The sequence below is a fragment of the Onthophagus taurus genome, chromosome 10 (genome assembly GCF_036711975.1).
Source record: "Onthophagus taurus isolate NC chromosome 10, IU_Otau_3.0, whole genome shotgun sequence".
Lineage (NCBI taxonomy): Eukaryota > Metazoa > Arthropoda > Insecta > Coleoptera > Scarabaeidae > Onthophagus > Onthophagus taurus.
Window position 1 is genome coordinate 6,551,206 of NC_091975.1, and position 489,390 is coordinate 7,040,595.

The following is a 489,390-nucleotide window of genomic DNA, read 5'->3' on the forward strand; positions in this document are numbered from 1 at the left end:
AGCTTAAAGATTCCTCTTTAAAATGATATATAATATGCATAGGGGTAGATCATAAAAATTATTAGAAAAAAAATCGTGAAATTAAACCTGTTAATTCGCACAATGTCAAAATATCAAAATGATGCTTAAACTTTAAAAATTCCTGGAAAAGTTATTTTTAGGAACGTAAAAATAATTTTTATACCAGATGAAAGCTTAAAGATTCCTCTTTAAAATGATATATAATATGAATAGGGGTAGATCATAAAAATTATTAGGAAAAAAATCGTGAAGTTAAAACTGTTAATTCGCACAATGTCAAAATATTAAAATCATGCTTAAACTTTAAAAATTCCTGGAAAAGCTATTTTTAGGAACGTAGAAATAATTTTTATACCAAATGAAAGCTTAAAGATTCCTCTTTAAAATGATATATAATATGAATAGGGGTAGATCATAAAAATTATTAGAAAAAAAATCGTGCAATTAAAACTGTTAATTCGCACAATGTCAAAATATTAAAATGATGCTTAAACTTTAAAAATTCCTGGAAAACCTATTTTTAAGAATGTAGAAATAATTTTTATACCAGATGAAAGTTTAAAGATTCCTCTTTAAATTGATATATAACACACATTGTTAATTCAACGAGTATACAAAATTTTGTATCTTCAAAATATTTTTATTTAAATATAATTTCAAATCACAATGAAATCATCTAAAATTTTCATGTAATTTTTTTTAAAATAAAAAGTTTTGTAGAACTCGTTCTTCTATTTGAAGTCGACAATTTTGTGTTGATCAAGATGTACGTCACGATCCAGTCTTCCTCATCCTTTCGTTGGAGGGCGAGGGAGAAACCTTCGTACGTGTCTCCAAATAAAAGGTTTCCAAACCGAAAAAGGTCCAACCGTAGCCTGGAAAATCCTTGCAACCCCGAAAATCAGTTGTGTACAATTCTTTAATGGAACTGAATTATTTACACGAATGAATATTTAAGCGGACTGCTCAGATTACGTCAGCTGTTTCGTTCGTAAAGTTTCACAGTCGGTGGGACAAAGTGCATTTTCCCGCTTTTCTCTAATCAGCACAAGTTTTAATTAAATTTCGACAAATAGAAATAAAAAGAAAAATAGGGTTTAAGTAAAAAATAAAAAGAATGTGTAACTTAATATATTTATGTGAAATAAAGTTGTTTTTTAAAACAAATTATAGCTTAAAATAATTGAAATTAAATTGTTTAATTTTTAATAAAAACAAAGTGAATAAGAGAATGAGAGAGCTTTTGCGCAGGACAACAAGAATATTGGGACGTTCAACGTCGGGACGCCGAGCGTCGCGGCCCAGTTCCGCCGATGCTCGATGTCGGCGAGCGTCGGCTGACGTCGCGACGCTTTTACACCACGTATATTTCGAAAACGCATCATAAACGCGTGTAATTAAAAAATTGAGATTGTTTACTCGATAAATAATCATGATTATAACTAAACAACGTTCCAATTCTTCACCCACAATCGATATAATCGCGAAGACAATCTTAGTGATTTTTAACGAATCTTTAAGAAATGCTGTTTATAAGTAAATTTTCGAACTAAGTGTATAAAGAAAAAGTATAACTTAAAAAAACAAATAAGTATTAGGTAAGTTCCAAAGTTCCATACACTTACTTCAATGATTTTTTCAAAAAAAAGGCGATATTTGAAAGCGGTTCACGCTTCGAAGGTTTCCTTCGCTTTGTTATCGTGCTCGAGATGTTCTTAAACGCTGTCCCGGACCTGTCAACGTAATACAGACGGATTACATTGAAGCGTGGCCGTATTATAAAGCCGCTCCAACGTTCTTCTTCGCTGTCTCAACTCGCATTTTGATGAGTTAATTTCGATTTAAACGAACGAACACGAAAAATAAGTTAAAATAAAAGGAAAAACGAGCACGAAAACAAGGTGATGTCTTTTTCAATCTTATATGTGAAAGGAATTTTTGATGATCTGTTTAAGTTAAAATGGTGGAGTCGCCGGAAATGTTGTTTACTTTCTTAAATTGAGATGTTATCGATTTAAAATTAATTAGAATGGTTTTTGTTATGATTTATATTACTCAACTTAAGATGTCATAATATTGTGAGGATGTAAATTGTGGTCATGACCGAATTGTTCAACCAAGATTTTCCTCCATAACCGTAGAATCAGTCATCCTCAAATCTCCATCTCATTGATTCGTACAATGTCAAAATGAGGCTTAAATTTTAAAATTTCCTGAAAAAGCTAGTTTTAGAAATGTGGAAATAATTCTTATTCGAGAGGAAAGCTTTAAAATGGTATATAATATGCATTGGGGTAGATTATAAAAATTATTAGAAAAAAAATCGAGAAGTTAAAACTGTTAATTAGTACAGTGTCAAAATATCAAAATGAAACTTTGAAAATTCCTGGAAAAGGTATTTTTAGGATCGTAGAAATAATTCTTATACCAGATGAAAGCTTAAAGATTTCTCTTTAAAATGATATACAATATGCATGGGGGTAGATTATAAAAAATATTAGAAAAAAAATCGAGAAGTTAAAACTGTTAATTGGTACAATGTCAAAATATGAAAATGATGCTTAATCTTTGAAAATTCCTGGAAATGCTATTTTTAGGAACGTAGAATTAATTCTTGTACCAGATGAAAATTTAAAGATTTCTCTTTAAAATGATATATAATATGCATTGGGGTTGATTATAAAAATTATTAGAAAAAAAATCGAGAAGTTAAAACTGTTAATTCGCACAATGTCAAAATATCAAAATTATGCTTAAACTTCAAAAATTCCTGGAAAAGCTATTTTTAGGAACGTAGAAATAATTCTTATACCAGATGAAAGCTTAAAGATTCCTCTTTAAACTGATATATAATATGCATTGGGGTTGATTATAAAAATTATTAGAAAAAAAATCGAGAAGTTAAAACTGTTAATGGGTACAAAGTCAAAATATGAAAATGATGCTTAAACTTTGAAAATTCCTGGAAACGCTATTTTTAGGAACGTAGAAATAATTCCTATACCAGATGAAAGCTTAAAGATTCCTCTTTAAAATGATATATAATATGCATTGGGGTTGATTATAAAAATTATTAGAAAAAAAATCGAGAAGTTAAAACTGTTAATTCGCACAATGTCAAAATATCAAAATGACGCTTAAACTTTAAATATTTCTGGATGGGCTATTGTTTGGAATGTAGAATTAATTCTTGTACCAGATGAAAATTTAAAGATTCCTCTTTAAACTGATATATAATTTGCATTGGGGTTGATTATAAAAATTATTAGAAAAAAAATCGAGAAGTTAAAACTGTTAATTGGTACAATGTCAAAATATCAAAATTACGCTTAAACTTCAAAAATTCCTGGAAAAGCTATTTTTAGGAACGTAGAAATAATTCTTATACCAGATAAAAGCTTAAAGATTCCTCTTTAAACTGATATATAATATGCATTGGGGTTGATTATAAAAATTATTAGAAAAAAAATCGAGAAGTTAAAACTGTTAATTCGCACAATGCCAAAATATCAAAATGATACTTAAACTTCGAAAATTCCTGGAAATGCTATTTTTAGGAACGTAGAAATAATTCTTATACCAGATGAAAGCTTAAAGATTCCTCTTTAAACTGATATATAATATGCATTGGGGTTGATTATAAAAATTATTAGAAAAAGAATCGAGAAGTTAAAACTGTTAATTGGTACAATGTCAAAATATCAAAATTACGCTTAAACTTCAAAAATTCCTGGAAAAGCTATTTTTAGGAACGTAGACATAATTCTTATAGCAGATGAAAGCTTAAAGATTTTTCTTTAAAATAATATATAATATGCATTGAGGTAGATTATAAAAATTATTAGAAAAAAAATCGAGAAGTTAAAACTGTTAATTGGTACAATGTCAAAATATGAAAATGATACTTAATCTTTGAAAATTCCGGAAAAAGCTATTTTTAGGAACGTAGAAATAATACTTATACCAGATGAAAACTTAAAGATTCCTCTTTAAAATGATATATAATATGCGTTAGGGTTGATCATAAAAATTATTAGAAAAATAATCGAGAAGTTAAAACTGTTAATTGGTACAGTGTCAAAATATCAAAATGATACTTAAACTTTGAAAATTCCTGGAAAAGCTATTTTTAGGAACGTAGACATAATTCTTATACCAGATAAAAGCTTAAAGATTCCTCTTTAAACTAATATATAATATGCATTGGGGTAGATTATAAAAATTATTAGAAAAATAATCGAGAAGTTAAAACTGTTAATTGGTACAGTGTCAAAATATCAAAATGATACTTAAACTTTGAAAATTCCTGGAAAAGCTATTTTTAGGGACATAGAAATAATTCTTATACCAGATGAAAGCTTAAAGATTCCTCTTTAAAATGATATATAATATGCATTGGGGTAGATTGTAAATAAATAAATAAAAATGTAACACTCAAAATATAGTCTAAAATAGTAAATTCAAAACTTAATTAATTTTTATTGTTGATAGTGGTTGAACTATTATAACCACTATACAAATATTTCTATTTAGACCGCAAATGGGAGTCGGAAACATTATTAAATAACTTTATTTGAACAGAATATGTGGGTTGAATTTTTATTAATATATTATACATAGTGATAGATGTAGACCACTTCATAAAGTTCAAACAGTTTACAATTTATGTAAAAAGACATGATATAACATTTAGTCTCACCCCGAATAATAAATTTTCGGTGTTTAAAAAACGATGGAGTAACCGGGAAAAGTTTCGTTTTAGATTATGGTATAAGTTCGTTATTAATGATGACGTCAGTTCCGGTTTAAGCCGACTTAATTTGAGGCAGAGGTTTAAAAAAGCTTTCAGAAAGCCTTCCGATTGGATTTTTACGTCATATGATTAATGGATCATATAACAAAAATATAAATAAACAAGTAGTGGACGGTTATTGTTAAAAGAGGGAATGTAAAACATCTGTTTACGTTAAATTTGCATGTAAAACTGGTGTTATGGTAATAATATTTTGGATTCGAGTCAATTTCGTGGTCTCATTACGATTTAATATTGCGGTATATGTAAAGCGAACGAACGCGTTATCTGTTGTGGGTTCTGTTTCGGTTTATATTAAAATAATTATGAGAAAATAGTGGAAAACGTGATGCTAATAAATTTAACGGTACGCCGGTCGGGCATTTATTAGTGTGAAATACGGCCCCTCTACCACGTGCCGTAACGTTGAAACAATGAGTTATAAGAGGTGCGCCGCTGCAACTGCGCTTTTTGCGGCTTAAATTTGATTTATTTCGAACCCCGCGGAACGGGATTTTAACCCCCCCATTGTTTATTAGTTTGGAAGGTTTATGGTCGGTCGGAGTGAAACGATAAATTAAAAATTAACGTACGAATTAAAAGTGTAATAACTGGACCTAACACAGAATTAACAAAAATAGAAAAAGATTTAATAAGACGTAATTCAGATTTAATTTTTGATTTAAAGTTTTCATTTCACTTACAAGATTGGTTTTAACTTCGAAAGTAAACGAATTTATTTTTAGTTTCTTTACAAATTAATTAGTACCGAATTGTTTATATAAATAAATTCAAAGTCGAAGGTTGGACTTCAAAAAAACGTTAATTAGGCAAATGATGTCGGTATTTTGTAAACACACTCCTATTCGCGATCCTTTCAACTTTCGTCAAAACTTCCATCCTGACGTTTTTCCGAGATAATTAAGTTTCTTAAACAAACTGTTACTTTGTCTGGGTTTTCTCTCTCTCTAAGATTCTCAACCCCGAGAAACGAGTCTCCTTTAAAAGATTTAAATTAATTAAAATCGTCTAATTATTCAGTATACTAATTTAATTTTTTTTAATTCTTTATAATTTTAATGCAACCACAACGTTTCAATGAAAACTGGATCGATACAGGTCACGGGTGGTATTTTTACCAAAATAGACCAACGAAGAAGAAGCGAAAACAACCCCTGTGTGTTCGCGATTAAATAAATTACGGCCGAAGAGGCATTAGCTCGGTATTTAGGTGTCCCGAGGAAGATTTATTTTTATGGCCCCGTAGGTTACTATATTAGCAACTGACGGTCTTTTCTAAGACAAAAAAAATCTCAAATCATTTGAAACAAAATATTTTAATCGTATAACTTTGAATTCCAATATACGAAGTGCTCTTGAAAATCTAATAACGCGTTCACGTGCCGAATAAACAAGACCATCAATCTGGGGTGGTCTTGCGGAGAAGAGCGTTTATGGAAATCCCCGCATACGATGGTTATCACACGTGAAACGTCGCGGTTTAAATTAAATTTTCAATTCACGAAACGCGCCCAAAGCAATAAACGTTAAAATACTACTTGGATCTCCAGCATATCATAAAGGAAAGAAAGAAAAATGGTGGATATACAATATTGATGTCCTTATGATGAACGTTTACTTCTGGGTTTAATTCAAAAAGACAAATGACAATTTGGCAATAACGGAATATTCCCCTTGGGAAATGGGACGAGAAATAAATCAACGCGGGAAATAAATTTTCCCCTCATTTCTGGTTGACATAAATAATTTATTGTTAACGATTACATTGACAAAAAAACATAAAAGGTAATAAATTTTCCTTCAATAATTTAATTAAACGATCATCATATCCCAACTTATTCGCCCAAGGTTTATTTTTGGGAGTTAAGGAATGATTTTTATCTCAAATTAAAGCTAAAAGATTATATTTTATGATAATCGATAAATATATCATGATTTAATAAGAAAATTTCGGAGATAAAAATGTTTGAAAAAAAGAGTAGGGTTATATTGATTTTTTAATCTGTTTGAAATGAAGTGAACTTTAAAAAATCGCCCAAGGTTTATTTTTAGGAGTTAAGGAATGATTTTTATATCAAATTAAAGCTAAAAGATCATATTTTATGATAATAGATAAATATATCATGATTTAATAAGAAAATTTCGGAGATAAAAATGTTTGAAAAAAAGAGTAGGGTTATATTGGTTTTTTAATCTGTGTGAAATGAAGTGAAGTTTAAAAAATTACCCCAAGTTTATTTTTACGAGTTAAGGAATAATTTTGATATCAAATTAAAGCTAAAAGATTATATTTTATGATAGTCCATAAATATGTTATGATTTAATAAGAAAATTTCGGAGATAAAGATTTTTGAAAAAAAGAGTAGGGTTATATTGATTTTTTAATGTGTGTGAAATGCAGTGAATTTTAAAAAATCACCCCAGGTTTATTTTTGGGAGTTAAGGAATAATTTTTATATTAAATTAAAGCTAAAAGATCATATTTTATGATAGTCCATAAATATGGTATGATTTAATAAGAAAATTTCGGAGATAAAGATTTTTGAAAAAAAGAGAATTTTTTAATGTGTGTGAAATGCAATGAACTTTAAAAAATCACCCCAGGTTTATTTTTGGGAGTTAAGGAATAATTTTTATATCAAATTAAAGCTAAAAGATCATATTTTATGATAATCGATAAATATATCATGATTTAATAAGAAAATTTCGGAGATAAAAATGTTTGAAAAAAAGAGTAGGGTTATATTGATTTTTTAATCTGTTTGAAATGAAGTGAACTTTAAAAAATCACCCCAGGTTTATTTTTGGGAGTTAAGGAATAATTTTTATATCAAATTAAAGCTAAAAGATCATATTTTATGATACTCCATAAATATGTTATGATTTAATAAGAAAATTTCGGAGATAAAGAGTTTTGAAAAAAAGGTAGGGTTATATTGGTTTTTTAATCTGTGTGAAATGAAGTGAAGTTTAAAAAATCACCCCAAGTTTATTTTTACGAGTTAAGGAACGATTTTTATATCAAATTAAAGCTAAAAGATCATATTTTATGATAGTCCATAAATATGTTATGATTTAATAAGAAAATTTCGGAGATAAAGAGTTTTGAAAAAAAGGTAGGGTTATATTGATTTTTTAATCTGTGTGAAATGAAGTGAACTTTAAAAAATCACCCCAGGTTTATTTTTACGAGTTAAGAAATAATTTTTATATCAAATTAAAGCTAAAAGATCATATTTTATGATAGTCCATAAATATGTTATGATTTAATAAGAAAATTTCGGAGATAAAGAGTTTTGAAAAAAAGGTAGGGTTATATTGATTTTTTAATCTGTGTGAAATGAAGTGAACTTTAAAAAATCACCCCAGGTTTATTTTTGGGAGTTAAGGAATAATTTTTATATCAAATTAAAGCTAAAAGATCATATTTTATGATAATCGATAAATATATCATGATTTAATAAGAAAATTTCGGAGATAAAAATGTTTGAAAAAAAGAGTAGGGTTATATTGATTTTTTAATCTGTGTGAAATGAAGTGAACTTTAAAAAATCACCCCAGGTTTATTTTTGGGAGTTAAGGAATAATTTTTATATCAAATTAAAGCTAAAAGATCATATTTTATGATAATCTATAAATATATCATGATTTAATAAGAAAATTTCGGAGATAAAAATGTTTGAAAAAAAGAGTAGGGTTATATTGATTTTTTAATCTGTGTGAAATGAAGTGAACTTTAAAAAATCACCCCAGGTTTATTTTTGGGAGTTAAGGAATAATTTTTATATCAAATTAAAGCTAAAAGATCATATTTTATGATAATCGAAAAATATATTATGATTTAATAAGAAAATTCTGGAGATAAAGAGTTTTGAAAAAAAGGTAGGGTTATATTGGTTTTTTAATCTGTGTGAAATGAAGTGAAGTTTAAAAAATCACCCCAAGTTTATTTTTACGAGTTAAGGAACGATTTTTATATCAAATTAAAGCTAAAAGATCATATTTTATGATAGTCCATAAATATGTTATGATTTAATAAGAAAATTTCGGAGATAAAGAGTTTTGAAAAAAAGGTAGGGTTATATTGGTTTTTTAATCTGTGTGAAATGAAGTGAAGTTTAAAAAATCACCCCAAGTTTATTTTTACGAGTTAAGGAATAATTTTGATATCAAATTAAAGCTAAAAGATCATATTTTATGATAGTCCATAAATATGTTATGATTTAATAAGAAAATTTCGGAGATAAAGAATTTTGAAAAAAAGTGTAGGGTTATATTGACTTTTTAATCTGTGTGAAATGAAGTGAACTTTAAAAAATCACCCCAGGTTTATTTTTGGGAGTTAAGGAATAATTTTTATATCAAATTAAAGCTAAAAGATCATATTTTATGATAATCGATAAATATATTATGATTTAATGAGAAAATTCTGGAGATAAAAACGTTTGAAAAAAAGCTAAGGTTATATTGGTTTTTTAATCTGTGTGAAATGAAGTGAACTTTAAAAAATCACCCCAGGTTTATTTTTACGAGTTAAGGAATCATTTTTATATCAAATTAAAGCTAAAAGATCATATTTTATGATACTCCATAAATATGTTATGATTTAATAAGAAAATTTCGGAGATAAAGAATTTTGAAAAAAAGGTAGGGTTATATTGATTTTTTAATCTGTGTGAAATGAAGTGACCTTTAAAAAATCACCCCAGGTTTATTTTTGGGAGTTAAGGAATAATTTTTATATCAAATTAAAGCTAAAAGATCATATTTTATGATAGTCAATAAATATGTTATGATTTAATAAGAAAATTTCGGAGATAAAGAGTTTTGAAAAAAAGGTAGGGTTATATTGATTTTTTAATCTGTTTGAAATGAAGTGAACTTTAAAAAGTCGCCCAAGGTTTATTTTTAGGAGTTAAGGAATGATTTTGATATCAAATTGAAGCTAAAAGATCATATTTTATGATAATCGATGAATATATCATGATTTAATAAAAAAATTTCGGAGATAAAAATGTTTGAAAAAAAGGTAGGGTTATATTGGTTTTTTAATCTGTGTGAAATGAAGTGAACTTTAAAAAGTCGCCCAAAGTTTATTTTTGAGACTTAAGGAATAATTTTTATATCAAATTAAAGCTAAAAGATAATATTTTATGATAATCGATAAATATATCATGATTTAATAAAAAAATTTCGGAGATAAAAACGTTTGAAAGAAAGGTAGGATTATTTTGATTTTTTAATCTGTGTGAAATGAAGTGAACTTTAAAAAGTCGCCCAAGGTTTATTTTTAGGAGTTAAGGAATGATTTTGATATCAAATTAAAGCTAAAAGATCATATTTTATGATAATCGATAAATATATCATGATTTAATAAGAAAATTTCGGAGATTAAAATGTTTGAAAAAAAGGTAGGGTTATATTGGTTTTTTAATCTGTGTGAAATGAAGTGAACTTTAAAAAGTCGCCCAAGGTTTATTTTTGAGACTTAAGGAATAATTTTTATATCAAATTAAAGCTAAAAGATCATATTTTATGATAATCGATAAATATATCATGATTTAATAAGAAAATTTCGGAGATAAAAATGTTTGAAAAAAAGGTAGGGTTATATTGGCTTTTTAATCTGTGTGAAATGAAGTGAACTTTAAAAAATCACCCCAGGTTTATTTTTGGGAGTTAAGGAATAATTTTTATATCAAATTAAAGCTAAAAGATCATATTTTATGATAATCGATAAATATATCATGATTTAATAAGAAAATTTCGGAGATAAAAATGTTTGAAAAAAAGAGTAGGGTTATATTGATTTTTTAATCTGTGTGAAATGAAGTGAACTTTAAAAAATCACCCCAGGTTTATTTTTGGGAGTTAAGGAATAATTTTTATATCAAATTAAAGTTAAAAGATCATATTTTATGATAATCGATAAATATATTATGATTTAATGAGAAAATTCTGGAGATAAAAACGTTTGAAAAAAAGCTAGGGTTATATTGGTTTTTTAATCTGTGTGAAATGAAGTGAACTTTAAAAAATCACCCCAGGTTTATTTTTACGAGTTAAGGAATCATTTGTATATCAAATTAAAGCTAAAAGATCATATTTTATGATAGTCCATAAATATGTTATGATTTAATAAGAAAATTTCGCAGATAAAGATTTTTAAAAAAAAGAGTAGGGTTATATTGATTTTTTAATCTGTGTGAAATGAAGTGAACTTTAAAAAATCACCCCAGGTTTATTTTTGGGAGTTAAGGAATAATTTTTATATCAAATTAAAGCTAAAAGATCATGTTTTATGATAATCGAAAAATATATTATGATTTAATACGAAAATTTCGGAGATAAAAACGTTTGAAAAAAAGGTAGGGTTATATTGGTTTTTTAATCTGTGTGAAATGAAGTGAACTTTAGAAAGTCGCCCAACGTTTATTTTTGGGAGTTAAGGAATAATTTTTATATCAAATTCAAGCTAAAAGATCATATTTTATGATACTCCATAAATATGTTATGATTTAATAAGAAAATTTCGGAGATAAAGAGTTTTGAAAAAAAGGTAGGGTTATATTGATTTTTTAATCTGTGTGAAATGAAGTGAACTTTAAAAAATCACCCCAGGTTTATTTTTACGAATTAAGAAATAATTTTTATATCAAATTAAAGCTAAAAGATCATATTTTATGATAGTCCATAAATATGTTATGATTTAATAAGAAAATTTCGGAGATAAAGAGTTTTGAAAAAAAGGTAGGGTTATATTGATTTTTTAATCTGTGTGAAATGAAGTGAACTTTAAAAAATCACCCCAGGTTTATTTTTGGGAGTTAAGGAATAATTTTTATATCAAATTAAAGCTAAAAGATCATATTTTATGATAATCGAAAAATATATTATGATTTAATAAGAAAATTTCGGAGATAAAAACGTTTGAAAAAAAGGTAGGGTTATATTGGTTTTTTAACCTGTGTGAAATGAAGTAAACTTTAAAAATTCACCCCAGGTTTATTTTTATCAGTTAAGGAATGATTTTTATATCAAATTAAAGCTAAAAGATCATATTTTATGATAATCGATAAATATATCATGATTTAATAAGAAAATTTCGGAGATAAAAACGTTTGAAAGAAAGGTAGGGTTACATTGACTTTTTAATCTGTGTGAAATGAAGTGAACCTTAAAAAATCACCCCAGGTTTATTTTTGGGAGTTAAGGAATAATTTTTATATCAAATTAAAACTAAAAGATCATATTTTATGATAATCGATAAATATATCATGATTTAATAAGAAAATTTCGGAGATAAAAATGTTTGAAAAAAAGGTAGGGTTATATTGGCTTTTTAATCTGTGTGAAATGAAGTGAACTTTAAAAAGTCGTCCAAGGTTTATTTTTGAGACTTAAGGAATAATTTTTATATCAAATTAAAGCTAAAAGATCATATTTTATGATAAACGATAAATATATCATGATTTAATAAGAAAATTTCGGAGATAAAAACGTTTGAAAGAAAGGTAGGGTTATTTTGCTTTTTTAATCTGTGTGAAATGAAGTGAACTTTAAAAAATCACCCCAGGTTTATTTTTGGGAGTTAAGGAATAATTTTTATATCAAATGAAAGCTAAAAGATCATATTTTATGATAATCGATAAATATATCATGATTTAATAAGAAAATTTCGGAGATAAAAATGTTTGAAAAAAAGAGTAGGGTTACATTGATTTTTTAATCTGTGTGAAATGAAGTGAACTTTAGAAAGTCGCCCAACGTTTATTTTTGGGAGTTAAGGAATAATTTTTATATCAAATTCAAGCTAAAAGATCATATTTTATGATACTCCATAAATATGTTATGATTTAATAAGAAAATTTCGGAGATAAAGAGTTTTGAAAAAAAGGTAGGGTTATATTGATTTTTTAATCTGTGTGAAATGAAGTGAACTTTAAAAAATCACCCCAGGTTTATTTTTACGAATTAAGAAATAATTTTTATATCAAATTAAAGCTAAAAGATCATATTTTATGATAGTCCATAAATATGTTATGATTTAATAAGAAAATTTCGGAGATAAAGAGTTTTGAAAAAAAGGTAGGGTTATATTGATTTTTTAATCTGTGTGAAATGAAGTGAACTTTAAAAAATCACCCCAGGTTTATTTTTGGGAGTTAAGGAATAATTTTTATATCAAATTAAAGCTAAAAGATCATATTTTATGATAATCGAAAAATATATTATGATTTAATAAGAAAATTTCGGAGATAAAAACGTTTGAAAAAAAGGTAGGGTTATATTGGTTTTTTAACCTGTGTGAAATGAAGTAAACTTTAAAAATTCACCCCAGGTTTATTTTTATCAGTTAAGGAATGATTTTTATATCAAATTAAAGCTAAAAGATCATATTTTATGATAATCGATAAATATATCATGATTTAATAAGAAAATTTCGGAGATAAAAACGTTTGAAAGAAAGGTAGGGTTATATTGGCTTTTTAATCTGTGTGAAATGAAGTGAACTTTAAAAAGTCGTCCAAGGTTTATTTTTGAGACTTAAGGAATAATTTTTATATCAAATTAAAGCTAAAAGATCATATTTTATGATAAACGATAAATATATCATGATTTAATAAGAAAATTTCGGAGATAAAAACGTTTGAAAGAAAGGTAGGGTTATTTTGCTTTTTTAATCTGTGTGAAATGAAGTGAACTTTAAAAAATCACCCCAGGTTTATTTTTGGGAGTTAAGGAATAATTTTTATATCAAATGAAAGCTAAAAGATCATATTTTATGATAATCGATAAATATATCATGATTTAATAAGAAAATTTCGGAGATAAAAATGTTTGAAAAAAAGAGTAGGGTTACATTGATTTTTTAATCTGTGTGAAATGAAGTGAACTTTAGAAAGTCGCCCAACGTTTATTTTTGGGAGTTAAGGAATAATTTTTATATCAAATTCAAGCTAAAAGATCATATTTTATGATACTCCATAAATATGTTATGATTTAATAAGAAAATTTCGGAGATAAAGAGTTTTGAAAAAAAGGTAGGGTTATATTGATTTTTTAATCTGTGTGAAATGAAGTGAACTTTAAAAAATCACCCCAGGTTTATTTTTACGAATTAAGAAATAATTTTTATATCAAATTAAAGCTAAAAGATCATATTTTATGATAGTCCATAAATATGTTATGATTTAATAAGAAAATTTCGGAGATAAAGAGTTTTGAAAAAAAGGTAGGGTTATATTGATTTTTTAATCTGTGTGAAATGAAGTGAACTTTAAAAAATCACCCCAGGTTTATTTTTGGGAGTTAAGGAATAATTTTTATATCAAATTAAAGCTAAAAGATCATATTTTATGATAATCGAAAAATATATTATGATTTAATAAGAAAATTTCGGAGATAAAAACGTTTGAAAAAAAGGTAGGGTTATATTGGTTTTTTAACCTGTGTGAAATGAAGTAAACTTTAAAAATTCACCCCAGGTTTATTTTTATCAGTTAAGGAATGATTTTTATATCAAATTAAAGCTAAAAGATCATATTTTATGATAATCGATAAATATATCATGATTTAATAAGAAAATTTCGGAGATAAAAACGTTTGAAAGAAAGGTAGGGTTACATTGACTTTTTAATCTGTGTGAAATGAAGTGAACCTTAAAAAATCACCCCAGGTTTATTTTTGGGAGTTAAGGAATAATTTTTATATCAAATTAAAACTAAAAGATCATATTTTATGATAATCGATAAATATATCATGATTTAATAAGAAAATTTCGGAGATAAAAATGTTTGAAAAAAAGGTAGGGTTATATTGGCTTTTTAATCTGTGTGAAATGAAGTGAACTTTAAAAAGTCGTCCAAGGTTTATTTTTGAGACTTAAGGAATAATTTTTATATCAAATTAAAGCTAAAAGATCATATTTTATGATAAACGATAAATATATCATGATTTAATAAGAAAATTTCGGAGATAAAAACGTTTGAAAGAAAGGTAGGGTTATTTTGCTTTTTTAATCTGTGTGAAATGAAGTGAACTTTAAAAAATCACCCCAGGTTTATTTTTGGGAGTTAAGGAATAATTTTTATATCAAATGAAAGCTAAAAGATCATATTTTATGATAATCGATAAATATATCATGATTTAATAAGAAAATTTCGGAGATAAAAATGTTTGAAAAAAAGAGTAGGGTTACATTGATTTTTTAATCTGTGTGAAATGAAGTGAACTTTAAAAAATCACCCCAAGTTTATTTTTACGAGTTAAGGAACGATTTTTGTATCAAATTAATGTTAAAAAATCATATTTTATGATAGTCCATAAATATGTTATGATTTAATAAGAAAATTCTGGAGATAAAAACGTTTGAAAAAAAAGCTAGGGTTATATTGGTTTTTTAATCTGTGTGAAATGAAGTGAACTATAAAAAATCACCCCAAGTTTATTTTTACGAGTTAAGGAAAGATTTTTATATCAAATTAAAGCTAAAAGATCATATTTTATGATAATCGATGAATATATCATGATTTAATAAAAAAATTTCGGAGATAAAAATGTTTGAAAAAAAGGTAGGGTTATATTGGTTTTTTAATCTGTGTGAAATGAAGTGAACTTTAAAAAGTCGCCCAAGGTTTATTTTTGAGACTTAAGGAATAATTTTTATATCAAATTAAAGCTAAAAGATCATATTTTATGATAATCGATAAATATATCATGATTTAATAAGAAAATGTCGGAGATAAAAACGTTTGAAAGAAAGGTAGGATTATTTTGATTTTTTAATCTGTGTGAAATGAAATGAACTTTAAAAAGTCGCCCAAGGTTTATTTTTAGGAGTTAAGGAATAATTTTTATATCAAATTAAAGCTAAAAGATCATATTTTATGATACTCCATAAATATGTTATGATTTAATAAGAAAATTTCGGAGATAAAGAATTTTGAAAAAAAGGTAGGGTTATTTTGATTTTTTAATCTGTTTGAAATGAAGTGAACTTTAAAAAATCACCCCAGGTTTATTTTTGGGAGTTAAGGAATAATTTTTATATCAAATTAAAGCTAAAAGATCATATTTTATGATAATCGATAAATATGTCATGATTTAATAAGAAAATTTCGGAGATAAAAATGTTTGAAAAAAAGAGTAGGGTTATATTGGTTTTTTAATCTGTGTGAAATGAAGTGAACTTTAAAAAGTCGCCCAACGTTTATTTTTGGGAGTTAAGGAATAATTTTTATATCAAAGTCAAGCTAAAAGATCATATTTTATGATAATAGATAAATATATTATGATTTAATAAGAAAATTTGGGAGATAAAAATATTTAAAAAAAAATTAGGGTTATATTGATTTTTTAATTTGTATGAAATGAACTCAACCTTACCTCTTTTCTAATTTACATAACGTACAAATCCTATGGATGAAACCAACCATGTCATCCATTCCTTTCGCACCCCTTAAACCCTCTAAAAACGTCTAAAGTCTAGTGAAATCCTACAAAGTTCAGCGGTGCGTTTCCTTTTTGCGTCCGCCTTTCTGACTTTAAGAGATTAGAACGTTCAGCTCCTTCTTAAACCTGATAAAGTGATATTGGATTTTGCGATTTCGCAAGCATATTGAAAGGTTTTCAGAATAAAAGAAAGAATTTTACTAAACGGATTATTATTGTTAAAATTGGAATGTAAATGAACAATTCCTGATTTGAATGCGCAATCTTTGTATGAAATACCGGAAATATCTGAACGCCAACTATGCGTGTGTATAAATTTCAAACGGAGTTCCATAGGGGCCAACTCCTATATCCTGTGGCCGGTTTCGCTAAAATGTATACCTTAAAAATATTCCTCTATATCACGTCCGCTGCAACGTAGATATAAAACATTACCGCTTTTTGAAAAAAGGATAACTCGAGATTTTTCGCTTCCGGCGTAATACCTTACCCTATTCTATTATGCGGGATACAAATATGTACTTGTCTAGATTCTCGTTTATAACGGAAAAATTTTAAAGAAACAAGAAAAAAAATTTACGTAACAACTATTAAATGAATAGGGAAAAAGTTTTAATTAATTAATTTTTTTAGCTCTTTAAAATTCTATCACAATCTTCTTGAGTCTTGGCGCGGTCTATATTTGTCTGGCTTTATCATTTCTTTGGATTCTCGACTCTAATAGTATTTCATTTCAATTTCTCTGCCATAGATCGTTCTGTCTCCGATAAAGCCTATCAAAAAAACCTTTATGTTATCCTATTAATAGTAATTAAAAGGATTTTGGTAGCTTTGAGATGCTCCATGTTCTCCTTTTCCGAAGTCGGGCTGATAAATAACATCATCGATGTTATCATCCCATCATCAATAGAGATTGGCGAAACAAGAGTTTTAACCAAAAAAAGAAGAAGTAATGAGGATCCTGTAGTAGTAATGATTCCGGTTGAAGAATACTTTGACAGACTTCTTCAATGTCACCGTGCCACTGGACATGGAAGAAGAGATAAAATGCTGTTTGAATTAAAAAATAAATTTTACATTCCCAGACCAGCAGTTGAAATGTTTGTATCGCTTTGTAAAATGTGTAATACGAAGAAATCTCAACAACAACGTAATATTGTGGTAAGACCAATCACAACAAAAGATTTTAATCTTCGCAGTCAAATTGATTTGATCGACTTTCAATCAACTCCATGTCGAGGATATAAATGGTTAATGAATTATCAAGATCATGCAACTAAATTTTGTCTTCTGCGACCTTTAACAACAAAGCGTGCTGCTGAAGTTGCAATGGAACTGCTGAAGATATTTTTGGATTTTGGCGCACCGCACATTCTACAAAGCGACAACGGACGTGAATTTACAGTTGATGTGGTTAAAGAACTTTCTGGTATGTGGGCTGATTGTAAACTAGTACATGGAAGACCTCGACATCCGCAATCACAGGAAAGCATAGAGCGCTGCAACCAGGATGTTGAAAATATGTTACGTTCGTGGATGGATGACAATAAGAGTACAGATTGGGTGATAGGATGCCGCTTCGTTCAGTGGCAAAAAAACTCGTCAAAGCACAGGATCATAGGGCGCAGTCCATATACAGCCCTTTTTGGAACGGAACCAAAGATAGGACTAAATTCAACTAACATTCCACAGGCAATACTTGAAAAAGTTTTTAGTGAAGAAGATTTGGAAAAGTTAAGAAATGACGAATATAAGGGAAAAGTTGGAGAAAATCAAGATGAAAAGGGATATTTGAATGAAACACCTTTTGTTTCAATCATTTCAATCGTCAAAAAGCACACGAATGTCAAAAACGAGCGTCAGAAAAAATGATTGAAAATACCGGGAAGAACCTAAAATCGGTCACAGTTGGAAATTTTGTTCTATTAAATGTGCCGAAAGTCGACCGTGGCCCTTTAGACGCACCAAATTTAATTGGAAAAATTCTTAAAATTGATAATGATGTTTATCAGATAGGAACAAAGAGTGGAATTATCAAAACATGGTTTTCTAGAAGTGACTTCCAAATTTCTGGCGCACAATTTGTTGAAGATATCCCCGAAGAATATATATCTGTTCGTCAAGCTGTAGCAAATGAGTCAATGTTTGGAGGTCAAGGCTATAATACCTGTAAGTGTACAGTGTCAAAAACCCAATGCCAAACAAAAAAGTGCGTGTGCAGGAAAGCAAAGCAAATGTGTTCATCAGAATGCCATAAGAGTTTACCATGTGGAAATAAGTGAAAATAAAATTAGTGTTAATTAATAAAACACAAGTTTAAAAAAGTTTTTGTTAATTTAATTTTCTTTATATTATTATTGTATTATATATTCTAAACTGACCGGCAAAAAAAACCGGCCACTAAAATTTTGCCACAATTTCAAAGCTGGGTTTCTCGCGAGCCACTCATTCGATTTTGATGATTCCTTTTTTGATCGAAAGGTTGATTCTTCTGTAATAATCCTGCGATAGAAATTTTTATTCGGATATTAATTTGAGCATATACGGGGTGCAAGAATGAGAAATGCATTTTTTCTCGAAATTTGAAATACCCTGTGAGGTGCAGATGCTACAGCAGAGGGTGTTAACTGGAACCAAACGGTAACCCAATCTTTTCTGAACATTTTGTTTTTTTATTCACTCTATTATCTCTGTTACTAACGGAGATGCAGTGTGCAGAAAATGGCACGGTAATGCCCACCGTTATATCCAAGATATTCTGCAAGAAGCTGTCGTGTCCTATTCCCATTTTATTGGTGACGGATTCATGCTAATGCATGACAATGCGCGACCGCACGTAGCACGTGTGGTTAGCGAATATCTTGATGAGGTGGGTATTGAACGGATGGAGTGGCCAGCGTGCAGCCCGGACCTTAACCCTATCGAACATCTTTGGGACCAACTTCAGAGACGCATTCGTCGTCGTCCTGTCCTACCGGACAACCTTCAGGAATTACGAATTGCTCTTGAAGAAGAGTTTACCGCAATTCCTCAGGAATCAATTACGAACCTAATCAGTTCGATGCCGCGTCGACTACATGATGTTATTTTGGCTCGTGGGGGGCACACACGCTATTAATTTTCGTGTTATTATTAATTATTACATTAAATTAAATTTGTTTTCTTGTTTATTTGTCTTTGTTTTTACCGCATATTAGAACTGAGAACAGATGTTTACAATAATGAAGGACGTACGCAATTCTGTAATTCTAAGAAAATGTAAGTGCTTCTGCAAAACTGTTTCAGGTGCCCAGTTTTATTTTTCAAGGTCAGTGATTTAAGGCCACTTTTAACAATGATTAAAAATCTGTATAGGCTTCTTTGGAAATTCCCGGCCACGCCATTACAGAACCAGACATAGTCCACAAATCTTTCATTTCAACGTCTTCATATTCGCTCCTGACTATCGGGTGATAGTAAACAAAGCTACTACTCATCCGTAAAAAGGACCTCCATTGCACTACTCATTCCTCCATTGCACTACTCATTCCTCCATTGCTCGATCTCCCAATTCACATGTAAGCGCGCAGATTGAAGACGCGCACGTCGATATGTAGGAAGCAGCCTCGGCCCTTTGGCAGCCTTCTTGCAGCCAGACCAGTTCTAGCAAGTTTTCAGCGAACGGTTCTCTCACTGACATCAACAACACGCACCATTTGAAGACGATGCTGAGCCTCTACAGCTGTCGTTCTACGATTGCTTAAAACAATAAAACGGTCATCAGCTACTATTGTCACTCATCTTGTTTTCACAGGCGATCGCTTTAAAATGCTGCATCTTCGTTAGTAACAGAGATAATAGAGTGAATAAAAAAAGAAAATGCTCAGAAAATATTGGGCTACTGTTTGATTCCAGGTAATACCCTCTGCTGTAGCAGCTGCACCCCACAGGGTGTTACAAATTTCGAGAATAAAAGCTTTTCTCATTTTTCTCACCCCGTATATGCTGAAATTAAAATCTGAACGAAAATTTCTATCGCAGGATTATTACAGAAGAATCAACCTTTCCATCAAAAAAGGAATCATCAAAATCGAATGCGCGGTTCGCGAGAAAGCCAGCTTTGAAGTTGTGGCAAATTTATAGTGGCCGTTTTTTTTTGCCGGTCAGTTTATTTTAACATTGATCTGAATGATCTGTTTAGTTAATATCTGATAAATGTTTATCAATAAAACTTGTTCATCAAAAATTGTCGTTTTTCAACTTTCTTGCATAAAATAACCTATAATTAGTTCAAATACTTCAAGAATACTTTAAGGTCAGGTAATTTTCTCGGTATAATTTTAGTGAACTTATATTAGCCTAGGTTTATTGCAATAAGACTAGAAACCACCAGGCTTTTTGATGAAACTGGTGCTCACTTTCTAATGAACCTAACTGTATGTGCGCTTATTATAATAAGCCTAAGAAATTTTAGGCCGATTAAAAAATGTGAGATAATTTTCCAATTTGCCAGGCACATTGCAAAATGACGGCGCTTATTGTAATAAGCCGGATTTTGATCACTAGTAAAAACTAGTTCTCACAACATTTTGTCCATTAAGAAGATTCATCTTGGAATATAGGAGCTGTATATCGAGAAGGCTTAATTGTGGTTGCTTGAGAGATTGAAAGGATTAATTTAGTTATCAACAAAGAAATCTTCCTCGATTGATGGCGCTGAACGACCCGAACGAGTTGAAGTAAATATGATATGGTACGCAGTGATAAAAGAAAACATAATAAATTTTTATCGTTAGTTTAAAAGGAAGTAAGTTGATTATGGTCTTTCCTTTTTATTACCGCAAAAGAAATATGTGCAGTAAAAGGTTGTAAAAGAAGAATTTCAGGTACAGACGTGTACAGTAAAATGAGGGTCTTTTTTTTCTTCTCCTCTTTTTTCATAATGCGCGCACATTTCGCAGGAACGTGTCCCTCCATATCAAGTGACAAGATATGCAAATCCTCTTTTTACCCTTTGCCCTCCGGCGTCGCACCATGAATAACGAATCCTAACCCTTTTTCATCTTTTTTCCGGTCTCCCACCAACTTTACCAGGATTCTATGCATTTTTTTATTACAACGCTAAATGAAATAATTATTAAAACAAAACGTTCGTCATTAAAGTTTTTCAAGTACACGATATTCGATTCGATTCGACTCGTTTCATTTCTATTATTTGCCAAACCGAAACTGACGTTTGCATTTTCCGGGGGGTTGGCGTTTGTCGGTGGTTGGTGGTCGTAGCCAATGTTGCATGAAATTAAGTTTGTTTTACGCCGCGAATTCGTAGCCTTAAACCGATCGGCGAAATTAAATTTGTGCCCCAAGGGTGAAGTCGGCGGTGGCGCAGCGTGGACTTTGAAGAGGCTAACGGCAACTTTGCGGAGTTTAATGCAAATTTTAGCGTGCCACCCCCGGGGCTATTCGCTAAACCGCACGTGTACAACCCGTTTGATTTTGTTTAGTTTAAAGGACTCGACCTGTTTAAGCATGTTTGCGAATAATTGACCTGCCAAGTCCAGTAAGGGATGATTTTAGTTAAAACCAAAAGATGTCTGAATTAAAACGAGATTAAGTTCAATTTAAGGACACCTTTAAAATAGTTTACAAATAGTTACAAAGATAAAGTTGAGTTTTACTCACTCTATATAAACCAATTCCTTTTAAAGTTAAGCACGAAAATACGCTTCAATTACTTCGGACGGTCCATCATCTTAATTATGCTTTTATATCAAAAGGTCAGTGGTATTTCGAACTTGAAGAACGGTCAACGTCCAATTAAAGCTTCCGTTGGAAATTTTTCGCCCCAAATTGAATTTATCTGATGGTTTAATTAAAGTGAGTAGTAATCCGGGATGAGCACTTCAAAAATGCAATTAAATTACTACCACTTTTTCTAGGAGCTTTAAAAAAAAAGTTGAAATTTAAATCACTAATTTTTCCCATTGAAATATTTCATGTAATCTCATCGTAAAAACGCAACGGGAAAGGCGAGTTTCTTTAAGGTAGAATTAAAATTGGAAACCTTTGACAGGGTACAAAAGATTCCTTCTTTTATTGAAAAGTTGCGGGGATAAAAATCGAAATTAAACCGTCGGCGTGGTGATGGCGATTTGTATAATTGAAAAACCCCCGCAAGAACCGATTTGAAAATCAATTTTTCCGTCGACCGTGTATTTATATGATTTATAAATGTATACAAAATCATTCATTAATGACACCTATTAATAAACGATTTTCTATTAATAAACGATTTTAAGAAAGTCCGACCGAACTAAATAGTAGTCAATTTAATAAATATTCTCCAATGAAATTTGTAATACCGACCCAACCGACCACTACATCTATTCGGTAAGACTACAAAAATAAATTATGACACATTAAAAGTGAGGTTATTTTGCCAGTGACAGAATTGGGAGATTTTTCAACGATGGATTTTCTCTATTTTGTTGAAAAGACGGTCAACGGAAAAATATTGTAACTAACTCGTATATTAAAATGCGATTAATTATCTCAATAATTAACGCGTTCGCTTCGCTTCGCTCGCTCACGCGTTAAAATATCTCGATAATTAATCGCTTTCATTAATAGACTTGTTGGTTAAATAACTATTAAAAGCGTCGGTGTACCAGTACACAGCGACACCTAGTGGATGTTTAAAAAAAATTTTATTACCAAAAATTGTTCTCCGTCCAATTTTAAATAAGTATTATTTGAAACATTTTTTGATACAAACAATAATTAAGAACATAACCTTAAAAAAACTGGTTTTTGATACGAGTACACAGCGAAACCTAGCGGATATTTTGAAAAACGTTATTAACAAAAATTGTTCTACGTCCAATTCTGAATAAGTATTATTTGAAATATTTTTTGATACAAATAATAATTAAGAATATAACCTAAAAAAACTGGTTTTTGATACCAGTATACAGCGAAACCTACTGGATATTTTGAAAAGTGTTATTAACAAAAATTGTTCTGCGTCCAATTCTGAATAAGTATTATTTGAAACATTTTTTGATACAAATAATAATTAAGAACATAACTTAAAAAAACTGGTTTTTGATACCAGTATACAGCGAAACCTACTGGATATTTTGAAAAGTGTTATTAACAAAAATTGTTCTGCGTCCAATTCTGAATAAGTATTATTTGAAACATTTTCCGATACAAACAATAATTGAAAACATAACCTAAATAATTGGTTTTTCATACCAGTACACAGCGACACCTGGTGGATGTTTAAAAAAATGTTATTACCAAAAATTGTTCTCCGTCCAATTTTAAATAAGTATTATTTGAAAGATTCTTTGATACAAACAATAATTAAGAACATAACCTACAAAAACTGGTTTTTGATACGAATACACAGCGAAACCTACCGGATATTTTGAAAAACGTTATTAACAAAAATTGTTCTACGTCCAATTCTGAATAAGTATTATTTGAAACATTTTTTGATACAAATAATAATTAAGAACATAACCTAAAAAATCTGGTTTTTGATACCAGTATACAGCGAAACCTACTGGATATTTTGAAAAGTGTTATTAACAAAAATTGTTCTGCGTCCAATTCTGAATAAGTATTATTTGAAACATTTTCCTATACAAACAATAATTAAAAACATAACCTAAAAAATTGGTTTTTCATACCAGTACACAGCGACACCTGGTGGATGTTTAAAAAAATGTTATTAACAAAAATTGTTCTTCGTTCAATTTTAAATAAGTATTATTTGAAACATTCTTTGATACAAACAATAATTAAGAACATAACCTAAAAAAACTGGTTTTTGATACCAGTATACAGCGAAACCTACTGGATATTTTGAAAAGTGTTATTAACAAAAATTGTTCTGCGTCCAATTCTGAATAAGTACTATTTGAAACATTTTCCGATACAAACAATAATTAAAAACATAACCTAAAAAATTGGTTTTTCATACCAGTACACAGCGACACCTGGTGGATGTTTAAAAAAATGTTATTAACAAAAATTGTTCTCCGTTAAATTTTTAATAAGTATTATTTGAAACATTTTTTGATACAAACAATAATTAAGAACATAACCTTAAAAAAACTGGTTTTTCATACCAGTACACAGCGACACCTGGTGGATGTTTAAAAAAATGTTATTAACAAAAATTGTTCTCCGTCCAATTTTGAATAAGTATTATTTGAAACATTTTCCTATACAAACAATAATTAAAAACATAACCTAAAAAATTGGTTTTTCATACCAGTACACAGCGACACCTGGTGGATGTTTAAAAAAATGTTATTAACAAAAATTGTTCTTCGTTCAATTTTAAATAAGTATTATTTGAAACATTCTTTGATACAAACAATAATTAAGAACATAACCTACAAAAACTGGTTTTTGATACGAGTATACAGCGAAACCTACTGGATATTTTGAAAAGTGTTATTAACAAAAATTGTTCTGCGTCCAATTCTGAATAAGTATTATTTGAAACATTTTCCGATACAAACAATAATTAAAAACGTAACCTAAAAAATTGGTTTTTCATACCAGTACACAGCGACACCTGGTGGATGTTTAAAAAAATGTTATTAACAAAAATTGTTCTCCGTCCAATTTTGAATAAGTATTATTTGAAACATTTTTTGATACAAACAATAATTAAGAACATAACCTTAAAAAACTGGTTTTTGATACCAGTACACAGCGAAATCTAGCGGATATTTTGAAAAATGTTATTAACAAAAATTGTTCTACGTCCAATTCTGAATAAGTATTATTTGAAGCATTTTTTAAAAGCGTCGTTAACTTTAAATTGAAACCATAATATTTTTTTAATATAAATAATTTAAACAATAAAATCTGTGTTATAGAGATATAACAGAGTTTTTTTTTGAATTGGTTCTTTATTTATTTTTATTTTTATTAGACTTTTATTACAAATTCGCCTCTTGCTCTTTTCCTTCACTACCACATTACTGGAGTATAAACAACTAAAGTATAATGTAATATAAACTTGAAAACATTTACGACCGTCACTTTGTAATTAAATAGACGTTTGAACTTGTTTTTGAAGAGGTTGCAACACTATTTTAATTAGTCGTTAAAACAGTTATTATTAAAATAGTTTCCAGAAGTTATTGTTTTATTTATAAAATGTCCTTGTAGGATATATCTTAAAAATTAATGAAATTTATTTACAACTCTCATCAACCTGGTAATTTCATTTTAATAAAAGTTTGTTTTTTATCTTGATATCTTACACATTTCTTGAGATTTTTGGTATTGAGGCAAAGATGAATTCAAAAAATCGTGGTATCAACATTTAGTGGAATTAAAAAATAAACTTTAGTAAGTTTAATTTAGATAAAATTTCCTTTAAAATGCTTTTTATTTCATCGCAATATCTCATTTTGTTCTTAAGATACAAATCTTTAAATTTTGACAAATTTATCTTATAAAACGTTGTTTTAATTATTTTCTGCGGCATAAAAGTAGCTTTACAAGATAATAATGTTAGATAATGTGTTTTTAATCATTTTTATGCAACGAATCATTAAACACAAAGCTGATATGGGTTGCAACCAGAAAATGTGGACAGAGCAAGAACTGCCGATGATCCAAATTAGAAGAAAGTACTCAACCAAACAGTTACTCAATCCAATTATTATTGGGTTGGGTAACTTTTTTTAGATAACAAAGGAAATCAGTTCAATCTTGACGGTAAACACATCTTAATCCCAAAGCAACTCACTTGCAAGGTAACAAAACTCGAAAATAAGCTATGGAACTTAACCAGAAAGTAATTCAACACCAAGTTCATTTATTAAACCTTAGAGCAACTCAACTATAATGTAACAAACCTTCAAAACATATCTAATAAATTGTCTTTTGGTTTAGTTATATTACTATTTATCACTATTTAGCGATGAAATTCCGATATTTATTGAACAATAATAATAACTAACGGTATTTTGCGAGTTTTTATTGCAATTTTGTAAATAAAACCTTTTTCGATGGAGATTAAAAAACATTTTTTATTGTAAATATAACGATTTTTATTGTTTTAGCTTTGTCATTTCCCTCGTATCCAATAAAAGCTAAAAAAAATAAAGAAATCCAAGATTGAAACCAACTTTTCTTTTATAAAACATCCCTGAACCAATAAGACCGTGATCGAATCCGCTATTATTACGACGGTTGGTGTTTAGATTAGAACTTCTTCTGGTTCTCTTTTCCCCGAGATCTCGAATAATCGGTTAGTAAATTGATATGTCCCTCAGGAACGTCCAGGTTATCGCTTTTCTCCAATCGTTATTTTCATGATCCTTTTTTTATTTATACAGCGTTTTCTATAAAAGATGTTCAATTTCCACAAAACCCCTTTAAATCTTTTAAAACGTTAAATTCATTTTTTTTTTGTGATTTGTTACGATCTGATTTGTCTATGTGAAATCGATTCCCATGCAAAGCAATAAATAAATTTGTCGAAGGGAAAACATGGTGCGACATTCGGTTGAAAACCGGAAAAAGTAAACACGTGAGCATAAAAAAAAACTAGAAAATAAAAATACACGTTAAAAATTGGCTCGTGTTTGGTAGAGGCTAAGTTTTAACGAGGCCAAAAAAAAAATACAACTCCAAACAGACGGAAACAAACAAAACCCCGAAATCGATTAAATTTGTATCGACCCCTCGAAAAATGTTCAGATTTTCGGAACAAACTCATCTAGCAATTAACATTTTCAATTTATTATATCGATAGATTTGTTATAAATTTGTTATTTATTTCAGATTTTTCAATATGAACGACGCCGAGTTTAAAACTGGGTCGTAAAAAAAATTTAACCACAGTGGCTACCAAAGCATTCCGGTAAGTAATAAGAAAATTGTATTATATATTTTATTTGGTTTTAAGCTTTCAAGCTTAAAGTAAAATCTGAAACACGACGCCCTACATCGTCTATCGTAAACCCTTTGAGGTCAGGGTTTTTGCGTTAGGGAACCCAGGATAAAGGATAAAAGCACGCTAGACTTTCGTGCTATTACATAAATTACACCACGTATACACATACAATGCTAAAGATCTCTATAATTTAAAAAAAACTAAAAATCATTTTATAAAACAATATTTTGAAATTCAGTAAAACCGTTATATCGGTAATATTAATACCGGAAAGGATGTTTTGTGTGTTGAATTGAAGCTTAAAGATCCTGATTTATGATAAGATATAAAAACTATAAGATAATATTATTGAAATTTCACAAAAAACATTATTAATTGAAGAAATAGTCAAATTTATAAATCAAATATAATTTACAAAAAAATCATATCGATTGTGTTTTTAATAATTTTAATATGATATGTATGTTAAATTGAAGCTTAAAGATCCTAGATTATGATAAGATATAAAAACTATAAGATAATATTATTGAAATTTCACAAAAAACATTATTAATTGAAGAAATAGTCAAATTTATAAATCAAAAATAATTTACAAAAAAATCATATCGATTGTGTTTTTAATAATTTTAATATGATATGTATGTTAAATTGAAGCTTAAAGATCCTAGTTTATGATATGATATAAAAATTATAAGATAATATTATTGAAATTCGCAGGAAAACATTATTAAAGAAGAAATTGTTAACTTTATAAATCAAAAAGAACGAAATTTTCAAAAAATCATATCGAATGCATTTTTAAGAATCAAGATATGATATTTATGATAAATTGATGCTTAAAGATCCTAGTTTATGATATGATATAAAAATTATAAGATAATATTATTGAAGCTTCCAGGAAAACATTATTAAAGAAGAAATTGTTAACTTTATAAATCAAAAATAACGAAATTTTCAAAAGATCATATCGACTGCATTTTTAAGAATTTTAATATGATATGTATGTTAAATTGAAGCTTAAAGATCCTAGTTTATGATATGATATAAAAATTATGAGATAATATTATTGAAATTTCCAGGAAAACATTATTAAAGAAGAAATTGTGAAATTTATAAATCAAAAATAATATGAAAGTTTCAAAAAATCATGTCAACTGTATTTTTAAGAATTTTAATATGATATGTATGTTAAATTGTAGCTTGAAGACTTTAGTTTTTGATATGACATAAAAACAATAAGATAATATTATTGAAATTTCCAGGAAAACATTATTAAAGAAGAAATTGTTAACTTTATAAATCAAAAATAATATGAAATTTTCAAAAAATCATATCAACCGCATTTTTAAGAATTTTAATATGATATGTATGTTAAATTGAAGATTAAAGATCCTAGTTTATGATATGATATAAAAATTGTGAGATAATATTATTGAAATCCCAGGAAAAAAATTATTAAAGAACAAATTGTAACATTTATAAATCAAAAATAACGAAATTTTCAAAAAATCATATCAACTGCATTTTTAAGAATTTTAATATGATATGTATGTTAAATTGAAGCTTAAAGATCCTAGTTTATGATATGATATAAAAATTATGAGATAATATTATTGAAATTTCCAGGAAAACATTATTAAAGAAGAAATTGTGAAATTTATAAATCAAAAATAATATGAAAGTTTCAAAAAATAATATCAACTGCATTTTTAAGAATTTTAATATGATATGTATGTTAAACTGAAGCTTAAAGATCCTAGTTTATGATATGATATAAAAATTATGAGATAATATTATTGAAATTTCCAGGAAAACATTATTAAAGAAGAAGTTGTTAAATTTTAAATCAAAAATAATTTTCAAAAAAATCATATCAATTGTGTTTTTAATAATTTTAATATGATATGTATGTTAAATTGAACCTTAAAGATCCTAGTTTATGATATGATATAAAAATTATGAGATAATATTATTATTATTCCCAGGAAAAAATTATTAAAGAAGAAATTGTTAACTTTATTAATCAAAAATAATATGAAATTTTCAAAAAATCATATCAACTGCATTTTTAAGAATTTTAATATGATATGTATGTTAAATTGTAGCTTGAAGACTTTAGTTTATGATATGACATAAAAACTATAAGATAATATTATTGAAATTTCCAGGAAAACATTATTAAAGAAGAAATTGTTAACTTTATAAATCAAAAATAACGAAATTTTCAAAAAATCATATTGAATGCATTTTTAAGAATTTTGATATGATATGTATGTTAAATTGAAGCTTAAAGATCCTAGTTTATGATATGATATAAAAATTATGAGATAATATTATTGAAATTCCCAGGAAAAAATTATTAAAGAAGAAATTGTCAAAGTTATAAATCAAAAACAATATGAAATTTTCAAAAAATCATAACGACTGCATTTTTAAGAATTTTAATACGATATGTATGTTAAATTGAAGCTTAAAGATCCTAGTTTATGATATGATATAAAAATTATGAGATAATATTAGTGAAATTCTCAGGAAAAGATTATTTAAGAAGAAATTGTTAAATTTATAAATCAAACATAACGAAATTTTCCAAAAATCATATTGATTACATTTTTAAGAATCAAGATATGATATGTATGTTAAATTGAAGCTTAAAGATCCTAGTTTTTGATATGATATAAAAATTATAAGATAATATTATTGAAATTTCCAGGAAAACATTATTAAAGAAGAAATTGTTAACTTTATAAATCAAAAATAACGAAATTTTCAAAAAATCATATCGACTGCATTTTTAAGAATTTTAATATGATATGTATGTTAAATTGAAGCTTAAAGATCCTAGTTTATGATATGATATAAAAATTATGAGATAATACTATTGAAATTCCCAGGAAAACATTATTAAAGAAGAAATTGTGACATTTATAAATCAAAAATAACGAAATTTCCATAAATCATATTGTATGCATTTTTAAGAATCAAGATATGATATGTATGTTAGATTGAAGCTTAGAGATCCTAGTTTATGATATGATATAACAATTATGAGATAATATTATTGAAATTCCCAGGAAAAAATTATTAAAGAAGAAATTGTTAACTTTATAAATCAAAAATAATATGAAATTTTCAATAAATCATATCAACTGCATTTTTAAGAATTTTAATATGATATGTATGTTAAATTGAAGCTTAAAGATCCTAGTTTATGATATGATATAAAAATTATGAGACAATATTATTGAAATTCCCAGGAAAAAATTATTAAAGAAGAAATTGTTAACTTTATAAATCAAAAATAATATGAAATTTTCAAAAAATCATATCAACTGCATTTTTAAGAATTTTAATATGATATGTATGTTAAATTGAAGCTTAAAGATCCTAGTTTATGATATGATATAAAAATTATGAGACAATATTATTGAAATTCCCAGGAAAAAATTATTAAAGAAGAAATTGTGACATTTATAAATCAAAAAGAACGAAATTTTCAAAAAATCATATCGGATACATTTTTAAGAATCAAGATATGATATGTATGTTAGATTAAAGCTTAAAGATCCTAGCTTATGATATGATATAAAAATTGTTAGATACTATTATTGAAATCGCAGGAAAAAAATTATTAAAGAAGAAATTGTGAAATTTATAAATCAAAAATAATATGAAAGTTTCAAAAAATCATATCAACTGCATTTTTAAGAATTTTAATATGATATGTATGTTAAATTGAAGCTTAAAGATCCTAGTTTATGATATGATATAAAAATTATGAGATGATATTATTGAAATTTCCAGGAAAACATTATTAAAGAAGAAATTGTTAACTATATAAATTAAAAATAATATGAAATTTTCAAAAAATGATATCAACTGCATTTTTAAGAATTTTAATATGATATGTATGTTAAATTGAAGCTTAAAGATCCTAGTTTATGATATGATATAAAAATTATGAGATAATATTATTGAAATTTCCAGGAAAAAATTATTAAAGAAGAAATTGTTAACTTTATAAATCAAAAATAATATGAAATTTTCAAAAAATCATATCAACTGCATTTTTAAGAATTTTAATATGATATGTATGTTAAATTGAAGCTTAAAGATCCTAGTTTATGATGTGATATAAAAATTATGAGATAATATTATTGAAATTTCCAGGAAAACATTATTAAAGAAGAAATTGTAACATTTATAAATCAAAAATGACGAAATTTTCAAAAAATCATATCAACTGCATTTTTAAGAATATTAATATGATATGTATGTTAAATTGAGGCTTAAAGATCCTAGTTTATGATATGATATAAAAATTGTGAGATAGTATTATTGAAATTCCCAGGAAAAAATTATTAAAGAAGAAATTGTTAACTTTATTAATCAAAAATAATATGAAATTTTCAAAAAATCATATCAACTGCATTTTTAAAAATTTTAATATGATATGTATGTTAAATTGAAGCTTAAAGATCCTAGTTTATGATGTGATATAAAAATTATGAGATAATATTATTGAAATTCCCAGGAAAAAATTATTAAAGAAGAAATTGTAACATTTATAAATCAAAAATGACGAAATTTTCAAAAAATCATATCAACTGCATTTTTAAGAATTTTAATATGATATGTATGTTAAATTGAAGCTTAAAGATCCTAGTTGATGATGTGATATAAAAATTATGAGATAATATTATTGAAATTTCCAGGAAAACATTATTAAAGAAGAAATTGTGACATTTATAAATCAAAAAGATCGAAATTTTCAAAAAATCATATTGATTGCATTTTTAAGAATCAAGATATGATATGTATGTTAGATTGAAGCTTAAAGATCCTAGTTTATGATATGATATAAAAATTATAAGATAATATTATTGAAATTCCCAGGAAAAAATTATTAAAGAGGAAATTGTTAACTTTATAAATCAAAAATAATATGAAATTTTCAAAAAATCATATCAACTGCATTTTTAAGAATTTTAATATGATATGTCTGTTAAATTGAAGCTTAAAGATCCTAGTTTATGATGTGATATAAAAATTATAAGATAATATTATTGAAATTTCCAGGAAAACATTATTAAAGAAGAAATTGTTAACTTTATAAATCAAAAATAATATGAAATTTTCAAAAAATCATATCAACTGCATTTTTAAGAATTTTAATATGATATGTATGTTAAATTGAAGCTTAAAGATCCTAGTTTATGATATGATATAAAAATTGTGAGATAATATTATTGAAATTCCCAGGAAAAAATTATTAAAGAAGAAATTGTAACATTTATAAATTAAAAATAACGGAATTTTCAAAAAATCATATTGAATACATTTTTAAGAATCAAGATATGATATGTATGTTAAATTGAAGCTTAAAGATCCTAGTTTATGATATGATATAACAATTATGAGATAATATTATTGAAATTCCCAGGAAGAAATTATTAAAGAAGAAATTGTTAACTTTATAAATTAAAAATAATATGAAATTTTCAAAAAATCATATCAACTGCATTTTTAAGAATCAAGATATGATATATATGTCAAATTGAAGCTTAAAGATGCTAGTTTATGATATGATATAAGAATTGTTAGATAATATTATTGAAATTCCCAGAAAAACATTATTAACGAAGAAATTGTTAAATTTATAAAATTTCAAAAAATTATATCGACTGTATTTTTAAGAATTTTGATATGATATGTAGGTTAAATAAAGCTTAAAGATTCTAGTTTATGATATGTTTTTATCACGCTTATATCTTTAGTATTATTTCCATTGTATACGTTATACCTATATTTTGAAGGAGTGGAGCTGTCGAAAAACTTTCAAGTTTGAACGGTTTGTTCGAAGGGAAAACAATTTGCGAAACGGAAACACACGAGACGCATTGGAAATTATGCCGGAGCGTTTTATGATAAATTGGGGAAAATCGTGAAATACGGCCCTTCAAGATTTACGGTCGAACTTGGGTCCCGGCTAAAATATATCTTGTCGCCGCGCGGCCGAGAATAAAAATTTCCATGTTGGGAAATAATCCTTCAAACTGACAGCGCCTTTCCGTACTTCTCGGGTACTCTATTAAGCCGCCCTGCGCGTGGTTTACCACGATCCTTAGGACTCCGAAGAATTTCCTACATTTAGTGTATTTACAATTTCGTGTATACAAATTTTTAGGTGCATTACGGTGTCAAAGGGTAAAACCGATTTTTATGGACCTAGTTAGTTCGTCCCTTGGACTAAACGATCGTAAATAACCCCTTTTAGATTTACGATCTGGTACGGTTAGATTACCGAACCTCTCTTAACTCCACGGAATATTTTGATTTATTTCAAATCAATAAAATAATTTAGACATTAAAATTCCTAAATCAACGTAACAACGAGAAAGTTGTGCCAAAAACACAAGTTTCATAAAAATACTCTTAATTATTTGTTAATTTCAAAAATAAATTAATAGATCAAAACTAACCATTACGTCGCGCGTCGTCTAAAACTATTTAAATTAATCAAAGTAGAATTTGCAGTGGCGGAAATGATTACGGGTGACAAGTTCGTAACCAACTTTGGAATGGGAACAGTTTGGCCAACGTGGGGGTGGCTCGTTTTCTCCCTAGCGCCGCCCGTCGTTGTCGTTCGGTTGGCGTCAGTGGTGGTGGTGGCGGTGGCATCCCTATATTATTTACGACCTCATTTACACGAGACTGTCTAATTCGCGAGGATGAATTTTTGACAACCAGACCCGATCCGACTCGATTTGGTTTTACGAAATGTCGTAAAAATGCAAAAAAGTTCGCGGGGTTCGGGGGATCCCGTGCGCACGGTTTCGGACACGTGTTGAATCGGTTTTGCATCAAAGAAACATCGCGTGTACGTCGACCCCGCGACGACGCCCCCTTTTATTACCGCAGCCTCATGAATTATGAATCGAAAATGCTAATGATTTTGATCTAAAATTTAAAAGAAGCGGTATAAAAGCGAATAGTTATTACATATTTTCTTCCAAACTATTTCAAGAATTTCATACACTCATATTTATTAAAATTAGTAAATTCTTTCAATCTTTTTTTGACATTTAATTACATCCTTACAAGATGATATATGTTGAGCATAATGGAATTATTTTGAGATTTGTCTCAAAAAATAAGAACCAAAAATTTTTGTAATGATTGTTCTTCAACCATTTACAACTAAATGCGAATTGAAAATCCCGTCGAGAAAACCTGGGTATTCTTTAGGGATTTTTCACTGAAGGCATAAGTCGTCGGTTTTTCGGTTTGGCGGTCGAATTGGACAATCCATTCCAATCCGCATAGAAATAGTAGATTTTACGTCGCCGCTACGATTGAATCCGAAAAACAATTTACATAATGATAAAGCCGACGGAAAACTCGGTTACGTGACTTCAACCTCGCCTTCGTCCACGACCACCACGGTTTCCTTTATGTCGATCGTTTCACATCTCTAGGTCGAAATCAACTCGAACTGACCGGATATTAAGAAAGTTAGCTCCGACCAAACTCTCCCTGTACGCTGCGCGTAATGAGAAAGCTTAAACCTTCTATCGTCTCAAAATAAACACTTTGGGTCCACGCCTTAACTGTTAAGTAGGATAAGCGATTAACTGAACTACCGACCAAAGCCTATTGTTTAAAATCTAAAGTTTATAATAGCATTGTTAAATGAATATTAGGGTTCGCTTATAGTTATAAGCGAGGATGGAGAATTCAACGAAAATAAGCTCTCTTAGCTTGTGATCTATTTTGTAATTGTTAGGTTGTTAGCGACTTGGGCTAGGCTTAGTGTGGAGAATATATGATTTCAAGTGATTAAGCCGAGATACTACATTTAATATCTTAGCAACCAAAAGGTCGACAACAAGATGCTCTGTAATTAATGGCATCACCTGGATAAGACTAGGTCGTTTTGCCATAAAAATTAAACAAAACATATTTTGATAACTAAATATTTTTAAATCTTCAAAGCTTTGAGTGGAAATTTTTTTTTAGAGTGATTAAACTGAGGTCGCTTGCGGCCGAGGCACTACAATTATCCATAACTAACCTAATAAAGTTTAACATCTTTTATCTACAAATTTTGATAATTCAACCAATCATGTTTTATATATTATTTTAAAAAGGAATGTTTTAGCTTTAATCTGATGTTAAATTCAAACCTTAATATTTATAAATACTCCTTCCACATTTTTTTAAGTTTTAGCCTGCATTTTGACATTTTGAGGTTCAGACGAAAACGTTATTAAATTTCAACTTCATTTATCTAAGAATTTTTATAATTCAACTAACAATGTTTTATATATCATTTTAAAGAGGAATGTTTTAGCTTTAATTTGATATCAAAATTACTTCTTAATTATCATAAACAACAATCCCACGTTTTTTTAAGTTTGAAACTGCATTTTGATATTTCATGATTAAGATAAAAAGTAATTAAAATTCAACTTCTTTTATCTAAGAATTTTCATAATCCAACTAATAATGTTTTATATATCATTTTAAAGAAGGGTGTTTTAGCTTTAATTTGATATCAAAGTTACTTCTTAATTATCATAAACAACAATCCCATGCTTTTTTAAGTTTCAAGCTGCATTTTAATATTTCATGATTAAGATAAAAAGTAATAAAATTTCAACTTCTTTTATCTAAGAATTTTTATAATACAACTAAACATGTTTTATATATCATTTTAAAGAGGAATGTTTTAGCTTTAATTTGATATCAAAATCACTTCTTAATTATCATAAACCACAATCCCACGTTTTTTTAAGTTTCAAGCTGCATTTTGATATTTCATCATTAAGATAAAAAGTAATAAAATTTCAACTTCTTTTATCTAAGAATTTTTAAAATTCAACTAACAATGTTTTATATACCATTTTAAAGAGGAATGTTTTAGCTTTAATTTGATATCAAAGTTACTTCTTAATTGTCATAAATAACCATCCCACGTTTTTTTAAGTTTCAACCTGCATTTTGATATTTCATCATTAAGATAAAAAGTAATAAAATTTCAACTTCTTTTATCTAAGAATTTTTATAATACAACTAAACATGTTTTATATATCATTTTAAAGAGGAATGTTTTAGCTTTAATTTGACATCAAAATTACTTCTTAATTGTCATAAATAACCATCCCACGTTTTTTTAAGTTTCAAGCTGCATTTTGATATTTCATGATTAAGATAAAAAGTAATAAAATTTCAACTTCTTTTATCTAAGAATTTTCATAATCCAACTAAACATGTTTTATATATCATTTTAAAGAGGAATGTTTTAGCTTTAATTTGATATCAAAGTTACTTCTTAATTGTCATAAATAACCATCCCACGTTTTTTTAAAGTTGCAAGCTGCATTTTGATATTTCATCATTAAGATAAAAATTAATAAAATTTCAACTTCTTTTATCTAAGAATTTTCATAATCCAACTAACAATGTTTTATATATCATTTTAAAGAGGAATGCTTTAGCTTTAATTTGATATCAAAATTACTTCTTAATTATCATAAACAACAATCCCACGTTTTTTTAAGTTTCAAGCTGCATTTTGATATTTCATGATTAAGATAAAAAGTAATAAAATTTCAACTTCTTTTATCTAAGAATTTTCATAATCCAACTAATAATGTTTTATATATCATTTTAAAGAGGGATGTTTTAGCTTTAATTTGATATTAAAGTTACTTCCTAATTGTCATAAACAACAATCCCACGTTTATTTAAGTTTGAAGCTGCATTTTGATATTTCATGATTAAGATAAAAAGTAATAAAATTTCAACTTCTTTTATCTAAGAATTTTCATAATCCAACTAAACATGTTTTATATATCATTTTAAAGAGAAATGTTTTAGCTTTAATTTGATATCAAAATTACTTCTTAATTGTCATAAATAACCATCCCACGTTTTTTTAAAGTTGCAAGCTGCATTTTGATATTTCATGATTAAGATAAAAAGTAATAAAATTTCAACTTCTTTTATCTAAGAATTTTTATAATACAACTAAACATGTTTTATATACCATTTTAAAGAGGAATGTTTTAGCTTTAATTTGATATCAAAGTTACTTCTTAATTGTCATAAATAACCATCCCACGTTTTTTTAAAGTTGCAAGCTGCATTTTGATATTTCATCATTAAGATAAAAATTAATAAAATTTCAACTTCTTTTATCTAAGAATTTTCATAATCCAACTAACAATGTTTTATATATCATTTTAAAGAGGAATGCTTTAGCTTTAATTTGATATCAAAATTACTTCTTAATTATCATAAACAACAATCCCACGTTTTTTTAAGTTTCAAGCTGCATTTTGATATTTCATGATTAAGATAAAAAGTAATAAAATTTCAACTTCTTTTATCTAAGAATTTTCATAATCCAACTAATAATGTTTTATATATCATTTTAAAGAGGGATGTTTTAGCTTTAATTTGATATTAAAGTTACTTCCTAATTGTCATAAACAACAATCCCACGTTTATTTAAGTTTGAAGCTGCATTTTGATATTTCATGATTAAGATAAAAAGTAATAAAATTTCAACTTCTTTTATCTAAGAATTTTCATAATCCAACTAAACATGTTTTATATATCATTTTAAAGAGAAATGTTTTAGCTTTAATTTGATATCAAAATTACTTCTTAATTGTCATAAATAACCATCCCACGTTTTTTTAAAGTTGCAAGCTGCATTTTGATATTTCATGATTAAGATAAAAAGTAATAAAATTTCAACTTCTTTTATCTAAGAATTTTTATAATACAACTAAACATGTTTTATATACCATTTTAAAGAGGAATGTTTTAGCTTTAATTTGATATCAAAGTTACTTCTTAATTGTCATAAATAACCATCCCACGTTTTTTTAAAGTTGCAAGCTGCATTTTGATATTTCATCATTAAGATAAAAATTAATAAAATTTCAACTTCTTTTATCTAAGAATTTTCATAATCCAACTAACAATGTTTTATATATCATTTTAAAGAGGAATGCTTTAGCTTTAATTTGATATCAAAATTACTTCTTAATTATCATAAACAACAATCCCACGTTTTTTTAAGTTTCAAGCTGCATTTTGATATTTCATGATTAAGATAAAAAGTAATAAAATTTCAACTTCTTTTATCTAAGAATTTTCATAATCCAACTAATAATGTTTTATATATCATTTTAAAGAGGGATGTTTTAGCTTTAATTTGATATTAAAGTTACTTCCTAATTGTCATAAACAACAATCCCACGTTTATTTAAGTTTGAAGCTGCATTTTGATATTTCATGATTAAGATAAAAAGTAATAAAATTTCAACTTCTTTTATCTAAGAATTTTCATAATCCAACTAAACATGTTTTATATATCATTTTAAAGAGAAATGTTTTAGCTTTAATTTGATATCAAAATTACTTCTTAATTGTCATAAATAACCATCCCACGTTTTTTTAAAGTTGCAAGCTGCATTTTGATATTTCATGATTAAGATAAAAAGTAATAAAATTTCAACTTCTTTTATCTAAGAATTTTTATAATACAACTAAACATGTTTTATATACCATTTTAAAGAGGAATGTTTTAGCTTTAATTTGATATCAAAGTTATTTCTTAATTATCATAAACAACAATCCCACGTTTTTTTAAGTTTCAAGCTGCATTTTGATATTTCATCATTAAGATAAAAAGTAATAAAATTTCAACTTCTTTTATCTAAGAATTTTTATAATACAACTAATAATGTTTTATATATCATTTTAAAGAGGAATGTTTTAGCTTTAATTTGATATCAAAATTACTTCTTAATTATCATAAACAACAATCCCATGCTTTTTTAAGTTTCAAGCTGCATTTTGATATTTCATGATTAAGATAAAAAGTAATAAAATTTCAACTTCTTTTATCTAAGAATTTTTATAATACAACTAAACATGTTTTATATATCATTTTAAAGAGGAATGTTTTAGCTTTAATTTGATATCAAAATTACTTCTTAATTGTCATAAATAACCATCCTACGTTTTTTTTAAGTTTTAACCTGCATTTTGATATTTCATCATTAAGATAAAAAGTAATAAAATTTCAACTTCTTTTATCTAAGAATTTTTATTATACAACTAAACATGTTTTATATATCATTTTAAAGAGGAATGTTTTAGCTTTAATTTGATATCAAAGTTACTTCTTAATTATCATAAACAACAATCCCATGCTTTTTTAAGTTTCAAGCTGCATTTTAATATTTCATGATTAAGATAAAAAGTAATAAAATTTCAACTTCTTTTATCTAAGAATTTTTATAATACAACTAATAATATTTTATATATCATTTTAAAGAGGAATGTTTTAGCTTTAATTTGATATCAAAATTACTTCTTAATTATCATAAACAACAATCCCATGCTTTTTTAAGTTTCAAGCTGCATTTTGATATTTCATGATTAAGATGAAAAGTAATAAAATTTCAACTTCTTTTATCTAAGAATTTTTATAATCCAACTAACAATGTTTTATATATCATTTTAAAGAGGAATGCTTTAGCTTTAATTTGATATCAAAATTACTTCTTAATTATCATAAACAACAATCCCATGCTTTTTTAAGTTTCAAGCTGCATTTTGATATTTCATGATTAAGATAAAAAGTAATAAAACTTCAACTTCTTTTATCTAAGAATTTTCATAATCTAACTAATAATGTTTTTATATATCATTTTAAAGAGGAATGTTTTAGCTTTAATTTGATATCAAAGTTACTTCTTAGTTATCATAAACAACAATCCCACGTTTTTTTAAGTTTCAAGCTGCATTTTGATATTTCATCATTAAGATAAAAAGTAATAACATTTCAACTTCTTTTATCTAAGAATTTTTATAATACAACTAAACATGTTTTATATATCATTTTAAAGAGGAATGTTTTAGCTTTAATTTGATATCAAAATTACTTCTTAATTGTCATAAATAACCATCCTACGTTTTTTTTAAGTTTTAACCTGCATTTTGATATTTCATCATTAAGATAAAAAGTAATAAAATTTCAACTTCTTTTATCTAAGAATTTTTATAATACAACTAATAATGTTTTATATATCATTTTAAAGAGGAATGTTTTAGCTTTAATTTGATATCAAAGTTACTTCTTAATTATCATAAACAACAATCCCATGCTTTTTTAAGTTTCAAGCTGCATTTTAATATTTCATGATTAAGATAAAAAGTAATAAAATTTCAACTTCTTTTATCTAAGAATTTTTATAATACAACTAAACATGTTTTATATATCATTTTAAAGAGGAATGTTTTAGCTTTAATTTGATATCAAAATCACTTCTTAATTATCATAAACAACAATCCCACGTTTTTTTAAGTTTCAAGCTGCATTTTGATATTTCATCATTAAGATAAAAAGTAATAAAATTTCAACTTCTTTTATCTAAGAATTTTTATAATACAACTAAACATGTTTTATATATCATTTTAAAGAGGAATGTTTTAGCTTTAATTTGATATCAAAATTACTTCTTAATTATCATAAACAACAATCCCATGCCTTTTTAAGTTTCAAGCTGCATTTTAATATTTCATGATTAAGATAAAAAGTAATAAAATTTCTACTTCTTTTATCTAAGAATTTTTATAATCCAACTAATAATGTTTTATATATCATTTTAAAGAGGAATGTTTTAGCTTTAATTTGATATCAAAATTACTTCCTAACTGTCATAAATAATCATCCCACATTTTTTTTGCGTTTTGATAATTCTCGAGTCTTATTTTATCAGTCTCGTTGAAATTTTGTTGAACATAAAATTTGAACCGTTATTTCATGCATGTTATACAGAAAGTATACAAATATAGATTTTTGTATAATTTTGTGTATGAAGTATAAATGAAGACCTGCATGCGAATGCGACGTCGCGACACAGCGTCATGGTCTTGTGCAGGTCCATTTGACGGGGGATATCGATCGTTCTATTTCCTTTTATTAAATTCTTCGTCCCACTTTTACGACGATGCTCGTTCGTACGGTATTGAGGATCAGTTTATGATCCGGAATATTTACTACCACACCATTCTACTTGTGTACTTTTATATGAAAACTTGACGAAAAAATATAAAACACTTTATATAAAAAGCTATTTTATGATAATATAACCACAAGTTGAATAAAAAGAAACATTTGAAGTTGTCTGGCAGAAAATTTTCGGTAATTTACATGAGTGCTTCCGGCAATTTGGTGGAAGCGTCGGACCGTATAGGAGTTCGCTTGATTTTACACGATTTCAAACGAAATTGTACTAAGTCAATCATAATTTTCTACTTTTAATACAACGATTTATGATCATTTACGTGTTCTATTCGATTATAATACGAACAATCGGTTTTGAATCATAATCTAGATAATTAATACGAACAATTCGTAGTGTAGTTTCCAAACAAAGCTCTACGGTTGTATTTAGAGCGAGAGTTTCGAGTGGTTTATATACAAAACCGATTGGGATATTTCATAAATTAGAGGAAATTCGATCAATTTATCTTCGTAATTTGTCTTATTAATTTGTCTTATTAATTTATCTTATTAATTTATCTTATCGGTTTGTTTTGTTGTTAATAAACGAGATGGTTATTAATTGCTCAAGAATCTTCCGCTTAATTTAAACGAGCCCTTATTAAAACACAGCACCCTTAATTTATATCTTCCAGCTTGGATTTAAGCTACATAAACCTTGATTTATCTGCGTGTGTTATTCATACTTAGTATGAATACAAAGATGTGTTATTTATATGATTTTTTATTATTATTTTTTTTTGTAGGAGGAGTTTGGGATTGAAACAGGCTGATATGAACGAAAGGAATGTAGGGACACCGAGCAGGTAAGCATTTTTAACTTGGTGCAACAAAAAAGGTGATTTTTTTTCGACGAGAAAGAGGAAATTGAAAATTGTAATATCCCTGTTGCCCGGATTCGTACACATCCGACGTTCCGAGACGAAGTTCCCTGTATAGGGAGGGAAAGTTTTGGGCTTTATTTCCCTTGAGAACATGGGAAATATCTATCTCAAGCTGTACGCTTCTATGGTGACTTCTCAGTTGAAGCTTCATCTAAACTCAAATCTTATTAACTATTAATATGGGTATCGATACTGTTTTATTAAAATTTATTGCAATAAACAATAAAGGAAATTGAAAATTAATTTGGTTTATATTGAAATAGTAAATATTTTTTTATAATTAAATATCACCGCGTCGCGTCGCGTCGCGGTGATGGTTTCACATATGAACAGGTAATTCAATTATAAATTCACAAAGAGAGCTAATTTAGGGTGTATCACCGTTATTACTGATATTTCCCGGTTATTAAACCGGGTATTTAGTATTCATTTAGCTTAAATGATGTTATTTTGATAGTAATATGGGAGATTTGTTCATTTTTAACTCAATTTGATAAAAACTTTAATCTCTTTTTATAATCTTTTTATCTTCTATCTAAAGTAAATAAACGTCAATAGTTTTAGTTGGTGCCTAGAAATGAAATAGATCAGGTAAGAAAAGTTCTTAATTTAATTTAAAAGTAAAATAATTCGAAGAGCATAATTTAAACAATACCTCCGTGTTCTTGAGCAAGTTCAACAATGAAAGTTTCCCACTGAATCTGAATCTGGGAATGTTTCGAAACTGATAAAGGCAATATATATCGTATAAATTCTCCGAAACTTTCCTTATTCGTATGAATTTATTTAAAGGTAAAAGATCTTGAACCTTTTGGTGTCAAGGATGGATAGGGAACAAATTACAAGGATCGTCGCATCCTTGACACCTCGACGCGGTGCCCTATTTAATTGCAATTTTGCGGCTTCCTCGATGATCTTTAACACATTAAATGCTAACTAAATAAGCTTCAAATTGCTGTTTAGTTTATGATGATATCTCAATTAGTTATTGAGATATGAATTTCTAAAGATTAATGAATTTTAATCTAACATCTATGATTATAACTTTGCAGAGTTGCGTTCAAAAACTGGTAATTCTGATTTTTGAAGTTTTGAAAAAATGATCTTTAACACATTAAATGTTAACTAAATAAGCTTCAAATTGCTGTTTAGTTTATGATGATATCTCAATTAGTTATTGAGATATGAATTTCTAAAGATTAATGAATTTTAATCTAACATCTATGATTATAACTTTGCAGAGTTGCGTTCAAAAACTGGTAATTCTGATTTTTGAAGTTTTGAAAAAATGATCTTTAACACATTAAATGTTAACTAAATAAGCTTCAAATTGCTGTTTAGTTTATGATGATAACTCAATTAGTTATTGAGATATGAATTTCTAAAGATTAATGAATTTTAATCTAACATCTATGATTATAACTTTGCAGAGTTGCGTTCAAAAACTGGTAATTCTGATTTTTGAAGTTTTGAAAAAATGATCTTTAACACATTAAATGTTAACTAAATAAGCTTCAAATTGCTGTTTAGTTTATGATGATAACTCAATTAGTTATTGAGATATGAATTTGTAAAGATTAATAAATTTTAATCTAACATCTATGATTAAAACTTTGCAGAGTTGTATTCAAAAAACCGTAATTCCGAAATTTGAAGTTTTGAAGAAATGATCTTCAACACATTAAATGCTAACTAAATATGCTTCTAATTGCTGTTTAGTTTACGATGATATCTCAATTAGTTATTGAGATATGAATTTCTAAAGATTAATGAATTTTAATCTAACATCTATGATTATAACTTTGCAGAGTTGCGTTCAAAAACTGGTAATTCTGATTTTTGAAGTTTTGAAGAAATGACCTTTAACACATTAAATACTACCTAAATAAGCTTTAAATTGCTACTTCGTTCATGATGATACCTCAATTAGTAATTGAGATATGAATCTATGATTAAAACTTTGCAGAGTTGTATTCAAAAAATCGTAATTCCGAAATTTGAAATTTTTAAGAAATGATCTTTAACACATTAAATGCTAACTAAATATGCTTCAAATTGCTGTTTAGTTTATGATGATATCTCAATTAGTTATTGAGATATGAATTTGTAAAGATTAATAAATTTTAATCTAACATCTATGATTAAAACTTTGCAGAGTTGTATTCAAAAAACCGTAATTCCGAAATTTGAAGTTTTGAAGAAATGATCTTTAACACATTAAATGCTAACTAAATATGCTTCTAATTGCTGTTTAGTTTACGATGATATCTCAATTAGTTATTGAGATATGAATTTCTAAAGATTAATGAATTTTAATCTAACATCTATGATTATAACTTTGCAGAGTTGCGTTCAAAAACAGGTAATTCTGATTTTTGAAGTTTTGAAGAAATGACCTTTAACACATTAAATACTAACTAAATAAGCTTCAAATTGCTGCTCAGTTCATGATGATACCTCAATTAGTTATTGAGATATGAATCAATGATTAAAACTTTACACAGTTGTATTCAAAAAATCGTAATTCCGAAATTTGAAGTTTTGAAGAAATGATCTTTAACACATTAAATGCTAACTAAATATGCTTCTAATTGCTGTTTAGTTTACGATGATATCTCAATTAGTTATTGAGATACGAATTTCTAAAGATTAATGAATTTTAATCTAACATCTATGATTATAACTTTGCAGAGTTGCGTTCAAAAACTGGTAATTCTGATTTTTGAAGTTTTGAAGAAATGACCTTTAACACATTAAATACTAACTAAATAAGCTTCAAATTGCTGCTCAGTTCATGATGATACCTCAATTAGTTATTGAGATATGAATCAATGATTAAAACTTTGCAGAGTTGTATTCAAAAATTCGTAATTCCGAAATTTGAGGTTTTGAAGAAATGATCTTTAACACATTAAATGCTAACTAAATATGCTTCAAATTGCTGTTTAGTTTACGATGATATCTCAATTAGTTATTGAGATATGAATTTGATAAAGGCAATATATATCGTATAAATTCTCCGAAACTTTCCTTATTCATATAAATTTATTTAAAGGTAAAAGAACTTGAACCTTTTGGTGTCAAGAATGGATAGGGAACAAATTACAAGGATCGTCGCATCCTTGACACCTCGACGCGGTGCCCTATTTAATTGCAATTTTGCGGCTTCCTCGATCTCCCCCCGAGGACACTCAACACTTTACCACGAGCGTGTTCGAACATTTTCGAACTTTCAAGTTGCCAAATTGCTCAATTACTACATTCGTTGATCAAGTTCTTTCTGATGAAGTCTTTTTTACGATTTGTTACAGAAAAAGAAGAACAGTAATGGTTCGATTATTAGGAATGCGACTAATGACACGATTACTTCTGGTCGTCTGTTCTTTAAGTTTAATAAGCATATTATTTTTAAGCCGGTGCGGTTTAAACACCTTAGATTCAGATGGTGATGATCAAGATTCACAACAAGAAGTTCCAGGTAAGCAAATCACACTTAACTTTCGCAAACTTTTCCTTCACGTATTTCTTTTTACGTATTAAACCGTATTTAAAGAAGAGAAATAAACCTGTAGGGATAAATTGAAGGAGGGTGAAAGAGAGAGCGGATGAGATCTCTGCGTTGAAACGAAGAAGCTTCCTCGCAATAAACTTTAGCCGGATGAATTACCATTTTGCGGGGTAAAGTTTGCTTTGGCTAATGAAAGATGACGCCGCGAAAGTTGGCTTTTGGATAAATTAGGGTTGAATTTTAAAAGGTTACGGTTAAAAGATAACCTAAAACTTTTTTCTAGCTTAACTGTTTGTGTTTAAAATTTAATGAATTAAAAAAAAGATATATATATCCAAAAATTACTCGAATATATCAACCGCAACCGCTGACACAACGAATTGCACGGAATAAAGCGAATTAAATTAATCCGGAAAAATATCGTTGAATCGGCGGAAAGATAAATGTACTGTTCGAGAAAAAAAAATCAGTTAAATTAGTTGAAATTGAATTTTGGCACCATCGCTAATTTTTGTTACATTATTCGAAGTAAATGTTTCAATTTTTAATGAAAACATCATTAATGCCTGGGTGGACTTTGAAATGGAAATGCAAATATGACTCAAATTGGATTTTACGACCCAAAACCACTCATTATTTGCGTACAACAAATTTTCACATGCCCACATTCGATACTTTTTAATATTCATGAATTAAAATAAAACCAAGCGACCAAAATAAGACCAACAACAAATATCAATAAAGTACTTTTATTAATAATATTTATGCAAAGGAGAAAAATTTTTACCAAGTAAAATTGCAAAACATCTCATACACATAAAAGGAAAGCTTTCATTTAGACGACGAAGGCAGATAGGTTCCGAGTGTTTACATTATATTTTACGTTCCGCTTCGTTGTCGTCTACTTGAATTGTAGCCCACCTCCAAGCTGACTTATATACGGAAAAATCTTATATACCACCCGGCGAGTTTCTAGTATATTTACATAGACAATATTTTGTTGCCGTACTTTAAATTCGTTTCCAAGGAAAATAGCAACAAAAAATTTCTGGCGACCACTCATTCTATAACACATTAAATACTAACTGAATAAGCTTTAAATTGCTACTTCGTTCATGATGATACCTCAATTAGTTATTGAGATCTGAATCTATGATTAAAACTTTGCAGAGTTGTATTCAAAAAATCGTAATTCCGAAATTTGAAGTTTTGAAGAAATGATCTTTAACACATTAAATGCTAACTAAATATGCTTCAAATTGCTGTTTAGTTTATGATGATATCTCAATTAGTTATTGAGATATGAATTTCTAAATATTAATGAATTTTAATCTAACATCTATGATTATAAATTTGCAGAGTTGCGTTCAAAAACTGATAATTCTGATTTTTGAAGTTTTGAAGAAATGATCTTTAACACATTAAATACTAACTAAATAAGCTTTAAATTGCTGATAAGTTCATGATGATACCTCAATTAGTTATTGAGATATGAATCAATGATTGAAACTTTGCAGAGTTGTATTCAAAAAATCGTAATTCCTAAATTTGAAGTTTTGAAGAAATGATCTATAACACATTAAATGTTAACTAAATATGCTTCAAATTGCTGTTTAGTTTATGATGATATCTCAATTAATTATTGAGATATGAATTTCTAAAGATTAATGAATTTTAATCTAGCATCTATTATTATAAATTTGCAGAGTTGCGTTCAAAAACTCGTAATTCTGATTTTTGAGGTTTTGAAGAAATGATCTTTAACACATTAAATACCAACAAAATAAGCTTCAAATTGCTGCTCAGTTTATGATGATATCTCAATTAGTTATTGAGATATGAATCTATGATTAGAACTTTGCAGAGTTGTATTCAAAAAATCGTAATTCCGAAATTTGAAGTTTTGAAGAAATGATCTTTAACACATTAAATGATAACTAAATATGCTTCAAATTGCTGTTTAGTTTATGATGATATCTCAATTAGTTATTGAGATATGAATTTCTAAAGATTAATGAATTTTAATCTAACATTAAATTTGCAGAGTTGCGTTCAAAAACTCGTAATTCTGATTTTTGAGGTTTTGAAGAAATTATCTTTAACACATTAAATACCAACAAAATAAGCTTCAAATTGCTGCTCAGTTCATGATGATACCTCAATTACTTATTGAGATATGAATCTATGATTAAAACTTTGCAGAGTTGTATTCAAAAAATCGTAATTCCGAAATTTGAAGTTTTGAAGAAATGATCTTTAACACATTAATTGTTAACTAAATAAGCTTCAAATTGCTGTTTAGTTTATGATGATATCTCAATTAGTTATTGAGATATGAATTTCTAAAGATTAATGAATTTTAATCTAACATCTATGATTATAACTTTGCAGAGTTGCGTTCAAAAACTGGTAATTCTGATTTTTGAAGTTTTGAAGAAATGATCTTTAACACATTAAATACTAACTAAATAAGCTTTAAATTGCTGCTAAGTTCATGATGATACCTCAATTAGTTATTGAGATATGAATCTATGATTAAAACTTTACAGAGTTGTATTCAAAAAATCGTAATTCCGAAATTTGAAGTTTTGAAGAAATGATCTTTAACACATTAATTGTTAACTAAATAAGCTTCAAATTGCTGTTTAGTTTATGATGATATCTCAATTAGTTATTGAGATATGAATTTCTAAAGATTAATGAATTTTAATCTAACATCTATGATTATAACTTTGCAGAGTTGCGTTCAAAAACTGGTAATTCTGATTTTTTAAGTTTTGAAGAAATGACCTTTAACACATTAAATACTAACTAAATATGCTTCAAATTGCTGCTCAGTTCATGATGATACCTCAATTAGTTATTGAGATATGAATCAATGATTAAAACTTTGTAGAGTTGTATTCAAAAAATCGTAATTCCGAAATTTGAAGTTTTGAAGAAATGATCTTTAACACATTAAATGCTAACTAAATATACTTCAAATTGCTGTTTAGTTTATGATGATATCACAATTAGTTATTGAGATATGAATTTCTAAAGATTAATGAATTTTAATCTAACATTTATGATTATAACTTTGCATAGTTGCGTTCAAAAATTTGTAATTCTGATTTTTGAAGTTTTGAAGAAATGATTTTTAACACATTAAATGCTAACTAAATAAGCTTTAAATCGCTGCTCAGTTCATGATGATACCTCAATTAGTTATTGAGATATGAATCTATGATTAAAACTTTGCAGAGTTGTATTCAAAAAACCGCAATTCCGAAATGTGAAGTTTTGAAGAAATGATCTTTAACACATTAAATGCTGACTAAATATGCTTCAAATTGTTGTTTAGTTTATGATGATATCACAATTAGTTATTGAGATATGAATTTCTAAAGATTAATGAATTTTAATCTAACATTTATGATTATAACTTTGCATAGTTGCGTTCAAAAATTTGTAATTCTGATTTTTGAAGTTTTGAAGAAATGATTTTTAACACATTAAATGCTAACTAAATAAGCTTTAAATCGCTGCTCAGTTCATGATGATACCTCAATTAGTTATTGAGATATGAATCTATGATTAAAACTTTGCAGAGTTGTATTCAAAAAACCGCAATTCCGAAATGTGAAGTTTTGAAGAAATGATCTTTAACACATTAAATGTTAACTAAATATACTTCAAATCGCTGCTCAGTTGATGATGATATCTTACTCAGAATTGTATTCAAATCCTCAAATGTGTCATTCAATATGTTACAATCATTTAAATAATTGTTGGTGAAAGCAAATGTGTCAAATCTTATTTCGTAAAACATCTGAAAGGTGCTTTATAAACTAAACGAAATCTTGTTATAGCATGTGTAACGTAAAGCGATCGTTTGGGAGGACAAATTCACGGATGGCCAATAGAGTGATCGATAAGGTACTAATTTCAGAGGGGGATCCCGGTGTCGACTGAAACAATACCCCGTTTCGTGTACGGCTAATGAAGCGCCGTGTTTGCCTTTTGAGGTTGGATTACAACGACAAATACGACGAACGTATCACGAACCTTCTCTCACTCAGTCAACTATTATCAAATCTTAAAAAAAAAAACAAATCGTTAATTTTTATTTGAAAATTCCCCATTTAATCTGTAAATTGCCCACTTCAAAAAGAGATTTATGGCAAGGTAATTACAATTTCATAACCACAAAAAAATGGAATGTTTAACGTGGGATGCAATGAAATCAAGATTACGATAAATTGGCTAAAAAAAAGTTTGGGTTTGGTTAGTCGTTTTCGTGGTGTTGGTGGTTTCGATTTGATCGACGGTGTAATTAGTCGGTTGAAAGGGGGCTAGCGGGAGGGGTGTTGGAACCGAAATTTACAGCCACCATCGTGCCATAGAATTCGCCCAGATAACAACCCCCGACCAATCAAAATTCGTTAACAGGCTTGTAAACACGAGAGCTCCGCTCGCATATCCGCAATCTCAATTTTCATCTTAGCCCTCCCCGCATCGTTACAGTTAACATAGCCTAAGGGTTGATTGCGGCTCGATTTGGTATAGCGATACAGAAACCTAGTACACACCCTCCAAAGAGAACCATGGGTTATCTAGCTATTACTGCAAATTGCTTCTCCACACTTATGCCTCCATACCGTTTAATTGCAAAGTGATTAAATTGATTCAATGTTAGCTAAAAGGATATCTTAGATGTTAAGGAATTTGTTTTTTCTTTCAAGACTCTATCAAAGTATTAAAATGAATTAAGCGGTTTTCGTGTTCGGGGAGTAAGCGAGGGATAATTTCGCGTTTTGGCGAGGTACCGGAAGACGTTTACGCGACGAAGTTTAGTTCGTGAACGCGTTCCTCCACGGAATTATGCACGCCCCGAATAGTTAAAGAGATATTGCCCGAAAATTCGAACTCGCTTCCAGACGTTGGTAATTGGGAACGTCGTAAAGTTGGCAAACCAATCCGGGCGTGGTGCAACCTTTGCCCGAATAATCGCAGTTCAACTTAAACCCCGTTTAAACCAAAATTACATACTTAAACTATTTGATAATGATGAAAAAGAAATATTCCAAATAATTTCGGTGAAAAAAGATTCATTTTCATTAAAGATCCAATAATGTTGAAAGTATGAAGGGAACTATTTACCTGGGAAACTTAAAACTTTAGTTAATCCAACACCAGACATTCTTTAATAACCTCGAAAAGTTTCAATTTTTATTTCCAAATAATTAAGGAGTAAAAGATTTTTTTTTTATTTTAATTTGATCAAACATAGAACTTAAAGTTTTGAAGAAGTGATCTTCAACATAACTAATGCTCAATAAATTTTCTTTAAATTATTTTTCACTTCATGACGATATCTCTATTAGTTATTGAGATTTTTATTCTAAGATATATAATTATAAATGTGCAGAGTTGTATTCAAAAAATCGTAATTCCGAAATTTGAAGTTTTGAAGAAATGATCTTTAACACATTAAAAACTGACTAAATATTCTTCAAATTGCTGTTTATTTTATGATGATATCTCAATTAGTTATTGAGATATGAATTTCTAAAGATTAGTGAATTTTAATCTAACATCCATTATTATAAATTTGCAGAGTTGCGTTCAAAAACTCGTAATTCTGATTTTTGAGGTTTTGAAGAAATGATCTTTAACACATTAAATACCAACAAAATAAGCTTCAAATTGCTGTTCAGTTCATGATGATACCTCAATTAGTTATTGAGATATGAATCTATGATTAAAACTTTGCAGAGTTGTATTCAAAAAATCGTAATTCCGAAATTGGACGTTTTGGAGAAATGATCTTTAACACATTAAATAGTGACTAAATATGCTTCAAATTGCTGTTTAGTTTATGATGATATCTCAATTAGTTATTGAGATATGAATCTATGATTAAAACTTTGCAGAGTTGTATTCAAAAAACCGTAATTCCGAAATTTGAGGTTTTGAAGAAATGATCTTTAACACATTAAATGTTAACTAAATATGATTCAAATTGCTGTTTAATTTATGATGATATCTCAATTAGTTATTGAGATATGAATTTCTAAAGATTAGTTTATTTTAATCTAACATCTATGATTATAAATTTGCAGAGTTGCGTTCAAAAACTCGTAATTCTGATTTTTGAGGTTTTGAAGAAATGATCTTTAACACATTAAATACCAACAAAATAAGCTTCAAATTGCTGCTCAGTTCATGATGATACCTCAATTAGTTATTGAGATATAAATCTATGATTAAAACTTTGCAGAGTTGTATTCAAAAAATCGTAATTCCGAAATTTGATGTTTTGCAGAAATGATCTTTAACACATTAAATACTGACTAAACATGCTTCAAATTGCTGTTTATTTTATGATGATATCACAATTAGTTATTGAGATATAAATTTCTAAAGATTAGTGAATTTTAATCTAACATCTATGATTATAAATTTGCAGAGTTGCGTTCAAAAACTCGTAATTCTGATTTTTGAAGTTTTGAAGAAATGATCTTTAACACATTAAAAACCAACAAAATAAGCTTCAAATTGCTGCTCAGTTCATGATGATACCTCAATTAGTTATTGAGATACGAATCCATGATTAAAACTTTACAGAGTTGTATTCAAAAATACGTAATTCCGAAATTTGAGGTTTTGAAGAAATGATCTTTAACACATTAAATGTTAACTAAATATGATTCAAATTGCTGTTTAATTTATGATGATATCTCAATTAGTTATTGAGATATGAATTTCTAAAGATTAATGAATTTTAATCTAACATCTATTGTTATAAATTTGCAGAGTTGCGTTCAAAAACTCGTAATTCTGATTTTTGAGGTTTTGAAGAAATGATCTTTAACACATTAAATACCAACAAAATAAGCTTCAAATTGCTGCTCAGTTCATGATGATATCTCAATTAGTTATTGAGATATGAATCTATGATTAAAACTTTGCAGAGTTGTATTCAAAAATTCGTAATTCCGAAATTTGAAGTTTTGAAGAAATAATCTTTAACACATTAAATGTTAACTAAATATGATTCAAATTGCTGTTTAGTTTATGATGATATCTCAATTAGTTATTGAGATATGAATTTCTAAAGATTAGTGAATTTTAATCTAACATCTATTATTATAAATTTGCAGAGTTGCGTTCAAAAACTCGTAATTCTGATTTTTGAGGTTTTGAAGAAATGATCTTTAACACATTAAATACCAACAAAGTAAGCTTCAAATTGCTGCCCAGTTCATGATGATACCTAAATTAGTTATTGAGATATGAATCTATGATTAAAACTTTGCAGAATTGTATTCGAAAAATCGTAATTCCGAAATTTGAAGTTTTGAAGATACGATCTTTAACACACTCAATACTGACTAAATATGCTTCAAATTGCTGTTTAGTTTATGATGATATCTCAATTAGTTATTGAGATATCAATTTCTAAAGATTAATGAATTATAATCTAACATTTATGATTATAAATTTGCAGAGTTGCGTTCAAAAACTCGTAATTCTAATTTTTGAGGTTTTGAAGAAATGATCTTTAACACATTAAATACCAACAAAATAAGCTTCAAATTACTGCTCAGTTCATGATGATACCTCAATTAGTTATTGAGATATGAATCCATGATTAAAACTTTGCAGAGTTGTATTCAAAAATACGTAATTCCGAAATTTGAGGTTTTGAAGAAATGATCTTTAACACATTAAATGTTAACTAAATATGATTCAAATTGCTGTTTAATTTATGATGATATCTCAATTAGTTATTGAGATATGAATTTCTAAAGATTAGTGAATTTTAATCTAAAATCCCTGATTATAAATTTGCAGAGTTGCGTTGAAAAACTCGTAATTCTGATTTTTGAAGTTTTGAAAAAATGATCTTTAACACATTAAATACCAACAAAATAAGCTTCAAATTGCTGCTCAGTTCATGATGATACCTCAATTAGTTATTGAGATATGAATCTATGATTAAAACTTTGCAGAGTGGTATTCAAAAAATCGTAATTCCGAAATTTTGAAGTTTTGAAGAAATGATCTTTAACACATTAAATACTGACTAAATATGCTTCAAATTGCTGTTTATTTTATGATGATATCTCAATTAGTTATTGAGATATGAATTTCTAAAGATTAATGAATTTTAATCTAACATCTATGATTATAAATTTGCAGAGTTGCGTTCAAAAACTCGTAATTCTGATTTTTGAGGTTTTGAAAAAATGATCTTTAACACATTAAATACCAACAAAATAAGCTTCAAATTGCTGCTCAGTTCATGATGATACCTCAATTAGTTATTGAGATATGAATCTATGATTAAAACTTTGCAGAGTTGTATTTAAAAATTCGTAATTCCGAAATTTGAAGTTTTGAAGAAATGATCTTTAACACATTAAATACTGACTAAATATGCTTCAAATTGCTGTTTAGTTTATGATGATATCTCAATTAGTTATTGAGATATGAATTTCTAAAGATTAGTGAATTTTAATCTAACATCTATGATTATAAATTTGCAGAGTTGTGTTCAAAAACTCGTAATTCTGATTTTTGAAGTTTTGAAGAAATGAAGAAATGCTGCTCGGTTCATGATGATATCTCAATTAGTTATTGAGATATGAATCTATGATTTGGTTATAACGGACACTCCCTTCCCCGTATTAGTCCATTATATTATACCGTATTACAAATTTATTAAAAATTCAACAAAAAAATTATAATCTCCAAAGTGAAGTTTGAGGAAACAATAAAACTTTAATGTTAAGTGTAGAGTTGACTAAATTAGTCTTAAAGAGAAGTCTTTAAAGTTAACCCTTTAAGATCGTTGAATTATTCCGGTTTGAATTAAAACTTGATTGTAAAAGTTCTCCTTCGTAGCGGAAAGTTAAAAATCAATCAAAATTCACAGAAATCCGTTGAAAATTTAATGAAACAATAAAATCTTTAATGTTTAAGTTTAAACAATTTAAATTACTTTTGATCGTCAACAGTTTTTGTTCGAGGTGGAAGGTTAAAAATCGATAAATTGTTGTTTGTACCGCGATGCCAACGACATGGATGGTAGTACATTCTTGGGAAACTCCTCATAAATATTTAAAGCGATAAGGCCGCTCTGGCATAATGCCGCCGGTATCCTATTACCGCAGGACTCGTGTTCTTCAGTGTGTTTGCGGCGTTAATGCCCTTCTACCGTGTCTGATCTCACCAGTTTCGCACGGTGCCAGACCCCCTCTTTTGATTAATATGAAGTAGTCACGACGTTACACCCTTAACTATATGTATATGTATACCAACGATAAACTTTAAGTATTTTAGTAATATAAAGTAATTGAATTTTTGTGATAAATTGAGATATCGAATGATTCTTTTGGTCATCGTGACGGATTTCAGTTCAGAAAACGTCGTCGTCGTCGCATAATTTAATATCCGGCGATCGATCGTTCCAGAACGTTCCAGGGGTTGCTAGGGGGGGTTTAATTCGCGTCAATCACGTAGGACACGTTACACGTGCAATGTTTGAAAAATTGTAGCATCGCAATAAACGTGACTATCTAGGTATTATAAAAAAGAGATTTTTAACTTGAATTTTGAAGTTTTATGTAAATTTTGCGGGTGTAACGTAATTCTGAGTTACCAAATATTTGCGAATTGGCTCGGAATACCACACAGGAAATTGCAGATGTCTGCGTCAAACGCAACGGGGAGTCGTCGCATATTGTAATAACTTACCGCTACTATGACGCCCTTATTTACCTTCGCTTCGGCCGATTTCCAACAAACGTACGTGTCTCCTGCAGATTTCCAACCCGACGATGTATTCCAACAAGCAAATAGAGTTCCATTACTAACGTTGAAAATTTTAACGACTCACAAAACTTTCTTGACATCATCTCTTTTTAATACCTTAACTTAAAGGTAAAATGATGTGTGAATAATTACGTGATATAAATCAGTCTCAATTCATGTAGAACGTTTTATTCGTTTTGCGTTTTAGGTTCGACGCAGCAGCAGCTGCAGCAGGAACTCCCGGAACAGGAAAAAGGAGAGAATTACCAACAGCAACGGGAAGAGGAAAATCGCCAGGAGGTGGAAAGACTCACTGCGGAGATAAGGGATTTGAAACTTCAACTGTTTCAACTGACCAGTAAGTTTTAACAAATTTTTTTATAATAATTTAGAAAAGAAGTCGTCGTTTATATCGACAAAGAAAACTGGGAGGGAATTTTTCAGTAACGGCTTGCGATTCACGTCATAACCGTCGCGTTTTCAATGATCCCTCTTTCTTGCTTTCTGGTGCTGCAGTAACAATAGAATTTAACTACCGGCTCCGAGCGCGGTTCTGAAAAGCCAAATCCTACCTTGAAGCGAACGTAATGGCGAAAATCGTCCAGGGGATGAAGAGAAAGGATAACGATAACGTGAATACTTTCTGAATACTTTTAGTTTAAAAACATTTTTTTTTTGGCGAATTTAAAAATATTGGGTTCAATTGATTTTGTTCTACTGATGAATATGTAGGTGACGTCGCCTGAAATGGGGAAGTTTGCGTTCCTTATTGAAGAACTTCTTTGAAACGTCGAAGGAAATGATTGTTTTACGCGACGCCGTAATGGGTCGACGCCGACGAACAAAGCCACCGCTTCCAAGGAATCAATTTAACATCTAGAAGTTCGAAATACGCCTAACGCGATCCGAATAAATTAAGTTTGCCAAGAGAGAGGATGTAAATTTTAACATAAAAATAAAACTTCGTGCTACACCAACAGTTCGTTTTTAATTACGCAGTTCCGGTTGTTTATGTTTGCCAGATCCTTTTGGGGGTTCAGCTGTAATTAAGATTCAAAGTACGTTTAAGAAATTAACCTGATAACTAAATTAAAACTTCACGCAAAGGGAACTCCTAATGAACTTATTTTCTTTATAAAATCATAAAGTTATGCATCACTTGACTAAGCGACAAATGAAAATTGTTTGGTGAATGTCCATTTTTATCACAGAACACTGATGGCAGCTATCACAAGCATAAAAGCACAAGAAGTAAGTCGTTGCATAAATTTAATCACTAAAACTAGATTATATAGAATTTAAGTCTAACCAGTTTCGGCCTTTGGCCATCCTCAGAGACTCTATACTGATCCATTTTACAAACAAGTTTCTTAATTTTTTTCTATTTTGTTAAAAAAGATCACATATCAAAGTCGAAATCAGATTATTAGTTACTAATTTACAAAAGTAAAGTTTAAAAACTTGTAAAATGAAATTAAGGACGCTCTTTTTTAACAAAAGAAATATTAAGAAACTGTGGCTTAAAAATCGACGATTTTTTTAATCAATGTGAAATGACACAAAAAACACGTTAAAAATAAAAAGAAAGTGCGGAAAAGTGACTAACACTAGATTAACTTCAGTTATAAAACTTCTATTATATGATAACTAACTTCAGGTTTAAAATATCAACCTCAATTTTGACATATTTGTAATCTTCATTAAAAATCCTTTAAAATGAGTACAAACTCGACATATTTATCTTCAATATTAATGAAGTTATGGTCCAAACATGATACGTTTAATTCCAATATTAAACTTCCGGTTTGTGTTTATAAAATGTCTTAATATTTGTTATAAAAACAAAAATACAATAAAAAAAAATCAAAAATTAAGGTTGGTATTAATATTTAAAAATTAATTTGCTATCTTCATTGTGGCTAACTTTGGGTTTAACGGTTTTTATTCTATCTTTTATGTTTTTTGAGATAAATAGAATAAAGAATACATCATGAAAGAACACCATGAAGTTGTCCATTTCTCTATTATATGATAACTAACTTCAGGTTTAAAATGTCAACCTTAATTTTAACATATTTGTAATCTTCATTAAAAATCCTTTAAAATGAGTACAAACACGACATATTTATCTTCAATATTAATGAAGTTATGGTCAACTTCCGGTTAAGAATGTCAACGTCAAGTTTGACATATTTGTAATCTTCATTAAAAATCCTTTAAAATGAGTACAAATTCGACATATTTATCTTCAATATTAATGAAGTTATGGTCAACTTCCGGTTAAGAATGTCAGCGTCAATTTTGACATATTTGTAATCGTCGTGAAAAATTCTTTAAAATGAGTCCAAACATGATACGTTTAATTCCAATATTAAACTTCCGGTTTGTGTTTATAAAATGTCTTAATATTTGTCATAACAACAAAAATACAATAAAAAAAAATCAAAAATTAAGGTTGGTATTAATATTTAAAAATTAATTTGCTATCTTCATTGTGGCTAACTTTGGGTTTAATGGTTTTTATTCTATCTTTTATGTTTTTTGAGATAAATAGAATAAAGAATACATCATGAAAGAACACCATGAAGTTGTCCATTTCTCTATTATATGATAACTAACTTCAGGTTTAAAATGTCAACCTCAATTTTGACATATTTGTAATCTTCATTAAAAATCCTTTAAAATGAGTACAAACACGACATATTTATCTTCAATATTAATGAAGTTATGGTCAACTTCCGGTTAAGAATGTCAACGTCAATTTTGACATATTTGTAATCGTCGTGAAAAATCCTTTAAAATGAGTCCAAACATGATACGTTTAATTCCAATATTAAACTTCCGGTTTGTGTTTATAAAATGTCTTAATATTTGTCATAAAAAACAAAAATACAATAAAAAAAAATCAAAAATTAAGGTTGGTATTAATATTTAAAAATTAATTTGCTATCTTCATTGTGGCTAACTTTGGGTTTAATGGTTTTTATTCTATCTTTTATGTTTTTTGAGATAAATAAAATAAAGAATACATCATGAAAGAACACCATGAAGTTGTCCATTTCTCTATTATATGATAACTAACTTCAGGTTTAAAATGTCAACCTCAATTTTGATATATATGTAATCTTCATTAAAAATCCTTTAAAATGAGTACAAACACGACATATTTATCTTCAATATTAATGAAGTTATGGTCAACTTCCGGTTAAGAATGTCAACGTCAATTTTGACATATTTATAATCGTCGTAAAGAATCCTTTAAAATGAGTCCAAACATGATACGTTTAATTCCAATATTACTCGAGATATAAGCAACTTCCGATTTGAAATGTCGAAAATTTTTATAAAATGTCTCAATAGTTGTCACAAAAACAAAAATATAACAAAAAAAAATAAAAAATTAAGGTTGGTATTAATATTTAAAAATTAAATTGCTATCTTCATTGTTGCTAACTTCGGGTTTAAAGTTTTTTATTTAAACTTTTTTGTTTTTTGAGATAAGTGCGTCATCTTTGGACTCATTTTGAAGGTATTTTAATGAAGATGCCAAATATGTCAAAATTGACGTTGACGTTTCAAACCGGAAGTGATTGTATCTCCATTAATATCAAAGTTAAATATGTCGAGTTTGGACTCATTTTAAAGGATTTTTTATGAAGTTGACAAATATGTCAAAATTAAAAGTTGAAAGTTCGAACTTTTTGGTTTTTTGAGATAAATGCGTCAAGTTTGGACTCACTTTAAAGGTTATTTGTTTTTAATGTTTTAATGTTAATGTTTTTAGTTGTCGTTCTAGTTTTAGTTCAATAAAAATATACAACATTGTAATATCTTATGCTAACTAGCCCTACCACTGCCACTAGAACTAACACTAGACTGAGAACTAGACATATTCGGATTTAGTCCCACGTCTCTCAAGACGGCTAAACTGGTGTTAGTTCTATTGATAGTTCTAGTTTTAATGCAATAAAAATATGCAACATAGTGATATTTTATGTTGTTTTGCATGTTGTTTTATGTTATACATTATGATATCTGTCGGTTGTAAAATGGATAAGATGAGAGATGTTATCTATTTGTAGAGTCTCTGAAAATGGCCAAGGTCCGAAACTGAAATTCTATATAAAATAAAAGACATAAACTTTTAATTTTACACTAACATCTAGAAAACGACACTGGCCTAAAATCGTATAACGTGATTGGCGCTTAGCTTTATCGTTTAAAACAAATAGTAGTTTAGGTCTTTACCTACCCGACACCATGAAAATCTCCAAAAACGATAAAATGTCACTTAATCAAGTGATGTATAACGCGGTCGAATTAATTATCGTACCAGACATCATCATTGCAAGTATGCAACCAAATACGCAAATCGCGTATTACAATGCCAATATTGTGATATTGGTTGCATACTTCGTTGATGACGTCGGGTACGATAATTAATTAACACAGTGTACTAGATATGAATATGCGATTTTAAAGTAAACACAAAGTAATGTTATTAAGGTACGTTCTTGTGCTTTGACGTCGAATTTTTCTAACCTAGTGATAAATAAGTCAACCCCGGTAAGCTGCGGGAAACATTTGGAAAAATTACTACCCGTACCCAAGTAGAAACCCCAAGGTAGAAAATCCTGTTAGAGACGACAGGTGAATTACGGCTTCCACACCGAGTAGATGTCGATGAATTTGTACGAATCTATTCCATACCAAATAACCCACAAAACTTAATTCTCAACAACAAACTAAAACTTCGTTAGTAGACGATTAAACACAGTTCTTTCGCCAAAACAACAACGAATTAAAGCAGTATGTCTGTTTCTAATTGGTTGTTTTTTCCTTCACTAAGCCATCCAAAAAGTAGTTTAGCCAACGTAATTGCGCGAGAGTTGCAACTTATTATTTCGTCGGGTAAATTAGCCAAGCCCCCAACAAAAGCAAACTACTCCCTAATTGTTAGTCGTCCGTTTTTACGGTCTCGGTCGAGGAGGGTCGCGAAAACGACGACTGAAACGCTATTTCGTATACCGGCGCGGTGTCGCTAATTGTCGACCGAACTACTTACTTGCCAGCGGCTCTCTAATTAGTTTTAGAACAGCACGCGTCCGTGTCGATGCACCGTCTAACCAACCTTGCTTTTGCTTAACAAAGGATGTCGTTTTAATTAACCAAACTGCTACGGAAACCAACTCTTTATTTTTTGGTTAGTTAAGATACGTTAATTTTTTATTATCAAAGAAATAGTCAAGAAAGGTAAGGTAATAAGCTATTTTCCTTCTTCAAGCAGGAGTTTTGGAGTTTCAAGCCTGGTGTGCCTTCTCAGCCAAATTTTGTTGTGCAGATAATGGTTCAGGAAATTGATCTTCACCTGCAACATAACCCAATCCAACCTAAACCAACAGGAGCCAATTCAATTTAAACCAAGCAAAGTTAAGCTGTTATCAGACATCCGGCCTAACGGTCTCGGACGGCCGGATAGTGTGGGGTTGGAGCTCATCTGTGAGACTCCGACCCACTAAAAACCCCTTTCCTCTGCCCGGAACCGCCCTCTCGGGCATTTCTTCGGGCTTTATATTGGAATTCTTCTTCCCAGGTTCGAAATAAGATTCCTTCCTCTCTTTTTACTCCTTTTCCTCTCTATCTCTTTATCTCCCTCATACCTTTCTTAAAGCATCAGAATTCTTCCTCTCGTTGAAGATCCCTTCATCTCCCCCCTTTTCTTCCTCTATCTCCTCGACTGGTCAATCAGTCAATACTTCCTTCCGCTTCTTCCACGATTTCTCTCCCCCCGTTTGGACACATAAGAGGTCTTACTTTTTGAAAAGTTAAAAATTTTACTCTTACCCGGATGGAGGGGATTGCTCCCCTTCTTCCTCCCGGAAATGGAAACACGTCTCTCCACCTCCTACTCCTCCACTCAAACTCCTTTTTCTTCCTCTTCCTTCCACCTCTTCCCTGGTCTCTCATCGTCCGTTGGGAAACATAAAAGATCTTACTTTTTGAAATATTAAAGTTTTTACTCTTACCCGGTTGGAGGGGATTGCTCCCCTTCTTCCTCCCGGAAATGGAAGCACGCTTCTGCATTTACTACTCCCCCGTTCAAACTTCCTCTTCTTCTCCCTTCCACTTCTTCCCTGGTCTCTCATCGTCCGTTGGGAGACATAAATGATCTTACTTTTTGAAATGTTAAAGTTTTTATTCTTACCCGGATGGGGGGATGCTCCCCCTCTTCCTCCCGGAAATGGGAACACCTCTCTCTCTATTCCTCCAAGTTAAGCTAAGCCAACCTAACTCAACCCAATCCAACCTAACTCAACCCAACCCAACCGAACCCAACATCAGGTCTCAACATACATCAGGACGCTGGCTTGTAGATGTTTCTTAGATGTCTCACTAAAAACTCTTCTTCATTTCCTCACATTTGAAAAACAAACAGTTTAAATCTCCCTTATTATTATTATTATTGCTGCCGGGCTGAGGAGAGCGGCCCCTCTCGTTACCGCAACCTATAACATCTATTGTAACTTTAGCCCTCCACAGGTTTAGGGCAAATGTAGGTCCTCAATGAACCTTAGTATTGTCCTGAGGTCTTGAACCTTTATGTCGGTAGGAGTTTTACCGAACACGTTGTGCCTTAGACGGCCTCTGGCGACGCAATTGCACAGTATATGTTCAGCAGTTTCTGACTCGTCGTTGCATAGTCGACAAGTTTGATCCTCAGCTTGTCCAATGTGGAAGAGGTGGTATTTTAGGGGCACATGGCCGGTTAGGTAGCCTGAAAGCAAAGTAAGGCTATCTTTGAAGCCTCCCAGTTGTTGATTATTTGTTTTAGGTGGCTTTTTTGTAGTCCACATCCAGGTTGGGGTCCAATGAAGGGCGTGTTTGCTGCCTCTTTGGCCAGCTTGTCGGCCTTCTCATTGCCCTCACCTGGAACCCACCATAGGGTAACATCATTGCCCCTAGCGAGTTCTCTGAGGTTGTTGGTACACTCTCTGATCAGTGCGGAGCCACACGTGTAGGCCTGAATTGCCTTTAAGGCGGCCCGACTGTCTGTGAAAATGTTTATGGATGTACCTTTTTGTCCCTTCTCTAGGTTCAAAGCGGTGCAGAAGATTATAGCAAGAACTTCTGCTTGGAAAATTGCTAAGTCCGAGCTAAGGGGCAATTTGATGTGGCTATTTGGTCCATTGATGCCCATGCCTACTCCAGATCTTACTGTCTCTGAAGCATCGGTGTACCAGGCTAGGGCTCCTCTTTTTAGTAGAGGCCCAATCATCCCTACTACTAAATATGACCTTGTACGGTTGGTTGAAATTGTATTCCGTCGGTATGAGGTCCGTTTTAATTTTAGACATGGGTCCTTAAGGATCTCGAGGTGTCCTCTGAGGTTACCCTGCATCAACTTGAGTGAAGAAACTGTTTTCAGTGATAAGGCACTTAAGGCTGCCTCCTTTTGTATATATGTGGAGCGGTGTGTGACCGAGTAGGACTTCCAAAGCAGCCGTCGGACAGGATCTCATTGCACCCGTTATGTTAAGACTGGATTTGTGCCAGCTGTTATTGAGCTGTCTTATGTTTTGTCTGGCCACCAAACCAATGAGGCATAGGCGACCATGGGTCTGATTATTGCTACGTAGGCCCAATGAGCCATTCGTGGTTTGAGACCCCAGTTCCTCCCTAGGAGCCTGCGGCAGATCTGGTTTGCCATGATGGCCTTTTTCCTCACCTTATCTAAGTGTGAGTTCCAGTTTAGATTACTGTCAAGTATTACCCCTAGGTATTTAGTTTCTGTTTTGAGGTTAATAGTTCTGCTTTCAATGGAGGGTGCTTTTATTTGTAGCTTCCTTCCCCGAGTGAAAGGGACTATTTCGATTTTATTGGGATTGATGCTAAGCCCATTGCTTCTGCACCAAGTACTGGTGAGTAGTAGGGCTTTCTGCATTAGCTGAGTTATGATTGAATCATATTTACCTCGGATTGTGATTACCAGGTCATCAGCATACCCTTGTATCTTAAATCCGTTTTTAGTTAGGGTGTTCATCAAGTCATCAACTACCAGGCACCTTTATAGTCAGCGACTCGCCTCCCAGACTGGCTGTGATCTACCGACTTTTCAACATGGCTATACACCACTTGATTGTCGACGGATGTATGTCTTTTACGTTTAGAGCCTTCTCTATGGATTCATATGAGGTGTTATCAAACGCACCTTCTATATCTATGAAAGCACAAAGGGCTATCTCTTTTGTTGCAATTGCCTCCTCTAAGGTGCTAGTCAAAGCATGGAGAGCGGTAATTGTTGATTTTGCTTTCTGGTAAGCATGTTGGCTAGGGTGGAGTGGATTTGTGACAAGCACTCCATTCCTTAGGTATTGATCGATTACCTTTTCCATCCCTTTGAGGAGAAATGAAGTTAGGTTAATTGGTCTGTACGCCTTGGGGTCCGCGTTTGAAAAACGAAAATCTCTGCGCCTTCTTGAACCATCATTTTTCAATTGAAAAATTTTTTTGTTGCAGATAATTATGGTCAAACTCAAGCAGAAACGTCAGTTTTAAATATACATTTCAATACAACAATGCTTCCCTTATCATCATCATCGTCATCATCAAATAATGAATGTATACATTTTATAAGAAAACAAATTGTTTCGGCGGAGATATTGCGAGGTTTGCCGTTTAATAACGAATTTGAAATGGTCCCGTTTAGTCATTTTACCATCAGCAGAGTGTATCCGATTGAATTGGGTTTAGGAAAAAGGGTCGTTGAGAAACCGATTGGGTTCAAACGAAAAGATCTTTTAGAAGTTTTACAGAAAGCCGTTGACACGTTAAATAAAAATCATACTCAAGAAATCAAGAAGGAAAACAGGGCGAGTGTTAAATTTACTTTGGATGATTTCTTAGAAGGGATTTATCGATTAGAACCGACGACGGGGACTCAGTACGAGTTGTATTTTAGGTCGAAAATGAAAGAACCGAATCATTTTAACGGTTACACGAAATTGATTTTAATGCGGCCTTTCGCTCCATTACAACCATTAAGTGTTGAACAATTATATAGGCCTAAACAAAAAGAATTGATCCATATTATTTTACCTTTATCCGGACGAACATCAACGTTTCAAAGTTTTATGGAAAAATTTGTTAAAATTGGTTTAAAAACCGATAAAAAAGTTCATTTAACCGTAGTGTATTTTGGCGAAGAAGGACTTTCAGAAGCGAGAGATATAATGTCACGTGCGGTAAGAACTAAGTACAATGGTGTCGCGAAAAATTTAAGGCTTTTAGCTTTAAATGAGACTTTTTCTAGAGGAAAAGGACTAAGGGTTGGTGCGGAGAGGGCTTGGGATTCAGATGGTGTACATAGCCAAAACGATAAGAAAGATGTGTTGTTATTTATGTGCGATGTAGACATAGTTTTTAGTGCGCGATTTTTAGAAAGGTGTCGATGGAACACTCAAGTGGGAAAGAAAGTTTATTATCCCGTCGTTTTTAGTTTGTATAATCCGCACGTTGTGTATACACTTCAAGGACGAGAAGTTCCATCCGAAACGGAACAATTAGTAATTAGCAGAGATACCGGATTTTGGAGAGATTTTGGATACGGAATGACTTGCCAATACAGGTAGGTAAAATAATAATAATAAATTTTCTTAAAGTAGAAATAGATACAAACACATTTCGTACATTTCAAGGCGCTTTTAAGAGATTGCAAGTAACGGTCGGTTTTATCGTTTTCCCTTACCACTAAAGAAACCTTAGAAGTGGTGTTGTATTGTCCGACCTCGGAAAATTTATTTCTCGAACTGAAAAGATAAATATTCAACCAACAAAAAATACACCGTACAAAAAAAGTAATAAGAAATATCTTTCGGTTTTATGTTAATCTCCCAATTAGATTTCCGACTTCCTCGCGCCATTTGGCAGTTCGGACCGGAAGTTTCTAGTCTTAATCCAGATAATGAAACATGCTGAAATTCGAGGAGGAGAGAGGACGCAACCTCGCTAATGGCTCGAAATAATTACTTGATGGCCACTTTAAGATTGGGATAACGTCTCAACGTGACGCTTGACATTTATTGGCACAAAGAAAAAGAAGGGAAACCTCTTTAAACAGAGATAATTAAATCGCCGATAAGATTCTTTGAGGGAGTTTTCTTTCAAGTCTTCCTTTGTAAATAAGATTTCCTGACGTAAATAGGCTATTGAAAAAGATGTTATAAGATAGAACAAAAGGCTTTTTTGATTTGATCGATAAATAATTCTTTTTTGTTTCTAACTAGGTCCGATTTTTTAAAAGTTCGTGGATTTGATGAAGACATTGTAGGTTGGGGTGGAGAAGACGTGATGCTTTATCGGAAATACGTGCACAGCGACATGAAGGTGATTAGAGCTACGGATCCAGGAATTTTTCATATCTGGCATCCAAAAGTAAGTCGATTTTGTTGTATTCTTAATGAAGCTGTTTGAAGGGTGCGAGTATTTTAATTGAGTTGGATTTTTGGAAAAGTCAATTTAATTCTTTTGGACTTTCAGTTTGTTAGGTCTTTGTCAATTAAGTCAGAGGCGAAAGGGTTGGCGCCAGCATCCAAGTTATTCTGGCAATTCCAGCCGGTCCAGCAGATCAATTAGATCCGCAATCCGAAGCATTGGCCCCCTAGTTTAATTCAATTTCACGTTCGCACGCGTCCAGATTGATTGCCATATCCGGATTGTTCTGCAATCGACGCTCAATTGTCTTTTTACCATTCAATTTAAAATTAAATCCCTTTGTTTTAACTTATACGTTAATTTTTAATTTAATTTTTTCAATGGTAAAAATTCAAATTAAGTCCAATACAAAATTCCTAAGTAAAGCCTAATTTAACCACAATCAAATTCAACCCAACCTAAGTTGACCCAACAAAAGCAAACCTAATCATACTCAACTTAAGTCATACTTGAATCTACTTAAGGCGAAACAATTAATATCATCGATGCATAGGATAACACATATTACAGTGCCACGAAGAGCTGCAATTTATATCAAATTTATATTCGACAACACACGTTGTAGCGTATCGGTCGCAAGTGACCTTGACTTAACCCAGAATGAAAATGCACGTTTAAGCTTAGATCGTTTGACGCCAAGGCGCTATATTTGATGTCACAATGAAGCAATATTGAACATGGTATTTTACAGCGCTTCGGTGACAACCGATTTCGACTTAACCAAGCATAATCTTGCATGGTGATACTTAAGTTGAGTCCATTCCGTAGAGCTGCAATTTATACCAAATTGATATTCGATAACACATATTGTAGAGTCTCGGCAACAAGCAGCGTTGATAGCTGCTACCGATAAATGACTTAGGCCTACTTTTACCACCTCTTTCTTGATAAATTTATCCGACAGATAAATCCAGCTCTTAGCCAATGAGAGCGCTTAAAACCGCTGTAACCATGGCAACTATACTCTAGATAGTTTATCAGGAGGATGGTAAAAGTGGGCCTTAATCTACCGATTTTCAAAAGAATCTATCTAAACGAAATAGATATATTAACAACTAGTGAAATAACAAAATTCATAAAATTTTTATATTTTCACGTTTTTCTGGATATCTATGCATCTGAGAGCAAAAGTGCAAGAGAGCAATATTGTTAAGAATAAAATTTGCTACAACTATTGTTCTAAAAGATTTTTTGTAAGGTGCTCCAATTCCCAAGTATTACCATAACATCTAGTAAAATAACGAAATTTATCATATTTTTATATTTTCAGATTTTTCTCGTTATTGACACATCTGAGAGCAAAAGTGCAAGAGAGCAATATTGTTAAGAATAAAATTTGCTACAAATTTTGTTCTAAAAGCCCCTTTGTAACATTATCTGTTTCCTGGATGTTACCATTACCAACTTGTAAAATTAACGAAATTTATCATATTTTTATATTTTCAGATTTTTCTCGTTATTGACACATCTGAGAGCAAAGGTGTAAGAGAGCAATATTGTTAAGAATAAAATTTGCTACAACTTTTGTTCTAAAAGTCCCTTTGTACCATTATCTGTTTCCTGGATGTTACCATTACTAACTAGTAAAATATCGAAATTCATCAAATTTTTATATTTTTATATTTTTCTCGATATTGACGCATCTGAGAGCAAAAGTGCAAGAGAGCAATATTGTTAAGAATAAAATTAGGTACAAGTTTTGTTCTAAAAGTTTTTTTGTAACATTCTCTGTTTCCTAGATGATGGTAGCACCAACTAGTAAAATGAAATTCATCAAATTTTTATATTTTCATATTTTTCTCGATATTGACGCATCTGAGAGCAACAGTGCAAAAGAGCAATATTGTTAAGAATAAAATTTGCTACAATTTTTGTTCCAAAAGTTTTTTTGTAACATTCTCTCTTTCCTGGATGCTACCATTACCAACTAGTAAAATAGCGAAATTCATCAAATTTTTATATTTTCACATTTTTCTCGATATTGACGCATCTGAGAGCAACAGTGCAAGACAGCAATATTGTTAAGAATAAAATTTGCTACAATTTTTGTTCCAAAAGTTTTTTTGTAGCATTCTTTGTTTCCTGGATGCTACCACTACCAACTAGTAAAATAACGAAATTCATAAAATTTTTATATTTTCATGTTATTCTAGACATCTATGTATCTGAGAACAAAAGTACAAGAGAGCAATATTGTTAAGAATAAAATTTGCTACAATTTTTGTTCCAAAAGTTTTTTTGTAACATTCTCTGTTTCCTGGATGCTACCACTACCAACTAGTAAAATAACGAAATTCATAAAATTGTTATATTTTTATGTTTTTCTCGATATCTATGCATCTAAGAACAAAAGTGCAAGAGAACAATATTGTTAAGAATAAAATTTGCTACAACTATCGTTCTAAAAGATTTTTTGTAAGATGCTCCAATTCCCAAGTGTTACCATAACATCTAGTAAAACAGCGAAATTCATCAAATTTGCATATTTTCGTGTTTATCTTGATATCTATGCATCTAAGAGCAAAAGTGCAAGAGAGCAATATTGTTAAGAATAAAATTTACTACAATTTTTGTTCCCAAAGTTTTTTTGTAACATTCTCTGTTTCCTGGATGCTACCACTACCAACTAGTAAAATAGCGAAATTCATCAAATTTTTATATTTTCACATTTTTCTCGATATTGACGCATCTGAGAGCAACAGTGCAAAAGAGCAATATTGTTAAGAATAAAATTTGCTACAACTATTGTTCTAAAAGATTTTTTGTAAGGTGCTCCAATTCCCAAGTATTACCATAACATCTAGTAAAACAACGAAATTCATCAAATTTGCATATTTTCGTGTTTATTTCGATATCTATGCATCTAAGAGCAAAAGTGCAAGAGAGCAATATTGTTAAGAATAAAATTTGCTACAATTTTTGTTCCACAAGTTTTTTTGTAACATTCTCTGTTTCCTGGATGCTACCACTACCAACTAGTAAAATAGCGAAATTCATCAAATTTTTATATTTTCACATTTTTCTCGATATTGACGCATCTGAGAGCAACAGTGCAAGAGAGCAATATTGTTAACAATAAAATTTACTACAACTTTTGTTTCAAAAGTTTTTTTGTAACATTCTCTGTTTTGTGGATGCTACCATTACCAACTAGTAAAATACCGAAATTCATTAAATTTTTATATTTCCATGTTTTTCTCGATATCTATGCATCTGAGAACAAAAGTACAAGAGAGCAATATTGTTAAGACTAAAATTTGCTACAATTTTGGTTCCAAAAGTTTTTTTGTAACATTCTCTGTTTCATGGATGCTACCACTACCAACTAGTAAAATAACGAAATTCATCAAATTTTTATATTTTCATGTTTTTCTCGATATCTATGCATCTAAGAACAAAAGTGCAAGAAAGCAATATTGTTAAGAATAAAATTTGCTACAACTATTGTTCTAAAAGATTTTTTGTAAGGTGCTCCAATTCCCAAGTATTACCATAACATCTAGTAAAACAACGAAATTCATCAAATTTGCATATATTCGTGTTTATCTCGATATCTATGCATCTAAGAGCAAAAGTGCAAGAGAGCAATATTGTTAAGAATAAAATTTGCTACAACTTTTGTTCTAAAAGTTTTTTTGTAACATTCTCTGTTTCCTGGATGATACCATTACCAACTAGTAAAATAACGAAATTTATCAAATTTTTATATTTTCATATTTTTCTGGATATTGACGCATCTAAGAGCAACAGAGCAAGAGAACAATATTGTTAAGAATAAAATTTGCTACAATTTTGGTTCCAAAAGTTTTTTTATAACATTCTCTGTTTCCTGGATGCTACCACTACCAACTAGTAAAATAACGAAATTCATCAAATTTTTATATTTTCATGTTTTTCTCGATATCTATGCATCTAAGAGCAAAAGTGCAAGAGAACAATATTGTTAAGAACAAAATTTGCTACAACTATTGTTCTAAAAGATTTTTTGTAAGGTGCTCCAATTCCCAAGTATTACCATAACATCTAGTAAAACAACGAAATTCATCAAATTTGCATATTTTCGTGTTTATCTCGATATCTATGCATCTAAGAGCAAAAGTGCAAGAGAGCAATATTGTTAAGAATAAAATTTACTACAACTTTTGTTCCAAAAGTTTTTTTGTAACAACAACGAAATGTATCATATTCTCGTATTTTTCTCGATTTCTATACATCTGCTTGTGAGAGCAAAAGTGTAAAAGAGCAATATTTTTTTTTTTAATTTTTATTTTGTTATAGGTTTGTTCTGGTACTCCGGGTGGCCAAAAGCTTTCACCGGATCAATACAGATCCTGCATCAGATCGAGAGCTTTAAACGAAGCCTCTCACGCACAATTGGGCTTTTTAGCCTTCAGAGATGATATAGCAGCGAATAACGGCCCCGCGAAATATCCGCCACCCCCGCAAAACCCCCATCACCACCCTCCACCGAAAAAAGCCCCGCCAAATCCTCCAAATTAAATTCTGCTTTAACTTTAAGTATTGAATTGTGATATTTTTTCGTGTCATTTATTGTTAATACATTCCTGATTATTGTTTTTTTTCGTTATTTAGTGTTTTAAGAGATTGTTTTTGATTGTTAATAAATTAAACGAGAATTTGTACATCGAACATTCCAGATTTGTTGTTTTTTTTTGTTTATTAACTTGGACATAATCAATGATACCGAATTTGAAATGATAAATTCATATAAATAAAGTATGTTATTAGTAAATTTGTTGTTTTATTTTAAGTGAGACATTTTAAGGCGGTAAGTATTAAAACTTTGAATACAATTTCATTTTAAATACTTTATACTCTAATTTAATGGCGACGAATTCTAACGAAAAGGTGATAAATCCAGCTCCGTAACCGTACAATAAAAACCAAAAAGCTTCCTCGTAATGTTTTAATGATAAAACAACCGTTGATTCATACTCGGGAATTCCTAAAAGAATCATGCTGTAATTGGTGTTTTCGAAAATGATGTTGTTCCATGATTTAATAAGGAACCCTTTTTCGATAATCTCCATTGACCAAAAGTAAATGATATCGTTCAAAAAATTAAACTTTCTTAATAAAAACGTTACAAATAAAGTCATTTTAGTGAGATTCGTGATTACATTGTCGTGATGTGGCGTATCAAAGGGAAATGTATCTGTGGTTGATTGAAAAGTCATCGCAGTTCGATTTGTTACTTTAAATATCCCTTTTAAGATATCCCTTTCGGGTGTACTAACGATGTTTATGTGATGCCGCCATGATTCAACGTTAAACCTTTCATAAATCGCAGAAAGCCTCTCGAAATACCAAGACATATTCGGGTAATAATTATTAATATACATGCTTTCTGCGTTTGCTATTTGTATCCCTTGCGCGGGCAAAGTAAAAATTCCGCTTAATTTTCCAGTATAAATCGTGCTTATATTAATTGAATAAAGCAGATAAAATGTTAATAAAATCCTTAGCGTTGAACGATTCGGCAAAGAAAAAATACCCCATCCAATTGAAATGCGGTAAAAATCTAATAAAATGTAAATGTTGTTTATGTTATCTTTGTAATAATTTATAAATTTTGAATAAATCGTTGCGATTAAGATAATCATTGTTAAAAATGTTAACCAAACCGGGAATTCAAATACTTTTAAAAGTCTTCGATACGTGCGAATTCTTGGCGGCTTTGGAACGACTAAAATAAATTTATCCTGATAAATCAACGGTCCAAAAATATAATCTCTAGTTTGGTTCATCATCGTATGCCCGATTATCGCATCTGTTTGGGAGTTTAAAAGAAATCTTTTTGCTTCCCACATTGAACCATTTTTCATGAATTCTTCCTGAAACGATTCGTTGTAATAAAAATTAATTTGAATCTTTGATTTGATTTGAATCAATTTAAACATTGTTACGAAAATCCCTGGATTTTTTTTGGCAATCTCATCAACGAATGGTAATGATTTTATAAATGTTACGTTAAAGATGCAGTTTTTTAACGACTTTTTTGGATTAAGTAAATTTTTTTCTTTAAATGTGTGATGTTTTCCGCAAAGGTTTTCTTCATAAAGCGGGTCCCAAATTAATGTTTTTCTTGTCCCGTTATTATTTATTATGGAAAAATAAATTTCGTTAAATCCAATTAATGCAATTTCTTTTCCCAAATTTATTAATTCTTCATTTTTTGTAATTATCATTATCCTTCTTTGGACGTAATTTGCGTATAAGAATTTTAAATCATTTAAATTTAGATTATTTGAGATTACCACCAAATCCAGCTGGTTGTTTCCTAATAATTTTTGATCAAACCTTTTTTGTGTCGAATTTATCAAAATTACTTGTAGCTTTAAACTGTCATAATCCAACTCTTGATTTTCCCCAAAAATAATTATAGTGCTCAATGGAAAATTCTCGAGAATAATCTCATTTATTGCTAAATTATTTTTGTTGTCAACGTTAATTTTTCCTTCAATTAACCAAAACGAAATCAAAAAAATTAATGTTGTCTTCACCATTTTTTTCGAACCTCCACCTTTAGCTGTGCCCAAGATAAAACTAAATAAAAATTGCCTCAAAGTTGTTTTTTACGTGGTGATTACCACGTAGGTAATAATCGAAACTTAATAATATCAAATAGAAATCCAATTTGATTGATATCAACCTCAAAGGAAATGTTATGAAAATTGGATTTTATTTACTTAAGTTTCTCTGTATTTTTTTTTTATTTTCCGACTGGTAATAATTTCTTTTAGGTATATTAAAAAGGAAATTTGTAGATGTTTGCAAATGTGATACGATTTCTCGATATCTATGCATCTGAGAGTAAAAGTGTTGAAAACAATATTGTTAAGAATAAAATTTGCTACAACTTTTGTTCTAAAAGTTTTTTTGTAACATTCTCTGTTTCCTGGATACTACCATTACCAAGTAGTAAAATAACGAAATTCATCAAATTTTTATATTTTTCTCCATATTGATGCATTTGAGATCAAAAGTGCAAGAGAACAATATTGTTAATAATAAAATTTGCTACAAGTATTGTTCTAAAACATTTTTTGTAAGGTGCTCCAATTCCCAAGTGTTACCATAACATCTAGTAAAACAACGAAATTCATCAAATTTGCATATTTTCGTGTTTATCTCGATATCTATGCATTTGAGAGCAAATGTGCAAGAGAGCAATATTGTTAAGAATAAAATTTGCTACAACTTTTGTTCTAAAAGATTTTTTGTAACATTCTCTGTTTCCTAGATGCTACCATTACCAAGTAGTAAAATAACGAAATTCATCAAATTTTTATATTTTCATATTTTTCTCCATATTGATGCATTTGAGATCAAAAGTGCAAGAGAACAATATTGTTAAGAATAAAATTTGCTACAACTATTGTTCTAAAACATTTTTTGTAAGGTGCTCCAATTCCCAAGTGTTACCATAACATCTAGTAAAACAACGAAATTCATCAAATTTGCATATTTTCGTGTTTATCTCGATATCTATGCATTTGAGAGCAAATGTGCAAGAGAGCAATATTGTTAAGAATAAAATTTGCTACAACTTTTGTTCTAAAAGATTTTTTGTAACATTCTCTGTTTCCTAGATGCTACCATTACCAAGTAGTAAAATAACGAAATTCATCAAATTTTTATATTTTCATATTTTTCTCCATATTGATGCATTTGAGATCAAAAGTGTAAGAGAACAATATTGTTAAGAATAAACTTTACTACAACTATTGTTCTAAAAGATTTTTTGTAAGATGCTCCAATTCCCAAGTATTACCATAACATCTAGTAAACCACGAAATTCATCAAATTTGCATATTTTCGTGTTTATCTCGATATCTATGCATTTGAGAGCAAAAGTGCAAGAGAACAATATTGTTAAGAATAAAATTTGCTACAACTATTGTTCTAAAAGATTTTTTGTAAGGTGCTCCAATTCCCAAGTGTTACCATAACATCTAGTAAAACAACGAAATTCATCAAATTTGCATATTTTCGTGTTTATCTCGATATCTATACATTTGAGAGCAAATGTGCAAGAGAGTAATATTGTTAAGAATAAAATTTGCTACAACTATTGTTCTACAAGTTTTTTTGTAACATTCTCTGTTTCCTAGATACTACCATTACCAACTAGTAAAATAACGAAATTCATCAAATTTTTATATTTTCATATTTTTCTCCATATTGATGCATTTGAGATCAAAAGTGTAAGAGAACAATATTGTTAAGAATAAAATTTGCTACAACTATTGTTCTAAAAGATTTTTTGTAAGATGATCCAATTCCCAAGTATTACCATAACATCTAGTAAAACAACGAAATTCATCAAATTTGCATATTTTCGTGTTTATCTCGATATCTATGCATTTGAGAGCAAATGTGCAAGAGAACAATATTGTTAAGAATAAAATTTGCTACAACTATTGTTCTAAAACATTTTTTGTAAGGTGCTCCAATTCCCAAGTGTTACCATAACATCTAGTAAAACAACGAAATTCATCAAATTTGCATATTTTCGTGTTTATCTCGATATCTATACATTTGAGAGCAAATGTGCAAGAGAGTAGTATTGTTAAGAATAAAATTTGCTACAACTTTTGTTCTACAAGTTTTTTTGTAACATTCTCTGTTTCCTAGATACTACCATTACCAACGAGTAAAATAACGAAATTTATCCAATTTGTATATTTTCATATTTTTCTCCATATTGATGCATTTGAGATCAAAAGTGCAAGAGAACAATATTGTTAAGAATAAAATTTGCTACAATTTTTGTTCTAAAAGATTTTTTGTAAGGTGCTCCAATTCCCAAGTGTTATCATAACATCTAGTAAAACAACGACATTCATCAAATTTGCATATTTTCGTGTTTTGTTTATCTCGATATGTATGCATTTGAGAGCAAATGTGCAAGAGAGCAATATTGTTAAGAATAAAATTTGCTACAACTTTTGTTCTACAAGTTTTTTTGTAACATTCTCTGTTTCCTGGATACTACCATTACCAAGTAGTAAAATAACGAAATTCATCAAATTTTTATATTTTCATATTTTTCTCCATATTGATGCATTTGAGATCAAAAGTGCAAGAGAACAATATTGTTAAGAATAAAATTTGCTACAATTTTTGTTGTAAAAGATTTTTTGTAAGGTGCTCCAATTCCCAAGTGTTATCATAACATCTAGTAAAACAACGAAATTCATCAAATTTACATATTTTCGTGTTTATCTCGATATCTATGCATTTGAGAGCAAATGTGCAAGAGAGCAATATTGTTAAGAATAAAGTTTGCTACAACTTTTGTTCTACAAGTTTTTTTGTAACATTCTCTGTTTCCTAGATACTACCATTACCAAGTAGTAAAATAACGAAATTCATCAAATTTTTATATTTTCATATTTTTCTCCATATTGATGCATTTGAGACCAAAAGTGCAAGAGAACAATATTGTTAAGAATAAAATTTGCTACAATTTTTGTTCTAAAAGATTTTTTGTAAGGTGCTCCAATTCCCAAGTGTTACCATTACCAACTAGTAAAATAACGAAATTTATCCAAATTTTATATTTTCATATTTTTCTCGATATCTATATATCTGAGAACAAGAGTACAAGAGAGCAATATTGTTAAGAATAAAATTTGCTACAACTTTTGTTCTACAAGTGTTTTTGTAACATTCTCTGTTTCCTAGATACTACCATTACCAAGTAGTAAAATAACGAAATTCATCAAATTTTTATATTTTCATATTTTTCTCGATATTGATGCATTTGAGAGCAAAAGTGCAAGAGAACAATATTGTTAGGAATAAAATTTGCTACAACTATTGTTCTAAAAGATTTTTTGTAAGGTGCTCCAATTCCCAAGTGTTACCATAATATCTAGTAAAACAACAAAATTCATCAAATTTGCATATTTTAGTGTTTATCTCGATATCTAAGCATTTGAGAGCAAATATGCAAGAGAGCAACATTGTTAAGAATAAAATTTGCTACAACTTTTGTTCTAAAAGTTTTTTTGTAACATTCACAGTTACCTGGATGCCATCATTACCAAGTAGTAAAATATTTTCATATTTTTCTTGAATAAAATTTGCTATAATTTTTGTTCTAGAAATTCTAGAAATACAATTTGATTGATATCAACGTGAAAGGAAATGTTATGAAAATTGGATTTTATTTACTTAACATATTTTTTTACTTTTATTTTCCGAACGGTAATAAATTTTTTTATGTTAAAAGGTAAATTTGTAGTCGTATGCAAATCGTAAGAAAGAAAAGGGAAAAACGAAATATATCCCGACCCGGCAATAATAACATCTCCGATACGAATCAGGAAATCCGGGGGAGAAAATGCGGAAAGGGGATAAATAATTCAGTACCCGGAAAAATAACCACAAACTCCACGCGTAGATAAAATAAAGCGAAACTTGCGGAGTCTTTCTTCGGCGGATTCTCGGGCTTTAAATTACGGATTATCCCGACAAAGTTTCAGAACTAAAAGAAAAGGAAAAATGGTCGAATTACCGTAAATGTACAAATTTTTCATCTTAAAATTAAATGTTATCTACCTACACATTAAGATTGTTAATCATTGTAAAAATGCGTTAAAATGAGTCCAAACACGATGGGGTTATCTCAAAAAATAACCCAGAAAAACTAAAATAAATATATTTTCACCATATTTTCAACCACATCATCGACTAAAACGTTTTTTGACTTGGTGATGAATCACAAAATAAGCTGGAAATAAAATTAAAACGTCTTCAATTTTGGAAATTATGTCATCAATGTACACATACATTTCCTTTAGTTAAAACATTATCTTGTTTTTCATAATATTATTCTCCCTTGGAAATAAGGTCAGAGTATATTAAGGGTAATAAATTCACTACTCGGTGGTTCTTGTCTGTGACATTTCGGTATTTATCGGTCTTGTTCCTTCCTCCATATTCGTACACGAAGAAAAAAGAAATAAAACGGTGCTTTTTTTTAAATTCAGGTCATAAATTTTGTATTACAAAGACAGAGAAATTTCTCGCTGGGCTATAAATTGATGATGTACACAATAGATTGCCCAATAAAGACCCCTCTAATTTTTTTTGTGGTAATTCTTATATTGTACTACTCATCGAGATCTATTCAAATATGTAATAGGTTGTTTATTGAATTTTGTATTTTCGATTAGACATACTGGTTAATGTTATTGGCAATGCAACTAATGCGTTTCGCGGCCTATTTGTTCATTCAAAGCATAATTGGCGAGAAATTAAACACCGATCGGGTTCGATCTCGTTCCAAACCTCATCCATATTACTGTATAAACCATAAATCGATTCCAATTGAACTTTCCATAAAGTCCTTTATGGTGAAACGTAACCTCGTTATAACATGATACTCACTTTACATAAAACGTAAAGAAAGAAATGTAAAAAGAGTTGTCTACAAGAAAGGTATTTTTTGTGGCAGAAAATATTAAATCCCAACAAATCAGCTTGTATATATTAACAAAACAGATTTTGATATACAGCTATCGAATTGAAGCGTCGACATGACTTATGTCCTTAATTATTTCGACGATATATCAAGTACGACCATCCCCTCATCGACAGGATGGACCGTAAATTGTGCACTTCAATCGCCGCCCTGGTTATAGCACACATACACACACACACCCGGCTTTATGAACATGTTAATTGGCCGATAATTGGGAGGCTTCGGCTGTTACGGAACTTTGCTAAAGCACGTGAAGCATGATTAGTGAGATGAAAATATTATCAATATCCTCTTACAACCAATTGAAACAGGAGAATAATACAATTAGTAATAAAGGCTATAAAAAGAATGATGAGAAGTAATAATGGGTATTAACAATAAAAAAATTAGTTCAATGCTCATACACAATCACTCTATTATTTAGAGCTTCATCCTGTTTCAACAGAAAAAAGTGTATATTCATTCCATTTTAGTAGTGTGTTTAGATTTTTGGTTTTCTGTGAGAGTAAGCATAAAAATTGGTTCGCATGGGCGGAGGTTGATATCGACATCGACCAATTCATCCATCCATCGATGTATTTGAGGGGACAATCGATTCGTTTTGCTTGTTCCTTTCCGAACATAAACTCACAACTGATCCGCCAGAAGGGGAGCAGAGGCTAAAAGGGGGGACCACACACGAACAAAGGTCGTCGTATCGCGAACACGGTACAATGGACTTTGCTGGTCCGACCGGATACGAATTTAGAACCGGAACGAGTCCTCCGGTATTGTGACCGATGTCAAATACGACAAGAACAAAAATAAATTGTACAAACACAAAAAATAATTTACTATGTATACAGGGTGATTCACATAAAAAACGTAAATAACTAAAGACACGTATTTCGTAATGTTACTTAAAATAAGAGAAAATTTGGTAGTTGGCTATGAAATTGTACGTTAAACTTGACGACAAAGTTATAAAGTTATTTGACGACAAGGTTTTCTTCATCTTTTCTCCATCGCCTTTCATTCTTGAGTTATTATCGATTTTAACACCAAAAGTACCCAATTTTGACATTTTGGGGATTTTCTCTTTATCACCTGAAAATCATTACATCTAAACTAAATTTGTTTATGGATGATGTCTTCTTAGTTGACAATAAACAACTTATTCCTAAAAAACTTTTCTCCATCACCTTTCATCCTTGAGTTATGATCAATTTTAATACCAAAAGTACTCAATTTTGATATTTCGGTGATTTTCTCTTTATCATTAGAAAATCATTATAACTAAACCAAATCTGTTTATGAGTAATGTCCTTTTAGTTCATAATAAACAATTTATTTGAAGTATACTTTTCTCCATCACCTTTAATTTTTGAGTTATGATCTATTTTAATACCAAAAGTACTCAATTTTAACATTTTGGTGATTTTTTTTTTATCACTAGAAAATCGTTATACCTAAACTAAATTTGCTTATGGATGATGTTTTTTTAGTTCATAATAAACAATTTATTTCAAATAAACTTTTCACCATCACCTTTCATTTTTGAGTTATGATCTATTTTAACACCAAAAGTACTCAATTTTGACATTTTGGTGATTTTTTCTTTATCACTAGAAAATCATTATATCTAAACCAAATCTGTTTATGAGTAATGTCCATTTAGTTCATAATAAACAATTTATTTCAAATAAACTTTTCTCCATCACCTTTAATTTTTGAGTTATGATCTATTTTAATACCAAAAGTACTCAATTTTGACATTTTGGTGATTTTTTCTTTATCACTAGAAAATTATTATACCTAAACTAAATTTGCTTATGGATGATGTTTTTTTAGTTCATAATAAACAATTTATTCCTAAAAAACTTTTCTCCATCACCTTTCATCCTTGAGTTATGATCAATTTTAATACCAAAAGTACTCAATTTTGATATTTCGATGATTTTCTCTTTTTATCATTAGAAAATCATTATAACTAAACCAAATCTGTTTATGAGTAATGTCCTTTTAGTTCATAATAAACAATTTATTTGAAGTATACTTTTCTCCATCACCTTTAATTTTTGAGTTATGATCTATTTTAATACCAAAAGTACTCAATTTTAACATTTTGGTGATTTTTTCTTTATCACTAGAAAATCGTTATACCTAAACTAAATTTGCTTATGGATGATGTTTTTTTAGTTCATAATAAACAATTTATTTCAAATAAACTTTTCACCATCACCTTTCATTTTTGAGTTATGATCTATTTTAATACCAAAAGTACTCAATTTTGACATTTTGGTGATTTTTTCTTTATCACTAGAAAATCGTTATACCTAAACTAAATTTGCTTATGGATGATGTTTTTTTAGTTCATAATAAACAATTTATTTCAAATAAACTTTTCACCATCACCTTTCATTTTTGAGTTATGATCTATTTTAATACCAAAAGTACTCAATTTTGACATTTTGGTGATTTTTTCTTTATCACTAGAAAATCATTATATCTAAACCAAATCTGTTTATGAGTAATGTCCATTTAGTTCATAATAAACAATTTATTTCAAATAAACTTTTCTCCATCACCTTTAATTTTTGAGTTATGATCTATTTTAATACCAAAAGTACTCAATTTTGACATTTTGGTGATTTTTTCTTTATCACTAGAAAATTATTATACCTAAACTAAATTTGCTTATGGATGATGTTTTTTTAGTTCATAATAAACAATTTATTCCTAAAAAACTTTTCTCCATCACCTTTCATCCTTGAGTTATGATCAATTTTAATACCAAAAGTACTCAATTTTGATATTTCGATGATTTTCTCTTTTTATCATTAGAAAATCATTATAACTAAACCAAATCTGTTTATGAGTAATGTCCTTTTAGTTCATAATAAACAATTTATTTCAAATAAACATTTCTCCATCACCTTTAATTTTTGAGTAATGATCGATTTTGATAACAAAACTACTCAATTTTGACATTATGGGGATTTTCTCTTTATCACTAGAAAATCATTACATCTAAACAAATTACGTACAATTTCACAGCCGACTACTGAATTTTCGATGATTTTAAGTAGCATTAACAAGATACGCGTCTTTAGTTTTTTGAGTTTTTTATGAAAACGACAATGTTTGTTAAAAAATAGTAAGAGTAAAAAAAGTTTTAGAATTAAATTCTACATGAAATGAGGTAATAATATATTAAATCCACAAAAAGGTTAAAAAAATCTGCCAAAGTTTAGGGAACCATCACCCTTAATCAACCCTTTGAAATGCCTCAATTGGTACACTCATAACGTATACCAAATTTGGTTTTTCTAGCTTAATGTATTACGAAGATATTGAATGTTTTAAAAATTTAAGACCCAACTTTGAAGGCCTATAACTCCTCAGGGGTACAACTTGGTATAGAGATAAGTTGCGTTAAATCATCTTAATTTATTGTCCTCTACATGTCCCTGCTCTGTGTCGGTTCTTATGTGAATCACCCTGTATTTTAAAAAGATTGCTGAAAATTTTCACGTTTTCGTTCCAACTCTGAATGTAGTTTGCTGATTCGATAATGGTCCTTGATCTTCGCCTGAAGGCGTACATAGACTGAATACGAAAACGATTTCGAGGGGCGACCCAAACTTTGTTGGTTGTATCCTTTCAATTTAGGGCGGTAATTTCAGAGAAGTGATCAATTCAATTCAGCTAATGGACTAGTTTATTACTCTACAATGTTCAATTGTTAAAATTAATTTTAATCAAACTTAATGGCATTTGATTAAATTTATTAAATTTCTATTTAACTTTGATACAAACTGCTTTTAAAATTAAACTAAAATTAGAACTAAAACTAGAACTAACATCATACTTTTTGAATACACCTCAAATTTAAATTTAATATGTGTTAGATTACACTTTAATGATTTTCAGTGGAATCGTTTGAATAAACGCGATTCATTTCGTTCCCCATCAATAAAACGTCCCTTTGTGAAAACGTTCCGAAAGATTGGTTCATTAGTTAACAGTGGGAAGAGGCGTCAATCCGTCAAAAACGCCGCTGAAAATTGCGCACTCGACACAATTTCAAAGGGAAAACGATAACGTGTCGATGTCGACCATACATCGACGATCAATTTTCGAAAATCAAGCGCCGCATTTTCGAGTAATTTTTCGCATGATAAAACATTACACCATATTTTCGCTATGCGAGAAGTGAAAACATTTTGTTTTACCTAATTCTTCAAGGTCTATCTGATTAATTTTCATGTTCAATTTTGAAATCGACTTATTCATGCGATGGCGAGATAACAACTATTATTAACGCACTTCCGATGCATAAAGAATGTATTTTTTTTTCTTTTTTATTATGAATCAACAATGAACTTTGTTAGGATTTAAATTAATTACGATTTTTTGAAATGTAAGAAAGAACGAGGTTCGTTATGAATGAAATTTCTAATTAGGATGGCAACTTTGTCTTCCCAGTTCGTTAAACCCAGTTTCTGTTCGGCTAAACCCTTCATCCGAGGGGTCGACATTCGAAATTCGAGTCAATTAGGAACGAACGGGAGCTTAGGAATTCTGGAATTTCACCTTTTAGGAACGTTTTTTAACATTTCAAAGTAATTTCACCAAAACAAGAATCATCAATCTTCGAAAACTAGGAGGAATTTTAATAAAATAACGACGTTATACACAATTTTCATATTATCCGGTTTTCGTTACATGTCAGGAAAAAGGGCTGAGGGTTTTATTAAATCCCCCCTCGTATTTAGTGTCCGAAACAAAGATGTCGTCCCACGTCAAGAATTTTTTAATTAAAACCAAAATAGAAAAGTAATCTTTTTTGTTAGAAAACATGAATTGTGGATACGAGACGAAAATTCGTTTTGCTTTTTAGAAAAACGACGACGTCGCATAAATAGCGTCGCGTTTCGGAACGTGAAACGAGTAGTTTCGAGTTTACTTTAAAGCCCTTAATGCACGAAGTTGTATTGGCGCGTTGGGATATTTTAGGCCGAACGCGTTCCGGAAACTTGTTTATGGAACTACCTCATACCCCTTTGCTTTCCCACTTTCCCAAACGTGGCGTTAAGTGTTTTTCCACCGTATATTCAGACCCATATTGTAAAGATTGGACGCGCATCGAAATTGGATTCTAAAACCAGGAAACTATATCCATTATTTAACTATTTTGTTTAAAAACGATTTAAATCGAAAATAAATTTTAATTTATGATTTTCAAGATGAATCCAAACAGTTTGGGTTTACCGAAAACCGATATGTTTCGTTCTAGCAACAATCGACGTAGCATAATTCACATGCAAATGTTGTTAGACCGACACAATCGATCACCTCCCCCGAACTAATCCGTTGGTCTTGTTGCGTGTACCAATAATTTATCGGCTACGTAGCCGGACGATTACGTTACAAGGGTGTCAAGCGTATTTGATACATTCCCCTAGAATTCCACCAGTAATAGAAACACAATTAACAACCAAAGCTGTAAATCCAAAGTAATCCGACTCAGAACATCCCTAAACTTAACTCCGAATTGACGTTGACTTGTTTTATAGCGCACAAGATGAATTTATGAGGAACAATTGGACCGCGTTATACATCACTTGATTAAGCGACATTTTATCGTTTTTAGAGATTTTTATGCTGTTTGGTATATAAAGGTGTAACTGACTTAGATACGACACTTAGATACAATAGAAATTCTACAATAGAAAAAATAGATTGGGCCAGTGTCGTTTTCTAGATGTTAGTATAAAACTAAAATAAAACTAAAAACATTTGGGTTTAGTCGTGAAAAAAACTTTAATTTTATTATTATATTCGTAATCTTCATAAAATTACCTTTAAAATGAGTCCAAACTTGACGCATTTATCTCAAAAAACCAAAAAGTTCGAACTTTCAAGTTTTAATTTTGACATATTTGTCAACTTCATAAAAAATCCTTTAAAATGAGTCCAAACTCGACATATTTAACTTTAATATTAATGGAAATACAATCACTTCCGGTTTGAAACGTCAACGTCAATTTTGACATATTTGTCATCTTCATTAAAATACCTTTAAAATGAGTCCAAAGATGACGCACTTATCTCAAAAAACAAAAAAGTTAGAATAAAAAACATTAAACCCAAAGTTAGCCACAATGAAGATAGCAAATTAATTTTTAAATATTAATACCAACCTTAATTTTAGATTTTTTTTTATTGTATTTTTGTTTTTATGACAAATATTAAGACATTTTATAAACACAAACCGGAAGTTTAATATTGGAATTAAACGTATCATGTTTGGACTCATTTTAAATGATTACAAATATGTCAAAATTGACGTTGACATTCTTAACCGGAAGTTGACCATAACTTCATTAATATTGAAGATACATATGTCGTGTTTGTACTCATTTTAAAGGATTTTTAATGAAGATTACAAATATGTTAAAATTGAGGTTGACATTTTAAACCTGAAGTTAGTTATCATATAATACAGAAATGGACAACTTCATGGTGTTCTTTCATGATGTATTCTTTATTCTATTTATCTCAAAAAACAGAAAAGATAGAATAAAAACAATTAAACCCAAAGTTAGCCACAATGAAGATAGTAAATTAATTTTTAAATATTAATACCAACCTTAATTTTTGATTTTTTTTTATTGTATTTTTGTTTTTATGACAAATATTAAGACATTTTATAAACACAAACCGGAAGTTTAATATTGGAATTAAACGTATTATGTTTGGACTCATTTTAAAGGATTTTTCACGACGATTACAAATATGTCAAAATTGACGTTGACATTCTTAACCGGAAGTTGACCATAACTTCATTAATATTGAAGATAAATATGTCGTGTTTGTACTCATTTTAAAGGATTTTTAATGAAAATTACAAATATGTCAAAACTGAGGTTGACATTTTAAACCTGAAGTTAGTTATCATATAATAGAGAAATGGACAACTTCATGGTGTTCTTTCATGATGTATTCTTTATTCTATTTATCTCAAAAAACATAAAAGATAAAATAAAAACCATTAAACCCAAAGTTAGCCACAATGAAGATAGCAATTTAATCTTTAAATATTAATACCAACCTTAATTTTTGATATTTTTTTATTGTATTTTTGTTTTTATGACAAATATTAAGACATTTTATAAACACAAACCGGAAGTTTAATATTGGAATTAAACGTATCATGTTTGGACTCATTTTAAAGGATTTTTCACGACGATTACAAATATGTCAAAATTGACGTTGACATTCTTAACCGGAAGTTGACCATAACTTCATTAATATTGAAGATAAATATGTCGTGTTTGTACTCATTTTAAAGGATTTTTAATGAAGATTACAAATATGTCAAAATTGAGGTTGACATTTTAAACCTGAAGTTAGTTATCATATAATAGAAGATTTATAACTGAAGTTAATCTAGTGTTAGTTAGTTTTCCGCACTTTCTTTTCATTTTTAACGTGTTTTTTGGGTAATTTCGTCGATTTTTAAGCCACATGATGATTCTTCAATTTTCCCAAGTTTCTTAATATTTCTTTTGTTAAAAAAGAGCGTTCTTAAATTTTAACCTGTAAACTTGTAACACTTCGTGCTTAATTTCATTTTACAACTTTTTAAACTTTAATTTTGTAAATTAGTAACTAATAATCTGATTTCGACTATGATAAGTGATCTTTTTTAACAAAACAAAAAGGAATATTAAGTAACTTATTTGTAAAATGGATAAGATTAATGGATAAGAGTCTCTGAAGATGGACAAGGGCCGAAACTGGTTAGACTTAAATTCTATATAAAATAAAAACCAGTTAAACTTTAAGCTTCTATGCTTGTGGTAGCTGTTATCAGTGTTCTGTGATAAAAATGGACAGGCACCAAACAATTTTCAATAGTTTGATCCTGTCTATTCTGAGAAGTCTTATATTTTTAGAGAGATTTTACAGAAGTAATCAAGTGATGTATAACGAGGTCCAAATTTAAATTGAAAATGTGTTTGACCCTGTTGGAAAATTTTTTTTATGGACGAGGTCATCAGGAGATCTTTTTTGTCTTTACCTCGCGATGTGGAATGTGGTTCGGTCAGCAGGTAGCGGCACAAATTGTTGTACAATGGGGGCCCTGTTCGTGCCAAAATTGCCCCCCACCCGATTTTTTATTAAAACAAAACCCACCAAGGTTACGATGGAAAGAGTTGGGCGTAAATACCATATAAAACCGACGTTGGAATGATGAACGCGTTCAGTGACTCACGGAGTCTCATTTTACTTAAACCCCCCCAAAAAAGATCGTTAATATAAATTACTTGTTTAGTGAAAAGTGTTTATGTGAAAATTTGTGATAACATGATTTATAAATCGGTGAGGGTATTTAATTTTAAAAAGCCTTGAATAATTTTTTTTCAAAACGTTTCGGATGTTGATTTTCCGATAATCAGATTACAACTTCTTTGTTTCCGTTCGGATAGTGTCGAAATCCATCCGCTTCTTCAAACGACCATGTCATAGAAATTCTAACTTTGCTACTTTATATACATATATTTTCTATGAAAAATTTATTTATTATATTTACTAAAATTTTTATTATTTTGTTTCTATTCCAGAATCACGTAATCCTTTCCTTAATATTCCTTCACCAAACTTATTCGGCAACATTATCGGACGTTTTAACATTAAACACCGACCCATCATCATCATCTCGTGTCGCGAGAGATAACAAATACTATTCAAACCGTCAACAACAACCAAATCAACACCACCAACAACCGATCGATAATCAAAGAGATGCGACGACGACGACAAGGGTGTTAAAGCCGGAAGAATCACCAGAAGCTCGTGATTATCACCAAGAAACTTCAATCGGAAAACGTTGTTCTCGATGTGGCGAGGACGGACGTTCCGATTATTATCGAACCTCTTCGCTTAACTCTCCCAGAAAGGATTACTATAACCGATATCAAGATCCGTATGAAACGACCCGGAGTCGATACGACGACCGATACGACATTTACGATCGAAATTACGATCCGAATGATTATTACGATTATTATGACCGTGATGGTTATAGAAGACCATCATCGTATTCAGGATATAGTTCCGGTTATTCTACGGGAAGGGATTTGTATGAAAGAGATCGTTATGAGCCAAGAGATACCAGATATTATTCTAGAGATAATAGAAACAATTACGACCGTTCTTATGATCGAGGTTATGATAGATCTTATGATCGAGGAATTGGTTACGACAATATAGGTTATGATTATCGCGGTTATGATAGAAGCAATTACGATCGAAATGGTTATGATCGTAATAGTTACGATAGAAGTGGTGGCGGTTATGATAGATATCGGCCTTATGATGAAACTTATCGTGGAACTTCCGGTTTTGATACTTCTGGAAGAGGTTATTATTATAATAGACCGGAAGGTGGACGATTTGGTGTTTATGCTAGTTCATGGGGTTATGGAAGAGATGATAGAGATAGATACAGGGATCCGGGGTGAGTTCTTTTCCTTGGTTTAGTTATTTAATGTTATTTAGGAACATCTTAATTAAACCGACACGGACTTTAAGGGGGAAGGTGTGGATCCTAAATCCTTTAAGATCCTATATTGCGACACTATTCAACGTAATAACGTCATTAACCTGGATTATCTCGTACGATATAACCCGGAATATGTTGAGATAACAAGATAGGTTTTGTGTGTATAGCGCGTTCTTAATGTTTTTGGGCGGAATTTAATCGAGTTCGAAATACCAAAACCTACATATACAAAATTAAAAGAGAAATGGAGATTATTTAAAAAATATTGCTTTAAAAAATCGGTTGACTTTGCTAGATATAAAGCCATAACAACCATAATCTCAAAAATTGACCATTAACTAAAACTCCAAATCGAAGGAGAACAATTTAATACATAAAAATTGTTTATTATAAAGCAAAAAACATAATCCATAACCATTTCTATAGTTAAGTATTAGTATTTGTTAAATACAAAGCCATAAAATCCAAAATCTCAAAATTTGACGATTTGTTGTTAAAATTGGATCTAACTCAAGAACCAAAATCGGTGGGGATCAGGTTTATGCATAAAATCGATTCATAATGAAGCAAAAAGATATAATCTATAACCAATTCAAGATTAATTAGTACTATTTGCTAGATATGAAGCCATAAGTCCCAAAACCTAAATATTTGGTAGTTATTTGTTAAAGTTGCTTACAATTCAAAAACTGAAATTGAAAGAAAGCAACATTGTGAATAAAAATTATTCATAATAATGCAAAAGACCATAATCCATAACAAATTCAATTTTAGTCGTTACCATTAGCTAAATATAAAGCCGTAGACCTAAAAATGTTAAAAATTCACGTTTTGGTTATCAAAAGTAGTTACAATTCAAAAACTAAAATCGAAGGAGAATAACTTTATACACTAAAATTATTCATAATAAAGCAAAAAATCATAATGCATAATCAGTTTATAGTTAGGTACTATTATATGTTAGATACAAAGCCATAAATCATAAAATGTCAAAAATTGACGATTTATAGTTAAAATTGGATCTAACTCAAGAACCAAAATCGATGGAGAACAGGTTTATGCATAAAATCGATTCATACTGAAGCAAAAAGATATAATCTATAACCAATTCAAGATTAATTAGTACTATTTCCTAGATATGAAGCCATAAATCCCAAAATAATAAATATTTGGTAGTTGTTTGTTAAAGTTGCTTACAATTCAAAAACTGAAATTGAAGGAAAGCAATATTGTGAATAAAAATTATTCATAATTATGCAAAAGACCATAATCCATAACAAATTCAATTTTATTTGTTACCATTAGCTAAATATAAAGCCATAGACCTAAAAATGTTAAAAATTCACGTTTTTTTTTACCAAAAGTAGTTATAATTCAGAAACTAAAATCGAAGGAGAATAACTTTATACACTAAAATTATTCATAATAAAGCAAAAAATCAGAATCCATAATCAGTTTATAGTTAGGTATTATTATATGTTAGATACAAAGCCATAAATCACAAAATCTCAAAATTTGACGATTTGTAGTTAAAATTGGATCTAACTGAAGAACCAAAATCGATGGAGAACAGGTTTATGCATAAAATCGATTCATACTGAACCAAAAAGAAATAATCTATAACCAGTTCAAAATTAATTAGTACTATTTCCAAGATATGAAGCCATAAATCCCAAAATCCTAAATATTTGGTAGTTGTTTGTTAAAGTTGCTTACAATTCAAAAACTGAAATTGAAGGAAAGCAACATTGTGAATAAAAATTATTCATAATTATGCAAAAGACCATAATCCATAACAAATTCAATTTTAGTTGTTACCATTAGCTAAATATAAAGCCGTAGACATAAAAATGTTAAAAATTCACGTTTTGATCACCAAAAGTAGTTATAATTCAAAAATTAAAATCGACGGAGAATAACTTTATACACTAAAATTTTTCATAACAAAGCAAAAAATCATAATCCATAATCAATTTATAGTTAGCTACTATTATATGTTAGATACAAAGCCATAAATCATAAAATCTCAAAATTTGACGATTTGTAGTTAAAATTGGATCTAACTCAAGAATCAAAATCGATGGAGAACAGGTTTATGTGTAGAATCGAGTCATACTGAAGCAAAAAGATATAATTTATAACCAATTCAAGATTAATTAGTACTATTTGCTAGATATGAAGCCATAAATCCCAAAATCCTAAATATTTGGTAGTTGTTTGTTAAAGTTGCTTACAATTCAAAAACTGAAATTGAAGGAAAGCAATATTGCGAATAAAAATTAATCATAATTATGCAAAAGACCATAATCCATAACAAATTCAATTTTAGTTGTTACCATTAGCTAAATATATAGCCATAGACCTAAAAATGTTAAAAATTCACGTTTTGGTTATCAAAAGTAGTTATAATTCAAAAACTAAAATCGAAGGAGAATAACTTTATACACTAAAATTATTCATAATAAAACAAAAAATCATAATCCATAATCAGTTTGTAGTTAGCTACTATTATATGTTAGATACAAAGCCATAAATCATAAAATGTTAAAAATTGACGATTTATAGTTAAAATTGGATCTAACTCAAGAACCAAAATCGATGGAGAACAGGTTTATGCATAAAATCGATTCAAACTGAAGCAAAAAGATATAATCTATAACCAATTCAAGATTAATTAGTACTATTTGCTAGATATGAAGCCATAAATCCCAAAATCCTAAATATTTGGTAGTTGTTTGTTAAAGTTGCTTACAATTCAAAAACTGAAATTGAAGGAAAGCAACATTGTGAATAAAAATTATTCGTAATAATGTAAAAGACCATAATCCATAACAAATTCAATTTTAGTTGTTACCATTAGCTAAATATAAAGCCATAGATCTAAAAATGATAAAAATTCACGTTTTGGTTATCAAAAGTAGTTATAATTTAAAAACTAAAATCGATGGAGAATAACTTTATACACTAAAATTATTCATAATAAAGCAAAAAATCAAAATCCATAATCAGTTTATAGTTAGCTACTATTATATGTTAGATACAAAGCCATAAATCATAAAATGTCAAAAATTGACGATTTTTAGTTAAAATTGGATCTAATTCAAGAACCAAAATCGATGGAGAACAGATTTATGCATAAAATCGATTCATACTGAAGCAAAAAGATATAATTTATAACCAATTCAAGATTAATTAGTACTATTTGCTAGATATGAAGCCATAAATCCTAAATATTTGGTAGTTGTTTGTTAAAGTTGCTTACAATTCAAAAACTGAAATTGAAGGAAAGCAATATTGTGAATAAAAATTATTCATAATTATGCAAAAGACCATAATCCATAACAAATTCAGTTTTAGTTGTTACCATTAGCTAAATATAAAGCCATAGACCTAAAAATGTTAAAAACTCACGTTTTGGTTACCAAAAGTAGTTATAATTCAAAAACTAAAATCGAAGGAGAATAACTTTATACACTAAAATTATTCATAATAAAGCAAAAAATCAGAATCCATAATCAGTTTATAGTTAGCTACTATTATATGTTAGATACAAAGCCATAAATCATAAAATCTCAAAATTTGACGATTTGTAGTTAAAATTGGATCTAATTCAAGAACCAAAATCGATGGAGAACAGGTTTATGCATAAAATCGATTCATACTGAAGCAAAAAGATATAATTTATAACCAATTCAAGATGAATTAGCACTATTTACTAGATATGAAGCCATAAATCCCAAAATCCTAAATATTTGGTAGTTGTTTGTTAAAGTTGCTTACAATTCAAAAACTGAAATTGAAGGAAAGCAATATTGCGAATAAAAATTATTCATAATTATGCAAAAGACCATAATCCATAACAAATTCAATTTTAGTTGTTACCATTAGCTAAATATATAGCCATAGACCTAAAAATGTTAAAAATTCACGTTTTGGTTATCAAAAGTAGTTATAATTCAAAAACTAAAATCGAAGGAGAATAACTTTATACACTAAAATTATTCATAATAAAACAAAAAATCATAATCCATAATCAGTTTGTAGTTAGCTACTATTATATGTTAGATACAAAGCCATAAATCATAAAATGTTAAAAATTGACGATTTATAGTTAAAATTGGATCTAACTCAAGAACCAAAATCGATGGAGAACAGGTTTATGCATAAAATCGATTCAAACTGAAGCAAAAAGATATAATCTATAACCAATTCAAGATTAATTAGTACTATTTGCTAGATATGAAGCCATAAATCCCAAAATCCTAAATATTTGGTAGTTGTTTGTTAAAGTTGCTTACAATTCAAAAACTGAAATTGAAGGAAAGCAACATTGTGAATAAAAATTATTCGTAATAATGTAAAAGACCATAATCCATAACAAATTCAATTTTAGTTGTTACCATTAGCTAAATATAAAGCCATAGATCTAAAAATGATAAAAATTCACGTTTTGGTTATCAAAAGTAGTTATAATTTAAAAACTAAAATCGATGGAGAATAACTTTATACACTAAAATTATTCATAATAAAGCAAAAAATCAAAATCCATAATCAGTTTATAGTTAGCTACTATTATATGTTAGATACAAAGCCATAAATCATAAAATGTCAAAAATTGACGATTTTTAGTTAAAATTGGATCTAATTCAAGAACCAAAATCGATGGAGAACAGATTTATGCATAAAATCGATTCATACTGAAGCAAAAAGATATAATTTATAACCAATTCAAGATTAATTAGTACTATTTGCTAGATATGAAGCCATAAATCCTAAATATTTGGTAGTTGTTTGTTAAAGTTGCTTACAATTCAAAAACTGAAATTGAAGGAAAGCAATATTGTGAATAAAAATTATTCATAATTATGCAAAAGACCATAATCCATAACAAATTCAGTTTTAGTTGTTACCATTAGCTAAATATAAAGCCATAGACCTAAAAATGTTAAAAACTCACGTTTTGGTTACCAAAAGTAGTTATAATTCAAAAACTAAAATCGAAGGAGAATAACTTTATACACTAAAATTATTCATAATAAAGCAAAAAATCAGAATCCATAATCAGTTTATAGTTAGCTACTATTATATGTTAGATACAAAGCCATAAATCATAAAATCTCAAAATTTGACGATTTGTAGTTAAAATTGGATCTAATTCAAGAACCAAAATCGATGGAGAACAGGTTTATGCATAAAATCGATTCATACTGAAGCAAAAAGATATAATTTATAACCAATTCAAGATGAATTAGCACTATTTACTAGATATGAAGCCATAAATCCCAAAATCCTAAATATTTGGTAGTTGTTTGTTAAAGTTGCTTACAATTCAAAAACTGAAATTGAAGGAAAGCAATATTGCGAATAAAAATTATTCATAATTATGCAAAAGACCATAATCCATAACAAATTCAATTTTAGTTGTTACCATTAGCTAAATATATAGCCATAGACCTAAAAATGTTAAAAATTCACGTTTTGGTTATCAAAAGTAGTTATAATTCAAAAACTAAAATCGAAGGAGAATAACTTTATACACTAAAATTATTCATAATAAAGCAAAAAATCATAATCCATAATCAGTTTATAGTTAGCTACTATTATATGTTAAATACACAGCCATAAATCATAAAAAGGCAAAAATTGACGATTTATAGTTAAAATTGGATCTAATTCAAGAACCAAAATCGATGGAGAACAGGTTTATGCATAAAATCGATTCATACTGAAGCAAAAAGATATAATTTATAACCAAGTCAAGATTAATTAGTACTATTTGCTAGATATGAAGCCATAAATCCCAAAATGCTAAATATTTGGTAGTTATTTGTTAAAGTTGCTTACAATTCAAAAACTGAAATTGAAGGAAAGCAACATTGTGAATAAAAATTATTCATAATTATGCAAAAGACCATAATCCATAACAAATTTAATTTTAGTTGTTACCATTAGCTAAATATAAAGCCATAGACCTAAAAATGTTAAAAATTCACGTTTTGATCACCAAAAGTAATTATAATTCAAAAACTAAAATCGATGGAGAATAACTTTATACACTAAAATTATTCATAATAAAGCAAAAAATCATAATCCATAATCAGTTTATAGTTAGCTACTATTATATGTTAGATACAAAGCCATAAATCATAAAATGTCAAAAATTGACGATTTTTAGTTAAAATTGGATCTAACACAAGAACCAAAATCGATGGAGAACAGGTTTATGCATAAAATCGATTCATGCTGAAGCAAAAAGATATAATCTATAACCAGTTCAAGATTAATTCGTACTATTTGCTAGATATGAAGTCATAAATCCCAAAATCCTAAATATTTGGTAGTTGTTTGTTAAAGTTGCTTACAATTCAAAAACTGAAATTGAAGGAAAGCAATATTGTGAATAAAAATTATTCATAATAATGCAAAAGACCATAATCCATAACAAATTTAATTTTAGTTGTTACCATTAGCTAAATATAAAGCCATAGACCTGAAAATGTTAAAAATTCACGTTTTGATCACCAAAAGTAGTTATAATTCAAAAACTAAAATCGAAGGAGAATAACTTTATACACTAAAGTTATTCATAATGAAGCAAAAAATCAGAATCCATAATCTGTTTATAGTTAGCTACTATTATATGTTAGATACAAAGCCATAAATCATAGAATGTCAAAAATTGACGATTTATAGTTAAAATTGGATCTAACTCAAGAACCAAAATCGATGGAGAACAGGTTTATGCATAAAATCGATTCATACTGAAGCAAAAAGATATAATCTATAACCAATTCAAGATTAATTAGTACTATTTGCTAGATATGAAGCCATAAATCCTAAATATTTGGTAGTAGTTTGTTAAAGTTGCTTACAATTCAAAAACTGAAATTGAAGGAAAGCAATATTGTGAATAAAAATTATTCAAAATTATGCAAAAGACCATAATCCATAACAAATTCAATTTTAGTTGTTACCATTAGCTAAATATAAAGCTATAGACATAAAAATGTTAAAAATTCACGTTTTGGTTATCAAAAGTAGTTATAATTCAAAAACTAAAATCAAAGGAGAATAACTTTATACACTAAAATTATTCACAATAAAGCAAAAAATCAGAATCCATAATCAGTTTATAGTTAGCTACTATTATATGTTAGATACAAAGCCATAAATCATAAAATGTCAAAAATTGACGATTTATAGTTAAAATTGGATCTAACTCAAGAACCAAAATCGATGGAGAACAGGTTTATGCATAAAATCGATTCATACTGAAGCAAAAAGATATAATTTATAACCAATTCAAGTTTAATTAGTACTATTTCCTAGATATGAAGCCATAAATCGCAAAATCCTAAATATTTGGTAGTTGTTTGTTAAAGTTGCTTACAATTCAAAAACTGAAATTGAAGGAAAGCAATATTGCGAATAAAAATTATTCATAATTTTGCAGAAGACCATAATCCATAACAAATTTAATTTTAGTTGTTACCATTAGCTAAATATAAAGCCATAGATCTGAAAATGTTAAAAATTCACGTTTTGGTTACCAAAAGTAGTTATAATTCAAAAACTAAAATCGAAGGAGAATAACTTTATACACTAAAATTATTCATAATAAAGCAAAAAATCAGAATCCATAATCAGTTTATAGTTAGCTACTATTATATGTTAGATACAAAGCCATAAATCATAAAATGTTAAAAATTGACGATTTATAGTTAAAATTGGATCTAACTCAAGAACCAAAATCGATGGAGAACAGGTTTATGCATAAAATCGATTAATACTGAAGCAAAAAGATATAATTTATAACCAATTCAAGATTAATTAGTACTATTTGCTAGATATGAAGCCATAAATCCCAAAATCCTAAATATTTGGTAGTTATTTGTGAAAGTTGCTTACAATTCAAAAACTGAAATTGAAGGAAAGCAACATTGTGAATAAGAATTATTCATAATTATGCAAAAAACCATAATCCATAATCAGTTTATAGTCAGCTATTATGATATGAGATAAAAATCCATAAATTACAGAACGTTTAATTTAAAAAAGATAATGTAAAGTTAAAAAAATCATTCTGTCCTTATTTCTGAATATGAAGACATGTGTGTATCCTAAATTATAGGTAAAAGTGTCCTTTTTAAAATGTAATACAACATATTAGTTTTTATTAAAAATTATTAAAAGCGTACGAATTGGAAGACTACATTTTTATATTTTTAATAAATGCAAATAAACAGAACGTAAACTTTAAAAAAATCATTCTGGACTTGTTTCTAAGCGCAAAGAAATGATTTATGTTTTAAATTAAAGTTAAAACTTTCCTTTTTAAAACGATACCTAACTCATTTTGATTTATAAAAAATATTTGGAGATATAGATGAAGAATTCATAAATATAAATTCATAAAACCAAACGTTATCCTAAAAAAATCGTTCTGAACTTATTTTTAATTATAAAGATATGATCTATATCTTAAATTAAAGCTAAAAGTTCCTTTTTTACAATGATATATGGCTTCATTTTTACTTCTTCACTAAATCATCATAAATACTTAGCTTACTACAATTTAATTATAACAAGAATTTTAAACTTGTCTTAAAAAGAAATTGAGTGGTGGTAATCAAAATTTTTAGCAAACGAAATGTAATCAAGTTCTCTAAAAAATTATTAACCAAAAACCATCTGGACATAAATCTTAGTAAGTCCAACGTTGTTAAACTTTTACGACCAACCGGGCCGTTAAGGACTTATTACATTTCCCGGTTATAATCCGAAGGAAGACCCCTCAAACCTCCTCCTACACCAACTCCCAACGCTTTGAGATGACCGAAGGAGCAGCGCAACTAACTTCGGGACCTCATAATCGGATTGTGGACTATGTTAGGCGAACCCGTGTAAATTGTTGATATCGCCACTTGGACTCAAGGGGGGAAAGTCCATCCCTCGAGTTCGAACCGCGCGGACAATAGAAATCGAAGGGAAAAACTCTTTGCGGCGTATCGATTCTTATTATTACGTCCCCTAGAGCTTGAAAATCTTGTTATTGTTGGGTCGGAAAAACCTTTCCTTATACGACTTTAATGCGATTAAGTAAGTTCAATTTTATGTTCGTACAAGTTGATTTAAATGTATTTTAATTTTTAACTAAACAATTTTCTTTTTAATTTAAAATTTAAAGTCGATTCAATGCTCCGAGATAAAATCCAAGTCAGAGGTAGAAAAAATTTTAACCGAGAACGAATCTGCTTTATTTTTTCTTTTGAAAGAGAGATTTTTGCAACCCAATTAACCGCGCTTTCTGTGCTAATTAAATGATTAACAATAGAAGTGCACAAAAAATTCGCCTAATTAGATTAATTTTTTGTTTATTTTTATTACCCTTTTTTTTTGAATAACAAAAAAAGCGTGCTCATATTTAAATGCAATTTCCTCTCCTCGAAGCTCCACATTGACTCACGTCGCGTTTCATTTTATGATTTTCACGGAACCATGAACACGGCCTTAATTACGCGTTTGTTCACACCGGAATACACGAAAATGTCACACTAAAATATCCGGTATATGAAAAATAACGAACAATCACGTGTGATTATTCAAATCAACTATTATTTGAATAGGTCGAGTGCAAAACCTAACATACAGGGTGTTTTACTTAAAATTTCAGGCCAAGTAACTCTGGAATGGTTTGAGATATCTTAGTTTTGTAAGAAGTTGTTGTTAAAGTACGTAACAAAAATAAATATGTTGCTACAGTCCGAAATATAGCAGCTGATGTGAAAAAAAGGTAACAGAAACGTTGTAATCTGCACTGATAGCAGAGAGGCTATGCTAGCGCTTAGTAGGCATCGACTCGAACAATAAAGAGTCTAAGCCAAAGATATATACGAATTGTCCACAAAGCTAATAAAAGAATTTAAACCAATTATTAACAAACATGTTTTGTCATAAACAAATGTCTAGAGGAGGGAGTTTTTCCGAAAGAACTCAAGCTGGCGAAGATAGATGCAATAACTATAGACCAATATCCATTTTACCAACCTTATCAAAAATATTTGAAAGTGTATAATCTGTTTTTTATTTAAATCAATTGTCAAAGTGTCGTCAAGTTGGTATTGAAAGTAAAAGCGCATGTCGTGACTTTTACTTTAATTGTGTGCCACCACTGTCTATCAAATTTGTTAAGATTGATTAAAAAACAATTTTCATATAATTTTTTTGCTGCTAAATCTACCATAAAAATGTTAAGAAAGGGTGGAACGGGATGTCAACTGTCTAAACGCGAAAAAAACTCTATAATTAGGTATTGTGAAGAAGTACAGACGGAGACACCAAATACGAATTTAAAATATATACAGGGTGTCTCAGCGAGACCGGTCATTAGACGTTTCTGGGGTTCTGGCCAAACAAAAAATACACCCTGTATATTTTTACATATTTGGATTTGTCTGTTTTGAAGGTTTATAAATAACTTTACTTTTTGCAATTTGAACTAGCAATTCTCGAGTTATTCGAATTATTCTAAAAAAATTTGCTCCAGCGGACATTTGTTCAAAAAATCAGAAAACACTCAATTTTTGAGATATCAATTTAGGATTCAGAACATACTTAAACAACATGATAGAGTATGTTTTGGTGCCGAGAACGGCTGTCTAGATCGTTTGGTCACTTTACTATGATACGTTAACTTTTCGAAATTTGGAAGCACCATAACTTCATTTTTTTAAATGGCACCCCCCATATTTTATTACTTAGTCGTCTTCGGCGTCTCATTTTACATCATTTATATTGTATATGTCCTATGCCTAACATTAATAGTTTGAGAAATAATTAGGGTTTTTTGAAAAATGCTCACATATTATATGGATATTAACCTAGTGTGCCATGGAAAACAAATGTTTAATGACTTATTGGTAAACGTCAAAGTCTAATTTGGGTTGTTTGATGCTTGTGAGTCTAAAACCAGTTAAAATGGATATTAATAACGTAAATAATGTTTATACAAATGAAGAAATCCATAATTTATTTTTTGTGCACGAAAAATGCGACAAAGTTTTTAGTAGAACTTGCAGAATGTTTAATGAAAATTATCCACATTTATCTCCGATGACAAAAGGTAAATTTAGAGGAATAGAAGCAAATTTTTTGCATTTTGGACGAATTAATCACGTGTTAAACTGACCAAAAAATGTAGTAGATAATGCAACGGAAGAGGTGAATACCTTGGCTTATTTCGAGCCCAGTCCCAACACCTCAATTTGAGCTTCCAAAGAAGATCTGGGAATCATACTACGAACTTTGTCGCGCTTTTCATGCAAAAAAAATAAATTAAGAATTTCTTGATTTGTGTAAATATTACTTTCGTTATTGTTATCGATTTTAACTCGTTTCAGTACTAATATTAAGGGACATAACATAAGATAATTATTAGCTCACATGCATCAAGTGACGTAAACAAGTGAGTTTCTGACAAGAACTCATTGAGAAGGCTTGTTTTTCATGGCACACTAGGCTAAATATCCATATGATATGTGTGCATTTTTCAAAAAACCTTAATTATCTCCCAAACTATTAATGTTAGGTATAGGACATATGGGATATAAAAGATGTAGAATGAGACACCGAAGACGACTAAGTAATAAAATATGGGGGGTGCCATTTAAAAAAATGAAGTTATGGTACTTCCAAATTTTGAAGTTAACTCGCCATAGTAAAGTGATCAAACGTTCTAGACCGCAGTTCTCGGCACCAAAACATACTCCATCACGTTGCTTAAGCATGTTCTTAATCCTAAATTGATATCCCAAAAATTGAGTGTTTTCTGATTTTTTGAACAAATGTCTGCTGGAGTAGATTTTTCTAGAAAAATTCGAATAACTCGAGAACGACCGAATCAAATTGCAAAAAGTAAAGTTATTTATAAACCTTGAAAACAGACAAATCCAAATATGTAAAAATATACAGGGTGTTCCATTTAAAAGATAAAGTTGGTGGCGACTTCCGGTGTAAGCGGAAGTGCTAGAAATATGAAAATATTTTAGATGAAGAGAACGTAATTGATAATACTTAAGTCTGCATTCTCAAATTTTTTGTTTTTCCAGAACCCCAGAAACGTCTAATGACCGGTCTCGCTGAGACACCCTGTATGTGATAAAGCTTCACGTATTTTTGATGTATGTGTATTGCACTTGAGTTTTAAAATTAAATTTATATTCAACATAACTGTATTAGGTTCACAACACGACGGTTTTTAAAATTATTCAAACCTACAAAAAATATCAAACTGTAAAAAAACCAAAAACACAAGGGCGTTGTAAAATGAACTACAAAACGGATAATAATTTATATTTTATTAAAGAAGAGTTAGGAAGACAAATATAAAAATTGCATGAAAAGAAACAGTATTTTAATCTTAATGATTTACTTAATTTTGCAAGAAATGAATGTGATTTTACTAATGGTAGATCAAAATTACATAAAATCTATGGGATATAGATATAAAAAGATTAGCAATAGAAAAGTGTTAATTGAACCACATATAGTTTCAAAAAGAATTACATTTTTAAAGACATACTTGCAATACCTAGAATCCGGAGAGCATACTTTTGTTTTTCTTGGCGAAACTTGGATTTACGAAAATGACACCCAAGTTTATCAATGGGTAAATGAAAATGAAAGATTCGGTATTCCGCAAAGAGCAGAAGGCGAAAGAAAAAGATTTACAATCTTGCACGCAGGCACTTCGTCAGGGTTTTTGCCAAATTGCGATCTCTTGCTCAGTGACAACACGGAGCACAGAGATTATCATAAAAATATGACATCAATTATTTTTATGGAATGGGTGAAAAATCAATTACTTCCAGCATTAAATAATTTGGGTGTGAAGTGTGCGGTAGTAATGGATAATGCTCCATATCACAGACTACTACCAGACGGCCAACTCCATTGTGAAAGCGAGATCCAATATATACCGGTCTCTCTCACTCATCATGTAACACTTATGTAGATGGCAGTGAGAAGCAAAAATGCAATTGGCGCCAAATTCAAATCTTTTATTTAATTTAAAATTTGAATACAGAAATATTTTTGATCTAATGTGCTTTTTGTGGATCTATTAAGCTATATTTAGCTTGCATAAGCCAAAATAGTTACAGCTTAATAGACCAATAAATAGCAATGCAATCGAGTGCGACCCTCACAGGTTGGGTTGGGTTGGCCTTTTTTGTCTGTGGGTTTCAATTGATAAAGTACATATAACAAAAAAGCATTATAACAAATAACTGTTGGTTATCAAACACCAACTGCTTCTTACCCTAAGTGACACGGTGTTATCAAAAATTTGAATACTTAATTTGAATACTATTGAAATTAAAAATTAATATAATTAAAATGCTAACCTGTTCTTATTCTTGGGAAAATAAAATAATTTTCCAACTTCATCTTCGCTACATCCACACACAATGCAAAACATTTTTACAATAATTATTCTCGAAAATTATTCGTAAAAAATACAACGCAAAAATAGATAATAAGCACAAAGAAGACAATAAACGCAAAACAACGCAAAAGGACTGTGTGACATGTGACATACATAAAATGTCAAAACCGCTTAAACAAAGTGTCAACAGCTTTCTGTAATATTACTAACGATATGTACGCCATCTACTAAGGATTTCTATCAAGATGACAAAGAGAAAATATCGGTATTATGATGTGATAATAAGAGATAGAGAATGGCCTATCATTTTCCCGGTGAGCTAACTCTCTGCCTTACTTTGTGCTCCATATCATTCAAAACAAATCGAGAAAGCTCCAAGTTTCTGCACAACAAAAAAAATGATATGAAAAAATGGTTAACTGAACATAATATACAGTTTGAACCAACCTTAAATAAAAAATCGTTATGGGAAATAATCCGTTATTACAAGCCTCAAATTGAAAAATCCTTTGAAATTGACAAATTAATAAGAGACCATGGCCATACTGTTCTTCGCCTTCCTCCATAAAATTGCCAATATAATCCCATTGAACTATGTTGGGCGTTCTTAAAAACTTATTACAATAAACATGTTCAGTCCAGCTCGGAGAAAAAGATCTGTCGTGTCAAGGAGACTTGGCAAAAAGCTCTTGGTCATTAATGGGAAATTCATTAATAACTGATTTACCTCCTGTCATCATCCAACTAGCGGAAGACTCAGATTCTTCCAGTAATTCTGATTTTTAAACAATATTCAAATTTTAATTATAGCACTTAATTATGTTATCTTAATATATTGCTCACGAGTTTTAATTTCAAAACGTAGATATTAGCCAAGTGACGAGAGATTAGTGGCTTCGTCTTTAAAGTGACAATCAGTGACAACCATGGTGTGCAATCTCACTACTATAAAAATGTAGACCCAGGTTTTAGTACCCTCACAATCCATTGGATGTCGTTGTAGACTGAATTTGTAGCAATCTGCATTATCTACACAAACAAAGCGCTTGTAACCATAGAAAAATGTATATGTCACGTCAAACCCGTCAAACTCAAAGGTGACAGCAAACGTCACATTTTTGTTTTATCGTTTGGTGTGATAACTGTTGATAACCCAGTGTATATTCTTTCTTACTTTCCTTTGGCTTAGTGTTTTATATCCTTTAGTTAAGTGTTTAAATAAGTTAGGGCCACGTTTACCACCTCTTCATAAGTTTATCCGATAGATAAATTGGCGCTCTTAAATGAGAGCAATATACATATATTATATTTAAAATTATGAATTTTATCTTGGAAAAACTATAAATTCATATTTTTTTGCATTTATTTGTAAAATGTACTTGACCTCTTCAAAATAAAGTATTGGTATAAACCAGTATAGAAATACCTATATTTAAATTTCGCGCTTTAACCTAATTAGTTCCCTCACAATCCCCTTGGGAGCGCTCAATGTACCAAAAAATAGTGGGGAGATGACCTTCTATATATAATCTGTTTTTTATTTAAATCAATTGTCAAAGTGTCGTCAAGTTGGTATTGAAAGTAAAAGCGCATGTCGTGACTTTTACTTTAATTGTGTGCCACCACTGTCTATCAAATTTGTTAAGATTGATTAAAAAACAATTTTCATATAATTTTTTTGCTGCTAAATCTACCATAAAAATGTTAAGAAAGGGTGGAACGGGATGTCAACTGTCTAAACGCGAAAAAAACTCTATAATTAGGTATTGTGAAGAAGTACAGACGGAGACACCAAATACGAATTTAAAATATATATGTGATAAAGCTTCACGTATTTTTGATGTATGTGTATTGCACTTGAGTTTTAAAATTAAATTTGTATTCAACATAATTGTATTAGGTTCACAGCACGACGGTTTTTAAAATTATTGAAACCTACAAAAAATATCAAAGTGCAAAAAAACCAAAAACACAAGGGCGTTGTAAAATGAACTACAAAACGGATAATAATTTATATTTTATTAAAGAAGAGTTAGGAAGACAAATACAAAAATTGCATGAAAAGAAACAGTATTTTAATCTTAATGATTTACTTAATTTTTGCAAGAAATGAATGTGATTTTACTAATGGTAGATCAAAATTACATAAAATTATAAAATCTATGGGATATAGATATAAAATGATTAGCAATAGAAAAGTGTTAATTGAACAACCACATATAGTTTCAAAAAGAATTACATTTTTAAAGACATACTTGCAATACCTAGAATCCGGAGAGTATACTTTTGTTTTTCTTGACGAAACTTGCATTTACGAAAATGGCACCCAAGTTTATCAATGGGTAAATGAAAATGAAAGATTCGGTATTCCGCAAAGAGCAGAAGGCGAAGGAAAAAGATTTACAATCTTGCACGCAGGCACTTCGTCAGGGTTTTTGCCAAATTGCGATCTCTTGCTCAGTGACAACACGGAGCACAGAGATTATCATAAAAATATGACGTCAATTATTTTTATGGAATGGGTGAAAAATCAATTACTTCCAGCATTAAATAATTTGGGTGTGAAGTGTGCGGTAGTAATGGATAATGCTCCATATCACAGACTACTACCAGACGGCCAACTCCATTGTGAAAGCGAGATCCAATATATACCGGTCTCTCTCACTCATCATGTAACACTTATGTAGATGGCAGTGAGAAGCAAAAATGCAATTGGCGCCAAATTCAAATCTTTTATTTAATTTAAAATTTGAATACAGAAATATTTTTGATCTAATGTGCTTTTTGTGGATCTATTAAGCTATATTTAGCTTGCATAAGCCAAAATAGTTACAGCTTAATAGACCAATAAATAGCAATGCAATCGAGTGCGACCCTCACAGGTTGGGTTGGGTTGGCCGTTTTTGTCTGTGGGTTTCAATTGATAAAGTACATATAACAAAAAAGCATTATAACAAATAACTGTTGGTTATCAAACACCAACTGCTTCTTACCCTAAGTGACACGGTGTTATCAAAAATTTGAATACTTAATTTGAATACTATTGAAATTAAAAATTAATATAATTAAAATGCTAACCTGTTCTTATTCTTGGGAAAACAAAATAATTTTCCAACTTCATCTTCGCTACATCCACACACAATGCAAAAAATTTTTACAATAATTATTCTCGAAAATTATTCGTAAAAAATACAACGCAAAAATAAGACAATAAACGCAAAAGGACTGTGTGACATGTGACATACATAAAATGTCAAAACCGCTTAAACAAAGTCAACAGCTTTCTGTAATATTACTAACGACATGTACGCCATCTACTAAGGATTTCTATCAAGATGACACAGAGAAAATATCGGTATTATGATGTGATAATAAGAGATAGAGAATGGCCTATCATTTTCCCGGTGAGCTAACTCTCTGCCTTACTTTGTGCTCCATATCATTCAAAACAAATCGAGAAAGCTCCAAGTTTCTGCACAAAAAAAATGATATGAAAAAATGGTTAACTGAACATAATATACAGTTTGAACCAACCTTAAATAAAACATCGTTATGGGAAATAATCCGCTATTACAAGCCTCAAATTGAAAAATCCGTTGAAATTGACAAATTAATAAGAGACCATGGCCATACTGTTCTTCGCCTTCGTCCATACAATTGCCAATATAATCCCATTGAACTATGTTGGGCGTTCTTAAAAACTTATTACAATAAACATGTTCAGTCCAGCTCGGAGAAAAAGATCTGTCGTGTCAAGGAGACTTGGAAAAAAGCTCTTGGTCATTAATGGGAAATTCATTAATAACTGATTTACCTCCTGTCATCATCCAACTAGCGGAAGACTCAGATTCTTCCAGTAATTCTGATTTTTAAACAATATTCAAATTTTAATTATAGCACTTAATTATGTTATCTTAATATATTGCTCACGAGTTTTAATTTCAAAACGTAGATATTAGCCAAGTGACGAGAGATTAGTGGCTTCGTCTTTAAAGTGACAATCAGTGACAACTTCGTAGAATATACACAACCTTACTTATCATTTAGTGGAAAATATTATAAAGCGTGGTCATAGAACATGGTATCTAGGGTGGTACAGACCGTTTTTTTATTATCAATGACAATTGATTTAAATAAAAAACAAATTTTAGATTATATCAACGATAACAAATTTCTTACAATCTGTCAATATGGGTACAAAAAACAAAGGTCTGCAATAACTGCCCTACTCAGTGTAATAGAACCTATAATCCACGGTTTTGATCAACAAAAGTTCACTCAAATTGCATTCTGCGACCTAACCAAAGCCTTCGATTCGGTGAACCATTCAATATTATTAGGCAAACTACAAAAACATAGAATAAGCGAAAATGTATTATATTTGCAAGGAAGAAAACAATCAGTTTTTTGGCAAAGTGGCAACTAATGATTTGCCAAAAAGTATCCTAACAGAGCTAAGTTCCAGAGATACTTGGCCTGGAAGTGAAACACCCTATTTTTATATTTTTTATGTTGGTTTTAATTAATTTAAATTTTTTTTAGTGTTTATAGGAGTGCTTATAGACCGAGGGATTATCATAGTTATGGGACAAGTTATTTGTATGATCGACCATCTTCTTCAACGACCACATCACCACCAAATAACCAGTCGGATCGAGATAATTCAGTAACAGATTCGCCGCATGATACATCTTCAACAGGTTAATTTTAATTAAACGGTTCATTTGGATTAAAACCAAATTTAAAAAGTCAAATTTGATTTCTTTTTTTGTATAGTAAGGGTTGGTTTTTTATGAAGTAGTTTGTGATAACTAACAATTTTAATTAATTTAGATGTTTTAGAATTAATCCTTTTTGTTTTCTAGCTTTGTATAAAAGAAAACCATAAAAAACTGGTTGATTTCTTCGCATAGTTATGTTATCGCGGTGTATTTTCTTTCGTTTAATAGAGCATGTTATTTATCTGATATTGTTTTGCAGATCCTGCATTCTACAACATAGTTTCATTGCCTTTAAAAATTGTAGACAAGAGATCCGTGCGCTGATCAAATTAAACGATCATCTCACTACTAAGCATGCCATCATTTCCATCACTTCAAAGTAATTTTACGTTTTATTAAGTAAACTCAACACACAAAATAGATGCGTAGTTAGATAATGTTTTACCAATCCTTACTTGCAATCCTTAGTTATTATTTATTCAAACTTTTATAAGAAAACTGCCCTTTATACTAATATTAAAAAAACCAAAGAAAATTTATTTAAGTAAAAAAAAAATTGTAGAATATTCTTTATAAAAATTGATAAATTTACAAATAAATCTATTTTACGTGCAAATTTATTCCGTTTTCCTCTCCGGTTTCAAGTTCAACACGCGTAAAGTTTCGCTTTTCACGGCTTGTTAGTCAAGCACCCGGTATGATTGTTCCTATGCAAATACGATGAAAAATAAAGAATTTCCATGACGAAGACTGGAGGAATAAAAAGGAGAAGGAAAACCCCTCAAGTGCGTGATTTAATTACGTTATGTGTACAGAAAAAAAAGAGAGGACAAATAAATTTACACAACGCCGACAAAATTGTGAAATATTCCATTTTCCTCGTATTCGACCCGAAAATTTCGCAAACGTTCCTTGTAACCGTTGATAACATCAAGTGCAAACATGTTCCGCTCAAATGACACGTATTGTCGTAGTTAAGTATGGGAATTACGAGGCGGTTAATTATGAAGAAAACTCAATTCGACCTTGTGTAAAAAAAAAAATAGATAATTATTTTGAAATTAACTTGGTTGAGCAATACAAAGAATGGAAATAAAAAAACTTTGAATACAGCCGTCGAGTTTGATATCCAATTCTAACAGGAATAAGAAATTCCATCTGCATCCGAACGTTTGCTCTGGCTCCGGGGTACTCCCCCGCGATCCGGATGAACTTATTTACACGTTCCTGTAGGTTTCAAGAGGCACGTACCATTGATCGATGACACAGACACGTTCTGAAGATCCCATTTCCTTTCTGTTAATACATTTTAGTACCTCTTGTCCTTTTATACAACACAAATAACTTTTTTTAAATTTATTATAAACACACATCATCTGATGTATGTTTAGGACATGCATTAATTGCTAAATTAAAGTGAAATAGTGCTTTGGTCATAAATCTGGGTCGGTTTTAATACCATCAAAGCCCGACGCGAGGTCGACACCGCGATTAAATTAGAACTTCCCGGGTGTATTTATCGAAATCAAATAACGAATTAAAACGGTGGCGTCTCTCCCCCTAATTAAACGCCCTGTCCGATTCGGAACAATTCCTTTCATTAAACGTGCAACTTGGTTGGTAACAACTTAATTACATTTCCGGCCTTCGGAAACTATTTCCTATCCCTTTATCGAAACCACTTTTTTTGTTTCTTTATTTTCTACTTCGGCATTTATAAACACGCCCTAAAGACGCGAATTCAGAGCTAATTAGTTTTCAGTTCGAATCGAGTTATTAAAGTTTAAGATAGGCTTTCGCGGTTTGTTAAATAGCTATTGGGGACAAGTTTATAATTGAATTTGAATTTATTTTAACGTTTTTAAAAGGAGTTATACGGCGCCTCCACCATTTCTTACTATTAAAAAAGATCATTTTGAAATTATAATCATGAACAAAATAAAACCGAAACAAAACTAGTACACCATAAAATGTTAGTTATTTCAACTTGATATCTCAATTTACTCTTGAGATACGATTTTTTAAACTTTTATTTTTTTGAATCAATCAATTAATGATACAGGGTTGGGATTAGAAAATCATAACTTCCGGGTTTATGGAAACTAAGAAATTATTTATGGCACACCAAATCTGCATAAACTTTGCTTTAAAATCTTAGTTATTTCAGCTTGATATCTCAATTTGTTTTTGAGATACGATTTTTTAAACTTTTTTTTGAATCCACTATAATTAATGATACAGAGTTGGGATTAAAAAAACATAACTTCCGTGTTTATCGAAACTAAGAAATTATTTATGTTACACTAAATCTGTACTAAATTTGCTTTAAAATGTTAACTATTTCAGGTTGATATCTCAATTTATTCTTGAGATACGATTTTTTAAACTTTTTTTTGAATCAATCACAATTAATGATACAGAATTGTGATTAAAAAGTCATAACTTCCGGGTTTATGGAAACTAAGAAACTACTTATGGCACACCAAATCTGTATTAAATTTGCTTTAATATGCATTTAATTTCACTATGATATCTCGAATCGTTTTTGAGATACGATTGTTTAAGTTTTTGTTCTTAAAATCTAATAGTTAAATTTATAGACTCGGATTAAAAATCATAACAACGGTGTTTATAGAAACTAAGAAATTATTTATGTCATATCAAATCTCTATTAAATTTGCTTTAAAATGTTAACCATTTCAGCTTGATATCTCAATTTGTTTTTGAAATACGATTTTTTAAACTTTTATTTTTTTAAATCAATCAATTAATGATACAGGGTTGGGATTAAAAAATCATAACTTCCGGGTTTATGAAAACTAAGAAATTATTTATGGCACACAAAATCTGTATAAAATTTGCTTTAGAATGTTAATTATTTCACTTTGATATCTCAATTTGTTCTTGAGATACGATTTTTTAAACTTTTTTTTGAATCCACTATAATTAACGATACAGAGTTGGAATTAAAAAATCATAACTTCCACGTTTATAGAAACTAAGAAATTATTTATGTCACACTAAATCTGTACTAAATATGCTTTAAAATGTTAATTATTTCAGTTTGATATCTCAATTTGTTCTTGAGATACAATTGTTTAAACTTTTTTTTAATCTATTACAACTAATGAAACAGAGTTGGGAATAAAAAAATATAATTTCCGGGTTTATGAAAACTTTACTTGTGGCATACAAAATCTGTATTAAATTTGCTTTAAAATGTTAACCATTTCAGCTTGATATCTCAATTTGTTCTTGAGATACGGTTCTTTAAACTTTTCTTTTTTATATCAAATACAATTAATGATACAGAGTTGGAATTAAAAAATCATACCTTCCACGTTTATAGAAACTAAAAAATTATGAATGTCACACTAAATCTGTACTAAATTTGCTTTAAAATGTTAATTATTTCAGTTTGATATCTCAATTTGTTCGTGAGATACGATTTTTTAAACTTTTTTTTGAATCAATCACAATTAATGATACAGAGTTGTGATTAAAAAGTCATAACTTCCGGGTTTATGGAAACTAAGAAACTATTTGTGGCACACCAAATCTGTATTAAATTTGCTTTAATATGCATTTAATTTCACCATGATATCTCGAATCGTTCTTGAGATACGATTGTTTAAATTTTTGTTCTTAAAATCTAACAGTTAAATTTGCAGACTCGGATTAAAAATCATAACAACGGTGTTTATAGAAACTAAGAAATTATTTATGTCATATCAAATCTCTATTAAATTTGCTTTAAAATGTTAACCATTTCAGCTTGATATCTCAATTTGTTTTTGAAATACGATTTTTTAAACTTTTATTTTTTTAAATCAATCAATTAATGATACAGGGTTGGGATTAAAAAATCATAACTTCCGGGTTTATGAAAACTAAGAAATTATTTATGGCACACTAAATCTGGATAAAATTTGCTTTAGAATGTTAATTATTTCACTTTGATATCTCAATTTGTTCTTGAGATACGATTTTTTAAACTTTTTTTTGAATCCACTATAATTAATGATACAGAGTTGGAATTAAAAAATCATAACTTCCACGTTTATAGAAACTAAGAAATTATTTATGTCACACTAAATCTGTACTAAATATGCTTTAAAATGTTAATTATTTCAGTTTGATATCTCAATTTGTTCTTGAGATACAATTGTTTAAACTTTTTTTGAATCTATTACAACTAATGAAACAGAGTTGGGAATAAAAAAATCATAATTTCCGGGTTTATGAAAACTTTACTTGTGGCGTACAAAATCTGTACTAAATTTGCTTTAAAATGTTAACCATTTCAGCTTGATATCTCAATTTGTTCTTGAGATACGGTTCTTTGAACTTCTCTTTTTTATATCAATCACAATTAATGATACAGAGTTGGAATTAAAAAATCACACCTTCCGCGTTTATAGAAACTAAGAAATTATTTATGTCACACTAAATCTGTACTAAATTTGCTTTAAAATGTTAATTATTTCAGCTTGATATCTCAATTTGTTTTTGAGATACGATTTTTTAAACTTTTCTTTGAATCCACTATAATTAATGAAACAGAGTTGGGATTAAAAAAACATAACTTCCGTGTTTATCGAAACTAAGAAATTATTTATGGCACACCAAATCTGTATGAAATTTGCTTTAAAATGTTAGTTATTTCAGTTTGATACCTCAATTTGTTCTTGAGATACGATTCTTTAAACTTCTCTTTTTTAAATCAATCACAATTAATGATACCCAGTTGCAATTAAAAATCATTACTTCCGCGTTTATAGAAACTAAAAAATTATTTATGTCACACTAAATCTGTACTAAATTTGCTTCAAAATGTTAATTATTTCAGTTTGATATCTCAATTTGTTCTTGAGATACAATTGTTTAAACTTTTTTTGAATCTATTACAACTAATGAAACAGAGTTAGGAATAAAAAATCATAACTTCCGGGTTTATGGAAACTAAGAAATTATTTATGGCACAACAAATCTGTATTAAATTTGCTTCAATACGCATTTAATTTCACGATGATATCTCGAATCGTTCTTGAGATACGATTGTTTAAGTTTTTGTTCTTAAAATCTAACAGTTAAATTTGCACTCGGATTAAAAATCATAACAACGATCTTTATAAAAACTAAGAAATTATTTATGTCACATCAAATCTCTAATACAGATCTAATACCTAATACAGATCGTTGAGAAATTTTAACTCAATTTTGATAACTGTTAACGTTTGCTAAGAAACTATTTCATAAATTTGAAATTTTCATCTCAAATTTAATCTTAACGTGAAGTTTCTGGAATTGTAGTATTGTGATGCAGGCTAGAAAGACAAAAGGGAGAAACAAAAGCTGTAACACGATGAAAGAAAAAGAACAACAAACAGGAACGAAACATGACACCGGCACCTTGTGAGATAAGATGAATAATAGAGTTCGTCAATTTGTATAAAGGGGTAATGCATGCACAAGGTTGAGAAAGATCCCAGGTGTAGGTTGCGATTGTACCGGAACTTCTCCCGGATTCAGGAAATGAAAATTTTATACGCTTGACAACGTACAACGTATGTTTTCTCAACGACAAATTTAAATCGTCGACACGGAAAGGGATTTTATCGACTCCTTTTCGAATGTGAAATTTTAACATGAAATGTTGGCACTTTGACGTACATTTCAGTTTGGCAAACATTCATATTAAAGTGTAATTTGGAAACGACTCAAATAAATAATATCAATGGCGTTCGCGTATGGTCCTCTGCGTTCCAGTTTTAATTCGTGCAATATTGCGAAATTCGACGGAAAAAGTTATGATCTACGGCCGGCGGTGTCGCGTTTCCGCCGCTTTATTGGGAACGATAAATATTTGAGTTTTTGGCCAACCCCTTTTTTTAAATGTGTTTGTTGCGCGCTCGAAAAGCTCGATTAATTATAATTTTGCGTACTAAAAAAACGGACCGAAAAAGTTTAAATAATTCTATCCATTTTGAATTAGGAGTGTTTAAAAGAATCGGTTATGCGAAATTTACGTACCTAAAACTGCTTTCGAAACGGAAATAGTCCAACATCCGTAGGGTTTCCGCAAACCAGTGCCATCATGTTAATTATGGCGTAAATCAATTGTAAATGGGGAGGGCCGCATATGGTGCCCCAATGTTACAACATAGCTCTATGATCGATTTCCGTGTCATCTATCGCGGTTCCCGAGCCGCCACTGCCTCCGGTTGCATTATTAAATTATAAATTAGCGTTGGAATTGAACGTGTCAATCCTTAATGGAAGGGTACACGAAAATTCAAAACGGTAATTATCCGTTAAAATTATTCTAATACACTAAAACCTCGATATAATCTCCACGTGACTACATCCCGGGAATAGCCACACAGCTCAATAATAATTGGACCAATTGAATGAGGAATGTTGACAAAAGCGGAATTTTCGAAACTTGGGAAAAATTCCAGAATCATCAATTAATTAATGTGGAATAACCCAAAAAACACGTTAAAAATAAAAAGAAAGTGACCAACACTAGATTAACTTCAGCTATAAAACTTCTATTATATGATAACTAACTTCAGGTTTAAAATGTCAACCTCAATTTTGACAAATTTGTAATCTTTATTAAAAATCCTTTAAAATGAGTACAAACACGACATATTTATCTTCAATATTAATGAAGTTATGGTCAACTTCCGGTTAAGAATGTCAACGTCAATTTTGACATATTTGTAATCATTTAAAATGAGTCCAAACTTTTAATTCTAATATTACTCGAGATATAAGCAACTTCCGATTTGAATTTTTATAAAATGTCTTAATATTTATCACAAAAACAAAAATATAATAAAAAAAATCAAAAATTAAGGTTGGTATTAATATTTAAAAATTAAATTGCTTGTTGCTAACTTCGTGTTTAATGTTTTTTATTCTAACTTTTTTGTTTTTTGAGATAAGTGGACTCATTTTGAAGGTATTTTAATGAAGATGACAAAAGATAACTCTGTTTCATTAGTTGTAATAGATTCAAAAAAAGTTTAAACAATTGTATCTCAAGAACAAATTGAGATATCAAACTGAAATAACTAACATTTTAAAGCAAATTTAGTACAGATTTAGTATGACATAAATAATTTCTTAGTTTCTATAAACGCGGAAGTTATGATTTTTTAATTGCAACTGTGTATCATTAATTGTGATTGATTTAAAAAAGAGAAGTTTAAAGAACCGTATCTCAAGAACAAATTGAGGTATCAACCTGAAATAACTAACATTCTAAAGCAAATTTCATACAGATTTGGTGTGCCATAAATAATTTCTTCGTTTCTATAAACGTGGAAGTTATGATTTTTTAATTCCAACTCTGTATCATTAATTATTATAGTGGATTCAAAAAAAAGTTTAAAAAATCGTATCTCAAAAACAAATTGAGATATCAAGCTGAAATAACTAAGATTTTAAAGCAAATTTTATACAGATTTGGTGTGCCATAAATAATTTCTTAGTTTCCATAAACCCGGAAGTTATGATTTTTTAATCCCAACTCTGTTTCATTAATTATAGTGGATTCAAAAAAAAGTTTAAAAAATCGTATCTCAAGAACAAATTGAGATATCAAGCTGAAATAACTAAGATTTTAAAGCAAATTTTATACAGATTTGGTGTGCCATAAATAATTTCTTAGTTTCCGTAAACCCGGAAGTTATGATTTTTTAATCCCAACTCTGTATCATTAATTGATTGATTCAAAAAAATAAAAGTTTAAAAAATCGTATCTCAAAAACAAATTGAGATATCAAGCTGAAATAACTAAGATTTTAAAGCAAATTTTATACACATTTGGTGTGCCATAAATAATTTCTTAGTTTCCATAAACCCGGAAGTTATGATTTTTTAATCCCAACTCTGTTTCATTAATTATAGTGGATTCAAAGAAAAGTTTAAAAAATCGTATCTCAAGAACAAATTGAGATATCAAACTGAAATAATTAACATTTTAAAGCAAATTTTATACAGATTTGGTGTGACATAAATAGTTTCTTAGTTTCTATAAACGTGGAAGTTATGATTTTTTAATTCCAACTCTGTATCATTAATTATAGTAGATTAAAAGAAAAGTTTAAAAAATCGTATCTCAAAAACAAATTGAGATATCAAGCTGAAATAACTAAGATTTTAAAGCAAATTTTATACAGATTTGGTGTGCCATAAATAATTTCTTAGTTTCCATAAACCCAGAAGTTATGATTTTTTAATCCCAACCCTGTATCATTAATTGATTGATTCAAAAGAATAAAAGTTTAAAAAATCGTATCTCAAAAACAAATTGAGATATCAAGCTGAAATAACTAAGATTTTAAAGCTAATTTTATACAGATTTGGTGTGCCATAAATAATTTCTTAGTTTCCATAAACCCGGAAGTTATGATTTTTTAATCCCAACTCTGTTTCATTAATTATAGTGGATTCAAAAAAAAGTTTAAAAAATCGTATCTCAAGAACAAATTGAGATATCAAAGAGAAATAATTAACATTTTAAAGCAAATTTTATACAGATTGGGTGTGCCATAAATAATTTCTTAGTTTCCATAAACCCGGAAGTTATGATTTTTTAATCCCAACTCTGTTTCATTAATTATAGTGGATTCAAAAAAAAGTTAAAAAAATCGTATCTCAAAAACAAATTGAGATATCAAACTGAAATAATTAACATTTTAAAGCATATTTAGTACAGATTTAGTGTGACATAAATAATTTCTTAGTTTCTATAAACGTGGAAGTTATGATTTTTTAATTCCAACTCTGTATCATTAATTATAGTGGATTAAAAAAAAAGTTTAAAAAATCGTATCTCAAAAACAAATTGAGATATCAAGCTGAAATAACTAAGATTTTAAAGCAAATTTTATACAGATTTGGTGTGCCATAAATAATTTCTTAGTTTCCATAAACCCAGAAGTTATGATTTTTTAATCCCAACCCTGTATCATTAATTGATTGATTCAAAAAAATAAATGTTTAAAAAATCGTATCTCAAGAACAAATTGAGATATCAAAGTGAAATAATTAACATTTTAAAGCAAATTTTATACAGATTGGGTGTGCCATAAATAATTTCTTAGTTTCCATAAACCCGGAAGTTATGATTTTTTAATCCCAAATCTGTTTCATTAATTATAGTGGATTCAAAAAAAAGTTTAAAAAATCGTATCTCAAGAACAAATTGAGATATCAAAGTGAAATAATTAACATTTTAAAGCAAATTTTATATAGATTGGGTGTGCCATAAATAATTTCTTAGTTTCCATAAACGCGGAAGTTATGATTTTTAATCCTAACTCTGTTTCATTAATTATGGTGGATTCAAAAAAAAGTTTAAAAAATCGTATCTCAAGAACAAATTGAGATATCAAAGTGAAATAATTAACATTTTAAAGCAAATTTTATACAGATTGGGTGTGCCATAAACAATTTCTTAGTTTCCATAAACGCGGAAGTTATGATTTTTAATCCTAACTCTGTTTCATTAATTATAGTGGATTCAAAAAAAAGTTTAAAAAATCGTATCTCAAGAACAAATTGAGATATCAAAGTGAAATAATTAACATTTTAAAGCAAATTTTATACAGATTTGGTGTGCCATAAATAATTTCTTAGTTTCCATAAACCCAGAAGTTATGATTTTTTAATCCCAACTCTGTTTCATTAATTATAGTGGATTCAAAAAAAAGTTTAAAAAATCGTATCTCAAGAACAAATTGAGATATCAAAGTGAAATAATTAACATTTTAAAGCAAATTTTATACAGATTTGGTGTGCCATAAATAATTTCTTAGTTTCCATAAACCCAGAAGTTATGATTTTTTAATCCCAACCCTGTATCATTAATTGATTGATTCAAAAAAAAAAAAGTTTAAAAAATCGTATCTCAAGAACAAATTGAGATATCAAAGTGAAATAATTAACATTTTAAAGCAAATTTTATATAGATTGGGTGTGCCATAAATAATTTCTTAGTTTCCATAAACGCGGAAGTTATGATTTTTAATCCTAACTCTGTTTCATTAATTATGGTGGATTCAAAAAAAAGTTTAAAAAATCGTATCTCAAGAACAAATTGAGATATCAAAGTGAAATAATTAACATTTTAAAGCAAATTTTATACAGATTGGGTGTGCCATAAACAATTTCTTAGTTTCCATAAACGCGGAAGTTATGATTTTTAATCCTAACTCTGTTTCATTAATTATAGTGTTTCAAAAATTAAGGTTGGTATTAATATTTAAAAATTAAATTGCTTGTTGCTAACTTCGTATTTAATGTTTTTTATTCTAACTTTTTTGTTTTTTGAGATAAGTGCGTCATCTTTGGACTCATTTTGAAGGTATTTTAATGAAGATGACAAATATGTCAAAATTAAAAGTTGAAAGTTCGAACTTTTTGGTTTTTTGAGATAAATGCGTCATGTTTGGACTCATTTTAAAGGTTATTTTATGAAGATTACGAATATAATAATAAAATTAAAGTTGACATTGACAACTGAAAGTTTTTTTCACGATTAAACCCAAATGTTTCTTGTTCTCGTTCTAGTTTTAGTTCGATAAAAATATACAACATAGTAGCACGTCTCTCAAGACGGCTAAACCCGAATGATTCTAATTCTAGGTCTTGTGTTAGTTCTAGTGATAGAGTTAATGTGAAACTAGAACTAACACTAGACCAAGAACTAAAATCATTCGGATTTAGTCCCACGTCTCTCAAGACAGCTAAACTCGAATGATTCTTGTTCTAGGTCTAGTGTTAGTTCTACTTTTACAGTGTTTTTTCTAGTTTCACTAGCCTTACCACTAGAACTAACACTATACCTAGAACTAAAAAACTGTTATTAATGAAAAAAATATCTCAAAAGATACATTTTTAGCTCCATCAACATTTTAACCGACACCATAAAGAAGTAATATTTGTTATAGCTATTAGTTATCTCTTTGAACCTACGCCCTGCTCCCAAAAGGTCTAAAAGGCACATAGAGTAAACGAAGCCCCCGATGCTCCCAATGAAATATCGACCACCACCCATTCACTCCCTTTTGCACCAAAACTAATATCGCTCCGGATATTTTCTGGTACGTCCATCGCGGCAATTGGCTCGGTACAAAAGCGGCTTCATCTTTTTTAATTAGTCCTTTGACGTTGCTTAACAGATAGCCGACGAAGGAAAACGGCAGCGGGGTTGAAACGAATAGGGTGGAAAATAGAGGAAGAAAAGGGGCGGTTTCTGGGGTTTCTTTCCCTTAACGTCACAGATGGACGTCTTAATCGATGGGCGAGATTAACTTTTATTTCTGCATAAATTGGAGCGACGCCGAATAAACTGCTTTAATTTTCACGCGGAAATTACGCCACCCTCTCCGACATAGATAGATCGTTTCAGAGCTTTTATATCACGAGTAATACGTTACCGAGTGGTCGTAGTCCGTCTTGGTAACGTGAGAAGAATGAATTTAAATTTACTTGATCTAAACAAACAGGTGTTGTGTTTGTAACTTTTAAAGTTTAAGACTTAAACATGTGGAGATGATGGATTAGTTAATAAGAGAAATATTTTTGTGAAAATAAATTATTTTGAGACAATTATTACCATTGTTTATTACTCCCCATTTATATATAGAAAGAACGGTAAAGTAATTAAGCGAAAATTTATAAAGCCCCCCTTGCGCTTATCGGTTTGCAGGTATCTTTTTTATTCCAACTGGCGAGAACTTGGCAAAGAATACCCTTTTAATTGCCGCCGTTTCGCGAATTAAATGTTGCGTAACTACCTGGAAGAAAAGAATTACCTAACATCGTTGCAATCTCGAATTAGAACAGCGCGATATGAAATCGACGAACACTTTTAACTCGCAGCATTTTCGTAGTTCTTTTTTAAAAAGTTCTTTTTTCTTTTTTTAACCCGATTCCGGGCTTTCCCCTATAAATCTCAACCCTTGAAGCAAAATCGTCGAGATTTATTGCAGTTGAGGAACTTGTTTCAATAAGTAACGGTCCGATAATGGCTTTATACGCAATATCCGGTACTAAAAAATCGGTCTTTTCTCGATTTGAATCCTAAAATTACACTTTAGTTCATTAAACCCTTCAAGCTCCTTTACATTATCATCGAAAGTTTATCAGAGAAGAATTTAAAATAATATATATTTAAGTTCGCTTTGATTTTGATTCATTTTCATTACGAAATAGACAAAGTTATAGTCGACTAGAACAACGAAATGGTTATAACTTCATAACATTACTCTATATGTTTCACTTTAAGATTCTAATTTAGTGTGATGGTATTCTATTTTTATAATATATAACGATAAAAATATTTTTAAGTCGTGCTATTAATATTATCTCGCGATCATATTAGAATCTAGTTCGTGTTATCCCTCAAGTTGCATTGAACTAAAACTAGAACTAACACTAGACCTAGAACTAGAAACTAAATCTTTAACACATGAAATATTGACTAAATATGCTTCAAATTGCTGTTTAGTTCACGATGATATCTCAATTAGTTATTGAGATATGATTTTTTTAAGATTAATCCTTTTTATTTCAAAATCTATAATTATAAATGTGCAGAGTTGTATTCAAATAATCGTAAGTTTGAAATTTGAAGTTTTGAAGAAATGATCTTTAACACATTAAATACTAACTAAATATGCTTCAAATTGCTGTTCAGTTCATGTTGATATCTCAATTAGTTATTGAAATATGAGTTTCTAAAGATTAATGAATTTTAATCTAACATCTAGATTGTAACTTTTCAAAGTTGTATTCAAATAATCGTAATTTTGATTTTTGAAGTTTTGAAGAAATGATCTTTAACACATTAAATACTGACTAAATATGCTTTAAATTGCTGTTTAGTTCACGATGATATCTCAATTAGTTATTGAGATATGATTTTTTTAAGATTAACCCTTTTTATTCTAAGATCTATAATTATAAATGTGCAGTGTTGTATTCAAATAATCGTAAGTCCAAAATTTGAAGTTTTGAAGAAATGATCTTTAACACATTAAAAACTAACTAAATATGCTTCAAATTGCCGTTTAGTTCATGTTGATATCTCAATTAGTTATTGAGATATGAGTTTCTAAAGATTAATGAATTTTAATCTAACATCTCTGATTATAACTTTGCAGAGTTGTATTCAAAAATTAGTAATTCAAATGTTTAAAGATTTGAAGAAATGATTTTTAACACATTAAATACTGACTAAATATGCTTTAAATTGCTGTTCAGTTCATGTTGATATCTCAATTAGTTATTGAAATATGAGTTTCTAAAGTTTAATGAATTTTAATCTAACATCTATCATTATAAATTTGCAGAGTAGCGTTCAAAAACTCGTAATTCTGATTTTTGAGGTTTTGAAGAAATGATCTTTAACACATTAAATACTAACAAAATAAGCTTCAAATTGCTGCTCAGTTCATGATGATATCTCAATTACTTATTGAGATATGAATCTATGATTAAAACTTTGCAGAGTTGTATTCAAAAATTCGTAATTCCGAAATTTGAAGTTTTGAAGAAACGATCTTTAACACACTAAATACTGACTAAATATTCTTCAAATTGCTGTTTAGTTTATGATGATATCTCAATTAGTTATTGAGATATAAATTTCTAAAGATTAGTGAATTTTAATCTACCATCTATGAATATAAATTTGCAGAGTTGCGTTCAAAAACTCGTAATTCTGATTTTTGAAGTTTTGAAGAAATGATCTTTAACACATTAAATACCAACAAAATAAGCTTCAAATTGCTGCTCAGTTCATGATGATATCTCAATTACTTATTGAGATATGAATCTATGATTAAAACTTTGCAGAGTTGTATTCAAAAATTCGTAATTCCGAAATTTGAAGTTTTGAAGAAACGATCTTTAACACACTAAATACTGACTAAATATTCTTCAAATTGCTGTTTAGTTTATGATGATATCTCAATTAGTTATTGAGATATAAATTTCTAAAGATTAGTGAATTTTAATCTAACATCTATGAATATAAATTTGCAGAGTTGCGTTCAAAAACTCGTAATTCTGATTTTTGAAGCTTTGAAGAAATGATCTTTAACACATTAAATACCAACAAAATAAGCTTCAAATTGCTGCTCAGTTCATGATGATACCTCAATTAGTTATTGAGATATGAATCTATGATTAAAACTTTGCAGAGTTGTATTCAAAAATTCGTAATTCCGAAATTTGAGGATTTGAAGAAATGATCTTTAACACATTAAATACTGACTAAATATGCTTCAAATTGCTGTTTAGTTTATGATGATATCACAATTAGTTATTGAGATATGAATTTCTAAAGATTAATGAATCTTAATCTAACATCTATTATTATAAATTTGCAGAGTTGCGTTCAAAAAATCGTAATTCTGATTTTTGAGGTTTTGAAGAAATGATCTTTAACACATTAAATACCAACAAAATAAGCTTCAAATTGCTGCTCAGTTCATGATGATACCTCACGTCTCTCAAGATGGCTAAACCCGAATGATTCAAGTTCTAGGTCTAATGTTAGTTCTAGTTTTATTTGTTGATCAACGCTAGATTGTTGTATATTTTTTGTAATTTACATTTTAATAAAGCGTTAAATGAAACAATAACTTTTTTAATATACGTATGAAGCAAACCGACGATCCTCTAAGCTTTCAATTTGGTATAAGCTACCCCCAAACGTTCCTTTACAACCTCAAAATGCTTGATTTCTTAATCCTAAGCCGTTTTGGTGAAAACGATTTTTTTGTAATTCACATTTTAAGAAGTCTCTAATCGAAGAATAAATTTTTTAATACATATATAAAGAAAAGCGATGATTCTGAAAGCTTCTAATTTGGTATAAGCAACCCTCAAACATTTCTTTACAACCACAAAAGCTTTCATTTCTTAATCCTAAGCCGTTTTGGAGCAAACATATTTTATTTTTAATCCTGTTGTGAACAGACTTCAATTTAAATAGGTGATATTTTAAATTTTAGATGGAATAAAGTAAAAGCTCAAAATTTGTTACAACGCAACAATCTCTAACAGTTTCATCTTAATAATAATTAGTGATAGCTTCCTGTTATAAATAAAAAACATTGAAATTTAAAGTATTATAACTTAAACCATTGAATTACAAAAGAAAATTAACTTCTAGATTGTAGAATCTGGCTAAATTGTAAGGTATCGACCCAGATTTTAATTAGAACAGTGCACCAACTACATTTCTCGTCAATTTACACACCTATCGATGGAGGTCGGAAAGCTACGGACGTAGTTTGGGCTTAGAGGTGCTATTGATTTATTGGCATAATTAGGCTAAAAGCTCGGATGTGTCACAACACGTATAGTTCGACCCCTTTCATCTAGAAATGAGAGGAAAAGGAAAAGGAGAGACTTTTACAAAGTAAATAAAAGTGAAAAACAACAAAGCTTTTAGCAACAGATTTTAAGTAGCTTAGTAAGGTTAAAAATATAGATAAAAATAAGATTAAAAAAAAGTTTAAACGTTTATCGCCATAGATCATGGTATAAACACTTTTATAACCCGCAGTAAATCGTTTCGATTTCAACATTTGTCATCAGAACCGAACCATAAATTTCCGTAATGTTCTCGTTTGTAAATCACGCCGGATGTGAAGTTTTCTATGAAAGTTCGTGAGTTTTAAAGTTTAATAAGCGATTAATAATTAATATTAACAAATTTATTATAAAAAAAGTTTTATGTTTTTATAAAGCGCCATCTCTAGAATTGCGATTAAACTTTTAAGTTGAAAGAAAACCCAACAGATGCTGTTAACGTAATATTCGACTAATTCGACGTGGTTCGAGTTTTGAATGTTAAATGCTAATTCGAAATTGAAACTATTGTCGCAATGCGCTATGCTGTTCTTGGTTGTGATAATAACAGCGACTAAATTGATTTGTTGAACAGTATGTTGAAGGGCCAAACTACGTATTAATTAATATTGATTAGGTAATTTGACGAGTACGTGATTGGTGATTGTATTGGTCCGGATGGTTTAACAGTATAAGATAGCAATTTATGGTTAATGTGTGTAATAACTAAACGATATTCAATTAATTTTTTCCGTTAAAAAAGGATCGGCTCTTTTACTCATCACTTAACAAATTTGATCCCATCATCCTCAATAGCACACATCCGTATACAATTCGCTTGCAATGGTGCGAGATTCTAAAAGGGATGTTCCATCCCCTGGGAAGAACAGAAAAGCTTCTTAACCGACCTGCCAGATCCGGTATCTTAAAAAGGACGGCTCAACGATCTTCCGAGCGATGGGAGAAGAACGTTACGTACGGTTTTGTTCTTGAGGGGTCGAAAAATGACCCTCGATTACGAAAACGAAAACTATGTCGAAATTAGTTCCCTTTCGTCCCGGAATACTAAAACATGAAATTTATCAAAAAATTTATACACGTTACTGTGCACTAGCTATATAATAGATATTATTTACCATAAAAATTAGAAAATCTTTTAGGGGTTGGTAAAAAATCGAGAAAGGGTTGTGGTAAATATATGTACCAGCCGGTTTTTATAGTGGTACATATACAGGGTGTCTCAGCGAGACCGGTCATTAGACGTTTCTGGGGTTCTGGCCAAAATAAAAATTTGAGAATTCAGACTTAAGTATTATCAATTACGATCTCTTCGTCTAAAATATTTTCAGATATCTTGCACTTCCGGTTATACCGGAAGTCGCCACCAACTTTATTTTTTTAAATGGAACATCCTGTATATTTTTACATATTTGGATTTGTCTGTTTTCAAGGTTTATAAATAACTTTACTTTTTGCAATTTGATTCGGTCGTTCTCGAGTTATTCGAATTTTTCTAGAAAAATCTGCTCCAGCAGACATTTGTTCAAAAAATCAGAAAACACTCAATTTTTGGGATATCAATTTAGGATTGAGAACATGCTTAAGCAACATGATGGAGTACGTTTTGGTACCGAGAACTGCGGTCTAGAACGTTTGATCACTTTACTATGGCACGTTAACTTTTCAAAATTTGGAAGTACCATAACTTTATTTTTTTAAATGGCACCCCCCATATTTTATTTTTTAGTCGTCTTCGGTGTCTCATTCTACATCTTTTATATCCCATATGGCCCCTACCTAATATTAATAGTTTGGGAGATAATTAAGGTTTTTTGAAAAATGCACACATATCATATGGATATTTAGTCTAGTGTGCCATGAAAAGCAAGCCTTCTCAATGAGTTCTTGTCAAAGACTCACTTGTTTACGTCACTTGATGCATGTGAGCTAATAATTATCTGTTATGTCCCTTAATATTAGTACTGAAACGAGTTAAAATCGATAACAATAACGAAAGTAATATTTACACAAATCAAGAAATTCTTAATTTATTTTTTTTGCATGAAAAGCGCGACAAAGTTCGTAGTATGATTCCCAGATCTTCTTTGGCAGCTCGAATTGAGGTGTTGGGACTGGGCTCGAAATAAGCCAAGGTATTCACCTCTTCCGTTGCATTATCTACTACATTTTTTGGTCAGTTTAACACGTGATTAATTCGTCCAAAATGCAAAAAATTTGCTTCTATTCCTCTAAATTTACCTTTTGTCATCGGAGATAAATGTGGATAATTTTCATTAAATATTCTGCAAGTTCTACTAAGAACTTTGTCGCACTTTTCGTGCACAAAAAATAAATTATGGATTTCTTCATTTGTATAAACATTATTTATGTTATTAATATCCATTTTAAGTGGTATTAGACTCACAAGCATCAAACAACCTAAATTATACTTTGACGTTTATCAATAAGTCATTAAACATTTGTTTTCCATGGCACACTAGGTTAATATCCATATGATATGTGAGCATTTTTCAAAAAACCCTAATTATCTCCCAAACTATTAATATTAGGTATGGGCCATATGGGATATAAAAGATGTAAAATGAGACGCCGAAGACGACTAAGTAATAAAATATGGGGGGTGCCATTTAAAAAAATTAAGTTATAGTGCTTCCAAATTTCGAAAAGTTAACGTGCCATAGTAAAGTGACCAAACGATCTAGACAGCCGTTCTTGGCACCAAAACATACTCCATCATGTTGTTTAAGCATGTTCTGAATCCTAAATTGATATCTCAAAAATCGAGTGTTCTATGATTTTTTGAACAAATGTCCGCTGGAGCAGATTTTTCTAGAAAAATTCGATTAACTCGAGAACGGCCGAATCAAATTACAAAAAGTAAAGTTATTTTTGTAATTCGCGACGGTAATGAAAGCTCTAACAGTACTCAAACGGGTGCTGTAATGAGACTCCTTACAGCATCCGATGCTGTAATGAGATTTTAGTAAAATTTTATGGAGCCAGTTCAAGTTGGTGACATTGCTTCATTAATTTTTCTAGTTGTCAATGTGACAATTTTTGTCTATGGATGTTTAAATACGTTCTTAGCATCGAATACAAGGTCCACAATGATGAGGACATTGAACACTGAACAATTTCTCTTATTTTGGGAGGTGTACATGAAACATTTTTGTGAGGTGAATAAATTTTGTGTTTTGACAGTTTCTAATTGTCACTTCAAATGTCTATTTTCAAGTGTTACGGTGTTACCAACTGCTACATACCTATTTCCCTACATTGTCAAAATTTATTTTATTTTTGAGAAAAAAAAGGATAAAAACGCGAATTACAAAAAATAGCATAAAAAACACGTTTCATAAGACTTAAAGCACTCATTCATTAAAAAACTCGTGGCTTCGCCACTCGTTTTTCAACTTGAATTCGTGCATTTCAAGCATGTCTTACGAAACTTGTTTTTTAATATACTATTATAAACCTTCAAAACAGACAAATCCAAATATGTAAAAATATACAGGGTGTTCCATTTAAAAAAATAAAGTAGGTGGCGACTTCCGGTATAACCGGAAGTGGTTGAAAACTGAAAATATTTTAGACGAAGAGAACGTAATTGATAATACTTAAGTTTGAATTCTCAATTTTTTATTTTGGCCAGAACCACAGAAACGTCTAATGACCGGTCTCGCTGAGACACCCTGTATGTACCACCAGGTTTTTATATAGGGAACATGTATGTATCAACAGAAAGTAAAACACGCAATTTTTTGCAATATTCTATTTATTTATATAATGCAATTTATAAAAATAAAAAAATCTTTACTCGGTATGATATGGGGCGAAACATAATTTGCATAGTACAACATTGCACTCTTTGCATATGGTTTTTGTTCTTTTCTGGACTTGATTTGTTGTACAACGAATACACCTTCTTCTTGTGTTTCCTTCTATTGGTAAATGCAAAGCACTTGTCTTTCGCTTTTTTGGAGGCCCTTTCTTAGGCAACGGCAAATTTGAAAGTTTTACCCCTTCTTCAGCTAGTTCTTCTGCCAGATCTATCAAAAATGTCAAATATGAAACATCTTTATTTTCTCGTTTCAAATCTTTATATAATATCCATGCAAATGTTAACACAGGTATAAAAAACCTTTTTCCACCATTTTGTGGATTTCCGGTCGTAATCATATAGACTTTGATACTGATCTGCTCTATGGACTCCACCCATTTTTTTTTCGATAAAAAGCAATAGCTTCAGGACAGTCGATACGCTCTTGTTCGCCTGTTTTTGTTTTTTTGAGGATCTCAGTTGTTTCTGGTTTGTGGCAATTACTTAGAACTAAGACCTCTTTTGTGTCTTGCCATTTAGCTAACAGGACGTTTCATTACTTCTAAACATTGATTCTCCTCGTTTCAATTTTCCTTGTACAGGGTGGGCAAATTTGGGTGTTATTATAGGCTATCTCAGAAACTATAAGAGATACGAAAAAAGTAGGTGCCATGTCTCGGTTTCTTTTTTCGAGACTATCCCAATCCCGCAAACACCAAACCTCTATCTTCTTTTGTTTTTAAGTTATAGCCAAAAAGTCAAATTTTCGTGATTTCAAAAAATGCTCATATTTCGTTTATTTTTGAAATTAGAGGAATGAGGTTGATACGTTCTTAAGACACTTTTTTAAGTAGAATATACTGCCGTTGAAAAATTTTAAAAATATTTGATAATTTTTGAGATACAACACAAAGTTGTATTTTTTTAAATACAAACTATACTTGATTATGATGTTAATGAAAAGAGCATATTTTTAGCTTTTCAATGATGTATCGCATGTATGGTGCATTTGCGGAAAATAAGCGTTAATTTTCAATTCCAAAATAGTAAGCGTTAAAGTTCAAAATTTTGATTATAGTAGGCGGATTCGGACAGTAATTACTACCTAATTGCTGTATGGTTTTGCACGAATATGACAGAAAGTTGGTCTTGTACTATTAAGCTAAGCGTCCACTTGCGAGAAATGCTCTCCAGAAAAGCTATCGAGAGTATATTTTCTGGTGGACACGCATCTGAGAGTAACTATCAGAGAGTCCCCACAAACTTTCGGAGAGTAAACACGTTGAGATTTGTACTCAAGTGGACACGCACAATTTATCTATCGTGAGAGTAACTGTCAAAAACCAAACAAGGTTCGAATTTTGCTGCGAGTAGCTGCGAGTTTTCTCAATATAACACGTTTAAAGATAACACCTAAAAGAAAATAGTCCCAAGAAGAAATATTTGAATTAATTGAAGTGTATGAAGAAAGTTCAATTCTTTGGAATATCACATCTAATGAACATAGAAATCGGGAAGCGAAGGATGCAATTTTAACAAGTATTGGACAGAAATTTAAACGGGATTTGTACCATTAGTAATAGTAACTTCTAACAACATATTTTGGTGTTCTGGCAGTAAAATTAAGTCTTCTGCTAAAAGTATTTGATTTTTAGTAGTAGTGTGTAGTCTTCTGTAAGAAGGATGTGCTTCATTTGCAATATCTAGTTTTTCACTAGCAATACTTAGTCTTTTGCCAGCAATATCTAATCTTTTGCAGCAATATCTAGTCTTCTACCAACAGTATTTCGTCTTCTGGTAGTAGTGTGCAGTCTTCTGTAAGAAGAATCTGCTTCATTTGCAACATCTAGTCTTTCATTAGTAGTACTTAGTCTTCTGCCAGCAATATCTAGTCTCTTACAGCAATTGAGGCGTTTAAGTTTATATTTTCTAATAATTTTCCAAAATACTGCCAAGCCACTATTAAGCTATCACGTGTACGACAATAAACTTATAGTTTGCATTTATAAGTGCCATTAAAGCAATCGAGTTCACTTTTTTGTGATTCCAGTATGCCAAATAACTAACAATTTGACAACGAATGTTGATATTTGTTGACACCCAGCTCTAATCTACGCCAAATCCATGATTTAACCCAACAGCTTCTTTTTATTTTATTTTTTTTGAAATTTTGTACAACACTATTGCACTTGCAATTTTGTTTACATCCATGTTTACAAACACCAAGCACTGAAAGAAAATAAATTTGACTTTCCATAGCACAGACACATTTCACTAGTGGACACGATCCTGAGAGAACTGTCTGAGAGCAAGCTCTCGGAAAGCTAAAACAGTCTCAAGTGGACACAGAGTTGAGAGTAGATATCGAGAGTTACTCTCAGAAGTTTCTCTCAAGTGGACACCTAGCTTTATGCAGGATAAAGTTGATTTAGTAGATAAAGTTTGTTTATTAAAAATACAAGAAACGTATTAATTAATGAATAATTAAATATGAACAACAACTTCAGGAAGTAAACAGTCACAGACTGTCATCCTTTACTAAACATACTGGTTGTAAGGTTACAACAGTATTAATGAATGAAATATTCGGTAGTATTCTACTATAATCTACTATAGTTTGTATTTAAAAAAGTACAACTTTGTGTTGTATCTCAAAAATCATCAAATATTTTTAAAATTTTTCAACGGCAGTATATTCTACTTAAAAAAGTGTCTTAAGAACGTATCAACCTCATTCCTCTAATTTCAAAAATAAACGAAATATGAGCATTTTTTGAAATCACGAAAATTTGACTTTTTGGCTATAACTAAAAAACAAAAGAAGATAGAGGTTTGGTGTTTGCGGGATTGGGTTAGTCTCGAAAAAAGAGACCGAGACATGGCACCTACTTTTTTCGTATCTCTTATAGTTTCTGAGATAGCCTATAATAACAGCCAAATTTGCCCACCCTGTACATTGGGCAAGTTTTTGCGATTACTCATACACGTACCCATTGCGGCATAACCACATGTTTCTAACAAATTGACACTAATAAAAAAACGATCAAAGCACAAACACACGTCAGGTTCTTGTATTGTACTTGCAAGACGTTTAACAACTCGCTCTCCAAGAGTAAGGGCACCGTCTGTTATAGGTTGAGATTCCTTTCCGGAGTATACGTTTAGATCGTAGGTGTACCCGGAATCTGAGTCGCAACGGCACCATAACTTTATGTCTCGTTTCACCGCTTTGAGAGGCATATATTGTTTGAGAGAAGAACGCCCTTTGAATTTTGTCATGGATTCGTCGATGCTCTGAAAAGGGCTATCCTGGCGATATTTTCTAAATGTATGTCTTTGTTGCGTCTGGTGGCTTTTCAGGAAGAGAAAAATACAGTTTCGATGTTACAACCATGGAGAAATTATTCTCCCAACCAGTCTGTTTCCCATGGATTCTTTGTTACTCCAATAATTTTTGAGAGATGGCAGATAATTATACGACATTACCATCATAACTGCTAGAATTTTCTGTAATTCACCCTTGTCAGTAGGCTTGTGTTTTTGTTTTTTTACATTATTCAAAATCTTTATTCGTTCATTTGTACAATTAACAATTTGAAGATATAGTGAATGTGGAAACATTTTATGAAACACTTGAATTGGACGAGAATTTCTATTTGTCATAAATTTTACAAGGTCTTGAAGAAGGAATAGATTTTGCAGGTACAAATGTATTGCTTGGAACAATCCATTCAGGTAGTCGATTTGTATGCTCCTCATCGCAAGTTTCTGATTCTACCTCAATATTTGTATCATCATTGTCCGAATCATCTTCACTACTTGATTCTTTGTCTTGAGTACTTTCATCATTTTTAGGACCTTTAGTAATCTTCTTTCTTTTCATGGTATCTGTATTGTTTTTCTTTTCATAGTCATCTGAAGAATCAGATTCACTAGTACTTGGTTTATATACATCTGAAGACCCAGAGGAAAAGTCTGTCAGATTTTCAGCTATATCTTCCAACTCTTTTTGGCTCAAATTTTTCTTGTTCATTGTTGTCCTAAAAATTTACCTTTTGTACATAAAGAACTGATGGTACATATGTGTACCACTGAAAAACCCGGCTGGTACATATATGTACTATATAAAAAAATATCCACCCAAAAAATTAATTACTAACTATTTTGATCACTTACTTGTAATTTACTCTCTGGTGATTTACTCTAATAATATTCAATAATAATAGTGTATTACAACAACTTTTAACACTAAAATTGCACAAAACCACGTGCAGACAATGGAAATTAGCGCTAGACTAGCTAGAGTCATGCAGACAGCGTGCGATTTTTGTACATAACGCATAAACAACGGCCTGGTACAATTTCCACTGAAAACGAGCGATCATTTTAGGTTCCAGGGGTTTTCACACATTTGTGGTACACATATGTACCATCCGGGACGAAAGGGTTAATAAAAATTATGTTTTAAAAGAAAGTATTGCAGGAACGAGTTTTTTGTATAATAATATCCTTTAGAAAACCAGCAGGATTTATTATAGCAGGGTGAATAAAATCAAAATTCAGGTTTGAAATCTCAACAGATGCTACAACACTCTATTTTTGATTACGAGATATTAAAAATTTTTTTATCGATCATTAAGTTCAATCAAAAATTGTTTCACCCCCAATGTGGGTACATAAAAACTATTTCAATTGAGAATCGCGTGTCGGCTCGTTAATTGAAGTGAACCCAATGAGAGATTATCGCCCCCGTAACAATAATAACTGTAGGGAGTGTGCCTCTTTAAATGGGGGCGATCTGAAAACGTATGGTGGTCACGTTTCCTCCTCGACGAGCGCTCGACATTAATCAAGAAATACAGTATGGCGTATGCGGGCCTAGAGAGAAACTACGGAATTTTGCATATTTCATGAAGGCGTCCCAATTAGACGTCAAAATAGCAAATATTTGAGATATTCTCCCAAAACCTGGTTCTAGCTACCAAGCACTATTCGGAATTGCTAATAACGAAATTCTCAGTTCGCGTCTATCGGGTGAATATGTACGACTTCTTTCACAAATCGGACATCTGTTCCACCACGGCGAGAATAAGAGGGGACCTTAAGCCGAAGACGGCTTGAAAGACGTTCTTTTGACTTTACGTTTAAATAAAAACGTATGCACAGCTGCTTCTTACTGGGTCGGTTTTGTCGCGTGCCCAAAGATAATAATGCCTACTCTTATTGAGTTCACCAGGTATAGAAAGTAAAATATTTTTGGTCTAAAAAGTATTTCTTATTAAAATCTTTTTACAACTAAAATAGTGAGGAATTTTATTGAAGTGTGGGAATCTATTTCGTAACAATAATATGTAAAAGGGTCGAAGTACGGCGCAATACGCAACCCCTCGAAAGGCGTTTCGACGTCGTCGAGCTGCTCCTTTGCAAGACCGTGGGAATGCACACCGTGGAGTTCCCTCAAACCAAAATCGTACCCCAAGGTCTTGTCGAAAGCGCCGCCACCGGACCTCGACACCTTCCATATTAAACCGTGCAGGCGTTTTCGCGCACAAAGGAACCCTTTGAGAGCCCGTTTAAATTGCACGACGATTACAGGGAGTCATTGTAGTATACTAAAAGCTAAAATTAATAATCCAACACGAGAAAATACTGATGTTGTTAAAACGATAAGAGTTTGTGAGAGAAATTAAATAAAATTAAACATTTTTAACAAAGTTGTGTTTGGGAATAAAAATTTCTTAACGTTATATTTTTCTTTTTCTCCTAATTCATGAAAATCATTATTTTAAGGGAATTATCTCAAGAACGAAGATAGATATGGAAAAATGTTATTCTTCTTTTTCGATTTAAAAATCAATTTTCTACATAACTAACTTATTCGTTTTTGTCTAAAGATGATTATTAATAAGAATCATCCAAAAAAGTATGAAAAATGACACCTTTTTGGGGTTAATATTCATTTCTTCACCTCCTAATTCATTAAAATCACTTTTTTAAAAGGTTTTAAGATCATTTTCTGATAGAAAAATAAATTTAAAATCGAAAATAAAGAATAGTGTTTTATCCTATTCCTTATCGTTCTTTAGATATTCCTATTTAAATCCATTAATATTGGCGTATTTTATAAAAACTAAGAATTTGAAGGGAATTATCTCAAGAACGAAGGTAGATATGAAAAAATTTTATTCTTCTTTTTCGATTTAAAAATCAATTTTCTACATAACTAACTTATACGCTTTTGTATAAAGATGATTATTAATAAGAATCATCCAAAAAAGTATAAAAATGACACCTTTTTGGGGTTAATATTCATTTCTTTACCTCCTAATTCATTAAAATCACTTTTTTAAAAAGTTTTAAGATAATTTTCTGGTTGAAAAATAAATTTAAAATCGAAAATAAAGAATAGTGTTTTATCCTATTCCTTATCGTTCTTTAGATATTCCTATTTAAATCCATTAATATTGGCGTATTTTATAACAACTAAAAATTATAAGGGAATTATCTCAAGAACGAAGGTAGATATGAAAATATTTTATTCTTCTTTTTCGATTTAAAAATCAATTTTCTACATAACTAACTTATACGTTTTTGTATAAAGATGATTATTAATAAAAATCATCAAAAAAAGTGTAAAAATGGCACCTTTTTGGGGTTAATATTCATTTCTTCACCTCCTAATTCATTAAAATAACTTTTTTAAAAAGTTTTAAGATCATTTTCTGGTTGAAAAATAAATTTAAAATCGAAAATAAAGAATAGTGTTTTATCCTATTTCTTTTCGTTTTTTAGATATACGCATTTAAATCCATTAATATTGGCGTATTTTATAAAAACTAAGAATTTTAAGAGAATTATCTCAAGAACAAAGGTAGGTATGAAAAAATTTTATTCTTCTTTTTCGATTTAAAAATCAATTTTCTACATAACTAATTATACGTTTTTGTATAAAGATGATTATTAATAAAAATCATCAAAAAAGGTGTAAAAATGGCACCTTTTTGGGGTTAATATTCATTTCTTCACCCCCTAATTCATTAAAATCACTTTTTTAAAAAGTTTTAAGATCATTTTTTGATAGAAAAATAAATTTAAAATCGAAAATAAAGAATAGTGTTTTATCCTATTCCTTATCGTTCTTTAGATATTCCTATTTAAATCCATTAATATTGGCGTATTTTATAAAAACTAAGAATTTTAAGGAAATTATCTCAAGAACGAAGGTAGATATGAAAAAATTTTATTCTTCTTTTTCGATTTAAAAATCAATTTTCTACATAACTAACTTATACGTTTTTATATAAAGATGATTATTAATAAAAATCATCAAAAAAAGTATAAAAATGACACCTTTTTGGGGTTAATATTAATTTCTTCACCTCCTAATTCATTAAAATCACCTTTTCAAAAAGTTTTAAGATCATTTTCTGGTTGAAAAATAAATTTAAAATCGAAAATAAAGAATAGTGTTTTATCCTATTTCTTTTCGTTTTTTAGATATACGCATTTAAATCCATTAATATTGGCGTATTTTATAAAAACTAAGAATTTTAAGAGGATTATCTCAAGAACAAAGGTAGGTATGAAAAAATTTTATTCTTCTTTTTCGATTTAAAAATCAATTTTCTACATAACTAATTATACGTTTTTGTATAAAGATGATTATTAATAAAAATCATCAAAAAAGGTGTAAAAATGGCACCTTTTTGGGGTTAATATTCATTTCTTCACCCCCTAATTCATTAAAATCACTTTTTTAAAAAGTTTTAAGATCATTTTTTGATAGAAAAATAAATTTAAAATCGAAAATAAAGAATAGTGTTTTATCCTATTTCTTTTCGTTTTTTAGATATACGCATTTAAATCCATTAATATTGGCGTATTTTATAAAAACTAAGAATTTTAAGAGAATTATCTCAAGAACAAAGGTAGGTATGAAAAAATTTTATTCTTCTTTTTCGATTTAAAAATCAATTTTCTACATAACTAATTATACGTTTTTGTATAAAGATGATTATTAATAAAAATCATCAAAAAAGGTGTAAAAATGGCACCTTTTTGGGGTTAATATTCATTTCTTCACCCCCTAATTCATTAAAATCACTTTTTTAAAAAGTTTTAAGATCATTTTTTGATAGAAAAATAAATTTAAACTCGAAAATAAAGAATAAAGTTTTATCCTATTTCTGTTCGTTCTTTAGATATTTCCATTTAAATCCATTAATATTGGTGTTTTCTGTAAAAACTAAGAATTTTAAGGCAATTATCTCAAGAACGAAGGTAGATATGAAAAAATTTTATTCTTCTTTTTCGATTTAAAAATCAATTTTCTACATAACTAATTTATACGTTTTTGTATAAAGATAATTATTATTAAGAATCATCAAAAAAGTGTAAAAATGACACCTTTTTGGGGTTAATATTCATTTCTTCACCTCCTAATTAATTGAAATCACATTTTTAAAAAGTTTTAAGATCATTTTCTGATAAAAAAATTAATTTAAAATCGAAAATAAAGAATACTGTTTTATCCTATTCCTTTTCGTTCTTTAGATATTCCTATTTAAATCCATTAATATTGGCGTATTTTATAACAACTAAAAATTATAAGGGAATTATCTCAAGAACGAAGGTAGATATGAAAAAATTTTATTCTTCTTTTTCAATTTAAAAATCAATTTTCTACATAACTAACTTATACGTTTTTATATAAAGATGATTATTAATAAAAATCATCAAAAAAGTGTAAAAATGACACCTTTTTGGGGTTAATATTCATTTCTTCACCTCCTAATTCATTAAAATAACTTTTTTAAAAAGTTTTAAGATCATTTTCTGATAAAAAAATTAATTTAAAATCGAAAATAAAGAACAGCGTTTTATCTTATTCTTCTTCGTTCTTTAGATATTCCAATTTAAATCCATTAATATTGGCGTATTTTATAAAAACTAAGGATTTTAAGGGAATTATCTCAAGAACGAAGGTAGGTATGAAAAAATGTTATTCTTCTTTTTCGATTTAAAAATCAATTTTCTACATAACTAATTTATACGTTTTTGTATAAAGATGATTATTAATAAAAATCATCAAAAAAAGTGTAAAAATGACACCTTTTTGGGGTTAATATTCATTTCTTCACCTCCTAATTAATTGAAATCACATTTTTAAAAAGTTTTAAGATCATTTTCTGATAAAAAAATTAATTTAAAATCGAAAATAAAGAACAGCGTTTTATCTTATTCTTCTTCGTTCTTTAGATATTCCAATTTAAATCCATTAATATTGGCATATTTTATAAAAACGAAGGATTTTAAGGGAATTATCTCAAGAACGAAGGTAGGTATGAAAAAATTTTATTCTTCTTTTTCGATTTAAAAATCAATTTTCTACATAACTAACTTATACGTTTTTATATAAAGATGATTATTAATCAAAATCATCAAAAAAAGTGTAAAAATGACACCTTTTTGGGGTTAATATTCATTTCTTCACCTCCTAATTCATTAAAATAACTTTTTTAAAAAGTTTTAAGATCATTTTCAGATAGAAAAATAAATTTAAAATCGAAAATAAAGAATAAAGTTTTATCCTATTTCTGTTCGTTCTTTAGACATTTCCATTTAAATCCATTAATATTGGTGTTTTCTGTAAAAACTAAGAATTTTAAGGCAATTATCTCAAGAACGAAGGTAGATATGAAAAAATTTTATTCTTCTTTTTCGATTTAAAAATCAATTTTCTACATAACTAACTTATACGTTTTTATATAAAGATGATTATTAATAAAAATCATCAAAAAAAGTGTAAAAATGACACCTTTTTGGGGTTAATATTCATTTCTTCACCTAATAATTCATTAAAATAACTTTTAAAAAGTTTTAATGTCATTTTCAGATAGAAAAATAAATTTAAAATCGAAAATAAAGAATAAAGTTTTATCCTATTTCTGTTCGTTCTTTAGATATTTCCATTTAAATCCATTAATATTGGTGTTTTCTGTAAAAACTAAGAATTTTAAGGCAATTATCTCAAGAACGAAGGTAGATATGAAAAAAATTTATTCTTCTTTTTCGATTTAAAAATCAATTTTCTACATAACTAATTTATTCGTTTCTGTATAAAGATGATTATTAATAAGAATCATCCAAAAAAGTATAAAAATGACACCTTTTTGGGGTTAATGTTCATTTCTTTACCTCCTAATTCATTAAAATCACTTTTTTAAAAAGTTTTAAGTTCATTTTCTAATAGAAAAATAAATTTAAAATCGAAAATAAGGAATAGTGTTTTATCCTATTTCTGTTCGTTCTTTAGATATTTCCATTTAAATCCATTAATATTGGTGTTTTCTATAAAAATTAAGAATTTTAAGGCAATTATCTCAAGAACGAAGGTAGATATGAAAAAATTTTATTCTTCTTTTTCGATTTAAAAATCAATTTTTTACATAACTAATTTATACGTTTCTGTGTAAAGATGATTATTAATAAGAATCATCCAAAAAAGTATAAAAATGACACCTTTTTGGGGTTAATATTCATTTCTTCACCTCCTAATTCATTAAAATCACTTTTTTAAAAAGTTTTAAGATCATTTTCTGACAGAAAAATAAATTTAAAATCGAAAATAAAGAATAGTGTTTTATCCTATTCCTTTTCGTTCTTTAGATATTCCCATTTAAATCCCACAATGATGGCGATTTTTATAAAAATCAAAACTTTCAAGGCAAATATCTCAAGAATAAAGGTTGATATGAAGAAATGTTATACTATTTTTTCGATTTAGAAATTAATTTTCAATATAACTAAGTAACTGTGAGTATTTTTTACATTTTCATTTTTGTTGGTAATTCTTCGTATTATCTAGTTGTTTAATAAAAAATATTACAACAGCTGCTTAGCAGTGAAACCATCTGAGCTAATACATTCACCCAAACTTGAGTGATGAAAAAAATGCTAAAATCCTGCTGGTTTTCTAAAGGGTTCTTAGCCTGCAAAGAATTAATTTCATCAAAAACTCGTTCCTGCACAACTAACCCCTTAGTTCAAACAGCCCTAAAGAAATTTTTTGCAACACGTTGGTTTATTAAATAATAAATTAACGTAATAAATTGATAATTAACTTTATTTATTTTTAATCTTAACATTATTTCATACATAGGTATGATAATAAAATAAAAATAAAGAAAAAATTCTTATGTTATGCATATACAGACGAAAACTGGTTGGGATTTAAATACTCTATAACCTGTCGGTCAAACGAAGAAAAGCCCTTGAAAAAAGCAGACTTGTTGGGGTGAGAGATTGTACAATAAACGGTGAGCATATGGGGTGACGTTTTGTCTCACGATATACCATGAGCAAAGATAGTGGTGGGGTAAAGAATAGAATCGCCCTGTATATAAGCGCGTCGTTTTCTGATAAATTCAGTCTAAAAATTTCTACGCAGAGAAGAAGACGCTTGAGATAGACGTCGACAAGTTTTAAAGGGCCAAATGGCCCTTGCCCCCTTAGTTAAAGGGGGCAAAACTCAAATCGAATTTGTAGAAGTATTAATCCGAATCGTTGATTACAATAAATCAGAAAATTGTAAGTTCTTATTATAAATTTATTTGTTGTTAAGATTCTTTAATAATTTTTTTTTCTTTTATTTAGTCAATTATTAAAAGAAAGCTGATTGAAGAATTTCCTCAACATTGATTGAAGATATCAAAAAGACTCGATTTCGACGCAGCCAAACAAGAAAGCTCAGTGTATCTGAGGTAAGAAATAAAGCAAACAATTTATTAGAAAATTTGCAAAGCTACATGAAAATACAATGAATTCAAATAAACATTAAAGAAGCATTAAGTTACCATTTAGGAGTAAAGATGTTTAATTTAAGTTTGTAATTTAGGGAAATTAACTAATCATTAGATAATGATATAAAGTAAATGATGATGGTGATTTAAAAAAAATCAAATAAATATATTTAAAGTTGAAATAATAAAAAAAAATTATCAATTTCATATAAATAATTGTGGGGAGAAAATCTAAAAAAAAATTTATTGTTTAAGTTTCTGTTTCAAAAATAAATTCAAATTAAGTTTCAATCATTAACTAGTTTATTTTCAATTTATTAATTTGTTTTGTTACACGTCCAACTTGTTTTGTTTTTATTTTTTGAAATTATTAAGTTTTCAAATTAAGTTTCAATAATTTTTTTTAAGCATGGTTAATATTAATGCATGTATTAAGTTTTGTGTTTAAAAAAATGGGCATCATCGTTTCTGTTAATTTTTTTATATTATATTGTTGATTTCACCGTTTTAAATTACACAAATCACATGCATGGTTTATATTGATGCATTTAGAAATTTGAGGTTTCAGTTTTTGTTAAAATTATTTATTTCTATTTTTTAATTTTTCATTTTTTGTTTCATTTTTGTTAATTTACAAGTTAAGTTTTTTATTTTAATTATTATTTTTTCGTTAAATTCCAATTATAAACACACAATCAAGTTAAATTTATTACCAAATTAAAATTATTGTTTCAAATTTTTTCCTTGTTTTGTTAATATCACTTTTTGTTATTTTCAATGGTTAAGTTTTGTTATTTTCTTTCTTTTTAATTCTTGCATGGTTATTTTTGATGCAAAATTGTTAAATTAAATTACATTCCATATCTATAATTGTTTACATTAAGTTTAACTTTTTCGTTTTGTTCTCAATTTGTTCCATTTTAGTTCAAGTTTATAACTTTTTAATTGTTTTCAATGGTTAAGTTTAATCCCCATTTTATTAATTATTATTGTTTATTTTTAATTTCACTTATGGTTAATCCCCCACAAATTCGGTGTTGTCTATTTGAATTTGTTCAGTTAATTATCGTTGTTCGTGTTTACATGCATGGTTGGTATTAATGCATCATAAGTGCCGTTATTCCACATTTGAATTAATTATTTGTGTTATGCATACATTATTTGTTTTCATTTTCATCTTTCTTTTTAAACACAACAATCATTTTTATTATTTAGACTTAAAGTTTATGTTCAAAAAAACATTTTTATTTTATTTTTTGATTTATCTCCTTGTTCATTGTGTTGTTATCACATTCTTGGCTAACAAACTGTTATAAACCAAGTTAAAGCTTTAATAATTAATGTTATATACGTAATTAATTTCTGTTAAGTTTTCTTTTTCTGTTTCAATTTATAATGTTAGTTCCGTACTACACACTGTGATGATATCCCAACATCTTTCATCTTAAATCTTTTTTTAATCATTTTCTCCCCACATATTTCATTCATATTCAAAATCACCATCAATTAATTAATTAGTTAATATTTTTAATTAAAATGTGTGTGAATTTCGTTAGTTTCTAAGTTTTTTAACAATTGGTTTAACCATTAAGTGCCTTAAAATTTAAGATTTTATTTCTTATATTTTTTAGCTTTCGCTTCTTTGTTTAATTAATTCTATTCTTATTATTGCGTCAATTTGAATTTTATTTATCAAAACAAAGTTTAAGACTAAGAAATCATACTTTAAATCTATTACAAGATTCTCTCAATACAAGTTTTTAGTACGATTTCTTAAATTATACAATTTTTGATAAATAATTTTCAATAATTTAAGTTTTTATTGTTCTTAAAAAGAAAAGAAATTGTTCATGATTTCACTTGATATAGTACAAGAGCTCGAAATGATTAACAAACACTCTGTATATGAAAGTGTTAATCGACAAAATCGCTTCAGATTCTTTTTTGTATTATTTGTATAACTTTTTGTTTTGTTTTCTTTTTGTTATATTTCGTTTTAATTTCTTGTTTTTGTATAGTTTCTGTTTTATTATTTTTTTAAAATTTGTTTATCGTTAAGTTTTTTTATTTTAATTTGTTAAGTTTGATTTTTTGTATATATGATGTAAATAACTGTACATAATAAAGAGTGTGAGCTTTTTTGCAAGAAAAAATCAATTTCTTTTTTACTGAAATAATCTTATCTCTTCTTAAAATATTTTATAAAAGTTTCTTTCTTTTATACCTCATGTTAATGAGGCTTTAATTTGATATTAACATCATTCCCTAATTGCAACAAATAACTCTTCCACGATTTTTTAAAGATTATTTTGCATTTTGATATTATGAGATTCAAAAACAAAAAAATATTTTATCTAATAATTTTTATAATACAACCCAATATGTATTATACATCATTTTAAAGAGGAATGTTTCAGCTTTAATTTGATATTAAAATCAATCCTTAATTTCCATAAATAACCCATCCACAATTTTTTGAAGTTTAACCTACAAATTTTGACATTTCGCAATTAAGTGGAAATTGTTACAAATACTTTATCTAATAATTTTCTTAATATAACCCAACATGTTTTATACATCGTTTTAAAGAGGAATATTTCAGCTTTAATTTGGTACTAAAATCATTTCTTAATACCTACAAATAACCCTTTCACAATTTATTAAGTTTCACCTTGCATTTTCACAGATGGACATTAAACTGAAAACGTAAAAAAAATCATATCTAATAATTTTCATAATACAACTCCATATGTTTCATATATCATTTTAAAGAGGAATGTTTCAGCTTTAATTTGATAGTAAAATCAATCCTTAATTTCCATAAATACCCCTTCCTCAATTTTTTGAAATTTAACTTTAAATTTTGACATTTCGCAATTAAGTGGAAATTGTTACAAATACTTTATCTAATAATTTTCTTAATATAACTCGACATGTTCCATACATCATTTTAAAGAGGAATATTTCAGCTTTAATTTGGTACTAAAATCATTTCTTAATACCTACAAATAACCCTTTCACAATTTATTAAGTTTCACCTTGCATTTTCACAGATGGACATTAAACTGAAAACGTAAAAAAAATCATATCTAATAATTTTCATAATACAACTCCATATGTTTCATATATCATTTTAAAGAGGAATGTTTCAGCTTTAATTTGATAGTAAAATCAATCCTTAATTTCCATAAATACCCCTTCCTCAATTTTTTGAAATTTAACTTTAAATTTTGACATTTCGCAATTAAGTGGAAATTGTTACAAATACTTTATCTAATAATTTTCTTAATATAACTCGACATGTTCCATACATCATTTTAAAGAGGAATATTTCAGCTTTAATTTGGTACTAAAATCATTTCTTAATACCTACAAATAACCCTTTCACAATTTATTAAGTTTCACCTTGCATTTTCACAGATGGACATTAAACTGAAAACGTAAAAAAAATCATATCTAATAATTTTCATAATACAACTCCATATGTTTCATATATCATTTTAAAGAGGAATGTTTCAGCTTTAATTTGATAGTAAAATCAATCCTTAATTTCCATAAATACCCCTTCCTCAATTTTTTGAAATTTAACTTTAAATTTTGACATTTCGCAATTAAGTGGAAATTGTTACAAATACTTTATCTAATAATTTTCTTAATATAACTCGACATGTTCCATACATCATTTTAAAGAGGAATATTTCAGCTTTAATTTGGTACTAAAATCATTTCTTAATACCTACAAATAACCCTTTCACAATTTATTAAGTTTCACCTTGCATTTTGACAGATGGACATTAAATTGAAAATGTAAAAAAAATCATATCTAATAATTTTCACAATACAACCCAACATGTTTCATACATCATTTTAAAGAGGAATATTTCAGCTTTAATTTGGTACTAAAATCATTTCTTAATACATACAAATAATCCTTTCACAATTTATTAAGTTTCACCTTGCCTTTTGACAACTTGACATTGAACTGAAAATGTAAAAAAAATCATATCTAATAATTTTCATAATACAACCCCAGATGTTTCATATATCATTTTAAAGAGGAAAGTTTCAGCTTCAATTTGATACCAAAATCATTTCTTAATTTCCATAAACACACCTTCCGCAACTTTTTAAGTTTCACCTTGCATTTTGACATGTTGAAATTAAGTTGAAAATGTAAAACAAAGATATCTAACAATTTTTATAATACAACCCAACATGTTTCATATATCATTTTAAAGAGGAATATTTCAGCTTTAATTTGGTACTAAAATCATTTCTTAATACCTACAAATAATCCTTTCACAATTTATTAAGTTTCACCTTGCCTTTTGACAACTTGACATTGAACTGAAAATGTAAAAAAAATCATGTCTAATAATTTTCATAATACAACCCCAGATGTTTCATATATCATTTTAAAGAGGAAAGTTTCAGCTTCAATTTGATACCAAAATCATTTCTTAATTTCCATAAACACACCTTCCGCAACTTTTTAAGTTTCACCTTGCATTTTGACATGTTGAAATTAAGTTGAAAATGTAAAACAAAGATATCTAACAATTTTTATAATACAACCCAACATGTTTCATACATCATTTTAAAGAGGAATATTTCAGCTTTAATTTGGTACTAAAATCATTTCTTAATACCTACAAATAACCATTTTACAATTTATTAAGTTTCACCTTGCATTTTGACAGATGGACATTAAACTGAAAACGTAAAAAAAATCATATCTAATAATTTTCATAATACAACCCCAGATGTTTCATATATCATTTTAAAGAGGAAAGTTTCAGCTTCAATTTGATACCAAAATCATTTCTTAATTTCCATAAATACACCTTCCGCAACTTTTTAAGTTTCACCTTGCATTTGGACAGCTTGACATTAAATTGAAAATGTAAAAAAAATCATATCTAATAATTTTCATAATACAACCCCACATGTTTCATATATCATTTTAAAGAGGAAAGTTTCAGCTTCAATTTGATACCAAAATCATTTCTTAATTTCCATAAATACCCCTTCAGCAACTTTTTAAGTTTCACCTTGCATTTTGACATATTGAAATTAAGTTGAAAATCTAAAACAAACATATCTAACAATTTTTATAATACAACCCAACATGTTTCATACATCATTTTAAAGAGGAATATTTCAGCTTTAATTTGGTACTAAAATCATTTCTTAATACCTACAAATAACCCTTTCACAATTTATTAAGTTTCACCTTGCATTTTGACAGATGGACATTAAACTGAAAACGTAAAAAAAATCATATCTAATAATTTTCATAATACAACCCCAGATGTTTCATATATCATTTTAAAGAGGAAAGTTTCAGCTTCAATTTGATACCAAAATCATTTCTTAATTTCCATAAACACACCTTCCGCAACTTTTTAAGTTTCACCTTGCATTTTGACATGTTGAAATTAAGTTGAAAATGTAATACAAAGATATCTAACAATTTTTATAATACAACCCAACATGTTTCATACATCATTTTAAAGAGGAATATTTCAGCTTTAATTTGGTACTAAAATTATTTCTTAATACCTACAAATAACCATTTCACAATTTATTAAGTTTCACCTTGCATTTTGACAGATGGAGATTAAACTGAAAACGTAAAAAAAATCATATCTAATAATTTTCATAATACAACCCCATATGTTTCATATATCATTTTAAAGAGGAATGTTTCAGCTTTAATTTGATAGTAAAATCAATCCTTAATTTCCATAAATACCCCTTCCTCAATTTTTTGAAATTTAACTTTAAATTTTGACATTTCGCAATTAAGTGGAAATTGTTACAAATACTTTATCTAATAATTTTCTTAATATAACTCGACATGTTCCATACATCATTTTAAAGAGGAATATTTCAGCTTTAATTTGGTACTAAAATCATTTCTTAATACCTACAAATAACCCTTTCACAATTTATTAAGTTTCACCTTGCATTTTGACAGATGGACATTAAATTGAAAATGTAAAAAAAATCATATCTAATAATTTTCACAATACAACCCAACATGTTTCATACATCATTTTAAAGAGGAATATTTCAGCTTTAATTTGGTACTAAAATCATTTCTTAATACATACAAATAATCCTTTCACAATTTATTAAGTTTCACCTTGCCTTTTGACAACTTGACATTGAACTGAAAATGTAAAAAAAATCATATCTAATAATTTTCATAATACAACCCCAGATGTTTCATATATCATTTTAAAGAGGAAAGTTTCAGCTTCAATTTGATACCAAAATCATTTCTTAATTTCCATAAACACACCTTCCGCAACTTTTTAAGTTTCACCTTGCATTTTGACATGTTGAAATTAAGTTGAAAATGTAAAACAAAGATATCTAACAATTTTTATAATACAACCCAACATGTTTCATATATCATTTTAAAGAGGAATATTTCAGCTTTAATTTGGTACTAAAATCATTTCTTAATACCTACAAATAATCCTTTCACAATTTATTAAGTTTCACCTTGCATTTTGACAGATGGAGATTAAACTGAAAACGTAAAAAAAATCATATCTAATAATTTTCATAATACAACCCCATATGTTTCATATATCATTTTAAAGAGGAATATTTCAGCTTTAATTTGATACCAAAATCATGTCTTAATTTCCATAAATACACCTTCCGCAACTTTTTAAGTTTCACCTTGCATTTAGACAGCTTGACATTAAATTGAAAATGTAAAAAAAATCATATCTAATAATTTTCATAATACAACCCCACATGTTTCATATATCATTTTAAAGAGGAAAGTTTCAGCTTTAATTTGATACTAAAATCATTTCTTAATATCCATAAATACCCCTTTCTCAACTTTTTAAGTTTCACCTTACATTTTGACATATTGAAATTATGTTGAAAATGTAAAACAAATATATCTAACAATTTTTATAATACAACCCAACATGTTTCATACATCATTTTAAAGAGGAATATTTCAGCTTTAATTTGGTACTAAAATCATTTCTTAATACCTACAAATAACCTTTTCACAATTTATTAAGTTTCACCGTGCATTTTGACATGTTGAAATTAAGTTGAAAATGTAAAACAAACATATCTAACAATTTTTATAATACAAGCCAACATGTTTCATACATCATTTTAAAGAGGAAAGTTTCAGCTTTAATTTGGTACCAAAATCATTCCTTAATTTCCATAAATACCCCTCCCACGATTTTTTAAAACCACCCTAGTTTTTAACATTTTTATTCCAAACTTAATTCCACTATATTTTTTGAATTAAGTACATTATTTTGAAAATTTATTTGGGGGTATTATCGATTTTAACACAGATTTAACCCCAAGTTTGCGCATGTTCGTTGAAATGGCGGCTGAAAATACAGTGAGGGTGCATAAATGTCATCCTATTTAGTTCAATAGTTCCTTAAGTTCGTTTAATTTTCAGTGTGCATCCAAGTGAACGTTGATAAACCCAAAAAACTTAGTTTAATAAATAATTTAAACATGATTTTGAAGCAATCAAAAACAATAATATACATAATCAGCTGTGTAGAATTTAAAGAGTGCCCTTGAAATATAAAGATAAAAGTAACTAAATAATTAATATATATTTATTTTTACTTTGATAAGTAGTTAAGGATAAATGAATAAATTTATGTTAAAATAATTTTTGTTTCTAAACTAGTTCAAGATAAAGTTTAAAATAAAGTTCATCGTCGATATTTATCACCGTATGTTAAATGTGTGGCAATTGAACCATGGTACATTGAACCTCTCAGTTTCTATGTTTATATTTAGCCGGTACGATTTGATATTAACTTTAACGATTGTTCCAATTATAGCCACCTTCAAATTGACCTTTTCAACATTAATACCTAATAGCCCACCCATCATTATATCGATTCTTCAAGAAAGCAAACTCAAGATGTATCTAACAACTTTTTATAACATCATTTGAAAATTATAAATTATTACGAAACCGTTCTTCAATTTTGGACGCTAATTCAAAACTGACTATTTATAAACCCACGCAGACGCTAGTCTATGAGTATATGTAATGTGTTATGTTTAACGTTCGTGGTGGTTTTAAAATAAAAATGACACATCTGGTTTTATGGTTGATCTAGTGCCTTAGTTATCATCATTGTTTGTTATTAATTTTTAGCACAAAACAGGTGTGCAACCATAAAGCAATACACGTGCGATGTTTACAATTTAAAATTCAAATGAAGTTCAAACTGATTAAAATCGTTTGATTGATTGTAATTATTAGAACGTGCGTGGGAGATAAACAAAAGAGAATAAATATTTATGTTAAACGAAGTACGTAATAGAAAAAGAAATAAATCGGTGATACTGTTAACAAAAGCAATTATTTTCATCTTCTTTCGTTTATAATTAAGGCCCCCACTTTACCCAGGGATCTCCGGCGTCTTGAAATTCGTCTTGAAACGTTTAGAAACGAACCTGAACAGTACAGCGTCTGTTAACCATCACTGAAAGTCGTATTTTGTTAATGTATATGTCAAAGTTTTAATTTAAAAAAAATTAGTTCTTAAGTAAATTAATTAAAAAAATTAATTCAAATCGGAAATTATAATAATGAAATTAATAAATTAATAAACAGTGTTTTTAACTTATCAATAAAGATAAAACCCTATAATCTCCGAAAAGATTAGATTTTAATCAAAAAAAATTTTTTTGTTCTACCGCGACCAGAACTGAATACAATAAACGCGTAAAGCATGAAATTTCGTAACAACATTGTGATCGTGAACCTAAAAATTCTTTGTTTTGTGTTGGACTTTTCTATTTAAATCGATGATTATCCGGCGGCATACGTTACTTGGAGATGACCCAAACTTACAAACTCAACTTCAAACGCGTTCAAATCGTAAACGGTAGGAGATAAGAGTCTTAATCGAAAAAGAAAACGTGTAATTATTATTATGACAACGCGAGAAGTTACCATAGACGGCGGATCTCCATGGGGATTTCGAATAAATGGTGGATCGGATTTACAGCAACCAATTCGGATCTCAAGGGTAAGATTATTTAAAAAATTTTGTGAAAATTAAAATAAAGAAATATAAAGTTATCGAGAAGCATCACCTTTGAGGTTGGTTAATTTGATTTTATGTTTAGACAAACATTGAATTATGATATATCGTGATATGTATTAAATTATATCTACCATACTATTCACAGGGAAATTAAAATTGAAAGTTAGAGAATAATTTTATTAAGAAAAAATGTTACCGATTTAATTCTAAACAAATCTTATTCATAAAAATTTTTGATTAAGTGAATAATTAAAAATATAACCCCAAAAAATGATTTTTTATTTCAATACACAGCAACTTCGAATCGAAATATCGATTTATTTTATTAAGAAAATCGTTTCAGGATTTAATTTTGAACAACTTTTATTAAAAACTTTTTTTAATCGGATGATTTTTTTTAATAAAGCCCGATTTACACGGTTAGATTTATACCTATACAGTGCTTTAATTAATTGAGATATCAAAATCTTTTATTAAGATAATTGGTTTAAAATTAAAATCTAAACAAATTTTATTTAAAAATTTTTTTGATAAAGACGATTATTTTTGAGATAACCTCGAAAATATTAACATATCCTGTCCTTTAATCAAATACTTGGATACATAATTTCTTTATTACTTACTTTCTTTAGATTGAACGATCTTCTTGACATTTAAAAATTTATACAAATAAGAACCTTGATTTTTTTAATACTAAATAAGACCATATTGAAAACAAAATATTTGCAATTCAAATAATCCTGCTTTTTTTATTCATACAAACAAGAACCGTTATGTTTTATGTTTAAAGAATCAATTGCACGCCCACATTGACCTAGTAAATGTAAGCGACGGTTATGAATGAAAGCCTTTATTCCTCTAATTCCACTTAATTAAGACTTTGAGTGCTCGGGTAATTTTGAAAATAAAAGGAAGACACAAAAAAGGATACAAGACGATGGCCTGTGTGGGTTTATAAACGAACTTGATTGTTTTAAGTTTACACGGATAGAGAATATTAAAGAAAAACTTAAACAAATACAATGTAGTGTGTAACAACAAATTACATAGGGTTGAAATTAAACCAATAATTACTCTCCGAACATAGCTATTAGGTAGTTAATACGTATTGCAATAAATAACTTGCCTACACACATTATCCTTTGTGATTGTGAAAATCATATCTAATAATTTTCATAATACAACCCCACATGTTTCATACACCATTTTAAAGAGGAATGTTTCAGCTTTAATTTGGTACTAAAATCGTTTCTTAATATCAACAAATAAGCCTTCCACAATTTATTAAATTTTACCTTACATTTTAACATCTTGAAAAACAACTAAAAATTTAAAAAAAATAATATCTAATAATTTTCATAATACAACCTCACATGTATCATATATCATTTTAAAGAGGAATGTTTCAGCTTTAATTTGGTACTAAAATCATTTCTTAATACCTAAAAATAACCCTTTCACAATTTATTAAGTTTCACCTTGCCTTTTGATAACTTGACATTAAACTGAAAATGTAAAAAAAATCATATCTAATAATTTTCATAATATAACCCCATATGTATTATATATCATTTTAAAGAGAAAAGTTTCAGCTTTAATTTGGCACTAAAATCATATCTTAATTTCCATAAATACCCCTTCTGAAACTTTTTAAGTTTGACCTTGCATTTTGACATTTTGAAATTAAGTTGAAAATGTAAAAAAATCATATCTAATAATTTTTATAATACAACCCCACATGTTTCATACATCATTTTAAAGAGGAATGTTTCAGCTTTAATTTGGTTCTAAAATCATTTCTTAATATCAACAAATAAGCCTTCCACAATTTATTAAATTTTACCTTACATTTTAACATCTTGAAATTCAACTAAAAATGTAAAAAAAGTAATATCCAATAATTTTCATAATACAACCTCACATGTATCATATATCATTTTAAAGAGGAAAGTTTCAGCTTTAATTTGGTACTAAAATCATATCTTAATTTCCATAAATACCCCTTCTGAAACTTTTTAAGTTTGACCTTGCATTTTGACATTTTGAAATTAAGTTGAAAATGTAAAAAAATCATATCTAATATTTTTTATAATACAACACCACACGTTTCATACATCATTTTAAAGGAGAATGTTTCAGCTTTAATTCGGTACTAAAATCATTTCTTAATATCAACAAATAAGCCTTCCACAATTTATTAAATTTCACCTTACATTTTAACATCTTGAAATTCAACTAAAAATTAAAAAAAAAATCATATCTAATAATTTTCATAATACAACCTCACATGTATCACATATCATATAAAAGAGGAAAGTTTTAGCTTTAATTTGGTACTAAAATCATATCTTAATTTCCATAAATACCCCTTCTGAAACTTTTTAAGTTTGACCTTGCATTTTGACATTTTGAAATTAAGTTGAAAATGTAAAAAATTCATATCTAATAATTTTTATAATACAACCCCACATGTTACATATATCATTTTAAAAAGGAATATTTCAGCTTTAATTTGATACCAAAATCATTTCTTAATTTCCATAAATAGCCCTTTCGCAACTTTTTAAGTTTCACCGTGCATTTTAACATTTTGAAATTAAGTTGAATATGTAAAATAAACATATCTAACAATTTTCATAATACAACCTAACATGTTTCATATATCATTTTAAAGAGGAAACTTCCAGCTTTAATTTGGTACTAAAATCATATCTTAATTTCCATAAATACCCCTTCTGAAACTTTTTAAGTTTGACCTTGCATTTTGACATTTTGAAATTAAGTTGAAAATATAAAAAAATCATATCTAATAATTTTTATAATACAACCCCACATGTTACATATATCATTTTAAAAAGGAAAGTTTCAGCTTTAATTTGGTACTAAAATCATTTCTTAATATCAACAAATAAGCTTTCCACAATTTATTAAATTTTACTTTACATTTTAACATCTTGAAATTCAACTAAAAATGTAAAAAAAGTCATATCCAATAATTTTCATAATACAACCTAACATGTATCATATATCATTTTAAAGAGGAAACTTCCAGCTTTAATTTGGTACTAAAATCATATCTTAATTTCTATAAATACCCCTTCTGAAACTTTTTAAATTTGACCTTGCATTTTGACATTTTGAAATTAAGTTGAAAATGTAAAAAAATCATATCTAATATTTTTTATAATACAACACCACACGTTTCATACATCATTTTAAAGGAGAATGTTTCAGCTTTAATTTGGTACTAAAATCATTTCTTAATATCAACAAATAAGCCTTCCACAATTTATTAAATTTCACCTTACATTTTAACATCTTGAAATTCAACTAAAAATGTAAAAAAAATCATATCCAATAATTTTCATAATACAACCTCACATGTATCATATATCATTTTAAAGAGGAAACTTCCAGCTTTAATTTGGTACTAAAATCATATCTTAATTTCTATAAATACCCCTTCTGAAACTTTTTAAGTTTGACCTTGCATTTTGACATTTTGAAATTAAGTTGAAAATGTAAAAAAATCATATCTAATAATTTTTATAATACAACCCCACATGTTTCATACATCATTTTAAAGAGGAATGTTTCAGCTTTAATTTGGTACTAAAATCATTTCTTAATATCAACAAATAAGCCTTCCACAATTTATTAAATTTCACCTTACATTTTAACATCTTGAAATTCAACTAAAAATGTAAAAAAAGTAATATCCAATAATTTTCATAATACAACCTCACATGTATCATATATCATTTTAAAGAGGAAAGTTTCAGCTTTAATTTGGTACTAAAATCATATCTTAATTTCTATAAATACCCCTTCTGAAACTTTTTAAGTTTGACCTTGCATTTTGACATTTTGAAATTAAGTTGAAAATGTAAAAAAATCATATCTAATAATTTTTATAATACAACCCCACATGTTTCATACATCATTTTAAAGAGGAATGTTTCAGCTTTAATTTGATACCAAAATCATTTCTTAATTTCCATAATAGGACCTTTCGCAACCTTTTAAGTTTCACCGTGCATTTTAACATTTTGAAATTAAGTTGAAAATGTAAAACAAACATATCTAACAATTTTCATAATACAACCTAACATGTTTTATATATCATTTTAAAGAAGAAAGTTTCAGCTTTAATTTGGTACTAAAATCATATCTTAATTTCCATAAATACCCCTTCTAAAACTTTTTAAGTTAGACCTTGCATTTTGACATTTTGAAATTAAGTTGAAAATGTAAAAAAATCATATCTAATAATTTTTATAATACAACCCCATATGTTTCATACATCATTTTAAAGAGGAATGTTTCAGCTTTAATTTGGTACTAAAATCATTTCTTAATATCAACAAATAAGCCTTCCACAATTTATTAAATTTCACCTTACATTTTAACATCTTGAAATTCAACTAAAAATGTAAAAACAATCATATCCAATAATTTTTATAATACAACCTCACATGTATAATATATCATTTTAAAGAGGAAACTTCCAGCTTTAATTTAGTACTAAAATCATATCTTAATTTCCATAAATACCCCTTCCGCAACTTTTGAAGTTTAACCTTACATCTTGACATTTTGATATTAAGTTGAAAATGTAAAAAAATCATATCTAATGATTTTCATAATACAACCCCACATGTTTCACATATCATTTTAAAGAGGAATATTTCAGCTTTAATTTGATACCAAAATCATTTCTTAATTTCCATAAATAGCCCTTTCGCAACTTTTTAAGTTTCACTGTGCATTTTAACATTTTGAAATTAAGTTGAAAATGTAAAACAAACATATCTAACAATTTTGATAATACAACCTAACATGTTTCATATATCATTTTAAAGAGGAAACTTCCAGGTTTAATTTGGTGCTAAAATCATATCTTAATTTCCATAAATACCCCTTCTGAAACGTTTTAAGTTTGACCTTGCATTTTGACATTTTGAAATTAAGTTGAAAATGTAAAAAAATCATATCTAATAATTTTTATAATACAACCCCACATGTTTCATGCATCATTTTAAAGAGGAATGTTTCAGCTTTAATTTGGTACTAAAATCATTTCTTAATATCAACAAATAAGCCTTCCACAATTTATTAAATTTCACCTTACATTTGAAATTCAACTAAAAATGTAAAAAAAATCATATCTAATAAATTTTAATATTACAACCTCACATGTATCATATATCATTTTAAAGAGGAATGTTTCAGCTTTAATTTGATACCAAAATCATTTCTTAATTTCCTTAACTTAAACAAATACAATGTAGTGTGTAACAACAAATTACATAGGGTTGCAATTAAACCAATAATTACTTTCCGAACATAGCTATAGTTAATACGTATTGTAATAAATAACTTGCCTACACACATTATCCTTTGTGAATGTTCAAACAGGTGAAATACACCATTCATTTCTCTCTCTCTATTCATTATGTAAAACGAATGAGCTCAATTTATATTGAAAATATAGATATATAAATCGAAAAACGACCAGTATAAATTAATTGAGATATCGTTAATGAGTTGGGTCAAAAAATATTTCACTTTAACTATTAAAACAAGGTTAAACTTCGATCGTCTCGAACTTTAGGGAAATTTATGTGGTCTCTACATCGGTTTGGAAGTAATTAGTTACGTTAAAACCTCGCCCACGCCAAGTTGAATCACCGTTAAATCTTTTTGGCTTGATTAATTAAGAAATTTTGTCTATAAAGTAATTTTAAAACATTCTCAAGGATCCTTCAATTCTAATTTGCTCAATTGAAGAAAATCGTCTTTTTAACAATTTAATTGACCATAACCTGCACACGTAACAGTTTAAATTTTCTTAAACGAACCAAAACTGATGTTTAATTTTATCCTGTCAATTATATACATATATATATGGATAACAAGCATTTCTCTTCCTGTTTCTGGACATAATTATAATCAGAATACAATCTAATTAGCATAATAACTAACAAAGCTAACCTTAACATACATATGGCAATTAATCAAGGTACACGTCAAGCTAATTTAGTGTTGGAGATGCGAGAACATAATTATCAATGGGATTAAATAAGATGATTTTGGGTTAGATCTAAAATATATTTTTAAAAAGAGTGAGATTCTTTAATGGGACGATTCCAGTTGGAAAATGTTCTGAAATAACCTCCCGGTAGATGTTTACATTTCAAATAACTCCGTGTAGTCGAGTTGTTATAGAGCTGAATAACAAATCTGGGTCGTAAATTGGCTTGATTAACGGCTATTTCGATGCGAAAATTGATGATCCTTTGAATTTGGGTCAATGTTATTGTAACTATTCCAATTTTTCTTTGATATTGTGATAAATTCGTCGTTGAAGCAAACAATTCAAAGCAAAATGGTGTTTATGATAGATGATATTTCTGCGAATGTAATAATTCGCCATTTCCCAGCACTATAAAATTAATAAACGGTCCTAATAAAACTTAATAAACTTGGAGGGCGTTTCTGTATCAAATTACGAAGCCCGAGATAGTTTTACCATTTACCAGGCTTCGTACGCCGCAAATGTTGCAAATCGTGTTAAACTTGTCGCACTTCGAGTACTTCACAACTTTATTCGTCGTAATACATTCAAACATTTTAATATAAAAAAAGTCCTTAACCTGTGAATACTTAAACACCTTAGGGAACGTTCTTCGTGGTTGGCCCTATGAATATTAATTGGATAAATCAACATTCTTTACGCGTCCGGGAGTCTTGTAACAAAGATTACCCTGTGTTCGTGTCGAGTAAGAGTTTTACAATCACTTCATTCTTAGTCTTTTTGTGAAAGGAATTGTGTAAACTGAAATAAAGGTGCTAAAAGAAAAATAATAAAATGTTAAAATTTTGTTCCCCACACGGTAGAAGACGAGAATATAAGGTAATTACATTTAATCATAAAAAAAGATAATAAATTTTAATTAAATAAATATTTATTACCTTTTAAACGATTTTAAAGTGGTGATTAGGCAACCAAATTAACTTAAATTTGTTAATTTTTAAATTTGCTTCTTTTTTTGCAGGTAAATCCTGGAAGTAAAGCAGCAAATAGAGGAATAAGGGAAGGCGATATCATAACATCGATTAATGGAGAATCAACGAAAGATAAAACGAACTCCGAAACGCATTCAATGCTAAAATCAGCGGGGGATGTTTTAAAATTAGGTTTAAACGAGTAAGTTAAAAAAATTTCCTTCACAATTAATTACATAGGGTTGAAATTAAACCAATAATTACTCTCCGAACATAGCTATTAGGTAGTTAATACGTATTGCAATAAATAACTTGCCTACACACATTATCCTTTGTGATTGTGAAAATCATATCTAATAATTTTCATAATACAACCCCACATGTTTCATACATCATTTTAAAGAGGAATGTTTCAGCTTTAATTTGGTACTAAAATCATTTCTTAATATCAACAAATAAGCCTTCCACAATTTATTAAATTTCACCTTATATTTTAACATCTGGAAATTCAACTAAAAATGTAAAAAAATCGTATCCAATAATTTTCATAATACAACCTCACATGTATCATATATCATTTTAAAGAGGAAACTTCCAGCTTTAATTTGGTACTAAAATCATATCTTAATTTCCATAAATACCCCTTCTGAAACTTTTTAAGTTTGACCTTGCATTTTGACATTTTGAAATTAAGTTGAAAATGTAAAAAAATCATATCTAATAATTTTTATAATACAACCCCACATGTTTTATGCATCATTTTAAAGGGGAATGTTTCAGCTTTAATTTGGTACTAAAATCATTTCTTAATATCAACAAATAAGCCTTCCACAATTTATTAAATTTCACCTTACATTTTAACATGTTGAAATTCAACTAAAAATGCAAAAAGAGTCATATCCAATAATTTTCACAATACAACCTCACATGTATCATATATCATTTTAAAGAGGAAACTTCCAGCTTTAATTTGGTACTAAAATCATATCTTAATTTCCATAAATACCCCTTCTGAAATTTTTTAAGTTTGACCTTGCATTTTGACATTTTGAAATTAAGTTGAAAATGTAAAAAAATCATATCTAATAATTTTTATAATACAACCCCACATGTTACATATATCATTTTAAAAAGGAAAGTTTCAGCTTTAATTTGGTACTAAAATCATTTCTTAATATCAACAAATAAGCTTTCCACAATTTATTAAATTTTACCTTACATTTTAACATCTTGAAATTCAACTAAAAATGTGAAAAAAGTCATATCCAATAATTTTCATAATACAACCTCACATGTATCATATATCATTTTAAAGAGGAAAGTTTCAGCTTTAATTTGGTACTAAAATCATATCTTAATTTCCATAAATACTCCTTCTGAAACTTTTTAAGTTTGACCTTGCATTTTGACATTTTGAAATTAAGTTGAAAATGTAAAAAATTCATATCTAATAATTTTTATAATACAACCCCACATGTATCATATATCATTTTAAAGAGCAATATTTCAGCTTTAATTTGATACCAAAATCATTTCTTAATTTCCATAAATAGCCCTTTCGCAACTTTTTAAGTTTCACCGTGCATTTTAACATTTTGAAATTAAGTTGAATATGTAAAACAAACATATCTAACAATTTTCATAATACAACCTAACATGTTTCATATATCATTTTAAAGAGGAAACTTCCAGCTTTAATTTGGTACTAAAATCATATCTTAATTTCCATAAATACCCCTTCTGAAACTTTTTAAGTTTGACCTTGCATTTTGACATTTTGAAATTAAGTTGAAAATATAAAAAAATCATATCTAATAATTTTTATAATACAACCCCACATGTTTTATGCATCATTTTAAAGGGGAATGTTTCAGCTTTAATTTGGTACTAAAATCATTTCTTAATATCAACAAATAAGCCTTCCACAATTTATTAAATTTCACCTTACATTTTAACATGTTGAAATTCAACTAAAAATGCAAAAAAAGTCATATCCAATAATTTTCATAATACAACCTGACATGTATCATATATCATTTTAAAGAGGAAAGTTTCAGCTTTAATTTGGTACTAAAATCATATCTTAATTTCCATAAATACTCCTTCTGAAACTTTTTAAGTTTGACCTTGCATTTTGACATTTTGAAATTAAGTTGAAAATGTAAAAAAATCATATCTAATAATTTTTATAATACAACCCCACATGTTACATATATCATTTTAAAAAGGAATATTTCAGCTTTAATTTGATACCAAAATCATTTCTTAATTTCCATAAATAGCCCTTTCGCAACTTTTTAAGTTTCACCGTGCATTTTAACATTTTGAAATTAAGTTGAATATGTAAAACAAACATATCTAACAATTTTCATAATACAACCTAACATATTTCATATATCATTTTAAAGAGGAAACTTCCAGCTTTAATTTGGTACTAAAATCATATCTTAATTTCCATAAATACCCCTTCTGAAACTTTTTAAGTTTGACCTTGCATTTTGACATTTTGAAATTAAGTTGAAAATGTAAAAAAATCATATCTAATAATTTTTATAATACAACCCCACATGTTACATATATCATTTTAAAAAGGAATATTTCAGCTTTAATTTGATACCAAAATCATTTCTTAATTTCCATAAATAGCCCTTTCGCAACTTTTTAAGTTTCACCGTGCATTTTAACATTTTGAAATTAAGTTGAATATGTAAAACAAACATATCTAACAATTTTCATAATACAACCTAACATGTTTCATATATCATTTTAAAGAGGAAACTTCCAGCTTTAATTTGGTACTAAAATCATATCTTAATTTCCATAAATACCCCTTCTGAAACTTTTTAAGTTTGACCTTGCATTTTGACATTTTGAAATTAAGTTGAAAATGTAAAAAAATCATATCTAATAATTTTTATAATACAACCCCACATGTTACATATATCATTTTAAAAAGGAAAGTTTCAGCTTTAATTTGATACTAAAATCATTTCTTAATATCAACAAATAAGCTTTCCACAATTTATTAAATTTTACCTTACATTTTAACATCTTGAAATTCAACTAAAAATGTAAAAAAAGTCATATCCAATAATTTTCATAATACAACCTCACATGTATCATATATCATTTTAAAGAGGAAAGTTTCAGCTTTAATTTGGTACTAAAATCATATCTTAATTTCCACAAATACTCCTTCTGAAACTTTTTAAGTTTGATCTTGCATTTTGACATTTTGAAATTAAGTTAAAAATGTAAAAAAATCATATCTAATAATTTTTATAATACAACCCCACATGTTACATATATCATTTTAAAAAGGAATATTTCAGCTTTAATTTGATACCAAAATCATTTCTTAATTTCCATAAATAGCCCTTTCGCAACTTTTTAAGTTTCACCGTGCATTTTAACATTTTGAAATTAAGTTGAATATGTAAAACAAACATATCTAACAATTTTCATAATACAACCTAACATGTTTCATATATCATTTTAAAGAGGAAACTTCCAGCTTTAATTTGGTACTAAAATCATATCTTAATTTCCATAAATACCCCTTCTGAAACTTTTTAAGTTTGACCTTGCATTTTGACATTTTGAAATTAAGTTGAAAATATAAAAAAATCATATCTAATAATTTTTATAATACAACCCCACATGTTACATATATCATTTTAAAAAGGAAAGTTTCAGCTTTAATTTGGTACTAAAATCATTTCTTAATATCAACAAATAAGCCTTCCACAATTTATTAAATTTTACCTTACATTTTAACATCTTGAAATTCAACTAAAAATGTAAAAAAAGTCATATCCAATAATTTTCATAATACAACCTCACATTTATCATATATCATTTTAAAGAGGAAAGTTTCAGCTTTAATTTGGTACTAAAATCATATCTTAATTTCCATAAATACTCCTTCTGAAACTTTTTAAGTTTGATCTTGCATTTTGACATTTTGAAATTAAGTTGAAAATGTAAAAAAATCATATCTAATAATTTTTATAATACAACCCCACATGTTACATATATCATTTTAAAAAGGAAAGTTTCAGCTTTAATTTGGTACTAAAATCATTTCTTAATATCAACAAATAAACCTTCCACAATTTATTAAATTTCACCTTACATTTTAACATGTTGAAATTCAACTAAAAATACAAAAAAAGTCATATCCAATAATTTTCATAATACAACCTCACATGTATCATATATCATTTTAAAGAGAAAACTTCCAGCTTTAATTTGGTACTAAAATCATATCTTAATTTCCATAAATACCCCTTCTGAAACTTTTTAAGTTTGACCTTGCATTTTGACATTTTGAAATTAAGTTGAAAATGTAAAAAAATCATATCTAATAATTTTTATAATACAACCCCACATGTTTTATGCATCATTTTAAAGGGGAATGTTTCAGCTTTAATTTGGTACTAAAATCATTTCTTAATATCAACAAATAAGCCTTCCACAATTTATTAAATTTACCTTACATTTTAACATGTTGAAATTCAACTAAAAATGCAAAAAAAGTCATATCCAATAATTTTCATAATACAACCTCACATGTATCATATATCATTTTAAAGAGGAAACTTCCAGCTTTAATTTGGTACTAAAATCATATCTTAATTTCCATAAATACCCCTTCTGAAACTTTTTAAGTTTGACCTTGCATTTTGACATTTTGAAATTAAGTTGAAAATGTAAAAAATTCATATCTAATAATTTTTATAATACAACCCCACATGTTACATATACCATTTTAAAAAGGAATATTTCAGCTTTAATTTGATACCAAACTCATTTCTTAATTTCCATAAATAGCCCTTTCCCAACTTTTTAAGTTTCACCGTGCATTTTAACATTTTGAAATTAAGTTGAATATGTAAAACAAACATATCTAACAATTTTCATAATACAACCTAATATGTTTCATATATCATTTTAAAGAAGAAACTTCCAGCTTTAATTTGGTACTAAAATCATATCTTAATTTCCATAAATACCCCTTCTGAAACTTTTTAAGTTTGACCTTGCATTTTGACATTTTGAAATTAAGTTGAAAATGTAAAAAAATCATATCTAATAATTTTTATAATACAACCCCACATGTTACATATATCATTTTAAAAAGGAATATTTCAGCTTTAATTTGATACCAAAATCATTTCTTAATTTCTATAAATAGCCCTTTCGCAACTTTTTAAGTTTCACCGTGCATTTTAACATTTTGAAATTAAGTTGAATATGTAAAACAAACATATCTAACAATTTTCATAATACAACCTAACATGTTTCATATATCATTTTAAAGAGGAAACTTCCAGCTTTAATTTGGTACTAAAATCATATCTTCATTTCCATAAATACCCCTTCTGAAACTTTTTAAGTTTGACCTTGCATTTTGACATTTTGAAATTAAGTTGAAAATATAAAAAAATCATATCTAATAATTTTTATAATACAACCCCACATGTTTTATGCATCATTTTAAAGGGGAATGTTTCAGCTTTAATTTGGTACTAAAATCATTTCTTAATATCAACAAATAAGCCTTCCACAATTTATTAAATTTCACCTTACATTTTAACATGTTGAAATTCAACTAAAAATGCAAAAAAAGTCATATCCAATAATTTTCATAATACAACCTGACATGTATCATATATCATTTTAAAGAGGAAAGTTTCAGCTTTAATTTGGTACTAAAATCATAACTTAATTTCCATAAATACTCCTTCTGAAACTTTTTAAGTTTGACCTTGCATTTTGTCATTTTGAAATTAAGTTGAAAATGTAAAAAAATCACATCTAATAATTTTTATAATACAACCCCACATGTTTTATGCATCATTTTAAAGGGGAATGTTTCAGCTTTAATTTGGTACTAAAATCATTTCTTAATATCAACAAATAAGCCTTCCACAATTTATTAAATTTTACCTTACATTTTAACATCTTGAAATTCAACTAAAAATGTAAAAAAAGTCATATCCAATAATTTTCATAATACAACCTCACATGTATCATATATCATTTTAAAGAGGAAAGTTTCAGCTTTAATTTGGTACTAAAATCATATCTTAATTTCCAAAAATACTCCTTCTGAAACTTTTTAAGTTTGATCTTGCATTTTGACATTTTGAAATTAAGTTGAAAATGTAAAAAAATTATATGTAAGTTAAAAAAATTTCCTTCACAATTAATGCCATCATCATTCAAACATTGAAACGCGGTCAAGGTGCGTTTGGCACTCCTAGAAACTTTGGCAAAAGTCGAAACTACACACAACACGGTGACTGTGCTTGACAAAAATAAATTCGATCGAAATAAATCGAATTATCATTTCAAAAATGAAAATTAAATATTAAAAAAATTTAATTAAACAAGAAAATAATTAAAGCCTCTCCCGTATGGCATCATAACTTTAAAAATTCATCAACCGTAAATCCCATTAAACCCAAACCTAATTGAAACACATTGTGGTATAATACATCTATGATTATTTTGCTTTTACAGAGAGGGCGTGTCGCCAAAAAAGCGTCAGTATCGGACCGTTCAACAACAAGAGACGCACTCCTCCGAAACAACCAAACGTAAGTTATTGCAAAAAAAAATCTTTTTTTAAATTGGCCATCAAAACCTATTTTTAAATGAAAATATTCGTTCCCCACGATGTCATATATATTCAGAACCGAAAAGTTTTAAAAATAAACGTGTACTCTTCGTTCGCTAACCGTGTAGTTAACTTACCATTAATTCTTTGTTCGCGAAAGAGAAAAACTGAAACGTTTATTTCAGGAACGAATTCAACGATTCACGTGATTACAACGACGAAGAAAGAAATTCATCACGGCAACAATAATAACTCATTCGAACGAAATATCGAAGAAAACTCGAAAACTAACGGTAAGTTGTAGTTTTTAATTTGTATAACCCAATGACTTCATTTCGATAAACGCTTTCATACGATTAAACGGACCAAGCATGTTTATGTCTATTAGTTCCGGAAGGATCTAATTGACAATTGGCGAACGATATTCAAGTTGATGTTTAATAATAAATTGTTTACCAAGTGAACTAGTTTTGCGATTTTCTATTTAGTCTGGGTTGGTTTCTAATAGAAGACGGATGAAAAATTATGACACTGTGTAAATTATGAATATCGTGCCTTGGTTTATATGTTTTGATTCAAAACGTTCTAAATTGGCGATTAGAGATCAAGAATATAGTGGGTTTAAGTGTTATCTCCCAGGTAAACAAAAATTAGGATCTCTATTTATTTTCTAAAATCAATAATCATTTTTTTTTATTAAAAAGGAGTTTACTCGGAAAATATTGGAAATTAAAAGATGAAACTTGATAATTGATGTTTAATTTATAAAAAAAATATATTTCCTAAACAACCTACCTACTCGATATAACTCAATGTTTTTGCAAGATACATTGGAAAATATTCGTAATTAAAAAATGTAACTCAATAGAAATTGTGTTTGTTGAATGTTACATTTCTTAAACAAATATTTAATGTGATAAGAATTAATAAATTTTGAGTTGATAGAATAATTGTAGCGCCTCGGCCTTGGCAAGACATTTATATAAAAAGTCGATTTTGATCAAAAATTAGTGGACACCACTGCTTTAAATCGATTAAACGTCAAAATTATTGATTTTCGAAAATTAACTCAATCATAACTCAAAAACTAAAAGCGATGGAGAAAAACTTTTTACACATAAAACCTTAGTAATGGGCGATAAAGACTAGATCCATAAAAAAATTGAACCCAATTATTACCATTTTTTATTTATAAGCTCTAAACCGATTAAACATCAATATTGTTGATTTTCGAAAATTGACTCAATTATAATTCAAAAACTAAAAGCGATGGAGAAAAACTTTTTATACATAAAAGCTTAGTAATGGGCGATAAAGACTAGATCCATAAAAAGATTGAACCCAATTATTACCATTTTTTATTTATAGGCTCTAAATCGATTAAACATCAAAATTGTTGATTTTAGAAATTAACTCAATCATAACTCAAAAACTAAAAGCGATGGGGAAATATATTTTATACATAAAACCTTAGTAATGGACCATAAAGACTAGACCCAAAAAAAGATTGAACCCAATTATTACCATTTTTTATTTATAAGCTCTAAACCGATTAAACATCAAAATTGTTGATTTTCGAAAATTAACTCAATCATAACTCATAAAGTAAAAGCGATGGGGAAATATTTTTATACATAAAACCTTAGTAATGGACCATAAAGATTAGATCCAAAAAAAGATTGAACCCAATTATTACCATTTTTTATTTATAAGCTCTAAATCGATTAAAATCAAAATTGTTGATTTTAGAAAATTAATTCAATCATAACTCAAAAACTAAAAGCGATGGAGAAAAACTTTTTATACATAAAACCTTAGTAATGGGCGATAAAGACTAGATCCATAAATAGATTGAACGCAATTATTACCATTTTTTATTTATAAGCTCTAAATCGATTAAAATCAAAATTGTTGATTTTCGAAAATCAACTCAATCATAACTCATAAAATAAAAGCGATGGGGAAATATTTTTTATACATAAAACCTTAGTAATGGACCATAAAGATTAGATCCATAAAAAGATTGAACCCAATTATTACCATTTTTTATTTATAAGCTCTAAATCGATTAAACATCAAAATTGTTGATTTTAGAAAATTAACTCAATCATAACTCAAAAACTAAAAGCGATGGGGAAATATTTTTTATACATAAAACCTTAGTAATAGACCATAAAGACTAAATCCATAACAAGATTGAACCCAATTATTACTATTTTTTATTTATAAGCTCTAAATCGATTAAAATCAAAATTGTTGATTTTCGAAAATTAACTCAATCATAACTCATAAAATAAAAGCGATGGGGAAATACTTTTTATACATAAAACCTTAGTAATGGACCATAAAGACTAAATCCATAACAAGATTGAACCCAATTATTACTATTTTTTATTTATAACCTCTAAATCCATTAAACATCAAAATTGTTGATTTTAGAAATTAACTCAATCATAACTCAAAAACTAAAAGCGATGGGGAAATATATTTTATACATAAAACCTTAGTAATGGACCATAAAGACTAGACCCAAAAAAAGATTGAACCCAATTATTACCATTTTTTATTTATAAGCTCTAAATCGATTAAAATCAAAATTGTTGATTTTCGAAAATTAACTCAATCATAACTCATAAAATAAAAGCGATGGGGAAATATTTTTTATACATAAAACCTTAGTAATGGACCATAAAGATTAGATCCATAAAAAGATTGAACCCAATTATTACCATTTTTTATTTATAAGCTCTAAATCGATTAAAATCAAAATTGTTGATTTTAGAAAATTAACTCAATCATAACTCATAAAATAAAAGCGATGGGGAAATATTTTTTATACATAAAACCTTAGTAATGGGCCATAAAGACTAAATCCATAACAAGATTGAAGCCTATTATTATTTTTTTTTATTTATAAGCTCTAAATCGATAAAACATCAAAATTGTTGATTTTAGAAAATTAACTCAATTATAACTCAAAAACTAAAAGCGATGGGGAAATATTTTTTATACATAAAACCTTAGTAATGGACCACAAAAACTAGATCCAACAAAAGATTCAACCCAATTATTACCATTTTTTATTTATAAGCTCTAAATCGATTAAACATCAAAATTGTTGATTTTCGAACATTAACTCAATCATAACTCAAAAAATAAAAGCGATGGGGAAATATTTTTATACATAAAACCTTAGTAATCGACCATAAAGACTAGATCCATAACAAGATTGAACTCAATTATCACCATTTTTTATTTATAAGCTCTAAATCGATTAAACATCAAAATGATTGATTTTCGAAAATTAACTCAATCATAACTCAAAAACTAAAAGCGATGGGGAAATATTTTGTATACATAAAACCTTAGTAATGGACCACAAAGACTAGATCCATAAAAAGATTGAACTCAATTATTACAATTTTTTATTTATACGCTCTAAATCGATTAAACATCAAAATTGTTGATTTTAGAAAATTAACTCAATCATAACTCAAAAACTAAAAGCGATGGGGAAATATTTTTTATACATAAAACCTTAGTAATGGGCGATAAAGACTACATCCATAACAAGATTGAACCCAATTATTACTATTTTTTATTTATAAGCTCTAAATCGATTAAACATCAAAATTGTTGATTTTCAAAAATAAACTCAATCATAACTCAAAAACTAAAAACGATGGGGAAAAACTTTTTATACATAAAACCTTAGTAATGGGTCATAAACACTAAATCCATAACAAGATTGAAGCCTATTATTATTGTTTTTTTATTTATAAGCTCTAAATCGATTAAACATCAAAATTGTTGATTTTCAAAAATAAACTCAATCATAACTCAAAAACTAAAAACGATGGGGAAATATTTTTATACATAAAACCTTAGTAATCGACCATAAAGACTAGATCCATAACAAGATTGAACTCAATTATCACCATTTTTTATTTATAAGCTCTAAATCGATTAAACATCAAAATGATTGATTTTCGAAAATTAACTCAATCATAACTCAAAAACTAAAAGCGATGGGGAAATATTTTTTATACATAAAACCTTAGTAATGGACCACAAAGACTAGATCCATAAAAAGATTGAACTCAATTATTACCATTTTTTATTTATACGCTCTAAATCGATTAAACATCAAAATTGTTGATTTTAGAAAATTAACTCAATCATAACTCAAAAACTAAAAGCGATGGAGAAAAACTTTTTGTACATAAAACCTTAGTAATGGGTCATAAAGACTAAATCCATAACAAGATTGAACCCAATTATTACTATTTTTTATTTATAAGCTCTAAATCGATTAAACATCAAAATTGTTGATTTTAGAAAATTAACTCAATCATAACTCAAAAACTAAAAGCGATGGGGATATATTTTTTATACATAAAACCTTAGTAATGGGCCATAAAGACTAAATCCATAACAAGATTGAAGCCTATTATTATTTTTTTTTTATTTATAAGCTCTAAATCGATTAAACATCAAAATTGTTGATTTTCGAAAATTAACTCAATCATAACTCATAAAATAAAAGCGATGGGGAAATATTTTTTATACATAAAACCTTAGTAATGGGCCATAAAGACTAAATCCATAACAAGATTGAAGCCTATTATTATTGTTTTTTATTTATAAGCTCTAAATCGATTAAACATCAAAATTGTTGATTTTCGAAAATTAACTCAATCATAACTCAAAAACTAAAAGCGATGGAGAAAAACTTTTTGTACATAAAACCTTAGTAATGGGTCATAAAGACTAAATCCATAACAAGATTGAACCCAATTATTACTATTTTTTATTTATAAGCTCTAAATCGATTAAACATCAAAATTGTTGATTTTCGAAAATTAACTCAATCATAACTCAAAAACTAAAAGCGATGGAGAAAAACTTTTTATACATAAAACCTTAGTAATGGGTCATAAAGACTAAATCCATAACAAGATTGAACCCAATTATTACTATTTTTTATTTATAAGCTCTAAATCGATTAAACATCAAAATTGTTGATTTTCGAAAATTAACTCAATTATAACTCAAAAACTAAAAGCGATGGGGAAATACTTTTTATACATAAAACCTTAGTAATGGACCATAAAGACTAAATCCATAACAAGATTGAACTCAATTATTACCATTTTTTATTTATAAGCTCTAAATCGATTAAACATCAAAATTGTTGATTTTAGAAAATTAACTCAATTATAACTCAAAAACTAAAAGCGATGGGGAAATATTTTTTATACATAAAACCTTAGTAATGGACCACAAAAACTAGATCCAAAAAAAGATTCAACCCAATTATTACCATTTTTTATTTATAAGCTCTAAATCGATTAAACACCAAAATTGTTGATTTTCGAAAATTAACTCAATTATAACTCAAAAACTAAAAGCGATGGGGAAATATTTTTTATACATAAAACCTTAGTAATGGACCATAAAGACTAGACCCAAAAAAAGATTGAACCCAATTATTACCATTTTTTATTTATAAGCTCTAAATCGATTAAACATCAAAATTGTTGATTTTAGAAAATTAACTCAATCATAACTCAAAAACTAAAAGCGATGGGGAAATACTTTTTATACATAAACCTTAGTAATGGACCACAAAGACTAAATCCATAAAAAGATTGAACCCAATTATTACCATTTTTTATTTATAAGCTCTAAATCGATTAAAATCAAAATTGTTGATTTTCGAAAATTAACTCAATTATAACTCAAAAACTAAAAGCGATGGGGAAATATTTTTTATACATAAAACCTTAGTAATGGACCATAAAGACTAGATCTATAAAAAGATTGAACCCAATTATTACCATTTTTTATTTATAGGCTCTAAATCGACTAAACATCAAAATTGTTGATTTTAGAAAATTAACTCAATCATAACTCAAAAACTAAAAGCGATGGGGAAATACTTTTTATACATAAAACCTTGGTAATGAGCGATAAAGACTAAATCCATAACAAGATTGAACCCAATTATTACCATTTTTTATTTATAAGCTCTAAATCGATTAAAATCAAAATTGTTGATTTTCGAAAATTAATTCAATCATAACTCATAAAATAAAAGCTATGGGGAAATATTTTTTATACATAAAACCTTAGTAATGGACCACAAAGACTAAATCCATAAAAAGATTGAACCCAATTATTACCATTTTTTATTTATAAGCTCTAAATCGATTAAAATCAAAATTGTTGATTTTCGAAAATTAATTCAATGATAACTCATAAAATAAAAGCGATAGGGAAATATTTTTTATACATAAAACCTTAGTAATGGACCATAAAGACTAAATCCATAACAAGATTGAACCCGATTATTACTATTTTTTATTTATAAGCTCTAAATCGATTAAACATCAAAATTGTTGATTTTCAAAAATAAACTCAATCATAACTCAAAAACTAAAAACGATGGGGAAAAACTTTTTATACATAAAACCTTAGTAATGGGTCATAAACACTAAATCCATAACAAGATTGAAGCCTATTATTATTGTTTTTTTATTTATAAGCTCTAAATCGATTAAACATCAAAATTGTTGATTTTCAAAAATAAACTCAATCATAACTCAAAAACTAAAAACGATGGGGAAAAACTTTTTATACATAAAACCTTAGTAATGGGTCATAAAGACTAAATCCATAACAAGATTGAACCCAATTATTACTATTTTTTATTTATAAGCTCTAAATCGATTAATCGTCAAAATTGTTGATTTTCGAAAATTAACTTAGTTATAACTCAAAAACTAAAAGCGATGGGGAAATATTTTTTATACATAAAACGTTAGTAATGGACCATAAAAACTAGATCCAAAAAAAGATTGAACCCAATTATTACCATTTTTTATTTATAAGCTCTAAAGGTGGTGGCCATAACGTCAATCGCAAAGAAAATCATGAATCTGAAATATCTATATCTGGGCCTCAGAGCAAAACCGTTTAAAGTAAACCCTTCGGTCGATCTTGGCAAAACATTTATATAAAAAATCGATCTTGATCAAAAATTAGTGGACACCACTGTTATATATCAACAAGAAATCGTCAGATTTGAAAGATTCTAGCCCCTCGCTCCCAAGCGACCTTGGCGAAGTGAGGAAAAACGATTTCTTACTCAAATATTTTATTATTATTTTTATTTACGTTTAAATCGACAGATATATAATGTTATTCTTTTTAATGATAGTTAAATAATAATTAATTGAAAATTGAACCCATTCATTTTCCCAAAATCAATACCTACATTACAATTTTGCAATTATTGTTCTATGTAGACCCCATAATTGTACCTGCGATTCGTTAGCGGCCTCTCATAATTAATTGCAGCCCCCAAAACACCCTTATACAATCGCAATTTTGGCACGCGCAACTCTGGGCGAGAGTAGTGCAACATTTGAATATGAATTTTGAAATCCACGAGCAATGTGAATCATTATAATGTTCGGAATATGAATGGGGGTACCCGATTACATCGAGCCTCGCGGTTCTACGTGATTTCTCGTATATTCATTAGGTTTAATTGCGTTTCGCAGCATCCAAAATGTTGACTTCCCGTCGTCGCTCGACGTTGGATGGTGAACATTTTTTTAATTTTCCAATTCTCCGCTTACATAAAGGACGAATGGAGATACGGCGATTATACTGCAACAAAAGCCGATTTGTGAATAAGGAAAGAGGAAACGGGCGGTCACAGTAATTTATACAGTATGTTTATTAATTGTTGTCACTTCCATTATTGTTACATTCAATTAGATTTTATTTCAAGTTGTTTTAAAATTCTTCATCACAGTTATTGATGATAATTTCTTATTTCCGTCCAAGTTTTATTGACGAGTACATCAAGACAAGAAGAGAACCTTCTTGAGAACTACAAATTGTTCTGATATACAAGTGGTTTACGTCGCCCCAACTTCTCAAATACCCCACAATTACGTCTATTAGCATAAGTGGCATCGATAAGGAAGAAATTCCAATGAAAATCTTTCTTTCCATACAATAGCACATAACTTCACTTTAAACTCTTTTTATTTTCTTCTGTATTTACATCAAACCCAAAAAAAGAGAATTGGGTCAAGCCAATTTATCCTTGTCAATTGTTTAAATAAAAAATAAACCGATTACAACAAAGTGTACGTAACAAAATTACGTGATATGTACGTGTTTTTGTTATTTTCGGTATTTATAATGAAAAAAGGAAGAGGAATCGATGCGTGATGGATTCGGAAATGTTCGATACGTTTTCCTGTGGATTTTTTTTTATTTTTGTAATGTAGGCTTGGTGACACGGTTGGTGGATCTTGATCACAATGCGACACTCCCTTCCTCTTTTGCGGTGTCCACAAACTGTTAACTGGGCAAAAAGAGTGGAAGAGTTAACTCAGAGTGGGATGACGCCCTTCCCTGTATATAGAGTTTTTAGTGTGGTTTTAGTTTACGAGTTTAAAATTTCGTTTTTAGTCTCATTTATTTTACTCACAGTTTGCGACACCAACAATTTATTAAGTGATTAAAACACTGAAATTAAATTAATTTAGTGAAATTTGAAACAAGATTCAAGTTTGTTCATTTGTGGTTTCAAACAAAATAATTAAAGCGATTGAAAGAATTAAAGGTAATTAATTTCTTTTTAAAAATCATCTTTGTTTGAATTTCTGTTTTTGAATTTTCGCATTAATTTTGAACAATATTGCAAATTGAAAATAATGGGTGATGTCATATTTCCGGTTTACGCCAAATAAATTCTGTTCCGTTTCGAAACACTGAGTAAAAAGGTTATTTGATGTTTAATGTTTTTAATGTACCTACTCTAAGTGTTATTATTTGTTTTTGTTATACATTTACATATTGATTAAAGCGCTTTTTTATACCCAACTTAGGTAAGCAATAATATTAATTGAGTTGATTGTATTTAATCTTATTTTGTTATTCAAATCTAACACTGATGATACAATGATGATACAAAGTTGTGAATCATAGCTTCCGTGTTTATAGAAACTAAGAAATTATTTATGGTACACTAAATCTGCATTAAATTTGCTTTAAAATGTTAATTATTTTAGTTTGCCATCTCAATTTCTTGTTGAGATACGATTTTTTAAACTTTTCTTTTAACCCACCATAATGAATGAAACAGAGTTAGGATTAAAGAAAGATAACTTCCGTATTTATAGGAACTAAGAAATTATTTATGGCACACTAAATCTGTATTAAATTAGCTTTAAAATGTTAGTTATTTCAGCTTGATATCTCAATTTGTTCTTGAGATACGATTTTTTAAACTTTTTTTTGTATCCATCATAATTAATGAAACAGAGTTGGGATTAAAATATCATAACTACCGGGTTTATGGAAACTAAGAAATTATTTATGGCACACCAAATCTGTATTAAATTAGCTTTAAAATGTTAGTTATTTCAGCTTGATATCTCAATTTGTTCTTGAGATACGATTTTTTAAACTTATTTTTTAATCCACCATAATTAATGAAACAGAGTTGGGATTAAAAAAACATAACTTCCGTGTTTATGGGGATTAAGAAATTATTTATGGCACACTAAATCTGTATTAAATTAGCTTTAAAATGTTAGTTATTTCAGCTTGATATCTCAATTTGTTCTTGAGATACGATTTTTTAAACTTTTTTTTGTATCCATCATAATTAATGAAACAGAGTTGGGATTAAAATATCATAACTACCGGGTTTATGGAAACTAAGAAATTATTTATGGCACACCAAATCTGTATTAAATTAGCTTTAAAATGTTAGTTATTTCAGCTTGATATCTCAATTTGTTCTTGAGATACGATTTTTTAAACTTATTTTTTAATCCACCATAATTAATGAAACAGAGTTGGGATTAAAAAAACATAGCTGCCGTGTTTATAGGAACTAAGAAATTATTTATGGCACACTAAATCTGTATTAAATTTGCTTCAAAATGTTTGTTATTTCAGCTTGATATCTCAATTAGTTCTTGAGATACGATTTTTTAAACTTTTTTTTGTATCCATCATAATTAATGAAACAGAGTTGGGATTAAAATATCATAACTAACGGGTTTATGGAAACTAAGAAATTATTTATGGCACATCAAATCTGTATTAAATTTGCTTTAAAATGTTTGTTATTTCAGCTTGATATCTCAATTAGTTCTTGAGATACGATTTTTTAAACTTTTTTTTGTATCCACCATAATTAATGAAACAAAGTTGGTATTTAAAAAACATAACTTCCGTGTTTATGGAAATCAAGAAATAATTTATGGAACACCAAATCTGTATTAAATTAGCTTTAAAATGTTAGTTATTTCAGCTTGATATCTCAATTTGTTCTTGAGATACGATTTTTTAAACTTTTTTTTGATCCCACCATAATGAATGAAACAGAGTTAGGATTAAAGAAAGATAACTTCCGTATTTATAGGAACTAAGAAATTATTTATGGCACACTAAATCTGTATTAAATTTACTTTAAAATGTTTATTATTTCAGCTTGATATCTCAATTAGTTCTTGAGATACGATTTTTTAAACTTTTCTTTGAACCTACCATAATGAATGAAACAGAGTTAGGATTAAAGAAAGATAACTTCCGTATTTATAGGAACTAAGAAATTATTTATGGCACACTAAATCTGTATTAAATTTGCTTTAAAATGTTTATTATTTCAGCTTGATATCTCAATTTGTTCTTGAGATACGATTTTTTAAACTTTTTTTTGTATCCACCATAATTAATGAAACATAGTTGGGATTAAAGAAACATAACTTCCGTGATTATAGAAATCAAGAAATAATTTATGGAACACCAAATCTGTATTAAATTAGCTTTAAAATGTTAGTTATTTCAGCTTGATATCTCAATTTGTTCTTGAGATATGATTTTTTAAACTTTTTTTTGAACCCACCATAATGAATGAAACAGAGTTAGGATTAAAGAAAGATAACTTTCGTGTTTATGGGAACTAAGAAATTATTTATGGCACACTAAATCTGTATTAAATTAGCTTTAAAATGATAGTTATTTCAGCTTGATATCTCAATTAGTTCTTGAGATACGATTTTTTAAACTTTTTTTTTAATCCACCATAATTAATGAAACAGAGTTGGGATTAAAAAAACATAACTTCCGTGTTTATGGAAACTAAGAAATTATTTATGGCACACTAAATCTGTATTAAATTTGCTTTAAAATGTTTATTATTTCAGGTTGATATCTCAATTAGTTCTTGAGATACGATTTTTTAAACTTTTTTTTTAATCCACCATAATTAATGAAACAGAGTTGGGATTAAAAAAACATAACTTCCGTGTTTATGGAAACTAAGAAATTATTTATGGCACACTAAATCTGTATTAAATTTGCTTTAAAATGTTTATTATTTCAGGTTGATATCTCAATTTGTTCTTGAGATACGATTTTTTAAACTTTTTTTTGAATCCACCATAATTAATGAAACAGAGTTGGGATTAAAAAAACATAATTACCGGGTTTATGGAAACTAAGAATTTATTTATGGCACACCAAATCTATATTAAATTAGCTTTAAAATGTTAGTTATCTCAGCTTGATATCTCAATTAGTTCTTGAGATACGATTTTTTAAACTTTTTTTTGTATCCACCATAATTAATGAAACAGGGTTGGGATTAAAAAAACATAACTTCCGTATTTATGGGAACTAAGAAATTATTTATGGCACATTAAATCTGTATTAAATTAGCTTTAAAATGTTAGTTATTTCAGCTTGATATCTCAATTTATTCTTGAGATACGATTTTTTAAACTTTTTTTTAGTCCACCATAATTAATGAAACAGAGTTAGGATTAAGAAAACATAACTTCCGTATTTATAGGAACTAAGAAATTATTTATGGCACACCAAATCTGTATTAAATTTGCTATAAAATGTTAACTATTTCAGCTTTATATCCCAATTTGTTCATGAAATACTATCAAGGTTATGATTGAATGATGTTAAAATTAGAAATTATTTATATTAGCTTTCTAATAGATGTTGAAACCTTGGGTAAACACCTCGTATTGACTTGTTTAACAGTTTATCGCAATTTTATCTGTACACATTTACATTTTTGTGATACCCCCACAAACTTTCGTACCCAACCCAAAAAAAAATCCAATATCGAATTAATCCAAAGGTTTTTGATTTCTTTTTGGTTGTTTAGGTGGTTCCCATAATCTTCAGGGTCAAGATTGTTTCTCTGAAAAGTCAACGATTTCATCAAACTACAGCAGCCCAGCTTCGACACCTTCAACCCTAACAGACACGCAAGGTAAGTTAAAAATGTCTGAGTAAATTTTTTTCTTAAATTTATTATTTTTTAATTTTATCGTCGCGACGAGATCGTTTAAATTTTCCAAACAATCACTGCATTGAAATAATAAAATCATCAATAATCTTAACGACGCATTCGAATTACATAACCATATAAGTTTTATAAATAGCTTCTAAAGGCAAACATGTTTTTGCGTATTTTGAAACCGATTGGTTTAGAATACGACAAATTTCGTGACCTCACCGATCTCGTCGTTTTATTTAAAGCATCCGAGACGATTACCTTATCATGATTGTCGTGATTATTTATCTTTGTATAACAAACCGAGCGAAACCAACGACAAACTCGCTTTAGAATGGAATGAAACAGTGTAACGTGAACTTCTAAGCAACTAACACCATTTTATTTATTATTTCTCGGTTGTGATGTTGTTGAGTGCGATGACGCGCGATTTCGCTTCTTGTAATTAATATGCGAATGATATCCACCTCCAAAAAAGGCAATCGATCCTAGCTAACTCAAATTTCGTGGTCAATAAACGTGCAGTGCTTCCTTTAACATGTCTCTTTTCTATTGCTTTAACGTTACCAGTGTGTGTTGAATCATTCAATCGACAGGATCCACAATGCCGGATACCTCAAAATCAAGAAAACGAAGAAGAAATAATGGTAATAAGAAAAAATGTATCGATAAAACCGTCAATGAAACATCGAAAGAAGAAAATTATAGAGTTGAATCTCCAAAAACCATTCAAAACGTTAAGAAAAAAGGACAAGTTGTTAAAAGTAAAAGTTTAGACGATGACGAATCATTAAAAATACAAGAAATTTCAACGGAATCGTTCAAAGAAACCAATGAAACAACAAATGATAAATCAAATAATGTTATAATCGACGATTTAGAAGATTCAACCATCCATACTTTAACTACTGAAACTTTAAAAACAAATTCGACTGAAACCAAATTTATTTCGCCCGAAGATGAATCAAAACTTCGCTGTTTCCTGGAAGGATTAAATTTACCATCGACTCCAGAAGAAGCTCAAATTGTTAAAGAAAAAGAATCGTCGGAATCAATAAGAGCCAAACGATCAAAAACTCGCACGGAATTAGCTCAATATTTCCTCCCAGTTTACCAAAACCCACGATTTTTAGACGTTATTAGCGAAGAAAACAGTGACCACAGCGATAGAGAAACCAAAGATGCGAAAGAATCAAAAAAACCGAGACTACAAAAATACATCCCAACACAAAATCTCGATCACAAAAAGGTTGAAACCATTTTGCTTGAACGTGAAGAAGTTGAACTCCCAATAATTTCCGATACTTGCACAATATCTGTTACCGAAAAAAGTTTGGGGGGTGTTGAAGTTGTGTTTTTAGATGATTTCGAAGATAGCCAAAGTGAAGATGAGTTAGAAATTCCATCGTGCCAATTAACCCCACCGCCAACACCGGATTGTGACTCCCCAGAACCAATCCAACCGATTGAGAAAACGTGTTGTTTAACGCCAAAACCATCCAGAAGCCCATCTTATGACCGTGAAGATAGCAGTAGTAGAGGAACGTCTTTATGCACAACAATTTGTTCAAATTTGCCAAAAACGCTTCGGGAATTATGTTTGGACAAGTTAGTTTCTTTGCCTTTTGGTGAAGATGTTCTTGAAGAGCTCGCCCATGTTTCTATGTCTTTGCAAGAATTAACAAATAAAAAACCAAACGAAAAAAACATAATTAATAAGAAATCTAATTTTGGAATTGCAGAGAAAAAGGCGATGCCCGAAGAAAAACTTGAAGATAAGGATACTGAAAGATGTTATTACAGCGATACAGAAACTCTAAAAACCCTAAAATCAAACGGAGAAAGTCGTCTTTTAGCCCTAATCCATAACATAACCCCAATCAAACCCGCCGAAAATCCTCGTTTACAAGCAACAAATTTAAACGAATGGTTGTCTTTAGCGCAAAAATCACCATTAAATACTCAAAACAACCAAGATTTTCGAAGAAGGCGATCACTTCCAAACGAAATTTACATCCAACAAATGCAAAATATTATTCAAAAAGAAAAAGAAATCCAACAAGAACTCGAAAAGTTAGAGGAGGAAAAACGAAAGCTACAAAACGAAATGGAAACACCAAAATATTCGTTTAAATTTGACCCATCCAAATATCATATCTCTAAAAATGAGGATATCGCGATTTTGAACGAAGAATTAAAACGGCCGAAACTAAAATTAACGCAACCGTCAACGGAAAACTTTCGGAATCAAATGTACAACGAATATTTGCAGCAAATTGCGGAAAGAAAAGAACGAAAACATCAAAAAGTTATCAAAATTAGTTCGCATCATGATTTGCCTGAGGAAGAAATACATCAACCCGCTGGAATTAAAGATGAATTTATGTCGAAATTAAAACAGAAACGTTATTGTTATCAAGGTGACGATGTTAATGATAATTATGACGACGATAATAATGAAAATTTTGATGAAAATCATAATGAAGATAAATCGATAACTGTTATTGATGGTAAAAAAGTTGGCGATTCTAAATATTTACCAAAACATCTCAAGGAATTCGTTGATATTACCAGAGAGGCTTCGGAAAATCTAGAAAATCTTGAAAAACTTGAAGATGGACGTGGTGAGTGGACGAAACGTTTGGAATTGCAGTGGATGTTGTGTGATCTACTTGATGTTTTAACATTGAACTTGGAATTTTGAAACGCTACTAATACAACATTTATAAAAATTATTATCTCATCGCTTTTGTTAGTTTTTTTTTATTGTTTGTTAATTTGATTTTTAGTATGAGTGATGCTTTAATTATTTTTGCATGATTTTTATTATTATTTTTTTTTAATTAACAAAGTGGTGATAAATTTTTAAAAATATCTATCTCTCGACATGAATCTTATCAACTTTATTACGTAAATTTAAATTTTTTATATTAACCATTAAAAATAAATATTATTAATTGACTAAAAATAGGTGCCACTTCAAAGAAGGATAGAAATGCATACCGAATTCATAGGATTTTAAGTAAAAACCGAGGAATTTCAAAAAGCAGTTTGTTACACGAGATAGATTCATCGCTTCGTTTAGCGAAAGGTTTTTTATTAAAAAGAGGTTTGTGACCCCGTTTTATTTTCTACATTATACGAAAATATCGAATTACATTCAAGTAACATTATACATTGTGTACACATTCGATCGCAACAATTCTCTCTTAGATTCTAGTCATTATTTCATCACATACTTTTGTAATATAGACTTAAAGAAATGGGATATTTTAATATAATAAAGTATATTTAATCACAATAATACTCTCTTTTCTTTCAAATACTTTTAATTTTAAAATTTGAACTAATTGATTTTAAAACAATGAAATTTTAAGAATAGAATGCATGGTTAAAAATAAAATTACATCGGCCTAAATACCGAGATAAAAATAGTACTGTTTAGAATTGTTTTAAATATCTCTTTGCGATCTGTTAACCTTAAAAAATAAAGGGCCAAAAATCGTTTAATACATTTTGATGAAATTAATAAAATCGAAGTAACGAAATTTTTAGGATTAATTCAGAATTGTTTAACTAATTTAACGCAACCAACCATTTGGTGTTATCTTGAATAGTTACGGAAGAAACAATTCGTAAAGTTACATTAAAAAATCACCATTTTTTATATGGATGGTTTTTGTTGATGTTGGAATGAAAATTGTTTATCTTCGTTTTCTTTAAAAATGAAAGAACGAAATTTGGTGAGATTATGTAGAATTGAGTAACAATTTTAATGTAGTTAACCATTTTTTTGTATCTTAATTAGTTTTTGAGAAAACAAAGTTAAAGTTAGCCCGAAAAAATCCCGGCTTAAAAATACATCTTTTTCGAGACACATTTAAAAATTTTTTTGCTAAATTACTAATAAAATTGAGGAAACGAAATTTCGTGGGTTAATTAAGAATTGTTTAACTAATTTAATGTAACAAACCATTTGGTGTTATCTTGAATAGTTACGGAGAAAACAATTCGTAAAGTTACATTAAAAAATCACTATTAAATGGATATTTTTGTTGATGTTGGAATGAAAATTGTTCATCTTCGTTTTCTTTAAAAATGAAAGAATGAAATTTGGTGAGATTATGTAGAATTGAGTAACAATTTTAATGTAGTTAACCATTTTTTTGTATCTTAATTAGTTTTTGAAAAAACAAAGTTAAAGTTAGCCTGAAAAAATTCATTTTTTGCGAGACACATTTAAAAATTTTTTTGCTTAATTACTAATAAAATTGAAGAAACGAAATTTCGTGGGTTAATTAAGAATTGTTTAACTAATTTAATGCAACAAACCATTTGGTGTTATCTTGAATAGTTACGGAGAAAACAATTCGTAAAGTTACATTAAAAAATCACTATTAAATGGATATTTTTGTTGATGTTGGAATGAAAATTGTTCATCTTCGTTTTCTTTAAAAATGAAAGAATGAAATTTGGTGAGATTATGTAGAATTGAGTAACAATTTTAATGTAGTTAACCATTTTTTTGTATCTTAATTAGTTTTTGAAAAAACAAAGTTAAAGTTAGCCTGAAAAAATCAATTTTTTGCGAGACACATTTAAAAAATTTTTTGCTTAATTACTAATAAAATTGAAGAAACGAAATTTCGTGGGTTAATTAAGAATTGTTTAACTAATTTAATGCAACAAACCATTTGGTGTTATCTTGAATAGTTACGGAGAAAACAATTCGTAAAGTTACATTAAAAAATCACTATTAAATGGATATTTTTGTTGATGTTGGAATGAAAATTGTTCATCTTCGTTTTCTTTAAAAATGAAAGAATGAAATTTGGTGAGATTATGTAGAATTGAGTAACAATTTTAATGTAGTTAACCATTTTTTTGTATCTTAATTAGTTTTTGAAAAAACAAAGTTAAAGTTAGCCTGAAAAAATCAATTTTTTGCGAGACACATTTAAAAAATTTTTTGCTTAATTACTAATAAAATTGAAGAAACGAAATTTCGTGGGTTAATTAAGAATTGTTTAACTAATTTAATGCAACAAACCATTTGGTGTTATCTTGAATAGTTACGGAGAAAACAAATCGTAAAGTTACATTAAAAAATCACTATTAAATGGATATTTTTGTTGATGTTGGAATGAAAATTGTTTATCTTCGTTTTCTTTAAAAATGAAAGAATGAAATTTGGTGAGATTATGTAGAATTGAGTAACAATTTTAATGTAGTTAACCATTTTTTTGTATCTTAATTAGTTTTTGAAAAAACAAAGTTAAAGTTAGCCTGAAAAAATCCATTTTTTGCGTGACACATTTAAAAAATTTTTTGCTTAATTACTAATAAAATTGAAGAAACGAAATTTCATGGGTTAATTAAGAATTGTTTAACTAATTTAATGCAATAAACCATTTGGTGTTATCTTGAATGGTTAAGGAGAAAACAATTCTTAAAGTTACATTAAAAAATCACTATTTATATGGATACTTTTTGTTGAGGTTGGAATCAAAATTGTTTATCTTCGTTTTCTTTAAAAATGAAAGAACGAAATTTGGTGAGATTATGTAGAATTGAGTAACAATTTTAATGTAGTCAACTATTTTTTTGTATCTTAATTAGTTTTTGAGAAAACAAAGTTAAAGTTAGCCCGAACAAATCCCGACTTAAAAATACATCTTTTGCGAGACACATTTAAAAAATTTGTTGCTAAATTACTAATAAAATTGAAGAAACGAAATTTCGTGGGTTAATTAAGAATTGTTTAACTAATTTAATGCAACAAACCATTTGGTGTTATCTTGAATTGTTACGGAGAAAACAAATCGTAAAGTTACATTAAAAAATCACTATTAGATGGATATTTTTGTTGATGTTGGAATGAAAATTGTTTATCTTCGTTTTCTTTAAAAATGAAAGAATGAAATTTGGTGAGATTATGTAGAATTGAGTAACAATTTTAATGTAGTTAACCATTTTTATGTATCTTAATTAGTTTTTGAAAAAACAAAGTTAAAGTTAGCCTGAAAAAATCCATTGTTTGCGAGACACATTTAAAAAATTTTTTGCTTAATTACTAATAAAATTGAAGAAACGAAATTTCGTGGGTTAATTAAGAATTGTTTAACTTATTTAACGCAATAAACCATTTGGTATTATCTTGAATAGTTAAGGAGAAAACAACTCTTAAAGTTACATTAAAAAACACTATTTATATGGACACGTTCTGTTGAGATTGGAATGAAAATTGTTTATCTTCGTTTTCTTTAAAAATGAAAGAACAAAATTTGGTGAGATTATGTAGAATTGAGTAACAATTTTACTGTAATTAACCATTTTTTTGTATCTTAATTAGTTTTTGAGAAAGCAAATTTAAAGTTAGCCCGAAAAAATCCCGGCCTAAAAATACATCTTTTTCGAGACACATTTAAAAATTTTTTTGCTAAATTACTAATAAAATTGAAGAAACGAAATTTCGTGGGTTAATTAAGAATTGTTTAACTAATTTAATGCAACAAACCATTTGGTGTTATCTTGAATAGTTAAGGAGAAAACAATTCTTAAAGTTACATTAAAAAATCACTATTTATATGGATACTTTTTGTTGAGGTTGGAATCAAAATTGTTTATCTTCGTTTTCTTTAAAAATGAAAGAACGAAATTTGGTGAGATTATGTAGAATTGAGTAACAATTTTACTGTAATTAACCATTTTTTTGTATCTTAATTAGTTTTTGAGAAAGCACATTTAAAGTTAGCTCGAAAAAATCCCGGCTTAAAAATACATTTAAAAAATTTTTTGTTAAATTACTAATAAAATTGAAAAAACGAAATTTCGTGGGTTAATTAAGAATTGTTTAACTAATTTAATGCAATAAACCATTTGGTGTTATCTTGAATAGTTAAGGAGAAAACAACTCTTAAAGTTACATTAAAAAACACTATTTATATGGACACTTTTTGTTGAGGTTGGAATGAAAATTGTTTATCTTCGTTTTCTTTAAAAATGAAAGAACGAAATTTGGTGAGATTATGTAGAATTGAGTAACAATTTTACTGTAATTAACCATTTTTTTGTATCTTAATTAGTTTTTGAGAAAGCACATTTAAAGTTAGCTCGAAAAAATCCCGGCTTAAAAATACATTTAAAAAATTTTTTGTTAAATTACTAATAAAATTGAAAAAACGAAATTTCGTGGGTTAATTAAGAATTGTTTAACTAATTTAATGCAATAAACCATTTGGTGTTATCTTGAATAGTTAAGGAGAAAACAACTCTTAAAGTTACATTAAAAAACACTATTTATATGGACACTTTTTGTTGAGGTTGGAATGAAAATTGTTTATCTTCGTTTTCTTTAAAAATGAAAGAACGAAATTTGGTGAGATTATGTAGAATTGAGTAACAATTTTACTGTAATTAACCATTTTTTTGTATCTTAATTAGTTTTTGAGAAAGCACATTTAAAGTTAGCTCGAAAAAATACCGACTTAAAAATACATTTAAAAATTTTTTTGTTAAATTACTAATAAAATTGAAGAAACGAAATTTCGTGGGTTAATTAAGAATCGTTTAACTAATTTAATGCAATAAACCATTTGGTGTTATCTTGAATAGTTACGAAGAAAAGAATTCGTAAAGTTACATTAAAAAATCACTATTTATATGGATACTTTTTGTTGAGGTTGGAATCAAAATTGTTTATCTTCGTTTTCTTTAAAAATGAAAGAACGAAATTTGGTGAGATTATGTAGAATTGAGTAACAATTTTACTGTAATTAACCATTTTTTTGTATCTTAATTAGTTTTTGAGAAAGCACATTTAAAGTTAGCTCGAAAAAATACCGACTTAAAAATACATTTAAAAATTTTTTTGTTAAATTACTAATAAAATTGAAGAAACGAAATTTCGTGGGTTAATTAAGAATTGTTTAACTAATTTAATGCAATAAACCATTTGGTGTTATCTTGAATAGTTACGAAGAAAAGAATTCGTAAAGTTACATTAAAAAATCACTATTTATATGGATACTTTTTGTTGAGGTTGGAATCAAAATTGTTTATCTTCGTTTTCTTTAAAAATGAAAGAACGAAATTTGGTGAGATTATGTAGAATTGAGTAACAATTTTAATGTAGTCAACTATTTTTTTGTATCTTAATTAGTTTTTGAGAAAACAAAGTTAAAGTTAGCCTGCAAAAAACCCATCTTAAAAACACATTTTTTGGGAGACACATTTAAAAATTTTTTTGCTAAATTACTAATAAAATTGAAGAAACGAAATTTCGTGGGTTAATTAAGAACAGTTTAACTAATTTAATGCAACAAACCATTTGGTGTTATCTTGAATAGTTAAGGAGAAAACAATTCTTAAAGTTACATTAAAAAATCACTATTTATATGGATACTTTTTGTTGAGGTTGGAATCAAAATTGTTTATCTTCGTTTTCTTTAAAAATGAAAGAACGAAATTTGGTGAGATTATGTAGAATTGAGTAACAATTTTAATGTAATTAACCATTTTTTTGTATCTTAATTAGTTTTTGAGAAAGCACATTTAAAGTTAGCTCGAAAAAATCCCGGCTTAAAAATACATTTAAAAAATTTTTTGTTAAATTACTAATAAAATTGAAGAAACGAAATTTCGTGGGTTAATTAAGAATTGTTTAACTAATTCAATGCAATAAACCATTTGGTGTTATCTTGAATAGTTAAGGAGAAAACAATTCTTAAAGTTACATTAAAAAACACTATTTATATGGACACTTTTTGTTGAGGTTGGAATGAAAATTGTTTGTCTTCGTTTTCTTTAAAAATGAAAGAACGAAATTTGGTGAGATTATGTAGAATTGAGTAACAATTTTACTGTAATTAACCGTTTTTTTGTATCTTAATTAGTTTTTGAGAAAGCACATTTAAAGTTAGCTCGAAAAAAATCCCGGCTTAAAAATACATTTAAAAATTTTTTTGCTAAATTACTAATAAAATTGAAGAAACGAAATTTCGTGGGTTAATTAAGAATTATTTAACTAATTCAATGCAATAAGCCATTTGGTGCTATCTTGAATAGTTAAGGAGAAAGGAATTCGTAAAGCTACATTAAAAAATCACTATTTATATGAATACTTTTTGTTGAGGTTGGAATCAAAATTGTTTATCTTCGTTTTCTTTAAAAATGAAAGAACGAAATTTGGTGAGATTATGTAGAATTGAGTAACAATTTTAATGTAGTCAACTATTTTTTTGTATCTTAATTAGTTTTTGAGAAAACAAAGTTAAAGTTAGCCCGAAAAAATCTTTTCCGAGACACATTTAAATTTTTTTTTGCTAAATTACTAATAAAATTGAAGAAACGGAATTTCGTGGGTTAATTAAGAATTGTTTAACTAATTTAATGCAATAAACCATTTGGTGTTATCTTGAATAGTTAAGGAGAAAACAATTCTTAAAGTTACATTAAAAAATCACTATTTATATGGATACTTTTTGTTGAGGTTGGAATCAAAATTGTTTATCTTCGTTTTCTTTAAAAATGAAAGAACGAAATTTGGTGAGATTATGTAGAATTGAGTAACAATTTTAATGTAGTCAACTATTTTTTTGTATATTAATTAGTTTTTGAGAAAACAAAGTTAAAGTTAGCCCGAAAAAATCTTTTCCGAGACACATTTAAAATTTTTTTTGCTAAATTACTAATAAAATTGAAGAAACGAAATTTCGTGGGTTAATTAAGAATAGTTTAACTAATTTAATGCAACAAACCATTTGGTGTTATCTTGAATAGTTAAGGAGAAAACAAGTTACATTAAAAAATCACTATTTATATGGATACTTTTTGTTGAGGTTGGAATCAAAATTGTTTATCTTCGTTTTCTTTAAAAATGAAAGAACGAAATTTGGTGAGATTATGTAGAATTGAGTAACAATTTTAATGTAGTCAACTATTTTTTTGTATCTTAATTAGTTTTTGAGAAAACAAAGTTAAAGTTAGCCTGAAAAAGCCCATTTTAAAAACACATTTTTTATGAGACACATTTAAAAATTTTTTTGCTAAATTACTAATAAAATTGAAGAAACTAAATTTCGTGGGTTAATTAAGAATTGTTTAACTAATTTAATGCAACCAACCATTTAGTGTTATCTTGAATAGTTAAGGAGAAAACTTAAAATTACATTAAAAAACATTATTTATATGGACACTTTTTGTTGAGGTTGGAATAAAAATTTGTTATCTTCGTTTTCCGTAAGAATGAAGTAACCAAAATTTAATAACAATTTTAATGATTGACTAAGATATTCAAATTTTGATATTAAATTTGATTTCCGTTATATTTTGAACTGTGTTGTATATAGCAAAGTTTATCTCTCAATCTATCTAAAGTGTAAACGTTCTCGATGGTTATCTTCCGCTGTCTCAATGTCAATCGTTGCAAATTTTTGTTCATTGTTCTGGATAAGGAAAATAATAATTACCTTATCAAAAAAGTTAAAGATAACTCCCCAAGGATTAATTGTTTATATTATTAAAAACTCATGATTGCTCATATTTATTGGTGTTGTTTCGATTAATATTTATGATGGGTTTATATTAATTCTAATTTTATTTCAAAAATATGTTTTTTAATTTAAAAAGAAATTCATTGAGAAAATCAGCCATTAGTTAGGTTAGTCACTGATTTCAAATTTAGTCGGTTAGTTGAGGCAAAGATCTAAATCTGTAACAGCGGCGTCGCGACGCCCAGTGGTTGAGGCGTCAGTCCGGTAGTTGGCGTTTCGTGCGTCGGTCGGTTTTCAATTATATTACATCGATACACACCAATAACACAAAATGTTTCCAAATTTTACGAAATCTTTTTTAGAAATAGTGCGCGAAAGGTTCTAACAAAACTTGATTTTAAGAGATTATATAAAGAAAATAAATAATCAAAAATGATCAGCCCTTCACCTACTTTTAAAGCTACAGCTCCTAATTCAGGTAAAAAATTACTTAAAGAATATAACATGTATTAATTTTTTTGTATTAGCTTAAATGTAGGAATAGAAATAATTTATAAAATATAATAATTAATATTTCTAAACGTGCGTCATTTAAAAAAAACCTTGTACGTGTTATCGCATACTGCACAAAACATTTAAAAGTTAAATGTTTTTGTTGTTTAACACATTTTATTTTTTTTTTCAAATTTGTATAAATTCACGTGATTCCTAAAAGACCCTATTTTTAACCATCTACCTGTTGTGTAAGTTGGAAACGTTCCAATTTTGCTGAAAACATAATTCGAAACGGAAACGCAGCTTTTGGCCAGTAAATATAGAAGCAAAGATCTCATTACGTATATTTTTTTCTATTTACACCTACTTTTCCGTTTTAAATTTTATTAAACCACGCATAATTTTATATTAATAATTTCCTATTAGCCAAATTAAATCGATTTGGAAAAAAACAACACTTTTTTATTCTTTATGAAATTGGCACAAAACCAATGAGAGTCATTCCAAAACAACCGTAAGGTGTATAAACTTGAAACAACCAAATTTGTTGAAATTATGTAGAATTTAATAACAATTTTAATGGAGTCAACAATTTATGGATATCAAAATTAGTTTTTGAGAAAAAAAAGTTTAAACTTAATCCGTTTTAGAAACATATTTTTTGCAACTCACATTTAAAAAATTTTTTGCTAATTTATTAATAAAATCGAAACAACGAAACTTCGTGGGTTAATACAAAATTGTTTAACTAATTTAATGCAAAAAACCGTTTGGTGATATCTTAAGTAGTTCTTGAGAAAATAAATCTTAAAGTTAACTTTAAAAAATTACCGTTTGCTTGGAAATTTTTTGTTAAGGTTGAAATAAAAATTACTTATCTGCGTTATCCAAAAAAATAAAGTAACGATACTTGGTGAAATTATGCAGAATTGAATAACAATTTTAATGGAGTGAATAATTTTTGGATATCAAAATTAGTTTTTGAGAAAAAAAAGTTTAAACTTAACCCGTTTTAGAAACATATTTTTTGCAACTCACATTTAAAAATTTTTTTCTAATTTATTAATAAAATCGAAACAACGAAACTTCGTGGGTTAATACAAAATTGTTTAACTAATTTAATGCAAAAAACCGTTTGGTGATATCTTAAGTAGTTCTTGAGAAAATAAATCTTAAAGTTAAGTTTAAAAAACTACCGTTTGCTTGGATATTTTTTGTTAGGGTTGAGATAAAAATTACTTATCTGCGTTATCCAAAAAAATAAAGGAACGATACTTGGTGAAATTATGTAGAATTGAATAACAATTTTAATGGAGTGAATAATTTTTGGTAATCAAAATTAGTTTTTGAGAAAAAAAAGTTTAAACTTAACCCGTTTTAGAAACATGTTTTTTGCAACTCAAATTTAAAAAATTTTTTTGCTAATTTATTAATAAAATCGAAACAACGAAACTTTGTGGGTTAATAAAAAATTGTTTATTTAATTTAATGCAAAAAACCGTTTAGTGATATCTTAAGTAGTTCTTGAGAAAATAAATCTTAAAGTTAACTTTAAAAAATTACCGTTTGCTTGGATATTTGTTGTTAGGGTTAAGATAAAAATTATTTATCTGCGTTATACAAAAAAACAAAGTAACGATACTTGGTGAAATTATGTAGAATTGAATAACAATTTTAATGGAGTGAATAATTTTTGGTAATCAAAATTAGTTTTTGAGAAAAAAAAGTTTAAACTTAACCTGTTTTAGAAACATATTTTTTGCAACTCACATTTAAAAAATTTTTTGCTAATTTATTAATAAAATCGAAACAACGAAACTTCGTGGGTTAATACAAAACTGTTTAACTAATTTAATGCAAAAAACCGTTTGGTGATATCTTAAATAGTTCTTGAGAAAATAAATCTTAAAGTTAACTTTAAAAAATTACCGTTTGCTTGGAAACTTTTTGTTAGGGTTAAGATAAAAATTACTTATCTGCGTTATCCAAAAAAATAAAGGAACGATACTTGGTGAAATTATGCAGAATTGAATAACAATTTTAATAGAGTGAATAATTTTTGGCTATCAAAATTAGTTTTTGAGAAAAAAAAGTTTAAACTTATCCCGTTTTAGAAACATATTTTTTGCAACTCTCATTTAAAAAAATTGTTGCTAATTTATTAATAAAATCGAAACAACGAAACTTTGTGGGTTAATAAAAAATTGTTTATTGAATTTAATGCAAAAAACCGTTTGGTGATATCTTAAGTAGTTCTTAAAAAAATAAATCTTAAAGTTAAGTTTAAAAAATTACCGTTTGCTCTCATGGATAAGTGAAATTATGCAGAATTGAATAACAATTTTAATGGAGTCTTTTTTGAAATTTTATATTCTTTACAAAATTGGCACAAAACCAACGAGACTTGTTCCAAAACAATCGTTAGGTGTATAAACTTTTTCGTTTCATATTTTATGGGGATTAAAAAATACAGGAGAATGAAATTGAACATGTGCCCTGAACGTTTATGAAAATAAAAAATAAAAATGGAGGTTTGTTTAGTTTACTTTAGTGGATCAGTTTATATTTAAAGTCAAGGTCTTTGAAAACTTAACCAAGCTAACAAAAATTTTGAATTTTCTCATGGTCAACTACCTGTTTAACGATTTATAATTGATTAAAATATTTTTCCACTAAATTAAATATAAAAAGTGGATGAATTAAAAAATCCTTAAATAAAGTGCCTAAGTAGTCTATAAATAATTTGTTTTAAAATTCCTCTTAAACAAATCCACTTATTAAACGTCACATTTCTTGTTCTGGACAGTTATGACCATGTAATTAATGGCCGCTATTATCATAAACCTTTTTCCTTTATAGTCTTTATAGCTTTCCTTCCCGCAAGCATTTCCCCATCTCTCATCACCGATTTATCCTTCAAGGAAAAAGTATTTTTAAATTAAATCAATATCGTAGACAACATTGTAGTTTATTTTCCTAGCCAAATTTTCTTTCGTTCAATTAACAAAGTAACACACAACGTTACTGACCTATTTTGAAGAATGATATTTAATTTGGGCGACTTGGCAAGATGTTTTTGAAGTCATTACAACCCACTCCTACACAAAAAGATATTTTTCTCGGGTTTCTTTGTATTTTGGTCGAATTCTAGATGGTTAGAAAAAGGTGCACACATGGTATAGTACACTTCCTGTAATGTTAATTTATAACTCGACGCCACGCGACATGTGTTGCTCGTAATTTGTAAACTGAATGAACAAGGTCGCTGCTGCTGGAAGGAGGAGAGGCGATTCGTTCTCTAAATTAACGAGCAAACGTTCTCGAGTTTCAACCCGGTTATAAATTATAGTATTCAATTTAAACTGAAAAGTCATGAAAAGCATGATTACTAACCAACTGCGTCCATAGTATATAATCAAAATCGTATCATCCTCATTTCTCGTTATAAACACAATTTTTTATATTAATTGATTTTTTTATAGGAATTTGGACTCCTGGCCAAAGGGATTCTTTTAGCGCCGAAGACTTACAAAGGCAATCTTCTTTAGATCAAGATAGGAATGAAGAACCGATAGCACCAGTTTGGACGCCGAAAAGTGCCGGATCTAGTCCACAATTGGAACGAAAAGAATTTAGACCTATCACATTTAATTCTCCGGTTTTAAGTAGAAAAAATCAACCGATTGTAAGTTTTATTTGATTTTATTTTTGGAACTAAAACAATTCTTTTCAGTCTCCTATTCAAACGTCATCTCAAATTGAACCCCCCTGGAAAAACAATATTAATCAAACTTTATCGTCTTCCTTACAAAAACGAATTCCGAACAGTCATTCAGCCCCTTCAAGTGGATTTGGCGAATTTACTCAAACTCCTCGACTTCCAAGAGCGCAAAACCCAACTATTATTTTACTTCAAAAAGCTAGAGGTGAAATATTTAAAAATACAAAGAATAAGATTTATAAATTAATCGATTTTAGAAGGACAACTACCGAAAGGTGCTTCTTACATCGAAGAACCTCCACCTCCCCCAAGAAAACATGAATCTCCACCAAAAATAAATCCAGGAGAAATTGGTATTTCATTAATTTATTTATTTTTTTATAAATTTCATTAATTTTTTTTTTAGTTTACGAAATTAAAAACGAATACACGAGTGAATCAGAAAGTGAACGACCAAAACGAATCGCTGATTTAGGACCAAGGAAATTTCCGGGAATTGGTCCAACCACAAAAGACGGAATGCCTTTAACATTAAGATCTGTAAGATTTAAAAAGATATTTTAATTTACTCGGTTGAGATAAATTTTATTGTTATTATAGGAAGTTCGTGACCAAAACCAATCAAGGTGGTACAAGAAAATGTACGATACGATTCATAAACAAAAACCTAGATATGACGGTGAGTTTTCTTTCAGTATTTTTTATTTAATGTAATAAAAACAATGTATTAACTAGTGATGGAACGGATAGTGATTTTGCGAAAAGCCGGATACCGGATATTCGGCTCCCCTTCGGCCGGATATCCGGTTATCCGGCATATTTATCCGCCCATTATGGTTATATAATTTGTGGTGCATTTCTGAAGTGATACCCTATATTGCGATATTTGATTAACTTATTTGGATCCAAGATACAAAATGAACTTCTTTAATGCTGATTTAACTAACGAAGCAACTCTAAAAAGAGGATCCATCAAGAAATGGATTTTATACGAATTTTTAAAACATAATCGGCGAAAGTTGCAAAATTCGCGAAGATTGTCGATCATTTCAAAAATTTATTTCTCAAGAACTAAGAGTGATTTTTCAAAACGGCTTTTTGCATTAAAAAGAGGATACTTTAATCAATAATTGGTAATATTTCCACAATGATCCTTCAAGAAATTAATTTTACAGCGAATTTTGAAAATTATCGATGAAAATTGGAACATCAAAAGTTTTATCAAAACTTCAAATATTGTTTTCTCAAAAACTAAAAGTTATTATTCAAAACGGGTTAGTTCATTGGAAAGAGGGCACTTTTATTAACACTTTGGGAAATTTTCATACTCATATTCCAAGAAATGGATTTTATACGAATTTTTAAAACTTAATCGGCGAAAATTGCAAAATTCGAAAAAATTGTCGATCATTTCAAAAATTTATTTCTCAAGAATTAAAAGTGATTTTTGAAAACGGGGTTTTGCATTAAAAAGAGGATACTTTAATTCATAATTGGTGATATTTCCACAAGGATCCTTCAAGAAATTACTTTTACAGCGAATTTTGAAAATTATCGATGAAAATTGCAACATCGAAAATTTTATCAAAACTTCAAATATTGTTATCTCAAAAACTAAAAGTTATTTTTCAAAACGGGTTGGTTCATTGGAAAGAAGACACTTTTATTAACACTTTGGGAAATTTTCGTACTCATATCCCAAGAAATGGATTTTATATGAATTTTTGAAACTTAATCGACGAAAATTGAAAAATTCGAAAAAATTGTCGATCATTTCAAAGATTTATTTCTCAAGAACTGAAAGTGATTTTTCAAAACGGCTTTTTGCATTAAAAAGAGGATACTTTAATTAATAATTGGTGATATTTCCACAAGGATCCTTCAAGAAATTAATTTTACAGCGAATTTTGAAAATTATCGATGAAAATTGCAACATCGAAAGTTTTATCATAACTTCAAATATTGTTTTCTCAAAAACTAAAAGTTATTATTCAAAACGGGTTAGTTCATTGGAAAGAGGGCACTTTTATTAACACTTTGGGAAATTTTTATAGTCGTATTCCAAGAACTGGATTTTATATGAATTTTTAAAACTTAATCGGCGAAAATTGAAAAAATTGTCGATCATTTCAAAAATTTATTTCTCAAGAACTGAAAGTGATTTTTGAAAACGAGTTTTTGCATTAAAAAGAGAATACTTTAATTCATAATTGGTGATATTTCCACAAGCATCCTTCAAGAAATTAATTTTATAGCGAATTTTGAAGATTATCGATGAAAATTGCAACATCGAAAATTTTAATCAAAACTTCAAATATTGTTTCCTCAAAAACTAAAATTTATTTTTCAAAACGGATTGGTTCATTGGAAAGAGGACACTTTTATTAACACTATGGGAAATTTTCATACGAATATTCCAAGAAATGGATTTTATACGAATTTTTAAAACTTAATCGACGAAAATTGCAAAATTTGAAAAAATTGTCGATCATTTCAAAAATTTATTTCTCATAAACTAAAAGCAATTTTTCAAAACGGCTTGTTGCACTAAAAAGAGGATACTTTAATCAATAATTGGTGATATTACCACAAGCATCCTTCAAGAAATTAATTTTACAGCGAATTTTGAAAATTATCGATGAAAATTGCAACATCGAAAATTTTATCAAAACTTCAAATATTGTTTTCTCAAAAACTAAAAGTTATTTTTCAAAACGGGTTGGTTCATTGGAAAGAGGACACTTTTATTAACATTTTGGGAAATTTTCAGACTCATATTCCAAGAAATGGATTTTATACGAATTTTTAAAACTTAATCGACGAAAACTGCAAAATTCGAAAAAATTGTCGATCATTTCAAAAATTTATTTCTCAAAAATTAAAAGCGATTTTTCAAAACGGGTTGTTGCATTAAAAAGAGGATACTTTAATCAATAATTGGTGATATTACCACAAGCATCCTTCAAGAAATTAATTTTACAGCGAATTTTGAAAATTATCGATGAAAATTGCAACATCGAAAATTTGATCAAAACTTCAAATATTGTTATCTCAAAAACTAAAAGTTATTTTTCAAAACGGGTGAGTTCATTGGAAAGAGGACATTTTTATTAACACTTTGGAAAATTTTCATACTCATATTCCAAGAACTGGAATTTATACGAATTTTTAAAACATAATCGGCAAAAATTGAAAAATTCGAAAAAATTGTCGATCATTTCAAAAATTTATTTCTCAAAAATTAAAAGTGATTTTTCAAAACGGCTTTTTGCATTAAAAAGAGGATACTTTAATCAATAATTGGTGATATTACCACAAGCATCCTTCAAGAAATTAATTTTATAGCGAATTTTTAAAATTATCGTTGAAAATTGCAACATCGAAAATTTGATCAAAACTTCAAATATTGTTTTCTCAAAAACTAAAAGTTATTTTTCAAAACGGGTTGGTTCATTGGAAAGAAGACACTTTTATTAACCCTTTGGGAAATTTTCATACTCATATTCCAAGAACTGGAATTTATACGAATTTTTAAAACTTAATCGACGAAAATTGCAAAATTCGAAAATTTTTTTTTAAATGGCCGAATATCGGATAGTTGCTGGATATCCGTTCCACCACTAGTATTAACTATAAATTTACATTAGAACCTCAAAAAATAATGTAAATAACACTTACTAATGTAAATATTCTTGTATTATTCTTCCAGACGATTATGTTACAATCCGGTATAAACATCGTAGAGGTATCTATTACACGAAAAAAAGCTCTAAAAACGAAAGCTCGGTGTTGGATTTGTTTTGTTGTGTAGCTTAGCGATTAATTTATCGCATTATTATTCTTTATTGTCTAAAACGAATTTGTTTGTTTAGACTTTAAAGAGCATTGCTTATAAAAGTCCTTATCAGAAATACATGTTTGGTTAATTATAATTAAATATTTAAAATTTTTTTAAATAATTTCAAGGTTTGTTTACGGGCAAGAATTTGTTACTTTCTCGTAGAACTTCAATGAACCATAAAACGTTTTCGTAACGATAACATTCTGATAAGCGCTTATATTACGTTGTGATTACGCATTTTAGCTTCAATTCGAATATTACCACGAAACCATTTAAATACAATTAAAAAAAATCAATTCATAATTTGCTTGATTAAAAATATAAATTTTAATTTATTTAATTTATTTTATAAAATAAATTTAAAGGGCGATATCCATACACATCCGGTTACGTTTCCGAACCGGAACCAGGCGCCTACGACAGCGATTCTGGATTTTATCACCCGAACACATCAACTTTGGATAGAAGAAGGCAAGATCACCCAGACGATACTTTTATCGCTACTTATACTATGCCAAGAACTATGGGACATAGGTAAATTCAAATTTAATTTAATTAAAACACCCTCTTTTAAATCATATTTTAGTTATTCACTACAATCCGATGTTATTAAACACGGTAAAGATGTTTACAAAAATCAACCAGGAAGGATTGAAAATTACATCCCAGGACATTCTTCGATATCCGAGAAAGAAGCGAAAGAAGTAAGTTATAATTTAATTTTTTTTAAAGAGAATTTACTTATTATGTTGTTATTGTAAATTTGTTGTAAAGAAATTAACAATATTAAGACGAAAATCTCCTCCATGAAATCGACCAAAATTTTATTACAAATTTTATAAAGAACCATGTATTTTTGTGTTTTTCTTTCTCTTTCTAGTGGTGGGATGAAGTGATGGACATATTTGATGGGGTACGCTCAATGTTTTAATTTTGAAACAATCTCTGTATAAAAGTGATCCCGTTTAAAAAATTCTATTTTCATCTTAAAAAAAATTTAGTGGGATATTTCACTTATTTGTGTCCAAAGATAACGAGCGAAACCACGTCAATTAAAAAAAATCGTATTCTTTAATCAACATCAATGAAATGTTTTAATTTTGTTTAGAATTTTTATATAATAGAACTTTTAAGTGTATTGTAAGCTCACTACGCCTGAAGTTAGATAAAAAGTTTTTGAATATAAATGTTTATTTAACTCGAAAATTAAAAATACTAGGAGAAAGTTTTGTAATAAGATGTAAGAAGATTTATAACACATTTTTAGTTATAAATTCGAAATAATGTAAATATTTTTAATCTCACCCAATTAATTTTAGAGGTTTTCTAAAAATAGAACTTTTTGTCTTCAATTTGAGATATAAATCATTTCCACATACCATAAAATAAAGTCGGAGTGACTTTTTTAAGTTATGACTTTTTTTGAAATTAACATCTTGTTCTACAAAATTCTTTTTCTAGAAATATTTTATATCTTACCCTATGTATCTTGCACTTTATCTAAAAATATAGCATTTTATCTTCAATTTGAGATATAAACTATTTCGATACTCCTCAAAATAAAGTTGGAACGATTTTTTTAATTTTTGACTTTTGCTGAAGTAACCTAAATTATCATTTTCTTCTACAAGATCTTTTTTCTAGAAATATTTTATATCTTACCCCATGTATCTAGCACTTTATCTAAAAAGAGAACATTTTACCTTCAATTTGAGATATAAACCATTACGATACTTCTCAAAATAAAGTCAGAGTGATTTTTTTAAGTTTTGACTTTCTTTTAAATTAACATCTTGTTCTACAAAATTCTTTTTCTAGAAATATTTTATATCTTACCCTATGTATTTTGCACTTTATCTAAAAATATAGTATTTTATCTTCAATTTGAGATATAAACTATTTCGGTACTCCTCAAAATAAAGTTGGAACGATTTTTTTAATTTTTGACTTTTGCCGAAGCAACCTAAATTATCATTTTCTTCTACAAGATCTTTTTTCTAGAAATATTTTATATCTGACCCCATGTATCTAGCACTTTATCTAAAAATATTGCATTTTATCTTCAATTTGAGATATAAATCATTTCGATACTTCTCAAAATAAAGTCAGAGTGATTTTTTTAAGTTTTGACTTTCTTTGAAATTAACATCTTGTTCTACAAAATTCTTTTTCTAGAAATATTTTATATCTTACCCCATGCATCTTGCATTTTATCTAAAAATAGAACATTTTATCTTCAAATTGAGATATAAACTATTTCGATACTCCACAAAATAAAGTTGGAACGATTTTTTTAATTTTTGACTTTTGGTGAAGTAACCTAAATTATCATTTTCTTCTACAAGATCTTTTTTCTAGAAATATTTTATATCTAACCCCATGTATCTAGCACTTTATCTAAAAATATTGCATTTTATCTTCAATTTGAGATATAAACCATTTCGATACTTCTCAAAATAAAGTCAGAGTGATTTTTTTAAGTTTTGACTTTTTTCAAAATTAACATCTTATCTTACAAGATTTTTTTTCTAGAAATACTATATATCTTACCCCATGTATCTTGCATTTTATCTAAAAATAGAACATTTTATCTTCAATTTGAGATATAAACTATTTCGATACTCCTCAAAATAAAGTTGGAACGATTTTTTTAATTTTTGATTTTTGCTGAAGCAACCTAAATTATCATTTTCTTCTACAAGATCTTTTTTCTAGAAATATTTTATATCTAACCCCATGTATCTAGCACTTTATCTAAAAATATTGCATTTTATCTTCAATTTGAGATATAAACCATTTCGATACTTCTCAAAATAAAGTCAGAGTGATTTTTTTAAGTTTTGACTTTTTTCAAAATTAACATCTTATCTTACAAGATTTTTTTTCTAGAAATACTATATATCTTACCCCATGTATCTTGCACTTTATCTAAAAATAGAACATTTTATCCTCAATTTGAAATATAAACTATTTCGATACTCCTCAAAATAGAGTTGGAACGATTTTTTTAATTTTTGACTTTTGCTGAAGTAACCTAAATTATCATTTTCTTCTACAAGATCTTTTTTCTAGAAATATTTTATATCTTACCCCATGCATCTTGCATTTTATCTAAAAATAGAACATTTTATCTTCAATTTGAGATATAAACCATTTCGATACTTCTCAAAATAAAGTCAGAGTGATTTTTTTAAGTTTTGACTTTCTTTGAAATTAACATCTTGTTCTACAAAATTCTTTTTCTAGAAATATTTTATATCTTACCCCATGTATCTTGCACTTTATCTAAAAATAGAACATTTTATCTTCAATTTGAGATATAAACTATTTCGATACTCCTCAAAATAAAGTTGGAATGATTTTTTTAATTTTTGACTTTTGCTGAAGTAACCTAAATTATCATTTTCTTCTACAAGATCTTTTTTCTAGAAATATTTTATATCTTACCCCATGTATTTTGCATTTTATCTAAAAATAGAACATTTTATCTTCAATTTGAGATATAAACTATTTCGATACTCCTCAAAATAAAGTCGGAGTGATTTTTTTAAGTTTTAACTTTTTTCGAAATTAACATCTTATCTCACAAGATTCGTTTTCTAGAAATACTATATATCTTACCTAATGTATCTTGCACTTTATCTAAAAATAGATCATTTTATCTTCAATTTGAAATATAAGTCATTTCCAAACTACTCAAAATAAGGTTGGGGCCATTATATCAATAAAATATTATCCGTTTCATTGCAATTTGAAAAGTAATGAATAAAAGAACAATTTTAATATTTAAAATCCTAGACAAAGAAGGAGAGCAAAACTTCCACTAACTTCATATCTAACTTCATGCACACACTACAAATGAAATAATATAATCTTAAAAGTTCTATTAGCGTAGACAGCTTGATTAGCGTTTTTTTAGACCGCACACAATACGTGAAATGTCTTAATAATTGTAATTTTTGAATTGGTACTTATATAAATTTCTTTTCGATATCATTTCGAGTGAATCTGTGTGAGTTATTTCTTTTTTTTACTAACTTTTTGTGGTTTATTTGGTGGTTGTTGGGTGGTCGTCAGTGGTTGGATGATCATACTACGTTCAAAAGCTGCAACTATTCGCTGGTTAGAGCTATTAATAAAAATGTAAGATGCATGATTTAAAAAAGAAAGAATTAAACATTTTTATTTTAGTCAAATAAATACAACTTGCATGTTTAAACACACAAATTAAACAAAACCGTTTTATTATACGAAATTTTTATTGAGGATAATTTTTAATTAATGAGTTTTTATTGTTTTTTAGCATTTAGAGCAGCAAAAACATATTCCTAGTAAGGGATATATGAGTCAGTAAGTTAGTTAAGTAGTTTGGAAGTTTCGGTTTTGTTTATTTAATTTTTTAGGGCTTTGAAGGAAAGTGGTTATGAGAGTGATTCAACTTTGGTTTTTCGAAGACGCGAAGATGCGCTGAATCAATTAAGTCCTTCCCAGCAAAGAGAAGCTTATAGGACTATTCAAAAAGGCGGGGATGTTCCTTTACATGGTTTGAGAAAAGCTGCACCCGAAAGGCCGAAGGGTAAGTTTAAATTAACATCTTAACTAAAATAAATTGGTGTTGGAATTGGGGTGAAATAAGGTTTGTGGTACTACTTGGCTTTTTAACATCAAATTTTGAACTATTCTTTACTATGAATCACTAAAAATCACGCGATAATTTTTAATTTCTCATCTATAATTTTTTTACAACACCAGGGCACTAAGAACTAATTTAAAAGGGATGAATTGTAAGTAATTATTTTTTTAATTTTTAATATTCGCAGAAATAGAATACGTTCCGATTTCACCCACGTTGACAAAAATTCGCATCCATAAAAGTAGCAACGAAAATTTATTTAAAACATACAAAAGAAGTGCTCCAAGTTGTATAAGCAATCTACCTCCAATTCCCCCTTCACCCCCGAAGCGGAAATCATCAAGAAATAACTCAACTTTAAGGTTGATATCGACGTTGCGGGTTGATAAACCGAAAGAAAGTGGGAAAAGGCACGAAACTTGCTTCATAAGCAACACTAATTTAAATAAAAACAACAATGTTAAATATTTAAGAGATAAAATAACTTGTAAGTTGACACCGTCGTTGAAAAAGAAAGGTGAGACGAAAATTAAAGTGACTAAAACAATTTGTACCTCACCAAACGTTGAGACGAAACACTCAACTTTAAAATCTAAAATTAAATCGAATTTAAACGAACAAAAAGTAAAAAAGAACAAAAATTTATTAAAATCAAAAAGTTTATCTTCTTTAGATAAACGCCTTTCAAAATCTCCTGAATTGTTATCGCCGAATGAGGTGAAAAAAGCGGATGCTATTCAAAAACAAAGAATTAAAAAGAATGATCTTCCCATAAAAGTCACAATTTCTGAGAGAGGAAAAGAGATTTTAAAAACAAGAAAAAGCTGCGTTTCGCCAACACCGTCAAAGAAATCATCGAGTTCTATGGAGTCATTGAAATCAACGAAGAAGGTTCCTGTTAAAAATGTAAAATTGAAAAAAACCACCGTAACAACGCCACAAAAACTAAAAAAATCTAAAAAAGACGAACTAAACGGAGAAATAAGTAAACAGGTTAATAAAAAATCGCAAATAACTTTAGAAGATATAAAAAATCAAAAAAAATGTGTTGAAACAAACTCATTTTTTCAAAATTTATTTTTAAAAAATCAACCGATACAAAAATCGGAAACTTTCACCAACACCTCATCGTGGATTGTTGAAAAAACGAAAGCTTTACAAAGACGAAGATCAAATGTATCAGAACCGAGTATTGGAGCGTTAAAAATTTACTTAAATAATCGTAAACCCGTTTCGGATTCGAAATTTAAACAAATCGATTCGATTCGGTCGAGATCAACGAGCCCCAAATCGGTTAGATTCGAAAATTTCGACTCAAACAAGTCTTTTTATAAAGAAAGAAGCGTTAGCTTACCCCCGAAAATTTTTGTTCCAAAATTAAACCCGCCCGAAACAATTTATTTCTCGCAAACGAAGACATCGCCGTACAGTTCTAATCAGTCGTTAAAATCAGAAATTAGAAAAAGTTATAAAACAATCCATCAAAAAAAATTACCAAGATCTCGAAGCGCCGATGATAAAAGTTACGATTTAAATCAGAATTTAACATCATCGATTGAATCAATTTGCAGTAAAAGAGAGTATCAAGATTACGTAAAAGATTTGATACAGTCAAAAAGGAAATCCGAACGATTTAAAGAGTTAAATAAATTTTATTCGACAATAGAACGTTTGGGCGAGCTTGAAAAAACGACTTTATCATCATCCGATTTAAGACCAAGGAGGAAATTCGAAGACGAAATAATCGATTATGATCGCTGGAAAGAAGTTAGGTTAAGAGAAAAAACTGAAAGAGAAATTAATAACATTTATAAAGAATTAAAAGACGTCCAAAAAGAACGCGATTTATTATTTTTACCCAAAGACGTAAATAAGTGGAAGAATTATTACGACAGTGGGTTAAGAATTAAAGAAAAGTCCGTTGATAACATCAAAGAAAATTTTGAGAAATTAAATTTTAATGAATCTAATAAAATTAATAAAATTAATAAAAATGAAAGTGATTTATTAACTCGAGGCGTTGGAAGTAGGATATGGAGTAGCTTATCAATGGAACAAGTTAACACGTTAAAGAACCAATTAAAAGAAATTTATCAAAATGGGCAACCAACGAAATCGATAAAACCAGAAAATTACGTCGATGTCCCAAAAAAAATTAACATTAATCCAAATTTAACGGTCCGAAGAAATTCCGAATCATCCCCAAAAATCGATAAGGACTCGAAATCGTTAACAGAAATCGATAAAAAAAACCTTTCGAAATCATTAAGCAAAGAAATTTTGAACCGCCAAAAAAATAAATTAGTTTTAGCGAAAGAAACGTTTGGTGCAACAGTTTCAGCACCTCCCCCATCTCCAAGAACTTGCTACTCAATCGAAACGTCCGAAAAAGATGAGGACGTTTTTATCGTTGTACCCAAAAAAGCTTTAATAAAAACCAACGCCATCGACGAAATCATTAAAAAACCCTCGTCAAATAGCGAAACTGAAAGCACCGATGATTCAACAAGAACCGTTTTATGCCTCGACACGAAAGCTGTAAAAGAAAAAGTCGAATATTTCGAACACGTCCATGAAAAAGACGAGTTCACCCCAACCATTTATAAACCAGCCGAATCGTTTGAACCAAAAAATTTATCAAGATCTTGCCAAGATTTCAAAGAATTATTTGGAGAATCCGAATCGGCCAAATCAATGAATAAATCAAGAAACGTCTCTCCAAATCCCGAATTATATTATTTATCCCTAGCAAAATCGGGGGATGTTAAAAAATTAAAAACCAAATTTGATTTAATAAGAAGATGCAACAGTGACTCAGAAGTACACAAATCGTTTAAAGAAATCATCGTGCCCGGCCTAAAACTAGGCGAAGTTGACAATTTAAGAAGAAAATACGAATATCCCCATCTCGCGGGACGCGGAAGAAGTCGAATTCGAAGAGGGGGAGTTATTTCACCGATTTTTTTGAAAGCCGAAGATAGATATATGCCCCATATCAACATCATCAGCAAGATCGCATCTCTTTACCCAAAAAAAATAAAAGATGATCAAAAAAGCATTGAGGAATTGGCCGAGATTTTAGGAATTTCTGTTGGGGAAGTTGAAAAAGTGAAACAAAAATTTAATTCGCCCGATCGAATGTCGTTGTTAGGACATATGTTTACGTCTTCGCCGAATTTAAACGAATTGAAAGATATCGCGCCTTATTTGACTGCTTCTTGGACGGCGCATAAATTTCCGAGAAAAGAAGATAACGATTTATTACTTTCTAATTTGGATCAAAAACCGAAATCGTCTGGATCATCAATATCACCATCAAGGTACTGCAACAAATCGTGGTGGATGGAATCACCAACCAAGTCCACCTCAGTCACATTCTTTGAAGGTGTTGTATCAGAATCATGTTAAAAATTTCCTAACGTAGAAAAACGACACCTTTTTCTCTTAGCCAATTCTTAATAAGCACCAAAGATTCTTTAAGTTAAGAATAGTTCAATCTTTTCATTCTTGCATGCTTTTCTTGTAGATTTCGTTTCATTACCATTTTTTTTGTCACATTCATTTTTGTTTGTCTTTCGTTCATGTTTTTTTCTTGCGTTATCGTTGCCGTTGCTAGAACCAGATGTCCCAATCCCACCACCGAAGACATCAAGAAGAAAAGTCGAATACCAAGGTAAAATAATAATAATTGATTTAGTTAACACCGTTCAATTTTAACCAAAGAATAAATAATTTATTAAATTATACCTCGATTATCCAGGTTATGACAAAATATTTCATTTTGTTTAATTCCAAATCTCAATTTCAATCTGGAAAACCTCCCTTCAATTTTATTGACTTGTTTTTCCAGTGTTAAGTACCCTCAAAATATTTGCAATGAATTGGTATAATTTTGACACACACCAACAACCTATTTTTATATTCTGGCATCTTTGAACCAATTCCAAAAAGCCACCAAAATCATATTTTCCAATCATATTTCAGCTTTATTAAAGAATCTCAATATGTTTCCCATCGATTAATACAGTTTCGACACATACCAATAAGATTTTTCTATTTTTTGATATCATCAAAATCCTTTTGTAAAGCATCAAATACATTTTTTTAAATCATTTTATCTTTCCTAAGTTCTTAGTGTGATATTTTTAATCAATTGGAACCATTTTGAGGCACCCAGTTAGCTTTTCTCGTATGTTAGAGTTTATGAATTTTGTGGTAAAAACTCCTTGTAATGTTATTAACTTGTTTTGTCCTTTAGGAAATAGGATTAAAGCTTTTCCGGTCGATTAGAACAATTTTGGCACACACCAATAAGGCTTTTATATATCCTGGGGTCTTTTAAACACTTTCAAAAAACATCAAAATATTCTTTTTGTATTCTGCCATCGTTATTAAGTATCATAGTTATGTTTTTAATCAATTACAACCATTTTGAGTCGCACCAATTAGTTTTTTCCATGTCTTGGTATCTTTGAAACACTTTCAAAAAACCTCAAAATATTTTTTTTTATTCTGCCATCGTTATTGAGTATCTTAGTTATGTTCTTAATCAATTAGAACCATTTTGAGTCGCACCAATTAGTTTTTTCTATGTCGTGGTATCTTTGAAACACTTTAAAACAATGTCCAAATATTTTTTTTAATTATATCATCGTTGTTAAGTATCATAGTTATGTTTTTAAACAATTACAACCATTTTGAGTCGCACCAATTAGTTTTTTCTATGTCGTGGTATCTTTGAAACACTTTAAAACAATGTCCAAATATTTTTTTTAATTATATCATCGTTGTTAAGTATCATAGTTATGTTTTTAATCAATTAGAACCATTTTGAGTCGCACCAATTAGTTTTTTCCATGTCTTGGTACCCTTGAAACACTTTCAAGAAACATCAAAATATTTTTTTTTTATTCTGCCATCGTTATTGAGTATCTTAGTTATGTATTTAATCAATTAGAAACATTTTGAGTCGCACCAATTAGTTTTTTCCATGTCTTGGTATCTTTGAAACACTTTCAAAAAACATCAAAATATTTTTTTTTATTCTGCCATCGTTATTAAGTATCATAGTTATGTTTTTAATCAATTACAACCATTTTGAGTCGCACCAATTAGTTTTTTCCATGTCTTGGTATCTTTGAAACACTTTCAAAAAACATCAAAATATTTTTTTTTATTCTGCCATCGTTATTGAGTATCTTAGTTATGTATTTAATCAATTAGAAACATTTTGAGTCGCACCAATTAGTTTTTTCTATGTCGTGGTATCTTTGAAACACTTTAAAACAATGTCCAAATATTTTTTTTAATTATATCATCGTTGTTAAGTATCATAGTTATGATTTTAATCAATTAGAACCATTTTGAGTCGCACCAATTAGTTTTTTCCATGTCTTGGTATCTTTGAAACACTTTCAAAAAACATCAAAATATTTTTTTTTTTTATTCTGCCATCGTTATTAAGTATCTTAGTTATGTATTTAATCAATTAGAACCATTTTGAGTCGCACCAATTAGTTTTTTCTATGTCGTGGTATTTTTGAAACGCTTTAAAACAATGTCCAAATATTTTTTTTTAATTATATCATCGTTGTTAAGTATCATAGTTATGTTTTTAATCAATTACAACCATTTTGAGTCGCACCAATTAGTTTTTTCTATGTCGTGATATCTTTGAAACACTTTAAAACAATGTCCGAATATTTTTTTTAATTATATCATCGTTGTTAAGTATCATAGTTATGTTTTTAATCAATTAGAACCATTTTGAGTCGCACCAATCAGTTTTTTCCATGTCTTGGTATCTTTGAAACACTTTCAAAAAACATCAAAATATTTTTTTTTATTCTGCCATCGTTATTAAGTATCTTAGTTATGTATTTAATCAATTAGAAACATTTTGAGTCGCACCAATTAGTTTTTTCTATGTCGTGGTATCTTTGAAACACTTTAAAACAATGTCCAAATATTTTTTTTAATTATATCATCGTTGTTAAGTATCATAGTTATGTTTTTAATCAATTAGAACCATTTTGAGTCGCACCAATCAGTTTTTTCCATGTCTTGGTATCTTTGAAACACTTTCAAAAAACATCAAAATATTTTTTTTTATTCTGCCATCGTTATTAAGTATCTTAGTTATGTATTTAATCAATTACAACCATTTTGAGTCGCACCAATTAGTTTTTTCCATGTCTTGGTATCTTTGAAACACTTTCAAAAAACATCAAAATATTTTTTTTTATTCTGCCATCGTTATTGAGTATCTTAGTTATGTATTTAATCAATTACAACCATTTTGAGTCGCACCAATTAGTTTTTTCTATGTCGTGGTATCTTTGAAACGCTTTAAAACAATGTCCAAATATTTTTTTTTAATTATATCATCTTTGTTAAGTATCATAGCTATGTTTTTAATCAATTAGAACCATTTTGAGTCGCACCAATTAGTTTTTTCCATGTCTTGGTATCTTTGAAACACTTTCAAAAAACGTCAAAATGTTTTTTTTTAATTCTTCCATTGCTTTTAAGTAGTCCTAGTGATGTTTTTAGGCGATTAGAACCATTTTGATTTACACCAATCAGCTTTCCTCTTATTTTAGAGTTTTGGAATTTTTTGGAAAACACCCCTTTAATGACATAAACTTATTTTGTTCTGATTAAATAACTTGAATGGATTTTTTGTCGATGAGTACAATTTTGAAGCGCACCAACACACAATTTTTTGATATATTATGTTAAATACCTGATAATCGAGGTTCCTACTAAAAATATAAATAAAATAATGTTTCTGTTTGTTAACAAATTAATTTAAAAAATATTTATTGTTATTAATGTGTCTTTAATCTCGTAGCAAATTAAATTTAGTTGAAAAGAATTTTTAATTTAAAATTGAATATGAATCGAGAGAAAACAATGCAGTTTTGAACAGTGAAATTACTTGAGCTGCTTTTGTATTGCGTTACTCCCACATTAACTTCAACTTGCTATAGCCAGTATTATATTTTGAAACGAACAGTTCGGATGAAAATTGGATTTACCGTTAAAATCGTGCGAACGAAAAATAAAGAATTATTTTAGTGTTGATTGATTTATTGTTTCAATTTAATTCCGGGAAACTTAAATTATCTGCAAGGTTAATCTAATTATTAATATATCTAGATAACAATGTCGATAAAGAAAACCATTCTGATAAAACGTTCAAGTGATCGTTTAGTGAAGGTTGTGAAACTAATTATTTAGAAATAGTGTTGTTTTTGAAGTAAAAAAAACAAGAATGAGTACTTTGGACGTTCAATTTCGCAAGAAAACACCAAATCAATCACTGAGTCAACAGGAAACGAAGCGTTATAGATACACAATCGCAAATCCGATGGTTTATGGACCTATTCCGTATAGTTAGTAAATTAATGTATTTATTTTTATATTTCAAAAACTCAATATTATTTGTTAAACCATTTAGTTTACAACAAAAGTAGTTTAAATTCGTACACATGTCGAGTACGTTTAAATTCTTTCGATGGAACGTTTTTGAATTTGTCCCACTTCTGTTTTCCACTTGAATAGTGAAAAACATTAGCGTTAACATTGACCGTAGTAGAAACGCGATGAAAATTAGATCTCGCGATCCCACTTCTTCTCGAAACTCCGCTCGTCACACGAACCGATTCAAGTACCTTTTCCATTCTCAAACAGTAAACACTAACAGAGCGTGTACAGTTTGTAGTTGTATCTTGAAATAATACGTTTACGGTAAACAAAATTCTTTAAATTCTCTTAAAACGTAAGTAAGATATTTTTTATTAGCGTTATTATCAAAAAAATAAGATTCAATTTTAATTTTAAACACTTTTTTTTCAAATAACTCAAAACCCATCCTTTAAATCGAAGGAAGAGTAAATATGCATACAATAAGAATGGGTGAATCGACAAACCAACACACATTCGCATTAATATTTATTGCGAGTCGCGTGTTTGTGCGACTCTTAACGATGCGATTGTAATTTTAAAATCGATCTTTCAAAAACAATCCTTTTAAAACGAAACTTTAAAACATTTTTTAATTCCATTTTAATTGTTAATACCAATTAAATAAATATGTTATTTTAATTATGTCATCGTTGTTAAGTATCGTAGTTATGTTATTAATCAATTAGAACCATTTTGAATCGCACCAATTAGTTTTTTCCATGTTTTGGTATCTTTGAAACACTTGCAAAATTTGTCAAAATATGTTATTTTAATTATGTCATCGTTGTTAAGTATCGTAGTTATGTTTTTAATTAATTAGAATCATTTAGAATTTTTTTTCCATGTCCTGGTATCTTTTGAACATTTTCAAAAATCATCAAAACATTCATTTTTAATTCTTTCATTGTTGTTAAGTATCCTAGTGATGTTTTTAGGCGATTAAAACCATTTTGATTTACACCAATCAAGTTTTCTCTTATTCTAGAGTTTTTGAAGGATTAAATTCTGCTTTGTGGAAAACGCAGAATACTTAATACTGCTTTTAGATGACTAGATACTAGTATGGACACTAGTTACTGCTAATACAAGGTTAAATATAGCTTCCAAAGATGAGGTACTGCTCCAGAAGACTAGATAATGTTGCCAAAAATTATTTAAAATGAATGCGAGTCGCGTGTTTGTGCGACTCTTAACGATGCGATTGTAATTTTAAAATCGATCTTTCAAAAACAATCCTTTTAAAACGAAACTTTAAAACATTTTTTAATTACATTTTAATTGTTAATACCAATTAAATAAATATGTTATTTTAATTATGTCATCGTTGTTAAGTATCGTAGTTATGTTTTGAATCAATTAGAACCATTTTGAATCGCACCAATTATTTTTTTCCATGTTTTGGTATCTTTGAAACACTTGCAAAATTTGTCAAAATATGTTATTTTAATTATGTCATCGTTGTTAAGTATCGTTAATTAATTAGAACCATTTAGAATTTTTTTTCCATGTCCTGGTATCTTTTGAACATTTTCAAAAATCATCAAAACATTCATTTTTAATTCTTTCATTGTTGTTAAGTATCCTAGTGATGTTTTTAGGCGATTAAAATCATTTTGATTTACACCAATCAGGTTTTCTCTTATTCTAGAGTTTTTGAAGGATTAAATTCTGCTTTGTGGAAAACGCAGAATACTTAATACTGCTTTAGATGACTAGATACTAGTATGGAAATTAGTTACTGCTAATACAAGATTAAATATAGCTTCCAAAGATTAGGTACTGCTCCAGAAGACTAGATAATGTTGCCAAAAATTATTTAAAATGAATGCGAGTCGCGTGTTTGTGCGACTCTTAACGATGCGATTGTAATTTTAAAATCAATCTTTCAAAAACAATCCTTTTAAAACGAAACTTTAAAACATTTTTTAATTCCATTTTAATTGTTAATACCAATTAAATAAATATGTTATTTTAATTATGTCATCGTTGTTAAGTATCGTAGATATGTTTTTAATCAATTAGAACCATTTTGAATCGCACCAATTAGTTTTTTCCATGTTTTGGTATCTTTGAAACACTTGCAAAATTTGTCAAAATATGTTATTTTAATTATGTCATCGTTGTTAAGTATCGTAGTTATGTTTTTAATTAATTAGAACCATTTAGAATTTTTTTTCCATGTCCTGGTATCTTTTGAACATTTTCAAAAATCATCAAAACATTCATTTTTAATTCTTTCATTGTTGCTAAGTATCCTAGTGATGTTTTTAGGCGATTAAAACCATTTTGATTTACACCAATCAGGTTTTCTCTTATTCTAGAGTTTTTGAAGGATTAAATTCTGCTTTGTGGAAAACGCAGAATACTTAATACTGCTCCAGAAGACTAGATAATATTGCCAAAAATTATTTAAAATGAATTTAATATAATATCTAAATATTTTTTGAATTAAAACCAATAAATTCTGAGATTAGAGAACTTGAAAATAAATTAAAAAATAATTTGTTATCTTATTCTCGTTTTAGAATCGCCAAGAAAGTACGTGGAAAACGAAGTGACGATCCACTACAAAACGCCAGTAAGACAGGAAGTAAAAGAGTCAGTGAGCGAAGACGAGTTACAGAGAAGGCAAGCGGAACACATGAAGAAGGTTTATCAGGAAGAAAGACGAAGAAAATACCTTCAGGTTAGCCAATCACTCGATGATATCGATGTAAGTAGCATAGATTGATTTGAAAGAAATGCAAAAAGGAGTTTTTTGGCACTAAAAGGCACGGTTTGTTTATTTTGAATTTTCCTTACTAAAATAAATAATCTAACATAATCATAGAAAACCGTTAGGTTTCAATATTAATTCTGCGTTCTTTTGTTACGTTGTAAAAGAGATTCAAGCTCTAATTATCGTGTCGTTCGACCGGAACTGACTTATATTGTAATTACGGTTTTATTTGCGTTAATTAAAAATTTAAATAAGGCTGCAATTTTAATTAAACGAAACCTAATCTATGCTACTCTACACTAAAAATTAAACTACTTTTATCAACTATGCGAAGTTAGCCCCCAATTTTTCTAGCCTCCAATTAGATATGTACATATAGTATTTTGATTATAGCAAGAGAACTAGTCCACCGATTTCGATAAACAATGTCTCATTCGAAAGCTTAATCTTTGGCCAATACAAAAGTGTTTGGCAGCGAAAAATTATTTGATACAAAAAAAGTTTGAATACTAGTATTATTTGGAGTGGTCCAAATCGCGAATTATCCCGATATGTGTTGGTAAATTAATAAAATTAAAAACGACTCACCGAATGGATGTTGTTTCCCTTGGATTGTACTTCGAAGCTCAGCTGGAAAGAAAAGATTAATTAATTTATTGTGACAAAAAAAGTGAATCAATACGATACCTTTTAACATCCATAAAATAGCAATCCGATGATCTCAACCATATCACATCACTAATATCACCTAACACTTAGCACAAATATAACACTTATTTATCGCTTAATTCAAATAATAAGTTTTATTTTTCGAAACTAGTTTATCACCCTTAAATGCTCGCACATCAACTAAAATGCGTTCTTAGCGAATCAACTTCCAAACATCCCCTCCTTAATTTATTGTGTGAAGAAGGAAAACTGGAGGTGAATCAACAAAAAATGTAAAGACGACGGGGCGAAGCGGTTTTAAATCGATTTTTGGTTTTAAAACTCAACCTTTCAATAAAAAAATTACTCGTTTTCTCGAAACATTTCAAATAAAACTTACATTTTATTAAAATAAAACGCATTATGAAATGTTAATGTTCAACATTTCCTGCAAAAGAATCAGCTGCCCAAAAAATAATTAAAAGAAAGCACCCAAGACGTTGGATTATTTATAAAAATCGTATCTCAAGAACGAATTGAGATATCATAATGAAATAAAGAACATTTTAAAGCAAATTTAATGCGCTATACAGGTGATTCATAAGTAATGGGCCAAATTGTAAATGTACGTTCAGGAGGCCAAAATAATAATATTTTCATTAACAATAATGGGTCTTAGTCTGCTCCTTACTGAGATACAGGATGTTAAAGCGAAAAGAATAAAATAGATTTTTGTTAATAGATCAGCTACTTTTCTACATAATGACTCATAGTTGACTTATAGTTTTTGTAAGGGTAAACAATAATGTGTGAGAGGATTTGAGTTAACTCGTAGATGTCGCCACATGCGCCATATGAATTAGATGAAATCAGCTACAAATTTTTTATCGCTCATTATTTTACAACATACTTGTTTAATTTGGATAGCCCCATCATTTCTGTAGAAAAAAGCTATACTTCTTTGATCTTGAAAATATTAACGATTTTCGAGATATTTGAATTTTACTAATTCACTACACTACATTTCACGGTGGTCGACGTAGCATTAATCTGTTAAGACACAAGCATGGCATGGAATGTTGACATTTACCTAACCGTAATTGATAATTGATAACAATATTAAACTGAAACCATAAAAAAATTACGTAATAAAACAATTTATTGTACGCCAGTTAATAAAACGAAATACAACATTAGAACAGACTTGAACTAAGACCACTTACGACAACTGTTATCAAAACCTACATGTTAATGTTGTGCGAAGTTAAATTAAATTTAAGCTTAATTATGAGCTACTGCAAAAGGTTTTCAACATGACCACCACCAGCATTTATACACGCATTTAACCGTTTGGTTAAGGATTGTCTGACTTTAAAAAATGTAGCAGGATTATTTCGTATTGAATTGGCTGCATCTTGAATTCTATTCCATAACTCGTCTCGTGTATTTATAGTAGGTTCAGCATAGACCATTGATTTCATGTAACCCCACACATGGTGGCCACTGAAATTCACTACTACGTCCAATCCAACGGTGAGGGAATGTTTCATTCAGATGTTCGCGCACAGCACGTGAAAAATGTGGAGGAGCACCGTCTTGCATGAACCACATATTTCTTCTTAGTTGTAATGGAAGATCTCCCAAGAGGTCGACTAAGTCATTATTTAAAAAAATTAAATATGACTCTCCATTTAAATTAGGAGGTAATTCAACTGGGCCCAGTAATGTATTGCCTATTACACCGCACCACACATTTATTTTAAACTCGTGCTGGAAATGTCTATCTTTTTTTAAACGAGGGTTTTCGGTTTCCCAGGCATGACTATTTCGCCAATTAAAAACTCCGCGTCTGGTAAAGGTTGCTTCATCCGTGAAAAGAATGTTATTTAGGAATGTTGGATTATTATTCAATTTTCCTTTTAGCCACTGACAAAATTGAACTCTGATTCGATAATCTGTTGGAAGTAAATTTTGCACAGGTATAAAATGATAGGGATATAAATTTTCCTTGTGTAAAATTCTAGTCACGGATGGTTGGCTTATTCCAGTTGCTGCAGACAATCGACGAGTGCTTATTTCAGAATTTTGCGCAATTCTTACCAAAATTTCATCTTCTTGCTGCGGAGTGATAATCTTAGGACGTCCTGTATGATATTTTGGACGAAATGAACCTGTTTCACCCAATCGATTATAAATATTTTGAAATATCTTCCGGTTTGGTTGCCTTCTGTAAGGGTACATTTCACGATATTTTCTGGATGCTGCTTGCCCAGAAAAACGTTCTTGTGCGTAAACGCATAACATGTCTCTCATTTCTTCGTTTGAAAAGTGATTATGTCTCGGCATTTTGATTTATGTTAGGACAAGAATGAATCAGTTTACTTAACAATAAAATGTTTTAAACTATTCATTAAACGTAAAAGCTCATTGACGTTTCATAATTCATATGGCGCATGTGGCGACATCTACGAGTTAACTCAAATCCTCTCACACATTATTGTTTACCCTTACAAAAACTATAAGTCAACTATGAGTCATTATGTAGAAAAGTAGCTGATCTATTAACAAAAATCTATTTTATTTTTTTCGCTTTAACATCCTGTATCTCAGCAAGGAGCAGACTAAGACCCATTATTGTTAATGAAAATATTATTATTTTGGCCTCCTGAACGTACATTTACAATTTGGTCTATTACTTATGATTCACATAAGAACCGACACAGAGCAGGGACATGTAGAGGACAATAAATTAAGACGATTTAAAGTAACTTACCTCTATACTAAGTTGTACACCTGAGGAGTTATGGGCCTTCAAAGTTGGCTCTTAAATTTTTAAAAAGTTCAATATCTTCGTAATAAATTAAGCTAGAAGAACCAAGTTTGGTATACGTTATGAGTGTACCAAGGGTATTAATTGGTAGCAAATTGAACTCAATTGAGGCATTTCAAAAGGTTGATTAAGGGTGATGGTACCATAAATTTTGATAGATTTTTTTAACCTTTTGGCGGATTTAATAAATTACTACTTCATTTCATGTGGAATTTAATTCTAAAACTTTTCTTACTCTTATTATTTTTTAAAAAACTTTGTCGTTTTCATAAAAAACTTAAATAACTAAAGACACTTTAGTATTTCGTAATTTTACTTAAAATAAGCGAAAATTCAGTAGTCGGCTATGAAATTGTACGTCAAACTTGACAAATAGGTTATAAAATTATTTGACAACAAGGTTTTATAACCTATTTGTCAAGTTTGACGTACAATTTCACAGCCGACTACTGAATTTTCGATGATTTTAAGTAGCATTAACAAGATACGCGTCTTTAGTTTTTTGAGTTTTTTATGAAAACGACAATGTTTTTTAAAAAATAATAAGAGTAAAAAAAGTTTTAGAATTAAATTCCACATGAAATGAGGCAATAATGTGTTAAATCCACCAAAAGGTTAAAAAAATCTGTCAAAATTTAGGAGACCATCACCCTTAATCAACCCTTTGAAATGCCATAATTGGCCTCAATTTGCTACCAATTAATACCTTCAGTACACTCATAACGTATACCAAATTTGGTTTTTCTAGCTTAATGTATTATGAAGATATTCAATGATTTCAAAATTTAAGACCCAACTTTGAAGGCCTATAACTCCTCATGGGTGCAACTTAGTATAGAGGTAAATTGCGTTAAATCATCTTAATTTATGGTCCTCTACATGTCCCTGCTCTGTGTCGGTTCTTATGTGAATCACCCTGTATATTTCTGTTCTGATAGTTTTCTAAGTTTTATTTGAACAACGTTATAATAATTATAAAACTAATAGTGTAGTTTTAATTTTTTAATATCTTGATCTCTACAATTTGTTTCAAAAAAACAAGTAAGTTTACACCATTTCGGTTCTGGTTCATTTTGGTTGTGTTTCTCCCTATTTTATATATTTTATTTTATTTTATTTACAGTTCTGGATAGCTCCCCCTATTTTAAAAAATAATTGTTTTTTCTATTTGCTGTTTGAAATCGATGATATTATCGAGATCCAAAACTAGATACTACTAAATTTCTGACAGTAATTATTTTAATGTTTTTTGTATAATTTACTAATGAATGTTGTTTCAATGCAGTCGTGCCTGATGACGAGATATTTTCTCGAAACATATGTGGCACCAATATCATTTAATAAATAATTTTTCATCGTACTTAATCTGAAGTTTATTATTATTAATATATTTTCACGATGAACCTGGATTACGCGTTGGGTTCAATGTAAAGATTATTTTCTATAAACGATTCTTTTTAAATAAGTAAATATATCATGAAAACATATGGAAAAGATTAAATTGAATACCACATAATTTGGCAGCCAAAAATTCCCAAAGAAATCATTTTATTTGATACAAAAAAAGAGACTCCCCCCTTAAAAAGCTTGAATTAGATTATACTAGTATTATTTGGAGTGCTTTACACTCAATTTCAAATTATTTCATGTTTTGACTATGTTAATAATTAAAGTTTTATTATTTTTCAAGCACAAATCCAATGAGTAGCGTTCAAACGGTTTTTATTTAGCAACATTACACCGTTCAAATCGCGAATTATCCCGACATGTGTTGGTAAATTAATAAAATTAAAAACGACTCACCGAATGGATGTTGTTTCCCTTGGATTTTACTTCGAAGCTCAGCTGGAAAGAAAAGATAAATTAATTTATTGTGACATAAAAAGTGAATCAATACGATACCTTTTAACATCCATAAAATAGCAATCCGATGATCTCAACCATATCATATCACTAATATCACTTAACACTTAGCACAAATATAACACTTAAGGTGGGTTCTTAACGTGTTTTTGTTTTAGTCATAGTCATAAGCGTTTGCTTTAGCTGTAGCTATAAGAAAAGGGATTATTTCATGCAATATTTAAGCACAACACATTAAAGGAGAATTTTGACATATAAACAGTCGTGCCACAACTCGTACCAAATTAAAAAAAAAGAAATCGGGAGTGAAACTGTTTTGTTTATTATAAACAAAAAGAAAATTGTTGTCGCTGCTAGAGAAATTAAGATTAAGAAATAAAATGACGACGTTTTGGCAGAGATCAATCAATAAAATTAGAAAATTAGAGGGAAATTATGCCATTCTGATTAGAAACATGTTGGAGAAAGAGGAGGACGATTTGTGATTTTTTAAATATGTCGTTCGAAGAGTTTAATGAATTGTTAAGACTGGTTGAACCTTTTTTAGCAAAAACACCAAATAAAAATACAATTTCACCCACTCAAAGGTTGATAATAACCCTACAATAAAATATAAAACCTAACTGACTTAACCACAATTTATAAAATAAAACAAAACACTGCTATATTATAACGACGCAAAAGAGAAAAGTGCGCATGCGTCACGTCACTAATTGTTTTAGTTTTAAGAAGTTAAAAGTTGGGCAACTCTTGGGACTAGCACAAAAACCGTTTTAATTGTAAGGTTTTGCATGACCAGTACTACTATAACACAATACCTTAACTTTTCACTCTTACAACTATGCCAACAACTACGACTAAAACACGTTAGAGTTAGTAATAAGTTTTATTTTTCTAAACTACTTTATCACCCTTAAATGGCCGCACATCAACTAAAACGCGTTATTAGCGAATCAACGTTTAAACATCCCCTCCTTAATTTTTTGTGTGAAGAAGGAATACTGGAGGTGAATAAACAAAAAATGTAAAGACGACGGGGCGAAGCGGTTTTAAATCGTTTTTTGCTTTTAAAACTCGACCTTTCAATAAAAAAATTACTCGTTTTCTCGAAACATTTCAAATAAAACTTACATTTTATTAAAATAAAACGCACTAATCGAATTTCAACACTTCCTGCAAAAGAAAGTCTAGCCCCCAATACAAAAAAATTAATTTAAACTAAATCGAGTATAATTAGAGAACGGTTTGACGGATTTTAATGTTTTATATCTCAATTAAAAGTTTGTGTCTGGCTGAATGCGGATGTCGAAATGCCCGATTCTAACAAGGGAAGTATCAGAACTGTCCCTCACCGATTTTGTTAAAATTTGGTACAGCGATAGTATGGCCAAAAATAAGGTTTACGTATTTTTTTATACGTGCTAATAAAGCCCCTGGGGCGAGTTATAAGGGTTGGAAATCGGGGCGAAATATATATATTCGCTTATAGGCTGAAAACGAAAATAGCTATCGAAATGTGGTAAATGTAAACTGATATTCATTTTCAAAGAGCTTTCCATTGATGTATCACACATATATCTGAGGGCTTCAGGGGGTAAACTACCCCTACTTTTTTGAAATATTTTAAAAACTACCCTGTCGATTTTGTCGATATTATGTGTCCTTATAGTACGTTTAAAAATATTAATGACGTGTTTTTTCTTATTTGCCTCTGACCATCCCCTGTAAAGTTACGGGGTATGATAGATAACCCCTTTCCTTAAGAATAATGTGATAAACTGTTACACTGTTGAACAATATTTTGAAGAAAAGCATAAATTAGATGTAAATTAAGATTTACGCAGTAAAATAAACCCTATACGACATTTAGGGGTGGCTGGGGTTAACTACCCTAACCACCCCAAAAATTATTAGATTTTGGTGCAATTTACGACGATGATTTTTTATACGTTAAGTAGTACTCTTGAAAGAACTTAAAAGGGTTAGAAGTTTGGGGTAGAAAATATATTTTCGCTAATAATTTTCATAATCCTACAGAAAACGTTTTTTATCCTTACTCTATTTAAATAACACAAAAGTTAGTGTAGTTATATAAATATTTATTAATAATAAGTTAAAAAGTAACTAGCAAAGAAATGGTTGACTATTACAAATTTTATTGTATTCTACATTATTAATTTAATTTCTTTCTTTTTACTTTTTTTATTCAATGTATTGTTGGCAATAATGAAAATCATGGAAAGAATGTTTTAAACACAACGATTGTTTACACCATGCACAAGTTATAACAGCTATTTCTCCACAGATATCGCACGTAGGTTTTTCATTGGAAAAGCAAACCTCCACAAGATTTTCAACTGTTCTGGTCTCTCCTCTATATATCCAGACGCAAGCTACGCGTATTTAAAAACATTAATAAATCGTGGGGAAGACAACTGGTTATGCGTTAGGGATTGCAATTTTAAAATATTATCTCGCTGATGCAAATTGACATCGTACTGATACAGAATAATTTGATCAGAAAATCTTCTAATGAAATTATTCCATATTCTAAAACCAAATACATCCAGGGGTTGAATTTGACCTGTTGGCAGTGGCCACTCCAAGAATCCAGTAATAGTAATGATTTGGGTCCGGTGTTTGGGAAATAGACATTTTGTAGCCAATTTTTCATATGAGCAGAAGTCAGTTTACCAGACTTTGATGCCAAAACGAATATGTTATCTGCTTTGAACATTGTATTTATTACCCTCGGTCCAAACGTACCAGAGGATTCTAACAATGTAGAATACAATTTGTGATATTTAACCATTTTTTTTCAGTTGCTTTTTAACTCATTATTAATAAATATTTACATAATTATCCTAGCTTTTGTGTTATTTAAATAGAATAAGGATAAAAAAGCTTTTTCTGTAGTAACTTCTAACCCTTGTAAGTTCTTACAATAGTACTAACGTATAAAAAAATCAGCGTGGCTAAATTGCTCCAAAATCGACAAACAATTTTCGCAAAAAAAAATTTATTTGGGGTGGTTAGGGTAGTTAACCCCCGCCACCCCTTAATGTCGTATAGGGTTTATTTTACTGCGTAAATCTTAATTTACATCTAATTAATGGTTTTCTTCAAAATATTGTTCAAAAGTGTAACTGATTATCACATTATTCTTAAGGAAAGGGGTTATCTATCATACCCCGTAACTTTACAGGGGATGGACAGAGGCAAATAAGAAAAAACACGTCATTAATATTTTTAAACGTACTATAAGGACACATAATATCGACAAAATCGACAGGGTAGTTTTTAAAATATTTCAAAAAAGTAGGGGTAGTTTACCCCCTGAAGCCCTCAGATATACGTGTGATACATCAATGGAAAGCTCTTTGAAAATGAATATCAGTTTACATTTACCACATTTCGATAGCTATTTTCGTTTTCAGCCTATAAGCGAATATATATATTTCGCCCCGATTTCCAACCCTTATAACTCGCCCCAGGGGCTTTATTAGCACGTATAAAAAAATACGTAAACCTTATTTTTGACCATACTATCGCTGTACCAAATTTCAACAAAATCGGTGAGGGACATTTCTGATACTTCCCTTGTAAGTATTAAATATTATACAGGTGTATCTGAATGACTGCAACAAACTTCAAGGGGCGATTCTTTAGTGAATTTTAAGGGTACTTTGATATATGAACCATGGGCGACTTCGGCCCCCCTAAGGAGCTACACCCCTCCAAAAATGGCGGAAAATTTTGGTTTAATTTCTTTTTCTCAAAAACCATAAACGCTGGGAAAATGAAATTTGGGGAATATGTTTAACTCATAATAGGGCTCGTTTTGACCCTATTTGTACTTTCAACCTACCCTTCTAAACTACTAAACGTAACCACCCCCTTTACATTTTTGCTAAAATTTTTTTTATGCGGATGATAAACACATTGGAAAAATTTCAGTTAGATAGATAAAACTATTCTAAAACTTTTTTGTCTCTCTAAAATTTTTCCAAAAACGACTAATTTTTGAGAAAAAAAATAATAAAGTTAAACAACGGGATTATCGATCAAAAATTGGAATGAATTTTTAATGAAAAATTCTTGGTAGGCTTTGCAATCTTTGTCAGAAATATTTTTGACGTTTAAATGTCAGTGTTTTCGTACTATTATTATTTTCGTAACTTTTATGGTTTCTATGGTTACATATCATAAATTGAACTGGAAAATTTTTTACATTAAAATTGGAATAATTAGTTAACTTTTATAGTTAGAGTATAAAATTCATGCGATTTAGTAGTTTGAACATATCCGACGCATTATTTATGCTGAGATAAGTTTGAAAAATCAGTAACAAAAATTTTTTTCCTCTTTATATCTCGATTCGGGGACATACTGTATAAGTTTTTATCTCTCAAAATTACACCGTTCAAATCGAGAATTTTCCCGATATGTTTTGGTCAATTAATAAAATTGAAAACGACTCACCGAATGGATGTTGTTTCCCTTGGATTTTACTTCGAAGCTCAGCTGGAAAGAAAAGATAAATTAATTTATTGTGACAAAAAAAAAATGAATTAATACGATACCTTTCAACATCCATAAAATAGCAATCCCATGATGTCCTATATCACATCACTAATATCACCCAACACTTAGCACAAATATAGCACGCATTTATCACTTAATTCACGTAACAAGTTTTATTTTTCTAAACTAGTTTATCACCCTTAAATGCCCGCACATCAACTAAAATGCGTTATTAGCGAATCAACTTCCAAACATCCCCTCCTTAATTTATTGTGGGAAGAAGGAATAGTGGAGGTTTTACGACGGGGCGAAGCGGTTTTAAACCGTTTTTTTGGATAAAACTCAACCTTTCCATAAAAAAATTACTCGTTTTCTCGAAACATTCCAAATAAAACTTAGATACGTAGTTTATATATATTTCAAATATATATATTTCAATGTTAAACACTTTCTGCAAAAGCCCAATATAAAAAAATTAATTTAAACTAAATCAACTATAATTAGAGAACAGTTTGACGGATTTTAATGTTGGATCTTGATCATCATGTACAGGGTGTCCCAATTTCGATGTCCGCATAGGCTATCTCCGAAACTAAAAGAGATAGAAAAAAAGTAGCTTACATGTCATGATCTCGTTTTTCGAGAAAATGCTAATGCCGAAAACTCCGAACAGCTATCGTCTTTTGTTTTCGCCCTATCGGCAAAAACTGAAAATTTTGCGAAAACGACAATCGCGAATATCTCACTTATTATCAAAGATGGAGTATTATAAATAAAATATTATATGGGCAATTTTTTACGAAGAATTCAGTGGCGTAGGTAGAATTTTTTTTCCCATCTTTTATTTTCGAGATTTGAGACATAACTTTATTTTTTTAAATGGAAACCATAGTTGGCTATGACCTAAAATAATTTGTTATTTTCTTCTGATAACAAATATATATAGTTTGTGGGGTATATTTCTTATAGTTATTGAATAATTAACAAAAATCTAAAACTAATGTATGTATTTAAAACTTAATGTTGTTATGGTGATAACCATACCATGATGGAAAACATTGGGTACGTTCAGCAGGTGTCAACAGTTGAATTAAATCAGTCAGCTAGTTGTATGAGCTTTAATACAGCGGAACGAAATCGGCTGAACAAGCAATTGAGAATTAGCAGTTCAGCATAACCTAAAACTATGGCCGACAATAACATTTTTGAAAATTTTGTGTTATTACAAGAGATAATGGATGATGATATTGATTTTAAGGCTCATTTCATTTTATACAGTTCTGCCAGTTTTCCAAATTAAAGGGGAGAAACAAAAAATATTAATCCTAACCTAGAATTTCACAACCGCTGACAAACTAAGCGCAGATTACTTACGCTGAGATATTTACTAAACTGCTAATATAGCAACTCAACAGTTGACACCGGCTGAACGTGCCCATTGTTTAAAATTATTGCCAAAGTTTCTAGTAGTATTTAAAAATTCACTAACAACTCTGGCATTATGTGCTGGTGCTCCGTCATATTGAAAATATATCATTTGAGACTTATTTAATGGCAAATTGTCGACCAAAGGCACAATGTGCTGCCTTGATATATTGAGGTATTACCTCAGTTTAAGTTTTTATGGTAGATACTATATGCCAACATTCTATTATTTAAAAGGGCACACCATACATTGAACCCCAACCTTCTTTGAACACTCAAAGACTATATTGGTCCAGATGACATTTTGAACAAACAGCAGATTATTTAATTTTTCTAAATATCATCTACAAAATTCTAATCTTAGATTGACATGAGCTACTTTTTTTCTATCTCCTTTAGTTTCGGAGATAGCCTATGCAGACATCGAAATTTGGACACCCTGTACAGGGTGTCCAAATTTATCTCAGTTATTATGAAAGATAGAAAGTTGCGGCTTTCGCGAACCTGAGTTACTTTTTTGTGAAACTTACAATGGCGCAAACCAAATTTTCATAGCCCTCTTCGTTTTTGATATACACGGAGTGTTTCAAAATTTAAGATTTTCAGACACGTCTTGTATCTCAGCTATCCGGAAACGTAAAAACGGGTTCTAATAGATTTTTTCACATAGAATCCAATGGTGCACGTAGAATTTTTCTAGTCATCACGGTTTTTGAGTTATAAAGAGTTAAGTATTTTAGAAGTTGAGTATTCAGTGTTTGAGTTGTGTTTATAACTCAAAAACCGTGATGACTAGAAAAATTCTACGTGCACCATTGGATTCCACGTGAAAAAATCTATTAGAACCCGTTTTTACTTTTTTACTAAGTTTCCGGATAGCCGAGATACAGGAGGTGTCTGAAAATCGTAAATTTCACAAAAAAATAGCTCAGTTCGCGAATGCCGCAACTTTCTATGTTTCATAATAACTGAGATACCTTGCAAACCCATCGAAATTTGGACACCCTGTACATCGTTTACAAGTTATCACCACTTAAAAAAGGTTATTTTTGTGTTATTTTCGTGTACCTTCGCATTATTTTGGCGTTTTAGCGAAATTCGAAAGAGATTTCGAATTTCCACTTTCGTATTGGTCAAAGATTAAGCTTTCGAATGAGACATTGTTTATCGAAATCGGTTGACTGCTTCTCTTGTTATAATCAAAAATCCTATCTAATTGGGGGCTAACTTCGCATATGTCTTTTTTATCACAAATTTTATTTATTTAGGAGCTTCAAGATATGAATAATAGACGACACACAGATAATTTTATACCATCACAAAAATCTCCGATTCCTTTAAATCGCTACGATGATTTTATAGATGATTATAGTCCGAAATTAAAACCAAGGCCAAAATCCCCTGAACCTAGATTAGTAGCAAAAGCACTTTACACTTTCGTTGGACAAACAGCAAGGGAATTAACGTTTAAGAAAGGTGATATTATTTATATTCGAAGACAAATCGATAAAAACTGGTACGAAGGTGAACACAACGCTATGGTTGGATTATTTCCCGCGAATTATGTTGAGGTAGGTTTAAAATAAAATAAAGAGAAAGTTTTAGGAAAAGTTTTCAAACCTAAAAAAAGAAATAAATAAACTTTCTATACACAGACATCGGCGACAAGTTTCTAATTAACTGCTGACCTTGTAACTTGTAACAATTACGATTTTTTCTTTACAGATAATTCCTTATGACGGTTCAAAATCAACAATAAGAAAATCTCACGAAGGTCAAGCTCGTGCTAAATACAACTTCATCGCACAAACTCATTTAGAACTTTCGTTAGCAAAAGGAGAGCTTGTTGTAATAACTAGAAGAGTCGATGATAATTGGTTTGAAGGGAAGATTGGTGGAAGAAAAGGAATTTTTCCAGTCTCCTATGTTGAGGTGTTGATAGATCCGAGTGAAGCACCTCAAGTTCCGGCTCAATCTAAACCAGTTGCGGCCCCGGCCGCTCATTCTTTACTTTTGAATGGATCTTTAGGTGGCAAAGAATCAATGGGATCGCATAATTACGTGCCAACCACTCAAAATACTCAACAAAACGGCCATCAAAATGGGGGATTAACTTACCATGCTAAACCAGTTCAAATAACGGGAAGTTTGAAACGAAATCCTCTAAATCAAGAGTTACACGTTGATACGCAATCAGAACCTTATGTACCGTAAGTACATTTTATTCAAATAAATCTAATACTTTTTCTTTAATTTTTTTTGTAGTGATTATTACAAAATATTACTAACAAAGTAAATTATTTTAATCTTGGTAGGTTTATATGTATACTAAAAATTCTTTTCTGTTTCTCAATGTTATTTATTATTTTAAAATTAATTTTAATTAATTTTAAACCGTTATTTTATAGATATCGTGCCCTGTATAAGTACAAACCACAAAATGAGGATGAAATCGAATTAAACGAAGGCGATACGGTTTACGTTTTGGAAAAATGCGATGATGGTTGGTTTGTTGGAGCCAGCGATAGAACAGGAGCTTTGGGAACATTTCCCGGAAATTACGTTGAAAGGATTTAAAATTATCCATTACCTTCATACTGGCCAGTTTTAAAAATATAAAAGAGGCAATTGAATGTAAAAAAATCTTAAAAAAACAACTATGCTAACAAATTAAGCGCATTGCCAATAAATGGAGTTATAATAATTAATAATAAGATAAAATTAATTTTTAATAATTTCAGGATTAATCTTTTAGCGTAATTATCTAGTCACTAGCCAAATATGAGGATTAGTTAATTAGCTTTTAGGAAAACTAATTAAAAAAAATAGATCTTAAAAACTAAACATGAACACCAAAAAAAAGAAACTTTATTTTTTATGTAAATTTTATTTTATCTTTAAAAATACAGGTAAAAAACATTAATAATAAATAATCGTAATATTAATAACTATGTCCAACGTTAAAAAAAATCTTATGCAAACATAGTTCTTCCATATTACGTAGCGATAATGATGTGTAACAAAATAATGGGTGAAATCGAGAGTTTACATCGATTTTTTTATCGACATATCCCAAGAAGAATAATCCAACAATAATAATCGATGTGTTCCTTTAAATAAAAAAGAAATTATATGAATTAATATTTAAATAAATTTTAGAAGAGTGCCTTCCAAAAGAAAGTGAATAATAAATAGAAAATTGCAAACATTTCTTTTCGCTTTTGCCTAGAAAATATTAATAAATAATTATTATTAAAAAAAATAACTGTTTCATATTAATGATTTACGTTTTATTTATATAACATGTTTACAATAAATGTCACCATAAAATTCTTCTATATTGTGTTTTTCTTTTTGTAACAAAATCGTTACCAAATCATTTTTCCATTACATCTTCTAGTTGAATCAGAAATTCAGCGTTTCAAAAGTCTTCGTTAATTCCTTTTAAAGCAATTCACCCTATCAACACATCTATAGAATATCTAAAATAATAACAGAATCAAAGAAATAAATAAACAAATTTTATCTTAATAAATATAGGCAATCCAAATCACCGCCCGATTAATTTTATTAAAATCTTTAATTAAATTAATTTAGTCGAAATTTTAATAATAAAATGTATGTTTAAATGTAAAATGAAAAGTTTTGAGAAATAAAACCATGTGGCTAAAGAAAAATTCAATTTGTAATACTTTTTTGACATAAAATTATGTCAGAATTGAATTAAACCAAATCATTTTTCTATTACATCTTCTAGTTGAATCAGGGATTCTTTTCAAAAGTCTTCGTTAATTCCTTTTAAAGCAATTCACCCTATCAACACATCTATAGAATATCTAAAATAATAACAGAATCAAAGAAATAAATAAATTAACAAAGTTTATCTTAATAAATATAGGCAACCCGAATCACCGTCCGATTAATTTTATTAAAATTTTTAATTAAATTAATTTAGTCGAAATTTTTGTAAAAAAATGTATGTTTAAATGTAAAATGAAAAGTTTTGGGAAATAAAAACCATGTGGCTAAAGAAAAATTCAATTTGTAATACTTTTTTGACATAATTTTAACTGTCAACAAAAATGACAGGAAATAAAATTTAACAATTCAATTAATACCCGAATTTATTTAATTAAAACACGTAGAGTTTTTTATTGTCTTACTTAAAATTACGACTGTGTAAAATACGATTGATAAATCATTCCTATTGATGTGGTAGTAAAATATAAAAAACAACTCCACCAAGTACCAAAACCAAAAAGTCCTTTAAAAACTTGTGGGGTAAACACCTGTCAAAAAAAGATCATGAAATAAATCTTAAAGTTGAATAAAATAAAATTTGATTTTTACATTTTTTAAATTTTCAATTGCTAAATGAAACTGATGAGCTGAATTTTGTATATTATCTTCTCCCTCTAAGTTGGTTTGTTCGAACGAATTAGCTGGACACTCCTCCAAATTTTGATTTCCCAACAAACCATTCCAACTAAATCCTCCCAAAGTCTTGTACATAAATGCAAAATAAATTATTAATATTAAAGGAGCGATGTACTGTAAAGTGACTACACATAAATAATAAAAAACTGCAGCAATCTAAAACATTTTAAATGAAATTATTAACATTTAGAAATAATTGCAATAATAAAAAGAACCTTTTTTTGTAAATCAATGTTGGTGATTCTCCCAGCTTCTTTTTTTTGTTCTTCCAATCTGTGATAAGCCATGTCCAAATATGCTTGTAAATAAACTGGCATTAAAACTATTTTTATGATAACAGTTAAAATAATAAAAATCAGTCTTAAAATTTCAAATGAATCATTGCTTAATCTAAAAAAAGAAAACGAATTTGATGAAATTTTTACTTCTTTAACTTACAAAGGAGAAGTCATCCCAGAAAAAATTCTAACAGTTAAATAATGCCTTGAAAACGGCTTTATCCAAGCTACAACTAAAAGAAATGGGAGTGCAAAGCTTAAATTTAATAAAGTTTGAATCGTTTTATTCTTTCTATGGAGTTTTAATAAATCCCAATGCATTCGGGCTATTCTTAAACCGGGAAATGTGAAAACAGCTCCCAATAAAGCACCAAATATCGCCAAAAAGAATTGGATGATTATTTTTGACGCAGGACCTCTAAAAAATTTTTTATAAAAACTAATTTTAAATTATTTTTAATAACTTACGAAGAGTTTAAACCTTGTTGATTTAAAAAAGTGGAAGCACTATCATTGAAGCTTTTATAAGCAGTTTGTAATCCAATCTCCAAAATATTTTCATCCACAATTAAAATCATCATTGCAATTAATAAATAAACAAAACCCATTACCAAACATGTTGATCTTTCACCAACAGACTCATCTGCTTTGAAATATTGAACAGTTAAAGAAAATAATAACTTACTATATATTTACTAAGGAAAATAATGATATTAAATAATTATAAGTAATTAAAATAGGATACATCGCAAATATTAATACTAAAGTACACCACATCATACTTAAATTCATTTCATCTTTTAACGAAAAAAAGTTTTGATAAATTTCAGTAATAACATAAACCAAACAAGAGTAAATTGCAAAATCAACCAGCCATTGGTATTCAGCGTAAAACCTAAGATGTATAACATCTAATTGGGTAACTTTAGCCGTTTTTAAATCAATTTCAAGACTCCTCGGAATATGAAACGAGTCGACTTTCCCATTTTGTTGCTTCCCTTTCCGATTTTTATGTTTATCTTTCGGTATATTCGCAACTTCTTTTAATTCATCATCCGTGGGATACAAATATCTTACAAGACCCGTTGAGCAGAGCAAAAATTTTGCGAACGAAAAGTATGGCCCCAATTTCTGAATGATCGAAATCATAATTAACGTTATTACGAGTTGCGCTCCAAGTAATGCCTTAAAAAATTAATTATAATTTGTATTTTACGTTAAAAATAAGGTTAATTTCGAATTCTTACCATTTTTATAATTTAAAATCGAGCTATTATTTTTAGAAGTAACCTAAATAACCTAAAAATTATTTTTGGACGAGCAATTATTTGACAGATTAAGTATGTGATCATATGTATAGCGATTAAGTTAAATGTATTTTAATGAAGCCAACATCTATGTCTATCTCTTTTTAGTTTTAATAATATGGAATTTTTAATTCGATTTAATTTATAATGAAATTAAATAATTATTAATTATAACGTTAAATAATACAATTTCGGTGTTGATATAAATATAAAACGTAAATTCAATTAATTTCTTTAAAAATTTTTAAATTCGGCGGTTAAAATAATAAAAATTTTATCTTAATACATATAGGCAACCCAAATCACCGTCCGATTAATTTTATTAAAATCTTTAATTAAATTAATTTAGTCGAAATTTTTGTAACAAAATGTATGTTTAAAAGTAAAATGAAAAATTTTGGGAAATAAAAACCATGTGGCTCCAGAAAAATTCAATTTGTAATACTTTTTTGACATAATTTTAACTGTCAACAAAAATGACAGCAAATAAAATTTAACAATTTAATTAATATCCGAATTTATTTAATTAAATGGTTGTTTAAAACACGTAGTTTTTTTATTGTATTACTTAAAATTACGATTGATGTCTTTTTTTTGTAAATCAATGTTGGTGATTCTCCCAGCTTCTTTTTTCAAATTATCGACCAGAAATTATAGCAATTAATTCATAAAATTACTTAATAGATTTTTAGAGAGCAATATGGTATAAAAAGTTATTTAGAAATATCTAAAATAATAAAAGAGATAAATAAATTAACAAATTTTATCTTAATAAACATAGGCAACCCAAATCACCGTAAAATTAATTTTATTAAAATCCTTAATTAAATTAATTTAGTCGAAATTTTTGTAACAAAATGTATGTTTAAAAGTAAAATGAAAAATTTTGGGAAATAAAAACCATGTGGCCCCAAAAAAATTCAATTTGTAATACTTTTTTGACATAATTTTAACTGTCAACAAAAATGACAGCAAATAAAATTTAACAATTCTATTAATATCCGAATTTATTTAATTAAATGATTGTTTAAAACACGTAGACTTTTTTATTTTATTACTAAAAATTACGACTGTGTAAAATACGATTGATAAATTATTCCTGATTTATTAATGAATGATTGAAATCATAATTAACGTTATTACGAGTTGCGCTCCAAGTAATGTCTTAAAAAATTAATTATAATTTGTATTTTACGTTAAAAATAAAGTTAATTTCGAATTCTTACCATTTTTATAATTCAAAATCGAGCAATTATTTGACAGATTAAGTTAAATGTATTTTATTGAACCCAACATCTATGTCTATCTCTTTTTAGTTCTAATAATATTTAATTTTTAATTCGATTTAATTTAATAATAAAATGAAATAATTATTAATTATAACGTTAAATAATACAATTTCGGTGTTGATATAAATATAAAACGTAAATTCAATTAATTTCTTTAAAAATTTTTGAGTTTGGCGGTTAATTTTGTGTAGTGGTACTTCCGCACATGCGCGTAATTCTTCTTATTTGGACCCGAGAGCATCGTTTATCGTTGCATGGTCCGTCCGTGATTATTATTTAAAAATCAAAGAAAATGGTGAGTAAACTCTTTTAAATATTATCACTGTGTGTTTTTTTAAAGTATGTAGTATATAATATTTATGTATTTAATCCGAAATAAATCGTTTTTACGTCCGATGTTTGTGGATAAAATCCCGACATGTCAAATGTTATTGTTTTCGTGGATTTAACAACAGTATTTTTAAATATAATCGAATTTATAACAATAATTCAACTAAAATTAAGATATATAATGATATCCATTTAAAAATTTGCTAATAAATCCTTATTTTCTATGAAAAATATTTTGAGGTTATAACCTAACCTAACTTTTTTTTTGTGTAGGGATTCGTAAAAGTAGTAAAGAATAAACAATACTTCAAGCGATTCCAAGTAAAATTTAAGAGGCGTCGTGAAGGTAAAACTGACTACTATGCTAGAAAACGCCTAATTGTTCAAGATAAGAACAAATACAACACCCCTAAGTATCGTTTGATTGTTAGACTTTCAAACAAGGATATCACCTGCCAAATCGCGTACTCCCGCATTGAGGGCGATAAAATCGTTTGCGCTGCATATTCCCATGAATTACCCAGATATGGAATTAAAGTTGGTCTCACCAATTACGCTGCAGCTTATTGCACTGGTTTATTACTTGCTCGCCGTTTATTAAAACAAATTGGTTTGGATACTTTGTATGAAGGTACCACCGAGGTTAATGGAGAAGAATTTAATGTAGAAAATGTTGATGATGGACCAGGTGCTTTTAGGTAACAAAATCATTTTATTTTGATTTTATTTGATTTTTTTTATGATGAATTTTAGACACATGCGCGTCATCTGATTAACAAAACCTAACTTTAAATGAACTTGATGATTAATAAGTTTTTTATTGGTTGTTGTATGTTTATTTTTAGGAGGGTTTTGTAACTTTAATGATTTTATAGTGTCTCTGATATAAAATTTAATTGTTATTTATATTTTTATTTGATTTATTTCATTTAAAATGTTAATCTTTTATTGTTTCAGATGTTATCTGGATGTTGGTCTGCAAAGAACAACCACTGGAGCTAGAGTTTTTGCAGCAATGAAAGGAGCTGTTGATGGTGGTTTGAACATCCCTCATTCATTAAAACGTTTTCCTGGATATGACGCCGAAAGCAAATCATTTAATGCAGAAGTCCATCGTGGCCACATCATGGGTCAACATGTTGCTGATTACATGAGAAGTCTTAGCGAAGAAGATCCTGAGGGTTTTAAAAGACAATTCAGCCAATACATCAAGTTGGGAATAAATGCCGATCAGGTGATTATCATAATTTAATATAAAAAAATTTATATTTACGTCCAACTTTAAAATTACAATAATTATATTCTAATTGATTGTTGTGTCGCTGTTGGACAACAGCAATATTGAAAGAGGAATTGCATCTTGATTCAAATTTTATAATTTTGATGTCTTAGAAACTTTCATACAAATTAATTTTAATTTTATTTTGATCAATTTAATCGTTTGATGACGTTTATAGATTGAAGGGATTTACAAAAACGCGCATGCAGCGATCAGGGCAGATCCTTCGCATGAGAAGAAGGTTAGGGCACCACCAGCCAAGAAGAAGAGGTGGAATAGGGCTAAGTTGACCCTTGCTGAACGCAAGAACCGTGTTGCGCAAAAGAAGGAGTCACATTTGAAGAAACTCCAAGAGGCGGAGCCTTGAAAAAATGTTATATTGTAAAGTTCTTTTTTATTGTGGGATTATAAAATGTATGACGCAATAATACGTTGTTTATATTTAACCTGATCATAAAGACAGTAGAATCTAAGAGGACTGTTACAACAAGAGTAACATGTTTCTACACTGTGTTAATTAATTATCGTATTCGATGTCATAATTGCAAGTATGCAACCAACATCACAGTATAATATAATTGAATACTGTGATGTTGGTTGCATACTTGCAATTATGACGTCGGGTACGATAATTAACGCACTGTAGTTCTAATATTAATTTTAGATTAATAATAATACTTTATTAACACCAAGTATAATTGGTAAACGGCTAGAATCTTGCCCACAATAGGAGCTATATTGAAGTCTATCAGTCAAATACGATTCTATAAGCTTGACACATTCCGCCTTTATATTAAATATGCTTAGTTTGATTCAATTTAATTTCTTTGTAATATTACGGTTATTATAGAGTGTATCTTTAAACAAACTCCATAACAGTTCATCTGGCCTGGATGGATGCTTGCACTCTGTAAAGACTCCTGTGGAGAGATTTTGGCTCATTAAAGAATGGAGATACACAACAGTGGTTTGCAGGTATAGTTAGCAGTATACTGGAGATTATAGTCAGCAAACTATAGTTTCTAAATTCAAAGTGCAGCTGTAGATGGCTATCTGCAAACATCCTGTAAAGTTAAACTATGCGGCTAAATTGCTTAATTAAAGTGTTAAGAATAAAATTTGCAACAACTTTTGTTCTAAACGTTTTTTGTAACATTCTCTATTTCCTGGATGTTGCCATTACCCAAGGTCTATAGAACATAAGGGTACCTAATTCGCTATGCCTCTGTAGTATCGATTATTACCCCGTAGATTGGCGTCACTGGTTCGATACAGTCATAGTAAAGAGTTGAGTAAAAGATAGCCTATACTGTGGTACAGTCTATATAAAATATTTAAACCTCGCATCGTATTGTGTTGTTCATAGAACCAGCTATGTCAATGACCCAGCTTGCCTCTCAGAGGAGGAGAATCGGCATTGGGTAACCTTATGTTCTATAGAGCTTGGCTATTACCAACTAGTAAACTAACGAAATTCATCAAATGTTTATATTTTCATATTTTCCTCGATATCTATGCATCTGAGAGCAAAAGTGCAAGAGAGCTATATTGTTAAGAATAAAATTTGCTACAACTTTTGTTGTAAAAATTTTTTTGCAACGTTCTCTGTTTCCTGGATGTTACCATTACCAACTAGTAAAATAACGAAATTCAACAAATTTGTATATTTTCATATTTTTCTCGATCTTGACGCATCTGAGAGCAAAAGTGCAAGAGAGCAATATTGTTAAGAATAAAATTTGCTATAACTTTTGTTCTAAAAGTTATTTTGTAACATTCTCTATTTCCTGGATGTTACCATTACCAACTAAAAAATACCGAAATTCATAAAATTTTTATATTTTCATATTTTTCTCGATATCTATGCATCTGAGAGCGAAAGTGCAAGAGAGCAATATTGTTAAGAATAAAATTTGCTACAAATTTTGTTCTAAAAGTTTTTTTGTAACATTCTCTGTTTCCTGGATGTTACCATTACCAACTAAAAAATACCGAAATTCATCAAATTTTTATATTTTTCTCGATATTGACGCATCTGAGAACAAAAGTGCAAGAGAGCAATTATGTTAAGAATAAAATTTGCTACAACTTTTGTTCTAAAAGTTTTTTTGTAACATTCTCTGTTTCCTGGATGTTACCATTACCAACTAAAAAATACCGAAATTCATCAAATTTTTATATTTTTCTCGATATCTATGCATCTGAAAGCGAAAGTGCAAGAGAGCAATAATGTTAAGAATAAAATTTGCTACAACTTTTGTTCTAAAAGTTTTTTTGTAACATTCTCTGTTTCCTGGATGTTACCATTACCAACTAAAAAATACCGAAATTCATAAAATTTTTATATTTTTCTCGATATCTATGCATCTGAGAGCGAAAGTGCAAGAGAGCAATAATGTTAAGAATAAAATTTGCTACAATTTTTGTTGTAAAAATTTTTTTGCAACATTCTCTGTTTCTTGGATGTTACCATTACCAAGTAGTAAAATAACGAAATTCATCAAACGTTTATATTTTCATATATTTCTCGATATCTATGCATCTGAGAGCAAAAGTGCAAGAGAGCTATAATGTTAAGAATAAAATTTGCTACAACTTTTGTTGTAAACATTTTTTTGTAACATTCTCTGTTTCCTGGATGTTACCATTACCAACTAAAAAATACCGAAATTCATAAAAATTTTATATTGTCATATTTTTCTCGATATCTATGCATCTGAGAGCGAAAGTGCAAGAGAGCAATAATGTTAAGAATAAAATTTGCTACAACTTTTGTTGTAAAAATTTTTTTGCAACATTCTCTGTTTCTTGGATGTTACCATTACCAAGTAGTAAAATAACGAAATTCATCATATTTTCATATTTTTCTCGATATTGACGCATCTGAGAGCAAAAGTGCAAGAGAGCAATATTGTTAAGAATAAAATTTGCTACAACTTTTGTTGTAAAAATTTTTTTGCAACATTCTCTGTTTCCTGGATGTTACCATTACCAACTAAAAAATACCGAAATTCATCAAATTTTTATATTTTTCTCGATATCTATGCATCTGAGACTAAAAGTGCAAGAGAGCAATATTGTTAAGAATAAAATTTTCTACAACTTTTGTTCTAAAAGTTATTTTGTAACATTCTCTATTTCCTGGATGTTACCATTACCAACTAAAAAATACCGAAAATCATAAAATTTTTATATTTTCATATTTTTCTCGATATCTATGCATCTGAGAGCGAAAGTGCAAGAGAGCAATAATGTTAAGAATAAAATTTGCTACAACTTTTGTTGTAAACATTTTTTTGTAACATTCTCTGTTTCCTGGATGTTACCATTACCAACTAAAAAATACCGAAATTCATAAAAATTTTATATTTTCATATTTTTCTCGATATCTATGCATCTGAGAGCGAAAGTGCAAGAGAGCAATAATGTTAAGAATAAAATTTGCTATAACTTTTGTTCTAAAAGTTTTTTTGTAACATTCTCTGTTTCCTGGATGTTACCATTACCAACTAAAAAATACCGAAATTCATAAAAATTTTATATTGTCATATTTTTCTCGATATCTATGCATCTGAGAGCGAAAGTGCAAGAGAGCAATAATGTTAAGAATAAAATTTGCTACAACTTTTGTTGTAAAAATTTTTTTGCAACATTCTCTGTTTCTTGGATGTTACCATTACCAAGTAGTAAAATAACGAAATTCATCATATTTTCATATTTTTCTCGATATTGACGCATCTGAGAGCAAAAGTGCAAGAGAGCAATATTGTTAAGAATAAAATTTGCTACAACTTTTGTTGTAAAAATTTTTTTGTAACATTCTCTGTTTCCTGGATGTTACCATTACCAAGTAGTAAAATAACGAAATTCATCATATTTTCATATTTTTCTCGATATTGACGCATCTGAGAGCAAAAGTGCAAGAGAGCAATATTGTTAAGAATAAAATTTGCTACAACTTTAGTTCCAAAAGTTTTTTTGTAACATTCTCTGTTTCCTGGATGTTACCATTACCAACTAAAAAATACCGAAACTCATCAAATTTTTATATTTTCATATTTTTCTCGATATCTATGCATCTGAGAACAAAAGTGTAAGAGAGCAATATTGTTAAGAATAAAATTTGCTACAATTTTTGTTCTAAAACTTTTTTGTAAACATTCTCTGTTTCTTGGATGTTGCCATTACCAACTAGTAAAATACCGAAGTTCATGTTAGTTGTAGTGACAGTGATAAATAGTGCTAGTTAGCATAAGAAATCACTATGTTACATATTCTAATTGAACTCAGACGTACGGCTAAACCTGAAACTTTCTAGATCTAAGTCTAGTGTTAATTCTAGTTTTACAGTAGCACTATTACTAGAACTAACACGAGACCTAGAACGAGAAACATTCGGATTTAGCCGTCTTGAGAGAGACTCGGCTAAACCCGAATGTTTCTAGGTCTAGTGTCTATCCTTGTGGAATATTAAACGAAAAGTAAAACTAACGTTCACTAAACGTACATTTTTCCAAGCAAAACTTTTCTTCTGCAAAACTACCCAATGCCTCGAAAAGTAACGTTAATTAACCGCTCATTATTAGGTATTAAAAAGGATTCTATTTTTTATGACTTCATACTAAATACTAAAATAATAACTTAGAATTTAAGAATCAAATTTCCCACAAAAAAATTGTAGAAACAATTAAATCATTTTTAACATTGAATTTATTAAAAATTTATTATTCATAAATTAATATATTAACAATAAATAAATAAATAATGTGATTTTATATCAAATTTATTTCATTCGATAATTTTTTAAAAGCATCAAACTCCATAAATTCTCCAAAATCGAACCCTAAATGAGTAAAATCTTGGTTTTTATCTGATCTGTAAAATACTTTCAGCACATAATCCCCATCGAGTTTATGGATCTCCATAACAAGACAAGCTCCGTAATTCGGTAGATGTGGCTTTCTTAAACCTAAAGCTTGTAAAATGTTTGCTAAATTGATGTCGTGACCCGAATACATGTGCATTTTAATTTTTGATGTTTCGTCTTGAATTTTCTTTTGAGTGTCTTCGCAAATTTTTCCAATCATTTTTCCGACGGCTAATTTTTTTAATTCTTTTGTATCTTGTTGCATTTCGGGATCGAAAGTTGCTATTTCTCTTATTTTCGTGGTGTGAAGTGGTTTCGCCCAGTCGGGTAAATCCAAACCGAATTGAACTTCTGTTGTTAAAACATCGTGAATTTTAAAAACATCGTGAATCGTTGAAATCTCCAGTCCAGTTTTTTCCCAAAGAATTTGAAACACATCTTGGTAATCTTCAAAGATTTGTTTAGCTTTTTGTGATGTTAAATGATTTGTTTTGTAGAGTTCTCGATAAGTAGTGGTTAGAAATGGCAAGAAAAGCTGTAAGAAAGATTGTTATATATATTTTTTTGATTTTGGGGGATTTTTTTTGTTTACATCGTCTTGTTTTAATGGGATGTAACGAGTTGGGATTGGTTGCCAACAAAGGTCTTCGTTCCATATTTCATTTTTTGTTGGTTTAAACAGCGAGGCTAAAACTAGTTGTAACGAGACTTTTGTACGATCCATATCGCTGCTTAATGCTTCTAATAATCCGGGAAAATAACGATCCCCAAGAAAATTTGAGTACCTTTCCCGCAAAACATTTCCCAATTCAAACATCGTTTTTTTACCTTCCTAAAAAAATAAGAAATTAATTTTTAATTTAATACAACTTTGTTTTAATACATTTGTTAATTGTCCAAATCCATATGGTTCATAATTAACAAATCTGTGCGGATCTTTTGGATAAATCCCTCCCTTTGCGGTTGTTCTTTCACCGTGACGATACAGCTTAAAATAAATCAATTAAAAATTATTTAAAAAAAACTTTTTGTAACTTACAACATGAACTAAAACTAAAGTATCGGAATGCGACATATTATCTCACTGTAATTTAGAAATTAACTGAACAAATAATTCTGACAATAAACGTGAGATTAAAAAGATTCTTTATCTGGATAAACTTATTTTTTTATCCTCACGCGAGAAAAACGTGAAGGAACTACAACAGCAAAAACTTATGGCGAAATTAATCGCAAATTTACTTAGAATAAATAATAAAGAAAACATACGACTTAATGATGATTTGCATTTTTTAAATTATTTAACGTTTAAACTGAGTCATTCTAAAAACATGATTTCGTGCAAACTCAAATTATGAATTGCAATAATACTTTATTATTTTTTGATAATAATTTGGATTAAGGTGATAAGTTTTTATGGATGATTATCTTTTAATCCAGGTATGTGCAGATGAATTTTGGATAAGTTTATTTGGCAACAATGTTTATTGTTAGTTTTAATTCATTTATTATGTACATTTCAGGAACGATTTTGAATTCTCGCATTAATCCATACCAGAATATCGGTGTGCTAAAACAGGTTGAAATGTTTCGATGAATTTAGAGCTCTTTTTATAACAAATATGTTTACCACGTATGCATCAACAATGGAATATTATCGTGTTGAATTAGAACTCATTTCATAATCTGTGAATCATAGTTATGAAATGTTAATTGGAATAATGATTCTTGTTTAATAATTTGTAGAAATAACAATTTAACTAAAATGCAAGCTTTTAATTCTGTTATATTGTAGATTCTCTGTCAGAAGAACTTCTTTTTTGTCCTTTTTGAAATATTTAAACAAGCGTCGTGATGTTTGATGTAAGTTATGTTACCAAAATAAAACGATAATACGTTTTAGTTGGGTTGCCTAATCATACGTCTAATCAAGAATGGAGAAGAAAAGATAAAGGAAAATCAAAATAGTAGAAAAAAGTCTTAAATCTGTATTTGTATGTCAAGAGTAGGAAGAATTATTAATTAGTTGAAATTTTGTAGCAACATTCGAAATTCGAAAAAATTGTCGATTATTTCAAAAATTTATTTCTCAAGAACTAAAAGTGATTTTTCAAAACGGCTTTTTGCATCAAAAAGAAGATACTTTAATTAATAATTGGTGATATTTCCACAAGGATCCTTCAAGAAATTAATTTGATAGCGAATTTTGAAAATTGCAACATCGAAAATTTTATCAAAACTTGAAATATTGTTTTCTCAAAAACTAAAAGTTATTTTTCAAAACGGGTTGGTGCATTGGAAAGAAGACACTTTTATTAATACTTTAGGAAATTTTCATACTCATATTCCAAGAAATCGATTTTATACGAATTATTAAAATTTAATCGGCGAAAATTGCAAAATTCGAAAAGAGAATCGATCATTTCAAAAATTTATTTCTCAAAAACTAAAAGCGATTTTTCAAAACGGCTTTTTGCATCAAAAAGAGGATACTTTAATTAATAATTGGTGATATTTCCACAAGGATCCTTCAAGAAATTAACTTGATAGCGAATTTTGAAAATTGCAACATCGAAAATTTTATCAAAACTTCAAATATTGTTTTCTCAAAAACTAAAAGTAATTTTTCAAAACGAGTTGGTTCATTGGAAAGAAGACACTTTTATTAACACTTTGGGAAATTTTCATAATCATATTCCAAGAAATGGATTTTATATGAATTTTTAAAACTTAATGGGCGAAAATTGCAAAATTCGAAAAAAATGTCAATCATTTCAAAAATTTATTTCTCAAAAACTAAAAGTGATTTTTCAAAACGGCTTTTTGCATTAAAAAGAGGATACTTTAATTAATAATTGGTGATTTTTCCACAAGGATCCTTCAAGAAATTAATTTTACAGCGAATTCTGAAAATTATCGATGAAAATTGCAACATCGAAAATTTTATCAAAACTTCAAATATTGTTATCTCAAAAACTAAAAGTTATTTTTCAAAACGGGTTGGTTCATTGGAAAGAAGACACTTTTATTAACCCTTTGGGAAATTTTCATACTCATATTCCAAGAAATCGATTTTATACGAATTTTTAAAACTTAATCGGCGAAATTTGCAAAATTCGAAAAGAAAATCGATCATTTCAAAAATTTATTTCTCAAGAACTAAAAGTGATTTTTCAAAACGGCTTTTTGCATTAAAAAGAGGATACTTTAATTAATAATTGGTGATATTTCCACAAGGATCCTTCAAGAAATTAATTTTATAGCGAATTTTGAAAGTTATCGATGAAAATTGCAACATCGAAAATTTTATCAAAACTTCAAATATTGTTTTCTCAAAAACGAAAAGTTATTTTTCAAAACGGGTTGGTTCATTGGAAAGAGGACACTTTTATTAACACTTTGGGAAATTTTCATACTCATATTCCAAGAAATCGATTTTATACGAATTATTAAAATTTAATAGGCGAAAATTGTAAAATTCGAAAACATTATCGACCAGTTTAAAAATTTATTTCTCAAAAACTAAAAGTGATTTTTCAAAACGGCTTTTTGCATTAAAAAGAGGATACTTTAATTAATAATTGGTGATATTTCCACAAGGATCCTTCAAAACATTAATTTTATAGCGAATTTTGAAAGTTATCGATGAAAATTGCAACATCGAAAATTTTATCAAAACTTCAAATATTGTTTTCTCAAAAACGAAAAGTTATTTTTCAAAACGGGTTGGTTCATTGGAAAGAGGACACTTTTATTAACACTTTGGGAAATTTTCATACTCATATTCCAAGAAATCGATTTTATACGAATTATTAAAATTTAATAGGCGAAAATTGTAAAATTCGAAAACATTATCGACCAGTTTAAAAATTTATTTCTCAAAAACTAAAAGTGATTTTTCAAAACGGCTTTTTGCATTAAAAAGAGGATACTTTAATTAATAATTGGTGATATTTCCACAAGGATCCTTCAAAACATTAATTTTATAGCGAATTTTGAAAGTTATCGATGAAAATTGCAACATCGAAAATTTTATCAAAACTTCAAATATTGTTTTCTCAAAAACGAAAAGTTATTTTTCAAAACGGGTTGGTTCATTGGAAAGAGGACACTTTTATTAACACTTTGGGAAATTTTCATACTCATATTCCAAGAAATCGATTTTATACGAATTATTAAAATTTAATAGGCGAAAATTGTAAAATTCGAAAACATTATCGACCAGTTTAAAAATTTATTTCTCAAAAACTAAAAGTGATTTTTCAAAACGGCTTTTTGCATTAAAAAGAGGATACTTTAATTAATAATTGGTGATATTTCCACAAGGATCCTTCAAAACATTAATTTTATAGCGAATTTTGAAAGTTATCGATGAAAATTGCAACATCGAAAATTTTATCAAAACTTCAAATATTGTTTTCTCAAAAACGAAAAGTTATTTTTCAAAACGGGTTGGTTCATTGGAAAGAGGACACTTTTATTAACACTTTGGGAAATTTTCATACTCATATTCCAAGAAATCGATTTTATACGAATTATTAAAATTTAATAGGCGAAAATTGTAAAATTCGAAAAAATTATCGACCAGTTCAAAAATTTATTTCTCAAAAACTAAAAGTGATTTTTCAAAACGGCTTTTTGCATTAAAAAGAGGATACTTTAATTAATAATTGGTGATATTTCCACAAGGATCCTTCAAGATATTAATTTTATAGCGAATTTTGAAAGTTATCGATGAAAATTGCAACATCGAAAATTTTATCAAAACTTGAAATATTGTTTTCTCAAAAACTAAAAGTAATTTTTCAAAACGGGTTGGTTCATTGGAAAGAAGACGCTTTTATTAACACTTTGGGAAATTTTCATACTCATATTCCAAGAAATCGATTTTATACGAATTATTAAAATTTAATCTGCGAAAATTGCAAAATTCGAAAAGAAAATCGATCATTTCAAAAATTTATTTCTCAATAACTAAAGGCGATTTTTCAAAACGGCTTTTTGCATCAAAAAGAGGATACTTTAATTAATAATTGGTGATATTTCCACAAGGATCCTTCAAGAAATTAATTTTATAGCGAATTTTGAAAGTTATCGATGAAAATTGCAACATCGAAAATTTGATCAAAACTTCAAATATTGTTTTCTCAAAAACTAAAAGTTATTTTTTAAAACGGCTTGGTTCATTGGAAAGAAGACACTTTTATTAACACTTTGGGAAATTATCATACTCACATTCCAAGAAATCGATTTTATACGAATTTTTAAAACTTAATCGGTGAAAATTACAAAATTCGAAAAAATTGTCGATCATTTCAAAAATTTATTTCTCAAGAACTAAAAGCGATTTTTCAAAACGGCTTTTTGCATCAAAAAGAGGATACTTTAATTAATAATTGGTGATATTTCCACAAGGATCCTTCAAGAAATTAATTTTATAGCGAATTTTGAAAGTTATCGATGAAAATTGCAACATCGAAAATTTTATCAAACCTTCAAATATTGTTTTCTCAAAAACTAAAAGTAATTTTTCAAAACGAGTTGGTTCATTGGAAAGAGGACACTTTTATTAACACTTTGGGAAATTTTCATACCCATATTCCAAGAAATCGATTTTATACGAATTATTAAAACTTAATTGCCGAAAATTGCAAATTTCGAAAAAATTATCGATTATTTCAAAAATTTATTTCTCAAGAACTAAAAGCGATTTTTCAAAACGGCTTTTTGCATTAAAAAGAGGATACTTTGATTAATAATTGGTGATATTTCCACAAGGATCCTTCAAGACATTAATTTTATAGCGAATTTTGAATGTTATCTTGAAATATTGTTTTCTCAAAAACTAAAAGTTATTTTTCAAAACGGGTTGGTCCAGTGGAAAGAGGACACTTTTATTAACATTTTGGGAAATTTTCATACTCATATTCCAAGAAATCGATTTTATACGAATTTTTAAAACTTAATGGGCGAAAATTGCAAAATTCGAACAAATTATCGATCATTTCAAAAATTTATTTCTCAAGAACTAAAAGCGATTTTTCAAAACGGCTTTTTGCATCAAAAAGAGGATACTTTAATTAATAATTGGTGATATTTCCACAAGGATCCTTCAAGAAATTAATTTTATTGCGAATTTTGAAAATTGTAACATCAAAAATTTTATCAAAACTTCAAATATTGTTATCTCAAAAACTAAAAGTTATTTTTCAAAACGGGTTGGTTCATTGGAAAGAGGACACTCTTATTAACACTTTGGGATTTTCATACTCATATTCCAAGAAATCGATTTTATACGAATTTTTAAAACTTAATTAATTACCCTTTTAATAAAACAAATATTTTCATACAAAAATATATAATTTATTTAAACAATAAAATCTTAACCTAAACTAATTTAAAAATAACCCTTATCGAAATTATTTTCTTTTGTAATAAATAACAGTTATATTATGAAGATAATAATACTCATCCTTTCATCTCACATTTTAAATCGACAAAGTTTCCTCTTTATTAATAGGTTTCTTGAACGTATTTCTTGCATCTTTACTCATAACCTTCTCCGATTTGATAACCGGAAGTTTAATCAACGAATCCAATTCGGTGTTTTCTCTGACTTCTTTCAAAACTCTGTCCAAAGTGGTTATTACTTCATCCACATTTTCTTTGTTAAAAACCATGGGTGGTTTAAATTTAATTACATTGCAATCTGGTCCGTCAGAACTTAATAAAATATGTTCTTCTTTCATCCTGCTAACAACGTACGATGCGATTTCGGTGGCTGGGATTCTCGTTTCACGATCTTTCACCAATTCGATTCCAACGAAAAGTCCTAATCCTCGAACATCTCCGATTATACTGTGTTTTCTCGCTAAAAGATGGCAAGAATCTAAAAGGTGTTCACCAACTACTATGGCTTTTTCGCGGAGGTTTTCTTTTTCGATGGTATCAAAGACTGCGTTTGCTATTGCGCATGAAACTGGGTTACCACCATACTAAAACAAAGGATGTGTTAAATAAATGGGATTAATTGAATTAAAATGTTTTACTTACCGTATTAAAATATTCTACTCCGGTTTTTCGAAAACTTTCTGCAATTTCCGGTGTTGTAACAACTGCGGCAACTGGATGTCCATTTCCCATTGGTTTTCCCATCGTTACAATATCAGGGACGACGTCTTGCATTTGAAAAGCCCACCAGTGTTTACCAACTCTTCCAAAACCAACTTGAACTTCATCCGCGATGCAAACTCCCCCAGCTTTTCTTACGTTTTCATAAACTTTCTTGAAATAACCAGAGGGCGGAACGATTTGCCCCCCACAACTTAACATACTCTCAGCGATATAAGCACAAATCCCTTTACCATCTTTTTGGACGTTTTCGCAAATCTCTTTGATTTCATTCGCATAAATATCTGCTAAATCTTCCTTATTATGGGTGATATCGTTGAATTTTCCTCGATATGTATCTGGACTTGATGCCTAAATTAACAATTTTTATGGTAAGTATTGTTTAAAAAGAATTATTAAAAAAATTACCAAATGTACGTGTGGTTTTTGGCCAATCCCTCCCGGTAGATTGAACTTGTAATGAGAAATTTCAATGAGAGAGGTCAAATGTCCGTGGTAGGCACTAGAAAAATAAACCACTGAGGCTACGAGTCCACGCGAAAATTTCAAAACGTCACAAAATGTACAAAATTAATGTTTTATGTACCACCGTCCAAGATTGTTACTTTAAGTTTTTTAATTATCTATTAAATTAATTTTTTTTAAATTTTCTAACAATCTTAGAGGAATTGTGAATGAATTAATCGTGGATTATTCCTCTTTGTACTTCAAAAGAATGAATTCGGCGGGGTTCTTTCAATCTCTTCATCTGCAAGAACAAGTAATGAGGCTGCAAGAGAAAATGAAAACACAGACATTAGACAATTAAATTATTTCTTTTTAATTTTAAAATATAGATAAAAATATACACAAAAGCAACGATAATTTTTTCGTGGAACCCTGGATTTGGTACTGTAATAAAAAGTTCCCTAAAAAGCTCGTGAATGTTGTATTTTTGAAAAATATAAAGAACTTACTGCTCGAGGGTGATGATATCTTTATTTCCGGTGTGAATTTGAGCTAATCTTATGGCTAAATCGTTGGCTTCTGATCCTGAATTAACGAAAAAGCAAACGGATAATTTTTCGGGCATTGTGCTTATGATTCTTTTTGCGCACAAAACGATGTTGTCGTGCAAAAATCTGTTGTTGGTGTTTAACATTTTCATTTGATCGCAACCTGCTTTTACAACATCCGGATGGCAATGACCAACTAAAAAATTAATTATAAAAAATAACATTGATTTTAAAACGTTTTTTTTTGATTTACCATGAGCTACATTGTTGATACAATCTAAATAGGCTTCGTCTTTTTCGTCGTACATATATTGACCCTCAGCTCTAACGATTTTTAAAGGATTCTTTTTGAAGAAAAGTTGACAAGATTTTCTAAATCAAAAAGATTACATTAATTAATTTTGATCAGATTGGATTATTTTAGGAAATAGCCTTGACAAAGTTCAGATTTTTTACAATAACAACTTTATCTTTCTTTTTTAATTGATTACTTAAATTAATTTAGATAAAATTAAAATTTAAGTACTCAGAGTTAATCTTAATTAATTCTATTTATAATAATATTACAAAACTTATGTACTATAACCCCTTTACTTTAATAATAATATATACAACAAATTAATTATGAATTATTAACTTAAAATTATATAAATAACAAAATTAAAGTTCTTACCCAATAAGTTTCTCTCTCAAAGCAATAGTTTGATCTTTTGATAATTGTTCCATTTTCGAATCAAATTTAAAGTGTAAATTCTTTCTTATTTTGTTTTTTGTAGCTTCAGTGGCGAATTAAAGTTCGACTTGATGTCCAAGCTACATCGAGTCGATATTTATGTGAACACTTTTTTGGCGCATGCGATCTTCGACTCGATTTCTGGGAGTTATCGAGCCTCCAACTCAAAACGTGATCACAATTTACAATTCATCACTATTCACGTTTTACGTACTTGCACACGAGAGCTCGGGCACAAAAGATAAATATTATAATAAATTGCGATAAGAGAATAAATGGATCATAATAAATGTACAAAGGAACTATTCAACTTGAAATAGAAATTGTGTGTCATTGATAGTTTTTTATTTAAAAATTAACCTACGTCATTTCATTTTTTTGCCAATTAAAACTTTCCATTTGGGTATAGTTTAATCTGTAACCAAGTGAAATTCCATATGAACAATAAGAACTTTGTTTTGATATCAAATGTATTCAAAGTATTTTTAAACGAAAGAATTTGTATTCGGTGTTTGTTGCTAAGACTTAAATTACACGTTTAATAAGATAACCTATCTTGAAATTGCAACTAAATATATGACCTTATTAAAATAATCCAGTAAAATGCTGTCAGCAAGATGTTGTGTTCTTTAATTTTTGTTACATATTAATATGTTGACTGATATCAAAATCGATGTTGGTTGTAGATAGAAAAGATGTTAATGAACAGTGTTGAGAGATGTCAAGGGTTATGGTGAGAAATCAGAAATGATTTTGATACCATAGAGAGATGATTTCGGTAGATAACGGGGAAGGTGTTGACTCAAACATTTTTATCTCATGAAAAAATAAAAATTTCCATCTATGGTTTGATGCATAAAAAAGTACATACTTTCCTCCATAAATCCTGAACGTTTCATCACAATATCTTAATAATTCGATTTTTCACGATTTTTTTAAAACGGCTGTAAAAATGTGTCAACTTGATAAAGCCATAAAAACTAAGATTAAATTCAAAGTTAATATCTCAAGAACGGAAGGAGATTTTCATGAACGGTTTTCTTCATGGAAAACTACATACTTTCCTCTATAAATCCTGAACATTGCATCTTAACATTTTAATAATTGGATTTTTCACGATTTTTTTAAAACGGCTGTAAAAATGTGTCAACTTGATAAAGCCATAAAAACTAAGATTAAATTCAAAGTTAATATCTCAAGAACGGAAGGAGATTTTCATGAACGGTTTTCTTCATGGAAAACTACATACTTTCCTCTATAAATCCTGAACATTGCATCTTAACATTTTAATAATTGGATTTTTCACGATTTTTTAAAAATGATGGCATAAATTTATTGACTTGGTAAAATCGCTAAAATTGAGGTTGAATTCATAACTTAATATCTCAAGAACGGAAAGAGATTTTCACAAACGGTTTTCTTCATATGAAACTACATACTTTCCTCTATAAATCTTGAACATTGCATCTTAACATCTTAATAATTGGATTTTTAACGATTTTTTAAAAATGTTGGCATAAATTTATTGACATGGTAAAGTCGCTAAAATTCAGGTTGAATTCATAAGTTAATATCTCAAGAACGGAATGAGATTTTCATGAACGGTGTTTTTCATAGAAAACTACATACTTTCCTCTATAAACCCTGAACATTTCATCATAACATCTTAATAATTCGATTTTTCACGATTTTTTAAAAATGATGGCATAAATTTATTGACTTGGTAAAGTCGCTAAAATTCAGGTTGAATTCATAATTTAATATCTCAAGAACGGAAGGAGATTTTCATGAACGGTTTTCTTCATGGAAAACTACATACTTTCCACTATAAATGCTGAACATTTCATCATAACATCTTAATAATTCGATTTTTCACGATTTTTTTAAAACGGTTGTAAAAATTTGTCAATTTGATAAAGTCATAAAAGTTGAGATTAAATTCAAACTTGATATCTCAAAAACGGAAGGAGATTTTCATGAACGGTTTTCTTCATAGAAAACTACATACTTTCCTCTATAAACCCTGAACATTTCATCTTAACATCTTAAGAATTCAATTTTTCACGATTTTTTATAAATGATGGCATAAATTTATTGACTTGGTAAAGTCGCTAAAATTTAGGTTGAATTCTTAACTTAATATCTGAAGAACGGAAGGAGATTTTCATAAACGGTTTTCTTCATAGAAAACTACATACTTTCCTCTATAAATCCTGAACATTTCATCAATAAATTTTAATAATTCGATTTTTTACGATTTTTTCAAAACGGTTGTAAAAATTTGTCAACTTGATAAAGCCATAAAAACTGAGATTAAATTCAAACTTAATATCTCAAGAACGGAAGGAGATTTTCATGAACGGTGTTCTTCATAGAAAACTACATACTTTCCTTTATAAACCCTGAACATTTCATCATAGCATCTTAATAATTCGATTTTTCACGATTTTTTAAAAATGATGGCATAAATTTATTGACTTGGTAAAGTCGCTAAAATTTAGGTTGAATTCATAACTTAATATCTGAAGAACGGAAGGAGATTTTCATGAACGGTTTTCTTCATGGAAAACTACATACTTTCCTCTATAAATCCTGAACATTTCATCAATAAATTTTAATAGTTCGATTTTTCACGATTTTTTTAAAACGGTTGTAAAAATTTGTCAACTTGATAAAACCATAAAAATTGAGATTAAATTCAAAACTTAATATCTCAAGAACGGAAGGAGATTTTCATGAACGGTTTTCTTCATAGAAAACTACATACTTTCCTTTATAAATCCTGAACATTTCATCATAACATTTTAATAATTCGATTTTACACGATTTTTTAAAAATGATGGCATAAATTTATTGACTTGGTAAAGTCGCTAAAATTCAGGTTGAATTGATAAGTTAATATCTCAAGAACGGAATGAGATTTTCATGAACGGTGTCTTTCATAGAAAACTACATACTTTCCTCTATAAACCCTGAACATTTCATCATAACATCTTAATAATTCGATTTTTCACGATTTTTTAAAAATGATGGCATAAATTTATTGACTTGGTAAAATCGCTAAAATTTAAGTTGAATTCATAACTTAATATCTGAAGAACGGAAGGAGATTTTCATAAACGGTTTTCTTCACGGAAAACTACATACTTTCTTCTATAAACCCTGAACATTTCATCATAACATCTTAATAATTCGATTTTTCACGATTTTTTAAAAATGATGGCATAAATTTATTGACTTGGTAAAGTCGCTAAAATTCAGGTTGAATTCAAAACTTAATATCTCAAGAACGGAAAGAGATTTTCATGAACGGTTTTCTTCATGGAAAACTACACACTTTCCTCTATAAATCCTGAACATTTCATCTTAACATCTTAATAATTGGATTTTTCACGATTTTTTAAAAATGATGGTATAAATTTTTAACTTGGTAAAGTCGCTAAAATTCAGGTTGAATTCATAAGTTAATATCTCAAGAATGGAATGAGATTTTCATGAACGGTGTTTTTCATAGAAAACTACATACTTTCCTCTATAAACCCTGAACATTTCATCATAACATCTTAATAATTCGATTTTTCACGATTTTTTAAAAATGATGGCATAAATTTATTGACTTGGTAAAATCGCTAAAATTCAGGTTGAATTCATAACTTAATATTTCAAGAACGGAAGGAGATTTTCATAAACGGATTTCTTCATGGAAAACTACATACTTTCCTCTATAAATCCTGAACATTTCATCAATAAATTTTAATAATTCGATTTTTCACGATTTTTTTAAAACGGTTGTAAAAATTTGTTAACTTGATAAAACCATAAAAATTGAGATTAAATTCAAAACTTAATATCTCAAGAACGGAAGGAGATTTTTATGAACGGTTTTCTTCATGAAAAACTGTATACTTTCCTCTATAAATCCTGAACATTTCATCATAACATCTTAATAATTCGATTTTTCACGATTTTTTAAAAATGATGGCATAAATTTATTGACTTGGTAATGTCGCTAAAATTCAGGTTGAATTCATAACTTAATATCTAAAGAACGGAAGGAGATTTTCATAAACGGTTTTTTCATGGAAAACTACATACTTTCCTCTATAAATTCTGAACATTTCATCATAACATCTTAATAATTCGATTTTTCACGATTTTTCAAAAATTATGGTAGAAATTTGGTAACTTAATAAAATCATAAATAAAAATTGATGTTGAATTCAAAAATTACTAATAGACATCATCATGAACGGTTTTCTTCATGGAATATTTCATCAAAGCATCGATTTTTCAAGATTTTTTAAAAAATAATTCAAAAATTATAATCTCAAGAATGAAGAGAGATTTTTAAGAACAGCTTTGAAATCGTAACTCCTGAAGCAATGAACGTGATGTTTGAAACGTTGTTAATTAAAGATTATTATATATATAAAATTTAAAATGATTTATTTGATTTATTTCATAACTAAAATGAACCGATAAATAGTACATAATTAGGTTCTCTGGCCTTGTTCTGTAGATTTTATGATGAAATCACGCGATTATAACAAACTCGGCATGCACAAGTCTCGTGAACAGCTCCTCATTTTCTCAGTTTAGATCGCGTGCTGTTTACTTGACCGCTGACGCATTCCTTGTTGCTACCAGCTTTAATTTTTAACTATTATCGCATATTACTATCGTTAAAGAAAGATAAAAAAGCGGCCTGGTTATCTCTTAGTTTAAATGGACTTAATAATCTTAACTCGAAGAATCAACACAAACGTTTATGTTTTCAAATATTATCTTTAGATGTAAAAATTAAAAAAAAATTAAATGTTTTAAAATAATTTAAAGAAATAAAAACAGAAAATATTCCTTTCATATAAATTTATTTCTTTTTATTTGCAAAATTATCTACCAGGTACTAAACAAAAACATTAAATTTAAATTTGTTTTCCAAAATATCCCTTTTATAATGCAACAAAATGATTAGAATAAAATTAAAAAACAATAATTATAACAATTTAAAATTAAATTAAAACGAATTAAATCGATTTTATCATTGTACACTTATTCCTTCTTTTTTATGCAAATTTGAAAGGATTAATTTATTTACGTCTATCTTTTTTACAATTATACAACTCTAAGTGCACTATTTAGAGAGTATTCAATGAGTGTTTAAAACAAATGTTTAATTAGAAAAGAAACGATTTTTTTATTTATATACAACATACAACATTTTACATCCAAGTTTGATTATAACCAAATTACTTTTTTGACTTTGAAGTTATTAAATGAATTTGTAGGAACAGTTGTGGACAATTTATTTCGAATTTTGATTAGAACTACTAAGATAATTGCTTTTTATATTAATGAGGGTTACTTTTGTGTTTGTTTAATTAGTTGTTACTGCGCAAAAAAAGCTGCCTTAATTAATTTCTTTAATTAATGGAATGTGCTAATTAATTTTTTCTCTCCCATTTCTAAATGGTCCCCAAAAAATCGTTCTTATTCGCAATTTACTTAAATTTAAAAATGTTTATTTACAATTTTTTTTATTTTATCCATACATTAATTGATGCTTACAAATTAAATCGAAAAAAGCAGTAACAATTAATTTGTTTTTATCAAATTAAATAAACGGGATGTTATGCGTCAGTCTCTATATCTATTTATTTACAATTCTGGGTTTGAAATGAATTTTTTTTTACTTAAATCATAAAGAAAACCATCAACATGCATTCGCGCACTGATCACCTCAAAATCACAGCACCCTTACGATTAAAAAGACGTTTAAAGAGTTTTTTGTTCTTCGAATATATTACTATTTTGCATTAATTTTTTTTAATAAATAATCTTCGTTAGTTATATTTTATATTAATTAATTCCTATTTAATAAAAACATTATTAAAATATTTTCCACTCACTAAATGTTTCAAGTTTTTTCTTGTCTATTTATTAATGTTCTTTTAATTGTTTTCTTTTAAGTTAATTAATTTACTTGTTTTTTTTTAATTGTCCTATTTAAAACCTTTCACACAGCTTCTCTATAAAAATTATTAACACCTTTAATCGGTAAGGGGTGCGCCTCTGTATTTAAAACCCATTCATTGAGAGGTAGGAGACTATCATCAGAAAATAATAAATACAAATACTGAAAAAAATAAAGAATTAAAATAGAATTAATGAATTAATTAATTTTACCTTTAAAGTTTCCGCTAAAAAGAAACTTTGTTGGACGTCATCTTGAAGAGGATCATAAGTATAAACGTTTTTAATCCCTGTATAACCACCTTCAACCCGACAATATTTTTCTAAAGCCTTTTTTTACGAAATTAAATTAATTTTTGTTGTTTAATACTAATTATTTTAACTTACCTGGACCATTTCCCACCCCCAATCGCGGTATTTTTGATCTTTCGTAAATCGATACATATAAAAGTAACTCTCGACAACTTCCGGTCGTAAAATATAATATTTTTCGGAACTTTTTAAAGCTTTCGCTTCGATCCCATCGGTGAATCTAAACGACTCAGGACCCAATTTCGTCGTACTCCTATCGTAAGATTCATGGCATGTTTCCGTTATTTTCTTAGCGATATCCATGTATTTGTTAGAAACTTCGTTTTTAAGAGTTTGAGCCCCCAATCCCAGTAAACCACCTGAAAAACACCCCAAATGATCCATTTTATGTTCCGGTCGATCAAATTTTAATTCAGCGAAATACGAAAGCCCATTTTTCGACGTAAAAAGCATATGTTGAGTGATCGCCGCCATTGCATCATCGTACATTTGTCTCGCTTCGTTATCTTCTTTGTTCGATTGAATCCAAGCTTTTAATAGATACTCGTAAAAGCTATCGCCTAAAGCCCCCATTGACATGTGATCTAAAAATAATTCCATGTAAATTAAGATCGATTTAAAACGCAAATCTAATTACGTTGGCCCCAATTTCCAGTTTTCGGGTTAAGATAATTCGGGTACAATCCTTTCGGTTTATCCTTTTGCATCAAAAATTGCCGAATATGATCAACTTTATTTCGATAATCGGATTTCCCAGTCACATCGCTTAAATAAGCAAATTCTAAATGTAACGTACCAAATTCTGATAAAATACTCGATCCACCACTCGCCCATCCGTAATTTTTACTCCCCTATTAATAAAACGAATAATTAAACAATTAAAAACGATTAATCAAACATTTCGATACGTACCCCCGTTCTAAAGTTGACCAAAGCGTGGGGAATCCCCGTGGGCGTATCAAAGGCCGGTAAAAGTTTATCGGCGATTTGTTGAGCTTTCATTTTGAAAATTGGGTCTCCCGTTAAAGCGTAACATGCTAAAAGGCCACCGACGAAACGAATGTTTACTTCAAAAACGGAAACATCTGATGTCTAAAAAAAGTAATGAATAAATTTAAAAAAAAATAAACAATTCAACCATGAGTGAAATAATTGAAGACGCGAGTGGATAAAGGTGAGATTTTGAGAATTTTAGGATTTTTGGCTTTTTAAGTGTTTTATGCAGTAATTTAAACGTCTAAAGATGTTTTGCAGATTAATTCTTACTTTTTTGCAAAGTATCGGTTGATAAAGGTGTTATGAGTTTCACAATCTAAATTAAGTTAATGGATAAAGGTGCTATGTGACTTTAACACCTTTATCCATTTTGTTTCCTTCGATAGTGTAGATCAAGTTACCGTGATTTGTTTGTATTTAACTAAATTTTGACAGGTGCTACATCGTGTAAGTAAAAATAAATTCCACATGCTAATTTATGTTTCAAATGGCTGAATTACGTCCGGTTAATGGTGGTATGCGTTTTCCTCTTTTTGTATGGTTAAGTAACATGAATATTGGGTTCATTTATCTTTAGATTCAGGTATGGGATTTGAGTTCTGTATTGGCCAAGACGAATGTATAAGCACTGATTTAAATAAACATAATATTGCGGTACAAGAGAATAATTCAAGTGATTTGACAATGAAATTCAAAGGAAATGTATTGGCACACCTAAACACACAATGGGAGAAGATACCCCAAATAATTCAGATAGTATCTTGACAGAAAAAAATCAAAAACTAAAAAAGAAAATATTTGAACCTTCAGAAAAGATTGCTAGGAAAAGGAAGAGGGATCCAAGTAAGTGGAAAAGGGAAACGGCAAGGATTGCAAGAGAGATCGAGGGGAAAAATATATTTCTCAAACGGGAAAAGAAATTGCCGCTAAGAGTCCAAATCTAAAAAATGTACTGTGTAAATCGTATGTACTATCGCCCCATCTCACTGCTCCCCGTAATTGGAAAACTCTTCGAGACGCACTTGAAGAACAAGCTCCTGGCTGCGGTATCAAAGAAAATTCCGCCTTACCAATTTGGCTTCCAATCCGGCAAATCAACATCCCAGCCACTAACTATTCTGGTTTCCAACTTCCAGGCGGCACGTTTTATAAAACTGAAATCTGCAGCAGTTTTTCTGGACGTCCGAAAGGCCTTTGACTCCGTGTGGCACAAAGGATTGCTATTTAAACTGGATAAGCTAAAAACGCCATACTATCTTCTAACCCTGATAAACCAATTCCTGTCGAATCGCTCCTCCATCGTGAAGTTGAAAAATCACTTCTCCCACAGCTTCTCCGCTCAGCAAGGCCTTCCTCAGGGTTCGCCTATCTCTCCCTCTCTATACAATCTTTTCTGCCACGATCTTTACAACGACAACCCAGACGCCTTTAACCTCACTGCATACGCACTACTTTATGCCGACGACACAGCATTGGTCTCGCACAGTAGGGATATCACTTCCTCGGTCCGTAAGCTGCAGACGCTCATAAACGAAACGGAAAATTGGTACCGAAAATGGCGCATCCTACTCAATCCCACAAAAACACAATTTTTTGTCCCATTCCTCTCACCCCGCTCTCCCTCTCCCACAATTACAATCCAATCAACGGCAATCTCCGTCTCACCAACCTGCAAGTATCTTGGCATAATACTTGACAGAACGCTTAAGTTTTCCACTCATGCAACCAAGGTGAAGATGAAAGTAAAGACACGCGCCAAACACTTTAAATCTCTCTCGTTCAGCGGTCGCGGAATCTCTACCTCATGTGCCTCGCACATCTACAAGACCATATGCAGGCCCATCATAGAATATGGATCAATACTGCTAAGCAACGCACCAAGAAGAACGAAGTACCACCTGGAAGTAGCGGAAAGATCTGCACTGAGATCCATCACCCGAATTAGGAACCCCTGTAATCCCCTCTTTAACCCTAGCAATGATCTGCTATACCAACTTACCGATATACCCCCTATCCATACCCGTCTTCAATCTTTGTCCGATAAATCCATTCTAAATTTTCCTACCAACGCCTTGCAACACACGCTTATATCGCCTCCATTACTCCACCCTCGCAACAACCCACCTCTTCTCTTCCAAAAACTCCTGGCCGTCAGAGAAGACTGAAGCAAGCCGCCGACTACAAAAATCACGGGCAGAAAGACCTTGGTCGGTAGCCCTATTCTCACCCCTTAACTTTTTTATTTTTGTTTTATATACATATAGATATTTTTATTGTTATTCTTATTTTTTTTTATGTAGTGGGTACAGAATAAAATTTGTTTTTCTTCTTCTGTACTGTGTACGGATCGTTGCAGATTAAATTGCGATGAGAAGTTTGAAGTCAACTCAAGAGAAAATATATTTAAAAGTTTCTACAAGTTAAATCAGAATTCCAAAAATATTTTACTTTTCAAAAGTATAAAAATTGGCCCAGTTCAGCGCCATAGATCTTCAGCTAAAAATCCAAAACAGTTTTCATTTAAATATTTTATAACTTATAATGCAACACAAACGCAAGTTTGCAAACTTGCTTTTATGTCATTATATCAAATTGGTAGAAAAAAAGTTGCTGTTATTCAGAAAAAGCTGAAATCAGGTGAGGTAGCTCCAAGTCCAGACAGAAGAAGCTGCCATGATAAAAGGCCCCATAAATTGCCAGCTGAAGTTGTTGAGTCCATTGTTGACCACATAAAAAGATTTCTTGCCGAACAATCACATTATTCAAGGAATAAAAATATTAATAAGATGTATCTTTCTCCGCTGCTAAATATAGCTAAAATGTACAGGTTGTATATAAACGAATGTCGCACCAAAAAATTTCCAGAAGAGTACAGGGTGGTTCAAATTCGATGTCCGCATAGGCTAACTCGGAAACTATAAGAGTTAGAAAAAAAGTAGCTTACATGTCATGATCTCGTTTTTCGAGAAACTGCTAATGCCGAAACCCTCATAGCGCTATCGTCTTTTGTTTTTCCTCTAGAGGCCAAAATTGAAAATATCGTAAAACCAATAAGTTCAATTATCTTGGTTATTATTATAGGTGGAGTATTATAACTACGACATTATATGGACACTTTTTACAGAGAATTTCATGACATAGTCAAAAAAAAATTTTCGGTTTTAGATTTTGAGATATCATGAGAATTTTCGTTTTTTTAAATGGAGACAACCTCTGATTATTCGCTTATTAAATTCGTTATTTTTTTCTGATTACAAAAATTTAGGGTTAGACAGGTCTATTTCTTATTGTTTTAGAATAAAGCTAAAAATAAACTTTTTTTATAAAATTTCCATCTAGTGTCGTCGAGGAAATTAAATTTACAGTTTCCTGTAAGTTACGAGGCGGTAGGTAAAATCTAAAAAGTTAACAATTAAATACGAAGATAACTTCTGGTATTTAAAAACAAATTATTTTTTAATATGTAACATTCTAACATGTCAAACTTTTCAAAATTTTCGTAATTGATCTTAAAAACAGGATTTTTAAAGTGACACTTCAGAAAAGTTTTGAATACAAACAAATGCTGTTGCAAACAGTTGCTATGTTTATTTAAATAAAAAAAAATGAAGTCCCTAGATTTACAAAGTACCGCGGTTTGACACCATTTTGGCTCGAAAGACAAGCGGGAAATTTAAAACTACAAAACATTACGCCAAATTTCCTTTCTTTTTTTCTCGTGGTACTCTGAAGAGTCGAAAGTCCTTCTTACTGCCATTTTTGCAACTTCAAAGGCAACAAGACGGCAATATTTTTGTAAATAAGTGGTGAGATGCAGTGACAAGCTGTCAAACCGCCATTTTTGGCTCGAAACAGACGTCATGAACCGCGGTACTTTGTAAATATAGGGACTTTAAAAAAAAAAAACATATGAGCGCCATCTATCGATAAATTATTAAGTCATTTAAAAATAATATTAAATCGTAATAAAAAATGTGAAATAATGCAATCTATTCCAACTTTTGTGTAAAACATATATAAATTAAACAGTTCAACAACTATATTTGTTTCAAATATCAGAAATATGTATTTTTAATTTTTAATTATAGAACCGTAATTTACAGGAAACTGTAAATTTAATTTCTTCGACGACACTAAAAGAAAAGTTTATTTTTAGTTTTATTCTAAAACAATAAGAAATAGACCTGTCAAACCATATGTTTTTGTAATCAGAAAAAGATAACAAATTTATTAAGCGAATAATCAGTGGTTGTTTCCATTTAAAAAAACGAAAATTGTGATAATATCTCAAAATCTAAAACCGACAAAATTTTTTTGACTATGTCATCAAATTCTCTGTAAAAAAGTGTCCATATAATGTTTTAGTTATAATACTCCACCTATAATAATAACCAAGATAATTACATTTGCGGGTTTTACGATATTTTCAATTTTGGCCTCTAGCTGAAAAACAAAAGACGATAGCGCTATGAGGTTTTCGGCATTAGCAGTTTCTCGAAAAACGAGATCATGACATGTCAGCTACTTTTCTTTTAACTCTTATAATTTTCGAGTTAGCCTATTCGGATATCGAATTTGAACCACCCTGTACATAATAAAATTATGTTCATATAGCAACATTTTTTCTACAAAATTTAATTTATCTTTTGGACAACCTAAGAGCGACACTTGCAGCACTTGCGACGAAGCAATGAAGAACATAAAGAGAGGTACAGAAAGGCGTTTGAAGAACAGAAAAAGGATAGGTTAAAAGCTAAAAGCAACAACGAAATTAGTTATCTCACCATGGATCTACAACAAACCATGCCTTTGCCAAGAATAACCACATCTAAGGCTTTCTATCTGAGACAGATGTGGTTTTACAATTTTGGTATACATTTCATATCAAAAGAAGAACAACCTTATTTTTTTACGTGGACTGAAGACGTTGCCAATAGAGGGAGCAGCGAAATTGCGAGCTGTTTGTATTATTTCGCCCAAATGATTAAAGAAAGTAACCCTGAGATTAAATACCTAATAATTTGGTCAGATTCTTGTGCCGGCCAAAACAAAAATTTTAATATCATTGCTTTATATCAGCTCCTAATTTTGAAGGGCATGTTTAGAAAAATTGATCATAAATTCCCAGAGGTTGGACATTCTTATTTGGACTCTGATAGAGATTTCGGAAGAATTGAAAAAACTTTAAAAAAATGTGAACGGGTTTTTGTACCCGATGGGTGGAAAAGTTTGGGGAGTATTGGTACAAGGAATGTCTGGATGAAAATACCGAATTTGAAATTGTCAATTGCTTAAAAAATAAAAACACTACAGAAATATGTGTTTATCCAGACAGAGTTTCGGAAAAATATGGCAATATTTCTAAAGAAAAGTTACTGAATTTGAAACAACAGTCGCAATTTGTACATGAAGAATACAAATATTATTACGAAAATATTTTACGCGATAATAAAATACTTTGGATGACATCTTTCATTCGTAATAAATTTTAAATTTGTCTCTCATTTAGTGGATAAAAGTGCCATGTACATATTCTTTCTTGTAATTCCTTAACTTATCTTCATTTTGTAAAGTTATTATACTGTAATATATTTTGTTGTTGAAATAAATTGAATAATATGAAAAAAGAAATAAATAGTAAAAAGTTCCAAACGAAAAACTTTAAACGCGAATATCTCAAAATTGTTCCCGTGTTACATAGCACCTTCATCCACTCGCGTCTTCAATTGTAACATGAAAAGTGATTAGCTAAAAAGCGGGCAGACAATTTAAAAAATTTGCATTTCTAAATAAATGATTCAAAAACAAGATGTACTAAAAAGTATTCTAAATTACCTTCCCGAAGGGTAGTCCAAGCTTGTTTACAAAGAGGCATTCGAAGATACCTACTGTCTGCTTGTTTAATTTAATTAAATTTTTTAACGATCAAATTTCATGTCCAATCGCCACAATGCCGAATAACTCTAAAATAACTAAATACTTACCATAACGTCTAAATCAAGTTCATTAGCAACCCAATCTCTCCCCTGTTTAAATTCCTCGTTCATTCCCATTATGTACAACGTATCCAATCCGTCCAAAATCGTTGCTCCAATTGGCATACTTCCAAAAATACTTGCGCCATGTCCGCGTTTTGTCACAGGTTTCAATTCGTTTTTACCCCAAGCGTATCTCACGTAATTATCCCACGCGTGTTTCATCATCTAAATAAAAGAACAAATTTTAATCAAAAAAAATAGATAAATAAAAAATATTGTGTCCTTCCAAAAGTAGCATAATATTAATGATAAATATATTTTATAAATAGATTCAAAGGTTGATTCCAGTATCAAATTGATGTTTCCAGAAATGTATGGATGATTCTGATATCTCGTGAATAATTTTAGCATTCAGATGTTGGTGATTGATTCCAGTATATAGAAGATAGATGTAGTTGGAAAAGTGATTAAAACCTGAAGCATCTGGTTGGTTTTAGTGTCGAACGAATGATTCCAATATTTAAAGGATGATTCCAGTATCTGAGGAATCATTTCATTGTCTAAGAGATGATTCCAATACGCACTAAATGATTCCATTATACGATAAATGTTATTATAAAGTTTCCATAGTGATTAGGTTCAGAATGTTGTGGATGATTTCTGTATCTACTGGATGTTTCCAGTATCTGATAGACGACTACAGCATTCAATGAATATTTCTAGTAACCAGTGAGTAGGCAAAGTATCCATAACGATTGGTTGCAGTGCCCATAAGTTAGATACAGTATACAGGGTGTCTCACGTAACTGGTTCGTTAGAACTTTTTTAGGTTCCACTATTCCTACAGGTTTGAAATTTTGGTAGCATGGGTTGTTCATTCTAAACTTTCAATCTAAAATATTTTCAAAATCACCACTTCCGGTCTACCGGAAGTAGACCACAACTTCGTTATTTTAAATGGAATGCTATAGTTTTTATTACACCTTTCAATTATACATAAAAAAATATGTTGACTTTGATAAAAGTTGTTGGTACCTACCATTTTTTGTTTTCGAGTTATTTTGATTTTAAGCTTTTTTTGGCAAATTGCACCATGTTCTTTAAAAGCCCATATCTCAGCTAACGATCATTCAAAAAAGCTCTGCATTGGCACGACTACTCTACAGATGCTGCCAAATAGATTGTCATTTCTTGTATCAGAGTATCTTATACAGGATGGTCAAAAAATTGAATTACCGTTTCTCCATATTCAATGGCTAGAAAGTCGAAAATTTTAAATGGAACACCCCGTATTTTTTTACCCTATCAGAAAGGGAATTTAATTCTCTACAAATTATCTATAAACATTCCTATACCTATTTATTGTAGTTTCCCTGATATTGGAACATTAATCAAAGCATGCATTGAATGCGGGAAAACGTTTGATTTTTTTTATTAGAAGGCAATGGAATTTTGACAGTTTTTGGTCCATATTTGTGTTATTGTTGTTGTTACTTACTTTTGATCACGAGTGAAAGTCATTGTATAGGTATCATGGCAAATTATTCCAACGCCGATATTTTAAATTTGTTTTATATTCATGGTAATGGCCTCCACGATCTCTAGATTTAACACCATTGGATTTTTATTTGTGGGGTCACTTAAAAAATCAAGTGTACAATTCACCGATCAACACACGACAAGAGTTGCGTGCACTACGTACTATTCATGGCGACCAACTTCTACGGGCCACAACCGTAGAAGTCGAAAGAAGAGTTGAAAAATGTTTAATGGTGAATGGTCAGCATATTTTAGTTTTTTTATATGTTATTCATTCTAATTTCTGTTATTAAATTGTTGTTTTTCATTGTTTCATTTATTCGTTTTTCTGTTGGTTATTTTTGGTAAATAAAAGCGAGCAAGCTAAAGGTTATTCAACCATAGTTAATTGTAGAAATAATACCAATAATAATTTAAATAAATTAAACGATGAATTGTCAAAATGTCTTGGCCTGCTAACAAAAACACAAACAAGCTTTGGGATTTTACGTCTGATTTTGATTAATTTTCCAATATCAGGGAAACTACAATAAATAGGTATAGGAATGTTTATAGATAATTTGTAGAGAATTAAATTCCCTTTCTGATAGGGTAAAGAAATATGGGGTGTTCCATTTAAAATTTTCGACTTTCTCGCAATTGAATATTGAGAAACGATAATTCAATTTTTGACCAGCCTGTATAAGATACTCTAACACAATATATGACAATCTATTTGAAAGCATCTGAAGAGTAATCGTGCCAATGCAGAGCTTTTTTGAATGATCGTTAGCTGAGATATGGGCATTTAAAGATCATGGTGAAATTTGTCAAAAAACACTTAAAATCAAAATAACTCGAAAACAAAAAACGTTAGGTACCAACAACTTTTATCAAAGTCAACATATTTTTTTACGTATAATTAAAAGGTGTAATAAAAACTACAGCATTCCATTTAAAATAACGAAGTTGTGGTCTACTTCCGGTAGACCGGAAGGGGGGGCCATCTTGAAAATATTTTAGATCGAAAGTTTAGAATGAACAACCCATACTACCAAAATTTCAAACCACTACGAATAGTGGAACCTTAAAAAGTTCTAACGAACCAGTTACGTGAGACACTCTGTATATACAGTGTGTCCCCGGATAGGTGAAACGACTCTTATAAAATGTAAATTTTTTTCGATATTCTTTTGGGAATCTTTTGGGGTTCAGGCCTGCTTGATTAAAGACTAATTTTGAACATATTTTAAAATTTTAAAAAACAAGTGAGTGTTGTTGATACTGAAGCTAAAACTTCTTGTGTGTCAGGTAAAGTACCTTTTCTGTTTACAGTATGGTAAAATGTTACTAAAAAAATTTATTCAGAATGAAAAGTTATGGCCATATACAAATTTTCATCAGCCTACTTTGATAAAATCCATTATACTATCATTTTCGTTAATAGTACTTTATTACGACTTTTTGTTTTGAGATTCAGATATTCGGGAGAAATAAACAAAGCGTTCTGAAAATGTTCACAAGAAATTAAGTGTGTGTTCGCCCACAAAGGAAAACAGTTAATCATAGTTAATCAGTTTCATCATAATTCTTTTTTCTTAGAGTAAATACTTCCTGCTGTAAGAAATCTTTTGATTAAACGCCAACAAGTACTTCTTTTAATTCCAGTATTTGGAAATTTTTCACAAAATAAAGCAATAATCGGTTTTTTCCCGGTTTCTTAACACTGAATCACGTAAACTTTTTCCTCTAATGTTAACATCCTGTTTAAAAAACACTTTAAGTTTACTAAATTACGGTTTGAGAGATTAACAGTGACAGGAAAGCAATTTTGTTTTTCCGTGGCAGTCTTTGTTAGAAATAAAATTGTTTGATATGGATTTTTCAAAGTAGACCGATCAATCCGAAAATTTGCATATGCCCATAGTTTTTCATTCTGAACAAAACTTCTTAGTAACAATTTCACGTACTGTAGACAGAAAAGGTACTTTACCTGCCACAAAAAGAGTTTTTCTTTCACTGTCAAGGCTCACTTGTTTTTTAAAAATTGATAATATGTTCAAAATTAGTCGTTAATCAAGCAGGGCTAAACCCCAAAAGATGACAATTAATATCGAAAAAATTTTACCTTTTATAAGAGTCGTTTCACCTATCCGGGGACACACTGTATATATACTAATTAGATCTAACATTTAGTTGTAGATCTAGTAACCTTGGATACTAGGATCAATCGATGATTTCATTGTCATTAGATCCAGCGATTTAAAGCACATCATCAAGCACATAACTTGAGAGCACCAAGTCGATGCTCTCAAGTATGCTCCATGATGTGGTTTGAAGATATCTGCAAGATGGTTGGGCAGAGTATTAGATTGCTTTTTAGTATTACTTGTCATTTTCCACAGCGATTAGGCAGTGTCATATAAATTGCAATTGATTCATCCTGGTTTTCTCTACTTCATCACACAACTGTGGTTATCGTCGTCTCAAATGACTTTTTCCATGACGATATCTCTCACTTTGGTTGGGTAATTAGCTCCAATTGATTTTCTTGGCAGCACCCAAGTATTATCATTACAGATCTTCTTGACTCGATTGGAGCAACCCAACGCAAGCATTTGTAGAGGTACCATCGCAAAGAAAACAGAGTACAACATCCTTAATTTACTTCCCAAGTGTCTTTCTTTTGTTATTCGTGCAGAAATCAATGTGTGAATCGTTATTTTGTTCTGTTTCGCATCTTGTTTCTATAGTTAATGATATTGCGGGATTTTTGATAGGGGTATTTCTTAATTTTTCATTCTCTCTGCATGTCTCGATCGCCATATTTATAACCCAACCCAAGTTTGATGGCTACTCTTTCTTAGATGAAGTTTCCGTGGAAAAACTCACTTATGTAAGATTAAGAATAAAAATGTTAAATTACGAATGGTGTCAAAAACTGTTAATAAGGTGAAGAAAGAAAAAATGAAACTTCAACATTGAAATAATACTATTTTATAAAATTATTTACAAAAAGTAGTGTTAATACAAAGAAAGAAATAATTTTAATATAAGTCACAATAGTATTAATATTAATACAGAAAAAAAAGATATTTTTCCATAAGAAAGAAGATAAATAAAAAGATATAAATAATGAAATACTAACACTAAATCACTAACTATCTTTCATTTTGATTCTCATTCGAATTAATTAAATGGTACGTATGATATACCTCCTTAATTTTCTCGACTTTTTCATCTTCTTTTTTGGTTGGGAAGAAATGATACTCGCCAATAATCGCGTCTTCAATCGAATCGAACGATTCGGATTCAATCGTGTTTTTCGTTTCGTTCGTTTCTTGTAAACCTTGAATCTTCTCTAATAAAATAGACGTCTTAAATGGTTTATGAATTTCAACTTGAACTTGCTTCGATAATTCACTTCCACCAGTTAAATTCTGATTTTCATTAAAACTTGTCCAAGGTAATTTTTCAGGGTGTTTAGTAACATAATAACCACTTATTGCAATTACAGCAACAACAGAAAAAAGTCCCGATGTATTTTTTGAAACAACCATTTTTTTTATATACACTAATTTAAGATTTTGAAAAAAGGGATTTTAATACAGCACTGATGATGGTTAAGTGACTATTAACTCAGTTGAGATAAGAGCTTGCATTTATAGTCTCGTTTTGAGCGCTATCTGAATCAAAAACGCTGTGATAGGAATGCTTAGAAAGGTTTGTTACTTAATTTTTGTATTATTTGTTTTGAAATAAATATTTTTTGAATAACGAGATTATTCTTTTAGTGGTGCGATTTTAAAGTTTTAATTTTTGCCCTTGACACTTTATAGTAAGACAAAAGACCGGGGTTATCTAAAATCGTATGATCACTTCTAATAATAAATAATATTTCTTAACGATAATTTTACTACATGATTCAAGATTATGAGCAAAATATATTGTGAATTAGACAAATTTTAATTTGGCGTTAAAGAAAAGCTTTAAAAGGTTATCTTAAAAATTATTTTAACTTTTGGGCGGTTTCAAAACATGTTTTTTTATCGAATCGGACGATGATTACAACATTTTTTTACGTCAATTTCGATCCATTTTATAACACTTGGGGAAAGGAGTGGCCGTTTTAACCAGAAACAGCTCGAAGGGCCGCTCGTGACGTCATGTGTAGATAGGCAACTACTATTTCACACTTTGAATTAGCAAATGCTTAACAACTAAAACTAGAAAACTGTCTAGTTCTAGGTCTAGTGTTAGTTCCAGTTTTATTTCAATGATATATTAGTTATAACTCTAAAAAGAGGATACTTTAATTAATAATTGGTGATATTTCCACAAGGATCCTTCAAGAAATTAATTTTATAGCGAATTTTTATACCAAAAGTTATTTTTCAAAACGGGTTGATTCATTGGAAAGAGGACACTTTTATTAACACTTTGGGAAATTTTCATACTCATATTCCAAGAAGTTGATTTTATACGAATTTTTAAAACTTAATCGGCGAAAATTGCACAATACGAAAAAATTGTCGATCATTTCAAAAATTTATTTCTCAAAAACTAAAAGCGATTTTTCAAAACGGCTTTTTGCATTAAAAAGAGGATACTTTAATTAATAATTGATGACATTTCCACAAGGATCCTTCAAGAAATTAATTTTATAGCGAATTTTGAATAATATCGATGAAAATTGCAACATCGAAAATTTTATCAAAACTTCAAATATTGTTTTTTCAAAAACTAAAGGTTATTTTTCAAAACGGGTTGGTTCATTGGAAAGAGGACACTCTTATTAACACTTTGGGAAATTTTCATACTCATATTCCAAGAAGTTGATTTTATACGAATTTTTAAAGCTTAATCGGCGAAAATTGTAAAATTCGAAAATATTGTCGATCATTTCAAAAATTTATATCTCAAAAACTAAAAGTGATTTTTCAAAACGGTTTATTGCATTAAAAAGAGGATACTTTAATTAATAATTGGTGATATTTCCACAAGGATCCTTCAAGAAATTAATTTTACAGCGAATTTTGAATATTATCGATGAAAATTGCAACATCGAAAATTTTATCAAAACTTCAAATATTATTTTCTCAAAAACCAAAAGTTATTTTTCAAAACGTGTTAGTTCATTGGAAAGAGGACACTTTTATTAACATTTTGGGAAATTTTCATACTCATATTCCAAGAAATCGATTTTATACGAATTTTTAAAACTTAATCGGCGAAAATTATAAAATTCGAAAAAATTGTCGATCATTTCAAAAATTTATTTCTCAAAAACTAAAAGCGATTTTTCAAAACGGCTTGTTGCATTAAAAAGAGGATACTTTAATTAATAATTGGTGATATTTCCACAAGGATCCTTCAAGAAATTAATTTTATAGCGAATTTTGAATAATATCAATGAAAATTGCAACATCGAAAATTTTATCAAAACTTCAAATATTGTTTTCTCAAAAACGAAAAGTTATTTTTCAAAATGGGTTGGTTCATTGGAAAGAAGACACTTTTATTAACACTTTGGGAAATTTTCATACTCATATTCCAAGCAGTTGATTTTATACCAATTTTTAAAACTTAATAGGCGAAAATTGAAAAATTCGAAAAAATTGTCGATCATTTCAAAAATTTATTTCTCAAAAACTAAAAGTGATTTTTCAAAACGGCTTTTTGCATTAAAAAGAGGATACTTTAATTAATTATTGGTGATATTTCCACAAGGATCCTTCAAGAAATTAATTTTATAGCGAATTTTGAATATTATCGATGAAAATTGCAACATCGAGAATTTTATCAAAACTTCAAATATTGTTTTGTCAAAAACCAAAAGTTATTTTTCAAAACGGGTTGGTTCATTGGAAAGAGGACACTCTTATTAACACTTTGAGAAATTTTCATACTCATATTCCAAGAAGTTGATTTTATACGACTTTTTAAAACTTAATAGGCGAAAATTTCAAAATACGAAAAAATTGTCGATCATTTCAAAAATTTATTTCTCAAAAACTAAAAGCAATTTTTCAAAACGACTTTTTGCATTAAAAAGGGGATACTTTAATTAATAATTGGTGATATTTCCACAAGGATCCTTCAAGAAATTAATTTTATAGCGAATTTTGAATAATATCGATGAAAATTGCAACATCGAAAATTTTATCAAAACTTCAAATATTGTTTTTTCAAAAACTAAAGGTTATTTTTCAAAACGGGTTGGTTCATTGGAAAGAGGACACTCTTATTAACACTTTGGGAAATTTTCATACTCATATTCCAAGAAGTTGATTTTATACGAATTTTTAAAACTTAATCGGCGAAAATTATAAAATTCGAAAAAATTGTCGATCATTTCAAAAATTTATTTCTCAAAAACCAAAAGCGATTTTTCAAAACGGCTTGTTGCATTAAAAAGAGGATACTTTAATTAATAATTGGTGATATTTCCACAAGGATTCTTCATGAAATTAATTTTATAGCGAATTTTGAAAGTTATCGATGAAAATTGCAGCATCGAAAATTTTATCAAAACTTCAAATATTATTTTCTCAAAAACCAAAAGTTATTTTTCAAAACGGGTTGGTTCATTGGAAAGAGGACACTCTTATTAACACTTTGGAAAATTTTCATACTCATATTCCAAGCAGTTGATTTTATACGAATTTTTAAAACTTAATCGGCGAAAATTGCACAATACGAAAAAATTTTCGATCATTTCAAAAATGTATTTCTCAAAAACTAAAAGCGATTTTTCAAAACGGCTTGTTGCATTAAAAAGAGGACACTTTAATTAATAATTGGTGATATTTCCACAAGGATTCCTCAAGAAATTAATTTTATAGCGAATTTTGAATATTATCGATGAAAATTGCAGCATCGAAAATTTTATCAAAACTTCAAATATTGTTTTCTCAAAAACGAAAAGTTATTTTTCAAAACGGGTTGGTTCATTGGAAAGAGGACACTTTTATTAACACTTTGGAAAATTTTCATACTCATATTCCAAGAAGTTGATTTTATACGAATTTTTAAAACTTAATAGGCAAAAATTGCAAAATACGAAAAATTGTCAATCATTTCAAAAATTTATTTCTCAAAAATTAAAAGCGATTTTTCAAAACGGCTTTCTGCATTAAAAAGAGGACACTTTAATTAATAATTGGTGATATTTCCACAAGGATTCCTCAAGAAATTAATTTTATAGCGAATTTTGAATATTATCGATGAAAATTGCAGCATCGAAAATTTTATCAAAACTTCAAATATTGTTTTCTCAAAAACGAAAAGTTATTTTTCAAAACGGGTTGGTTCATTGGAAAGAGGACACTTTTATTAACACTTTGGAAAATTTTCATACTCATATTCCAAGAACTTGATTTTATACGAATTTTTAAAACTTAATAGGCAAAAATTGCAAAATACGAAAAATTGTCAATCATTTCAAAAATTTATTTCTCAAAAATTAAAAGCGATTTTTCAAAACGGCTTTTTGCATTAAAAAGAGGATACTTTAATTAATAATTGGTGATATTTCCACAAGAATCCTTCAAGAAATTCATTTTATAGCGAATTTTGAATATTATCGATGAAAATTGCAACATCGAAAATTTTATCAAAACTTCAAATATTATTTACTCAAAAACTAAAAGTTATTTTTCAAAACGGGTTGGTTCATTGGAAAGAGGACACTTTTATTAACACGTTGGGAAATTTTCATACTCATATCCCAAGAAGTTGATTTTATACGAATTTTTAAAACTTAATAGGCGAAAATTGCAAAACACGAAAAATTGTCGATCATTTCAAAAATTTATTTCTCAAAAACTGAAAGCGTTTTTTCAAAACGGCTTTTTGCATTAAAAAGAGGATGCTTTAATTAATAATTGGTGATATTTCCACAAGGGTCCTTCAAGAAATTAATTTTATAGCGAATTTTGAATATTATCGATGAAAATTCCAACATCGAAAATTTTATCAAAACTTCAAATATTGTTTTGTCAAAAACTAAGTTATTTTTCAAAATGGGTTGAGTTGGGTTGGGTACCGGATATCCGTTCCACCACTAATAAATATAACAATGTAGCGCTGAATAACAACTAAAACTTAGAATAGACTAGACCTAGAACGATTAAGACGATTTTTTTTAATCAATTAATTTTAATAAATTACTTTTTGCAGTTTAATCGCTGAGAATAAAAAGAGAAAGAGTTCTGTTTATAAACGAGCACCCAGAAATCGATAACCTATTACTACTTAAGTTGAAAAACCTTATCTCGTGAGCAGTTTAACCTGATTATTTTAGTTTCCATTTGATAGAATTTCAAATGTAACTAATTGCAATCACGTGCTGTTCAAGATGATTAAGAATAATGTACATTTTTATGTATTATTGCAACAATTTCAGTTTTCGAAACATTATTTCGAAATGATCGTTTCCTGATTCATATTTGATGATGGAATTATCATAAACGGAAACCAAAAACGTATCAGATCGAAAATTTTTATATAAAAGCGAGTTCCATTAAAGCAAAACTTAGATGAATCAAAAAGTGTAAAAATAAAAATGTTTTTTGGAGTGATTTTAGTTGTTTTAGCTTTTATAGCTATCCCAGGGGTAAGAAAACTCTAACTATCAAAATTTTCATTAAATAAAAATAAATAAAATAAAAATTAAATAGAATTCAAACGAAATAATTGGAGTTGGAAATTTCAAAGTGACAAAATTCGAAGTGTGCGACCCATCTTACGATTACCCACTAAAAGTAATTTATAAATTTAGAAAAGATGACGCTGGAAATCAATTTTTAAGCGGGGAAGGTCATTTTAAAGTTAATTTTGGCGAAGATTCCGATGTAAATATATTTATTATCTCAAAAAAAAGAATTTTGTGTTTATTTTATTGCAGTTTAATATTTCGATCACGATGAAACAATCCCAAAAAGATGAATACGCACGATTAGTTTCTTTATATGACGAGGATACATGCGAGGCTCTTAAAAAATTTGTGGGGCCATTCTTTCACGATATGCAAAAGGCTTCAGGAGTTAACCCGGGAACTTGCCCCGTACCAAAAGGCGATTATACAATAAAAGATTATAAGTTGGATTTTTCAAAAATCTCTTACCAAGCAATCCCCGAAGGAATTTTTCGGGTCGAACACACGATTAAAAATATTAAAACTAAGGAGGTTTTATTCTGTTTAATAATTGAAGGAGAAAATTTCAAAAAATAATGTTATAAAATTAATATATTAATATAAATAAAAATTGCACCATTAAGAAAAATTAAAAATTTCATTTCTAATTTTATAATTCGACTTTCTCTTAAGTACTGAGAAATCAAGTATTATTAAGTGAAAGTATTTACATCCTCAATTTCTCCATTCGATTTCATCATTGAAACAAAAATTCTTAATAAAAAAAAAGATAAAGAAGAAACAATAGATTTTGCAATAACATTAAGATTAAAACGAAACAACACAGTGAAAGAGATCGTTCGATAGCCATTTTTAATACAACGTGTTGAAATAACCCCGAGTACCAGAAGTTATCGGCTTCGACCTGTCAGTGTTAACAACACGCGACCGCTTATCTCAATAAGACGTGTGTGTATGTTTTATACACAAGAAAACTGGGATGAGGTGTGACCTCAGATAATAAAAAAAAATCGAAGGTGAGGTAATAAATTAATACTAAAAAATTTTTTAAAAATCACTCCGATTTATACTCATCAATAACATTCAATGAGACTTTTTGAATCGAGATTCCACCCGTTTTTCTTCTGTAAAAGACATGTTGCGCGAATTCCTATGTAATTCGTTAATAAATCTCTTAAAGACGCGGTCGTTTTTCATTTCGTACGGAAGATGGATTCATTCTTTTTTTTTTTTTTTCGCGAACGTCAGTCGTTGGTACAACCGGAATTATCGTAATGTTGAAATAGCTCTGGAGGTTTGTCTGTTGCCTGCCGTTAGCTGAAGGAAAATTACGGTCGGGAGACCAATTAGGGGTAATTTAACCGGTAGGAACAAACAAATTTACCAGGAGAGATAAACAACAGGGACCCACGCAATTAACGTAAAGTGGACGAATACAACAGTTTTTACATTTTTTTTTATAATTTAGTTTTCATGTACTGAGTGGAAAATATAATTTCAAAAACCATTTTTAATTTAAATGCCACAGAAATGGGGTATCCAGAAGTCTTCCTGCACGTCTTTAATTGTTATGTAAAATTTGTGAAATTTGTAAAATTTGTGAAATTTGTTAAATTTTGTCAGATACAATCATACCACCCCTTCCGCCTTCTAAATGTAATAATAATAATGTTTATTCACGTAAGTAATACAGTATTACAGTGAAAAGTCAATAGCAAATACAAAAATAAATATGTACAGGGTGTCCCGCTAAGCGTACGGAGCGGCTGTATCTCAACAACGGTAATGCCTAGAGGTTTGGGAAAAAAATCCTTATAAGCAAAGTGGCCAAGAGAAATACCTGGAAATTATTTTGAAGTTCGTAATTCGACCGCTAGGGGGGCGTAACTGCCATAGAGAAACATAAAATTCCCGCTATCTCAGAAAGTTAGACGATGAGCTATAACTTTGACAACGCTTTTGTTTTGCGATATTTCTCAATTTGTCGTAATAAGGGAGGGGGAGGCCAATGCGTTTTCAAATGTTTACATTTTAATATCTCCTGGACCATTCAACCAATTTGAATATTTTTGGTCTCGTTTGAAAGAGCATTTTATTTGTTGGTTTAAAATAAATAAGCTAGAGGGCGTTATCTGCAGCGATGACATATTTTTGTGATTTTTGAAAAAAAGTTAAATGGAACGGTACTATTTACTTCACAGATCCTTAGTCACCATAAAATTTGCTAAATATTAGTGAAAACCGCATCTCGATATCGCCATCCGTTCTCGAATTATAGAAGAAAATGTTAAAAATTCGTATACCTCAATCTGATCACATTATCTTAACAAACAAATCACAGAGCATAAAAATTTATTACGTAGAGCCTTCCTTCACACTTTATCCAAAGGTTCCTTCTACTGGTTCAAAACCATTTTTGAAGCGTGTTTAAAGATCAACGGACCAACGAAACATCAACTATAACAATAAAACAAAATAAACCATAACACTCAACTTTTAGCTAAAAATAGCTCATAAATGTTCAAAATGTTTTCCATCATTCTCGATGCATTTATTTGCTCTAGTTTCGGTGGAAAAAACTGCTGCTTGAATATCAGCCTTGGACAAATTTCTAATGGAACTTTGTATTCTCTCCATCATATTTTCCTTGGTTGTTGGTTCTTCTTGAAAAACTAGGTCTTTTAATCAACCCCATAGATGAAAATCCAAACAAGTTAGATCCGGGGAACGCGCCGGCCAAGGAGATAGACTGCCCCTTCCAATAACACGATTCGGATACAGTTCATCTAAATGCTGACGTACGTTTCGGTCATAGTGCGCCGGACAACCATCAAGCTGAAACCACATGTTCCTTCTTGTTTCCAAGGAGACGTTTTCTAAAAGGGGTGGAAGGAAAACGTTCAAAAATTCCAAAAATCGTTCTCCGTTAAGTGTTGCGTCAAAAAAATGTGTGCCTATAAGTTTTCCTTCCACAATTCCGCACCATACATTCAAACTCCAGCAATTTTGATGCTCTATCTGCCGCATCCAATGTGGATTTTGCTCCGACCAATAATGCATGTTATGCAAATTTACACCACCTGCGCTATTGAAAGATCCGTCCATAGTATTTCTGATAAAAAAAATTTCATTTTCACGAATTATACTTAACAGCCAATGACAATAATTAAGTCTGTTATCATAATCGGCTTCTTTTAAGGCCTGATGTAAAATAATATGGTAGGGATGCATATTATTCTCTTGAAGAATCTTATGCACAGTTGTTTTTGGGATTCCCAGGTCGTCGGAAATTTTTCTCGTGCTCAATGTGGGGTCGAATTGTACGTAGGCCAAAACATTAATAATATTTTCCTCGATGCATGCGAGTTCTTATAGGTGCTTGAATAGGTTGCACATTACCAGTTTCCCGTAATCGCCTAGCCAATCTTGAAAACACGTCTCGTGAAAAATGTCTTCTTTGTAGAGTATTGCATATTCGCGCGATGCAATTACAGCATTTTCCAAACATTGAAAATAAATACGTAACATATCATACGCTTCTACGTTAGTAAAAGACATGATTGTAAAACAAAATAATTGTAACCGACAATTACTATTTGAATTAAGTTTTGACAGTTGTCAAAGCGCAATGTTTTCAACTAGTTACCATAGTTACCATGGCTATGTGCTTTGTTTTTCTCGATAAGCTGCTTAAGTCTCGGCCCTGGACACGTTTCTACTGGTATTTAGTGTTTTGTCATATTTTCCCTGGTTATTGGTTTTTCTTGAAAAGTCAGGTCGTTTAGTCTACCCAATAGATAAAGGGGTGAAAGCAATGTGGGTTTTGCTCGAATCAAGAATGCATATTATGCAAGTTTACATCAGCTTGTGGACAGATGCTTCATGCAACCATAGCATTTGTGATAAAAGGTTTGGATTTGCCCAAATCATATTTAAAAGTCAATGGTAATAGTTCAGTGTGTTATCATAATCGGTATCTGTTAAGGCCTGATATAAAACAACGTGGTGGAGATATTATTCTCTTGAGAAATCTTGTGGATAATTGTTTTCGGAGTTCTCAGATTATGAGGGATCACATTGCGCACCAATGTGATTTACGAATTCATAGAGATGTCTGAATGGGCTACACGTTGCCAGTTTTCCGTAATCGCTAAGTCAATCTTAAAAACACTTCTAGAGAAAAATGTCTTTCTTTGTCGTAATTGCATTGCACATTTTTGCCATGAAGTTGCATCGTATTCGAAACATTGAAAATAAATCATCATACGCTTCTGCGTTGGTAAATGACATGTTTACAGTTACCATGGTTATGTGATTTGTTTTCATCGATGAGGTCACTGGATCCGATTGATGGCACTCGAGTTTTTACCATTTTCTTCTATAATTCGAGAACGGATGGCGATATCGAGATGCGGGTTTCACTAAAATTTAGCAAATTTTAAGGTGACTAAGAATCTGTGAAGTAAATACTATCGTTCCATTTAACTTTTCTTCAAAAATCACAAAAATATGTAATCGCTGCGGATAACGCCCTCTAGCTTATTTGTTTTAAAGCAAACGGTCTTATTGAAAATATCTTTAAAAAGAGCATAAGATGCTCTTTCAAACAACATCAAAAATATTCAAATCGGTTGAATGGTCCAGGAGATATTAAAATGTAAACATATGAAAACGCATTGGCCTCCCCCTCCCTTATTATGACAGATTGAGAAATATCGCAAAACAAAAGCGATGCGGTATTATCCAAGCTACTAAATGATGTTGTCAAAATTATAGCTCATCGTTTAAGTTTCTGAGATAGCGGCAATTTTATGTTTCTCAATGGCAGTTACGCCCCCTAGCGGTCGAATTACGAACTTCAAAATAATTTCCAGCTATTTCTCTTGGTCACTTTGCTTATACAGATTTTTTTCCCAAACCTCTAGGCCTTACCGTTGTCGAGATACAGCCGCTCCGTACGCTTAACGGAACACTCTGTATAGTAATAAAAAAATTACTTTGTTACTCTACAAATTAATCCTGCATATAATCAGACCATACATACTAAGCTTTCTTGACCAGATTTGACTTCACACATTTTTTGAAGTGTCATCGTTCCATAGTTTTGACTTTTTCTGTCAACTTGTTGAAAAATTTAACTCCCCAGAAAACAGGATATCTTTTAGTTGCTTCTATCCTATGTAACGGTAATCTCAGTTCATCTTAACTTCATGTAGTTAAAAAGTTACTAGAAAAATTTATCAAGAAAGCCACAAAGGCAATAACAATTTTCTTCCTAAATGGATAGCGGAAGACAATTCCAAAAGAAAACAAAATCCTCAACATAGAACATGACGAAAAAGTCGGAGTTGTGAGCTTCGCGAAAGATCCTGCGATGGAGGCCTAGTACTTCATCACAAAAGTTGTAGAATACCTAAAAAACATGGTCCTCAAATCGAAGATGAAAGTTGAAAATGATAGTCCACTTAAAATTAATATCTGAAAAAGCGGCGAGGATACAAAACGTGATATCCAGATTGATTGGAGCACCGATTAACCTTCTAGCCTGGGAGAGAGCAAAGTATTGGGAGAATAAAGAAACTATTAAGACCGAATTTGCAGAAATACTCGAGTTGGGCTACACATTCTTGCATTGCGTGAGATTAGGAGATACCACAAAGTAAGGAATCAAAAAAAGTAAAAGAACTAAAAATAACATACAGGGTGTCTCAGCGAGACCGGTCATTAGACGTTTCTGGGGTTCTGGCCAAACAAAAAATTTGAGATTGCAGACTTAAGTATTATCAATTACGTTCTCTGCATCTAAAATATTTTCAGATTTCTAGCACTTCCGGTTATACCGGAAGTCGCCACCTACTTTATTTTTTTAAATAGAACACTCTGTATATTTTTACATATTTGGATTTGTCTGTTTTGAAGGTTTATAAATAACTTTACTTTTTGCAATTTGAAAGAGCAATTCTCGAGTTATTCGAATTTTTCTAGAAAAATTTGCTCCAGCGGACATTTGTTCAAAAAATCATAGAACACTCAATTTTTGAGATATCAATTTAGGATTCAGAACATGCTTAAACAACATGATGGAGTATGTTTTGGTGCCGAGAACGGCTGTCTAGATCGTTTGGTCACTTTACTATGATACGTTAACTTTTCGAAATTTGGAAGCACCATAACTTAACTTAGTGTGCCATGGAAAATAAATGTTTAATGACTTATTGATAAACGTCAAAGTCTAATTTAGGTTGTTTGATGCTTGTGAGTCTAAAACCAGTTAAAATGGATATTAATAACGTAAATAATGTTTATACAAATGAAGAAATCCATAATTTATTTTTTGTGCACGAAAAGTGCAAAGTTCTTAGTAGAACTTGCAGAATGTTTAATGAAAATTATCCACATTTATCTCCGATGACAAAAGGTAAATTTAGAGGAATAGAAGCAAATTTTTTGCATTTTGGACGAATTAATCACGTGTTAAACTGACCAAAAAATGTAGTAGATAATGCAACGGTAGAGGTGAATACCTTGGCTTATTTCGAGCCCAGTCCCAACACCTCAATTCGAGTTGCCAAAGAAGACCTGGGGATCATACTACGAACTTTGTCGAGCTTTTCATGCAAAAAAAAAAATTAAGAATTTCTTGATTTGTGTAAATATTACTTTCGTTATTGTTATCGATTTTAACTCGTTTCAGTACTAATATTAAGGGATATAACAGATAATTATTAGCTCACATGCATCAAGTGACGTAAACAAATGAGTCTTTGACAAGAACTCATTGAGAAGACTTGTTTTTCATGGCACACTAGGCTAAATATCCATATGATATGTGTGCATTTTTCAAAAAACCCTAATTATCTCCCAAACTATTAATATTAGGTATGGGCCATATGGGATATAAAAGATGTAGAATGAGACACTGAAGACGACTAAAAAATAAAATATGGGGGGTGCCATTTAAAAAAATGAAGTTATGGTACTTCCAAATTTTGAAAAGTTAACGTGCCATAGTAAAGTGATCAAACGTTCTAGATCGCAGCTCTCGGCACCAAAACATACTCCATCATGTTGCTTAAGCATGTTCTCAATCCTAAATTGATATCCCAAAAATTGAGTGTTTTCTGATTTTTTGAACAAATGTCTGCTGGAGCAGATTTTTCTAGAAAAATTCGAATAACTCGAGAACGACCGAATCAAATTGCAAAAAGTTAAGTTATTTATAAACCTTGAAAACAAACAAATCCAAATATGTAAAAATATACAGGATGTTCCATTTAAAAAAATAAAGTTGGTGGCGACTTCTGGTACAACCGGAAGTGCAAGAAATCTGAAAATATTTTAGACGAAGAGATCGTAATCGATAATACTTAAGTCTGAATTCTCAAATTTTTATTTTCGCCAGAACCCCAGAAACGTCTCGCTGAGACACCCTGTATTTACTTTAAATCCTAGCTGTATGTTACACCAATGCGAAAAAATGAGAGGGAGTTTTGAAAGAGAATCTGAAGCTACTAAATAATCCCACAGAATGTCCAAAATATCAATAATTTTGTTTCCTCGTCACCATCTTCAGGTGCCATCGGCAACCTAAGGTGAGTAACGCATTTTCTCCTCCTCAGCGCCAAAAAAAAAGGTTGGGTTAGAAATAGGCATATTATGAAAAACTGTTCTAACTATCACACCCCAAGATGGACTAGCGAGGACGTCTTAGATAAACTTGATATTTGTATTAGAATACAATTATTTAAAAATAAATATATATATTCCCAAGTTCTTAGACTATATTTAAAATAATCCAGAAACAAGGTTACATAACAAGATAATCTTCCTACTTAAAAAAAATGGATGCGATTCTATTGATACAATAATAATTAAAAAAATTATAAGTATGTTGAGAATCTTAACGAAAAGAAGAAGAATAAGACATCATCTCTGAAATTATTGTTATAATTCATCCTCACCGGGGTTAGCATTCCCAGGGCGAAGTGGCTCGTAATTTGTAATGCACAATGTCTCGGGGTTTCGGACCGAGACCGCAGGCCATAATTCATGGCGCCACCACGCGGCGAGGGGCCGCGACATTTCGACCGCGCGGCTTTGGTATTTATGTGTATATCCATCTGATTTCTTTCTCCGTCTATTTCTTTTACAATTACCGATAGACTCCTTTTTTTAACCACAAATTATAATTAATAAAAATTTGTACCCAAGAGAAATGACAATCAAAAAAAAAATCAAAACCCACCATTTCTAACGATCATTATTTTTTTTATTCTTTACGTATTAACACTCAACGACCTCTATGACAGAAAGTTACGAACACACGTTTTTTATCAGTAGTTGTACTCACGCAAACATAGATGGTACTCAAAGTTATCTTTTTAAAGAGTTGCTAAAATATAATACAAAGATTACAAACACGTGTCTGATTAAAAACGATTACGAAAATAACAAAAATGAATCGAAAGTAATATTGAAGAATACTAAAGAAACAAAGAAAACGGCTTCAATATAAAAGTTAATCAAGTTTTCGTGTATACACGGGCCATTACCTCTGCAGGTGGAAGAGAACCTTTATTGTTTACGTTAAGGGATTTATTATCCGCGGGGTCCGACCAAAAGATTATTGAAACGACCGCAACGATTATATTTTTATTACCAAAGGGAGTTGTTTATTACCACCCCGTGTAAAAATAAAACCGCCCATGACGAATAAAAAAAAAATGATGGATCACAGAAAACTAAAGAAATCTTCAGACCTTTTCATTTCGCTAGGGTTGTACTTCACGACTACTCAGGCTGAAAGAAGTGCTACAAACAGCAGCTAATCTGATCATCGAATCCAAAAAAGTTGGCAGAAAAGTTGTAATCTGCACTAATAGCAGGCCTAGGTGTCTTTGGAAAGAAAACTCTGATCGGAAGAGATCAACACAGTTCCTGAGAAAATCAAAAAGTGACTTGAGGCTCCTCACCTACTTTCTGACCAGACACTGCAGGTTACGTAAGTATATGTTCTGCATGAAGCTGACCAACACACCCCTTTGTAGAGTATGTGAAATGGAAGACGAGGTGGTAAATCATGTTTGCGATTGTCCCAACCTCGCGTACTTAAGTTAATCCATTTTTGGCATAAAGAACATACCCTTCTGTTCTATATTAAGGTTCATTAAAACCTTGGGCTTGTTTTCTGATCCTTAAATGAACTGTAAGTTGCAATGATATACAAAGGACCCGCTGGGGCTTAAGTGTTGTGAAGGAATTCACCTCTACATGAAACTACGTACATACAATTATAACCAAGAAGAACAGGTGATTGGTTGTGCCAATAAAAAAATTAAATTGACGATTAAACTGGGACCCAATAACGTTTATCAGGTTGACACATCTATGTTGGTAGTTAATAATATCCGAAAATTTAATTACGGGGTCCCGGCCGATTCTGATACCATCTATGGGTACGATGTTTAATTACATGTCGCGAGAACGCGCCAACGAAAAACGAACGCCTCTTCTTCGCCGAGTTCGGGTTTTATATAAACGCGGATTACATTGGTTAACCAACAGAGAGCGTTCGCGATTATCGTGTTTTTGAGTTTAATTAAAAGCACTCCAGACCAATTAGTATAAGTCATTTATTAGTATTAATTGGTATCAATTAATACATATCTAACTTAAAAGGTTAAAATTCAACATTTTCTTTAAAACCACCAATATCATTTTTGTTAATTAATTATTGTACCCGACGTCATCATTGCAAGTATGCAACCAATATCGCAAATCGCGTATTGCAATACGCATACTGTGATATTGGTTGCATACTTGCAATAATGACGTAATTAATGATGTAATTAATTAACACAGTGTATGTTAATTATGTATGTTGCTAGAAAAAAAGTAACGCAAACACCACGTCACAAGTATAACTGACGTGGTGTGATAACGATTCGTTATCAAAAAATTAATATTTATTACATATTTGTATAAATAGAGTCGAAATCTTCCACCAAACTTATTTTAATTTATCTCTAAGATTGTTTATTTTATAATCTAAAGAAGAAAGACACGAACTTATCGTTATCGCCAGAATAAATCGGAATGAATACGTCGACTGGAAGAACTCTTCTCAAAAGAAGGTCAAAGGTTGAAACGATCTCGTGGTGGTTCTATAAACCCCTGGGTCGCCGGATAAGCAACAACCATTGTGATTGGATTACCATTCTTGATATAAAACCGCTGAGATAATTGCTAATTGGTCCAATGGATGAGATTGCAAAAAAATTTCACCACAAAGAACGAAAGAAAATAAATATAGAAAAAACCAGATGTTAAACCATAAACTTTCATTGCAAATCTCGAAAACAAAAAATGAAAATAAATCAAGCCAACCTGAATTATGATTAATCCCTCACGACCACAAAAAAAAAATTAAAAATCGAATAAAACGACGATGTGGGCGGCTGTCTTCATTTAGGGACTTTTGGATTGGAAGATTTTGGGTTGGTTCTTTCCCTTCATCTGTCGGTCCATCCGCCAGATGTGCGCTCATTATAACCCAATCTGTCTTCCACGTCTTCGTTGGCCGAGTCTCAGTCGACTCGCAGAAAGAAAAGGGAAAAGAAGCAAAAAAAAATGGAAAACCTCTTAAAGTCGAGTTAGTGACATCGCTGACAGCGGAATTCGGAGATCCAATCTTCGCCGTGCGTACCACCAAGTAGAGGACTGTTTCTTCGGTCCTCTCCGAGTCTTCTTCTCTTCGAGATGGCACGAGATTAACATAATTGATGCGGCGGTGGACGAGAAGAACTCTCTTCTCTTCGTCGTCTCAACGTTTTCGTGTCAGCCCAGGAAGAAATCCAACTGGATTTTTATTGTCAAGTTGCAACTTTGTAAAAGGAGTTTCAAAATTAACACTCTACTTTCGTTTAACTAAACATTTACGAAATTAATCAATCAGCAGAAAAAGTCCCATAAAGTATTTACTGCTTCCACAATGTTCCAAGTCGTCTATCTACCCCACGAAAATCGGTAGTTTGTGGCAAGAAATATTTCGCGGTAACAAATTAAAGATGATACATAATTGAAAATTGTGTAGTTTTGTATTGAAAAGGTATGGATGTAGCGACTCGGTCGCGAGCAACCTTGGTTTAAGCATGACATACACCCAAGAAAATTGTGTAATTTTGTATCGATATGGCATTAAGGTCCGCAAATGAATAACGGAGCTTCGCTAAACCCAAATCTTTCTAGTTCTAGGTCTAGTGTTAGTTCTAATGCTAGTGTTAGTTCTTGTTATTCAGAGTTACATTGTTATATATTTAACACTAGACCTAGAAACATTCGGATTTAGCCGCACGTCTCTCAAGACAGCTAAACCCGAATGATTCTAGTTCTAGGTCTTGTGTTAGTTCTAGTGATAGTATTAATGTGAAACTTGAACTAACACTAGACCTAGAAGTAGAAACATTCGGATTTAGCCGCACGTCTCTCAAGACGGCTAAACCTGAATGATTCTAGTTCTAGGTCTTGTGTTAGTTCTAGTGATAGTGTTAATGTGAAACTAAAACTAACACTAGACCTAGAAGTAGAAACATTCGGATTTAGCCGCACGTCTCTCAAGACGGCTAAACCCGAATGATTCTAATTCTAGGTGTTGTGTTAGTTCTAGTGATAGTGTTAAGGTGAAACTAGAACTAGCACTAGACCTAGAAATAGAAACATTCGGATTTAGCCGCACGTCTCTCAAGACGGCTAAACCCGAATGATTCTAGTTCTAGATCTTGTGTTAGTTCTAGTGATAGTGTTAATGTGAAACTAGAACTAACACTAGACCTAGAAGTAGAAACATTCGGATTTAGCCGCACGTCTCTCAAGACGGCTAAACCCGAATGATTCTAATTCTAGGTGTTGTGTTAGTTCTAGTGATAGTGTTAATGTGAAACTAGAACTAGCACTAGACCTAGAAATAGAAACATTCGGATTTAGCCGCACGTCTCTCAAGACGGCTAAACCCGAATGATTCTAGTTCTAGATCTTGTGTTAGTTCCAGTGATAGTGCTAAACTAGAACTAACCCTAGACCGAGAACTAGAAATATTCGGATTTAGCCGCACATCTCTCAAGACGGCTAAACCCGAATGATTCTCGTTCTAGGTCTTGTGTTAGTTTTAGTGATAGTGCTAAATTAGAACTAACACAAAACCTAGAACTAGAAACATTCGGGTTTAGCCGCACGTCTCTCAAGACGGCTAAACACGAATAATTCTAGTTCTAGGTCTTGTCTTAGTTCTAGTGATAGTGTTAATGTGAAACTAGAACTAACACTAGACCTAGAAGTAGAAACATTCGGATTTAGCCGCACGTCTCTCAAGACGGCTAAACCCGAATGATTCTAGTTCTAGGTCTTGTGTTAGTTCTAGTGATAGTGTTAATGTGAAACTAGAACATCTTGAGAGACGTACGGCTAAATCCGAATGATTCTAGTTCTAGGTCTTGTGTTAGTTCTAGTGATAGTGCTAGTGTAAAACTAGAACTAACACTAGACCTAGAACTAGAAACATTCGGATTTAGCCGCACGTCTCTCAAGACGGCTAAACCCGAATGATTCTAGTTCTAGGTCTTGTGTTAGTTCTAGTGATAGTGTTAATGTGAAACTAGAACATCTTGAGAGACGTGCGGCTAAATCCGAATGATTCTAGTTCTAGGTCTTGTGTTAGTTCTAGTGATAGTGCTAGTGTAAAACTAGAACTAACACTAGACCTAGAAGTAGAAACATTCGGATTTAGCCGCACGTCTCTCAAGACGGCTAAACCCGAATGATTCTAGTTCTAGGTCCTGTCTTAGTTCTAGTGTTAGTTCTAATTTTAATTATTATGTAGCACTAGACCAATTCGAGTTTAGCCGTCTTAAGAGACATACGGATAAACCCAAATGTTTCTAGTTCTAGATCTAATGTTAGTTCTAATGATAGTGTAAAACTATAATAGATCTTTGATATTCTTACTCTTTTTATGTTTCATTTATACTTTGCAAAAAAAAATAGTGATTGTAAAGATACAATTTATTTGACTTAAATTAAATTTCTAAAGGATCATATTAATAAATCATCGCAATTTAAAACCCCCCCTAAAGGGACAACCCGCATTCGATCGACATAAAACGAGCATTAAAAAAAATCTTAGTACTTACATAGATCTCTCATCATTAATCGTTTGAAATTATCGTTCGTGACTCGAAGCGAACTATGGCGTTAATTAAAATCGCGAAGAACCGGAGCGTGGTTATCTTGGAATAAGGGGAGACGAAGAAGATGCGAGATCAGTAAGGAAGGATGTTGAAGAGAAGAAGAAAAGAATTTAAAAAAAGAGAATAAAATAAAATGAAAAAGGAACGAAACCCAACAACGTTAAGGTCGTCTCCGTCCTCGTGTATTTGCTTATAATTACGGTTTGCTGTTGCGCCGGGGTCAATTAACATTCCGTATACGTTTATTTTTTCGTCTTTAATGGAGTTATGCCGTGACATCTGTCTTTGTGTTTGTTGGTGCTGATGTCGATGTGGTGTACCATATTGGACCACCGTCAGTGATAATAACAAAAATTTTTAAGTTATTTCAAAAACAATTTCGTTTAGTTGCGATAAGAAAATATTACACAACTGGAAATTTACCAGAGTACTTTAAGTAGGTATTTAAAAAATTTTTGGTTTACCTTAACATTAAATTTGTAATAATAATATTTAAGTTTATTACAATATTTTTCGAATTCACATAATAGGTGAAAATAAATTTTTAAACAACATTGTAACAACAGGTGTTAATTATATTCAACAACCCTCACCTGTTATAGGCAATTTACATTTTAATGGGTAATTATGTGAACCTGTCCACTATAAATCCACGTTACAGAGTAGTTACGGATTATCTATGGTTATTTGCCGGGCTTGGATTACGATAAGAGAACCGTGTCTGCATTAACTTTGATAAAGTAAGATGCAACCTCCTTTTTAGACAATGCATAACTTTTTCCTGGAATTTAATTTTAATAAAAAGTTGCTTTGTTTAATATAGATAGCATCCGCATTCTTGGAAATTAACATGAAGCATTCACCATAACAAGAAAAAGAATACAAGCTATCTTAATTTTTATCGAAAAATCGCCGAGGGCTCAAAACCGAACCGATGTAACCGAGCCTTATCTCGTTTTGTATCGAAAACTGGTCAAGAGAACGTAAAGCGCGAGCCTTTAAGTGTTTATTCGACATCATACCAACTGGGTGTAATTATGGTGTGTTTTCTTCTCGTTCGATGTATACCAAAAAAGAATAAATAACCAAAGGAACAAAGTCTAAAAAGAAAAAAGTTTTTGCTTTAAATTTGATTGAGTTGTTATAAAACACCATTAAAAACAGAGTGGGGTTCAGCAAATTTCTTTTACGTTGGCAAAAAAAATTCTTTATCGTTCGTTAAACTGGAGCCAACCCTGTTCTTCTCATCGCCCGGCATTCGAAAGAGGTCGTTATACGATCGTCTGTATGCACGATGCCATAACGACTGTGCATTATGCGGCCGTTTGTCACAGGGTTTCGGCAATAAAAACTCGGCTAAAATAAAATAAAAGATTCCAGTAAGCGCTTTTAAAATAAAAAAGAATGTAATAATAATAATAATACAATTGAAATAATCTTAATTTTTTTATCTTTACAGATAAACATAAAAAGTGTACTTTAAGCAACCGTTTTAAACAGATATTCGATGATAAAATCGAATTCTATTAAGAGGAAAAATTATTTTTATCTATTTGTGATGTTATGTAACAAAATAAATATCGATAAACGGATCTCGTTAAAACGAAGTTTCGCTAAACCCGAATGTTTCTAGTTCTAGGTCTAGTGTTAGTTCTAATGCTAGTGTGAGTTCTTGTTATTCAACGTTAGATTGTTGTATATTTATTGATTATTGAAATAAAACTAGAACTAGCACTAGACCTACAATTAGAAAGTTTCGGGTTTAGCAGTGCGTCCTCAGTGGTAACATCTAGGAAACAGAGAATGTTACAAAAAAACTTTTACAACAAAATTTGTAGCAAATTTTATTCTTAACAATATTGCTCTCTTGAACTTTTGCTCTCAGATGCATAGATATCGAGAAAAATATAAAAATTTGATGAATTTCGTTATTTTACTAGTTGCTAATGGTAACATCCAGGAAACAGAGAATGTTACAAAGAGACTTTTAGAACAAAAGTTGTGGCAAATTTTATTCTTAACAATATTGCTCTCTTGCACTTTTACTCTCAGATGCGTCAATATCGAGAAAAATGTGAAAATATAAAAATATGATAAATTTCGTTATTTTACTAGTTGGTATGGTAACATCCAGGAAACAGATAATGTTACAAAGGGACTTTTAGAACAAAAGTTGTAGCAAATTTTATTCATAACAATATTGCTCTCTTGCACTTTTGTTCTCAGATGCATAGATATCGAGAAAAATATGAAAATACAAAATTTGATGAATTTCGTTACTTTACTAGTTGCTAATGGTAACATCCAGGAAACAGAGAATGTTACAAAAAAACTTTTAGAACAAAAGTTGTAGCAAATTTTATTCTTAACAATATTGCTCTCTTGCACTTTTGCTCTCAGATGCATAGATATCGAAAAAATTATGAAAATATAAAAATTTGATGAATTTCGTTATTTTACTAGTTGCTAATGGTAACATCCAGGAAACAGAGAATGTTACAAAAAAACTTTTAGAACAAAAATTGTAGCAAATTTTATTCTTATCAATATTGCTCTCTTGTACTTTTGTTCTCAGATGCATAGATATCGAGAAAAATATGAAAATATAAAAATTTTATGAATTTTGTTATTTTACTAGTTGCTAATGGTAACATCCAGGAAACAGAGAATGTTACAAAGAGACTTTTAGAACAAAAGTTATAGCAAATTTTATTCTTAACAATATTGCTCTCTTGCACTTTTGCTCTCAGATACGTCAATATCGACAAAAATATGAAAATATAAGAATTTGATGAATTTCGTTGTTTGACAAGTAGTTAATGGTAACATCCAAGAAACAGAGAATGTTACAAAAAAACTTTTACAACAAAATGTGTAGCAAATTTTATTCTTAACAATATTACTCTCTTGAACTTTTGCTCTCAGATGCGTCAATATCGAGAAAAATATGAAAATATAAAAATTTGATGAATTTTGTTATTTTACTAGTTACTAATGGTAACATCCAGGAAATAGAGAATGTTTACAAAAAAACTTTTAGAACAAAAGTTGTAGCAAATTTTATTCTTAACAATATTGCTCTGTTGCATTTTTGCTCTCAAATGCATAGATATCGAAAAAATTATGAAAATATAAAAATTTGATGAATTTCGTTATTTTACTAGTTGCTAATGGTAACATCCAGGAAACAGAGAATGTTACAAAAAAAGTTTTAGAACAAAAGTTGTAGCAAATTTTATTCTTAACAATATTGCTCTCTTGCACTTTTGCTCTCAGATGCATAGATATCGAAAAAATTATGAAAATATAAAAATTTGATGAATTTCGTTATTTTACTAGTTGCTAATGGTAACATCCAGGAAACAGAGAATGTTACAAAAAAACTTTTAGAACAAAAATTGTAGCAAATTTTATTCTTATCAATATTGCTCTCTTGTACTTTTGTTCTCAGATGCATAGATATCGAGAAAAATATGAAAATATAAAAATTTTATGAATTTCGTTATTTTACTAGTTGCTAATGGTAATATCCAGGAAAGAGAGAATATTACAAAGAAACTTTTAGAACAAAAATTGTAGCAAATTTTATTCTTATCAATATTGCTCTCTTACACTTTTGCTCTCAGATGCGTCAATATCGAGAAAAATATGAAAATATAAAAATTTGATGAATTTCGTTATTTCACTAGTTGGTAATGGTAACATCCAGGATGATCTTAAAAGACTTTAAAAGTCTTTCAAGACTGCTAATCCCGAATGATTCTAGTTCTAGCGTTAGTTCTAATTCTTGTTTTAATTATTATCCATTATGTTATAGATTTACTGTATTACATGAAATAGTTGATTGAACTTAAAGACATCAAAATAAAACTGATTTTCATGGTAAATTATCCCTCCTGTCCAAAAAGATCTAATCGTCCTTCGTTGGCGATTTATTAAAGTTACCGCGATTAAACCTTCCCCGACATTAATTAACGAACGCCAGTGTAGAAGAAGGTTCATATTTTCCATTCGAAGGGGCCTCACTTTATCGGCAATTTGCTTTTTACTGCCCGCGGCGCGATATCGACTGAGAAAGCGCGTTTTATTAAAAGCTACGAAGCAAGAAAGGAAACATTATTTAAAAAAATCTTCTATCTTTCGTTTGGAATTCACGTTACCATGAAAAGACATCGTCGAAAAGTAACGTTTTACTTTTACTGCCTGTAATCTTAAAAGCATAGATGAATAAACTTTGCGTATTCCTTTTTTTCTTTAGAAATTATTCATTCGAGTTGGAATTAAAAAAATAAACGGGGTGATATTAAACTTCTTTTCCATTTTTGGTTTTGAACATCCGAACCATGTCAATAAATATTTATGTCGAATTAACACCAAGAAGAACACAACTCATTTACATAATGGATGCAATACCGACGCCATGCATATGGATGTGCAGATGTCTGGCTTGAAAAAAAGTGCTCTTTAAAACGTAAAATAACTTCACTTTTTTTATTATTTTTTACTTCTTTATTTGCCGTGACGTTTTTCTCTTCAAGAATTTCGGAACCTACTTTGGATTCGTCGTTGGACTTTTGTATGCAAATCTCGCATTGTTCCAACAGTTTAACCAAAGGACTTGTTCGGATTTAACGCAGTCAACACAAGACTTATCTTTTCCTCTTTCTTGAGTACCTTTTCTTAGTACGCAGTTCAAGTTTTATTTTGGTATACCGATTTATCGCTATCGTGGCCCCAAGTTCCTAAGACCAATTAACGAGTTGCTTCGTTGCATACTTGATACGAACAACGAAGCTCTCTGTGCCGAGGTGAATTACCTCGCGAGCTTAGATATTATCGGAAACGTTCGCGTGACGATTTACAAACTCAAAACGATTGGTTAATGGGTTGTGGTTTCTTGAACCACAATTTAACGCGGGTATTGAGAGCGGAAAAACTTTCTCAAAAATATTAAAATAAAATCATTAAAGAATTTAATAATAAAAGAAAACAACAAACAATTTATAAGAAAACTAACAAGGAAATAGTAGCCGAGAAAGAAATACCCTAAAACATTAAAGGTAAGAAGCGAATGTGGACTTTGGTTTATCTGTAAAGTTGAACTGATACAGTATCAGTGGAGGAAAAGAAAGATCACCCACAAAGAATATGAAGTCTTGTCTTTTTCAAACGATTTTAAACCAACCCAACGCAACCAACACTTGCCATATACCATAATGATAATCATAACTAAGATAGATACAACACAACAGAGGAATATTCCAATTTGCTTCTAACAGCTTATATCAGCATACAAAAAAAGAAAGCTATCAATATATGCACTCAGCAAATGCAGTCCACCATATTTGAGACATACATATTTGAGTATTTCGCATTCGGGTCGGATATGGCCAGTATGATTTTGTTAAACTATTCAAGTTTGGGTACCAAACTTTAGAGAAAAATCGAGTGTAAGACCATCCATCCAGCAATCTTCAAATCAATATTGCTCTCTTGCACTTTTGCTCTCAGATGCATAGATATCGAGAAAAATATGAAAATATAAAAATTTGATGAATATCCTTATTTTACTAGTTGCTAATGGTAACATTCAGGAAACAGAGAATGTTACAAAAGAAGTTTTAGAACAAAAGTTGTAGCAAATTTTATTCTTAACAGTATTGCTCTCTTGCACTTTTGCTCTCAGATGCGTCAATATCGAGAAAAATATGAAAATATAAAAATTTGATGAATTTCGTTATTTTACTAGTTGCTAATGGTAACATTCAAGAAACAGAGAATGTTACAAAAGAAGTTTTAGATCAAAAGTTGTAGCAAATTTTATTCTTAACAATATTGCTCTCTTGCACTTTTGCTCTCAGATGCGTCAATATCGAGAAAAATATGAAAATATAAAAATTTGATGAATTTCCTTATTTTACTAGTTGCTAATGGTAACATCCAGGAAACAGAGAATGTTACAAAAAAACTTTTAGAACAAAAGTTGTAGCAAATTTTATTCTTAACAATATTGCTCTCTTGCACTTTTGTTCTCAGATGCATAGATATCGAGAAAAATATGAAAATATAAAAATTTGATGAATTTCGTTATTTTACTAGTTGCTAATGGCAACATCCAAGAAACAGAGAATGTTACAAAAAAACTTTTAGAACAAAAGTTGTAGCAAATTTTATTCTTAACAGTATTGCTCTCTTACATTTTTGCTCTCAGATGCGTCAATATCGAGAAAAATATGAAAATATAAAAATTTGATGAATTTGCTTATTTTACTAGTTGCTAATGGTAACATTCAGGAAACAGAGAATGTTACAAAAGAAGTTTTAGAACAAAAATTGTAGCAAATTTTATTCTTAACAGTATTGCTCTCTTGCACTTTTGCTTTCGGATGCGTCAATATCGAGAAAAATATGAAAATATAAAAATTTGATGAATTTCGTTATTTTACTAGTTGTTAATGGTAACATCCAGGAAACAGAGAATGTTACAAAAGAAGTTTTAGAACAAAAGTTGTAGCAAATTTTATTCTTAACAATATTGCTCTCTTGCACTTTTGCTCTCAGATGCGTCAATATCGAGAAAATTATGAAAATATAACAATTTGATGAATTTCGTTATTTTACTAGTTGCTAATGGTAACATTCAGGAAACAGAGAATGTTACAAAAGAAGTTTTAGAACAAAAGTTGTAGCAAATTTTATTCTAAACAATATTGCTCTCTTGCACTTTTGCTCTCAGATGCGTCAATATCGAGAAAATTATGAAAATATAAAAATTTGATGAATTTCGTTATTTTACTAGTTGTTAATGGTAACATCCAGGAAATAGAGAATGTTTACAAAAAAACTTTTAGAACAAAAGTTGTAGCAAATTTTATTCTTAACAATATTGCTCTCTTGCACTTTTGCTGTCAGATGCGTCAATATCGAGAAAAATATGAAAATATAAAAATTTGATGAATTTCGTTATTTTACTAGTTGCTAATGGTAACATTCCGGAAACAGAGAATGTTACAAAGAAACTTTTAGAACAAAAATTGTAGCAAATTTTATTCTTATCAATATTGCTCTCTTGCACTTTTGTTCTCAGATGCGTAGATATCGAGAAAATTATAAAAATATGAAAATTTGATGAATTTCATTATTTTACTAGTTGCTAATGGTAAATTTTATTCTTAACAATATTGCTCTGTTGCATTTTGAAAATCGTGTGTAAGACCATCCAGCAATCTTCAAATCGTTCAGCAGTCAGAACATCTGATAGGAGTATACCAAATGATGGTTATCCACGAATTAAGTAAGAGAGATATTGAAACTCGAAGAGCTATGTGTGAGAACTCCACTTCCACTTTTCAAGCATTATAAATAAACAAAATTTCCGCTACTGAGCAACAAAGAACTGAGAACAGGAATTGTGTGACTATTTAGTGTGGTGTTGCTGCATTTAAAGGTTACTTCGCATTACAACCTTGATCGAGACTTTCCTCAAACCTAAGTTAAATCAGAGACATGTCTAGTTTCAACAAGACGAACCCTCACATTTCGCCTGATTTCCAAAGTCACCCGATTTATCATCTTGTAACTTTTTCTTTGGGGCTCACAACTCTGCAAGCTCATAAGGTTGCAATCACCCAGGAAGTGGCTGAAAACGTTGCACTTTCTTTCGTGCATTGGAAACATTCTGGCTGCAGATTAATCTTTCAGAAAATGATCTCGAATACTTTCCTTGTCTTCAAACATTCTTATTTATATCCCTCAATATCTGATTCTTTGTGATTTTGAAATAATGATTTTAAAAATCGGGAGATGGTTTGTTCGTGGAATGTTTAAGTGGCAAAAGTCGTTCTTTAATGAAGGCCAAAGTCGTTCCGGTATAAATCCTGATCCTTGCTGTCCACCATCATTGTAATCCTTTTAATTAATTGATCCGAATGCGCGATCGCGATGGGGGATTTTCCCCACCGGTAATGAAGATAAATAGGAGTCGGGAATTGGGTCCTTTGTTTAATCTCGCGGTGCGGCGCGGCACGGTTTCCAATAAGGAAATTTAAGAAATCTGAACCGGTGTACACAAGAACCAACCGGTTCGCCCCCTTCGGTATATCACCATAAATTACAAAAAAGTATAACAATAAACCCCCGAGAGCGCACGGCCCTCTCTCTCTGTTTCTCTCTTGAATTTATTTATACGGCGCCCGTCGTCTCGTGAGCTCGACGATGTCTTGTAGCCGCGTCCCACCAGTCAAATAAATTATATCCCCGGATGTTGCGGCCGCTGTGAATACCTTCGTCTCTGTATCTTCTATGTATTCGTGTGTGTGTTTGTGAGAGTTGTGTGTGTGCATGTCCGTACCTCTTCTCACCGTATATAAATCCAAAGGGAGACTTCTTCTTGGGCATCTATATGATAGAAAGAGAAAGGAAACGTGCAGAAGCAAGCATAAGAAAAGTTTTGGTCGTGGGCAGAATGTGATGGTTTGATCACCACCGACGACTTTACCTACATCAAAATATCTAAATATCAAAATAAGTTATCAGTTTAACCTAGGATGTTAAATTAAAACGAAAAATTTTTATTTATCTCACAAAGAAAATAAAATATCGAAGATCAAAGGCCGATACACGTCATCGATTATAATCGAACGAGAAACAGATCGTTAATAATTCGATTTGGTTTCCTTTCTCGTCGGTTGAACCAAAACGTTTTAAACCGAGTCTTTTGTTTAAACCTCGTAATTGTTAAAACCATGCACCTACGTATCCATTGTTCCGTTAATCGCGCCGCTTCTTTATTTAACGTTTTAAAAACACATAAATGGAGTAACGTTTCATTCGTACAACAAACACATAACGCCGGACCAATATGTGTTAAGAAATTTAAAAGACCTTTAGAAACGATTTCTAAGAAATAAATTCCAATTCGTCTGGTCGATTTCTCGTTAAAGAAGCTCGTTTCGAAACTGTCAGTGGCTAAGCTACTTCTTTTGGTTTTGATTATGTTTTCGTTCGTCTTCATCTCTTCCTCAGGAATGTATCGACGTTTATTTTACGCCATGTTACGAAAACAAATCGGACCTAATAAGATCGATTCAATCATTCTAAGAAGAAATCACAATACCACAAGAGGAAAAGGTTTCTTTGACGTGTACAAACACAGTAAGAGAGGGAAACTCGTTGCTCTCGTCTATTTATAACTTTGTTTGTAACGTTTCCGCGTTTTAAATCTAAATTTACACATGGATTCGATCATTTCGACTTATTAATTCAAAATGTATTAATTAAATTTATTACAAAGTTAAAATCGTTAAAAGAAGACGATTTGACATCTTTTCTGGGTCAACAAACTGTGAAGGCCGTCGTACGATACTAATGTGGACTTGTTTCGATTAATTAGTATTCTATTACCGTGTAACCAAGTGGAAATAAACCTCCATGGTCATGGTTAGTTCCTCGTTTTCCATTCAATTGAAATTATGGATCATTTTATAAAACGTATTAATTAACCTATGCGAAGTTAGCCCCCAATTAGTTAAATTGTTTGATAAAGGACTCCATTGTTGACTTCGGTCAGTAATGTTAAATATAAAAAAATTTTACAATTCCGAAGAATGAAATTTATTTGTTCTCAACTACCGGTTTCGGAAGTTTCCGTCATCAGGTTGTTGCTACAAAACATGAGTAAAAATTTCTTTAATTTACAAAAACATAAACATGAGATAATTGTTTACCGTCAATTAATAGCGGCTGCGTAGTATAATAATTTCATAATAATTATTATTACTATTTTTTATATAACTTCACATTTGACAATGAAACTAAATCATCAAATTTTGTAGAAGAGGTAGCTCACAAGATTTTCAAATAGAATAGTTCAATGATACTCTGAAATAACTCATTATACAAATTATAACCACGAAACAAAATGGAAAGACGTGAAATCATGTTAAACTTTTCTTTCCCTCTCCCCAGCAAGACCCTTGAGCATAGTTCTTGGCTGACAGCAATCTGAGTCACTGTCTCTTCCATGACGCAGATTGCGGCCAACCGAGGGAAAACTATACAGCAGCTCAAGAGTCGATTAAGCGTTGATATTCAATACTTAATTGAAAAAAACAAGCCTCTGACTGATATTCTGGGGCTTTAATTCTTGCACCAATTAGATTTTGTAGGTAACTATGTAATTGTGTAAAAGTTCAGATTGTCCTAAACAGACTGATTTTCACTATCCATATTTTGCTCTGTTGTGCATGACATGAATCTTTTCAGCTGTATCTAGTCTTACCTAGCAATTTGCAAACACTGTCTTAGCCTGATATTGGCAGAATTTCTTCTTCCACAAGCAGTGGAATCTAGTTTTCTGTCGAAATCTTTTGTCAGCTGTATATGGTCTTGAAGATTAGAAATCGTGCTCTAAAATCATAATAAATTTACTTACTCTTACTCCCAAGATGGTTTTTAAAGAGTAATCCACAACTATTGGGCAAACACATGAACTTGTTAACTTATTTGTTTGTTAACAAATAAGTCATCTCTCTTTGTGTACAATTTACATTTAGATGATTAAACCGAACAGTTATTCAACAAACACTTTTAACTGTAATTTTTCTATTTTATCACCGTTATGCTCACGCATTTTACGTTAACACATCCGGTTCATTTTGAACACAAACGTTATTTTGCAGACTATTGTTATCTGGGTTATATAATTGGGTTTTGCGTCGCATACAAAAATTGTTGTGTTCTATGCGCCTATTATTCACCGTTTCGGTGAATAAAAGGCTTTTTTTGCAAAAATATTCTATTTCCCAGTTTTAAAACTAGAATTCAATTTGTTTTCTTGTTTAATTAAAAAGAAAAATGATCGATTTTTTTAGTATAATTAATAACCTATTAGATAGGGACCCCAATTAGATAGGATTTTACATGTATAGTATTTTGATTATAACAAGAGAACCAGTCAACCGGTTTTGATGAACAATATCTCATTCGAAAGCTTAATCTTTGGCCAATACGAAAGTGGAACTACCCAATTCGAAATGTCTTTCGAATTCCGCTAAAATGCCAAAATAATGCGAAGGTACATGAAAATAACACAAAAATGATCTTTTTTAAGTGGTGATAACTCGTAAACGATGTACCCGATGATTTCAATTCGCTCCCGTTAACTTTGTATAGCCCTCGGATTTTAACGTTTTATATCTCAATCGAAAGTTTGTGTCTGACTGAATGCGGTTGTCGAAATGCCCGACTCTAAATATTTAAGGATTTTGATTAAAACACGAAAGCGAATTAATCAAACACATCAATCATCTCAAACGATAATCACAAGTACATATATAGAAATGAACATCATTTGATTTTTGAGTTTCAAATCATTTCAAGGATAGATATTGTGACAACCAGCAACTTAGACAATCCACGCAACAACCTGGTTGAGGGACAATGTAAAGATTATTTTCTATAAACAATTCTTTTTAAATAAGTAAATATATCATGAAAACATATGCAAAAGATTAAATTGAAATACCACATAATTTGGTAGCAAAAAATTCCCAAAGAAATCATTTTATTTGATACAAAAAAAGAGACTCCGCCATTAAAAAGTTTGAATTAGATTATACTAGTATTATTTGGAATGGTTTATACTCAATTTCAAATTATTTCATGTTTTGACAATGTTGATAATTAAAGCTTTATAATTTTTCAAGCACAAAATGTAAAAATTTATTGGATGGTACCGTTTTTCAAGCACAAGTCCAATGAGTAGCGTTCAAACGGTTTTTTCTGGCAACATTACACCGTTCAAATCGCGAATTTTCCCGATATGTTTTGGTAAATTAATAAAATTGAAAACGACTCACCGAATGGATGTTGTTTCCCTTGGATTTTACTTCGAAGCTCAGCTGGAAAGAAAAGATAAATTAATTTATTGTTACAAAAAAAGTGAATCAATACGATACCTTTTAACATCCATAAAATAGCAATCCGATGATCTCAACCATATCACGTCACTAATATCACCTAACACTTAGCACAAATATAACACTTAAGGTGGGTTCTTAATGTGTTTTTGTTTTAGTCATAGTCATAAGCGTTTGCTTTAGCTGTAGCTATAAGAAAAGGGATTATTTCATGCAATATTTAAGCACAACACATTAAAGGAGAATTTTGACATATAAACAGTCGTGCCACAACTCGTTCCAAATTAAAAAAAAAAAGAAATCGGGAGTGAAACTGTTTTGTTTATTATAAACAAAAAGAAAATTGTTGTCGCTGCTAGAGAAATTAATATTAAGAAATAAAATGACGGCGTTTTGGCAGAGATCAATCAATAAAATTAGAAAATTAGAGGGAAATTTGTGCCATTCTGATTAGAAACATGTTGGAGAAAGAGGAGGACGATTTGTGATTTTTTAAATATGTCGTTCGAAGAGTTTAATGAATTGTTAAGACTGGTTGAACCTTTTTTAGCAAAAACACCAAATAAAAATGCAATTTCACCCACTCAAAGATTGATAATAACCCTACAATAAAATATAAAACCTAACTGACTTAACCACAATTTATAAAATAAAACAAAACACTGCTATATTATTACGACGCAAAAGAGAAAAGTGCGCATGCGTCACGTCACCAAGTGTTTTAGTTTTAAGAAGTTAAAAGTTGGGCAACTCTTGGGACTAGGACAAAAACCGTTTTAATTGTAAGGTTTTGCATGACCAGTACTACTATAACACAATACCTTAACTTTTCACTCTTACAACTATGCCAACAACTACGACTAAAACACGTTAGAGTTAATAATAAGTTTTATTTTTCTAAACTACTTTATCACCCTTAAATGGCCGCACATCAACTAAAACGCGTTATTAGCGAATCAACGTCTAAACATCCCCTCCTTCATTTATTGTGTGAAGAAGGAATACTGGAGGTGAATAAACAAAAAATGTAAAGACGACGGGGCGAAGCGGTTTTAAATCCTGTTTTGATGTTAAAACTCAACCTTCCAATAAAAAAATTACTCGTTTTCTCGAAACAATATGCCCCAATATAAAAAAAAATTTATTTAAACTAAATCGACTATAATTAGAGAACGGTTTGACGGATTTTAATGTTTTATATCTCAATCGAAAGTTTATGTCTGGCTGAATGCGGTTGTCGAAATGCCCGATTCTAAATATTAAATATTATATAACTTTTTATCTGGCAAAATTACACCGTTCAAATCGCGAATTTTCCCGATATGTTTTGGTCAATTAATAAAATTGAAAACGACTTACCAAATGGATGTTGTTTCCCTTGGATTTTACTTCGAAGCTCAGCTGGAAAGAAAAGATAAATTAATTTATTGTGACAAAAAAAAATGAATTAATACGATACCTTTTAACATCCATAAAATAGCAATCCGATGATCTCAACTATATCACATCACTAATATCACCCAACACTTAGCATAAATATAGCACGCATTTATCACTTAATTCAAGTAACAAGTTTTATTTTTCTAAACTACTTTATCACCCTTAAATGCCCGCACATCAACTAAAACACGTTATTAGCGAATCAACTTCCAAACATCCCCTCCTTAATTTATTGTGTAAAGAAGGAAAACTGGAGGTGAATCACAAAAAATGTAAAGACGACGGGGCGAAGCGGTTTTAAATCGATTTTTGGTTTTAAAACTCAACCTTTCAATAAAAAAATTACTCGTTTTCTCGAAACATTTCAAATAAAACTTACATTGTATTAAAATAAAATGCACTAATCGAATTTCAATGTTTAACACTTCCTGCAAAAGAAAGTCTAGAACCCAATAAAGAAAAAAAACAAGATCACAAAAATTTTTGTGATCTTGTTCTCTAATTTAGTCGATTAGTGCGTTTTATTTTAATACAATGTAAGTTTTATTTGAAATGTTTCGAGAAAACGAGTAATTTTTTTATTGAAAGGTTGAGTTTTAAAACCAAAAATCGATTTAAAACCGCTTCGCCCCGTCGTCTTTACATTTTTTGTTTATTCACCTCCACTATTCCTTTTTCCAACAATAAATTAAGGAGGGGATGTTTGGAAGTTGATTCGCTAAGAACGCATTTTAGTTGATGTGCGGGCATTTAAGGGTGATAAAGTAGTTTAGAAAAATAAAACTTGTTACTTGAATTAAGTGATAAATAAGTGTTATATTTGTGCTAAGTGTTAGGTGATATTAGTGATGTGATATGGTTGAGATCATCGGATTGCTATTTTATGGATGTTAAAAGGTATCGTATTAATTCATTTTTTTGTTACAATAAATTAATTTATCTTTTCTTTACAGCTGAGCTTCGAAGTAAAATCCAAGGGAAACAACATCCATTCGGTAAGTCGTTTTCAATTTTATTAATTGACCAAAACATATCGGGAAAGTTCGAGATTTGAACGGTGTAATTCTGCCAGATAAAAACTCATATTATATTTAGAATATTTATATAATATTTAATATTTAAAATCGGGCATTTCGACAACCGCATTCAGCCAGACACAAACTTTTAATTGAGATATAAAACATTAAAATCCGTCAAACTGTTCTCTAATTATAGTCGATTTAATTTAAATAAATTTTTTTTATATTGGGGCATATTGTTTCGAGAAAACGAGTAATTTTTTTATTGGAAGGTTGAGTTTTAACATCAAAACAGGATTTAAAACCGCTTCGCCCCGTCGTCTTTACATTTTTTGTTTATTCACCTCCAGTATTCCTTCTTTACACAATAAATTAAGGAGGGGATGTTTAGACGTTGATTCGCTAATAACGCGTTTTAGTTGATGTGCGGCCATTTAAGGGTGATAAAGTAGTTTAGAAAAATAAAATTTATTACTAACTCTAACGCGTTTTAGTCGTAGTTGTTGGCATAGTTGTAAGAGTGAAAAGTTAAGGTATTGTGTTATAGTAGTACTGGTCATGCAAAACCTTACAATTAAAACGGTTTTCGTCCTAGTCCCAAGAGTTGCACAACTTTTAACTTCTTAAAACTAAAACAATTGGTGGCGTGACGCATGCGCACTTTTCTCTTTTGCGTCGTTATAATATAGCAGTGTTTTGTTTTATTTTATAAATTGTGGTTAAGTCAGTTAGGTTTTATATTTTATTGTGGGGTTATTATCAACCTTTGAGTGGGTGAAATTGCATTTTTATTTGGTGTTTTTGCTAAAAAAGGTTCAACTAGTCTTAACAATTCATTAAACTCTTCGAACGACATATTTAAAAAATCACAAATCGTCCTCCTCTTTCTCCAACATGTTTCTAATCAGAATGGCATAATTTCCCTCTAATTTTCTAATTTTATTGATTGATCGATCTCTGCCAAAACGCCGTCATTTTATTTCTTAATCTTAATTTCTCTAGCAGCGACAACAATTTTCTTTTTGTTTATAATAAACAAAACAGTTTCACTCCCGATTTCTTTTTTTTTTAATTTGGTACGAGTTGTGGCACGACTGTTTATATGTCAAAATTCTCCTTTAATGTGTTGTGCTTAAATATTGCATGAAATAATCCCTTTTCTTATAGCTACAGCTAAAGCAAACGCTTATGACTATGACTAAAACAAAAACACGTTAAGAACCCACCTTAAGTGTTACATTTGTGCTAAGTGTTAAGTGATATTAGTGGTGTGATATGGTTGAGATCATCGGATTGCTACTTTATGGATGTTAAAAGGTATCGTATTGATTCACTTTTTTTGTTACAATAAATTAATTTATCTTTTCTTTCCAGCTGAGCTTCGAAGTAAAATCCAAGGGAAACAACATCCATTCGGTAAGTCGTTTTTAATTTTATTAATTTACCAAAACATCGGGATAATTCGCGATTTGAACGGTGTAATGTTGCTAAATAAAAACCGTTTGAACGCTACTCATTGGATTTGTGCTTGAAAAATAATAAAGCTTTAATTATTAACATAGTCAAAACATGAAATAATTTGAAATTGAGTGTAAAGCACTCCAAATAATACTAGTATAATCTAATTCAAGCTTTTTAAGATGGGAGTCTCTTTTTTTGTATCAAATAAAATGATTTCTTTCGGAATTTTTGGCTGCCAAATTATGTGGTATTCAATTTAATCTTTTCCATATGTTTTCATGATATATTTACTTATTTAAAAAGAATTGTTTATAGAAAATAATCTTTACATTGAACCCAACGCGTAATCCAGGTTCATCGTGAAAATATATTAATAATAATAAACTTCTAATTGACCAAAACATATCGGGAAAATTCGCGATTTGAACGGTGTAATTTTGCCAGATAAAAACTTATACAGGGTGTATCTGAATGACTGCAACAAATTTCAAGGGGTGATTCTTTAGTAAATTTTAAGGGTACTTTGATATATGAACCATGGGCGACTTCGGCTCCCCTAAGGAGCTACACCCCTCCAAAAATGGCGGAAAATTTTGGTTTAATTTTTTTTTCTCGAAAACCATAAACGCTAGGTAAATGAAATTTAGGGAATATGTTTAACTCATAATAGGGCACGTTTTGATGCTATTTGTACTTTCAACCTACCCTTCTAAACTACTAAACGTAACCACCCCCGTTCAATTTATGAATAGATATTTTTTATGAAGATGATAAATACATTGGAAAAATTTCAGTTAGATAGGTAAAACTATTCTAAAACTTTTTTATCTCACTGAAGTTCTTCGAAAATTTAATAATTTCTGAGAAAAAAAATAATTAAGCAAACACTAACTGTTAAGCTGTAGGGTTGTTAATCGAAAGTTGGAATGAATTTTTAATGAAAAGACCTTAGTAGGCTTTGCAATCTTTCTCAGAAATATTTTTAACATTTAAATGTCAGTGGTTTTCTTACTATTATTATTATTTTATTTAAAATTTTAAGCGTAAATGCGATAGAACTTTATTCAAAAATTAATTTGAAAAACAATAATAATAGTAAGAAAAACATTGACATTTAAACGTCAAAAATATTTCTGATAAAGATTGGATAGCCCACTAAGATTTATATATTATATTTATATATATTATATATCATTAAAAATTCATTCCAACTTTTGATCGACAACCCCGTTGTTTAACGAGCAGTGTTTGCTTTATTATTTTTTTTCTCAAAAATTAGTCGTTTTTGGGAAAATTTTAGAGAGACAAAAAAGTTTTAGGATACTTTCATCTAGCTATGTAAAATTTTTCTAATGTATTTATCATCTGCATACAACAAATTTTAGCAAAAATGTAAAGGGGGTGGTTACGTTTAGTAGTTTAGAAGGGTAGGATGAAAGTACAAATAGGGTCAAAACGTGCCCTATTGTGAGTTAAACATATTCCCCTAATTTCATTTTCCTAGCGTTTATGGTTTTTGAGAAAAAAAAAATTAAACCAAAATTTTCCGCCATTTTTGTAGCTCCTTAGGGGAGCCGAAGTCGACCATGATTTATATATCAAAGTACCCTTAAAAATTCACTAAAGAATCACCCCTTGAAGTTTGTTGCAGTCATTCAGATACACCCTGTATAACATTTAATACTTAGAATCGGGCATTTCGACAACCACATTCAGCCAGATACAAACATTTAATTGAGATATATTATAAAACATTAAAATCCGTCAAACCGTTCTCTAATTATACTCGATTTAGTTTAAATTAATTTTTTTGTATTGGGGGCTAGACTTTCTTTTGCAGGAAGTGTTAAACATTGAAATTCGATTAGTGCGTTTTATTTTAATAAAATGTAAGTTTTATTTGAAATGTTTCGAGAAAACGAGTAATTTTTTTATTGGAAGGTTGAGTTTTAACATCAAAACAGGATTTAAAACCGCTTCGCCCCGTCGTCTTTACATTTTTTGTTTATTCACCTCCAGTATTCCTTCTTTACACAATAAATTAAGGAGGGGATGTTTAGACGTTGATTCGCTAATAACGCGTTTTAGTTGATGTGCGGCCATTTAAGGGTGATAAAGTAGTTTAGAAAAATAAAACTTATTACTAACTCTAACGTGTTTTAGTCGTAGTTGTTGGCATAGTTGTAAGAGTGAAAAGTTAAGGTATTGTGTTATAGTAGTACTGGTCATGCAAAACCTTACGACTAAAATGGTTTTTGTCCTAGTCCCAAGAGTTGCCCAACTTTTAACTTCTTAAAACTAAAACAATTGGTGACGTGACGCATGCGCACTTTTCTCTTTTGCGTCGTTATAATATAGCAGTGTTTTGTTTTATTTTATAAATTGTGGTTAAGTCAGTTCGGTTTTATATTTTATTGTAGGGTTATTATTAATCTTTGAGTGGGTGAAATTGCATTTTTATTTGGTGTTTTTGTTAAAAAAGGTTCAACCAGTCTGAACAATTCATTAAACTCTTCGAACGACATATTTAAAAAATCCCAAATCGTCCTCCTCTTTCTCCAACATGTTTCTAATCAGAATGGCATAATTTCCCTCTAATTTTCTAATTTTATTGATTGATCTCTGCCAAAACGCTGTCATTTTATTTCTTAATATTAATTTCTCTAGCAGCGACAACAATTTTCTTTTTGTTTATAATAAACAAAACAGTTTCACTCCCGATTTCTTTTTTTTTTAATTTGGTACGAGTTGTGGCACGACTGTTTATATGTCAAAATTCTCCTTCAATGTGTTGTGCTTAAATATTGCATGAAACAATCCCTTTTCTTATAGCTACAGCTAAAGCAAACGCTTATGACTATGACTAAAACAAAAACACGTTAAGAACCCACCTTAAGTGTTATATTTGTGCTAAGTGTTAAGTGATATTAGTGGTGTGATATGGTTGAGATCATCGGATTGCTACTTTATGGATGTTAAAAGGTATCGTATTGATTCACTTTTTTTGTCACAATAAATTAATTTATCTTTTCTTTCCAGCTGAGCTTCGAAGTAAAATCCAAGGGAAACAACATCCATTCGGTGAGTCGTTTTCAATTTTATCAATTGACCAAAACATATCGGGATAATTCGCGATTTGAACGGTGTAATGTTGCTAAATAAAAACCGTTTGAACGCTACTCATTGGATTTGTGCTTGAAAAATAATAAAGATTTAATTATTAACATAGTCAAAACATGAAATAATTTGAAATTGAGTGTAAAGCACTCCAAATAATACTACTATAATCTAATTCAAGCTTTTTAAGGGGGGAATCTCTTTTTTTGTATCAAATAAAATGATTTCTTTCGGAATTTTTGGCTGCCAAATTATGTGGTATTCAATTTAATCTTTTCCATATGTTTTCATGATATATTTACTTATTTAAAAAGAATTGTTTATAGAAAATAATCTTTACATTGAAGCCAACGCGTAATCCAGGTTCATCGTGAAAATATATTAATAATAATAAACTTCAGATTAAGTACGATGAAAAATTATTTATTAAATGATATATTGGTGCAACATATGTTTCGAGAAAATATCTCGTCATCAGGCACGACTGCATTGAAAAAACATTCATTAGTAAATTATACAAAAAACATATTAAAATAATTACCGTCAGAAATTTAATAGTATCTAGTTTTGGATCTCGATAATATCATCGGTTTCAAACAGCAAATAGAAAAAACAATTATTTTTTAAAATAGGGGGAGCTATCCAGAACTGTAAATAAAATAAAATAAAATATATAAAATAGGGAGAAACACAACCAAAATGAACCAGATCAAAAATGATGTAAACTTACTTGTTTTTTTGAAAAAAATTGTAGAGATCAAGATATTAAAAAATTAAAACTACACTATTAGTTTTATAATTATTGTAACGTTGTTCAAATAAAACTTAGAAAACTATCAGAACAGAAATATACAGGGTGATTCACATAAGAACCGACACAGAGCAGGGACATGTAGAGGACAATAAATTAAGATGATTTAACGCAATTTATCTCTATACTAAGTTGTACCCATGAGGAGTTATAGGCCTTCAAAGTTGGGTCTTAAATTTTGAAATCATTGAATATCTTCATAATACATTAAGCTAGAAAAACCAAATTTGGTATACGTTATGAGTGTACTGAAGGTATTAATTGGTAGCAAATTGAGACCAATTATGGCATTTCAAAGGGTTGATTAAGGGTGATGGTCTCCTAAATTTTGACAGATTTTTTTAACCTTTTGGTGGATTTAACACATTATTGCCTCATTTCATGTGGAATTTATAATTCTAAAACTTTTTTTACTCTTATTATTTTTTAAAAAACATTGTCGTTTTCATAGAAAACTCAAATAACTAAAGACACGTATTTCGTTAATGCTACTTAAAATCATCGAAAATTCAGTAGTCGGCTGTGAAATTGTACGTCAAACTTGACAAATAGGTTATAAAACCTTGTTGTCAAATAATTTTATAACCTTTTTGTCAAGTTTGACGTACAATTTCATAGCCGACTACAGAATTTTGGCTTATTTTAAGTAAAATTACGAAATAAGTGTTTTTAGTTATTTAAATTTTTTATGAAAACGACAAAGTTTTTTAAAAAATAATAAGAGTAAGAAAAGTTTTAGAATTAAATTCCACATGAAATGAAGTAGTAATTTATTAAATCCGCCAAAAGGTTAAAAAAATCTATCAACATTTATGGTACCATCACCCTTAATCAACCTTTTGAAATGCCTCAATTGAGTTCAATTTGCTACCAATTAATACCCTTGGTACACTCATAACGTATACCAAACTTGGTTCTTCTAGCTTAATTTATTACGAAGATATTGAACTTTTTAAAAATTTAAGAGCTAACTTTGAAGGCCCATAACTCCTCAGGTGTACAACTTAGTATAGAGGTAAGTTACTTTAAATCATCTTAATTTATTGTCCTCTACATGTCCCTGCTCTGTGTCGGTTCTTATGTGAATCACCCTGTATATAGCGCATTAAATTTCCTTTAAAATGTTCTTTATTTCATTATGATATCTCAATTCGTTCTTGAGATACGATTTTTATAAATAATCCAACGTCTTGGGTGCTTTCTTTTAATTATTTTTTGGGCAGCTGATTCTTTTGCAGGAAATGTTGAACATTAAAATTTCATAATGCGTTTTATTTTAATAAAATGTAAGTTTTATTTGAAATGTTTCGAGAAAACGAGTAATTTTTTTATTGAAAGGTTGAGTTTTAAAACCAAAAATCGATTTAAAACCGCTTCGCCCCGTCGTCTTTACATTTTTTGTTGATTCACCTCCAGTTTTCCTTCTTCACACAATAAATTAAGGAGGGGATGTTTGGAAGTTGATTCGCTAAGAACGCGTTTTAGTTGATGTGCGGGCATTTAAGGGTGATAAAGTAGTTTAGAAAAATAAAACTTATTACGTGAATTAAGTGATAAATACGTGTTGTGTTTATGCTAAGTGTTAGGTGATATTAGTGATGTGATATAGTTGAGATCATCGGATTGCTATTTTATGGATGTTAAAAGGTATCGTATTAATTCATTTTTTTTGTCACAATAAATTAATTTATCTTTTCTTTACAGTTGAGCTTCGAAGTAAAATCCAAGGGAAGCAACATCCATTCGGTGAGTCGTTTTCAATTTTATTAATTTACCAAAACATATCGGGATAATTCCCGATTTGAACGATGTAATGTTGCCAGATAAAAACGTTACTCGTTGGACTTGTGCTTGAAAAACGGTACCATTCAATAAATTTTTGTATTTTGTGCTTGAAAAATTATAAAGCTTTAATTATCAACATTGTCAAAACATGAAATAATTTGAAATTGTGTGTAAACCACTCCAAATAATACTAGTATAATCTAATTCAAACTTTTTAATGGCGGAGTCTCTTTTTTTTGTATCAAATAAAATGATTTTTTTGGGAATTTTTTGCTACCAAATTATGTGGTATTTCAATTTAATCTTTTGCATATGTTTTCATGATATATTTACTTATTTAAAAAGGATTGTTTATAGAAATAATCTTTACATTGTCCCTCAACCAAGTTGTTGCGTGGATTGTCCAAGTTGCTGGTTGTCACAATATCTATCCTTGAAATGATTTGAAACTCAAAAATCAAATGGTCTTCTTTTCTATATACAGTGTGTCCCCGCATAGGTGAAACGACTCTTATAAAAGGTACAATTTTTTCGATATTAATTGTAATTTTTTGGGGTTTAGCCCTGTTTGATGAAAGACTAATTTTGAACATATTTTCAATTTAAAAAAAAAGAGTGAGTCTTGACAGTGAAAGAAAAACTTTTTTTGTGGCAGGTAAAGTACCTTTTCTGTTTACAGTACGTGAAAGTGTTACTAAGAAGTTTTGTTCAGAATGAAAAACTATGGCCATATGCAAATTTTCGGATAGATCGGCCTACTTTCATAAAAATCCATATCAAACAATTTTATTTCTAACAAGACTGCCATGGAAAAACAAAATTGCTTTCCTGTCAATGTTAATCTGCCAAACTGTAAATTAGTAAACTTAAAGTGTTTTTTAAGTACAATGTTAACATTAGAGGAAAAAGTTTACGTGATTCAATTTTATGAAACCGGCGAAAAACCGATAAATATGGCTATTGCTTTATTTAGTGGAAAATTTTCAAATACTAGAATTAAAAGAAGTACTTGTTGGCTTTAATCAAAAGATTTCTTACAGAGGATGTATTCACTCTAAAGAAAATTATGATGAAACTGATTAACTGTTAATTATGATTAACTGTTTTCTTTTGTGAGCGAACATACAATTAATTTTTTGTAAACATTTTAAGAACGGTTTGTATATTTCTCCCGAACAATCTGAATCTCAAAACAAAAAATCTTAATAAAGTACCTAATCTTATAAAGTAGGCCGATGATTCCGAAAATTTGCATATAGCCATAACTTTTTATTCTGAATAAAATTTCTTAGTAACATTTTACCGTACTGTAAACAGAAAAGGTATTTTACCTGATACACAAGAAGTATTCGCTTCAGTGTCAACACTCACTTAAACTTTTAAAACTTGAAAATATGTTTAAAATTAGTCTTTAACTAAGCAGGGCTGAACCCCAAAAGATGACAATTAATATCGAAAGAAATTTACATTTTATAAGAGTCGTTTCACCTATCCGGGGACACACTGTATGTACTTATGATTATCGTTTGAGATGATTGATGTGTTTGATTAATTCTCTTTCGTGCTTTAATCAAAATCCTTAAATATTTAGAATCGGGCATTTCGACAACCGCATTCAGCCAGACACAAACTTTCGATTGAGATATAAAACGTTAAAATCCGTCAAACTGTTCTCTAATTATAGTCGATTTAGTTTGAATTAATTTTTTTATATAAAGGCTAGACTTTCGGGTGTTCACAAGTGCATAAACAACGAGCCGAACACGGTGTCATTCCGAGGGCTGTAGAAGGTTAACGGCAAAGAATTGAAATCGGGCATTTTGTGATTTTGATAGAAGAAACTATGACGAATCGAATAACGTATAGATCTTGATCATCGGGTACATCGTTTACGAGTTATCACCGCTTAAAAAAGGTCATTTTTGTGTTATTTTCGTGTACCTTCGCATTATTTTGGCGTTTAAGCGGAATTCGAAAGACATTTCGAATCGGGTAGTTCCACTTTCGTATTGGCCAAAGATTAAGCTTTAAATGAGATATTGTTTATCAAAATCGGTTGACTGGTTCTCTTGTTATAATCAAAATACTATACATGTAAAATCCTATCTAATTGGGGGCTAACTTCGTATAGGTTATTAATTATACTAAAAAAATCGATCATTTTTCTTTTTAATTAAAAAAAAAAACAAATTGAATTCTAGTTTTAAAACTGGGGAATAGAATATTTTTGCAAAAAAGCCTATTATTCACCGAAACGGTGAATAGCACCGCATAGAACACAACAATTTTTTTGTGCGACGCAAAACCCAATTATATAACCCAGATAACAATAGTCTGCAAAATAACGTTTGTGTTCAAAACGAACCGGATGTGTTAACGTAAAATGCGTGAGCATAACGGTGATAAAATAGAAAAATTACAGTTAAAAGTGTTTGTTGAATAACTGCTCGTTTTTGTCATCTAAATCTAAATTGTACACAAAGAGAGATATGACTTATTTGTTAACAAACAAATAAGTTAACAAAATCATGTGTCTGCCCAATAGTTGTGGATTACTCTTTAAAACCCATCTTGGGAGCAAGAATAAGTAAATTTATTACGATTTTAGAGCACGATTTCTAATCTTCAAGACCAGATACAGCCGACAAAAGATTTCGACAGAAAACTAGATTCCACTGATAGGAAGCAACTTACTGCTTGTGGAAGAAGAAATACTGCCAATATCAGGCTAAGAGAGTGTTTGCAAATTGCTAGATAAGACTAGATACAGCTGAAAAGATTCATGTCATGCACAACAGAGCAAAATATGGATAGTGAAAATCAGTCTGTTCAGGACAATCTGAACTTTTACACAATTACATAGTTACCTACAAAATCCAATTGGTGCAAGAATTAAAGCTCCAGAATATCAGTCAGAGGCTTGTTTTTATCAGTTAAGTATTGAACATCAACGCTTAATCGACTCTTGAGCTGCGGCATAGTTTTCCCTCGGTTGGCCGCAATCTGCATCATGGAAAAGACAGTGACGCAGATTGCTGTCAGCCGAGAACTATGCTGAAGGGTCTTGCTGGGGAGAGGGAAAGAGAAGTTTAACATCATTTCACGTCTTTCCATTTTGTTTCGTGGTTATAATTTGTATAATGAGTTATTTCAGAATATTCTATTTGAAAATCTTGTTTATTCATGCTGAACAGGTATTGTGAGCTACCTCTTCTACAAAATTTGATGATTTAATTTCATTGTCAAATATGAAGTTATATAAAAAATAGTAATAATAATTAATTTTAAAAATGTTGATCTATTTTTAATACGTACCATACCAAAGTCTAGCGAAATCTATTTAGAGCAACTCATGCCCTAAATTTTATTAATATAAACACAAGTTATCACATGTGGTTTTATAATCAAAACAAAGAAGGAAATGTGAAACCTGTATATACATTCAGAAAAAAAATTGACCTCATTATTTAAAGCATCTGTTGATGTTTAGGGCTAAAGGTCGCAAGATTAGTGTCAATGCCAACCAGATGATTCAGAAAACCGACACATTTTAGTTTTTAACAGAATTAATTAATTTATTCAAAAATAAAAACTCACCTCCTTAACTTTATTTCTTCGTTCCCTTGCTGTTCTATCGGAATCTTCGCCCCCTCGAATAATATACGGACTGTTCGTGAATCCTTGTAACAATACATCCCCAATTTGATCCTCCCTAATACCTCTTCCTTTAATTTCTTGAGAATTACTTCTTCTAACATCGGGTCGTTCCAAAACTTTTAAATCACCATCGGATTCGATTTTAGCGCGTAATTTTTCGCGATCGTCTAAAACGTGGGGGTCCAAATCCATTTGAGAATCGCGATTGTGACGAACAAGGCCCAACCCCCTGGGACTTTCGTCCATCGGGGGCGGTGGTGGAAGTAAAAATTCAGGTCCAGCTCGTTTAATTTGATCGTAAACTCGATACACGCTATCGGTGGAACTTAAACCAGCGCGGAAATCGGGTAAAAAGAAAAACGTGCCAAAACAGACAAATCCAAAGGTGAGAAACACCAAGACGACCACGCACTTTTCACGAGAGCGGAATGATTTTCGCGCGAATGCGATCGGGGCCCCGTTTGCGAATCGTTGGTAGCTCGGTAGGATTCCCGTTCCTGTGGCCGTCATTGTGGATGTGGGGAATTTTCGAAATCTTCTTTTTTATTTTTGAATTTGTTATAAAACGAGTCCTTTCTCTCGGCAGGATAAATCACCTACCTTTAGGTGCGGACCTCGAAAACGTTAACGCGCCTCGCTCGCCATTAAGGATCACACTGACAGTTCGTTAAAAGCTGCCTGTTTTACTGACATCCTCTTACGTCAAACTTGTGACGTAGTGGGGAGAAAAACAATTTTAACTCCATCTAGTGTATGTTAGCTAAACAAGCTTTTATGTTATTTAATTGGATTATTATGTATGTTTGGTTGCCTATATCATATTAATATTTTTTTTTTTGAAATTGTTATAACTAAATTATAACAATTAAGAGAAAGTTTGATTAAAAATGCGTAAAGAAGCATAAGCAAATTAATTTTTAATGAAATAAAGAAATTCTTGTACAAAAATTCTTAACAACCGTAAACATTTAACTCATTAATGAGATCTTTTCTTATCTTAATTAAATAATTATTAATTAATAATTAAGTAAACTCGTATATTATTAAATTAAAATAATTACATAATAATATCACAATTTTGTACATTTAACATTTTTAGAATTTAAGTATTTTAAAATAATCATTAATTATTAACTTTTCGGTTTAAATCTAGACATATAAAATTCACAATCAGCACAATATAAATTAGGAGCAATAACATGTTTTTTCCTACACAAATTGCACTTAGTCTTAGCACTCGTATAATTATTATTGTTATTGTTTACAATAATTGGGGTTACGATTGCTTTTGGGCTACTCGTTTCCGCACCTCCTTTCGTTCCTGGCTCAAAACTAACAGTTTTTTTCATCGCCGCGGGTTGTTTCGGTGGCAAAACTTGTTGATACGGTGAATATTTCTGTTGATAATTTTGCGGAATGGGTTGATACGGATAATTCGGATCGGGAACTCTTTGATAAGGCGAATTGTTTGGGATAAAATGATTTTGATATTGATTTATTTGATCGTTAGATGGTACTCGTTGATACAACGAATTTTGTGGGTTATTGGGTAATAATTGGTCTTCTCTCGATGGAACTCTTTGATATGGCGATATGGTTTGATTGAAATGTTGAATTTGATTGTAATCAATTTGAGGTGGAACTCTTTGTACCGGAGAATATTGATTGTTTGATGGATAACTATAAGAATTTTGTTGTTGGGACGTTGATCGTCCCGTTCCGTTTTGGCTGTTGTATGAAGATTGAGTTGAGTAACTTTGATTCGAAGGTGATGGAGATGGTGGGTGTTGAAAACCGGGGTTATAATTCGTTTGGCAAGAATATGGCATAACATTTTGTCTTTGAATGGGATGATAATTCCCGTTGGGTTGATTCCTCAAAGGTGGTTGATTTTGTATTTGGATGTTTTCTTGGGAATTATTCGGAGTTGGTAAGTTTCTCCCAAGAAAATCTTGATTCCATTGAGGATAATTTGGAATTTGATCTTGTTGATAAAATCTTGGGTTATTTTGAGGAATTGTCGTGTAATTTTGATTCTGTGGCAACATTTGATACGGAGATTGCCTATGTTGATAATGAGATGATACTAAAAGATTATCTATTGAATTTTGACGGCTAACATAAACTGCTTGTTGATTACTTTGAACATGATTAATTTGAACGTTCCCATCTTGTTTAATTTGAATCCCTTCATCTTTAATTTGTTCGCTTTGTCTTAAAAGAATTTCTTGGCGAATAGCAGCAGCTTCAGGTTTATTCATCGCAGTTCTTAACACTCTCTCTAAAATTGGATTAGGAATGTAACTATCATCTTCTTGTTCTTCAGCTGTGGCCACTAAAATGACTTGATCGCAAAACGAAACGCTTTTTTTCTTAGCTTTACACTTTTTATCATCACCATCGCTGTTTGTTCTTTGTAATGGATGATGAATGATTTCTTGTTGTAAATGAATCAAATTTTGATGGTGTTGATAATTTTCGATATCGATTTCTTCCCGTTTTTTTAACGATAAAACTCCAGTTTGGATTGTGTTGTCGCCTTTCGAGTCTCTTTGAAGAAAATTATTTATTATGGGAGGACTTTCTACTGGTTCGTTGTTGGACATTTTTATTTCAAATCTAGATGCTAAATCTTTAACGGTTGATTTAACGACGGAATCGTTGGGGTTATTTTCTTTTTGGACCGTAATAGCATCTAAATTGTTAACGATCGCCTTTTTTTGTCTTAAAGCGGCTTGTTTGGCTTGAAGCTCTTTTAGCCAAACGTCGCCCGATTTAACATTTTCAACGTTTTTCTCGACTTCTTGTTTTCTTTCGTCCGTGAATATTTCTTGGCGCTTATTTTGAAGTTCGGAGAGTAAAGTGCTTGGTTTTAGATCGGGAAGGTGTTCCTCTAAAGCACTTAAATCCAACGGGGGTGGTGGAGGTGGGAAATCTTCGCTTGCTTGTCTCGAATGGATTACAGAACAAGCGGGACTTGGATATGGTGGTAATTCGAGATTTTGCAATGAAGGTAAACAACAATCCACCTCATCAACTCCTTCATCGTTGTCCATTGGATGTGGTTGAGTGTAATAATCATCACTTTTTACGGGACTTTGTACTTGATGAACTTCCGCTTGAGTTACGACGGTGTTTATTTGATTCATTGCGGCATCTCGAGTTTGATAGATTAGTACATCATGAGAGCCACTTCTTTGATGATTGTAAGTAAAATTTGAGAATTGATTGTAATTATAATAATTATTAGAATTATTTTCGACTACTTCTGATCCAGGTAACTTAGTAATAGCACTAAGTTGGGAAGTAGTTCTTAAAGGAGGAGGTGGCGGGACTTTAGCTGCTGTCAAAACTTTTCCTGCTGATCCATGAAAACTTTTTCTCATCAATTTACTTCGCTCTAAAGTTGGATTTGTTGAATTTCCCGTAAATTCTAAATGTCCCTCCGAGAGATAACCACACATACTATTTAAATTTTCATTTTTAATGCCGATGTTGCTGTCATCAACGGAGGAAATTGGTTTTGATTCGTTTTCGTTTGTATCCGTTAAATCGGGCATGCTGCGATTTTTTCTTTTAATTAATCCTCCCATTAATAATTTTCTTCGAATTTTGTGTTGTTTTTTGTTTTTGCCATCTTTTTCCTTTTTATCTTCTTTTTCGTCTTTTTTCTCTCGTTTTAATGTATCTTTGTTGATTAAAATTTCGGGTGCAATTGAAAAGTCTTTCGACATTTTATTCCGATCTTCACTTCTCGATCGTTTTTTATCTTTATTATCTTTATTTTTTGATTTGGAGAAAATACTTCTCGATTCCCTGGCGGGTTTATCATAAAGAATGTATTCGCTGTCCTCTTCAAAATTAATATTAACTTTGTTCTTTAAAGTGTCCTTTTTCTTCGGTAAAGTGGCGTAAATTTCAATACTTTTTTGCGGGGATTTGATCGTTTCGGGTTGAACTAATAGCTCTTTACTATTTTGCCTTGATGAAGATAGCGTTTTATCCCTCGAATTTTGCCTGGAATGTTTTCCAGATCCGCTGCTACCCTCTCTTGTATGTCTTATTTCTGGTAAAGGCTCCTTTTGCGAATTTATTGGCGTTTGAGTCATTCTTCTATGTAAACTCCTCGCCCTCATAATACAAGTGTTATATTTCATCCTAGCCAACGTTAAAGTTTGGGGATTATTATAAGGCGCATTCATGGCTGCTCTTGCTTTCGTGGCTGCTGCATTACAAAGAGCTAACGCCAAAACCAAATCGTGTTCATCCTCAAAATGTCGGGATTTTTTTAATAATTCATCAGCTTCATTGCATAAAGCATCGCAATTTAATGTTGGTTTTTCGGATAAATTACTGTAATCTTCTGGAATTTTTGCTAAATGCCCCATTTTCATTAAATGTTGAATCGTGTTCATTGATGAGCTATCGTTTGATGATAAAGAGTAAGAGTCATAACCGGCGTCATAAACATTTCCATTCCCATTTAAGTTCCCATTTCCGACATAATCCGTTTTTCTAGTTGGACTACTGGGAATACTATTACTTCCGTTTGTGTTATGATGAGGAATTTTCCCAAGAAGATACAAATAAGGATTCTCCATCGTTGTTGAACTAGCAGAAGAAGCACTGTTTCTATCGCCACTCCAATTCCCAGAATCTCTTCGACGAATTATAGGGATATGATCAGGTAAATTAAAACTTTCAACGCCCGATGAAGATCCATTACTTGGAGTTCTATGCACACTAACATTTTTTGGTGCATCAACAACATCAGTTCCAACCGGTGCTCTCCCATAAATATTATCTTGAATAATCGACAAATTTTGATACTCATTATATAATCGATTATTAATAGGAATTTGAGTTTTCTGACCCAAAGTACCATCAGGATTCGGCGTAATAGCCCTTCTAGTACTCCCAATATTCGGCTTCTCCGGACTTGGAGTAACCGATCTTCTAAAAATCGCTTGATTATCAACTTTATTTTTTTCATAAATCGTAGCGGCCTGTTGAACACACTCCATCGTTACTGGACTACCATTAGGTACAGCGTAAAGTAATAAAAGTGGTTGATGTCGACCTCTACGACATTTTTCAACAACCTGTTCCCATCTAGCGCCGATTTCTCTGACTGTCGCATCATCAAAATAAATCCAAACTCGAAATTTCGTATGGAAAAAAAACGTCGAATAATGTTTACCATAATAAGTCACAACTCCGACTAAGTTATGCGTTGTTATTTCAGCCCACCGATTATCAACGACTTTATGGAAAACATCTCCTAATTTTAGAGTCGTTCCAACAGTTGCGAAAACATCCATTATATGCTCTAAAGTTGGACGTTCTGAATCCCAAACGATTCCTATCGAAACTATTTCAGGTCGATTCATTAATGTCCTTGATATTTGTATTTTTGCACCACATGTACTCTAAAAAATTAAATTAATTAGTTTGTTAAAATGTATTTTATATTAAATTTCTTACGGGACAATCTCGTATATCTCCCATACTTCCAGCTTTTCGAAGAAGTTCTCCAAATGAATCTTGAGACGGTTTTCTTCCATTTAAAACATTTTGACGTACTTGAGTTGTTAAAGCAGACGCAGAAACATAATGAACCATCTAGAACAAAACAAAATGTAAATAAATAATGCTACAAAAACGAAACGCTGAAATGAGTATATAATTTAATTAATAATAAAGCAAATGATAAGCAAAAAGAGTTTCTGTCTCGGCCGCAAGCAACCTCAGCTACAAACTTCTTTGATCATTAATGATATTTATTAATGATGAAGCAAAAAGACTCTAAAAGAAGTTTACATGATCTACTGCCTCGTCCGCAAGCGACCTCGGCTACAAACTTCTTCGATCATTAAGGATAAAGCAAAAAGAGTCTGAAAGGCTATTACATAATCTACCGTTTCGGCCGCAAGCGACGTCGGCTACAAACTTCTTCGATCAATAATGATGAAGCAAAAAGACTCTAAAAGAAGTTTACATGATCTACTGCCTCGTCCGCAAGCGACCTCGGCTACAAACTTCTTCGATCATTAATGATAAAACAAAAAGACGCTGAAAGGAGTTCACATAATCTACTGACTCGGCCGCAAGCGACCTCGGCTACAAACTTCTTCGATCAATAATGATGAAGCAAAAAGACTCTGAAAGAAGTTTACATGATCCACTGCCTCGTCCGCAAGCGACCTCGGCTACAAACTTCTTCGATCATTAAGGATAAAGCAAAAAGAGTCTGAAAGGCTATTACATAATCTACTGTTTCGGCCGCAAGCGACCTCGGCTACAAACTTCTTCGATCAATAATGATGAAGCAAAAAGACCCTGAAAGAAGTTTACATGATCTACTGCCTCGGCCGCAAGCGACCTCGGCTACAAACTTCTTCGATCGTTAAGGATAAAGCAAAAAGAGTCTGAAAGGCTATTACATAATCTACTGTTTCGGCCGCAAGCGACCTCGGTTACAAACTTCTTCGATCATTAAGGATAAAGCAAAAAGAGTCTGAAACGCTATTACATAATCTACTGTTTCGGCCGCAAGCGACGTCGGCTACAAACTTCTTCGATCAATAATGATGAAGCAAAAAGACTCTGAAAGAAGTTTACATGATCTACTGCCTCGGCCGCAAGCGACCTCGGCTACAAACTTCTTCGATCAATAATGATGAAGCAAAAAGACTCTGAAAGAAGTTTACATGATCTACTGCCTCGGCCGCAAGCGACCTCGGCTACAAACTTAATCGATCGTTCATGATAAAGCAAAATGACTCTGAAAGGTGTTTACATAATCTACTGCCTCGGCCGCTAGCGACCTCGGCTACAAACTTATTCAATCATTAATGATGAAGCAAAAAGACTCTGAAAGAAGCTTACATGATCTACTGCCTCGGCCGCAAGCGACCTCGGCTACAAACTTCTTCGATCAATAATGATGAAGCAAAAAGACTCTAAAAGAAGTTTACATGATCTACTGCCTCGTCCGCAAGCGACCTCGGCTACAAACTTCTTCGATCATTAAGGATAAAGCAAAAAGAGTCTGAAAGGCTATTACATAATCTACTGTTTCGGCCGCAAGCGACGTCGGCTACAAACTTCTTCGATCAATAATGATGAAGCAAAAAGACTCTAAAAGAAGTTTACATGATCTACTGCCTCGTCCGCAAGCGACCTCGGCTACAAACTTCTTCGATCATTAAGGATAAAGCAAAAAGAGTCTGAAAGGCTATTACATAATCTACTGTTTCGGCCGCAAGCGACCTCGGCTACAAACTTCTTCGATCAATAATGATGAAGCAAAAAGCCCTGAAAGAAGTTTACATGATCTACTGCCTCGGCCGCAAGCGACCTCGGCTACAAACTTCTTCGATCGTTAAGGATAAAGCAAAAAGAGTCTGAAAGGCTATTACATAATCTACTGTTTCGGCCGCAAGCGACCTCGGTTACAAACTTCTTCGATCATTAAGGATAAAGCAAAAAGAGTCTGAAAGGCTATTACATAATCTACTGTTCCGGCCGCAAGCGACGTCGGCTACAAACTTCTTCGATCAATAAGGATGAAGCAAAAAGACTCTGAAAGAAGTTTACATGATCTACTGCCTCGGCCGCAAGCGACCTCGGCTACAAACTTCTTCGATCAATAATGATGAAGCAAAAAGACTCTGAAAGAAGTTTACATGATCTACTGCCTCGGCCGCAAGCGACCTCGGCTACAAACTTAATCGATCGTTCATGATAAAGCAAAATGACTCTGAAAGGTGTTTACATAATCTACTGCCTCGGCCGCTAGCGACCTCGGCTACAAACTTATTCAATCATTAATGATGAAGCAAAAAGACTCTGAAAGAAGCTTACATGATCTACTGCCTCGGCCGCAAGCGACCTCGGCTACAAACTTCTTCGATCAATAATGATGAAGCAAAACGAGTCTGAAAGGCGATTACATAATCTACTGCCTCGGCCACAAGCGACCTCGGCTACAAACTTCTTCGATCATTAATGATAAAACAAAAAGACGCTGAAAGGAGTTCACATAATCTACTGACTCGACCGTAAGCGACCTCGGCTTCAAACTTCTTCGATCAATAATGATGAAGCAAAAAGACTCTGAAAGAAGTTTACATGATCTACTGCCTCGGCCGCAAGCGACCTCGGTTACAAACTTCTTTGATCCTTAATGATGAAGCAAAAAGACTGTGAAAGAAGTTTACATGATCTACTGCCTCGGCCGCAAGCAACCTCGGCTACAAACTTAATCGATCGTCCATAATAAAGCAAAATGACTCTGAAAGGTGTTTACATAATCTACTGCCTCGGCCGCAAGCGACCTCGGCTACAAACTTATTCAATCATTAATGATGAAGCAAAAAGACTCTGAAAGAAGTTTACATGATCTACTGCCTCGGCCGCAAGCGACCTCGGCTACAAACTTCTTCGATCGTTAAGGATAAAGCAAAAAGAGTCTGAAAGGCTATTACATAATCTACTGTTTCGGCCGCAAGCGACCTCGGTTACAAACTTCTTCGATCATTAAGGATAAAGCAAAAAGAGTCTGAAACGCTATTACATAATCTACTGTTTCGGCCGCAAGCGACGTCGGCTACAAACTTCTTCGATCAATAATGATGAAGCAAAAAGACTCTGAAAGAAGTTTACATGATCTACTGCCTCGGCCGCAAGCGACCTCGGCTACAAACTTCTTCGATCAATAATGATGAAGCAAAAAGACTCTGAAAGAAGTTTACATGATCTACTGCCTCGGCCGCAAGCGACCTCGGCTACAAACTTAATCGATCGTTCATGATAAAGCAAAATGACTCTGAAAGGTGTTTACATAATCTACTGCCTCGGCCGCTAGCGACCTCGGCTACAAACTTATTCAATCATTAATGATGAAGCAAAAAGACTCTGAAAGAAGCTTACATGATCTACTGCCTCGGCCGCAAGCGACCTCGGCTACAAACTTCTTCGATCAATAATGATGAAGCAAAAAGACTCTAAAAGAAGTTTACATGATCTACTGCCTCGTCCGCAAGCGACCTCGGCTACAAACTTCTTCGATCATTAAGGATAAAGCAAAAAGAGTCTGAAAGGCTATTACATAATCTACTGTTTCGGCCGCAAGCGACGTCGGCTACAAACTTCTTCGATCAATAATGATGAAGCAAAAAGACTCTGAAAGAAGTTTACATGATCTACTGCCTCGGCCGCAAGCGACCTCGGCTACAAACTTCTTCGATCAATAATGATGAAGCAAAAGGAGTCTGAAAGGCGATTACATAATCTACTGCCTCGGCCGCAAGCGACCTCGGCTACAAACTTATTCAATCATTAATGATGAAGCAAAAAGACTCTGAAAGAAGTTTACATGATCTACTGCCTCGGCCGCAAGCGACCTCGGCTACAAACTTCTTCGGCTATTAATGATAAAGCAAAAAGACTCTGAAAGGAGTTTACATAACCTATTGCCTCGTCCGCAAGCGACCTCGGCTACAAACTTATTCGGTCGTTTACGATAAATGAAAAAAATTTTTTAAAATGTGTATACATAATCAAAACTTATAAAAAAGATTCGATTAAAACACCCACATCGTAAAGGTCATAGCAAAACCATAAGCTAACTCTATTTAAATGTCACGTAAAAGACCTAAGGCGTGTAATACATAACAGTTACCAACTCGTTTAACATTACATAACTTAAGTCGCCTTAACACAATAAAAAATGAAGCCAATACGTTTCCTTAAGCACGCATATCAACATGTAAACGATAAAATTGATATTCAAGGCGAATGTAATCGTTCGCTATTCTCAACATGTTGTGAATTGTAAAATAGATTCTTCCATGAAAGTACATTAACTGAATGCATAAAAAAAATATTTTACCTGTGTAAATGATAGCGGTTCTGAAGTGGCTTGACAAGCTCCACAAATGCTTTGTTCGACTAAAGTCATTGCGAATTTTTGATGTGGTATACATTGCCGTACGTTGCACATATCTTCGGCTACACCTTGGGCAATATGGGTGTGGATCCTCAGAAGGATGTTTTCAAAGCACTCGGCAGCATCGTCCATAAAACCTAATTGAAAACGTTGTTGATCGAAAAAGCTTTCTGCTAAAGCTCTTCGTAAAGCATCCGGTGGTAAAGCGGTTTCATTTGAAAATTGAAGTTGGGAGAACAACTCCTGTAACAACATAAAAAAATTGAAATCAATTTGTAATTAGAATCGCGTGTAATAAATAAATAATAACCAATTTCCGCCTAAAAATTAAAAATTAGTTTCCTTATGGAGTTCGGGTTTTAAGAGAGAACGAGAGTTTAATAGAGTAGTTTTATTTGTCCTTAAGCTGGCGCCAGTAAGTCGCTCAACTACTATGTTGCTACAATTCTTTCGTAATCATACAGACGCGAGACGTTATGGGTTCAAACCTAAAGGTTTTACCAGCGGTTCTTTAGTTAACTGTTAAGATCACGCTCAAAAGCCTTTGTCTCTCGCGCAACTCACGAACACTTTGTCTCGTACATTAGATCGTGATTAGGTCGTTTTAAACCGTGAGTCACCCGCGGGGCGAGAAATCTTTGTCTCTTTGTCGTTGTAAACAAAAATGAATGAAGAAAATTAAATATTCAACAAAAATAATATATGTTGTAACATTTTTTTAGAAAGACTCTCGTTAAAAGGTTCTTGGAAAAAATCTCTCTCGATTTCTTCGAGGGATTTCAAAATTCTTTGACTCATCCAGGTATTTCCGGAGGAGAAATTCTTTGGGTGGTATCCTTGAACCATTTTAAATTATAAAAAAACTTTTACTGTGGAAAGATAAAGATAATTTTAGAAATTTACCTTTAATGGCATCAAAAACAAGGAAGTGAAGATAACAAAAAATATATATTTGATGTGTTTTATATTTGTGCCCATATTTCAACTATTTACCCATCATCAGGGATTTATGAAAACGTAATAATTAAAAAAAAAATCAATTTAATTTTAATAATGCGATAATAATGCATAATTTGTCTCGTTTAAACGAATTTAAATTCATTTATGTCCTCCAGGTAATTGAAAAACGAACTAATTACACTGAATTCGCAATAATCGACTTTCTAACTATTAACCGAAGGCCATATGCGAAAATTATTAGGTCACACAAAAACTAAAACCAGAAAAAAAAATTCCTAGCACTTCATCTTACCCTAAAATCATTTATCAAAATCATAACATCTCCGAAACTCCTATTATTTACATCCCCATCGCTTCCTGTATTCAAAGATATAGCTTTTACATTTGGCAACACTGGGAGCACAGGCTTCTTCACCGCGGCATCTCTTTGCTGAGCGCCTTGCTGCGCCACTGGCTTCCGGTACCTGAACTTTATCATTTTCACAGGTCACAACATATCTTTATATCAACTTCAAAAAATCTTTATCGATTTATAACAGTTTTTAGGTTTAATTTGGTACCATCGGTTGAGTACCACATTCACTGGGTGCGCACACCTGAGTTAAAGCAAAGAGGTCTACCTTTCACTATGGCCACGCGGGAACTGAGGTGAACCGTTCGGTTTAGTAGAGGAGCTGTTGGTTTGTTAAAGAGCGAAGAAGTGAACCTTCTCCGTCAGTGAGGTTTACAGGTAAACAACCGACGACGCTTTGCCGAGTTGTAGGTGCTTTCGACGGGACGAAGGGGGTCTTACAGGTAGACGAAGAACTGAAAACGAATAATTGAAACTGAGGGTGTTATAAAAGGCGAAATAGTCCAGGTGGTTTATGGCACAAAAAAAATTATTAAAAAAAAAAATAATGTAGGTTGTTCTTATTCATATCAAACCATATATCTCTTTGGTTTTCTGTAGGAGGTGACGCCTTCTTCAACCTGCAGACCAAGTTATAAAAGTTACCTGCTTTATTTATTTAATTTTTTCCTCCATAATCTCTACCTAGAAGGCAACCGGACGTTGACATCGTTTCATAATAAACCCAAAAAGAGAATTGACATAAAAAGTAACCAAGAAAACCATCTCCTGGTTTTCCAGAAATAGAAGATAAACGATAACTGGTTCGTTTCTAATTTAAAACGTAATTATCTCATCCATTTCGTCGACTAACTGCATCGTTAATGGATATGGAAATTCGCAAATGACATGTCCACGTGCCACTACAGAGTTTATCTTCATTACTTTATCATTTCAACTATATTTATAATGTATAATAAAACCTTTTTTTTAAAGATTAATGATGATATATGAATAAATCGATGCTGAAATTTTTATCACTCAATTGTGGATTTTTGATAAATTACTATTCAGATTATAATCAGTTTAAAATCATTTTGGCATGATTTTATAATTTGCAGTTTTACTATGTTTCTCATGTGCTTGATTCATGTATATATGAGTCTTGCATATGTTACAATTGAAGGGGTCGGGAGAAAAAAGTGCCAAGCATCATTTTGGCCTAACCGAATTTAGCAGTGCTGTCTATGAGTAAATTGAACAAATTACAAGCAGCACTGTTTAGATTTCAATTATTGCCGTTAGATTGCTCTGTATTTGCATTGCATTTTATTACCTCAACTGGTTGTTTGCAAAGTTTTGGGGAAGACAGTGTCAAGCTCCTCATGAGAAATGGAGGGAAAGAGGAAATGTGTTAGAAATCTTAAAGATTATTATGAAAACCTAGAAGACTTGTATGAAGAATTTGATGACAGTGACAGCGATCCCAATTATTTAGCAACAAACCCTCCCTACACCAAAACTGTCATGTGGACCTGCATTTTACTCCAGGAAACTGTGGACCTATAACGTAGGTATCCATAACTGCACTTCTGGACATGGTTTTATGTTCATGTGGGATGAATCAGTTGGAAAAAAGGGTAGTGATGAAATAGGAAGCTGTATTGTAAAGTACTTATTAGTAGCAAATGTCCACGCAAAGAAGTTGGTAATATTTACCGACAACTGCGGAGGACAAAATAAAAATTGGAACATAATGTCGCTTTGGTCACACCTTGTAGCTAGTAAACGTTTTGAAACAATAGAACATTACTTCCTGATAACTGGGCATACTTATCTTCCATCAGATCGTGACTTTTTTTCAAAAATAGAAAAGTATCATACCAAGCACTGCCAAAATGTGTACAGTCCTGGGCAATGGAGAGAGATAGTAGCAAAGTGTGGAACAAAACACTGAAATTCATTGCAACATGCATGATGAGTGAGGATTTCCTCGATTTGTCTAGGGTGCAAGAGACCTACTTTAACACAAAAAGCAAGTTTTGTACAGATGGTGTTACTCCTCCACGATTTTCCAAAGCTATTTGCTTTAAATTTGACAGCGAAGAACCTTTTCAAATGAAACTCAAACACTTGATGAACGAAGAGTTTTTAGTGTTGAACCTAAAGAAACGTGGAAGGAGTTGTATTCCAGCACTACATTTAAAAAGAAATGCGCCCAACAAAATCAATAAAAAAAAATTAGATGATGTCAAATCCTTGATGCAATACATTCCTCCCATCTACCATGGATATTACAATGGCCTACAGTCTTCCGCTGAAGTAGATGACCAAAAGGAAGATGTTGTGGTAATATAGACCTATTTGAAAAGTACCTTTTTGGTTAAGAGTATTTTTTGTCGATGACAGTATGTGTTTTAATAAAAGTACAAACAAACCTAATGTCTTTTATTTTTGGGGAAAAAATGCCAAGCAACATTATTCAGTGCATATTTTTCTATACAACCATTTTTATCTTATAATAGCGTTTTTTTTACCTACATCTTCACTTTTCACGGTATATAGATACATGACCTTTGTATAAAAAAACTTTGGTTTGTTGTCTGCACTAAAATGTTATTTATGGATTTAGCCAAACTTTCAACTTGCTATATCTCAAAACAACAAACATGATGCTTGGCACTTTTTTCTCTCGACCCCTTCAATTATCTTTTAGAAGTCCGTGAGTCATCTATTTGTAATTGTTTTATGGTACCAGCTTCTGATGAAAGGTTTTTTGATAAGGTGTTATGCAGCTTACAGTATATTCGGCAAGAGGTTATATTTGCTTCAAACAAAGTCTTCAGACTTTTCAGAATTGACTTTTTTTATGCTGACACCTGAAGTCACACAAACCTCACATAATCCGCCAGGCATCTAGTATATTGGTGATTGGGTTCTGTTGGGGCTTCATTTTTCTTTTCAAAATTGCTGGTTTCTTTAGATCGCTGCGATGTGGTTGCTTCCACTACCATGAAGTATCTGCCTATCAACAAGATACAACACTTGGGTTGCATCACTATTAACTAACTCTATTTAGTTTCCACCTATTTATCAGCATTATTAGTTTTTTGTTGGTAACACTAATAAATTTTTTTTAAATTATTTACTTTTTCATACAATACATAAAATTGTTTAAATTACATAATAATTTCCTCCACATCAAACGAACGGATACGTTACTTCCTGGAATAATTATATCACTCTTTTCCACTTCCACACAGGAAGGCAGATTTTTTTACCTTTCCAAAGAGATTGAAAGTGTCCGGATTTAAACGGAAATAAAACATTTTTTTCTTTATCTAAATTTCTTCTTAAAAACTATCGGGAGTTTACAAAGATGGCGTTCAGTTGTTGTCCTTGACCAAAAGTGGCGGTAAATGCACATCACGTTTTACGTTGTGTAGAGAAGACGCTTTGTTTTGACCTCTCCATCGAACGAGGGAACGTTGAAGAGGTAGATTTATAATCACAATTTAAATATGCATATTGAGTCGTACGTAACGTATCAATTTTATTAATTATGTGTTTTATGGATGTGTGTAGAAAATCTTTAAAGCAAAATCTTTAAAGTTGAATCTTTAAAGTAAAATCGTTAAAGTAAAATCTTTGAAGTAAAAGAGGCTGACCTCCAGTGACATCTAGTAATAGTAAACGTGAGTTTCGTAAGGAGAACAGACTGCGGCAAACCGGTTGTCCTCATTCCCGATTGGTTGAACCGAGTTGCTCTCGGCTATAGCTTTGTGCATAAATCAACTATAAAACTACAGTTGGCCAAAGAAATCGTATATTCTAAGTCGATCTAAACACATGTTGAGTATTTGAGTTGATCAACTAATTTAAAACCCAAAATCATAAACACACAACTTCATTTGTAAGATTTACTTACCTTTAAGGCGCAGAATATGCAAGATTCAGCCATACAAGCGTGTCCTGATAAATCCCGGAAGCTTCTGCGAAATATATCCAGATGCCATAGCACCTGTAATGAAAGAGAAGCTTACGATTATTACACGTCTTCTGGCGAACAGATGGTGTAGCACGCGAGTTGGACAAAATTTGATTCTTTCAACCATGTGTTATCCTAGGAAGTAGTTTTAACGAGCTAATTATTAAATAAACAAACTTAATTGATGTAATTTTAAGCATTCCATAACATTGGTAAAGGTCGTAATTATTACAAAGATGACGAGCTGTATATTAATATAATTTAACATATATTAACACAGGTGTGTATAGAAGAATTTACAATTTGCATCTCTACAACCTTGGCGTGACAACGTAAACAAACCAAATGGGTTTCTCCTTGAATCATTTTGCAACTTCATTGAATAACATTGGAATTCTCTAAATATGATCTCTTAGAAAAGAAAATTCCGGAAGTATCAAAGATATCAAATTTGTAACCGCAAATATTCGTGGTGAAAACCTGATTATTTCTAACTGTTCATAGTAACAATTAGAAATAGAGGTGTTTAAGTTAAGAAATAAAACCGTGTGAATGTGAAAAAAAATTAGAAAGATATATAAGCCAAGATTAACTCAGCGTCTCTTTAAAGGTCTCGTTCTTTCTGCGCAAACGCATTGAACTTTGTACAATCCTAAGAAAAGCTTTGTTATTTCTTTTTTGAAGGAAATTTTAAACGACTTAAATTTCCCGTTTTGAAAACAGAAAAGTAGGTCGACCCAAATATATCGGCCAATATTTCGAGGTTTGTTTATAACCGGGAATAACATCGACGCTACGCCGCCGTGAAAGTTTACAGTTACTCCTTTAACTTTACCTCAACACCGAAGCGATGGCGCCAAAATGTAAACATAGGCAACCGTCTAACTCTTTACTCTACTCACTTACTACGTGTTTACATCAAAATGTTACGGTCTAAATGCGATTTTTTTACCTTCGATATTTGAAAGAGAGCTTTAGGTCTATGTCCTTTTCCTTTCGTCATTTTTTAATTGTCAAACCCGTCACTAGATGCACATTTTGCAAAATCACTGTATTTAGGATTTAACGCGAATAATATTATATCGATGGAGGGAGAGAGCTCGTTCGGCACTCGGCTACCAGGTGAGAGAGCGAAAAGCAACTGGAGTCCGGGCAGCCATTGCTGGAACAATGATCGCGAAGAGGAGGAGAAGGAGAAGAGGGATTTTTATATACGAGCAGGGAAGAAACCAAGCGGAACGAAAAAGGGATATAAAAATAAATTAATTATTAATGCGAACTAAGAAAAGGTATAAAACAAATTTTGGAGCTTCGAGAATTTGAGGCAGCTGAGATTCAAAACTGCGTTCGATAGCTTTGCAACCTGTTGTTTATTTGAAGGGCAGGTGTTCCCTAAAAAATTGAGCTAAAGCAGGTGCCTTAAACCCAACTCAATTATATGAGTCAGAAATGCTATACATATGGTTGAAAACCACAACAAAATGAGCAAATTTTATTCCAAGTTATTGATCAAGTAATAATTTAATTATTAACTACAATATACTGTGAATTTCATTTAAGATGCAACATACTTATTTGTCCCACTTATTACTTACTTTGTCCATAAAATGCAGAGTGCGGGAAGTTAGCCCCCCATTTTTTGATTTTTAAATTTTTAATTGTTGTTCTAGATTGTTCTAGAGTTGTTCTACATTGTTCCAAAGCAACAAACCGAAAAAACGGTTTTTTTTGGCTAGCCCCCCATTTTTGGAAAAATCAAATTTTCTTTGTTGTTCTGGGTTGTTCTAGTTGTTCTAGTTATTGTTCTAGAAAATCAAAATTATGGGTTACAGCATTACGAAGTTATAACTAAAAATAGGTTTGGCTGCCGAAATGTCTAGTTGATTGCTGTGACCATAGTTTTTCTATTATCAATTCCATATTACAAATATATACTTATTATAGCTAACGCAATCTGGAACAGCTATTATTTTCACTAGAACAACTCTCTAAAGGGCACTTTACTCTTTGAAAATTAAAGTTTTTGGAAGTTTCAGTCAGTAATTCTTGTGTCAGCGGTTTTAGATTACACAATAAGAATTAAAAAACATAGACCAATCTAAAATAACTCAAACTTTGCCGATTCAAATTGTTCTAGATGTGTTTTACGTTTAACAGGGACATTAATTTTGCAAAATCACATATTTTTTGTTGCTCTAAATTGTTCTTGTTCTTCTAGGTACTTAAAATGTTTATTTAATCACTGCGGCTTTAGTTCTTTTAAAGTTTCATATTAAAAATTAGTACTTACAACAATTAAAACAATTCAGAACAGCTGTTATTTTCACTAGAAAAACCTTAAATTTGAGTTGTTGTGATATCGGACAGGTTTTGTTGAATCAGCACCTTTAATATAATATAGTTTTAAATAATTAAAAAATATGGAATAATCTGACCATCTAATTTTCTAAAAATCACGTTTCTCTTTAAACTTATAATAATAAAATATAAGTTGCGATTTAAAGTGTATTTTATTTTGTAAAACTAAGTAATAAATAAACAAAACTAAAAAACAATAACTATTCTTTCACAAAAACTGTACAAAAACTTATTCTAATGTAAAGTATAACTAAATAAATTAAATCATCTAAATAGACTAATATCACGGAACTCATTTACACACATATATGCACATTTGTGCATTTATTTTTGTTGCTTCTTCAACTTGTACGGATTTTTTTCTTAAATCATTAAATAATAACCAATTGGCATTGTTGGGCACAAATGCCATGTAGTGTCCTACATCACTCAAAGAGTGAGTAACTTCTTAGCTGATGATACTTGCGAGGATATAGACTTTGTTCTGGAGTTGTAAATTGTGGGGGTAATCGAGTGCGGGAAGTTAGCTCCCTATATTTTGATTTTTAAATTTTTCATTGTTATTCTAGATTGTTCTAGAGTTGTTCTACATTGTTCTAAAGCGGCAAATAACAAAAATAAAAACCAAAAAAACAGGTTTTTTTACTAACCCCCAATTTTCACTAATATTTTCACTAGAACAACTATAAAGAACACTTTACTCTTTGAAAATTAAAATTTTGGGAAGTTTCAGTTAGTATTTCTTTCATAAGTTCATAAGTAAGTTTCATTAACATCTATTTCAATAAAAAATATATGCTTCAAAATACTTGTTATAGTAAACTATGTTTAGTTTACCTTAGAATAAGTTATTGTACTGATATAGTAATACTGATCGAATAGTTATTGTTTTATGTGTTAGTTTAGTTTATTTATTAATTTATTACTTAGTTTATACAAAATAAAATACACTTTAAATCGCAACTTATGTTTTACTATTATAAGCTTAAAGAGAAAGGTGAAGGTTAAAGAGAAACTTGTGATTTTTAGAAAATTAGGATGGTCAGATTATTCCATATTTTTTTAGTTTTTTAAAACTATTATTATATTAAAGGTGTCTGATATCACAACTCAAATTTAAGGTTTTTCTAATGAAAATAACAGCTGTTCTGATTTGTTTTAATTGTTGTAACTACAAATTTTTTATATAATAATAATTACTATAATATATATATTGCTAAACTTAATTAATCCTTGACCAATTGGAACCGCCATCAGGTTACAATTATATGCTCCCTGTTCTTCCTGGCGGTCCGGTAAAAATTATGAGCTAATCGAACAAAAAGCAAGAAAGAAAAAAAAACACCAAAAACAAAATTCACTAAGCAGAAAATAAAAAAAATAAAAAGAGGAAAGAACGACAAACCATTTACTTTAGTACTTTTAATCAAATAAATCTAAAATATCAATAAAAAGTAACAAAAACCCTGCACACATGTCCTTATCTATTATATAAAAGTTTAAAAGAACTAAAGCCGCAGTGATTAAATAAACATTTTAAGTACCTAGAAAAACAAGAACAATTTAGAGCAACAAAAAATATGTGATTTTGCAAAATTAATGTCCGTGTTAAATGTAAAACACATTTAGAACAATTTGAATCGTCAAAGTTTGAGTTATTTTAGATTGTTCTATGTTTTTTAATTCTTATTGTGTAATATAAAACCGCTGACACAAGAATTACTGACTGAAACTTCCAAAAACTTTAATTTTCAAAGAGTAAAGTGGCCTTTAGAGAGTTGTTCTAGTGAAAATAATAGCTGTTCCAAATTGCGTTAGCTAGAATAAGTATATATTTGTAATATGGAATTGATAATAGAAAAACTATGGTCACAGCAATCAACTAGACATTTCGGCGACCAAACCTATTTTTAGTTATAACTTCGTAATGCTGTATCCCATAATTTTGATTTTCTAGAACAATAACTAGAACAACCCAGAACAACAAAGAAAATTAGATTTTTCCAAAAATGGGGGGCTAGCCAAAAAACCCGTTTTTTCGGTTTTCTCGCGGAGTTTTTATTTTTTCGATTTGCCGCTTTGGAACAATGTAGAACAACTCTAGAACAATCTAGAACAACAATAAAAAATTTAAAAATCAAAAAATGGGGGGCTAACTTCCCGCACTCTAAAATGCAACACATCAATATAATTTGTATAATAGCTCAATAAAAATATACAACAATCTAGCGGTGAATAACAAATAAAACTAGACTAACACTAGAACTAACACTATACCTAGAACTAGAATCATTCGGGTTTAGCCGTCTTTAGAGACGTGCGGCTAAACCCAAATGATTCTAGTTCTAGGTATAGTGTTAGTTTTCCATAGTAACAGTGCTAGTGTAAATCTAGATAACACTAGACCTAGAACCAGAAACATTCGGGTTTAGCCCTGCGTCTTTTAAGACGAAAACTCAGAGTTATCATAAGAACGTCACCTTTTCCAAGCAAAACTTTTCTTTTGCAAAACTACCCAATGCCTGTACTATTAAGCTATGTTGCATTTTATGTAGGACAGTGCAAGTGGATAATAGTACATGATTACAGCATTCATATATTGCGAGTTATATGAAATTCCCAGTATTTATTTAAATCAAGACACGTGCCTACTTGATGAAAACAAAAAAATGGTAAAATAAGAAGATTCTAAAAGGTGAGAAAAAAAATAAAGAACAGTTTCAAGGTGTCTGGGTATAGCCGTTCGTTCGGTAGTGTTTCTGCGCTGGTTGTAGTCTTAAATCACCTCTCGATAAACCGGTTTAGAACCGCGCCAAATGGGCACGGGTCGGCTCGTGTCCGCCATGTCGTTAAAGAAAACAGTTGGAGGCGGGGAACCGTCGTCGACGTCGTCTCGGGCGATTCCAACGTTTGAGTCAACCGGGGGAGTCCGCACTACACCTTCCTTCTTCGTTCCTCCAGCTACAAACATCTTCCTTCTTTTGGCACGTTTTCTTGGAAAAAAAAGTCATCTTTACAAGAGAAAACTATTTCAATTGAAAAGATTTTGGTGATGTTGATGCCAAAATTGATACAAAGATTGAAACAAAGACCAACATTATAATTTTCAAGAACAATATGCTATTGAAGAAAGATGTTAGGGTATCATAATGGACAATGGTATTAGCAAAACGATTGTTGGACTACTACTGGTTGTTGTTAGTTTACATCACCCACGAGAGTTACAAGGACTTTAAATACTCAAGCTATGGTTTAATAGTCAACCTACACACTTTCACTTCTACGTTTTAATACAAGTATTGCTGAAACAATTTCAAATGGAAAAAGATAATTTCTTCCTTCCATGATTTATCTAAATTCTAAATCTTCGCCAGACAACATCTTCTTCCTGTTATTTGATTATTATTAATAATCGGAAATCCCTAAGATAATGTACACATCCCGTCCTTTCTGAGTGAAAAATCTTCTATAGATGTTAATAAATTTTAAATTATCAACATCCCAAAAATGTACTTCTATAATAATAATTTATAAGTCGTATATCCGTTCGTTTCCTTCCTTCCTTCTTTTCCCAGATCCTTGAAAACGCACATCTCACCGACTTCCCGTAATCGCTGACCCATGACACCAGTAACAGGTGCCCTTCCACCTTCTTCTTTCTGACTTCACGGTGTCTACCTCATTTAAAATAAAGGAAACCGTCTGTTTTCTTCGTTGATGACTCATACTGTTAAAATCGACGATTTTACATTTTACCGTTTTAGTTTTTGTAATAAATAAGTTTACAACCAGCTATTTTAACAAGTCTTTCGCTTAACTGTATGATTGGTTGCATATATTCAAGGAGATACGATAAAGTTATTAAAATTATTTATTACTTAAAAAAAAAGCAAAAAAGAAATCCAAAAATAACTATTTTACGACTTTTAATAAAAAAACTTTAAGAGTATCCATTTAAAGTTCAAGACTGTCTGCATTCTTAAACAGATTATTTTTTTATTTTTAACACAAACCAGTCTCTTTCTCCGTCTCCGGTACCTTAGTAACTCCTCCAGGTATAAACCCATTGAAAAGAACTATTCTTTTCTTATAAATATTTATGTTTCTTACATAATATCGACTTGATTATCTAATACAGTTTTCCTTCAATTTAATCTTGGTAAATTAACACCTTGAAAATTACTACTATGTGTAACGGATGTACGCAAAATTAAATTTTAGTAAGGATCTGGGGTCTTTTTGTTGTTTATGTTGAGTGTGGGAAGATTTTACAAAGTAGCTAAAACACTGTCACTTATTGAACGTTTCAACCGAAAAATTTATGCAACAACTTGAAAAGTGAAACACCTCTAATTATGGTGGGATTTTTATTATTTCTTTTCTGTTGGGAAAGATTCGTTGATTTTTATCAAAAACTTAAACTATCAAGTTTCGTTCTGAAAATGTTTGAAATCCTTTCTAAAACGTTTAATTTTCAAAGTTTCAAAGTATAATGGAAGTTAAACCTTGAACAAAAGCAAATAATCTAGAATCGTAGAGAGAATGCAGAAAAAAAGAATTCTAAAAGTGCCTTTAAAGTAGCTCCCGCCAGAAAAGATAATAAAGAATACATTTCTGGACTTCCTTCTGTGATAATAGGCTGCCGAGAATAAAGCCAAAATCATCATTCTCACATTGCAGGTTTGATAATACCAAAGTTGGCTGATAATGAAATAGTAGAAAGCTAACGGTTAAATCTTCACACCCAATTTGATCATGACCCTGAATCTAATCAATGCTGTATTAAAGGTTATTTAAAATAACTCCACTTTTCGTATTATTACTTTATTTAATATTTAACTGAATACACATACAAAACTTATAACAAGAACTTCTTTCTCTAACTGTCACGTCTCCCTCTTTTTCTCTCCCTCTTCTTAGTACCAACCTTTACGTTCTCTAACACTGCCCCTCAATTCATATTTTTTTTTTAAATTTATTTAACATAAAATTGAATTGTCAATTAAAAGTCTTTTTACAAAGTTCTGAAATTTTTCTTTACATAAAGGTTTTGTAAAACCATCAGCAACATTTTCTTCAGTATTAACATATTTAACTATTATTTCTTTCTTCAACACTAAATCTTTAATAATATTAAACTTTATATCAATGTGTTTTGTTCTCTTTGAATTTTCAGAATTTTTAATTCAACTTAAAGCACTTTGATTATCAATCATTAAATTATTGTCTCTCGTTCTTACTTTAAAGTCTTTTAATAGTCCCTTCACAAAAATAATTTCCTATGCTGCATTTGATGCTGCCACAAACTCTGCCTCTGCTGTTGATAATGCCACACAACTTTGTTTACGACTGTTCCAAGTAACGATATTAGTTCCATAAAACACTACTACTCCACTGGTACTCTTTCGATCCGATTTATCACCAGCCCAATCTGAATCAGAAAATCCATCAACCACATCACCACTCTCCTTCTTGTACAATATACAATAACTTTTAGTTTCCTTCAAATATCTCAAAACTCTTTTTGCAGCTTCCCAGTCACTCTTTTTAGGTGTGTTTACATTTCTACTTAAAAATGATGTTGCAAAAGCTATATCAGGTCTTGTACATGTAGCTATGTATATAAGACTTCCCACTACTTCTCTATATGGAATATCTTTTAACTGCTCTCCCTCACTAAAATAACCAGTTATCATGGGAGTTAACTTTCCTTTACTTTCCTTCATACCATATCCGTCCAGAATTTTATCTATGTATCTTGATTGTTTGATAAACATTTTGTCCATTTCGTGTATAAGTTCCATTCCTAAAAATTCATTTATCATTCCCAAATCTATTGCCTTAAGTTCACTTTTCAAATTTTCTAAAACTTTCTCGTATCTTCCAGTCAATAATATATCGTCCACGTATAATAACATCCATGCATCGTCACTTATATATAAGCAATAATCCACTTCTGATCTTTTGAAACCATTTTCTAATGCAAATCTATTAAATCTTTCGTTCCAACATCTTGGGGATTCTTTTAAACCATACAGTGATTTATTCAACTTTAAAACCCTTCCTGGAATCTCTTCAATACCTTCAGGTATTTTTATATACACATCTGACTGTAATTTTCCATTCAAGAAAGCAGATGGAATATCTATTTGTTGTATTGTCCAACCATTATTTAAAGCGTTTATTAAAAATAGTCTTATTGATGACATTCTAGATACAGGTGCATACAATGTTATATCCGAATTTCCCTTGTATTGAAAACCTTTAGCCACTAATCTGGCTTTCTTTGAACCATCTCTTTTCTCTGTAAATACCCATCTTGTGTCTATTAGTTTTGCTTGTTCCGGCAATTTCGTTACTTTCCATGTTTGTTGTTCTTTCAACGAATTAATTTCCTTTTGTATTGCTTGCCTCCATCCTTTCTGTATAGCCTCCCTGAAATTTTTGGGTTCTTCTATTGATGTTAAATAGGCACTGTACTTCATATTCATCTAAACATTTTGGCTTATTAACTTGTCTACCAGATCTCGATTCATTTTTTAATATTTCATTTTCAACGTTCTTTTCATTGTTTTCTCTTTTATTTTCTTAATAAATGGTTCTTTATTTTCTTCACCTTCTTCGAATTTATTTTCTATATATTGAATATTCCTTTCATCAAAAATAACATCTCTGATCACTAGTATTTTATTCTCAATTGCATTCCATACTCGGTATCCTCCATTATGATAAGCTACAAATCTTGCTGGTCTTGCTCTAACATCCAATTTATTTCCTTTTGGTAAGACTGTCATCCAACAATTACTTCCAAAAATTCTCAACTTATCCAATTCATTTTGTCCAAACCATAATTTTGCTGGAGGTATTCCACCATTTGAAACAGTTGGTGACCGATTCAGTTCATAAGCTGAGGTTCGAACTGCTTCACCCCACAAATGCTTCGGCAAACCAGAATCTATAAACTTTGTTCTCACTTTATTTAACAAGGTACGATTCATTCGTTCAGATATACCGTTTTGTTGAGGAGTATAAGGAATGGTATACTGTAATTCTATTCCTCTGTTCTGACAAAAATTTTGTAATTTTCTCGATCTGAATTCACCACCATTATCACATCGTACTCGTTTAGTTTTTACTCCATGTTGCGTTTGTATATATCTAATTGTATTAATTAACTCTTCACCTGCTTCATCTTTAGATTTTAATAACTTAATTATTGTAAAATGTGAAAAATCATCAACGATAACTTGGAAATATCGTTCTCCATCATTTGTTGTTGGTGTAATTGGTCCACATACGTCAGAGTGAATGAATTCTCCAAATTTTTGAGAATTCTTTATGTGTTTATCAAATCTTGATCGTGTTCCTTTTCCTTCAATAAAAATACTACATTTTTCTTCACTAAATGGTAATCCCAAAAGTTTCAACCCTTTTATATTTAAGTGACCCAATCTTTTATGCCATAAATTTCTATCTTCGTGTACAGAACTTGTGTAAACCATATCATCACTCATTCTTATTTGTAAGTTGAGTATATAAGCTCCATTCAATTGATTAGCAAATATTTCAAAATTATCTTTCTCGATTTTAACCTTATTTTCCATGAATGATACCAAAAATCCTTTCTTTGTTAAACTTCTTACTGATAATAAGTTTTGATATAAACCATCCACTACTATAACCTCGATTTTAATACTTTTTCCTTTATAATCTGCTCTAATAATACCTTTGTGTGTTCCTTTTAAAATTTTACCATCGGCAATTGTTACTGATACTTCATTCTTTAATTTGTTCATGTTTTCAATATTGGACATTAATTTATTACTTACTAGATGATTTGTAGCTCCTGAATCAACAATAAACGAAGTATTTCCATGATTTTCAAGACAATTAAAAGCAACAAATGAAATTTCTTTCTCCGTTTGTGCACTATTACCATGGTCTTCCTCTTCCTCTATAATTTTGATTAGATTCTTTATCAGTTGTTTCTCCTTTTTCAAGTCTAACTCTACAATTTATCGCTTTATGTCCAGGTCTTTTGCATCTAAAACATTTCATAGTCCTTGAATTAAAAGCTACTTCCCTATTAATATGATCCTCTTTATTTCCGTCTTTTAACTCTTCATCCAATAATCTTGACTTCACAAAGTCCATAGTCACTTGCGTTGTTATAGTTTCAATAGCCGTAATCACATGGTTGTTTTTCTCATTAATCGTAAGGAAAAGATGACATACCTTGTCACTTTCGTCCATTTTTGTGCCCAAGTTCTCTATTTCCCTTATAATCGTATCAAATTTGTGAAAATGTTCCTCCATGTTTAAGTTTCCTTGTTTTAATGATAAAAGTTTTCTCATTAAATGTAATTTTGATACAACACTTTTTCTCTCAAAAATATCTTGTAAAACTTTCATCATATCCTTTGCTGTTAAACAATCTTTAATTAAATCTATATGTTTGTCAGTTATACATTGGACTATTATTGATTTAGCTTTCACATCTTTTGTTTTTAGATCTGCCTTTTTTGTTTCATCAGTTTCCTCATTAATGTCCTTATATAAAACTTCATCTACCATCTTCTCCTCCAAAATACACTTTACTCTGAATCTCCAATTTCCAAAGGATTCGGATGACAACAGTCTTTTCTTTTACAACCACGTAACTTCTCGTATTTAATCTATTTATTCTTTTGCGGCATCTGGGCCCATAACCTATTAAAGGTTATTTAAAATAACTCCACTTTTCGTATTATTACTTTATTTAATATTTAACTGAATACACATACAAAACTTATAACAAGAACTTCTTTCTCTAACTGTCACGTCTCCCTTTTTTTCTCTCCCTCTTCTTAGTACCAACCTTTACTTTCTCTAACATGCTGAACTTATTAGTGATTGTAAAACTCAAATTGCCGTACGTCACTTAGTACATTATGGTTTACTATGCAAAACAATGTGCAAGACCAAATCTTGCAAGCCTCGTGTCTACCATGTAGCATTTCAGCACCTTCATATTTCGACTACTTTAATTGGTACAACCCCAGAGTTGAATGCCATAAGACGGTATATTGACTTAGATGAAACTTAGGTTTAGTTGTCGACTCAGGTCTGAGGTTCAGAGAGCAAATAGGTACTTTACAAATTACAAATTAGAAACTGCTCGATAAAATGGCTCGGGCAAGGTTCTTTTGTCTAGAAGTGATATAGATGTCTGCATGAAATTGCGCTGTTAAAAAGCTAATGGAAGGCATCGTCCCAGAATATTAGGGTATCGTAATGATGAGAGCAATAACATTCGATTTCACGTTTCCAGGTCGTTGCGTTATTCGTTATGTACCATAGCGCATTAACAATTACTCGCAGTGTTTTAAAGTGGAAATGTTGTATTTTTACATTAAAATCCTTAAACCACATTAAAATAGAATTTAAAACTTATGAAAAAAAAAATTACTTTTGTTACAACCTGTATATACTCTACAAATTTTCCTTTGAGAATTGTACGTGTTGTAAATGTTAAATGCTTCGACTATTACCAAGGAATTTATATTGGTTCAGTTCTCGTGTGCTGTTAAAAACCAGGCGAGTTAAAAGAACAGAAAGAAAAAAATAATAACAGGAATAGAAAATCTTTTCAAGAGGCTTTTAACACTAACATTAACCGATCGGAACTTTAATTGCTCTCTCAAAGTTAAAATTTAAAAATAACATCCCTTTAAGAAAATATACGTCTTAATACTTTAAATTAATTAATCATATAGTTACCACGGTGTTTACCCCTTCGTGGTTGGTAATAATATTAAACACAATTTAAATTAGGTTTATCTTGAACCTGAATTGGATTAGACGATGTGGGAACGCGCGTCGAGGCGTATCACTTCTTCTTCTTGTCCATGTGAACCGACCTCCTCCTGGGAAAAAACCACCTCCAGCTCCCACAATAGAAGATTGTTTCAAATCACCACCAAGATTGTAAAGTGAGACAGAAAAAAAATTGACGCCAAGGATTATCATCAAAGAAATAAAACTTTCTTTTTGGTTTAGGTGTTAAGAGGTCATCAACGATTAAAATTCTAATATCTTTAGAATCCTGTTTTTCTGGTTAATATTTTAACATGATGATTCCCGCTGGGCATTAAATTGAACTCTTTCCAGTTGTGGCTCTTTAAATACGCACGTGTGCTCACCTCACCTCTAAGAGAGGAGGCAAAAACTACGGCTTGAAGAGTTGAATGTCCGCGGGAGGAGTCAACTACTATATATTGCTGGTACTTCGAGATAAAGAGATTCTTGATTTTGCAAATTTTTAGTTCGTTTTGAATAATCTTCGTCATGCGACTAGACGCAATACATACGTCATGGTTAATGAGCATCGATGGCCGAGACCACGAGAACCCGACCTTCGAGTACTTGGACGGGTTTCTTGGAGAAACCTAAAGATTCAACTAGAACGTTCTTTCCTCTTGTTTTCTACGTGGCGTCGTAAATTTAAATCGTTTCGAGACCACCCTAAATGTGTCCCCTCGAAACCATTAGCATTATTGTATGGTAACAAGAAGGTATAAGAAAGACCGGAAATGATTCTAGAATGGAAGGAAACTTCTTGTTCTTGGTTTATACGTTTTGTTGATTCATTTAGGTTAATTAATTAATTAAAATATATCAAATTTGTTAACGAAAAAAAGCTATTAACCCGAAGTAAAAGATTTATGGTTTCACTGACCTGTACAGCACTGTTCAAGAAGCAGTTATTTTGTCCCGGCCCGTTCAAAAGACCTTTTGTCGTCGTAAATGGCATCGTATCCTGAGTGGAAAGCACTTTTACACCCCCGTTTATGCATGGGGATGATATTTGAACGCTCGCCATAACCGAAAAGATTTTCTCCGAAAATGCTACATTTTTTTAATTCTGAAACAAAAATACATAATTAAAATCGAAGCAATTTAGAATTCATAATTCTCCTTTCTAATTCACAATAACAGGCCTTTAAAGTATGCAAGGATAAGCATTTTGATAAAACGTAAACAACAAAACGTTTCTTTGTTTTATAAGGAATGTGCTGTTGTAAAAACGGTTTAAAAACAGAGTTGTAAAAGATGCTGAGACTGAGAGGATCGTCTCCAGGTGGGCAATTTAAAAAGGAGAAAATGGATGTGTGCACGTGCAAAGAGCAATAGAAATAAAAGAAAAAATAACAAAGGATTTAATTGTTTATTACATGAAAAGTAAAATTTAAAAGAATTTTTTTTTTAAACTTAAGTTTTAACCTTGTCAGGTATATTTATATTTAAGCACATAGAGATCAAAGTTTTACCTTGACATGATCATGTTATAACACCAAATTTATTCACAGAACCTTTCGCCACTATAATTAATCGATTCATTTGATATCGGGTAAACAAATAAAATTTACGATTAAATCAAATCGATTAAAACCCAAACTAAAACAGATTAAGTACGAAAAAAATTTTGATAAGGATTTAAATTTGATTTTATAAAGAAAAATTTTGATACAAAAAAGCGATTCATTTTGTAAAATACAGCTCAATTTTCACACCCACCGCATCCGTTTTTGAAATTAGTACGTCATTGGTGAGCAACGTTCGCCACATGCCCACAATATGTCCAAACAGTATCGATTTACATTCGCATTGGTTTTAAATTTAGAACGTTTTTGACCTTTAAATATATCCCATAAACTTTTAACAAAAAGTCTCAAATTAATTAACTTTAAATTCAACCACATCAAATTTTAAATTGCGGTACATTTGAAGGAAATTGTGTTAAATGTAGATGAGTGGTGCAATATTAGATTGAATAAATGGAAATTTATATCCTTTCTGATTAAATTAGTTTCTTCTAATTTGATGAAATAAATTATTTTAAATCATGATGGGAAATTTCGGTTTAAAATAAATTAAAATTTTACTTTTCATTCAAAAAGAAATCTTGATTAAAATCGGTGGGACAATTAAAAATGTTAAAGTTATGAGAAACCGTGTCGCGAAGGAAACGAATCTGTCCCACTTAAATTATAATAAAAAAAAATTAACCTCCCCGGTGAAATCAGGATGTCACACATTCCATTAACGAAAATAAAGAGACAATAAAGTTTCTCCACTTAAAAAATCCCTTTTCAATTGAATTTCTATTTACTTAAATACTATTTATTTAAGTGCTATTTACCTGTTGATTTCAAGTAAACAAACGTTAACCAGAACTTTGTAGGTAACAAATAACGTTTGTAAGTAAAGCACAAAATAATCCAATCAAATAAAGATTCACTGTTTGTTTTGAAACTTTAAAAACGGCTAAAGCATAAAATGTGATAAAGTTTTCGAGTCACAAGTAAACCGACCGCGCGTAGGAAAAACGTTCGAATGTCGACGTGTGGCAAGAACTCTTGATGTCTCCCACCACCATCGAGCTTCTTGTGCTAAGGCCACGGTTATCTGGGATTTCTTCAAGTATACAGGAAGGTTTTTCCTGAGAAGAATACAAAGGATTTAGTTGGAACTTGAAAGTTATAATTTAAAGGGTTCTTCTTTGGGTTGGGCTCTTCTTTGTTGAAAACTTTTTAATTTTTATTTATTTCTCAAAATATCGCATACAATACAATTTATTCATAACGTAATCTTTTCCGGATTTAAGTTTTGTTTTAGAGACGAACGCCAATTTTTCGATACTTCCTCCTAAAAAAAATTTTTTTTATTACTATCGATTATTAATAAAAATAAATTAATAACTTACGTTTATCTAATTTGTTCATTTCAAGCAATTTCGCCCATTGATTTTCTATTAAAATATAATTTCATTTCAAAATCAATAAATCGTTGTTATAATCGATTTCGATTAATTGGAACATTTATAATAACGTTACTTTTAAAGTTATAGTAAAATAATAAATCATCAACTTTGGTGAATTCTGATGCCGAATTACCGAATAATTTTTTGGATTAGTCAGATAAACTCGTATTTGTTTCTTAATAAGAATCGATTCAGATTTTTTTTGTTATAAAGCTGTATTTTTTTTAACATTAATGGATAGAAAATTGTAAATCCTTTAAAATGAACCCAAACTCGACTTATTTATCTCCAACCGTTATCAAGATATCTTCATTTTTAGCAAAAAAAAAATGGGGATTATTTGACATTTGACAGTTTATAACCTAACTTTTTATTTTTTAACGTAAACATATCATGTTTGGTATCAAATTGAAGGATTTTTGACTCTTATTAAGATCGTTTCAACATTTATCAAAAAATCGTTATATTTAATTTTGACATTTGACAGTTTATTGCATAACTTTTTTAATTTTTAACCCAAATATATCATACTTGGTATCAAATTAAAGCATTTTTTAAGCTTATTAAGATTATTTCAATATTTATCAAAAAAATCTTATATTTAATTTTGACATTTGACAGTTTTTTTACCTAACTGTTTTAATTTTTAACCCAAATATATCATGTTTGGTATCAAATTAAAGCATTTTTGAATCTTATTAAGATCGTTTCAATATTTATTAAAAAATCGTTATATTTAATTTTGACATTTGACAGTTTTTTACCTAACTTTTTTAATTTTTAACCCAAATATATCATGCTTGGTATCAAATTAAAGCATTTTATAAGCTTATTAAGATTATTTCAATATTTATCAAAAAAATCTTATATTTAATTTTGACATTTGACAGTTTTTTTACCTAACTGTTTTAATTTTTAACCCAAATATATCATGTTTGGTATCAAATTAAAGCATTTTTGAATCTTAAGATCATTTCAATATTTATCAAAAAAATCTTATATTTAATTTTGACATTTGACAGTTTTTTTACCTAACTGTTTTAATTTTTAACCCAAATATATCATGTTTGGTATCAAATTAAAGCATTTTTGAATCTTAAGATTATTTCAATATTTATCAAAAAAATCTTATATTTAATTTTGACATTTGACAGTTTCTAGCCTAACTGTTTTAAGTTTTAACCCAAATATATCATGTTTGGTATCAAATTAAAGCATTTTTGAATCTTATTAAGATCGTTTCAATATTTATTAAAAAATCGTTATATTTAATTTTGACATTTGACAGTTTATTGCATAACTTTTTTAATTTTTAACCCAAATATATCATGCTTGGTATTAAATTAAAGCATTTTTTAAGCTTATTAAGATTATTTCAATATTTATCAAAAAAATCTTATATTTAATTTTGACATTTGACAGTTTTTTTACTTAACTGTTTTAATTTTTAACCCAAATATATCACGTTTGGTATCAAATTAAAGCATTTTTGAATCTTATTAAGATCGTTTCAACATTTATCAAAAAATCGTTATATTTAATTTTGACATTTGACAGTTTATTGCATAACTTTTTTAATTTTTAACCGAAATATATCATGCTTGGTATCAAATTAAAGCATTCTTTAAGCTTATTAAGATTATTTCAATATTTATCAAAAAAATCTTATATTTAATTTTGACATTTGACAGTTTTTTTACCTAACTGTTTTAATTTTTAACCCAAATATATCGCGTTTGGTATCAAATTAAAGCATTTTTGAATCTTATTAAGATCGTTTCAACATTTATCAAAAAATCGTTATATTTAATTTTGACATTTGACAGTTTCTAGCCTAACTGTTTTAAGTTTTAACCCAAATATATCATGTTTGGTATCAAATTGAAGGATTTTTGACTCTTATTAAAATTGTTTCAATATTTATTAAAAAATCGTTATATTTAATTTTGACATTTGACAGTTTATTGCATAACTTTTTTAATTTTTAACCCAAATATATCATGCTTGGTATCAAATTAAAGCATTTTTTAAGCTTATTAAGATTATTTCAATATTTATCAAAAAAATCTTATATTTAATTTTGACATTTGACAGTTTTTTTACCTACCTTTTTTAATTTTTAACCCAAATATATCATGCTTGGTATCAAATTAAAGCATTTTTTAAGGTTATTAAGATTATTTCAATATTTATCAAAAAAATCTTATATTTAATTTTGACATTTGACAGTTTCTAGCCTAACTGTTTTAAGTTTTAACCCAAATATATCATGTTTGGTATCAAATTAAAGCATTTTTGAATCTTAAGATCATTTCAATATTTATCAAAAAATTCTTATACTTAATTTTGACATTTGACAGTTTTTTTACCTAACTGTTTTAATTTTTAACCCAAATATATGATGTTTGGTATCAAATTAAAGCATTTTTGAATCTTATTAAGATCGTTTCAATATTTATTAAAAAATCGTTATATTTAATTTTGACATTTGACAGTTTATTACATAACTTTTTTAATTTATAACCCAAATATATCATGTTTGGTATCAAATTAAAGCATTTTTTAAGCTTATTAAGATTATTTCAATATTTATCAAAAAAATCTTATATTTAATTTTGACATTTGACAGTTTTTTTTACCTAACTGTTTTAATTTTTAACCCAAATATATCATGTTTGGTATCAAATTAAAGCATTTTTGAATCTTAAGATCATTTCAATATTTATCAAAAAATTGTTATACTTAATTTTGACATTTGACAGTTTTTTTACCTAACTTTTTTAATTTTTAACCCAAATATATCATGTTTGGTATCAAATTAAAGCATTTTTGAATCTTAAGATCATTTCAATATTTATCAAAAAATTCTTATACTTAATTTTGACATTTGACAGTTTTTTTACATAACTTTTTTAATTTTTAACCCAAATATATCATGTTTGGTATCAAATTGAAGGATTTTTGACTCTTATTAAGATTGTTTCAACATTTATCAAAAAATCGTTATATTTAATTTTGACATTTGACAGTTTTTTACCTAACTTTTTTAATTTTTAACCCAAATATATCATGTTTGGTATCAAATTAAAGCATTTTTTACTCTTATTATGATCATTTCAATATTCATCAAAAAATCGTTATATTTAATTTTCACATTTAGCACTCTTTTACGTAACTTTTACGTTCCATTAAGATTAATATCCCAATTAAGCGATATCAACTATATTTAAAATACTTACTTGAATAGTTCTCAATTAATTCCTCAATGGTAGTATAATGATCATATTTATAAATATAAAACCCCTTTTCGCTTGAAAATATGATATAATGGAGAACATTTTCGGGAAATTTTACCGAAAGACATTTACAACCTCTAAAATTCGATGAATCGCGAAGAACATAACTGTAATAAGGTTTTTTCATTAATTCCATTTTTGTCATCTCTTTACAAGTCCTTAAAGAAATCGTATCATTTTATAAATAAATTTATTAAATAGAATAATTAAAACCTCGCAAGATGAATCTCTTCGGTTACTTCCCCTTTCGGTTGTGTATTAAATAAATCTTCAAAATCATTTTGAGCGTACGTTTTTATTAATGAAGATATGGTTGGAAATAACGACCATTCGTAAATGTAATAATAATTTTTCTTTTTATGGATTAAGTAGTGGTAAATGCGGTGTTTTAGTTTTACACTTAACGAAAGGTCGCCATTTCTTGATGGTCTTACTAAATAACTAAAAACGCTTAATTTTGATAAGTACTTTTCGGCTTCTTCTCGTGTGAATGTTTTCATGTAACTGAGCATAAAATAATTATTAAAAAAGATATTAAAACGAAATTAAAAGAATCTTACTTTTGAGTGCAATCTTCCAATGATTGGTAATGGTCTGTTATAAAATATTGCAAATTAATGTTTTATTTTAATTAAATAAAATAGAAACTTACCTGCACTATCATATTCATTATTTTGTGAGTCGTAAATATCGCAGTTTGAATTTAATAACTTTTTCCAGTTATTTTTTGAATACGTTTCAATGAGGTCAGTTACTGAAGAAAACATTTCTCCGTAATTAATGTAAAATTGTTCCTTGTGCGAATAAATAACAAAATGTTGTATAGCATTTTCTGTTTTTAAAGTTAAACATTTATTCCCGGTTTGTTCTGATATTCTAATTAAATAAGAATAAACTTCTTTGTTTGATAAATATTCTTCGGCTTCTTCTCTCTTCATTTTTTTAATGTTTTCTAATAAATTTGTTGAACAATATTCCTCAATAATTGATTCATCATCACTTTGTTCGTAGGTTTCATTTTTTTCTTTTAATTCAAGTAATTTCTTTTTTAATACACCGTTTAATTCATTATTTTTAGGAATTCCTTTAGGAATGGGTTTGTTAACATCTTCACTTTCACCTATTAAAACTTTTTTAGTGTTAAAAAAAACAACTTTAATTTAAACTTACTTTCTGTCTTAACCGAAATGATTTGAGGTTGGCAATATATCTTTTCATCTTTTATTTTTTCGTTCGGGTTAAGTATTTCATTCCAATTATTTTCTAATAAAAATTAAATTAAAATGTGATAAAAAAGGATAAAAAGGGGTTACCTGAATAATTTTTGATTAAATCCTCCAAATCATCGAATTTCTTAGTTTTAAAAAAATAATAAAAATCTTCGGAATCTTTGTAAATTTTGTATTGTTTTATTGATTGCTCCAATTTAATCGATAATGTTAACCAGGGAAATAATTTTGAGGTTGTAATTAGAAATGAATAGAGAGGCTTTTCGGGATTTTTCAAAAAATTTAAAGCTTCTTCTTTTGTAAAATTTTCTTTTAACCAACTACGAATTAAAAAAAGTATATAATCAATTCAACAAATAAACTTAAACTTACTCGGGACAATTATTTCGCTCATCCATCTCTTATAACATTACTCACTCAATTAATAAATAATTTATGAAAACCTTTTCATCGAAACTTTTAAATCGACTAAACATGTAAAAAAAGTTTAAATGAATACATTATACCTAATTTTATATCTTATCAACTTTAATTCAATATTTTATAACTTAACAGGAATTTTAAACTAAAACGTGTTGTTACGAAATAGATTGATTTAATGTTGCAAGGAGGAAATGAAGTAAGTAATAATCAGTAAGTTTATTGATAAAATATGAACTTAATTACTAAAATGGATACAAATACAAACTTCTCATTATCAACTTATTTCCTCAATCAATTTGATGCATTTATTCTCTTGCGCCTAAATAATCAAGAGTTAACTTTAACCTTCAAGCGACCTTGGATGGCTATGGGATTCCCCGAAGTATATTCGATAAAGTTTCGGTGTCCCTCCCAACCTCGAAATGTGTACTATATAAACTACAAAGTTGTTTATTTATTCACTTATCTTGTTGGTGAGCTTACTGCTGAACTAATTTCTATGATTCAATATTTATCGACGAAAAACGCTGAACTCATATTTGTTCAGTAGCTGCAAGTAACATAAAAAATATATCATTAAGTATCATCAATAACAATTAATATTTAAACAATAATTATATATTACCAGAAATAATAAGCCTCTTCTTCGTCTAAACTACAATACATCTTAGTTAAAGAGGTTTTCGCTGCCATCTTTGACGTTTCCTAAACACCTACATAAATAAATGATTAAAGTATCTATAAATAAAATAAAAATCAATAAAAAATTTGATTTGAAATTGTATTTTCATTATAAGAAATTACGTCGTTACATTTAATACCTATATATACGAAACTACGACGCGGATACCTCGAAAAATAAAGACGACGCGAAAAACTACGTTAAAAAAAATAATGATTTAAGACAAAGGGGAATTTAAACGTATCGAAAGGAAGAACTAAAGAGGATCGAAAAATTAAATAATAAAGAAATTAACAATTTCCATTTTTTTAATAACTATAGAGACATCGAAAAAGACCAACTCGACGATGATGATCATTTTCACCCTTACTTTAACTTTTTTCTTTATGTCTTCTTCTTATTTTGTTGCATAAAAGGAAAATGTTCTGCTTAGTTCATTCGAATACTGTACAGACAATTTTGACCAATATAACCAGATTTTTTTTCTTTTTTATTTCATTTTTTTTTAACGTTTTTCTTTTTTTTAAATAGTAAAGGCACAAAGTTCAATTAACCTGATTATGTTGCTTTAACTTCATTCTTTATTCTCTACTACAACGTTTCGAACTAAGCAGAACTTTCAATTCTTGATTCGCTTTCTATTCTCAAAATTCACAACACAAAAAAAATTATATTAAATTTTATAGGTAAAGAAAGTTTCAATTAAAATCAAATTATTATTGTTTACTATTTACAGATCAACCTCAAAATTGTTTATTACATAATTGATAAGAGAAAAATACATTTTTTTTAATAATGATTTTTTTGTGTCGTGAATAAACAATTTTTTTTTAATTAATTAATTGATTCTATTTTAATTACTGAGATCAATTTGAGAAATGTTATGCAATTAATTAATGCTCATGAGACAAAACGTGTATGTATAAAGACTTAATTCTAAGTGTTTTTTTTTTCTTTTAACTTTATGATACATACGATATTTAATTAATTATACATCAAAAAACGGAAAAATTTTAATAAATTGAAATTAAACGATGACGATATGAAATGGACATTATTCATTTTACGTTAGAAATTCATTAAAAAATTATATAATTGAAATAAAACTATTTATTTAAGTTTAAAAGTGAAAAAACGCAATCATAAATTTTAGCTAAAATTAATTAATTAGTTTTTTAATCGCGTTTTTACACAAAATAACTTTATCATTCAGTTTTATCTAAATATAATTTTATGAATTATATAATTTTATTTTAGTTAAGTTTAATATTGAAAACATCAATTTTTCAAATATACCTCATAGATGGGTTACAATGAGCAATGATAAAATAATTCATGATTAATCTATATACAATTACTCAATTTTATTAAAATAACTATTTATATTTAGATAAAACCGAAAAATAAAAAGAAAATAAACAATCTAACAACTTCATTCCGAAATTTTTAAGATAATGAGAAATTCAATTAACTAATTCACTTTTTTTTAATTATTAAAAATAAAACATTTCATTATTTTCTTTTAAACTAAATTTAATAACTGTAAATTTTTTCTTTTAAAAACTAACTACTTGAAGGTGAAGGTGAAAACGCGTTCGTACCAAAAAAAGTTTATTTTTCACGAATGCACGCTCGAAAAAACTTTTTTTTATATATTTCTTTAATTTAATCTGAAAATGAATAAAACAACTCACTCACGACTCATCAAAATCCGTCCACAATCGCGGTTCATTTTTTTTTTTTAATTTTTTTCTCTTTTTCACCGCAAACACAACTTTATTTTAACTCACAACTCACCGTCCGCCATCATCCCCTCTTTCTCTCTCTATAATGAAAACTGCGAGCGACCATTGAATATGTTTCTGTGTCGTAATGAAGGCAAAGATGGTAAAGAGACCTGAGCTGCCCCCAGAAAAAAAGGGGCTTCTTCTTATTTTTTTTTTCTTTTTTTATTTCCTTTCTTATCAATTTTTTTTTGTTAATATTTTTTTTTAACTTTATATATTTAAATTAGACTTATCTAACTCGCCCATTCGTTCTTAACCTAATTTATCGATTGGTAATCGTTCATTTGTTGCTGTTGTTGAATTTGTTGTTGCTGAATCTGTTGCTGTTGCTGAATTTGTTGTTGTTGCTGAATTTGTTGATGTTGCTGAATTTGTTGTTGTTGTTGAATCTGTTGTTGCTGTTGAATTTGTTGTTGTTGAATTTGTTGTTGCTGTTGAATTTGTTGTTGCTGTTGAATTTGTTGTTGTTGTTGAATTTGTTGTTGTTGTTCATTTACGGTAACCACCGAAAAATGAAGATGTTCCGCGGCGATATAAGTCGGAATTGGCGGTGCGATGATTGCGTGTGGAAACGTGCAGACTTGCGGTTGCTGCGATATGTCCATGCTCTCGCTGGTCGGTATCGAGACCGCCTCCGTCCTTTGTCATTTACCATTCGCTTGAAGAGCGGTGTTAATTTGCGTCCAAAGATCCTTTTTGCAAGATTTCGATCGTTTGATGGATTGGAGCCACTCTTTAAATTGTGTGCTCCCTTCCGGTGTGATTTGGAACGCTGCTCTTGCCGCGCAAACTATGCTCACGAAATCTTCGTAGTCAGCTGAGGTTAAATGATAGAGTTTTTGGTGCATGCACTGTATGTACATTTGCTGGCACTTTTGTATGAGAGACAGTAGCGTCGTTCTTAAGTGTTGCATTACCATACCAGGATTATGTCTTCCTAAGTATTGGGCTGATTCTATTGCCACATCGTATAAAACGAAAGGACTCACTAATGAATTTACTGCGCATAAACAGTATTGTTGAAGATATTGTGTACCTATTTTAAAAAAATAAAAAAATATATAAATATAAGTCCAAGAAACTATTGGGATGATTTTAAGAAAGCAATTAATTTCTCAACGATTTAGTAACACCTAAAATCATCCAGTTTTATTAATGTTCTACTTCAAAAGCGCACATTTTAATAAGACTATTTCCAAATAAAACTTCCTATCAACCTAAATCCTTACATTAATGCCCATTTGCACCGTAATACATAAGCATTGCTTAAATGCTAAGTAATGCTTAAGTAGTGAATTTGCGTTGCACCGTCAAGTAACCCGTTCTCAAAATCAATAAGACGTTCTCAAATATAAGTATTTGAAATCCAGTTGTTCTCAAGCGCATACGTCAAATAGACATAACCGCACATAACCTATACGTTAAAAAAGTAATAAAATAAAATAATGGATCTGCAAATTTTCGACGACGATTTAGATGTTTTGGAAATAATTGATTTTGGTTTTCCAAAATTAATATACACAAGATCCAATTATTTCTACGAAATGGACGAATATAATTTTTTTAAAAGATTTCGTCTAACAAAACAAAGTTGTTTGTATGTTCTACGACAAATACAAGAAATTATAGAATTTCCGTCTAATAAGTAAGTAGTATACATTATTTTAAATTATACTTTTATAGGCTGAATTTAGATTATTTTAATACTACTTGTTTTGTACAGAAACAACTGTGTGTCTCCAATGAACCAGTTGCTAACAACCCTTAGATTTTACGCTTCTGCTAGCCATTTAACTATTGTAGCTGATTTTACCGGGATGCATACTTCAACAGCTAGTAGAATTATGTCGCGGGTATCGCTTGCAATTGCTATGCTGAGACCGCAATACATAAAAATGCCAAGTAATACCGAAGAAATTCTAGCAGTATAAAACCAGTTTTATGGAATAGCTGCATTTCCCAGGATTGATTGCACGCAAATGCACGAAAAGGCTACTTTTCTTTTAATGTACAAGTTATTGTAAATGCAAATTTGGAAGCCATGGATATTGTGGCAAGGTGGCCAGGATCTGTTCACGATTCAACTATATTTAATAATAGTCGGATTAGAGCACGGTTAGAAAACGGAGATTTCCAAAATGGCATATTATTAGGTATGATGTTACTGATACTTAACGTAAAATAGTACATATTACTATTTGATTACAAATGATTAATGATAAGGTTCTTTTAGGCGACAGCGGATATCCTCTGCGAGAGTATTTTCTAACTCCATTGGCAGAGTGTAATTGAGCAGAGTGTAATTTGTAAATTTGAGGTGCGTTTTATCTTTCTCTAAAATATGTTTATGTAAATGAAATTTCTAAATATTAATTTATCTTTAAAAGGTTCACCTCTTGCAACATTTTTTATAAACGTCCTTATAACTCACAATATAACTCAACACTCTTCGAATATTCGTGAAGTTGGGAATGATACGAATAGTAGAAATGTTATTTACATGGTATATGTCAAATGTCAACTGACATTAACTTGACAACACGAAAAACCCTAAAAAATTACTAAAATTTATAAAAATAACTAAATTTTATGGCGTTGTTGCCAAATAACCGATACTTAAACGTTACTTAGTTGAGCATTGTATATGTTGTGTCGGTGCAATAGACATAAAATTTAAGTTCTTCTTAACTATAAGAACTGCTTAACTAAGTTATGCTCAACTATGTAAACGGTGCAACCGGGAATACGTGGTAATGTTACAAGCACCGATTCATGAATTTTATTTATTACTTCATATTATCTATTTGATTTATAAATCAACAGTATGTTTGATAAATATAAGCAATGGGCGCCTCGTGTTTCTTGCAACACCTGTCAAAACAACTTTGTTGGGTAAATGTTCACTTATACGAATTTCATTGCTCCTATATATCTCCTATAGTGTGAAAATTGCAATTAAAATCATATCAACCCAAAAATATCCAAGACAACACATTGTTGTGAATTAAAATTGCAATTAATATCATATCATAGCTGTTACCATAGAAGGCATGAATCAAGACAAAAAATCAAGAGATTGTTTAATCTGCTCACCGTTTCTAGTTTTAGTTAAATTGAAAATTAATAAATTTTATTTATAAATTATAAAACCAACAATCAAAGTAGAACATTTTTTAACCCAATTATAAAATCATCCTTACCTAAATGTCTAGAAATCCTTAATAACCACTTAACATCTTCTCCATATGGTGGATTTCTTGCATATTTCGCTTGAGGTCTATCATCATGGACCCTTCTTGAAAGTGTTTCCATAGCCAACATCCCCGCTCCATAAGCGGATAATAAATACCTAAGTTGAATTTGAGTAAATTGTTGTTGCCTGTGTGGTTGGCGAACCGCCGCTTGTGCTGGGGGTTGCTGGACGATATTTCCACCGCCTGGTGGCAACGATAGTGGATAAACCGGTGCTGATCTCATGTTCGCTGATTGAGCAATCGTGACCGCCGTTCCGTAATACTGCATTGGAGTAGTCGGATTCGGTGGGATATTTTGAAACGAAGTCGCTTGCGTTGGCGGTGGGCCGTAATTGGGTTGTTGATATTGAGGGGATCCGTTTTGAATTGATGGTGGTAAATTGGTTTGAATGGGTGGATAGTTTTGTTGGGGAGAATTTGAAAATTGTTGATTAGCTGTATGGGGTGGATATTGATATTGTGGTGGGGAAAGATACATTTGAACGTGACCTGGTTGATGGAGCTGAACAGCGTGGGGGTGTATAGGGCCTCCATAGCTCAGCTGAGGGTGGATGCCCTGAACGGTAAAACTATACGGAGCTACAGCGTATGGCATTGAAACCCCAATAGGTGCAGCTAAAGTTGTTATAGCCGGGTGTTGATACGGTTGAGGTGGAGCTGTCGTGACAACAACCGGAGTTGGGTTTTGTGGAGGTAAAATTTCCGGTCCAGGTTCAATCAAAACAAGTTGACCATGGCCATCTAACAAAGGATCATGTGGAACGTCATTTTCAATAATTTGATCACCTCCCGGTGTATGATGGACGTATAATTCATACCAATATTTCGCAACTTGGAATAAAACTTCTGGATACACCCCACCACCTTTCGCTGCATTCTCAACCGTCAAACAAGCATGTTCTAGCATAATATCACTTTGTTCTTTACACTGTAAAATAGCTCTGGTTATTTCGTTAGGATTTAACGCGTGAGCGTGCGGCAAACAAGACAACGCTAACTCCGCTGCTGCCCTAACAGTATTTGGGTCGCTTCCACGTGAAGCCCTGTCAGCCATATTCGCTGCTTCAGGTGGTGTTAAATGACCTTCCCAAGTATCAATCAAAAAACTAATCGCCGCAGCTCCAATTTCGACTGCTTGACCAGTAATCCAAGATACATGTGACGAATAAGTTCTACTTAACCAATTAGGACTAACGCAATTATGTAATCCCAAAGCGTAAAGTCCCAGTTGGAAAGCGCACATGTGTAGGGCTCGGTTTGGTCCGTGATGATTTTGACTACTTGTTGTTGTGGTGAATAAAGAAGTGCTACTATTACCACCCGCTTTAGTTAAGACAGTTTTTGCGAGTTCAAACATAAAGTGAGCTCCCGCTTCTGAGGGTTGATTTGGAATCGAAGGATATGCTCTTTTACCTTTATAACGGGATTCTTTTGTCCGTGTTATTTGAACGCTTGGCGTTTGTGTTGGAACTGTTGATGTTGTAGGACCTAATGAAAGTGCAGCAATGCCTTGTTCAACTTCCGCACTTGTAGAACTATGTGGACGACTGTTACTTATATCGTGCGACATCATTTCAGTTGGAGGAATAAATGAGTTCAACGGAATAACTTTATCATTATCTTCACGATGAAAGTTATAAACTTGTCGCCTCACTGGAGGATTACTTGTATAATAAGAGCTTATGATAGGTGTTTTTAATAATTGATGAACGTCCTTATCCAATAATCTCTCCATAATCCGTGCGATTTTCCACGCGTCGTCTTTGTAAAACACCAACAAAGTAATTGCCAAATCACCTCTTTGTCGTCTCGTACCTTCGCATAGTAACGGATGATCTGCTTCGGAAACGTTGGCTTTTAATCCAAGGGCAGCAACGGCCGCTTCAAATCCGAGCGGTTCGTCTGTTCCTAATCGAAGATTCAATACCCGATTTCGATCGCGGCCGACAAAAGATGGCATTACCAAAGCATCAAAAATAAAACTGGCCAACATAATCGGAAGGAGAGCTTCGCCACGAGATTTTAAGCTTCCTTCTTTTAATTGTTGAGCTTTTTCCCGAATAATGTCCATTTCTCGATATCCAAGAGGAATCTTTTTTAATAAATTAACCAAGTCGCTTTCTTGATTAGCTAATTTCACCTCTAACGGTTTTGTACTGGCTGGAGGTCGAGCCATTTCTAAACCAAACATACCCATGCGGAAAGCTATGTGATAATGCTCTGGGTTTTCAGATAAAACGGAACACAAAAATGCGCACTTTGAAAGAGTGGCCGATGCCAAACAACTCAACTGATGCGAAGCTGGATTTACTTGCTTTCGCCCTTTTTTCTTAGGAATATGTGGAATATCAATCATTAAATCCGGTGGATTTGCTAATAATTCTTCAGCTAATTTCACAGCCAAAGTACATGCTTCTCTGCTATGTCCGTGAGCGTGTAAACCTTCTGCGCGCGCAAAAAGAACATCCCAAGGATCATCAGATTTTCGAATACCACCAAAAATAGTTTTATTCTCGGAATCTTCCGCCGTTTTTAAATCTTTTTGTTGCTCACTCGATCCACTAACATCTTTGGCATTGTAATAATAAACGTTGTATTCATCCCCAGAATTTGAAGAACTAGATTCGTCTTTTGAAGCTCGCCTTGAAAAATTCTGCACTATAATTCCTTCTTCACATTCTTCGTTTTTCTTAACAACACTCGAAGCGCTCGGTACGTTTTTCGAGTCGCTATCTTCGCTGACACTACTCGATTGTTGCAAAGAAGTCGCCGTATCTTGATTGCTACTGCTGCTAGTGCTACCTGAATCACTTCCATTTCCTTCTTGAGAATCCCGATCTAAAGAATTCAACAAAAAACCTCGTCTTTTACACAACCTCATTTCATCTTCGTTTTCACAAAAACCCTCACTACTAACACTCGATCTATTTCCATCTCTTGATAATCCAACTCCTCGACAGTTTCTATAATCCAAATCAGGAGGGATTCTTAATAAATCAACGTCGATATAATCAAAATGCGGCCGAGTTTTGTTGATATTATTCATATTATTATGGTGGTGGTGGCTAAAAGCGCGTATTGAGGAACTATGCAAATGCTCACAATTCAAAACTGCTTTACTTGAATTAACTTGTGTTGTTGTTTCAGTTTTTGAATCCCCATTGTGTCTAAAACACGTAAACGGACAGTGATACATTGGATTACTATCTTCAGTGTAAGTTATCCCTGGCATTGGGTAATCATCCCAATCTAAATAACATGCCTCAATGGCCGGTTTAAATCCAGTAAACACTTCTAAATCCGTTTTCAAACTTCCATTTTTGTTCCCATTTGATTGCGATGAAGTCGAATTGCGACACTTACTCACTTTTTCGTTTATCTTTAGATGCCACGTGGTAAATTGGCTATGGAGCATATCGCGTTCTTGCGGGGATAAACCCGGGTTTAGCGCAGCTAATCTCCAAAGAACGACGACTTCATCGCAAAGCGATGAACAAGCGTGTTGCGAAGCATGTGTATTACTGTTTACGTTATTATGTTTCCCCCCGCCGCTTCCTCCATAACCAGATCCTCCGTTTAATAAAGCTACTTTTGTGTTGAACCACCAAAGTAAAATCTAAATTTCAAAACATAAAATGAATACTTAAACAAAAAGAAATGTTTATAAAAAAAATTACCTGCTCGCAAGCCATACATTCTTTGGTGATTATCTCCAATAATGGTATAGCATTTCGATCGTTTCTCTTGAACATTTCTCTTACGATACTCAACAAATTCCACATCCCTTCGGGTTCTCGTCCGCGAAGTGGCCGCAATAAAGAAGTCCATTCTGCAGCAGCTGGCGGGGCTGTTGTACTTAAATAATTAACATCACTGAAAACAAACCATAAAATAACTCAAAAAAATATTTGGCTCTCTTTTTACCTAAAAACTATCGGTGCTGGTACACAAAATTTAATCAAAATCTTCTTAATGTTCCCGTGTAACGCTTTAACATCTAAATACCACGAAGTTTGATCGCTGATCGACGCCCCAGCGGTTGGATCAGGAGCACCACACACAGAATTAATAACCGAAGGTTGTGAACCAAGAAGTTCGTCTAATAATCGCTGCGCAGTCGGCAGGATTTGTTGGGGTAGCTCGCTGATAAGATACTGGGCAAACTTTTGTAGTTGATCCCGATGTAATCGCGATAACGACTCAGACACAGGGGCTCTTAAAGTCACCAGATGAGGCTAAAAACATTTAAAATAAATACTTCACGGAAACGTTTTCAATAAAATACACAAACCCAATGTATCCTTGTCAGACAAACAGCTACAACATGTGAGCACCAATAAGCAGATGAATTACACGTGCAATTACAAGATGATATTCGTCGTCTGTCGAATGTTACCGCTACGTTATGATCGCCAGTGCGATTTGGTTGTCCTATAACTGTTGCACTTAAATGGAAACCTAAGAAAAAAATTAAAAAAGAAACAGTTTGAATTATACTTAAGGAGGCTAAAACCAGAAATAAATTGCAAACAACCTCGGTTTAGAGAAAGTGCGACTTTCCTCGCTCGTTGTGCAAAAGAATTTATTGTAATACGGTTAGACAATGAGTAATTAGTTACGGTTTGGTGAATATGTAGGGCAAACTAACAACAATTTGATAATAAAATAATTTTCTTAAATTTAATACAACAAAAATCTATAATATCCAAACTCACCTATTTGCAAAGGATCTTTAACACATTGACTCCGATGTTGAAGTTCTCCTCTTGCAAATTCATCAGCCGATCCGTTAGCAAGACAAGAATATAATCGAATATCTTCCTCGTTGTCCGGAAAGCTCCAAAAAGCTATCCTCAGCTGTAATTGTTCCGGAACAGGGGGATACACGTGTTCTACCAATTCGAAGGGAATATGAGAAGCAACGCATTTTGCGGCGAGCTCTGTTAATGATGGTAAGTCTAAAAAAAATATTACTTATAAACAAGTTTATATAAACTAATTTAATGAATCACAGTTTCATTTAAACTTTTACTAGAACGGAGAAAGTCTATCGATGTGTGTTAAAGTGAAACTTTTTAATTTGAAAACCGTTAGTTAAATTATCATTAAATTGATAAAGAACCGGGTTATTTTAAATAAGGGGACAAACACGTCCCCAACAGGAAGGATAGCGCAACGGTGGATGACTCTATTAATAACAATCCGTGGCGGAACTGGTGCGTTTGCCTTTGTGTTTTCCGCGTTTATAAGCGTAACAGCGACAATTCACCTACACACGCAAGAGACATCGTCTTTAGAACCAAAAATTCAAATGAAAAAGAAAATAATCAGTCTACAACATCTTGATTCATTTCCTTTTAATGTCACAAAATAATCAAACATGACGTATTAGAAATAATAATCACTTTTGAATGGCACAAACGTACAGAACAATTTACCATTCTGACTATAGAGATAAATTAGGTAATACAAAGAAGTTTAAGCCCAAGGAAGATCGATTTACAACGATGTTACCACCATTCGGAAATTGGTTGGTTATCAAATCTTTGGCAGAACAAGTTCAATCAAAAAGTTCCATGAAAGCAGCTGAACATAAAGTCAAAGAAATGTACTCGAACAGATGTTCGAGCGTATACCAAGTTGATTATGGACATACCCTACGAAAAAAACAGACGGAATGTGGAAACAGGGCTAATCAGGGTAATATTGAAAATGAACTTTTGAATTCTTGCCGAAGACAATTAGGAATAAAAACTATGCCCGTTTTCCCACCGAGACCAAGTGCTAGAAAGCTGTTTGGTTTTATTAGCCCGAAATTGACTTATACTGGTCACACCGTTTATCAAGATTATCATGATTCACTTGCTTGTGAAATTCTTGAGAAAGGAAAAGATGCAAATCTGAATATTTGTTAATCTTTTAAAATAATTAATAATACATATTTATATTTTTCTAGTTCTTATATACCATTTATGTGACATTTATAGTAAAAACATATACAGATTTGATTTTATATTAATTTGAAGAAAAAAATAAAAGTTAAAAACAAGTTTACTTTAATTTTCAGATCTTCTTAGAGTATAAACTCATGAATTGACGAAATTTTTATATTGTCCTTAAATTAAGCAATGACAATCAGAAAACTTTTTATGTCAGACTATCTAATATAATTTCTCTTTAATTCTAGCTGCAATTTTTTGCTGAAGTGAGCTATATTTTGATAATTTTAGAAAGAAATCTGATCTCATCTCGAAATCCTCAGGGATAAATACCTAACCCACTTGATTCAAATAAAAACCAATCTTATACGACAAAATATAATTTCGACCAGCCATAAACTTCTGTACCGTTTTGAACCTTGAGAAGAGATAGAAAGGGGCATGGATAAACATCATTACGGACAGTTTAGACAATTCAAATTACTTGTAGAAATCCGCACTGGTCAAACAATGTACCGGAGAAAACTGACCTAGCAGAATGAAGTTACTCTATGGTGGATTCCAGGTCATAAAGACATTGTGAGTAATGAAATGGAGAAAGAGACAGCGAGGACGCCCTTTATTAGACCCCAACTCGACTAGAGAGTACAAAAAAGCCACTTAAAACAGATTAAGACATGGAAGGACTCAAAGGTAGCTAGATAACTCCGTCTCAAAAGAAAACCAAAGAAGTTTTGGTCTTTGACAAGTCGCAGACTGACTATAGAAGTTGCGAAATTTTTGGAAAGATTTGCCTCAAACCTGCTGACATAAAGGAATAAGACTTTGAAGCAATACTAAAATTCATTAAGGACCTAGACCTGGCTTAAACTTTTGGAAGGCGTAAGTTATAATAGATCTTGTAGGTCGTGGTGACGAGATAGCAATAAAAAAAAGGCTTTTGCTTGTAAGCTTGCTTTTTTTTGCTCTGTAATCTAATTTTAGACTTCTTTCTGGATGGTTCCAAACTTTTTCATGGTATTTAAAGTCTATGCTGGCATAATTCCATACTTCATTTGTAGACATGACATCTATAAAATGCAATTCCGATCAATTTTTTGTTCCTTATCAACTACCAGAAGGACTTATGACCATGATGAAGTCACTTTTTTGATTATATAGTTCTTTTATTAAACATATTTGGAATAAAATATTTTATTTATTCCTGCTCTTCGTTAAAGATGTACTATAATTTGTGGATTATTTAATGATTTCACAATTTCAGACATTTAAGGAAGAGATTATTTGTGTACTATCTATCATATGTAATAAATAAGATATATTGTGTTGCACAGTCTCGGTGAAAAAATCTTTTTCTTAAAGTTGAGATTGGTTGTGAGTATACATGTTTCTTTGGACAACTCTTGGACGATGGTGCACCTTCTTTCTACCTGCTCCCCGGAGCTATTGACCTTGGAACGGGCATCAGCTGTTGTCTGTTTACGTTTTCTGGTCGGATTGGACGCGGCCGACGACGGCATTGTTTTCTCCTCCGACGAGCAGATGTTTCTCTCTCTCCTCCGGTTCGCCGGAGAGGATCGATTTCTCTTTTTTTGATAAACCCCAAGGCCGATTCGTAAAAGTTGCGTGAAAACCAAAGTTACTCTATCACTAAATTACTTTCCCAAAACTCTTAATTTTTTTACAACTTGATTTTCAATCAAAACTTATCCCAAAAATAGATTCCATCCACAAGGAGCTTATTTACTACGAGTACGACGACGAGGGGCTTCTATAATTAGCGGTCCTCGGTCTTCGCCCCCTTCGAAGAGGGGACCCGTGTCGTAGTGACTTCGGCGTCAACAGCGGTCAAAGTGCGGGCAGACGTGTCCCGAGGCGGCGGGGGTAATGCCCTCGCGAAACAACTGTAGCGGTTCGGGTTCAATTCGAAGCCGATGGCCACAAATGCGAAAACCCCGGATGGAGCTTCTTTGTACCTAGCGGAAGAAACGGCTCAAATTTCATATTAGGATACGATAAATTGAATACACAATAAAGAACCATAACAAAACAAAAACAAACAATCGTTTCTACGCAGAATACAAATTAGATTTTAATTGTTAATGATAATCGACCCAGAAACCCAAATCCAATTGTTTTTGCTGAACAAGAAACAATGATACCGTTTATAAACAAATGCGAAAGTGTATGTTTATACAACACGTGTCCCGCTTATCGTCAAATTTGACGAATGTGGTACACGAATATTGTTGCGAAATTACTTTGAGTATATTTGTTAACACAATATGCGTTGGAACAGAGAAACTTTAGTTATTTATTTTCAGTTTCTTTGAAATTTACGTTTAAAGACGACTCTCCCCAGCTCTTTTCACTACAAATAAGCGTTAACTGGATATTAAGGTCAATTACTATTTACGAAGTGTGTTTTCGATTTGATGCAGTAACTAATCTAAAAAAAAGTATAAAAGTTTTTCTAATATAATAAATTTTATTGTCTTTGAAGATGTCCAAAACATGTCAGAGCTAAAAGTTTGAAATTGAGAAAACGAATAGAAAACGTAATGTTGTTAGTTCTGAGAACAAAGAAACCTTACCGTCGACGGTCTTCTTTCCGTTGGTACCGAAAGTGTAGGAGGCCGATGCATTGACAGGTTTCTTCCATCCTCTCCAATTGTTGCAAACGCTTTCGGGTTCTGAGCTCCAGCTGCACAGGGAATCCTCTTCGAAACGATCCGAATCCTCGAAGCTGAACCGGTCGCCGTCCTCCCAGTCAAGTAGGGCCGCGGGCACGTCGGCCGCGCCGCCCGTGCCGCTCGCGCCGAGGCCCCCCGCACCCGCCACCTTTCGGACAAAGGAGCCCCCTGAAAGAAGGGGAGCCGCGAAACACCTTGCTTGACCCTCTCGCAAAGGAGGCCCTTTATGGTCGTCGTCGTCGGCCGCGGCTCCTCCGCACTAATACCAGAGCCGATCACTTCATACGCTCGTCCGTTCGCCCTCGCCCAGTGGCCCCTTCGAGGGTACGTTCCCTCGTTTTAAAACGGATACTCTCCGTTCTGTCCCCGTCGACGACGACAACAAATATGGCGAGCGGCGGACTACTAGCCACTACTGGCCCCGCATCACTTCGGCGCCGCGAACGAGACGGAACACAAAAAAAGAGGACCTTTAGCCGTCCTTACCACAACCAGAGAAAACAGCTGTTAACCTTTCTGACACACCACTGACAGATGGCAACCTAAACTAATTTTACTATTCTTTCATAGATGGCACCACGTTAAAAATTATTTTTTAACCTAACCTAATTATTTCATTATATTTAATAAAAACAAATCAAAACACTTTTATTAATTTAATTTACAACCTTATTAAAATAGTAAATAAACAAAACGTAATATTAGTTCCACCAAAGTTTATTAATATTAACTAAATTCAAAAGTTACATAGAATATAAACCTTAATTGGAACAACGATTTACAACCTTCTACCACGACGACCACCCTTTCTGCGTGTAGAATCAGATGGAATGGGAGTAACATCTTCAATACGACCAATTTTCATGTTAGAACGAGCTAAAGCTCTCAATGCACTTTGGGCTCCAGGTCCGGGAGTTTTTGTTTTATTTCCACCGGTAGCCCTCAATTTAATGTGTAAAGCTGTGATTCCTAAAGCTTTGCACTTTTCAGCAACATCCTACAAATTAAAATAAATGTATATAAAAAAAATATTATTATATGCTTAAATATGCATTACCTGTGCAGCTAACATAGCGGCGTAAGGAGAAGCTTCATCCCTATCGGCTTTTACTTTCATTCCACCGGTAACACGTGAAATAGTTTCCCTACCAGATAAATCGGTTACATGAACAAATGTATCATTAAAACTTGCAAAAATATGAGCTACTCCAAATACATTTTCACCCTCACGGACTTGGGGTCCTAATGAAACTTGGGGTTCTTCTTTCTGTACTTTTCCTTTTCTTGGGGCCATTTTAACCTAAAACAAAGTGCAGCACATTGAATTGAACTGTCAAAATATATATAACCTCAAAATATTAAGTTTATCTACAATCATCGGGGTTGTACTACGAAGGAATTTACAAAAATACGTTTTACAACGACTTACTGAATGTTAATGATTATGATTTAAGAGGAATTTTTTATATTCTCTTGATAAATAAGGAAATAAATCGAAAAATTTACTTACGATTGACAAGACGCTTCTGTCGTTAACCAACAGGCCGAATAAAAAGAGTGGGGATGATTTTAAATAGGCGGGAGTTTCAAATTTTTTTTATTAATAATGATTCATTTTAATTAATTTATTTTTAATAATAATTTTTTATATAATATTTATTGTGTTGATCATTTATTAAATGAAAAATTAAACTAATTTTAGGGAAAATTAAAATAATTTCCTAAAACGCCATCTAGTAAATAAGACATAACCTATAACTGTCAATTAAACGTCAGGTAATTGTCATTTAGTTTCAAATACTAAAAATATTTATTATTAATCATGGATGATTCTTTAATTGATTTAGCAAAGCATTTTGAAGACGATTTTCCCATTAATGAACCATTAAAAGCGAACCAAGTAATCAGCTCCGATAATAGTGAAAGCGAAAAACCAACAACTTCTAAATCTACAATAAATCCGCATTGTTTACTTGTTAATCCGAAACAACGTGGTAATCCTATATTGAAATCAATCACGAATGTGCCTTGGGAATATGATGCCATCATTCCTGATTATCAAATGGGATTAACAACTTGTGCATTGTTTCTTTCGTTGCGTTACCACAATTTAAACCCAGATTATATCCACGAAAGATTAAAATTATTAGGGAAATCTTTTGAATTACGTGTGTTATTAGTGCAGGTTGATATAAAAGATTATGATTTTGCATTAAAAAATTTAACGAGGATTTGTATATTAGCTGATATGACTTTAATATTGGCTTGGAGTCCAGAAGAAGCTGGTAAAATTATTGAAACTTATAAGATTTATGAGAACAAACCAGCTGATTATATTAAAGAACAAAGCGAATCTTCTCCTTATTTACAAGTAAGAATTTTTTTTATGAAAATAATTATAAAATTGTTTTTTTTGTAGTTAATTCAAGCTTTAACTACCATTAAGCCGTTAAATAAAACTGATGCAATGACTTTAATCACAAAATTTAAAACATTGGAAGGAATCTTAAAAGCGAGTGAATATCAATTAAGTGAATGTCCTGGATTTGGACCTAGAAAAGCTAAGAAATTGTATTTAACTTTACGTGAAAGTTTTTGTAAATGAAATAAGTATTTTGGTTTGATTTATTTATTTGGTGGTATAAAATAACTGGCCTTTTATGTATTTTTTAAGAATTAAATAGCATTTTGAACACATTTAAAAATTAATCTACATAAAAATAATAACAAAATAGAGTGATTTTTATCTACATAAAGAAAAAAAAGTGTTAGTGTTAAAAAATAATCATTTTTATGGCAGTGCTTTTAATAATTTCCTAGTTTACACCATAATTCTAAAATGCTTTTTTATGTAATTAGTAAATTTGTTATAACTAAACACATAAATCCAATAAAAGCAAGATTTTTATTCCCACTTCCAGGCACTGGCTCAGTTTTACTCATCATCCAATAAAAAGCTTGGGATTTATTTCTTATTTTAAGTTCATGTCCAACTAAACGACGAATTTTCGCATTATATTCATTTAACCATCTTATCTAAAAAAAATTAATAATAAAGTAATTTAGAATTAGGATTTAATTAAAAATGAATTTACTTGTTGGGCTGATAATAAGTAAGGATTAATTAATTTCGGCTCATATGGGACCAAGGTTAAAACTTCGAATCCAAGAAATTGCTCTCCAGAATCTAACTGTTGTAACCATCGTTTATTAATCACTTCAAGAACGTTTTCTAACCGAACACCAAATTGATTATAATAACCAGGTTCGTTTGTAAAAATATAACCTTCTTTTAATAAATATTCATCAGTTGATTGATACGATATCGAAATTGGCGCTAAAAAAATTTCTGTTTTTATAATTTTTATTGTTTAATATTAAAGAACACCTTCATGTGATGATGAAAATGTTCCAATTCCATGCCCTGTACTATGGAGATAATCCAACCCCGCTTCCCATAAAGATGCTCTTGCTAAAACATCCATTACACTCGGATTTGTATTCGATGGGAATGTTAACATCGCATAATCGATATTTCCTATTAAAACTCGAGTATATGCGTCTTTCATTTGATCAGTTGGTACACCTAAATGGATTGTTCTTGTTACATCTGTTGTTCCTTCTAAAAAATAACTTTTTTTAAAGGAAATTTTAGCTGTAGATTCTTAATTACCATAATATTGTCCTCCTGAATCCAACACAAGGGTACTATTAAACCCAATAATTTTATTTGTTGTTTTACTTGGTTCGTAATGTGGTTGAGCTCCATTCGAACCAAAAGCAACAACTGTTGGAAAACTATTTCCCGAACAATTAACCTGTTCGTATCTAATTCGATTTAATTCATTTGCAACTTGAAGTTCATCCCATTCATCCCCAGCTTCCATCTAAATTAAAAAAAATACAACATTTAATCACCTTTTTTTAGCCCAAATAGGAAAAAAATTTACTCTTGTTTCAAAATAAGCCATAAATTCACACATAGCAGCAGCATCTCTAATATGAGCTTTTGCCATTCCTACTCTTTCAATGTTGTTTTTAACGGCTTTCAAAAAAATGATGGGTGATGGTTTTGGGAGACGTTTCTTTTTGTCGACAAGACTATAAACTTTTTGACTAACACCTTCAGTAAATGTACATTTTGATGGTAAAAGAACGGTTTGCCATTGCAGCGTTAATGTTGGTAAATCACCCCAAAAAGCTGCGTAATCTTTTAATCTAAAAAATAACACAAAAATAAATTGGTTTTATAAAAATAGCGTTTCTTTTACTGCACAGAAAAATTTCCCTTTCCAATTGCTGCGTCTAAATAATTTACGACCTTATTTCGAATTAATTTCGATTGATTCACGTACATGTAAATTTCAGTTTGCGCTAAAATAACATAACTTCTTACGAATGGATTAAAAGGAACATCTCTTCCCCGTATGTTTAATAACCAAGCAATTTCATCTAAAGCTGTTATTACCATTGCATCAGCTCCATTTTCGCGCATTTTTTTTCTAACTGAAATTACCTTTTCAGTCCAACTAAGACCTAAAACAACAGATAGATTCTTTTTTTAAATAAAACGTAATTCTTTATATTACCAGCATATTGAATATCCCAAATCGAAACAGGTTTCTCTTGGAATTCCTCTTCGTGGTCTTTCCAAATTACATCGATTAAATTCGGGTCGATTTCGATCATTTCAACGTTGACATCATCAAGTTGGTATTTTAATGTACCCCAAAGTTCGGCAGAAATTATTTTTGGATCAGCACCGATTCTATTTCCGGGTTTTAAATTTTTTTTCAACCATTCCCCAACCGATGGAACCATACTATAACCCATTCTCATCAATAACCAATCACAATTAATTTGTTCATCCGCTTGGAGATGATATCTCCCATCCGTCCATAACGTTGCGTTAGTTAATGTTATTACAGCTATACCATAACTTCCACTAAAACCGGATATATACTTTAAACGTTGATCATAAGGTGCAACATATTGAGTCTAAAAAAATAATTTTTATATATAAATAAATTTTTTGATGGAATTATTACTTGATGTTCATCATCTGAAGTAATAATATAAGCATCGATTGGTTTCTTTTTTAAAACAATTTGATTTTGCATCATTTGCCTTAATTCATAAAGTCTTGATGTTGAGTTGAATCGATTTGGTGGTTGTCTTGGGAGGCCCACTTTTGAACAAGCTTTACGTTTTTCTCCTTTTTCTAACGCTTGGACAAATGCATCTTTTGGATCGTAGGAATCCAAACATTTTATCATAAAAATTCCTGCAAAGAAAAAAAAAACATTTTAGAACCTTCTTTTTTTAAATTTGTTAAATTTGAACTAGAATCATTCGGGTTTAGCCATGCGGAAACAGAGAATGTTACAAAAAAATTTTTAGAACAAAAGTTGTAGCAAATTGTATTCTTAACAATATTGTTCTCTTGCGCTGTTGCTCTCAGATGAGTTAATATCGAGAAAAATATAAAAATTTGATGAATTTCGTTATTTTGTTAGTTGGTGATGGTAACATCCAGGAAACAGAGATTGTTACAAAAAAACTTTTAGAATAAATGTTGTAGAAAATTTTATTCTTAATAATATTGTTCTCTTGCACTGTTGCTCTAAGATGCGTCAATATCGAGAAAAATATGAAAATATAAAAATGTGATGAATTTCGTTATTTGATTAGTTGGTGATGGTAACATCCAGGAAACAGAGAATGTTACAAAAAAATTTTTACAACAAAAGTTGTAGCAAATTTCATTCTTAACAATATTGTTCTCTTGCACTCTTGCTCTCAGATGCGTCAAAACCGAGAAAAATATGAAAATATAAAAATTTGATGAATTTCGTTATTTGACTAGTTGGTGATGGTAACATCCAGGAAACAGAGATTGTTACAAAAAAACTTTTAGAATAAAAGTTGTAGCAAATTTTATTCTTAACAATATTGTTCTCTTGCACCGTTGCTCTCAGATGCGTCAATATCGAAAAAAATATGAAAATATAAAAATTTGTTGAATTTCGTTATTTGACTAGTTGGTGATGGTAACATCCAGGAAACAGAGAATGTTACAAAAACACTTTTAGAACAAAAGTTGTAGCAAATTTCATTCTTAACAATATATATAATAAAAATATGAAAATATAAAAATTTGATGAATTTCGTTATTTTGCTAGATAGTAATGGTAACATCCAGGAAACAGAGAATGTTACAAACAAATTTTTAGAACAAAAGTTGTAGCAAATTTCATTTATAACAATATTGTTCTCTTGCACTGTTGCTCTCAGATGCGTCAATACCGAGAAAAATATGAAAATATAAAAATTTGATGAATTTCGTTATTTGACTAGTTAGTGATGGTAACATCCAGGAAACAGAGAATGTTACAAAAAAACTTTTAGAACAAAAGTTGTAGCAAATTTCATTCTTAACAATATTGTTCTCTTGCATTGTTGCTCTCAGATGCGTCAATATCGAAAAAATATGAATATATAAAAATTTGATGAATTGCGTTATTTGATTAGTTGGTGATGGTAACATCCAGGAATCAGAGAATATTACAAAACAACTTTTAGAACAAAAGTTGTAGCAAATTTCATTCTTAACAATATTGTTCTCTTGCACTGTTGCTCTCAGATACGTCAATATCGAGAAAAATATGAAAATATAAAAATTTGATGAATTTCGTTATTTGATTAGTTGGTGATGGTAACATCCAGGAAAAAGAGAATGTTACAAAAAAACTTTTAGACCAAAAGTTGTAGCAAATTTTATTCTTAACAATATTGTTCTCTTGTACTGTTGCTCTCAGATTCGTCAAAATCGAGAAAAATATGAAAATATAAAAATTTGGTAAATTTCGTTATTTGATTAGTTGGTGATGGTAACATCCAGGAAACAGAGAGTGTTACAAAAAAACTTTTAGAACAAAAGTTGTAGCAAATTTCATTCTTAACAATATTGTTCTCTTGCACTGTTGCTCTCAGATGCGTCAAAATCGAGAAAAATATGAAAATATAAAAATTTGGTAAATTTCGTTATTTGATTAGTTGGTGATGGTAACATCCAGGAAACAGAGAGTGTTACAAAAAAACTTTTAGAACAAAAGTTGTAGCAAATTTCATTCTTAACAATATTGTTCTCTTGCACTGTTGCTCTCAGATGCGTCAAAATCGAGAAAAATATGAAAATATAAAAATTTGATGAATTTCGTTATTTGACTAGTTGGTGATGGTAACATCCAAGAAACAGAGAATGTTACAAAAACACTTTTAGAACAAAAGTTGTAGCAAATTTTATTCTTAACAATATTGCTCTCTTGCACTGTTGCTCTCAGATGCGTCAATACCGAGAAAAATATGAAAATATAAAAATTTGATGAATTTCGTTATTTGACTAGTTGGTGATGGTAACATCCAAGAAACAGAGAATGTTACAAAAACACTTTTAGAACAAAAGTTGTAGCAAATTTTATTCTTAACAATATTGCTCTCTTGCACTGTTGCTCTCAGATACGTCAATATCGAGAAAAATATGAAAATATAAAAATTTTATGAATTTCGTTACTTGATTAGTTGCTGATGGTAACATCCAGGAAACAGAGATTGTTACAAAAAAACTTTTAGAACAAAAGTTGTAGCAAATTTCATTCTTAATAATATTGTTCTTTTGCACTGTTGCTCTCAGATACGTCAATATCGAGAAAAATATGAAAATATAAAAATTTGATGAATTTCGTTATTTGACTAGTTGATGATGGTAACATCCAGGAAACAGAGATTGTTACAAAAAAACTTTTAGAACAAAAGTTGTAGCAAATTTTATTCTTAACAATATTGTTCTCTTGCACTGTTGCTCTCAGATGCGTCAATACCGAGAAAAGTATGAAAATATAAAAATTTGATGAATTTCGTTATTTTGTTAGTTGGTGATGGTAACATCCAGGAAACAGAGATTGTTACAAAAAAACTTTTAGAACAAAAGTTGTAGCAAATTTCATTCTTAATAATATTGTTCTTTTGCACTGTTGCTCTCAGATACGTCAATATCGAGAAAAATATGAAAATATAAAAATTTGATGAATTTCGTTATTTGACTAGTTGATGATGGTAACATCCAGGAAACAGAGATTGTTACAAAAAAACTTTTAGAACAAAAGTTGTAGCAAATTTTATTCTTAACAATATTGTTCTCTTGCACTGTTGCTCTCAGATGCGTCAATACCGAGAAAAGTATGAAAATATAAAAATTTGATGAATTTCGTTATTTTGTTAGTTGGTGATGGTAACATCCAGGAAACAGAGATTGTTACAAAAAAACTTTTCGAACAAAAGTTGTAGCAAATTTCATTCTTAACAATATTGTTCTCTTGCACTGTTGCTCTCAGATACGTCAATATCAAGTAAAATATGAAAATATAAAAATTTGATGAATTTCGTTATTTTGTATATATTTATTGAACTAACACTAGACTTAGAACTAGAAAGTTTCGGGTTTAGTCGTGCGTCTTCAGACATTTAATAATAGCACAATAAAGTGCTATGACCACTTTTAAACGGATATTTTTCGTTAAAATCAAAAAAAATAGTGACAAGCAAATCAAAATTAGATTCAAATAAAATAGATTTTTAAAAATAGGGGAAGTTCAATAAAGCAACTTCACCCCATCTTCTTCATGCTACCCTGTTTCAATAAAATCCTGTTATTCCATCCCGTTCGGGCCTCAGAAGGCGATAAACGAACAAACAAACATGTTTCTTGTTCTTGTCGCATCCGATGCCGCTGAAAGAGGTTCATTTACGAACTCTCTTTGTTCCTCTTTGGCGCGCTTCTATCTTTCACTGGAGGAATGATTCTATAACCGCGATCACGTCCCCATTTCAGGTACAACCTACCACCTTTCATGTTATCCTGGTAAGTTGTTGACGTCATTCAGAGCTTGTTTCCCCCATGTAAATTAAAAATCAAAGGAAAAAATAAAATTAATCAATAGAGTTACGTTATTTTATTTATTTATACATATAAAGGAAATAATTTTTTTCAATTTAATGCAATTACTCTCAATAATAAATAAGAAAGCGAAATATTTTTTATAATAAAAGAACGACCACAACATTATTACGAGACAGGGGCATCCTAACTGACGTCAACAACATAACAGGAACGTATAGGATTGAGGAAGTAAAAGGTAAACAAACACCGGAGACAATGAACCCAGCAAAAAAAGTCAATATTTATCCAGGATGTCCTATAATAACGTTATAAATAAAAGTGACCTAAAAAAAGTCTCATATTGATCCTCAAAACTCGTTGGTTCGAGTTCTATTCGTGTCTTAAATTAAATTTTCTTTATAAAAAATAAAAAAAAGTAAAGGAAAGCTTAAAGTTTCTACTCGAATTGACGTCAACAACCAACCAGGATAACATCTTTTTAAGGACGTGTAAAATAAATAAAGGTTCCCTAGAAATATTAGGCTTTTTATATCATATTTATTTGTTATAAATCAAATTGTTACAAATCGACTTCGGTAAAATCACAAAATTTTTTTAACCCCACACAAACTCTTCTACCGAACTCTGAATCGACGTTTTTAAAGACATTAATTTGTCTTTCTTGTATAAACGAAGAAGCATTCTTCAAATCATTAACAATATTCTGAATAAGTCTCGTTTTTGCGCCATCATCTAAAACAGTTTGATAAAAAATTCTTGGTTGGGTGAAGTTATCATCAAATCCTAAATCGTAAAAACCGCTAATTCCTTTCAATTCCATCGAAGGATAAAGTAATTTAGCTCTGACGCTTTCTTCGGGTCCTCCAAAGCTGTTTGGGTGATAATTTGGAGCCCCCCCTTGACTTCGAATTGTCATAAACCCATCTCTATTGAAGTTGTTGATACGATTTGGGGAATTAACAGGGATTTGTAGGTAATTAACACCTAAACGATATCTACTTGTATCGCTGTAAGCCATTAAGCGACCTTGAAGAACTTTATCGGGAGAACCATTAATTCCAGGAACAAAACTTCCGGGGTTAAACGATAATTGCTCAATTTCGGCGAAATAATTTGAGGGGTTTTTATTAAGATGAAGTTGCCCGACCGGGATTAAAGGATAACTGGAGTGAGGCCAAACTTTAGTAACATCAAACGGGTTAAAATTACAAGTTTGTACTTGTTCTTGGGTCATAACTTGAATGTAAAAGTTCCAACTTGGAAAATTTCCGGTTGCTATAGCATTATAAAGATCTCTTAATGCGTAATCGGGATCTTGACCGGCGATTAATGTTGCGGAGTTCGCTTCTAAATTTGATATCCCTTGGTTAGTCAAATAATGGAATTTGCAATAAACCAAAACCCCCTCTTTATTAATTAAAGAGAACGTGTTCGAACCATAACCGTTCATGCGTCGATACCCGTTTGGGATTCCCCGATCGGAATAAAAAATTAATAATTGGTGGATCGATTCGGGTCGGAGCGAAAAAAAATCCCAAAACATATTCCAATCTCTTACGTGAGTAACCGGATTTCTTTTTAAAATATGTATTAAATCAGGGAATAGTTTCGAATCTTGAATGAAAAATATTGGGGTGTTATTTCCAACGAGATCCCAAGTACCATCTTCGGTGTAAAATTTGATGGCAAATCCGCGTACATCTCGGGTTGTATCTTGAGACCCCATCTCGAATGTTACTTGAGAGAATCTAACAGCTATATGAGTACGTTTTCCGATACCATTAAAAACCTTAGCCGCGGTGTATTGAGAAACATCATGAGTCACTTCAAAAAAGCCGAAAGCACCAGCTCCTTTTGCGTGAACAACTCGTTCGGGAATCCTTTCGCGATTAAAATGTTGCATGATATCAAAAAAATCGAGATCTTCAAGCAAAACAGGACCTCTTTTACCGATTGTTAAACTTGTATTTACGTTAACAGCCAGGTTTCCACCATCGGTTGTTGTATTTCCATTATCTTCATTCTTTTAATTATTAATTAATCGATTATTTAATTAATTAATTAAAAAAATTACTTACTTCGTGTTCTTTTCTGTATTCTAATAATTGATTTGAAATCGGAAATTCGGCAGGATAAGACATCTTTTTGGTGTTCGAAAATAAATTTAAATTCAACTAAACATTTAATTTTTTTTTAATGGTATTTATACCAAAAATTATCTTGTTTGGGGTCGGTTTGAAATTCGTACAAAAAAATAAACGCACCGCAAATCTTTTTGTTGATGTCTGCAAATTATCAAAACAATTTTTTAAATGACCTTATTTATTTTTTTACAAATCAATCGAAATCGAACAGGTGGTTGAAAAAAGCTCGACGCTTTCGGGCGCTTTCACGATGTCACTATCGTTGATACCAGGATACCATGATAATGATGCGTCGCGACGCCCCTGGATTTCTATCACTCTGGATTACCCGGGGCTAAGGGCTAAGCCCCTGCGTAGGCGTGGGAGCTTTATCGAGGTACGAGATCACAGGCGCACATGGTTTGTGAGAGGAACTTAACCCAGGCCACGTGCACACAAAGAACTCTTCAACTAATAAGACTAATAATAAATAAAATGTGGTTTTATTAAAAAATAATTATTATTAAGTCATTTTAATTATTATATTTTAAAATTTCCTTGCTAATTTTATGTTATCCTGACCTTTTCCAATATTTCATATTGTTGAAGACCAATCGTGGCTTGGTGCGCGCGTAGTGCCTTTTGGACAACGATTTCCGATATATATTTACCACGTTAGCGCCCCTAAAACCCAAAAACCTCTGTGGTTTGATGTAATCCTATTCCTTTCCAATATTTTCAACTCGATAGAGGGCGGTGGTTTTAACCATTAAATCAAAAACCTGTCAATATACTTAATTAACTCAAGAAAATTCTTTTAAAACGACGATTTTAGATAATACAATTTAACAATTTTTGTTATTTTTTGGGCTAAATTAAACAAATAATTAAACTGGTTATTTTTTTGTTTACCAATTATTACAAAGAAAATTTCACTTTGGAACCCTCTTCGTATTATGTTCCTCTGGTAACGAGGGATGCATTGAAATGCCACGCCCAACATATCTTTATTACTCTCATAATTTTTATCCTAAACAATCCCATCTCCTCTCCTTATCCACACACAAAGTTACCTACAGACACTTTAATCAGGAATATATAAAAACGCGAAGGTGTTTCGTTGCCTCTAAATCCTGTATAATTTAAATGTCCGGGGTGAATATGCATAATTACCACAAATAATTATCAGAGCAGCAGTATACTAAAGAGGTGACGCATACATTCTCTTTCTCGTTTAGAATGAGGTGGCTCTACAAGAAACTCTCAAGTTGACTCGAAACGGAATCGGAAAAGAATGATTTTTAAATAATTTGGGATTCGATTACACATATATATATAAATTAGAAATTTCATAAATTCCAAATTCCAACAGGCAGACATTACAAAATAAGGCCCGCGTATAATCAGGAAAGAATAAAATCACGAAGGTATTCCACATTCCAGCGAAACTGAAGAGCATTTCTTATCACATTTCAGTTTCCTTTTCACATTTTTACATCATCACACATTTTTAACAATTTTTTGTAATTTAATTCTGCGATTATTGAGGTTATTATAAAAAATATACTTTAAAATGCATTAACTCAATAACGAATTGAGATATAATCATGAAACAAAAAACATTTTAAAGCAAATTTAATCAACATTAAGTGTGTTGAAAATTATTTCTTTATTCCTTCAAACTTTTATAATATATGTATTACTATTCACCAATTTTTGGTAAATTTACGAGTAAAAATACCAATTTTGAAAAAATCATATCTCAAAAACGAATTGAGATATTAAGTTGAAATAAAAACCATTTTATAGCAAATTTAATTTAATTTTAACACACCAAAAATAATTTTTACTTTTCTATTAATCTTGATGATACAATTTTTTTAATACAACTCTGATTATTGAGTTTAAATTGGTCAAAATGCACTTTATGACGTCGTATCTCAAGAACGAAATGAGATATTAAGTTGAAATAAAAACCATTTTAAAGCAAATTTAACTAACATTTACTGCGTTGAAAATTTTTGTTTTATATCTACAAGTTTCGATGTTACGATTTTTTTAAATACTACTTAACGAATTCGATTAAGTTTAAAATACCAATTTTGAAAAAATCATATCTCAAAAACTAATTGAGATATTGAGTTGAAATAAAAACCATTTTATAGCAAATTTAATTTAGTTTTAACACACCAAAAATAATTTTTACTTTTATATTAATCTTAATGATACGATTTTTTTAATACAACTCTGATTATTGAGTTTAAATTGGTCAAAATACACTTTATGACGTCGTATCTCAAGAACGAATTGAGATATTAAGTTGAAATAAAAACCATTTTAAAACAAATTTAACTAACATTTACTGCGTTAAAAATTTTTGTTTTATATCTACAAGTTTCGATGTTATGATTTTTTTAAATACTACTTAACGAATTCGATTAAGTTTAAAAATACCAATTTTGAAAAAATCATATCTCAAAAACTAATTGAGATATTGAGTTGAAATAAAAACCATTTTATAGCAAATTTAATTTAGTTTTAACACACCAAAAATAATTTTTACTTTTATATTAATCTTGATGATACAATTTTTTTAATACAACTCTGATTATTGAGTTTAAATTGGTCAAAATGCACTTTATGACGTCGTATCTCAAGAACGAATTGAGATATTAAGTTGAAATAAAAACCATTTTAAAGCAAATTTAACTAACATTTACTGCGTTAAAAATTTTTGTTTTATATCTACAAGTTTCGATGTTACGATTTTTTTAAATACTACTTAACGAATTCGATTAAGTTTAAAATACCAATTTTGAAAAAATCATATCTCAAAAACTAATTGAGATATTGAGATGAAATAAAAACCATTTTATAACAAATTTAATTTAGTTTTAACACACCAAAAATAATTTTTACCTTTATATTAATCTTCATGATACAATTTTTTTAATACAACTCTGATTATTGAGTTTAAATTGGTCAAAATGCACTTTATGACGTCGTATCTCAAGAACGAATTGAGATATTAAGTTGAAATAAAAACCATTTTAAAGCAAATTTAACTAACATTTATTGTGTTAAAAATTTTTGTTTTATATTTACAAGTTTCGATGTTACGATATTTTTAAATACTACTTAACGAATTCGATTGAGTTTAAAAATACCAATTTTGAAAAAATCATATCTCAAAAACTAATTGAGATATTAAGTTGAAATAAAAACCATTTTATAGCAAATTTAATTTAGTTTTAACACACCAAAAATAATTTTTACTTTTATATTAATCTTGATGATACGATTTTTTTAATACAACTCTGATTATTGAGTTTAAATTGGTCAAAATGCACTTTATGACGTCGTATCTCAAGAACGAATTGAGATATTAAGTTGAAATAAAAACCATTTTAAAGCAAATTTAACTAACAATTGTTGTGTTGAAAATTTTTGTTTTATATCTACAAGTTTCGATGTTACGATTTTTTTAAATACTACTTAACGAATTCGATTGAGTTTAAAAATACCAATTTTGAAAAAATCATATCTCAAAAACTAATTGAGATATTAAGTTGAAATAAAAACCATTTTATAGCAAATTTAATTTAGTTTTAACACACCAAAAATAATTTTTACTTTTATATTAATCTTGATGATACGATTTTTTTAATACAACTCTGATTATTGAGTTTAAATTGGTCAAAATGCACTTTATGACGTCGTATCTCAAGAACGAATTGAGATATTAAGTTGAAATAAAAACCATTTTAAAGCAAATTTAACTAACAATTGTTGTGTTGAAAATTTTTGTTTTATATCTACAAGTTTCGATGTTACGATTTTTTTAAATACTACTTAACGAATTCGATTAAGTTTAAAAATACCAATTTTGAAAAAATCATATCTCAAAAACTAATTGAGATATTATGTTGAATAAAAACCATTTTATAGCAAATTTAATTTAGTTTTAACACAAAAAAAATAATTTTTACTTTTATATTAATCTTGATGATACAATTTTTTTAATACAACTCTGATTATTGAGTTTAAATTGGTCAAAATGCACTTTATGACGTCGTATCTCATGAACGAAATGAGATATTAAGTTGAAATAAAAACCATTTTAAAGCAAATTTAACTAAGATTTATTGTGTTAAAAAATTTTGTTTTATATCTACAAGTTTCGATGTTACGATTTTTTTAAATACTACTTAACGAATTCGATTAAGTTTAAAAATATCAATTTTGTAAAAATCATATCTCAAAAACTAATTGAGATATTGAATTGAAATAAAAACCATTTTATAGCAAATTTAATTTAGTTTTAACACACCAAAAATAATTTTTACTTTTATATTAATCTTGATGATACAATTTTTTTAATACAACTCTGATTATTGAGTTTAAATTGGTCAAAATGCACTTTATGACGTCGTATCTCAAAAACTAATTGAGATATTGAGTTGAAATAAAAACCATTTTATAGCAAATTTAATTTAGTTTTAACACACCAAAAATAATTTTTACTTTTATATTAATCTTGATGATACGATTTTTTTAATACAACTCTGATTATTGAGTTTAAATTGGTCAAAATGCACTTTATGACATCGTATCTCAAGAACGAATTGAGATATTAAATCGAAATAAAAACCATTTTAAAGCAAATTTAACTAATATTTATTGTATTGAAAATTATTTTTTTATAACTACAAATTTCGATGTTATAGTGCAATAATCGACTTCAAAATATGGCTCAGAACATTTGTTTCAACCCTTCAAAAACTTCTTTTGGAAAACGTTTGGAGAACGAAGCAACGACTCGCCTTATATAACCAACAATGCAATGAAAAAATTATTCAATATTCAGATTCATCTTTAAAACTAGGGAAAGATACAAATCTTACAAATCTTGTAATTATAACAATTTCTTTTAACTTTCTAAACACCTTAAATAATTTTTATTTAAAAACTCAAAGACTAAAAAAACAAAGAAAGAAAAGGAAATGAATCTGTATGTGCTCATTCATGCATGAATTTATTGGAAATCAGTTCCACATGAGTGACAGGGCATCATAAGCGACGAACGATATCTCGATACCACCGAGGATGTCTCCTCTTTTGACGACGCTTCTTCAATCTATACCATTTTAAAATATCCTTATAAAACAATTTTTACCAAAAATTAACCCAAACCAATTGATAATTCAAAGTAAAAAGAAACGTTATAAGGAATATGTATTAATTGGAAAGGTAAAATAAGACAAAAATGAAATAGTTTTGGAAAAGAAGTTGAAATGATAAGGAGCGAAACCTAGCGTAGGAGTGGTAAGAGAATAACGTCCAAACAGGACAGGGAAACATAAAATTGATGTAAGTTCTAGAAATTAATATATAATCGCCCTTAATTTATTCAAAAATTATCGGAAATTACCCCCATTTTTTAACAAAGCAACATAAATCGAAAGGAGCTTTTATTCACCTCCTTCTCGTAGAAAAAAAATGATCTCGCTAAAGAGAACCCCCCAAATACAAAGAAGGTATTCGGAAAGTATTCCCGGAATCCCACCGAGTAAAGGGGTAAGACGACGGCGAATTCTACATAATAGGACCGCAGAAAACCGAGGAAGTATCATATTGATGTTCCTTCTTTAAAACGACCTCCCCCAATACCCCCAATACCCTTTTGCTATCATCGGCGTTCGTGACGTCATAATCCTTCTTTATGCCTCAACTCTATTTTGTTATTTTCGTTTTGTTGATGACGATGTCACGTATCCAAATTGTTTAAGAAGGGTCTTCCCGGTTATGGGAGGTGAATCGTTCGTGTGTTGACGTGTGCGGAGCACGTGACGCGTGGATGGGATGGCGAAGGTAACAGAGTCGCAGAATGCCGGGGACGTGTGGTGTACGCACCAGAAATTTTCGAGTTACGCACGTTGGTAGGCCGCATATTGTGTGGCCACCTGCAGATGGCGCACAACCATGCCCGAAATGTACGAAAACGTTAAATTGATGATTATATTCAAAGCTTACACTAAAAAGTAAAAGTAACAAGAATTTTTTGTGGCTTCGAATTACCGTCGAAGGTTAAATTAAAAATATTTTTACTTGTATAAGCATGTTTGGATTATTAAGTAATAAACAGTCTTGAAACATTCCGAAGTCATGACGTGAGGTATGTATGTGACAAAAATTATTTGATTATAAGGTGTTGCAATTAATTAACACAACTATTAAAACTTTGATCACCCCAGCCCCATATATATGACATCGTCTGACAAACTTTATAGCTCTAGAAGCAAGATATCTAGAATGGAGTGACAACATCACCTAATAATGCTGAAGCTTTACAGTTAAAATCAGATGATTGTGCCATATTATGCCATGGTCGCTTACGGCTCAACTGTTTATATCAACCCAAAATTAATCAATATTGCAACACCTTGTCCACAAAGACATCTCTTTATTAATCTCTGTTATCCTCAAACTTAATGCAGAATGAAACTTATTTTAAATTGAAGCTTAAAGTTTTCTGTTTAAATCGATGTATAATAATCGTTGTGTTGAATTATAAAAATATCGAGAAAAAAAGTATTGACTTAAAACTGACATTTTCGTATAACTGAAAAATGTCAAAAACGATGCTAATTTAAAAATTCCTGGAAGCCGTATTTATTGAAATTAAGGAATGAGACTTATTCTAAATTAAAGCTCAATGCTTTCTCTTTAAAATGATGTATAATAATTGTTGGGTTGGATTGGAAAAATATTGAGAAAAAAAATGTTGAAATAAAACTGACATTTTCGTATAACCTAAAAGTGTCAAAAAAGATGCTAATTTAATAATTCCTGGAAGCCGTATTTATTGAAATTAAGGATTGAAACTTACTTTAAATTAAAGCTCAAAGCTTTCTCTTTAAAATGATGTATAATAATGGTTGTGTTGGATCACAAAAATGTGGAGAAAAAAAATTTTGAAATTAAACTTACATTTTGGTATAACCTAAAAATGTCAAAAAAGATGCTAATTTAAAAATTCCTGGAAGCTGTGTTTATTGTAATTAAGGAATGAAACTTACTCTAAATTAAAGCTCAAAGCTTTCTCTTTAAAATGATGTATAATAATTGTTGGGTTGGATTGGAAAAATATTGACAAAAAAAAAGTTAAAATAAAACTTACATTTTCGTATAACCTAAAAGTGTCAAAAAAGATGCTAATTTAAAAATTCCTGAAAGCCGTATTTACTGAAATTAAGGAATGAAACTTACTTTAAATTAAAGCTCAAAGCTTTCTCTTTAAAATGATGTATAATAATTGTGGGGTTGGATTGGAAAAATATTGAGAAAAAAAATGTTGAAATAAAACTTACATTTTCGTATAACCTAAAAGTGTCAAAAAAGATGGTAATTTAAAAATTCCTGGAAGCCGTATTTATTGAAGTTAAGGAATGAGACTTATTCTAAATTAAAGCTCAATGCTTTTTCTTTAAAATGATGTATAATAATTGTTGGGTTGGATTGGAAAATATTGAGAAAAAAAATGTTGAAATAAAACTTACATTTTCGTATAACCTAAAAGTGTCAAAAAAGAAGCTAATTTAAAAATTCCTGGAAGCCGTGTTTATTGAAATTAAGGAATTAGGCTTATTCTAAATTAAAGCTCAAAGCTTTCTCTTTAAAATGATGTATCATAATTGTTGGGTTGGATTGGAAAAATATTGAAAAAAAAAATGTTGAAATAAAACTTACATTTTCGTATAACCTAAAAGTGTCAAAAAAGATGCTAATTTAATAATTCCTGGAAGCCGTATTTATTGAAATGAAGGAATGAAACTTACTTTAAATTAAAGCTCAAAGCTTTCTCTTTAAAATGATGTATAATAATTGTTGGGTTGGATTGGAAAAATATTGAGAAAAAAAATGTTGAAATAAAACTTACATTTTCGTATAACCTAAAAGTGTCAAAAAAGATGCTAATTTAAAAATTCCTGGAAGCCGTATTTATTGAAATTAAGGAATGAGACTTATTGTAAATTAAAGCTGAAAGCTTTCTCTTTAAAATGATGTATAATAATTGTTGGGTTGGATTGGAAAAATATTGAGAAAAAAAATGTTGAAACAAAACTTACAATTTCGTATAACCTAAAAGTGTCAAAAAAGATGTTAATTTAAAAATTCCTGAAAGCCGTATTTATTGAAATTAAGGAATGAGACTTATTCTAAATTAAAGCCCAAAGCTTCCTCTTTAAAGTGATGTATAATAATTGTTGGGTTGGATTGGAAAAATATTGAAAAAAAGAATGTTGAAATAAAACTAACGTTTTCGTATAACCTAAAAGTGTCAAAAAAGATGCTAATTTAAAAATTCCTGGAAGCCGTATTTATTGAAATTAAGGAATGAGACTTATTCTAAATTAAAGCTCAAAGCTTCCTCTTTAAAGTGATGTATAATAGTTATTGGGTTGGATTGGAAAAGTATTGAGAAAAAAAAAGTTGAAACAAAACTTACAATTTCGTATAACCTAAAAGTGTCAAAAAAGATGTTAATTTAAAAATTCCTGGAAGCCGTATTTATTGAAATTAAGGAATGAGATTTATTCTAAATTAAAGCTCAAAGCTTCCTCTTTAAAGTGATGTATAATAATTGTTGGGTTGGATTGGAAAAATATTGAGAAAAAAAATGTTGAAATAAAACTGACATTTTCATTTAACCTAAAAGTGTCAAAAAAGATGCAAATTTAAAAATTCCTGGAAGCCGTGTTTATTGAAATTAAGGAATGAGACTTATTCTAAATTAAAGCCCAAAGCTTCCTCTTTAAAGTGATGTATAATAATTGTTGGGTTGGATTGGAAAAATATTGAAAAAAAAAATGTTGAAACAAAACTTACATTTTCGTATAACCTAAAAGTGTCAAAAAAAATGCAAATTTAAAATTCCTGGAAGCCGTGTTTATTGAAATTAAGGAATGAAACTTATTTTAAATTAAAGCTCAATGCTTTCTTTTTAAAATGATTTAAAATGAGTGTTTAAAACTACCGGTGCTTTAAAGTACCATCAGTACACAAAGGGTTAAGACATGCTAAACGCTGCATTACATTATTGCTACATAGGCCCAATGAGCCATTCGTGGTTTAAGGCCCCAGTTCCTTCGTAGGACCCTGCAGTAAATCTGGTTAGTCATAATGGCCTTTTTCTTCACCTTGTCTATGTAGGAGTTCCAATTTAATTTACTGCCTAGTATTACCCCTAGGTATTTAACTTCTGTTTTGAGGTTAACAGTTCTGCCTTCAATTGAAGTTGCTCTCAATTGTATAATGTAGGGTTGCTGATGTTGGTCTTGACCATCCTCTACCAACACATTCAAAACTGTCACAGTTGGTGGGGTCTCGTTGGTGAAGGAACGACAAAAAGAATGCGGCAAACTGTACGAATTGCTCTTGAACGGAGACTCCAGCAATTTGCTATACTTGCTTAGGTTCTAAGGATGTGCTTGGCAGATTCTTTATGAATACTTGAATTTTCAAAAATGTAAGAGAAATCCTGGAACGATTATGTTGACCTCAAACCAAGCCCAATTCCACCTTAACAAATAAAACTTCTATTATTGGATTTTACAAGAGTTTTATCAACCCATTTCGGTTGCTGTCTGTGATAGGGCCCTATTTTTTGGTGGAAATTGCAAAACAGAGTCTAATTTTACATTGAGGAATATTTTAGTACAATCATTACTCATTACATAAATCAACGAGATCGTTTTATTTTAAGTTCCCAATGAACACTCCCTTAGTTCACGTGGCTTAGAAGAGCATTTTACACGGAATGTAGGTTACGGCTGGCAGATTTAATACACGGCCCCGTCATCGCCGCTCCCTGGTTCGACAGATTGGATGGATAGCGTGTTTCTTTTTTAAAACCCTGACGTAATTCGAATTCAAACTTAAAAAAAAAAATTTTAAATGCTTGCGTAGTTTAAAACCAAATAGCATATTATGTCTTTATCATGAAGGTAATAGTATAAATTGCTGCATAAAGAATTATGGACGTTTATTTATTGCATCGACATCAGAAAAAGGTGCGGCGTTTGAAAAATGTGCCACCAATTAGATCTAACAATGGAAATTGTGAATTGTTCAACGTGAATTTTACAAGGTTCCTCCGGGATATAGGGCATAATGAGGCCAGAAGAACAACGTGAGACTTGACATTTTACCGGTGTCAAACGAGGTCACGCTATAAAAGGCTTAACAAGGCATTGGTTCCGCTAAATTAAAAAAATATAACGTAATTGCTCATAAAGAATATTTTTAAAAATAACATCCGCTTATTTTTAAAAAAATTATAATCACCTAAGTTCGTGGTTTACATCTCGTAACGAGTTGTTTTTAAGAAAATAAACATACAAGATTACCTTCTACTTTATTATAAAAAAACAGCATCTGGTTAAGACGGGATTACTTCAAGATTTTCATTTTCATATCAAAAAAAACCTTTTAAGATCATTGAAAACTATTTAATGTAATCTCAAGGACTCATCGAGTTTAAAATGTCTTAGAACTTAAATTTTTTTCGAGAATACAAATCGCATGGTATTCATTGATTAGGTCAACCTCGCTAAAATCTAAATATACAAATAGATACAATTCTCTTCGGATTGTTTCACGATTTATTTTGAGAGCGGACGGTTTAAAAGCAAAGTAAGTGGCTTTTCGTCAGCTTCCTAAATATTTAGACGTTTAATAGGCGGAAAATCGTTTTAGTTTCGACAGGTAATTACCGGTTTCGATTGAACTTTTTTTTTCTTCTTTTAAATTGTACATTAAATTAGCGATTAAATAAACCGAACCTTTTTGCCAATGGAAAAAGTAAGTAAAAATTAATTTCTTATGTAATAAAAAAAACGTCTTAATGTTTATTAATATCCAACTCGAGTAAATTTCTGTATGTTGAAGTACGGGGTGTAAAAATAGATGGCTAATTATAGAGTTTAGGCGCCATAAAACTTATTTTTAATAAATAATAATAAATTTAAAAAAAATTTAATTTTGATTAACTAAAATGTTATTTAAAACTTACCCAATAAAAGAGAATAAATAATGAAGTTGTTAGGATTTGGTAACATTTTTAACTTTCTCACTCAAACGAAGTTATCACATGTTTAATAAATTAATAAAAATTATGTTAATTAGGCTTCATTTATTACTTTTTAACTGAGGAAAAACACCTTGAATAGTTTGAGTTTAGTTAATTTCGCGCGATTGACCAAAGCGATCTGCCCGGCGGCCGTTCGAAATTGTTTGAAGGTTTCAGGGCTTTTCAGGGCGCATGCCTAACACCTGCGTGGGTGTTTCAGCTGGATGCCGTTTCGTTCCTAGTATTTATACTATGTATACCATTTAAATTTCTGTTTTCGATCTTGTAAATAAAGTTTTTAAACCAAAATTTAAAAAGTTGAATATAAAGGCCTTTTTGACTATTAAAAAAGAACATTGTTGAGTTAATTTTTAAAAATTTTCATTCATTTTTGAAAAGAATTAAAAAAAATTATTAAAATTAAAAATTTTTATTACCGAATTATGCAACCCAATATACATGTTTTAATGGTTAACATAATGTTAATTAAAATTTTGATATAAAATAGTGGTGGAACGGATATTAAAAACCTATTACCCTTGTTTGTAGATATACATATATCTATAAACAATAGAAACATAAGAAATTGCAACAATCCCAATACGATATATAAAATCTCTGGTTGTAGTTTTGTCTAGTTTTTTTCTCTTCACATTCATTACTTACAGAACTGTCGCTGTTATCACTTTCGATTATTAATTAAAGTATCCTCTTTTTAATGCAACAAGTCGTTTTGAAAAATCACTTTTAGTTCTTGAGAAAAAAATTTTTGAAATAATCGACAATTTTTCGAATTTTTTCGATTAAGTTTTAAAAATTCGTATAAAATCCAGTTCTTGGAATATGAGTATGAAAATGTCCCAAAATGTTAATAAAAGTGTCCTCTTTCTAATGAACCAACCCGTTTTGAAAAATAACTTTTAGTTTTTGAGAAAACAATATTTGAAGTTTTGATAACATTTTCGATGATGCAATTTTCATCGATAACTTTCAAAATTCGCTATAAAATTAATCTCTTGAAAGATCCTTGTGGAAATATCACCAATTATGAATTAAAGTAGTACCCTCTTTTTAATGCAAAAACCCGTTTTCAAAAATCACTTTCAGTTCTTGAGATATAAATTTTTGAAATGATCGACAATTTTTTCAATTTTCGCCGATTAAGTTTTAAAAATTCGTATAAAATCCAGTTCTTGGAACATGAGTATGAAAATTTCCCAAAGTGTTAATAAAAGTGTCTTCTTTCCAATGAACCATCCCGTTTTGAAAAATAGCTTTTAGTTTTTGAAAAAACAATATTTGAAGTTTTGATAAAATTTTTGATGTTGCAATTTTCATCGATAATTTTCAAAATTCGCTGTAAAATTAATTTCTTGAAGGATCCTTGTGGAAATATCACCAATTATTAATTAAAGTGTCCTCTTTTTAATGCAACAAGCCGTTTTCAAAAATCACTTTCAGTTCTTGAGATATAAATTTTTGAAATGATCGACAATTTTTTCAATTTTCGCCGATTAAGTTTTAAAAATTCGTATAAAATCCAGTTCTTGGAACATGAGTATGAAAATTTCCCAAAGTGTTAATAAAAGTGTCTTCTTTCCAATGAACCATCCCGTTTTGAAAAATAGCTTTTAGTTTTTGAAAAAACAATATTTGAAGTTTTGATAAAATTTTCGATGTTGCAATTTTCATCGATAATTTTCAAAATTCGCTGTAAAATTAATTTCTTGAAGGATCCTTGTGGAAATATCACCAATTATGAATTAAAGTACCCTCTTTTTAATGCAAAAACCTGTTTTCAAAAATTACTTTTAGTTCTTGAGAAACAAATTTTTGAAATGATCAACAATATTTTCGAATTTTGCAATTTTCGACGATTAACTTTTAAAAATTCGTATAAAATCCAGTTCTTGGAATATGAGTATGAAAATTTCCCAAAATGTTAATAAAAGTGTCCTCTTTCTAATGAAACAACCCGTTTTGAAAAATAACTTTTAGTTTTTGAGAAAACAATATTTAAAGTTTTGATAAAATTTTCGATGATGCAATTTTCATCGATAACTTTCAAAATTCGCTATAAAATTAATCTCTTGAAAGATCCTTGTGGAAATATCACCAATTATGAATTAAAGTACCCTCTTTTTAATGCAAAAACCCGTTTTCAAAATTCACTTTCAGTTCTTGAGATATAAATTTTTGAAATGATCGACAATTTTTTCAATTTTCGCCGATTAAGTTTTAAAAATTCGTATAAAATCGATTTCTTGGAATATGAGTATGAAAATTTCCCAAAATATTAATAAAAGTGTCCTCTTTCCAATGAACCAACCCGTTTTGAAAAATATCTTTTAGTTTTTGAGAAAACAATATTTGAAGTTTTGATAAAATTTTGAATGTTGCAATTTTCATCGATAATTTTCAAAATTCGCTGTACAATTAATTTCTTGGAGGATCCTTGTGGAAATATCACCAATTATTAATTAAAGTATCCTCTTTTTAATGCAAAAAGCCGTTTTGAAAAATCACTATTAGTTCTTGAGAGATAAATTTTTGAAATGATCGATTTTCTTTTCGAATTTTGCAATTTTCGCCGATTAAGTTTTAAAAATTCGTATAAAATCGATTTCTTGGAATATGAGTATGAAAATTTCCCAAAATGTTAATAAAAGTGTCCTCTTTCTAATGAACCAACCCGTTTTGAAAAATAACTTTTAGTTTTTGAGAAAACAATATTTGAAGTTTTGATAAAATTTTCGATGATGCAATTTTCATCGATAACTTTCAAAATTCGCTATAAAATTAATCTCTTGAAAGATCCTTGTGGAAATATCACCAATTATTAATTAAAGTATCCTCTTTTTAATGCAACAACCCGTTTTCAAAAATCACTTTCAGTTCTTGAAATATAAATTTTTGAAATGATCGACAATTTTTTCAATTTTCGCCGATTAAGTTTTAAAAATTCGTTAAAATCCAGTTCTTGGAACAGCCAGTTAATCGGATATCCGGCCGAAAGGGATGAAATCTGTGAAATCAACACCTTTCTCAATGAAAGATGTAACATACAGGATGTAGTAAAAAGGACAAAAGTAAGAAGGAAAAGGTGGAAGGAGCATGTGGGAAGAATAGATGAGAAAAGATTGGCCAGAATATCCAAGTCCAAACATAAGGATTGCATGTCGAAAGCAGAATTGTTTTAAAAGAAATTAGACAACTCAATATGCACGTTTTTATAGTTAAATTTATTGTTGATTAAAAATTTGACATTTATGAAGAATTATTGACTTGATAAGAAACAAAAAAATTCTTTTATGGTTTTATTTTTAAATACTACCTAATAATTGATTGATTGTTACAGTATAATTACAATTATGACTTAAAGTTAAGAGAATATTTTACAACACAATTCACAAAAAAAAATTTTTTGAACGAGGAACAAATAATCTATTTCGCCTCCTTTATTCTCTTCAATCTCCTTATTTATAACTAAAAAATTTCAAAATTAATTTTAATTTAATTTAATTATGAAACTTACAGAAAAATTTTTCATATCATTAGGGTCAATCATATCTTCCTCATTTATCAATTTTTCTCGATTATTATACCTTTTTCTATAAAAAAAACAATTTTAATTAATAAATTTACTTTCAAAATGCCTTTTTTAATATTTTTAATGTTTCAATATTTTTTTTATAATACATACGTTAATAATTTATAGCAAATCATACTCCCAACAAGTACAAGAACGAACATGGTCCCTACAACAGTCATGGTAAGAATCCAAGGCCACGTTTCAACCACGTTTAAAGGTCGCGAACGAACAACGTCAATGTCAACGGTGTTCTCATCTGCACTCTCAATCCATTCAACGTTATACTTGAGGTTACTTTGGATAGGGTCAGAAAGTTTCATTTCCGCTTGTGGTTTCGTTTCAGATTTCTCCTTCGATTCTTCTTCTTCGTGAAGTAAAACTGAATCGTTGTACGTATAAACTGTACGATTTTCAAAGTAACCCCCATATTCCATATCATCAGCTTCCTCATAATTAGGAAGTAATGGAGAATCTGTGGGTTGGAGATCCACAAGTTGTGGTTCCACCGTGTTAGGAACACTCTCAATATTTTCCAACAACGATAATTCTAAAACAAAATCATTTTTTCCTTTAAATACATTAAATCATTAAATTTTCACCTGGAGTCAAATCAATTTCCTTTAAATCAGATTCTTCAATATCACTCGCAGGTGGTAACTCAATTTCAACATTAGCATCATCATTTTTTAAACCTAAAAGAAATATTTTTAAATACTCTTATCACCTCATTAACTCGATTCGTTTTAAAATTGTTGTGTCATTTTTACTTACAATTTACAAATCCAATAACACCAAAAATTACAAAATACACACAAAATTGAAACCTCATTTTTGCGAATTCACCTTAATTTTAATTCTAACAGATTGATTTAATTACTCGAGATAATAACGAATTGATAGATATCAATTTTTATCTACAAAAGAATTCGTTTAAAACGACACACACCGTTTCGATTGTTGATACTAAAACGAAAACTGCACACGCACTTGAAAACGTTTACGGTAGACCTTTCATTAAAGAGAACTTGAAGCGACCGAGTTATGTGTCATACGCGCACTTGGCGGACGTCGTATTCGTAAAGCAGGTGAAAATAACACGTGTAAGGTTTCGGTTTTCGAACTAAACGAAACACCTTGCTTAAAATTTAATGTAATACTAAATAGTACATAGATTTAAAAAGAAATAAACCATATAATGAACATGCTACGTTATTTCTTATCGGAGAATCTGCGGTTTTAATCAACAGATAAGGATTATTGTTACTAACTATTTATTTCTAGTAAAAATGTTGTAATTTAAACTTTATTTACGTATAATTAATATAATATTAAAAATATTAACATGTAGAAAATAGAAAAAACGTTTTTGTTAAATTATTCTTTTTATAAAATCGAAGATGAAAATGAATGATTCGTATATTTATTTAGATAGATAATTAAAAATCATGAAAAATGAGTCCAAACTCGATATATCTAGGTGTTATGATACCCAAGATTTCTTTATTTTTACAAAATCAAAATGGCCGAAAACAAAACACTAAAAGATTGTGCCATTTATGTTTTTCAAAGTGAATTTTATGGTAGATGCATTAAATTAGATTAAAATTTTCTGATCTTTTCGAAAATGTTATTCTTTTTGATGTCTTTTTCCTTAAAAATAATCCAAACTAAACTTGTTAACACGGTGTCATCTGCTAATACTTCCTAAAGAAATGTGAAGAAATTGCAACATGCTAGACTCGAGTGGTAAAAAGTTTAATGGAGCAAAATGTTGAAGAAGGATGTAATGGTCAACTTTTCACCCAGATTAACAACTATCAATACAATCCACGACAATCCACCAGACAGGCGAGCTTACTGAAGAGATCAGAAACAGAGTGTACAAGGCTACCAGGTCTTGCTGGGGAAATAAGAACAGTAAATCAAGGAGAAGAAATGGTGTTGGATTGGCTACACTTGAAGGAGCATGGAGCAGTTGAGATGTCAGCACTTAACTGAGACTAGTGGTGGAACGGATATCCGGTATCTGGCCGGCTTTTAAAAACCTATTACTTAGTACTCCACCATTCACAGAAATTAGTATCTCTTTTAGGTGTTGGACACGCTATAATTTTAATTTCTTAAAGGATCCTTGTGGAAATATCACCAATTATTAATTACAGTATCCTCTTTTTAATGCAAAAAGCCGTTTTGAAAAATCACTTTTAGTTCTTGAGAAATAAATTTTTGAAATAATCGACAATTTTTTCGAATTTTGCAATTTTCGCCGATTAAATTTTAAAAATTCGTATAAAATCGATTTCTTGGAATATGAGTATGAAAATTTCCCAAAATGTTAATAAAAGTGTCCTCTTTCCAATGAACCAACCCGTTTTGAAAAATAACTTTTAGTTTTTGAGAAAACAATATTTGAAGTTTTGATAAAATTTTCGATGTTGCAATTTTCATCGATAACTTTCAAAATTCGCTATAAATTTAATTTCTTGAAGGATCCTTGTGGAAATATCACCAATTATTAATTAAAGTATCCTCTTTTTAATGCAAAAAGCCGTTTTGAAAAATTACTTTCAGTTCTTGAGAAAAAATTTTTTGAAGTAATCGACAATTTTTTTCTAAATTTACAATTTTCGCCGATTAAGTTTTAAAAATTCGTATAAAATCGATTTCTTGGAATATGAGTATGAAAATTTCCCAAAATGTTAATAAAAGTGTCCTCTTTCCAATGAACCAACCCGTTTTTAAAAATAACTTTTAGTTTTTGAGAAAACAATATTTGAAGTTTTGATAAAATTTTCGATGTTGCAATTTTCATCGATAACTTTCAAAATTCGCTATAAATTTAATTTCTTGAAGGATCCTTGTGGAAATATCACCAATTATTAGTTAAAGTATCCTCTTTTTAATGCAAAAAGCCGTTTTGAAAAATCACTTTCAGTTCTTGAGAAATAAATTTTTGAAATGGTCGAAATTTTTTTCGAATTTTGCAATTTTCGCCGATTAAGTTTTAAAAATTCGTATAAAATCGATTTCTTGGAACATGAGTATGAAAATTTCCCAATGTGTTAATAAAAGTGTCCTCTTTCCAATGAACCAACCCGTTTTGCAAAATAACTTTTAGTTTTTGAAAAAACAATATTTGAAGTTTTGATAAAATTTTCGATGTTGCAATTTTCATCGATAACTTTCAAAATTCGCTATAAAATTAATTTCTTGAAGGATCCTTGTGGAAATATCACCAATTATTAATTAAAGTATCCTCTTTTTAATGCAAAAAGCCGTTTTGAAAAATCACTCTTAGTTCTTGAGAAATAAATTTTTGAAATGATCGACAATTTTTTCGAATTTTGCAATTTTCGCCAATTAAGTTTTAAAAATTCGTATAATAGTATATTGTTTTATATGGAAGAGAAGCAGTGCTTTTTATGGCGTGGTCTGTCGCTTAGCGACGAACGCAGTGAGTCGCTAATGACAGATGAGCCGTTAAAATTGTGGCGTGTCCGACAGTTTGCCGGACGAACGAAGTGAGTCCGGCAATGACGGACCAGCCACAAACGAATCTGCTTCTCTTCCGAATAAAACATAGTATTTTTTCTTCAAACGTTGCAAATAATTGCAATATAAATTTTAATAAATTTAATAAAATGACAATTAACTTATTATGTATTAATGAGAAATCGAAGGACGTCATGACAAAATAACGTTAGCAACGACGACGTAAATTTGACAACCAATAAAAAAAAGTAAACAGTTTTGCGCGAATTTTAACTTTTAACTGTTAGTTAAATTTATTTTGTACAAAATGTCGTCCGAAATTAACGATATCGCGAAGAAGGTAATAGAAAATAGTTTATTACCTTCGAAATCTACTAAAATATATAATGGTGCGTACAATAAATTTCTTACATGGTGTAATAAAAAAAATATAAAAGACTATTCGGAAAATTATTTGTTTTGTTCTTTAATTTATTTAGTTTTTTTATGTGATATTAATTTGAGATGAAAATAAGAAAGCAAACAATTAAAAGGTTAGTTTCATTTTTTATTAATTTTTAAAATCTTTACTTAGCGTCCGTGAAGCAAAAAAATATCTTTTCCAATACGGCGCTAAAGTGACATGTGCTTCAGCGCTATGGCGCTAAAGTGAAATTTACTTTAGCGCCATAACGCTGAAGTACTTTTTTGCTATGTTGATCTTACCAACCGTCGTTATGCAACAATGACTTACTTCTACCGCGAGTAAACACGACAACAAAGTTGTCATTTAATGACGTTTGAAGAAAAAATCGATTTCTTGGAATATGACTATGAAAATTTCCCAAAATGTTAATAAAAGTGTCCTCTTTCCAATGAACCAACCCATTTTGTAAAATAACTTTTAGTTTTTGAGAAAACAATATTTGAAGTTTTGATAAAATTTTCGATGTTGCAATTTTCATCGATAACTTTCAAAATTCGCTATAAATTTAATTTCTGGAAGGATCCTTGTGGAAATATCACCAATTATTAATTAAAGTATCCTCTTTTTAATGCAAAAAGCCGTTTTGAAAAATTACTTACAGTTCTTGAGAAAAAATTTTTTGAAGTAATCGACAATTTTTTCTAAATTTACAATTTTCGCCGATTAAGTTTTAAAAATTCGTATAAAATCGATTTCTTGGAATATGAGTATGAAAATTTCCCAAAATGTTAATAAAAGTGTCCTCTTTCCAATGAACCAATGCGTTTTTAAAAATAACTTTTAGTTTTTGAGAAAACAATATTTGAAGTTTTGATAAAATTTTCGATGTTGCAATTTTCATCGATAACTTTCAAAATTCGCTATAAAATTAATTTCTTGAAGGATCCTTGTGGAAATATCACCAATTATTAATTAAAGTATCCTCTTTTTAATGCAAAAAGCCGTTTTGAAAAATCACTCTTAGTTCTTGAGAAATAAATTTTTGAAATGATCGGCAATTTTTTCGAATTTTGCAATTTTCGCCGATTAAGTTTTAAAAATTCGTATAAAATCGATTTCTTGGAATATGAGTATGAAAATTTCCCAAAATGTTAATAAAAGTGTCCTCTTTCCAATGAACATTTCATTTCTTATTATCAACTACTAGACAACATAGGAAATAAATAGTGATAAATTGAATTGCTTTAATTACTTCTTGTGATAAAAAATTTAATTTTCTCATTTTTTTAGTAGCTTAGAATAAATAGTACATTTATAAACAGTTCAAAAAGCGTATGAAACTAGTTTTATAACAAAAAAATGAAACAAGAAAAGCTTTTAAAAAGGTACAATTATTAATAAATCACATATAAGTGCAATACTCTTTCTTTTAAATCTCCTCCGATTATTAACGTAAATCTAAAACCTCCAAAGGAGCTGTTTGATCCACTTTAACATGGTCTGCTGTCTACAAAATAAAAATTAATCAAAAATATTAGTATTAATTAATGTTGTCACCATAAATAATGGGGGATCTGTTGGATGTGGATGAAACCCTCTACTTTTACAATTTTGTATGAATTCTAAACCATATTCTGGAGTTAATATAAAGAAACCAGTCCTAAAAATCAATATAATGAGTTTTAATTATTGTTTATTTTAATATTTACTCATTATATTTTGGGGCACAAACAACTGCAATAGCCTCTGGCATCAATAACTGATAAGAACAATGCGTATGAAGATCAACACTCGATAGAAACGCAGTTTGTGTTGGATGTGTCTAAAATTAAGAAATAATTATTAATTTAAATAAACAATTTTAATAAAATCGTACATGAATCCATCCGATTGTGATTAAATTATTATTATCTTGATAATCAAACATTTCCTCCTCATTAACAGTAGTGCAAGAGTCATAAGTCCCTTTCTGTTTTGGAAGAATCATATGGGTTATAATTAAAGAGTGTTTTTCTAATTTTCCAGCTAAAATACCACAAGTTTCAACATTACTCATTGTATTTTTTTGTGCCAACAACAAAAACATTGGCATGACTTTTGCAGGGATTTTAACCGTTCTTAATCCAATTCGTAAATTTGAACTCATAAGGGACGATGGCTTCACACTGCGGTCTATTGATGGACGAGATTGTCTAAAAAAATTAAAATTTGTACCATTCTTTTAATGTTATAATTTTTTACTTACTCAATTTCTGAACACCCATGACTCGAAGTGGCTTCTTCATAATCCTCAGGATATGAAATATTATCTAAATTTGGAGCAACAACGGTAACTTCACCAACACGGCTTTGTTTACTTGATGGAATTTTAACAATGCTATCCAGTCTTTTCTGACTTTTCTGGCGGGCGAGTTCTCGTTCTCTTTGATTTTTTTGCTCAAGAAATAAATTGTACTCTTTGGTGTATTGAATTAAAAGCCTTTTTTTTAATTCTTCAGCTTTGGGTAAAATTTGTCTTAATTGCATTTGATTTTCCACCTTCATTCCACTAGGAACTGATGCAAATTCGGGATGTTTTCTAATCTTCTCAATAAATAATATCATAAATTTCATGTACAATATATAAGCATTTTCTAAACTTCCTTCTTCTAAATATGATTTTGCCATTCGTACCATTTCTACACCAGATCTATAATATCTAATTAAAAGTATTGATAGTGTGTTACTACATATAAATTATGTACTAACCTTTTTGGGGGCACACTTGGGTCAACTTCAACCGCATTGCTATAACTTATCAAATGTTTTAATCTTTCCTCTGGCGCTAATACTTGTAATGGACTCCCACGTTTTGAAAGCATCGTTCCGGAATATGTTAAAAAAGTAAATACACTGGAGAAATTCTGAAAATACCCTCAAATTACGGCGTGAGTCACCGATCAGCTGTTTTTGATCGATTAGGTTATGTTGATAAAATAATAAATAATCATGTTTCTAAATCAAATTATTTACAAACATCAAAATATACGGTTAAATATATCATTTTATGCAAAAAAATAAATAATACAACTTTGTAAGTAATGTGTTTAATAATTAAAAATATTTAAATTATAACTTTGACAGTTTATGACATAACCTACAATGGGGTCATACACGATTTTTTTTTATTTCATATTTTTTATTAATTTTATTTATTATTAACGAAACCAAAGAAAAAATGTACAATCATTTCAAACTATACTTAAATGAAACTGCTCAATCAAGAAATGTACAAAATTATTTTGAGGAGCAAGTAAGTTTAATAATGTTTTCTTTATTACCGACATTATCATGTTTTTAATTTTTAAACTAAACTGTCAATGTCATTAACATAACCTCACATTTTCCTAAATCTTGATTTCTTTCTATTATCATTTGCATTTTTTAAGTATTATTCTTGTGGATTGGACACGTATAGAGAGTACGATGTTGTGCTGGAAATATCACAATCAAGATAGCATGTATCAAAAGTATTATAGCTTAGGTTGTTATTCGGCAGTTATCAGTAAAATTACTTTCCTTTATACTTACTTTTCATTTCATTGATTAAAAAATCAACAAATATCATTCTTTTTCCATGGCTAAAATTCCTTTTTTCATTAATTCATTTTTGCAAAGCTTCTTTAATGAAGTTTTTTATAACGGTTATTTTCTTCCTTTTCATCCAAAGATCTTTAAATATTTCCCAAACTTTGAAAAGATCCGTACAAACAGTTTGTTGATTCAAAAACCCCAAAACATCCAACACTTCTGGATTAATTTTTAATAAATTCTCTCCCATAAGATTTATTGAAACTTGTCAAACGATAAATTTCCAACTTTAACATTTGAAATGTCACTAATTTAAATTGTTTAAATATTATTTAATTTTTTTTAATAACTATATTTACGTATGAAGTCTTGTAGTTTTAATGCTTCTTTAAATTGCTTTTGAGATATCTGATCATTTTCTTCTATATCAACGGCAATATTCCCAAATCTTGAGATTATGAATTTTGCTGTTTGGCTGTTTTGGCTGTTTTTCATTCTTACTATGCTAAGATTATCACTTTCAATAACTTTAACCGGATAAATAAGGATTTAAATAAGAAATTGAGAAAAAAATCAAATTGAGGTTAGATTTAAATTAAAACTTATTAATTATGACATAACCTAAAATTTTAGTGGAATTGACATTGACAGATGCGTATTAATAAAACAAGTTAGGTTAAGTCTCAAAAAAAATTTATTTATACAGCAATTATATAGAGTTTCCCACCAATATAGATAAATTAATAGATTTAAAATAGAAAAATAAATCAGAAAAGAACCTTCAAATTCATGTTAGCACCCACTATACAATTTTTACTAATCTGTATTTGTTATTCAAATCTTACTTTTCTCGTTTAACAACAACGGGACCAACGTTATCTCCTGTTTCTTTGTTATGAGTTCCATGTGAACCATCACAATAAGGCCACTAAAAATTATTTATATAAAAAAACGTTTTGTATCTACTATTATAGATACCTTCTTCGATCTCCAACATCGACAAAAAGCGGCTTTATCTGCAATATCTTCAACATCAACTGAATCTACTACCTTAGGGTTATTTTTTTGAATAGAAGGGTTAACTTTTCCGCAAGGTTGGGGTCTTCCATGAGGACAAAATGCTCGATAAGCGACATAACCGCAACCAGCTAAGGCTGCGGTAGGCGGTACTAATGCAAGCCAATCCTTAACTAAAATGGTCTCGTTTAAAATTAGCACAATTGAAAAACAAAGAAAGATATTTCAAGCTACTTACACCCTAATTTAAACCATCCACCGATCGAGTCCGGAATTGGTAATCCAGAGAGATAATTTGGAATGGTGGTTTTAACTAAACCGGCGAAAGGTTGCATCTTATTGATAGTTACTCTCTGTCGTTACTAAATTTATTTTTGGCAACGCGAATCAGATCTTGGTCGAACGTAATTTTTATTTAAAAAAATATAACTAACTGGACGAGGACGATGCGTACGTCGTGGAACAGCTGTATAAGTGTAGTTGTACTGGTTACCTAATCGTCATAAATCCAGTGGCGTACTTCCTTGGCTCGCAGAAAGAGAAAGTTTTATCTTTATCTCAAATGAAATAAATTATTAAATCCTTTATTTTTAATGCCTAAACTGCTTATAAAGATTGTGCCCTATTTAAAGAAAATTCAGTTTTATCTATTTAGGTAGATAAAAAATTGTGTTATCAAAGATGTTAGATAAAAACAAATAGAGTTTTCAAAAACATATTTCGCAAATGTTATAATCTTCAATAATAATTTAAATCATTTTTAGACAAAACTCTCCTCCTATTTTATTTATTTAAGTATGCAACCAAGTTTACATTTTTCTTAGTATTCGTACCACAATTAATATATAAATATGAGTTATAAGCTGGATTGGTATAAATAAATTATTTATTTAATCATTACAATTTTAATTCAATTAATTTAAATTTTTGAGTTGCTGAACACCATCTATCCACAGTTTTGGAAATTAAACTTTGTTCTCTTCGTTAAATTATAAAGAATAATAATAAATACAATAATAAAAACAATTTTATTAACTGATTATGAAATTTATCAAGTAAAATTATTCGTTTTATTTATTTATTAACTAGAATGAATAAAAAAAAATAATTTTTTGAATTCCCCGCTTATAAATTCTAATACATATCTTTTCCGTTAGATGTCAATTAGTGGTTAGCAGCCTGTTTTTAATTCTTTTTTAGTCCGTTTGGTGGTGCCGTCTGGCGTCGAGCTCCGCGAAACGTCCAAATGGAGAGGTTATGTTGTGAAAGGTGGATAGTGTTCCGTGTTTTTTTACACTTTTAAAATCGATGTTAGCGATCGGTGAATATGGCTGAAGAGGTCTCGGTCGTTTTGAAGCGTAACGAGAACTCCGGCTTTGGATTCTCCCTTTTGGGTAAACCGGGATTACCGCCCATTATCTACAATATCCTGGAGGATTCTCCAGCTGCCGAAAGCGGCGAGGTAAGTTTTTTCCAATAAATACATTTTACATTAAAAAAGGAATTACATTTCTACATTTATCAAGTTAGACTTACACATTTTCGTATTGATTAATTTTTAATTTTAATGGAAATGATTAAAACTTGATGACTTCAATGGTGTTTTTGCGGATTTTGGGGCGGATTCCTTGCGGAATATTGACAGATCATTTGCCGCAGCGATCTAGTTTTCGTTCAAATTAAAATTCGTTTTTGAATTTAATATGGGATTTATATCGTTAACTTTGTAATTAGATTTGTACTTTTTTATGACTCAAAATGAAGCAATTATCTTTAGTTTGACACGCTATTTTTTTATCACAAAAATCGATCGCGTAATTTATCTACAAACATGTCTAAATTATAATTAAAACCATAGTTTAATCTAATCGCATTCTTGAAATGTTTCGAATTGTTGTCATTTTATTGACTCAATATTCGCCTTTGTTAAAAATGGTCTAAAAATTAAAATTTTTTAGATGAATCACTATTAAGGAACGTAATCGATTTTGATTTTGTTAATAAAATCGATTTAATACCTCGGTTTGTTGTAGTTGTGTTATGTTGTAAAGTAGCCAGGTGAAAGCGCAAGACTTGCGTAACGTTTTATGCAACTTAAGACGAAAACTGCGTGGTTTTTGGTTGAAAATGAACTGAATTGAAAGGAGATCAATGTGATTATAATATTAACATTTTGATTCGAATAAACATAATTTAACTCTTATAACTATAAGCTAATTTTGATTGACTTACACAATTTACAATGACTTACAGCATCCGATGCTGTAATGAAATTTTAGTAACATTTTGTGGAACCAGTTCAAGTTGGTGACATTGGGTCATTAATTTTGCTACTTGTCAACGTGACACTTCGAATGAATGAATGCTTTAAGTCTTATGAAACGTGTTTTTTATGCTATTTTTTGTAATTCTTTTTTTTTTTAACAAAAATATAATAAATTTTGACGATATAGGTAAATAGATATGTAGCAATAAAAAAAATTGTCTAATTGTCAATTCAAATTTCTATTTTTAAGTGTCACGGTGTTACCAACTGCTACATACCTATTTCCCTACATTGTCAACATTTATTTTGTATTTGTAGGAATGCGAATTACAAAAAACGTTTCATAAGAATTAAAGCACTCATTCATTAAAAAACTTGAATTCATGCATTTCAAGCGTGTCTTACGAATCAAGTACTAATCAATCACTAGTACCTCGACTACTATCTAATATGATATGATATCATTCAAATAAAAGCTTTACACTCTGTATTTTTAGTACTCGGCAGTACTCTGAGCCAAATTACTAACGTGATGCCAAATTAAACTTAACTCATGATTAACATACAATTAAATGTGCTTTTTTTTCATAACTTTTTGTGTAACACTGTTTAACATTATTAGTTTACTAAATACATATGTTGTAATTTAACACCCTGTATAATAGGTTACAAATCTCGTAGGTTGTGTTGTAGATCCGGGCTAATAATAAGAAAAGATGCAGTCCCCGAGTCTCTAACTCTTTTTTGCTGAACTGGTTTTGCTCTGGGGGGCGACTCGATTGCACTGGATTCCAACTACGAAGACGACTAACTCTCAACGAACGAACAAGTTGTTAAAATAGAAAATAATTTTATTTAAATTCATTTCAAAATTCTCTTTCATATTGAAATTTTAAACGTTTTAAATGAACGTAGAGCGTCGCGTCGGTGGTTTTTATCAGTACAAGATTGCATCTTCAATCGTATTTTACCCCGCAATTTAATTGGACGTGCAAAATGGGTTTGCATGAAGGAAGCGCACCATTACTTGAAGATACTAAGGAGTTTCTGTGTTGTTGTTGTTGTGCGCGTCTTTGAACAACAGTCCACACGCTCAGTTTGCGTGGATGTTGTGTAGATAATCACCTCGTTATCTCGGAGTGAAAAATGTTTAAAGAAAAAAAAATAATAATAAGGGATAAATTTTCCGGTAGCAAATAAACGTAATTTGTGAGGACAAAAATAAAGGTTTTAATCCTTAGTGGATTAATCAATTCACTTTAGTTAAAAGCTCCTCTTTTAATTAAAGTTGGATAATAAGTTTAGACCACGATATCTTTATGTAATTGAGCATTTTTCCGATAATCTTTTTTTATGATAATTAGAATTTGAAATCGGAGAAAAATCTTGTTTTAAAACGTCTGCAAGTCCGTTACGTGCTTTGAAATCTAAATCACCCCCAAACCGACTCTTTCGAAACGTTATAAATTTCGTTTTAGTTTCCGATTTTCAGATTTCAACCCGACCCCGTCGTTTTTCGTGCTTTGTATCAGCAAAATTTATCTTTTCCGAACCTTTTAAATCGGCATTTAAAGACCTCTCTTTATTTACAAAGTAAACTTTTTTAAATTAGAACGTTTCTGACCTTGTTGATGTGTTCTTTTCGATGAGAAACGGATTCTCGGCGTCGACGATATTGACAAAAGAGTATTCGTCGACGAAGACAACCCCCAACGACATCGTGGGAAATGGGCCAAGGAAGTTTTCGGTGGTGTTCTCTATTTTAGGGGGTATCGACGTAAATTATAACTCGATTGGATTAACCTATTTTGACTTTTAAAAAAATGATAATAAAATGATGTTATAAACGATAAAATTATTACACGTTTTATGTTTATGCATTACGTGACGTGTTAAGTTTTTTTATCGCCGACTTAAAAAAAAAAATACCTTAACGGTGTAAACAAGGTGATGGTCAGTGCTTTCACAGAAGGCCATCTTATTGTTTTGGTTTTATGGAACAAGGTTAAACCGACTCAGACGATCGTTGGTTTGTGTATTTAAACGTTTCTAAAATGTGAATAACGTGATTAGAACCTTAAACTTTTTATAAATCATGGGAAAAATGTACAGTTCACTATTTGCATTTTAGACGCCTTTCAAACATCTTTTTGTGTAAAGTGCTTAACTTTCGTCGTCGTAATTACATTCACGGCAAAGTCCCAACAAAAGGCGCAATTTCTGAAAGCCAACGAAAATAATTATCGTCGTTTTTAAAAAAATGGTGAAAATTGGACGAAGAAGTGGGTTATCCCACTAAAAGAGTAAAAAAAATCGTTTTAGAAAAAGAACTTGGAATGGAGGTCGTTAAGAAAACTTAATGGGCGGTTCTATTTCCATTTCATTAATATTATTTAATAATTAGTATGCAGTTTTGTAATAATAAATTATTTATTTTTTAATTCCGGCGATGGAAATTTGTGGGTTTGATGTATTCAGAAACTTTTAAAAACCCACGCCAAATCATTATTTAAATGTTAAACTTAATAACTGTGGGGATTCTAAGAATTTTAAAATTTGTAATGCTTCGTATCGATTTTAGAATCCTTTTTACCCGTCTTTAAGATTGAAAATGAATGTTTATGTAATTAGCTTTTCGATGTCAAAGACCGAGAAAATAGTACGGCGAAGAGAGGTAATTTTTAATTGGGCACTGTGCCACCGTAAAACCTGGTCCTGAAACCTGAAAAACTCGACCCCGTGTTGGTTGGGTTTGGATCAATAAGCGCAGCCGCTGCTGTTGGCGTTTATTTCGCGACTTTGCTTTTATACTAATTTTTTATTAGAAATCTACATTTTAATATTAAACATCACATAAATAATTAAAAATTAAAGAATTAATTATTTAAAGAAAACGAGCTCACGAGCTAAATATTCAAAGCGGAATAATTGTGAAATGTCAATGAACTTGAAGCTATTTAGAGACCTGCACTTCGTGTCAAGAATATCCCACGTCGACTGCCAGTTTTCACCTTATTTTTTTGTTGTTAATTTACCTTGACCACGTGCTTAAACCGGTAACAGAAAATAATGAAAAATCTTTTGGTGAATAAAAAAATATCATTATGAGAAACTTTTTTTAAATTTCTTTATAAAAGAGAAACAATTTTCAAAGGATATAGCCCTTAGGGGATTTTAAACGACGACAATGGCCCCATTTTCAGACTTTCCGCGGTCAAGTTGCTATCGATCGGGGGCACACAAACTGCTGGACATTTAAATAAAATCGGAGGCTCTTCCTGCCATCCTCCCCGATTCTCCAAACCATACATTATTCATAACCGAATTGAAACTTTGAGTTTCGAACTTGAACTCCTTTAATATTTTGACAAAAATTTTTCTTTCTGTCTTTGGGTTGAACCTTGCGCAAAGTTGTTTGCTTTTTGAAGGTGACGCATGATATCATCAAACAACCTTTAATACAAACAACTTTTTATGGACAATGAATTATTACTTACAAATAAGTATTGGTGTTAATTAGATAGCTTTCCGTTTCCGATGATCTAGTTTATAATTCCCCATTAAACTTGGGCCGCTCGTTACACCCGAAAATTGTGTTAAACTTAATGCGATAGAGTAATATGGCGGGCCTCGTAACGGGTCGGTTAACGATTAATATTCATCGAACCGAGTTGCATCCTGCCAGAGCACGTAAAGTTCCAGTACAGGTAATGTACAGTTGGGCGTACAAGAACTAATTAGTTCTTACGTGAAGTGTTTTATTAATTTATTATGTTTCGGCTTGATGAATTAGATGAATCATTTCTAATTCATCTATAATATTTATGATCAAAATATTTGAAGAGTACAGGGGAAAAACATACTAAGTCACAAAAGTCAAGTTGCGAGATAATCGAAGTTTAAAGTTCAAAACTCTATAACTTTTTAAATATAGATAATACTATTAATTAGTTTGAATAAGAAAGTATAACAGATTAGTCTTAATAAATACCCTTAGTATCATTTTTTTTTTAAATTTCAAATTTGAAGAAAATTCAATGTTAACAATTTTTAGCAATCATTTTTATGTGAAGTCTATTACTAATATGACCCAAAGCAAAAAATATCAGGCCAGAAGACCTGAAGGATCCTTGTCGAAATATCACCAATAATTAATTAGAGTTGCTTCAGAAATAGTTAAATCAGCATCAAAAAAGTTCATTGTGTATCTTGGATCCAAATAAGTTGACATATCTTATCAGCTTTCTTATTAATTTCATTTTTATTCAAATATCGCACTAATGTGACATAATAGCCGGATAGATATTCCGGTTTCCGGCTTTTCACAAAATCACTATTCGTTCCATCACTAGTATATAGTCTTCTGCTAACATTATATAGTCTTTTATCAGCAATATCTAGTCTTATCTCAGCAGTATCTAGACTTTTACAAATAGTATCAAGTCTGCTTTAAGCAGTAAGCAGTTTTAGATGCTCCTACATGTAATATTGATGCAGATACCATTGTTTTATAATACAGTCATGATTAGCACAATTCTAACTTTTGTGTTGATAAGGCCCATATTTTTGTCACACTCCATGTAATTATGTCCCCTAATTGGAAACGTAACTTGAACTGTATCGAAACGATCTAGGTCATGAACAAGGTGATGAAGAGATCTGAATAGCGTATAATTTTTATTTTGCCCGGCACAACTGTCGCAAAATATATCAAGGTGTCTTACTTCAGGTGGCAAAATGTTTTTGCAAAAGTGGTAAAGCATAGAGACCACATCATCTGCTCCCTTTTTTGCAATGGTCTGATCATATTTGAAAAAGTAAGATTCGGCGGTAGAAAGAACATGGATATTGAACATACAAAATGACAACTGACGTTTATAATATACGTCATTTGTTGGAATATTAGGCACCGGCAGATTCTTCATAAAATCCATGCAGATGGATTCATAAGATTCAATCCTTTTCTTTTGCGATGTACTCTTCTTTTGTACAATTTTCTTTTTCTTTTTGAAGGCATGACACCTTAGCCTGGAATTCGTCGCAGTTCGAGCAGGTGTTTGTTCTTGGATACCCAAATGAAATATTATATTGGGTATTAAAAATATTTCTGTAACATTCGTATGACACGGGATTTTCTGGATTTTATATCAGTGTACATATTGTGCAATTTTTTAATCGAAAAATCATCAGGTAAATATAAACGTTTGGAATCATGCAAGCTATAGTGTGATTTCCTACCTTTTAGATCCTTTTAGGTCTGACAGTTTGTGTTTTCTATTTTTGTGTTTACCCCTGTTGTTGTCGATTGGAGGATTTCCTGTTGTAATGAGTGAATGTTGGATAGTCCTTATGATCTGAGAAGTTATCCCAAAAATTGAAAGAAATGCCTTCCTGCATATAGGAACCTCAATCGCACCTGTTTCACGTACCAATCTAACTTTGTAACAAAATGCATGATTGTGTAAGTTACTGACTGCTTCATTTTTTCGTGGTCTTCTACGTTTTATCTGATGAATTGAAATTATGCCAGCTAAATAAGCACTTTGATTGTTTTTCGATCCCAGCAAATTAAAATCTTTTAACAAACCGTCTCTTTCTTTAACGGATACTGTTTCAAAACATTTTAAACGCTTGCAGGAGCAACTATCACCACACTCACGGCTAGCAACACGTAACCTCCTATTAGCAGAACGTAATCTTCCTGTAACTTTCCTTTTTTTTGTAAAACTTACAGACGTCTCATTTTCGTCTTCACTCGACATTATTAACACTGTATTAAACACGATCAGTAAGTCAATAAGAAAATAAAAACTTCAAGCACAAACACATTACAACGAAATAACTTGTCACTCTGACGCAATCTGATGCAAACATCACATTTATGCAAGCCTGCTTCATGAGTCCGGTGGACTTAGAATGTTCTTTCGTTGCACACTCAAATTTCAAAGCCGATTTCTATGGACTAGGATTGATATTTCATTATATGGACTTGATACAAAGCTAGAGTCATGTCGTCGCTAACAGATGGCACCAAAATCTAAAAAAAGAATTTTTGTGACTTAGTATGTTCTTCCCCTGTACCCTTCACTTGTAACAAAGAAATCAGAAACTAGGTAAGTTATTAACAGGACAATCAAGGATATGCATTTTTACGAAATTGTTAAACTTAGGGCAACTCAAACTTATGCAAGAAGCTAACATCAATTCCAAGACTATCGATCATATCACGTTATTGAACATGTAGATTCCTATAATACATGCTTTTATATGGTATAAATGAAGTTAAAGAGGAGTTAGTTACTTATCTGCAGTATTTGGGTGGTTAAGTTTCTTCTGCAAGCTGTAAATATTCTTCTAACAGTAATACTTAGTCTAATTTTCTATTAACAGTGTCTAGGGTACCATTGCCAGCACCTAGTTTAAACAGTATTTAATTTTCGATTAGTAGAATCTAGCGTCTATTAGCTGTATCTAATCTTCTGCCAGAAGACCTGAAGGATCCTTGTGGAAATATCACCAATAATTAATTAGAGTTGCTTCGTTAGTTAAATCAGCATCAAAAAAGTTCGTTGTGTATCTTGGATCCAAATAAGTTGACATATATCGCACTAATGTGGCAATATAGGATATCATTTCAGAAAGGCACCAGAAATTATAACCATAATAGCCGGATAGATATTTCGGTAAAATCATTATCCGTTCCATCACTTGTATATAGTCTTCTGCTAACATTATATAGTCTTTTATCAGCAATATCTAGTCTTATCTCAGCAGTATCTAGACTTTTACAAATAGTATCAAGTCTGCTTTAAGCAGTAAGCAGTTTTAGATGCTCCTACATGTAATATTGATGCAGATACCATTGTTTTATAATACAGTCATGATTAGCACATGGTTAAAATTTCGGAGGTTTCGTGCTAGGGTTCAATTAGAGTCTTGATACACTTCTAAATGTAGTTTTGACATAGACTCCACAAAGATATCATGCAGTATTGCTGTAGACATGGTTCTCTACGAACTGATTAAATTCATTTAGTAATTTCATTACTTCTTTTTCAATTTCTTGTTTTATATTTCAAACTTCTCAATGTACCCATAAAGTTTAAAAGTGAACAAGATTTCATTTCCGAGTCCTCTTCTTTAAAACTTTTCCTTTAAAACTTAAGAAGGTGGATGCAAATTCGCTGGAATTTGACATGGTAAAATAAATTCGTAACATGAAAAAGTTTCTTTTGTAAAGCGACATTCTACTACATCTTTATTTTCTTTTTGATCTTTCAATATGAGGAACTAAAAAAAACCGCTTACGTTCTATTTCCTTTATATCTTTCACTATTTCACGTCGAGTCCTCGTTTCAATTTTATTAAAAAATATTGATCTCATCAGCATAGAGAAGCAAAAACATATTTTCTTTCAAACCCCAACTGTTTTTCTTTCATAAAGATACCATGTTTACTTTGACGGTGTTGATCTAAATTATTTTTATGGTTTAAAAATGAAAGCTCGTCGGTGGTGGATTGGCTTTTAGTTTACGGACGTCGAAAATGTCGTCACGTCTTCTTCTTCTTCTTTCAATCTCTTAGGAAACGCTTCAGAACTCGTCCATTCCAAGTCGTTGACTCTCGGAATCTCGTTGCAAATTCCGAACCGGACTAACGAGGATAACGACTCGATACGTGACTTTATTACTCTCGGACGGTTATTGAAATTATCCTATCAAGTGTGTGTTAAACGATTGAAAAGAAAAACACAAGAAATTTTCTCTTTAATGTCTACAACATCTGTTAGATGGAAATCTATTAAAAAATGTTTCAAGTGAAAGAAACGAAAAATGTGCACTAAACCCAAAATGACAAAGGGGAAGAAAATCGATAGATTCTCTTAGGAGGTCGCGTATATGCACATGGGGGACACACATTAATAATGAAAAAAGGGGGAAATGTATGGGTTTGCTTTCGCCAGAAAAGGGGTTGATAAAGTTAGGGATACATTTTTCATTCAATGTGCCAACGACTGATAAACAACACCGGAAATAAATCCTAAAGGTAAAGTTTTTATATACGGATAGAAAAATTAAATTAAATTGAATTGATCTCTTTTAACCTTTTAATTAAACAATCGCTTGATTGGCACGAAACACCACCAATTAATAAACGACTAAAATAGAATTCTCTGTCACCGACATTTATGGTACAAGAAATGTAAACCGTAGTCTTTCTAGTTAAGGAGAAAAATGTAGTCAATTGGTGAATGAGAATTAAACGTGTTAAGCAGCAAAAAAAAGATGAAACGTTTGTCGATAAATTGGAACGGAGGTGCCATTCATTTAATCGGATTGTGTTTAATAGAGCATTTAAAACACTTAGATAGAAAATCTGCAACAATTAAAACGTTTTGAGTGTGGCTTCAAGAGTAACAATGCCGTTAACGGGTTAGAAAGTGGTGTAAGATCCTTGTAACACATACCACTGATGGTTATAAATAGATAGATACCTTTATAAATACATTTTAATTTACGTGATTTAAAAAAATTATGCCATTAATCAATCATCAACTTGTGTTGATAAGAAATAATTTTTATCACAGAACACGTGCTTGGTCAGTCCTTACGTTTTATGATTATACAGCTGTTTCTGTAAGTCGTGGTATAAATTTAATCACTAAAACTAGAGACAAAATGATGACGAAATGATTAGTTTGATTTTGTAAAAGTACAAACAACTGGTTTCTATTTTATACAGAGTGTTTCGGTGACTCGGGGAACAAATGTAACCTAGTATACTAGAGTGAAAATGATGACGATTCATGTGAAAAAAGTTAGTAAAAGTCCTTAAATTGCAAAGATACAGGCCATCAACGTTATGAAATTTTAACACAATTTTCTAAATATTTTAAACACTATTTATGGTAAAGCGTTGAAATGTAGTACAGTGTAAACTAATATCACGTAAAATCATTAGGCAATTTTTGAGTTGGATCGGTACGCGGGAACAGTGCTATACTGGATGTTCCTAAACTTTGTTTGCTCAGAACTTTTTTATTCTGTCATAACCCTACATTTATTTTTGCAGTTTCTAATAGTAAATTTAGTTTAGAATCTTTTATCACTCTTAGAGAATATTGATAAAAACCACCGTTTTTCACCGTGCAGTCCAATGCTCTTAACGAACATTAATACCTTGCTCGGCGAAAGGTCATTCAGATCTTTTGAGGAGATAAACTGCGACCCAAAAATCGAGAATCTGGTACGGTTAACGGCAGGGCAGTGGCATAAAACATGCTCAACCGTCTCTGCTTCCTCCGCACATAGTCGGCATTCAACATCGTCGGCTAAACCCAACAAGTTGAGGTGTGCTTTTAATCGGCAGTGCCCAGTAAAAACACCCATTAGAACTTTTATGCTACTACGGGCAAGTCCTAAAATATTCCCGGGTTTGACAGTGGCGATGTTAATAAACACTTTAGCATGTCTCATTCCAGGAGAACTGGTCCACAGTAGGCGAAGTCTCTCTTCAGCCCACAGTCCAATCCTATATTTGGCCATCGCAAATGATACACCAACTGCTGGTTCCGGTCCCACAAACGCTTCAGCGCTGCCATCTCGTGCGAAGCTTATCTGCCGCTTCATTGCCAGCAACCCCAGAGTGACCCGGGACCCAGATCAGAGAGACTCTGTTATCACAACTCAGTGTGTTTAATGTTCTCTTACAATCATTAACCAGAGCCGACACCGTTTTCACGGCTTGCAGCGCCTGGAGAGCGGCTTGACTGTCTGAGAAAATTCGTACTGTCATGTTGTTCACCCCTCTTTCAAGAAGGATTTTAGTACCCATGTCAATAGCAAATACGTCCGCCTGGAATACAGTACAGTACGTACCCAGGCTGTAGGCTTGCTTAAGTGTCTGGCAGTATACTCCTGCTCCTACCCCTTCAGGCGTTTTTGATCCATCTGTGTGCAAGCAAATGTCTGCCCGAACCAGAGAATTTTCATTTTCGATCCAGGACTGCCGCTCAGGCAGTACAATCTGGTATCGAGCATTAATCACTGATAGTGATACCGCCAAATCTGACGGCATTGATAGCACAGTATCAGTGCTTATAATGTCTTCCGCAGCCCATTGGTAGGACATGTCGGAACAGTTTTGAGCATATTGCTTAAATCTGTAAATGGTTGTTCTAGCCACTTTCTCTATATGCAAATGCAGAGGAGATAGGCCAAGCAGAACCTCCATTGCTAGAGTTGGCGTTGTGCCTATCGCACCAGAGATTGCCAATCCAGCTTCTCGTTGAATTCGTGAAAGTTTACTGATAACTGAAGTCTGTCGGACTTTCCTATACCAGGCTGCTGCTCCGTATGTGATCATAGGTCTAACCACAGTCACATAGAGCCAGTACAGTCTTTCAGGGGTAAGACCCCAATTTTTTCCACAAAGACTGCGACAAGTCCACAAGGATAGTCTAGCTTTGTGCAAAACTCCCTGCAAATGTCCATTCCATGACAGGGTTTTGTCTAGGATTACTCCTAGATATTTGACTTCCTTTGAGAAAGGAATTTCTTCACTTTGGATAGTTGGGCGGATTAGTCCATCCAACTTTCGCTTCCTGGTGAAGGGCACAACAATTGTCTTTTGCGAGTTTATTGAGAGGTTCTCTCCCTTACACCAAGCGCAAATGGTATCTAGGGTCACCTGGAGGACTTTAGATATCCTCGGCAAACAGGTTCCTTTGACCATAACGACAATGTCATCAGCATAAGCTTGTATTTCCACACCAACGGCTTCGACTATCGCAATCAGATCGTCAACTAGGAGGGACCAAAGCAGGGGAGATAACACCCCTCCCTGCGGACAGCCACCTTCCGGCCTGAAGCGTATCGTATCACCGTGGAGTGAAGTAGAAACTATTCTACTATCTAGCATATTGCGGACCCAACCCATTCCCCTGTCAAGAGCAGCTCTTTCAAGAGATTGTGGTATTGCGTTGTTGAACGCTCCCTCTATATCCAGAAACGCACAAACCAAGATTTCTTTATCCTGCAGCGTCCTGGATACTCTACCAACTAAGTTGTGTAGAGCCAATTCTGCTGATTTTCCCGCTTGATAAGCATACTGGTGGCGACTCAGTGGACCAGATACCAATGGCACCGTACGGATATACCGTTCCAGAACTTTTTCAAGGGTTTTCAGCAGAAATAACGTTAGGCTGATGGGTCGAAAGGCAACACTAACAGGAATAATAAAAACATACATAAAATAACAAGACAAGTAATAAAAAATACTAAAGAAAATGTTCAAAAACTTAGATTTCTTTTTTGTTTTAGTGCTATTAATGAAATCGGAACCCAACATTTTTGCATTTAACACGAAAACGGTGACTTTTATCAATATTATCTAAGAGTAATAAAAGTTTCTAAATTAAATTTGCTATTAGAAACTGCAAACATAAATGTACGGTTATGATAGAATAAAAAAGTTCTGAACAAACAAACTTTAGGAACATCCTGTATAGCATTGTTCCCGATGACCGATCCAATTCATAAATTGCCTAACGATTTTACATGACATTGATTTACACTGTACCAAATTTCAACGCTTTACTGTAAATAGTGTTGAGATACTTGGAAAAATGTGTTAAAATTTCCTAACTTTTATGGCCTGTATCTTTGAAATTTGAAGACTTTTACTATTTTTTTTTTACATGAATCGTCATAATTTTCACTATAGTATATACGGTTAAATTTGTTCCCCGAGTCACCGAAACACCCTGTATGATAACTAACTTCAGGTTTAACATGTCAACCTCAATTTTGACATATTTGTAATCTTCATTAAAAATCCTGTAAAATGAGTACAAACACGACATATTTATCATCAATATTAATGAAGTTATGGTCAACTTCCGGTTAAGAATGTCAACGTCAAGTTTGACATGTTTTTAATAGTCAAGAAAAATCCTTTAAAATGAGTTCATTTGTCACAAAAACAAAAATATAATAAAAAAAAATCAAAAATTAAAGTTGGTATTAATATTTAAAAATTAAATTGCTATCCTCATTGTTGCTAACTTCGGGTTTAATGTTTTTTTATTGTAACTTTTTTGTTTTTTGAGATAAGTGCGTCATCTTTGGACTCATTTTAAAGGGTTTTTAATGAAGATGACAAATATGTCAAAATTGACGTTTCAAACCGGAAGTAATTGTATTTCCATTAATATTAAAGTTAAATATGTCGAGTTTGGACTCATTTTAAAGGATTTTTTATGAAGTTGACAAATATGTCAAAATTCTTTCTAAAAATGACAAAATGTTGCTTAGTCAAGTGATGTTCCAATTGTAGGTTTCTTCTCGGTTTAGTTAATATATATTGTATGAAGAGTGTGTTTCATGTTTTTAGCAAAAACCGTAGAAATTGAACAAATACTAATAAAACAATATCGGTGATGACTGAAGAAGCAGAAGAAGTGGTTACCGAAACGAAAAGGGGGATAGAAGTGAGTTGAGACGTGAAGAACGAAGGAACCGAACGCAAACCGTCGGACGTCGGACCAGCAGCGACCAGTCTATGACCACACTTCTTGGTCTGGGTGTGACCCACATCGTCCGCGCTCGGATACAGCCACAGCCAGTCAGTCGCATTCCAGAGTTCGCCGGATTCTTACCATTTTCGTCCGCTCCTTTCGCAGTGTTTGTCTCTGAATATCTTGTAATGTTTCTATATATATGTGTGTTTTGATTATGTTGCCTTTGTATGTCTTTAATTTATAAATTACGACATGGATTCTGTTTTGTGGTGAAAATTTCGAACAAAGAATCCAAATCGAACGAACTAACGAAAGGGAAGTGAACGATGGCGAGAATGTCGTCGGTTGTGTAACGCTCGCCTAAGGATAACTTTCTTCTTCTTCTTCTTCTGCTAACTTGGCAGATTTATTTCGTGGTAAGGTCGTCTATATTTTTTAGTTTAACCAGGTAGACTGTTTTTTTGTACGTTTCGATTATGATGTTATTTTTCGGCTTTAAGAAATAGATAAGATTAGATTTGTTTAAATGCATCTTAAAATTCTTCTACTTTTAAAAATATTTCTTAAATGAATCACCACTTACTTTCGAAAGAAATTAAAGGACAATTTTTTTACCAATTTTCTTATCAAAAAAATCTTCAAGGTTATAACATTACTATATTACACAACTTCGTCATAAACAAAATGATAACTTCATGTTTAGTTTGTCCACGTTTTAGCGGCAAAGTTCATCTGAACGACGTTTTTACGATTACTAATGACTTAAACGTAACTCCTCAAATAAACAAATTTTATTGGATCCGTTAGATGAAAATGTTAGTGTCGAAGTTCTCAACACAAAATAAATTCGATTGTCTCAATAATATATCCGCCGGTTAAAAACATTTTCTAATAATAACATCAAATTTTGACCTTTATTTAGTACGAGATAAATTTAAAGCCGAGTTAATAAATTTATCAACACAAATTTTAAACCATCATTTCTCAAAAAGTTCTTATTTAATATTTGCTCTGGTTGAGGTAGTGTTAGATGTGGTAGGCAAAAGTGAAAAATGGTCTATAAATTTAGTTCAAAACCCAGAAAAGTAGTAACCGAAAAACAAACATGACCGTTTTCTCTCGTTTGCTGCCGCAATCGATATTTCTAACGTTTTTACGACCTTCGCCGCACGTTAGATATTTTACGGTTCAATATCACCTCGAAGATATATTTTTTAACGCCATCTATTTTAATGTCAACACTTTCAAGAGGAAACTACAAAGAATCGTACAATAAAATCTTGTTTATTAAATTTCAGGTAGAAGTGGGCGACGTAATCTTAAAAGTCAACGAAACTGATGTCAATAGGTTCAGTATAAAAGAAGGTGAGTTTCTATTGGGTTACTTTTATTTAACAAAAAAACATTAAAATAATCTAACACACTTATTAATAAGCTTATTTATGTATTTATTTCTAAAAACCAAAACATAATTTATTAAAACGCTTGTGTGTATGTACATACAAAAAAATCAATTCATTTCATTAATCAATACGTTTTGTTTTTAATTTTTGATTAAATTTTTTGATTAATCCACGTTAAGAACAATCGCGTGTATCGGGGAATCCTCGACTTTTTTATGGATTAATATGAGTTTTGCTTGCAGTTTTAAAATGTCTGCGTCTCTCTTCAGATCCCGTAACATTAAAAATAAAGAGGGGTAAGGCTTTCGTTCTAATATAGTCGTAAGAGAGTTTTTTTATTATTTGGTTTTTGGAGAGAAGGAAATTAAATGAAATATTACAGTGAAATGTATACAGGTGTTCCATGAAAATTGGACAAAAAACTTGGTACTTTGCATTTTATTGATACTAAAACTCACAGTATATTGAATCAATCTCATAAGATGAGAAATCACTCTCCAAGGAAGAAAAAGTTTATAAAAAAAAGCAGAATTTAATATAACAAAAAAACAAAAATTTGCTGTAAATGCCATAATTTCGTCAATATCGACATAGAACGGCGAATATCGTACAATCACGTCGGGATAGCGATACACAATACGAGAGTAATTGATTTTACCGGCCATTGCGGAGGTGATGACAAAATTGTATTGAGTAATTACTAGGGCACGGAACTTTTGTAACAAAATGATACGATTTCCCCCATCCACTCGTTCTCAGCAGAAAATTTCATACAAAAGTTGTTCTAAATTAAATTTAGAACGATTTTCTCAATAAAAAATATATGTATAACATTTTTTTTGAGCTTATATTCTTAATTACTGATCAAATCAAAAATTTTTATTAACAATATTTGTTTAGAATTACTTCAGGAACAGTGTTTGTTAATAAAATTTTTTGCTAACTTGAAATTTTAATTTCCCTCTGAATAGTATGCTATCAAAATTAATTATCTCAATAATTATTGTTTTTATCAAAAAATGTTTTAAATAAAATTTGTTTCAATTTCGATTTTGAGTCAATTATCATATAATAACAAAATTTTACATCTCTATTAATTAAGCGTCTAAGTGTAATGTAATTATGTATAAAAATGGAAAAATTAATATTTTGAGGTTATCTCTTTAATTATTGATTAAATCAAAAAAAGATGTTGACAAAGTTTGTTTAGAATTGTTTCAGGAACAATTTTTGTTAACACAATTTTTTTCTAACTTGAAATTTTAATTTCCCACTGAACAATATGCTGTTCTTTTAATCAGAACGAGTGGAGGGGGGAAATCGTATCGTTTTGTTACAAAAGTTCCGTGCCCTGGTAATTACATCGTTCAAAAAGGTATTGACGAAATTATGTTTGGTGTGGAAAACCATCTGGATACACTTCTTCAATACACATTTTCAATTTTTGTATTGTTGCTGCGTAAACTTCAACTCAGAAACTAACCGCGGATTTATTTTATGCCAATTTCTGCTAATGAAACCACCTCATTCATCTGATTGGGAGAAACTGTTTGGGTCTACTCGTCTGAAAATGCTCGAAAAACACTAGCAACCTAAGTAAACTTTAGTAAACTCCAACTAACACTAGCGTTAGAACTAGCATTAAACCTACAACTAGAATCATTCGGGTTTAGCCGTCTTAAGAGACACACGCCTAAACCCCTAACTTTCTAGTTCTAGGTCTAGTGTTAGTTCTAATTTTACACTAGCACTGTTACTATGTAGAACTAACACAATATCTAGAACTAGAATCATTTGGGTTTAGCCGTCTTTAGAGACGTGCGGCTAAAACCAAATGATTCTAGTTCTAGGAATAGTGTTAATTCTAGATGGTAACAGTGCTAGTGTAAAACTAGAACTAGTTCTAGGAATAGTGTTAATTCTAGATGGTAACAGTGCTAGTGTAAAACTAGAACTAGCACTATACCTAGAACTAGAATCATTTGGGTTTAGCCGTCTTTAGAGACGTGCGGCTAAACCCAAATGATTCCAGTTCTAGGAATAGTGTTAATTCTAGATGGTAACAGTGCTAGTGTAAAACTAGAACTAGCACTATACCAAGAACTAGAATCATTTGGGTTTAGCCGTCTTTAGAGACGTGCGGCTAAACCCAAATGATTCTAGTTCTAGGAATAGTGTTAATTCTAGATGGTAACAGTGCTAGTGTAAAACTAGAACTAGCACTATACCTAGAACTAGAATCATTTGGGTTTAGCCGCACGTCTCTAAAGACGGCTAAACCCAAATGATTCTAGTTCTAGGAATAGTGTTAATTCTAGATGGTAACAGTGCTAGTGTAAAACTAGAACTAGTTCTAGGAATAGTGTTAATTCTAGATGGTAACAGTGCTAGTGTAAAACTAGAACTAGTTCTAGGAATAGTGTTAATTCTAGATGGTAACAGTGCTAGTGTAAAACTAGAACTAGCACTATACCTAGAACTAGAATCATTTGGGTTTAGCCGTCTTTAGAGACGTGCGGCTAAACCCAAATGATTCTAGTTCTAGGAATAGTGTTAATTCTAGATGGTAACAGTGCTAGTGTAAAACTAGAACTAGCACTATACCTAGAACTAGAATCATTTGGGTTTAGCCGTCTTTAGAGACGTGCGGCTAAACCCAAATGATTCTAGTTCTAGGAATAGTATTAATTCTAGATGGTAACAGTGCTAGTGTAAAACTAGAACTAGCACTATACCTAGAACTAGAATCATTTGGGTTTAGCCGTCCTTAGAGACGTGCGGCTAAACCCAAATGATTCTAGTTCTAGGAATAGTGTTAATTCTAGATGGTAACAGTGCTAGTGTAAAACTAGAACTAGTTCTAGGAATAGTGTTAATTCTAGATGGTAACAGTGCTAGTGTAAAACTAGAACTAGCACTATACCTAGAACTAGAATCATTTGGGTTTAGCCGTCTTTAGAGACGTGCGGCTAAACCCAAATGATTCCAGTTCTAGGAATAGTGTTAATTCTAGATGGTAACAGTGCTAGTGTAAAACTAGAACTAGCACTATACCAAGAACTAGAATCATTTGGGTTTAGCCGTCTTTAGAGACGTGCGGCTAAACCCAAATGATTCTAGTTCTAGGAATAGTGTTAATTCTAGATGGTAACAGTGCTAGTGTAAAACTAGAACTAGCACTATACCTAGAACTAGAATCATTTGGGTTTAGCCGCACGTCTCTAAAGACGGCTAAACCCAAATGATTCTAGTTCTAGGAATAGTGTTAATTCTAGATGGTAACAGTGCTAGTGTAAAACTAGAACTAGTTCTAGGAATAGTGTTAATTCTAGATGGTAACAGTGCTAGTGTAAAACTAGAACTAGTTCTAGGAATAGTGTTAATTCTAGATGGTAACAGTGCTAGTGTAAAACTAGAACTAGCACTATACCTAGAACTAGAATCATTTGGGTTTAGCCGTCTTTAGAGACGTGCGGCTAAACCCAAATGATTCTAGTTCTAGGAATAGTGTTAATTCTAGATGGTAACAGTGCTAGTGTAAAACTAGAACTAGCACTATACCTAGAACTAGAATCATTTGGGTTTAGCCGTCTTTAGAGACGTGCGGCTAAACCCAAATGATTCTAGTTCTAGGAATAGTATTAATTCTAGATGGTAACAGTGCTAGTGTAAAACTAGAACTAGCACTATACCTAGAACTAGAATCATTTGGGTTTAGCCGTCCTTAGAGACGTGCGGCTAAACCCAAATGATTCTAGTTTTAGGTATAGTGTTAGTTCTAGTTTTACACTTGCATTGTCACTAGAACTAACATTAGAACTAGAACTAACAGCCGTGTTAGTTCCGGTTTAGCTGTGCGTCTAAAGGCACTAGAATTAACAATAGACATAGAACTAGAAACATTCAGATTTCTAGCTGAATAACAACTAAATTTTAACACTGGCATTAGAATTAATACTAAAACTAGAAAGATGAAACAAGCGTGTATTGAAAGGATAAATAATAAGACATGGTATTCATTACATCGACGCATTCTACACTGAAATCTTTTATGGGGGACACAAGCTTCGTGAAAAAGGAGTATTCCTTCAACCATTAAAAGTCAATGAAGATATCAAAAATGACATGAAGTAATTAATCTTATTTTGCAACATATCAAATATAATAGTTACTATTTCACCTAATTTTCCGATTTTTATGGGACACCTATTAAGAAAAGAATAATTATTTGCTTATAATTTATTTTTGGTTGCGGATTTTAGCTTTTAATAAACTAGAAACACTAAATTAAATGTACTAACAACTAAATAAAAGAAGCGCCCCAATTTTTAAGATTGTTCTATTTTTTAAAAATTTGTGAATACATTTTTTTAGTCACTGTAGTCTTTCATGAATTTTGAGATACGCATGTTTTAAATGTATATATTTCTTTTAATATTCCCCATCCGCTTTTGCTTAATTTTCTTTGTTACAATCTATAAAAACCTTCATGGTTATTTTTATTTTTCTACATTTCTTTTCTTTGAAGTTTAGAATTTATTTTTTTACTTCATTTCGTTCTTCGATGTTAAACCCCTTCGAAATTCCAGTTAAATACCCTTTTAAAACCCACCCATTTCCGGTTGGTGCCATGCGAACAAGTGACCCTCGTTCTTTCGCTTAGCAAATTTAACAATGCCTCATCGTAAACGTTGTTACCACGGCGGTTCTTCTTGTTTTACGTCGATAACAACAATGACCGCATGAGCAAGCACCCCCTCAACAAAAAAAAACTTCCCCCTTTTTATTTCTTCCTCTTCGCCGAATTGAAACAAAAAGAAACAAAAATTTACAAAGCAGCGCAAACCAACCGTGTAGTATCCTTTACTTTTTCGTACAATTTATTAGTTCTTGAGAATTTTAAATTATTTTTATTACTTTATTACTTAATTTGTTTTGGTTTTGATTTCTGTTTGTTGGTATCTTCATCCTTTCATCGGTGGTTTTTGGTGGGATTTAGACCCGAAGATAAAGGCTACGCTGCGCAAGCACCTGTTAAGCTCTGGCGATGCGGATATGGCGGCCGTCCATAAGGGGGGCGCCGCCCTTACCAGTACTGTTTACAGCCACGTAAGACCTGAATCGACGCCTCCGCGACTTCACCACGCTGGAGGTACAAATGGCAGCTGTCCAGAACAAGAACCATTACTTGGAGGAGGGGGTGGTCATCATCAGTTACATCTTAACAACGACGAGGACGACCAACGGTTACAATGGGAACCACTCGGGCCCCAAGGAACTACTCCTCATGATAATAGATCTTCGAAAGGACAACAACAGCCTAAATTTGAGGCATTCACGATGACCGGAGAGTATATTATTAATATTAGCAGAACGCAGCAAAGTTTGCTGCCTAAACAACAAAAAAAGGTATGTTATCTAAATGTGGTAAATAAAAAAAATGTTTTGCATTAACATTTTTTAGGTTGATAATTTAAGGTATCATAATAGTCATACTCATCACCTTCGTCATCAGCAGCATAATTCGGTACCAAATAGTCCAAACGAAATGGATCTCGGTTATAAAAAACCCTACAGCAAGTCGGGTTCGAGTTCGGCGAGTACATCGCCTGTTAGTGCCAACAAACGCGATTCGAATCCTTCGCCGGCAACGGAAACAACTTCGGCGAAATCCTCGGCGTCGTTCAACAATTTCGTAAGGACGAGTCGAAGCGAAGACCAACTACAAGACGCGAAAAGTATCAGCGCTGTGGACATCGAGATCGACGACGACGTAACCAGCTCGCTGAATACGCTGCTCGATACACGACCCGATTCGATAGCCGCTTCTGGGAACCCCGGGTCTCATTCAGCTACCGATCGTATCGTTTGGACGTATAACGCGCCCGTAACAGCCAGCTCCGAGGCCCACAAATTGTGCCACACACTTTCGAATGGTAGCAGCTCGTCACATAGCACTTCACCATCATCGACGAGCCCTCTTCGGTCCGGTTCGCCGAATTCGCCAACCTCTATGTCTTCCTCGGTGATGTCAAGCCATTCGACGGGTTCGCGAAGGTATCCGTACACTTTAACGAACGGTCCCCATACGGATTCGGGGCAATATAATCAGACCAACGGAGATTTTAGTGTCTCTGAGGCGATTAGTAACATCTCCAGCCCCGATTATCATGATGATGATAGTATGGGGATTAGGGACTGCGTTATGGAGATCAGTGATCATAGTGATAGTGATAGTACACTGCTTGTTTCTGAACCTAAACACAGACAAAATAATACAGACGGTGATCATCGGATAGTGATACAGGTTAAAGGACCTGATAAAGATGGTAGTGGAAGGGGGAAATTTAAGGTAAGATTTTTTTTTGACTTGATGTGTTGAAAATGTTAATAATAATAATTAAAAAATAAAAAATAAAGGTTAATTTTTATATTTTTGAGGTAAGTAAAGTCATTTTTGTAATTCGCGACGGTAATGAAACCTATTACAGTACAGGGTGTCCAAATTTCGATGGGTTTGCAGGGTATCTCAGTTATTATGAAAGATAGAAAGTTGCGGTTTTCGCGAACCTGAGCTACTTTTTTGTGAAACTTACAATGCCGCAAACCAAATTTTCATAGACCTCTTCGTTTTTGATATACAGGGAATATCTCGGCTATCCGGAAACTTAGTAAAAAAGTAAACACGGGTTCTAATAGATTTGTTCACGTAGAATCCAATGATGCACGCAGAATTTTTCAAGACATCACGGTTTTTGAGTTATAAACACAACTTAGGTTTTTTTTAAATGGAACCACCTATATTTTATTTTTTTATTGAACTAGAATTTTTTCAAGCTTTTCAATGATATATAATACTCTATACTTACCTTTATAATTAACCTTGAAATTAAAAAAAACCACATTATTTTATAAGTAGGCTATGATAAATTAAGTGATCGCGTTGCTAGGATACCAGAATAAACAAAGAATTGCTTCAAGTTACAAGAATTGTTCAAAGTTGTTACCATTTTGATGCACACATTGTTCACAAAGTTTAGTAATGCGTTTAATTGCATTTAGAATAGTTATGGGATGTTGCTGTAAATGTGAAAAAGCATCAGTTACAGCAATTTTCAATTCCAATTTTGTTCGATTCTGGGTACTATATACCCGATTGTTGATATATCCCCATAAAAAGAAGTCCAAAATAGATAAATCAGGTGATCTTGCTGGCCCACATGGATGGTCCAACGCGATGGACCATGTGTGCCTATCCACCTACCAGGAAATTCTGCAGTTAGGTAGCGACTCACTTACTGCGCATTATGAGCTGGAGCTCCGTCCTGCTGAAAATAAATATTTAGCCGAATAAGAGGAATATCATCCAAAATCTCTGGCAAAGCCTCTTGCAAGATGGCCAAATAGCGATTAGCGCAAAGGTTTCCTTCAAATATTTTGTAAACAATTCGTGGCCCAATAATACAACATGCCACGCTAAAACCAAATTTTCCTTGACGCTCCCGCTCAATTACAATATGTTGGTTTTCTTGATGCCAATGCCTGTTATTATGACGATTATAGATTCCTGTGCTTGTAAAATATGCCTCATCAGACCATATAATAGAGGAACTAAATTCAATATTATTTTGTGCATGGTTCAAATACCAGTTACAGAATTCCAAACGTCGTTCGGCATCTCCCGGGTGTAAGTGGTGAACTATTTGTTCTTTGTATGGTTTATATTTATACTTTTTTAGAATCGCACATGCTGTCTATTTTTTAATTCCAACTTGACATTCAATTTCCCTACATGATGTTTTAGGCGCGGCTTCCACACATCCTAACACGGTAATTTCATTGTTATTCCGATTTTCTTTATTATATTTTTTTGGCCTGGCCATCAAAAAACTTCCATAATTGATCAAATTACGCTTTATTCGCAAAAAAATTTTTGAATTTGGTTGCGCTCTTTCTGGATATCTGAAGTGAAACAATCTGCTAATAAAATGTTATTGCTGATAAATGTTGCATTCTACCTATTTATGTATAATTCAGCAGCTTGATTAACATTTTCATTTGCATGAGTGTAACATGCTAGCATGTCATATTTTTCATAATTTTCATAGCGCTCCATTTCAAGAAAAAGATAATTAAGTTAAGTTAATTAAAGGTAATTAAGTAACACACGACTTATTGTTAGCACACAATTCAAACTATTTTTACTTTGTTTATTCCGGTATCCTAGCAACGCTATCACTTAATAGACAACCTAAGCCTCGACGTAACAGAGATGGGCGGAGCTTATAGCTAAGTGTGTTGCTAACGGTAAATCACCATATGCAATTTTTCAATTAGTGTTAAAATAAAATAAACTAAGTGACTTTTTATGACATTTCAAATGACATTTTTATTACGGTTTATCATTAGCAACTGTGGTTAGCAACGAAATTGTTTGGAGTCGATATAAGCTCCGCCCATCTCTGTGACGTCAGGCTAGGCAGTCTATTTATCATTGCCTACTTATAAAATAATGTATTTTATTCAATTTCGAGGTTAATTATAAAGGTAAGTATAGAGTATTATATATCATTGAAAAGCTTGAAAAAATTCTAGTTCAATAAAAAAATAAAATATAGGTGGTTCCATTTAAAAAAACCTAAGTTGTGTTTATAACTCAAAAACCGTGATGTCTTGAAAAATTCTACGTGCATCATTGGATTCTCCGTGAAAAAATCCATTAGAACCCGTTTTTACTTTTTTACTAAGTTTCCGGATAGCCGAGATACTCCCTGTATATCAAAAACGAAGATGTCTATGAAAATTTGGTTTGCGGCATTATAAGTTTCACATAAAAGTAGCTCAGGTTCGCGAAAACCGCAACTTTCTATTTTTCATAATAACTGAGATATCCTGCAAACCCATCGAAATTTGGACACCCTGTACTCAAAAGGGTGCTGTAATGAGACTCCTTACAGCATCCGATGCTATAATGAGATTTTAGTAACATTTTATGAAACCAGTTCAAGTTGGTGACATTAATTTTTCTATTTGTCTAATGTGACAATTTATTTTAATTTGTTTAATTTCTCTCATTTCGGGAGGTGTACAGGGTGGTTCAAATTCGATGTACGAATAGGCTAACTCGGAAACTATAAGAGTTAGAAAAAAAGTAGCTGACATGTCATGATCTCGTTTTTCGAGAAACTGCTAATGCCGAAAAGCTCATAGCGCTATCGTCTTTTGTTTTTCCCCTAGAGGCCAAAATTGAAAATATCGTAAAACCAATAAGTGCAATTATCTTGGTTATTATTATAGGTGGAGTATTATAACTACGACATTATATGGACACTTTTTTACAAAGAATTTCATGACATAGTCAAAAAAAAATTTTCGGTTTTAGATTTTGAGATATCATGAGAATTTTCGTTTTTTTTAATGGAAACGACCACTGATTATTCGCTTATTAAATTCGTTATTTTTTTCTGATTACAAAAATATAAGGTTCGACAGGTCTATTTCTTATTGTTTTAGAATAAAGCTAAAAATAAACTTTTTTTATAAAATTTCCATCTAGTGTCGTCGAGGAAATTAAATTTACAGTTTCCTGTAAGTTACGGAGCGGTTGGTAAAATCTAAAAAGTTAACAATTAAATACGAAGATAACTTCTGGTATTTAAAAACAAATAATTTTTTAATATGTAACATTTTAACATGTCAAACTTTTCAAAACTTTCGTAATTGATCTTAAAAACAGGATTTTTAAAGTGACACTTCAGAAAATTGTTTTGAATACAAACCAATGTTGCTATGTTTATTTGAATTAAAAAAAAAACATGAGCGCCATCTATCGATAATTTATTAAGTCATTTAAAAATAATATTAAATCGTGATTAAATCGTAATAAAAATGTGAAATAATGCAATCTATTCAAACTTTTGTGTAAAACATATATAAATTAAACAGTTTAACAAATATATTTGTTTCAAATATAAGAAATATGTTTTTTTAATTTTTAATTATAGAATTAAATTTACAGGAAACTGTAAATTTAATTTCATGGACAAGAAAAGTTTATTTTTAGTTTTATTCTAAAACAATGAGAAATAGACCTGTCAAACCCTATATTTTTGTAATCAGAAAAAAATAACGAACTTATTAAGCGAATAATCAGTGGTTGTTTCCATTTAAAAAAACGAAGATTGTGATAATATCTCAAAATCTAAAACCGACAAAAATTTTTTGACTACGTCATCAAACTCTCTGTAAAAAAGTGTCCATATAATGTCTTAGTTATAATACTCCACCTATAATAATAACCAAGATAATTACATTTGCGGGTTTTACGATATTTTCAATTTTGGCCTGTAGGGGAAAAACAAAAGACGATAGCGCTATGAGGTTTTCGGCATTAGCAGTTTCTCGAAAAACGATATCAAGACATGTCAGCTACTTTTCTTCTAACTCTTATAGTTTTCGAGTTAGCTTATTCGGACATCGAATTTGAACCACCCTGTACATGAAACATTTTTTTCAGCTGAATACATTTTGTGTTTTGACAATTCCTAATTGTCAATACAAATTTTTATTTTTAAGTGTTACCAACTGCTACATACCTATTTCCCTAGATTGTCAAAATTTATTTTATTTTTGTTTAAAAAAAAAGGATAAAAACGCGAATTACAAAAAATAGCATAAAAAAACACGTTTCATAAGACTTAAAACACTCATTCATTAATTTGAATTCGTGCATTTCAAGCGTGATAGTTTTTTAATACAGTTTTGATTTTGAAAGAAAACTTAACCTTAAAATTGTTTTCGTAGGAAAGTTATAAAATAAATTAAAATATTTCTAAATTTGTTAGACATCAAGTGATACTTTGGACCAAGATTTCGATGATGATAAAGATTTAACGCACCGAAACGATTCGGGTAGAGACGCCTCCCCGAACAATTCCTCTGAAGACGACAGTGACGTGGAGAGTCTTTTAAGTTTCCATTATTCCCCAAAAGCCGTTGATATGCCGTCAGCGATTCGACTTGCCAAACGATTGTACAGTTTGGATGGTTTTAAAAAATCGGATGTTTCAAGACACTTGAGTAAAAAGTAATTTTCTAGATTATTATTTTTTTTTAAGCGAAAATTTTTGAAATGAACGGTTTTTTAGCAATGATTTTAGTAGAGCTGTTGGGGATGAATACTTAAAATATTTCGATTTCGAACAGGATACTTTGGATATAGCGCTAAGGAAGTTCCTTAAACAATTTCCGTTAACCGGGGAAACCCAGGAACGCGAACGGGTTTTAGTTCCTTTTTCAAAAAGGTTTTTGGATTGTAATCCAGGATCGTTTAATTCACAAGGTAAATCTAAAAAATCCTTTCTTAAATTTCATTTTAAATTAAATTACTTTAGATGCCGTACATACATTAACATGTGCAATAATGCTGCTTAATACTGATTTACACGGTCAAAATATCAATCGTAAAATGACTTGTAATGAATTTATTGAGAATTTAGCTGGATTGAATGAGAAAGAAAACTTTCCAAGGGAAGTTTTAAAACAGCTTTACCACGCAATTAAAAATAATCCGTTAGAATGGGCGTTGTAAGTTGAATTTTAGTTATTTTTATTATTTTAATTAATTTTATATTTTAAAAGGGATGATGATATCGATGAAGCAATGAACCAAGTAAACTTAAGATCGCACGAAGTGAATTTAGGTGGAAATCCATTCCTAGAAGTTCCAAGTTCGATGAATGCCATCGAATACATGAAGGGTTACGTGATGCGAAAATGTTGTTATGAAGCGAACGCCAAAAGAAGTGAGTAAAAATTCTTTATATCAAGGCCTTGTTTTGCAAAACGATAAAAAAATTAGCTCTTGGCCGATATACTACTTTGATTTCCTCTTTTAAAATTTCGTTTCGACAACAAACAAACATGTTGAGACAGAAGCGTTTGGTAAGATACAAAAAGAATACAAAAAACAACATATTTCCGTTTTCCATTTTTGTTTTATTTTTACTCATTTTTTTGTATGTGTATTTTTTAATTTCGCTTACCATCTTCTTCTGTGTTTTTTTTTGTAAAAGTTTTAAATGCAAATAAATCGAAGATTTTCTGCATAGCATGTTGCAATACAAAATAGCTGTTTCGAAGGCCTTTGCTGCGTTTTTTTAGCTCCGTTTCACAAGCGTAGCTGGAAGATGTTTTACTGCACGCTCCGCGACCTCGTTCTCTATCTGCACAAGGACGAGAACGGTTTCCGGAAGGGTCAAATGGGCGACAATTTCCACAACGCCATCCGGATACATCACGCCCTCGCCACCCCTGCTACAGATTACACGAAAAAACAACACGTTTTTCGATTGCAAACTGCCGATCAAGCAGAGTATTTATTCCAAACTAGGTATGGAAAGTTATATTTATATGTATACTAAAGAGTTTGTATTTAATCCATTTTTTTTAATAGCGATACAAAAGAATTACAATCGTGGATAGATACAATTAATTTTGTATGCGCAAGTTTTTCTGCGCCGCCTTTGGAAGCAGCAGTTGGATCACAGAAGAAATTTCAAAGACCATTATTACCGTGTAGTCACACTAAACTTAATTTGGTAAGTTTTTTATGCTAATAAAGTGCCCGAAACTTCCTAGTTCTAGCACTAGAATTAACAGTAGACTTAGAACTAGAAACATTCGGGTTTTGGTGTGCATCTAAAGTTCTAGATTATTTATCTATATAAGTCGTGTTAGTTCTACTTTTAAGTCAATAAAAATATACAACAACCTAGTGCTGAATAACTGTTAAAAGTAGAACTTACACAAGACCTAGAACTAGAAACATTCGGGTTTAGTGGCACGTTTCTCAAGACGGCTAAACCCGAATTATTCTAGTTCTAGGTATAGTGTTAGTCCTAGTGGTGTACTATCACCAGAACTAACACAAGACCTAGAACTAGAATAATTCGGGTTTAGCCACACGTCTTTCAAGACGGCTAAACTCGAATGATTCTAAGTTTTAGATCTTATGTTAGTTCTAGTTTTAGTTCAATAGAAATATATAATAGGTAGTCATTTTTCATGGAGTGAATAATAGCGGCGAATAATCATTAATCACGGGTAATCAACTTGACAGACTAATAATAATTATTTGAAACGTCAAAATTTCAAAAAACGTTAATTTAATTTAATTTTTTAGGACTTTCTAAAGGTTTGACATTAAAAAAACGTAAACAAATTCCTTTTTTCGTATGATTTAAGCATATAGTTCGTTTTTTTTTCTATAATACTTGTCAATGTAAATTTTTTAGGGTTTCTGTTGGTATTATTTAGGGGTTTTCCTGATTTTTAGTAACATTTTCAGTAACTAAATAGTTGAGGTTAAAATACTAATACATTTTTAGATAAATACGATTTTAACGAATTACATATTTGTTGTAAAAACGTGCTACAAAGTACTTAAATAAAACAAAACCCCTTTTCTAGGTAAATAAATGGCAAATAAACATCCCACAACATTTTAATGCACCTTTTCTTTTTAAATAACGAAAGCTCAAACGTCAATGTGACATATTTATTTTAAAAGATGATAAAACAAAACTCCCTATTAATTTTGCCAACTTTACAACAATTTAGCAGGTATTATAGTAAAAAAATGAACTATAAATTAATTTTCGTAAAAAAATGTGACGTTTCATAAAATTGACATTTAATTTTGACAAATTATTGTGAAGTTGGTTACATTGAATTTGTGTCACATTGACGTTTAAACTTTATTAAAAAATTTATTTAAAAAATAAATTTGTCCACGACTACCTTATAATATATACCTTACTAATGAGTTTTCTGAAATAAAATGGTAGTAATTATTCACGGAGTGAAAAATAACGGTGAATAATTATTATTCATGTGTAATCAACTTATTTGAAACGTCAAAATTTCAAAAAACGTCAATTTAATTTAATTTTTTAGGACTTTCTAAAGGTTTGACATTAAAAAAACGTAAACAAATTCCTTTTTTCGTATGATTTAAGCATAAATTAATTAATTTTCGTAAAAAAAAAACATGACGTTTCATAAAAATGACATTTAATTTTGACAAATTATTGTGAAGTTGGTTACATTGAATTTGTGTCACATTGACGTTTAAACTTTATTAAAAAATTTATTTAAAAAATAAATTTGTCCACGACTACCTTATAATATATACCTTACTAATGAGTTTTCTGAAATAAAATGGTAGCAATTATTCACGGAGTGAAAAATAACGGTAAATAATTATTATTCATGTGTAATCAACTTATTTGAAACGTCAAAATTTCAAAAAACGTCAATATAATTTAATTTTTTAGGACTTTCTAAAGGTTTGACATTAAAAAAACGTAAACAAATTCCTTTTTTCCTATGATTTAAGCATAAATTAATTAGTTTTCGTAAAAAAAAAACATGACGTTTCATAAAAATGACATTTAATTTTGACAAATTATTGTGAAGTTGGTTACATTTAATTTGTGTCACATTGACGTTTAAACTTTATTAAAAAATTTATTTAAAAAATAAATTTGTCCACGACTACCTTATAATATATACCTTACTAATGAGTTTTCTGAAATAAAATGGTAGTAATTATTCACGGAGTGAAAAATAACGGTGAATAATTATTATTCATGTGTAATCAACTTATTTGAAACGTCAAAATTTCAAAAAACGTCGATTTAATTTAATTTTTTAGGACTTTCTAAAGGTTTAACATTAAAAAAACGTAAACAAATTCCTTTTTTCTTATGATTTAAGCATAAATTAATTAATTTCCGTAAAAAAAATGTGACGTTTCATAAAATTGACATTTAATTTTGACAAATTATTGTGAAGTTGGTTACATTGAATTTGTGTCACATTGACGTTTAAACTTTATTAAAAAATGTATTTAAAAAATAAATTTGTCCACGACTACCTTATAATATATACCTTATTAATGAGTTTTCTGAAATAAAAGGGTAGTAATTATTCACGGAGTGAAAAATAACGGTGAATAATTATTATTCATGTGTAATCAACTTATTTGAAACGTCAAAATTTCAAAAAACGTCAATTTAATTTAATTTTTTAGGACTTTCTAAAGGTTTGACATTAAAAAAACGTAAACAAATTCCTTTTTTCCTATGATTTAAGCATAAATTAATTAGTTTTCGTAAAAAAAAAACATGACGTTTCATAAAAATGACATTTAATTTTGACAAATTATTGTGAAGTTGGTTACATTGAATTTGTGTCACATTGACGGTTAAACTTTATTAAAAAATTTATTTAAAAAATAAATTTGCCCACGACTACCTTATAATATATACCTTACTAATGAGTTTTCTGAAATAAAATGGTAGTAATTATTCACGGAGTGAAAAATAACGGTGAATAATTATTATTCATGTGTAATCAACTTATTTGAAACGTCAAAATTTCAAAAAACGTCGATTTAATTTAATTTTTTAGGCCTTTCTAAAGGTTTGACATTAAAAAAACGTAAACAAATTCCTTTTTTCCTATGATTTAAGCATAAATTAATTAATTTTCGTAAAAAAAAGGTGACGTTTCATAAAATTGACATTTAATTTTGATAAATTGTTGTGAAGTTGGTTACACTTGGTGACCTTGAATTTGTGTCACATTGACGTTTAAACTTTATTCAAAAATAATATAAAAGGTTAAATATATATATTATTTTTAATATATTTTAGAGGGATCAGTTAAGAGATCATGAGGAGAGAGTTACTAGACTGGCCAGCGAGCTCGAAGAACATCGAAAAGCGCCCCCGGAAAGAGGCGCAAAATCGCTAATTGTGCAGAATTACAAAGAAAAAGTGGCCTACCTTACTTATGAAGTAATCAAAACCCTAATTTTACTTCATCTAAAAGCATTAATATTTAACATATCTTTTTAGCTTCAAAGATACAGCATTTACGTTCACGTATTAAAATCTCGAATTTCCGATGCGGGAATCTGCGTTTTGGAGAATAGTATCGGGGAATTAGAGGACGAAGCGAGCGGGGTGGGTTACGGTGGAAGCGGTGAAAGTGGATCGTCAACGGCAACCGTTTCTGAGGGGAAATCACCGCCCATCAATAGGTACAGTTACAGGCAAGCTATCTATAACAACCGAAATGTGCACAATGGTGAAGCCGACGTTGGCTGACGCGTTCTTGGCGTCTTCTCGGCATGTGTGCTTTAAAAGAAACAATAACACGTATTAGATTTTAAATTATTCAAAAAAATCGAACAAAAAGAATACGGAAAATTATTTCTTATTTTGGTTTTGGGGTTATTAATATTTGAAGGGTGCTAATTTCTTTTCCTTTTTAATGCTCTCTCTGTATGCTATTTACAATTTTTTTATGTTGGTAGCTGTTTGATTGACCTTTGAACTTGGTGGAGATCGTTGATGCTAATTTATCCGCTTATTGTGATCACATAATTGGGACGTTTGTACTTATATTTATTAACTATTTACGCTTTTCTTTTTGAAATATCTTTTTTTATTTAGATAAAATACTTTTCGTTCTTTCAGTATTAATGAAGGCATTTTTAAGTACTTTTTATTTTGAAAATAATTGAAAGAAAAACGGTAGTGTAGCTATATTCGACGAAAAAGCTAATAATCAAACAAGAATTATTAGAACAATTAGGAAAAACTAAATAAATAAATACATTTTGAAGTAATAGAAGAAATTTCATCCAAAATGGCCCAGAAATATATAATTTTTTTAGTATTTATAGCTACATCACTAAAAAGGAATGATGATTTGACGAAAAATAATAAAGGTTTAATTTCCTTTTTGTTATTTAGTGCCTAAGAGTGTAAATTAATTTCTGTACATATCCATTTTAATACTTGTAAAAAAAATATTTAGTAATATCCCTTTCAAACGGAAATTTTCTGGTTAAACTTAAACATGTAGATGTAGATGGGGGGCTGTGAGCGATATTTTCTTTAAAAAACCAACCCCAAAATCTATTTAATATTGAAATTTAAAAATAAATAAAAACAAACTAAGATTAAACAAACAATAACGTTCTAATCTTAATTACAAATTGATTAATTATTGTTATTTAGCATTGCAGTTGAAAGAAATTAAAAAAAAATAAAAGGGGGAAAAACAAAATGAAAAAATGAAAACTAATAAAAGTAAAACTTTGAATTTCCATTTTATAGGTTTACAGCTATCTCAGTTCATATAAAATACTTTCCGAAATACGAGCCCTTAAGAGGTGATAACTGACACAGGTTTGTGTTGTACCATTTAAAACCGCTATAATTAATATTATTATTATTATTACAAAGTGAGAATTGACACCAAAAACCCATTTTTTTCTCATTAACCTTAAAAAATTAATAATTAAAAAAAATAATAAATGAAAAAATAAAACCCTCAGCTTACACTTAACACCAAAATACGTTTCACGTTTTAACGTTTGTTTTTAACGTTTTAATAAAGGCTATTTTTGCCAAAATATGATTTTTTCTTTTCATATGCTTAACTGCTTTATAACTTTATTTCTCCCACCCCCCCAGAAAAATTATTAAAAGAAATCCCTAAATCATTTCTTTTTGGTTATGTTAAATTCAATAGTTTTTAAATATTTATTAGAAGTGTCGTGTAAAAATAGATATGGGGAACTTCTGATTATAAATATCGATTATATCTACTCTCATTTTTCCTGAAACCTCTCTTCTCCTCCCATAACTTCTCTCTAGTATAACTATAAAGTTAGCATCTAAATTGCTTGGCCAAACTTCACCAACGTTAAGTATCAAGCAAAACTAAATGTTATACATCTCTAGTCTTTGATACATTTAATATTTTATGATAAATGATCTCAATGCTAATATTCCAGGTTATGTGATAGCGAAGTTAGTCTTGGAATAATAACCAGAACTTAAAGAAATATCCTATTGGTGCTAACTTAATGTTAAACACAAATCGTTTTCAAATTTTTAGGTCCATATCTGCCCCAATAATCTAGTTGTCTTTTTAACTCTTTTAGCTCTCCCCTTCTATTCCCATTTCATTGCCAACCAGGAGTAATTCGTTTTATGTTTGAACATAAATATATTAATAGCCATTTTATTTTAAATTTGAATTTAACATAATAAAAAAAGACCACTTTAGATTATTATTACACTTATTTACACTTGTTTCATTATTATAAATTTAATAATATATTTTTTACAATTTATAAATTAATTAAAAAGTAATAATAGTGTTTTAAGAAAAACAGTTTTATAATAAAAGTGATTAATTCAAAATTTCTTTTTAATACAAAAAAAAACTATACTTACAGTAAGTAAACTGTTTTTATCTCTTCCGTTTTTATTTTATTTTTAACTTTTTCTCTTTGATTCTTTAAAAAATTTCATTATGTAGTAAATTTGGGCTTTATCCTTAACTTTTTGCTTGAATCCCGTTTTTTGGACGATGCTTTTTGTAATATAGTGTAAAAAATATATTAACAATTTCGCATGAAATGAAAATTATAATTAATTAAGAAGATGCACGTTTATCTTAATCTTTAAATCGTTCACAAATTCGCTTTGCTTTAAACATAATTTAATAATTATTTTTTGTTTAAGAATGATTTATTTGCTTACAAAATATAACGTTAAATTGTTTTATTTAACTTTTGTTCTCTTTTTATTTAAAAAATATTTAGGCAGACGACGGACTAATGAAGAATAAAAAATAAGATATATAAAAAGGGCGGATGTCTCGTGCAATAGGAATCGATGAATTCAAAAGGAAAAGAAGATAAATAATAATAGAAAAAATCAAGTTGAAGTAATTCTTTTCGAACAAAAATAATATCATCCCTTCATAACATTCAATTTTTAAACAAGAAACAAAGTTGATTCGTTCTATTTACCAAAGAAATTAGTTTATCAAATTTACTAAGCTGGATAATGTTTAAATGCGAACGAACGACACCCATTATATATAATTATATAATTATTTTTTATATAGATACGATTATTATAATTGCTTTTTCGCCGCTACATTTCCATCTATTTTTTAATGTATATAACGTGCTTTAATTGTATTTTTTATTTCATCTGTGAAATATATTTTATTTTGAAACCAACGATTTTTTTTTAACCAAAATTAATGCAATATTTACAAAAATAGGTTTACCAGGAAAAGAGTTAGATGAAATAAAAACAAATTCTATTGAAAGGGACATAGAGATATGTGATGAAATACTCATTTACAATAGAATTTGAAAATTGGTATGTATTTATTACTTGTGTTGTTTTGGCAAATACTAGGAATATATATGAAAGATTTAAAAAATTGTTCTTTTCTTACTTTTTTATAAATATAGGGAATTTATATAGGGGACATCAACACTTTTGCATAGGAGTAATAAGAAATTGGAAGAACAGTTAGCAGATCTAAAAAAGGAGTTTGAAGAGTTTAAAAATAATAAAGGAAGATATTTAGCTCCTAAGGTAAGCCAATAACTACTCCATCACCAGGAATTAGTGGATTTAAAAGATACCAATGGAGAATGAAATCTATCAATAAGCACAAAGTATTTAAAGTAAGTAGTATTTAAATAAACAATGTGATGCTGGTGGTGATAGAGCATAAGATTTTTCTATATGGTTTAATATTTTACTGTATTTTACTTTTGTAACAATAATGAATAAAAAATTAAAGTATTTTGTTTTTTTAATTGAAAAAGTGTTCATTAATAACTACAGTTAACTAAAATTAACTAAGAATTCGTTTTAAAGTTGCAAATCCACAAGTGCGGTAATCTATAGAATACCACCTCGAAATTTCGAACGGTATTTATGAATAATATTTTCTATTACCACATCTACCACCATGTACATAAAATATGCTTACAACGTCATTTTGCGGTTACCAAATGATTTCTCTTTGAAATTATCTTAAAAATAGATTAAATAATACGTTATTAACATTATTAAGTAAATAAATAATAAAAATATACGGATAAATAGACAAAAACATATACAGTTATTTTTTATTTTTGGCACGGTTGGCACCAACCCCAGGGATATTTGATAGGAGACTTATCGAAATCCCACCGTAAGATGGCATTAACGTCTATACTGAAATAATTTAATTAAACTTACAATTTTATTATTAATAGCGGAAATAATGAAAAACAGCAATAACAATTATTACCAGTATCATTCTTTTAAATTAAAAAGTATAGATACCAATTCGTGTTATATTTTTAAATTTGCCGCTAACTTCAACTTAGTTGAAGTTTTTTCTGAATGACAGATGAAAACGTCATTTTAAAGTGATTTTTCGGTAAGAGTATTATAAAGTAATAATGGTATGATTAAATATTTAGATTATAATTAACATTATAACTTTGTTTCAACTAACGTTATAATTGGTTGGAAGCTCGTCAGATGCAATTTCACACGTCATATGATGCAGTGATATTCAAATGTGGTGGCATTATTTGACAGGTGTAATTGCATTTGAGGAATTCCCAATTAGTTCGGAACGGTACTTTCCACAAACAGTTAATCTCTGGTTGGAGCTTTTATATATAAACCCAATCTAACCTGTATTCTAGTGGTTCGGTTCTTAGTTGAATAATTCCAAAATATCCCTAACAGATGGCGCCACATGCGTTCAAAATTTAAAGTTTGATTTTGTATGGTTGGCATTATAGAAAATAACCTCAAAAAGAACTGTCAAAACAATTATGAACGTTAAGTTTGAGTTTAATGATACTTTCGACAATTTTTCGCTTCCCAACACATTTAAACCTAATAAGGTGTTAGAAAATGTTAAAATTGCTGAAAAGACATTAATCGATAAAAATGAGAAAGAAGATATTGGAATTATTTCGTTCGACGACAGCGATTTTTTGAATGTTTCATTAACAAGTTTACTTGAAGAGATAAATCTCGAAGATCAAGTGAAAATTGATAACAAAGAAATTGTTTTAAATAAAAATGTGAGTAATTTTATAATTAATAACAAAGGCTGTGATAAAATCAATAATAAAGAAAGTGATTCATGGGAAAAAGTAGAAAATAATTTAGAAACACGTAATTTTAACGAAAAATCTACTTATAATTATAATATACAAAGCGATAGGAACACAATTAATTATAACAAATTGAATAATTCGAAAGATCTTTTTGATTGGTCGGACGATAATTTTTTAAATGAATCTAATGGTATTGATAAAAATAATTTAATGGTAACAAATAATTGCAACAAAGAAAATAAATCAAATAATCTAGATGGTGAGTTATCTGAATGGAATCTTTTTGAAATTGACGAAAAAAATAAATCAAAAAAGGATAAAATTCATCAATTAGAATCATTAAATGATGAAGAAAAAAGTGAATCTTATTTTGGAAGTCATTTAACCTGTAATTTATCAGATTGGAATATCCCAGACATGATTCTTCAAAAATATTCCAAAAACAACGTTAAAACAATGTTCGATTGGCAATTAAAATGCTTAAATAACCCAAAAATTTTATTAAACAATAAAAATTTGGTTTATTCCGCCCCAACATCAGCAGGAAAAACTTTAGTAGCGGAAATTTTAGCCATTAAAACCTTAATAGAACGCAAAAAGAAAGTGATTTTTGTTTTACCATTTGTATCGGTTGTTAGAGAGAAAATGTTTCATTTTCAAGACTTATTAAGTACAAGTGGAATACGAGTTGATGGTTTTATGGGGTCTTATCATCCACCTGGAGGGTTTAAATCGGTTCAATTAGCGATTTGTACCATAGAAAAAGCTAATAGTTTGATTAATCGATTGTTAGAAGAGAATGAATTAGATGAAATTGGGGCGGTTATTATTGATGAAATGCATTTATTGGGGGATCCAAGTCGAGGTTATCTTTTAGAATTACTCTTAACGAAATTAAAATATATGATTAAAAAAAATAATTCGCTTAATATACAAATAATTGGGATGTCGGCTACTTTACCAAATTTAGATTTATTAGCGAATTGGTTAAACGCCGAATTATTTACAACCGATTTTAGACCAATACCTTTATTCGAATGGTGTCATGTAAACGGGGAAATTTATGATAATAATTTTAAATTAATCAGGAAAATTGAGCCGGTTAAAGAGTTAGATAAAGATGTCGATAATATTTTACAGCTTTCTTTGGAAACTATTAAATCGTCTTGTTCAGTTTTGATTTTTTGCCCTACAAAAAATTGGTGTGAAAGTTTATCACAACAATTATCGGTGGCTTTTTGGAAATTAGGAACGAACGAAAACGATTTAGGAAAAATTTTACGCTCAGAATTAAACGTCGATTTAATTAAAGAAGTTTTTGAGCAACTCAAACGTTGTCCGGTCGGTTTAGATAAAATTTTAGCAAAAACCGTCGCTTTTGGAGTCGCGTTTCACCATGCGGGCTTAACAATGGACGAAAGGGATATTATTGAGGGTGGTTTTCGTTCGGGTGCAATCAGAGTTTTGGTGGCAACCTTAACTTTATCTTCAGGGGTTAATTTACCCGCTCAACGAGTTATTATTCGTACCCCTAATTTTTGTGGGAAACCTTTAGACACTTTGACGTATCGCCAAATGATTGGGAGAGCTGGGAGAATGGGGAAAGATTCTTCGGGGGAGAGTTTATTGATTTGTCAAAAAAATGATTACAACATCGCTAAAGAATTAACCTCCGCTAATTTAGAACCCGTCCGAAGCTGCCTTCAATCGGGAAAATTAAAACGCGCCATTTTAGAGGTTATAGCGAGCGGTGTTGCGAATACTTTCGAAGATGTTAATTTATTTACAAGTTGTACTCTTTTAAATGATCTAAATTTAATCGATGAAGCAATCGAATTTTTGAAACGCAACGAATTTATTCGTTTACAAACTGTGGAGGAAAATAAATTAAAATACGTCGCGACTCATTTGGGGAAAGCTTGTTTATCGTCGTCTTTACCACCAGAGGAGGGGTTAATTTTATTCGGCGAATTAGAAAAAGCTCGGCGATGTTTCGTTTTAGAAACTGAATTGCATCTAATATACTTAGTAACGCCGTATTCTTGTTGTAATTTATCTATTAATTGGATGTTTTATTTAAATCTTTGGGAGAAACTCCCCGCGAGTATGAAACGAGTCGGCGAATTAGTCGGGATTAGAGAATCGTTCATTTTTAACGCATCCCAAGGAAAGATCCAATCCGAACAAAAATTACAAATACATAAACGTTTTTACACCGCCCTCGCCCTTCAAGATCTCGTTAACGAAGTCCCGTTAAATAAAGTTGCGTTAAAATTTAATTGTTGTAGAGGTTTACTTCAATCCTTACAACAATCCGCTTCGACATTTTCCGGTATGGTTACAGCATTTTGCAAACAACTCGGTTGGACAAGCGTTGAGTTATTAATCTCACAATTTCAAGATCGATTACATTTCGGGGTTAATCGAGACATTTTAGATTTAATGAAGCTACCGATTATGAACGGGCCAAGAGCTAGAACTTTATTTAACTCCGGCATTGAAAATTTATTAATATTAGCCTCATCGACCGTTGAAACGATCGAAAATATTTTACACAAAGTAATGCCATTTGAAAGCGAAAAGGAACGCGAAGGGGAAAGCAAATTCGACGTTGATAAAAGAAATAAAATTCGAAGCGTTTGGATTACAGGAAAGCGCGGTTTAACCGAAAAAGAAGCGGCCGAAATGCTTGTTAATGACGCGAGGAGGTTTATCGAGTTAGAAATGGGGATGGTTAATATTAATTGGGGGGATAAAAATGATTGTGTTGAAGAAAGTGGGGGATTTAAAGCGAATTTGTTGTATAAAAAGGATTTAGAGATTAACGAAAATTTAGATCAGGGTGAAAAAGAAATAAAAAAGAATATTTTATCCCCAACTATTATAAACACATCGAATGAGTTCGTAGCTCCATCTCAACATTGTTTATCAACTATTATAACCCCTATTAATCAAATAAAACATCAAAAAAAAGCATCGACGAGAAATAAACGGAAATTATTTAATTATTCATCAGAAAGCGATGTGCAAGAAACACCGGAGAAGAAACGGAAGAGAAAAAATAAAAATAGGAAAAAAATAGATCCTTTTATAATCGGTGAGAATCGTATATTTTTAGAATAACTTCCAACTTCTTCTATTCTTTCCTTACACTTCTTCCTAAGTCTTATTTTTTGCCTCACCTGCCTTGTTCCATTCTAATGATAAGGGCGTACCAGTTTAGTTGCTTTCTCTCTATTTTGCTGATTATCTCTTCTTGATCTTATTTCCTCATTCTGTAATTTTTCGTAAAATTTTCATTGCCATTGTTGTGCCATATACTTTCAATTTTAGCTTTTTATCTATCTCCTTTTTCCCAAAAATTGTTCTGTTTAGACTATGATATACGTTGTTTGTTTTCTTTATTCTTGCATTTATGCCTAAGTCCATCCTTTCATCTTGTGATATTATACTGTTCCGTAATAAATATTTCTTTTGGATTATTTCTTATTTCCTTTTTATTTATTATCACGATTTTACATTTATTTACGTTCAATTCTATGCTTTTCAATTTTTTCTGTTCCTATTTTAACTAGCCTTTTTATGGTTCTCTGCTATCAGCACTATGTCGTCTAATTTTTATAACCTATTACTGTTTGATATTTATTTGTTCTTGTATTTTTTATCACTCTGTCCATTAATATTATAAATAACAAGGGGCTTAGGCTATTTTCTTGCTCATTTCAAAAGTTTTTGATGTTTCTCCTTTCATTTGTACTATTCCCTTGACTTGTTCAAGACACTTCCAGAATATTAGGTACACTTTAGTGGTGGAACGGATAGTTACCAAGTAGTTTTCTCATTGAATACAACTTTATTTATCAGTAGCAATCTCAGTGTAACAATCCCAATACGATAGTTTTTAGGAATAGGCATGTATTACGATTGAATAAAAGTGCAATTATTTTTAAGGTTAAGTGGAAGAGCAGAAGCGGGTCATATTATGGTCGCATTCTGAACTTCGCCTTAGGATTTCCACCTGTTTTGTATTTAAGTTATTTTTCTTTTTAAATATTGTTTTTTTTTTCTTTTTTGATTATCTTTATTTTGCATTATAGTAACTATAGTTACTATTATTATTGTTTGTTCTCTTTACTCTGCAAATAAAGGCAGTTTATTATTATTATTATTATATATAAAATGTCTTGTTGCAGTTTCGTCTAGCTTTCTTCTCTTCGCTTGTAATTTTCATCATCACATTCATTACTAACAGAACTGTCGCTGTTATTACTTTCGATTAATAATTAAAGTATCCACTTTTTAATGCAAAAAGCCGTTTTGAAAAATCACTTTTAGTTCTTGAGAAAAAAATTTTTGAAATGATCGACAATTTCTTCAAATTTTGTTTAAGTTTTAAAAATTCATATAAAATCCAGTTCTTGGAATATGAGTATGAAAATTTCCCAAAGTGTTAATAAAAGTGTCTTCTTTCCAATGAACCAACCCGTTTTGAAAAATAGCTTTTAGTTTTTGAAAAAACAATATTTGAAGTTTTGATAAAATTTTCGATGTTACAATTTTCAAAATTCGCCATAAAATTCATTTCTTGAAGGGTCTTTGTGGAAATATCACCAATTATTAATTAAAGTATCCTCTTTTTAATGCAAAAAGCCGTTTTGAAAAATCACTTTTAGTTCTTGAGAAATAAATTTTTGAAATGATCGATTCAAACTTTACAATTTTCGCCGATTAAGTTTTAAAAATTCGTATAAAATCGATTTCTTGGAATCTGAGTATGAAAATTTCCCAAAATGTTAATAAAAGTGTCCTCTTTCCAACGAACCAGCCCATTTTGAAAAATAACTTTTAGTTTTTGAGAAAACAATATTTGAAGTTTTGATAAAATTTTCGATGTTACAATTTTCATCGATAATTTTCAAAATTCGCCATAAAATTCGTTTCATGAAGGATCTTTGTGGAAATATCACCAATTATTAATTAAAGTCTCCTCTTTTTAATGCAAAAAGCCGTTTTGAAAAATCACTTTTAGTTCTTGAGAAATAAATTTTTGAAATGATCGACAATTTCTTCGAATTTTGCAATTTTCGCCGATTAAGTTTTAAAAATTCGTATAAAATCGATTTCTTGGAATCTGAGTATGAAAATTTCCCAAAATGTTAATAAAAGTGTCCTCTTTCGAATGAACCAACCCATTTTGAAAAATAACTTTTAGTTTTTGAGAAAACAATATTTGAAGTTTTGATAAAATTTTCGATGTTACAATTTTCAAAATTCGCCATAAAATTCATTTCTTGAAGGATCCTTGTGGAAATATCACTAATTATTAATTGAAGTATCCTCTTTTTAAAGCAACAAGCCGTTTTGAAAAATCACTTTCAGTTCTTGAGAAATAAATTTTTTAAATGATCGATTCGAATTTTACAATTTTCGCCGATTAAATTTTAAAAATTCGTATAAAATCGATTTCTTGGAATCTGAGTATGAAAATTTCCCAAAATGATAATAAAAGTATCCTCTTTCCAATGAACCAACCCATTTTGAAAAATAACTTTTAGTTTTTGAGAAAACAATATTTGAAGTTTTGATAAAATTTTCGATGTTACAATTTTCAAAATTCGCCATAAAATTCATTTCTTGAAGGATCCTTGTGGAAATATCACTAATTATTAATTAAAGTATCCTCTTTTTAATGCAAAAAGCCGTTTTGAAAAATCACTTTTACTTCTTGAGTAATAAATTTTTGAAATGATCGATTCGAATTTTACAATTTTCGCCGATTAAGTTTTAAAAATTCGTATAAAATCGATTTCTTAGAATCTGAGTATGAAAATTTCCCAAAATGTTAATAAAAGTGTCCTCTTTCCAATGAACCAACCCATTTTGAAAAATAACTTTTAGTTTTTGAGAAAACGATATTTGAAGTTTTGATAAAATTTTCGATGTTACAATTTTCAAAATTCGCCATAAAATTCATTTCCTGAAGGGTCCTTGTGGAAATATCACCAATTATTAATTAAAGTATCCTCTTTTTAATGCAAAAAGCCGTTTTGAAAAATCACTTTCAGTTCTTGAGAAATAAATTTTTGAAATGATCGATTCGAATTTTACAATTTTCGCCGATTAAGTTTTAAAAATTCGTATAAAATCGATTTTTTGGAATCTGAATATGAAAATTTCCCAAAATGTTAATAAAAGTGTCCTCTTTCCAATGAACCAACCCATTTTGAAAAATAACTTTTAGTTTTTGAGACAACAATATTTGAAGTTTTGACAAAATTTTCGATGTTACAATTTTCATCGATAATTTTCAAAATTCGCCATAAAATTCGTTTCATGAAGGACCTTTGTGGAAATATCACCAATTATTAATTAAAGTATCCTCTTTTTAATGCAAAAAGCCGTTTTGAAAAATCACTTTCAATTCTTGAGAAATTAATTTTTGAAATGATCAATTCGAATTTTACAATTTTCGCCGATTAAGTTTTAAAAATTCGTATAAAATCGATTTTTTGGAATTTGAGTATGAAAATTCCCCAAAATGTTAATAAAAGTGTCCTCTTTCCAATGAACCAACCCATTTTGAAAAATAACTTTTAGTTTTTGAGAAAACAATATTTGAAGTTTTGATAACATTTTCGATGTTACAATTTTCATCGATAATTTTCAAAATTCGCCATAAAATTCGTTTCATGAAGGATCTTTGTGGAAATATCACCAATTATTAATTAAAGTATCCTTTTTTTAATGCAAAAAGCCGTTTTGAAAAATCACTTTCAATTCTTGAGAAATTAATTTTTGAAATGATCAATTCGAATTTTACAATTTTCACCGATTAAGTTTTAAAAATTCGTATAAAATCCAGTTCTTGGAATATGAGTATGAAAATTTCCCAAAATGTTAATAAAAGTGTCCTCTTTCCAATGAACCAACCAATTTTGAAAAATAACTTTTAGTTTTTGAGAAAACAATATTTGAAGTTTTGATAAAATTTTCGATGTTACAATTTTCAAAATTCGCCATTAAATTCATTTCTTGAAGGATCTTTGTGGAAATATCACCAATTATTAATTAAAGTATCCTCTTTTTAATGCAAAAAGCCGTTTTGAAAAATCACATTTAGTTCTTGAGAAATAAATTTTTGAAATGATCGAAAATTTTTTCGAAGTTTTTTCTTGGTATTTTAGTCTTTCTCCTTCCTGCCTTAGTTGTGAATTGCCATGACTAATCTGTGTTTGGTTCCCATTTCTGATTCTGCTTCAGTCTTTACCTCCTCCACTCTGTAACCAATAATACTTAGCATTTCTTTCTTCCTCCACAAACATATAAACAATAAATTATTTTAGATAACCTAAACAATATTAATATAGAAAATATTGATAACAAAGAATCGTTCACAAAATTTCAAATCGAAATTAAAACGAAGAAATCAATTTCATTATCATTGGGTTGTACAGAAATTGAAAGCATTAAAAAGCCAAAAATTGGGATGAAATCGGAGACTCAAATAAATAAAGTGTTAAGCTTTAACAAAGAAATTAAAGGGATTGGTTTTAATTGGGGCACAAACACGGTTTATTACGTTTGTTTTGAATCGACGAGTGTATCAAAATTGGAAAAAATTAACTTATTAAAAGAAATTTTTAATAACCCAGAAATAAAGGTGCGAATTTTCGATGGAAAGGAACAAATCAAAACGGCCGCGTTAAGTTTGGGAGTTGATTTTAATACTAATATCGAAGATCCGAAAGTATTTGATTGGATTTTAAATCCTGATGGAAGCGAAAAAAATTTGCAAGAAATGGTTCGTTTTTTTTAAGTTATTTATAATCAACTTTAACGTTAAAATGTTTAAGGTGATTAAATACATCCCGGAAGCTCAAAATTTATTAAAATCAATCGATGATAAAATAAAAGGAGTTGGAAGTATCGGATTAAACACGAAATTATCAAAAACACCCCCGAAACTTCGATGTTGCGTCGAATCAGTTTTAACTTGGTTCTTATTCGAATCATTTCTAAAAAGCCAAGAAAAAAAGTTATTTCACCCTTTTTGTAAGTCATAAAACCAAAAATCAATACATTTCTTACAAATCAATTTTTTAGATGTTGAAATGTCGCTTATTAAAATATTATCTCGCATGGAATTAATAGGATTTGGTGTAAATTTATCGAAATTACAAGAGCTGTCGAAAATTTTAGCACAACAAACGGTGGATTTAGAAAAAAAAGCTTTCCATATCGCAGGAAGAACCTTTAGCTTTTCATCTTCAACCGACGTCGCTAAAATTTTAGGAATGTACCAAAATAAAAAACGAATTAGTACAAATAAAAAAGCCTTAGAGAAACAATTAGAAAATCCGATTGCCCCTTTAATAGTTCAATGGAGAAAAATAAACAGCATTTTAACAACGACAATTTACCCTTTATTAAAATTAATTAAAAACGAAAATCGTATTTATCCTTGTTCGATCACGCATCATGCAACTGGAAGAATTTCTATGCACGAACCTAACTTACAAAGCGTCCCAAGAAATTTCGAATCTAACGATAAAGCGATTATAATTAATTGTCGCGAAGCCTTCCAAGCTAAAGATAATCATTTATTGATTTCTGCCGATTATTGCCAATTAGAATTAAGATTATTAGCTCATTTTTCCAAGGATAAAAATTTAATCGAAGTTATGAAACGCGTAAATGATGATGTATTCAAAATAATCGCAAGTAAATTAAATAATGTTAAAGTTGAGGAAGTTACCGATGAAATGAGGCAAAGAGCGAAACAAATTTGTTATGGAATTATTTATGGGATGGGTGTAAAAGGACTTTCTGAGCAAATGAATAGTTGCGAAGAAGAAGCTTCGATGTTTTTAGAAAACTTCCACGAAAAATATCCGGGTATTCGACAACACATCCAAACACTTATTGAAAAATGTAAAGAAACCGGGTTTATTGAGACTTTAAGCGGGAGAAGGAGATTTTTTGAAAACATCAACAATCCCCACCCCGCCGTTAAAAGTCAAGCAGAAAGACAAGCTGTTAATACAACTATTCAAGGATCAGCTGCTGATATTACCAAGAACGCGATGGTTTTAATCGAAAATGTGTTCCAAAATAAATTTAAAACATCAAGAAATAAACCTGAATTAGTTTTGCATATCCACGATGAGTTATTATATGAGGTTCCTGAAAAGTATTTAGCAGTAACAGCAAAAATTATTAGGAAAAGTATGGAAAACGCTGTAAAATTATCGATTCCTTTTCCTGTAAAAATAAAATTTGGTAAATCTTGGGGAAAATTAGAGATGATTTAATAAAAACATTTACCAATTTATCACTTAACCTTCAGTTTCTAAGTTTAAATCTTTAATGACAATATTTAGTTCTAATTTTTTTTATTTTTGTCAAATAAACAATGAAATCTCTACATAAAAAAATCTGATTCTACTTCATCCACTATTTCATCTCCTTTATCTTCAGTATTCTCCTCCCCATCATCCTGATTTTCCTCAAAATCAACTAATTTTTGTACAACCGAAATGTTTCTGTTCTTGAACAATTTGCATTTTATATTCTTGCAATTCCCTTCTTTGATTTTGCATTCAGGTTTAGCCGCATGTCTCTCAAGACGGCTATGTCCAAAAATGGACGCAGAGAGCTGCTTGATGATAATAATCATAATAACTTGATCTAATCGTGTTTGTAAATTTTCATAAGAGGAGAAGGCTTCCGCAAGCCGATGATATCATTCTATCAAATAGCTGCAAGTTTTTGGGTGTTTATCTAGACGAGCAGCTAAGTTTTGACAAACATGTTGATCACCTGGTTTCGAAATTGAACTCGTTCTTTTATGCAATTCTGAAGTTGAAGGGATGCCTCCTGCTATCGGGATTATTAGATGCGTATTATGCTCTCTGTTATTCGCATCTCTCATACAATATATTATTGTAGGGAAGATCGAGGGAGTGGCGGCGTGCCTTTGTAGCACAGAAGATTAATCTTCGACCTAAACTGCAGAGATTCGTGTAGAGATACATTCAAGGCCAATTCGCTTCTTACTCTTCAAAGTATATATATATAAATCAGTTGTTCATGTGCGGGAGCATGTCGATAGATACCCTGTCATGAAACACAATTACGAAACTAGATCTGATAGTTTGGTGTGCTTGGGTCATCATAAGACGGCTTTCTTTGAAAAGAGTCCACGGTATGATTTCCCAAAGCTCTATAATAATTTGCCATCTGCAATTAAAAAAGCTGATACGCTTAGCTCATTTAAACATAAAGTAAAAATGATGCTTGTAGAAAGGGCGTTTTACGACCGCCAGGAATACTTGTCATTTAATTTTAGTATTAGTCCTAGTCAACTAGCATAGGTCATACTTCATAATTTAATTTCTCTCTTTCTTTGTTGAATATTGTGTATGTTGTGTATTATACAGTGTGACCCGTTTGAAAGCGGAACACCCTCGTAAAATTTGTATTTATTATCCGATTTCGATAATTTTTTTTTTTAATTGTAGAGCGTAAAAAACTGTATCTTGGGACAAAGAGTGATATTTTTCTTAAAAAAAACAAGGCCTACTATTTCACTTTTTAGATGCTAAAAATGAAGAAATCATATTAGGAAATTTTTTACAAAAAATCTGAGTACACCACTACATTAAGCGCCTTTTGAAATGGGCATATACCAGATCTCATCAAAAATGGTTACAAATCAACACCGTTACAGATAATTGAAAAATATAATTTTTTATAAATTAATCTCATCTGATCTAGTAGACCATGACAAAAATGTAATAAAATACAGAGAATAATACAAAACTATTTAACAATATTTAACAGAAATTCAAAAAATTGAAGAAAAAAACAACATTCAAGGTATTAATAGAAAATAAAAACTAGTTAAATGTCTGTTGCTTCCACCAATCCACCGTTAAGTTCGATACATTTATTGTACCTTCTTCGTGCATTCATTGTTACATTCCTCAGTTGCTCTGGGGTAATGTCTGCACATGCCTGAACTATTCTAGCACGCAGTTCATCTAGCGACTGTGTCCTTGACCTGTAAACTTTCTGTTTAAGGATACCCCAAAGAAAAAAGTCGAGTGGTGTCAAATCAGGAGATCTTGGCGGCCATTCAATAAGATGGCTATTTCTTCCTATCCATCGATTTTCAAAATTTTCATTTAACCAACGCTTTACCACTACTGCGTTATGCACGGGAGACCCATCTAATTGAAATTTTATATTCGCACATACCAGAGGTGGTAAATTGTTTAGCGCATTCGAAAACTCATTTCTTAAGAAATACAAAAATTTTGTTGAATTTAAATTGCCCTCAAAGAAAAATGGACCAATAATTCTGTTGTCAAGAATTCCGCACCACACATTTATTTTATGCGAATACTGTCGCCTTGCGTTGATGATCCACTCTGGATTTTCTGTGCACCAATACCTTGAATTTTGCGATGACACCACGCCATTTGTTGTAAACGTGGCCTCATCGCTAAACAAAATTTCCCTTAAAAAGTTTCTGTTTTCCAAGTATTCACCTTGAGCCCATAAACAGAATTCTAGTCTTCTCTCTTCGTCTCTTGGTTCAAGAGTGTGTAGAAATTTTGGTTTATAGGGTTTAATTTTATTTTTTGTCAGGCACCTTCTAATACATTCTCTTGGAATATTTAAATCTATGGCAGCCGTTCTCAAACTCGAATGAGGGTTATTATGAAAATATTCCACTATTTGATTATTATTTCTAATTTCCCGGCGTGGATTTTGAACTTTTAGAATTTGTTTTGATACACTGCCTGTATCGTTGAATACCTTATTTACCCGGTGAACGGTGCTAGCACTAACCGGAGGCATATCTGGATGCCTGTTATTAAATTCTATAGCCGCTTTTCTTTTCGAAAGAATATTATCGCCAACAAGGCGTACAATTTCAACTTTGTGTCTAACACTTAGTCGTTCCATAATTACACCACTAAATTGCACACTTTTTATAAAATTTTTATAAGCACAAAACTGACAGAAGTAATGCTTTAAATCACTTTTATAGAATTCAATTCTTTTTTTTTATTTCCATGGTTTACTAGATAACTATTTTTTTATTTCCATGGTTACAAATGTAAATAGTTTTTGTATTATTGGCTGTATTTTATTTCCTTTTTTGTCATGGTTTACTCCATCTGATCAAATAAATTCATAAAATATTGTATTTTTCAATTATCTGTAACGGTGTTAATTTGTAACCATTTTTGATGAAATTTGGTATATGCCCATTTCAAAAGGTGCTTAATGCAGTGGAGTACTCAGATTTTTTGTAAAAAAATTCCTAATATGATTTCTTCATTTTTAGCACCTAAAAAGTGAAATAGTAGGCCTTGGTTTTTTTAAAAAAATATCACTCTTTGTCCTAAGGTACAGTTTTTTACGCTCTACAATTAAAAAAAAAATTATCGAAATCGGATAATAAATACAAATTTTACGAGGGTGTTCCGCTTTCAAACGGGTCACACTGTATATTGTATGTGGTTTGAACTTGTCACATCTACTATTTGTAGCCAGGTGATTAAATAAATTATTATTATTAATCCAAATTACGACAGATTCGTCTAATGATAATACGTCTTTGATTCAACGTCCTCATCATCTTCCTCTTCATTTTTTTTTTTTTGGAATCTGATATATTTTTACTGGTATCACTTTTATACCCACTGTTTGGGTATTTACCCTGGGCCGGGATAAATACCCGGATAAATACCCATTTTAGAAATACCTACCCACCTACCCAGCTCCCATCACTGATAACGAATAATAAAAAAGCGGATTATCTTAAAAACACTAAACTTTAGCACAGTTTGATAAGAGTACCCTTTTTGCTTAAAAAGTACAGAGAATAAGAATTTTTATTCAAAAAGTATACTGTCAGAAAAGTTATTGTCATTTTAATCCGTAAAGAATACGTTACAGGGCGGCTACAGTAAAACGGACTCCATAATCGTCTTTCTCATGCCAAAAAACCTCCGTATACCAAATTTGAAAAGAATCGATTGAAATATACGTGTAATATTAAATAAAAATCAATTTAAAAATTTAATTTGAACACCCTGTATTTCCAAAACAAAGCGTTTGTCGACCTATTTTTATATGAAGTTTTTGTGTTAATTTTAAAAGATCTATCGACTGTTAAAGTACTGCTACAAAAACCTGAAATATCCTGTATAATAGAGATAGTATATAATAAATTAGATATATATACAGGGTGTATCTGAATGACTGCAACAAACTTGAAGGGGTGATTCTTTAGGGTAGGTACACACGGTCGATTATTCATCGACGAAACAGTTTAGTTGGATTGGTTTGAAATCGCGATGCATTATCAATTTATAACCGACTAAACTGTTTAGTTGTTCATAAATCGTGTTGTATGCGCACACATATCGATTTCGAAACAACTTGTATTTATATTGTATTAAATATTGAATAATACCTGGAAATAATTCAAGTTTTTAAAATAATGTAATTGAATTACTTTAATATACAGTGTGGTAATTAATCACAATATTGGTATTGCAATACACGATTTGCGTATGATGCGTATTGCACTCTGATATTAGTTGCATACTTGCAATGATGACGTCGGGTACGATAATTAATTAACACACTGTATTTAGTGTAGTATATAATTAACTGCGGTAGCAAAACGGAAAATAATTTAACTTAATTTTTGATTTTAACTTATCAATGATAAGTGAATTTATTATTTTATGATAAGTTATCATAAAATAATTGAGGGAAACTTGATTTATGTTATACTAGAGAAGACACTTCAACTCTCAGTAAACTTGACCTTGAGGTTGCGCGCGCAACCTAAGTTCCTATTAACTGTGTGTGCGCTTCAATATGAAGCTGTGGCATTATTGCAGTTGTACGATAGTTGCACAACTTTTTAATCATAAGTGCACATCGACTCCTTTTGATTAAAAAATCGAGTTGATCTGCAGTTGTGTTGTGTGCGCAGCTACATTAAACTTAATACATTTATGTCCATCGACTAAACTATCGGCCGACTAAAAATCGACCATGTGTGCCTACTCTTAAACATATTCCCCAAATTTCATTTTCCTAGCGTTTATGGTTTTTGAGAAAAACAAATTAAACCAAAATTTTCCGCCATTTTTGGAGGGGTGTAGCTCCTTAGGGGAGCCGAAGTCGCCCATGGTTCATATATCAAAGTACCCTTAAAATTCACTAAAGAATCACCCCTTCAAGTTTGTTGCAGTCATTCAGATACACCCTGTATATATAATTATATATACAGGTGTACAAAAAGTATGGAATAATTGTTCTATAGCCTAAACTTCAACTTATATTAAAAAAAGTTTTAAATAACTTGAAACTATTTTCCGCATATCTTGGCGTAGAAATACAATAAAAATGATGACGGCAGTTTGAGTTACTACATGGTGAATCCCCATATGCAATTTTTCAATGAACTGCCTAAGTCTGACGTCACAGATATGGGCGGAGCTTATACTGACTTCAAACAATTTCGTTGGTAATGATAAATCGCCAAAAAATGTCATTTGAAATGTCATCACTTAGTTTATTTTATTTTAACATTAATGAAAAATTGCATATGGTGACTTACCGTTAGCAACGAAAATGTTTGGAGTCGGTATAAGCTCCGCCCATCCCTGTGACGTCAAGGCTTAGGTTGTCTATTCCATAATGGCGCCATAATTTGGTTGTCGCTTCAATATCTCGAAAACTTTGTAGTTTAAAGCATTAAAACCTTATGGCATTTTGCAACACCTTGTCAAAAGGAATCCAAAAACCTTAAAATATACAGGATGGTCCATTTAAAAATCAATTCATTTCTATGCCAAGATATGCGGAAAATAGTTTCAAGTAACTTTTATTTACAACTTTTTTTAATTTAAGTTTAGGCTGTAAAACCATTATTCCATACATTTTTGTACACCCTGTATAACATTAAATAATTATTCGATCGTTTTTTATAAAAAAGATCGTCTCACGAATAATTATTTAATATTAAAATAATTATATAATATGATATTATTAATAATAATATCTAATAGAGATAGTATATACAGTGTGTTCATTAATTATCGTACCCGACGTATGCTACCAAATATGCAAATCGCGTATTTCAATACCTATACTGTGATATTGGTTGCATACTTGCAATGATGACGCGGGGTACGATAATTAATTAATTAATTAACACATTATTAGCGTCATCTTTTGTTAGTCAAGCTGTTTCAAATAATTTAATTTAGCTCTAATTTTTTTTATTTTTGTCAAATAATGTATCATACAATGAAATCTCTACAAAAAAAATCTTATTCTACTTCATCCACAATTTCATCTCCTCTATCTTCAGTGTTCTCCTCCCCATCATCCTGATTTTCAATTTCATCCTGAAAATCAACTGGTTTTTGTACAACCGAAATGTTCTCTTCCATCTGTTGTTTCTGTTCTTGAACAATTTGCATTTCATATTCTTGCAATTCCCTTATTTGATCTTGCAACAGTCCATATTTTTGTTGCAACTCCCTTTCTCTTTCCATTTGTCGCGTAACATCTTCGGTTAACGATTGAATCCTTCTTGGTAAAGCGGCTTTTTCTTGTTCTTGTAAAAATTTGAAAGTGTTTAATTCCAAATGAGCTTGATCTCGTTGCTCGTAAAGTTCTTGTAATTGTTTTATTAAAGTTTGCGCTCTAGTTTGGTAACCGCCGGTTAAAATCCTTAATTTTTTCTCCATTTTTGCGGCGCGTTTCGCTTCTTTTGACATGTGTAATCGGTTTTGTTCTAAACGTTTTTCCAAAGATTCCAGTCGATCTTTTTTGCTGGCTAAATTCGCTCTTGTGTATCTATTTTGATTGGGTAAAAACAAAACCTGACTTAAACATTCCTCCCAAACTTGAGTATAAGCATCCATGGATAAATCACCATGATTCATGCCATGTTTAACAACATCCATTTCTTTTTTTAATAACGTTTTCGCCACTTCTAATTCATTTTCGGTTATATTATCATGCGGATTTTGTTCTAAATATGACAGTTGTTGAGCTTGAGATATCGTTTGACGCTTTCCTATTGATTGTAGAGGATTTTTAATTCCATCATAGATCAACATTGTTACCTATTAAATTAATATAAATGAATTTAATATGTAAAGGGGTTTTCATCCATATTGGTTTTTTATGTTTGAAAAATAAAACTGTATTTAATACTCCAATATATTATTATAAATACATAAATAATATATTGGAGTATTAAATACAGTTTTATTTTTCAAACATAAATGAATTTAGATACATTGATGAATTAAATAAATTCTTACCATTTCTTTTTTAATTAATTCTTCAGCTTTTTGCATATCTGTTAATGAATAACTATCACCCGGTGGTCTCAGAACCGCTAAATTGGGTTCTTGAGGTCTTGGAAAATCTCTTTGAATCACTTGACTCCTTAAAGCTAATTCTTTAGCCGCTTTTTCCCTAATTTCTTCCTCCCGGCGCGCATCGACATCGGCCTGATCTTCAATTTGGTGAGTTTTCGCCGTTTCTGGAGTTTCTTCATCGTCGCGTTCGGAAACGACGATTTCGTAATCATTTTTCGGCGCTGGAAGGGTGCTCAACCCCAATTTTAATTGTTCTTTGATGGAAACTTGGTAATTACGATGTTGCGCGGGAGTTGAACCAACTTCTAAGTTATCTTCGGGATTTATGTTTAATTTATCGCGTACTGTAGTTGGGGTAAAATCACCCTGTTGTTGTGCAACGGGAACGATCGCTCCACTTTTTGGGGTCAAAAACCCGATACTTCCGGGTGTATTCGACCCGCCATCGTTTCGTGCGGATCGAAAAGGGGTCGCTAAAACTGTGTTTGGCGTCGCGGCAACTTGGCTTTGTGGTAAAACCCCGCTAAAATCTGAATTATGTAATGGTGTGTTTAAACCACCTTTTAACGGGGTGTCAACGTGGGTTAGCGCCATTACATTTTGAGCTTCTTGTAGAATTCGATCTGTTTGTGGGGCTGGAGTTCTTGGAGTGGCGGCGACTTGAGGGGTAATTGAATAGTCCGCTAATAAAGTATCGGTTGTTTCAACGCCGCTTTCAGCGGCAGCTTCTCGAGCGACTTCACTTGCTTTACCTAATTTAACAACTTGTTGTAATTCTTGATCGGAAATTTGCGGTTCGGGTAATACTAATTTTGAACGCTTCTTTGCTGGTTCTTGATTATTTAACATTGCCAAAGGGATATCGTTTTCTTTCATTTGTTTTAATTTTTGTTTGTCTTTGCGTCTCTCGCGTTCTTCTTGTTCGCTTCTTAATTCCCCATCGAGGTTTTGTTGGCGCATTTTCGAGAAATCTGGAGCCATGGGGTCGATAATTTCTTTAGAGGTATCATAAAAACCCAAAGCTGGTTTTTTTGCAAACGGAATTTCCGCGTTGTAATCAACACCACGCTTTTTCTTACGCCTCGATGAAACTTCAATACCCGCGGCGCGAAGTTCTCGACGTTTTTGTAAAGCTGCAAGTCGTCGAGCTTCTTCTAATTGCTTTTCGCGTGCTTTTCTTTTCGCCTTTTTACCTTGGGTATTTGCTAATCTAGCTCTAGCTTCAGATAGCATCTCCAATTCGTCTTCGTCCATGTCTTTGGGATCAGGTCGAGCTGGTTTTGTTTCGGGGTTAGGATCAATTTCGCCTGGTTTCAATTTTCTGGGGTCATCGGCGGCATCTTCTCCTTCTTCTTTCTTTTGGGCCTGATCCAATAAATATTCGTATCTTTCTAAACATTGAGCGGCTGTTCTCCCGATTATCGGGGCGATGGTTCTCCATTGAGTAGGCATTAATTTCGCTAAATGAAGAAGCTTTTCGTCTTCTTCTCGAGACCATTCCGTTTTTTTAATACTCGGATCTAACCATTCAAACCAACGCGCTTTGCATTGTTTAGCCGATTTTCTATGTAAAAGCGATGCTATTCTCGACCATTGGTTTTTACCATATTTCATTACAGCCGCTTTTAATATCTCATCCTATAACGATTATTTTTAAGAAAAATTGATTTAATGAATGCTTTAAAAGTGTACTTACCTCGGTGTTTCTCCAAACACCCCCTTTAATCATAATTCGCGGCATTTTGTTGGTGTTTATTCACTGAAATCGTACAAAATCGCTTATTTCACCGTGGGGCTTAAAACAGCTTATTTTATATTTCAAAACGCACCTACAACTTAATATGTCAAAGCGAATTCCAATATAACCTCAAATTAGTTGTTTGTGATGGAGGTTGTCAATTGTCAATTTCATACCAACCTAAAACAAATAAAAGGACTTTAACCTAAACATTTTATTTATTTATTTTAATTATTAATATTTATAAAAATAATTGGAAATAACTAATCAAAATTAAATAAATAAATGAATAAATTGAGCGAAGTCAGTAAAAAAAAAGCGGTTATCGATTTGTAACTAACTTAAAGTCGGTGTGATTTAAAACTGTATTAAAATTGAATTGAAAATTAACTTTGAAAATTAAATGATGATTTCTCTTCTATATACTAATTTTAATTAGCGTAATTTGCATTATTTGTTTTGTAAAATAGGAAAGTACGTAAAAAGTTTACTTTTTAGTTACAAACTTTCAATTGATATTACTCCAAATTAAATCTTTAATTATGAATTTAGATGAATTCAATCGTTCAGTATGGGTATAATAATACATATACTGTGAGGAACAACATAAATAAATTGATTTTCAACAAAATCACCGAAGTTTGAGTTGACAACAAATTTAGGGTTTTTAGTGTAGATAAATTGATTTAGTTACTTTCAAAAGTTCACCGATTCTGAAGTAGATGGCGGGATTAAATTTTACCCTATGATGAATATTACATTGTATGCCGTATTGGTCGTATACGGGGTATATGATACCACCGATCGTTTACTCTCTCCAACATTCAACATAAAATAGTCTTTATTTATGTGGGATTATTGTAGTTATGCATCCAACATAACATTATACCGATTTGCGCCTTATCCATTTGAATAGGCAATTTGCATTACTTGTCACGAGTTTTGACAGCTGGAATTCCACCCTTAATTGTTAAAAATCGCTAAAAATTGAAAAATGCCATTTAAAGTAATATTTCCCTTAATAATAATAAAATCAACCCTGCCGTTAAAAGTTAAGCTAATTTTAAGTTAATACACTGTTTTTGTTGCAACTCCCTTTCTCTTTCCATTTGTCGTGTAACATTTTCGATTAATGATTCAATTCTTCTTAGTAAAGCAGCTTATTCTTGTTTTTGTAAAAATTTGAAAGTGTTCAACTACAAATGAGGTTGATCCCGTTGCTCTTAAAGTTCTTGTAGTTGTTTTATCAAAGTTTGAGCTCTGGTTTGGTAATTAATTTAATTTTTTCTCCATTTTTGCGGCGCCTTTCGCTTCTTCGCAATCCACGATGAGTTATTATATGAAATTCCAAAAAAGTATTTAGCAGTAACAGCAAAAATTATTAGGAAAAGTATGGAAAATGCTGTAAATTTATCGATTCCTTTCCCTGTAAAAATAAAATTTGGAAAATCTTGGGGGAAATTAGAGATAATTTAATAAAAACGTTTACCCTAGTTATGGTATCATAATAATTGGAAATAAATAATTGAAATAAACAATCAAAATTAAATAAATGTGTAAATAGAGCGAAGTTAGTAGAAAAGAAAACTGTAATCGATTTGTAACTAACTTAAAGTCGGTATGATTTAAAACTGTATTAAAATTGTATTAAAATGTTTTAATTATAAAAAATCGCTAAAAATTGAAAAATTCCATTTTAAAGTAACATTTTCTTTAATTTAAATAAAATATATTAGTGATATTTCGTCGTTGACGATTTCTCCCCCTGCTTGTCAAATAAATTTAGGTTAACGTTTCCTGTCAAACTCCTTATGTAGTATTACAAATTGTGTATAAATTTTTGTTTACGTACAAATTAATTTAAATTCCTTTTTTCGAGGAAAAAACCTTTCATATTTATAAAGGGTAAGGTTGTATTATATCTACAAAAATAATTAAAATAAAAACAATAGAATTTTGTTATGCAATTATTGTCAAAATTAATAAATTGGACAGTTAATTGAATTTCTGTTTTCACTCTCACTGTATTTAAAAAAATAATGGCATGGTTTAGACCGTTTTGCAACAGGTACATGTCCTTAAATTAATTCCAAAAAGATGTATAAACAAATTTAAAAAAAAAGTTTTGATTGTGGAAACCAAAAATTCTATACATCAAATTGTTTTTTTACTTTTCAGGGGTGAAATTATTAAACGAACGATGACTACTTTCGCCCTAAAAATAAAAACAAAAGTCGGACAAGAGGTAGTAAGAAGTTTAACACCAGATAGTACAATTGCGGACTTGAAAACAGTTTTAGCAAAAATAGGGAACATCCCTGAGAATCGATTATGTGTTTTATCTGGATTTCCACCAAAAGTTCTCGATTTATCAGGTGATGCAAAGACTAGTTTGAAAGAAAAAGGGATAACATCGGGTGACACATTAATTTTAGAAGAAAAAATCGGGAATATCACATCGAATACTAGTGCCTCATCATTAAAAAACGAAGCTGATGAACAATTTGCCTTACAATCAAACTCAACTTGTCCCGGGTTGTTAATGAAGTATGTTGTACCTGCTGATAATTCATGTCTTTTTACAAGCATTCACTTTGTGTTGAATGGGAAAGTTGATGAAACCGGAAGTGTTGCTCCTTGGATGAGAGAATTAATTGCAGAAACCGTGGAAAGAGAGAGTGATGAATTTACAGAGGCTATTTTAGGTAAACCTCCTGCGGAATATTGCAAATGGATTTTGGATGAAAAATCTTGGGGTGGAGCGATTGAACTAGCAATCTTATCAAGTTATTATGGAATTGAAATTGCTGTAGTTGATACAATAAATGCAATAATCAACAGATTTGGTGAAGATAAAAATTATGGAAATCGTGTCTTCTTGCTATTCGATGGGATTCATTATGACCCTTTATATTTAGAACCAACAGATGTAACATAATTTATCCTTATTATTAGATGATATAATAAAATATCATTTTAGGGTGGTCCAATCAAAACAATATTTCCTTCACAAGATGTTAAACTTTTAGAAGAGGCTGAATTATTGGCAAAAGAGGCTAAATCCAGTAGGCAATTCACTGATGTAAATAAGTTTAGATTAAAATGTAACGTTTGTAATATTTTTTTAAACGGGCAGGTCGAAGCACAGTCACACGCTCAGAGTACCGGCCACACGAATTTTGGTGAAGTATAACAATAACTAAAAATACAGTAACTTGTATTGGGGTACAAACTTTTTATTTTCTCTCATCTTCTTAATTAATAATAGATATTTTTATTGTATATTTTGATTATGTTAAAAAGAAATCGACTGCCCTAAAAAAAACGTTTGTTTATTTTAGAAGGAATTTAAGAACGTTTCATTATATTAATTGAATTATTATTAATTAAATATATCTTTTATTAAATCGAGTGGTTTTCTTTTTATAAATTATACGCAAGAACAACTCAGCATCTCCAACAGAATTTGCTCAATTCTGAACAGCAAGAAAACTTCACCAAATCCACTTTGGAGGATATTTACATCTTGTCGCAGTATTTATTTACTGAACTTGAACTTATTTCTACTTCAACTTTTATGTGAGAACAATTTTAATCTAAAAAGCATCAAGTAATAAATTTTAACTTTGTTGATTTATTTTTTGTAGGTTAGGATTGATTTTTGTGGATTCGAGCATTAAAATTGGGGTGGTAGTTCATTCAGATGGTTGAACTAATTGTACTTTATTAAATTGAATTATTAATTAGATTAATTTATGAAAGATTTGATCCAAATCCGAAAATTAACCTTAAATATGTGTTTTAGGTTATGTTGCAATTCTGATCCTCTTGATGATATGAGATAAATAACGAGGTTGAGATTAAATAAAGTTGCTTATAAAGGCTAGAATCGCCTAATTGTATCAAAATCATAATTTAAATAGAAATCAAAGAAACTTTTAGAAAAGAAAATCATCACGAGCAACATTTTTAAATCTACCAAAAAATGATAAAATCTAAACTCATGGGCATTGGAGTGGTGGTTAATTCAAATGGTTGAAATAATTCAGGTGGTGTTAAATTAAATTATTAGATTAATTGATGAAAGATTTGATCCGAATCTAAAGATTAACCTTAAATTTTTGTTTTAGGTTATGTATAGCAATTCTGATCCTTTTAATGTCTTGATACGAGATAAATAACAAAGTTGAGATTAAATAAAGTTACTTATAAAGGCTAGAATCGCCTAATTGTATCAAAATCATAATATGAATACAAATTAAAGAAAGTTTTAAACAAGAAAATCATCACGAGCAACATTTTTAAATCTACAAAAAATGATAAAATCTAAACTCATGGGCATTGGAGTGGTGGTTAATTCAAATGGTTAAAATAATTCAGGTGGTGTTAAATTGAATTATTAGATTAATTGATGAAAGATTTGATCCAAATCTAAAAATTAACCTTAAATTTTTGTTTTAGGTTATGTATAGCAAATCTGAACCTCTTAATGTCTTGATATGAGATAAATAATGAGGTTGAGATTAAATAAAGTTACTTATAAAGATTAGAATCGCCTAATTGTATCAAAATCATAATTTGAATAGAAATCAAAGAAAGTTTTAAAAAAGAAAGTCATCACATAAATCTAATAATAAATAAAATCTAAACTCATGGGCATTGGAGTGGTGGTTAATTCAAATAATTCAGGTGGTGTTAAATTAAATTATTAGATTAATTGATGAAAGATTTGATCCAAATCTAAAGATTAACCTTAAATTTTTGTTTTAGGTTATGTATAGCAATTCTGATCCTCTTAATGTCTTGATATGAGGTAAATAATGAGGTTGAGATTAAATAAAGGCTAGAATCGCCTATTTTTTAACACAATCAACATTTTTAAATCTACAAAAAATGATAAAATCTAAAGGATATGGAAATCTTCGTTAAAGTTATATCTAAATCAAGTCTTTTAAGATAGAATTAATAAAGTTATTAGTTATTATTAGTTGTTGTAAAGCTGTGTATTCCAATCCCAAAGAGTTGAAACGGAAATATCAATATATTTATTATCTTTATTTTATTATCATTTTAATACTATGATTTTAGGCAACACTCCTTACGCATTACAAGGCTAAACATGGCAAGAAATTGCACAATTTTCCAAGAACCACATTTAAGCGACAATAATAAATTGTTTGCATTTGCACTAATAGAAAATCTCTATATAATTCTCTGTATATACTTTGTTTTAGAGAAATTAAAGGTTTATTAATATTTTTTTTAGAAATATCCCGTTTCTACAAAGTTTTAATAAACCACCTCGACATGATTACTCTAAAAAAATTGCTTCATAGTCTTCATTAGAAAGTCATGTACATACATACATATAACGTTACAGACCGCAGATTCTGTACTCAGCCTTGAACCAAAAAATTTCTTAATCAAGCTACTAAATAAAAATAAAGTAAAAAGTTATTATTATTTCATTTTGTTCTAAGAACAAAAAAAACCTTGTGTTCATATTTACAAGGAGGTCATTCACTTACACAAGAAGCTTTAGGAAATTTTAAAACCACGTTTAATAAGATTATTTTTACAAATAATTCCTTTTCACTGGAAACTTTTGGAATTTCACTTTTTATTGCTAATCAGAACTTAAAATTGTTGGAAATCGAGGCAATAAATCGTTTGAGAATGTGTTTTTAATAATTTATTTTATTTAATAAACCTTGTTTTTATATATACTTGTTGAAAAAGCGATTTTTAACATCCGCCTAAACATGATAATGCACTTTTCCTTGTAAGTCCCTCATTCCGATTAACATGAATCATGTAATAGTAGAGTGAGAATTAACCTTGACCATTTTCAAAGGCAGGAAGTTACAGTTTAATCTTTTATTTTACAACAGAAATACACTTTGCGAAATTAAAACCCGCCCATTAATTTTACTCAAACATTTTTCATCTGTTTTTTCTTATCTCAAAAGCAAAGACCAACATTTCTTATCAATTCTATGCAAGTCCTTATCATGTTTTTTCAAATAATTCTTTAAAAACATGTAAAGTTTATATTGCACTTACTGTATCTGGAAAAGAATGCTACGACCGGCTTCATGTAAAAGCTGTGGTGGTGGTAAACAGGTTGGTGCCAAGGAATGCGATTCAGTTTGATCAGTTGCCGGCCGGTTTTCAACAATATCAGACGTAAAATTCTCTTCGTCATACTCTAACCATGGGAATCGATCTTTACTACGTTCCAGGAAGTTCGCCATGCAGAGCTGTACTTTTAACAGCAAAAGCTATCGGTTTAGATCTAAATTTAAAGTATACAGATCTTATGAAAGGAGAACATCTTACTCCGGAATTTATACAGGTATAAAAACAACTTTTTTTTAAATAATTTTTTTAATTATCAATTATTGTAGATGAATCCTCAACACACCATCCCTACTTTAAACGATAACGGCTTTTGTTTATGGGAATCCCGGGCCATTATGACTTATTTAATCGAACAGTATGCGAAAAATGATTCTCTTTATCCTAAAGATCCCAAAAAGCGTGCATTGATCGATCAAAGAATGTATTTCGATCAAGGAACTTTATATCAACGTTTTGGCGACTACTATTACCCCGTTATGTTTGCTGGCCAATCTTTTGATCCTGCAAAATTAACAAAATGCTCCGAAGCAATGAAATTCTTTGATACATTCTTACAAAATTCTGATTACGCAGCCGGATCTGAGCTATCTGTGGCTGATTTAACCTTAGCCGCAACCGTAGCAACCTATGACGCAGTTGGTTTTGATTTAAGCCCATACACAAATGTTATGAAGTGGTACAATAAAATGAAAGAAATGCCCGGATATGAAGAAGCCAATGGGAAAAATGCTTTATTATTTAAAGAACTATTCGAGACTTTAACTAAGAAGTAAACAACAAACTTATTATACTCAAAAAAATTGCTTTTTTAATATACTCGTTGCATTCTTTGAAATAAAATTTATCAATGCTAATTTGTTATACTCTAATTAAAATCATTTAAATAAAGATCTTACATTTCTTATTCGAAACTTATATATATTTTAAAAATATTTATTGAATAACTGAATTTTAATTTTAGTGTTTACTATAAAAATAAAAAGATGTTATGCAATCTTATTAACACTGAGTCAATTTTGGTTGCGTTATTTTCTAATTTACCAACCTTAAACAAACAAGATTTCTAAAAAAAATCAATGTAATTTTACTTCTATTTTTATTTATTAATAGTTTAAATTCGTTTTAAAGCTAATTAAAGTTTTTATTGTTTTTATTTCGTATTTATATTCACAAAGTTTAATATGAAAATTTATTTTTTGGCATTTAAGGTTATGTCATTAAAATGAAGTGTCAAACGTTTGGGTTACGTTTGAATTGTTGAAGTTATTTTTTACAAAATATGTGTATTTTCTGACTCCCTGTCCTGTTATAAATGCGAAACGAATTAAATATTTTATAAGGTAAGATAAGTAATTAAAATCGAACTTTATTTTAAACAATTTTCTACAATTATTATTACATTACAGGGTCATAAATTGGATGTATAAATTGTATGTGTTAGTTGTAGAAACATCTATCTAGATATTTTATTAATTAAAAACAAGGAGGAAGAAAAATCAAATATAATTCTCTATACCTGAAAGAAAATGATCTAATTTTAGTCTAAAATTTATTCTGGTGGTTGATAGAGGTCGCCCCTTGCAATATAGTTGGTTCTATATTATAGTCGGAGTTGAAAAATATAAAAAGCTCCATCAAATTTAATAAAATCCCGTATATATCCCTTCGAGTGCACTTTGAAAGTCAGTCCACGTAATCCAGCGGTGAAATTTATAGTTTTACAGGCAGTTCGGCGCATCTGTTGCTCGTACAGTACGTCATTTTAGATGCACTTCGAATACGGGGCCCCCAAAACTCTCGAAGAGTTGACCCGGGGAGTCGTAAACTGAGGGGGTATTTCTTCCCTGAGGGGTTCGTCGTAAATCCGTACTCGTCGAACGACGATTTCCGCAAGAAAGGAACAGGGTTGCCTTTTTTTCTTGTAACGAACTTAAGTTTAGGTTTACCGGAGAATTTAAATTTGAATTTCAACGGCCTGAACCCAGAGATAAAACAGGATTAATTATTCAGTCGTCGACACGTTCGGGGTTAATATTTTACCATTTTGATTGAGTATTTGAAAATTTTGTCGGATGGAAAAAAACGAGTTAATATTTTTTTCTCCCTCAGTCGTGAAACCTATAATTCACTTATCGGGAGTTGTATCTTTTTCCATTCGACGGATTGTTCGCGTCGGGATTTGCGTCGGGATATTGGGAGCTTAAAAAAATCCGAACTGAAAAATTGAACTTCATTTTCGCGTCGAACGGAAAGTTTTCAAATGCTTTCTTAATATCAATGAAATATTTATTTTTAATAACATTATAAATTGATATCAAACAGTCAGTGTTGTTACATTTCGATTATTTTTGCTTTCTTTTGTTAAAGGAATGTTAATGCAAGTAAAAAGTAAAGAAAAAGGAAGAATATGGACCTGGGAGGTGCCAAATATAAGCTGGAGGGGATTTCTGCTGTGGTTGGAATGAAGGTTTGTGTTTAATATAAGTTGTGGTGTTCCTGGATGTAAATTACCTTTTTGTTGCAGAAATGGTGTATCGAAATGTTGTACCTATTGCCTAAGGTAAGATATTTAAGTAAGACATCAGCAAATTCAGCTTACTCTGATACTTTATTTTAATCAAAATTTAAAATATGTTTTTTAATGTGTGATATTAATAATGTTAGTTATTAATAACTTGCGTTGTATATTTTCTGTTGTTATTCATCGGTGACAATTTCATTTTATAATTTAGAACAAACGTCCGCGTACAAATTAATTAAACAAAAACAGACGCAATATAAAAACACGTTGACGTTGGTGTTTGTATTAAAATTTTCACGATTGTCGCCAAGCTAAACCCAGTTAAACCAGGTCTCCGGTTCGAATTAAAAACGTGTCGAGTTCCCAAAACGCAAAAATCACAAAAAATAAAAAAATATTAACAGAGTTTATAAACGGTGTTGTTTCGTTATCCGTTAGGTCGAAGCCTTTTTTGGTGTGTCACGGTTCGACAAAATTGGACTGAACGTATGTTCTGAAATTGACGGGAAATAAATACCCCCGAAACAAATACGTTCGGATATAACATCGGAATATTTTAATTCATTCGGGCAAAACTATGTTTTTTAAAACCACTGATGTTTATTTACAACCATTTAAAAGTTTTTGCAAACAACAAAAATTTGTGATATAAAACTTTTATGCAATTGAATTAAAAAAAAATATTATATCATTTCTGCATTGTTTTAGTTGTTCCATCCACTAGAAAAGCCATAAAACGTTAGAAGTAAGTGGCAAACAGGTCGAGGCTTTTAAAAGTAACGTGCGCCGTCGTAAAATCGTTCTGTTTAAGGCTGAGGCCGCAAATTTTCGCTGCGAAAGCTGAAACTAGCAGAATGCGGGACAGTTACATGGGTATAAGTTTAAAATATCGGTTCGAAAATTCCGGCGCGTTGCCGCTTGGGGCGTAGAAACGTGAAGGGGGTGCATTTATTACTCCAAGTGTGAGAGAAACAACCCCTTGCCTCATATATTCAGACCACCCCCCCGAAATGCCGGATTGTAGGTATATTATTACGTTTGTACTCGGGCCATTTCGCTGGGGTTTCGTCCGAAAATTAATACTGCCGTCTCGTCGACGAAACGACCGTACATTTTCGCCCTTCACCGTGAATAATTTACTCGTTCGCGTTAAGAAAACCAAACCAACAACCCCTCCACCCTTTTAGAAGTCAACGTTCCAACGCACATACATCATCATTAAATGGCATTTTGGAGTAATGGGGGTGCATTTCCGTCGAGAAAACCGAACGCAGCAAAAACAAACACACGAATGCACTTGAGAGAAACTGCAAAGAAACGAATTAAACAAGTATTTAAGATAAATAGATGTACACTAAAGTCAGGACTCGAACAAACAAAAGACTTTTTTTAAGTTGTATTCGTGATGAATGTGACAGGGTGTTTGTCCGTTAATGGAGGGGGATGGAAAATACGTCAAAACAACGTCGCGTGTCGCTCCCATTGTTTGTATTCGACCGATTAAGTTTATCCCCTAATTATCAGCCATTAATCAACCGCAGAGTACGGGAAATCGGAAGCCGGGAGGGTGGTGGTCGATATCGGTATTTGCATGTGTTGAATGTCATCTACCACCCCCTGGAAGACGGACACACTAAATTACGTCGTTTTATAACAATGTCCGAGAGAATCCACGACATGATAAACAGTCTGGCCATTAGGCCATAATCTACGACTTGCTAATGATAAATTGCCACGTCAAACAAGACATACTTAGATTTAAAGTTTACTATTTATTAGTAATCGAGATTTTGACTAAAAATAATCGCATTAAAATAAGATTGGATAATACACTGTTGGAAATAATTCACAAGCACACCCTGTATAATCTGAACGCGTGTCTCTAGCGGAATAAAATTTGGTATGGAAGTAGTACTAAAGTAGTGTAACTTACTCTCACATGGAGAGCGGCACAACTCTGCTGAGAGATGAAACATCAATAGCGAGAGTATCCCCCGTGAGCTTCGCGTACCATCGCTACACGACGTGGCATGGAGTCTATAAGTCGCTGTATTCCACCTCAACTCGCCTCCATAGCACCAAAACGTTAGCCGGGGAAGCCGGATAACGTTGAAGTCTCCGACCAGTCATTTCCCAAACATGTACGATTGGACTCAAATCCGGAAAACGAGCTGACCTAGGAAGCATTCGTATACGATGCTCTTCCACAAAGGTCTGTACAATACGCCTGATGTGCGTTCGGACGTTGTCGTGCATGTATAGGAGACCTGGACGCCGCCGAACGTAGGGAACCACAACGGACCGTAGCACCTCATCTACGTATCGTTGACCCGTCATGGTCTGCTATACACGCAGCAGACATGTACGTCCACCATGTGTAATAGCACCCCATACCATAATGCTCGGTTGTCGGTGGATAGGGCATTCTTGCACGCACTGCTCGAGTAAACGATCACCACGTCTCCGACGAACTAAAATTCGCGCATCACCGGTGCTCAATTCGAATCTTGATTCGTCGGAAAACAAAATGTCCCTCTACTCGGCAACCCACTAATGCCTAGCGTTGACCCACTCGTGACGTATGCTGCGGTGCTCGGGTGTTACTGGAATCCGCTGTATCGCACGACGCGCGCGCAGTCCACTATCTACCAAACGCTGCCATACAGTTCGCGTAGTGAGTGAGCCTTCCCCTGCCGGTGGCCAAACAGCTCCAAGTTGCCTTGAGGAGGACGCACACGACGCTAAAGCGCTGAGCACAAGAGTGCGATACTCGTGTGCTGGGGTCGCGCAGGGCCGTCCCGGCCGCGGCTGTAGGTACCTATGTCCTACCTCAGACCATTCTCGCCATGCCCGTTGCACTGCCGATAACGACCGCTCGAGACGACGCGCAATTTCACGGAACGATACACCCTCAATGTACATACCCACAAACATACCTCGCCCAAACTCGCTTAAGTAACGCGATCGCTCATACATTGCGCACAGAGTACGATAACAATGTGGTCCCTCACACCACACTAAAAAGACCGGTATTTTCCATCCACTTCGGACTCCATAGCGACGGAACAACTCGAAACTCGCTGAATAAACTCGTCTACAGTAAAGCTTTGTGCTCCGCAAATATTATGGATTTATCTTCACGCGTTCAGATTATATAGGGTGTGCTCGTGAATTATTTCCAACAGTGTATTAACGAAAGCGATTGTGATAGAATAAATAAGTGGTTAGGAGAAGAATTACTGTCTTATGAGGTAACACAGTAAGCTTTGACTCAAAACTGCGAGATGCGAATGTCTCTGCGACTCAAATGTCGAAACAAGCTTAATGAAAGACCAGGTACCTACCAGTAGGTAGAGATTTACATCAAATACAAACTATAACCACTAGATCCATTTTCCAGTCTTAGAAAATTGTGGAGGGATCATTTTCACAGCGTTTTCTGCATCAAAGGTGGTATGGAGCTAGAGGAGGTTACCAAAAGGTTCATTTCTGCTTGGAGGAATCTTTGGTCAGAGATAGTTAGGTTGGGTTAGGTTGTAATCGATATTGTCTCGTTAGTTAATTTCTCAGGATTGGAGGTGGATAATAATGATATTAATGTTGTTGAGATGATGACCTAGCTACCTCTCAGCGTGCGGCTTTTTTCTTCTTCACCCAACGACCTCCAAGACCGCCCATCATCTCTACCTACCAACATCTAGCACTATTCATTATCATAATCAAACACAACTTCTGCCGCCAATCAGTTCAATCATCCAAAATTCCATTCACTTTACTTTTTTTTCATTCGGATACTATTCCAAGATATGCTGGGTGTCCTCACTCACTCCATACACACACACCTTTGTTACCTTCAGTCGAAATCTTCTCAAATATACATTGAATGGACCATGGCCCATCATCAGCTGAATGCCCTTTCTGGACATGACCACCCCAACAATCCATCGTAAGAACTAATAATATAATAGTTATTTATATTACAAGTGGGCTAGAAACATAATTACTGTACGAGTGTGAAGAATTGTCGAGTGTAATGACACGAGTACTGTAATTATGCTCTAGCCCACGTGTGATATACAGCATTTTATCTACGACTGCTAAAAATTACTAAAAAATCAATTTCTTTAGAAAAGTCTATTTGACATTTATAAAAATATTTTGAAATGATTGTTGATAATTTTGAATTTGTCAGTTTCAACAACATGTCTTGATCTGACAGATGACGTATTTAGAGCTCTGGATGGGGGAAGATCTACTGTACTTGTGCTTCTTGATTTCAGCAAGGCATTTGATATTTTGAATCTTTTGTTGGCTATTCTGAGGTTTATTGGTGTTTCTGATTGTGCTGTTTCCTTGTTTCGGAGCTATCTTTCTAACAGGATGCAATCGGTGAAGGTTAAATCCGTTTGTTCTGATCCTTCTACAATTGTAGCAGGTGTACCGCAAGGTTCTATTTTGGGTCCACTTTTATTTAGTATATTCACCAGCAATTTATTTTTAAAGTTAACCTTATGCTCCTATCACTTATATGCGGATGATACACAGCTTTATTTCGACCTCATACCTGGTGAGTTGCCTCATGCATGTGTCAGAATTACTGAGGAATTGGGTCACTTATGTGTGGAGATACAAAGGCATGCTTTTGTGATCAATCCTGACAAGACCCAATGCATCTTATTTACTAAAAAGGGTAATTTATCTGTTAATAAAAATGACATTAACATTAGTATGCTAGGGGAGAAATTAAGAGTGGTGGACTCGGTCAAGAGTTTGGGTGTTGTCATTGATGATAGGCTTACTTTTGGTGATCACATTTGGTCCATGTCTATCTTTTGAGAGTTTGCGAAGAATTCAGGTCGTGCAGAATTCGTGTCTTCGCTTTATTTATAAATTGAGGAGAGGTGATCACGTCTCGCAAGCTCTTCAGAATTGTGGTTGGCTGAATATGCGACAGAGATTTGTTTTTCATTACTTGTCTTTTATTCATGGGATTATTTATTCTGGTAAACCTCCTTATCTTTCTCGCAACATTACCTTCAGAACTGATGTACACAATTTGAATCTTAGGCATGGATTTTGTATTACAGTTCCGCTGCATAGATCGTCAAAATTTCAGTGCTCGTTTTCCTATCAAGTAAAACGTTTTGCCTTTTCTGCCCTTGCACCCTTTGAGCTATAATTTAAGTTTAATATTATTGTATTTTGTTTTTTCTAATTTGGCTCAATAAATTATTATTATTATGTTTACTCATCTGGAATAAGTGTTTCGAAATGTAGAAACATAACAATTAATGTTTATAATAAATAGTATTGTTTCTCTGTAAGTAGATAGCACTTTTTCTTTTGTATTGTTGCTCGTTTCAATAAATTAAGTTTGTTCTGATTAGGCTAAAAATGCGTTACGTAATGAAACCAGTGCGGTAATGAACTTCATTACGTAACTCAAATGAGTGCGGTAATGATGACTTATACAACCAGTCGTAGATAAAAAATCTTTACTTGTTGTGATATTGAAATTGATAAATTCAGCTTCGAATATTCTGCGTTTATTGCTTTATGAACAAATTTTTTTTTCAATGCATATAAAAAGATCGAATAGAAATGGTGTTTGATTTTTAGTAATAAGCAATAAACTTTTTTATGATGTAATGAAATTTTTTACATTTACGATTGAAAAAGCGATCACGGAATCAAATTTTAATTTACAACTTTTCCGTCGGGTTTTTGCAACAAAATAAAACGAGTAGACGCTGAAGGCGTCCTGAAATATGGACGAAACATGGACAAGCAAAAACTAAATAAAAAATCGAAAAAAAAAAGTAGGTAATTCGAACGCGAGTAATTTCGGTTCATTGTTTGGAAACGATCGCTAAATGTCGACCGAAAAACGTTATGACCAAAGCTAAAAATATAAAATAGAACCCGAACAAAAGCCGTTTATTTGCAATACCCACGATACATAGAACATTTCAAATGCATAATCTACATTCGTTGGGCCTTATAAATATAACGGTAAAATGCATTAAATTTAATAACACTTTTTTGCGATAATCCTTGTAGTTTTTGTTTTATTTCGAGAGGCGAATATAGAACATTTAAAAAATATATCCTAGTTTTATATGTTCACACCGATGGCGATAGCTATTAACAATGCTTCTATATTTTGTAACTGTACATACAACGACCGGATGGCGACAAACAATTCCAAATTGCGTCGACGTCGCTCGAAACAAAGGACCCCAATTTGACAACGTGACTGACAAGGCCGTTTATTAACTGTGACGGAACTTTATTACTTTCAAAATCGTTTTGGTATCACAAATACAGTTATAATGTAATTAACTAAGAATGAGACAATCCCAGAAAATAAAATAGAAAAAACGACATTTCTCGCTTTTTCCTCTTAGGAATTAACCCCAGAAATCAATCATCCAAAGTCCGCCTCTGGCAGTTTCCCTAATAGCGTTTTCGAAGTCGGCCTCTGGACCTGAACCGTCTCGGGAGGGAAGAAAATCCCGTTGCGGCCAAAGGATTCAATTATCGAGTGCCGAGGAAGAAACTGAGCCCTCCCCGAAGGGAGTGAAACGCCTCACTTCCTTTTTTTCCTTCTCAATTCTTGCAGCACGCGCGATTCGAAATTATAGCCAGCAAATGGCGTATTCGCCTTTTAAGAATCGTTTTAACGTTTTACTTCTTTCAGATTTTTCCGACGCTTGAATGATACCGTTCTAAGACTTGGTCGTTTTGATATGAAAATTTTCTTTACCACCAATTTCTTTTGAAAATTTTCTAAACGATTTGCTTTAATGGGGTTTATATCTAAAACGACTATAGTTTTACGTTGTTTTATAGACTTCTCGTGATGGGGTAGGAGATAATCGCTATTTGGAGGAAATAACGCCCCTTAAAGTAGGAGGTTTTATTGACGTCGTTCTCTTCGGGAGCTATTTCCCTTTTAGATTCCGCATAATCCCGCTATAACGACGATCGTTTTATCGCTACAGAACGCGTCGGCCACTTTTTCGGCCCGAATAGTTCGTTAAATATCGAGTTTATCGTCCTGCCGGGACCTGAATACATCCAAACGTGGTTAAGTTTCGGGCGCCGAACATTGTTAAGATCCAAGTTTCAACGTTTAGCCATTAGGAAAGCACGTGACCAGACCGAAGAAATTGTCTCGTCTTGGGGTTAATTTACAAAGACAAATCTTACTATTCTTTTAAGTTCAGAAATCTGCTTGTTAATAATTTATAACTTTTCGTGTGCATTATCTAGTTGGGAAATCGGGCCGCCTTACCTTATAAATATTTAAGCAACTACTTCTGGTATGAGGGTGGTGCGAAAAAATCAATATATACAATTTATCGTTGTTTTACATTTTTTAATACGTGTGTAACAATATTTTTTAATCTATGTAGATCTATATCTACCGATGTAGAAGATATATAGAACATAAGTACGAAGGCTTTCACGGCCGGTGTGAATTAAACTAAGATTAGAACTAAAACTAGAAACTTTCGGGTTTTGCCGTGCGTCTTTCAACCTTCTTCAGAAACTGGTTCGAAGTGACGAGATCAAAAAATCGGTAACTATATATAAGTCGGAAAACTAAATAATAATCAGTTCCGGTGTGAGGCGGGAAGAGGTCTTCGTGTTCACCACCATCTTCCATGTTCTGCTAAGCTCCCAGCCATCCTCTCTGTTGACGTTATTTTTATGTCGGTGGATCTCTATGGCTTCTCTTGTCAGTCTTTGGTAGTATCTGTTGTCCCTAGCCAGCACCTTTGTTTGTTCGAAGTCTATTCGGTGCCCCTCTGCATGGCAATGTTCCGCAACCGCCGACTGCTGGATCTTCTTCAGCCTTACATCCCTCTCATGCTCCTTGATGCGGCACTCGACGTAGCGTCCAGTTTGGCCAACATAAACCTTCCCACAACTACACGATAGTCGATAGACTCCCGCTCCTTTTAATGGAGTTAGTTTGTCCTTGGCTAATTTTGCTGACCGTGCCGTACCGCACTACGATGTCGTTCTTCTTGAGGTGCCTAGCAATTCGTTCCGTTACACCTGAAACATAGGGAAGACAGATAAATCCAAGTGGTTTTGTACTTACCGTGTCCTCTTTCTGCTTTCGCTGCTTGATGGCCTGGTTGATGTCCCTCGAAGTGTATCCATTCTTCTGCAGCACGCCTCGTAGAACGTGTTGCTCCTTCTTCAAGTTCTCTCCTTCACATAGTCTCGCTGCTCGCTGAAATAATGTACGGATCACGGACCTCTTCTGTTGGGGATGATGATGTGAACATGCCTGTAAATACCTGTTGGTATGGGTCTTCTTTCGGTATACACCAAGTTCTATATCTCCATTTGTCGTCCTGGTGACCAACACATCTCGGAAAGGTAGCTTCTTGGCAGTTTCTGTTTCCATGGTGAACTTAATCATAGGATGTTGAGAGTACAAGAACTCTTGGAGCCGTTTTTGACCATGTTGCCATATCACAAACGTGTCATCCACATATCGGAGCCATAGTTTTGGTTTCCACTGACTCTTCTTCAAAGCGTCCTCTTCGAATAATTCCATGTAGAAATTAGCTATAACTGGCGATAGTGGAGAACCCATGGCTGCCCCTTCGAACTGCTCGTAAAATTCTCCTTTCCAGCTGAAATACGTCGACAATAAGCAATACTCCACCAGATCTGGCACGTATCCTGGTAAACCCTCCGGAATGAGTTTTCGGCGAAGACCCTCTACAGCATCCTTAACTGGTACCCTAGTAAAAAGGGATTCCACATCGAAACTTACCAACATATCCCCAGCATCCAGCTTTACACCTTTTATCGATTCCACAAAATGTGTAGAATCCCTGACATACGATTCCGTGTTACCTGTAAAGGGCGAGCTGGTATGTTGGGGAGTTGATGGCGCTTACGATAGGGCGGAGGGGGACGTCTGGTTTGTGAATCTTCGGTAGTCCGTAGATTCTTGGTGGTACCGGCGCCTGCACAAACAAACCTTTCTGCTGTTCTGCTGGAATTCCTGTGGATTTTATCAGTTCCTTCATTTTTCTAACGATTTTGTCTGTGGGGTCCTTCTTGATCTTCCTGTAGGTGGCTTCATCATTTTGTCGTCGTATTCTTTCCTGTCCATAACAACGGTGGCATTCCCCTTGTCTGCTGGTAACACGGCGATTTCTGATTTTTCTTTTATAGATCGGAGTGCCTTCTTTTCACCAACCGTCAAGTTGGATTTTGGTGGTTTTGCTGACTTCAATACTCTCGCAACTTCTTGTCGGATCTCTTCGGCTTTCAGTGCAGGCATCTCTCGAACAGCTGCTTCCACTTCGCATATGATTTCCTCCTTTGGGACCTTCTTCGGGGCGATTGCGTAGTTCAATCCTTTGGCAAGCACAGAGGTTTCGTCTTTCGTTAGTGGGACATTCGATCTGTTAATGACGATTGTTTCTACTGGTAAACTATTACCTTTCTTCTTTTGCGACCGGCGTTCCAGAGATTCAAACTTCTTGATGTGTGTGTCACGGGTCTTCTGAAATTCGCGATTAGCCTTCTCCATTGTTAGTCACTTTGTCCCAGTCTTCTTCGGATATACAATTGGAAAGTGAGAGGTGGAGTCGTAGTAACTTCTCACTTATTTTTTGTAGATCATTGAAGGTCTTGTGGATTCTTTCTCGTAGCAGTGCTTGTTCTGTCTTAATCAAAATTCTACGTGCTGCAGCGGAGTCGATGTGTTGCTGGCTAGGGACAACAGATACTACCAAAGACTGACAAGAGAAGCCATAGAGATTCACCGACATAAAAATAACGTCAACACAGAGGATGGCTGGGAGCTTAGCAGAACATGGAAGATGGTGGTGAACACGAAGACCTCTTCCCGCCTCACACCGGACGCGACGCAATTAGTTATTAATTAGCTTATAATTAGCGTTAACTGATTATTAATTAGTTTTCCGACTTATATATAGTTACCGATTTTTTGATCTCGTCACTTTGAACCAGTTTCTGAAGAAGGTTGCAACATGGCATCCGAAACGTCAAACATTTTATTAAAACCCGAAAGTTTCTAGTGTTAGTTCTAATCTTAGTTTAATTAAGATATATAGAACATTTTCATGAATACAATTCTAACCAATTTCTAATCATTTTGTAGAATCAATCAGAAGTATGAAGTTAGATCTCTATTCACCAAAGTACCAGTCAAGGATGGTCTTCGCAACTCACCCGGAGGGTTTGACGGTATATGTCTCAGGATTAGCATAATTTAACTGGAAAGGAGAATTCTATGAAAAGTACGAAGATCACCTCTATCACCAATGATCGCCAATTTTTATATGGAAATGTTTGAAGAGGATCGTGATTTTTGCAGCATGGAAAATAGCGACTCCAGGAGTTCCTAGACCAACTAAATTCACAACACTCCATGAGTTACCATGGAATCGGAATCTGCAAAATAGTTGCCTTTCCTGGATATTCTGGTCATTAGGAAGATAGATGGGGTATGGAACTAGGAGTGTATCGAAAGAAGACACATACGAATAGGTAGCTTATTCCAGCGAACAGAGAGGATTCCTACAAAATGTACTGCAGAAGAACAACTATACGATGAGGGATATACAACGAGCCACTAAACTACGCAACCAGAAGGAAGACTTGGTAAGTACCATCCTTATTATGCGTGACGTCATGAACGATATTTACCTTTTTCATAAACTTTTTCGTTGTAGGCATTTTAATTCAGTGTGAAAATTATTTTTCATTAAACTTAACTTTACTAACGCACCCCCTTAAAGGCTTTTAAGTTTTGTCTCTAAGGTAATTATTTTAAAATGAACGTTACATTCGGTTAGGGAAGTACGCGGCGAAGAGAAGTGAAGTTACCGCGAGCTTCGCGTTACTTCTTCTCTTTGACGTACAACGTCTGTCAAAATTTAAATCTCTCCGTGAGATAGAAAGAGATTTCGCGTGGCGCGCGAAATAAACTAGTTAATTTAATTCTTGTGTTGGCTCCGTATCTAGAGACTTTTCGTAAATAGCCTAGGATGACTCTCTTTCATTCGTTCTTGTCGTTGTCGTTTTGGATTGAGGGAAATATTCTCGCCTCTGCGAAGAGTGGTTCCTCCCATCTTGAAGGTCCGTAAAGGACGGATAGAAAATGAGGGGTTCGTTTTGTTTAGTGCCGGACTTCCGGCGACGAGGATGAATACAGTCTACTTGTATTTAACTTTTCGCTTTTCTACCAGCTTTTCCATTACCGTATTCTTTTGAGCTACGATGAATAATTTTTATTGATTATTTTTTTTTCGATATTTTTTTATGTGTTATGAATGTCGTGTCTGTCGTCAGTCGTGCATCAAAAGGTGGGGGAAAAACCACGCGCCCCCCTCAGCCCCGTGAAATATCGCACCACCATAAATATCTGTGCGCAAAATTGGAATCTCATGCAAATTTCGTTCGTTTTAATAATAGAAATACTCTCGTGTACATATAGGGCTTTTCTCTATACGCTTTTCGTCTCTCGCGAATTCTTTTTTTCCCGTTTTGTTATTTTGTCGGGATGTATTTTTAAAATTTATGGGTTTATTCTTTATATTAAGCACAAAAAATGTTATAATTTTGGTATTATAATTTTATATTCAAACAATTTTAATTGATTAAAACGACAAGAGCAAATTCCACCTTTAACGGGGACACAGAAGCTTACATCCCACTCGCTTTTAGACAGTTTGATTTAATAATCTAACTTTTACATTAACCAAGCTTTCCCCTTTGATGCTGTTAGAGGTTAGTTGAACTCCGGAAAGAACGCAAACCAACCAAAAATAAATACTTTCCTTAAGTAATTATTAATTAGGTTATAAATGTTGCTAAAATTAATTCTTAGAGTTTATAAAGCTAGAGGCGCATAGCCAAAACTTGAATCTTCGGAAAACGCTAAATTTCAACTATTTGCAATCGGCGGTTTCGAAACTTGAGGGGGTAGCCTTTCCTGTGGGAAATTAGTTCGTTGGGAGGCGACCCTTGCTCGGTTTTTGCGAGTGTGTATATTGGATTTGGCGTAAAGTTGGATGTACTGCGCCCCCCTCCCCCCCTTAGGGTATGTCCGAGAAATCCATTTCACAACATCCATTCTCTTACGTAACATTGAAATTGTTTCAAATAAAAACACACGAAATGTGTTTATTTACACATTCAAATGCAACAACGTGTTTTATGTATATGTTCCAATCCCTTCGAGATGTACTCTGGTATAAGGGCCCCCTTGAAACACTTGAGGGATTTTCGGGCGTCCTGGCCTTCATTACGCTTGTTAAGAGAGCGAAATCCGAGTTTGGTTCGTTCGGTTCGTTCGTGTCAAGACGTGTGTCCCCGGCGGACTTGAAATGTTGGAATTGCGCTGCAAACATTGAGAAAGAATTGCTCAAATTCAATTTAAATGGTAATTAATTCGTTTCGGGGTCGATTCCCCTCGAGGATACGAATCCACATCTTTCCAACTGAAGAGAATAAGAACGATACTGACTTTTAGTATTATTGGATTAATTAACCGGCTCCTCCACCAAAACTTAAAATTTTAAATTTTCTAACAAATAATTAATAATAAATTTAACACTTAGTCACCGATCAAGTTGAAGCAAACCGGAACACAATAACGACACCGCCAACGAAATTATTCATACACATGCTTCCGGCTCCCCGAATCTAGACATTTGGCTTCATTATGTTGGGTCGTATGCCGGACTATTAGTCCATATTCATGTGCCCTGGATTACTCATGAACGCTAACGGCCGAACAGGCTTTAAATACTGACTTTCCAACCTAATTTCCATTTATATTAATTTCCGTTTTCCACCCCTTCGAATAACATAACCAATAATATAACTATATATTATGATTTTAAATTCTACGAAGAAATTGAGTAAAATTAGTACTTTGAAATGTAATTACGTTCGACGTCGCGAAGCCGCTCCGAGAAAACAAATGGAGAAACTTGGAAATCTGTGAACATAATGGCCCGGAGACTTTTGTACCTCCTGTTCGGCATTAAATGTTTGTTAAATATTAAACGATCGTCGAGTTCGTAATGTTCCTACGTGAATCGATTTCCCTTCAAACTCGTAGTCGTTATAATTTACATTTTATTTACAATTTACCATACAATAATTATCTAATTTTTTGAGATCCAGCAAAATACGATAGATCCCGATATAAAAATTCAAATAGTCTGTGTAATCCCAGCTGTCCCTTTGAAATTGTGGGTTTCGTTTAAATCGGGCTAAATTCCTTCTCGTTTCGTATAATCTCAGCTTTCCGAGTTTTAACGTGTTTATTTGTTCAACATCATCCTATATAATTCCCAACAAATTTGCTAAATATGTATCCTATATAGATGCAGGTTAATTGATAAAAATATTTCAAACTCACCCAAAAAAAGTAATTTTATAATGAATTAACAACTCTAAGAGTATGACCATTATTGTCTGCATAATAATTTGATGTCAATATGTATATATCATATGGGCTAATTATCAAGAATTTCTCTTGTCACCGTAACCTATAAGATCTATTATTACTTACGCAATCCCAAAGTTTATGGCAGATCTAGGTCCTTGATGAACCTTAGTATTGCTCCAAAGTCTTGTTCCTTTAAATCTTCTGTTTATATTGTTCATAAATGACTTGCTTTCTTTATCCCTGAAAGGGCAATCGATTTCGTATGCAGACGACACGGTTCTATTTGTAGAAGGTTCTTCCTGGACTGATGTTGAGGATAAGACGGTGGCAGATCTAAAAATGATAAATAGTTGGCTGGAGGATAGTAAACTTACATTGAATGAAGAAAAGACAAACTTTATTAAATTTACCATTAGAAAAAATACTAATAATAACTGTATGAGCCTCCCGATACATAAAAGTGATTGTACTGATGGCATATGTGTTTGCAAAAACATAACACCTGTAATAATTACTACTTACCTGGGAGTTTTAACTGACAACCACTTGCGGTGGGATGCTCACGTGGGAAAAATCGTTGATAAGATTCGCCGTAGTGTTTACATCTTCAAAAGACTACGAGATGTATGTGATTTGAAAACACTTAAAACATTTTACTATGGAATTGTTCAACCTATCTTACAGTATGGTATTCTTGCGTGGGGTTCGTCCACTGGTCATCACCTACAAAAAGTAATTACAGCCCAAAAACTTGTTATGAAAGTAATGTTACATAAACCTCGTATCTATCCTTCTGTACTGTTGTTTGAAGAATCTGGTTTGATGACAGTAAAACAGTTGTATGTCACGACAGTCGTGATTAAGGCAGTTAACACTCCAAGGGATTTAACATTCCCATCCCATTGTTATTGTACGCGAACTGCATCTCATTGCAATTCGAACAAATAAATCAATAGCACAAAAACACTTTACTTTTTATTTGGCTAGGGTATACAATGAGTTTATTGAATTTCTAACATCAAAGAATTTGAATCAGTTTTGGTAGCTACTCCGGCTTGCGCCAGTTGCTATGTCTCTGTCCATGTACACGGTCTTTTTTTTTATGGCATGTTGCCGGGGTTAATTTTTTCTTTCTTTCGCACTTTATTTACGCCTATCTTTGATTTTTCTATTGTATCTTTGTATTTTTGTTTTCTTAACGTAAATAAAGGTATATTATTATTATTATATTATTATTTAAATCAGTAGGTGTTAGCCAAAACTTTTCAGGTAACAAAGATTTCGAGATGTTCTCTGAACTTACCCTGCATCAGCTTGAGTGATGAGCATGTTTTCATTGACATGTCACTCAAAGCTGACTCTTTTTGTATGTACAAGTGAACTGGTGTGAGTTTTTGGCCACCAAAGTAAGAAGGCATAGGTGACCATGGTTCTGATTATTGCCATATCGTTACAAGGAGTCTACGACAGATCTGGTTAGCCATGATGGCCTTCTTCCTCACCTTGTCTTATCTACGAACAGCTAAATGCGTGCACAGGCGTGTGAGTATGCAAGAGCACACATCATTACTGCAATTTTAAAAGATAGCACACCATTATATCAATAACAACCGTTGTAGTGAGTGCAAGAATGCACATCGACATTGATTTTGAAAAGGCGTTACTCTGTGAGTAATTCGACTTGAAATAAACTTGTAAAGTGGAAATTATACACATTAAGTGCCTAATGTAGTACGTACATAAGTGTCCAAATACCGTATTTTCTCGAATGTAATCCGCACCTTTTTTACAAATTTTATGTGGTCTAAAATCAAATGCGGATTACAATCGGGTGCGGATTAGATTCGCAGTCGTATAGTTGCAATTTGGAAAATAGTAAAATAAAATCACATTATAACAATACACTTTATTAAGGGTTTTAGAACGATATTTACATTTTTATGTATCATTTTCTTCCCATATTACGTCATCTTCGGATTATACAAAACTTCTTAAATGATGTTATAATATTGTTTTCAGGGATCGTTTTCCATGTCGCCTACACTCACTGAACAAGTTCAGAAGCTCCTTTAATTGCTCCTGGTTTTGTTAATTCTCCAGTTTGTTAATATACATATACATACACAGGTTGTAGTATGGATGTTATTCCACCAGGTATTATTATTGTGACAAGAAGTCTAAACCAAGGGCAATCATCTATGATTAATTAATATCCTTATTTAATAATCTTCCTGGTCTACGACTCCATACTTGTCTTAATCATTCCATCATCAGCTTTTCAATTATCCATCCTTTTTGTTGTGCCCTAACTAGGACCTCATTCGGGAAGTCTTTCAGATTTCAGAATGGTTTTTTTCTCAATAGTAGTAATGTCAGCAATTTTTCCCTATCACTTGTTACTGCTAGCATCAATGTGATGCGCAATTTTTCGCAACCATTCGTTTATAAAGAAATTTCCCACACACCTCTTCTTTCCAGTGTGTAATTGGGTGGCATATCCAGATATACTACCATTTTGTTGACATTTACAGTTTGAGACAAATTGAAATTTTCTTGAAAATCATTAGGAGCTTTTGGGAAAGTGTAGTTCTGCGCCTCAACGATAACACCATTCGGCGCATAAATCCCACAGTCCAACCTTAGCTAGTATTAAAAATTTTTTAGTCCCTCCTTTCGTTTTTCTTGAGAGAACTAGAAAACTGCCTCGTCAATTTCATGAAATCGTCTCTTCTTTGGCCCGGTAAATTTTTTTCATGATGCCTCACACTCTCCAATAGCTACCTGGTCTTTCCGCAACAGCTGCAACGTTACTCTCGTTATCAGCAAAAATTGTACCAGCTTTTCGATTTCCTTAACGCTAACTTAATAACATCTCTTTAAACTTTGCTGTATAGAAGAACCTTTTAGATTTTTGCTACTTTTTTTTTATAATTACCCTATTATATGTATAATTAAGCACACACCACGTTCGAGCTACTACGAGGGCAGTATATGAACGGAATTCGTGCTAGGCATTACTATTTATTTTTAAAATTATATTTATTTTCCAATTTTTTCTGGCTTGGTAAATTTAAAGTCTAGTCTAATAAAAACTCGTCGTAAGCAAGGTTTCTTTAGGTGCATCAGCGTCAGTCAACGGAAAAAATATACAGGGTGTCCCGCAACGATTGTACAATACTGCATCAGCGTATTCTCTGATCGAAAACAGACAAGAAAAGTCTAATAAACATAGGTACGAAAATGGACCAATTTCGAGATATTCAAAGTTTTAGTTTCATAAGTTGACCTATTGTAAACATCATTAATTCTAACGATTTAGATGCAGTAATTATATGATTACCATGGTTACGATGGTTAAGATAAAGTTTAATAAATAATAAGATAATATTAAGTTAATTAATACAGTTCATTAATAATTTAACAAAACAAGTAACAAAGATTGTCGAAGAAAATCGTTCAACCAGCATAAAAACAACGAATATTTAACAAATTGGAAAAGATTCATGTCATAATAAATGTTCGATATGCGCACCATTTACTTCTAAACACAAACGGATACGTTTTCTAAATGAACTTCTAATGCGTTCAAAGATACCAGGAATTTGTTTTACTGTGTCAAATGCGTTACTAATTTTATTCTTCAAATCCTGCACATTTTGAACGTCTTCAGAATAAACAATTTGTTTTAAATATCCCCAAAACCAAAAATCTAACGGATTTAAATCTGGTGAACGAGGTGGCCCTCCTCGGCCAATCCACTTATTGCCAAATCTGTTATTTAAGTATGCTCGAGTAGCGCGTGCATAATCGTGCATAAAGTAGCAATCTTCTAGAATTTGTTGAGGTAATTCATCAAATGCCTCTGTAAGGTCATTTTGTAAAAAATGTATGTAGGCACCGGCTGTCAATCTCTTTGGAAGAAAAAATGGACCTAATAATTGATCACCTATAACTCCAGCCCATACATTACCACTGAATCGCCACTGATGATGAGTTTCTAGTATTGCATGGGGATTTTCATCGCTCCAAACGTGCGCATTATGAATATTAAAAATTCCGCTTTGAGTAAATGTTGCTTCATCCGTAAATACAATGTTTATGGGAAAGTCGACGTTTACTACCTCTTCCTGTATGGCCCACCTACAAAAAATCTCTCTTTTTTCGCCATCATTTTCTGTTAGAGCTTGAACGGTGTTGTAATGATAAGGATAAAGCAACTGCTCCCTTAAAATGCGGTGAACGGTTGTTTTGTTAATGTTTTCTTGTGCAGAAATTCTTCTAATGGTGGTTGAGGCATTTTCATCGACTCTTCTCAAAAGTGCTTCTTCTAATTCCACCGGCCTTGTGTAATGTCTCTCCGTGGAATGGCTGTGGGTTACGCTTCCCGTTTCTTTTAATCTGAGAAATAGTCTGCTAAAGGTGGAACCTTTGCGCGTAATGACGAGCTGCTAACGACGCATTTCCATCAGCTAGTCCGTAACAATACACCATATCCGCCATCTGTTCCTTGCAGTAATTAATAGGAGCCATACTTAATAGTTTTATTAAATTAAATAGTAAAATAATAATTTCGTGAAGTATTATTATTTTTTTTTGATTAGACAACTTATCGTAATCATAGTAACGACTTAATTATTATAAAAACAAATTTAAATTCATGATGTTAACAATATCAACTTATAAAACTAAATCTTTGAATATCTCGAAAATGGTCCATTTTCGGACCTATGTTTATTAGGCTTTTTTTGTTTATTTTTGATCATAGAATACGCTGATGCAGTTTTGTACAATCGTTGCGGGACACCTGTATATTGGTGTTGTTGAATTGCTCAAAGAAAGATGCGGATTACATTCGCAAACTAAATTTTTTTACCACTATGCATTTTTAAAATCGGGGTGCGGATTAGATTCGAGTGCGGATAAGATTCGAGAAAATACGGTAATCTACGTTTTCTACTTTATTGTGTACCCATGTACTTTATTTACAATTACTAAGATTTGATTATTTTTTTCAAAAAGAAATGTGTAGTAAATTGAATTTTTATTCAAAATGTAAAATTCATTCGGATATCTTTATTCTTTTGAGTGATGTTGGTATGATAAATTTTTGAATAGCAAATTGCTTGGATGGACGTTGTCGGACTACGTTGGCGTTACCATAGAAATTCGTTCTTAAAATGAAATGCATTCGCGTGAAATGCAATATCCATATAACTTTACGCTACCATTGCAAACACCGACGCCGCCGCTCAATTGTGCACGTCGGAATGGAAATATTCGGCGTTGGGGACGTTACGTTAACGACATAATGGAAAACTTCTTTCGTTATATACCATTTCCTCCATCCACATATTTACCAAGAAACTTACTAGTATTGGAACGTTTTATCACTTGTTTTTCTCTTTTGACGTCGTTTTTTTATTTGAATTTACGTCGAAAATAGAAGTCGAGACTTTGGAATCTAATCTTGAAAAAGAGACCGAGCGTTTTCTTGAAAAAGAATATCGCGTGATACTTCCCAGCATCAAATGCAATCGGCGAATTGACGCGAACTAAAAGCTTCACTATCCTCGAGGCCTTTGTACCATATACGAAAAGAGAGTTTCGATAGTTTCCTTTGAACCAAACTCCGTCTTATTATTAAATTCCGAAGTCGTGAATCGCGATTTTCAATCGAAATTAAGCGGGGATTTTGCTAAAATTACCGCTATTAATTTGCTTTCAAATGTAGGGTAACGTGACGTTGTCGATTTACGTTGACGCCGTGTCGTGTTTACGCGAAATTATAACAACTACAACCACTATTTTACATGCAAATTCTAGTTTATTTGAAACGAAACATTTTCTTTTTTATCAATACGACAAAAAAAGTCTTATTTAAAAGTATACCGAATTCATGAACTACAGGAAACAAAGTTTACATATTTAATAAAACCATGAATACCTAAATTTCTTAATAGCGAGTCAGAGGGAGGGTTCCATCGAATGTTTAACGTAAAATTAACGAGAGGGAGAGATTTCTCTGGGGGTTGTCGGATACGAAGGCGAGAAGAGTGAAAAACCCGGTTCAGTTTTGAACACGTAACGGATAAGTTTATCGACGCTTTAAAGTTCTATACCTTTACGTATGATAGTAGGATCCATCACCGAGTTTTCGAACTTGCAACGAAGTTAGGACGTGTTTGAAATACGCGTCAGAAACCGCATCTTGCACTTTCGAACAGATCTCCTCCTAAGATAATTGTTTTTAGAAAGCTTTTGTTTGGTTAAGTTATAAAAAAAGTAATAAAATTAAGAAGTTAAAAAAAAACATCTCGTCCTGTTTTGTAAATGTAGATGGGATTAAACCCTAAGGGTTTAGTTTGCTAACGGTGTGTTTATCAACCTTAATAGTAAAGCAAACAAACCCTATGACCCTTGCGGCTAGGTCCACATCCCAAATTTGCCATACACACACATAGCACAAATATATACAAAAAGAGGTTTAAATTAAGGCCAGAATACTAATAATCTCTTTGATACAATTTGTGAGAAATTCAATTTTCTATAGATTTCTATAGCCAGTTAGGAGAGTTAATAGCCGAAGGATACGGAATAGAGCAGAGAAAAAGGGAAATGTTACAAATGTACCACGCGAAGCGAAAATTGTTTTATATTTCGGTTGGCCAATTTTTCGGAGGTCCCTTTATACTCGGGCGTCGGCCCGAAAAGGATAAATCTACCGTCGGACCTTAATAAAGAGCGCCGATGTCGAGAGAAATCAAAGCGCTCGTCCGTCTCTCTCCTTCCGGTACGACCCCGATTGTCGTTCCGGGCACGTATCGACAAAATGCTGGGGTCCGTGGCTACAATTTATTACGCGACGCCCGCGGTTGACAAGTTTTCTGATATTTCTTCGCACCTCGAACTTGAAATACTGCATCCGACGCCTTCGAAATCGCAAATCCTCCTCCTTTTTTTTGTAACAAGTTTAAATTTAATTTTCTACAACTACACCAATTGCGCTTTAGCAACGTCCGATATTTTACTTAACTGATCTGGATCGCAAATTCGGTATCCAGGTGCAGAACGACATGTTCGAAAGGAGCTTAAGGGTATTAAGTTCGAACGATCGTTGCTGCTGCCAGTGGACGAGACCTGATAGAGACTCCGATCCCTCCAAATGCGGCTTTCTGCAGTTTCCTACAGCCTCCTGCAGCTTCTGAGTGGATGAAATTCTCTGTCCAACTTCGATTTTACCTGGTAATACGAGATTCTCGATTGTAATCAAGAAACCGTATTTATTTTCTTAACTCATATTCTTAGGGTAACAAATCCCTCCATCCGATGATGAATGACGGGATTTCCCGAGGATGGAAGTACCCATTTGCAACGCAAACCATGTCCGTAGTGGCGCCGGTCTCGCAAAATTACAATTTCACAAAGAACTAATGAAGTGCTTTGTTGACGAGGGGTCTTCGACTCGGCAATCAGCATCCTCTCCGAAATTAGTCAAGAAAGAGTTTCTCCATTCCTCTTCTCTTACTTCTTACTCTTTCCGTTTCGTCGACGCGATAAATAAGTAAACGAATTCGTCGTTTAATTCGCGCCGTTCTTCTTCACAAAATTCAATTTAGATCCGCCGTTGTTCCTCCTTATTTGCTGATTAAGACCAAGGGGATCGCAAATTTCGAAATGCTTTCAAGTGTATACTTGAAACGACGCCTTTATACTTTTTAAATCTAGGGCGCCAATATTCATTTCACCGAACGGAGATGAAATCACGTTTTAACTCGGAGATTTCGTAAAAGTCTCAAAAAGAAGTTGCCGCTGTGACGTATTCCTCGGGGAAATACCGAATAATTCGTGCATTGCGGGTTTTGGAGGGCAAGAACTGGTCCAAATGTCGTTTTTACGACGTACGTGAGGTTCTACAACATTTTCCAAAATGATTTATTAGCTACAGGAAAAGGTTTAATACTTTTATAAGAACGTTAATGGACTTTTTTCAATAATAAATATTTAACGATCGTAAAAGAGAATTAGCTCCACTTAAATACTACTATTCCTCGGAAAATCTATATAAAAATAAAAATTCTTTCGTTGAAATCGTGACTGTTACGGTTGGTACAAAACGGCGCACACTGAATATTCAGTTTCATGTTGATATTTAATGCATATTTTTACATGCGAAATGAAACGGCAAAGTTTTATTATTCGCGCGAGTTTTTACCCCGCGGGCCGAAAGATTCGCCCTTTCCCGCATTAAAGGTACAGATGTAACTGGAACAAAAAAGAAGGAAAAGAAAAAAAAAGTGGTGGTCTCATAAATAAAATATGAGCTACGGCCCATTCCGAGTGTTTTCTTTTGTAGTTTCCGATCGAATCGTTGCGGAAAAACGCTTCCGTTACGCGATGTGGACAATTGTAACACTGGCAGAGAAACGAAGATATCGCGTACAGTGCGAAAAAGGGGTTTTCTCCGGTACGGAAATTGGATCCCGACGAAGCCGCTTATACACAGTATTCGTTTAAATAACCCCAGAGAGGAGGCTTAGAGAGGGGTTTCACTTCGTTATTTTGTGTTCACCGTATAAATAATACCCTTACATTTTGTACCTTATTTGTATTTTTTTTTGGTTTTATTACAAATGAGAATTTTTATTAGAAAAAAAAATAATAATAATAAAGCTGTAATTACAGTAAAACCTCGATGTAACGAACCTAAAGGTGTAACTTATCTTAGAAAAAATGATACAGCTAATCAAGTTATACGATTTTATCATACGTCTAAGAACCGACTTAGATATGACGCTTCATTCTTCGCTTGATTCTAGTTCTAGGTCTAGTGTTAGTTCTAGTTTTATACTAGCACTATTACTAGAACTAACACAAGACTTAAGGTGGGTCCATGCAACGTGTTTTAGTCGTAGTTGTTGGCATAGTCGTAAGAGTAAAAAGTTAAGGTATTGTGTTATAGTAGTACTGTTCATGCAACACCTTACGAGTAAAATGGTTTTTGTCCTAGTCCCAAGAGTTGCCCAACTTTTAACTTCTTAAAGCTAAACCAATCGGTCGTAACGTGACGCATGCGCACTTTTCTCTTTTGTGTCCTTGTAATATAGCAGTGTTTTGTTTTATTTTATAAATTGAGGTTAGGTCAGTTAGGTTTTGTATTTTATTGTATTAAGGTTGTAAATATTAATGTTTCTTACTATAAAGTGATTTTATTTCTATTTATCTCTTGTTTTGAAATTAACAAAATAATAGTTATTTATGTACCAAGTCGGCAAAGTGATGCTTTATCGAACGAGTCTGAGTTTGCGCGTCGAGCGAGCGAAGCGAGCGAGGCGAGTAAACAGGCGAGTTCGATAAAGACACTTTGCTGACATGTTGCATACATTATTTTATTGCCAACCGCAAAATTTAACGATATGAAGATATTCTAACTTATCAATATTATGACATGTGTCAAACGATTTGTTTTGTTAATATACCTCGGTAAAGTTACACTATGTATCAAAGGTCGGTAGTATAGTGGAGAGGGAAGTGCGCTTTCATACAGAAGGTTCAAATCCAGCTGTTCAATGGCATTTTCTTCCAATTGACAGCAATTAGCGGCAGGTAAAGTACTTTTTGTAATTCGCTACGGTAATGGAAGCTATAACAGTACTCAAACGGGTGCTGTAATGAGACTCCTTACAGCATCCGATGCTGTAATGAGATTTTAGTAAAATTTTATGGAACCAGTTCAAGTTGGTGACATTGGGTCATTAATTTTTCTAGTTGTCAATGTGACAATTTTTGTCTATAGATGTTTAAACACGTTCTTAGCATCGAATACAAGGTCCACAATGATGAGGACATTGAACTCTGAGCAATTTCTCTTATTTTGGGAGGTGTACATGAAACATTTTTATCAGGTGAATACGTTTTGTGTTTTGACAGTTTCTATTTGTCATTCAAATTTCTATATTTTCAAGTGTTACGTTGTTACCAACTGCTACATACCTATTTCCCTACATTGTCAAAATTTATTTTATTTTTGAGAAAAAAAGAAGGATAGGAACGCGAATTACAAAAAATAGCATAAAAAACACGTTTCATAAGTTACTCATTCATTAAAAAACTCGTGGCTTTGCCACTCGTTTTTCAACTTGAATTCGTGCATTTCAAATGTGTCTTACGAAACTTGTTTTTTAATATACTATTGTCTGCCGCTAAATGCACAGTTTACTAGATAGTAGCACAAAGTGTCACTTTACTGCCGCAAATGGATAGCATAAAGTATGGTTTTGCTGCCGGTTGGCGATAAAATACATTATTTATGAATATTTTATTAATATAAAAAATTTAAGATCTAACGCACCATACATGGTCATATTGCCATGTTACACTTCCAATACCGTTAAAATATTCACACAACAAGTCTCTGTTCTTCTGGAACCTTCTTGCCGCATTGTTGCTTCCAACCCGTCCTATATTTTGCAGTGGCATTGGTTCAGCTCGTCACTGACTATTTATAATTTCCCCTGCCTCTGACTAAATAGTATCACCATTTTCTGGAGGACGGTACCTTTCGCTTTGCCGATACGAAGGAAGTTATGTAAAACTACTGTGGCTTTTACAATATTTTCTACTATGTCTACCCTAGCTATGATTGGCCTGCGTAGAATTCGCTGGCAGAGTATACCAAAGGCATTTTCAACGGCAACTTTATCAAACCTTTGAGCGGGTGAAATTGCACCTTTATTTGGTGTTTTTGCTAAAAAAGGTTCAACCAGTCTTAACAATTCCTTAAACTCTTCGAACGACATGCGAACATATTTAAAAAGTACAAATCGCCTTCCTCTTTTTCCAACATGTTTCTAATCAGAGTGGCATAATTTCCCTCTAATTCTCTATTTTTATTGATTGGTCTTTTACCAAAATGCCGTCGCCATTTATTTCTTAATCTTTGTGCGATTAATAGAGCTGCATTCAAGTACATTACACTAGCAGCGACAACAATTTCCTTTAATTCATAATGAACAAAACAGTTTCACGCCCGATTTCATTTTTTTTAATTTGGCACGTGTTGTGGCACGACTGTTTATATGTCAAAATCTTCCTGTGTTCTCCTTAATGTGCTGTGCTTAAATATTGCATGAACCAATCCCTTTCCTTATAACTACAGCTAAAGCAAACGCTTATGACTATGACTATGATTAAAACTAAAACAGTTTGCATGAACCTTTAGAATCATTTGGGTTTAGCCGTTTTGAGAGACGTGCGGATAAATCCGAATAAAAAAAAAACGAGAACTAGAAACGTTCGGATTTAGTCGTGAAAAAAACTTTCAATTGTCAATGTCAACTTTAATTTTATTATTATACAGGATGTCTCACATAACTGGTTCGTTAGAACTTTTTTAGGTTCCAGTATTCGGACAGTTTTGAAATTTTGGTAGTATGGGTTGTTCTTTATCAATTTTTTAAAATTATTCCTTGTGATGGGCGTTAGATTTGTTAAACATGGACCAAAAACTGTTAAAATTCCATAGCTTTCTAATAAAAAAAACCTGCATTTCGTGCATGTTTTAATAAATTTCGCAATATGAGGCAAACTACAATAAATAGGTATGGGAATGTTTATAGATAATTTGTAGAGAATTAAATTCTTTTTCTGATAGGCTAAAAAAATATGGGGCGTTCCATTTAAAATTTTCGACTTTTTCGCCATTGAATATGGAGAAACAGTAATTCAATTTTTGACCAGCTTGTATAAGATACTCCGATACAACAAATGACAATCTATTTAACAACATCTGAAGAGTAATCGTGCCAACGTAGATGTTGTTTGAATGAGCGTTGGCTGAGATATGAAGTTTTAAAGAGCATGTTGAAATTTACCAAAAAAAGCTTAAAACCAAAATAACTCGAAAACGAAAAACGCTAGGTTCTAACGAACCAGTTACGTGGGACACCCTGTATTTGTAATCTTCATAAAATAACCCTTAAAGTGAGTCAAAACTTGACGCATTTATCTCAAAAAGTTTGAACTTTCACCTTTTAATTTCGATATATTTGTCAACTTCATAAAAAATCCTTTAAAATGAGTCCAAACTCGAAATATTTAACTTTAATATTAATGGAAATACAATCACTTCCGGTTTGAAACGTCAACGTCCATTTTGACATATTTGTCATCTTCATTAAAAAACCTTTAAAATGAGTCCAAAGATGTCGCATTTATCTCAAAAAACAAAAAGGTTAGAATAAAAAACATTAAACCCGAAGTTAGCAACAATGAAGATAGCAATTTAATTTTTAAATATTAGTACCAACCTTAATTTTTTATTTTTTTTTAGTATATTTTTGTTTTTGTGACAAATATTAAGACATTTTATAAAAATTAAGGAAATTGCTTATATCTCGAGTAATATTGGAATTAAACTTATCATGTTTTGGACTCATTTTAAAGGACTTTTCACAACGATTACAAATATGTCAAAATTGACGTTTCTTAACCGGAAGTTGACCATAACTTCATTAATATTGAAGATAAATATGACGTGTTTGTACTCATTTTAAAGGATTTTTAATAAAGATTACAAACATGTCAAAATTGAGGTTGACATTTTAAACCTGAAGTTAGTTATCATATAATAGAAGTTTTATAATTGAAGTTAATCTAGAGTTAGTCACTTTTCAGCATCTAGAACCAGAAAGTTTCAGGTTTGGCAAGAATTTCTAGTGTTAGTTCTAGTTTTAATTGTTTACCCTGTATTAATCCGTTATATGGAATTTTTACTATATTTGCGAAATTGGTTGGTTTCTGTAGATTTTATAGAGATTGAATTTCGGTTCTTTAAACGATTCTAATTGACTTTTACTTGGCGATTGCAAAATCACCCCGTCTATAATTGCTCCCACCCTTTACAATTAGCGTCCGTTTTCATTAGTGTTTTAATTGAGGAATGCTTTTACCCGATTTGATTTGATTCCCTTAAAAAGGAATAAAACATTTTAATTGACATTTTCTTTATTTAAAAAGTTTATAAATTAAAACTTGCGTAATAATCTTCAATCTAAACAAGAGGAAGGGAATTATCCGAATCCGTCCACCTACAAGGGTAGCAATCTGGTAGCAAAACAGTGTTTTCGCTGCAATATATGTTGCACGCTAAAGGACAAACAGTGTGGAGGAGGGAAATTGCAAGGAGAATTGTCTATGTGTACGCAAAACCCTCCACACCAACTATCCACCTCATCCTCGTTCACGTCTGTTAGTACCTTAGTTGCAACGGCAAAGACGTTTTACACACATACACACTCACACAAACGATCTAGAATGGCAAACATCGTCCGGGATAAGCTTTAAAAACGTCTTGTAAATAACAGCGTCTCGAGTGGTGAGTGCAGTTTCTACGCGATAAATGATCCTCATCCTACCCGCCCCTTCTTTTCGCCTGACCACAACTGGGAAGCTTCTTCTTTCAACATCTTGAACTGAATGACGAATGGCTTCGGGATGTCTATAAACTCTAAAAGATTTATGAACTTCATCGATGGGATATTTATTAAAATATTATTAAATATTTTTTGATTTTCTTTCCAATGAATTTAAATGTCATTCAAATTCATTCTATTTAGGCGTAACATTGCCATAAATCCAGTTGAAATTAGTAAAGTTTTGACAATTAAAACGGACCGGATGTATTAATGAACTGTACCGGCATCTGGACGGCCGTTTAGGAGAACTACGCAGATACGGTTTGTCACGAATTAACTGTCCGGAATTAAACGCTACGCTGTCGGTGCTTTGCTCAGAATTAATTGAATTTCCCCATCGCGATTTCGTCAATTTGCATTACCCCCATCTTACTTATTAAACGAAAAGAATCTAGTTTCATTAAATTTCAGTTTAAATTGATTTGGGTGCTTTAAAATTTTTTGTTGTTATTATTCCGATTTGAAGAAATATTAGTTTTTGATTAATTTTTTATTAGCATTTCATTTTTGATATGATTCGTGTATACATCTTTTCGAGTTCTTTTTTGGAGTTAGTCTCAACCAGGGATTTATCCGGTAGTATATCACTTCTGGAGGCTTGCGTTGCCCGGACAACACATGAATAATTTCTCACTCCGCAAGAGAGATATTTTGGCAGTAGACCCTCAAAACGGTGCAGGTGCTTCCTACCAACTATTTATTTGCCCAGTTCAACCGCGCCGCGTTAGCAGTATTTATCCATTCGGGAATAATAAATCACCGTGTGGAAACTATACCTTCCAGTATTCCCCATTTTCGTCCCCCCGCTTCCTCATCCACCGTTTTGAACAAACTTTTAATCATTTAATAAACACACGGCTGGCTCGGAGACTAAACGGGTGGTAATAACGCGGGGTTGGTGCGGATTTTCGAAGGTAATTTCCAGTTGCCGTGCCGCTAATAACTCCGGGGCGAACTCCGAAAGAATAACTTCGAATTGCCTGATTAGCATTTTGATTTATTCCGCAGGTCGGGCCGCGTTGCGCCGCCTGGGAACATCGATTAAAAATGCAATTTGCTCCGTTCTTATTCATCTCTGGAAATTGGCGTGCTTTCTTAGTCGCCACAATCACGATCTGAGCCTTAATGAAGGAGCAACTTTTTTAAGTTTTATTTTTACCAATTCAAATTGAAAATAAAAGTTTTAATAATAATATCAATCTTACTAATCTAGTTGTAACAAAAACAACAAAATTCATCCTTCAGCAACTCGCAGTGTTAAATCAGTCATTAGAAAAGGAGGTTCAAAAAAGTACGGATACTTACAAATAGCATGGTCGTATATCTTTCACGAGACAGCGTCTTGGCCGTTTAAATTGCTTTTCGCAACCCGAGGAAACGGATAAAACTCTCTTTCAAAATTAATCGCGAATACGTGGGTAATTTAATACTTTGTAATGGGAATCTTTCCAGGTGAAACCACGCGCTTCTAATTTGGCGCAAACTTCGGGTTGTTTTAACCTAAAATCTCCCATGAAATGGTTGGTTTGGCTTTCGTGCATGTTTTAAAGGGCAATTTGACCGGCGGCGAACTTGGCATCATGTTTGTAGGCGAGACTAAATAGCGATTAGATTGCGTATAGCTTAGGTTCTGATGTGTGCAATAGCCACATCCGGGGTGGATTGGTATTGGTCGGTAAATGCAGGCCGCATTGAAAATAAACCATGTACCATCCAGTTGGAGCGATGCATTACCGTAATTTGCAGTCGAAGTTACTACCGAGTTCGAATCGCAAATTGCCCGGAAGAAAATCGTACTCCCGGGACAGAGTTTGTGCCCCAAATCCACCCTCTAACCTCCCTCAGATTCACAATAGCCAATCCGAAATGTCATTCGAACATAAAAAGTTGGAATAAATCAAAATTTACTAGTCACTACATCTAATCGATTTTAAAGGAGTCTACGACATTGTTTTCATCCGGCAAAAGGGTCTTTCCTAAACAGTCCATCCGTTATTCGTCCTATTATTTGCCGAGCTGACGTCTATTGTGAATCAATGGACCTGAAACTAAAACACAGTTGAAGGCGCCCACCGAAGACCGACAACAAAAGCTGCGTTCAGCATAAATAGATCCGGATCCGAATGTAAACACTTCAATCCTATTTTCTCTTCGTTCTTATTTTCTTTATTACTCCTCGTTTTCGGTTTTCTTTTCCCACCGACAAAAAAAAATGTGATTTCATTTTCCCCTTTCTCCCCGAGTAAATTAATCGAAGCCAATACATTTTCGGAGGAGTAAAGCGACCTTGTTGCTTTCTGCTCCATCTCCTGATTTATATCAGCCAACCTTCGGACCTTGAATTTCTTTGGGAGACGCGTCCACACTTCAAGGCACCGAGCGATTTGTTTTCCCGGACGTGGGGAAATGAGCCTAATCAATCCAGCTAAAGAAGGAACTCGTCCGAGTGCGAGTGCATTCGTCGGAAATCTCGGAAAAACCTTCTCCGGAAATAAAAGAGTAAAAGAAAACTTGATTGGATCGAAAACAGAGTAGAAAGAAAAATGTTTATTAACGAAAACATTCTTTATTTTCTTTATCCATCCAAACTGATTAACTACTAAAATTAATTTATTGAAAGACGGGGGAAAAGCTAATTTGTGGGCAAGCGGACAAACTAAACGCGGTTTTGACACCAAAGCGCAGTAGTTAATTAGTTAGATTCGCCGAATTTAGGTCTCTCTCGACAGCCAAAGCACCACGAATAGCTAGTAACCACGGGGTGGAACGACCCTCGTGTTTAAAGGAGGGTGAGGACGCAGACTCAACGGTTGTATACCGAAGATAAACAAACCGTAATGGCGGTAGCACAACACGAAACGTCGGTTTGTGACTGGAGAGAACAATCGCGAGGCCCCATTTACTCGATCGTTGTAAATTCGATATCGCTTTCTGTAAAGGCAAAGTAATTAAATTTAGGTTTGAATATGAACCGTATAACGAACAATAGACGTTATTGTTACGCATTTTCAATGCGCCTTAATATATTATTTTTTGTTTTATCTTTCCCTTTTCCTCCTTAAATTTTCTTTGTATCAATTTTCATTTTAGTAAGTATAATTGAAGCATTTATTTCGAATATCTAAGATGATAACGGAAATAAAAGGTGTTTCCAATCGATTCGTACCATTTTGACACACACTATCAGTCGTTTTCTGTTTTTTAGTATTTTTAAAACCATATCGAAAAACATCAAAATCATTTTTCTTAATTATTTCATCACTATTAAGTCTCCTAGGTACACTTTTAATCGATTAGTACCATTTTGACACACACCATTAGTCTTTTTCTGTTTTTAGGTATTTTTGAAACAATGTCAAAAACATCTAAATCATTTTTATTAATTCTTTCATCTTTATTAAGTCTCCTAGGTATCGATTAGAATCGTTTTAAGTCGCACCAATTAACTTATCACATCTTCCAAATGCTATAAATATAATGATTAATATAATATTGACATAAAGTTTGAATCCTTCGTTTAAGAAAATTAATTTTAGGTATTCAACTTGCGTAGTATGCAAATGGTGTTAGAAACGCTTCGGATTACACACGTTCACCGTCGCATACACTTTCCCACATGCACACACACCTAGGATTTTGCACGCCTCGGCAACGTCTGGTAATTAAAATTAATCAAAGCTTTAATCTGCCAACGTGAAATACTCCTTAAATACGAATACCTCCGCGGTTAAAATCCCCAGCTGAGAGTGTTACAACTTGGAATGTATGAGCTTAATTAGTGTTATTACATAGCGAAATCGAAGATGAGTAACTTATAAAGCTTTAAGCTCTTCGTTTCTCCCTCCGGATGTTCTTAGAACCAAGATCCACCCACACCCCTCACATTTTACCCATTAGTAAACTTTGAAGCGGGATCGATCTTTTCTAAAAGAACTTAGCAAAGTTTCTTACGCGGTGTTTACTTCTATTTACAGTAAAGTTGGAAATCACCGTATCGACAGTTTTCAAAATTTATTTCCAACTTGGAAAAGGAAATTTCATTAAAAAACAAAATAAATGATTATTTTGAAAGCACCAGAACATCTGGTAACCGTTCATCTACTATCAAATATACGAGGGGATGGAAAAGCTGTGCAAACGCGGAGCTGGACCTAATACGAGAGCAATTTATCGGATTATCGTTTGCGACCCTGGGAGGAAACAGACGAGGCAGTGTTATTATTCAAATGTAGCGAATACAGGGGAACCCCCCTGGAATCAATTACTGCCTTTCGCCTTAATTTGCTTGCGGCCGTTTCGTCCGTCCAATCAAAGCAAACAACCCATCCGCCACCGGATGCAATAAGGTCCCCATTTCTCCCGGGAAAACCTTTACAACGCCCAACACTAATTGATAAATTAAAATTGTATGATTTTACACCTCAATCCATTTTTGTATCCCTCACATTATTTTGAAAACATTAATTTTGAGAAATAACCCAGAGACAGCTTTATTAATCATTCGTGAAGCTCGAGAGCACAGCGGGGAGAAAGTTAAATTCATATCCCATCCTCGATGAATACAAATTAAGTTAATACACGGTTAATTATCAAGGGGAAAGGGCACGTGTAGACCATCAATCGCTCAGAAATCATTAATAATACTTAAGGGTTTGAAGTAAAGCGGGAGAGAGGAACCCTAAAAATCAGGTGTCACCTTTACGAAGAAATCGATCCAATAAATAAATGAAAAAAAAAATAAAAAATGCGTTCTACAGCTGTGAAACGACACGTTGTCTCTTAGAGATTGCGGACACGTTCGCGAAGGTTCGGCAATCTTGAAATTCGCGAGATAAATCTGCTGTATTCGAATACAGTCGTGAGGGGAGAGAATTTATTTTTCCCTAGTGAATGTACGTACTACACGTATTTCGGAACAAATTTTTCGTTCTTTGTGCCAAACTATCTGGAATATAGTGAACAACTTGTCTAAGTTATACTATCTTTAGAAAATATTCAAAAAATCACTCTAACTTTATTTTTAGGAATAAAGGGACGATTTATATCTTAAATTTGAACGAAAAGGTTCTATTTTATGATTACATTATAAAACAAGACTATCATATTCACCTTTGTAAATTATGGTTCTTTTAACAAATTAATTTATTAATTAATTATCATTGCAAGTATGCAACCAATATCACAACGCAATACGCATCATACGTAAATCACGTATTGCAATACCAACACTGTGATATTGGTTGCATACTTGCAATGATGATAATTAATTAACACACTGTACAAGAATTAATTGTATACCAAAGTCGTATTATTTTGAATAGTCTCATTTATATTTCATGAAATATATTTATTAAGTTCATAAAAAGAACCTCATTCTATAATTTTTTTTATAACCACAAACAACTTCCTAAAAAAACCTCCCCAAAATTTCCTATTGTTTTCTTTTTACACCCTCAACTTAAATTTCCGCCACCAACAAGGGATTGTTTACCGCCTTCGCAGTAGTAGAACTCCACCCCCTTTGGTTTTACCCTCGAGGTCCCAATATTTTTCGCCATAACTCGACGATCCCGTCAACTGCAGCTTCACATCTTTTCCTATACTCGGACGAGAAAGCCGCGGGCCGCCCGGTTATTACCTTCCAACTTTGCTTCGTGTTCGTGTAAATATTGGGGGGTAATCGTGGTCGCAATAAACCCTCGACCTTCCTGAAATCCCACGCGCGTTAATCGCCTGGTGATTAACTAATAACGGGTCGAGATTTCATTGCGTTCCGACGTAGACGGAATGCTTTTAGGGTTGAGGTTTCGAAATGCTTTGTGAGGAGTCGGTTGGAGGGGGCATCGTTATCGACTGATAAGGAAATTCTAGACGGGATTAATTAGTTCTCGTTCGTATTGTGCCTGAGGAATCATAACTGGCATTAAAGGGGTTGGTGTAATTTACTGTGCAAACTATATCAAAGGAAATAATTATTGAAATTTTATTGGATTTTATTTATTAAATAATTATTTCTTATATTTATTACTTCATAATGATTTGGGTTCGGTTTGGTTGGGTTGGTTTAGCCAGAATCGAAAATTATTGTTTATCTTTTTGCCATATTGAATGTATTAAGCACACTAATAACCTAAAAGATGTGCATCAAGTTTCTAAGTGTTCAAAAATCTCGAAAGATCTTCTAAGATATCAATATCTTCATTTCTAGTATGAGGTTTATTAATAATATTCCTGGTTGAGTTGGTTAATGAGATTGCACATTGCTACATTGATACCATATTGATACAAAACGGTTCAAGTATGCGTTATATCTTATCATCTCACTATGATATCAAGTGTAATTAAGCCGAGGTCGCTTGCGGGCGAGGCGCTACATTGATACTATATTGATATAAATTCGGAGTATGCTTCAAGTATACATCATACCTAACCATCTCACCACGATATCATGCATAATTAAGCCGAGGTCGCTTGCGGGCGAGGCGCTACATTGATACTATATTGATATAAATCCGGAGTATGCTTCAAGTATACATCATACCTAACCATCTCATCACCATAGCAACCTCAGTTACGCCGAGGTCGTTTGCGGTTGAGGTGATATAGTATTATCAACCATCTCACCACGATATCATGCATAATTAAGCCGAAGTCGCTTGCGGGCGAGGCGCTACATTGACACTATATTGATATGAAACTGGAGTATGCTTCAAGTATACATCATACCTAACTATCTCACCACGATATCATGCATAATTAAGCCGAGGTCGCTTGCGGGCGAGGCGCTACATTGATACTATATTGATATAAATCCGGAGTATGCTTCAAGTATACATCATACCTAACCATCTCATCACCATAGCAACCTCAGTTACGCCGAGGTCGTTTGCGTCCGAGGTGATATAGTATTATCAACCATCTCACCACGATATCATGCATAATTAAGCCGAGGTCGCTTGCGGGCGAGGCGCTACATTGACACTATATTGATATGAAACTGGAGTATGCTTCAAGTATACATCATACCTAACCATCTCACCACGATATCATGCATAATTAAGCTGAGGTCGCTTGCGGGCGAGGCGCTACATTGATACTATATTGATATGAAACCGGAGTATGCTTCAAGTATACATCATACCTAACCATCTCATCACCATAGCAACCTCAGTTACGCCGAGGTCGTTTGCGGCCAAGGTGATATAGTATTATCAACCATCTCACCACGATATCATGCATAATTAAGCCGAGGTCGCTTGCGGGCGAGGCGCTACGTTGACACTATATTGATATGAAACTGGAGTATGCTTCAAGTATACATCATACCTTACTATCTCACCACGATATCGTGCATAATTAAGCCGAGGTCGCTTGCGGGCGAGGCGCTACATTGATACTATATTGATATAAATGCGGAGTATGCTTCAAGTATACATCATACCTAACCATCTCATCACCATAGCAACCTCAGTTACGCCGAGGTCATTTGCGTCCGAGGTGATATAGTATTATCAACCATCTCACCACGATATCATGCATAATTAAGCCGAGGTCGCTTGCGGGCGAGGCGCTACATTGACACTATATTGATATGAAACTGGAGTATGCTTCAAGTATACATCATACCTAATCATCTCATCACGATATCAACCTCAGTTAAGCCAAGGTCGCTTGCGGGCGAGACGCTACATTAATACTATTATACAGATTTCTCAAAAGTAACGGACCTTAAGATAATTTTTCTCGAAAATTTCCACATTAATATTGACTCACTATAACTTTGTGTAAACTTGGTAATAAAAATGATTTTTAAAGCACCATGTGAGGATGTGATAAAAAAATTGTTGGTAAACATGATGTTGGAAAATTTTGATATGATTCATATCCGAACTGGAAATTTCATCAATACAATACAATACCCAACGTATTTTCTCATCGTCGAACTCGCTGCTGCAGTTTATAGGTAATATTTCCTTATTTTTCCATTTCTCGCAACCCCTGGCAATATATCACGAGGTATTCCGCGGGAAAATGCACCCATCCACGGCACCGCGGATTTCAATATCTCCACGAATATTTTCCACCCACGCTACTCTATTTCCGTCATCGTTTTTCGCAAGCGAAGTGAAAAGAACGATGGGACACAAAAAAAAAGTTCATCAGAATGAGAGGCTGGAGACGAAACGGAGTTAAATGGAAAAAAGTAGCCCACGTGAAACGTAAACAGAATGTAATTAACGCAGCGCTGAGCTAAATTGTGCACTTTCCCACTTTGGCGATGTGAAAACAATGATCGCGCCCCGAGCACCACCTACCTACAAGGATTACTGGGAAATCCGTTTAAAACCGACCGGAGGATTATTTGTCGCACCATTTACCGTCGCGACGCCCGCCGTTTGCTTTGACTTTGAATAACTCTGGCTGACTCTGCGTTTGTTTTCGTTACATTAATCTAGAAACTTTAACTTTAACGGTGAATACGGATTTTGCTTAAACTTGGATAATATTTACTTGAGGTTCTTATTCCTGGTTTAAATTAAAATATTTGTCATTTAAAAATAGATAATATTTGCATAATAAACTCATTAATATATCCATACATTTCATTTCTAGTTACTTGAGCACGATTCAGATAGTTTATCTCAGTAGTTTACCATCCGACGTGAACAAATAGCCTCTGTCTGGTATCCGTACGTTGTCACGTGTACGATATTCGTACGTATACACGTGCGCACGGAGGGTGGAGACAAAACGTTTCGGCCAAATGAGCAACTGTCAGGCGCATATCTGAGATATCTCGCCGGCGTGCAACATCCGCTGCTACACCGACAATCTTATCTCTTCTGTCTAGGACGATGAAATAAATTTATAAAACTTACACCCAACTCTTTCTCCTTATTTATACTTTAACCACCGGGAGGGTATCAATTTTTCAAAAAAACTAATAAATTTTAAGTGTTTTCTGTCTATTTAAACTTAAAATATCTAGAGATGTGGAAATAATGAACAGCGATGATATTAATCGTAGTGAGAGGAGTTTCCGTACCGGAAATAATTGGATGATTTATCGTTGAATATTTAACACGCAATAAATTACGCAGGAAAACACCTATGCGAAGTTAGCCCCCAATTTTTCTAGCCCCCAATTAGATAGGATTTTACGTTTTATTTTAATAAATGACATAGGGTAAACGCACTAGTGTTTGACCTGTTAAGGATTTTTTAATGTCAGTGTTTGACCGAGCCATATTATTTTTCTTGTAAATCCCTCTGCCTTTGCATAACATGATCAAAATATGATCAAATACACATCTGATTCATTTAAAGTTACTAACCCTACATATAAAATATAACATCATGAAGTAATATTTTTTTAAAATTAAAAAGGAAACCAGTATTTCGCATTTAGTGTTTGACCACTTTGATTACATTACTTGACCAATAATATCTAGTCTTTGACCTTAAAACCGTCAATGTTTGACCGATTCTTAATATAATATTCATTTTCATTATTTTTTCATACTATTTTGTTAAAAAAAAATGTTTATATTTTTTGACTGATATTTTAAGAACATCTTTTAAAACAGGAGCAAAAATTTTGTGTTTTCCAACTTGATTTTTGAAACAGGAAAACCCCTATCTGCTAAATGAAACAACCATTCAACCAGCAGTTTTTCTTCATCAGAATTTAAAAATGGTGGTGGGCCCATTTTCCTCTGCACTGGTTAGTCAGCATTTGACCAACCTTTTATCCTTTTAATTTTACAGAGTCGTTACTGCTTAAGTGCGGTCAATTACTTTTATTGTTATAAAAAAGGTTTAAAAAAATAGAAAAGAATCAAACATTTACACTTATATTTATATTACGCTTAAATATTTATAAAATTTAAAATCGGTTAAAAAACTCAGTTTTGAGTGTTTGTGTCCTATAAATGACCAAAAGAGGAACCAGTAATTAGCCGCATGTTTAAACTGATTGTATCTCACTTTTAAAGTATAAAAGTTTTGGTCAAATACTAAACAACTTAAACGGGAAGATATAAGTTTTAAAAACAGGTATTACATATTTTTCCATTTTATTAATCAAATATAAATCCTTGTGAGATTATAAAACAACCAATTTGTCTAGTATTTGACCGTTTGGTCAAACACTAATTTTTAATTAAATTTAGAACTACCAGTCATTGACCGGCTTTATTTCAACAAATTATTAATTAAAGCGGTATTTTTTTAATATAACCAATAGAAAACATTATTAGATCACTGGCAAACAAAAAAAAAACATTATGGATGTTAAAAAGTATCGTATTAATTCATTTTTTTTGTCACAATAAATTAATTTATCTTATCTTTCCAGCTGAGCTTCGAAGTAAAATCCAAGGGAAACAACATCCATTCGGTGAGTCGTTTTCAATTATATTAATTTACCAAAACATATCGGGAAAATTCTCGATTTGAACGGTGTAATTTTGCCAGATAAAAACTTATACAGTATGTCCCCAAATCGAATTATAAAGAGGAAACAAATTTTTATCACTGATTTTTCAAACTTATCTCAGCATAAATAATACGTCGGATATGTTCAAACTACTAAATCGCATGAATTTTATACTCTAACTATAAAAGTTAACTAATTATTCCAATTTTAATGTAAAAATTGGACTTTTTTCTAAATTGAAAATTTTTACAGTTCAATTTATGATATGTAACCATAGAAACCATAAAAGTTACAACTTAGGTTATTGAAAAAACAGACAAATCAAATTAAAATATGGCTAATTTATGTAATAACACTAATAACGCACTATGTAAGTCATAAATAATATTTATTTGTAAGTGAACAAATCAACTATTCATTCAAACAAATCACCCCCTAATTCGGCACACATTTGAAGACGAGTTCTAAATTCTTTATAAGAATTGCGAATTTCCGCCAGTGGTAGAGATTCTATCGCATTAATTATTCTTAGCTTTAATAGTTCTGCATCGTCTTGTAATGGTTCATTGTAAACAATTTGTTTCAATCGTCCCCAAAAATAAAAATCCATAATTGTAAGATCAGGACTACGTGCTGGCCATCAAATAGGACCATTTCATCCAATCCATTTTTGACGAAATTGTAAATTTAACCATTTGGCACAATGTGTGAATGGTAAGCTGGGCACTGTCTTGCTGAAAGTACATTGACTGTATGAAATGTAAGGGTAATTGGATTTACATCACTCCAATAACGTCAATGCTGGGAAGAAACAATGTCATTTATTGAAAAGGTGCTTTCATCCGAAAATATTATAAATTTATGAACATTTCGGTTATTTAATGTTTCATTACCAATCTCAAGACAGAAATCCAAACATTTGGCATCATCACCGGCATCCAAAGGTTGTCTAAATCGTGGTCTAAATGGTTCAATTTTGTAAATTCTGGAGAGGTGCGATTTACTAATTTCAGTTTGTAACGCTCTTCTTCGGAGTGATAATTTTGGAGTTTCTTGAACGGAATTTAATGCTATTAGAGAAGCAGCGTCTTCCTCATTTAATCTCTTTGTCTGCTTCTTTATGGATAATGCAGAAACCGTTTCCAAAAATATTTTCATAAGTTTGAGAACCCCAACATGAAATATTTTTGCTGGAATTTTTGTGTAACTACACGAAAACATGATTCACCAGTACCATAGCACTGTACTAAATAAATTCTCTCTTTCATGGTTAACATCGCATGAAAAGACTTAATCTCACTAACATAAGTTGTAACTTTTATGGTTTCTATGGTTACATATCATAAATTGAACTTGAAAAATTTTCAATTTAGAAAAAAGTCCAATTTTTACATAAAAATGGGAATAATTAGTTAACTACTATAGTTAGAGTATAAAATTCGTGCGATTTAGGGCCGGTTTATGAATGTCAAGTTAAATCTGTTAGATACGCAACTCATGTTTGTGATGTTGATATAAACAGCTGATGTCGCTGATGTTTTGGAGGTTATCATTCCCGTGTGCTTTGTTTTCGAAAACCGCTTTTATAATGGAATTCCTACACGAATATTTATTAGACAGCGATAAAGATGAGGATATTGTCCAACTCTTAAATAATAAACGACGACCATATATTATAAAAGAAAGACAAAAGTCAAAACCACTTTTAAAAGGACACAGTTTTGTCAATCTTGGTTAAAATTAAGACGAGATTATACTATATTAGATTATAGATTATATTATTATTTTTTTAAATTACTAGATTATTATTTATTTTCTATAACATTTTTATATTCGTTTGCCAAATCCATCAGCAAGTTTTTTTCTGCTGTACTAAAATTTGATGATCATTTCTTTCTCTTGCTTATCCATCACCACAATTATAACCTTAATTTATTTTTGACGCTATATTTTGATTTCATTGTCATTTCCTTTCACCAAGCAACCAAACTTGTGCTCACATTTTTTTGACAATATCTAATAGGTAAACCCTTAACCAGTACTTCAATCTGGTGGGTATCCAAATGTCATATTTATCTATAAAATTACCGTAAACTACGGGTGGATAAACGATTCGTCGACGTTATCTATCAGCTACAATTTTAATTGACAGATAAATCGTCTTAACTAGATATTGATAAACCGGCCTTTAGTAGTTTGAACATATCCGACGCATTATTTTTGCAGAGATAAGTTTGAAAAATCAGTAATAAAAATTTGTTTCCTCTTTGTAACTTGATCCGAGGACATACTGTATAATATTTAGAATATTTATATAATATTTAATATTTAGAATCGGGCATTTCGACAACCGCATTCAGCCAGACACAAACTTTCGATTGAGATATAAAACATTAAAAACCGTCAAACCGTTTTCTAATTATAGTCGATTTAGTTTAAATTAATTTTTTTGTATTGGGGGCTAGATTTTCTTTTGCAGGAAGTGTTAAACATTGAAATTCGATTAGTGCGTTTTATTTTAGTAAAATGGCCTAAGTTTTATTTGAAATGTTTCGAGAAAACGAGTAATTTTTTTTGTTGAAAGGTTGAGTTTTAAAACCAAAAAACGATTTAAAACCGCTTCGCCCCGTCGTCTTTACATTTTTTGTTTATTCACCTCCACTATTCCTTCTTCCCACAATAAATTAAGGAGGGGATGTTTGGAAGTTGATTCGCTAATAACGCATTTTAGTTGATGTGCGGGCATTTAAGGGTGATAAACTAGTTTAGAAAAATAAAACTTGTTACGTGAATTAAGTGATAAATGCGTGCTATATTTGTGCTATGTTTTGGGTGATATTAGTGATGTGATATAGGACATCATGGGATTGCTATTTTATGGATGTTAAAAAGTATCATATTAATTCATTTTTTTTTGTCGCAATAAATTAATTTATCTTTTCTTTCCAGCTGAGCTTTGAAGTACAATCCAAGGGAAGCAACATCCATTCGGTGAGTCATTTTCAATTTTATTAATTGACTAAAACATATCGGGAAAATTCGCGATTTGAACGGTGTAATTTTGCCAGATAAAAACTTATATGATATTTAGAATATTTATTTAATATTTAGAATCGGGAATTTCGACAACCGCATTCAGCCAGACACAAACTTTCGATTGAGATATAAAACATTAAAATCCGTCAAACCGTTCTCTGATTATAGTCAATTTAGTTTAAATTAATTTTTTTATATTGGGGGATAGACTTTCTTTTGCAGGAAGTGTTAAACATTGAAATTCGATTAGTGCGTTTTATTTTAGCAAAATTTCGTAAGTTTTATTTGAAATGTTTCGAGAAAACGAGTAATTTTTTTATGGAAAGGTTGAGTTTTAGCCAAAAAACGATTTAAAACCGCTTCGGCCCGTCGTCTTTACATTTTTTGTTTATTCACCTCCAGTATTCCTCCTTCCCACAATAAATTAAGGAGGGGATGTTTGGAAGTTGATTTGCTAATAACGC

At 30.7% G+C, this 489,390-nt stretch overlaps 25 protein-coding genes and 6 long non-coding RNA genes across 51 annotated transcripts; 14 read left to right on the forward strand and 17 right to left on the reverse strand.

Moving 5' to 3' along the window:
• Positions 1 to 1,344: 1,344 nt before the first annotated feature.
• LOC111422984 (Chondroitin sulfate N-acetylgalactosaminyltransferase) lies at positions 1,345 to 70,729 on the forward strand. Its single transcript, XM_071199290.1, has 8 exons — positions 1,345 to 1,619; positions 27,089 to 27,167; positions 42,039 to 42,098; positions 45,488 to 45,654; positions 55,694 to 55,843; positions 64,003 to 65,110; positions 65,769 to 65,916; positions 70,255 to 70,729. The coding sequence occupies exons 3-8, from the start codon at positions 42,067 to 42,069 to the stop codon at positions 70,474 to 70,476; spliced, it is 1,827 nt and encodes a 608-aa protein (XP_071055391.1). The 5' UTR covers positions 1,345 to 1,619; positions 27,089 to 27,167; positions 42,039 to 42,066; the 3' UTR covers positions 70,477 to 70,729.
• On the forward strand, positions 17,408 to 18,160 carry LOC139431499 (KRAB-A domain-containing protein 2-like). The gene has a single exon (XM_071199375.1). The coding sequence runs from the start codon at positions 17,408 to 17,410 to the stop codon at positions 18,158 to 18,160; it is 753 nt and encodes a 250-aa protein (XP_071055476.1).
• Positions 70,730 to 85,676: 14,947 nt separating the features above from the next.
• LOC111422985 (rac guanine nucleotide exchange factor JJ) lies at positions 85,677 to 105,825 on the forward strand. The gene is made up of 4 exons (XM_071199567.1): positions 85,677 to 85,861; positions 86,104 to 86,999; positions 105,031 to 105,188; positions 105,469 to 105,825. Exons 1-4 carry the CDS (start codon positions 85,847 to 85,849, stop codon positions 105,531 to 105,533), a joined length of 1,134 nt encoding a protein of 377 aa, XP_071055668.1. The 5' UTR covers positions 85,677 to 85,846; the 3' UTR covers positions 105,534 to 105,825.
• On the reverse strand, positions 100,448 to 101,181 carry LOC139431597 (uncharacterized). The gene is made up of 2 exons (XR_011641690.1): positions 100,936 to 101,181; positions 100,448 to 100,870 (listed from the first exon to the last, which is right to left on the reverse strand). It is a non-coding gene; the product is annotated as an uncharacterized lncRNA (long non-coding RNA).
• LOC139431598 (uncharacterized) lies at positions 103,207 to 104,045 on the reverse strand. The gene is made up of 2 exons (XR_011641691.1): positions 103,567 to 104,045; positions 103,207 to 103,395 (listed from the first exon to the last, which is right to left on the reverse strand). It is a non-coding gene; the product is annotated as an uncharacterized lncRNA (long non-coding RNA).
• Positions 105,826 to 135,561: 29,736 nt separating the features above from the next.
• Positions 135,562 to 138,392, forward strand: LOC111420852 (uncharacterized). The gene is made up of 2 exons (XR_002707132.2): positions 135,562 to 136,023; positions 136,090 to 138,392. It is a non-coding gene; the product is annotated as an uncharacterized lncRNA (long non-coding RNA).
• A 5,275-nt stretch (positions 138,393 to 143,667) lies between these two features.
• CA (Cbl-associated protein) lies at positions 143,668 to 219,297 on the forward strand. Of its 12 annotated transcripts, none has more exons than XM_071199423.1 (24): positions 143,671 to 145,294; positions 152,371 to 152,522; positions 158,849 to 158,925; positions 159,131 to 159,238; positions 171,166 to 171,273; positions 171,894 to 173,921; positions 185,768 to 185,970; positions 186,019 to 186,211; positions 186,264 to 186,359; positions 186,413 to 186,546; positions 186,607 to 186,685; positions 189,716 to 189,751; positions 190,213 to 190,381; positions 190,434 to 190,551; positions 190,728 to 190,760; positions 193,925 to 193,990; positions 194,151 to 194,197; positions 194,251 to 194,423; positions 194,668 to 197,865; positions 198,097 to 198,153; positions 204,476 to 204,663; positions 217,228 to 217,530; positions 217,685 to 218,169; positions 218,368 to 219,297. In XM_071199423.1, exons 1-24 carry the CDS (start codon positions 145,199 to 145,201, stop codon positions 218,534 to 218,536), a joined length of 8,316 nt encoding a protein of 2,771 aa, XP_071055524.1. In that variant the 5' UTR covers positions 143,671 to 145,198; the 3' UTR covers positions 218,537 to 219,297. The 12 variants fall into 12 exon arrangements, with proteins under 12 accessions (XP_071055532.1, XP_071055524.1, XP_071055525.1 ...); XM_071199424.1 differs by having other exon boundaries at positions 204,476 to 204,636; XM_071199433.1 differs by having other exon boundaries at positions 143,674 to 145,294; positions 173,040 to 173,921.
• A 768-nt stretch (positions 219,298 to 220,065) lies between these two features.
• LOC111420680 (transmembrane protein 161-like emei) lies at positions 220,066 to 222,027 on the reverse strand. The gene is made up of 7 exons (XM_023053725.2): positions 221,922 to 222,027; positions 221,420 to 221,859; positions 221,143 to 221,358; positions 220,835 to 221,092; positions 220,612 to 220,786; positions 220,310 to 220,552; positions 220,066 to 220,248 (listed from the first exon to the last, which is right to left on the reverse strand). The coding sequence occupies exons 1-7, from the start codon at positions 221,922 to 221,924 to the stop codon at positions 220,129 to 220,131; spliced, it is 1,455 nt and encodes a 484-aa protein (XP_022909493.1). The 5' UTR covers positions 221,925 to 222,027; the 3' UTR covers positions 220,066 to 220,128.
• Positions 222,028 to 223,474: 1,447 nt separating this feature from the next.
• On the forward strand, positions 223,475 to 225,307 carry LOC111420679 (ribosomal protein L5). Its single transcript, XM_023053723.2, has 4 exons — positions 223,475 to 223,565; positions 223,874 to 224,298; positions 224,558 to 224,834; positions 225,058 to 225,307. The coding sequence occupies exons 1-4, from the start codon at positions 223,563 to 223,565 to the stop codon at positions 225,244 to 225,246; spliced, it is 894 nt and encodes a 297-aa protein (XP_022909491.1). The 5' UTR covers positions 223,475 to 223,562; the 3' UTR covers positions 225,247 to 225,307.
• A 4,264-nt stretch (positions 225,308 to 229,571) lies between these two features.
• On the reverse strand, positions 229,572 to 230,979 carry LOC111420683 (venom acid phosphatase Acph-1-like). Its single transcript, XM_023053728.2, has 4 exons — positions 230,786 to 230,979; positions 230,630 to 230,734; positions 230,339 to 230,578; positions 229,572 to 230,281 (listed from the first exon to the last, which is right to left on the reverse strand). The coding sequence occupies exons 1-4, from the start codon at positions 230,819 to 230,821 to the stop codon at positions 229,652 to 229,654; spliced, it is 1,011 nt and encodes a 336-aa protein (XP_022909496.2). The 5' UTR covers positions 230,822 to 230,979; the 3' UTR covers positions 229,572 to 229,651.
• Positions 230,980 to 231,081: 102 nt separating this feature from the next.
• LOC139431558 (uncharacterized) lies at positions 231,082 to 232,148 on the forward strand. The gene is made up of 3 exons (XR_011641641.1): positions 231,082 to 231,186; positions 231,270 to 231,488; positions 231,542 to 232,148. It is a non-coding gene; the product is annotated as an uncharacterized lncRNA (long non-coding RNA).
• A 3,939-nt stretch (positions 232,149 to 236,087) lies between these two features.
• On the reverse strand, positions 236,088 to 239,073 carry LOC111420681 (alanine--glyoxylate aminotransferase 2-like). Its single transcript, XM_023053726.2, has 6 exons — positions 238,546 to 239,073; positions 238,126 to 238,244; positions 237,834 to 238,068; positions 237,286 to 237,379; positions 236,800 to 237,228; positions 236,088 to 236,741 (listed from the first exon to the last, which is right to left on the reverse strand). The coding sequence occupies exons 1-6, from the start codon at positions 238,596 to 238,598 to the stop codon at positions 236,235 to 236,237; spliced, it is 1,437 nt and encodes a 478-aa protein (XP_022909494.1). The 5' UTR covers positions 238,599 to 239,073; the 3' UTR covers positions 236,088 to 236,234.
• A 4,386-nt stretch (positions 239,074 to 243,459) lies between these two features.
• Positions 243,460 to 301,143, reverse strand: LOC111420678 (alpha-Mannosidase class I a). The gene is made up of 7 exons (XM_071199464.1): positions 300,431 to 301,143; positions 251,871 to 252,089; positions 245,803 to 245,982; positions 245,528 to 245,741; positions 244,966 to 245,474; positions 244,792 to 244,908; positions 243,460 to 244,741 (listed from the first exon to the last, which is right to left on the reverse strand). Exons 1-7 carry the CDS (start codon positions 300,998 to 301,000, stop codon positions 244,622 to 244,624), a joined length of 1,929 nt encoding a protein of 642 aa, XP_071055565.1. The 5' UTR covers positions 301,001 to 301,143; the 3' UTR covers positions 243,460 to 244,621.
• LOC111420684 (Chemosensory protein A 87a) lies at positions 261,378 to 262,663 on the forward strand. The gene is made up of 3 exons (XM_071199465.1): positions 261,378 to 261,999; positions 262,064 to 262,237; positions 262,291 to 262,663. The coding sequence occupies exons 1-3, from the start codon at positions 261,949 to 261,951 to the stop codon at positions 262,615 to 262,617; spliced, it is 552 nt and encodes a 183-aa protein (XP_071055566.1). The 5' UTR covers positions 261,378 to 261,948; the 3' UTR covers positions 262,618 to 262,663.
• A 243-nt stretch (positions 301,144 to 301,386) lies between the features above and the next one.
• Positions 301,387 to 330,451, reverse strand: LOC111420454 (ubiquitin specific peptidase echinus). Of its 3 annotated transcripts, XM_023053435.2 has the most exons (6): positions 330,261 to 330,451; positions 328,797 to 328,982; positions 315,662 to 315,754; positions 310,386 to 310,685; positions 305,975 to 306,112; positions 301,387 to 305,919 (listed from the first exon to the last, which is right to left on the reverse strand). In XM_023053435.2, exons 2-6 carry the CDS (start codon positions 328,938 to 328,940, stop codon positions 301,621 to 301,623), a joined length of 4,974 nt encoding a protein of 1,657 aa, XP_022909203.2. In that variant the 5' UTR covers positions 328,941 to 328,982; positions 330,261 to 330,451; the 3' UTR covers positions 301,387 to 301,620. The 3 variants fall into 3 exon arrangements, with proteins under 3 accessions (XP_022909203.2, XP_022909205.2, XP_022909204.2); XM_023053437.2 differs by lacking the exons at positions 328,797 to 328,982; positions 330,261 to 330,451 and adding an exon at positions 316,674 to 317,318; XM_023053436.2 differs by lacking the exons at positions 315,662 to 315,754; positions 328,797 to 328,982; positions 330,261 to 330,451 and adding an exon at positions 311,695 to 312,088.
• LOC111420455 (uncharacterized) lies at positions 330,261 to 336,448 on the reverse strand. Of its 2 annotated transcripts, none has more exons than XM_023053440.2 (9): positions 335,779 to 336,448; positions 335,491 to 335,726; positions 335,348 to 335,440; positions 334,830 to 335,297; positions 334,738 to 334,771; positions 334,391 to 334,681; positions 334,121 to 334,335; positions 330,825 to 330,869; positions 330,261 to 330,766 (listed from the first exon to the last, which is right to left on the reverse strand). In XM_023053440.2, exons 1-9 carry the CDS (start codon positions 335,802 to 335,804, stop codon positions 330,663 to 330,665), a joined length of 1,512 nt encoding a protein of 503 aa, XP_022909208.2. In that variant the 5' UTR covers positions 335,805 to 336,448; the 3' UTR covers positions 330,261 to 330,662. The 2 variants fall into 2 exon arrangements, with proteins under 2 accessions (XP_022909208.2, XP_022909207.2); XM_023053439.2 differs by having other exon boundaries at positions 334,830 to 335,306.
• A 148-nt stretch (positions 336,449 to 336,596) lies between these two features.
• On the reverse strand, positions 336,597 to 350,611 carry LOC111420438 (zinc finger SWIM domain-containing dorado). Its single transcript, XM_023053419.2, has 8 exons — positions 350,605 to 350,611; positions 350,086 to 350,436; positions 346,268 to 346,510; positions 345,844 to 346,010; positions 345,477 to 345,787; positions 345,230 to 345,425; positions 341,499 to 345,168; positions 336,597 to 339,334 (listed from the first exon to the last, which is right to left on the reverse strand). The coding sequence occupies exons 1-8, from the start codon at positions 350,609 to 350,611 to the stop codon at positions 338,943 to 338,945; spliced, it is 5,337 nt and encodes a 1,778-aa protein (XP_022909187.2). The 3' UTR covers positions 336,597 to 338,942.
• Positions 350,612 to 350,885: 274 nt separating this feature from the next.
• On the reverse strand, positions 350,886 to 351,761 carry LOC111420427 (small ribosomal subunit protein uS11A). The gene is made up of 3 exons (XM_023053407.2): positions 351,695 to 351,761; positions 351,242 to 351,484; positions 350,886 to 351,181 (listed from the first exon to the last, which is right to left on the reverse strand). The coding sequence occupies exons 2-3, from the start codon at positions 351,476 to 351,478 to the stop codon at positions 350,963 to 350,965; spliced, it is 456 nt and encodes a 151-aa protein (XP_022909175.1). The 5' UTR covers positions 351,479 to 351,484; positions 351,695 to 351,761; the 3' UTR covers positions 350,886 to 350,962.
• Positions 351,762 to 351,959: 198 nt separating this feature from the next.
• LOC111420433 (DNA excision repair protein Ercc1) lies at positions 351,960 to 353,098 on the forward strand. The gene is made up of 2 exons (XM_023053413.2): positions 351,960 to 352,555; positions 352,604 to 353,098. The coding sequence occupies exons 1-2, from the start codon at positions 352,007 to 352,009 to the stop codon at positions 352,787 to 352,789; spliced, it is 735 nt and encodes a 244-aa protein (XP_022909181.1). The 5' UTR covers positions 351,960 to 352,006; the 3' UTR covers positions 352,790 to 353,098.
• LOC111420430 (xaa-Pro aminopeptidase ApepP-like) lies at positions 352,798 to 372,479 on the reverse strand. Its single transcript, XM_023053411.2, has 9 exons — positions 372,341 to 372,479; positions 355,233 to 355,468; positions 354,774 to 355,182; positions 354,456 to 354,720; positions 354,135 to 354,402; positions 353,858 to 354,071; positions 353,573 to 353,806; positions 353,280 to 353,521; positions 352,798 to 353,220 (listed from the first exon to the last, which is right to left on the reverse strand). Exons 1-9 carry the CDS (start codon positions 372,384 to 372,386, stop codon positions 353,032 to 353,034), a joined length of 2,103 nt encoding a protein of 700 aa, XP_022909179.1. The 5' UTR covers positions 372,387 to 372,479; the 3' UTR covers positions 352,798 to 353,031.
• On the reverse strand, positions 359,661 to 361,331 carry LOC111420431 (catalase-like). The gene is made up of 2 exons (XM_023053412.2): positions 361,222 to 361,331; positions 359,661 to 361,166 (listed from the first exon to the last, which is right to left on the reverse strand). The coding sequence occupies exons 1-2, from the start codon at positions 361,282 to 361,284 to the stop codon at positions 359,703 to 359,705; spliced, it is 1,527 nt and encodes a 508-aa protein (XP_022909180.1). The 5' UTR covers positions 361,285 to 361,331; the 3' UTR covers positions 359,661 to 359,702.
• Positions 372,480 to 375,620: 3,141 nt separating the features above from the next.
• Positions 375,621 to 377,210, reverse strand: LOC111420435 (uncharacterized). Its single transcript, XM_023053415.2, has 5 exons — positions 376,761 to 377,210; positions 376,589 to 376,681; positions 376,101 to 376,536; positions 375,933 to 376,008; positions 375,621 to 375,883 (listed from the first exon to the last, which is right to left on the reverse strand). Exons 1-5 carry the CDS (start codon positions 376,816 to 376,818, stop codon positions 375,878 to 375,880), a joined length of 669 nt encoding a protein of 222 aa, XP_022909183.2. The 5' UTR covers positions 376,819 to 377,210; the 3' UTR covers positions 375,621 to 375,877.
• A 3,929-nt stretch (positions 377,211 to 381,139) lies between these two features.
• On the reverse strand, positions 381,140 to 384,044 carry LOC111420434 (STAM-binding protein-like A). Of its 2 annotated transcripts, none has more exons than XM_023053414.2 (8): positions 383,817 to 384,044; positions 383,458 to 383,764; positions 382,636 to 382,790; positions 382,133 to 382,585; positions 381,764 to 382,079; positions 381,597 to 381,709; positions 381,445 to 381,547; positions 381,140 to 381,394 (listed from the first exon to the last, which is right to left on the reverse strand). In XM_023053414.2, the coding sequence occupies exons 3-8, from the start codon at positions 382,746 to 382,748 to the stop codon at positions 381,335 to 381,337; spliced, it is 1,158 nt and encodes a 385-aa protein (XP_022909182.1). In that variant the 5' UTR covers positions 382,749 to 382,790; positions 383,458 to 383,764; positions 383,817 to 384,044; the 3' UTR covers positions 381,140 to 381,334. The 2 variants fall into 2 exon arrangements, with proteins under 2 accessions (XP_022909182.1, XP_071055385.1); XM_071199284.1 differs by having other exon boundaries at positions 382,636 to 383,360.
• Positions 384,045 to 384,133: 89 nt separating this feature from the next.
• On the reverse strand, positions 384,134 to 385,140 carry LOC111420429 (CDGSH iron sulfur domain 2). Its single transcript, XM_023053410.2, has 3 exons — positions 384,713 to 385,140; positions 384,436 to 384,647; positions 384,134 to 384,385 (listed from the first exon to the last, which is right to left on the reverse strand). The coding sequence occupies exons 1-3, from the start codon at positions 384,807 to 384,809 to the stop codon at positions 384,299 to 384,301; spliced, it is 396 nt and encodes a 131-aa protein (XP_022909178.1). The 5' UTR covers positions 384,810 to 385,140; the 3' UTR covers positions 384,134 to 384,298.
• A 190-nt stretch (positions 385,141 to 385,330) lies between these two features.
• On the reverse strand, positions 385,331 to 388,706 carry LOC139431571 (uncharacterized). Its single transcript, XR_011641653.1, has 2 exons — positions 386,493 to 388,706; positions 385,331 to 386,411 (listed from the first exon to the last, which is right to left on the reverse strand). It is a non-coding gene; the product is annotated as an uncharacterized lncRNA (long non-coding RNA).
• On the forward strand, positions 385,691 to 419,776 carry LOC111420472 (Exchange factor for Arf 6). 2 transcript variants are annotated; one of them, XM_071199478.1, is made up of 15 exons: positions 385,691 to 385,936; positions 400,559 to 400,625; positions 400,906 to 400,959; positions 405,663 to 406,072; positions 406,128 to 407,015; positions 411,508 to 411,749; positions 411,811 to 412,004; positions 412,057 to 412,249; positions 412,304 to 412,467; positions 412,805 to 413,054; positions 413,118 to 413,262; positions 416,383 to 416,526; positions 416,587 to 417,464; positions 417,856 to 417,927; positions 419,355 to 419,776. In XM_071199478.1, exons 1-13 carry the CDS (start codon positions 385,802 to 385,804, stop codon positions 416,836 to 416,838), a joined length of 3,138 nt encoding a protein of 1,045 aa, XP_071055579.1. In that variant the 5' UTR covers positions 385,691 to 385,801; the 3' UTR covers positions 416,839 to 417,464; positions 417,856 to 417,927; positions 419,355 to 419,776. The 2 variants fall into 2 exon arrangements, with proteins under 2 accessions (XP_071055579.1, XP_071055580.1); XM_071199479.1 differs by having other exon boundaries at positions 412,826 to 413,054.
• Positions 419,777 to 421,043: 1,267 nt separating this feature from the next.
• Positions 421,044 to 431,013, forward strand: LOC111420441 (DNA polymerase theta). The gene is made up of 4 exons (XM_023053423.2): positions 421,044 to 424,779; positions 429,026 to 429,483; positions 429,536 to 429,734; positions 429,786 to 431,013. The coding sequence occupies exons 1-4, from the start codon at positions 421,392 to 421,394 to the stop codon at positions 430,991 to 430,993; spliced, it is 5,253 nt and encodes a 1,750-aa protein (XP_022909191.2). The 5' UTR covers positions 421,044 to 421,391; the 3' UTR covers positions 430,994 to 431,013.
• Positions 431,014 to 436,977: 5,964 nt separating this feature from the next.
• On the reverse strand, positions 436,978 to 440,016 carry LOC111420440 (cell division cycle protein 21). Of its 2 annotated transcripts, XM_023053421.2 has the most exons (4): positions 439,945 to 440,016; positions 439,812 to 439,874; positions 438,056 to 439,753; positions 436,978 to 437,854 (listed from the first exon to the last, which is right to left on the reverse strand). In XM_023053421.2, exons 2-4 carry the CDS (start codon positions 439,854 to 439,856, stop codon positions 437,051 to 437,053), a joined length of 2,547 nt encoding a protein of 848 aa, XP_022909189.2. In that variant the 5' UTR covers positions 439,857 to 439,874; positions 439,945 to 440,016; the 3' UTR covers positions 436,978 to 437,050. The 2 variants fall into 2 exon arrangements, with proteins under 2 accessions (XP_022909189.2, XP_071055318.1); XM_071199217.1 differs by having other exon boundaries at positions 439,812 to 440,014.
• A 1,613-nt stretch (positions 440,017 to 441,629) lies between these two features.
• On the forward strand, positions 441,630 to 443,260 carry LOC111420457 (Yod1 deubiquitinase). Of its 3 annotated transcripts, XM_023053443.2 has the most exons (4): positions 441,816 to 441,921; positions 442,032 to 442,782; positions 442,834 to 442,935; positions 442,990 to 443,260. In XM_023053443.2, the coding sequence occupies exons 1-4, from the start codon at positions 441,893 to 441,895 to the stop codon at positions 443,044 to 443,046; spliced, it is 939 nt and encodes a 312-aa protein (XP_022909211.1). In that variant the 5' UTR covers positions 441,816 to 441,892; the 3' UTR covers positions 443,047 to 443,260. The 3 variants fall into 3 exon arrangements, with proteins under 3 accessions (XP_022909210.1, XP_022909211.1, XP_022909209.1); XM_023053442.2 differs by lacking the exon at positions 441,816 to 441,921 and adding an exon at positions 441,630 to 441,758 and having other exon boundaries at positions 442,834 to 443,260; XM_023053441.2 differs by having other exon boundaries at positions 442,834 to 443,260.
• Positions 443,261 to 445,893: 2,633 nt separating this feature from the next.
• On the forward strand, positions 445,894 to 446,898 carry LOC111420448 (glutathione S-transferase 1-like). Its single transcript, XM_023053431.2, has 2 exons — positions 445,894 to 446,208; positions 446,261 to 446,898. Exons 1-2 carry the CDS (start codon positions 446,068 to 446,070, stop codon positions 446,765 to 446,767), a joined length of 648 nt encoding a protein of 215 aa, XP_022909199.1. The 5' UTR covers positions 445,894 to 446,067; the 3' UTR covers positions 446,768 to 446,898.
• A 1,466-nt stretch (positions 446,899 to 448,364) lies between these two features.
• On the forward strand, positions 448,365 to 485,854 carry LOC111420463 (uncharacterized). Of its 2 annotated transcripts, XR_002707089.2 has the most exons (4): positions 448,365 to 448,461; positions 448,519 to 448,554; positions 458,678 to 459,180; positions 485,810 to 485,854. It is a non-coding gene; the product is annotated as an uncharacterized lncRNA (long non-coding RNA). The 2 variants fall into 2 exon arrangements; XR_011641626.1 differs by lacking the exon at positions 448,365 to 448,461 and having other exon boundaries at positions 448,490 to 448,554.
• Positions 485,855 to 489,390: the final 3,536 nt, after the last annotated feature.

Bases quoted from the DNA above. Each gene is read 5' to 3' on its own strand.
- LOC139431499 (XM_071199375.1), top strand. From the start codon at position 17,408: ATGTGTAATACGAAGAAATCTCAACAACAACGTAATATTGTGGTAAGA.
- LOC111422984 (XM_071199290.1), top strand. From the start codon at position 42,067: ATGAACGAAAGGAATGTAGGGACACCGAGCAG. The intron at 45,655-55,693 runs GTAAGCAAATCA...TTTGCGTTTTAG, and splicing joins TTCACAACAAGAAGTTCCAG to GTTCGACGCAGCAGCAGCTG. The intron at 65,111-65,768 runs GTAGGTAAAATA...GTTTCTAACTAG, and splicing joins GGAATGACTTGCCAATACAG to GTCCGATTTTTTAAAAGTTC.
- LOC111422985 (XM_071199567.1), top strand. The intron at 87,000-105,030 runs GTGAGTTCTTTT...AATTTTTTTTAG, and splicing joins GATAGATACAGGGATCCGGG to TGTTTATAGGAGTGCTTATA. The intron at 105,189-105,468 runs GTTAATTTTAAT...ATTGTTTTGCAG, and splicing joins GCATGATACATCTTCAACAG to ATCCTGCATTCTACAACATA.
- CA (XM_071199423.1), top strand. From the start codon at position 145,199: ATGACAACGCGAGAAGTTACCATAGACGGCGGATCTCCATGGGGATTT. The intron at 173,922-185,767 runs GTGAGTGGACGA...ATTTTTTTATAG, and splicing joins AAAACTTGAAGATGGACGTG to GAATTTGGACTCCTGGCCAA. The intron at 217,531-217,684 runs GTAGGTTTAAAA...TTTTCTTTACAG, and splicing joins TTCCCGCGAATTATGTTGAG to ATAATTCCTTATGACGGTTC.
- LOC111420680 (XM_023053725.2), bottom strand. The intron at 220,787-220,834 runs GTAAGTTAAAGA...TTCTTTTTTTAG, and splicing joins TCTGGGATGACTTCTCCTTT to ATTAAGCAATGATTCATTTG. The intron at 220,249-220,309 runs GTAAAAATCAAA...TTTTTTTGACAG, and splicing joins CAATTGAAAATTTAAAAAAT to GTGTTTACCCCACAAGTTTT.
- LOC111420679 (XM_023053723.2), top strand. The intron at 224,299-224,557 runs GTAACAAAATCA...TTATTGTTTCAG, and splicing joins GATGGACCAGGTGCTTTTAG to ATGTTATCTGGATGTTGGTC. The intron at 224,835-225,057 runs GTGATTATCATA...TGACGTTTATAG, and splicing joins TGGGAATAAATGCCGATCAG to ATTGAAGGGATTTACAAAAA.
- LOC111420683 (XM_023053728.2), bottom strand. From the start codon at position 230,821: ATGTCGCATTCCGATACTTTAGTTTTAGTTCATGTT. The intron at 230,735-230,785 runs GTAAGTTACAAA...ATTTATTTTAAG, and splicing joins CTTTAGTTTTAGTTCATGTT to CTGTATCGTCACGGTGAAAG. The intron at 230,282-230,338 runs GTAAACAAAAAA...TCTTTCTTACAG, and splicing joins TCCCATTAAAACAAGACGAT to CTTTTCTTGCCATTTCTAAC.
- LOC111420681 (XM_023053726.2), bottom strand. From the start codon at position 238,598: ATGGAACAATTATCAAAAGATCAAACTATTGCTTTGAGAGAGAAACTT. The intron at 238,069-238,125 runs GTAAATCAAAAA...TTAATTTTTTAG, and splicing joins TATCAACAATGTAGCTCATG to TTGGTCATTGCCATCCGGAT. The intron at 237,380-237,833 runs GTAAGTTCTTTA...TTATTTTTCTAG, and splicing joins GATATCATCACCCTCGAGCA to TGCCTACCACGGACATTTGA.
- LOC111420684 (XM_071199465.1), top strand. From the start codon at position 261,949: ATGTTTTTTGGAGTGATTTTAGTTGTTTTAGCTTTTATAGCTATCCCA. The intron at 262,000-262,063 runs GTAAGAAAACTC...AAAATTAAATAG, and splicing joins CTTTTATAGCTATCCCAGGG to AATTCAAACGAAATAATTGG. The intron at 262,238-262,290 runs GTAAATATATTT...ATTTTATTGCAG, and splicing joins ATTTTGGCGAAGATTCCGAT to TTTAATATTTCGATCACGAT.
- LOC111420678 (XM_071199464.1), bottom strand. From the start codon at position 301,000: ATGACGGCCACAGGAACGGGAATCCTACCGAGCTACCAACGATTCGCA. The intron at 245,475-245,527 runs GTAATTAGATTT...AATTATTTTTAG, and splicing joins AACTGGAAATTGGGGCCAAC to ATCACATGTCAATGGGGGCT. The intron at 244,742-244,791 runs GTAAAATTAATT...TATTTTTTTCAG, and splicing joins TTTTAGCGGAAACTTTAAAG to TATTTGTATTTATTATTTTC.
- LOC111420454 (XM_023053435.2), bottom strand. From the start codon at position 328,940: ATGGCGAGCGTTCAAATATCATCCCCATGCATAAACGGGGGTGTAAAA. The intron at 315,755-328,796 runs GTCAGTGAAACC...CTTTCATTACAG, and splicing joins TCTTGAACAGTGCTGTACAG to GTGCTATGGCATCTGGATAT. The intron at 306,113-310,385 runs GTAAAATATTTT...GTTTTGTTCTAG, and splicing joins AACCGCTATCATTTACACAG to ATGGTTCATTATGTTTCTGC.
- LOC111420455 (XM_023053439.2), bottom strand. From the start codon at position 335,804: ATGGATGAGCGAAATAATTGTCCCGA. The intron at 334,336-334,390 runs GTTTTAATTATT...GATTTCTTTAAG, and splicing joins GAAGAGATTCATCTTGCGAG to GACTTGTAAAGAGATGACAA. The intron at 330,870-334,120 runs GTAAGTATTTTA...ATATTTTAATAG, and splicing joins ATTAATTGAGAACTATTCAA to AAAATCAATGGGCGAAATTG.
- LOC111420438 (XM_023053419.2), bottom strand. The intron at 346,011-346,267 runs GTGAGTTTGGAT...TTTTTTTCTTAG, and splicing joins TAAAGATCCTTTGCAAATAG to GTTTCCATTTAAGTGCAACA. The intron at 345,169-345,229 runs GTAATTTTTTTT...TTTGAAATTTAG, and splicing joins AATGTATGGCTTGCGAGCAG to ATTTTACTTTGGTGGTTCAA.
- LOC111420427 (XM_023053407.2), bottom strand. From the start codon at position 351,478: ATGGCCCCAAGAAAAGGAAAAGTACAGAAAGAAGAACCCCAAGTTTCA. The intron at 351,182-351,241 runs GTAATGCATATT...TTTAATTTGTAG, and splicing joins CCGCTATGTTAGCTGCACAG to GATGTTGCTGAAAAGTGCAA.
- LOC111420433 (XM_023053413.2), top strand. From the start codon at position 352,007: ATGGATGATTCTTTAATTGATTTAGCAAAGCATTTTGAAGACGATTTT. The intron at 352,556-352,603 runs GTAAGAATTTTT...TTTTTTTTGTAG, and splicing joins AATCTTCTCCTTATTTACAA to TTAATTCAAGCTTTAACTAC.
- LOC111420431 (XM_023053412.2), bottom strand. From the start codon at position 361,284: ATGTCTTATCCTGCCGAATTTCCGATTTCAAATCAATTATTAGAATAC. The intron at 361,167-361,221 runs GTAAGTAATTTT...AATAATTAAAAG, and splicing joins AATACAGAAAAGAACACGAA to AATGAAGATAATGGAAATAC.
- LOC111420430 (XM_023053411.2), bottom strand. From the start codon at position 372,386: ATGTTACCAAATCCTAACAACTTCATTATTTATTCTCTTTTATTGG. The intron at 354,403-354,455 runs GTAAAAGAAACG...GTTATTTTTTAG, and splicing joins AAGGGAAATTTTTCTGTGCA to ATTAAAAGATTACGCAGCTT. The intron at 354,072-354,134 runs GTAAATTTTTTT...TTTTTAATTTAG, and splicing joins TGGCTTATTTTGAAACAAGA to ATGGAAGCTGGGGATGAATG.
- LOC111420435 (XM_023053415.2), bottom strand. From the start codon at position 376,818: ATGAGGTTTCAATTTTGTGTGTATTTTGTAATTTTTGGTGTTATTGGA. The intron at 376,537-376,588 runs GTGAAAATTTAA...ATTTTGTTTTAG, and splicing joins GGAAATTGATTTGACTCCAG to AATTATCGTTGTTGGAAAAT. The intron at 376,009-376,100 runs GTATGTATTATA...TTTTTTTTATAG, and splicing joins ATTTGCTATAAATTATTAAC to AAAAAGGTATAATAATCGAG.
- LOC111420434 (XM_023053414.2), bottom strand. From the start codon at position 382,748: ATGCTTTCAAAACGTGGGAGTCCATTACAAGTATTAGCGCCAGAGGAA. The intron at 382,586-382,635 runs GTTAGTACATAA...ACTTTTAATTAG, and splicing joins CCAAGTGTGCCCCCAAAAAG to ATATTATAGATCTGGTGTAG. The intron at 381,710-381,763 runs GTACGATTTTAT...TCTTAATTTTAG, and splicing joins TCACAATCGGATGGATTCAT to ACACATCCAACACAAACTGC.
- LOC111420429 (XM_023053410.2), bottom strand. From the start codon at position 384,809: ATGCAACCTTTCGCCGGTTTAGTTAAAACCACCATTCCAAATTATCTC. The intron at 384,648-384,712 runs GTAAGTAGCTTG...AGACCATTTTAG, and splicing joins TGGATGGTTTAAATTAGGGT to TTAAGGATTGGCTTGCATTA. The intron at 384,386-384,435 runs GTATCTATAATA...AATAATTTTTAG, and splicing joins GATGTTGGAGATCGAAGAAG to TGGCCTTATTGTGATGGTTC.
- LOC111420472 (XM_071199478.1), top strand. From the start codon at position 385,802: ATGGCTGAAGAGGTCTCGGTCGTTTTGAAGCGTAACGAGAACTCCGGC. The intron at 411,750-411,810 runs GTAATTTTCTAG...ACGGTTTTTTAG, and splicing joins TCAAGACACTTGAGTAAAAA to CAATGATTTTAGTAGAGCTG. The intron at 416,527-416,586 runs GTAATCAAAACC...ATATCTTTTTAG, and splicing joins TGGCCTACCTTACTTATGAA to CTTCAAAGATACAGCATTTA.
- LOC111420441 (XM_023053423.2), top strand. From the start codon at position 421,392: ATGAACGTTAAGTTTGAGTTTAATGATACTTTCGACAATTTTTCGCTT. The intron at 424,780-429,025 runs GTGAGAATCGTA...AAATTATTTTAG, and splicing joins AATAGATCCTTTTATAATCG to ATAACCTAAACAATATTAAT. The intron at 429,735-429,785 runs GTAAGTCATAAA...TCAATTTTTTAG, and splicing joins AAAGTTATTTCACCCTTTTT to ATGTTGAAATGTCGCTTATT.
- LOC111420440 (XM_023053421.2), bottom strand. From the start codon at position 439,856: ATGCCGCGAATTATGATTAAAGGGGGTGTTTGGAGAAACACCGAG. The intron at 439,754-439,811 runs GTAAGTACACTT...TAATCGTTATAG, and splicing joins GTGTTTGGAGAAACACCGAG to GATGAGATATTAAAAGCGGC. The intron at 437,855-438,055 runs GTAAGAATTTAT...TTAATTTAATAG, and splicing joins AATTAATTAAAAAAGAAATG to GTAACAATGTTGATCTATGA.
- LOC111420457 (XM_023053441.2), top strand. From the start codon at position 441,893: ATGGCATGGTTTAGACCGTTTTGCAACAG. The intron at 441,922-442,031 runs GTACATGTCCTT...TTTACTTTTCAG, and splicing joins TTTAGACCGTTTTGCAACAG to GGGTGAAATTATTAAACGAA. The intron at 442,783-442,833 runs GTAACATAATTT...ATATCATTTTAG, and splicing joins TATATTTAGAACCAACAGAT to GGTGGTCCAATCAAAACAAT.
- LOC111420448 (XM_023053431.2), top strand. From the start codon at position 446,068: ATGGGAATCGATCTTTACTACGTTCCAGGAAGTTCGCCATGCAGAGCT. The intron at 446,209-446,260 runs GTATAAAAACAA...CAATTATTGTAG, and splicing joins TTACTCCGGAATTTATACAG to ATGAATCCTCAACACACCAT.